Consider the following 480,080-nt stretch of genomic DNA (forward strand, 5'->3'; position numbering starts at 1 on the left):
TTTTGGAGCAATATAAAAATTATAGAATATTCATTTTGTGGTAAAATATTTCAACAAAGTCATATTCTACAATTCCAACTAATACACACTCACGTCTGCTTATTAAGAAACTAGTACATGATATTTAGGCAGACAACATTAAGGGAGCTCGGGGGAGAGTGGCACACAGCTGTCCTGTGCAACCTACCATGTACAGCCCATTTACAATGCTCTACCGAAATGTTTTTCTTTCTGCCTGCTGTCATCCAAATGGGTCAGTACAGCTGGTGCCCACAGTCCCCATGATGGCTTTGAAGGCTCTGTGCACGGCTGAATTCTCACTGGACCAATTACAGAATCTGGTTGGTCATGTCCACGCCTGGAGCCAATGTGCCGCTTGGTGTATTTTGAGTGTAAGCATTATGCAAATTCTCCTGGAAGTTGAACAGCGCTGTGAAGGAAGAGTGTGTCTGGAACACACTGTTTTCTGCCAGTTTTAAAATCAGGCCACAGACAGGCTTTTCCATAGTCTGCTCACAGATTGGCATGAAAGTTTGGATTTGTGAGCAATTTTTGCCAGTCGAATCTGATGGAGCATGAAGATTCAAGAGAAGCACAGTTACTTTGAACACATGGGCTTTCAAATTTGAAGTCACATGCATACATCCTGAGGTGAACAAAGTACACAACTCCATTACTTGGGTGAAAGTACAGATACCGCTGGTCAAATATTACTCCATTACAAGTAAAAGTACGGTACTTGCTTTTAAAAGTACTTAAGTACCAAAAGTAAATTTCCTTTTTTATGTCAATGCATAATTATTATTGTTGTACATTCAGTAATATTTGCAATACCTCTGAAGCAACTTACAATACATTACACCTACTGAATTGTGTAAAAAACAAAAACTGACTAGCTTGTAGTATCTTTGGAATCAAGAACTTTTAGAATGTAAAAAACCTATGGGGAATATATACAGGTCCTTCTAAAAAAATTAGCATATTGTGAAAAAGTTCATTCTTTTCCATAATGTAATGATAAAAATTAAACTTTCATATATTTTAGATTCATTGCACACCAACTGAAATATTTCAGGTCTTTTATTGTTTTAATACTGATGATTTTGGCATACAGCTCATGAAAACCCAAAATTCCTATCTCAAAAAACTTGCATATCATGAAAAGGTTCTCTAAACGAGCTATTAACCTAATCATCTGAATCAACTAATTAACTCTAAACACCTGCAAAAGATTCCTGAGGCTTTTAAAATCTCCCAGCCTGGTTCATTACTCAAAACCGCAATCATGGGTAAGACTGCCGACCTGACTGCCGTCCAGAAGGCCATCATTGACACCTTCAAGCGAGAGGGTAAGACACAGAAAGAAATTTCTGAACGAATAGGCTGTTCCCAGAGTGCTGTATCAAGGCACCTCAGTGGGAAGTCTGTGGGAAGGAAAAAGTGTGGCAAAAAAACGCTGCAACAACGAGAAGAGGTGACCGGACCCTGAGGAAGATTGTGGAGAAGGACCGATTCCAGACCTTGGGGGACCTGCGGAAGCAGTGGACTGAGTCTGGAGTAGAAACATCCAGAGCCACCGTGCACACGCGTGTGCTTTTGAACCAGAAAACAGCGGCAGAAGCGCCTGACCTGGGCTACAGAGAAGCAGCACTGGACTGTTGCTCAGTGGTCCAAAAGTACTTTTTTGTTTTGGATGAAAGCAAATTTTGCATGTCATTCGGAAATCAAGGTGCCAGAGTCTGGAGGAAGACTGGGGAGAAGGAAATGCCAAAATGCCTGAAGTCCCAGTGTCAAGTACCCACAGTCAGTGATGGTCTGGGGTGCCATGTCAGCTGCTGGTGTTGGTCCACTGTGTTTTTATCAAGGGCAGGGTCAATGCAGCTAGCTATCAGGAGATTTTTGGAGCACTTCATGCTTCCATCTGCTGAAAAGCTTTATGGAGATGAAGATTTCGTTTTTCAGCACGACCTGGCACCTGCTCTCAGAGTGCCAAAACCTCTGGTAAATGGTTTACTGACCATGGTATTACTGTGCTCAATTGGCCTGCCAACTCTCCTGACCTGAACCCCATAGAGAATCTGTGGGATCTTGTGAAGAGAAAGTTGAGAGACGCAAGACCCAACACTCTGGATGAGCTTAAGGCCGCTATGAAAGCATCCTGGGCCTCCATAACACCTCAGCAGTGCCACAGGCTGATTGCCTCCATGCCACGCCGCATTGAAGCAGTCATTTCTGCAAAAGGATTCCCGACCAAGTATTGAGTGCATAACTGAACATAATTATTTGAAGGTTGACTTTTTTTTTGTATTAAAAACACTTTTATTTTTATTGGTCGGATGAAATATGCTAATTTTTGAGATAGGAACTTTTGGGTTTTCATGAGCTGTATGCCAAAATCATCAGTATTAAAACAATAAAAGACCTGAAATATTTCAGTTGGTGTGCAATGAATCTAAAATATATGAAAGTTTAATTTTTATCATTACATTATGGAAAATAATGAACTTTTTCACAATATGCTAATTTTTTGAGAAGGACCTGTATATATATACACACACACACACACATATAGTCATCATGTGAACAAGTTAGGACACCCTATTGAATTCCATGTTTTCTGTATCAGGGCATAATAAAAAATGATCTGGTCCTTGGCAGGTCTTAAAATTTGGAAAATAAAACCTTAGATGAACAACATCACATTACATATCACACCGTGTTATTTAATTAACAAAATTAAACCAAAATGGAAAAACCATGTGTGAAAAAGTTAGGACACCCTATGATTCAGTTGTCTTTAGATCCACTTTTAACAGCGATAACTTGAATTAACTATTTTTTGTATGGCTTAATCAGTCTCTCACATCATTCTGGAGGAATTTCGTCACACTCTTCTTTACAACATTGCTCCAATTTATTGAGGTTTGAGGGCATTTATTTATGCACAGCTCTCATTACAGCATTTCAGTCAGGATGAGCTTTGGACTTTGCCTGGACTATTGTAACCCCTTGATTCATTTATTTTCAGCCGTTCTGTTGTAGATTTGCAGGTTTTCTTGGGATCATTGTGCTGTTGCATCACCCAATCTTGGCCAAGCTTTAGCTGTCGAACAGATGTCCTCACATTTGACTCTAGTATACTTTGGGATACAGAGGAGTTCATGGTCGGCTCAATGACTGTGAGGTGCCCCGGTCCTGTGGTTACAAATCAAGCCCAAAATCATCACCCCTCCACCAGCATGTGTATCTTTTGGGATGAGGTGTTTGTGCTGTTGTTCTAGAAGTCTTATGGTTTATTCAGATGCAACTTTGCAGACTTGAACTGTGCTGCCATGCTTTTTAGATAGAAGAGGCTTTTTTTCTGGCGAGCCTTCCAAACATGCCAAACATTGTCCCATATTTTTCTAATTGTACTGTCATGAACTTTACCATTTCACACGTAAGCTGAGGCCCATAGAGTCTGCGGTGTAGTTCTTGGGTTATCTGCCATTTCTCTGAGTGTTACATGGTCTGACAATGGGGTGACTTTGCTGAGACGTCCACTCCTGGGAGGATTGGTTTCTGTTTTGAATGTCTTTCACTTGTGAATAACCCTCCTCACTGTATAATGATAAACTTCAAATTGTTTAAAATGGCCATGTCACTCTTCCCAGATTGATGGCAGCAACAATTGCTTCTTTAAGATTGTTGCTAATGTCTTAACTCCTTGGCAATGTGTTAACACACACCTGAAGGCTCCAGACCAGCAAACTCCCAAGACTTCTGCTTTTATGGAGATGCACACACTTGCTGATGATCAGGTAATCAAAGGCATTTGATTAGCAGTGCCTAAATGCTACTTACCCTTAATCCCTACACTATAAAAAATTATGTTTGCCCTCAGTAAATATGGCCCAATAAAAAAAAAACAGATTTTACTTAAAAAAATTTAGTTTAGCACATTACTAAATAAATTAAAGCTACAACTGTTACATAACATATTGAGGTTATGGTTTACTTTAATTAATAAAAGAACACAACAAGTAATTTTGAGTAAAATGAACAATACTCAAAAATTTAGTCAAATTAACACAATTTTTTAGGACCCAAGCAGATACTAGGTGACGAAATGGATTAACTTTGAAACGGCGCAATTTGTGGTGGCCATTTTAGAAAACCAGATCTCAGAAGAGGACTGCTCATCAGCTGTGAAGGTAAGTGGCTGTTATGTGAAACAAGTAGGGCTTTTCTTTATCAAATATTTTACTAGATATCAAATAAACATTTAAACATGAGCGTGCATGCCGGAGTCACAACTTTTGTGAGACCAAAATACACATTGTACGGTTACTTTTATGAGATTAATTTTAAATAATGGTGGCATTGCGTATTCTGTAAAACTGAGTTACCTCAAGCCACTAAGGAAAATCCTGCTTGACTTGACTTGGACAACTTCTAAACCCTGATTTACACTGCACAAAATAAAAGTAAAAAAATCCTGTCAATTTCAAAATAATCACCTTGTGCAGACTCCCAATCATATTTTCACATCACTATATACTTGTTAAGATGCCAGAAATAGATGATGAAAGAGTTCATCCTCAAAGCTGAAAAACAAACATTGTTATATTATACCACAAATCCTTTTTACAAGGACAAATTCTAAAAGGACAAGGCGTAGAGTTTAAATGCAGGAGTTGTATGAGTGGAATAAACTGAATTAAACTGGACAAAATGTAAACATTTAGCCAACCATGTTAGAATACATAAACACACACACAAAACACTTTTGATTAACCTTTAAGAATAAATGCATGTCTGCAAGGCATCTTGCTCACATGTACTCAATCTTCCTCACTGTAAGTACAAGTGCTTCTTGCCTCCAATATACTGATATGCTTCTGGTGTGAGTTGGCACCATGTGGAGGACAGAACATAACCTAGTCTGAGCCATAACGCACCGCAGACATTTGCAGTGTAAACGGGGTAAATTTGAATAACAAGATGTTATTTTTTTTTATACTTAAGTGACAGTTTTTCTCAGTTGCTAACACACTATAATGGATTAATTTGGCCCAATTTTCCAAACCATTCATACAGTTCTCAAAACAGACACATTTCTCAAAACTTTTAATACATTTCACATGTTTGCGCACACGTTCCAATTTGCTCTACACAAAAATGCCATCTTTTTGCACAGGTTTAACCATGTTCTCGTTCAGAAAACACAAACCCACAATATAATTAACTCAAGCATCAAAAAATTAACTCAAACAGCACACATTTATCCATGTGTGAACATTCAGTAGCACAAATGACACACAGGTTAGAATCTCAGGATGATATAAACAAGAGCACAGCTGAATATGTGTTTTGGAAAATGAATCCTGGTAGTGGGAGACAATGAGGAATTGGAGTGGAAAATAAAAACAAAGGGATGAGGTCAAAGGTAATTTGTTCCTAATGAAATACAAAGCACTATAGTTGACCGTGTTCTTCTGCATGGACTGACCATGAGGGAAGGGGATGGAGTCGCCATTCTCCCGGGAGCATTGCTCAAGACAGATTGTCAGCTGTACGGTTGAGCAGGCCCGGAATGTGATCAGAAGTGACCTCAGAACCTTCCGACTCCAAAGGAGGAGGTGGCGGGGGAGTTGTGACATGCGACGGGAGCGCAGACCACCTTGTCAGTTGATGTACGCAACGGTCGCTGTGTTGTCCATTCAGACCAGCACGTGCTTGCCTCATATGCGACCTTTGAGACGGTTCAAGGCAAGGCGCACTGCTAACAACTCTAGGCAATTGATATGCCACTGCAGCGGCAGGCCCGTCCAAACCCCTGAGACTGCATGCCCATTGTACGTGGCCCCCCAGCCGGTGGTGGAGGTATCCGTGTAAACCACAGCATGCCCGGAGATCTGTTCTATGTTTTGTGATCAAAAATGATCAAAAGGGGGATTGAAAGGCTTTGTGTATCTTTAGTCAGATGCATTTACATTGTGACTGTGCTTCAGATGTAAACAACTGTTTACAAAAGTGTGGCCCAAATGGCCCATGTAATTATCCCGTTAGGTCAGCATTAGGTCAATGCATCATGAGCTCTCTATGAGAGAGGTCCTACAATATCAGGTTATCATGAGGTTACACTACCATTGGCTCTCCATGGGGTGTTATTGTATTGTTTGTAGCACATTTGTTACCAGGTATAAAGGTATGGTCTCACAAACAGTACCTTGGGTTAGATTGTTTAAAGGGAAGATATGCTAAAAACACTGCTGAAGAACTGCTACACTGCTACCTTCAATAAATTCTTCTCCCCACAAGAACTTTGGTCAAGCATACTTATTTTATGTATTAGAGAAATCTAGTACATTGGCTAGATTTCTGATACTATATATATATATATATATATATATATATATATATATATATATATATGAAATGGATTGAAATGATATCAAATGAAAGCTCTTGATGATGTTTATTAATAATTTATTGACTGATTTTTCAACTGAAATCTTCCGAAAACTGGAAAACAACACAGAGTAAAAACTAAACATAAATAAATAAACTTGAGATTTTCATTCCTTGTTAATTTTCTAAGCTTCCTTTTTACTATTCATGATTTATGAATGTGCTATCAGAGTTTTGGTTTACTTTTAAAATGCACAAATTTAATTTTACACTTCCATAGTCTTGTTTATTTAGGAATTTAGCAGAAGAATTAAAAGGTTTTAAAAAGGTGTTTTTTTAACCTTTTATTTGCTTATCATATCAATCTAATATTAATATTATCTTATATTAACATTTAATATTAATACTTACTCCAATACTAATTTTCAAACCCTTACAATAACCATTTTCAACCATGTATGAGCAGAGAAGCTTTGTTCAAATGTAGGTGTGATTCTGTTTCCTCAGTATCAGGATATTTGCTCATATATTCAGGTAGATTATAAACTACTGAGCAGATGAACTGTGAATGTATTACTCTTAACAGGATGCCAAACAGGAAAGTTCCTTGGTATGTGTCAAATGTAAACTAAAAGACATGTTGTGACTTAACTGGACAATCTGGTTTAAGACTAAGTCTGAAAATATGTATTTATCAGAAAATACTATAATTTGTGAAAAGAAATACTGGCATTAACATAAAGAACTTGTGTTGTGTTAAATTCTAGTTTAATCTACGACGTCTGTATCTCTAGCACACAATTAACACAGCCCCAAAGAATGTTTAAAGACAGGTCAATCTAAATATACTTAACTTGCAAACTGCTTGCAAACATGGGAGAGTTCTTAAACATTGAAATACAATTGTTTCAGTAATGCATATGTTGCTTTGACTCGGGCGTGTGTGTGTATTTTCTCTTTCTGACTCATCAGATCTACAGATAGCATGAATGAAGTGCTGCTAGTGCTTACGTCAAATGTAATAATAGAGATGTACAAAGGCCATTTGCTGTTGATTCAAACAAGGCCTCAGTTGAATCGTTGTGACCCTGTTTGTCTTGGGTCATCTGTTGGATTTGCCTACCGGATCTCCCTTAAAGCTAGGGGCGATTCTAGGATTTTCATTTTAGGGGGGGCTCAGCCCCCAATGAGAATATAATAATAAAAAATAATAATAAAATAAAATAAAATAAAATAAAATAAGATTCTAGGATTTTCATTTTAGGGGGGGCTCAGCCCCCAATGAGAATATAATAATAAAAAATAAATTTCACTCTATTTCCTCAGAATTTGAATGTTTTGCTATTGCAGGGGATTTTAATATTCACATAGATAATGCAGAAATCAAAACTTCAAAAGAAATGATAACTATTTTTAACACTTTTGACCTGATTCAGCTTGTGCATTAACCCACACACAAACGTGGACATACTCTAGATTTAATCATCAGTGGGGGTCTAAACATTTCATCCATTGTTATTAAGGACATAGCTCTATCTGATCACTTCTGTTTTCTTTGATATATTGATCTCTGCTACCACTGAATCTAGATCTGTCTCTGTCAGGAAGAGTTGCATTCACGAGAACACTAGTGTGCTATTTATGGAGGCTATATCTTTAACACCATGCATTTTTGCAGACTCTGTTGATCTTCTCCTTGATTCATTTGACTCAAAAGTTAAGAATGTTATTGATGATATTGCTCCTGTGAAAGTCAGCAAGAAGACTGGCAGACAAAAATCAGCTTGGAGAAAATCAACAGCATTACAGAGAATGAAAATACAATGCAGAAAAGCTGAGCGGATGTGGCGGAAAACTAAACTTGAAATTCACTATAGCATCTATAAAGACAGCCTTTATGCTTTTAATGTGAAACTAGCCACAGCTAGACAGACTTTCTTCTCAATCCTTATAAACAGTAACTTAAAGAGCACTCACACTCTTTTTGCTACTGTTGAGAGACTGACAAATTCCCCAAGTCAGATTCCCAGTAAAATGCTCTCTGACAGCAAATACAATGAGTTTGCTTCCTTCTTTTCTGATATCAATAATATCAGTAAGGCGATTAGCGCATCCTCAAGTTATGCAGAGGTCAGACAGATTCGACCGCAATATCAAAAGGAAGATACTATGTCTATTTTTGAAGCAAATGATACCACAATTTTGGAAGAAATAGTGCAGAACCTAAAACTGTCAACCTGCCATCTTGACACACTTCCCACATCTTTTTTCAAAAGGGTGCTTAACTGTTTGGAAGCAGATCTCTTAGAAGTGGTGAACACCTCACTTCTTTCTGAGACTTTCCCAAACTCCCTGAAAACTGCAGTTGTTAAGCCACTTCTGAAAAAAAGCAATCTTGATAACACCATTTTGAGCAATTATAGACGAATATCAAATCTTCCTTTTATAGGCAAGATTATTGAAAAGGTAGTTTTTAATCAGCTGAACAATTACTTAAACTCAAATGGATACCTGGACAATTTTCAATCTGGTTTCCAACCGCATCACAGCACAGAGACAGTGCTCATTAAGATAATAAATGATATTCGCTTACATTCTGATTCTGGCAAAATATCAGAGGTGGTACTACTAGATCTCAGTGCTGCATTTGACACTGTTACTGTCTCTTAACATACTACTAGAGAGACTGGAACATTGGGTCAGGATTTCTGGGATGGTACTCAAATGGTACTAGTTATTCTGCAGTTTTCGACAATTTCCGAGTTCAGTCTGCAGATGTAACCTGTTGATGGGGAAGAGAAAAGACTGAAATCCATTGTTTTTATTTCAAGCACTTGCAATTTACTAATGCTCTCCTGTCCAGCAACCAAAAAGGAAATTTTCCTCCCAAATAGTGGAACGTCTCAGATTCCACAGTCCTCAGTATGGAGAAGGTAAGATGAGGAGATTCTGCTGTGACAGTTACATAAATCTTGTTCTATTATTGTAATTAGACATATTTTGTTAAAAAAAAAAAAAAATTATTTAGAAAGGTACGTTTCCCTTTTCTCTTGTGTGTGATTGCAGGTGTTCCAGAGGATGAGCAAAGACATCCAACGCTTCAACCAAACTGCACTGCCCTCCTAGATGAACATCTACAGAACACAGCAACATTTGCCACTTCCACAAAATCGCAACATTAAAATAAAAAAGGACATTCAAGATAAAGCAAGCCTCATCATGTACTCTTATTCTGTCATCTTAAGTAGTGGAGCCTGTATGCAGCATTCTGTATTTATGATTACTAAAAAGTATGTTTTGTGATGAAAAATGATCAAACGGGGGATTAAAAGGTTATGTGTTTATTTTATTGTATGTGCAGAGATTGTGAATGTGCATATGAATGTTGTGTTTTGAATTTTTGTGTTTGGTTGATTTGTTTTTGGTGTATGTGATGTCATCAGAGATGTGGATGCCAAGTAACTTGAAACTCGACACACGCTCCACTACAGCTCCATTGATGTAGATTGGTGTGTGTGCATGACTCCTAATCCGCCTGAAGTCCACAGTGATCTCCTTAGTCTTCTGTTTGTTTAGTTCCAGATTCTTGGTGGCACACCACACAGCCAGGTGCTGCACCTCATCCCTGTAGGCTGACTCATCATCATCTTTGATCAGACATACCACCGTGGTGTCATCTGCGAATTTGATTATGGTGTTGGAGCCATAAACAGGAATGCAGTCATGGGTGAATAAGGAGTACAGAAGAGGGCTCAGTATGCTCAGACTGTTTTTTAATCTGAAAACTTCTGAAAACCGGATTAACAGCACAAAGTAAAAACTAAAAATAAATAAACAAATAAATTTTAATTATTTGTCAATTTTCTAAGCTTCCTTTTCACTATTCATGATTTATGAATGTTCTATAAGAGTTTTGATTTACTTTTAAAATGCACATTTAATTCCATACTTCCATAGTCTTGTTTATTTGGGAATTTAGCAGCAGGATTAAAAATGTTATTATTATTATTATTTATTTTTTTTTACTTTTTATTTGCTTATCCTATCAATCTAATATTAATATTATCTTATATTAACATTTAATATTAATACTTACTCCAATACTAATTTTCAAACCCTTACAATAACCATTTTCAACAATGTATGAGCAGAGAAGCTTTGTTCAAATGTAGGTGTGATTCTGTTTCCTCAGTATCAGGATATTTGCTCAAACATTCAGATAGATGATTATAAACTACTGAGCAGATGAACTGTGAATGTATTACTCTTAACAGGATGCCAAACAGACAAGTTCTTTGGTATGTGTCAAAGGTAAAAGACATGTTGTGATTTAACAGGACAATCTGGTTTAAGACTAAGTCTGAAAATATGTATTCATGGGAAAATACTATAATTTGTGCAAAGAAAGATAGGCATAAACATAAAGAAGTTGTGTTGTGTTAAAAATGTATTGTTCACTATACAATTATGAGTTCTAGTTAAATCATCTAGTTTAAACATTGAAATACAGTTGTTTCAGTAATGAATATGTTGCTTTCACTGCGTGTGTGCATATTTTCTCTTTCTGACTCATCTGATCTAGTATGAATGAAGTGCTGCTAGTGCTTACGTCAAATGTAATAATAGAGATGTAAAAAAGGCCATTTGCTATTGATTCAAACAAGGCCTCAGTTAAATCGTTGTGACCCTGTTTGTCTTGGGTCATCTGTTGGATTTGCCTACCGGATCTCCCTTCCAACCTACCTCTGGCACTCCAAGCTTGTACACCTGCTTGTTCCCTGAAGACTTCAGCTTGCAACTTCTACCACTTTGAGGTCTTCCTGTGGCCAACTTTCCTCTTTTCCAAGTGGTTTTGACCCCTGCCTATCTTGTCTTTGGCAGCAGCCTGCACCTTTGTGGTTTTGCCTCGCAGATTTCTCCTGCCTATGACTGTTGCTTGGCTAAGGTTTAAATGTTTTGATTATTATTTAATATATATATATATATATATATATTTTTATTTTATTTTTTTTTTTTTTTTTGCTGAGTTAGTTTTTTCTAATGAACCTATACTCTTCACCTGCATTTGGGTTCTCTCTGTTACTGATTGTGACAAAATAACAAGGATATACAGTAAAGTATATCAAAAAAAATATGCAATGAGTAATAATAGCAAAAATAAACAATGCAAAAGTATATGTTGTTTAAGAATAAGAGAACCTGTATGCAATGAAAAAAAATCAGAATCATTCATTGCAGCGGATATATTAGTGTAAAATGAAATTACATGCTTATTCTGACCGGTACTGTGACTTAAAATATATAAAAGAAAAAAGTGATCATGCTAAATTTTTATTATATTTTAAATGATTAGACACTTCTTGCTGACAAATGGGTAAACTTGCATAAACACCGCATCCATAGGCAATATTATCCGTAGGGGCTGCCATTGTTGTTTCACGGGCTATGTGACGTCAGAACTCGGAATTGGGAGTACATATATCTAGTATGAGTTCACGGGTGGGAAGTCACGGGTTTGACAGCCGTTCCAGTGCACTTTCACGGGTAGAAGGTTGGAAAAACACGGGTTACAGGTTGCCTGGAACGCGGCATTAGTCCAAGATTTACTCACCCTCAGGGCATCTTAGGCATGTCTAACATTCCTCTTTCAGACGAACACATTAGGAGTTACATTCAATATTGTCCTGCCTGGTCCAATCTGTATAATTGCAGTGAATGGTGCCCTTGTTTCTGAATCCCAAAAAAAGTATCCATCTATCATAAAACTACTCCACATGGCTCCGGGGTGTTAATAAAGGCCTTCTGAAGTGGAAGATGCGTTAATTTAAGAAAAATATAGATTGTTAAAACTTTATAAACTGTACTGTCCAGCTTCCGTTCATTCAAGCAGGCCCATTCAAAACAACATGGTTGAGCATATGACGTAGGTGTAACAAAAGGCGCAATGTAAGATCCGGCGAGAAGACTGATGTTTTACTCGCGAGAGTAAGCTCCAGGGAGAAGCATGTAATCTCACGAGAACCAAGTTTTGTTTACGGCACAGGAAACCATGTGAACAAGTAAATTGTATCTGTTTTGATTAAAATGGGGGGATCATGTCAATAACTAGGGCTTATATAAGTTTGTGACAAGTGTTTTGTTTTGCTTTCTTCGTCACTCTCTCCCCAGATCTTACGTTGCGCCTTTCATTACACCTACATTATACGCTTGTCTGCCTTGTTTTGAATGTGCCTGCTTGAGCGACCGGAAGCAGGACAGTTTATAAAGTTTTAAGAATCTATATTTTTCTTAAACTAACACTTTGTTTCACTTCAGAAGGCCTTTATTAACATACAAGTAGTTTTATGATGGATGGATACTTTTTTTTTTTTTGGATTCAGAAACAAGGGAACCATTCACTGCAGTTATACAGATTGGAACAGACAGGACAATGGCGAATATAACTCTGAATGTGTTCGTTTAAAAGAGGAACGTCTGACACACCTGGGATGTAAATCTTGGAGTAATTTTTTATTTTTGGGTGAACTATCCCTTTAATCTCTTCTTGTTCTAATAAGATTTTTGGGTATTTGAACTACTGCTACACTGAAGTACTTTTTAGTGGATGTCTTCTGTAAAACATGGTAAAAATGTATGAAAAAAAAAAAGAAACAGGACACATTCTTAAAAAAAAATATTTAAAGCTGTATTAAACTTTTATTGTTTTGAGGCTTGAAAACCCTTTTGTCTTTAGCCCATTGTAGCACAGTTCGTAGTTCGGGAAGAAGGAGGCGGGAACCGGCGAACATTTAAACAAAACTTTAATAATAAAATAAACTAAATTTAAAATAGTGCAACAGCCCCTCACGGCGACTGCTGCGCACATAGAACCAAAACAATATAAAATCCAGGCCTGGTCCTCTCTCGTTTTGCACTGTAGTCACTCCTTATTCTTCCGGAGCGCCTCGGTGGGACTCGACACTGGTGAATGCATTATAACTTACTTCACCGGCCTTGCTCCGTTCCCATGGCATCTCGGCCCCGCCCCACTCGTCACACCCATAAACACTTTATAACATACAAGTATGGTAAATATACTGTAAGTATATGCTTTATGTACAGTACTATTCTGCTAAAAATCGTGTCTTACAGTGTACATTAATATGCCGTATAACTGTAGTAGTTCATCTGGTGTGCGTGTGTAAAACATCATTCTGCATAGTCCTCCTATCATAGTTATCATAGCTGTATGAATGTATCACTCAACATGCAACAGTACTCATCTGACTTGAATTCCTGTCGTATTCAATTGGTGTTTCTATTAATATATTTTCAATGATTTCTTTATTAAAGGACAGGCCTGCTGTGCAATTGTCTGTCAGTTAGAGCTATACTGCATGGCTATATGGAAGAGAAGTAAAATCTCCAGGGGTAAGTGCAGCTGTCTGTGTGTGAGGGCCAGCATATCTAAAAGACTTCCATCCGGGCTTTTTATTTCATTTTTGTACTTCCTTATCGCTCTCTTCCTCTTTTTGTTTTTGCATAGCATCACATGCACAGAATTATTTAGGATAGTTAATACAAATTAATTATTATCTTAGTTTAGGGGAAAATAACACTGAATGTGTATTGGCTATAAAAGAAGAAAAAAAAGATAAATTGTCTAGAGGTTATCAACAATATGGCTTCACAGTTGCATATTACTCTGAGATTTACAGTGCCTTTAACATAGATAATATCATCAGAATGCGGAACTGATTTAGAAGATGAAAATCACTGCTGCCCTCTGCTGTTCAAACTTATGTTATTTAACGTTAAAAGGGAGCATGGTCCATTTTTCAAATCTTTGCTTGCTCTTAATATATTAATAAAACATTTCAATTATGCAATAAAAGAATGAAGCCAGTGTTATTGCATGAATTTATTTCTTGCTATGTCATGTCATACAGAAGAGCTGTAATACAGGTAAACAATGTAATTGGTGTGTCTATGTCTGTTACTTCAAAAGTTCAGCATATCAGTTCTTTAGAGATAGCATATGCATGTTCACTGACTGTGTAAACAAGGTGGCGCATTGTCTCCAATGGTAGCAGAACCCAGGGGAGGGAAACAAGTTCAAATTTACAATCAGCAAAAAAGAGTAACCTTCTTGCCAGAACCGATTACCCAGCAGATACAGCATCAAGACAATCATTATTATAGCTGTTTTCATAATGATGCACATCTGAACATTTATGTGTAAATGCAATGGTCAATTTACACTTAAAAGCATTATTGCAAAACAAATCATTTTTTTCTCCTTCTCTATTAAAAAAAAAAAAAAAGCCATGTTCATTTCTATAAACCCCAAATGCATTGAGATTATTGTTACACTTAAATGGAGTTAAATGGCAGACCATGCTACAACGACCAGCTTTTATAAAAAGAAAGAGCTCCAGTCCCATTTATTGTGTTGACTCAGCATGTTTTCAAAAGCAAGACTCTGATTACAGATTGTATCCTTAAAGGCTGGTGACATCTCAAATGTCAATTTAGCCCTCAGATAATATAGTTGCACCATGAGCTGAGTTTAAACTGGACATAAAACAGTACTGATGATCAGCTGTGCTTACTGTCTAATTCTACTAACCATATTACAATGACCAAGATGTCTGTAGGTTTTTATACATGGAAAATAAGTAGGTGGTCTTAAACCTGCATATTAAACTAAACAAAAGTATTTTCATCATTTGGCCCACTGGATATGTGAGGAAAAAATATTGAGTGCTTTCATAAAGCAACAAAGAAAACCTCTCTAGGTTACCTATGTAACCCTGGTTCCCTTGAGGCAACGAGACGCTTCGTCACGTTGCCAAAGCATTTTGACGCAGCTCGAGTTCCTGAAAGGGAATTAAGTGCAGTGAGCGCTGAGAACATTTGTAACAGGACAATGATTCAAATCCTTCAAAGCCTGGCTTATACCCAAATATAGTCCAAAAAGTTATTATGATTGCTATTTCCTCATTTTTTGTAGTCCTAATCTAGTTCTTCAGGATGTTGACACAACATTAGCATAAAAACAAAAATTACTTACATTATGAAGACCTTATCTAGGTATGGACCAGCGCGCAAATAAACACGCTCACACACACAGATTTGGCGTGGAACAAAATGGACATTATAGCAATAAGTTGATAAGCTGTTGATAGTGTAAACAACACTCCCCATCTGCACAAAAATTGCAAAAAAAAACACACAAATGTCTCTGTATGTGAACATACATTCAGTCATTTAAACTCAAGACTACACAAATTCAATTACCTAATTTTGCAAAGCGGTTCTGTGTACAGATATGTTATTTCTGTGTAACAAAATTTGAATACTGATGCAGGGATAAAGTGCATGATCGGCTTAGATAAGTCAATGTCCCTCACCACCGGTTTACTAAACCAACATGCTACCATAAAAGGAACATGCTGCAATAGCTGTGCTCGGCCTGTGCTGAGTTGGTCTGTTGACACAGAAATCCGTAACCAGTCAAAAACTTTTGGAGAGCTCATTGAGGGCCTGAATTCTGCTAATCCAAACCAAAGGTCACTTTAATGAGCCTCAGTAAGAATTTGTTTTTGATATGTCCTCCGCTTGGAATCCCACTAGCAAACAAATGATGGTTGACGTTCATGCCTGTCAGCCATATTTACTTTTTTAAGTCTAAATTAGCATGATTATGACTGGGCTAATTTGGCATGATTTTGAAAGAAGTTTTAGTGTAATATGGGTGGCAGATCATTGGTGCCAGTGGGTGATGAGTGGGCACAGGTGGGCGTCACTGCTGTGCCAGAAGGGCACTCCGATTGGCCTTCATCTTCTCTAGTCTCTTCGTAAGGTGGCTGTTGCTTGCTTCCAGCTCATCGATACGGTCAAGTGCAGACCTCAGCTAAAGAATAAACACGGCACTTGTTACATCACACTCTAAAAAAACAGTGACTTTGTAAATTTCATAAAAATAATTACACTACTTTCATAAAATCTCTGAATATCACTTGTGTCAGGTACTATTTGAACTGATCTAAGCTGGGCTGCATTTCCCAAAAGCATCGCAAGCCTAAGTTGATAATAGCTCCATTGGTTTCAGTGGGTCTACAATGTACTTAACGGTGTTAATTTTGACAGCAAATTTTGATTTAGTTTTAGTCATAGTCTTTTGACTACAATGCCATTTAGTTTTAGTCATATTTTAGTCATCTGAATTGTTTTTAGTTTTAGTCTAGTTTTATTCAACTAAATATCATAAGATTTTAGTTGACTAAATCTACAGTAAATTTAGTCGGCTAAAACCTAAATGGGTTTAGTTCCAGTGCATTTATTAAGCATTTCTCTAAAATTTCCAAACTCATTATATAGGTTTGATATTAAGGTTTTATCATGATAGACACCAATTTAACTGCAGTGACACACAACATGCCTTTATGTTAAAATGAAATAAAACCACTTCTCATAAAGAACAAGGACATGCTCTTCTTTTTAATGAAATACCAGTGGTTATATAGGCTAATTATGCATTCTTTATAGTAACTTGCTTATCATATTCTTCATTTTTTCAAGCAGACATATTTATTTCTGTAAATAAATTTAGATTAATCTTTGGGGCTACTAAAGTTTTTCAGTCAAGAGCAGTGTGTGATTTTTTTTGTTGCATGATTAACATCAATGACTTGGACAATAGCAACTAAATTAGGCTGCTGTCCCTTTAAAACCGAATGCACAGCTGCAATGGAGGCAATGTACTGATACACGTTCTCCCTACTGTTTACGTTCACTTAAGATGTAATCAACTGTGTTTACTTGAATACTCGTCAAAACAGACAGTTCAACATAATTTTGTGTGTAATTCTCCATACATGCGACACAAAAGAATAGGCTATTCGTAAGACACACTTTCGGTTTGTGTATGCATCAGTGTCTGCGCTCTGAAAACCGGACCGAATTGAGGTCTCTCTTGCATCGTCAAATTTATCTATATGTCTGCTCTTCTCTTACTCCCACATATTGAAATTTTTGAAAGTTTTATGTAACAGAGACATCAGAGCAAGTCGACTGTAACTCGGAGACTTTTCTAACCGGCATGCATCTCACGGTGATCAGTTCTGTGTAGATTTTGCTCACCTCAAACAAGCCTAATCTCTTCCCAAATCATTCCTCCCTAACATTTTCGTCTCGTTGTTATTCGTTGACAAAAATGTCAATAAATTTACGTCATAGTTTTTGTAATTCAAAAAGAGTTTTAGTTTGTTGTCGTCTCGTTGTTGTCAGTGAAAAAATATTGTTGATTACCATTATGACGAAAATTATTCATCAACAAAATTAACACTGTTACTTAAGCTTACGATGCTTTTGGGAAACGCAGCCCTGGAAGATAACATCACTGAATCAATGATTGACTTTGTTTTTTTTTTTTATTTTGATTTTGGGAATGGGTGTTTTGCAAATTTTATTAGTATTCACTTTTATTAGTATTCACTTGCACACTAATGGAGCCTTTGTGATGAATGGGCACAGGTTCACCCCAAAATTTTAATTATCCCCTAATTTACTCACCCTCAAGCCATCCTATGTTTTATATGCATTTCTTCTTTCAAAATAACACAACAGAGTTACATTAAATATTATCCCAGCTTTGTATTTCCCAGCTTCGTAATGGCAGAAAATGGTGCCCAGGTTTTTGAAGCTCCAAAAAGCACATCCATCCATCATAAAAGTAATCCATATGACTCTAGTGTGTTAATGAATGCCTTCTGAAGTAAAACAATGAGTTTTTGTAAGAAAAATATCCATCGACTTGATTGATCAACTGAAGTCCTGTGGATTACTTGTGCATTATTGTGATGTTTTTATCAGATGTTTTAACTCTCATTCTGACGGCACCCATTCACTGAAGAGGATCCATTGGTGAGCAAATGGTACTCAATGCTCAGTTTATCCTAATCTGTTCTGATGAAGAAAGAAACTCATCTATATCTGGCCTGGGTAGGGCTGCACGATTAATCAAATGTGATAGGCATCTTGTCAGTAAAGCCGGTTCTGTGATTAGTAGTAAATCTCCATCACGTGCTTTCAGATGGAGCAGCATTTACTACACAGAGCTGTAGTTCACTGCTTTTTGCTTCGGAGCCGAGTGCTCACATCATTCTGCAGGTGGCTGGTGTAATGAGTGAAGGATTTTGTATAAGTTCAGCGTGCTCTTTGAGAGCTCTTCGTGTTGGCGGTATGGCGCTTCAGCTGTGGTGGTTTCCCGTGTTGAGTGGGTTGCACACATCAGGCTGCACTACCCTCTGTTTGTGTTGCAGGCGGCCAGCTCCTGCCTCAATCTAGTTCTCGTGATGGCGGCAGTCAGTGCAACTTGCCCGCTACCTCCTCCTCTGGAGTCAGAAGCATCTGAGGGATAGCTTTGTGCCATTCACATTCCTGGTCTGCACAACCATGCAGCCGATTAGCTGTCACGAGCTGCGCTCCCAGGAGAATGGAGACTCCAGCTGATTTGGAGACACTGTGCAAGATCAGGGAGGACGAGGAGCAGGTCTTGCTCGTGGCGCCTAACTTGCCCACTCAGACTCAGTCTGATGCTCCCTGTGACAGCCCCTCATTGACAGATTCCTTTAAGGAAGGATCTAATGACTCAGAGACAGAGCAACCTGTGACACCTGCGTCTAGACCTCTGGAAACTTCATGTCTGGTCCATGGACAGAACACGGAGGTTCTAGGTGACCTACCCCAAGAGGTAGTTGATACCATCACTTCGGTGAGAGCACCGTCTACGAGACACGCTTACGCCTTGAAGTGGAACCTGTTCGTCGAATGGTGTTCTTCTCATCGAGAAAACCCCCGGAAATGTCCAATCAGAGTCGTGCTGTCCTTTCTGCAGCAGGGGTTGGAACGAATGCTGTCTCGCTCCACCCTTATAGTCTACGTTGAGGTGATAGCTGCCAACCACGACCCCGTGGAAGGGAAGTTAGTGTGGAAGCATGACCTGTGAGGCTTGTGGCGCCTCACTGGCAGATTCAGATCAATGGCAGTATCTGTGGCCCTTTGGTAGGAATCACAATTCGTCAGTCATCCGACATGACGTCGAGAGTAACTGACTGAAAGGGAACGTCTTGGTTACGTATGTAACCCTCATTCCCTGAAGGAGGGAACCGAGACATCACATCCTGTCACCACAGCATTTGTACCACAGTTGAGCGGCTGGGTCACCGGCTCGTCTCCTCAGCGAAAACATGAATATGGGCTGCACTGGCTGCCTACTTATACTCACGCTGTGATCAGCAGCAGCTGGATGCAATAATCGCTTGACAATGTGCATTGGCTCGTTTAGTTACACTCAAAGTGGATTGGTCTCTCTAAGTGAGATCCCAATTCGTCGGTCATCCAACGTGACGTCTCCGTCTCCGTTCCCTTCTTCAGGGAACGAGGGTTACATACGTAACCAAGACGTTTTTACTCTAAACTCACTTTATAACGTCAGTCAATTGTTTGAAATAAATTCTTCTTTGAGATATGGCTTCTTAAACAGAATGTCAATTAGCAATGCATTATTATATACTTTATTATAATGAAAATTATAATAATAATTATAATAAGAACTCATATATTGTCATAGTCATGTTTATTTGTCACGTTGAATCAATGAAAGCAGTTAAATCTTCTGTTTATTCAGCTCCCGCTATAGGGATTTCCTTTATTTCTTCTGCTGAGTATTTTGGAGAAGTATTTGGAGTTTCCGTGCGAGAGTGCCCTCTGGCCATCGGATTGAGATTTACTACTGATCTCAGAACCGTGCTTCACTGACAAGATGCATGACTATCGCAGCTTATGCCTTATCGTGATTTCGATTTCATTTCGATTTATCATTCGGCCCTACCTGAGGATGTGTAAATTTTCAACAAATTTTAATTTTTGTGTGAACTATACTTTTAACTTGTTGAATCTATTCAGTTTCATTCGTCATGGCACCAAATGTAGTTACTCAGATCAATTTAATTTTTTACTTACATTTATTCAATTCATAAGGTATATTTAATTGATTTAACAGCAATAAAATGTACTCAATATTTTTATGTGTCAGAAAGTTGCAGTTGCTGCTAAATTGTTTGGAATATTAGTGGGTTTATTTTTTGATAATTTAGTGTACCTCTCTCTGCAACTTGCGTTTCTCCACTTTTAGCTCATCTTCCACTTTCTCTGCAGCCTCAGCAGACGTCTTATAGCGGCTCACCTGACCCTCCAGCCGAATGATCTGCCGCATGACAGAGATTACAGATTATGCATGAAATAATGTCAGATAATTTCCTCTGCAACTGTTTGTACCAAAATAGGAACAAAATTAACAGTGCCCAAAGGAGGATTAAACTTAAAAAAAAACATTAACTACTAATGATGAAATTCCATGCAAGAGTACACTTTGTGCCTTTGGATAGAAAGTGTTAATTATATCAGTGACTTACGCTTTGTTCGAGTGCTGTGACTTCTTGCTCAGACTTGACCAGCTTGAATTTCAGGTCACTGATCTGCCTGTTAGCATCTCCTGTAGAAAATAAAAGTTTAAATAGATTTAAGAGTTCACATGAAAACGTTACAAACCAGCCTTAATCAAGACTGATGGTGAATGAAATTTAAAGGCGTATCTTACTCTGCAGATCTAGAATATGAGGGTCCAGACCATTCTTTAGGTCATCTTCATCTGTGCTTCCTGTTTCTTCTGTCCCATTCTTTTGTTTCTGCTCTGCAATGGCTTTATACTTCCGCACCTGCATATTCACACATAGATTAGTCATCCTAACAATCCTTATGACAGGCATTACAGGTATTTCACAAGATGTTCTCCTACAATATTAATCATACGCATAACAATGAATCACTTGAAAAGCATGAAATGATAAAACTCACCTGGTCGAGCAAACTCTCTCTCTCTTCCACCAGCTTCCTCAATCTGATCTCTGAAAGTTGCAAATAACAAAAAAATATACAGCACATGAGCCTCATAAAAAAAAAAAAAATAAATAAAAAAAATCGGCCAATGTAACATACAATGAGGCACTAAAAAACAAACAAACAAACAAAAATACATATATAAATTGGTCAATTAAAATTTTTAATTTATTTCAATGGATTACAAAAAAAGAATGCAGTTAACATGACTATAAATATCTGTCTAATGCATGACTGGATTGCAAAATAGATTGCTGTGGTCATAATGTCTTTTTAAAGCTTTATTATTTAATTAGTATAATGATCAGCATTTCATGTAATCAATTAAAAATGCCTACATATTAATAATATTTTATTTATTATTAATATATCATTGTGTATAAATGGAAAATGTGTATATGGGGCTGTTATTATTATTATTATCATCATCATCATCATTATTATTACATTTGTATGTGTGTTTGAACAAAACATTTTTGGTATTTGCTTTTTATTCGTGGTGTTACAAGTATGATGATAATTACAGCATTGGTAAACATAAAAAAGTACACTTTTCTTCAAAGGCACAATGCATTTAATTGTATATGCATTTTCTGCATATAACACTGTATATATGTCATCCATGAGAATTTCTTCTTTTTAAATCAAGCTTTTTAATTTTAAATATTGAAAGAATTTGAACAGCCTCTGCATGTCTTGATTGGTCTCATTTGCACTGAAGATTTAAAGTACATTTGCAACATTACATCAAAAGATCAAATTACTGAGAAAAAAAAATCAAAACAATATTGTCATAAACATCAGCTAATTAAAATGATTCTGTGAACAATTATGACACAAAGCAGCTAAAGATCCACTTCAACTTAAGCTTGGTCTTGAAGAACTTATGTGTTTAATTTTCTATACTCAGTCCACTCACAGTGACTATTATTTCTTTATTGGTTCACTGATATGCCTATTTACATCGTCCAGCACTAAAAGATCAGCATCCAATGCAACAGCTTCCTCACAACTATCGAGAAAGAACACAGTGCCCTTGTGCTCTACTGGCATGCTATATGTGTCCTCCACAAACTGTAACTCTGGCTCAGCCTCTGTCTCTTGCTGGTTCCTGGATTGTGCATCATTGTCTCCTGTGGTTTTAAAAATATCCACTTCATTAGACTCTGTGGGTTCAAACATAGATCTTTAGAAGTTTAAATGCCAGCATTGATTTCTATGCAGTTATTTTTCTCTGCTTGACCGTTCTGTGGTTCATATACTGTAATTTCAGATATTATCTGATTTTAAGGTTTAAATAATTATAGCGGCACATTAGGTGAAGTTTCTGCACTTCTGACTTGTTTTGTTTTAACAGTAGATCATTTCAGATAGCAAAGAGTCCAGTTTCTAAGCAGTGTTGGGCAAGTTACTCTGAAAATGTAATCAGATTACTGATTACTGATTACTCCTTTTAAAAGTAATCACGTAACTGTTCTGATGACTTCATTTCAAAAGTAATTAGTAATTAGTTACATTACTAGTTACGTTACTTTTTTCTCCATAAAATTTATGAAATCCCAGCATACACGCTCCATACATCTCTAAAATACATCTCTATTCATCGCAATCTCACAAATCTCTGTTATAACACAATAAATATATATTATAACACGAGTCTCGTGGGAGCAGGTCTCAAATCCACTGGCACTTGACTCGACCGTGTATGTGCTACATCCTTTTTACAATCTCTAGATTATAAAACACTGCATACTTTCAGCAATGTAACGTGGCAGTAATGTATATAGACCTTGGTTTGTAACTATTCTATAATTATTATTTTGAAAATTATAACGTGTTTAATTACTCCATTTCTAAAAAAGTAATCAAATTACAGTAACACGTTACTAAGTAATGCGTTACTGCCCAACACTGTTTCTAAGCCTCAGAACTTGTAGTACTCTCTCTTTTAACTTATTTTTGGGGGATGATACAGTTAATATTGCCTCATTTAATAGATTAACAAAGAAAAAACACCAAAAAGATTTCCCTCCATCAACGTTGCAGTCTCAACATAGTTTTGAGTAATCCAGTGGCGGTTCATCAGGGGAGGCACAGCTTCCCCAAAATTTTTAGGGTGAAATTTTTTAAATTATAATAAAATTCACAATTAATTTCAGAATTACATTTTTTCATGTCTCAGAATGTGTATTTTTTGTTTGTAATTTCACAGCTGTAATACCATAACACATTACTGAAGTTGAAAAGTGCCACAATCACGAATGTGCCGAATCTGCTGATGTAATTAAAATCACTAGGTGATAGAGAAAGGGAGGGGGAGGCCGGGGGAGAGCTGAGCTCTGGTGCCTCCATCGGTGAAAAAAAATTAGCCAATCAGCATCGAGTGTTCACTTTCAGCGCTGAGGATTTTTGAGAAAAGAAACCTCGCAAGGGAGGCTAGCCTCCCTTCTGGTATATCAACCAATCATCATAGAGATGTAAATTACGTACTAGTAGTTTGAACATCTCAAGCTGTGCTGATAATGTACCAAGTTCTTATGATGAGTGTCGATATTGAATATTTGATCGCCAACAGATTTACCAAGCTGTCGTTCAAACAGTATATATACAAATTAAAAATAAAGGGAGCTAGAACACGCCTAAGCTGGATAAAGGTTACAGCTGTCGGCTTAATTAAATGGCACTACAGGCAGCTCTCTTTTAAAAAGGGATGGATGTTTGCTTCAAGAGACCAGGTAAGTGAATTTATATTATCTTGCTGTATGTATGTCGTTTTCTTTATGTATTCTGACTAAAAGCAAACAAAAAGCCATTTTAAAGTGGTTAAGCAAATAATTATAATAATAATAACAATAATAATAATTACAATAAGGTTTCAGCACGTGCTCGGACCCTTAATAATCGGCAGGGATCCGCAGACCAGTACAATTAGTGTGCCTCCACTATTTTAAAACCCAGGAGCCGCCACTGGAGTAATCTCTGACTTTGAGATAATGTGCATTTATGAAGCTCTGCCTGCAACATTACTAAGATTTAGATGAAATGCCAGATGGAAAACACCTCTTGATTGGATTCAAAGACACTGAGAATAACTGAATTGATTTTGTTAAGCAAATGGCAGAGTTGATCTTGATTGAATTAAAGGGTGATCAGTGAAGAGAGAATTCCAGCAGAGATACCATACAAATATTATTATTTTTTTTTTTTTATTTATTTAATATTTTTCAGTTAAATGTTAAGTGGTATAATTTAAAGACGTTTAATATCATTAATTGTTTCAGCACAGTCTGTAATTGCTATCTAGTGGCATTTTCATGTTTAATGCAGCTAGAATTATGTTTTATAATATATCGAAAACTGAATTTCATTTTACTTATTTTTTGGAGAAAATGCATTATTATTTAGTTTTATTATTTTCCAGTTATGTTTTTTATTTACCTATTGATCTTTATTTTATTTAACACAAATGTTTTCATTTTTGCTTAGTTTTGTCTCATTTACATTACATTTACAATGTTTCCATTTAGTTTTTGCCTTTCTTGCAGCATATTTGTAATGGTTTCTATAATTAAATAAAACATTGCAAATGTGCAGCAACAAAATACCATAAAAGCATAATTGTAAAAAATGCATATCATTTGAATACAGTTAAGTTGGATACTGTATATTATTATATATTATATATTACTGTTTAAGATGCTTAATTATGTGTTCAAAAAAATCTGGTAACCATTTGTCTTACCTAACATGCTGTCTCCACTCATAGTGGGCGTGTGAGAGTCTTGATTCAATCGGGAGGCTGTTTCCGCATCAGCATGCCCATCAATCGCCCCGTCTGCTAACTGCCCATTGGCCGTCACCTCAGATCCCAGCATAATGCCATGTTTCTGCATAAGAATACATTGTGATGTCAATCTCCCATTTATTCCATTACTTTATTATGGTCCTTTAAAGTCAAAATAATAATGCTAATATAATGACTGCTGTTTCTTGGATGTGATTGCCAGTATTCCTTCTATATCTCTACCTTTAGAGCATCCCTAAGCCGGCAAACCTCGTTCCTGAGTGCTTCCCGTTCATCATGGATAATGTCTGAATATTCCTTCTGCCTCTCTAAGGCCTTTATGCAGCCGTCCACAAAAGTGAACAATCAAGGAAAGGAAGAACAGAGGAGTAAAGGAAACATGTAAGGTTTGGAAAGACTATAAGGGTCATGTGACAGTATCAAGCATTAATAGGTTAATAAGTTAATAAGTATTAAGGGGGAATAAAAAGATTATTAAGTGTTAAAATACAATAGAATGTGATATGATTAATGGAAAATGGCCATGGATAATTATTGTACCCCAATCTTTTTATCTTTCCATTCCAATGTTTCTTGCAGGTCAGCAATCTCACTAATGTAGTCCACCTGTTTTCCACGAGACTGTTGGGCTTCCTGAGCCCCGGCCATGAGGGTAAGCAGAGGAAAACAGAGATAGGTCGAAGAATATTAAGAGGAAAATGTGAGAGAAGACAACAGAATAACACAGAATTTATCTATGTCGGGAAGACAAAGAATCAGAAGGTCTTTGAATATTCCATCATTTACTGGTGATGCTCACCATCAACAACTCTTCACTCTGCTTTAGTGTTTCCTTCATCTCCTCAAACTGGAACTTCAAGACATTGTGGGCATGACGCTCTCGCTCAAAGTCCTAACATACATTTAAAAAAAAAAAAACACATTGTTAATTGTGTTAATTGTTAAATTATGAGTAGTCATTATCACACTAATTTGAACAGCAGTCATTCTACGATTTCTCAGAATTAAAGGACCACTGCATACTCTGATTTCACAATGATCATCTTTTGGACTTTGTGCATTTCAGTTTCTTGTATATTAACAATCTACTTATCATTGTCTGATGCTCACATTAATTCTATGTGTATATTGATTGTTGATATCTTTGTGTGCCCTCCTTTGCTAACCAATTTAGTATTGAAACCCCCTAACTGTTTATGAAATACTATATTTCTTCGTAATATAACAAAAAACACTGCCACAGTTTAGTTATGATTAGTCTTAACTAATCATAACTAAAAGGGGGTCACAAAGGGGGTCAAACTGACTCGATAAGAGTGTAAATTTTGGGGGTCTTTTATCTATTTATTATTCTTGTATGTCAAAACTTGTATGTGAGCCTCTGCAGTGTTAATAATAAATTTCCTGGTCATAGGTTCTGAAAATGATAACAACATAATTTCACTATACTAATTCTTTGTGAAAGGTGTTAAAATTATCCCTGTGCACTTCATATGGAATTTTGACTCTCCAATTTTTGTCAAAAGCTTTGATTCACATTTTTAATATTTAATAGTATATATATATATATATATATATATATATATATATATATATATATATATATATATATATATATATATATATATATATATATATATATACTGGGTTATGAATATATCAGCTTCATATTTTGTATTGAACAAAATCAAAACAATTAGTCATTTGTACAAGGGTCAATTATTCTAGAGGATTTAAAAAAAAAAAAATGATTTCACCACTTGACAGCCCTTACTCTGATTTTCTCCTCACACTCTCTGCGTGTCTCACACAGAAATTCCTCCAGCTCCATCAGAGTATCTCTCAGTGTGTCCACCTGATACATCAGGTTTGTCTTCTCATTGTCCAGCTGAGCATTGGATACCATTGCCTTACGGTATTTCTCCTCCACCTCCACCAGGGAGTCCTGAGAGCAGACAAACAAAAATTATGAAATTACATACAGACCATGGTCATTATAACACAGTATTATAAATACACCTTCAATTACCTTCATTTCCCGTATGGAGGCCTCAGTGTCCACTGAAATCGAGGTATCACAGCTTCCTCTTCGTGATAAACCTCCACCAAGGGATGCTAGAGTTGCAGCAGAGAGGGTGGAGGCTGTCCTGGACCCCTGAGGATGTGGTTTAAATATTTACTTGGTCTGGTGGATCACTTTGTTGTTGTATTATCTACCGTGACGTTTGTGAATCTATTCAACAACCTAAAAATTATCCTACTCACTTTTTCCAGGAAATCTGACCTTTCCTCCACCTGCGTGAAAAAAATTAAATGTGTTCAGTAGATGCTACACTGAAAAACCATCCAGATTTCTTATGTCTAAATTAAATGAGAAATGCTCAGGGTCTAAAACAATATTGGGCTATTTAGAGATATCTTCCATGGTTTATCCACTAGAGGGAGCATGGCACAAACCAGATTCATTTTAATTCCACATGATACTGAAGATTTTAGTGAGAGGAACAGGATATGCAGAGAAGCAAGAGAGCAGGTCTGTTTTTGTCATTGATCTCTATGTTACAAAGATACTGCAGAACTAAAGCTTGATTAGTGATAGAAAAGAGAAGCTCACCACAGGACTGGCACGGGCTGAACTCGCCCTAGAAGAGGCCCTGGAGCTGGAGCCCAGAAAACCATTATAGTCTGAAGCCTGACCAGAATGCAGGTATAGAGAAAAATGGGATGAGGAGTAGATGTTAGCAGGAAGAGAGCATAAGGGAAAATATATAGGAACTGACAAGTATAACAAAGTTTCAAAAATTACACAGTCTCATATACACTACCATTCAAAAGCTAGGGGTTGGTGAGATTGTTAATGATTTTGAATAAAGTTTCTTATGCTTACCGAGGCTTGATCAAAAAATACAGTACAAACAGAAATATTGTAAAATTACAATTTAATATACTGTAAAATGTAATTTATTCCTGTGATGGCCCAGTTTCAGCAGCATGATCCTTCAGAAGTTGTTGTAACATGCTGATTTCGTGCACAAGTAACTTCATGATTCATTTTTTTCAGGATTTTGATAATGAACAGAAGGTTGAAAGAAACTTTTTTATTTTTTGGAAACAATAAATGTCTTTACTGTCACTTTTGATCAATTTAATCCATCCTTGCTGAAAACAGCATTAGTTTATTTCCAAATATCTTTTGAACAGTAGTGTAAAACCAAGCCCATTCTGTACAGTAGGTCAAAACACACACTGACATACACACAGCGTTAGCAGGTTTCTGCGTGAAGAAGAGTCAGTTTGTATGACTAGTAAACAACCACACTTTGACCACACAAAAGACAGAAAGAAATTCAATCCAAGATGTTTAACCATGCTTTACATACAGTACAAACACCACCCGTCCCACTCTCATTACTAGGGGGAAAAAAGCTCCAAAACTTTACTCAGAGAAACTTCAAGACATAAACAAAGACACAAACAACACCTAGTCAAAACTGTGGTCTGAAAACAGAACCATGCAAGACGCTCAACAAGCCCACAGTAGCACTGGGTATCAGGTCATGCCACGGTCAAAGAGATCAAGTTCGGGCCTTACGCCTCTAGTGCTGGAGCCACTGAAACGCCTAGTGGCAGAGTATGAACTTTCTTCATGCAGTGACCCCTGCAGACAGAACAGAACACCTCACCATACTACATTCACCTCACACACTTGATATCTCTCAATCAAAACCACAAAAAACACAACAAACACTTTAAAAAGACGATAAAGACCCTTAAATGACCGCTTTATTCATCCAAAACGGCTCACCACTGTGAAATGAGATTTAAAAGGGCTGCTATCAATCAGGGGAGATGTACTTTAAACACATCAAGGATGGGAAATGCTCATTACATACAAAGGAGCGCAAAGAAAGCTTCTTTGCATATTTACAGAATGTTAATACATTAGCCATCAACCTTAATACACTCTGATGTACTTTGAGCACTTATGGAATGACTAAATAAAGAATTGATTGCTGCATTAGATGTTTGAGTAAGAGGCTTTGGAAGCCAGAGACTTGTCAACACGTGTATCCAATGAAGTTCTGTGTATCAGGTTACAAAACTGCATGCAGGTTGCATGAGGGGTTTAACACAGACAACACATGTCCCTAAATAAGAGAGTTTAACCAAAAATGAAAATTCTGTTAGCATTTTGCTAATTGTAATTAATTATAAGTACATTTAAAATATTTTAACTTTAAATGTAACATTGAATATCATACTACAGTTAAAATTATAATCAGGTACTTTACACACCCTTTAATGTGTTAGTAAACACATCAAAATACGAGTATTTTAAAGCATGAAAAAAGATTATTAAAGCATGATGTAAAATTAAGAAAAAAGTTGTAATGTCAATTCTCATGTTACAGAGTGCATCTTTTAAGTGTGAAAGTCATGAAAGTAATCTGTCATTACTTTTTTAATATAGGTTTACTATTAATATTTGAAGTACACATTCAATATAGTAAAGCACACTTACTTTTCAAAAGGGAATGAATGGGGAAAGAGACTGTGCTGTTCATTCACTTTCATTGTATAGAAAAGAAAAGCTCAAACATTCTACTAGATCTCTCCTTTTGTGTCCCACACAAAAAAGCTCATATGGGTTTCAATGACAACAGAATTTCCATTTTTGGATGAACTACATCTTTATGTTCATTCATATATGTGCCATGTATTCACCAAAATAAAACATTTGAGTGACCAAATAATCTGCATGTAAATTTGCATGCAGATGACAACTGGAAACAAACCCTGTGACTTCTTGAACGGGGGGGTTCACTAAAAAGCGCAGAGGGCTAAAAACAAACAGAGAGGAGGAAGAAATATATGCTCATAACATTCATTTCAATAATAAACATTATTCAAGTAAAATAAATAATCTCTCTCCTAAATAAACACCAGATTTTCTTTTACATTACAACATTGAATCCCACCAGATAAAGCACAGCATTTTAAAACAAGTTTGCAGAGACCACAATAATGACAGCTCACTTTTTTTCAGCTGCCTTGGTTATGGAAGCATTTTCTATTCATTCCATTTTCCAATAGTCATTTAAAAAATTACAGAAAAGTAACCCTTAACCAAATAAATCAGCTCCCAGATTAATCACAGCAGTATAATATTTGACTGAAAATGTTCAAACTGTATACTGATCACTCCTCATAACACCCCATAAAACACTGAGAATGTGGTAATCAAATCAGTGTGCATTTTAAAATATTTACTGTAATATTTGCATTTGCATGTAAGTAAGCCTACTGGCATTTAGCTACATTCATTTAAAAAATAAAAAAAATAAAAATAAAAAAATTAGAATATAATTTATATATTTTTTTTTTTAAAATTTTGTGTTTTGTTATTCACTAATTCTAATTGTGAATTCTACTTATTTAAGGCCACATTTACCATTGTTTCATGAATTTTTACAGCTGAAATTTGTCTATGGATATTTGGAACAGGATTTTTACGTCCAGAACCCTAATGTTGTGGTTTACTGACATTTGTTTGAAAATAAACATTCCTGTGAAATGACTGGGGAAGGAGGAGGAGTCAAAAGGAAAAAAGGGTTACAAGATAAAACAATGAAGAAGATAACTAATTCTAAAGAAAGGAATAAAGATGAATTGTTGGGGATTGTGAGAGGGACAGACCCGTCCATTTTGTAGTCTGGCTGAAGGCAGACTGCTGGTGCTGCTGCAGAGATCTGTGTGGTTGCCCTACGGTAAGCAGAGGAGGACAAAAGGACAATGTGAGAATGAGAAATGAAGAAAAAAAAATGAAAGTAGCTGAGGTGACAGGTCGCACAAGTGTAATTCAGCAAGTCTTAATGAATGAAAGAGGAAAGAAGCAGTGACAGTACTCTTTGTGCAAAATGCAGTTGCACAGAATCTTGATTCATTAATCAGTAATTCCATCATCGATACTTATTACATTTTATTACATTTGTTTCAAATAAACAAATTCGAATTTAACCACACTTTGATCACACACTTGACAAGTTACATACGTAAAAATAAATTAGTATTTCTCAATCGATTTGACACTTTTCTCCAATGCAATGTACTTGTTCTCAAAACAATTAGCACAGCCATCCAAGCAATTATCTTAACCAAACAGTTTAACTTTACTGCAAAATAAAGCATTGCTAATTTTTTTCTAGTAATGCATTTACTACAGTTTTTCTTAGTCGCTTTACTGCATTTCTCAAATCATCCTTAATATTTGCAAAAAAGTATGTGCATTTCTCAAAACAATTCATACAAACAGCACCAAACAATGCAAAGCTGCAAAAGCCTGTAACTTACTCAAAATATTTAGTTCATCTCACAAAAGCAGGTATTTATGTCAATGAACATATCAGTGCCATCAGAATGAAAAGTCCTTGTGTCATTGTTCACAAAAAAGATAGTCAAAATGCTTAGTCATGTTGTCAATATAACAGTGCACTCTGTTAGTCTTACCTGATGTAAACTATGGCAACAGTTTGGATGACAGTTACTGTATTGAAATGCAGAAGGAAGACTTCTTATGTATGCCATATATCCATTTCAAAAGTAAAAATTTACACATTACTTTATGTGGGATATTGATTGAAAGAGACTGGATAGGATTCACATTTACACTTTACTAGTGGTCTGACACACACACACACACACACACACATTCACACACACACTAGTGGTCTGACACACACACACACACACACACATAAAATGTAATTTTGATTGTGATTGTGATAGGAAATATGGGCACAAAGGTGAAAATACAAAATTAGAAAGGAAAACACAGGAAACACAAGAACTTTGCTTTTGCATGCAGCACTGTCTGTTTAATTGCAGTGCAGTCTGTCTACACCTCCTGACATGCCAGTTTGTCGGCCCACAGATTCTCATCTACATCACAACGAATATCTTCCCTTGCATTGCAACGTGGAATTGAAATCAAGTAAACCATCTCACAACTTCATATATGTGGATGAGACTGGCTTCAACCTGACCAAAAGCAGAAGGCATGCTTGAAATGTCATCGGCCACAGAGCTACTGTTGATTTGCCAGGCCAATGGGGAGGAAATATCCATAGTCAGAATTTGTAACTCTTGTGTTGTCCTCTGTCTATATAGCCTATGCTTTCCAACTGAAGGTTCATGAGATGCACCTTTGAGCTATTTCAGAGAACTGGTTTATCATTCATGGAATTCATGGAAAATTTACAAAAAATTTACAAAAAGTCTAACAGAAATGTGTAGAAAATATGTTTGACAGTTTATGACAACTAGATCAAAACTTTTGCATTTAGTTACTTATACGATGAACTAATACCTAGATGTTTTGAGGGGTTTAGACTGTTGCACAGAGAACTATATAGTAAATTTTGAGCAACATGACATTAGCAACTGATAATGTAGGAACCCGCAGACAAATGTACATTATCAATTGCATGAATGTACCAAAGCAATAACAACTAGAGCTTAGATCGAGCCCAACAAATCAAGCCCGACCCTACCCGAGCCCGTTGTGTCCGAGCCCGGCCCAGCCCGACATGTTCACTCTAATTATGAGCCCGAGCCCGATATAAACCTGACTGTGACGAGTGGGGCGGGGCCGAGAGCCGTGGGAACGGAGCGAGGCCAGTGGAGTGATTGGGAAATGAGCGACACCTGCTCCACTCACCGGTCTCGAGTCCCACGGAGGAGATCGGGAGGATACAAAAGAGGAGCGACGACAGTGAAGGACGAGAGAGGACCAGGCCTGGGTTTTATTTTGTGTTTGGTTTTTGTTTGTGCCCAGTTGCCCGTGAGGGGCTGTCGCGCTATTTTATGTTTATTTGGTTATTAAAGTTTGAGTTGAATGTTCGCCGGTTCCCGCCTCCTTCTTCCCGTGACTATGGAGTTTTATATTGTTACACTGGTGCCGAAACCCGGGAGGAAGAAGGGACGCGCTGCCGAAGATCCCTTGCCGCTGGGGTGAATCCGCGGTGCCGTCGAGCAGGGCGTAGCAGTCTGGCGCCGTGGACGAAGGGACGCGCTGCCGAAGATCCCTTGCCGCTGGGGTGAATCACTCGCTGCCGGCCGCCCGTGATGTGGAGGGGCGGCTGCCGTCCGTAAGGGAGCAGAGGAGTCGGCGCCGTTCGCCAGGTGGCCGGAGCCTGCTGCCATCCGCCAAGAATGGGGAGGAGCAGGGAACGGGGGACTCCTGCTGGCTGCCCGAAACCGGAGGAGCCGTCGCCGTCCACTGGGCGGCGGAGGAGTGTCGTGCCGTCCACCGAGGGCCGTCCAGTGCCACCGCCAGGCACCACGGAGGACTTCACACAGCCGGTGGAGGGCCGAGCGGCAGCGTGTCTGGGAACCGGAATTTTTTTTTTTTTTTTTCCCTCCTCTCTCCCCTCTCTCGTCTCCCGTCGCTCCTCATCCTTCCATCTCCTTTTCTCTCGCCTCGTCTGTCCTTACCCCCAGGTTCCCGCAGGTCACCGTGAGCGGTCCCCCCCCGGGGGGAGGGGGGGGGGGGGGAGTAGAGCGCAGTCTCGGGAGTATCCCCCGGCCTGCGAGGGGCAATGGGGGTATGTGACGAGTGGGGCGGGGCCAAGAGCCGTGGGAACGGAGTGAGGCCGGTGGAGTGATTGGGAAATGAGCGACACCTGCTCCACTCACCGGTCTCGAGTCCCATGTAGGAGATCGGGAGGATACAAAAGAGGAGTGACGACAGTGAAGGACGAGAGAGGACCAGGCCTGGGTTTTATTTTGTGTTTGGTTTTTGTTTGTGCGCGGCAGTTGCCCGTGAGGGGCTGTCGCGCTATTTTATGTTTATTTGGTTATTAAAGTTTGAGTTGAATGTTCGCCGGTTCCCGCCTCCTTCTTCCCGTGACTATGGAGTTTTATATTGTTACACCGACCATTTTTAATATGTGGGCCGTTATAACCAGGGGCGGCGCCAGATGTTTTATTAACGCAGGTGCTGCTGTGCTAGATCATTAAAGCTACAGGGGGGAGCTGTGCAGTTATATATATATTATATAAATACTATTAATAAACGAGCAAAAATTGGCCACTCAATATTAAATATTCAATTATTTTAATTATCATAATTAAAGTTTTAATTTTATTAAATTGAACAAGCACAACATTCAGCATTCAATCAAATATTCTTAAAGATTAATTATTATTAATAATGTTACTTAAACATATTGTTATTTCAACATAATATGTGTGAGCAACAAGCAAGATGTGCATTTGTAAATTCTGTGATTTTCAAATGGTGTAAGTGTGACCGCGGCGGCGCCTCCATGTCATTATTATATTGTCTGCTATATTGCTTTTTATGTATTAAATCCAGGCAATTGGTTGATGAAAAATGTATTAAAATTAAGATACAATTTATACTAAACAAAATTCACTTTAAAGAAAATCTTTCTTCAAAACAAAACTTAACAAACTTGAAACTAAATGTGCTTATTTAATGGCTAAAACATGCAGGCTACTACAGACTCTCTTTTTGTACAAATTGCAGCACATTCATTTAATTCTGAATTTTGCACATGTAAGTTGAAAGGCATTTGTTTGTGCATAGTAAAACATATCTGTAACATTTATCAAGTTCCTAATTGTGCGTGCATTTATTAATTTTTATCTTAATAAATAATAGGACAAGGAAGAAGTATGTAAACTGCGTTGTTTGTTTATTCAGAAATAGTTGAATGGGTCGTAAATGGATCAGAAATTCCGAATAAAGAAAAAAATAAACCGTGAACAATGATGAACACAGAAAATGATGGCCTAAGACAGTTTTTTTTTTATTTTTTTTTTTGCTGTCATAGGCGAGCAGCGTGCCACATTTAATGCATGAGACAAAGCCAACACATATGTTGTCACTCCCCACGACTAGTTTAAAATGTTTCCATACCTCCGATTTTCCTCCAAACTTGCTCAAAGTTAATTATTCTGTTTTAATTTTTTTCTTTGCTTCTTCAAGCTCCATGTTGCACTTAAGCTACTGAACAGTACAGCACAGCAGGTGTGATGCGTCATGTGTGCTAGACTGCGAGTGCGAGTGGACGAGACGCTGCGCATGACACGTGACGTGCTTTATCAAGGGCAGAGAATCTAAGCTCTAATCACAACTTGTTCAAAAGAATGAGAAGATGATGACTAGATGATGTGGAGGTTGAACAAGTAGTTTTGAGAATTTCATTTCTGATATGAGAAATGCACCAAAGCAACTGAGAAAAACTGTAAAAGTAAATATTAACATAAAATCTATAGGTGTGTTCTCTATTGATTTTAAAACACATTCAGCTGTAGATGCACAAATATTCCAATGAAAATACATGTTTATTGCAATGCTTCAACAGGGAGTTTTGTTTTACATATATTGTGATTATCTAAACTAGGGCTGTCAATCGATTAAAATTTTTAATCTGACTAATCACACCCTTTTTCTGTGATTAATCGCGATTAATCGCACACTTCCTGAAATTAAGCATAGATCATTTATCTTGTTTGAAATGTTTATTTTGTCATCATTTGCTATATCCAGCAAAGTAAACCAAAATATTGAATGGTGATTCTCAAATATCTGTATTTTCTGCAAGCTTTTTTCAAGATAAATTTAGATGTCTTTCCAAAAAAGGACACTTAGAAACTCCAAAAGGACACCAAAGAACCAAATAATATAAGACGCCCATATAAGCACATATGAAAGAAAAAAAAAAGAATTGTATGTGCACAGCGCAACAGCAAAGAGCCTTTTTAGATTTTAGAGAAGTCAAGTTGCTTGCGATACCGAACCAGACCACACGGAGATGCCAAAAAACCCTAAACCAACCGCCTGCTGACTGCAATTCTATAACAGAACACGGATACATTAAGTAAACACAGCAACTTACACATGACAAATCAAAACATTATAGAAAATGTAGTTTGCGTCTCATCTGGCCATACAGTGGTGGGATGTTGACACTCCGTTCAGTCTGCCTACTTCACACAGCGTGACGTGTAAGGGCTCGTGCTCTTCAGAGACAATCACAGAATAAGACAGAGCTTGTGTTTTATAGTGAAAACACTGGAATGAATAATTCACTGAATCTCTGTGCTCTCTGCAATCTCTGATGTAATCAGCCTGGTTTCCTTTATAATAGCATTGTTTTGGACAGATTGTTTGAATGCATTCGCTTTCTGGATCATTGGACTGAAAACTTTCCCGGAGTTTAGTGGCTTAAAATGATCTGATCGCAAGCAGAAAAGCAAAATTGGGTTAGAATAGAAATTGTGCCTCAGTAATTTTGTGTTAAATTATTTTAAAGCGTTAAGGATTGTAAAATTAATCGCATGCGTTAACACACAGCGTTGACAGCACTAATCTAAACAAAATAAAAATTGTTCTAACACCAACCTGCTATCACCCATGAGAAAAAAAAAACTAATTGCCCCTTTAAACTTAAAATCTGTTTTGCTTGACAGCACTAATACACACACACACACACACACACACACACACATATATATATATATATATATATATATATATATATATATACATTTGTGTGTGTTTGCTGTATACATGAATTATCCTGAATTACTGATCTTGCCTTTCATTTACATCTGGAAGAGAATTTCATTGCATTTTATAGACTACATATTTGCTGCGCTTGCATCACAGGAGAAAAAATTGTAAGAAGCTCGAATCCATGTTTGACATCTCCACAGGCCTCTTCCTTGTTCTGGACCACTATGTCAACACTGCTGCTATTCCATTTAAAATAATCTTGATTGTCAACCTGAATGATCTCAAACTTAAATTCTGAAAATTTTTTGGAAATTTGCATTAAGTAATAGAAGTTGTCCCAGGAGGACTAAGAATCTGTACTATCAACAATCACAGTACCCAACCCCCCACCCCCATTTGACATTCATCTTTTACCTCTCCTTCCACCCTGTTGTCTCCTTTCTCTCAGTCTATGTCTTCTTACAGTTTCTGCTCTTGCTCTTTCCACTACACCAATGCCCTCCTCTCTACTAATCTCTTATCCCTTTCCTTCTCCTCTTTTCTCACATCTTCCTCTGTGCTCATCTCTTTCTACCTGTTACACTCTTCATCTTCTCTCTCATTACACCACTTTCTCTACCCACTCCACCACCTATACAGACTTATAGACACCACCCCCCCACCCCCCATTTTTTACCCCCGCCCATTTTGTGTTTAAGTTTTTACTTTTTTTTTGCATATTCGTTCTTGCTCTTTGTATACTTTCCCTTTTATTATTACTCTGATCTTTGTATACTTTCCATTTTATTATTACTCTGAAGCAATTGTGATAAATGTGTAAAAAATTTGGAAAACTGCATATCTTGTGTTGAGTGTAAGATTAACCGAATAGTTGTCAGTTTAGAGCCAATCGAAAATACACCATGTTCATTTGATAGAATGACAAATTACAGAGCTTTGTTTGTTGCGTGTGGACAAATGGTACATAAAAGTTTGTGATTTGTGTAAAACCTTTTTTCAACTATTTTAAAGTATTGGTTGGTTGTATGAACTATGGTGAAAACATTTCAGAGTTATGTGCACAGTGTTTTGAGAAAATTATCTGCATGATTTGTAATTTGTATGAAATGAATGAAAACATTCAGTCTGTTTAGGAAAATTACAAAGTATTCAGATCACTGTGTTAACTGTTTTGAGAACAGTGACCTGAGTTTGGAGAAATTTGGCAAATCAATTGAAAAATTGTAATGAAAAATTCAAGAAAAAAAGCAAGCCCGCACAAGCTCTTTTACTACATAACCACCATAATTTTCTGTGAATGGTTGATGCCAGAAATGTTAGTCATTTAAGTATTTTTATTTAATTGTTAGAAGATTAAAACAAAGTGAAAACCGCTCTTATACTGAGACTTATTATGTTTATTAAATTACAGAAAATTACAACAAACGCAGGAATTTTCCTTTCCATTATTTAAACCTGGAACCTTCAAGTTAATAACCATTTAACTACCACCCTTTATTTTGAGTGGTAAGCGATAGAAACTGGCATAAATTATTTGTATATATATATATATACTGTATTTTTTATTTTTTTTTTTTTTTTTTACTTTATCATCCAAATGACATCAGAAGTATACTAACCCTCAAACTGCCTCGACTGCCAACAGACATCCGCTCCTCATCATCTGATATCTGAGACAGGAAGACAAAGAAAACAGGGAGTTGAGTTTGTGCTTTGAGTAAAATATAAAAGCTTATGTCTAAGCTTACTGCTATAGCAAATATGTAACTTGTACCCCCTAGAAATATGATATAGTTAGATGAATACAACAATGCTTGTTTTATCAGTTAAAAAAAAGAAAAGAACTGCAAGTACTGTATATTTTACATTTTGTGTGTGTGTGTGTGTGTGTGTGTGTGTGTGTGTGTGTGTGTGTGTGTGTGCTCGCATGTGTGTGTTTGCACTTACCGTCTTGGTTACATATGGTAACCCTCGTTCCCTGAAGTAGGGATCGGAGACGTCACGTTGGTGACCGACGAATTGGGATCTCGCTTTGAGAGACCAATCTACTTCGAGTGTAAACTAAACAAGCCAATGCACATTGGCATGCAATTATTGCATCCAACCGCAGCTGATTACAGCGTGAGCATAAAGAGGCAGCAGGTGCAATGCATACCAGGTTTTTGCTGAGTGCTGTCTGTTCGACCGAATCAAACTCCATACCGAGAAAAGAGATCCTCTGTGTTGTGGAGAGTTTGCTCTTTTGCAGTTTGCAAACAACCTGCTTTCTGAGGGGAACAAGAGCCGCCTCTGCGGCTTTCCTGAAGACACAAGGAGACAGGGACAGCACAAAGGGCAGAACCTTGAACTGCGGGCTTTTTGGCTTTACTGAAGACACAAGGAGACAGGGACAGCACAAAGGGCAGAACCTTGAACTGTTATGGCACCACTTACTGGAGGCTGCTGTGGATGCGGTGCGGTATCAGGGGTGGATGCAGGGGACCGCTGCTTCTGTGCAGCTGAGAGCTCCTGGGCCAGGCTCTCGACCGCATCGTCAGACACAGGGCCATTAAAGAACCAAATTTGTCCGCGTCCCTCATATTGACCTGACATAGCCAGGGATGGCCCTCCTGGACCACAAGTGTGGACATTGCACAACCCAGAGAACTCACGGTGACCTTCATCCATGGAGAGCGAGGTCAGTAGTGGGTTTGGAGCTCTTTCAGAATTTCCGGATTGTGACCACCCTCCTGCAATTCCTTCGGTGCCTTGGTCTGATGAACCTGCAGTAACACCATAGCGTGTAAGGTGGAGGCAGCTTCTCCACAGGCCGTATAAGCATCGCTGGCCAGAAAAGTACCTACAGACCCGGGAGAGGAGATATGGTTCGCCCTGCCATGTGGAGGCGGTATTAGGACACAACTGCATCGCAACTGACCACTCCACTGGGGGACCCCCGTATACCCTCTAGCTGCACCACCGTCGTAGCTGCACCACCGCATAGCCGACATCTCTGGATCCGATTCAGGCCTTGGCACCGCCCCGGAGGGCGGCAATGCAGCCGAATCTTACTCTCCAGAGAGCTCTCCCTCCGATGCAGTGATCAACATTGTCGTCGGGAGGAGCCCCAAAGGATACCACTGGTATGCTCTTTGAAATTCCTTTGGCGGCTCAACTGGTTGTGAAGAGCTAGAGGAGTGATGGTCCTCCGAGGGCTGGTTCCCTGAGGGGTTTGCCACCAGTGTAATCCTTAAACCACCAATGCTACTGCTGGAAATAGTCCTCGCCTGGCAGCCACCAGGACGGGCACTAGATCGCGGCAGAGGCAACGGAGCTCCGCGCCCCTTTTTTTGAGGAAACGGAGCCTGGATCGCATCCAGAAATGCATGGGTGAAACGGCATCTTTAAAAAGATGATGCGTCGTATTTACAAACACGCACCCGTCCAAGCTCTTTTAGTTCTTTCAGGGAAATGCTCTATTAGTGCTGAGGCGCACAGGGGTATGGTCGCTTGCAGCACAACAGGGGGTAGTGCAGCCTGAAGTGTGCAACCCACTTGACACAGGAACGACCACCGATGAAGCGCAGTACCACCAACACCAGAAGCTTCCTAGAGTGCGTTGAACTCGAAGCTCACTGAAGTGACTTGGATGGAGCAGAACGATGTTGTCGCATGGCTCTGAAGCGTAAAGCTGCTATGCACTGCACCTGCTGCCTCTTTATGCTCATGCTGTAATCAGCTGCAGCTGGATGCAATAATTGCATGCCAATGTGCATTGGCTCGTTTAGTTTACACTCTAAATAGATTGGTCTCTCGAAGTGAGATCCCAATTCGTCAGTAACCGACATGACGTCAAGAGTGACCGACTGAAAGGGAACATATTTTATGGACAAATCTGTGAATAAATTTAGTGACATAAATCTGGAAAAATCTCATTTTAGTGATGTTCTCATTTGTTTAAAATAATAATAAGAATAATAATATTAGTTTAGCTTAAGCTTATTCTGTTGTAAACAATGGAAAGTTTTGAGCACTGCTCCAGACTACATGAAGAGATGTTGATAATCAAAGGGATGTTTGTAAAGGAGGTAAGCCTTTGTATCATCTAGTTACAACAAGATTAACAGAACATGTTCCTCTAATAATTCAAAATGTAAAAAATTCAGAATCAAACAGCCCTGATTCATTGTAACCATATGGAAATTAGATCGCAATTTAGTTTTCAAATTTTCTCCTTCTTTTTCAGCCTGATCTCATGAAGAAAACGTACCTGTTGGAACTTTTTTGCAACACAAAATACATACCGCCATATGTTTCGAGACATATTCGATGTGAAATGTCTCCTGAGTGGCACTCGAAGTGTATTATTTTTTTTGTGATGGGTTAGATGAACGTACATATGGTACATTTTATGTGACGTTGGTTTTGTAAGTGTCACTGCAGTTCTAACTTGAAATGTCTTTTAAGTGGCACTAAAACTGTTATGCTCCATGATGTTTTAAAATAACATACCAACTGCACTACACCTAAACCTACCTGATTAGGAACAAAAGCAAATGTGACTTAAACTTATTGCAAGCATGCCGTTTTAGCTTGTTTCTCGATCTCTCATCTTTCAGCTCTTTCAGTCATGTTTTTCTCAGGATTCGTACCCAAGGATTCCACATCCTAAGTCCAATTCCATGCCAGCTGAGCCATGGAGCAAGCTTGTTACATCCAGAAAGTGAAACATATGGAGCTGTAATCATAACATTGTTATTGAAAATGCTAAAAAAAAAAAAAAATGCTCACTGTTTTACCACCTTTAATGTTTCTGTTGGAAACTGCAGTGATATGTAATTATTGGTATGTGTTTGAAATGGCGGCACGTATTTCACGTATTTAAGTTTTGTTCATGGGGGTATTTTTTAGTTTTTTTTTTTTTTTGACATAATTAAGATGAGTAAGGTGATTTTCACTTTCGGGTGATGGATATCTGAGGTATAAACAGCACACTACAAAACTGAACAAATTTCTAGGAAAATAGGGAAAAAAAGAAGAGGAAAAAATGGAAAGGAAAGGTACTGAAGAAATTAAATGACTGGGGGTAAATTAAATTTTAGAGTAGAAAGTAAGAGCGTAGTATTAAATAAAAGTGAATAAAATAGAAGGATGAAGAGCAGAGGGAGAGATACAGACCGAGGTATGTCTCCGAGAGTGGCGGGAATACCGCTCACTGTCCTCCTGAAAAGCAGAGCAGGAAAAGGGGACAGAAAGCAGGAAGTTTTAGGTCAAAGGTCACATGATTATCAAACACTGCAAAACTGAACAAAGCATGCACTGAGAGATTACGTTGTCTGTCATATCACGGTTTATTACAGGGCTCAGACAGGGTGTCTGGAGGGGTGGGAGGAGAGGGTTGAGTACTTTAAGATGTGGGTCACGCGACCGCCCTATAATCCTGCTCTATGTTATGACCACCTCTGCTAAGCCCTAACATGTCAGATGGGCCTCCTGCCCCCCACTGCTCCAGTAAAGCCTGTGAAATGAGGATCAGACACAGACTGCCTAAGAGACATGCAACATCAACCAATCACATTTCATTCTCTGAACGACATTACGATAGTTAACTGCATTCGGGACCTGTGCTGTGTGAATTTTCTAATGCGAATTCTATCTTTGGTGGTCTACTGCATGCGGCAGTGTGGTATAATGACAGGTCATACCATCCACTGTTCAATATGGCCCCATTTGCTGTCCAGCCCATAGTATTTCTGGTGCAGAGAGGAGAGCAAGAGCAAGACGATCAAATGAGGAAGGGTTATGAAAGTATAAGGAAGGAATATGAGGATATTAAAGACAGATGTGGAAGAAAACATGGTTTGAATGTGGGACTGGTACTGTTTTTTGTTCTTTAAGCTTTGGTTATGTTTTTGTTAACTGATGTTCATAAAATTTGAGTTGCATAGATGTAAAATAATGCAAAATACTACAACTTATACTTCTAATGAGCAAATTTGAGTAATGTTAGAAAGAAATGAAGAGTATGGAGGGACAGATCTTACCTTTTGCACTTGATATATCTAAATAAACAGCGGGAAGACCAGGATAAAGAGAAAGAAAGGAAGACAGGAAGAGAAAGACATAAAGAGCTTGAAGAAGAGTACAAAGTTAATTTGTAAATAAATCAGAATAGGTATAAAGAATATAAATCTAACAGACAAAAAGATTTTTATAATCCGTACAGAACCAAAAACATTCTCAAAAGCCATTTAGAACATGACGCTGATATAAAATGACAACAAATTAACCCTTAATGGTCTCAGTATATGGGGGACTGTATTTTACATGCTATTTTCATAGAAGATATACATTTGAAAATAAGAGCAATATTTTGAAGAAAGAGGTGAAACGTCTCGGTTACATATGGTAACCCTCGTTCCCTGAAGGAGGGAATGGAGACGTCACATCGGATGACCATCGAATTAGGATATTGCTTCGAGTGTAAACTAAACTAGCCAATGCACATTGGCATGCAATTATTGCATCTGCTGCAGCTGATCACAGCATGAGCATAAAAAGGCAGCAGAAGCAATGCATACTACTTTTTCGCTGAGGAGCCAAGCTGGTGACCCAGCCGCTCAGCGGTGGTACAGCACCCGTGGCAACGGAACGTGACATCTCCGTACCCTCCTTTCCATACTTAACCGAGACATTCACTTTCAGTCAGTCACTCTTGACGTCACGCCGGATGAACGACGAATTGGGATTCCTACCAAAGCGCAATGGATGCTGCCCCTTGAAGTCTCCAGAGGTCTGACGCAGGGCAGGGTGCCCCGTCTCTGAGTCAGCAGATCCTTCCGCCAGGAATCCGCCAGGGAGAGCTGTCATGAGGAGCACTAGTTCGGGGAACCAGGTCCAAGTGGGCCATTATGACGCCACAAGCAAGACCTGCTCCTCGTTCTCCCTGTCCTTGCACAGCGTAGAACAACTGGCAGTGAGAGATCTCCCAGGAGCGTAGCTCAAGACAGCTCATCGGCTGTATGGTTGAGCAGGCCCGGAATGTGAATGGCATGAAGTGACCTCAGAACCTTCCGACTACAAAGGAGGAGGATGCGGGCGAGTTGTGACATGCGACAGGAGCGAAGACCACCTTGTCGGTTGGTGTATGCAACAGTCACTGTGTTGACCATTCGGTCCAGCACGTTATGGCCTCATAAGCGCCCTTTGAGATGGTTCAAGGCAAGGCCCACTGCTAACAACTCAAGGCAATTAATATGCCAGTGCAGATGGGGGCCCGTCCATACCCCGGACACTGCGTGACCATTGTACTTGCCCCCCCACAGCATGCCTGGAGACCTGTTCCAGGGGCACTCATGCCTGGAGAAACATAAGATCTGACCATGGAGTGAAGGTTTGGTGACAGGCTGGTGTAATTTTGACCTGGTGAGTGCCACGCTTCCATGCCCACCTCGGGACTTGGCTATGAAGCCAGTGCTGAAGCGGTCTCATATGCAATAGCTCTAGCGGTATAAGTGCTGCTGCAGCTGCCATATGCCCCAGGAGCCTCTGAAATAGTTTCAGTGGGACCGCCGTCCTGCACTTGAATGAATTCAAGCAGGTCAGCACCGACCACGCACGTTCCTCTGTGAGGCGTGCTGTCTGTTCAACCGAATCCAACTCCATACTGAGAAAAGAGATCCTCTCATCGGGTAGAGTTTGCTCTTTTACCAGTTGACCTGAAGACCCAACAGGCTGAGGTGTCGGAGGACCAGGTCCCTGTGCTTGTACAACTGATTCTGAGGCTGTGCTAGTATAAACCAATTATTGAGGAAGTGAACAACCTGCTCTCTGAGGGAAACAAGAGCGGCCTCCGCGACTTTCATAAAGACACGGACAGCCCGAAGGGCAGGATCTTGTACTGATATGCCCGTCCTTCGAACGCAAACCACAGAAAAGGTCTGTGGCATGGAAGGATAGACACATGAAAGTACGCATCCTTCAGGTCAATCCCTGCAAACCAATCTCAGGGATGGACGCACCCGAAGATGTGTTTCTTCGTCAACATCTTTAATGGTAACCAATGAAGGGCCCGGTTCAAGACTTGCAGGTCCAAGATTGCCCGTAACCCACCGCCTTTCTTGGGTACAATGAAGTAAGGGCTGTAAAACCCCTTCCTCATAACGGCTGGAGGGACCGGCTCGATCACATCCTTCGCCAGAACTTCCAGATCGTGACCACCCTCGTGCAGGTCCTTCAGTGCCTTGGCCTGGTGCACCTACAGTAATGCAGTAGCGTGTAAGGCAGAGGCAGATTCTCCACAGCCCATATAAGCACCCTCGCGGCAACAGAGCTCTGCCCCCCGGAGGAAACGGAGCCTGGCCCATAGCTCCAAGACGGTTATCTTCCTGCAATGGGAACATGAGTCATCCGCAAACACCGCCTCAGCATGTTTGCCCAGATACGTGAGGCAGCGATCGTGACCATCACCCTGTGCCAGGTCTTTACAGAGATGTGCCCGTTTATTGCTCTTTCAGAGAAATTGCTCTTTTAGGAAAATGCTCTTTGAAATGCCCTCTGCTGAGGCACACAGGGGAATGGCTGCTTGCATCATGACAGGAAGTAGTAGAACCTGAAATGCGCAACCCACTCGACACAGGAACGACCACCGCTGAAGCGCCATACCGCCAACACCAAAAGCTTCCAAGAGCGTGTTGAACTCGTAGCTCACTGAAGACACTTGGATGGAGCAGAGCTCACTCGTCTCTGAAGCGAAAAGCTGGTATGCATTGCACCTGGTGACTTTTATTGCTCACACTGTGATCAGCTGCAGCTGGATGCAATAATTGCATGCCAATGTGCATTGGCTTGTTTAGTTTACCATCAAAGTAAATTGGTCTATCGAAGCGATATCCCAATTCGTCGGTCATCCAACATGATGTCGAGAGTGACTTACTGAAAGGGAACTGTATTATTGCAATCAGAGTGCCTAAATGTAACAGCATATAATTAATTTTCTTTTTTTATATTTTTATGTTAAAATTAGGTTAAAATAATTAAAAGTGTTTTCTTTGACTGTGCTTTTATTAGGCACATATACTACCACTGAAATTTGGTAGTCAGTAAGATTCTTCTTGTCCTTTTATTATTATTTAATTACAAAAATTTTGAAAAAAAAATGTATTCAGCAAGCATGTGTCACACTAAACTGCCAGAAGAAACACGGAGCCGAGGATTGTCGGAAAAGTCTTTATTAATCCAACACAGGGTAAACCCAAAATGGAAAACAGGAGGAATACACACGTACGTTACTGGTAGACCTGACAAAACTGAACAGAAAGGACTAGGGTTTTTAAAGGCAGTATAATTGGGGAAGAACGAGACACACCTGGGTTTAAAATTAATACAATCAGCTGGAAGACAAAACTGGGTCACAGAAGCAAAAACACACACAGACCAGTCCATAATCCTGACATAACGCCCCCTCCCGAAAGGTGCGTCCTCGCACCATAGTAACAACAGAGGGAGGCGTGGGTGGGAACTTGGGAGGAGGTTCCGGTGGAGGACGGACCCCCGGGATGGGGCCGGCAGACAGAGACCATGGAGGGAGGACCCAGGCAGAAGCCATAACAGCGGCCCAAGTTGGAGCCGACGGTGGGAGGAGCCATGGAGGGGAGATGGAGAGCCAACGAGCCAGGGGGATGGGGGACCAGGGTGGAGCCGAGGGCTCTAGCGACCGAGGCGGAGATCCAGAGATCCGCAGCGGAGCCAGAGCGACTGCGGACCAAGGTGGAGCTGGCAGGAGGAAGGAGCCCAACGTTGCTGGTGGGACGGAGCGACTAGGCGCAGCCAGTGGAGATGAGTCCAGAGACGATGGTGGGTCAACGCCAGACCAAGGCGGAGCCGGAGGGACAAGGGAGCAGGTGGGGCTAATGGATCGATGGTTGGTGGTGGAGGTGAGGGATCTAGGAGCCGAGGTGGAGCTGCTGGGACTACAGGCGGAGGTGGAGTCCGGGCCTCGGAGGCTGGAGGCAGAGGTGAGGGAGACTCCGACCACGGCTAAGCTGGAGAATAGCAGTCCCGCGGGGCTCGCACCGCATAGATGGTGGGCTGAGGGCTAGCAGAGGGGCTTCCAGATGACAGCGGTGGAGAAGGCAGGAGCGGGTAGGAGGGCGGGCACTGGAGGACACTTTCTAGGAGCAGGCACTGGAGGATCGGAAGCCCCCTCAGGGCTGGACGAGGAAACCAAGGATGAAGGAGGGCTGGACGGGACCATCGGAGACAACGGAGAGTGGAGAGGGGGCTGTTCAACCTACAGTTCAGATTCCCAGTCTATAAGAACCTCCTCCTCATTTTGGCCCTTTTGGCGCTCCATACTCGGCTCACCCTCAGCCACGATGCAGGGGGCAAAGCTCCACTCCGTGCTCATACCATCTGCGGCTCTCTCCCTTGCGGTGAGCACTGTAGCCGGCTCTCGCACCTGGTCTGACGGGTTGGGCTCCATATCCGGGGCGATCCTAGCGCTGGGTCATTGATCACGGCAGTAATGGGCTCTCTATCATCGGTGGGCTCCGGCTGATGCTCCGCACCGTGGGGAGATGGTGGGCTGGACACTGGGGCTGGAGTGGATTCAGCGAGATCCTCCTCGGGGCCGTTGGTGAATTGCGATCTGTTTCTTGCCCGAATCCACTCCACGAAGGTGGTGAAATCCATTCGAGGGCCATATTCGGACGACAGCACTCTGCACGTGGGGGGTGAGGCTGGTGTCATTGATCGAGTAGAGCATGTCGTCCTGGAATGGGCTATGGCCAGAAACAGTCTGGTATGACCCTCGAGCGAAGGAGGAATTCCGGCCGGGTATAGGGATCCATACATAACAGAAAGAAAAAACTGAGGAAAAAACGGAAAACAAACAGAGGGGAGACACACAATAAACTGTATAGGTTGGGTCTTCTACGTTGCCGGAAGGAAGACGGAAGTCTTTATTAATCCAACACAGGGGTAAATACAACATGGAAAACAGGAGGAAGACACACGTACTTTACTGGTAGACCCAACAAAACTGAACAGAAAGGACTAGGGTTTTTAAAGGCAGGATAATTGGGGAAGAACAAGACACACCTGGGATCAAATTAACACAATCAAATGGAAGACAAAACTGGATCAAAGGGGCAAAAACACACAGACCAGTCCATAATCCTGACAGAATGCATTAATCTGATAAAAAGTGACAGTAAAGCTTTTTTCAATTAAAGACTTCTTTCAATTAAAAATAAAAAATAAAAATCTCACTGACTCCAAATCTTTGAATGGGATTCAATAAACACAATAAACATTAACATGTCATAAACATAAACCGATACATACATGTATGATACATTCATATCATATTTTCAGTTTACTATTACAGAGTAGCAATTTTCTAAGGTAAACACCAGCACAGACACAGACATACACACACACTCACACAACCACAAACATACACACACAATGCTCCATTATCACGTGCACCCCCCTTTTTTTCCACATGCTAAGCAAAACCTTTTTATGAAACACAAGAACATTTATACACTCTTTTCTCTGGATCACAGCTCATGCACTTTAAGACTGGTTTAGAAGGTTTAAAGGTTTAAATCATGAATAGCTGTGTTTCTGCTCCAGTTCAATTGTGAGAGTGGTACTGTACTTTAATCCTGAAGTGATTTACGAGAAATAAAGAGAATTCACATCTTTCGAGGTCAAAGGTTCTCATTACTGGTCAACCTGCTCTTTTTTTCATGTCACTTTTTGTGTATTATGAGTGAGTGATTGAATCCTTCAGTAAGCTGACTTGTTCAAAAACACTTATTCATTCAGGAAAGAAACATCTATTTGTTGCAACTATGTGCTGAATGAGACATGCAATGCTTGATTCTCTTTGGCTTCATTTGAGTGTTTTTTTTTCAATGACAGCAAAAAGAGACAAAACTGGCAATACTGTTTTTGAAATACAAGTTCTTGGTATAACTCTTGCATGTGATTGAACTACATCTTGTGCCAGTGTGAAATAGTTATCATCTTATGTAGAACCTTACAGGCCATTTTCTATATCCTAAGAATAAACAGTAGAACTGTAACAGTTAACAAACAGATTATCTCCTGACCTCTTTTTGTTGCCTCTCCAATTCTTTCATACGAATTTCTCGAGCTTCTGCCCGGGCTGCCCGTTTAGCTGCCAGTCTTGCCTCTGCCTGGTAGAAAGATACAGCGAAAGAGAGGGATTGAGAGTCAGAACCGACAAATAGAGTAAAAATGCACATAAACATGTAAAAGAAAAATAAATAAATCACATAAAATGTATTGCATCTACATTTTTCTATTCAATATGAAATTCAGGACTATTTATTTTACCGGTGTGAGAGAGAAAGGCTACAGAGTATGACCTCTTCTCCTTGAGCTCTATGCACAGCAAAAGCTAAAATTGAAGTTGAGGAGAGTTTTTGGAGTGTAATCAAATTAAGTAAATCACAGGCTTCCATTGATTAATCCATTATACTGTAGTTTTAATCTAATCATTGACTTCAACTGCAGATGAATGCCAGATTTGAGGAGGCAGAAGGGCCATGGAAATGAGCACTGATCAGCAGCAACATAAGAAGATTAAGAACCATTAGATATGATTATTCTACTGGTCAAGAAAATGGTTTAACTATGAAAAAAATATGACGATCCAGAGAAGTATAATAAGTATAATTATATAACCATAATAAGGGTCATTAATAGATTGTAATATCGTAAGTTGTAAACACAAACAAAGATAGTGAATTAAAATCACTAAGAATTAAGCACACACACACACAAGCAGTGCCAGGAAGGAATAGCTCACTCACTGCCTCCAAGCTGCCATTTCCGGTCAACATGTGAAACCCAAAGGATAACAGAAAAAAAGGCTGCTCAGCAACCCAACTGACATAAAGCATTGTAACAGCATACTATCTATCATCATAAAAATGGCATTTTTAAGAGGTCCTTAAACTTACTATGCACTTTCTACAGCTGTGTTTGTGCAGAAACAATAGATGTCCTTAAAAATCAAACATTGCAATTTTTCTAATATTACCATGAAATGTAAACACAACATAGGCTTGTCTTCATAGCTTCTGTAATGTTTGGGTTATAAATGTCTCTTGAATTTCAATGGCAACAAGCTCTTGGCAGCCAATAATTTGCTATAGAAAACACAAACTATATTTATCACTCTTGCAAGCAAACCCATATTTAATGTGTACCTGTATTATATTTTCTTTTAATATTTGTCCCTTTGAACTTTGTCTGAAATTTAAAATAGGTCCTTGTTTAAAACATATTTCATTATTTACTACACAGTTTTATTTTTCCTCCACTGGCATAAAATAAATACCATCTTTATTAAATAATATTTTTATAATAGTGTACAAACCTGTATAAATATTGTTATTATACATATGTCAGTGATGTTCAGTGCCATATTTAAAGGGGTCATATGATGTGACTTAAATTTTTCCTTTCTCTTTGGAGTGTTACAAGCTCTTGGTACATGAAGAAGATCTGTAAAGTTGCAAAAACTAAAATCTCAAATCCAAAGAGATATTATTTTTTAATTTTTATTTTTGTTGTTGCATGCTATTGAATGTCTACGTCACTGTGTGGGAAGATTTGCATAACACCACCCAAATGTTCATGTAAAGAAAGAAGGGGTAACTTTTATTCTCGCTGTTGCAGTTGGCGCCATGTTGTTGAGACACTGTTTCATTGTGAAAGCGAAACTACTTTGTTTGGCCTTCCAAAGAGTATGATATCTGCTTCATCATGCCTAGAGCTGATCCATGCTGGTCGCTGAGGAAATACATCAACTTCGTGCTGTGGATCGACGGATCAGCTTTCACCGTGGAAGAAGTGGAGTCCAGCCCAGGGTCATCACATGTGGTTGACGCAAACCCGCCATGCCACGCTATTCTCAGGTCTGCCGGCGATTCCTCACTAAAGCGGTCGGCCGTTCCTCACTGACGCTGTGTGGCGCATTTTATGGAGGACTGTTTCCTAATGCTGCAGACTAGCCTAAAATGGGTCTGTGTACAAGGCTGTTCTATAAAGTGGGGCAGTTCCAAGTTTGCTGGACAGTCTGGCGCTTCTGACTCACAGCCTGTAAGTACATTTTTTATATTTAAAGAATTTCCCACTGATGATTATAACACAGGTTTTAAGCAGTGTAGAGTAGTGCTTGTTGTTTGTCATTTCTCCAATCACAAATGCAGACATGGTTTTATGTTAACACGGCACGATACACAACGCCACGCGTAAAAAGACAGTATAAGTCATTATAATCAGTAATTATGTCCCCACTGGATGCAACAAATGCCTCGTTTGTAATGGGTTTTATTGGTTTTGTCTCATCGTGCCATGAGATGGCACCACAGTATGTTAAGGGGCGTAACATTTCCGTCACACGCTTGAGGTATTCAGCCAATCACAATGCACTGGATAGCTGGCCAATCAGCATATACCTAACTTTTCAAAACGATGAGAAAGGCGGTGCATGGAGGAGAAACAATTATGTACATTATGTGGAAAATAATGTGGTTTTTTAACCTTAAACCGCATAAACACATTGCATTACACCAAATACACAACATAATGTTCTTTTTAGCAACGTCACAAGAACCCTTTAAAACTCCCATACAAACAGAGTTAATGTTGTTGTTGTTTTTTCATAACAATGATCAGAAAACAGAATACTAACACAAATCTCTAACTAATATTTGACTGCACTACAAGTGTGCACTAGAATTACATAGGTTTACACAGTTAAAAGTCATATTTTCCATTTCTAAAGTAAAGCAACATAACAGACATTGCAGTGTTCATTTGCACACACACAAAAAAAAATCTTAACAGTATAAAATTATTTGTAATTCCAATTTTGAGCACAGTAAAGTAGTTTTGTGGTGTAAAGTATTTCTCTGCAAGTCACTCAAACAGAGGTTGGTAACTTTGTTTTAGCTATGGAAACAATGTGATAATTTATGACTCACTGGGGGGCAGTGTTTTTAATTTTTGCTCATTACAAAATAGTGAACAAATTACCCAAGCATTTCCTTGGGTGAGAGAGAGGGTGAGAGGGAGAGAGAGAGAGAGAGAGAGAGAGAGAGAGAGCATTTTATAAAGTAGTACACTATATGGTTGTTGTCATTACTTACATTTTATAAAGTAGTACACTATATGGTTGTTGTCATTGCTATTGGTCTAGAACAGGGTGTTTAAGATAAGGCCAGTATGATTATTTGAGGGGAAGAATGTCCATTTATTATGTTGCATTTGTAATAATAAAAAAGAAAACATGTTTTGTAATACCGAAAATGAGTTTAACCTTTGTTGTCTGCAGTTTCTCTGTACATCCATATAGACACTCACAGCGTGTATAATGCACTGTATGAAAACTGGCTAAATCTCTGACACATTGGTCAAAATAACAAGCTTGCCAAGCAACACAAACAGACTGTTAGAAAGCTGCTCTGGTTCTTTTGTCTGAACAAGTCACAACTCATTGAATAAGGGGCTTCAGACAAGCCTCTGCCCTAGATCCTGCCAACCACGTCCACTGGCCTGTCAACAGCATGCAGAGAACTGGAGAGTTCACACTGCTCAGCAGAGCAACTCCCACAAGCTACTGACTATAACAGACTATCTGGACAAAGGAAAATGGAAATGACAGAAAAACATACTTAAAAAATAAATTGGATAATTTTGCGTTTAAATGATTTTTTTCTGAGAACAGTTCATCATGATGTACAAAATTGTCTGCCTAGCAACAAGACAAACACTGCAACAATATTACAGAAATATTAATTCTGAAGTCCTCTGAGGTAGCGTTGTTTTCAATTAAGGTCTGTTCAATCCAACAAGTATGTGCAATAAACATTTAAATTTGAAATGTATATTTGTGTGTGTGTGTGTGTGTGTGTGTGTGTGTGTGTGTGTGTGTGTGTGTGTGTGTGTGTGTGTGTGTGTGTGTGTGTGTGTGTGTGGCTAAATACATACACACCCTGCAATTGTGCTTTTAGAACACTAAAATGGTATACTTAAAATCTGCTAAATTGAAACTAATTTTGTACTTAATGCACTTAATGAAGTCGTGCTTAAGTCCAACTAAAGATATACTGAAGTATATTTGATTGTGCTATTATTACCATTACCATTTACATGTTTAACAGTTCTATCGCTCTCTGAAACAGAGACTGTAAACTAATGAAAATGAAGAATGGGAGCTAAAACATTCAGGTGCTAAGGTTCTCTGCACTACCAAAATAAAAGTCCTGCTTTCGATACACTGGCCAATAAGAAAAGCATATCGGCTGATGCCGATAATTAAAAAAATGTCTAATAGTGGATTATATATTTAAGCCACATTTTTATATTGGTTTTAATGTGGTATAATCATGTTAATAATCTATGTGGATTATGGTCATCATCAGTATAAACAGAATTAACAGAAAATGAATAACCCAGCTATTGCATAGGTGTGTGTTAAAGAACAGTTTTAGGCTTAAGAAGCAAATAGCCGATATTAAAAAAGAAACAAGAAATCCCAACCATAGCCTGAGCAATGTAATTCCAAAAGTTTCCATTCCAGAATGTCTGCTGAAATAACGCACCAATAAAGAAAAGTTACAGTCTAAATGCATCCACATGCCAGTGGACTCCACAGGTCAAAACCCTTTGATCAGTGACTCAGCATGAGACACACGTGTATGTGATAAACTGGTGCCTTATCAGTCATCCTAGACTTGTGTACATTCTCCACTTCAGACCAGAGCTTTTTGTTGGTTTTATTTAGTGCAGGGCTAAACTGTGTAGAGAAATAGCATTATTACTGCTAATGCAATATTTAGCTTCTTTAATTATGAAAGGCTCCAGCTTCACTGACTGTCGTAGCTGTCATACATGAATGATTTCTAATGCACTAAATCTTCTCTCAGATATACTCACCTAAAAAAAAAAATGAAAGCAGTCAGTGCAATCTGTGTTTTCTTCACTGGCCGGATTCCCTCACTGGGGAAGCTATATTTTGAGCTTTAATGTTTAGTTTCTGGTTTCGTTAAATACCGCTCTGTAAAAACAGGTTACAAGTCACTGCTATTAGAGGGATTTGAGGTTCTGTGAGGAGAAGACAGAGTGCCTGTCCTAGATCAAGCAAGAGCGTGGCAGAATCTGACAGATGTTCCTTTCCTCCTCAGCTGTCAGGACCCCACAGGCCTCCCTATGGAGCCATAAGGAACTAGATTCTTTCTGCGCCAGGAAAGAGATCAACTCTGCGAACTCACATAAGAGCAAAGGGACAATTCAGTGCTACAGTACCATTCAGTAGCTTGGGTTGTCGAAGAAATATAAAGCAATTTTAAAGAAATCAATATTTTTATTTAGGAGGCATGATTCACATTAATCAAAAGTGGCAGTAAAGACACTGATACAAAAAATCTATTTCAAATAAATGCTGCTCTTCTGAACCTTCCATTCTTTAAAGCACTGGTTCTCAACCGGTGGGGCGCGCCGGGTGGGCGCGAGTAGGCTACAGGATGGGAGAAAAAAAAACTGAAAAAAAAAAAATCTTTTTTTTTTTTTTTTTCACTAAACTACTGTCATAAAAATTTATAGTTTTGTATATACATAACTCCTGAATAAAAATTAAAATGTGTTTGGACTGATTTTTTAAAAAAAAGTTTTGAACAAATTTGATTGGTTTGTTGATAGTGAGCGCAAATGCAGGTGATAAGCGGTTTTATTAAGCGAGTCATTGAGTCGTTCATTTTAAACGATTCATTCAAACGGCCGATTCATCAAGAATGAGACAGATGTTTGTGAATGGGTCATTGAATCTTTGACTCAAACGATTTGTTCAAAACACTGAATCATTCAAAACACGATTGAGTGTTTCTGTGAGATGCGCTATGTTGTGATCTTTGTTTGGATTCATCGGATCTATTTTCGCTGCTAAAATAGACCAAAACAGTCTATTTCGTCTAAAATGTAAGTGACTTAATATTATTAGTTTGTTTGTTGAACTGTCATATCAGTGTCACATTTTCAATCGCGAGGTGATGGTAAATTAAGTGATGGTCAATTGTCAGCTCTCTTGGTCATCAGGTCGTGTGATGTATGTTGCTGAACTGTATTCAAATGTTATAAATATAAAAACACCACATTTTGAAATTTAATTGCAGTATGTCAGTTTAGTTTTATTTGTGTGTGCTGCGCTCATAGACTTTAGAAAACGGCGCTCATTTGTTTGATTCCTCCTCGAGAAGCTGCGCAAGCCTCGAAAGTTTAAGGTCCTTGCACCCTGACTAAGGTCCGAAACTGTCGTATTCGTTTTTCCATATTCGTCACTTGGTGGCTCTCAATTGTCAAAAACACCCCTCAAAATATTTGCTACGGATGCGAAAAATGCAGAAAATCGAACCATCCGAATATATGTTTATGACGGACGGAAGTTTTAGAGGCTGCAAACGTATAAAACGTGAGGTCGTATTTAGTTATATATATATATATATATATATATATATATATATATATATATATATATATATATATGTGTGTGTATATATATATATATATATGTATATATATATATATGTATATTTGAACGAATAAACTAGTCAGAATATAGGCTACAGTTAAAGCTTTCCTTTAGTTTTTGTGAAATGCTCACACACAAACATGTTTAAATACATTTATGTTGTTAATAAATAAATAACAATAAATTGTTGTAACAGCAATATCTCCAAGTTTTGTTTTTCACTGTAAAAATGTCATGATTTTACCAATGCAAAGAGAGTACCACCACTTTTTTCCCCCACTTCAAGCACTGATTATAACACAAACGAATCATCTTCGAGATCCGTTTGTGTGCACAGCAAACGAGCTATCAATTGATATGCAGGAACAGCTTATTGAGCTGAAGAGTGACAGTAGACTGAAATAACTCTTTAGCTCCTGCCCTCTTTCGTCATTCTGGGCAGCATTGATGCAGGAATACCCTCAACTCTGTGACGTTGCCTTGAAGATTCTCCTTCCTTTTGCGTCGATATATTTGTGTGAGGCAGGATTCTCAAAAATGACTGCACTCAAAACGAAATACCGCAATCGTGCACAAATCGAGAATGATTTGAGGCTATGTTTATCAAACATTAAGCCAAGAATTGAGGATCTTTGCAAGGCAAAGCAGGCTCAGGTCTCACATTAACATCCCCTACCTGCAAGCTTCTGTAAAAAGTTGCAGATGATGCCTACTATTAGGCCTAGTAATAATAATAATAAAGGTCTGGTGCCAATTCCCAATTATAGCAATAGCCTAGTAATGATAATAGGCCTACTGATGATGATGATGATAATAATAATAATAATAACAACAACAATAAAGCATGTAACCTCGTATAATTATATAGCAATAGCCTAGTAATGATGATAGGCCTACTACTACTCATAATAATAATAATAATAATAATGCCTGCATTCTCACATTAGAAGTCTGGTGTTTGTGAAAGTTATTAATATAGAATATTTTTTTTGTTAGGTTTTTATTATTGAACAATAATAATAATAATAATAATAATAATGTGGGCCTAAAAATAATAGCTTAGGGCTATCTATCTATCTATCTATCTATCTATCTATCTATCTATCTATCTATCTCGGGTATGGCGGTGGGGTGTGTGTGTGTGTGGGGGGTGGGCCTAAAGGGTTTGGGGGGTGATGGGGGGGCGCTGGGGCCCCAACTGCAATGAACCAGATTTGGGGGGGCCCAGCTTGCAAAAGGTTGAGAACCCCTGCTTTAAAGTTTCCTGAAAAAAATCAGTTGTTATACTGGTAATTTACAAAATATCTCTTTATGTATTTTTCATCAAATAAATTCGGCCTTGGTAAGCATAAATTACTCTCTTAAAAATATCAATAAATAACAATTGACAAAAACCCTGAAAAAGATCAAAATTATGTTGTATTTCTTTCCAGGATATCGTGTTTTTTTGATATGTGATATGTGACAAAAAAAAAAATCCTACATGTACAGTTTCGCTTAGGAAAATGTGTGTATCCACATGTGGTTTCAGTAAATAAAAGTTCATTTATTTATATATTAGTTTAATACAATGTTTAAAGTGAGCAAAAGGTGCTGTGATCTTTGATTCAAGGTCAAGTAGTTAAGAACCAATTCTTTTCTAACTTTCATTATGAATGGTTTGATTTAAACACATTACAACTGACTCCCTCGCTGAATCATAAATCATTTTGCAGTTATGTCCGATTCAAAATTAAGATTGTAAACGGCAATATTTATATGGCACAAAAATAATCAAGATAATCAAATATATCAAACAATTAACTAAAATTTGTTTTACTTTTTAAATTATTTGTGCAGTCTGGAGCCCTGATTCTATCACTGACATGCTGCTGCTTATCATATGTTGCTGTGTGAAGCAAGATATCTGGCATAATCCAACATACCACATAAGTAGTATTAGGAAGAGTCTAATCTTCATAGATTAAGGAGTAATCATTGAACTACTTGCACTCACAAGACGAGCCTGTACTTGGCTAAACTGTAAAATGTGCTTTAGGGACTGTTGGAGTGTATATTTGCATGTGCAAATCTCTTCCAGTCATTCACAGAGCTCCAAGAAGGGAGAGAGGTATAATTGATTCAAATTGCCACAGTGGAACTCATGAATATCTGAGATCAAACTCATGCTTTGGCAACCCCATGTGAATTAACTTTATCTCACAATCCGCTCCCAGGCAGACCAGCTCAAAATAGACTCTCTTCCAATTAGACAATCCAATAACAAAATCGCATAGCCTTGATACAGTCTTGATCTATTTCTAGAGAACTCCTAGCATGGCAACATTGAGTCAGTTTGATATCCAGTCCACATGGCAGAAATGAAGTAGGCAGTTGTGGTTCAGGCCCAGCACATTTAGACTTATACTCTGGGTGTCTTTGGAGACCATGAGCACACATAGGATTAGGCTCCAAAGCAAACAAGCCTGCACCTCACAGCCATTTTTAACATGTGGCTCGGAGCAAGACTGCAAAATGAACTTTGTATAGGGACTGATGGAACAAACAACAAGAGCTGTCCTCCTCCTCCTCCAGTCTTGCGTAGGGGTTAATTTGAATATCAAGTATGCTGAGTCACACTTCAACAAGATCACAAATGTGTGTGTGTGTGTGTGTGTGTGTGGACTGGAAATGGAGAGAGTCAGCAATACAGATTGTAATACTGCATTTTGTTAGGAAAATGCATACAGATAAAAAAAAACACTGGGGCAATTAATAAATAGTTTTATGTGTGGTATTTCAGGAAAAACAAACAATCTTTATTTAATTAATGATTCTAAAATTGTCACGTTGTCTAACTTCCGAGTTGACAAGTCGTAATTACGACGTCAGCTATTTGGTCGGAACAAGATGGCATTTTTTACTTTTCTACATAAAATTCAACTATTTTTTTTTAACTCTACATCTACAAAATGATGTATAAAGAATGTGCATCATAGTGTTTTGCTTTGTTTCTGTTTTTATTCAATTTATGAAGGTGATTTAAACTGAATCATTATATTCTATAGTAATTACACACTAATATAATATTTTTTATATGTAACTTATATAGTTTTATTTTACATCACAAAAAGTAATAATTTTATTCATTTCAACACATTTACCGTCAATACAGACGCTGCATACAATCTTTGCCTGCATCCATTGCATCCAACACATTTTCTCACTGACACGCCACCAAATAGGAAACTCAGGTTTAAAGAAAAAAAATAATGACTTTGTGGTGGCATTCATGTGTATTTAACTTGTTAATACGTTCTATCCGACATGACTTGAACGCAACATAAAATATCAACTACTACTCTCTATGGCATAATTCACCGTTTTACATGTCGATTAACTTTTTTTTTTTTTTTTTTTTTTTAAGACAAAACTAGTCTTAAGTAGCTTGGGTATATTTTTAGCAATAGCCAAAAAACAAACAAACAAACAAACAAACAAACAAAAAAAACTTGTATGGGCCACAATTAGCGATTTTTCCTTTATGCCAAAAATTATTAGGATATTAAGTAAAGATCATGTTCCATGAAGATATTTTGTAAATTTCCTACCGTACATATATCAAAACCTAATTTTTGATTAGTAATATGCATTGCTAAGGACTTCATTTGGACAACTTTAAAGGTGATTTTCTCAGTATTTAGATTTTTTTGCACCCACAGATTCCAGATCTTCAAACAGTTGTATCTTGGCCAAATATTGTCCTATCCTAACAAACAATGGAAAGTTTATTTATTCAGCTTTCAGATGATGTATAAATCTCAATTGTAAAAAAACTGACCTTTATGACAGTTTTTTTTTTGGTTTTGTGGTCTATGGTCACATATATACTTCTGCATTGTGTTTGTGTCACATTACACCACATGACTTTGATTAAGCTAAATTAGTAGACAATATATATATATATATCTTCAGTGCAAAGGAGATTTTTTTTTTTAATTAAAGACATGCTCATCATAGAAGAACTGAATTCAAGTCACTGTTTGAATTAACTGTATTTTTAAAATATTTTTGAATAAATAAACAGCAAAAACATGTCATGTCATTAACCCTATTATTGCTTCTGGATTGCTTGTGCTTTGCAATTAGCATTCAGCTCTGAAGATGTCATCTTATTTGTGGCATTATCTGATTTGCATAATTCTGTTGGTAAATGAGGTACTAAAACAACCCTGTTAGTAAATAAACAGTCCTTAAACAATGGTCACATAAAATGGTTTGACAGTGATTCTGAGTAAATATGATACACAGCCATAGGGAATGAGTTGTTTTTGTTTTCCAGGTGACTGTGCAGGAGATTAGACGGTCATGGAGAGTAGCTCCAGACTAATCTGCTCTTAGAGCACAATGCAGGCCCATAACGCATCACTTCCTGTCTGCGCCTCACCTCAGTCTACCCAGCAACTTAATCGCAGGCTTACTGCAACAACCCCCCACCCCACACACACACACACACACACGCGCTCGCAATGGCCTACAACATCAGCTGCACTGCACCACAGAGAGCAGAATAGGCTGATATATGACCCTGCATGACTAACAGAAAAACTGCCTCTACATTCCTGGCACTTCACACTGGAGGTCTTTCTCTGTTAAACTGTCATCAGTAGCCCTGAAAGGGAATACATTTCAGATGACTGTGGAGTTTCAGTGAAAGCAGCCAACATAGTGAGGCTCCTAGAGGGGCGATTAACACAGGATGTTGTGGAGAGGCTTAAAGGATGCAGGTCAGTGGGTGGTGGCTGGTCAATCTGTTGCTACAGTGGGGCAGGGGCTAAATACTCTTCACTTACTAGGTCAGCTAAACTCACCTGAAGAGCCAAAAACTGAACCTTTTCCTCCACAAACCCAACCCTTCTGCAATAATAACTGTCAAAACCTTCACAAAGTTCTAAATGCCATCCTAAACCTTTATGGTCTACCTCCAAATCCACACTTTGCTGACGTAATGCCACATTAACTGTCCGGTAAAGGTTCGTGGAGCCAGCATCAGTGCTTCTGCAAAGTGGGCGGTCGTGAGATCCCTTAAATATCCAATTGGACATTCCACGGTCTCACAGGCACACGAGCCACGGCAGGTCTGCAAGACCATAAGTACATATCATGAGTGCCATTTGGAACAAGACGAACAGCCTTAAAGGCTTTTTGCTTCCTGTCTCAGGAGTCAGAAAATACAAGGGCAGTAAGTGGAAAAAGAGACGAATGTGAATGGAGTCCAAAGTTCCAATGGACTCCACATGTTTTGACTGAGGTAGATGTTAAATTTGGATCATGAGATGTGATTTCTGCTTCTGTGAAACTAAGACATGGTAAAGACATTCCACTTGGAAAGAGGTCAGTCATTGAGTTCGAAATAACATCCACTTGATTATCAGCAATCAGCATGCATTTCGCTCCATTTTTCTGGAACTATAAGATGAGTAGGGTAGGACACTGTATGTAGCAACCTTGGGCAAAATTAGACCTTTGGTGTAAGATGGGCCCCTCAAAATTGATAATAAGGCCCCAAGTGGCATGTGTTACTAGTGTTATTATTTTTAATGTAATACTTATTGTAATTTATGAGGTTATTATTTAATAATTCCATTAATTAGTTCTCTTAACCTTTCATTAAAAGTTAAGGTTACTTGAGTGAAATCATTCATGTTACAATTTAAAAGTGCATTCACATTGTTTTTAAAGGGATAGTTCACCCAAAAATTTAAATTTCCCCATGATTTACTCACTCTCAAATCGGTGTAAATAACTTTCTTCTTTTAGACGAATACAATCTGAGTTATATTGAATAGTGGTTAATAAAGGGGGGTTAATAAAGGCCTTCTGAAGTGAACCAATTGGTTTGTGTAAGAATAAAATCCATATTTAAAACTTCATAAACCGTAATCTCTAACTTCTGTTAACTGTTGTACGCATGTTTATGAGAAAGTGGCATTCCAGCAGATGATGTAGGATGTAGGCTTTGACATTTGTTTCTGGATATCAAGTCACAGAGGACAATTTTTTTTTTTTTTTTTTTTTTTTTTTGGTGGACCCCTCTCCCCAGGGCCAATAAAGGACCTTTGAGCCAAACATCCTCCCCATTCTAATTCGTACAATTTTACAGACTGTATTTTAATGAACAGACCAAAGCATCACTGTATATTAAAAAAGAGAGTGAGCACCTGAGACATATGCTGCAAAGAAGCCAAGAAGTCTATTAACACATAACATTGTTAAGCTAAATAAAAACATTGAATTAACTATAAAATGCGTGGGAAAGACTATGGAAACCCTTTCACGTGATTGCCATGGCAAAAACTAATGCACAATTCTGATCACATTGAAAAAAAAAGTCTACACCCCAACCCCGCTGCTGCTGAAAACAAACAGAGGAAAGAAAGGTGGTCAAGTTTCTACAGAGATTGGCTATTCTGCATTTTCTTAGCATGGCTGTTCCCAAATGTGTGGTGTATTAAAACAGCTCAGCTGGCAGAGATGTTGATTATACTCATTACAGATGAAACTTGTAAGTGCTACATAACTGTCTGACTAGCCCAGCATCTTAAAGACACCACATCACATTGCACACCTACTTCATGCCTTAACAGAGCAGTCTAATAAGCTGCTATGTGACTGTGGCTCTCCTGTAAAATACGAAGTTTAGGTATATGTTTAAAAGATTAGTTCACCCAAACATTATTTCTAAACCTGTAGAATTTTATTTTCTACACTTTTTTCATCAATTACGTATAATGACTGTGGAGAGGTAGCTTCAAATGCAAATCACTGATCTGATCACTGGTCTCGTGTGCTGTTGCAATTGGATCATTAAGTCTGCATGTTCCAAAATCATTGTAAGCCTAAGCAGATCATAGAAACCACTGGCACCAGTGGTTTCTATGATCTACTTAGGCTTACAATTTTGGGGGGAAATGGAGCACAGATCAGTCTAGTGAACAAATTGTTCAGGTTTTGTGAATTGGATCAAGTGAATCACTGAAAAGATCAGACTTGACTGCATTCTTAAATCATTTTAGAGCCAGAAAGCAGCTTGAACCTAAGTGCATAATCAATTCAGTCATTCATGAATTGGACAAGCAGGGTAGATGTGATGGTTTTCAGCAAATGAAAACTTACATTTCTGTCTGTAATTGGAAAATAGTGCACAAATCAACATGGACCACATTACTTTTATGGTAATTATGTTGAGTCTGTGGAGCTTTCATGATATTGAAAATAGTGCCCAGTATGTATCTCAATAACTCACCTTTGGTGTTAAACATAAGAATAAAAGTTGTATGAATTTGGAATGGCACAATGTAAAATAATAAAATAAAGGAAAACATTTTAATTTTAGATTGAACTGTTCCTTTAACTTTGACTCATTTCTCCCTTTGGCATTATGGCTGATTGTGCAGTTTCCGTGAGAAAGCAGAACAAAATGAAAGGAAAACATTTGAGGATGTAGAGTTTATTCTACTCTTTAGGGACTGATTCATCCTGTAAGAGGGGTGGTGCGATTAATAGTGGGTGGGTACAGAGTTTTACAAGAACACAAGGACCATAGGGCAAATGATGCAAATCATCATTACTCTTTCCATCCCTTTGCTGGAGCCGGAGACTAAATGTCCATGATGCATTTCCATACCACACCCAGAGAGTTTGCCTATTAAGGGCACCAGCTAAGCATCAAGATAATGTCAAGGTCAAATAAAAGAAAAAAGCATGTTAGTAAAAATTATGGATTCTTCAGTGACGAAATGCTTTCCAGATGTGGTCAGTTGATCCAAAAGGTCACAGAGGTATTTAAGTGAACCAGAGAACCTGAATATTGTTGTAAAGACTAGTGGCACTAAACACAAACCGTTTGAAACATAAAGAATAAGATTACTTTAATTAACAATAAAATATCAATCAACTGTTTAATAATAATAGATGTGTACAAATAAACCCCTGCACCGTTTATTTTCGGCATTTATGCCACAGACTCTCCAAGCCGTCTGAATCTGTTTTTCATTAACTGAAAACCGACCGATTCCAGGACGATGCTGGACGCATATGGCAGAGTACTTAAGTGATCAGCACAATTTGAGCTCTGTGTGTTTTAAAATACATCCTTGGGGCTATACGGGCCATTTACTGGGTGTGATGTGCTGCATCAGAGCAGCTTCTGACGTCAGCAGTCTGGGACCTTCTCTCAGCTTTTTCGTTTGATCTTCGCTTCGTGACGTCACGCCGCTGTGCAGGTATCCAAACATGAAGATGCTGTTGCGCATCTGCACTAACGCTATTTGCAAAGGGACAAATGCTCGACTCGATTGTTTACCACTATAATTAACCTATAACTGAAGTCTTTCAATCATGTAGGTCAAGCAACAAAGCCCTGATTCAGACTGCGAAGAATAATGTGTTTTTGTCATTCACAAGCGCTTTACAACTAGGAGGGGAAGGGGCACAATGTTTTCCATTCACATTATTAAAGGACACGAGCGTCATCATATCCGTGTTCATTTTTCTGCATGTGGGAAACGGGAGGACAGCACAACCGACAAAACCCCTTTCATTATTCAGCAAGATCATTGGGGATTCCCATTAAGACTTACATTTTAGGAACTCCAGTAGTAGGAAAAAAAAACATTTTGCGCAGCATGATAGAGCTACGTCTATGGGAGCACGTGAAATCTTACCTCGCGAGCTATTTGACTGAGAGCATCATCCTCCGCCGATAGTTTCTCCCGGTTGGGAATTCTTTTCCTTCCCGTTACTTGCGTTGCCATTTTATATTCCCTTAAAAAAAATGACCTTGCCAAACCGAAGTGCTGTCCAGTTGTGTATATGTCAAAAAGCACCATCCAAAGTGAACAACATTAAGAAATGGTTATATTGTAACCACAAGCAAAAATATGTAGAGCACTAGGACACATCCTCCTTTTGATCCCCCATCGTCTCCATAAACCGCATGAATATATGGCGGGAGCCTGTTGCACAATCAAACGACACATCGATACGTCAAAACATCACAGATAGGATGGAAGTTGACAGTTTGCTGATTCGCCATGAGCACGATAGACCGTAGGCACTCCTGAGAATATAACAGGTCTTCCCTTATTATTCCTTCCGATGTAAGTTCGGTACATCAAACCAAACGAATGAAGAAGTCATCGGTCCAGAGCTGCATTTGTTTCTAGGGCAAATCGAACCCGGATGATGAGCGGCCCTAGGATGAGAATACACAGCAGCCCAATGCCACACGGTCTGATTTCAGTCTGTGCTGGACGCTGCGCGAAAAGTGGGCGGGGTATGTGGGCGGGATCTGACCTTTGCATTTTAATCATTTCCGTCTTTTTTCCTTTTTAGGGCAAGTTCGCAAAACCTTTTTTTTTTTCCTTTTTTTTCTCTTAGAATATTACTGTGAATAGGATTCATCTCATTTCTCATTTCATCTATCTATCTATCTATCTTTCTATCTATCTATCTATCTATCTATCTATCTATCTATCTATCTATCTATCTATCTATCTATATACTGCACATTATTCCTATTTGATAAGATGGTACGTCGTACCACACTGTTGTCTGGGCTGGTGCATTAGCTCCATCAAGAGGCTTTATTAGACAACTACAATTTATGTTGCTACTGGTGCATCGTTTCATGCAATAATTTTCATGGTCTTGTATACACCGTTTATATATCTGTGTGTGTTATATTTTTGAACCTCAAAAAAATATCAGTTTTATTGTTTAATTTGCTGTGTTAAAACTTAATTCAGTCTAATAATGTAATCTCATAATTCTGACTATAATGTAATAATTTTGAGTTTGGTCAATTTAATTAAGCTATAGGAAGAATAAAATATTCCCAACTACAAGGTTCATGTTGTACAGTACTGTATATACTGTACTATATACGATTAAACGTGTTAGCCTTATGTATCCTCTAGAATGCAGCACAGTCTTCAGCAATCGACCCCAAGGGGAAAGTAAATGCAGCAAGAGGGGATAAGCTTTGGCTCCTTAGAATCCAACAATTATCCCCTTCTTGTAATGGTGTCTGAAATGAACTTTTCCTTGTCTGCCTCCATTTCACTGCATCACTTCACCGCTTTGAATGAGAGATTCTATGAGAATGCTAATGGATCACTTTCTTCATGCATAATAGATGTCATTGGGTTGCATTATCTATAATAATGCATCTGCTAATGTTCACTAGAAGACTAAAACCCTGCTGAAAAAAAGATTTCCCAGCCTCACCAAGCTGTTGTTTAAAACTAGCCAACAGACTGGGTGACCAGCTAAAACGAGCAAACCAGTTTGGAGTAGTTTAATATCTGCTTTCCTTTTTTCTTCCTTCAAGCAGGAAATGCATCACAAACAAGTTGTTTTATGCATTTTCTAAGGGTACAATTGGGTGTTAGTTGTTTAATAATTTAACATTTATAGCTTGATAAATTTACGTCTTTAGTGTTCCTCCAAAAAGACTATCAATGGACTAAAGAAAAAAATATTTGACATCCCAAATTAATTATTAAAATCTTTGGAAAAGCAATTTGAAGAACAAAACAGGCAAGGAAAAGTAAGACATTAACAGAAATTAATCCTATTTTTCTTAGCATGAATTCTTGTTAGACACCGATTTTTTGTAAACTATTTCATTATTTTGACTAATATTGATTTTAGCTAGATTGGGATTTGATCAAGTCAAGATCATTGTCAAATATCTTGAACATATGATGAAGAAATATAGTAAATATAGACACAGATATCAAGTGTCAAGCACAGATATCATGCCATAGGGAATATGTAAAATGTTAAAGAAGTTAGAATGATGTCCTTTACACTTAAAAGTGTACTCCATCTTGAGAAAACTTCCTTTTTTGATGTATACTCAGTGCCTGAAAGAAAATATTAACAAAAACATACAATTAGTTCAAATCTGCAAGAAAACGGGGAAATAAATTTAATTTTTCTAAGATTATATTCACTTCCAGTCACCTTTTTCTTGGCTTTATCAAATGATAATCCTTTAGCACTTAGAACAGCCATCTTGCTCTCAATGTCTGAGACCTGATAAAATAAATAAATGAATACAGATAGATAGATAGATAGATAGATAGATAGATAGATAGATAGATAGATAGATAGATAGATAGATAGATAGATAGATAGATAGATAGATAGATAGATAGTAGCTCACCTCACTTTCTGTGCTCTGAACTTTGGCAGCTGCCAAAGTAACCTGGTCCTCCAGGTCAGAGAGCTCTGAATCAGTAAATGGGCCTCCGTAGTGATTCTTGGTATTCTGCTCAATCATTTGCAACTTTTTCGCCATACTGAAGGACTTCCCTGCAGTCATGTATACCTGCAGTTAAAAAAAAAAGAAAGAAAATAGAGTTCTGAACAAATATCTTATACACTTCAGTGATATAAAATCACTTGTTTCTGCCATTGATATTCCGAGTGTCTAATCTCTCTCCTCCACACAAACATAACAATATCTATCATAGGGACAGGCTTACATTTTCCTCAAGTTCCCTGTATGCATCATCAGCCTGCATAAGATCTGTGCCTACTAACTGAAGTCTGAAATTAGGATTTGAGGGGGCCAACTCGTTCATAGCGCTTTCTGTGGCATTAATTGTTCTTAGAATCTCAGTTGTGATATCGCATAGGGCTGTCGCAGTGGATCTCTGAAAGCAATTATCCGAGAGAAGCCTAATCAGCATTAAAGCCCTAAAGAAATTACAGTAGTCAGTTTTTAACATGGCTAAGGTTATAGCTAAATGAGGGGTAAGTGTTGCTAATGCTTCATGGTCTTATAAGACAATAAGATAAGGTAGATGATAGATAAGACAATGATTAATTACGAAAATAACCAAGGGGAACTACTTCTTTCAGCTGTTTCTTTGGCTATGCACATAAATATGCTATTGATAAAACTCAGTTTTTTAAGATTATTATTAAAGTAATTGTGCTCTGGCATTCTATAAAATATTTGAAGGATAATATGGGAAGCTTGTGGCAAGTTGCGTGACTTTTAAAACCCACTTGTATTCCACTTGTACTCTGATAATGAGATACCTCAATCTGCATTAATTGTTCTACAGAAAAACATTAAAATACAGTATATTTTATCAGGAAAACCTTAACTTGGATAAAGACAGCATTTTTTGGCCTCTGTGGATGTGCGTGTTGTCTGACTCCTCACCTTATGTGCTTCAGTGGGCATCTCATCACTGGACGAGCTCAGGGGCTCTTGGGCCACTGGTGCCTGGTCCCCCCTCACAGCGGATCCTTTAGACTGAGGAGGCCTCTTCGGCTCATCTTCATCAGAGGAAAGTGCCTTGTCACTCATCAGCTCATCTAGTTTCCTCCTCAGCTTCTCCTCCTCCATCTGCCCTGCTGTGGGCTGGACAGGCTACAGACATACAAAATACATACTTAATATTAAATCACGAGAATGACCTACATGACACCTTTAGCCCAAACTTTTAAATACAAAGGGCAGCTCTGCTATAGCATAACAAGATGTTCTGGAATAAATAAAAGTGTTTCTGTTTTGAGACTTTAATCATACCTGATCAGGAGGCAAAGTCATTTTCTCCTCCAGTCGATTTAAGAGACTCTCAATGGCAGACATTCTCTTGTTCAGTTCATTGATCTAATTTACAGCAACAGGTAAAAGAAAAAGGAAAGGAAAACAACAAAGTTGTAGATTGATGAAATGATGAAATGAAAACAAGGCAGTCAGACTTTTTTCTAAGTCAACTTAGAAAGAAGCCATCTGAATGTCAATAATTCTTCATAATCATACTACAATAACTTAACGTGACTCAAACTTGTCTAACCTATAATCATTTATTAAAAGGTGCAATAAATCTCTCTCTCTTTCTCTCTGTCTCTTAATATTTTATAAAAAGACATTTGTGTTGGCAAAGCAGTCTTCAGTGTGACATGATCCTCAAGAAATCATTGCACTGTGCTGATGTAGTGCTCAAGTAACATTTCTTATTATTATCTCATCAGGTTAAAAACAGTTGCACTGCTTATTATTTGGTAAAATCTGTGATGCATTTTTATTTCAGGATTCTTCAGTGAATTAAAAGTTCAAACAAAACAGAATTTATTTGAAATAGAAAGACTTGTAACAGTCTTTACTTTTCCTTTTGATCAATTAATGTGTCCTTACTCCTTACTGAATAAAAATAAAAATCCTACCAGCCCCAAACTTTTCATCAACAGTGTTTAAATGTTTAAAATCATGTACACCCACATGAGGTGAAGAACCAAGTCATATCAGTATTTGTCAAGGGGTTTTGTTGTTGAAATCACATGCTGAAAACTGTAAAGAAAGTCCCTTAGTCTCTGATCATACCGGTGGGGCACTCTGATGAACGTTTTCCTGAGATGATGCTCGACTGCGGCGGCGTGGGGGCAGCTGATAGACGGGGTAACGGAACGTATCCTCCTCCTCTGAAGTATCCAGGTAGATCTGGCGTGGAGCCACAGAGGAGTTGATTTTAGAGAGAGAGCGGGCACGTACCATTCTGTGTTCAGAGTATGTGCCATCATCTAAAACAAAAATAAAGGAGACAAATTGGTTAATCTGTTTATTGCTGTTTAAAACTGAAAATCAATTAGAGGTCCCCAGCTGACTGTCCAGAATTGTGCATCTATATACTATACAACTAACATACTAATACAAGCTTTGAAATACAATATTTTAAGACTATAAGGTTTGTAGTAGTTAACATCTTAACCTTTTAATCAATCACCCTTGACTCCAATCACCCGCATTATAACCCTACATTATGATTTTTTTGCAAGTTATTTTCAAAATGTTGTCATCACAAATCGATTTCTCATTTAGTATGTTTTACTAATATATTAATATAAACACAAATTATAGTTTATGTTTATATTAAAATAATTAAAAATATTGTTGGAGTGAGAATAATATTATTCTTTTTAAAATACATGAATATATTTAAATACATTTTAAAATGTAATGTTTAAGTAAAATACATACAAAACTAAAATATAATGTTTAAGTAAAATAAGTAGGAAGATAAAATATTTTAAAGTAATTTATATGAATAGAATGTGTTTGCTTCACCTGGGCGCGAGAACCTGTCAAGACTTTTCCTGCGGTTCATGCGATGATGATGGTGATGGTACATGTCAGAGTTGTATTCCACATCATTCCGCTGACCTCTTTCTTCATGGATGTACTGGAGAAGAGAGAAAAGTGTCTATAATGCCTGGGTGCCCATTTAAAGAGTGGTTGTTTATAACAATACCAGTCCTCTCAATACCTGGAAAGACTGTCTGCGAGAGTGAGTGCTATAGTCATCCATGTCAAGATCCATGGGGTGGACAGAGAGAAGACGCTTGGTCTTTCGCATCTGAGAAGAAGTCAGGATGATTTTAGCTCATATGACATACGACAAAGACTTTCAAAGTACTGGTTTAAGAGAGCTTTGATATCATAATTGCACACTTTAAAATATTCCCACTCTGGTTCTAGACAATGATTTAAAAATATTCACAGAGGTTTATGATATAATGTATAGCATTCAACAGCTATACTGTACATTTAACTGCTTTAAACTACAATTTTTTGGAGGAGAATTAAACTATATGTTAAGTCAATATACAGTAGTATGGAAGCCCATTTCTGCCACATAAGAAAAAAAATCATGCTTTGATAAATTGTAATTTCGTAATTGAAGTCATAATTATGGCTTCATCTCATAATTTAAACTTTTGGTCATAGTTATCTCATAATTAGATTTTTTTTATACCATATATATAAATATATATATATATATATATATATATATATATATATATATATATATATATATATATATATATACATACATACATACAGTATATATTTATATGAATTATATTTATAATAAATATATTTCATAATTAATACTTTTGTCATAATTTTTGAATTTTTATTTTATAATTATTACTTAATGTCTCATAATTTTGATGTTTTACCTCATAATTATGATTTACCAATTATACCCCCCACCACCACCACCACCGGCTTTCATAGGGTACTGGTCCCCTTTCACACTACACAAAAAGTGTACCACTATTACACTCTGCTCTAAAATAATGAGCCACTAAGGTAATTCGCAAAAGGCAAAGCCTTAAACAAAGCCCCTGAAATGCATATTGAAACAAATTCAAATGCATGACAAAATTGAGACTACCTGCTTATAACGTTGAGCTTCAGATGCATCCAAATGTTCATCTTCATGACCATTATATACATCTAAGAATAAAACATATTACATATTACAGTGGTAGACTATGAAAAGAGATAGCTTCAGTACTGATAAATGTTAACAAAGTTTGGCCAAGTCCCAATTGCTTAGTTTGCTCTGTGAAAGCATAAGCTGGTTTCCTGTAGTATTCTTTGCAACACAATGACTGTATTTGTGTACTCACTACGCACATCAGGCATGCTCTGTGTGTCATCATCACGGTGCCCTAAAGAAACAAAGGACAATAACGAGTGCTGGTCTTGCGCAAATGGGAATAAAAGGGGGGAAATAGACATTCCTGAGTATTTAACTGATTTATCAGGCATTTTTAACAAAATAAATATTTGAGTAATTACTTCTGATAGAAGTTGTTGTACATAATACCACAATCAAATATACTGAACCTTAACAGTTATACAACTGTAAACCACATACAGTTGTCGCTTCAGTCAGCATTAACCTTGGGCTAAATGATCTACACCTCCATTTGTGCAGTTAGCCAAGGTTTCTCATTTTTCTGTTTAACATGTCCTGTCGTGCAAGTCCATAAACAACATCAGCAAGTTCTGCAGTGCCCAGACACAGCACGTGACCCAGTTATGGCCTCAACACAGCCTCTAGACAGAGTTCTTTGAATTCATCTGACTGATAAACAAATGCTTTTGGTAACTAAATACACACAGACATCTAATGATAACACATGGGTCTAGCCAATGCTGTATCTTGCTGTTCTTGATCTGAAAGGCAATATAAACAGGCTTTACTATGTTGAACTGATCATTGATGATCATTCTTGTTGAGAGCAATGTTTTTAGAAATGTGTTTATTATGTTGTTAGTGAAATCGTGCTCAAATTAAAATATGTATTATTTTATTCATTATGCTGAAATTACTGCCTTAGTTTTTTAATACTAGCAGATAATAAATATTAGCATTCAATAATTAGTAGTCGCTTGTCCAAAGCGACTATACAGGTGAAATAATAAAATAAGTTCAGTTAAAATTAATATTTTATGGTGAGTATCTATCTAATAAATGGGATAATGTACAGTTCGCCAGTTATTATCACAAAATAAACTCTTTCAGGGTGATATAAGACCCCTCTATTCCAAGGCCTAATCATCATACCAAGGTTTATTTTACGTTAATGACCAGCTGACTGTACATTAGCTCTTCTTAACACTCACTTGCTTGCATAAGCACTTAAAATGACTGGTGATACTGAAACGGGATGATGATGTGACAGCTTATATGTACACAATAAATGTTATCAGGAGGCTTTTAATAGCACTCACCCTCTTCGTTTAATCTCTTGTACAGTGACCTCATCACTTTTGCGCTGCCAAAACGCTTGAAGCGAGAGCGTACATTGTCATGGTACCACCCCAAGGTTCCAATTTTCAGGACTCTGCAAAAACAAACAGGTGTTATGTAAAGATTTAATATTAGTGATTCATTATACACCTAACTTTATAGTTTATTTAAGTGTATAAGCTGTAAATTTTTTTCCAAATGTTATCATCAGATGTTGGAACTTTTTCTAACCTGGACATACGGCAGGGGTCGCATACCCAGCCACGCTCCTTTTTGTTGTAGCGGCTGCAGGTCTTGCAGGTGTAGAGTTTACAGTCCAGACACTGCCGTTTGCTATTCACCAGGAACTTAAAGGGCTGCAGGCAGCGGATACAGTGAGAGTCAGTCAGGTTTGACTGAGACCCCAGGAGTTCCCTCTTTGTTTCCTCCTTGTCAATTTTGGATTTAAGCTCCCTGTGGTGTAATACAAACAAACAGACAAACAAATTACATACATGATTGTCACTAAAATATAGCCTTTGTGGTTTTAATTGTAGATAATTAGGTTGCTTTCTGAAGGCAGGATTGTCTTAAACTAAAACCAATTGATAATATAACTGAATATTAATTATTAGCTTTAATAAAGCCACATAGCTGCTGATCCTATTCCCTGTCATGGATGCACAATATATCTGTATCACATTTTGTAAGCCAAAATATTATAGATTTTTTACAGTGGACATTGCTTCTGTTTCAACTAGGGATGCAACGATACCATTTTTTCGGAACCGATCTGATCCGATACCAAAAATTCTGAGTATCTGCAGATACCGATCCAATCCGATGCCAATGTAGTATAGAAATTCTATATTGATTTAAAAAAAAAACTGCAGTAATTTCTATACTTCTCTGTGTTTGTCCTGATTGTCACTCTTTTGTGTGTTAAACACAATCTACTACACATAGACAACTTCATTTGAATGAAAAATAACAAATGAAAAAATATATAATCATAATCTGACAAAAATACTATAATAAACTAGGTTAGTGGATAATTCAGCAACAAAAGATACTCTAGAGAAATCACGGGTGCACAATAATTTTTATAAAATCTAGTGAAATATTTTATTTACAAATAAAAGTGAATAAGTATAAAATATGGTAAAATGTTACACATTGCTCTCGATGTTGTAAATTACATTCATGAAAAACAAATATATACATTTATATAGAAATCTAAAAGACGTTTTTTTTAAATTTATTTAGAAGTTATTTTGGCAGCAACATATGATAGATAGGACAGAACTAGAAAAACTATTAATAATCTTTGATTGCGCAAAAAAGTATTGTAATACTAAAGGCGCCAACAGCGGCACAGAGCGCTTATGTGCATCCCGTGCGCAGAATGATGAGCTTGAAACAACACGGAGTCACAGTGCACAGGCTGCGCAGCCCTCCGAGTCCGCATTGAAAAGTTAGTACAACACACATGCTGCTCTACTCGTGTTCATCTTCAGTTCTCTCTTCACATCAGTTCAGTCAGTGTACTGTTTGAGTAAATTAATTACTCCGGGATACTGGTTTATTTCGACTCAGAGGGAGTGTCAGTCACGTTAAAAAAGTGAATAAATTAAGTAATTTGTGGATTAATGCTTACTGGAGACACGAACCGTTTCAAACGATTCAGTCCGATTTGGTGAACTGGTTCAACCGGTTCACTAAGAACAACCGGTTAAATCGAACCGGACACCACTAGTACAAAGGGAAGAGATATTGTTACGTAGTGTATTAACTCTATGCGGTAGTTTATTAAGCCTTTTCTTTTAACAGTTTTAAACCTCAGTTACCGTGCGCTCTTGAAGAGAGTTTCATCGTTTTGTGTTGTAGTTACCGAACGTGACACGCAGTTTAATTGCTGAATGGAGGATGACAGACAGCCGCAGCGGAAAGAATAGTTTATGTGAACTTGAATTTAAAGACTTCAATATTAATCTGTACCTCACACTGAACTATGTATTAGATTGGTATTACTTCAAATTTATTGGAATAAAGTGCATTAGATTTTTAATATAGTACACTGAAATATTACTGTGCTTTATAATGTTTTTGTGCCTTTAACGCACAATATCGGATTTGGATCGGTCTCGTCCAACCGATAACGTTACCTAATCAGCAGAAAATGCCAGTATCGGAGCCGATAACGATACTGAGTATCGGATCGATGCATCCCTAATTTTAACATTTAAATTAGATGGTATTGATAGTTCTTTCCCTTTTATTATTAGTAATGTTATTTTTACTTTTATTGTTAGCATTGTTATTATTATTATTTTGTGTAATTTTTTTTTTTTTTAAAGCCTCCCGTGGACAGGTGTTAAAAATTGGCATGTGTGCTAAAACACTTGCAGATGCACATGGTTCATCCAGTGTAATTGTGATGTCCATGTTAAATAAAATGTAATAATTATAATGACCTTATTATTAGGGCCCGAGCCAATGGGCGCAGGGCCCTATTGTTTTTCTAAGGATTATTCTTATTATTATTTTTTTTATTTTTTATAAACCTTCCGGGGGTTTTTCGGGGCCTTAACATACTCAAAAACTCTTGAAAATTGGCACACACATTGGAACCTGCGGCCATCAGGACGCCGCAGAGGCTGGGACCCGGGTGTGGCACAGGGGCTCTACGGCGCCCCCTGGAACACAGTCAGAAATATTGAACCATAGCGCACACATACTTGCATGTATTTATATGAAACTCTGTACACTTATAGATCTCATTGAGCCGAACAACTTTCGCGCTCTATGTCATAGGCTCCGCCCAACAGGAAGTCAGCTATTCAGGGCTGTTTAAAAAAAGCATGCTCTGGAATTTGAAATACTCCTCTGAGGACTTTCAACCGTTTGCCTCGAAACTCGGTGAACATGATCTCAAGACACTGGTGATGAAAAATTGCCAGGGGATTTTTGATATCTCGAACGGTTTGCCCGTGGCGAGGCGTTGAAATTAGGGCAAAAAAATGACAAGCAGGAAATGTCTAATAACATCCACATACATTCCTTGATTTTGATCAAACTTCATTGGTTTGTTCCTTGTATGATGCCGATCTCATAGATGTGACTATTAGGAGTCAAAGTTACAGCGCCACCAACTGGCAGCAGAAAGTGTGTCATTTTCAAAATGCTTTGAATTCAGCATCTTATTTTTACTCAATTTGCTTCAAACTGCATCAGAATAATGACAAAACACGGCCGATGTAAATCTGTTGTGGGGATATTGATATCTAATATAGTGTTGCCATGGCAACGTGTCAAACTTGAATATTCTGTTCTGGTGATTTTGAGGCAGATAAAATGCTCAGAATTACATGAAACTCAAAACACATATCAGTATTAATTATAGCTAGAAAATGGCAAAAGGTCATAAATGGGCGTGGAGGAGGCACTCTATAGCGCCACCTTTTGTCAAAAGTGGGGGGGTAAGTTTTAGCTACAGACACCAGACTCAGTACATACAAATTGTTCTTATCAAGACGGAAAACTTTCTAATTTACAGTCATTAGCTACGACCAACAGGAAGTCTGCTATTTTGGTTTAAATGTGGATTTTTGGGAAAAATATGGCTGTGAATTAATGCATACTGCTCAGAGGAGAAGTACACTATACCACACCAAACTTTTTCTACATGATGCCAAAACATTGAGGAACTTAAATTGTGAATGGATTTTGGATAGCTTGAACGGTTTTGCCGTGGTGATTTTTTGAAAATAACAGTAAAAAGGGAAACATTAATTGTCTTGTATTTTTAAATTGCAGCTTGCAAACACTTCAAAACCATTTTTCCTACATAGAAACAAGTTATTCTGAGGAAATATGCATAGTTTCACGATTTTACAACACTGTATGGATAACAGAAAATTAAAAAACTGTCAGACATCTGATCTAACTCTTGAGGCCACTCTCTCTGTGTGAGGGAAGGGAGGGGGAGAGGGTGGTTGAGGGCCTCTGTCAGTTTTAGGGACATAAAAAAACAATTTTACCATTTTACCAATTGCAAATCACATCAGTCTTAATAAATACTATACATTTGGTATTTAATCATTTATGAGTGATATATAATTGTCTTTGAAAACTGGAAGTGAAAAAATCCTTATATTCAGGAGTGCTGAATTATTAGGCATGTTTTCTTGCTATGCTTTGGCCATAGAGCTCATTGTTAGCGGTGCCTCAGGTGTTGAAATAGATTTTTTATACATTATACAGGTTCACACGTCCTCCGTCTGCAGTGCGTATACAGTATGTGTATGCAGTTCAGAAGCAGCAGCGAGAGCGCGTTACTGTAACGCGAAAGAACATTAAAATAATGAGAGAATGCGCGCACTTAAAACGTGTTTCCTCTGCTCAAACTGTGTCCTGTGCACTCACAACTCTCTCTATGCTTATGCGCTAGATATTAATTCTGTTCGCACCTTTTTATTTCTAACCTATTCTGTTCACATCTTTTGCCATGTGCAGTTTGATCGCTCTGATCCATTAACATGGGCTCGGAAAAAATACGGATTACAGATAGAGCTCGTGAACCAGGCATTACGTAGGCATATGCCCAGTCTGTTCTAACGCTCCATTTAGGCGCGCTTCATTCTGAGCAGTTCAGATAGCAACACCAGACGTGCAGTGTGTAATACCAATCATGGCCACCACCAGATGGAGCTATAGGATTACTTTTAAATAATTGTTGCAGAAACGTGTATAGAGCATTTAAATCATTTATAAAAATCTTTCAAAGAAAACATAATATGCATTTTAAAAAGCTAATGAATTTTACTGATAATATAGTTTTTATATAATAATTTCACAAATGTTTATAGATCATTAAAAGGATTAGGGTAAAAATGGTTATAGATCATGAAAAGTTTTGGCAACAATTTACGATAAGCTCTCTTTTGGTTTACATTATTTAATGCATTAACTAACATGAACTAACAATGAACAATCTATTTTTTCAGATCACTTATTAATCTTTTTCTATGTTAGTTAATCCTATCATTTAAAATATTAATGTTCAGGTTATTTTCACAGTACATAAACAATCTTAAAATAAAAGTGAAAATAAAAAATGTATTAGTAAATAATGTATTAAAATATTTTTTAACTAAGCTTTAATTAACAGTTATTTATTTATATATATATATATATATATATATATATATATATATATATAATTTTATGTTAAATAATATAGTTAAATAATGTAATATTTAACATTAGTACAAGCTAAGTATGAACAACATATTTTTACTGCATTTGTGTTAGTAAAAAAATGTATATGTTAATTCATGGTACAGTAACTGATGTACATTAACTATACAATTTTAATTAATAATGTAGTAATCCATTTTGAACATAATATTAACTAAGATTCATAAATGCTATATAAATGATGTACATGTTAACTTATATAATGTTAAAAACTAAATCCTTATTAATATATATGTTTTAGAATTATATATATATATATATAGTTCTTTGTGTCTGTGTGTGTGTGTGTGTGTGAGTGTGTGAGAAAGACAGAGAGAAAGAGACTCACATTGATAAATGTCATACAGTTGTTGTTAATGTAATTTAATATAATTAATGTTAATAACTGAAACCTTATTAGAAGTGTTACTCAAGTTTTATATATTATGTTGTGTGTGTGTGTATTTTGATGGTTTGGATCAACCCTTTCATTGCTGTATCCCCTTAATTCCAAACTGCTAAATCAGGTGTGCCCAATCCTGTTCCTGGCGATCGACTGTCGTTGCAAAGTTCAGCTCTAACTCTAATCAGTTACACCTACCTTTAATTTTCAAGCAATCCTGAAGACATTAATTAGTTGCTTCAGGTGTGTTTGATTAGGGTTGGAGCTAAACTTTGCAGGACAGTAGATTGCCATTAACAGGGTTGGACACCCCTGTGCTAGAGGGTTATTGTGTATGTGCCGCTGGGCACAGTTTTCCTGATGCCACCGGGGTGGCGTTTGCGCTGACGGCTCGGGCCCGCCATCGCTGCTTGCAGCTATATTTTTATTTGGTTTTAGTTGATTTAATCTTTATTTTTATTTGTATTTTTATTTTTTTGTTAAATAAAATTTTTTGTGTTTAAATTTATGTTGATCTTTAATAATATTAATATTTGCTCATTCTTAAACTTTATTAAACACGTTTCGGTCCACTGACCTTCATCAGGCAAATATGCATAGAATTCTATACGATTGCCTGATGTAGGTCAGTAGACCGAAACGTTGCATTTAATAAAGTTTGAGAATTAGCAAGTATTGATAGTGTGTGGGTTTGTTACTTATTTTTGATTCAACTGTTTGTCTGATTTTGTTCCCATGTACCTATCATCATTTCAGGTGTGCTGAGCTTACATTGATTAAATAAAATCTTTGGAAAATCACAAGGTGGTTAGGAATTTTCCATACTGTACATTATAATGTTATTATACCTAAATTCACTTGTAATCTTTAAAATTTTAATTTTTAGATTTCCATGTTTGATTTATTTAAACAAAATATTAAAGAATTATTTAGTATTATGCATAACATTAAATAAAATAATTATAGAAAATAATTATAGTATTATAATTATATAATTTATCAACTCTGCCAGAATTTTAATACAAGTTCATCTCTAATTGCTATATAAAGACTCATAGGGTCCTTTAATGTCAGTGAACATTGTGAATGCAATGCTTTCAAACCCTAAGTAAGTCACACAAGTTCCACTGAATTTTCCAGTATATTCACTTTAATGCATAAAATCAGCATTGTAACATAATGGGCGTTGTAAGACAGTCTGATCAAGAATTAACTTGAATATAAGCCATATAATGTATAACTGTCCTTGTCAACAAATAGACAAGAGCCTCATCTTCCAAATAACAATTCAATAGCCACACAGAGACCTCCTTGTACAAAAAGAATAGAGCTCTGGGGCATCATGTTTTCCCAGCCTGTGGAATGGTGTGATCAGCCCTTGTGACTGTACCATGATCATCATGATGTCTTTACAACAGCAGCCTTTCACACTTTGTGGCCTTTCTCATAACCTTGTTCCATTAGCGTTGACTATAAATAGGGTATGATATATAGACAAATATCAAAGAAATTATGCAATTGTGAATTCTAGACCTCACAGTACACTAAACCTCCTATGTCTTTTGGAGTAATTGCTGACTGGCTCCACTGACAGATTACTAACATTAACCATTAACCAATGTTAAATCATGTCAGATTTGTCTCTATGATAATATAAAGTTTAATCATGTAAATTAAATTCCTTACCCAAGCCTCTCCTCTTCCTTTTTCCTGAGGACAAAGTCTCTCTGAATGACTTCCCACACATGTTTGGCCTCCTCTTCTGTTAGTCTGGACAGGTCCAACTTCTTGTCCATGTTCGGAGCTTAGTTTATCTTTTTTTTTTTTTAACAAAATTAACAGTAAACATGACATATATAAGAAATCTAAGGATAATGTGACTCTTATAATTCCACCTCTCTACCTTAGAGATAACAGGTTTCCAATATGAGCTAACAGAACATGCAATATGATCATATGAAGCACTGCAGTCATACTCATAATAAAAAGTCCATTCATTGGGTGTGACTGTTTTCATAACCACAGCACATCTACAAAACAAATAATCAAATAAATTATTGAGTAAACACCTCTTTTTGAATTCCATTCTAAAAGAAGCATTAGTTACTGATTGTGAAAATTAGTGCTAACACAACTGCAATATCATAAACAAACAAACAAATATTCTGAAGACTTTTCTTTAAATATCAGTGATGGCACAACACACCTTCTGTGTAAATGTGGTAGTAGTGTCATTCTAATTCATAGTGCATTGATCGTCGTGGCTTCTCATAAATAAAGCATTAATGATGTGATCATGTAATAATTTCAGCCATGGTGCTGTGAGTAACTGAACCTAGGAAATGAATCAAGTCTGACAGATACCTACTGCGGTCCTTAGAAAGTAATGCAAAATCACAGTATGACAACATACATGCACTCTTCACATTCATAACTTTAATGGCAGCAAGAACAATTGATTTAATACCATTAAAATTCTTTACCTATTAAAACATTAAGAAGTAGACTTTACGCTATCAAAAATAGTTTCATAAGTGATAATGAAGATTTGTTTACCTTGCTTGTAGACAAGTAGCTGCTCTTGCCAAGTCTCTTGGGATGAGGCAGATAATGTGAGGATAGTCAGAGGTATGGCAATCGTAATCACATGTCTAGTTTTTCAAATGAAATGTGGTGAAAGAGAAGCTCCACCCTTTCCATGCTTGAAATAAACAGAATAACGAATGCTTTAAAATATGTAATATCTGTTATTTGATGAGATATTAGTTTTTGCTTTTTTCATATTGATTCTTTACTTTTTCTTATTGATTAATTGTATTCTAAAATAAACTGCTGGTTGAATGCTGAATGTGAATTTCATGTTACTTTAGTTTTGTTACCTTATTTATTGATATAATTTAGTTTGTCTGTCTGTATTTCATTTCTTATCTAAATTTCCTTTAAAAAAAAACAGTTTAAAGTGTTTTTTGCTATTTCTGTCTGAAGTGTTGTATTTTAATTTTAATATAAATTTTAATTGATTTAATTTTTTTTATTTTATTGTATTTAAAAGTTTTAAGGTTTAATAAAATATTATCTTCATTTGTGTATCAAAGATAAACTAAGTGGTTTCGGAATAACATGAGGTTGAGTAAATGATATTAATTAAATAATAATTAATTAATAATTCAAAATTGTGGTTAAACTGTTTTTCTTATTTGTACAACAATTAGTTTCAGGAACCAAATTTGATAGGCCAATTGTCTTTCTGTCAGGATTGTCTTGTTCAGGGCCGGCCCAGGATCTGTTGGTGCCCTAGGCGAGATTTTTTAGATTTCCGAAAAATTAACATAACATAAATACTGATAAGTATTAAGAAAATTAGCAGTTAATAAATTGTGATAATAAATAAATGGAGTTGTTGAAGCACCTTGTAGGTATTTTATGAATGAATCTGTTAAAATGGCCTTTTGAAGAGACCAGACATGAGCTACTCCCACAACTATGCCTACAGTGAAAAGTACATATTACAACAAAGAGAAATATGAGCAATATGAAATTTTAAAGAAAATAAAGTAAAATTAAATAAGCTGTTAACTCAAGCAAAAATGTTCCACATTGTTAGTGTTGCCAGTTAAGATGTTCTGAAAATGCTATATCAAAATACTGTACAAACATCACGGCTTATTCACAGTCGTTAACTTGTGATTTTTACCTCTACACTGAATTTTTTTCTACCTCTCTTCTTTGCATCGCTTCCTGCCTTGTGCCCATAATAATTTTCTGTTTTCACTCATCTTTTAGAAATGATACTTTAAGAGCTCATAAATGGCAAAACTATTTTAACTTGGTGCACCATGCATAATTAATACGTTATGATGATGTATTATAATTATGTCATGATGCAGAAAGTGTTTAAATTAGTCCAACATGACATGTTGTCAAATCTTATGATTTTTCGTGGATGTCAATTTTATTTTAATCTAACATTTTTTTAATCTGTTCGATGATCGATCAGTACTAAAATTATGTTAATGTCAGAAATTATTTTGCTTAATATATGGGTGTAGGAGCGCATGATGGTCATAAGAGGAAGCACTTTAGACCAAAAAAAAAACTTTCCTGCGGCTCCCCCCCAGCCTTTTTGCACCCTAGGCAACTGTCTATGTCGCTTATGCCACAGGCCGGCCCTGGTCTTGTTTTATTGTTTTTGTTCATGTTTCTTGGTTTTAAGTTTTACCCTTTCAGCTTAGTGCATAGTGGGCCTTTTTCATTTTGTAAGTTACTGATTTATGCTACGTCCCCACAAAGCCAGAGCTTTCCCTATCTGATCTTTTTTTTCCTTGTCTCAAGAAATATCTGCGTCCACACGAAACCACAAAACCGACAAAACGATGTAGTATACATGCCAGACCAGCAAGTAGCACTGTAATTCTGCCACAGAAATACACTAAAAACAGAGAAGAACACTTGGACTATGCGCATAAACCTTGCACGCGGAATACAAACAAACATGAAATTTTTTTATTAATCTGTATTAATGTTAGTTAATAAAAAGACAATCGTTCAGTGTTTGTTCATGTTTTTGTTGCTGTAACATGACGTAGCAGTGTCTGACTAGGGGCCAGACATGGACTGATGACATCATCGTTTCCAAAAATATCGGTTTCAATCGGTTGCCTATATGATACAAAATTTATGCGTATATAGCGAAATGTGTCTCCATGTGGATGGGGCCTTAGTTCAAATCATCTCATTAAGTTCTCTTGTTAACCCTGTGTAATTATACTCCCTTTTCTGTTCAGTTAGCTGTCTATGTTCATCACGTTTGAGTGTTGTGATGGTGTATATTCTCCCAGTGTATCTTCTATTTGTAGATTAAAAGTCTCTCCAGTTCTATAAAAGCTGAATGGCAGATGTGCTGATATTTAGTATGACACTCTTTCTTAAAAAATAAATAAAAATGACAGAGCATTTGAAACCACCATGTTCAACATTTTGAAATCCAAGATAAAAATCAAGAGTACCTTTTATCCCTATTGTAATATTCCTGGAACTTTTGTGTTTTATAATAACTTTTACATTTATGTGACTTTAGTATGTAATGGTGCACACTACAGTAGTGCCTCTGACAAGATGACTGAGTGAATGTTTCTATTTACTGTACGCCCATCTACAGGCAATGTCTGTGGTGGCTAAAAATGAATGTGGGATAGTTTTACACACCATAGCACAGTCTTAAATGTGCACTCTGCAACACCTCAGTAAGGTTTTATATTCACTGTGTGCAAAATGACACAGCAGTTTCTATCCTTGAGTTTAGTAGATAAACAAAACTTTTTGCATATCCTGCAGCAATGTCTCTGTCTTAGCGGTTATCAGAAAAAGCCCATATCCTGAGCAGTGGTTCAGGCAAAAAATACAAAATAAAACATAATTCTTCCCGCTGTAGGTTAGGAGGTTGATTTAGAGGGTGCCCTTTAGTGCATTGGGGCTAGACTATAAGCAGGCTGAATCATGACTCTAAAATTAGCCCCCATGTACTGCCCTGGCCTTGGGTGCTGGCTAGGGGAAGTACTGCTCTTATTTAGGGAAACATTGCTGTGCTTTCTGTGATTTTTCTGATGTACCAAATGGATCTTTGCACACACTGGTTGAGTGTTTCACTTTTAAGCTGTAAAATGAGAGTTTATTAAGAGTAAATACGGTTAAATAGAGAAGAATGATACCAACAAACAATGTTATTTTAAATCTGAAGATCACTGGAAAATAAGATTTCTATTAGGAGTGTAAAAATATACAGTATCATATCACAATATATTGATAGTGACAATTTGTATCAGGTATAGTTCACCCAAAATGAATACTTAAAATATAAATTTAGCATCAAATATAGTAATGGCGCATCAAATATGGTAAATCCAAAAGGTCACACATTTGAGCTTCTGTATTAATCACTATAAATAAATTAAAAATAAAATGCATTATTTAATAAAATACAATAATTAAAACTTATGTAGTCGGGGACAGAGTGCAAGCATTTGTGTCTAACATAATTCTGTATTCTTTAGCTAAGAGAATTATGAATATTTCTATTCTGGTGACATCATACATGACCAAGAAGGACAAAATCCATTCATGTCCACCCCAATACCAAATTTAGAAATTTAATAAACAGTACTTTTTGTTGACTGATTACCATATGTCTTAGAAGTTTTTGTTTTTACAGTCTTACAGTAGCTCTATTTTGGCTTTGTTTAAATTATTGTGAGGGTATTGTATCACCAGATCATTATCTATAGTACTAAATAATGATATGAGTGTGTTGTTACACTACTAATATCTGTATTATGTTGATGTACCTACTTAAAATGATGATTAGTAATGTACAAGTTGTACTTTATATACAAATCATTGCAAGTTGTATGGCAGATCTTGTAAGAACATCTTTAAAATAATTTGTTTCTGAGCTGAGAAGAAGGTCTTGACACACACATGCACACACTTCATCTCGTGCCAGTGTGGCCTCCAGTATGTTAGAAACATGAAAGCTGAGCCTCAAGCTAAACAGATAAATATACATGACAGACATGCACAATATTCACGGCAGCTCAGGCCAACATACTTGGAAAGTTTTAAATCAAGAGGTCAACCCTACAAACAGCTGTTATATTCTTTTGTTTAAAACCATATTTTTTCTCCTAAAAGACAGATAATTTTTATATTCATTTAAGTTTGTTTTTAAACATCTCTACAAAAAAGTACACTGCAATAGTTTAATGTAAAGATTTGTGTCTAAATCAGAGGTGTAAAATAATTGTATTAATTTAAATTAAGTAATTTTAATTAATTTAGTAATTAATTTTACTTAATTACTGCACTTAAGTATTATTTTGGGGTATTTATTTGTAAAAAATATTTCTGTAGTTTACTCATTACTCTGTAAATTTTATTCCAACTTGAAAAGTACTTGTTACATTTTTACATTTTTATATTGTCTTATAAAATGGTTAGTTCCATTTCTCGATTCTGATTGGTCAGCAGCTGTTTATTCACGATACAGCACGGACCCTTCACCCAACGGGGAACACCCTTAGCAACGTGAGCAATCAATAATATAGCATCAGAATGGTTTCATTTTTTTTTTATTTAGTATGAGTGACCCCTGCTGGCGTTATTGCATCTTTCATTTTTAATTTCGAGACCCCGCCCTTCCCCCGTCTAATAAACGCTTCTCATGCGGAGATATGTGTGCGCGTCTGTGTGGAAGCCTAGAGTTTCCGAAGTGAGGAGGGAATATTACTGAATTTATTAGTTTTCTGTTTCAAGTATGATTCTGTATGTCTATCAGTTTACAATGTAATGACGCTTGCAAACTGTTTTAAAACTAAAAGATGTTTACTCTTGCTGAGAGAAGCAGGTAGGCTACATGTGTGTGGGAAAATATCATATATGGTGTTCAGGGCCATAGCTGGGGTTTGCGGGGCCCCGGTGCAGGTTGTAGCTTCCCGTGGACCCTGTTTGAAATTAGTGTAAATAGCACAGATAAACAAATAGAACAAATATATAAATTAAACAATGTTTAAGTATTTTTTTTTTCTTTTCAAGTTTGTAGGTTGCCAACCATTCAGTATAATAAGGAATCGTCCCGTATAAGGCATCAAAGACGCGTTCCATATCAAAGCTATATTTAAGGCATATGCCGTATGACCACCTAGACCATACGAATAACACAGTCTAAATCGAGAATTAATAATTCTTTTTTGACAAGTGTTTGATTTGTGAACATAGCCTTTCGACGGAGGCTTTAAGACCAAGCGGAATCCTCTGCCGGCTGGTTGCTCACGCTTCACAGCGAGCGGGACTCTTGCTATGGTAGGGCTTCACGGAGGTTGGTTGTTTAGAGTTCGGGTTTTGACTTTTGAGAGTATTCAATTTGAGTGATTGCAAAATGCTGATTAGAAAGTCCAAAACATGTATTTTACTTGAGGGAAGACGTGATCAATAAAACAGTTTACATTTACGTAACTTCCAGCGTATTCTTAACCTTGAATATCATTCTTAAAATACAAAATGACAAATGAAGTGTCAAGAACTAAAAGGAGTTCATATTTATTCTATAAGGTTTCTTTAATTGAAAAATATATATAATATAAAATATATATTATAAATATACATAAATATATAAAATATACATATATACCCTGTATATTAAACGCGCCCATATCAGAAGTCAGAAAGAGCTTTATTGCCAAGTATGTTTGCACATACAAGGCATTTGTTTTAGTGTCACAAGCTTCCAGTACACAGAGACAACAACAACACACATCATAAACAAAAGATGTGAATAAAATACACATGTCTAAATATAAATAAAGCACACACACACAAAAGATAAATATGTACAGGTGCTATAGATAGATAAAATACTGTAGAATATTAATAGAACAAAAAAATAAAGTTGTAGGGATGTACTAGGATGTAAAGTGATAAATAGTATAAGGTTATTGCACATATTTGTATAAAAGAAGTTTCTTATGCTCATCAAGCCTGCATTTATTTGATCAAACATACAGAAAAAAAAAGAAGAAAAAAAATTAATTTTGTGAAAAAATAAAATTAAAGTATCCAATACTAGAAATTTCAATAATGTTTCACAGTATTTTTGATCAAATAAATACAACATTGATGAGCATAAGAGACTCCATTAAAAAAAATTACAAATCTAAAAGATATATACCTGTGTGTGTGTGTGTGTGTGTGTGTGTGTGTGTGTGTGTGTGTGTGTATACTGTATGTATATGTATGATGTCAGTATCTGAAATCATTGTCCTTTTTGGGCCCTATGAGAATTTTTTTTTTTTTTTTTTTTCATAAGGGTAGGTTTTGGAGTAGGGTTAGTGTAGGGGGATATATGGAACGCCACCATGATGATAAGAAAACCTTTGTGTGTGTGCCTACTTACTGTAACCATATTTTAAGGATAAATTGGTACCCAGAAGTAAGCAAAACTTGACAAAATCACCTAAAACCTTCCTTTGAGGATATCATCATTTGTAAAACCGTGTGTTTTGCTATTTGTGAACATACAGCAGGACACAAGGGAGAGGAACTGAACAGAGATTGATCAGAGCTCAAGAAGGGAGACAGATGACATCAAATACAGCATTTTACATTACATTATGCCATGTGATACTGTATATAAAAGTATTACCATGGTAAAGACTGCACATTACTATTACTCCCTTCATCTGAAAAATTCAGCTAGAATATAGATTCAGTCATATGGCACAGTGAAGACATATACTGCATTAACATTAAACTCTGTTCTAGCACAAAACCTTATGGCCATGTCATACCTTCATAACACCTTTTGATAACACACTGGAAAATACTTTTATTATGGATTTTATGTGAAATATGCAAGTTAGGCAATGAGTGTATTTTCTAACATGACAGTTATTGCCTGTATTACTGTAATTATTTCAGCAACAAAGGTGATTTGAAACATGAATCTTGCATTGTTTGCTCCTGAATGAAATGATTGTTAAAAGTACTTACTTGAAAAAAGATCTTACTGTTGTGTTCTGAAACAATGATTATGTGGAATGAAAATATGTGCAACTACAAGGAAATCATGAGATCAGGTTTTGAAAGAGTGACTAGTGGTGTTACAAGTGTGATCAGTTTAAAGTTTTCAACTAAGAGTTTTGAAAATGTACACCTTATTTACGAAAATAGTACCAAACCAATTAATAATAATAATTAAAAAAAAACTGTAATGGATGTAGGCCCTATTATAGTCCATGCTGAGTAAGTCAATGGGGATGCCGAGTCTTTATATTGTATTGCATGTTGGACCTTGCCCACAGGGCACTGGGTTTATAGGGAGGTACGGGTAGAAAACTGACAAGTCAGCCTTCACTAAAAGCCAAAAAGTGTGTGTGTGTGTGTGTGTGTGTGTGTGTGTGTGTGTGTGTGTGTGTGTGTGTGTGTGTGTGTGTGTGTGTGTGTGTGTGTGTGAAAAGTGAAACTGATCTACATACATCAGTTTCACTGGTTATACAAAACATTTATTTAAAACATTAGTTTGACTGGTTATACAAAATATTTATTAAAAATGAATATTTTAATAAGTATTTTAAATTAAATGTAGAATGTAACAGCATTTTAACATATGAATAAATTAAAGAATATGAAAACAAGTTATTATGTGGAAAGGTTAGCAGAGAAAACACACAGCAGTCTGTTGTCTTTGATTTGTAGTCCATTAAAAGTTTAACATCAAATGCCTGGTAGATGTGCTGACAGGGTTTGCCATGGCTAGAGGTGCCATTAAAGTAAAGGTTAACATAAGCCTTTTATCTCTCCGGCCTTTCTCTCAGCATCAGTGATCAGTGAAATAAATATATACAATATATATATATATATATATATATATATATATATATAATATATATATATATATATATATATATATATATATATATATATATAGTTTTTAAAAGTAAGAAATTATTGATTAAAATAAGAAAATATTGTTCTGTCTCTGCTCAAACTTCTTTTTTATCTATAGACATATAATGGCATTACTTGGTTACTTGACACGTACAGAACTGTTATTTAAATCCAGTGTTAGGGTTTGTTTTAGGGCCATAGCAACTGTGTCTGTATCTGACAGTAGAGTCAGTGTTAACCTCTGTCCCAAAACTTCGTCAAACATGCCTGTAAGCAGCTGTGATTGTCAGGGTTGGAAACATGAGGCCTGTAGCTCACTGTGAGTCTATTCCTGGAGTTCTGTGGCTTCTCTCATTCTCACCATGCTTAAATAGCCACCCACTTTAACTGTGTAGAGCAATGCCTCACAATAATAGGTTGGAGAGAATGCAGATATAGCAACCCAGTTGAAAGATGTAAATTGGCAAGAATTTTAAGGTCATCTGAAGGTGTGTGCATCTCAACAAATGAATGGAGTATTTTAAATAAATGTCTTTTTGTAAGTCCTTTATTTTCACTGAATTAAACAATGAAAATTAACATTACATTACAGTTCATTAGTCAAGTGCACTATTTAACATTTCAAGTATTCAAACATGACCCACTAAAATTATCAGAGCTGTATTCTACAGCATATTAATCTAGCTTTAATTTAGCAAACAAAACATAAACTTCTATTTTCTACTAAAATATAAAAAAACATAATTCAATATGAACATCCATATTAATAAAAAAGTACAAAAGTCAAGTGGAAAAGACATTACAAATGGTGCAATTTGTACAATTTGTACTAAAACTGCTGTAAGATTGCACTTCCCTTGTCTCACAGTTAGCAAAAGCAGCTAGATTATTGTCCTTATCATGAACCATGAAGGTTTTGTATCTTTTGTCATCTCTTTTTCCCCACTAAGTCATTTTTCTAGAGTCTATCATTGTTTATTCTTCCTCTTCTTCTTCCTCCTCCTCCTCCTCTTCTTCATCCTCATCTCCACCGACTCCAAAGTCCATTTTTGAAAGCATGGCCTCTATGTCTTCCGTGAAGAGTGTGAAGTGGTCCATACTCTCAAAGCCGGGCTCTGGCCTCTGTAGATGGGAGTTCTTGGATGCATCTTTGGCTTCTGTGAGCAGCTGCTTGGCATCAATGAGGAACTCGACCGTATTGCTGTTGTCCAAGGTCTGGGAGGCTTTGTCCATCAGCTTGATGCTGGCCTGCAGCTGTTCATTATACTGCTGGATTAGTGATCGCACCAGAGCCACCTTCTCATCCTGTTCTTGAGTGATCTGCTCCAGGAGATGGGTCTTGCGGTCTTCTAGGATGGCATAGAGTAGGTCAAAATTCTCCCCCAACTTCTGCTTCTGCGTTTGGCTGTTTTCTTCCACCCTTTTGCAGGTTTCCTCAGTCTGCGTCAACATCGCCTGCAAGCAGCTGTTGCTGGCTCCTAGCAGGTCGATTGAATTTTTAAGTTCAGACTTCTGGGCCTCATAAACACCTTTTAGAGTGGAAACTTCACAGTCCTTGTGCTGACCGAATACTTTGCACATGGAGCAAGTAGGTGTCTGGCAGGTTACACAGTAGATGTTGATTTTTTCATCTTCATGTACCTCGCACATAGGCTCTTTTGTTTCTTTGGATTTCAAAGGGGGTTCAAGGGCATTACCTCCTTTCTCCAACTGCTGCTTATAGATGTCGATGATGTTCTCCACCAGAAGGTTTCTCTGCAGACCGTAGACACCATGGCGGTCGAGCACCACCTCAAATCGGCAGGTAGGGCATCGGAAAATGCCTCCAGAGTAATGGTATGGGTTTTTGGAGTCGTAGAGGTCACTGGCGCAGCTGCGGCATAGATTGTGCTGGCATGGTAGAATGACAACTGGTTTTGTGAACATGTCCAAGCAGATGGGACAGCTCAGCTGCTTCTCCAAGCTCTCCATGGGACTCGGAGCCCGGACTATTTGACCCGTTTGGATGTCCATTGCTGTCGTTTGAGGTAGAGTCTTGGTAACCTTCACTGCTTTGCCTTTCAGTTGAGCTTGAGCTTTTCTGGTTGCTTCTGCCTTTACTGAGGTTAATTTGATCTGTCGGGGCAGGACACACTCAGGGTTTATATACCGGCCGGCTGCCTGTGACACTTGATCTGTGAGGCGACTGGGACAAGATTGCTCCCACCACTTGTTTGTGCGGCTTGATTCGGAGAAACATGCTGCCCTCCAACACAACCCACTAAAGAACAAGTCACATGCCAAACTTAGCAACACTGACCCCCTCCCTTTCCAAGCTCTCCATCTGTGGGAGAAATGTGTAGGCGAATCACATAGTCAGGCCAAACAACACCCATGTGATAGCTATTGGCATGTAGACATTCAGACATCCAGAACTTCCCAGACTGCACAACAACATGGCAGGTCAATTGCCATAATATGACATTTTGATAGCTACACTTCGATTGTGTCCTAAGAGCATTTGAATCAGCTGTTGTACGCTATGTGAGAAATACAGAAGGATTTTTAGGACAATTGAGCAAGGGGTGAGTTGTGTAACACATAGTCTGTTTTAGCTTCCAGTGTCCCTCACCTGTTTGTAATGATGGATGCTTGCCATTAATATCCGTCTGTATGGTTCTGGAAGAGAGATCAGACGGTTGGGCGGTAAAAGACAGACATCAGACTTTCCACCTCATGGAAGCCCCTCATTCCCCCATGACTGGGTGTTTCACAATTTTAGCACAGTGGATTTGTAAACAAACTGTCATATGGTTGACAGCCATGCCACCCCTCAACAGCGAATTCACGCAATATCACGATGAAAGTGTCAATATCCTTCTTGAGATAGCACATGGTCACTGAATATATTAGAACATATTTATGTCAGTCATGTCTGTTGCATCATCATTTCACTCCCATGAGTTCTAAAACAACATGTTGAGACCAGTATGTGCCCATCGAAGGTAGGAGCAAAATTTATCATCAAAGAAAAATACCTGAGAGATGTTTTCAAGCAGCTGTAGTGTATTTATTTCTTTTAGCTATTTTTGACAATGCATTTGATAAAAAGTGGCAAAAAATATGTACTGTAAATTTTAAATGGTCAACGTATATTTTCAGCTGTATTGTCATGTATATTATATGCTGCTTCACTGCTTGTTATTATCACTGAAAAAACTTTGTCCACCAAATAATTGTATTACATTTACTAAAACTAAACCTGAAAAAAAAATCTAAATAGAAATGTAAAATAAAATTTATAATTTATGGAAAAACTAAAAATATAAAATAAAAGCTAATTCTAAATAATAATAAATACTATAATAGTATAAGAAAGAAAGAAAGAAAGAAAGAAAGAAAGAAAGAAAGAAAGAAAGACCTGGAACTAACATTTGACACCCCTGATCTAGAGCTTCATGTAACCTTTATGAAAAGTCACCGAGGACAGTTTGTTGTCCCTGCCCATGTACATCATCCATGTAAATATAAACAAGTGTGTGAGCCAGCTGCAAACTGAAACCTGCAGGGATGCTTATGCAACTCATAGACACAACTCATAAAACTGTGTTTTGCAAGATGTACTTGTACCTCTAGTGTTCATGTGGCTTACTGGATGTAACTGTGGGTTGTTTTTGATATGCATGTTTTGGCAGTGGCTCATGTTCCTGGAATGTGAGATTTAAATTTCCGACTAGATCAAATCACCATTCATTTTCTTGCCACGGGTATTTCTAAGAAATCTTCAAAGTGACATCTGTGTTAATCCAATTCAGTTAGCACAGTGTGATAACTGTGATAAGATATCCAGAAGATTTTCCTTTCTAATTATACAAAAGTTATAACTTTACTTCAACTATACTTCAAGCACTTTTATGTCCCAGGTGTTTCTTTTTTTAAATATTTTTTTTTAATTAAAACTAACAAATTTTATCTCTTCTTTTGGTTATATGATTACCACATTAAAACAATTGTTTATTTTTGCAATTTTGTAAATCTCTTTTCCCTTGTCACTGACCCATTTCAGTCTTAAAATTTGGCAACCCATTATAAAAATCTTAATTAATACTTTCAAAAAAATATGATGATATAAATTAAGAAATAATCATAAACCATTTTCATGATTATTGTGTGAAAATGATTTAAATCTATAATTAAAAATGTCCCACTGTCGAATCAAGTTGTTATTGACAAATTCTTCAAAATTATTCTGATATTTAATAATTGTATATAATATTGTAAAATGAAATTATGCATTAATTTAATCACAAATTCAGATGTAGTGAGCAGCAGTGGAGTGGAAATGTTCATGAATTTCAGAAGAAAAAAAAATATTGTTTTGAATTATATTTTAATTTTATTTAAATTAATATGTAATTTAAACACTGTGTTTAAAAAGGTGAAAATGTAATTAAAGTGTTTAGGTCCACATAAGTACGCTGTATAACTGAAAAGTGTCCACTAGGTGCCACAATAGACCAATTTTTTCAACACATCACAAACTGTCTCAAGCGCCCTCTTTAGTTTAGCTGTAGTTAATAGTTTTTTTAGTTTTTGGTTAATTCCACAGCTATGCTATAGACTGAATGGGTTTAGGATGTCAGAGATTGCAAAAATAAATGTCAATCTGTGAATTTTGTATTATCCTCCTCTGTTCTGTGTATTTTAATAGGGCAGGCTAAAAGTTGGTACCATCATTTATACAAAACAGTTCTTAAATCTATGAAAATGTGTTGTCTCTCCAACAAATGTGTTTCCTACAGTGTATGTGATCACTGGAGACCCATTATTTGTTTTGGGGCAGCAATCAAAGATAACTGATGAATGCACATTTCCTGAATGGAGCCAGCTTGGCCCCTATCAACAGAACCATCTTTGGTCATTGTGGGTGTGTGTACAAGAGACACAATGATTTGAATGACTTATAGCAAACCAATGCTGATGTGAATTCCGCGCCTTGTCAAAGGTGCCAGCTACGACATGGCGTGCAGACCAGATTCCTGTTCTTGACAGTGTGTTTAGCTTCCGCCACTCAGAGGATGCAAATGGCCATAAATACAGCAGTGTGTTTGGTACAATGGCACGGTCAACAACAACGTTGGTAGCGATTATAGTGATATCTTTTCCCACGCTTCAAAAAATTGAAATATCCAGTGCACTTATAAAATATAATGTGTAATGATACTTCTAATAACTGGCAAGACATGAAAGATTACAAAACAACAACCTATTCAATTACCTATTTAGGTAATTTAAATATACAAAACATGCACTTTTTATAGCATTAAAGGGTTTTTTATAGCATTAATGGGTTTTTTGTCATTAATATAATGATTTTGGATGAAAGAAGGTCCTGCGGGTTTGGAATGACATGAGGGTGAGTAATTAATGACAGAATTTTATTTTTTGGGTGAACTATACCTTTAAGGAAATTGAAAATTTGGTAGGTTTTTTTTTTTTTTTTTTTATGATTGTGTTATTCAAAGATTGTGTTATTCCTGCAGGTTCTTAAAACTGCTGATCTACTCTTTTTGGCAAGGCAAGGGTTAAGTGTTATCTTACTAAGTTCAGAGCAGGTCAGCAAAGGTCAGCTTCCTATTGCTGCTAAGTTTTTCTGTCACCTCCTGACAGCTGTTGATCAGTGAACATTTAGCCAAAATGTCAGTTACAATTTAATCTTATAAACCTAAAAATAAATAAATAAATAAATAAATAATTAAAAGTCTGGCGCATTTTACTATTTTATATTAAATTCTACATCAAAGTCCTTATAATTGTTCTGAGAAAGTATTGCACATGCTTTAAATCACACTATTGTGGGGCCATGAAAGCGACTATGTCACTGTCTACATCCAATTTGAAAGACCACAAGTTTTTTAGCGGTAAAAATAATTAAAGCAGAACTTTTTTGTGCTTCTGAGAAAAGACACATGTGTCAGGAGTCACAGAATGGAGGAATGTGTGAGGGAAGATGTCCAGACGAGGACCGTGGTTTTACCCTCTATAAATCTCTGTCTGGATTAATCATTGTTCTTGTGGTTTCCACAACCAGACGGAACCCATACAAGCTTCTCTCAACACCTACAGTATATACTTAAATCATCCCACTGGAATATAGACTAATGGGAAACTTCTGGGACTATAATAACTGTTAGGTTTCATCCAGATAAAGTTAAAAGCAAAAGACCCCATGTGGGCCGCATAAAAATCTACAGGTGTATGGGTCTCTACTTGTCTTTCAGTGACAAACTGGGTTTGAAAGAAATCTAGTACATTTGCAGTTACATTCAGTGAAAGCATCAATAAAAAAGTGACTTTTTTATTTATTTATATAAACTCATTGGAAATCATGAGATAAATCACTGTTTTTCTATTTACAGCCATAGTTTTTTTTACCAATAAAAATAAAAACAAATCTGCATATAGATTTTGGGGGGAAATATAAATATATCTTATTCCTTCCTTGCAGTGTACATACTGTCAAGAATATTTGTACTTGTGTTATATCTTTCTAGGGAAGTGGTATATGGGATTGATACTGGAGAGCTACTTTTATATAGTTTTCAGCTTAGACTAGATTCAAACACACCTGAAGCAGCTAATCAAGGTGTTCAGGGCTACTTGATAATTACAGACAGGTGTGTAGGAGCACGGTTGGAACTGAAGTCTGCAGGACGGTAGCTCTCCAGGAGCAGGGTTGGAGATCCCTGTTCTAGGGTTTCTAGAAGGTTTCACCTTGCCACTGTTACTTTCACAATCATAGATGCCCGATCGCGGTTGTGCTCTCCTTTCTGCAAGATGGGCTGGAGCGAAGGCTGTCTCCCTCTACTCTCAAAGTGTATGTTGCCGCTATTATCACACATCACGATGCAGTAGTCGGCAAGTCCGTTGGGAAGCACGACCTGGTCATCAGGTTCCTTAGTGGGGCAAGGAGGCTGAACCCTCCACGCCCTCACCTGGTACCCTCTTGGGATCTCCCCTTGGTCATGACGGCCTTGAATTTCAAAAGCTGGACCCGGACCCATGTAGATCCGAGAAATGCCTACTCGGACCCGACCCAGACCCGTCTACTATTTGAAACCTGGACCCAAACCAGGTAGACACAGACCCAACTGGACCCGATTGTCACATATTCCACCTTAAATTGCTATTACAAGTCAATAAACTTGTTGCGAAAAATACAACTTTTTGTCTCACCTAATTTAAGGAGCCGTAGTCTCTCTTCCTTGTACCTGACTGCCTGTGATGCATTACAATCCTCCGACAAGAAAGTTATCCATGTTATTCCTCTCGTTATTCCAAGTCCAAGCTTAATCCACTCATTTCAGCTTCAAAAGTCCACTTGATGTCACGGTGACGGATGACAAATGAAACTGTGCACATGTAATGTTACGTTCTGACTCGAGTTAACGCAAAATAATTTCGACCGTTGGCCCTTTTGAACTATAATAACGACTGCTCGTTCAGTGCCATGGCCGCTGACATTATTTATTTGCTATCATCTCTGTGCTCTGCTCTGCATCGAGTCTGAATCTGACCACTAAAACTTTAAGATTAAACGGTTAATTTATATTATTATAAAAATGGGATAAAATGTAAAGCGCAGTTTGGCGGTCAAAGTCATTGTGTCCCTCACTGGTTGCCATAGAAACAATACACGCGCTTGAGACTGCACATGCGTGCTAGCTGGATCAACCAAATATGCTTTTTAATGCAATTTGAGCATCATAGAAAACATTCATGTGACTCTTCACCTCAGATTTTGTTGCTGATTTGAAATATATTAAATATGAGTGTTTCAAGTCTGCAAGCATTATTACTGTGCGTGCACTTGCATTAACTCTGAGTTTGCGCGCTCTGTTTCTAACGGCAGAGAGAGAGAGAGAGAGAGAGAGAGATCGCTTTTTTTCTCACACTTTTATTTTCCTAATTTTACAAGTTGCAAGTTACAAAAAACACAAGCAGTGTCTGATCATGGCCGGGTGTTCTTCGAGTCAGATGACTCCGATCGCACGGGTATTACACACAATGTTAAACAGACCTGGGACCCGAAGTAATAGATTCGGACCCGACCCGGACCCGGCTGATCATTTAAAATATAGACCCGAACCCGTACGGGTCCCGGGTCAGGTCCCGGGTCATCGGGTCTCGGGTGCACTGTGAAGACCTCTACTCTGCAGTCAGTAGAGCTTAAGTTCCTGTCGCTAAAGACAGTGCCTCACCGAATTGGCTTCATTAATGAGGGTAGGGGTCCTGAATGCATTTTCTTTGGACAATACGTGCCTTGAATTCGGGCCGGCCAACTCTCATGCTGTCCTGAGACCCCGGCCTGGATATGTGCCCAAAGTTCCCACCACGCATTTCAGGGATCAGGTGGTGAACTTGCAATCGCTGCACCGGGAGGAGGCAGACCCAGCCGTTGCTCTGCTATGTCCCGTGGAGCGCACGCAGAACTTTAGGACTTCAGACCAGCTAATGTCTGCTTTGGAGGACAGCAGAAGGGAAAGGCTGTCTCCAAACAAAGACTTGCCCACTGAATAGTGGAGGCTATAGTCTTAGCATATCAGCCCCATCGCTTACCGTGCCCCCTTGAAGTGAGAGCACACTCTACAAGAGGTGTGGCTTCCTCCTGGGCATTGGCAAGGGGCACCTCAATAGCAGACATCGGTAGAGCTGCCGGCTGGGCGACACCTAACACGTTTGCAAGATTCTATAATCTCCGTGTAGGGCCTGTGTCCTCTCGTGTACATGCCTCAGATGGCCGGTAATGCTGGACCCGCTCAGTGTCAATCACGCTTGCTGCACCATTCCCCTCTACGGACTGGATATTTGCACTTAAGTGCTTCTCAGTTCAATTTCCCTCTTGGTGAACCCTGTTGAAGTTTCTCCTGCACCCTTGGCAGTCAGGCTTGGCGGAGCACCAGACGCCAGGTCCAGCACTCGTGTGTATGCCCATGGTCAGCCCTTGTGCTGGGCTAGGTGCCTGTGTGTAGTAATTCCCCCTTCGGGTGATCCCACATGTGTATTCTTCCACGGTACGGCTTCCCACATGGTAAGCCCGTGTCTTTCCCTGGCAGAGATTTCTCTGCTGTCTCTGCTATGTAGTGATCTCACCCCAGCGGGCTGAGTCTACCACAGGGACTTCCATATGTAGCACTTCCCTATGGCCAGCCCATATGTGTAATTTCCACATGTTACCTCCTATGTGCAGGATGTGGTTCCGTAGAGTTCCCCTACTTGGGTACGCTTTCCCAGTGTTATCCAATTCCCACTGTACGGAACAGCAGTGGCAGGTTCCTCTGCCTAAGCCCTGTCCTATCTTCCTCCCCAACTGGTGTGGGGGGACTTGCCGGGTTTCGCAGGACACTGGAGGGGGTCAGCAATAGTGGCGCTTTCCATACGGATCCCAATTCGTCAGTCACTGATGTAACGTCATACGTGACTGACTGAAAGCAAACATCCCGGTTACGTATGTAACCCTCGTTCCCTGAAGGAGGAAACGGAGACGTTATGTTCCGTCGCCACAGTTGCTGTACCACCGCTGTACGGCTGAGGCACATCGTCTCGGCTCCTCAGAGAAAAACTGAATGTGCGACTGCACGCGCTCTCCTTATATACCCGCGCTGTGGGGCGGGGTGCGCAATGCAAATCTTGCACGCCAACATTCATTGGCTTGTTTTGTTAACACTCAAAGGCGATTCGTCTCTCTAGCGAGATCCCAATTCGTCAGTCACTGACATAACGTCTCCGTTCCCTCCTTCAGGGAACGAGGGTTACATACGTAACCGAGATGTTTTCATACATGGAAACCTATAGCAAATTTTATATCTTAAGAAAGAGGTTCCTTGCAAGGGCATCTTCATATTTGGGGGTCCAGGGAATCAAAATTCTTTAAAACCATCAAATTACACGGTACCTAATTGTCAAGTCATCATATCAGGAACTTTGATCTCTGAGACTTTTTCCATGTTTATTTGTTCAACTGAAGGGTTTCTGAACTGAAAAGATTGCCAAGGACAATGAGGCAGGAATTCCCAGTTGAGCCGTGTCTCTGTTTTGCTGCATTGCACCCAGTGGGAGTGCGTGAGAAAATGAAGGAGCTGGGTGGTATTGTTCGTTGGCATAATTTCCCTATGTTTGATCACTCACCTCTATTTTAGAAGCCCTCTGGCCATTCTATCACCAGCATTAGGAGTGACCATGTGCTTTGTCTAGATGCTGGCGTCCATACAGATGTGGCCGGTTTCCACATATTCGCCCAACATGCACCTAAAATAGAGACTTTTTTGAGGTCAAGGGTGGAGTGTATAGTGGTTTCAATGAAGTGCCAGTCATTTCTTCAGTCATGACTTTTAAATTCCAAAATAGTCTCCAAAAGGTTTACATTTGTAATAAAAACACAAGCACACAATGAGTATAAATTTGGTTGTATTACTTCATTCAGATTGTTCTTAATACATATACAGGCTGCTGTATTTTAGTCTGGCACCAGTAAAGGAGCACTGCCACCATAACAGGCCAGGTTGTGATATTTTAGTCTGAGAATGTTCTCACAGACCAGGACTGATGATTGACTTTTTAATATGATTATAAGATAACAACAGAAAATTGGCCAATAGAATTAAAGGAATTTGTACATGTGGAAAAGGAAATGGGTCAAAAGATGAGGATAGTAAGGGAGGGTAAAAAAGAGAAAGAGATCATATACATCAACATCATTCACCACAGAGTGGAAGAGCGAAACACTGTCACTCTAAACAGGAAAAGGTGGTCAGATTAAATGGAGATTACTGAAGTCTCTGCACCCCTTCAGCAAAAGAGAGAAAGACACACCAGTGTAAACAAAAGATTAGCCTAGCATGCAGTATCTTGGGTTAAAGGCATTATTCACTGAACACCATTACATTTTAAATAAAAGTGCTGTTTACATATCTGTCTGGCCTAGTTCAAATTCTCAGAGTATCTTACCATATTTATGGTCCAGGATGGAGGTATACATTGATGTAATAGTGTACACAATGTTGTGACGGTACACTCTAACAGTATCTGCTTGACTATGGGCTTTGCTATTGTTCGTAGAAGTATTAGCTAGATAGATTAAGGGGTCCTGGTGGGCTTCTTTTCTTTTTCTCAGTTTCATTTGCAGCCTTAATAAGTTCTTTTTGACATTTATTGTGGTGGTGAGACTTTACTTTTAACAGGTTTTAGGCTTAAACTGATACAGAGAATGGTTGTGGTGTAACAACCATTATTGGTTTATGATGTCACTGCAAACCAGAGTTAGATGTGTCACACAGTCTTGTGAAATCTGTAGCCTTCATCATTACAAGAACATTGTGGAGCTCAGCCATGTCTTCCACACCCTTCCAGACACATTAAAACTCAATTCATTTACAAGATTCATTGGTCTGATTTGATCTCTTTTCAAATTAAAAGAAAGCATAACATTTACAACTCGATTTAAATTATATTTAAGCAATATTACATGAGCACAAGAGCTGCCAGCACAAGCTGTGATTGCAGTTGCCTTGTACCACAGGTAATTACAAACATGGTGACATTAAGACCATTAAGGCTATTGCGAGTGAAATATTTCTTTTATACAGCATTTCAAGACAAAAAAAAACAACAAAAAAACAAGAACTTAATAATTAGAACATTTTAATTTGGATACAGTATTGCCAGTTATGGTGTCTATTTTTGCTCCAGCGATACAAATTGTTCAAATAAATATGATTATTGTAATTCAAGAAAAAGTAAAAAGTGTCCAGTTGTAACTACAATGTGTAAACTCTAACATCTCGTAATTACAAAAACGCTTGAGTAAATTTATTTTATGACTCACACATACTTGTATCATTCTTGAATGTGTTTCTGAATGAAATGGTTGTGTGAATTATTCATTGAGTCAATCATAAAAACAGTAACTTGTTGACACACATGGTCTAGAACTGACAAAGACAAATGGAGAGACACAAACAGTGAATTCCCAGTGCCGCTGGATTGTATATATCATCGTTCTTGGAACACCAGATTCAACTTCTACAGTATAATGCTTTAGATGATAAGTGTCTGTTTTGATTTTGATACTGCTTGAAATTTAACTCAGGGAACTCTCACAACTGGAATTAAGAAATGTTTTTTATCTATCAAAGATCTCATGATTTGTCAAAGCGTGGTTCAGATTATCCACCAGTCTGCTTTTCCCATGGCTGGTCAAAAGAACATAAGCTCTGCTCTGAGGGACATCTGTAGAGTTTAATTTTCCCCAAATAGCCATAAAATTAACCAGAGTGAAGCTTGACCTCTATGTTGCTTTACCCTGGTCTGCTCCCTTAGATGGATTCAGGGACCCCAGGCAGAAGCTTTGGGACACAGCTAGTCTCTAATTGAATCTTGAGCAGCTCACAATACAGGTTAATACAGGTATGGGATATCTATGCTTTACATTTATTTGCTTTTCTTTTGTCTTAAAGCTGCTTCTTATCCAAGTGCTGCCATCTCAGATGGAGTGTCATTGAGATGTTGTTTTTAGAACAGTCCATACCAAAGATAACCTCTTTCAGGTGGTAAAATTTACTCTCTGTTTACCAAGTCCCTATCACAAATCCCTTTCATTTGTTAAGTCACAAGATCAAAATGAGGGCATTGGACTGTATTTCCCTTTCCCAGTACACTGAAAAACTAAATATAAGTTTAGCATTTCCTCAACTTGACTCCTTGTATTTATTAATGGTGTCTCGTAAGTGAACTGGAAAAGTGACTTATGGGTTAATAATGGGTTTTAAAACAGCACAGCATAACTCTAAATTATTCTTACACTACTTCATTACTATGTTGGTAACTCTTTGGGGATATTCATGACATAAATGAATCAAGCTTTCAACTAAAATATAATTAATGGTGTCTTATTCATCTTTTCATCAAAAACATCTTAAGCACTCTGCAGTGCATGAGGTGTAATTATTCACCAAAAGCCTCCCCAGATAGTTCCAAGGTTGTAGCTCTTCTAATTGGGATGTTTTGTATCTGAGAAGGAAGTGGGTCAGTGCAGGGTCAACAGTGCTGCAATTAAACCATTTTCTGTAGGTCAGCACATAGACGGTGGACTAAAGCCATAGTTCAAGGGTGTATTGCTGGTATGCACCACAAGCAAACGCTCCTCAAGGCGTGCTTATTTGTGAAGTGTCTTTTCTCCATCCAAGCATCTTTGAACTATGTCGGGGGAGGATGCAGCCAGACTCTAGATATAATAGTGAGGAAGTGCTTTATGATCTCGCTGATTGAGTCTGAGCCCATATGTTTGCTGATTCTTATCTGCTCAAATATGTAGCAATGGTCGTCTGGTCAGTGGGGGAGAAGGACAGGAGAGTATTTATGCCTCCACGTTCCTTTCTTAAGTTTGAGACACACTGCTCTTTCCCAAACATGGCGCCACAGAGTGAAGCACGCAGTTTTCACCTTGTTTATCTCCCTCCCATTAGTCTAAAAGGCAGGAGGTTTGAACCTTCATTATGACCATGTTTTATAGAGAGGCCTGGACTTGTTTGCTATTATCTGTCTGTGGTATTCTAAACAGAGGGGAATCAAGGCCATCTGCACTACGGCACTGGCTTTATTCCACAGAAGATGCTCTAATTATCCCTGGTTGTAATCATGATTTATCCCAAACACAAAAGCTGAATATTTGTTTCTTTTTGATTACACAAGTTCATACGATATTAGGATTAAGAATATTTTCAGAAGGCTGTCAACCACAAACGGGGCCAGACATAGAGTGGAACAAATCTTCCTTTGACTTTATTTATTTGTTTACGCTTAAACCAAATTGTTTTCTAGCCAAAGCCCTGAAAGAAAAGATTCATGCAAGTTTCACAAAGAAACCTTTGGCACTATCACTCAGATTTTGAAACAGTGACCTACATAGACTCATTTCTTTAATTTAAATGGTTAGTCCATGCAAAACTGTCAATTCTGTCATCATTTATTCACCCTTGTGTTGTTTTAAAACCGTACGTCTTTCTACTAAAGATATTCTGAAAAATGTCTGTTTTATTGTTCTCACAAGACAATGAGTCCTATGTTACAGCAAAAAAAAAAAAAAAAAAAAAAAACCCCTTTGTTACAGCTCTCTTGTAAATAATCATACTTACAAATGTGTACAGTACTTAATGATGTTCAGGCAATCATTAGACAGGAATCTCTTTATGGCTCTTTGAAACAAAGTCAATTAATGTAAATGCATGCACATACATTTAAGCATCCACCTTAGCACATAATCAAAATATTAATGAATGGAGGGAAATGAGACCTTTGACCCCTAATGTGGCCTCTAACAGAATGTAGCTATTTGGCAGAAAACATTAAAAGGGATTTGGACTCTCTTGTGATACTACTGATCGAGAGGGTAGCAGAAGTAGTGATCCACAAATGTTCTGAAACCAACATTCCATCTTAAATCCACAGGAGATTTAATGCTTAGAAACAGGTGTACATATCAACATATCTTCTATATGGATTTCTGTGCTATTTTGTTCCATGTACCGTAAAATTCTTCCTTGACCTCAAATGAATAATGCACACCAGAGGAAAGCATAAAGGCAGAGTAACATCTTCCAAACTGTATACACTTGGCTGATGTTTCAATAGCATCACATTTCATTAGAATATCAACCTTCCCTCGCTTTACAGATGAATCAGCTGTCAGGTAAAACCCAGCTTGGACGAACTGATTAGCCAACAGTATGAAGTAAGATTCTTAAAACTCTTGTGTATTCTTAGTGATTTACAATCCTGTAAATTCTATCATGGTTGATAACACATTTGACAAATTAATTGTATGGACTCTCTAACAGGCCATATGTATTGGAACTACTCAAATTACATAAGCAAAACAAAGTCTCAGGTTTTAATGTCACCTTGGGTCTATCTCTTTTTATTTCTCTATTTATTTATTTGGTTGTTTGTTTAATGAAATAATATCCCTATATATCCTAAAGCCTTTGCTTTACCATGGTGATTTTTGTATGATTTGTATACAATTATAGTTTTTGTTCATGTTTTTTATTTAATTTTGTATTTTCTGTTTTTATTTTGTTTTCTCATTCATTCATTCATTCATTCATTCATTCATTCATTCATTGGTTTTAGTTTGCCTTGAATCAACCAAATCAGATGTGAATCAGGTGTGAATTGAGTCTCAGAGCACTTTAGGCCCAAACCTCTAAGTATTGAGACACATTTATTGTGCTTTCGTGTAATGGAAATGGTCATGGTGAGATCAAGTGTGCATGACTAAATGCAATTCATTTTAGACTAAAATTATAATAACTGTTATAATTAATTTTATGCCAATTTCTAAAAAATGAATACTGTGATCCACACTATTCACAAAAAGAGACAAAAGGAAAATGACTTGCCTTCTTAAATTTTGTTGTTGTCGTCCATTTGTTTCGAGAAGTAGATAAAGCATCCATGATTGACAGTTTTCCATGTCTCTGTCTGTCAAAAGTAATAAAGCACCCACAAGATTTATCTGAAATGGACTCCGCCAGATCCTTGGTGCCTGAAGTCTATATAGTAGATGTCAGTGGAGAGAATGGAGGTCAGGATTAAATACAGTAGACTGACAGCTAATCTGCCTTTATCCCAGTGTCCGGCTTCTTTTTGTGTGTTCCCAGTGGCCTCGGGTCTTTTTCATTCCTTGACCTAATATTTACCCAATTTTGGAACTTCACCAGAGGAAGGAACGCCAAGGAAGGAACCTTGAGTAAAACTTCAAACATTGTAACTGTTGAGAGACATCCGCAGGCTGTAAACCCATATTATACCTGACACAAATACACACATAGAACCAGATGTGTTTGGTTGAAACTGACAGGTCAGTGTGACTGAAATCAACACAGAGTGGGTTTGTTCTGCAGCACTATTAGGAAAAGTGTTTTTGGTTACATGAATGGCAGTGTGGTCCAGCATCAGCTTTGGCAAATGCAATTGGAACCAGAGTAGCTGGGAGGGATGTTGTTTCAGTAAATACTATGCTTTATCAGGTTCCTTTCTGATGAGGGATGGACAGGTTATGCCATAGAATACGTAAGCCTGTGTGGGTTTGAAGATGAATGGGGTTTGCATGGCCTGGAGTCAAGGGCTTTTTATAGATGTATAGCGCTGCAAGGGCTGGTGGGTAAAGCAGACAGTTATGAATGGGTCTGACTAAGACCCCATTAGCAAAGAGTTATTAATTACAGCCCATGATAACAGATGAATGAGGGAAACTTATTGAATATTGCGCTGGGAAAAATAACCTCATTTAATCTTCATCATTTGTACAATCTGGTTTCTTTGATTTACAGGTTCTGAAATCAGAAAGGGAAAAATCCGAAAAATAGGATCAATGTCTTGAAATATCCCATATGGTAAGTACAGAAGCATAAAGTTTAAAGACATATAACAGAAATATATATAGAGAGAGATGATGAAGTACAGAAAAATTACTTTAATTGAAACACAAGATATTCTAAATTTCTTTCTCTCTCAAATTCAGAGCTGCTGGGACCACTTTCCCAGTCAATTTGAACTTTGGACCAAACTAATGAACATGAGAGATAAATTCATTGAATCTGTCATTGAGGAATGCAGTTATTAAGGTTGCATCAATCTCTGCTACAGCTGTAATTTGATCCACCATCTTTTTGTTACCAGACCAGGACACAAAACATTTCTTTGCAGGTTTGAAAGATATGAGAATGGAAAAACACAGATTGTATCAACAATATTTTTCCCCACAGAAGTTATAATGTATAACGCATATCAGGTATCATACAGTATACCGGCATTATACAAAACAGACATATGGATATATGACATTAAAAAGTTCAGGAAGTGATGCTGTATGCATTTGGGTTGATATCTTAACTGGTCTGGAATATGCTAAATTATTGCTAAATTAAGTGGCTATTGTTTATGTGCATATCAGTTTCAGAACATCATGAGGTTTTACAGTCGTGGCCAAAAATACTGGCCCCCTTGGTAAATATGATCAAAAAAGGCTGTGAAAATTCATTTGCATTGTTAATCCGTTTGGTCTTTTATTTAAAAAAAATCACAAAAATGTATCCTTTCATTGGATAATAAGAATTTAAAATGGAGGGGAAATATTATGAAATGAATGTTTTTCTCAAATACTCGTTGGTCACAATTATTGGCCCCCCTAGAAATTCTTATGAGTAAAATATCTCTGAAGTATATTCCCATTCATATTCACAATTATGAGCACTCCAGCATGATTATAAACATGAAATCATCCAGCTCTGGCTTCCTGTTTCACAGAAATATAAAGAGGAGGGAAAACAAAGCCCAAATTCCCTTCATCATCCACCACAATGAGAAAAACCAAAGAATATATTTCTGATGTTCAGCAAAAGATAACTGAGCTTCACAAATTGGTGAAGTGGCTTTAAGAAAAGAGCTAGAGCAGTGAAAATTCCCATTTCCACCATCAGGGCAATAATTAAGAATTTCCAACCAACAGAAAATGTTACAAAACTGCCTGGAAGAGAACGTGTGTCTATATCGTCCTAATGTGCGGTGAGAAGGAGTGTTTGAGTAGCTAAAGACTCTCCAAGGGTCACAGCTGGAGAATTGCAGAAAATAGTTGAGTCTCTGGTTCAGAAAACCTTTAAAAAATTGTCAAACAGAATCTACATCAGCACATGTTGTTTGGGAGGGTTACAAGAAAAATTATCCTAGCTCATTCAAAAACAAACTAAAGCATATTCAGTTATCAGCCATGAACTTTAAATGGGAATGGCTTCTATGATCAGATGAAACTAAAAAATGAGCTTTTTAGCAGCAAACACTCAAGATGGGTTTGGTGAACACAGAGAAAAAAAGTACCCCATGTGTACAATGAAATATACTGCTGTATTTTTGATGTTGTGGGCCTATATTTCTGCTGGAGGTCCTGGACATCTTGTTTAGATACATGGCATCATGGATTCTATCAAATGCCAACAGATAAAAAATCTGTAAGTGTCTGACTCTGTTAGAAATCTTATAATGGGCCATGTTTGAATCTTTCAACCCTACAATAACCCAAACACAAACCTCAAAAACAACACAGAAATGGTTCACTGAGCTCAAAACCAAGCTTTTTTTTTTTAACCTGTTTTATTGTTTCCTGAATCCTACGGAAAATGAGAGGAGTGAACTGAAGAGGAGAAGCACCAACATGGAGCTGGGAATCTGAAGGGTCTGGAGTGATTCTGGATGAAGGAATGGTCTCTGATCTCTTGTCAGGTTTTCTTTAACCTCATCAGACATTATAGGAGAAAATTTAGACCTGTTAAACTGGCAAATGGAGGTTTCAAAAAGTATTGAATAAAAGGGGGCCAGTAATTGTGGCCAATGTGTATTTGAGAAAAACATTCATTTCATAATGATATTTCCCCTCCATTTTAAATTCTTATTATCCAATGAAAGTATACATTTTTTGTAATTTTTTTTTTTTTTAATAAAAGACCAAAAGGATTAACAATGCAGATGAATTTTCACAGCCTTTTTTGATCATATTTACCAAGGGGGCCAATATTTTTGGCCACAACTGTATATAATAAATGTATATAGTTTTATGCAAATTATAAACAACAGATTAGCTGTATAAACATGAGAGTTTCTTAAATAGAGTTCAGGATAAAATCACAGAGTGTGTTATTTAAGAAGTGATCATCATCTATTTTATAAGCTTGACTTATAAAATACAGATAAAAACACATAGAATGGTAAATGATCACCTCCTTAAGAGGGCAGCTTGTGGTTCTGATTTTGTGAGTTTTGTTGATTTGCTATTACTAAACTATGTAAATTAATTATGACACCAATAATAAAGTGCAGAATAACTTATGCAGAATGAAAGTTGTTGTTGATTATGTGGTATAATGCATTCAAATATCTAAAGGGATATATATTTTACCCAAAAATAAAAAAAAAAAAATCACACAGAAACGCAGATAAAACAGGACGTCGGTAAAACAGTACATGTGACATCAGTGGTTCGACCGTAAACTAAGCTACGAGAATACTAATAAATTTCTGTACCTTGACAGTGGTAGTACCCTTGTTGTCTGTGCAGGGTCAGAGAGCTCTCGGATTTCATCAAAAATATCTTAATTTGTGTTCTGAAGATGAACGAGGGTCTTACGGGTTTGGAACGACATGAGGGTGAGTAATTAATGACAGAATTAAAAACCATTTTTGGGTGAACTATCCCTTTAAAGGTATGACTGTGGCTGGTTATGCATATTTATGAAAACATACAACATATTATAAGACATTTAAGGGATTATGGTTTCTGGTTTCTAATCTTTTGGGAAATTGGCAAAGTAAATGAGTCAGAATTAAGGATTTTGTAATATGCATAAATTGGTTGTAATGGTTTTTATCTAAACTGAATGAATGTAAATAAAACTGAATGAATGTACTGTATGCTTTCACTGTGAAAGTCCATAATAAATTGTCTCGATTATGTTTGGTGCTTGCCTGACCTCCTATCAAACTATTTCATTTTTACTTTGCATTTACATGCATCTTAACTGTAGGTTTTACACCCATGTCAGAACCTATTGTCCACACAATTATTTCCTTCCTAGAAAGAAACGATAATTATATCCATGCCTGTAGTCTGCTGTGCAACAGATACTGTGGGATTTTTTAAATGAAATCATTTAGACCAATAAACTGTCTGTGCATTTTAATTCTAAAGAGCAATTTGCTCTGTAAAACTCCAGAGAGCTTGCCAAGGTCAATATATGTTGTGGTGTGTGCAGTTCCACGGCAATCAAAACACAGTCTTAAATTTCTTTAAATGTTTTATACGTCCCTGTTCGCCTAACGCACGTGCCTTTTGGCCGATTGCATGTTACATTGCTTTAGGTTGGCCTGGGTCAGGATCCTGCAGAGAGTTGCGTGTTTCACTTAATTGTATATAACTGTAACACAATGCAAGGAAGTTGTTCCTGCGGCGGAAAATATTTCATTCACGTCAACACGTCAAGCATCAGAATCACAGCCATTTGATCCAGAAGCTTTTACCCTTTAATGATTTTCCCTTATGTTAACATGTCATGTCTCAGTTCATCACATTTGAGCCTGTTCCAATGAGTCAAGGCGTTTCCATGGTTTAAGTCATACGTCATGAAACAACCACTTCGCCCACATGTTTGAGAGCCTCTTGAGAGTGTCTGTCCTTCAAAGGACTGTGTGGTAAAGAGACAGCTGTAAATTCATTGTGGTTACAGCAGTGGGAATGAGCGGGAATCAGACATTTGATCTTGTTCGTGTCTCTCTTACAGCATTCGAGTGGAAGCGGAGGCCGGGTGCCATGCAGTTTATTTTCCAGCATTGAGAGAAAGTCAAAGTGGATTGCGATGACTTGCAGCAGAGTGGTGAAGGAGCCCTCTGTTTCTCAACAGTCAGACCACAAAGCCCAGCAATATCCCTGTGGCAAGTCACAAGGGAACATGTATGGAAGGTTCAGAGGAAAACTGAATACAGGTCACTTTCCCTCAGTGTATGAGATTAAGCGTGGGGCCTCCCTCTCCTCTCTATCTGGCACTTTTTTGGCTCTAGCTACCATGCACCTTTGATCTCCCTCTCAATGGACTGCAGACTGCTGCCAACAGAGGGGCATGGTAGGCTATTATAATCAAATCTAATCTATCCCCGTCTAACAGCAGAGATGGAGTGATATATTTAGACTGTGAACATAAGTAGTGAATTTGTACTGTGGGGTATGAGGAAGAACTAAGGAGCTAATCAAGCGTTAGATGTTTTGGCAGAGCTTCACCAGTGAGAAGATTCAGTGAAATATTGCTCACTCATTTGAAAATGATTAAGTGGATTCTTATGGTTGGTGTGGAGATGGAAAAAGAAGGGGAAAATCCTGCTTCCGTTCCGTCCAAAAAAATAAAAATACAATTAAAAAATATTTTGTGGTCAGTTTGAGGTCAGTACCTTGTTTTTTTTTTTTGAAAGAAATGAATACTTTTCTTCAACACACATGTATTAAATAGATCAAAATAATACAATGCTTGTACATTGTTTTAAACAAATCTATTTCAAATAAATGCTATTCTTTGACATTTTCTATTGATCTGAAAGATCTGAAAAGCACATCTGAATTGTTACATTTTACATTACATTTTCTACCAAAAATATTAAGCAGCACAACCATTTTCAATTTTGATAATAATAAGAAATGTCACTTAAGCACCAAATCAGCATAACAGAATGATTTCTCATTTCTCAAGGTTCAATTCAACATCACAGGAATAAAACAGACCCGGAAGAGAAGACGATGCTGAATAAAGTCGTAATTTTTTATACTTTTGGACTAAAATGTATTTTCGATGCTTCAACAAATTCTAACTGACCCTCTGATGTCACATGGACTACTTTGATGATGTTTTTATTACCTTTCTGGACATGGACAGTATACCGTACAAACATTTTCAATGGAGGGACAGAACGCTCTCGTAGTAAATCTAAAATATCTTAAACTGTGTTCCGAAGATGAACGGAGGTCTTACGGGTTTAGAATGACATGAGGGTGAGTCATTAATGACATAATTTAAATTTTTCGGTGAACTAACCCTTTAATTGCTGCTGATATGAACGGCTCGTTCCTCTCACGCATGCGCAGAACGCACGTGTTAGTTTGCCATCTGCTGTAGTCTGTGCGGTGTGTTCCAGTGCAGCTTTTTGGTCCGACGCGAGGCGACAACACCGTCGGCTTTTGTCGCCACTAGTTCTTTGAAGTCGGCTTGGTGTGTCCCGGCCTTCCAATACTTCAAAATCCAATACACTGCTAAATAAAGGGGGAAAATATCCAATAAATAAATATTCACTGCAATGTCTTTATTATGTATGTTTGGCACTGCAGAGACGACACAGAGCAGACTTAATTTGGCATAGTAAAGAAGACTTTTGAGACATGAAAGAATTTGTCGTATCCCCAGACCCCTGTATCGTTCTGCAGGAAATGTGAACATCTCAAAGGTGCTCTGTCAACATGCAGCTGGGTTGGTGAAAGACTTATTTGTTAGGCGGTGACAGTATCAGTGGGCTCATATCATGTTTGCATATTTGTCTCTGTTTGACAGCAGCCCACAAAAGGGGGAGGCCTGGGGTTAAATCCTGACGTATTGAGCTTCCCCGAACAAGAGGAGCGTGGAGTGACATGTTTCAGACCCCCATTCATCACTCTCTTTCTGTCACACATTTTGTTGTACCCTACACTCTCTTTTTCTCTAGCTTTCTTTATCTCAATGTTTCTGTCTCTCTGCCTCTCCCTTTTTCTCAGTTCACAAGTTTTGATCAACACATTTCTTTTGTCTTAAATTCAGTTCTCCTTTGCTCCCTTTTTTTTCTAGTTTTCTGTATCCTGCACAGATCCTTCATTGATTTTCTCTTATTATTCTCAGTTTGTCCAACAGCTGGTGTCATGCTTTGTCCATAACTGTATATGTCCAGGGGACAACCGTTCTCATCTATCTTTTTTAACGCTCCTTATGTTCACACACAAAATAACACTGCAGCAGGTGATGAGAGCTCATCTCTTTCTCATCCTCCGGCTTTACGGCCATATGTGGCCTCCTGAAAAGACTCCACTGAATAAACAAGTCTCATTGCCTTCTCCTCAAAGGCTCCATTTGCTCTTATATTACAGGCCACCTATAAAATGCCCTGTAGGGTGTAGGAGGTTCTGTCTATTTAACCAGTTTCCCTTAGTAACAGTGTCAAGCATTCCATACATCTGACTGCAGGGTGAAATATGATAATTGTATAGAGAAGTAGCTATATAAAGAAGGATTTTCAGATAATAGCATTTGTGGAGTGTCTGGGCCTCGATTCAGACCTTTTCAATGCAGCTTTATTCTAGGATTGCATATGTTGACATTCTTACTGATACATTCTTATCTACAGACACTCTTCAAATTTGTTACGTTCTGACAAATCCAACAAAAGATTCTTTATTTACACTTAAAAGGGTTAGCGTTAGGGCTACCACTCAAATGTTTGGAATCATGAAGATTTTCTTCTTCTTAAAATAAGTATTTTATACTTAGAAAGGCTGCATTTATTTAATCAAAAATAGTAATATTGTTAAATAGTATGACAAATAAAATATGAACTGTTTTATATTTGAATATATTATAAAATCTGGCATTAAAGTTTCTATTCATCAAATTCTGAAAATCCCTGTTTCACAGTTTCCACAAAAATATTAAGCAGCAAAAACTTGTTTTCAGCACTTATAATAATAAGAACCATTATTAATAATTGAACACCAATAATTATTTCTAATAACTGAGCACCAAATCAGCATATTAGAATGGTTTCTGTAGGATCATGTGACATATATACAATTGTAATATTACTGTTACAGTTTACAATATTACTGTTTTTACTGTATTTTTGATCAAGTACATGCAGCCTTGATGTGCATAAGAGACTTCTTTCATTTGAACTCAGACTGAACTTTGCAACTATTAAAAATTAGGGATGCACGATATTATCGGACCAATATCGGAATCAGCCGATAATGGCTTTAGATGTAATATCGGCATCGGTCGATAGGAACAATCATGCCGATATGTCTTGCCGATAAGAAGAATACATTAAGTCACGTATGCTCAGTGTGTGCTAGCGATTAGATCATGTCAACAGTGCCATTAGATCACGTCAGCATTGTGTGGCTCATTCTTGAAACAAAGTTTTGCCTGAATGGTGACGTGCAGTGGCAGCCTCCGCTGGGTCCTAATACACTCTCTCTAAGGAGTTTTATTTCCGTATGGGGCGCTGTTGGCCTACTTCTAACAAAATGAAAGCAAAATAATATTTAGACTGTGTATTTCATAAAATCATGAGTATGTTTTGATTTAAAGGTCAGAAGCTTACTTGAACAAAGAAAAAAAATCAACATAACACTTAAATTAAATAATTTTATACATACTGATTATATTATATTTTTAAACAAATTATGAACTCAAATTATGAAAGATGTTCAGAATTTTTAAACCTCTTTTGCTTTAGACCATTTACACATGTTAAATCATAAAATAAAATGTTAAGGTTACCACTGCATCTTTCTGGGAGGGGGGAAATGCAGTGATTAATATATAGTTTATTAGTTATTTTCAAAATAACTTTATTGTTGCTTATTTACTTCTATCAAATTCTTGTTAAAAACTAACCAAAATTAAAAATAATTATATATCAGCATTGGCATCAGCTATTGGCCAAAATGACTTGAAAATGCTGGGTGCATGGTGATGCTGTCAGCCAACTCCTTACTCCATATGCAACCATTTATAACACTAATAGTGCACCACAAATTAAACTGGAAGAATCTTAATGCTTCTGCAGTGGGAGGAGATGAATTAAGTCGAGTCTCATGATCAAGACTCTACTTTACATACAGCAGGCTAAGTCTGTTGAACATTATCATTCTTAAGGATAAGATGGACAAGTTGAACCAGGGTTATTAAAGTTTTAAATAAGGATTTGTTTTTCAGTCTGTTCTTTTAGTTTAGTTTAATGTTTGTTACTTTTCACTCTGACTGTTTTAAAGATTTTAATGTATTTAGTTGTAGTATTTTTGTGCTTACAAAGTTAATGGGATAAATTATAAATACCAGCATTACATTTCTTAGTCTAGAGTTATCTAATGACTCTGTCATGTTTAATGAGGTGGATTATAAAATTTGAAACACTTTTGCAATGTATTTTGTATCAAAAAACTATAACCAAAAACAAGTATAAACATTCTATATTATTTTTACTATTATATAAGTTTATTTAGTTTCATGAAAATGTTTTCACTCTTTTTTTCTTTTTTTCACCATTATATTAGTATATTATTTTATTTTAGTTAACAAAAATTTTTTCATTTAGTTTTAATTGTAGATTTCATTTTAGTTTGTGTTAACAAAAACACTGGTGTGAACTCATGAAAGACAGTGCTGTTGTTATTGTTAACTAACTAAAATGAGTAAACCTCTTCTTCGATAATTGAAATTGAAATCTAACAAATAAAATATAAATATTAGATAAAAATTTAAAATAATTCAGGTGCAATACAATTAATGTTGGAAGCAAGCAACAGGAACGCAAAACAAAAAAAAAATGTATTTAGATGATGATTCAACAAACGGCATTGATCATATCAACTGGTTATTTGCCGCCTTTTTATTGTGAGACTGGGAAAACAAAGTGGCTTACAAATGAAAACTCATGGAATATGCTTTGACATATTTATTTGCACTTCTCTGAGCAAATGAAACTTATCTTAGAAAATGAAAAGCAAAAATAAATATTGTGTCTGCTCCCTTTCTGCGAACAGAAATGCTGTTTCTTTTTCTGCCCTGCAATGTCTCTCCAAGTGTGTGTGTTTGTGTGTGTGTGTGTGTGTGTGTGTGTGTGTGCATGAGTGCCCATGTATGTGCTCTCTCCCCACCATCTCGGAGTCGTTTAGTCTGGGTCTTACTGTGTAGAATGGAGGATGGGCCAGTTTGTGTGCCATGGAGCATGTCTTAAAGCTGACCCTCAGCGTCTCTCATGAAGGAATGTGTGGGCTCCCTGCTCCACTAATCCAACACCTGCCTTTAGTAAACCCACCCTGGGCTTGACCACAGACCTCCCAGGTTAGTCAACCCCTCACTCAACACTCAGGTGAGGTCTGTACAGCCGCTGAAGGTCTTGCATTCATTCGTCTTTTGAAAGAAACCTTGCATATGAGCTCAGAGATTTTTCTAGTGGAAAGTGAGGGATATGTTTTCATGATAGGGTTTTAAGGAACACACCAATCATGTGTAATGTCATTCTGAATGTGTCAGGCAATACTGTAAAAACAACTGTAAAGCAAAACATTCGCTCTGGCTTTTAGTTATTTAAAAAAAAAATAGTTCTACCTCTGGTTCTTTTTCATTTGCTTTGAATGAGCTTAGCTGACTTGCATATATTCAAGCACTATTAGCCTTTAAAGATCGTGCCAACCGGCAAGAGCTGTTTGAATTACCCCAGAATGCAGTTTAACCAAATGTTATTCAAACAAATTCTTGTGGGAATGCATTTTATGCAAGCACACTTTTCACTTACCTTTTGCCATATCATACCTAGTAGAGCACATTTAAGGCCTGCAAGTTTTAATGTTTATCACAAGAAATCTTGATAAATCTTGATCTTCAAAATGTCTAATTTGTGTTCCACAGAAGAAAGAAAGCCATACAGGTTTGGAATGATATGACTGGGAGTAAATTCTGACATATTTTTTTTTTTTAAACTAGAAACTTTTTGTCACATAGTGGGATCTCAAAGGTCAGTGATTGCCTATAAAGAGGGCTTCAGGATGTCATGGATGGGATAATGTGGCTTTTCATAGCTGTAGGCTAATCCTAAATATAAAAAGAACAGGAAGAAAATGGGAAACCAAGATCGAGAGTGGAGGAAAGAGAAAGAATAAGGTGTCCAGGTGCTGGGATTTGGTGTTGAATGTCCACAGAGTGCTTGGGGCAACAGATTTCTCACACCTGATCTGAGGTGTAGTTTCCTCAGAGTATCAGTCTGCAAGTTCTGTCTCTAGTACAAGGTCATTCATTCATTTACCAGGTTCAGCAGTAGCTGTGTCACATTTATTGGCTGCATGTCTCAAGTCATAAAAGTAACCATTTTTTTTAAAAAAAGGATTCTTATTCCTTGTGCAGCATACCTGTAAATTACTATAATTTCTTTCTTACTGTAGAATGTAAAGGTTACTTAAAAAAAATGAGGCAGCATCGTCACAGTTGACCAGAGTACATGTTTTTGTTAGCATAGATAGAGTGTTGTGGAAAGCTAACAAGTTAAAGTTTTCATCCTGTTTGCTACAGTATAAGCTGTGGAAATGGAATGGAATGTTAATTTTATTGTCTTGTAAATATTTCACATAAATAAAAAATGTATTTTAATCTTTTAGAACTGTTTAAATTCTATTTTGTTGTAAAGGCTTACTAATTAGCATTAGCAATTCGAATCTGTGGCACTGTGGCATTTTGTCAAGTTTTGCTAAGCAGTCACAGCATCAGCACAGGTCAAGGTCATAAACCCTGTTCTTCGATCACATCCCACGCTGTTTTGAATTGAATGTGCCCACACTTTTCTCACTGTTTCTCTCTTTTCTCCTTATCACGCTGCCTCTCACTGTGCCAGTGAGTTAGCGAAGCATTAAAGAGTAGTTCTTAATGGCTTTGCATACAGTCCTGCACACTTGGCATAAGCTGGACAGCTACAATGGTCTCACAATTGTCCACTGCTTTAAACATCTCTCACCATATCTAAATGCTGATAAGCCAGCATGAGCTGCAGCTAGACCTGATGGGAGACAAATAGTCCCTGATAACGAAGTGAAATCCAGACAAAAGCCACCATCCCCCCTCTTAATGAGGGCCAGAAAAGTAAAAGAAGATTTTAAGAAAAGCGAGATGCCAGTGAGGAACCGTTGAACCTGTATAAGCCAGTTTAACTGGCCTTATAGGAGATTTGGTGGTGTAATGTTTCCTTAATGCTGTGTGACAGTGAACAAGAGAGAGCGTTGTAATGAGATATGTAAGAAACTAAATGTGTTACATGCGTCATTAAGTATGAAACTTTCACCTCTATCTCTTTTTGTCTTGAAACAGTTTGTCCTTTAGGAAACCAGGAAGGGCACAATAGTATAAGTAGTATCATATGAACTTTAAACCTGTCTCTTTAAATTACTGTAATGCTTGTGAAAGCAGAAGTCTGAGGGTTTGACAGTTGGCCAGAGTGTTATTTATGAACAAGGATGTGTGTAAAATTTAGGCAGTGGGTCATTCCAAGTTAATACGTGAGCTTTTCAGCATTTACCACTCAGTCCTCTGTAATATATGATTGTTTTAAGAAGAATGCAAAAAGAAAGGAAAAACGTGTGGGGTACTTGAGAAGGCCAAATATAATATTCATCAGAAAAATGACATCCTCAAAAAAGAAAGAAAAAGGTAGCACATTACAATAATGTTAAAGTATATTTACATTAAGTATGAATTACAAGAAAAGTATGAAACTATGAACAACAAAAAGTTATTGTTAAATTATCAAGATACTATTGCTTATTAATGTTCATTGATAATACATTAACTCATGATCATTTATAATACTTAAGTATTAGTATATGTAGATAACATTGCACAAAATATAAATGCTGTATTGTATGCCCTCAATGGACATTTTTGGTCATTTAAGTCTGAACTTCATTAACGTACAAAATATCAAACCAAGTGGCATCTGCAAACAAGAGACCTTTTTGCTGAACTAACTTTTCTGATCCACTTTTTTAAAATTGCTTTTAACCAGCTGATCTCAAGGTCATTTTTCATGAAAGAATAAAGTCGGTCCCTTTAAAGTTCACACAGATGTCCAAGCTAAATAACCACACGTGTAGTTCATCACATTAACAAATGAACATGTTCCACATTTACCAATGGGAAAGTCCAAGAATTTTTGTCTTCACTTTTTCATATTTTGAAACCCCTCACTTCCCTCCACAAAAAAATACAAATAAATAATAATAATAATTTTGTGAATGGTTTTGTGTGCTTGTTCTTTCTTTTAATATGACAATGTTATGCAAGACATGAATACATATATGAAATATTAATGAAATGTTTTTAAATACTACTATGAAAAATCTATTTGAATATAATTTAATATGCACTGTAGTTGCCAGTCTTCAGTGTCACATGATCCTTCAGAAGTCATAATATGCTGAGATGGTGCTCATGAAACCTTTCTTATTATCATTGTTGAATGCTGCTCAATATTTTTGTGAAAACCAGTCAAACTGAACAAAAGAAATAAATACTTTTTTTAAATACTGCAAGAACAACACTCTTAAAAATAAAGGCGCTTCAAAAGGTTCTTCACAACGATGCCATAGAAAAAACATTTTTGGTTCCACAAATACCATTCAGTCAAAGGTTCTTTCAAGAACCATCTCCATACCTTTTAATAATCTGAAGAGCCTTCTTATGCCACAAAGAAGCTTTTGTGAAACAGAAAGGTTATTCAGATGTTAAAGGCTCTTTATGGAACCATTTAGACAAAAAAACGTTCTTCTATGGCACCATGAAGGCACCTTTATAATGTTACAAATGATCTCTGTTCCAAATAAATGCTGAACTTTCTATTAATCAAGAATCCTGAAAAAAATCAAAAATAAATTAAGCATCGAAAACTGTTGTCAACATTGATAATAATAGGAAGCATTAATAATAATTTAGCACCAATGATAGATGATAATAACTGAGCACTGAATTAGCAGATTTCAAACACACACACAAACATACAGTATGTATATATAGATGTCCATATATTCAATCCTGGCTGTCTATGTGTGTGACGGTGGGTTTACTGTCCATTGTACCACATGTTATAACATCATTTCAATATGAATGAAATCTGTGGCTGAATTTAAACCATGCAGGGAGACTGAAAAAACTCTCACTATGTCTTGAGCTTTCAGAACACAAATGCACCGTGTCTTGGAGGCCAGCGCAAGGCCTTTCCCTCATGCTAAAATTCAGCCATGTTTTTTTCTCTGCCAAAGGCCCAAGCTCCAAGCTATGGGTCTCCTGTGAACTCTTTTTCTCCACAAAACAACAGCAGTGCCCCAGCCCTTCACTCAAACTCAGACTCCGCCCACACGTCTGTCACCAACATGAGCAGCCCCCGCTCTCCCTTAATACATCTAGGCACATACTCAGAAGAACAGTTCCAGAGCTCAAAGCCTGCCACTTATACTCACTGGCATTATGAATGCTGAGTAATTCACAGTAAATGGTTATGTGCAGAACTGCTCCATAAATTAATGTCTTAGCATGTTTTATGCTGCTGTTCAGCTGCTTGGTCCAATTTTTATTCTGTTTTCAAAAATGCGATCATCCAAGCACATCAGACAGTATGTCAGAATCATAGCCAAGCGTGTTGGTGCACATAATCACTCTAAGTGTGAAGGAATTCTAATGTCAACATCCAGAAGTCAGGAGTTTTCTACATTTCTTGCCGTAATTTTCATTTTCAAGACGTCAACATTTTTCTGCTGGTGAAATCCATCAGTGTAACAGAGGGTTATTATTGTATCAAAGGTTAAAACTGTTGGAGAAGAGAAATGACTCTCATTTGTTTCCACATCCACTGCCTAAAAACCCTAGGGGGAATAGTGTCTCGCTCTTTTTTTCTGTCTGTCTCTTATTCCATTTCTCTTTATTCTATTTCTTTGTTTGCCAAAGTTCACTCTTCCTTGTTTCTCATTTAATACATCTAAACACATTGAAACTTCACTGATACTGTGGTTACATGCAAAATTTGTACAAATAACCAAGGAAAGGAAATTGTCATCTCCTTTTTTGTGGGTTGATGTAAGTGTATCTGATGCCCAGAGAAAAATAATCTTCCCATCATTGTTCGTCTGCCAAAACAACCCTTCTCTGTTCAGCAAGGACTGCCGTAAGAAAATAATCATGTGGATCGCCTCTTCCGCTTTTGCCTGCATCCTTCCAGACTCAGCTGTCCTCTTCATCTCCCAACTGTGACTGGTTCAGAATCTCGGCCCAATCAGACAGATCTTGACCCGCACACAAACCATGTGAAATTGAACTTGTGGTCTCATTACCAAACAATGGAATTGAAGGGCGAGTTAGTGCAGTGTTACAGGCTAAACACAGTGAGATGGTTGATGGCCCATTAGTTTCTCTCACAGGGTGGTTCCCAGCAGGGTTTATTAATGACCTTAGAGTGCTAATGACCTTTCAGTCTTCACTTTCTCTTTACCTGTAAACTGATCCACCGAAAGTGACTCTATTGTCTGATTCTCAGGGCTCTCTGTATCACTCTCTCTGTTTCACTTGTGCCATTCTCTTTGGCACAGTGTTACTGTTGCCACCTTTCCCCAATTAAGAGGGGCCAAGGGAATATCCCAGATGATGAATCACAATACTGACACAAAAACATTATGAATCAGTCTGACTTTTGGAGAGGTGTTCTCCTGAATCACTCTGCGGAAGCTGAACTCTGTAGACAGTGCAGCTGAATCTGACTGTAAAAGTCTTAGTGGAAAGAACAAAATCTGGATTTTTATCCTGGAACAAGATTCTTGTCTAACTTTAAAACAAGTAACAAAATGATTTCAAGAATAAAGTTGTATTAAGAATGAAGTCAAAGCATTATTAGAGTAAAGTCTCATTTATTCTGTTTCTCTATAATGGATAATTGTACCAAAAGCAATGTTAAAGGCTCCTAATGAAACTAGAGCTTTGACAAAAAAAAAATAAATAAATAAATAAATTTCTTTTTCAGTGTAGAATTGCCACCCACAAAAGCAGATAAACTGCTTTTACTCATAGCAAATATCCAGTCCATATGAAGATGCTATGAAAGGTTTATTGTAGAGTCTCGCACATTAGCACTTTCTGTCAAACTGCCATATTCACGCTCATTATGCATCTTTACAGATTGAAATCTCAGTTTGGACTAAACAGCTGTCTTTCAAGAGGATGTGAATGAAAGTTCTCTGGGATTCTATTTAGAACAAATTTTTGTGCTGACAGTTTATGAAATCATCCAAATGAGGTATGCGGTACAGTGGGGTCTGAAAGATGTGTCGTGATCAGAAAAATATGTTTAGCAACAAGAACCTTCTGTCTTTTAATTAAATGCAGTAAGTAATACTTCTTAAATAACAGGTTACAACGCACATAGTAAACAGTTCAGGTTATGTTTCTATATTACTTTTGATTCAGGGGATTCCCAAGTCATATACTCTCCTTCCAAAACATTAGTGTTTGTGAAAATCATAAATCGGTGCTTCATATCTTTTTTTTTTTTTTTTTTTTACGGGAGAGAATAATCCTTTTTAGTTTCTGCGGACTTTCCAAGAGAACGGTAATAATGCCTTCTCTAATTTGCACTGTCTAGAAACCCAGTCACGGGGAACAACAGCAGGGTATATTTGTAGCAAACACCTGGAACTTCTTCAGATCTACAAAGGAGAAGCACAGAAAACGAGACTCCTGGAACAGTTGGTATGGATTAAACAAACTTCCCTTCTCACTGAAGATATAGAATGAGTCTGACCTCCCTGAAGATTTAAGCACACACAAGCACATACACAGCCATTCCCATATGAACAATCCCCACAGGCTCAGTAAGTAATGTATGTTAATCATGGCAATATAAGCCACATGGGCAGTTTTCCACTAAAAATGAGTTGTAAATTTATTTTACTTTGATCAAATGTAAGTCTGAATGTAGGCTTAAGCTAAACATATAATGAAAAATGCATAGGGGTTATTTTAGAAATGAATGCAAATTCACAAAATATAATGATTTGATAAGACTTTCAAGTAAGGTAATACTAATATGTAATACTTCATGATAATAATCTTGCTTAATGCTAATTTTCAATGTTTACTAATAGATTTTTAACATTTAAATTTATTATAAACAATTATAAACAAACATCAAGTTATCATTAACCTAAGGGGGTGTTTACATTAGACTGTTTTCAACTAAAAAGCTGAAAACATTTTATGTATTGCCAATTGATTTACATGAAAACTGTGTTTTGAGGGTCTAAAAATGAAAACTTGTTTCAAAGAGCAAGTTTTTGACTCGTTATCTTCTACTACAAAAATGCAAATTTGTGTAAATTTCTGAGAATTTGTGCGCTTTTCTGACATTATGCACATGCGTATTATGTGTTTGCAAAGTGTTTCTTTACAAAGTGACATCGGCAATTACTGGCCTCACCATAACCCAGAAAAAAAAAAAGCAAAATTGTTGTGTAAACATACGCCTAATTAACAAATACTTTAGTGTATTTAGTAATGTAAACAAATTCAACCCTATTGTAACTTATTAATGATCTTGGATATCAGAAGTAGTGTATGTTTTCTAAATGTATTGTAAAAGATACAGACAAAAGATAAAAGCATAACATAGGCATGTAATAATTAAATAAAATGCTTAAAAAGTGTGTTTATGAGTTAATATGTAATACACACACACACACACACACACACACAAATCCTTCAGACAATTCTGAGAAGACTGATACATCTTTTAATGGCACATTTTTTATATGTCAGACAGTACTTCAAAACACTGATCACATTCACAGAGTATATAAATATAATTTTATTTACAAAACATTTACAAATGCTGCTATCATTGTTCTTGAAATGTACAACTTATCAAAAAAGTGTATCATTTTCCCCACGCATAGCATACAGCATGACATCAATTTACAATAGCTTTATCTAATCTTGATTTGGACTCGTTTCTCTCCACTCGGTTGTTTGGGTTTTCAATATTCCATTCCGTTTGACCAGACATAACATAACTGTACATTAATGTGTATGAAAACATGACCTATAGTTTAAGCATGCTGGAGTCTTTTGAGCAGATGTAAGAAAGCCACAGATAAGTGGAAAAAGGGTTACATTATATGAGTCTCTCTGTGGCTCCAGGACCAGAACGGGGCCTTTTCCACCAATTTCACAGACACAAAAGCCTAGCTAGAGGTACTACGCTTACATGTGCTTACAAATCAAATCAATACAAGTGCTTTCTCAATACATCTATAATTGTCATACTGAATTGAACAAAAAGAATAAACATTCATCTGTTTATAAAGGTAAGCAAACTCTATGAATATAAAGTTGTTTCACTATTTTACAAACATCTAATTTGGCAATGCATCAAGAGCAAGACGTCCACAGAGATTTACAAGACTGTTCCCTGTTTGTCTCTGAGATTACAAGTTTGGTGTTGATCAATACCATCATAGAATGTTCATAATGGTCCCTGGTTCTCCACAGCAGAGTATTCTGCCTCAGACACACGTGAGGCATCGATAAGCCTAGCGAGGCCAGTTTTGGTAGAGTACTTGAAGATGAAGGCTTTCATCAGGTCGTAACGGTAGTTCTTGTTGATGAAAGTGAAAGTGAAAGTGATGTGACATACAGCCAAGTATGGTGACCCATACTCGGAATTCGTGCTCTGCTTTTTAACCCATCCAAAGTGCACACACACAGCAGTGACCATCCAAAGTGGTGAACACACACCCGGAGCAGTGGGCAGCCATTTATGCTGCGGCGCCCGGGGAGCAGTTGGGGGTTCGGTGCCTTGCTCAAGGGCACCTCAGTCGTGGTATTGAGGGTGGAGAGAGTGCTGTATATTCACTCCCCCCACCTACAATTCCTGCCGGCCCCCGAGACTCGAACTTACAACCCTTGGATTGCAAGTCCGACTCTCTAACCATTAGGCCACGACTTCCCCTTGTTGTAGATGATGGGGTTCACACAGCAGTGAAGGAGAGAGAACCACTGGGTGAGATTCAGTGCTGCATAGAGAGCGTTCTCCAGTGTGCAGTTGAAGGGAAGCACGTTGAGAAAGATTAGAGTGTCAAGCAGGAGAGCTCCATGGTAGGGAAGCCAACACACTAGGAAGACAACAATGTAGGTGAAGATGAGGCGGCGACTGATACGACGTTCCTGGTCAGCTGAGGGTTGGATGGTACCGGCCAGGAGGACGTAGAACACAGCAATGATAGGGAAGGGGATGGCAAAGCCGAGGACAAAGAAGCTCATTTGGATTCCAACTATCCACTCCTTAGTACTGTCCACCGGGTACACTGGTTTACATATGATGATGTCTGAATGGCTGTATTTCTCCGCCTGGAGGAAGTATGTTTCAGGGAGGGCGGCAAAGAATGCCAGCAGCCAAACGCCAACACAAATTAGCTGCCTGGTCCTTCTCTTCCTCTGACTGGGACTATCTCCAAAAAGTTTCACGGACAGGTAGCGGTCCACACTCATACATGTAAGGAAAAAGATACTGCTGAAGAGGTTGACACTGAAGACCAGGTGTGTAATTTTGCACATGGCATCACCAAACGGCCAGTGGCCGAGTTGAAGCAGAGAACTAATGGAGACCGGAAGAGTGGCCACTACACAGAGGTCAGCGATGGCAAGGTTGAGGATATACAGGTGAGTTTCATAACGTTTCCTTTCAGATCGCACATTCACCCACACCACCAGAGCATTGGCAGCCAGGCCGATGATGAAGAGGAAGATGTAGAGAATAGAGAGGGCATAGAGCAAAGCCCTCTGGCTGAAGGTGCTGTGACACACTTCCACATGGGAGATATTATCATCAAGGGCTGAGAAGTTCAGATCACCCAGTGCGGCCAAAATGTCATTGAAGTCATTCACGTTCACACTCATCTTGGCACGTCTTTGTTATTGCCACTTTTGAGACACAACAGCAGTGACCTGAAACAAAAAAAACAGGGACTGTTATGACACATAGGCAGACAAAACATAGCAAGAATAGGGTCTAATTAAACTCAGAGGGACAGAAAAATGTATAACAAAGAAAGTTTATTTATAAAACACACATAATCTGAAACATCTCGAACACACCAGGGTCCCTAGTCAGAGGGCAGGACCTTGTACTGCATAAGAGGATGTTTTCTTGAAGAGTTCATTGCATGGGTTTATTTCCCAGGGTTACTGGATTGCACTAAATATATGAATAAATTCAGGCTATCAGTGTCACAGAATCAAAGAGGGAAGAGTTAATAACAAAAAAAGTGTGTCCAGAATAAACATGGAAAAATCTTAGTTTTCACATTCATTGTATTCATACTTTTTGTATTCATGAAGACCTTCAATTTAATCAGTGTCATGTGGTGTAACCATCAAGTAAAAAGTGATAGCATATTTTTTCTCTGCTTGAATACTCATGATTGTATACATCCTAATTATTATTTTTTTAAAAAGGTTTTTAAAAAGTTTTGTTCACAAATATGAACTTTTTATTAAGAAATATTATGTTTTTGAAGAGTTGCACCATATGACATTTCACAATATGAACCACCCTTGCCTTGTCTTAAAAAGGTCACATTTTCTGATATTTAGGAGGTTTATTGACTTTAAAACACAGTCATGAACGACTGCATGTGTGTTGCACCGCATGACTGATTTTGCAGACAACGTTTTTACAAATTGTTCAAAATTTGTTTTAGTGTTACTTTATTGTGTGTGATATTATCCAACTAAATTAATAAAAAAGCAATAGTGCTTCATTGCTTAAAGGCTGTGCTGTACTACTCTGCTTAACATAAGGACTAGATGCCCAGAAGCAAAACTCAGATGGCTGAGCAAATACTTGTTGGCAGACCTCTGCTGCCATGCAGTGACCCGGTGAAAAACTAAGTAGATATCCATGGCAAATGGGATTTTCCCTATACAAAAAGTTCAACACAACCAATGGGCCATGCGATAGAGTACAATGATAGGGAACAGAGTGTGACACCTCTGGAAGGCATTAGAGAGACAGATCCCCGTTAGAAATGAGACAAGTCATAGATAGAAGGGAGGAGGATGGGCGAGGACTGCTCCCTCTGCGACACAGAGGGGTGAAAGGTTCTTTTCTCAATATGATATGCTCAGCTTTAGGACTGGATGCCAAGCTTTGAACTGGCAAAAGCTAAAGAGAACAGAGAACAGCCACACACTGGCGTTATGTCAAAGTTTTTCATTTGCACATTCCCAAAAACACATGTACACACGTCTCTAATCACACATTTGGATCTTCAACCCTCAGGGCTTTCATAATAATAAAAAAATTGCAACATATAAGTATGCTTTTAAACATTTGTGCAGTGAAGCAGAAATGATAAACACACTTAAGCTCTTTCTTAATCTGTCATTTTTAAAGTAAACATAAAGAAATAAGTTTAATATAAACAAAATATCATTTTCCAATTGGCCTGATGTTAAAAAAAAATACAACTGCAAACGTGTGTTTTGCTAAAGAACCATCAAGTGATAGAATTTGTTTAGGCTTGTTTATTTTCATTCCAAATCTACCCGCTGTTTTGACCCTGGAACACAGTTAACGCCTGACCTTAATATCATTAAAGGAAATATGAGAAGTGACACAGCTGCTCTTAATGCATCCTGTGATCCTTACATACAGCAAGGTCTTCCAAAACAATGACAGAGCTGGAATTATTTTACAGCTTTCCACTCTGACATCATTAGGTTATGGAGACAGAGAGGGCAGCGTAAACCTCTGACCTGACTTACCAGGTGCAATTAAAAAAATCAGGTGTCATAAAATGGCATTACATACGGCCCCAAGCACCACCATCACGTCCCCCAGCCTTGTTGTAAAACTGTTGCATTTACACTGCTCAAACACAACGGCCCCCTCACCTGATCTCAAAGCCCAAGGCAACAAGCACACTTGCCCACACAAAGAGTTAGCTGTGTGGACACAGCGACTCTCCGTCCAGTCCTCTCCTTCCCCCTCTCTCCCTGTCTCTCTCACTTGAAGTCTCTAAGTTCCCTTGAAACTCAGTATTGTTTCACTCCAAGTATTTTGCAATCATGAGGGGTATCATCAGTCATGGTTAAAGCATGAAATTTTCACTGTAAGTGTGATTGTGAGGAAAATAATGTAACAACAATACAATGGGCAAAACAAATCCCATTAAAGTAAACTAAAAAGTGGGTTAATATACCAAGGAAATTTAAATTAATTAATCCCACAGAACGTTAATTTAATACTATAAGCTCCTATATTTACTATAATGTAATTAATAAAAAAAAATCAGAAATACATATTTTTATATAAATATATTTTTGTTTATAAATAGAAACTACTGCAAATACAAATAGCTCATAATAATAGCTAGTTGCCTGAGTCAACACTTGAGAAGAGTTTCAATTACAGAAGTGAATATATATCACTGAAACCACCTTTGGTCCTAAATTCCCGATAAATTCACATGCAATTTTAAAAATTTACAAAACCGCGGCTTCTCTATACCTCAACCAACAAGCAACCTCACTTTTAACATGAATGGATTCACAGGAACCGAGAAAACAGACCAAAAGAGTCTCGAAAGAAAGTTCCTCTACCTGGCCCCTTTATACCTACTCTTAAAATATGGATTTAAAATTATGTAACCTATTATCTAATGTGCAACAGCATTCATTTTATGTTAAATGAAATACAAGTGGACATTGGTATTAAAGGGACAAATCCGCGGGATGCGACACTGCTAATCCACACCTCCAACAGAGAGTTTCGGGCTAGCTTTTTAAGTGCTTTTTAAGTAGGCTACCTTAACTTTCCGAGTGTAAAATTAAAGCAGGTTACGTTAGTCTTTAAAGGCAATATTAACACTGATAACTTATAGGGCCTAACACCTTATATCACCAGTTTTAAGTGTTTGGATATCAGTATGGTCCGATACGCGTATGAAAAGGCTGCACTAAAACCAAAATATATCACGCACAAACACGTGCACACACAAACAAGACGTAAAAATAAACTTACAATCCTTGCGGTACGTTTTGGTGCTCCTGGACTTTTAAATGCAGCCTTTGGTAACGAGATTCCGAAACCTGGAGAAAATGTCAAAGTCTTGTGGTTATCCGCACGAGAGGATGGCGTGATTGTCCCTCTGCTCTCTGACTGCACTTGCTGATATAGTGCTGCGAGTAACGCCTCCCGAGGCCGATCGGAAAAGTGAATCACTCAAGTTTCTGTCCAACAACAATGTGAGTGCGGACGTGCGACACATCGGATTTCCACTCCCTGTTTAAATAGCGATATAAACAAAAAGATTGTTCGAATTTCAGAATAAGCTTTTGTGTTTTTGTTTTCGCACGAGAGTTGTTTAGAAAAAAAGAAAAAAATCAAAGAAGCATATGCATGCGAAAGTTTCACTGAGGACTTCTAAGTTTCTCCAGTTTCACAGGCTGAAATATGCTTTATGTACAAATATTCTCAAGATTTTTATAAGCTATCAGTAAAGCATTTTAGATAGCCTAGTCTTTGCACTTTTCATTCATGAATAGGCTACTGTAACAATAAATATTTTATATTGCTAACATGCCATTCAAATAGTTATGTCATATATAAATTAATACAGCTATTCATATTTAAATGTACCAACTGATCTGTTAAGTACTCTGGTTTGATAATTACTAATAATAAATAAATATGCAAGTATTATAGGGCCTAATATCATATTAATATGACTTTATTATTATAATATCATATTACCGGTAATATGACTTAATACTTCATGTTAAGGTCTCACTTAAAATGCAACTCGCAACATGCTGTTGTTAGTAGCAGGTGAATTTGGTTTTGTTATTTTCCTGTCCCACGACTGTTTTATTCTTTTTGCATCCTCTTGGCAATCCCTCAAAGACTTCCAGGCAGTCGGCTAAATTTAACCACAAGGAAGCTCACCTGTTCTGAATCTTCAGCTGGCCTCTGTTTAGCTTTATATTTTCTGGATAATGGCCATTGACTATTGTGTGTGATATGGAAAAGTGGAAACTGAAATGAAACATTCTCAACAAATATCAATGGAATAATGGGATAAATTGTTCAGTAGTATGGATTGAAATAATGCATTTGACTGTAGAAGCATTAGTGCATTGATTTCAACTCCAAAACATAATTTGGCTTCCTCTAGAAATGTGAGGGTACTGATGGAAAGAGATAAGCCAGATGAATGCAACTGTAACCACAACATTACATGGAAAGCATTAAGTCTTGCCAGCATTATTTTTTGATTGTGTGAATAATTTGAATCAATGTGCTTCTCCATGTTAAACATATCAAAGGAGATGGAACACCTGCCAAAACAATGCACATAAATTGTGGAGCTGTCCCTGAAATAGGAAAATATGCATTAAATGTACATACACATGCAAGGACTTTCCAGCATAACAGTTCTCTAAATGCAACTTCACACCAGATTCACCAACATTTGATTGTTCAATGGTCTCTTTTTTGAAGACCATACAGGGTGGAAACCAACAGGATTTTTTTTTTTTTTTGTGCAAAGTATGCATAGAAATCCAGCAGTTGAAAAACATTTGGTTTTAGTTAAGGGCGTAGTCTGGTAAACCGAGACATGTTCCAAATTAAAGATTGTTAAAATGGTCTTTCCATCTTAGCTATTAAGTTTTCACTGGAGTCCATTCTTTGTGTCTGCAGTAAAGGAAAGAAAAAGGTTTTCACAAAAAAAAAACCCCACTGGTTTCGGATTAAATACTTGCGGGGGTTTAACACAGCCTGTCTATAAAACAAAAATATCACAATTTTTTTGAAAACCTCATTGTTGACAGTTTTATTAACAAATTGCTGTCAGGAGCCTGTAGCTGTTCACATCCTATCATAGAGGGAAGCCTGTAAGAGAACACAGAGCCCTTTTAGAAACTTTTATCCATGGTTGGACCACCAGGAAAGTATGAGACAAGGACAAATGATGCATCCATTGATAAATAAATTTCACATTGCACTTCCACAGTCTGCGTTTACATACCTACCTGCCCACATGGTCTTTTGGCTATAGAATTCAAACAATATGTGGCAGATCACACAAGCAAAGGAATAGCTCACTTCCAACGTGACATCAATTATTTCAAAACATGCTGCGTCAGAAGACTCTTCCAAATTGCTTTGTTAACAAACGGCCGAACTGCATTCATAAATTGAATGAGCTGAGCGACGCAAGCGTGGCGTCGTGTTGTGTTGTGTTGCACAGCGGGATGCCAAACAAGAGCTTGTTAGTAACAGAGGCTTATGCTCGCGGCTTTTCGGATAAGATAAGAAAACGATAAAAAATGACCGGCCAGAGTTATCATTATGTGTTAGAATCGCATTATGTGTTATAGTTGATAGAGTATTGTATTCCGTTTTTAACTAGTTGCCTCGATCCCCCCTCTCTCAGAAGCAGTGAAGAGGCTTTGATCTCGTTGCCATGGTAGCTGTCAGAAGCGCAGCGCAAACCACAGTCTGCCTGGCGCGAGACTTGTCCAACTCTACTTAGAAATGTTTAGCTTAACTAATGAATTCTAATCAAGACTTACTGCTTGGATGCCTTACTTCGCTTCGTTTAACCATTTCAGTTTCGAAAGCGGCGGCTTGCAATTATGCTTTCCCTCTGATATTCAAATACAGCACTTTCTAAACTAGCGCGTGGAATCACTAAGGATGTCGCAGAGGTGAGTAATAACTGCCCTTTTACTTTGTGCACCTCACTGTAAAACGGGAATGTTAATGTGATGCCAAGAACCACCATAGTGTTTATAATTAACGAAAAGTGTGTAATGTCTGTGTGGAAAAAGTGAATATTTGTTATAGCTATTAACTCTGTAACGTTCAGAATTGTCTGTATAACTTGATATCAAGGGAATATGCGAACAATTCTATGTGCAAAAAAGGAAGTTGCAAAAAAAGAAAAGAGTTCTAGTAAGAACGCCTACTAGGAGAAAGTCTACATTGAATTGCAGTTCCTATGACAACACAGAGCCAAACTACTGAGAACCAGCAGTAGTTTTGTCCTCCAACAGGAGCGATTTAAATCAGCTTTGGTGTAGGTTGAGGTACTGTATGCTATTTTCAGTCATCCTACAGCATTAGTTTTCTAAAGAAGAGCATTACATTTAGTAGTACTGCATGTATTAATAACATTTTTTTAATTCCCCAAGCAAGGGGATTTTTCCTCATCATTCACTATTTTCTGTGGACATCCGTTAGTTACTGCTGATTTGTAGTGAACTGTAGTATTTCTGCCTTTGTTGTCTGCCATATTTTAGATATCTTTAATAGGGCGCCTCTCTATTTTATTGCAAATGTTGTTTTACAACCACCCTTCTAACCTCCTCCCACAGCTCCTCCCCAGTCCCCCCTCCCGCTCTAACTATCCCGTCCCTCTCCTTTGATTTTGCCATCCCTTCAATTTGAGTAGCTCTTGGCAGTGCTAATGCCCAGAGGGGAACAATACTGTATGGGCCCATCAGAATAAGAAAAGAAGGTGGTTTCACCCTCGCCATGAACTCTTTCAACAATCACAAAAGGAGCACCCACACGCAAGGGAGTCAAAGAGGTCAGAGGACATCTGTGGAATTCATGTGTATTCAACTTTAGAAAACGAGGAATGGAGAAATAATGTTTGTCAGGGGATTTCTTCCATTATGGGGCTTAATATGCTGACTTACGGTGAATTCAGTGTGCGTTCTGTGGTTTCCCACATTTAGGTTACACAGTCAGACACAGGCGGTGCTAATTTTGGCCTGAGGGTCTAAAAACAGAGGGCCGGGAAAACTTTCCCAGAGGGCAGGTGCTTTCAGCAGGTGTAATTAGGCCTGTTAACAAGTACTACTGCGGATTTACATGTCTCTGCCGATTGCATTTCAAAGACAGATTGTTGTGGAAGGTCATGGAATTTTTAAATCCTAAAAAAATCCTATATAAATTGCCATTCATAATAAATACAATAAACCATTTTTTTATGTGAAAATGTAATCATTGTTTTATCCACATTATCCATACACTTCTAAATAAAGTGACAGTAGAAGTAAAATATCAAATTTATAGGACTGCTATCTCATAAATGTCCGTTTCCTCTATCCAGTTCATATGGGCAAATGTGGGATGCTGCTCAGGGAGCTTTGGAGGACCTTTTGGAGGATGAATATCCCACAATGCAGCTCCGTCCTCAAAAGGACCGTCTTCAGGTCTTTCAGACACTGGCAACTTTCTACCTGCGCTACCTGAAGATATTCCGTGCCCTGGAAGAGGTTTATGATCAGATTGTTCACCCCCAAAAGAGGCGTGTTGTGCACCAGGTTCTTGAGGGGGTGATGGGACGTCTTGTAGAGCTGAAGAATGAGATGGTGGAGCTGGAGTACTCAGAGTTTCACTACTTTGATGACATATTGCAGGATTTCAAAATGACCCCTGTGAGTGAGATAACATACTGTTACTGTTGCATGTACAGAATGCTGGGAATGTTTTGGTCTCTTGTGGTTGTAGATTCAGAGCAGAGGGCCTGGAAGGAATTTAGGAGATTTGGGTTTGGGGAAGATTTAGCTGCTCAATGTCAAAGTGGATTTTAGTGAGCTAAGCCTCTTGTTTTTCTCTGAATTTAGTGGATGCTAATTGGGGTCACTAGTGCACAGATTTTAAATATGACCTTCTCCATTCAGGGCTGCAATAGCTGAAAATAATTTGAATCTTTTTTTTTAGGAGGATCTTGAGGTGCCTATTCCACGCTATTTTGTGAGGGAGAAGATGAGAGCACTAAAAGAGAGAGAAAAGATGTTGGCCCATATTTTGGCTAAAGGAGGATGTCAGGAACATAAAACTGTGAGTGTGTCACAGTCAATGAAATATAAAAACTCTCAATACAAATACAAGTAATGCAAGTCAAATAATAATAGCTGTGCCAAATACTGGAGGTGTGTGGTTCTGGTTTCTGGTTAAGCAGGTGCCAGTTCAGTTCATGTCTTTGGAGCGGGCTGTGTGGCTGCTGCAGGTCAGTGAGCGAGCTCGGCAGGGAAGACTGAGAGCTCACTTCATGAAGACAATTCGGCAGGAGGAACAAAGAAGACTTCAGGGTAACTCTAGCATGCAGGACCCTAACCAGGCAGCCACCTGCATTCAGAAGGTATCAGGCATCACTTGCTTTTCAACAAAAACTTTCTAGTCCAGCTAAATTACTAATGCATTGCATAGATGTGTTTGAAATTGGCAAAATAATGATAAATGATCAAGAAAACTTTTATGCAGTGAATTTAAATATTACTATATAAAGGAATAGTTCACCTAAAAATGTTTTGTCTTTTATTATTTACTCACCCTCATGTCATTCCAAAAATTGTATGGTTTTCAAGAACTTTGAAGCTCTTAATATGCAATTAATCTATATCTTCACTAATATATTCCAAGAATTTTTAAGCAAAACAGTTAGTTTGTATGATGAACAGGTTAAATTTAAGTCTTTATTCACTCTCAAATCAAGTTAATTTCATTGAACAGTTGCAGGCATACACTAAATCAAATATAGTGATACAAACTAGAAGACATTGAGTATACCAGTCAAGTTGTATGGATTAATTTTATGCTTCATGTACATTTTGTTGAAGCATTCTTCAAAATATCTTTTGTGTTGCTGACTTTAACTTTCTCTTTTTTTTCTTTTGTTGTTTTGTCATTACTGTTAGTTAGTCATTTTGTTGTGAGCTTAAAGGTTCATATTTTTACATTTGTCACCATTCTTGAGATTTTGTGTATGAAGTATTGTGGTCTATTTACAGTAATTTACAGTAATTACAGTAATTCTATTCCCAATATCTTTGCTCTGCATTGTGATTGCTCTTTCAGAAACAAAGATAGCATAGTTCACTTTACATGTGAAATGTTCTATAAAACTCTATATTTGGTTCTCTATTTTTGGTTATTGTGTTACTAACTGGAAGTTTGCTGAACAAGATTGTAGTTATTTTCACATTTTCACATTGACTAAACAAAGTAGCATTACTCAGGGCAATTAAGACAATCATTAGGAGAACTAAAAAAATATGAGTGCATCATGTTGCCCTGAATTTTTAACCTTATTTATTTATTTATTTGTTGGTTGGTAAACATTTCTCACATGTATTAATGAATGAATGTTATGAGTACACATTAAGTGTCATCAAAGTATATGCCAATTGGCTATTTAGGAAGTAAAAAAAAAAACTGCCCTAAAGAGGATAAACACATCATAACATTATAAGATTGCATCAATAAATATATCATTATTTAAACTGAAGTTGATGATCTAGCATCATACACAAGCGAGGTAATGCCTACTGCCCTACCTGTGCATGAACTCAAATGCTGTAGAGGTCAGGCCATCGCCGATCACAGTCATCAGTTGTCACATTTGACATGAAGTCTGCTCAACAAAGGACTGTGAATGACATGCGATCCCATCCAAGCATAAAAGATATATGTCCAAGTCATCTGTAGGAATAATGTGCTTGTAGGCCCTTTGGCAGCAGGAGGGATATTAGCATTGTAGTGCTGAGAGATGGGGAAAGGAAAGCATTCCTGGATTTTAGGTGTTGTTTTTCAGTGCCATCCTAATCATGAAATCTGAGCTCATGTATCCTGACGTCTTTTTGAGTGAGTGTTCGCTACGATTGTTGAACCCAGACATAGATGAAGCCTGAAAGAGATAGCAGATATGATTTTGGAGCTCTGAAGTTTTTTGCAGTGCAGGTGTGAAACTGACATTGCTGAGTGAAAACGTACAGAAAAGCATCGACGAAGGGCCTCATGGTTAGCTCATGGGTAATTCACTTTCAAATAGCTCATACAACAAGCATTTGTGCCATGTAGTGAATGCGATTACAGGAGGTGATAAACAGAGATTTTGGGCTTTCACACTGCAAGGCTGCTTTCACAAGGTCTAATCCTCCCTTCGCTCTCATTCTGTAGCTCACAGCAAAGCAGATTTCTGTGCTGTGAAACCCTGGAAACATAATCCTCTCTCTTCAGTTGGCTATTGCTGTTTAAGCATTATTGTCGTTCAAACTAAAAAGGGGGATTTATTAAAAAAATACAAGAATAATCCTTGCCTGCGTTATGAAATGTAAACTGAGTCTTGAGACTGATTTGCCTTAGTTGTTGAGGTTATCGAAATATGAACCACGCCACATCCTCAATGACAACCTGAATGATAAAAATCAGTTTGTCAGATCAGAATTTCGGTTGCTGTTAGTACAGTACATTCCTGTCATCCAAAAATCCACAGTAAATGCAAGAGGACGATAGATTGTTTTCACCAGATAACATGAGCCAAAGGATGTACTTGATGTCAAAGTGACTATGATAGTATCATTTCTGGTATGTGTCCTCAGGCTCAGTTTTCTGTCTTTCCTGCTATTATGAAGTTAGTTTTTTGTCTTCTAGGTTTGGCGGGGGTATCGGGACAGGAGGAGGGTCAACAAGGAGTGTCTAGAGGAGATGATATTTTTGGGAATGGTAAACACCAGGATGCTCTGCCAGTTTACTGTTTGTGAAAAGTGAATTTGTTGTTTTGTACATATCTTCTGCTATTTTTGATCAAACCACATTCTGAACTTTTTGTACCCTTTGTTGTCAGTTGTCAGTTCCATCTCTTGTCTCCTGGTTCCCTGTTTCCAGATACCAGCCCAGCAAATGACACCCAGCCCTGCCCAACTGCATGCCCAGCAGGTGGAAAGCAGGAGGCATTGTGTGCAGGAGGAGCATGAGGCTGAGTACCAGAAGGCACTGGTCAACATCAAAGAGTCGGTGCGGTCTGTCGATGGGCCAGATATTAAAGAGAGCCTGCAAGAACAAATACGCCAGTGGTTTCTTGAGTGTCGGTAAGTCATACACGAAAATACAGATACACAGTTTTAAGCAGGGTTACAGTTTAATAAAAAAATCATAGGTGGGTCAAAGATGGATAGTTTGTTTCCTATCTGTTAATTTATTGAGGAAAAATGCAATTCATACATACAATGGCTTGAATACATTTCTTGAAGATAATTTATTTAAATTATTTTGTTAAATATATAAGTCAATAAAATATTAAGTCAATGAAAAGTCAGGATGATAAAACTGATAAATCCTAAGGAAGAAAAAATAATGACATTTTTGAAAAATAAGTTATAATTAATTTTTAATTTATATATATATATATATATATATATATATATACACACACACACAGTATGTATATGTGTGCGTGTGTGTGTGCGTGTGTGTGTGTGTGTGTGTGTGTGTGTGTGTGTGTGTGTGTGTGGTTTAAAAAACTTAATAGCTGTGCAGCCCCTACTGACTATATGTCAAGGTTAAATTTAAAAAAATCAGATGACCTTAAAAAAAAGTAATGACATGTATATATTAATAATTAAAAATACTTTTTGTCTTGAAAAATATATATTTAAAAAAAATTTAAATAATGATTAGAATATGGTATAAGTAATTGCAGCAAATTGTGGCAAAATTTCAATAATAATCCACTTATGAAAAAAGGGCTTTTTGTTCCTAGGCATTCCCTCAATTACTTTCTCAGAATCTCTGGAACTAATCACCTCTATGCAATCTTCTACCTGTCTCCTTTTGCTAATCTGCTAACTTGCTTCCACACTCTCAAGAGCTTTTCCTTGCATCTCCGTTCACACAATCCCTTATTTCACACTAATTGTAAAGTACATTCCTGGTCTTTCGTCTCTTCCTTTTGTGCAGAGGCTGGAATGTAAGCAGTCAAAGCGATGGTCACTTTTACCCAGAGCTGTTTATGCTTAGCTAATGCATGTGCTATTTTCAAGTGTGTAGAGTGAGACTGGGCTGATTAGTGCATTCCAGCCTGATTTACGGCCTGCCACTGCATGCTGCTGCCCATTAATGCAGAGACAACTCATAAGTCATCTCAGTTAGACAACACAGTGTTGTGGGGGGAGTTCAGTAGCTTTGTCTCCGGTTAGTTGCCCCTTTCTCTGGCCCCTTCCAATGACCTTGCTGGGCCCCTTCTGGTTGTATAAGGGATGTATGGGATACCAGGTCAAGACCTGCAAGGTGAAAGTATTTTGGCATGGTTTCCATGTGCTGATGAAGTGGAAGAGCGAAAGGTGGAGTATTTAAACAGTTATTCTGTATTATGCTGTAAAACATATAAACGCTTTACCATTATTACAATTTTCATCATGCTAACATACAGTAGGGTTCCCGGAAGTGAAACTCAATTCATTTTCTCCATAGGGAAAATAGGTTTTAATGCTAACTTATAAAACTTTAAAGAGGTTTCAATGTTTTTTGGAATCAGTATGATTTTGTTAAAGCCATCTATTCACATTATTATTTATTTTTATTATTATTTATAAAATAATCATGTTTAACAGCTGAATTTGTAGTGAAAAAATATTCCAAGATTATCCATGATGTTGTACAAAATTCCACCAGAGATTCATAGCATGCAAATCATGGCAAAAGAGCTTGCAGGGAATGTCCATTTCTAATCCAACTTTAACTGAATAGATGTACATTTCTTCATTGTTTTAATTTGATTATGTTATTCTTCATAGGATTGTAGTTCCTTCCCTTCCTAAAGCTGATTAGTACACAGTCTTGTGTCTGTGTTTTTGTCCAATTTTCAAATACTCTACCGACCTCAGTGTGTATCAGTCTCTCCTCTCCTCCTTCTCTGCAAACGTCTTCACTGCTAAAACATCATATTACCACGACAAGATTAACAACTGTTGTGACGCTCGGACACTCTTCAAAACCTTCTCTTCTCTTCTTAATCCGCCTCCACCTCCTCCTCAATCGACTCTTACAGCTGATGACTTTGCAGTTTTCTTCACAAATAAGACAAGAACCATCAGTGACCAATTCTCCACGCCGCAGACTGAGGATAACTTCACAACGACTAATGCTCACTCGTTCTCCTCCTTCTCTCCACTCTCAGAGACGGACGTTTCCAAACTTATCCTGTCCAGTCATCCTACTACTTGCCCTCTGGATCCGATCCCCACTCACCTCCTTCAAGCGATTTCTTCTTCAGTCATACCTTCACTTACTCACATTATCAACTCCTCTCTTCACTCTGGAACATTTCCCTCAGCATTTAAGCAGGCTCGGGTAAGCCCACTGCTGAAGAAACCATCTCTAAATCCAGCACTTCTAGAAAACTATATTCTTGTATCCCTTCTTCCATTCATTGCAAAGACACTCGAACGAGCTGTGTTCAACCAGCTCTCTATGTTTCTTGTACAGAACAACCTCTTGGACAGCAATCAATCTGGCTTCAAAAGTGGCCACTCAACTGAGACTGCCCTGCTCTCGGTTACTGAAGCCCTGCGACTGGCAAGAGCAGCTTCAAAATCCTCAGTACTCATTTTGCTGGACCTGTCTGCTGCTTTTGACACTGTTAATCACCAGATTCTCCTGTCCACCCTCAGAAAGATGGGCATCTCTGGAACCGCACTCCAGTGGCTTAACTCCTACCTGTCTGATAGATCCTTCATGGTGTCTTGGAGGGGTGAAGTTTCTAAGTCACAACAACTTGCTACTGGGGTTCCTCAAGGCTCAGTACTTGGACCGCTTCTCTTCTCCATCTACATGACGTCATTAGTATCTGTCATTCAGAAGCATGGCTTTTCCTATCACTGCTACGCTGATGACACTCAACTCTACTTCTCATTCCAACCAGATGACCCGACGGTAGTTGCTCGCATTTCAGCCTGTCTGAGTGACATTTCTAGCTGGATGAATGACCATCACCTTCAGCTCAACCTTACTAAGACTGAACTGCTGGTGGTTCCAGCTAACCCATCGTTTCATCACAACTTCTCTATACAGCTGGGTTCGTCAACCATAACTCCTTCCAGGACAGCCAGAAACCTAGGAGTTGTGATGGATCATCAGTTAAGCTTCACAGACCATATTGCTACAACGACCCGCTCCTGTAGATTTGCCTTATTCAACATTAGGAAGATTAGACCCTTCCTGTCAGAGCAATCCACCCAACTTCTTGTCCAAGCTCTTGTTCTCTCCAGACTGGACTATTGCAATGCTCTCCTGGCGGGCCTTCCTGCATGTACTATCAAGCCTCTACAACTGATCCAGAATGCAGCAGCGAGGGTTGTCTTCAATGAGCCAAAAACAGCCCATGTTACTCCTCTCCTCATCAGGTTACACTGGCTACCAGTAGCCGCTCGCATCAAATTCAAGGTACTGATGCTTGCCTACAAAACGACCACTGGCTCGGCGCCAACTTACCTAAACTCACTAGTTCAATCTTATGCACCCTCCAGAAGTTTGCGCTCTGCAAGTGAACGACGCCTTGTGTTGCCATCCCAAAGAGGTTCAAAATCACTCTCACGGACTTTTTCCTGGACTGCTCCCAGCTGGTGGAATGACCTCCCGATCTCAATTCGAATAGCTGAGTCTTTACTCATTTTCAAAAAACATCTAAAGACTCATCTTTTTCGCCTGCACTTAACCAACTAATACTAGTACTTACCTTTTTTCTTTTCTATCATATTCCCAAAAAAAAAAAAAAAAAAAAAAATTAAAAAAACCCCTGGCTACGTGTTCTGTACTACACTAACTGAGACTTGTCATAGCACTTGTATACCGTTGTTGTTCTCGTTGATCTGATTGTTTCTACTGTTCTCATTTGTAAGTCGCTTTGGATAAAAGCGTCTGCTAAATGATTAAATGTAATGTAAATGTAAAATGTACTTTTTTTCTGCAATGTTCTGTTTCACCTTGTAGGTGGTTGGCTTGGTTCATGACATAATACTACAACAAATACATTTTTAAAACTGTATGGGAAAAATGAAAAAAATTCCAACATTACTGAAAAATTGTGTGGCCACTAATGCACTCTACACTGAGGTAGCTGGCAGAGAAATCAGCAGTTTTGTTGTACAATCCCTTTACAATCCAAAAGTATACTTGGTTTATTCGAAATGAAGTGAATCTTTTTTATTTTATTTTTCTTCCAGTGAGCAGATTAAGTTGAAATTCAATCCCCTGCATTACAGTAGAACAGCTTTCAGCATGAGCTACCATATTGGAAGTGAGTTTTAGCAGTGTGCTACTGATTAAGTTAGCTAGAGCAGAGAGCTCAGGCTGGGCTCTGACTGACACATTTACCCTGTTATTCTAAACCTGCCCCAGCTCCCCTGAGAGTCAGCGCTGGACCTGGCTAATGTATCCTTCCCATGTGTGAAGTTCACAGTTCAAATATGATTGATTTGCCTTTGTTCACGCGATCTGCTTTGTTTATCTATATGTTCACACAGACATGAAGTCTGTGTTACCTCATCTCTAAAAAATCTTTAAGGAAAAGTGTGTTTTTCACATAGAGTTCTTCCTATATATTTTCCGTTTGGGAAGAGAAATCTTTGGGAGGGAAATTTAAACCAAAAAAGTTTATGAGTGTTTCTGTTTGAGAGATCTTAGTCTCTCAGTAGAAATTTTATATTTGTCCTCTTTAATCTGGACTACAGCACTGAACATTTCAGCTGTTTAAAGACATTCTAGAAAGTCACTTTAAGTTCAAAATGTAATTAAAAATATGAATATAATACATGTAATATAATACAAATTTTAATTAAATAATAAATTACATTATTGCTGTTTTGTGTTTCAGAGATGCCACAGGGAAATTCCCTGACTTCCCAAGTCCTGAGGATGGAGGATCTGCATCTATATTTGCTCAGAAGACACCAGAACAGGTTATTAATCCTATCAGTCTGCTACATCCATCCAGAGACTATCCATCATACTTTTACTATTAAATATTATTTCATTTCAAAAGAATATTGCATGATACTCTTCTTTTTGAGACACAGAATAACTTTTTTTCATTAATGCTTGTTTAAGAGTGCTTACATGTAGTGTTTTGAGTTGCTGCTGAATTTGCTGCTAAAGAAGAAGAGAGGGAGAAGAAGAAAAAATCGAAGGGAGAGAAAGACAAAAAAGGGAATGACCGCAAAGAGAAGAAGAAAGAGAAGAAAGGGAAGATGAAAGGAAAAAAGGGAAAAGGAGATACAGAGGTGGGGCCATGCCTTGATAAAAACGTATCACTGTTGCATAGAAATCAATAAAGTCTTTTTAAAGTATCTAGATCTGCAGAATTAAATCAGCTGATGTGGCACAAATTTGAGTGTCCAGTGACTCAGATGACCTTTGTGGTCATTGCCCACACACAATGAACCAGACTTGGTTGAATTGCATAGTGCTGACTTTAGGTGGGGATTTGATTACAGATTGAGTATTGAAAGAAAATCTCTTTGTTTTCCACTGTACATTCTCGTTTAGTGTTTCCTTGTCCTTGTCAATTATTGAATCCTAGTTACATCTCCATTCCAGACAAGTTCCCCTTAACCTTTAGGCTTATTTGCATTACAGTTAGATGAAAGCAGTTTTCTAGGCGTTCCTTTCAACATCTGTGCTAGACAGTTTCATTTCACAGATAAGAAGGCCTGAAGTTTCCAGCTATTAAGTTAAAAGAGTCATAGATGAGAGAATTATGACATATCACAGCAGCACTTGCATCATTCAATCTTAGAAAAAGTCATTTAATATACACATTACGCACATATTCTCACGCATAATTGCGCATCGTAAATGTCTAGAGAACTGTAATATCCTGTGTTCTGTTCAGGGTAGATTAAGATTAGGAATGTTGAGGATATTAGTTTGTTAAACTCATTGACTTTCTCCGAAAATATCTGTGATTTCAGCAAGGCGTTCCTGCGTTGTTCCACCCAGATTTAACTGTATCCTTGATAACCTCTTGCTCTCCCTATTCAGAATTCTTCCTCTTATTAAATATAGATATAGCTTCTGTTTTCTCTACTACGACATCCAGATTTCCTGTGTTCCAATATTTTATTTTAACAAAGAGTTAAGATAAACTAGACAAATGATGTTTTAAAGCTTAGGTGTGGCAGACAGCAGTCTTTCGTGTTTAAGTCCAAAGTGATTTAGGTTCATGTGAGGTTTAATGTTCTCTGAGCTGACCTCTGAACGTTATATGCTGGCCAGTGGCTACTGTGAAGCAGTCAAGCGATGAAAATGCCTGCTCATGCTGATTGGCTGCGTTCCGGAGTTATAGAATGAAGTCTTTGTTCATGCTTCCCTTCATAAGAGCACCTGTAATCCTCATTGGAGAACCGAACCACTGATATCTACTCACAATGAACCCGAAAGACCAATCTGACCTTTTTCAAAGGCTCACATCCTGTTTGAAAGCTGAGCCTTTCAATAGTTAATTAAGGAATTTTTGTCAGAGCTCTTATGTTGGCCTAGTTTAGGCCTAGTTTAAATTTTCAAGTGCCACTCAAAGGCTCCTTGTTAAAGAAAAAAGAAGGCAGTAGCAAATACATAGTTATACAAAGAATGTTTTTAAGTCTGTGATTAGTAAATATTTACCGTATTTCCTCCAATCCTTACCAATGACTAAAATATGTTTTTAATTCATAGATGTAAACAGCATGGCAAAAGGGGATATAAAAATTTACTTTTTGTATATTTTGAATAATATAAAAACATGCAGATTGAAAATATATAAAAATGGCCAAAAATATATAAGAAAATAAAAGTAACTAATTTTTTTTTTTTTTTAATCTAAAAACTATACATATGTTTTTGTTCCCTATATTTGACAAATTCAATTAGACCTGGCACATAAATTAATTTTGCTCCTGACCTGGCCACAGGTTTCTTTGATATAATCTGTTAGATCCATTTGGAAGTTCTGTCTAATGCCACATGAATAATCATAAATCACTGCTCTGAAGGCACTTAAGTGCCTTTCATATTTTCAGATGGATTTGTGTCTCTTTTGGGGGTCATTAGCTGCTAATGGAGAAATGTGTTTAAAGAAAGACAGCCCATAAAATATACAGCCTCCATTTGGCTTATTCCTTCTGAAAATGCTCTACTCCCAAGCAGACACACTCTGCGGTTATGAGTATGTGCTTGTGACACGCAAGCCAGACATTCACATGAGTATGTGAGGACGTTGATTTACTTTTAATGTGCGACCCCTAGTTGAGAGAAAGGAAAACAGGAGGCACCGTAAATCATGCTCACAGCATCGCGTTCAGCCCCCGCTGTGTATTCACATCATTAAAATGCCAGTGCTGAGGGTGACCCTGCACCAGAGCAGCGTGCAAGAACATCGCCCTGGGAAGAGCTTTGATCACTCATGTGGAATCTCAGTCTCTCTGATTTATCCATAACTTGACTTCAATTATTTCAGAGAACTGTCCTTGTCTACCATGGAAAGTTCGTATACAGGAAAACAGTGATGATGTGCTTGTGAAGGACCCACCTTAATACAAACTGTCTGTTTTGCAGGAAGAAGAGAAGGGATGGAAGATGACTCCCAGTAACTTCCTTCCTACAGTAGTCGAGGGAGCCAAATTGTACAAAGGTAAGCGGGAGATGACGGCAAAAGGGTGCAGTCTCCGTGTCTGTCATCGAAAATGAATGCCGTTTTTCCCTGACCAAATGACTGATTCTCAACAATGTCAACAGTGTTTGTGTGAGGTCAATGAGCGAGTGAGCTTTCATCACAGTTGTGACATGGGATGTGTCTGGAATACGTCTAAGTAACCAATAATGATAGGGCCATGTCAGATTCTCAGGTCAAGACCAGTCCAGATGGTTCCCTACCACCACATGGAACTTTTTTCCTCTTCTTTCTCTGCGTCTTTCTCCACATCTTTCTCCTTCCCCCTTCTTTTGTGACTACAGATACGTTTTCTTGCCCTCTCATTAAAGCCGAGTCTCTTGACGCCACATTGAAGTCCAGCACCTCCTCTTTCTATAATCAACAGCAGTCGTCTGTCACTCCCCCATTGCCTCGGTTTCATGGCAAGAACAGTTTTCACAGGCCATATAACTAAGTACAATTGTTTGTGAAGTGATAGATGTTCATCCAGTTCTCTCCAAACAATTGACACTGTAAAACAGTACTGATAAATTTACTGTAAAGAACTGGCAGTTGTGGTTACCAGACATTCACTGTAAAAAATATGGTATTAAAATATGTATATTTTACAGTTCATGATGATTTAGATCATCAACTGACATAGTGTTAACTTAGCCCTGAGAAGGAGTAAACTAATATACTTGAAGTTCGAAAATCTGCTGTATTATAACACAGATGTTAAAAAACAGCACATGAGGAGTCAAATAACTTACCTTTTCATAAACTCAACACTCAAAACACTCAAACTGTATGTCACACACCCAAAGACAAAATACTGTAATACACTATATAAACACTGCTATAAACATTGACATGAAATATAAAAAATGTAGCCAACACACTCTGATAACAACAATTATATTAAATGGCAAAATCATATGATATAGTACGTCTTGGATCTTGGATTATATGAGAACATATCACTTTTCTAGATTTTTTTCCCGTCACAATCATGGTTAGGTTTGGGTAAGGGCTTAGGCTTTATGTTTTGATTTGAATTAATACTGTCAATTAAAAAAAAAAAAAAAAAGATTTGCAAGCAAATCATAGCAAATCAAATTATAATTTATTGTGAACAACAATAAAAGGATGTTCTTGACATCTAGAAAAATTATATGAAGTTTACATGTATAAAAAAAAAAAATTTAAAAATATGTTGTTTATAAAAAATTTTTTTGTGTATTTATGTGATGCATATTGTTTTTCACTATAAACTACACTACTGTTATGTGTGTGTGTGTGTGTGTGTGTGTGTGTGTGTGTGTGTGTGTGTGTGTGTGTGTGTGTGTGCACGTACTGTATGTGTGCATGTACAGATGCCTTTTTGACCGGAAAACTTTTCAGAATGATTAAAAGTAGTATCGTACTACGTAATAAGTATCTTTTTTTTTTTTTTTTTTTTATTGTGAACCGTTTTTGCTGTATAATGTTTTTCATGGATGACCTAAATTATTATGGTTGTAAATCATTTGTTCAGCTCAGACTTAAAGAATAATGTAAAATATTGCCATTTATTTCAACAGTAAATGAAATGTAATTCTTCCCATCCACACAAATGGCTTTGCCACATTCTATGTCCTATCCGACCTGATGCTTCACTTGGGTCTTATTCTGCATTGTGTGAAGAGAGTGTGTGTTTAGGAGCTATACTTCAACCTCAGCATGGCCTGCAGAACAGCAAATCAATCAAGTCACCCCTGAAACCTTGTGACAAGACAAGCATGTTAATGACTGAGACACTACTTCCTGTTAGTCTAGATGTTTAAGGTCTCTCAACAGGAAATGAGAAGACTGGACTGCACTTTTGTGTTTAAATGATCCATGAAGACAGGGTAGAGAGCTAGATCTCAGATCTTCTGAAACCATTGAACGTTTCTGTGCATGTCTGTGAATGTTTGTGTCAGTAGGGAGCAGGTGAACCAGAGGTCTGCAAAAACACATTCTAAACATGTCATTCTAGTATTTCCAGGATGGATTGCTATGACAACATCCTGTTCTGTTGCCTGTGTTCAGTGATTAGAGAACTTCTATCAACAAACTGCATTGTACATCACACCGGTTCCATTTTAGCTGTGGTCCGGTCCATTACCAACCATCTCTAGGGTCAGCTACAGATTTCTCTTCTACACCTGCTACAACTGACTCATTTACGTTTTGTTACCTGAGAGAGGTGTGAGGTATTTTTTTAAAGTCAACATCTGATAAGGAAAACGTCTGTCTTTTTAAAATCACTGAATCTTACATTTATCTCACAGCTGTGCATTTGCCTTGTAACTCTGAATGAGTCTATCATTCTTCAAAGAACATAGAGGTTCACTAAAGCGGATCATCCACTTCACATCTGCTGAAGTTCTCTGTGTTCAAAGCCCCTCCACATGTATTTATCACAAGACATGTGTTGACATCAAGTCACGTCAGTTGCTTCTATCGTCTACAGGTCTTTGATTCTTAATCTTTCCCTTCAAACCATCAAACTGCAGTGTGATTGTAACATTACTACAATCTATGCAATTTTGTAGCATAAAATTACACTGTATTGTGTGATGAACAACTCTCAAGTACAACTACATTTACATTAAGCATACTTGTTGTCGATGTAGTGCAATACAAGTAAAGCTCAATAGTACATCAGATCAGCACAACAACAGGTCTGACGAACAGCTGCACTGCTGCAGTTTCTGTGTAACAGCTGCAGTGCATTGGCATGGATACAGTTGCAGTTTTCATATTTCACTATATAGGCCTACAGTTGAAAACCTTTTCATAGTAGTGACCTACCATATACTGTGGCTTTGTTGATACAGTCATTGCTGCTATTGTAGCCAAACAGTTATATTTTGCTATTTTATTATGTACACTTTTTTCTTTACAATGAACAGATAAAACCCTCTGTGCATAAAACATTTCAAATATACTACTATTATACTACACATAGAGAGTATAGTAACTAAACTAAAACCACAGCCATAATTATACAGTGCAAGCATGTAAATTGGATGCTATACTGCAGTTTTGCAGCACACGTGTGGTGATTTGGATTTAGTGAAAGTTAATTTTTCAGTACTGCTGTTGTACTTTTGTACACATATATGTGCATGTACAGATGCCTTTTTGACTGGAAAAAAAATTCATCCAGCAAGCAGCTGTAACCTTGCAGGAAGCAATTATATGCCCAGTCAAAGCTGCTTAATTCTTTTCATTAGGATTTTCCTCTAAACGTCACCTTGATCAGTCTGTGGAGCAAAGGGTTACATTCCAGAAGAATGAAGCTTAAAGGTGTAATGAAAAGCAGAGATCAGAGCTTACCTCCCAAAAATTTGACATGGTCGAGTGGATAACGATGTCCTTCTCACAGCGTGTTGCTTATATCTGCAATAATCATCAACTAAACTGCTGTCATCAGCATTGTCCATAGAATACTATTATATGATATTGTCAAATGTAAGTGAAACGTTGCTGGTTTTTATTATTGTAAAAATAAGTGCTCATAAATGTGCACTTGTTGTGTACTATAAATCTTTAAAGTATTTAAAAGTAAAAAAAAAAAAGGCCATTTAAGTGTTCAAAAAATTGTAATAATATTGCACTTTTTAATGATATTAATAAGTTTACTTTAAAGAAAATTGTAAATAATTGTTTTAATCTTTTGTTTTTTTTATTCTGTGTTGACTAACAAGTAATTGATTATAATTTTAACTGTAGTGTATTATTGTATAAATTTTAAATATAAAAATATATTTTAAACAAGTTCAATAGAAATTATAAGGAATAAGGTATATTTTGGTTCACCCTAAATGTTTGTCATGCATTTTAAGCATACTTAAAAGACAAAAGAATAGGTGATAATAAACTGTAAAAGTGTAAAAATTTATAACTCCTACCTAAGTGGGTAAAAAACACTCTAAAGTTCAGCTAATTGCATTTAATATAAATTTTAATTATTAACCAGTTTCATTTAAGTGTCTGAAAACATTTCATTCCATTTGCACTTAAGTATATTATTTCTGTATAGTAAGTACGCGCACAGCTTGTACAGTAAATAATGTGAGCAGCCATTCTGACCTCCTAAAAGATTTGTATGATATGTTCAGCAGACAAACATGTTTAAGTCCATGTCCTACATCCTGCCTGTCAGACAGCTAATTAGAGCCAAGGGTCTTTGCTGTGTGAGTTAATCGGCAGCACACTGTTTTATCAGCTGTCTGTAATTGGGATATGATCATGTGGTGGGTTTATTTAGTTGTAATGAGGCGGAAAGGTGAACACCATATTTACTCAGAATCAGACAATAACCAGCATGATCTCTAGAGGGACAAGCTCTGTTGAGAAAGTCACCCGCATTGCAGTTGAGAATGGCTTATAGCGAGGCCAAGGAAGTCATTTGTAGTACTCAGGGTAAGATTGAAATTGCCTGTTTGGGCTTGTCTGGCGCTTGCTTCCCTCTTGCTCCCTTTTTCCCCCTTTCCCTTCCTGCATCCCAATGCCATGGTGCACTTGCTGGATGTGACCCATGCATTGCATTTTAGTCTCTTGGCAGAGAGAGCCATTTTAAGGAAGTGTCTGTTTCTTGCTGTTAGTTAAATGACCAAGACAAACAGGCAAAACACGTTTGCAAAAGGAAAGCAACACCGTCTCCGCAGACTGACCAGCATAAAAATCTTTACAAATGGTACAAAAGACCATACCTTGAAGGTAAGTGGTCGCTATGGAGTCTAGCGGGAGTAGATACAGCTGACCACCCTCCAGCCCTGAAGTGTTTTTACACTCAGTCTCCATATGGTGGGGTGGCAAATGTGTTGTATATACACCAGAGCAGATGTGTGTGGCCACCCCCTCCCACAAAACTGGCCGCCATGGCACAAGCTTTTCTGTTCATCCACAGTAGTGTCTGTTCTTCTTGCACCATGTGGGGTTGAAGCATTCTCAGAGGGCTTCAGTGCCAATAAAGAAGGTTTAAAAAGCTGACCCCTAACAGTCGTGTGTTTTTAGGGGAGTTAGGTGGATGTTGTCTTTAAACAAACAGGCCAGGCTGTGTGAATGCATCCCTCTGAAGGATCGAGGCAATTATGTGGATCAGATTGCCCCGGGATGTTTTGAAAATGTGACTTTGAAAAGGAGGCTTTGTGGATGACAGTTTGACCTCTGACCTTAGCAACAGATCTCATTTCAAAGTTCGATGCTTATTTTTAGGTTCCACCAGAGTGAACTTTAACATCAGTGGCCTTTGACCCCTGTATGAACTTGACAGCACTGATTATTAGAGTTGTAGGGAAAATTTAGAATTTAAAAATTGGCTGTCTTTCATTTTATGAGTCAGTATTTGAATTGAACTGGCAGCAGGATGTTGAACTGTAATTGAAATTACAGACAACTGGAATTTCCAGAACTGCAATTTAAAGATATTTTAACAAGTGTTCTTCCACCCTTGTGTATAAATCTGTCTGCAAAGCGCGTGACACACCAAACCAACATCAAAGAATGAGCAGCGATGAAAGCTGACTGTGTTGTTGCCTCATGTAACCTGTGTCTAAGCCAAAAAAGTTGCACTTGAACACACAGCAAAGACTACAGCCAACAGCCAACTCAGTAGGAGGCAGTAGTCAACATTTGTTATTCAAAAAGGGAAACCAAATCTAGGACTCCAGATATACAAACCGTAAACAAAGCAGTGCTTACCATTTTGAATATCAGCCCACCAATGGTCAAAAATCCACCAACATGGTCCAACTAGTATGGTTGCTGCAGAATAACATGCCTCAAAAACTGAGCTGACAGGTTCTCAATGTTCCGACAATGTCACTTCGTTGAGGCCTATACAACCTTAAATCGTTCTAAGAACTTTCTACAAAGTGTATATCAGAAAAAAAACATTTTGCTGTAGTTTCATGTAGTTTGAAACATGTTTAGGCATGGGCTCTATCAAACTTTCTTTGTTTTGACAATGGGTGCTCCCCAGAGGTCAATGAGTATTGGCGTTTAGAACTGTCCATATAAAACGTGTGCTAGCTGACTACTTCAAAATTCTTTGTAACACTATTTATTTTCACAAAAAAACTACAAACACTCCTCATCACCCTGTAATATAGTAGTCAAACCTTCTTGACTGTGTTCATGGATTTTGTGAATTGTAATTTCCCTGCAAATCTGACCTGACAGTTCAAAGTCTATCTATACAGATATGTATAGATTGTTTAATGTACTTGCTCAATAATGACATTTTGTTCATTTTTGAACACTTTCAGGTGGGGTTCTCTATTGTAGCTTTAAATTCAAATGTGAATTCCAGTACTAGTTCTGTTTCAATTTGTGAAGGCACACAACCTTACTGTTTATGAGACTTATGTAGTTACATAAGTGTCCGTGTAGCTCAAACAGTAGGGCATTTTTATCATAACTGATAACAATGTTGCTTTGGTTACAAGCATCTGCCAAATATAAAAATATTTTTTAGCACTTTCACAAATGTTTGTCCTGGCAAGTTTAGATTAATTTTACTGTTTATTTCTGTGGATCTGTATGATATGCAAATGGACAAAACAGGGAAAACAACTTCAGACTCATTGTGAGGTCAGAACCTGCCATTCCGCCCAGTTCCAGTTTCCAAATCAACCTGGCATACTGCCTTTAGCCGGGACAGGAAGAGGGTGGAAATGGACTTCCTGTCAGGATGTGGCTCGTGAGAGCGCAGCACAGAGTACAATCGTATGCTACTTTCTCACCCAGACTACAGCACCTGTGCTTCCTCTACGCAGGACACATGAAGGAGCTCCGACTGAGGCCCATCAGACCTCTCTCAGAATTGTTTCCTCCTTTACACACAGTGCTGACTGATGTTCTGCTGGCTTTACTTTGATGCTTTGTGTCCAACTCGAATTTGTTTTCACATGTATATGATTTGTGTATATGTTGTGTTTTTTTTAGGATTTTAGAGTGTGTTTTCTTTATGGTGTTTTAATGTTTTTACTGCTGTTGCCATGTGTTTTATTTAAATCTATACTTACCCTGTGTATTTATTGTGCGTTGCAGAGGTTTGGCATAACCGAGATGAAAAACAGAACTTCCTACAGCATTTTGATGCACAATTGGTGCGTGAGGAGAAGAGATTGGAAGTTGAAGAGGAGCTCAGAGTACAGGTGGGAGCAGAGCTGTCATCAGGGGGGAACCAGGGTGATGTGTTGTGGGGGGGTCAGTGTAAACACATCTTTAACCTTTCAGTAATATGAGGAGTGGGGCCCTCAGCTTCATAATTTTGCCTTGTACCCTTGTGAATTCAAGCCCTGGTTGGGAGTAAATAAATCAACACTCTCTCTGCACTACATTTTATAAAAGTCATAACACCCTATGAACACAAAACACCTCAGCTCCTTCACTTCCCTTGTGGCCTAATTCATTCCATTTTTTTACTCTTTCTCCATCTCTTTGCCTCAGGTGGATGAACTGATGAGACAGGAACTGAAGAACCTTAAACTGGTGGTGGACAGAGACAAGGGAAAGAAAAAGAAAAAAGTCAAGAAAAGTAGTAAAAAGGTGAATGGCATGCATACTTCCTAGCAGATAAGACCTTAAGCACATTTCTAAATGCCCTGCATGAGTGACAGTGTACAGATGCTCAGTGCTCCCTGCTCAGATTCTAGATGGTGACTGGTCTGTAAACGCCTGTAACGTGTCGTTTAGTCTGGATGGATCCAGATCTTGAGATGTACTCTCAGCCTTCTGTTTATGCACCTTGTGTGAGGGGCCCTGGGGTCATACAGTGATCTGCCCTTATGACCAGGAATGTGGGCTGGACAGAGAATTAGTAAAGGTGTCTTGCCCTCGTCGGCTTGTGTTTTGATAGGGCCCCTTTTTCCCACCTTCTCTACCACACACATACACATAAGCAATATATGTCTAGTGGAACAAAGACATATATGCCTGGGTAAAGTACGTTCATATACACAAGAATGTTAAATGTAGCTTATTGACACTGGCATTTGAATATGCTTCCATAAATTCCTGAACCCAGAAACACTGTTATCAGAATGTTGATACTTTACGACTTAATACATCACAACGGTCAATACTAGACATTCATATGTGCAAAGTGCACACAATAAACACAAATTATTATGCTAGCAATATCTAGACAGAATAATAAATATAGACAGAGATAAATGTGAATATGTGTGTGGCTGTTTAACTGTGACCTGTAAATATATGTGAATATATAGGTGATCAATCTATCTCTGTATTTCCTGCAATCAGTCAGTATTGTGTCTTTTCCAAAACAAGACTCAGAGGAAAAAGGCCTCATCGCATGCCTGCACAAGAGCTAAAATTCCTCAGCAACATATTTGGCGCTCTGCTTGAGTTGTTTTACGCTGAGAGGTTTTGACAGCTAAATCGGTCACAGACGCTGTCTGTCTGACACGTGTAATTTATACACAAAGATGTTTTATCATTCATCATCCTGCAAATGCATGCACACGCAAATCACATTCAGCTCTGCTGGCATAAGACTAAATTCCATTTTCTCACAAGGTTGGTACTTTACTGTGATTTTGGAAAATATTCAGTGAATTTTGGAAGCCATGCAATTTGGGTACAGCAAATTAAACATTATGCAACATGGAGGGTTTGTTTGTTAAGTGATCATGCGACGCCGATCTTGAGTTAATGCTAGCAGGAGTTCACTCTGTCTGTTATATAATTGCATGGCATCAGTGGTTTAGGAGAAAGCTTCTGACTTCTCCATTCGTAGGGTGTTTTCGATCTTAATAACTTTGACTCACATACTCAGACCTGCCAGGAAATTATCTCAAATTCTCCATAAAAATATTTTGGGGAATCAACAGTACACTCAGTCCAGTGGTTTCTGAGAAAAAGCAGTGGATATGTTCTATTCCTCATCCAATAAATATTTAGAACGTCTGGTAACGTATAATCTGAGAAAATACCTGGCTGCTAGTCCTGCTATTCTGGTTCATTTGTGGTTTGGAAAAGCTCTGAATTACAGCAGGTTCCAGGGTGTCTCCGGCAAGCTGCATAAAAACGTCTGTATTAAGAGGTCTTTAAGGATAATCAAGATAACACACATGTGTAGTGACACACAGTGTAATCGATTTGTTTGTTAAGTCAAGTCACCAGATGTTGTTCAGTATTTCTTCATTTTGTGTGCAAGCACATATGCCACACATCTGTTATTAAGATTTTTCATTGTACATTCAGAAGATTTAATATTGAAATAGACATGTACATATTCCTTGCTGTTAAAAGAAAAATAAACTTCCTTTACAGTCTGACACTAATCTAGGCACACTTTGATTCACATTATGGCTTATTCCAATCTATTTTAATACAAACCAGAAAAATTAATACTGGTACTGTCATATTATAAGATTTTTTTTTATCATTATTGATTGATAATTATTTTGATTTCTTACAAAATATTTTACTAAAACACATTTTCTTTGCTTTCAGAAAAAAAAGAAGGGGCGGAAGACTGGAAAGAAGAAGAAGAAGAAAGAGAAGGATCTCACAGCTGACAGGTTTGAATAACCAAACTGGTTTAAAATGCAAAGTCTGTTTCACAAGAATATTGTAATGTAGTTTAATCATTGCTAAAAGAGCACATTTGACCCCTGCCACTGTTTGCACTGGGAGATGTAGATCAAATGTTAGACACCAGTGCACTGAGAGAGTTCTGCAATAGAGGGATTGTGTCTTTGGAAAGTGTTGTGAGTGTCAGGGTTAGGAGCTCAGGGGGTGACTGGCGGACATCCATATGGAGCAGAAGAATTCATAGTTGGCTTTGAACGCTGTGATGTAATAGAAGGTTGCGTCAGATACACAGCATGACTGATCAGTTTGCTCTCTTGTTTGCAATGCTCTTTCTCTTGTTCTTTCTCCTAAACTTTTTGTTTTCCATCTAGGACCATAGAATCTCTGTATGAGGAGCTTGTAATGGAAGGCTTCATAATCAGGCCAAAGAACATCAAGCTGACAGATTACATTGGTAAAAACCAATCCACACAGAGATCACCACAGAGATAACAGTCACTTATTTTAAGTCTAGGACATTCTGTAATTACTTGACCCAAAACTGGTTTCATTTGGTCAATTCTGCATTAAATTGAATGAAAATTCTGAAATTACCCTTATCCTGTTGTTCCAAACCTGTAGGAGTTTCTTTATTTTGCATTTACATTACATGGTTCAAGTATCCCAGTTCAAATTTTTTGTGCCCATGTGCCACAGATCGGATATGACCCACGAACACATAAGCAGGAAAAAACACATGGATCCCAGCATTCTCAGATCAGTTTCAGGCCTCATTCAAATGTGGAAATGTGAACTCTGTTATGAATTAGACGCGTGCATTTGCATCTGTCATGTAAACTGGTCATCAAAAGAATCTGATATAGTCAACAAATTGGAATTGTGCATCAAGACCTGCAGTGTAAATGTGGCCAAAATGTCTTCTTTTATGTTCCACAAACGAAAGAAAGTCATACAGGTTTGGAAAGACATAAGAGTGAGTGAATGATGACTGAATGTTTATTTATGTATGAACTATCCCTTCTTAAACTAAACATTACAATCAAAAATATTTCATTCTGTTTTGAAGATGTAAACATTTCAGTTGTATGACAGTTTTCTTTTTAATTGAATAGTCTATAAATGGTGTACATATTTCTGAATTAATGTTAAGTATTTAACTAAAATTAATGAAATATAGAGAATGAAATGAAATATAACAGCATATCAACTATAACCAATTTTAGAGCTATCAAACTATGACAAACTATAATTATACTTAGCAAAGTTAACCATATTTAAATAAATGGATGATTTATTTAATCGTTTTTTCTTGGATAATTTATTGTAAAAAAAAAAAAAAAAACCTGTCACTTTTGTAACATTCATTGATTTATTGGTTGTTGTTGTTATTATTATTATTATTATTATTATTATTATTATTATTATTGTTATTATTGGAAAATCAGATCTTATAGTCCACTCTGTCAACTGTCAAGACTTGATATTCATTTGGCACAATACGTTGAAGGCCCCTTAAGAATCATTCCCTCCCCTCTGTTTCCTGGCACAGTGTAATGCCACATGAAAAGAGAGACTCTTGTCCCAGTTCAATGGCTGTGGTCACACTTATGGACTCCAAACTGCCTCTGAAGTCATTTGTTTACTAAACATTTCAGTATTCCTGCTGATAATTCTTGGAAATAATTAGTATAGCTAAATCACATAAAGTACATAAAGTCCAATCTCAGAACTGTAGCTTTGAAGTGAAAATTTATTGTACATTGAGGGGTGTTTTCTAGAACAACTTACAAACACTCCTTTCAGTGGTTTTCATGTGTTACTATTTCTCACAAGCACATTGAAATCAGAGTTAACTCAGTCGTATAGCACTGTAAATGATGTTTTATGATGCAATAGATTGGCCAGGGGTTCAATCTGGGTTTTACTGCTAAAGAGACTTGATCACAGACACGTGGCAAGTGCTGAATCACATCCCTGTGAACGTGTGTGTATCACAATGGATTTTATGACTCATCAATGGTTCAGCTGCACAACGTAGCAACCTACTGTTGCTCTAAAATGGCACAAAATATTAAGCCTTAAAATTTAGTTTCTGTTTAGTGTCTTCTTACTGGAACAGGGTGTGGCGTTTCAATAATAGAAACCACATCGACTGCTATGTGATGGAACAACTGACATTGTTTTTTTTTACATTCCATGGAAACCAGGGTTGTAACAGTGATGTGATGCAATGCTGGCAAGAAGCCATTGATGTCTGATGTTTGATAACATATATAAAGCAGTCTGGCATACAGTATGCTTTTCCTTGTCTCTCTAGGCGAATACAGTTACCTGGGCACAACATTGCGGCAAGCAGATATTGAGCCCATGCCATCTCTCTCTGATGTCAGACAGCTCATCGCACTGTATGGCGTCCTGCCTCTGGGTGAGTGTAACCAGCTCTGACTAGTCAGGCCTAGTCAACACTGCTTCCCTTCATTTTAGTCATTATAAAAATGTGCAAAAACACCTGGTGTCTGGTACTAATCCGGTGATGTCACTATAATGACGTATGTTTTGCTGGTCTGCCAAATGAGAGATAAATATATTTAAATAAATATTTATATAAACATTTATACCCAAAACACAATCTAACTATTTTTTTTTATTTTAGCCTTGTAAAACAGTCATAAAATAAAAACAAAATCCATATTGTATTTGATCAATAACTTTTCATTAATAAGTGAGTGCAAAGTATTAGTTTGATTGTTACCATGTATTACCATGTTATTACTACAGTTACCCTTTTTTATTTATTTAAAAAATTGAGACATAATTTGTAACTTTAAAATTTAAATGTGAACACTGATGCAAAAAAAAATATTATAATCATGAGACATTTTATTTGAATATATCTTCTTTTAAGAATGTACAGTCTAAGAATAACCAGTATGCATATTCATGTTTATCAACAAAATTCAGTCTATGATGGTGTGTGTAGATATAAAAATCCAGTCCATGATGGTGTGTAGATATAGATAGGCTAAAAATATTTTATTTTCACAGTATTTTTGAAACTGTTCTATTCTAATTCACTGGTGTCTGCATAATGTATAACCCCCACAAAAAAAAAAAGTTTTGTTCCTGTATTAATACCTATGCATTTAAAAAACAAAAAAAATCATGTATCTCTTCCAAAAATTAACAAAGCTAACCTAAATGCATTATGAAGCACCAAGGACCTCGAGGGAACTTTATAGTGGCTCACATCAATTTTTCAGGAGCAGTACTATCAGATCCATCCACACGTTTGTGTGTGTGTGTGTGTGTGTGTGTGTGTGTGTGTGTGTGTGTGTGTGTGTTAGAGTAGGTAACAGAACGCACTCTATCTGCCCTTCTGAACTGTACTTGACCCTTAGCAGCTCATGGTCTTTTGTAACTTTCTCTGGAGCGAATGCTTCATTGCCATAGCAATGCCTGGTGTCCCGTATCACAGAATTAACACCAACATTCATGCTATACCACTCACTTCTCATTTAATAACCCAGCATGGGCTCAATGGGATCAGCACAGGGATCAGGCAGATCATACACACGCTGTCCTGGTGGGCTGTAACCTTAACAACACTTTGCAGGGAGAGTTAGACTCTCCCTCAGTGATTCGTGGCCCTAGGCAGAAAAGGGTTACCACATAAACAGAGTTCAGTGCTAAAACAAAGACACCTCAGTCAGCAGAAGCAAAACAATCACACACAGGAGTCAGGAAACCTATATCCCTAAAGATCTCTGTGGTATAAGAGAGTGCGATATCTCTCCAGAGGTCCCTCATTGCGGCATTCCCAGAGGAGAGTAACAGATCGTCTACACTGCAAGTTTAAACCTGGATTGCTCCCAGTACAGCAAAAGCAGAGCAAACTAAATCAACTTTGTTTGCATGAAATTAAAATTCACCCTGTCTGTTTTCTAAGTGCAATATTACCTTATTGTGAATAATTCATTTTTTATAACTGATTATTCAAATGTTTTTTACCTCACCTCTACAAGCTCACTTTCATCTTCATCTACTTTTGAGAGCAATGGCCAAAATCTCAAAATCGAATCATCAATCCATGCATAGAACCAAGTTCCCAAATTTTTTTCTTTTTTTTTTTTCCTGATAATTATTATGTGTATGATGTTATTCAATTTTTTTGTTTTTTTTGTGAGTTTGAGAAAAATCTTCCATATATTTTGTCATTGATGTCAAAGACTGTGGCTCATCAAACTTAAAGCATTATTTTGGCACAAGTTACTTTGTAATTTGACTACTGCAAAAACAACATCTGGCCAAGTGTTAGACTGTTAAATGTTGTTTATGCATTTACAAATTTGGCATATGGAGTTAATAGTTTGAAACTATTTTAAGGGGTGCATTTTCATTGTTTATTTTAAGGAAAATTTTGTTTGATTCTAAAGACATTTAATTATCCTAGAAGCAAAACTGATAAAGTACAGCACCAAATAAATATAAACCAACATAAGCCAACAGAGAAAATCATTCTGGTCTAAGCTTGCTAAAAAGAGGAACAAAGAAAGAGAGAGCAAAGATTAATCATTAGATTCATTGTCCACTTTCTCAGTTGCTACTCAGTGTGTGCTTTCTAATAAGAAATAAATCCTAGATTTATGTATTTTTGATAATTGTCCTGCCTTGGCCTGAGGTATGTGTCTCTCTAAAGAGATTAAGTCTTGTTAGATCTACCCACTGATTTTATTTTCTTCCATTATTTTCTTTTCTTTCCTGTGTTATTACCTACCCATCCCTAGAAATATAATAACTCAAACCATTTTACTGGACGGACTCAAGTAAATCTGATTTGAGCATATTAAAGCTGGCGGTTGTTAATTGAGACAGTGTGAAACACATGAACTTTGTTGTTTAGAACAACCGTTTTGTAGGTGGTTGTAGAAAAACACAGGTTTCTCACAGTATCCCTCATTGTGCTTGTCTGTAAACCATTTTATACTTGATAAACTTTGCAGGTATTCTGAGGTCAAATGGACTTCCTCCATAACACAATGGCCCTTTTAATAGAGCTGTCGGGGGAGATTAGGAAGTGTAATTCAGTTTTGAATAATCATGTTTAAAACGTGATGTATGGAAAGTGTACACGCAGATACACATTCATTCATGCATAAACATACACATATGCTCCATTCTGCACATTTACAATGTGTAGTAAAAGTAGGCACTTCGCTGGTGATGGTGAAGTCCATACTTTTGAATGTGCAGTAATGGGTGGCTAATAAAAATGTCCTATGGGAGACAAATGAGCTTCCTCAAGGGGGCGCTTACCGGCCTGGAAAATTGAACTCTCCACTGAACCACATGCAAAACTCGGGATGTTTATTTTACTGGAACCATTTGTTCAGTAGAAAGTTATTTTGTTCAAATGATTAATTAAGGATTCATACCTGAGACACAGCTGGAACTCCTACAGTCTTTATAAATATTGTCTTTAAATCTTATTCAGTTTACAAAAACAACTGTGATCCAACCTATACATCCAGTTGAGACAATTGAGCTTTATGCCAGTCTGGTGAAACAGTATTCAGGTACTGTATCTTGATAGCTAAGCTAAATTCATTACCTTATAAGTAATAGTATTTCTTAACTTTTAGCTTTATATAACAGAAAAACTGCAGCAGCAGCTTTGGCTTTGCATTCCTTGACACATTTTAACTACAAAAAAATGTCAAAAGTGAAGCTTTACAAACTCATCCTTTCTTCATGTGGACAATACCCCAAAAATCATGCACATAAGCACACATTAAGTATTATACCACTTGATTATGATTTTAGATGTTAAGTCTAATATTAAATAAAAATTTAATATTATTAAGGATTTGCATTAGGATGTAATCTATGCCTTACTCGTGTAACACACAACTGGCACACTGTGGTGATTTTTCTGTTTGTATCGCCCCCTGCTGCTTACAGATTTTAAATGGGTCTTATGACGTTGTTAAAAAAAAACATTATGTTGTGTATTTGGTGTAATGCAATGTGTTTATGCAGTTTAAGGTTAAAAAAGGCACTTTTCCACATAATTTACATTATTGTTGCTCCTCTATGCCCCGCCTTTCTGAAATGCGTCGATTTTTACAAAGCTCATCGTTCTGAAAAGCAAGGTGTGCTCTGATTGGCCAGCTATTCAGTGCGTTGTGATTGGCTGAATATCTCAAGTGTGTGACACCCCTTAACATACTGTGATGCCATCTCCCAGCACGACAAGATAAAACCAATAAAACCCATTACAAACGAGGCATTTGTTGCATCCAGTGAGGACATAGTTACTTATTATAATGACTTATACTGTCTTTTTACGCATCGCGTTACAAACACACAGCTTTTCAAATCACAAGACATTAATTGATGGACTGGAGCCATGTTGATTACTTGTGGATTATTGTGATGTTTTTATCAGCTGTCATTCTGACTGTACACATTTACTACATAGAATCCATTGGTGAGCAAGTGATGTAATTCTAAAATTCTCCAAATCAGTTCTGATGAAGAAACAAATTCATCTACAATATTGTGGATTGCGTGAGGGTGAAAATTTCAGCAATGTTTTTTTTTTTTTTTCTGTGTGAACTATTCCTTTAAAGGGCAATGAATTCTGGTGAGGAGGAGAATGAATTCTGGTTAAGATGGGTGTGTATGTGTGCAGTTCTTTCTATGCTCTCAGTGCCTGCCTCTTATCTCAGGGAAGGTTACACATGCTTCTTTTCACTTCATAGGAGTAGTCCACCCAAATATGAGAATTCTGACATAATTTTCTAACCTTATTATCACTCCAAACTCGTATTCTTTCGTTGAACACAAATTAATAATTCTGAAGAATGATAATGCTCTTTCTATTCACTTACAATGAATATGAAGTTATGAACTGAGACATTGAAGCTTCAAAAAGAATACTTAGACACCATGAAAGTATGTTAAGAATAGGCCATACAAAGTAAAAGCATTCTAATATCTACTATAATATTTGCTAAAAAATTTTGTTAAAGATGTTATTAATTACCCTTCCAGTGAGCATTTAACATTTCTGATCATTCCAATTTGTTAACTAATCTTTCAGATCAGTTTTGTGAACTGAATTAACTTATTCATTAAAAAGATCTAACTCAAAACAATGCAACAGACATTGTTAATTCTATATTGAACACAGCAAGAACAGATGGGTGCATGCCAAGATTTTCAGTGAATAATGACTTACTTAATATAATGTTATCAAATATGGACCACCGGTATACATTACAGTGCTTTTGGGACTCATTGAGAACAGACACGGGATATTGCACAGCACCTGTTATGTGTTACGTCTGTGCGGACGTGTTTGTTTTGTGTGAATGTGTGTGCATGTGGCCGGATGTTTGTGTGGGCACTGGTAGGCATATGTTTGTGTTTGCTTCTGTTTGTGTGTCTCACATTCATGCCCGCTCACTGCATCCTGAGCTCTGTCCAGTTGGAGCCCTTTTACCACGGCATCCATCAGAAGGATCTCACACCACCTGTGTCTTAGCCTTAGAGAGCCATTAAACTATTGTTCTTCAATTACTGAGCACCGGCAGCCAGAGCAATCAACCTTTACTGACATCTGACTTCCTAATCAAATGAGTATAGAGTTCACAGTATAGTTCCTCCCTGTCTTTAGATATAAATGATTGATTGGGTGAGGTGTATTAGAGTTTAAACAGCTGGAGTCAAAGGGGATTTTCCTTCTTTGTTACAACAATATTATGTCGCAAATTATCTCGCAATCCTCCTGAGATGACTTTTAAACAATTACACTTATTAAACTGGTGTATACAGATGGTTATCTGATACACAGTATTTGTGCAGAATAATGTCAGTAAAATTAATGATGATAAAAGTGCAAGAGGTTAAGATTGATGATGGGAACATAGAAAAAGGATAGAACACTTACTGCTCACTCTTCTGGTCTCCATAGGCTCTCAATGCGTCCATGAAAGAGGGCCCCTGATCCGGGCTCTGCTACTTACGGGGCCGGCAGGTGTTGGGAAGAAGATGTTGGTCCATGCCCTGTGCACTGAGACTGGGGCAAACCTATTTGACCTTTCCCCTGCAACACTAGCTGGCAAATATCCAGGCAAAAGCGGACTGCAATACCTCCTTCACATGGTATTCAAGGTGAGGTGAAATCATCTGAGGCCTCTCTCAAAATACCTCCTGGGAATATAGAAAGCCAAGATTCCAATGTTAAAATCCCATAAGCTTCTTTTAGCTCGATGTGTCATAAAAACTGATAGAATCAACATATGTGATTGATTGCTGTGCATGTACTATAGCTTTGCATTAGGATTTATACATCTTCTAAAATGGAGTGGAACTTCAGCCTTTGCGTGATGTTTTTCTGTTTATGAGAAATATTCTGACATGACTTCCAAACGTAAACACTAATGCAAATGGAAAAACGTTCCTCTCTGTGTCATCATGGTAACAAAATACTTTTAAAAAGACATTGTTTACTTGATGCTTAACATTTCAAGAAGTGTTTAGTACTTACTGTACATAAATAAACTTGCATGTTTAACCTAGAAGGCCAAAACTTTATCCCCACATTACCTTTTCCCTATAGTAATAAAGTTTAGTAATAAAGTTAGGATAGTTTATTGTGCCCATATTTGTGTCCTTAAGAGAGGCAAATACCAGGCTTGGAAGTTCTACTTGAAGAACTGTGCCTGAGAGCATCTGGCACAGCAGATAAACAAGGAAGGATGAGGCGGGGCTATGGTGATCTTTCAGCACCTCTCCTAATGCATGCTGGGAATAAAACCCAGGTGCCAACATAACTTCCTGCTCATTTAGCCCCTTTTTTTTTAGATGAATCACTTCTCCAAATTCTTGCCTAATGCAAAGCTCTCTTGTTACAAATAGTAGATGAAGGTTTCATTTAGGGAAGTTTGTTTGTAGGTACTGTTCCTTCTAATCTGTTTGTGACCGCATACGCTTCTTATGTTGCTGCTGTGGAGGCCAAAATAAATCCGACTAAAACAAATCTGCAAATCCAGAAGGCTAACTCAAATATGTGTGGGAAAAAGAGCTAGTGTTTTCTTGAATTACAGCTAAATAAATGAGCAGCGTTTTAACTGGAGTCAATCCCTATATCCATTGATTTTCATTATGGAACTGAATCTGTGAAATCATGTGTGAAAATATGCAGTGCTGATTAATGCACTATGGACTGCATCATAAAACAGAAGCCTACAGAGATTTCAAGTTCATAGCAGCACTAAAGAGAGTTACATTGACAGTTTCCAAATATACAGAAACCCACAGAGGCCATATTTGACTTCTGACAGGAAATCAAGACAGAAGGCAGAAACATACTACTATAGGATATTAACACTTACTACAGAATATACTATGTATACTAGAGTATGAAGATTTTATGCATGCAGAACGTCTAGGTTACGTATGTAACCCTTGTTCCCTGAAGGAGGGAATGGAGACGTTACGTCAGAAAGAGACTGACGAATGGGGTCTCGCCCGGGAGCCCAATCACCTTCGAGTGGTAACAAAACGAGCCAATGGTACACAATGTACCTTGGTCTGCGGGATTTGCATCGCGAACTCCGCCCCGCTGTGTGAGTATATAAGGAGCAATGCGAGCAACTCGGATTCAAGTCTTCGCTGAGGAGCCGAACCATGTGGCCCGGCCGTTCAGCGGAACAGCGATGTGGCAAGGGGATGTAACGTCTACTTTGCCTCCTTCATGGAACGAGGGTTACATACGTAACCTAGACATTCCCTTTCAGTTGGTCATGTTCTACGTTACATCAGAAAGAGACTGACAAATGGGGTCCCTTACAAAACGCCACATGGCTGTCTTCCAGTGACCCGTGTAAGTGATAGCACCCTATCGTGAGGCCAGCACTAGTGAGGGCCTATACCTGACACAGAATGCACTGGGTAGCATATTCCAGCTGGACGTATGCTCACAGGCTGCCTGCTCGTAGGGGGACTTATAAGGCGGGTACCAACCGTGTGGCGGTGATACACATGAATCTCTGAGGTACCCAGCCTGCAGGGTGGAAGTTTCAACGACAGAGATGGCAAGGTGGCTTGCCAAGGTAAAGACACACGCTACTAAGAGACTTACTGTGGAAATACACACGTGGGATTGCCCCCAAGGGGAATCACAACACATGGAGGCACCTAGTCAAACACAGGGGCTGACCTAAGGACATGCATGCAAGTGCTGGACATCAAACAGTGCTGGACGTAACCAGGGTTCTGAACTGAGGAACTCAACTGAGGGGAATAGCGCACGCATCCAGTCTGTGGAGTGCAATGGCGCAGCAAGCGGATTGACAATGAGCGGGTCCTTACTGGCCCAAAGGGGCGAGTACCTGGGAGGACACGGGCTCTGCACAGAGATTATAAAATCTCACAAATGTGTTAGGTGTTGCCCAGTCCGCAGCTCTACAGATGTCTGTTAGTGAGGCGCCAATGCGCCAGCGCCCAGGAGGAGGTTACACTCCTAGTTGAGTGAGCCCTCACCCCTAGGGGGCATGGCAGGTCTTGAGCCTGATAAGCCAGGACAATAGCATCCACTATCCAGTGGAATAACCTCTGCTTGGAGACAGCCTTTCCCTTCTGCTGGCCTCCGTAACAAACAAAGAGCTGGTAAGGCACTGAGTTCTGTCTACGTAAGTGCGGAGCGCACGTACTAGACAGAGCAGCGCCAGGGCTGGGTCTGCCTCCTCCAGGGGTAGCACTTGAAAGTTCACCACCTGATTTCTAAAGGGAGTGGTGGGAACTTTGGGCACGTATCCAGGCCGGGGTCTCAAGATCATGTGAGAGTTGGCCGGACCGAGTTCCAGGCGTGCTTCGTCGACTGAAAATGGCTGCAGGTCCCCGACCCTCTTAACCGAAGCCAAAGCCGTCAGGAGCGCAGTCTTCAATGATAAAAACTTTAGCTCTACTGAGAGCAAGGGTTCGAAGGGAGCCCTCTGCAGTGCTGATAGAACAACTGTGAGGTCCCAAGAGGGAACTTGATGAGGGCGAGGTGGATTGAGCCTCCTGGCCCCTCTCAGGAACCTGATGACCAGATCATGCTTCCCAAGAGACTTACCGTCAACAGGGTCATGGTGGGCCGCAATGGCGGCTACATGGACCTTCAGGGTGGAAGGAAACAGCCTTCGTTCCAACCCTTCCTGAAGAAAGGAAAGCACTGACCCAATCGGGCATCTCCAGGGGTCTTCACGATGTGAAGAACACCAAGCAACGAAGAGGTTCCACTTCAGGGCATAGGCGTGTCTGGTAGACAAGGCCCAAGCTGAAGTGATGGTAGCTACCACCTGAGGCGGCAAGGTAACTAAACCTTCCGTGACCCATCCAGAACCCACACATGTAGGTTCCAAAGATCGGGACGCGGGTGCCATAGGGTACCCCGTCTCTGAGAAAGAAGGTCCTTCCTCAGAGGAATTGGCCAGGGAGTGGCTGTCGCGAGGAGTACGAGTTCGGGGAACCAGGTCCGGCCGGGCCAATAAGGTGCAACCACGAGGACCTGCTCCTTATCCTCCCTGATCTTGCACAGGATCTGTGCAAGGAGGCTCACTGGGGGAAATGCATACTTGCGCAGGCCCAGTGGCCAGCTGTACGCCAGATCGTCCGTGCCAAGGGTGCCCTCGGTCAGGGAGTAAAACAACTGGCAGTGCTGAAGCGGTCTCATATGAAGCAACCCAAGCGGTATGACTGCCGCTGAAGATGTCATATGCCCCAGGAGCCTCTGAAATAGTTTCTTGCCTTCGAATTGACTCAGGCAATTCAGCATTGACTGCGCGCGCTCGCTCGTAAGCTGCGCGAACATGGCGACCGAGTCTATCTCCATACCGAGAAAAGAGATCCTCTGCACAGGGGAGAGTTTGCTCTTTTCCCAGTTGACCCGAAGACCCAGACGGGCGAGGTGTCTGAGCACCAGATCCCTGTGCTCGCACAACTGTGCTGGAGAGTGAGCTAGAATCAGCCAGAGTGAGCTAGAAGAGCTCGGTTCAAGGCACGCAAGTCCAGGATTGGCCGCAACCCACCTGTTTTCTTGGGTACTATGAAGTAGGGGCTGTAGAAGCCGGACTTCATGTTGGCTGGAGGGACCGGCTTTATCGCGCCCTTTGCCAGCAGGGTCGCGACCTCCCTGTGCATAACAGGGGCATCTTTGCCAACCATTGTTGCACGCACCCCCCGAAACCTGGGGGGACGCCAGGCGAACTGAATCACGTAGCCGAGCCTGATCATTCGGATGAGCCAGTGGGACGGGCTGAGGAGCTCTAGCCAGGCTCCCAGAAACCGATCCAGCGGGGTCAAAGGAACCACAGGCATACCCACAGTGGGGCAGCGAGGTGGAACAGACGGCCCAGGCATGGGAGGCATAGCATCCCTTAGCGGGGGTGGAGTGCGAGTACTCGTCTGATTCCAGGATATGGCAAAGCGGGCGTGAGAAGGCAGCACGTTCTCGAGCCGGCTCTGTGTGGAGACTGGCAAGGAAAGAGGGGGACGAGAGCGGCGAGGAAGCCCGTCGCCTACTGTCGTCCGCAGCCTCTTGGGACCCGGAGGTAGAGGAAACAACTCTTTTAATGAAGGTTTGGGGCCAGTGGCGGAACAGAAAGAAAACGAGAACAAAGGATTCTCCCCGGCCCTCCTCTGGGGGAAGGAGTGGTCCTGCTACCATCTCCTGAAGAGCTGACTTCTCCAAGTTTGGGTTGCCTGTCTCAGGAACGCCGCTGGGCCTGACGCTTGGCAGGTTTGGGGGCAGAGACAGGTTGTGCCGCCCTTCTGCGGCCATCTCCTCGCTGCGGCCGAGGTGGAGGCTGCTGCTGTGGCCGAGCAGGAGTTATGGAGACCACAGGGGGGTGCCCTCGGTGACAAGCAGGCTGAGGCGGCCGAGTCGGCGGCAGTGTGGAAGCAGCAGCGGGCCGCCGGGGAAGAATGTGCTTAATGGCCTCAGACTGCTTCTGGGCAAAAGTGGACATCACCTGGGAGAGTTCGGTGGCATTGGGTGGCTGTTGAAGAATCCTTGGGTACGCATGGGTCTGGTGTGGCTTCTTGAGGATCTTTGAGCACCTTGGCTGAAGGGTGGCCATGGTGTGCAAAGCAGAAGCAGCCTGACCCGCAGCTCTGTAAGCCTTGGCCACAACCGTGGATGAGAACTTACAGGCCTTGGACGGGAGCTTGGGACCACCACGCCAGGCGGAGGCACTCTGAGGACACAGTTGCATCGCAACAGAGCGCTCCACTGGGGGTATCCCCGCATATCCTTTGGCTGCCCCGCCATCGAGGGCAGTGAAGGCGGAGGTAGCACAAGAACAGTTCGGGCAGTTAAAGGTGCCTTCCATGAACTGGTAACTTCCTGATGCACTTCCAGGAAGAAAGGAACCGGAGGGGGGCACTGGGGATCAACGCGTGCAGCCCCCAGGAACCAATCATCCAGCCTTGAGTGTTTGGGACTGGGTGGAGCACTCCACTCAAGCCCGATGCTCTCGGCTGCCCGGGAAAGCATGGCCGTCAACTCGGGATCAGACTCAGGCAACGCTGGCGCCCCAGAGGGGGGCAACGCAGCCGAATCCTCCTCTCCCAATGACTCAAGCCCGCCTTGTGATGCGGCGATCGAAATCTGGTCCTCGTCCTGAGCCCCGAATGAGATGCTGAGATCCTGCTAAGAGGGTCCAGCAAACTCATCCGGAAACTCAACCGGCTGCAGCGTTTGTGAGGGGGGTGTGGCCCGAGGAGGCTGGCTCGTCGGGGAACCCCACACAGTAACCCTCAGATCACCCTGGCCACCAGCCAAAGTAACCCTCTTACGAGAAGAGGAGCTAGATCGGGGTGTGGCAGAGGGGACTCTATACCTTTTAAGGTAATCGAGTCTTGATCTTAACGCCAAGATGGTCATGTCCCCCCAATGAGAACATGAGTCATCCACGAACGCAGTCTCAGCGTGCTGAAAGCCCAGACACGTGACACAGCGATCGTGGCCGTCACGAGGAGCCATATATCGACCACACCCAGAAACACACGGGCGGAATGACATCTTTAAAAAGACGCAAACTCAACCCGTTTACTCTTTTAGAAATAGGAAATAGCTCTTTCAGTGGTGCTGAAGCGCTCAGGGGAACGCGGGAGCTGAATCCAGGAAGCTCAGACGAACAGCTGACTCGCTTGTAAACACTCCGGTGAAAGCAGCAAGCGATGTGCTCGGCTCCGAAGCGAAAGCTTGAATACAAGTTGCTCGTGTTGCTCCTTATATACCCACACAGCGGGGCGGAGTTCGCGATGCAAATCCCGCAGACCAAGGTACATTGTGTACCACTGGCTCGTTTTCGTTTTGTTACCACTCGAAGGTAATTGGGCTCTCGGGCGAGACCCCATTCGTCAGTCTCTTTCTGACATAACGTAGAACGTGACCGACTGAAAGGGAACACCAGAATGACCTTCCATTTTTAGCTGTTTGATGCCAAGGATGTATGATGGCAAATATGATGATGCCCACCCTTCCTCTAAAATACGAAAGGAGTTAGATATTTTTATGCATAAAAACCTATACATACAAACCTGTGTATATAACATTAATATAAAACATAAAATTACTAATTAGCTAATATTTACTGATATATGATATCTGATTACAAATATAATAAATAATCAGTAGTGAACAGGACACATTGTTTTCAGTCAAATGATATTAAAGCATGCACTGACTTCACTAATGTGGTATCATGTGTTTAGGGGCAGTGTTGATTACAGTCAGTGTTGTTTCTTTTTCTCTGGCCGATAAGTGATTGTTTGTGAGTGAGAGAGCTGATGATTGTTTGTGTTGTTGTACCGTTTGGCCTACGTTGGAGGAACATTGTCGTGTTTTGGCAGGTGGCTCGGCAGCTGCAGCCCTCAGTCATTTGGATTGGTGATGCTGAGAAAACATTCTACAAGAAAGTTCCAAAGCTGGAGAAAGAGGTTTGTCTACCAGCAGGAAGAGAATAAGTCAGCTTCTGTTCACAGTCAGTAGAACACTTACTAAATAAGCTCATAACTTTCAGTCCATGGCGGCATACAACTTCAATACCAGACCATCAGCTGTGAAATTCTTCTGCATTTGTTTAGTCCTTCATTCACAGTCATTCAATGAATGCCAACTCATTTTTAAAGACGTTGTCAATGTGAGGAGTTGGCCTCTGCCGACCTCTTGTGGATAAAGACGAAGATACACTGTGGTAATATTAATAGAGTAGTGCAGCAATGACATATTTTTGTAAGCCAACCTGGAAAATAGCATCACCTTGATTCAATCAACAAAAACCAACAGGATTTTTCCAGTGGTTTTTGGATTATTAAATAAAATAAGCTCTGTCACCATCAAACCTTTATGATTCTTACATGTTTTTTTCATGATCACAAATGAACACAACAAAATGAATTTTGAAGCCTAAATACAATCAGCATATATAAAAGCTAAATGGCAGCTATTAATGAACTACACATCCCCAGAAACTCCTGTAGTCATATTTAGCCACTTTTAGTAGCCACTTTTTTAGTTATCACAGAGGGGTACTGATGTTTATGTTGTTGAATAAAACATGAAAGTGTGTTAGGCTTGTGTTGACCACAGACCTTATTTCAGGCATTTAACCAAAATAACCCATTCAAAAAAAAAAAAAAAAAAACTCGACTTTCCGACAATGGAACTAGAAGTGCCATGATGCTAACTCATTTCAAGGTTTTGGCCTAAAAAAAACATCTCTCCATAACTCTATAGTATTCCTCAGTTCAGCTTTTTCTTCATTCTGTTAATTTCTAGATGGAACCTAAAAGACTAAAGAAAAGCCTGCCGAAGGTCCTGAAATCTATTAAACCAGAGGACCGTGTATTAGTGGTGGGGACGACTCGTAGACCTTTTGATGCTGACATAAAACCTTTCTGTAAAGTTTACAAGAAGATCATTTTGATCCCTAGACCAGATTATGCTTCAAGATTTAGTAAGTAAACATCTGTGTCTTTCACATAAGTTACTGATTTCTTTTTATATTTTTATATTTCATGTTGCATATGTTCTTTCACCTCCTCCTATATATATGACACATTTTGGTTTTAGCTTTTAGAACAACTTTGATGAAAGATTTTGATCCACTTCAAATGTTGACTACTGTATAGTTCAGTTTGTATTTCTATACTAAAATCTGATTTATTATATGTACATTATATGAATTTAAGAGGTGACAAACATATGTATCTTTAATGTTTAGCTCTGTGGAAGGAGCTGCTCCAAGCAGGTGGTGCTCAGCTGGGCCCTAAGCTGGATCTGAGCTCTCTAGCTAAAGTAACAGATGGTTACACTCAGGGTCACATCCTTCAGGCGATCCAAACTGTCCTGAACTCTCACCGCCTCAACCAGCAGACCAAGAGACCCCTCACTGCGGTGGAGTTCATCCCCCCTCTTGCGAGACAAGATCCTGTCTACAAAGAAGAGGAGGAAGCCTTCAAGGTCAGTTTTTTTTTGTGTGTGAATTTTTTTCTGGAGGGGTGCATGTGTTGAACCCAGCTATATATAATGAGTGTACATTATGTTTGTATTTTTTTTATTGACAGGCATGGTACAGCCGGACACCTCTGGGCAAAAAACGGGCACGAGCGGCCAAGGCCAGTGAGGAGGAGGAGGATCACAAGAAAGGGAAAACTAAAGGAGGAAAATCACAAAAGAAAGAAAAGAAGGGAAAGACTAAAAAGAGAAAGAAAAAGAAGTGAAAATGGACATTCTTTTAAACTAACAAAACAGGCAACACAGTTTGTGGTCATCCTTTTAGAGCCTTAATTCAAATACAGCCACAGTTTCTCTTCTGGCCAGCAGAGGGCATGAGCACATCTTCCAAAGAAGCATCTACTTACTGTGTCTACCAGTACTGTATGTTTAATCCTTTCCTTTTTTGCTCAACAGATACTTTTTGTGGGGTGTTTTTTGTTTGTTTTGTCTGACTTTGGTTCTCATCTTTGTGTTTTGTTAGCATCATGTGTCTTCTCTTCAGTTGTATTGTTGGCTAATTATGATATTTCATTCTTGAATTAAGGACTTTGCAGTAGTACTGCTGTACTACTGTAGTTTTCTGCTGCAAATTTGGCATTGTTTTTTAAATTAAATTGTTTTTTAGGGAAAAAAAATGTTTGGTTATATAGTTTTGCGCTAAACATTATCATGATATCAAGTACAAAGCTGAGTGTATTGCTTAATATTTATTTTGTGGTACTTTTTTTTTATAATGTGATTTATTAAAACCTGACCTGAAGCCAGAGAGCCATTAAAGGACAACCTCTTACCTGAAATCTTCTCGCTTAATTTCCTGAAATGATTGGCAAAAACATTGAAATCTGAATGTCACACTTAAAAAAAAATTGAAAAATAGAAAATATAAAAAGTATAAATGTCATTGTGTTGGATAACAAAATATGAAATCAAAGGCAAATTATTTTAGAGAAAAACAGCATAACTTTCATGCAAATACATTTTTTAGACAAAGAATTTAATTAAAATATAATTTATAAAATATTTTAGAATTTTATACATTTTAATTGGTAAAATAATAGATAATGGCCTGGTTTCACAGACAGGGCTTAGACTAAACCAGGATTAGGCTGTAGTTCAATTAGGACATTTAAGTCATTTTTATAAACGTGCCTTAGAAAAAAAAACATTACTGGTGTGCATTGGTGTGCACATGAGACAAAATAAAGGCACTGATATATTTTAAGATGAGTCAGAGCAAGTTTCTTTCAGTTGAAACAGCTCAGACTTAGATTTTAGTCTTAGTTAAGGCTTAAGCCTTGTCTGTGAAACCGGGGATAATGTTTATACTGTAAAATTAAGGCAAAAATGCATTTGGACACTTTGTGGTCATCAATCTACTATTGTGAAATGGTTAAAGGGAAAGGGAAACCTCATTTACTCACCCTCGTGCCATTCCAAACTTATGAGCATTTCTTATATTTTGAAGAATGCAAAATGTAAATCATCATTTACTCAACATCATATTCTAAACCTATATGACTGACTTTCTTCTGCTGTGTTAGGTGAAAAAGAGAAAAGTCATACAAGTTTGGAATGACATGTGGGTGAGTAAATGATGACAGATGAACTATGCCTTCATTAGTTAAACAGGGCCACTTTTTGCTCATTTGTAAAAACACAGAGAGCAAAACACAAGCTATATAATACCATAGGATCATATGGAAACTCAGTATCACAGAGCCTACTGGCCCATGTAATCTTCAGCCATATTGTGTCTGCCTGAAGGGCTGCAGTGCGACATCTCTGCCCAGGTCTCAGAGTATTTAGTGTTCAACGCTTACAAGACAGCCTGCTCTGCCAAGCAGCTGACCCACTTCCCTTCCTTCTTTAGACTCCTCTTCCCATGGGAGCAAATGCCTGTTTTCAATTCTTTCATTCTCAGCGATCTGTGTGCTACCCCTTGTTTGCAACATAATCAACTCCCACACTACTTATTCCAGGTCATTCTTGGTATATTCTTCTCTCCTCTGTGTGTTTTTTTTTTTTTTGGCTTGCCTTGTTCTATCTTTATCCCACTCTCCGACTCTGATCCTATGGATCCCCTCCTCCTTCTCACCAGTGACAAACATAGTCACCTCAATGTGTTCTTTGTAGCTTCAGCTCACATCCAATTGAATTAATCAGGAATACGTGTGTGTGTGTGTGTGTGTGTGTGTGTGTGTGTGTGTGTGTGTGTGTGTGTGTGTGTGTGTGTGTGTGTGTGTGTGTGTGTGTGTGTGTGTGTGTGTCTTCTAACCCAAAGAACAAAAAAAGAGCCCTGAAGCTGAGTGACATGTTAAGAGGAGTATTTTTTTGACTCACTAATTTAAATGCGAGATGTTATGCACATGCCCATGTGCACTGGCTTATATTTGCACACCTAATTACTGAAAATAAAAAGATGATTTGAAGTCATCTTTTCCTGCAACGCTCTTCATACTGTTTTTAATTAAATGCCTCGTTTGACTGTGCATTATTCTCATAGGTCATTTCCCCTACACATTTCTCCCCTTCAGGAGCGCTAATAATTAAACATTATTCAGATTGGATTAGTCAGATGCATCTTTTTGTCTCACTGAGACCTGAGTGCAGACCTTTCTCGCCCTGTGGCCGTTGCTGTAAAATAAAGTACAGCAACTCCCTCATTTCAAAGGGCCTTTTAACCATTGTTTTGCAATTACTATTTACTTCCCTGTCCTGTGGCTCCAGGGTCCTAGGCATTCTTATGCAGGGCTGCCTTTCCTGCAGCAAGCGGTGACCTCTGATGTACTGTTAATAGTGATGCAGCCTGCCTGGGCCTTTACAACTTTAGCAACCCTAGGTTTGGCCTGGGGGCTAAAGGGTGAGACAGAGCCATTAAGAAGTTGTCCCTGATTTAATGGAGATTGCTAAATTGAGCCTTCAAAAAGGCCAGATGACAGGAGATAACTGGAAAACTGACCCACAGGATAGCCTCTCTTATGCTGTCACATTTGACTATATCCCTGTGAGCAGAGTGCACAGTTTGCTCCTTGGGAATACACATGCATTGCATATGAGCTGTTTTGAAATGGCTTTTTTTTAATATAAAATAACAAAGAGTTGGTGGCTTACGGTGTTACTCTGAAGAAGACAAAGCAGGAGATCATCTGAGAAGACTCAAAAGCTTTCTAAATTATATAGATGGATAGACTTATAATAAAATTCCTGCTGAAATTTTTGTTTTGTTATCACAGAAATAAATTACATAAAAAAAAAAAACTTCCTATATGAACTGCAATTATTTAAGGTGAACTATGGAAGATTTTGGGGATATATATATATATATATATATATATATATATATATATATATATATATATATATATATATATATATATATATATATATATATATTATATATATTTATATATATATATATATATATATATATATATATATATATATATATATATATATACTGTATCATTTAGCCTTTTAGCCTTACCCTGGAGTTGGTTCACCCTCCACCTATGAGTGGTAGTATTTCACTATTTTCGATACAAGAGGTTTGGGCTCTAAACCTGCTGCTTTGTGTATGTGGTTGCCTTAAAGTTGGTGATGGACAGTGACATTGTGGCAGTACCAGCCTCATATGATTACTTCATTAATAAAAGCAGCTAACCGTGGGCTTCAGGACCCCTCAATGGGGAGGAGAGAAACCACAGTCACCTCCTTTCTGGAATAATTATGGAGAAGAGAGAGAAAGAACAATTAGCCAGCTGGGTATTATAAAACAAAGCAATTAATGTTATGCTAATTAGCCCAACATCATGTAATTCTTTATCATTTGCTAATCATTTGTTAATTAGTCTGACGTTTTAATGCAGCAAATCAAGAGTGATTACTTTGAACAAATTCTAGTATTTAAAAAAAACTCCATTGCAGAGCTGCACAGCATGAGTTTAATTCAACTTCAACCAGTTTTACATACTATTTACATAATGCAGTTATCAACAAATGCAATACGAGTCCACTGAACATTTAAAATTGTTTGGCTTTTCCATGTTTGAAGATTCCATGTTTGGGATTAGGGAGAAATTTACATGCTTTTTACCAGCCGTTTGTCAAACTGTGGAAAATGGACTCACTGAACCTGTCTAGGATTAAGGCCAGTTGTGTGGATGAGAGAGGCCTGGCTACTCAGGCACTTCAGATAATCATTACTCAAACAAGGACTTACCTGGGGAGGAGAGCAGACTGGTTACGCCTTTATAAATACTTTAAAAGGTCAGCTAACGTCTGTATGACAGTGGTGTTTATGCTGCTAGCGGCTCAGTCCCACAGTGAGAGTGACAGGGTAGGCAGTGCTACTTACACAGAGGGGCTGTTGAACCAGGTGAGTGAACAGTTAAAGTCCAGGTGTGCTTCATCTCAATTACAACACTGTCTTGCCACTTAATGACCAACCAGCCTGGCCCAGTCTAAAGCTCCAGCAGGGGAACCTGGGAAATCACAGGCCTCTGCTGCCGCCTTTTTGGACAGGGGTGGAGAAGCCCTAACATGACTGTTTTACATCCTTGAGAAACAGAAGTGCAAGTGATTATCCGCATAACTCTTTATTCAAGTATAAGTTTTCTTCTTTGCCAGGTCAAAGTCTGAACGTCTAAGGGTGCATTCACATAACAACTATGTACTAAAAAACATTTTACTTTGTGTTTTTGAAAAGTTTCATATACAGACCACAGTCTATGAACAATCCCTGTTCACATGGATCCATGAAAACAACAACAAAAACTGTATTATGCATGCGCGGCCAGTAGTTGGCGATGCCACTAAAGAAACACACATTGCTGTAGAGACTGAACATGTAATAGGCATGTGCATGATGTCACCCCTTTAAAAAAATTGTTTTTGTAGTTTACTCTGGTAATTGTAATGTTAAGGCTTTCAAAAACCTGCACTGTTTTCAAATGTTTGCATTTTCAGGCCCAAGGCCAAAATACACAAAAAGTTTTCCTTTTTTAGTTGAGAATGGTATTGTGTAAACACCCCCTAAAAACCCTGACATGAGTGGCACATTAATATAGTTGAGCTAAGATGAGTGGGGTAAGTGGAATTTAGCACGATCTATGTATATTAAGGTCCAAAGGTTTGGAGACAGTATGATTTTATTTATCTTTTTTTTAAATAATCAGCAAGAATGCATTAAGTTACATACAAGTGACAGTAAATATTCTACATTATTACAAAAAAATGTTATTCAAATAAATACAAAGTTCTGTCATAAAACTCTAGATGGCACTGGTCGATAGGTTCTAACTCAACTGATACAGTATAATCACATCAGCAGCTAATGAGCTTGCTGCTCAGCATTCAAATACTTGGCTTCTAGTGCTACAAAAAAACCTCCACCTTCCCTAGCTCCACCTGTATAAATCTGCTATGGGGGGATTTCATGTATATTATATATGGGGGTTATTTCATCTATGTTATATGTGCAGCAGCATGTCTGTGGGTGTATTGTAGTCTCAGTACTTGCTCTGCCGTAGCAGCAGCAGCAGTTTACACATTAACATTACTATGTATATTACCTCACTAAACTTTCTGAGGGTTGTGATGACAGAAATTATGTTCTTTAAACATTCTATTTACTGTATAAAAAAAATCTGAAAAAGTGTATCACAGGTTCCATAAAAATATTAAGCAGCACAAGTGCTTTCAACTGTGATAATAATAATAATAAATGTTATCTGAGAACCATATGAGAATATTACAATGATTTCTGAAAAATCATGCGACACTGAAAACTGGAGTAATGGCTGCTGAAAATTCAGCTATGCCATCAGAGGAATAAAAAACATTTAAAATAATGAAATAAAATAAAATTTTAAATTGTAATAATAATTCACAATATTACTGTTTTTTTCTGTATCTTGATTCAATAAATCCAGTCTTCAAAAATCTTACATTAAGAACTCTTACTGACCATTTCAGGGAATTATTAATTTCATTTTTATTACCCTATTTTACCTAATAACTAGCAAAATTGCCCTATAGTTTCGTTACATCTGTTTTTTTGTTTTTTTGTTGTTGTTTGCTTGTTTGTTTTTCTGTTTTTGTTTTTTTAAATAGCCCCATGCAATCTCACAACAAGATTCCTGTATATAAACCATTTGAGGTTTACTGTAAAACAGTTTTTCCACATCATCATCTCTATCCTGAGGGTGCAGAAGGTTCTGCATGTGAAGGTCCTGCCATTCAGGAACATTTTTTTGGGGGGGGGGGGGGGGGGGGGGGGGGGGGGTTTGAATCCTCAAGGACATCAGTTAACATAGGGAATGTAGATGGTTGCATAATTCTGATCTGAGTGGCATATTGGTACTCTGAATGTATTCCACCCCTGCGCTCCCTTGTGATCGAGATCACCGTACTGTAACCTTGAGGATTTGTTATTATGATCATGGAAACATTATAGAGCCCAATCTGACACAGTGACCTTGCCAACCACAGCCATTCAGAATCCACACCCCCTTGTCATCAGAGCTACATTAAAAAAAACCATAACACTCAAACACCAGCACTTACACACATGGTTACACACATATTCTCATATGTTTCCAACCAAATGTTCATACAAAAAAAAAGAAAAGAAATATGCACACATAACTCACCATACTAAGAAAGAGGTGATAAAAGGATGATACATGTCCCCAGAAAGCAGATATAGCATTAAGATGGTCTTTCGGATGAAATCATTATTATAGAAGAATATGAGGGCAAGAGGGAAAAAGATCCGTCCATTATGTTGCAAGTGCAGACATGCTGAAGAAGCTAATATGTCATTATGACCAGATCCAGACTGAATCTGTGGCCATAGAAAGCTCTGCAGATTTCCACAGGAGAGTGCAGATGACATACAAGTGTCCAAGACAAATAAAAAGAAATCTTTTAAACATTTAGTATTAAATATATGTGCTAAGTTTTACTGTAACTTTCATATTGCTTATTATTACAGTTCTTTATGACTTTTCTTCTGTGAAACACAAATTATATTATTACAAATTATATTTTTGAGGAACACTGATAACAAAACAGTTTTGGTTACCATTGCATTCCATTGTATGGACAAAAAGCACTGAGACATATCTCAAAATATGTTCTTTTTTATTTAATTTTATTGGGTGAATTATTCTTTTATCATATCAAAAAAAAAGTTATTAAAATATGTAAACTATTTTTTTTTATTAAAAAAACAAGTTGCCTTATCATGAAAAGGTCAAATTATCTGATATTTTAAAAGACTTTATGATTTAGACATGAGAATCTGCAGAGGTTCTCTCTGTTCCTGTTTCATGTTTTTTTCTACATCTTTCTGTATGTTGCTGACTTTGACTTGACAGACAAAGGATTATCAAATATTAATGAGAAGTGAAGCACTGTTTTTATTTTTTATATATAATAATTAAAAGATTAAGCCAAACCAGTTCATAACCAGTTTATCTTTTTCAGAATTCCATTTCTTTATTAAGGCTTTTTCTTTATTGTGATGTTAGGATAGTTCTATCACTCTGACATTTTTGATTTTATGAAAAGAAAAAATCAAAATGAATTTAAAAACATGATCGTCATGTGTGAATTGAATTTTGAGTGTATTTTTGACTAAATTAAAAGATCTGGGGAGGAAAAAAAGAGTGCCATTTCACTAATCCTTGTAAACCTACAAGAAACAAATTTCTTTGTGTCTGTGACAGTCTCTGTGTGTTGTGTGGGATTGTGTTTTACTAGCAAGAGGCTTGGGTGCTATAGTAAAAGTCATACAGAATTAATTAGCAAAGAAAGACTCATTAAAGCTCTGAAGGTCTGAGCAAACCGTGGCCCTCTCCTCATAATGATGTCAGATCCACAAGCATTGAAGGCACTTTACACTATATCAAAGAGAGAAATCTGTACAGGGTTAACTCAACAGTTTACATTATATCTCTCTCTCTCTGTCACAGTCTGAATCTTGTTGTCTATTTAATTTGGGAGAAAAAAATACCTATCTATTTTCTCTGATGAATAAAGGTGGATTCGTAGGTCGCCTGGAGTTTTTCATTCTTCCTACCACCACTGATGAGGCTGAACTAAATGGTGGCAGTAAGGTTGCTCTTAAATCCATCAAAGCTCTTTCTCAGAGTTGTCAAAAACAGCACCATGAAGCAACCATATTTTAAATAATGTAACCAGACAAGAAATCAAATTTAACCATATTTTTAAAGATTGCATTTATTTTCACTTTAACATCTGAGGTTTTTAAAGTTTATATTTCACACAGAAGTGGAAGATCATTGTACAGGTGAGTGTTGCAATTTAGTTTTCACGTGTCAAAGAGCGCATGAACACTTCATGTCTTTTCCAGACAAGCAATAACAAGACAAACTCGGTCTAAGGTACTTATGTTAATCAAACTGACTGCTCTTTACTCTAATTGGGTCTGTTTTAAACTAATTGTTGTATCACAAAGCGGCTTTAATTAGTTATTTACTTATTTATTTGAGCTATTATTTATGGGTGTTATTATGCTATCATAATAAATGTGTTTTGGGAAGCGTCGGAGAGCCGTTTGAGGCTGAACTCTCAGGAAACCTAATTTTGAAACGTTCATAGGAGCATTGAATGTTGACCGTCTGGACAGCTGATCCCGTGGATGTCTTTAGCCAGAATGGCTTCAATTCAGCTTGTTAAAGCGAGAATTTGATGTCTAGTCATGGAGCATGGTGTCTGGTCCTGAAAGGTCTGTGGAGAGTGTAGGCTGCTGATGCTTTTGAAATGACTATAATTAAGGCACATCTGGATTTCCCTTTCATGGGCGTTTAAAAGTTGCTTGTGACTGACATGTCTGGTAGTTTTGCGTGGAGTTGATGGTAGGGGCAAGACAATTGAGGATATTTAATTTTATGTTTCAGAGTTCTCGTTTCTATTCTTAATCTAATTCTTCACAGTTCTTTAAAATGTAGATATTGTGTTTATGTGACAGTTTATATTGTACATTTGTAGGCTATATAAGTCTTTACAATGTGGCTCTATAATCTATCTGAACGCTACTGACCGTGACTCCGAGGTGACTCTCAGAGATCGATACACTTCGACACGTTCAACGTTAAAGTGTGGTTTTATGTTAAACTGTGAGTTTTTTTTTTTATATTGTATTTTTTTTTTATCTTTGGATTAATGTGGCTGTTTGGATTAGTATGTTTGATTTGTTTTGTGGTTTAAGTTTTTTTTGTGGAAGAGCAGGGTTGATAACGCATTGTTATTCAGTAATCCGTAGTAACTCAAAGAAGTAAGAATTTGAAATAATATTCTTATACATATCTGGTAAAAAAAAAAAAATAAAATAAAAAAAATTGTTTATTCATTCACAAAGTGGAGGTGAAAATTCGTGTACAATGTCCAAAGAGTGGTTGTTACTTAATTTACTAAGACCAGTTGAAAGAATTGTCATTTTTTGCATGAATTTATTGTGGACACATTTACTTTGTAATATGTAGTTTTCTATCACTATCCCCTTCTTTCTTTTAATTTTAAGCTTTTTAATAAAATAATAATAAAATAAAAGACAAATAGCAAATAAAATGGGACAATAATATAAAAGAAATACATAAAACATTATCTAGTGACTTAAAATATAAAAATGTTTAAATAGCCACTGTAGCAAATGCACTTTTCATGTGCATCAAGTACACTGAAAAGTGTTACAACCCTCGCCTTCTGGTCAGCCATTATATTTTCTTTCTTTCTTTCCTTCTTTCTTTCTTTCCTTAAAATTAAGTTAAATAAGAAAGCCTGCTGAAATGCTATAAATTCTGTCAATTACCATTGATTAACATGAACACATAACTTATAAGTAGATGGGAAGTTTTACAACTTTCTTTACACACAAAGCCTGCTAAATAAATAATAATATATTTATATATATATATATATATATATATATATATATATATATATATATATATATATATATATATATATATATATACAATTATAATATACATACAAATAATTTAAAAAAATAAGGCAGTGTTGTTTTATTTATTAGTGTTGGTTTGTTGAGTGAGCTGGCATACAATGTTTATGGCTGTCTTTTATGGACGCACTTAGTTGCAGTATTGATTTCCTTGAACAGTACGAGACTGCTTGTGTGAGGTGCTTCTGGCAGACTGATGGGGACAGTATCAGAATGTTGCTTTTGAGGATTTGTAAAGCCATTCTCTGCTGCTTTGTGTGTTTGATCAGAGCTCCAGTGTGTGTGGGGTGCTAATCCTGCGCTATCATTGTGCTTGCCCCTGTTGTTCATCTGTCTTGAACGTGCCCTGGGGGTGCAAAGCACTGATGCCTCACCTCATTTCCTCGTTTTAATAAAGCAAGATGAATTGGACCATAGTACACACTTGTGTCGTGGAGTGATCCCTTTAATGTGAGGCATATTAAAATTGGAATGATGTTTGAATTGCACTTTATAGTAGGGATACTGTGTTGAGGTTTGTGTCTTTTTACCAAGTATAACTGGCAATGAAAATGTGTCTTTAGATATAAATATATGTCTCACAAAACCAAATGACATAATCAAGTGGGAGTCTGAACCTATGTAAAGCATGCCTAGTGTAGCTGTGACACTGATCTGCCTTTTATACTCCATTCAGCCTGCACTTGTTTGGATTATTGCTTCTGTCTGCAAAGATTCTTGTCAACCATTTTTTGATTGATGTAAAACTATATAGTAGTAAACAATATTAAGATGGGGCAAGTATGATACGATGGGGCTAAAATCCTTTTTTTGGGGGGGTGTTTTTCTCCCAAAACACTGAATTGCAACATAAAATTATGACACTTTCTGATCCTTATAAAAAAGTGTGCGTATTTGCAGATAATATTGATGAAATAAAGGACTACTTAAGTTTACTTAAAGAAGGTACCCTTTGTGACTGTTTCTTAACACACTTAAATACACCTATTTTCAATAGAAAGGACATTAAGGTATATTTTATTTTACCATAAATGCTCATCTGTACATTCAACAGTACACTTTAATCATATTTCAATAAGGTAAAGATGTACTTTTTGGACCATGTAAGTAAGACTAAAGCACAACTAAATTTTTAACTAAAATACATTTTGATTAAATATTTCAGGTAATACGCAGTTAAGTGTCTGAAATCATTAACTTTATTTTGCGCTTACACATATTATTTTAAAGTATATAATTTCTGTAATAAGTACTTCTTTCAAACGTAAATGACGAGAGCATTTTCTGATCCATAATGTCATGATTATCTTCATTTTTCAGTTTTAGTGAAATCAGTAGTTTTTTAATAACTTTTAAAAGTTGGAAAGAGAAACTTTTGGGTAAAAATACTTACTGTGGCCAAAAAATGTCACCAAAAATGCTGTTAGGCTCATTGAAGAGGCAGATGCAAAATACCTGTAGTGTAATTAATTGTTTCTGTAAATGGGAAGGAATAGATTTGTTGTGAATGATGTAGAGAGTGTGCTCACATTGCTACAACAACAATGGAGAGTCATTAGGGAAATAATAACAATGCAGCTCTGTTGCACTGTAATTTGCTGAAAGCAAAATTTATAGTTCTTATGAGATGCCAAAAGTGTTTAAATGAACACAGAATTAAGCACATAATATATTAAGTTAATGTATTTTATGTTCTCTTTTGCCATTTTTTCCTGTTTCTCCATCAGTATTCCACAAATACATTTTTCATTCATCTACTTTCTTAAGTTCCTTAAGGGGGCTTTTAGCCTTGTAACCTACTTATCAGTGAGTAGCACAACTTTTGCTGTGAGTGTATGGATTTAGACCAGCCCTTAACTCAGTGGTTATTGACCGGCAATAGTGTGGAGCCCTGAGGACCGGTTGACTGCGATAGATCAATCTTTGTGCTTAGCCCTGAGCCTCAGGGAGAACCAGAGCTCCCTACCAGTCACGCATGGGTCTGCTCTCCTATCACCGGAGGATCATTTAAAGGTTAATCAATTGATTTCAAACAGATCTCATAATTTGAAATCGAAGGTCAGGCTTTTAATAGCCGTTTGTCTATGACCAAAATAATTTGAGAGCAAATTAAACATATATATGAAAGTGTTGGAGCCTATGCCCTTTCCTAATACGACCGGATCAGAGAGAGGGAAACAGCGACTCATGTTTTCATTGGGAGAGGCGAACTGTGCCGAATAAATTATAGCTGACATTTGGATCTTGATGAAAAGGTTGAGCCTGAGACACAGTAACTAAATAATGTTGAATGGTCAAATGCTGCAGGCAACATTTCAAAATCCATTTCCCCTGCAAAACTGCATCGAGTAGCAATAAGAGGTCTTTAATTGGTTTACCCACTGAGTAAACCTTTCTTAGATGTGGGGCATTTTCTCCAGTCCTCCATCTTTATGCTACACAATTAAAAGCATGTTTTGGGCTTTAAAGCGCAGAACTTCTCCCCATCTTATCACTACACAGTTGCAGTTATTGTCCCGTTCAGAAGATCTTCAGGGGCTGTCAGTGTTTCTGGGCCTTTCTTAATTTAGCCCACGGTAACGCTCCCTCTTGCTTCTACATAATGGATGATTCTGCACTCCACCATGCAGGAAAGGTTTAATTAAATCATATTCCAATCATAATCCATGTTGTTAATTAAACTGGATAATTTATAAGTACAAAAGAGGGTATTTATTAGCTGCTCTGCGGTGCTGGTTCAATCGCAGCGTATCAGAAAGCACCCCCCATCCCCCATCCTCTCCCTGTACTATTGATGCCTTCACATGATTGATAATGGAACGGTGACTGCTGTACTATTTGTCTAATGGTGGTGCAATTAAATCCCCTTGTAAATGACCCATGCCTCATTTCATCCTAATCTATGGAATTTTGATTGAATTTGTCAGCGTTAATTGAAAAATACTGCTATTTAATGTCTGCATTGCAGTTGCGTATCAGCCTGTCTTTAATGAGACTGTGTCCTTGTGACCCTGGGGAGGGGGTGAGGGGATCACCCTTGATTTGGTGTGGAGGCAGGGGTGGGGGTTTGGGGTCAAGGTTTTTAGGGAGCACGAAGGAAAGGAAGGTCCCCAAAGATTAGGACTAATCACCACCGTGAACACAGAGAACGGACGCATTCCTTTTAATTATGTGGGCCAAATGATGCACACATGACCAAAGACTTTACAAACATGGAGACACATTTATTGATCAGCAATCCCCCTGAATAATTCATGATTTAATCCCCCTCATAACAAAACATTGACAATTTCATTATGATGTTTTTTTTTCCCTGTTTTTTCATGGTTTTAGAAGTCAAATTTAGCCTGAATACTGATGCATTTTTTTTTTTTTTTTTTTTTACATTGTACTGTAACATCAGAGAATTATACTGAATGTTTTCAGTTTCATGCATGTCTTCATGCGGAGCAGATTGAATCTGTTTGAAATATGTTTAATATTAACATAATAGCTTTGAGAAGGTTTAATGGGGGTTTTGATAGTTGTCTGCATTGGTTTATTACAAATTTGAAATATGTAAAAAATTCTAATGTTTTAAAGATGCATTGCTTTATTAATACTCTTTGAAGCTGACATTTATTTATTTTTTTATTTTTTTTATTTTTTTCATTTACAAATTTACATTTCAGAACTGTGGCCAAAGGGTGGTTTGCATTAAGTGGAATCAAGAAAAGGATTAGCACAACTATTAGATGCAATTGCAGTGCCAAAATACACATCAGATCACATCTCACATGATTCTTGTTTTGACTGTTTTGGAATGTGAGACTGTGTTAGTGACGTTCTAATTTAAGAGACAGCAGCCAGCGCAAAGCTCGCGGCTCTAGAGCGTCAGGACAGTTCCACATAAACGGATGAAACCGGACCAATAGCAAGCGCGGAGGTCGCGGTGGGCGTGGTCAGAGCGCGTGGTGGAGACGCTTAAACCGAAGGAGCGTAATTCAAACTCACACTTCAGTAGATGATCACAGCTGATGTTGCGAGCGAGGAGCAATTTATTGTGACTTCCATCAGGTCGAAATGAAACGCGGCCAAGCAGAAGCGACAAGGACGCTGAAATAACTCAAAGGAGGACGATAAAGCTCATCTGAGATGCTCGACCAGATATTTCTCAGCAAGGGATCTGCGTTTCATTGCACTTGTCTCGCTCTATTCTAGCAACGAAAAAAGAAGTTTGGCACTGAACCAAGTCGAAACAGATGCAACGGTTTTATGAATTGCGCATACAGAGAGTCGTCCACAGGATTACCAGTGTCAGTGTATGACACTGTGCAGCAGTGACATCCTCATCTGAGAAGCACGGGGGAGACAGCTGCTCCCACTGACTTCAGGACTTCATAAACTGTCTATATAAGATCATATGAGTGCAGCTTTCAGTACACCGTTCATGATGATGCAGCGTCCGGTGGGAAGCACCACTGCGTTCAGCATTGACTCGCTCATCGGAGGTCCACCGCAGCCCAGTCCGGGACATTTCGTGTACACGGGCTATCCCATGTTTATGCCCTATCGGTCAGTGGTGCTACCTCCGCCTCCTCCACCACCTCCTCCAACTCTTCCTCAGAGCGGTCTCCCCGCGACCCATCCGCACCACCCGATCCCGGGCTTACCCAGCGGCTTCTGCTCCAGCCTGGCGCAGGGCATGGCGCTCACATCAACGCTAATGGCCACGTTACCCGGCGGCTTCTCCACCTCGCCATCCCAGCAGCACCAGGACGTGGCGAGGAAGCTCGGCTCTCAGTCTATTCACGCCATGTTCGATAAATCTCAGGATATTCGTTTGGATGGAGAGGATGGGAAAACGTTTTCAACGAAAGATTCAGCGACCCTTCCGTCATTTCACGACTCGCAGTCCGTGCACACCTCTACAGGTGAGAACAAAACAGCCTGCAGAACTCTTCACGCATTTGTTTTCAGTGCGAATTCTGAATAGATTTACGTTATTTGTCCAATTTGGCTTTGAATTATCTTTAAACTAAAATAAAAATAAAACTTATCTTATTATTTTTCTATTCTTAAATTTTCAAACACTTCTCAAAATGTTAAATATATATATAATCTAGAAATGGTTGGAATTATTTATTATTCTACGTCCTAACATGTCATATGTTTTATTCTGCATTCTAGAAACACATTGTGCAGGCTTCTCTTGGTATGATTAAGCAGTGTGCTTTACGCTGAAATGAATTTTGTCACTTAAATTCAATTTACCCAGTCGCCCCGATGAGGGACAGGAATGTGGGACAGAAATAATAATATAAAATCTTCCGGAAATAAAATGTCAAGATTGTGGCTTAAATAATTTCAGTGTAACACACGTGAATTATCAAGTTTTCAGTGAATAGCGCCTGAGGCCGAGCTGCCATCAATGACTAAATTAGCTCGTTTTAATTGAGGGATCGGAGGGCCAGCGGCGTTTAAATGTCCATAAAACTAAGCAAAATTCACTGTCACCTGGTTCATTTATATGTATGCAGAGTAAAATAAATGTAGTCCAACGTTTAGTAGCCTATGACTGCAACGTAAAGAAAATGGACATTAGCTAAAGGTATGATCTGATACTGAAGAAAAAAAAAACATTTTTATAAAAAAAAACGGTAGGCCTATGTACATGACATTTTCAAAAAAAAAAAAAATAGAAATGAGATGAAAAGACAAATAATCGAAAGAGATGTGGAAGGGGGAAAAAGCTTTAAGCCGGATTCAGAAGTTTGTTTTGAGGTGTACAAACAGCCTTCCTAAGGGATCCATCACCGTGCGTAATTGCGCGTAAAAGTGGCTGCAATAAACAGGAAGAACGTGTTGCAAGACAAGACCAGATATGATTCTCATGAAAACACAACTAGTTTTCCAGCCACACTTTTTCAAAAATAATAAACACACCTTTCCCCACAGCGAATTATTGTTTAGATGTTTTACTCTCATAGCCTCAGGCAAATTAAATCTGCTTTTTATTTCATTCCCATAGTGCGAGGTCACAACAAAGACGACACGAAGGAGGATGAGTGTCACAGGAAAGACGAAAGCTTCTCCATGGACAGTGATTTAGATTACAGCTCCGATGATAACGGGCCCGGTAACGCCATGTGTCAGAAGGAAGATGGAGACGCCAACGGTGGACTGGACGATGGCGTCCACGGCGGGAATGGGGTCGGGAACACCACGTCCACCGGCAAAAATCGGAGAAGGAGGACCGCTTTTACGAGCGAGCAGCTCTTAGAACTGGAGAAGGAGTTTCACTGTAAGAAATATCTATCCCTCACAGAACGCTCACAGATCGCCCATGCCTTAAAGCTCAGCGAGGTGCAGGTCAAGATCTGGTTTCAGAACCGGAGAGCCAAGTGGAAACGGGTCAAAGCGGGCAATGTGAACTCCAAAACCGGAGAGCCCTCCAGAAACCCCAAAATTGTGGTGCCCATTCCGGTGCATGTTAGTCGGTTTGCAATACGCAGCCAACACCAACAGTTAGAACAGGCCAGACCATGATACGCTGGGTTTAGACAGGCTACTAGAGGACTAAGAGACACATCAGCGAATACTAAATATGACCAAACTGTTCTTGAGGCTGATGTTTCTGAGGAACCCAGGACACGCAAGCTATCCAGCTGATAGTTTGTGCTATATATCTAGTTTTCCGTTTAAACGACAGCGTTGTTCAAACGAGGAAAATGAAGCGACACACTCAACTCGAACGAAAGGTTCGAACTAAGACCTCATACTGGAAGAAACTGCAGTTTTATTTACAACTTTGGACCAAATCACGAACAACTTTTAGTTCAGGAAATTCCACTATGTATTTATGTTTAGTTTTGTGTGACTGTCTAGTTCTTGTGTTTTGGCAGAGATTAATATTATCCTAAAAGGAGCACTTCTGGTCTCTGCTGAAGAACACAATATAATTCAATTAATAGTAAAATTAACACCATTCCCTCGAATTTATTAAACAACCTGTTAAATGTGTGCTCTTTTATTTTGTATGGTAAATAGCCTTTATTTTATTTTATTTTATTTTATTTTTCAGTTTGTTTTCTTGCATTCATTTTCCTTTTTCTGTAACCTTTTCAGACGTCACGGGCACGATGCTAATTTATTTAATATTGTGAGGAAAAAAAAAAACTTGCTAACGTTTCATGAGTTTACTGACTTCAGAATATTGTGTGGATTAAAGCTGGACCATAAACAATTGTAAAGAAATTTGTCGTCTTCTTTTTTTAAACGCAACACGTTAAGTGCGCGTGTGGAGGGAAATAACAAACTTGAATGTGTTTTTTTTTTATATATATACATTATTTGTGCAGCTTTTGTCTATTTTTTCTATATCATTTGAAACAGCATTTAATAATAACAACAACAATAATAAAAATTATTATTATAATTTCTAATAATATTACTGCACTAGCAGAAGGGATTTGTGCTCGCGCTGTTTCTGCCCTGTAGGTAGAGATGATGTGAAATGATTTGAATGCGGTGCTGTGACAGGATGAATAGATTTCAGGGTCAGGCTGAGAGACCCTGAGTACGGTGTGTGAACACAGCCGCGTGTCATCCTTGATCTCCGGACCTGCCTCATGTTAGGAAGAATGTAACGAGCTTATTCGGCCCACGCGGGACTTGTCGGGAAACCTTGAGACGCAAATGTAAATCAAATATCATTTCGCATAAACAGCCTCTGCGGTATACGCAACTGATTACAATACAATAATCTCATTTACACATAGGAGCTCTTGACATTTCTATAGCCTATTTATGTTCATATTTTTTAATCTCATTTCGACAAAGTGTATCAATAAAATAAAATAATGACTTTAAAAAATAAAGATAATTGTAGTACTTTAATTACTTAATGTTTTATTTATTCATTCTTAATGCTGTATTTATCTATATATAATATTAACTTTGCATTTGCGTCTGGATGAAAGCTTCACGAAATATTATATTATTCTGCCAGATTTAACAGTTTATACACACTCGTTCAAATTCGCATTTGACAGATTATAAACGAGTTTAGAATTTTTGTTAATGAAAACAATAACCCACTAATGTCAACTAAGGTCCAAACTTTACAGATTCATAACAACCATATAAGTATATCATTTATTGAAATATAATGAATATAAGTAACATTTGTAACATATTTACCCTATTATTAATATGATTTTTAAAAATTATGATTTTTAAGCAAGTAGAAATTGATAAGTACTTAGTAAATGAGAAAAAAAGATATTCTTACAGTGCGTGCATGTTATAAACATTATGTAATTAGTTTATAATAATTACAAAGTATACACTAATAATAACTGTGTAATACAAACAATGTGTAATAACAATCTGCTTTGCAAAATCATTACATATTAAGTACATGGTTTTTTTGTAGTCGTGTACCTTTGAAATGGAGAGTCAACTGTAATATGTGTAAAAAGTTATTAATACCACATTGGTATACAGGCTGAAGTTTCATTATTGAACTGGAATACAAATTTTTCTTAACAGAGGAATTGAATTATTGTTAGTAGATTTATAGTTGTATAATGAAATAGATCAGATATAATCAGTGCCTCATCATCACTGACACACACACACACACACACACACACACACACACACACACACACACACACACACACACACACACACACACACACACACACAAACACAACCAGCAGTTAGACAATTGAAATGTGCTGGTCTGGTTGATGTTGGAAAGAGTGAGTTAGTGTGAGTTATGAGAAGAGAGAAAGATGGGCAGAAAGACATTTCAGTGGGTTAGTGTGGTTTGTGAGAGAGAGAGAGAGAGAGAGAGAGAGAGAGATCTGACAATTGCCTTAACTCTAATGAATTTTTTGCAAATTGTAATCAAGGCTGGCTGTGGTGGCTGACAGATAAATGGTCCCGGGGGGGACTGGCTCGGGCCTCAGCTTTTCACTCCTTCATGTCCCTCCTGCACTAAATTAACAGCGTCAAATTAACCTCCAATGATTAATCCTGACGGAGAGCACCGGCTGCACTGAAACACACATATGCTGAGAAGTTTCACTCAGATTTATATTAAACAACAAAGTAATAAGACGAAGACAAGGATACATCTGACCTTTTTTTTTTTTTAATTTAAAACAATTTTCAAAGTAATTTTTACAGGAGGGTTTTTATTAAATTACAACATTTTTAATTATGGCATATGTATTATCATCATAAAGATGATTTATGATTTTTTTTCATTTATAGATCTGTATATTGACAGAAAACCTAAATATAAAACATCAAGAACCTAATTCAATTGATTGAATTTTATTGAATCCTTTACCAGCAATAAACAAACTGTCTGTGATTAATGTGAGAACTAGAACATTTATCACAATAAAGCAGTAGTTTATAGCTGATGATTTATTTTTCATAAATATAATTAGGCTAATACGGGAAATTCCCAATATTATTATTTTACAGTAACATGCACAACTGCTATTAATAATTAAATATGGTTTTTCAATGAACGTTAAGCAGTCAGTTTGTGTATACAGGGGAGAGTGGTGTGAGATGTAACACCAAACAACAATTATAAATAAGCTACGAATATGAAAACACTGTCATACAGTACATGCATATATACCATATTTATAGATTCTCTGTAAAATATAAAGGATTTATTGGACAAAAAAAAAAAAAAAAAAAAAGTTTAAGGTATATAAGTAATTATTATTTCATGTCTGGAATATAGTAATTCCTGATCATGTCAATGGATGTTAAATGACAGAACAGGCATCTTCCAAAGATTTTTGTTTTATTAGATGTATAACAAATACATTTATATATTAAATAAATGTGCAATATATTCAATTAACTATTTTTTGAACACAGTTTTCTATTTTGGACTGAATTTCCTATATTATGGCCATTTTGAATACATTTGTTTACAGTAAAATGAAGATGGGCACAACCATTTTGAACGCAATTTAATGCACTTTGAATGCAATTAAAATTATTATTATTATTATTTTTTTTTAAGTGTCATTTTTGGAAGCCGGTGACAAGTACAGCACTCTTTGCACGTCACATTAAATAAACCAATTTAGAAATAGATTTATTAACTACTTCAATTTGTAACAGAGAAATATGGGATCCTCTCAAAGTTTAAGACAAAGATTTAACAGATGTTAACCAAATTTAAGATTGAAACAAAATGTGACAACGCTCCCATCTATGTGCACCAGGATTAGAGGATGTGATTTTCCAGCTCTTTCTCTCTGAACATTTGGATTATCATCACAACATGATGGTGCAGCTCACGCCTCATTTCAGGGCTTCTCTAGCATTTCTAATGCCATTATTGTGTGTTTGAGAGGGACACACACACACATCATGATAGATGAACAGCTCTGTTAATGCACTGAACCAGTGCTTTGCCTCATTGGATTTCTAAGTGGAACTGATTTATGATGAGAGATGATCAGAGTAGATCTGGACAAGATGCTTCAGGGTTTCGTGGTTCTGGAGCACCACTGACATTTTAAGGATTCATTTCCCATGGCTCCTTTAGCCTGTCAACCTTCAACAGCTTACAAGCTGCAAATGTTTGTGAAAGGAATTATAAGAAAACAAACACTTCCTGTCACTAACTTATAATCACGCTCCCACTTCCCCTCTCAACCCCAAAACATTTCCTCTTTCTATAGATTGCTCTTTTTTTCTCCCTCTGCCTTTCTGCCTTGTCTAATCTCTTTAATTACATCTGTTTTCCTGGGCCGCCGAGGCCTCTTTTGTCCTCCCGGTCAGGGGGCTTTTGTGGGGGCAGAATCAAGCCCTGCATCCCCTCTTTGGATGCTTTGTGGAGCTGTGCCTCTCTTCCTGAGAGGGAGAGGATGAGAAGGGGATTAGAGGATCTTTATCTCATTAGAGACACAGTGAGCCGGCAGGGTCCGGCTTTAACGCCTTCATCTGCACCGCGGAGGCCAGAGAGCGGACCGCACCCGCTGACAAACCCAAACCAGGCGTACGGGAAGCACAGAACATACATGGATGTGAAACAATACAATACAATACAAAGATACAATGAAATAGAAATAATACAAAGTTAATTTGTATTTGAGATCTCTAAAGTAAAAACCTACTGAGATACTTTGAAGCAAAAACCAAAGCATATGTAAAAAAATAAATATTATGATTAAATTATTATATATTTCAATAAAGTTATTATTGTATATATATATTCAAATAAAAATACACATTTATATGAATGCTTATATACAAATATCTATCTATCTATCTATCTATCTATCTATCTATCTACTCATCAATGCTTAATATTAAATATTATATGAAGTACTTGTCAAAAGTTTGGAAACACTTATTTTAAAATGTTTTTAATTAAGTCTCTTATGCATTTATTTGATCAAAAATACAGTAAAATATTAAAATGATAAAATATCATTACAATATGAAAATACTATTTTCTATTTGACTATTCTAAAATGGAATTTATTTGTGTGATACAAAGCTGAATTTTCAGCATCATTACTCCAGTCTTCAGTGAAATCATTCTAATATGCTGAATATGAATATATTTTACTGTATATAGCCAACTGATACTGTGTAATACAAAATATATAATACAAATGTAACATTTTATTTTAAGGCATCCTTGTTACATGTACTTATTATAGTATTAGCACAAAAATATGCATAATTACATGCAATAATCCTAAACCTAACCCTATGTAAGTACATGTTTTTAATTAATATTATTCAGTACTTAAATGTATAATTACACTATAACAAGGACACCTTAAAATAAAGTGTACCCAATATAAATCCTATAAGATTACAAAGTTACATACTGTGGCTGTATTTTCTTTCTCCTTGAACCCATGTAATTTGGTACATCTCACAATAAATATAACTCACAATATCTCACAATAGGTAGAAATCAAAAAGAGAACGTTATATTAAGAAGCTTTTTATTGAAAAGAGACACATACAGTATAAGACTCTGCATCAGGTATAATTTTTCAACACAGTACTGTACAGCTGACACAAACTCAATATAATAACAATAATAATTAGAAATACAACACCAATTATTCGAATCAGAATGATAGTTGTGATGCCAATGGACTGAATAAAGGAACAAATGCAAAACCCAAGTAGTGTGCGAGAGCTCCTCCCCTTTCAGATTAGCATATTCATAAATAATTAAACGGGTCTCTTGGGTTTGAACGTAACATGGAGACTATCATTGAAATGAGGTAACAAACAAACAAAAACAAGGTAAAAACACTTCGTTTTTTTCAATTTGTACATCTATTTACACAAAGCGACGACTGGCGAATGGAAACGCAAATAAAACTGAGGATATTTTCAAGCATTTTGGAACGTACTGATAAAGCCCCCTTTAAGTCTGCATTATTTGCTTGCAAGGGGTAACGTGATGCTTTGGTTGTTGTTACGGTATTGGTTGGATTTTTGTTTATTTTGCTCATTCATGCTTTCTTTATTCAGTTACAGATGAACAGATGATCCAAAAAGAAGTTTTACCCAAGGAGAAGAATTACAAAAGAAGCAGATGGGAGGACAGACAAAAAAAGAAATGTTCACAAGTTGATAAAAAGTATTTTTTCATATTAAAATGGCAGACTCTTTAGCGTCACCTGTCAGGGTACAGTCATTTTTATGAAGACGAAGACATTTACACAAGGAAGAGAACATTTACATCCATTCATGCAAAAAGATCAAAAACAACTGCTTTTCCACAGAAAGGATTCAGAGTGGATTATATTATGGGTTCTTCACAACAAGTGATCTGTGTTCTGTAGTGCATTTAGTCATAAATAATGGTTATTGTGGTAAAGCCTCTAAAGGCCTGCTACGTTATATATACACACAAGGCGAAAACTGCACCCTTACGAGCTGAAAATCAACATACCTCTCTCTTAGTTTCTATTCTCACGTCCTTCACTAAAGCTTTTCGACTCTCACCGCTCTCGCCCTTTGAAAGCTCAGAAAAACTAGTTAAGATTCTCTACACAGTCCCAAATGTCTATCAACTAGCTTAACGACTTTCCAGATCGTTTTTATTGCGGAATATACATTTGACAACACAGATCTTCTCCCATCTTCAACCCTAAGACAAGTACCTTCACATTTTTACTACCTAGTGAAGATTAAAATCAATGGGAGCTGAGATTAAATGATCAAAGCCCATCAAATCGTATTATGGAATAAGTCGATATCAAAGCCTTCATGGGATCTCCTGTAATGATAAATACGCCCTGAGACAGAGTCTTACATTGGCTTTACATCTCTCAATAACAACGACAGCTCCAAATGCTGTGGTGACGCGGTGAAAACTACTCATGTGCCAACCTGGCTGAATTTTGACTTCGTATTGCTTTAATACTCCTTGACACATGATAAAGGAAGAAGACAAAGGCATGGAGGAAAACTAAGCTATGAAGAACGATTCAGAGAAAGGGAGCAGAAAGAGTGAAGTCGACTCAAACAGGCACACTTGCAACTTCAGACTGCACTGAAACAAGAAGGGGTGAGGTAAAAATATATAATAACGCCTTTTGTCAGGGGGAGAGTTTTCTTAATTTTGCTTTTATATATAGTACACTACTTGGAAAAAAAACAGAATGAGAGCGAGAGAAGGAAGAAGAGTATGTACAGATCAGGACTGAGAGCCCTTCTCTTCTTTGAGATACATGAGGTTCAGTCCTGTGTTTTCCTGATATTCTGTGGAGATTTGAATGATGAACACGAGGTCAGACTGAGCTTCAGCCCTGCACTTCTAAATTCTGGATTCTGGGTTATTTCACTTCTGAAATGTCTGCTTACTTCACTGTGAGCTCAAGTAAAGAGTGAGTTGATGGATGGGCGACATACAAGGCTAGATTAATTTATTTAAAGATAGAAAATCTGCTGAATAAAAGCTGGTGAAAATAAAAACGCAATTCCCTTTTACTTCTGAGAAACGTGAATCTTAAAATACTTGTTTTTAAGAATCTTCCATTGGTCCAGTAATGAGCACTTAGACAAACGCTACTCAACAATATTAAAACAAAAACAGTTTAAAAAACCATGTCAGATTCAAACTTAGGGCTCAATATTTGGGTGTTTTCCAAAAATTGTCATTACATCCTTTCACATTCCTTTAAAAAAAGACATAATGGGCATAGAACAGATGCAAAAAAAAAAAAAAAAGTCTGAGAGAATGAGATCAGACTGAAAAATCAGTGTCAAAGTGGTGAGATGGAAGTCCAGAAACACATGGTGACCAAGTGAAGTTCTCTGGTTCTCTTCTCATTTTGAAGATCCAGCGTAAAAGTATCCCATGCTGCCCCATCATTTCCTGTCTTGCTTTGTCATTTATTAGAGACATGGAACACTGATGTAACACCTGCTCATCAGTTACCAAACCCACACTCTATTCTCCCATCATGCACCTGGCACAGTCAGAAAACCAAAGTCCTGGATTGTTTTATTTTTTGTTCCACAATACAGCAAGACATTGGATGTGGGACACTCTCCCAAAAACAAAAAAAGTTGGATGACACATGATTGGCCAAGCCCTTGCCCATGACAACTTTTTCAACCAGTGGGATTGTAAAGTCAGGCAAACACAGTAGCTCTGCTCATGCTTCTTCATCAGTGTCAGGGTCTTTCCCTTGAGTCTAGTATAGTCTCATGATTCTGATGTAGTGGTGCAGCTGTACATATGAAGGTGTGTGTAGGGAGGGAGGAGTGCTGACCAGAATACATGTTTATGTGTATGTGAGTGTTCTTCTCATATAACTGCACTGTTCATGCTGCTGCAGCTGTTATTGCGGTTATTGTTCCTGCGTGACAGGTTTGGGGTGGCCATGAGTGGGTAACGCTCGTCTGGACAGCCGTACTGTAGGAGGACGTCCATACACTCCTGACTGTTAGCCTGCCGTGCGTATGCCAGTGCTGTATTGCCGTGAGCATCCCGTGCCATTATGTCAACGCCGTACTACAGAAAGAGGGAGAAAAAATTTTAGCAAGTGAACATACTATTATTATGATCCTAAGAACAGAAAATGACAATTAAATAATGAAAATGAGAGTGAAAGTCTGACAAGCCATGAGATGTCAACTGCCATATGCCTCTGCATATGCGTCATTAAAATTTTTATTGTTTATTAACATTTTAATAAGGTCCCCTATCTTAACACTTTGAGCAAAGAGTTATTAAACAATGGGGTAGCTAAAAACTAGATTTGAACAAACCGAACAGAGAGAAAGGCTTAACAGTAAAAAACAGGATCTATAGATTGGGTGTTGGGGAAAGTTACTTTTAAAAGGAATGTGTTACAATAATGAGTTAATCCCTAATAAAGTAACTAATTGCATTACTTAGTTACTTTTGATGGAAAGTAATGCATTACGTTACTTTTTCTCATTTTTGTTTTGTGTGCTTGTATTTCTTGTATGTTTTGAATGTTATAATTTTTTTGGTATGTGTAAGCGCTTTTTCACACCAAAAGCCTCAGGCTGAAAGAAATGTAAATTCAATTATTAATGTATTTAATTATTGCAGGTTTGCGTAGTATTCTGTGTTTGAATTTGAAGTTTTTATTGATTTTCAGGAATACTAAATCTGTTTTTGTGCAAGTGAGGTAAGTAAATGCATCTTCATATTTAGTCTAGAACTATAGTAACTATTGTATTTACACATTTCACACAACGCCTCTGCACTTACTGCAGATTTTTCTCAATGTAGGAACAGGAGAGCTGTTACTCAATACATTATTGTAATGCGTTACCCCCAACGCTGAATAGATATAGAAAGTGAAAGTGACATACAGCCAAGTACGGTGATCCATACTCAGAATTCATGCTCTGCATTTAACCCATCCAATGTGCACACACAGTAGTGAACACACACACCGTGAACACACACCCGGAGCAGTGGGCAGCCATTTATACTGCAGCGCCTGGGGAACAGTTGGGAGTTTGGTGCCTTGCTCAAGAGCACCTCAGTCGTGGTACTGCCGGCATATATATATATATATATATATATATATATATATATATATACTTTTTTTTTATATATATATATAAAAAATCAATCTACATCAATCTGATACAATATCAGAAAATGATTATTTCTGCCCTTTCAAAAACCCTTATAAGGTATTTATCATTCCATATTTACATTAATGTAATGAAATTTGTAAAATACTTGATTAGAATCATACAGCACAATTATTTGGAATTGTAGTAAATGTACAAAACAAAACACTTCATGAACTTTGCACAAATGTTTTCGCTGATGACCTTTGTTGACCTTAATGCCATCAGAAATGTTAATGTAGCTAACAGTCGTGTCTGTTCCATTTTTTATTATTGCTGAAATAAGAGAGCTGAACTTGCTTGCTAGTCTGCCGACAGACCAGATGAAATGTGTTCAGCATACTGAATTGACAGATAATCAAACTTACCATTCAACTGAGCCCCTTTGAGCTTTTTTAGGTTGCACTTTTGTGGTGAAAAGGTCTTTACTCAAAACCCACACCCTGGCCATTATTTGTTGTGTGTTAAAAAAAAAGGAAAAAGTGTAGCACTTACCCATATGAGCAGTTGCATGATCACAACATTCCCTTTGCGGCAGGCCAGGTGTAGGGCTGTCCGGCCATCACCTTCCCCACAGGTTTCATTGACCTCATCTCTGGAGCCATGGGCCAGCAGTATGACCACGAAGCGCAAGTCTTCCTCCACCGTGGCCCGCAGTAACTGCTGTCCCAAAGTCAGCTCTGTGCACATCAGCGATGCCAAAAACAACTTCTGCTCATATTTGGCTCTGATCCAGCGCTCACGTTCCTCTCTGAAAGCACACACACACAGGAACCAGATTTAGGCTCAGGATTGAATTAATGCTGGGCTGTCAACACATGGTTCACACCGGTGGCATGTTTTGATCTCGCTCTCATTCCAACTGACATTTAAAATTTGATGGGATTCTTGTACAGCTTTTAGATTTTGTTCCCAGTCCTGTGCCAAACATCTCTATTACACACAGCAGCATCTAGACATTAATACACTACAAAAAAATATTATACTGAGCAGAACAGAAACAATATAACCACAGGAGAAATTCTGAATGGTTGCTGTCTGTGTGTGTAAATTTATGTCTCACTTCATGGACTTTACAATACACTCACATCAAAGATCTTTTTGTTCCTCGCTTGCTTAAGGGTAGGGTTGAGCAATATGGTAAAAAATGATCATGACAAAATTTTTCATATCAGTCGATATCAATAATTATTATGATAAGTCTTTGATAAGTCATGATATCTCTTTCAAATGTAATTTACTCTTTATGGTCAGAATAGGACAAACACGTCACGTTCTTGAATTCTTTACATTTTTGCTGTCATTTTTCCTTAACAAAACAAATATCTTAATAGAAAAAGGTATTTCTTATTTTTCTGCATTTTCTAATGAGTGAAAAATAATGAAACAGGTTTATGTTGCCTGACTTTGATGACGCCTATGTTTAGCACAGTTTGCAGTACAGGCTGCAATAATAATATATATATATATATTTTTGGACAATTGACAGTAACTTGAATTGACAATAGTAGTAGCTTGAATTAGGATGCGGATGTAAATTTAATACAATGGCAATTTGTATATTGAAAAGCCTTCTGACTGCATCGTTGCACACAGCACTGTTTCATCTGGCTTTAAACTAGTTTAAATCACAGAGTCATTTGGAATAGAAACGGTCCAGTTTTGGCGTGATAGTTTTGTTCCACTTTTGTCACATCAACATTTATCAAATTTTTGTTATAAGTTTATCATGAAAAATTATATTGTAATAATTAGCATTATCATTTTAACGCTCAGACCTACTTAAGGGTAAAAGAAAAATGAAATCCCTGAGAAGCGTAATATTTTTAGTAAACATCCTGATGCCACCCATTCTACTCAGGGTGGTGATTAGATGAATATGTAAATAAGCAATTTGTGCTTTTGGCTCAATAACAAAACATATGTATAAGTAAATATATACAAAAATGTCAGCAGTGAGAAAACAGCAGTTAAGAAAGCATCTGATCATTGCGAAGTGGATATGTTGAACCAGCTCTGCAATTCAAGACTTCAGTTTAGTCACATTATGTTTATTTACATAGCACTTATTATAAAAGAATGCTTTTAATGCAATTTACAGTATTAAACATGAAGAAACAGTGTTAGTGTGGCTTTCAATTAAAACTACAACTTAAGTTTTCACTATAAAACAGCTCTCTAGTGTGTTCATATTTTTACTTGCGTGTGTTTTGCATATTATCACCAAATTTGTAGACAGAACTTGTCGAGAGTTTCTCTTTTAAATTCCCAAAATGAACTCCAAACTAATAATTTGGCCTGATTTTGTTTGCGATGTCACACCAGTTTGATTCTGCTTGTAAATCCGGGCCTTAAGAATGAACAGATTCAGCAAAAAACACACAGAGGAAGCAAGCAACACACTGAAGTGGCTGAATGAAGTAGCATAAAAGTGTAAGAACGCAAGTGTGTGTTTGATAGGGTAACCGCAATCATTTACAGCATCCCCTCCTCAAACTGTGCTATGATAGCACTTAATCTCTGTTAATCCCCGCAGAGTAAACAGCCTTTCTCAGACAACTCAGGATTAGTTCAGCTTCAGCTCCTATCTGAGGGGCAGAGGGAGTTCTGATACCCCCAAGGAGGGGAAGGGAGTTGGGCAGAGGATATTGAGCTGTTCCCTAAAACACAGCTACCCCTCAGGGAGAGACATCCTACTGTCACACTTTCTCCTCAAAAGAAGCATCTGGACAGGAAAAAAGATAGACAAAAATATTTAACTTAAACACCAATGAAATCGATTCCATTTTCAGATTTTGATGAACAGACCTTGCATTAGACATTTAATTTGATATAAATTAAAACTAGCTGTGATTGAGAAGTATAGTCTAGGACTTGGATGTTTGCTTGTGGATGTTTCATCATCTGAATGATCAACACAATTGTAGGAAAAGATGCACAAATGTACGATGAACTGTACTTCTATACCTCACAACAGTTTTACATTTCTCTCAAATATAATGAACAGTAGACATGGAGACTGGTTGCACAAATTTGTTAAAAAAAAATTGTGTGCTAGTGATAGACCATTTGTTTAAACTGTCCAATATTTAATATTTTACAATAATAAATATTGTGTAAATAAAGCATAGGGGTTAAAAGTTTTCATGTAAATTCAGTGTAAATTTTGTAAGTTTTAGTTTTTAGTAGTTTTTAGTATTTTTTAGTTTTTAGTATTTTTTGTATATATATATTTTTTCTTTTTCATGAGCATTATATTGTCCAATGGCCTTTAAAAAAAAATAGAGGGCAACTACTAGGGCAGTGGTTGTCAACCAGGGGGTCTGAAATCTTTCAGGGAGGCCCCAAAATGTCTTACAATTATTTCAAATTATCAAAATGATTTCAATATAGTTATATTAACAATCTTATTTAAAATGCCAAAAAAGAGACAAACTACAAATGATGTACAACATAACTGACATTATTATTATTATCAATATAGAAAGCATTAAAATTATTAACAGAAGTACCAGAGATGTATATCAGCTCTCAAATATAGTCTTGGGCACAGACGATCTTGGAATCAAGAAGGTTGAAAAACATTTCAATAGTGTGTAAATCTGATCTATTATTGTAAATGCATTAAAAACTACTTTAAATAAACAAAAAATGTAATAATAAAAAAGATTGCAAATATCATGCTTAAAGTGATAATAAATTCCCCAATTTATTTAATTCCAAGTTGATATTGTCTATCCACTGCTCAATGCCACAGCCATGATGGGCTTTGAAAGATGAACTCCACTGTGTCTCAAAGGGTTAAACTGACACCCTGATTACAAACTAGCCATGTATGGATGTCAGGGGCCAGAGTGCAGAGGAGATAACATTTTATCAGAGAGGCAAATGGATAAAAATAGGTAATCAATAGCCCAGGGGATCGATGGTTTAGTGACATCCTTCTTAATCAAAGCAGCAAAACCATGCTGACGGACCTGAACCCCCCACAGCACACTCAAAGATTTTCTGTCTAAGGTCACAGCTAGCCTCACACCTCACAGTCACAAGTGCGCACACACACACACAAACATGGCACACATGGGAAAGAGGCAAGTAGCAATCACCTGTTGATGTTAAACTAAAGTCAGGCATTTGACTATAAGCATAATGTCTTGTTCACTTAGCTTTACTTTGACACTGAAGACGACAGGAAGGGGAGGTCCAAGCGATTAGTAAATCGACCAATAACAGTTCACTTTCTTATGAGACTAGTCCTGCTATTTTTTCAGCACACGGTGTCACAAGATCTTTCAGAAATCAAATATGCTGGATTGGTGCTCAATTATTAATTAATAATAATAATTATTAATTGTTTTTCTTCTTATTAACGTTGAAAACCGTTTTTGCAGAATTTTTTTATTTTTTTTTTGTGAAAAATGTAATACATTTTTTTCAGGTTTCTTTGATTAAAAAAAAAAAAGATCAAAAGAAAAGGATTTATTTGAAACGCAAATCTTAACATAAATGTCTGTATTGTCACTTTTAATCAATTTAATGCATCCTTGCTAAATAAAGTTCTTTTTTTTCCCTTTATTTTTCCTTTTCTTACCCCAAACCTTTGAATGGTATTTTGTCATGGTTTCCACAAAAATAATAAAATATTTTACTGTACATTAATGGAATGATTGTCATTTAAAAAAAAAAAAATTCTGTACACGGTTTTAAACTGTAATAACATTATACACTATTACTGTTCCTTCTGTATTTCTAAACAACTAAATGCAGCCTTGGTAAGCATGAGAAAACTCTAAGAAAAAAATAATTATCCCAAACTTTGGACCTGTAGTGTATATCAAAGTTGAGAATGATGTCAAACATGGGAAATGCAATGAAATGCAATTCATCCAGACCAATTATATAGCACTAAAAAAAAAAACAGACAATATCAAGAAACTTAAACAGAACTTGCAGGATTGATCATTTGATTCACAGTAGGACCAGTAGAAAAAACGCAGGAGGGAAGAAAGAGCAGGAAGGAGAGACGGTGAAGAGATGAGTCCGGAGGAGGAGAGAAAAGCCACAGCTTCTGTGGGAAAGTTGAAGAATTTTATTAACTGTGTGTGTTTTGAGAGGGGGGTCTAGCAGCACGGAATGTTCCGGGTGCTACTGGTCAGCCCAGGGTGAGTGAGAGGGCTGGCACGAGGGCCACGGACCACAGCCCCCACACAAAGCATCCTGGGAGCCATGGAGGAGGGAAGGGAAAACAGAGAGGAAGAGGCTCGGCAGGGTCTCCCCACTGCCCCTCTGCCTCTCTGTGTCTAGAGGAAATGTGGAGCACTTCACTGCCCTCTGAAACGCATGCCTTCCCCATTTAGCAGCGTTGCTAAGGGCCAAGCCCGGCTGGCTAATGGAAAAAACAAAACAAATTTTTTTTTGCAGATAACCTCTTGAAATGTCAGTTAACTACATAAACAGTGCTAAAAAAATGTTATATATAAAAAGAAATGAGGGGTTGTTTTGGGTTAGATTTTAATTACTGTTCAATCTACAAACCTTGAGGAAGACAACAGCAGTTACTGTTTGATTGTCTCTCTAAATGTGCACGAACACACTTGTACACACACATAAATGGAGTGTAAATGGACAACAAAAGGCAACAAAAATGGTTCAGAAGTCATGGTGACAAGTGTAAAGGGAGAGGATGGGCGGCGCAATTGAACCTCTCAGAAAAGACACACACACACACACACACACACACACACACACACACACACACACACACCACACACACACACACACACACACACACACACACACACACACACACAGTGAAAATAGGTCACCTGCTGCCTCCTATTCTTGTCTTAAAGCCCACCCTAAAAACTTTAATTCACACACATAAAAAACCTGTACAAAAATAACTACCTTGTCTTTGTATGTCAAATTCACAAATAAAGTCAGACAACAGTACTGTATGATGACAAGATAATCACATACAAATGTGAAAAAAAGAGCAAATGATACCCAGGGGTCAGATCGGGAGCTGCTTACCACCTGGTGTCAGTAGGAAAGGGTAATCAGGGCATGGACACACACACACACACACACACAAAATCATTATTACCTCATCTGAAACTTGGGGAACTTGTCCTTATATAGGATGGCTAATTGAATTAATTAGCAACTCTGTTCCATGACCGTGTATCACTGTGTGTGTGTGCGTAGGCATACTGGGGAGAAAATGCTGCTAGCAGACTGCAGGTTTCAGCAGGAGTTTAATTAAAAATTAATGGCCATGCACATTAGATCCAAAATGGTTACCTGCAATAAGATAACAAGTCTGAATCTAATGTAAAGTTCTGTGTGCAGAAAAATGACTGACAACTACAGTTTCTTAGTCAACAATAAATAAGTCTATGATAAAAAAACTCTAAAATTAGTTTAAAATACATGTGCAAAATACTCTTTGTATTCATACCATATGGCTTAAAAAAAAAAAAAAACTACATTTAAACAATTTCATCTTAATTACTCAAAAAAAATATAATGCAGTGGGATCATTAAACCAAAAGCAATAACATATTTTCTTTCCACCTTCAATACGTGCAGGTGTAAGTGTGTGTATATATATATATATATATATATATATCATGAATTATTTATTTATGGTGGTAGTACCATATCCCATTTTACCAAAAACGAAGAAACTTCAAAAAAGGTCAAATTATCTGATATTTAAAAATACTACAAACTACTCAAGAATACCTTCCTTTTAATAGCTTTCATCCTTTTTCTTTATTATGATATTTGGACAGCAAGTCCTTCATTCAAATTTTGACACTATGACCACCTGAGGGGAAGGCGGGGGATGAGACAGTAGCTTCATCGCTGCTGGAATGCAACAGGCCGGGTCACAGGGGAATTATCGGGAGTCTACATCAATCCCTTGTCAGGATGGTTTCCTGTTTGTGAGTGTGTATGCACTTTGTGTTCTCCCTGGACGATCACTTTGTGGGCTTGTGTTTACCCACTTGCCAGAGCTTCCTGTCCAGCTCAAAGCCAGCGGCTGTTTACCCAACACTGACAGGCACCGCTAATGCAGCCGCCCGTGACAGGACAGCCCTCCAGCTGCCACTGGTCCCAGAGGTCCCCCACCCCAAACACACACACACCTCTGAACTTCTGTGAGAGTTCAGAGAGACCACATATCGGATGCTAACTACCTTGTGTGAGTGAGATCACCAAATTCAGGTTGTACTGAGTCAAACAAAAGAAAGAGAAATTCATAGAGAGGAGATCGACGCTGATGCTCTTTTCTTTCAGGCTAATTATACCACTAATTCAGCTCATTAGTGCCCTACTGACTCACAGGTAATGAACTCTGACAGGCTAAATCTGTCAAACAGACAGCGGTGCACATTTACCTGCGCATGCGCAGACGCAGACATGCATGCTCACTCATCGCAGTGTGTTAACCCTTACTTAAAGACACATGCCTACCTTAAATCTTTATTTATTATGTCTCAAATACATCTCCTGTGACCAATCAGTGATCAGATTTTGTTCCATTACTATCACATGGCATTGTGTCACTGCATGTTGAAGTCTGCCATGATAAAATATGTTCTAAAATGAGTGTATAAAGGTTGTTCTGAAGTTTTCAATATGTCGGTTGTTCTGATAGTTTCTTAACATAGATGGCAAAGTTTAAACACTTGTTTTGGTGCCTAAATATGTAATGCACTTGCTGCTTCTCTGATTTTTCTTTTATTGCACTCTTGAAGGTGAAACACACAACAGAACAACAACTCTCCTGTGAATTCCTCACCTTTTTTATATTATTAAAAGATGTCCAAGGCGCATTTTTTTATGTTTAGCTTTTGAGACTGCAGTGTGTTGAGGCATTGGTTTCCGCTTGTATAGTCTTTGATGTTTTATCTAGTGTTTTGATACTGCTGTTTTCCATTTGTGGAATAATTTTTATTATTGTACAGCACTTTGGTCAATTCTCTGTTGTTTTAAGAGTGCTTTATAAATGAATAAACTGAAATTGAACTGGAACCTGTTTTAATCAACAAAATATGATTATCAAATTCAGTTTCTTGTATCACTTTCCTCAAATAAAATGCTGCAAAACTTCCACAATTTTCTCGATTAAGTATAGGACAAAAATATGGCGTTCTGTATTTTGCACAGCTATGCGTGAATAGATCTTTAGTTAATCTACAGTGGAGTGAAGGTGTAAGTGCAACTGGACTAAATATACCCAGATACGAAACATGTTCATACACTAAACAAAAATTTGGTACATGATTTAGATTAAAACAAATTTCATTTAGAAGTTGCTATCATATTTTGCAATTAAACTGATTTGATATAAACATTTTGAACACAGTTTTGAAGCAGAAAGACTGAAGTGGAATAATTATAATAGACATTAGTTATTATAACAATATTTTTTGTTTTTTGTATAAAATAATTTTTACAGTGTATGACAGGTGTACAGGAGGCAAAAAAGTGAATGGACCACCAACTAAAAAAACCGTCTGCCAGTGATTCTCAAACTCACTATTTTCTGCAAAACATACAAAACTTTGCAAAAACTAAACATCACTGACAGACAGCATTCATGGGGTGAATAAGGCCACAAAGGGACAATTTTTCTCCAAGAGCTGCTCTGTTCCAGCCCCCCCCACCCCCTTTTTTAACAAGGAAAAAACAAGGGCCTGAAATCAATTATCCTCTCCAGCCTAGTCGTTAGCTGCCCTTGGATAGACACAGATAATTAAGCTCATCGCTTCTTTTAATATTACGGCCACTTAGCGATTCTGATTCTGACTGAGCTCTAGCCTGCGCTACACTCAAATCAGTCCCACTGGAGGCAATGGGCCACACTCATATGAGGTTCCATTAACTGGATCAGAACGCTTCAGTGGCAGCATGCAAATCGGGGCCAAAGGGCAAAGAGAAATGAAAAAAAGCATGTGTGAGATAGAAAGAGACAAAAAAGAAACGTGCTAAGCATCAGTAAAACAGCACAGGGTTTTATCTTTGAGTATCTGTACTCGATACGCTCCCACCAGCTTCATGTATGACGGAAAGAAAGCACGGGAACTAGTTGTGACGCAGGATGGATTCAAAGCCAAATTTCCTGCACAAGAACCAAGTCTTCGACTAACTGATATACTTGTCAATCTTTCATATTAACAGGTATTTAAACAAAAAATAATAAAACATGACATTTATTCATAGCTTTTACTGTCCTAAATAAAATATACCCATGAAAACGCCACACTGACAGAGCAAGGGAGAGAAAAAGCCACGCAAATATATGCACATTATTTATTCTGTATTAAATTGGACAAAAAGGTAGACAATGTGATGATTCAGGCATTAAATGCCCTCTTGCTTCATATTATTAGTCCTCCTCATAATATGCTGTGCTCTGATTGGCTCTTGTCAGCCAGTTTAATGTCAATAGTAAATTGGAAGGCTTGTTAACCTAGTTGGGACATGATTACGGGCAATGGTAGGCAGTCATGTAAAAAATAATGTCTATTAGCCTAATCTAATCAAGAAGTCCTTTTACAGATGAATTAGAACGGGGCAGCCAATTATTTGAAACATTTGCGCAGTGCTTTCTGTCAGTGAGACAGCGACACTGAGAGCTGTTTAACATGCAGGCCATGAGTTGGCTCATATCACCGGTCTTCTCGGAGGGAAGAGGTCAGAGGCTGACCATCACAGGATCAGCTAGATAATGCTGAAGAAATGGACCCTTGTGCATGCCTGACGGCACTGACAGGATAACGCTAGTGAAAGGAAGAAAAATAAATGACAGAAACCAGGTGTATGGTACATATTCATATCTGAAATGTGATTTTTCTCCATTCCTTCCCCACAAAGAGAAAGTTCAGCGAGTAAGCGGCTCATGGGACATTAATAGCACATCGCTCTCCGTCTACGTCTGGATTTGAGGAAGAATGAAACCCAGCAGGTCTCCCCAACTCACCCCCCTCATCCTAGTCCCCAGGGCCCAATCTGAGCTCAGCTTTGGGGACGCACACCTGCACCCCGGCCCAGATTAAGAGCCGGGTCTAATTTGAAATCTGTTAGCTCTGCCCTTTCAGAGACCGATATCTGGCCATAAAGAGGATCTTTTTTAGCCACTTACTGCTGAATTATTATAGGCCAGGCATTGCTCATGATGACACATGTGGCTACGGGAGCCAGGCGGTGTGTGGAGCTCAATATCTCAGCTGTCTGATGGAGGAAAGACCCCTCTAGAACAGACTACCCTCATGTAGAACACAAAGTCTTCACTCAAAGACCTTTTTATAATGATATTTATTGTGTATAGAGGTGTCGCAATATACAGTTACTGATGATAACCATGATATTTAAAATGAAATAATGATATCATGTTAACACTACACATACAATAATACCATAAAAAGTCCCACATAGCAGGTGACAATACTGCATCTGAATGATAGCTGACACCACTCATAAAATAGATGACAACACATCGTGTAGCTACTACTGCTGTACAATAACATGTCAGAGGAAGTGACAGACAAAAGCAAGAAACTCGACGCACACCCGGAAAAAGGTAGCTAGCGATTCTTGGAGTTTTTGGTTTCTGTAAAAAATAAAAAATAAAAAAAAAAACCATGGTTGAGAAAGTAAGTTTGTTGGCAAGTTGGTTAGTTTGCTATCTCTGAAACAGGAAATGTTACTTTAGTTCTTATTTGTATGGTTACTGCTTAGTTATCACAGAATTGGACTTACAGTATTTATCATTGGATTTTTTTCCTTTTCAAAATTTCTATATATATATCACAATAATATACATCACTGCAGTAAAATCATTTTTGTAAGCAAACCTAGAAGTTACCATCACACTGGTTCCCTCGACAAAAGGAAAATGTTTTTTCATTGGCTTTTTGGATTATTGCAGAAAATAAGCTGTGTGACCAACAAAGGTTTACAAATCTTAAACATTTGGTTCATTATGATGCTGCTAAAAAGGACATTACTTCTGTATTTGGTGTAATGCAAAGTGTTTATGCAGTTTAAGGTTCAAAAACCACATTGTTTTCCATATTATGTACATTATTGTTTCTCCTCTGTGCCCCGTCTTTCTGAAACTTGTCGATTTTTAGAAAAGCTCATCATTCTGAAAAAGCAAGGTGTGCTCTGATTGGCCAGCTATCCTGTGCGTTGTGATTGGCCATATGCCTCAAGCGTGTGACAGAAATTTTACGCCCCTTAACATACTATGCCGTCTCCCAGGCCAGCAGCACGAGACACAGTCCAGCTACTCTGCTCGTGCACATCCCATCATCGGTAGAAGTTCAGTCAATGTACTGTTAGGTGTAACTGAATAACTCGGGACATTAGTTTATTTCGCATCAGAGGGAGTGTAAGGCACTTACACTAAGAAGATCCGGTTAAATAGAAAGATTCATTTGCGATCCGGACATCACTAGACGAGATAAAACCAATAAAACCCATTACAAACGAGGCATTTGTTGCATCCAGTGGGGACATAATTACTGATTATAATGACTCATACTGTCTTTTAACGCATTGTGTATTGCGCTGCGTAAACATAAAACCATGTCTGCATTTGTGATCTGAGAAACAACAAACAACAAGCCTACTCTACTGCTCAAAACTCACGTTTGAATCATTATTGGCAAATTATTTAAATATAAAAAACGTACTTACAGGCTGTGAGTCAGAAGCGCCAGACTGTCCTTGCAAGGTTTGAACTGCCCAACTTTACAAAAACAGCCGTTGTGCCACAGATGCATTGCAGGCTATTGGTTCAGGAAACAGTCCTCATCCTCCATAAAATGAGCTACACACATCTGAATATTTGGGTTGGACTTTTCTGGAACAGTGTTGAAATACATTTTTTACATATGTGATACTCTCCAAAATGGCGTTATAGGGTGACGTGGAATTCAAATGGTTGAATTGTTGAATTAAGTCGTTATTTTTGTTTTCTTTGCACACAAAAATTATTCTTGTAGCTTCGTAAAGTTACGGATGAACCACTGATGTCACATGGATCTCCTTGTTACGTTTCTGAGCTTTGATTATGTAAAATCCTTGCTGTCAGAGAGCTCTCAGAATGCATCAAAACTATCTTTTTTTTAAATTTGTGTTCCAAAGATGAATGAAGGTCTTACGGGTTTGGAACAACATGAGGGTGAGTAATTAATGACAGAATTGTTTTCTATTTAGGGTGAACTATCCCTTTAAATGCAGTACGCTTGCCAAAATTGAAAAGTTAAACACAGGCTATACACAAACTTCACCATTGTCGCATGAGTTTAATGTCACCACCATTAAGATTTTGACAACTCTTTCAATGTTTATCTTAAAAAAAAATCTTTCATCAAATTCTGAGTTAGAATAGTTTGCAAGAGTGGGATTATAAACACAATAGAGATATAAATATGGACTAGTGAGTAGTTGAGTTCACTGTACCTCTTTAGTGTAGTGGCATTTAATGTCCCTGACAAAACTAGTCCCATTTATCCACTTGTTAGCAACTGCCTTTTTCCAAGACTGATGTATAATATGTTGTAGAATAAAATGTAAAAATATCCTGAGCTTGCATTAACCACATACCTTATTTAATCCACTGAACCAAAAAGCCATTCAAAACACCCGACTGACTTCAGAAAAATGAAACCGGATGTGCTAAAATTCTAACTGGTTTGCAGGTTTTGGCATGCAAAAATACATCATCCCTGAAGCATATCATAATTTCTTTGGACTCAATAATCATGCAGTGAAATATAGTGATGTCGCAAAAGCCCTACTGTGTAAAAAAAATTTTTTGCGCCATTACACTCAGATAACATGGGAAAACAAGTATATCACTAATATTCACTTGGAACAAAGGGGTCTGTGAAACACGTACACAATGCATGTATTTCACACTTTAAGATATTCACGCTTGGTGACAGGCTGTGAAACGTCAGAGTGTTGCTGAGGGTTGGCAGTGTGAGATGCCAGCGAGCGCCACCCTCCCAATAAGTCACCACGAGGCGCAATTAGCAGAGCTGTCACTCCTACCCTGCCTGGGCCGCTAATACAGACCGGCATCGAGTGTGTGAGGCAAGGGAGTGGGGGCTCTGGTGTCCATGGCAGCACCACACTAATTAAAAAAATGAGACTGCAACATGGCCTAGCTGCCACCAAAGAGCACTCATGCCAAAACCTATCGCCTACAAGAGAGTGTGCGTCAATGTGTGTGTGGTCAAACAGTCCCCAAAATAAGCCCATAGCTGTGTCTTTGAGTGACCTCATAGACTTTTAAAGGCAGTGGAGGTGTGAATTTATCACAGGCAGTAAAAGGTTAATGGGTATGTTTAGAGATTCTCTCAGGCTCTATCATACCTAACGGCCAAGCAGCCCATGAGGCAACAGGAAGAAACTTTCCCTTTGCTTCGACGTAAACGGTTAAATACAGAAAACAAGTTTTTATGGCTAAATAATCATTTTTTATTTTTATTTTTACCGATTTATCTAGTTCTAGTTCTTAAAAGCTATTTTTTTAACAGATTAGCAGAAACGAGCCCTATTAAGAAAAAAGAACAAAAAAGAAAAATAATTTTTTTAGTCATTTAGTATTAACATTTTAGATAAAAATGATTTGGCAACAACTGTTATGCTAAATCAAACAAAAGATAAATAGCCAACTTTAAAATTTTAAATAAATTTAAAATAAAACACTAAAAATTTAAATCAATTGTTGTAAATGCTAAAATCGGCTTTAGGCATCAGGGTCAATCCATTTCAAGTGGTCCAATGGAGCCTGCTTTAACATTTTAAATTTTCCTCATTTGGTTTTGCAATATATAGAGGTAATTATTATATATATATATATAAATATATATATATATATATATATATATATATATATATATATATATATATATATATATATATATATATATATATTATATATATATATATAAAAATTTGAACTTTAGAATTATTTTTTTATTTAATAAACATTAAGTGCGTGTTAATTGAGGGACATTAGATAATAATAGGGGAAATTAGCATACACAAGAAAAAAAAAACAGACAGATATGATCTGTCAATATGGAATCAGTATATTTTGCAAAGTCAGATTCTTTGTTTAGCCAAACTAAAGATTTTCAGCTACTTTCTTCCTCTCAGCCATGTAACGCTTTTAACCTCTCACCTTGCTTTTTTTCCCTGTGTGAATGGCCTCTAAGAATGGCATTTTTCTACCGTTATTTTTGACAACACTGAGATAACATGCTAGTGTTCTGTTTTCAACCTTGCGACTATATCCTTGTAGGGCAGGGTTTTGAAAATAGGGGTATGTCCAAATCAGTAAATGATTAAGAACGGCTAACATACAGCACCTTTAATTGAGCTCTAGACATTCTCTCAAAAGACAATTAACAGAGAGTGCTGGAAGAAGAAGCAGACGTTGTCAAGGCTAAATGCTAAACAAAACCGTATAGACACAACTTGGTTAAAAAGAAAAAGGGGAAAAGTTTCTCTTGTCGGATTCAGGTGGGCTGTCTGAGTGTGATCAGTCCCAAACATAATTCCAGCCTGCGGAACGAGGGATGATACATGCGGAGACAGAGGTGTGGAAGACAGCGTCTCTCTTCCTCCTTACCTCCAGCTCACACCCCCCAAACAGACCCCTAATTGAAAGACGAGAGTAGCCCAGACCTTGACAGGCGGGAGGTCAGTCTAATTGCTGCTGGCCATATTTAACATTAAGATAATCAGCCCATTAATTACCCTTTGGATCATTAAATCAGTCGCTTGCAAAATGAAATTTCGAGCTCTATTACTCACTTGAGAGACCACGAGGGAGGGTTTTCATTTATCAGCCACCAATCCTGGATGCAGTGCGCACACACCAATGCCTGAGCTGTTCACCAGGACACAAGCTCTCTGAATATCAGCATTTAGCGACAAGACAACACTTCAGAGTCTCAGTGCTGAGACCTGCTAATCGAGAAAAACATGAATTTCATATGCATCGGAAACAAATCACGTTGAAAACTCAATATTCTCAGAGATGTAAAGAGAATATGCATTAGATTATATTCTTATTTCACATTTCACACATTTATTATGGTAAAATGTGTTCTTTGCAAATCAGATTGATGTAAGTTGGACGGTTACAAGCTAAATCAATTCAACTGCCCAGTTAAAGATGGGAAGACAGAAAATTACACGCAACAGAGCACTGACAAAATCACATGTGTGCACGATCACAATGTGTAGAACGTATTCTTTAAAATGCAAGTCTAATTCTACATGATTCTCAGTGATTTCAATATCACTGATTTTTTTGGGTTTCTCAATCGGATGTCTTGAACCCCTAGAGTTTCATGAGGGAACTGCAAGGGGTTAATAAAGGCCCCAATATACTTCAAACGAAATTGAAGAACCAACTGATATGACGTCAATTCGAACAAAATCAGGCTGAAAGAAGTTCGTTTTGAGATCGTTTCGGCAGTTCGAAACAGCTCACCAAAGCAAATTTTCTTGGGGAGTTAATTTTGGCTTCTAAATACCTTTGAGCTTCCATTGGTCTGTTGTGGTTACGCAATCGGTGGGTGTGTTCTGAAACTCCACCTTCTTTGACGTGCAATTTTTTTTACCCGGTTCGATTCTCGTTCTACAGAGGTCCGACCGTAGAACTGAATATCCTGAATACACTGGAGTGTCGAATAGCTGAGCTGGCACAGATATATCCGCACCTATACAATCGCTCGTGGAGAGATTCAGAGAAAGCATTTAATTCCTAGAAAGAAATTGCAACGAAGCTTGGTGTCGACGACTCGGAGATACGCAAAAAGTGAGGTAGAGAAACATCCGAGACAAGTTTTCCAAAGCCATGAAAAGAATGAAAGAAAAGAGTGAAGATATAAGATAGCAAGTACCAAATACATGTGTTTCAAATAAACGTTCCACCAAACTGCTGCTGTTGTTCTTTCAATAAGCGAATTTAAAGGGTATGCAATAAATGAAATCCAAAACGAATATACAATAATAAACCTTTGTTTTTATCAAAAGTAAATTATGACACCACATAAAATATAAAAAGGTGTAATAATTTATCCAGTTTAATAAAATAAATGAACACTTATCAAGTAACAAACTGACTTTCTATTTATTTCGTCATGCTAAAGTTTTCAGACTACGAGACATTCACACTTCCCATAAAGGACTGATTATGGAAATGGAATGGTTCTTTTGTATTGCAAACATGATACTTGACTCTGAACTGCTGCTAATCATTATTCTTTTCTCTATAATATTCTGACCACTGGGGCCCGTCTCACACCTAGATTGCCTACACTTCATTTCATTGTTGTTTTGTTTAGGGCAGGGGTTCTCAAACCTCTCCTTGAAGTACCCCAGCACTGCACGTTTCGTATGTCTTCCTATATCTGACACACCCACTTCGGGTCTTGCAGTCTCCACTAATGAGCTGATGAGTTGAATCAGGTGTGATAGATGAGGGAGACATACAAAATGTGCAGAGCTGGGGGTACTCCAGGACAGGTTTGAGAACCACTGGTTTAGGGGATACACGCGAGTGTCGCAACACGTTTACATTAATCTACTCCAGCAGTGCGGGGTTGTTGGAAAACACCAGAAACAGTATACCAGCGCTCAGCCTTTTCGAACTTCTTTTTGCCCCCAAACGAAGAACGAACTTAGTTTGAAGTTTGTCGGGGCCTTAAAGGGTTAGTTCACCCAAAAATAAAAATTCTGTCATTTTTGCTGCGTCACGTGCAGCTGACACAGAACAGCGTATGTCCAGTGATTATTCTCCAAAATGGCATGGGTGATGCAGAGGATACAAATTCTTGAATACATTTTTTTTTTCTTTTGTGCACAAAAAGTATTCTCGTAGCTTTGTATAATTGCGGATGAACCACTGATGTCACATGGATTATCTTACAGATCTCCTTGCTACGTTTCTGGACTTGGGAACATTTTAGTTGCATTGCTGTCTATGCAGGGTCAGACAGCTCTCATCTTCCATCAAAAGTGTCTTAATTTGTGTTTCGAAGATGAACGAAGGTCTTACGGGAAACGACATGAGGGTAAGTAATACTTTTTATAATAATAATAATTTTTAGACAGCATTGATCAAAAATGTAAAATAACATCTTAATTTTCAGCAAACAATAGTACTGGTCACATGCTCGTTCAGAAATCATTCTAATAGGTTCATTTAGTGCTGAAAAAAACATTTCTTATCAACAGCTCGAAGTTTGTATCTAGATTTTGTGCTGTTTTGTTATCGACAAAGAGAATATTCATAAAAAAACATTGAGAAATTTGCTGTTTCCAGCCTGATTCCATCCAATTTTTTTTTATCATACATAATTTCATGTACTGCGTGTACATCATGTTCCTCATCTCTTGCAAACAAAACAAACCCCATTCCTCAGAAAAAGTATTTCCAACCAAATGTTTGAGACATTTGAAGTAACAATATAAAATTTATGCACTAAAGTTAAATGGAAGAAGATTGTGCTGACACTCTTTTTTTTTAAACCTTGTATCGTCACTGCTTAGCCTATAAATGTATTACACAACAACTATTAATGTCAATAAGTAAAAGCCAGCAGTCAAAAACATGAAGGAATCAAACTGAATTACACTTCGTCTATTTCAGCAGGAGTATTGAGGATGAGTAGAGAGACGACTGCAGGACTGTGTCCAGTGACTGAGGTTAATTGAGATAATATTGACCCTCTCTGTAATCTCCTCTTCCCACTCAGGGGGCCACATGGCTTCACATACATAAATAAACAGCTACATGAGGAACTATAATCGCATTAGCACATCGACAACGGGCGGCAGAAAATGGCGGATCCATATCGAAAGATTTTCGGAGAGGAGGGGAGTAATTAAAAGGTGCTTCAGGTGACTAATGAGGCTGGCGTGGAATGGGAAGTCGATATTTTGGCGGCCAGCAGTCAGCACTAATTTGTTATGATGGCTGGTGGGACTAAAGCCTATCTGCCGATAATTACGCTGCTAAAGATGGAGGAGCAAGGAAAAGGAAAAATCTGATTTTAGGTTTTTCCACAGAACTCCCACAAATATGCCATAAGGAGGATTGAAAAAGATGACAAATATCAACTGCTGGACTGCAAAGAGAATATGTTTATGTCATGGAAAAGAATGCATTTTCAGGGTTCCTACACATTTTCCATGTTATAATTCCATATTTTTCCAGACTTTTCTGTAGATTTTTATCTGTCATCACCTGTCATCTGTATATTACATTTCTCTGGTGCAGTGCAAACCCACTGTCACATGTTCATGTTCAAAAATCATGGTGGTATTCCCTCCTCTACGCTAATGTTTTTTTAAAAATAAAAATCAGCACCTTGTTTACATGAAGTGCAAATAATGACAGAAATGATAGAATGCATTGATTTTGAGAAAAACTTAAACATACTCGTTTAAAATGAAGAAATTAAGTAAATGCATACCTGGTGGCATCAGGGGCAGGCTTTAGGCGTCCTTGAGCATTGGCTTCCCACACACTATTAGCCAACTCATTGCCGATGGCCGACATGACCTTGATGAGCTCTAGAGGCCATTCGTCCAGGTCCAAAGAGCGGACACGAGACAGGTGAGTACCCAGGTTGCGATGAATGCCTGAACATTCTATACAGATCAAAGCCCCCAGGTTCAGACTGGCCCAATCAGGGTCTAAAAAGCCAGATAAACAGAGACAGAAACAAAGAGTTTTTATACAGCATAACCACATACATATGGCATATATAACCCTATTTTTTCCATATGGAATGATAGAGATGGTCATTCTGGGTGTTCCAATATACAGTATATAGATTAGTACATAATTCAATCATAAATCTACATAACAAAAGGTACACGCAGATCTCAGTTTATAACAAAACTCACTCTGGGCTTCACAGTCCACACAGCGCATGTTTCCTCTCATGTTCCTGACTGACTGCAAAGCGATGGCTTCTGATTGGCTGCTCAGACGAGACTGTGGGCACATTCACGCAAGTTAAAGTTTATTTAAATGGCAATGACTTATAAAGCATATTATGAAGCATCATTAGACAATTCTGGCTACACAGCAACATGTCACCCTGCATTTTATAATGAAATGAGATTCAAAAGCATGGAAAGAAGGGGAACTAAATGAAAAGAATAGAGGTACTCAGTAGAAGGTCCAGGGAAATGCAATTTGCCCTGGCCTGAGGCATAAACACACAGTGGGTTGAGAGTTAAGACTGTAGCTGTGAAGCAGGAATGTAATACTGCAAAAGGGTAATATCAGAACGAAAGTAATTACAATTTCTAAATGTGTGCATTAATGCATGTATGATATACATACTGTTTAGTCATATGTACATATATTCAGTCATTCAATAAGGTGGTGTATAATTTTAATTATCTTTTTGGCATGATACAACATCAGCACTTTGATAAAAAAGGATGTCAGCAAATAAGTAGATCCATGTAAAATTTTAGAGAGGGGAAAAACTATACATTATTAATATCATCATTATAATTATTTTTACTTAAAAGTTATTTTTTTTCAAGACTGCTTTGGAATATTCTTTTTAAAAAGTGTTATGAAAATAATTTTTGTCTTTAATACTGTGTTGGATCACATTACTTTGGAAAACAAATGTTTTTCTTTTATCAACAAGAAATGCAGCAGTTTTTTAAAAAATAATAATAATAAAAACGAAAGATTAATTTTTTAGCATTTTTATTCCCTGATGACATTTTTTACTTTATACCCCCCATCCCCGCTTAGAAGAGTTGTATTCAGATTACTGTATGTATGAATTGAATTTTTTTGTGCATTTTTGCATAAATTAATGGATAAGCATCAAGTAACTGATCCATTTACTATATGTAAATGTTCTACCTTCTGTTTGCTGCTTTCACAGGACTGTAGACTCGCCAGAATCTGGCTCTCAATAGCCTGAACCCATGCATCCCGCTCCTCATAGGACGTTGCCTCAAAATTCCAGGTCTGTCCCGTCAGAGAAACGATGATGAACTCAAAGTTGTCCTCTTGTTCTAGATCAGATAGGAGAAAAGAGTCAAGATGATTACTAATCAACAGCTACAACAACAAAGAAACCGTATTTTCCCATTAAGTAATGCATGCTATCTTTGACTATTCCTGTGGTTTTTTTATTTTATTTTGAATTTACAATTTTCTCAGTGCATCTTAATACAAGTATATGAATAAATAACTCAAACACTTTAGTTGTACTGTTCTAGAATAAAATTCACAAGGAAGGATTCTCGTCCCTGTAGAGCACCTGTTAGCTGTGGGACACACTCCGCAACCCCTGACCTGGGGGGGGCTTGCCCAGTGACCCTTGTCAGGATATGCCACTAATTACAAACCAGACCAGACCAGAGTCCCGATCTTTCCAACCGTGTGGCTGGTCCCATCCATAATGCTCCCTAGGCAAACTGACATATGGATCTGCTATCCAGGGCCCTGGCTAGGTTAATGGGCCAATCACGAGACAATTAGGAAAATGTGTGTGTGATTGAGTGAGAGAGTGAGAGCGAGCGTCCTACTTTCAAGACTTTATCTCTGGAGTTTAAGTATGGAGACATGGAAGGAGGTTATTTAACGGCACTGAGGGTCAACATTTGGAAAGTGTTAGGAACAAAAGGCCATTGACTGGGTGATCAGAGGGGACAGCAATGGAAGGGGCATGCAGATGGCTCGAACAGAGAACCTGCATTGATGACATGTGGTGGTGTGTCACAATCAAAGGAATCCCACCCGAAACACGATCTGAGGCAGAAAGAGATCACACACTTTACACATTCTGTTTATAATTTACTCTGGAGGGGCAATTACATAATGAAGAAGTAATCAGGGAAGTAATACCCCTCCACACACACACACACAAGAGGCATCCCTAAGGCCAAAATGCCACACGAAGTTGAGCACCCCACTCTCCCAATGGCATCTGCAAGGCCAATAAGAAACAGGAACAGGAAACAACCTGGAAACTCTGCCATTCTGGAAGATAAACCTACACTACCAGTCAAACGTATGGAATAATTAAGATTTCCTGATGCTTTGGAAAGGGTGATCAAAAATACAGTAAAATTGTGAAATATTACTAATTTTACTAATTTAAAATAACTGTTTTCTATTTGAATATATCTTAAAATGTAATTTCATTTATTTATTTATTGAATTTTCAGCAGCCATTACTCCAGTTCAGTGTCACATGATCCTTCTAAAATCACTCTAATATGCTGATTTGATGCTCAAGTAGCATTTCTTATTATTATCAATGATATGATGACAACAGAAGTGATGGAAGCAAGCAAATACGGGAGCCAAGAGGGCTCACAAAGACGATTTTGCTCACATTTTGTATATCCACAGTCTGAGCTTTTTCTCACACAGACACAGAACATAAATGTTCTACACACCCATACCAGAAGGTTGTTGGCTGTAGTCTTTGCAGTGTGTTCAAAAGAAACTTTTCAACCCAGACACAGGCAATATGATGCAACACACCAGTCAGCTTTTGTCGATACTAGTTCTTTGATGTCAGTTTGGTGTGTCTGGGCCTCAAGTGGGAAGTTCTTGCTAGAATAAGCAGTAATGTGGACCAGATTTTATGCTGATAGTCTGGCTCTGTGAATCAATCACTCATCTAAAAAGCAAGTTAAAAACAAATATATCAATCGTATTCATGGCTTATTTGTTCTTCTTCACATTAGCAACTCTTTAACCCCCATTTGTCCATGAGAGTTCTCTTCCAGCTATACAATGTTCTGAGACAGCTCTTCGAATCTTCTCCCTGTGAGGCCATTTCACAAGTTTAATCAGCGGGAAATCTGTGCAGCCACACCATTTCCTCTCCTTCAGTCAATCACAGGACTAATTGGACTCCTATCATACAAGTCATATTAAAGGTCCCGCAGGGCCATGGGCCGCCCTCACTGCTGTAAAAGAACCTTGTGTTCAAATCCCCAAATTCCTCCCTTTACGGAAAGACATGCTTGGCAGCCGGAGTGCTTAAACCTTTCTGGCCTCAGTTAGAAAGAGATCTTTCCTGTTCTGGTTCAAAGGAACAAGCAAACATTAGAAAATGTGCTCATTTACAGCAAAAGTCAACTCAAAACATCAACAAAAAGTGGCTGGGGAGTCTGGGCCTATTATTTATTCATTTAAAGGTTTTTTTTATTAACATTTGCAAGGTTTGGGGGCTGGTGGGATCACTGGAGCATCCCAGCCTAGATTGGACCCACCCTTCAAAGGCACCGGGCCCTCTGGGGTCAGCAGCAATGTTCTCACCCTAATTAAATCGCAGTGCTGTTGGGGAGAGGGCGGTATTTGACAATTATGAAAAGCAACAATGCAGAAAGACGATTTTTGGAGGCAAATATGAAGATTGGCTCCGCCTCCTCCCCTTAGCACACAATTAATAAGAAAACAATTGTGTAATACAAAAACTGCGATGACAGGGCATCAGGCTGCCACCCCTCCCCTCTATTTCGCCCTTAAACTTTAAAATGGGGCAGCTATCATTCATCGGGTGCCTGGTACGGCTCTCAATATTCCACAAGCCACTAATAGGGCAATCATTATGTTTCGCACAATTTAGACTGAAAGTATCCAATCACTTTCATGCTTTTCTATTTTCTTGCGCTGTAATATTGCAGCGGCAAGGAAAATTGTGAACTCTGACACAGGCAACCTTTACCGACAAACGGCACACAATCAACTCGGAAAGCAAGAATGCAGCATGAACAGAAATGAGGCAGGGGGTGTTACCTCCACACGGCCCAGACGGCAGTGCTCGGGGGTACAGTGGAAGAGTTGAATGGTTGGAAACACAAATTAACCGAGCGAAATGTCAAAGCACACAGTATTGCTTTGTGACACAGGTCATTAATTCCCATATTATCCCCTCCCCTTTCAAGCATCCAGCATTAATAACCTGGCAAATATTACAGGAGTTATTCACATCCAGGGAAAACTGTGAACAAATAAATAAAGCAGAGGAGGGGTGGAGTCACGGGAAAGGGGGTGTAGGAAGGGGAGTGGCCAAAGCGCACGTTACCTCCCACAATGAGTCCAATATCACCAAATGACACCATCCAATTTACCATCACTGCACTAAATCATCGAAACTCAAACACGACACTTTCACACGTACAAACACAATTACGGAAGCAAAGCATCATTTTAACATCATTACATGCTTTAAAAACGTAAGTGCCGTGCAGGGAGTGTTGCGGGGGTGAACAGTCAGGGAGGACAGAAGGATAAAGCATAATCATAGGGTCTAAGCACATGTGTGAGGGGCTTGCCTGAAAATAAAAGAGGGGTACCCTGACTTCCCCCTCTGTCTGTTTTCTGGAGCTAGTTACCTTCTGCGTTGGAGGCACTGCTGTAAATGTTGCGCAGACTACCGACGCGATTTAGTTTCCATGCCCTACGTTTGACTGCATCCGATGACAGGCAGAGGAATAGGTGGAGAGAAAGGAAAAAACAAAAACAAAACAAATGACAGGAGTGGAGAAAGTAGAAGAACCACAAAGATAAATATTTGGGAAATGAACAGGAAGTATCACAGAAGTGAAATATAAATGACTGAGAAAGGCAGGGCGAAAAAGGATGAACTGCAGTCAGCAGTTAAAAATATGAATGTTGAAACAAATGAGAATTATACAGAAATGTTTAATTGGCTAATGAAGTCATTGGGGTTGAAGCAGGGGTTGAAAACACATTGCATTAGTTTAAAAAGGCATAATAATGCACCGTTTGAGTGGAAAACTGCAAGACAAAACAGGTTATTGTCCATGTTATCAAGCATAGTGTCTAAATGAAAAATAAAGATAAGAATTAATAAATGTGTGCATTTCATAAAAGATAAAAAAAAGAGAGCACTTTTGGCCCTGTAGACACTATAATTTCTCCACTAACAATGTCTAATAGTAAACATAAATGCATCACAAGATTCTAATTTTATCTTAATGTAAAATTCCCACCACCATCCAATTCTAACACACCAAATCATGTACTGTCTTTAACAGCATTCTGTGATGGAAATGACAATGGTGCAATTGACTTGAAATGTTTCACAAAAATACTGGTTACATAATACTTTGTTTCTTTTTTTTTGCATATTTGTTAATTTTTGTGTTTTTTTCACATTTTATATTTTTTTTTTTTATTTTTGAATGTAATATTTGTAATACATTTTTATATTGTAAGAACTGGGACATGGGTGAAACAAACAAACAAAAAACTATTAAAAGTACTTAAGAAGGCGTGGTGAAAATTCCCAAGGAGGTTTAATTTGACCAACATATAACTGAATGAATATACTAACAGAAAGATGCCCCATTTAATAATAATAATAATAATAATAATAATAATAATAATAATAATAATAATAAAAACTGAAATATCTTTCCTAAAACAAATTATTCTAAAATTACTGTGATATGCAGAATCCAGTTTTCTCAGTTCACTGTGTTCATAGGTATAGTCTCATCTCTTTAAATAAATGCTAATTTCCCAGCTGTGCTGACAACTGACCTGAAGTCACTTCGGCTCAATGCAGTCTCACTCTTTTCCCCCTTAGGCCAAAGGGGACATTTCTTACACAACAGTAATCATGTAAGAACAATCCCATCCAGTCCTTTCAATGTGCACAGCATCAGAGAGGAGAAAAAAAAAGAAGAAAAAAAAAACTACAATAACGTGGCCCAGAATCAAGCTATTTTCCACACAATAGACTCTGTCTTATTGTCTGCGTGCCACGCTTGATCCCCCACACAAACCATTCCTCGCCTTCTAATAACATCAGTTCCATGAATGTTGGATCTTAATATCTCTCACTCTCATTTGTAGGTCATAAAAGTCATTTCAAAATGGCTTTTGTTGATCACAGAGAGAAACTTTTAGTTTAAGATATAAATGGTCCTTTTTCCATAACATTAGGAAGCCATAAGACCATCTTCACTTTGTTCCTGTCAGTAACAGCACAGAACTGTTCACCTGCAGAATGCTTTAATTAACGTTGCAGCCACGTGCCAGACCGATTCCAGCTGAGGACACCTGTGAGGCCCCGCCATCTTCTGGAATATCTTTCTCTTTCTGGCTGCTGCTTAAAACATATCGCCTTCCTGAGGTATCTTTGTGCGATCATCAAGGCATTCACGAGCCTCCCGCTGTCCCTGTGCAGTACAGAGCCCACCGCGTCCGCCTGATCCGGTTTCAAAAGGCTCTCACATTCTCCTGCTCTCATCAAACGTTGTAATTACTTAACAAGGGCCACTTAGGGCCCTACAGCTCAGCGGTAATTGATAAACTGTGATCGTCCGTGCAGTAAGTTTGCCATTTGAGTGGTGGGCTTTCAGCAGCCCTCTGTGGGGGGGTTTGTGAGGAGTGTAAAAATGCATGGCATGCTGGGATCCATTGATCTTCAGAAGAAAGTGTGTGAGAAGACTTTGTCTCGGTGAAAGGAGAAGAGCAGGTGAGCTGGAATTAGAGAAAGACCCCTGAACTGCCATAATGTTAGCTGAGAATCATCAGCATGTTGAGACTCTGTGCATTCAGGGACACATTTCTAAAATGATTCTCCTAAAACAGTAACAACCAGCATTTAAGATGTACAACTGCATCAACTGTACAATGTCTTTATGACAGCCAAATGAAAGTAACATTATTGCAGTGTTATATAAAGAGGGTCTTACAAATGGAGTGTGTCATTTTTACTTATGCATAATATTTTGATGTGGCTGATTTGAGATCTAAACTGGTAACTCAAAGGTTGAAGGATCAAAATATCAGTGTGTCTATGGGTGTATTTTAAGCATACTTTGGATAGATGTCAGGATTTTTAATTAGTTACTTAAATTTCAGTTTGCTCCACAAACTAAGTTATCCCATGACTTCATAAGAGTTGAAATATAGCTCTTGCATCAAATGGACAGTTTTTATTGCTATTTTTGCATTTTTGAACTCCAAGTCTCAGAACATTTTTAGAAACATCTTCCTTTGTGATTCGTGTTCATTTAATCATGTAATGTTGTTCCACAGCATTATGTATTAAGCTGTATTAAATGTATTTAAATATGAATAAAAAATTTGAACAACCAATATTACCATGATGCATGAAGAATTGATTCATTTTTTGTAGTACAGCAAAACATTATTTTTTTTTATTACAGTAATGTTAATTCAATTTTTTTTTGTATTACAGTAATGAGAATGCAGAGGGAAATTGTGCATAACTCCAATGAAAATAATAATGTCCCAAGTGCAAACAATCTTAATGGTCCTAAAATAAGTTTCATTGTCTTTCAGCAAAATATCATTTATTTCTTTTAAATTTGGAATGAAATATGACATGTATGAGAGAACATGTACGTGTGTGTTCATACGTTCTATAAAACACTACGAGCGTATTACCTGATCGTGACAGTATGTGTGTGTTATTTAAAACACTATGAGCGCGGTACCTGGCTGGTGGAGCTCATGAATAACAGAGAGGCTGACAGCCTTATCCTTCAGCAGGCCCCCGGCGTGACAGCACTCCCCGGCCCCACGCACAAGTGCTTAATGGCTAAATTGGGAGACTGTTACTAATCGCTTATTGAATAATGAAAGTGACACAGCTGATAAAAGATTTCAATACTGTAGATTATTTATAATATTTCACTTAAGTGCCTGCCTGACGAATGGGGGCTGGGGAAGAGGCCCGGGCAGCGTCTGACAACGTTCAACCTTTTCAAAAAACGTGAATCAGGGCAAGACAAAGTGGCTCTCCAGGGTAAGGAAAAAGGAAAGGGAGGAGGGAGGATAGGGAAAGAGTAAAAGAAAGATAGTGATGGCGAGAAAAAAAGAGGGGGTGAGTGAGGTACATTAACGTAACCCCATTTCTCAGAAAAATTACCGACCCCTACAGGTCAGAAATGACAAGAAAAATCTCTGTTTCAATACAAAAAAATATGAATCCTTCTTCTTCTTTACATTTGCTGCATTTGTTTTAAACAGGTCTCCCACAGTAAAGGTAGAAATAGGATCAATTTTCATTTAAACCCCAGAATATCAATCATAATAATCACAGCTTCATCAATAGATTATGTGTGCGTGTTTTCCAGATTAGACTGGAAAATAAAATGATAGGTTTAGAGATTTACCATCCAAGACTAAATAACATCTTTGTACAATGTTCATGTACCTGCCTTCTACAACCTAAGGACTATCAGGGTTCTAATTTCCCATGATTCCACTCTTCCATGACCACATGGTGGCACCATAGAGAGAATTAAGTGGAACAGATGGTCTCTCAAAACTCTCAAATGCTAACGTCATGATAAAGATGGTGCATCAGATCAGTGGTTCTCAATTGGTTTTGCTACAATTCCCAGATTTTAAACTGAACATCAAATGGCAATCCAACACAGTAAGAAAGTAAAAAAAAAAGTCTATAAAATCAAACATTGCGTTACTATGAAAATTAACTAGCAAAATTATTGTGCATTTTAACACACACTACCATTCAAAAGTTTGGGGTTGGTACATTTTTTTTCAATGGAAGTCTCTTATGCTCACCTAGGCTACACTACACTAGTAAAAACAGTTATGAAATATTATTATAATTTAAAATAGCTGTTTTCTGCGTCAATATATTTTGAAATGTAATTTATCCCCGTTATGGTAAAGCTGAATTTTTCAGCAGCCATTCCTCCAGTCTCAAGTGTCACAAGATCCTGTTGCTTAATGTTTTTGTGGAAACAGGGATACACATTTTTTTTAGGATTCATTGGTGAATGGAATGCTTTTTTTTTTTTTTTAATAGAAATCTTTAGTAACATTATAAATGTCTTTACTGTCACTTTTGATGAATTTCATGCATTCTATCTGAATAAAAGTATTAATTTTTTGAAAAAAAAAAATTAAAATAATTCTGATCCCAAAACCAAAGGTAGTATAAGCTATATAATAATTTGTTTAATGCTAAAATATAATTTATATTATAAAATTCAGTACACAAAACATTGTAGTGTGGTTACAGTGCAAGTTACCCCCGTGTTTCATTTAGCCTTGGCTTTGCTTTATATTATTTTGCATAGTTAGAAACTGTCATGGAACCTGTCTGTTTGTTTTTGCCTTATTTGACTTGCTTCTACCAAGTGACACGCACATAATTTACTATCTTATCTATGCATTGTAAGAGAAAACATTTTCCTTTGTGTATACAATCAAAGCCACTGCTTATACATGATTCATTTTGTCAATCTTACATGAGTTACAGAGATTTCCTTGGCATTGTTTTTCTGTTCTGTCCGATAACAGATCTGTGACCCATTTTTTGGGTCACAACCTCCTAGTTGAGAACCACTGAATGCATAAATGTATGGCATTTAATACTGCTTGAAATATGCTGATTAAATTTCATTCAGATACACACTGCATGTAACACACTGATGTGTATATATACATGCATCCATACTCTTCCCTCACTGACGATATTTTGGCCCACTTTGGGAGAGGATCAATAAGGGTGATTGGGAAGATTTTAAACATGCACTGATCCTCGGCTCTCAAGAGGCCGTGGCCACCCACACAAGCGCAGTCTAATTAATCACACACTCTCTGAGCTGACACACACTCATCCATCATTCCTACATCATTCCTCTCTTACACACACATACACAGACGACCTTACAACACTTTAGAACTGTATTCTCACCCTGTCAAGAGGTTATGAACTACTTACTGTAAACTGAAAACCCATTTACACCGGGTGCTACTATTTGGTATAAATGCATAAACGAAATTATAAAAATGTAGCAAGGCATATCCATGAAATCCTAAATATTACTTAATCCTTATTCAACATTTTTTTTTAAAAAGTTGCTAAATAAATAAATAAATAAATAAATAAATGTTTAGGTCCATTTATTTATCCACATTTTTCAAAGAATAATACAAGTTTGTTTATTTAGAAATCATCCTAATATGCAGATTTAACTTTTAATTCATTTATTAATTAAATGCATCCTTGCTGTATAAAAGATAATAATAATAAAAAAAACTTACTATAACTTACTTAAATAAAAAAAATACAAATATCTATCCATTGTGTCAGAATGGTGGCTGCAGTGATGAGTGGAATCTGTGCGTGTGTTAGTGACAAACGGCGTTTAACTGGCTTGTCTGTATGAGTGTGTAATAATCACTCAGCATATTTCTCTTGCTCCACGCAGGCCTGTCAGCTGCCTGATCCATACTGACTGCAGGAAACATATTACACATCTGTTGCTCAGAAACATCTGTTCCACTCCACCGTCACAGCAGACACAACTTCACTGCATGACGGTGTGTGCTTGCTTGCTTTTATGTGTGTGTGACAGCAGCAGTGTATGCAGCTTACAGTGCTTGTATACATGCTGGTATATGGGAAGGCTTGTTTGATTATAACCAAATGTGCAGATGAATGTATATGGGCCATTCTACGGAATTGGTCCAAAGTCAGAGTTGGAAACGTTTTTTTTTTTTTTTTTAATTTTTATGTAAGCAAATTATCATAATATCCAAGTCACATATTACCTTGTAATTGTGCAGTTAATTCTCATATTGTATTTTCAGAAAGTTTTCCCCAAATTTGTCACTACCGAAACCCAGTTATAATAATTTAATTATAAGGGTTATATTGACCTATTAAGATTTGGCTTACATCTAGATTATAAATATATATAGTATAGTGTAATAGTATATATAGTGTAATTTATGAGATTTGTTGTATTTTGATTTTAGTTTTTGTTTGTAAATGTATATATATTTTATATTTTTTATTTGTAAGTTGAATATTGTTTATTATGATTATTTATTGGTTATGTATTTATTATAACATCTTAGCTGATAATTCAGTATACTTTTATTTTTGACAAAACATCCCATGTTTCAGTAGAATTTTAACTTGCATACTAAAACACTACTAAAACATACTAAAATACAAAAAAAAAAAAAAAAAAAAAAAATTGCAAAACTGTACTGTAAAATGTTGTTTACTTCCTCCAAATATGAGGATTATATGTTCCCTTTTGTCACTGCCGAAACAGTGAAGACATGTTTTGGTAGTGACATTTCTATGGGATAACACCCCCCCCCCCCCCCCAAAAAAAAACAAAGATGTTACTACACAAACTCCACCAAATGTATCGGTAGTGACAATTTTAGATATCTGAGGTAGTGACAATTATATATATCAAAGATGCTAATCAGCACATGGTTAGCTAGCACATTCTGAACAGTGGTATACATATAAAAACTAAATGTTATGGAATAACTCCCAAAAAAGTGTGTTTAATTAAAAAAAAGTGTTCGGTAGTGATGTTCCTTAACTTTGACTTTTGAACACATTTACCTCAAAATGATGAGACCTATCTACTCACACCTTGTAGCTATGAGAGAGAGGGACACTGGAATATTTGCGCATCATAAATTTATGGTTGTGGTTAAAATCAGTCTCAGCCAATGGACTAAAACATACACTGTTTTGGGAAGTGACAAAAAATGCGGGACATTTTTTTTACATGAAGTTTCATAATTTACAAAGAAAATATAAAATAAATATTTTTTTGAACTTCATTTTACAAAAGAATCAAAAGATACTTTTAAAAACAACAATGGAAAAAATATATATATTTCATCATTTTCATACAGTAGAAATTTAGGGTTTAAGGTTTGAGACAGTCACCGCCCAACTGAAAGTACCCAATAAATCATGATTTTATATATGTGATGCGATCTGGGAAAACCCGTCAGATGTCGCGCTGGGACGTTTTCAGGAAATTCGAAAAATAGGTTGAATGTCAATTTTTTATCAAAATTAGGGTTTCGTTCAATTATTATTCTATTACATCTTGTCTATCAACTCTGAAAATATCTTGGAAAAATTCACCTGTTTAGTGCAGAAAAATAGTGATTTATTGCAGCAAGCCGAAAAGACTTTCTTTCTCTAATGTTAATAACACGCTGCGGAGGTTCTGCGCTCGCTTTTCTAAATGTAAACTACAAGGAACACTATTCGTGATATCTAAACATACAAGGGGTGATCAAAAGTTCAGAGACTATGCCCATCATGATAAACAATGGAAAACCTCTTCAGGGTAACGTAAGTCTGTTTGTGTAATGATGCAGTAGCCTATAGCGCTCCTGACAGACAGCGATCGTTAAGTAGAAGTGAAATTTCTCAAAATTCCATTCCGGAAAATCATAGCTATCAGGCAAGTTCAGATAGCCATAACTTTTGTTACGTTCAAGCTATGTACAAAATAAAAACAGTTTTGGAAAGGGCTTGAACCCATGGCCAATTCTGTAGAATGGCCCATATATACTGTAACACTATTCAAAAGATCTGCTGTTCTCCACTTTTCTAATTTAATAATTTGTTCATAAATTACATAAAATAAATTCTGTAGTATAAATAAAGTGTAGTAAACAGCAATTTTGACAAGATAAAAACAGTCACTTTTCTTGTCTAAAGAACTTTAGGAGCTTTAATTATACCTCTACTGAAAAATGCCAAAAAACGCTGTTCAATTGCATTTTTTTTAATCACTGACATTTTGTCTTTTTAAAGTAAATATATTTGAATTTAAGGTATTATTTATTTTAATTATATTTTTATGATTAACTTTCAAATACCTAAATAAGTTAAATAGTCAAATGGAGTGTGTAATAGAGTGGGGGAACTATGATGTCAGAACCCGGAAGAGTAATTCGCTGCAGGTTCCTTAGAGATTTTTGTATGTTTTCCTATGGGGTTTTTGGGTTTATTAGTGAATTTGGTAATTTTGTATTTGTGATTTTTTTATATTTTTTTATTTTGTTTTAATTTGTAAATTCCATACCCAAAACAAAAATTTTGAAGCAGTTATGTTCATTTTTGAAAACGTATGTACGTACAATTAGGCTGTTTGGGCTGTGAGTGTGTGCAGTTTACAATATAGAACAAAACAGAAAAAAAACAAAACAAAACATAGAAGTGTCTTTATTTTATTTTTAAAATTTGATTTATTTGTTATAAAACCTATTAGGAAAATCTTGAAGGAACCCGCAGCGAATTACTCTTCCAGGTTCTGACATCATAGTTCCCCCTCTCTATAGCAAATTACATTCATTTTTGCTCATTAAAGTTTTCAGGTATTAGTACTGATTATTGAAATGTTGGCATCTTATGAATACTAATTTGATTAGTGACCTAGAAATGCAACATCATAGAATTTTCCATTTGTTTCCAGGTTTAAACAGGTTTTTAATGTAGAGTTTTTCTGAGTGAACTTTTCTGCAATAGTTTTTCACACTCACCCACATAATACTCACCCTGTGAAACATCGTATAACATTTGCAGTTAGAATGTTAAAGATTGTTTAAGAATCAATGCATTACAGTGGTTCTTAGGAACATGGCTGAATTTATAGACCAAGGGACGATCAGCAGAGGTCTGAGCAGATCTGAGAGGAAGAGAAGACTACAGATTGAGTGGGACAGAGACAAGAAGTACCTTCTGCATTTCCAGAGAAGCCGTCCACCTTGAAGTTGCTGGTGCTCTTCTTCCTCCTGTGTTTTTTGCGGTTGGCGTGAGGTGATGGAGGCGGGTCTATCTTAGGACTGGTGGTACTGGATATGCTTGGACTGGAGCACACAGAATCTCCCAGACCGGTATCTGGACACAATGAGAGAGACTGATGTAAACATTCAGCTCTATTTTACCGAATGCATATAGAATATTCTGTGCTATCTGCTCTGGTTTAAATGATTGAGCGCTCGCGTTCGTGTGAGGCCAGTTCTGACTGGCGTTTGGCTGGATTCTCTGGCTCAGGCTATCAGAAGGCTGCCTCACTTTTCATAAGCGGCACTGACAGCTGTGACTAGCGGCAGAATAAAATAACATTCAGTTCACATCAATATCAGGCGGAGTGAAAGCGCTGATGTGGGGAGGGGGTGGGGGGATGTTCAGGCTGGCACTGAGCATGCTCCCAGCGCCGTGCATCAGTAGACAGCCCCAAGGACGGCCGTAACTTATTTTACAATCGTTTAGTCTCAGCTCAAGTGGAAAACGTGACAACTTATCTCTGCTGACAAGATGCCATCCCAAAGTGAACAATTAACCACCTCGTTCTAACAACCCCTTTGTCCGAGCTCTCCCTCTAACACACACCTCAACATCAAATACATCTTTCCCTCTCCCTCATATCCTCCATCCTTGTCTTCTGAAGCTCAATGCTTTCTCAAAAAGTCATTAATTCGTCTGCTATAATTCTGGCAGACATTCAGTCACAGCCAGTTTGCTTTTAGGTTTTGTTTTAAAGAATATCCAGCTACTTCAGAGGAGAGAAGGGGCAACACACCACATACATCATCATTGAATAATCCACTTCAAGGCAAAGGCTAAATGTCTGTCATCTTTTATGGAGAACAATACAAACTAAAACATCTAGCGAGTGATTCTTGTGGGTGGTTGCCAGGTCATTGTAAAAAAAACAGTGATTTTAGGATCAATGACATGAAAATTTTTTATTTTTTTTGGTCCAGACCTATTATTTATGTAAAGATGCATAAAAAAATGCAATTAATACAAACAATGACTTGAATAGACCTGATCTCTGATAAGTGTGTTTTAAATTTAAAAATTAAAAATTCACTTTAACATTTTTTTTCAGGGGAAAAAAATGTCAGGGTGATACAACCTCCCTGATACGATAATTATTTTGCACCTTAAATATATAGAAAACTTTTTTTTTTTTTTAAATAATGATTAAATTGCATACACTCACATGTATTCATAAATTAAATGAAAAGATAGATATATATAACATGTTAATTGGTTACACTACATGAAATTTTTCATTTAATGTACACTACAGTTCAAACTTTTGTATTCAGAAATATTTTAATTAATTAATACTTTTATTCAGCATGGATGTATTAAATATATCTAAAGTGACAGTAAAGATGTTTATAATGTTAGAAAACACATTTTTATTTCAAATAAAGGCTGTTCTTTTAAACATTCTATTAATTAAAAAAATCTTTGAGCACCAAATAGGCATATTAGTATGATTTCTGAAAAATCATGTGACACTGAAGACTGGAGACCGGCTGCTGAAAATCATTACATTTTAAATTTTCTTGGTGTGTATAGGAGGCATCTTTTAAAAACATTCACAAAAAGAAAAAAAGAAAAAACAAAAACTCCATTACCAACCCCTTTTGAACATCAGTGTAAACCCGCTGAAAATAATATGCAAGTTTTTCAAAACTATGAATGCAACATGAATACAAAGAGTACATATCTAGCTATGTGCATTTTTCTAGGTTGTTGCTAGGCCATTACTAGCTTGGAAACAACAAAAGGACAAAGGGACATCCCTATGTAAAACAAAACAATTAAAAAACAAGAGCATTAATCAACAAGTAGGGTGACATGACATCAGCGCAGCCAGGAACTTATCTTAAGGCGGGTCGAACCAAAAGCATGTACCCCAGAGCACCTAAACACAGCAGTGGTAATCAAAGAGACACTCATTACTTCTGCTGCTGTTTGTCTCTCATTATTAAGCGAAAGAGAGGGAGGATCAAGAATAGCCACATAGGGAGGGACAGAGGGGATATTTTTATGTGCAACTGTCTGCTTGGAGCTAAGGATGCTCCAGGTAAAGAGACAGGGATGTCACGGCCTTCCCCATGCCCTCAAGACAACACAGAGTGAGACAAAAAGACACAGAGAGCCCGACCACTGGAGGGGATCTTTTCTCCTTTAAATGGACTTGGCTTTGTTTCCTCTGGAATAAAAGAGCTCATTACTGAGGCTGTGTTTCTCAAATGACAGCCATGTCCAGTCAGGACGAGTCTGCTCTGATGTGATCCAACTCATTCAGAAAGCACACAGCCAAGTGTCAACCACTGTAGCTCTTTTCAACTTTGACTCTCTTACAATTACACTTTAAAGGCATCTGTAGTTTTAAATGATCTCAGTTCAAACCGGCTCAGTTTATTTTGTATAAAAAGCACAAGGTTGTCAGTATGTGTTTAGTCACAAGAATTGCATTGTGTAAAAGGAATTAGCAAGCTTAGTTTTAGACCACAAAATATTTTTTTTACAAACATCAAAACATTTTGGATTGTAAGTTTAACAAAATTAATAAAAACATTCAATCGTGTACGATTTTTTTTTTAGATATAACTTATAAATATATAATATATAATTTAATATCAAACAACTTTCCATTAACATATTTTGTCAAAAAATCTGTAATTTTCTGTCACCCTTTGGATGAAAAGCAGTGAAACACCAGAATGTAGCAGAAAACATCTGGGTCATGTTTGCATTTTCTTCTGTCACTGTTCATAATTCATTATTTTATGCATAATTAGGCATAAAATAATTTCATTAGAAATAATTCATACATGGGAAAACCAGCTGAGAATTTAACAAATAGTGGTAACTGGCTCATAGGAAGACAGGAATCATGTCTTTGTGGCAGTTTCTGGTGATTAAAAGGCAACACAAGACTTCTTCAACTGCAAAATGCACATATTTGTGCGATTCTATTAATTTTTCAATACAGAATCCCAAAATTAGTAAGAAAAAAGTATTGTATTTCATTCAGCTAATATGAAAAAAATAATGTAACTTCCTGGCTAGAGACTAAACAAAGCGTTAGAGGTTAGTCAACAGTCTCTCTCTCATAGCGCAAAGCGAGGAACGTCAGTTAATTACTTTGCTACCACTTATCTCTCTTCACTTCTCTCAAAAAAAAGACAGGATCTCATTCCTGTCAGCTCCTGGGGGCAAGAGGTGACAAGCAATCAGCGTCCGGCACTACAGTCATCAGATCTGATCCAGTCAAGCCGTGGACAGACACATCATTAGGGCAGCAGAAATGTTATTTTTACGAGATTCCTGGGGGGGGTGCATACAAGCACTCACACAGCCTCATAACACAGCCCTCCGGAGCGCCGCAGTGTCCGAACAACCACACTGAATATCACTGAAGCAGAGCCACTGATGGAGTCTCCCACCAACTCCACTGCTGTTTTAATGCTGATACACACAGTGATACAGAAAATTCTTCATATGCGTACTGTTTATATACTGTTATATATATCAAATGTTATATATAACAGTATATAAACCCCCCCACCCCTTTCCAGTTTTCACAATTTTGTCTCTTGGTGTGTAACACCTACTGCTCTGCATACTGCTCTGCAACAGTTTTGCATACTGTTCACAAATATAATGTCATTCAATCATTATGTGTAAACCTATTTTTTCTGCATATTAGAAGGGTTTTTTTGTTGTTGTTGTTGCTGCAAGCAGTATGCTGAGCTCTGAAAATGTTGACAAGGCACTATAAAGCAATGCATCAACTTTTTTTTTTTTTTTTTAATCATTCCACACAAAGTAACAGCTATATTCCATGTGGATTTGGAATTAAATGTGCTCTGTCTGATCTTGTAAATTACATGTAGATTATCAACTTTGTAACAGATCTCAGTGTCTCACTTTAAAAATGAATTCCATCATTAATGGACATTATTAAAGGAAATGCTTAATACAGTAGGCCAGAAATTAAAGTCACATTTTGGTTACACAGAAAAAAAAAAACTCTCCTGTTGAAGTAATGTTGGTGTGATTTTTTCTTCCTCTACCAGTGCTTAACTAAGGGTTAGTGGTTAGTATATGTTTTAGCACTGTGTAGGCAATCAGCACTGTGATTAAAATAACTAATGAAATCTTTAGAATCAGTTTTGAGGTGGGGTTTGTGCTTAAATGGCACTTTTCTTGGAGGAGAAAACATAAGTGCTGCAGCTTTGTTTATGTGTGCTGTGTGAACCAGGTTTAAAGGTGACAGAAAATATTTAAAACCAAAACATGACTGTTTTGTGGAAAAGAATTAGAATAAAAAAACTAACATTTTAAAAGATGTACTGTTGAAGTCATGTGGGGTCTGTGGCTCAGCTGTGTGTGAGTATTGCCCCGCTGGGAACACGGCCAGGAGCCCATTTAAGTGTTTCACAGCTTTAATTGTTATCAGGGGTAAACGCAGAGTCAACTACAGGCAGGGGTCAAAGGACAGGCCTAAAACTAGTCACACCATGTCACTGCAGTTCATCAGCACACATAAAACATTGTGCCTGACAGCTGTCAGTCTAATAGTGACCTCTGTGTGCATGCCCATTTCCCCTCGTGGCTGTTTAGACATGAAAGATTTAATAAAAATAGCCAAGTATGAAATTCTCTGACAACAGAAAGGTGACAGACTGATAAACATCATGCTCCAAACATTTCTCTTCTGCTAGCCGTCGACAGATGAGCCTTTGGTAATGTGGTTCTCCTGAGTGGCCATTACTTTGATGAACAGTTAAAGCAGCATTAGAGCTTGACACAAGGATCAATGAAAGGTGGAGTGGGTGTATGTGTGTGTTTACAACTATAGGATAACGAATCACTGTTTAAAGATCTGTTCTCAGTTCTGAAGAAAAACCTTCAAGATGACGAACTGCATACAAGCAAACCCCCGCAGCAGTTTGAGGGGCTACACATGTGTCCTAACACTTACCCGTGCTGATTCCTGAGTTGGCGATGACTGTGGCATCACTCCATTGGTCAGCGCTGGACACAGAATACGAGCGCTGATGCATCCCATCCGGCCGACTGTTAAACGACACCAGACTGATGCCACTCGCCATCTGAGACGCAGAAGAACTACTCGTCACAGAGCCTGCAAGAGAGACGCATGAAAATTAATACACCATTAATATAATATATCCAATGCACCAAATTTCCTTATTTGTTCTTGTCATCTATAATGCCATATAGTTTTTTGATGGTGTTCTAGTGTACATTTAGAGTGTTTTATATTTATTTTTTTGCAAACTGTAGTTTTCATAATGGTTTATAAAAATATTTTTACAATAAGTAAAATATATTGGCACTATATTGGTTATCAGCCAATATTAGAATTTGTTTTTAGCAGTATTGGTCAGTTATTTAATATTGTATGGTCATTTCCAGATATAGATTATCTTTGTAATCATAATTAAAGTTTATATTTAAAAATTATGAATAATTCAGTAAGGGGTTATTTGTCATGTTTATTTTGTGTCAGTAAAATCCTAAATTAAATGCGCAAACATATGAAGTGATTGTGTCTCGTCAGAATACTTTTATAAAGGCTTTATGAACTTTCTGAAGCTTAAAATTTTGGTTACCTTGACTTTCAATGAATGGATGAGAGAACATAACAAAATGCATTTGTATTCCAAAAATGGATGAAAACCTTATGGATTTGAAATGGCATGAAGCTAAGTAAATGATGATATTTTTTTTGCATTTTATGGTAAACTAACCCATTAAATTTAAAATGTAGCAAACTATGTAGCAACAAACAGACTATTTTTATACTGTATTTTGTTGTGATGCATTAATCATTTGTAGCATTTCAAATAATTTAGTTTTTTAGTGCTTTCATTTATATATATTTTATGGTTATGATTATCAGCTAACTGATATTGACCAAAATTTTAATATCAATGCATCCCTATTTTTTTTTTACTTCTAGGTGCCGTCTTTGTAATAATTGTAATGCTTGTTAATTATAATAATAATTAGTGTAACTAGCACTCATGCACAAAACGTCTTGATTTGTTGTCGTCAAAGTGCATAAATAGTGACATCAGATTACTTGAAGGTTAATTATTATCACCACCGTGAGTCATCATTAAACTGCGGGAGAGGTTCATCTGACGTGGAAATTAAAGTGGACATCATAGGAAGCCGCATCTAATCGCACTAATAAGATTTCACCACAACTGCTCACAAAAAAACGCGGGAGGGATATGATATGACGCACACATACAGACTCAAACACAATCAACCATAAGGCTTCTGGGCTTACAAACAGAGCAAATCTAACAGTTTGTCCAATAGCGGTGAACAAAATGTAAATAACGCTGATTTGATGATACTGTTTGCTCTAGCTACAGTCACACACAAAATACTCAATGTAGTTTAAATACACAAAAAAAAGAGGGTTCAGTAAATACTTAATTTTCTGGCTTTTAATATGTTGTTGTTGCAAAAAGGTGTACCCACGGGCCTCCACTGGCCCGTTGCAAACTCGACTGAATGAAATGTCACGACTCAATTTAATCTCCATTGTAGCGAATAAATCAGACGGCAGCACCTTTGGGTAAATGGCAAAAGCTGATAATACTTCAGGAGAGCCCTGATAAACTACATTTTTACATCAGTGGTCGTCTGGAGGAAAATAAACACTATGTACTGTATGTATGAGGGCAGAAAAGGGTCTACACTCACACAGTGCAAGAACAGCACTGTGTGAAGATATGCTATAATGGATTTGGTGCATAATTGGAGCTCTCGCAAAAATGAGATGTTAAAACCAAAGGAATAAAAGGTGCATGTGATCACGCCACTGACCAAGCCCTACAGTCAAATACTTACAAAAGCTTGACTGCTGTACCACTGTGAATTATCTCTCTTTTCTCCTCTACCGCTCCCTCCCTCCTTCCCTCATTCTCATTCTCTCTCTCCCTCTCATTAGTGCTTATTTCGGACTTGCCTGACTGGAGAACGAGCGCTGATTGCATTAATATTCATGACAATAATTAGTACATGTATTATGGGTCACTGAATATTCATGCTATTAGTTTGGTCCTCCTGGTGCTTTGTGTGTGTGTATGTGCCTGAGAAGGGTCTTTAACACTCCTTGGGGGGCTTAAGGATTGTTGATCCAATGAGTGTTACTCGGATAACGAAACAATAACTTAATTGTTTAATTCTCTACTAATGAAGACCGCTTCCTAGGCCTATTACATTGACATTAAGACACTTTTTGAATACATTTGTTTTCTTGGAAAGCACTTGATAAAACAATGTAAGGAAATGTTTTGTATTATTTTTAATATGTATTAACTATTATAATTAATTATTTTAATTTATACTGAATTAAATATATTTTATTATCCATTCATTTTACAAACTACATGTCTAATATATGGTCAAAGACATGTTGGAGGCTATTTTCTTAAGCCATAGGCAGGGTAACACCCTGGATGGATGGACAGTATAAAAATACTAAATACATTTTATAATTTATATTACTATCTAATTTTGTAACATTATTATATTAAATAATTGTAAAAATCATAAAACAAAAAGCAAAGCAAAAGAAAAAGCATGATTAAAATGTTTCAGTGGTAGATGGTCAGTATATATTTTATTATTTTAAATAAATTAAAAAATATATTACTTAATTCATATAATTATCTAATTTTTGTAATATTATCCAATTTTATTTATTAATACAAAACGAAGTACAACAAAACAAAACGAAGTACAACAAAACAAAACAAAAAACAGAAAACAAAACAAAACAAAAAATAAAACAAAACAAACCAAAACAAAACAAAACAAAACAAAACAAAACAGAACAGAACAGAACAGAACAGAACAGAACAGAACAGAACAGAACAGAACAGAACAAAACAAAACAGAACAAAAAACAAAACACGAACCAAAAGCATGATCACGTTACCTGGTGTCTGTCCAAGCTGCAGGTTGCTCATGTCCTTGGTCAGCCCATTGGTTTTGGGACTGGGGGCTGCACATGTGGAGATGGCCCTGGGGGGCCTCTTCCCTGGAACCTTCACCGTAGTCCGAAGCAGGTCGATCTCCTTCCCATGAACATTCTGCATATAATCCTGTAGTAAAAATGACAAAAGGATTACAACAACAGCAGTGGACACTTTGGATGAAAAGTGTCTACTAAATTTATTTTGTCAGCACACAGTTAATTCTGCCCACCCTCTGGAGGTGAAGAAATCAATATTAATGTATTTGATATTCATTGTGAAGTACACTTTGTATGCAGAAAATCAGCCTGTTAGAACATGTAAAATCTTCCCCCGAGCTTCTTTTCCTTTTCTGCGGATCACAGCATGTGTTTGGATTCTGACTGCGTTGTCTGGATTTGCGAGTGGCTTTGCTTGCGTTGATGATGAAAGTTACTCAATGCTAATAGGGATGCAATTACCAGCCGCAAGCTGTTGGCCCGCCACTCCTGAAGGGCTCTCCTGTGGCTTGTTAAACCGTGTTGAGAGCTCTTGGCTTTGAATTGCCCTTTTGTTGGCCTCTAGTGAGGGATGGACACGTTATGCTCTTGCTGTAAATTGCTCGGTGCAGCACACATACACAGAGATTCTCAGGTCTTTGTGTTATTTGATTGGTACTCAGCTGATGTATGGCAGTTCTGGGTGGAACACTCTCGCTCTTAAAGCCTTGCCCCTGCTCATTAAGGCAAAAGACTCCACAAAGCTGCTCTATTGAAGAACATATGTTATTGCGTTTCATGTAGGACATACACTCCAGGGACTGGTCCATATGTAACTCTTGATTTAAAATAAAGGACAAGCAAGCCACTTGAGGGATTTAGTTAAGGGAGTTGAGTGCTCAAATGAGAACAGTTGATGAAAAGATCATCATCTGGCCACTTCAGGGGCAGATGTGCATTTAAAATTGATGCTCCACATCAATGAATCTATCAAATCGCACCACGCTAAAATCATAATCACGTAATGTTTATTGAAATTGAATTGAATTGAATGCCTTTATTGTCATTGTATTTTTCTGCAAATTAGGAGCACTGCTCCCGACTGGTGTTAGAAAAACAAACATATAACCACAGACAATAAATTAGACTATAAGACTGTACAGTACAATTTTACAAATAAATACAACAAGTGACTGAGTCGTGATATTCACATTGAGCAATTTGAGTAAAGTAACCATTTATAGTATTGCACGTTGGCCTTCACATTGATATGCACAGTATGTTTATACAAAGGTACAATTTAAATGGAGTACCTGCAGAGATTTAGTGACTAGATAAAGTATTGCGCAATTGACATATAGTGTATATTACTGCACATGTATTATTGCACCTTACTGCAGATATAGTTTTTCACATTTAGTAACCTGTTTAGTAACCACATTTAGTAAACTGTTTAACAAAACAGTGCAAGTTTAATCAACACACAATAGTTATGTGCCTCAAAAAAAGATTACATAAAGTTGCGGTGTGGTTGTAATGGATGTGTACATGGATGAGTTATTTGAGTTTTTTCCTCACTAATTAGGTTGCATCTATTGCCATCCTCTTAATCAGCTGCATTAATGTGATTTCTTTTTCACATAGTTGAGCAATTAAGAGCCCTGATTGAGTTTCATCCTATTAGCCTCCGCAAACACTCTAATTGATGCCTGTGTAGCAGACACCTGCTGATGAGAGGAACCTGGTCACAGCCAAAGGGAGGAGGGGACCGTATATGATGACGCACACTTCCTCTAATTCACCCAGATGAGCTGGCTGGACTACAATTTGTCAATGTGTCAGGAAGGCATCTAACCGAGTGATGGGTTAAGAAAAAAAATATTTAAATTCTTTGGAAAGTATATTTAAACAGCATTTTCAAGCAACATCAAGAACAAATAAAAATCAATTTTTGGGTGGACAAAAAACAGTGGTAAGACAAGAATGATGAGAGATTATTGAAAATATTTTTGTGTTCCAAAGATGAATGAAAGTCAGGTTTAAAACAACATTAAGGAGAGTAAATGTCAAAAATGAGGTTTTTAAAATTTTTGGGTGAAGTATCCCTTTAAAAAGTAACTCAGCTATAATATATACTGTAGGACAGCAGCAGCAACAACAATCAAGGACATTTGGAATTATTATAGACCTCATGTATTATTTTATGTTTTTGTTCATATACATTTTTTTAAATGCTAGAGCTCATCTTACACGTCATTATTGCACCAATGTGTGTAACAGAAGCTACATAGTTCACGTCTATTGCAATTAAATACATAACTATGTTTGAAAAAAAAAAACGAAAAACATCTACATTTAAACTGAGGAATGACGTAAACTTGGTCAGTTTTAGTAAAGAACAGTCCCACAGTCTGTTCAGCAGTCTTCCAGACAGTACTTTATGAGATGGGTGATGTTGCTTTTCAGCTGTTAAAGATTTGATGTCTGGCTGAATCAACATCAGTTTAAGACGTTAATCAGATTCCACACTCAACGCATTCCTGTACTCTGTCTTTAAGGGCACAAGCACCGAAAATCCCACTTCACACATATACGTTGTGGCAAACGGCATCAAAATCATTATTGCCCTGTTGGAGAGTTCAGGGTTTTCTAAGGGACTTTTCCCGCTAAATTAAGATCTCGTTTCCAGGATCTCACATTTCAATTTCTGCTACTGAAAGAGAGAGATAGGCTTACAAATAAGGCTACGTTTACACGACAACGATGTAGTCAAAAATTTTTTTTTTACATATACATGACAACGTTTTCAAAATGATTCGCATTTACACATATCCGCAAAAAATGACAAAAACGCTGTATTACGCATGCTAGGCCAGTAGTTGGTGCTGACGATTATATGTTTATATGATTATATGTATATGATGCGTCTCCACTGTTGGTTGTAATATTGGTGAAGTAAATCCATACTTTGCTGAAGAAGCGTTAGCAAACTCTTGAGCAGCAACAGCAGTACCATGTACTCCGCCATTGTTGTGTATGTTTGTTCGCACTTGCCTTCAAAATCGACACATACTGCGCATGTCTACATACCTAACACGTACTGCGCATGACGTCACTGTTTTCAAAGGTTCCCGTTTTGGGTGTTTACACAGAAACGATAACTGTGGCGTTTTCAAAAACTTGCACATTGAAACCAGTTTTTTTTTTTTATATGCGTTTTCAGTCACCAAAATGCTGTTGTCGTGTAAACAAACAGTCAAAACGCATAAAAAGTTTCCCGTTTTTGGCTGAAAACATTGTCATGTAAACGGCCCCTAAAAGTGTAGTCTGCACAAAATTGTATTTGTAATTTTTTTTGTCTTGTCAAGACACAAAATTTGTTTAATATTTTGCTGTCAACACAGTAGGAAATAAAAGTGTCACAGAGAAAATAAATAATAATGTAGGTTGTACAAAAACTGTATTTCTTATTTTTATTTGTTTTTTCAAGATGATGATGTCAACACAATAGGAAAAAGTGTCGCAGAAAAAAAAATAAATGTAAGTTGTACAAAAAATGTAGCCTATTTGTTATTTTTGTCATATTTGTTATTAAAATATAAACAAAACCGAGTTGAAGGTCCTTCAAGGACAGCACATCCACTTTGCTCTGCATCCTGCTCTGTCACTCATAGACAACCTGCCAGTTCTGTCTGAAAGCAGTAGGCTATATTTACCACCAGCACAGCCTGCTCTGAGGACCTTTACGCACATGCTGCATGTACAGACCCCGCGAATAAAATGCTAGATGCTCTGAGTGCAGGCTGTACCGGTGGTCGATAAGAATGAGTAGGCCAAAGCGCAGAATCTATGCTGTTCAGAAAGGAAGTCGGGAACGGGATATTGTTAGACGCTGTTCTGAAATTAAGTGGGGGTTGGGGTATTGTTAGGCAATTTTATTCAAAAATGTAATTCCGCGTTGCAAAAAATCTGGTCGGGCAGCCGCGGGAATGTAGACCTCTATCTAACCTCCCTATAATGGAAAAAAAAAAAAAAATTATATGTTTTTTATTTGTGTAATAAGGAGGGGGGGAAAAAATCACATTTTAGAACAATTCGAATATTTTAATTATTTTATTATTTTGATTTAACCTCGGCACGGCCCTGCTGCAATACTGCTATGGCCCACCGGGGGCCCGCAGCCCACAGTTTGGGAAGCACTGCTACAAAGTATCTTTCATCTGCATTCGTGATCTCCTATGTGGTGTTTGCCAAATCACTTCAGGATTGGTTAGTGTTAACAATACGGTCTGATTATCACTCCAAAAAAAATCCAGAGAGGAGGAAAAAAACAATAAAAGACGGCCATTTCCATTGGTGTGTGCGCAAACAGGTTGTCTGAGTTGGTGATTATAACAAGCCATTACAGCGTTATATTACACATCAACAGCGTCAGCCGCGTGCTAACAGATGAGTTGGTAATTAAGGACAAGATCGTGTCATCAGACACCATGCTTACTGAGGCGGACACAATAATCCGTTAAACGTCAGTGAAAAGGGCATTAAAAAATCTGGATGTTACAGTGATGGGTGAACTGAGAATAATAACAACATTAACAGGGCAGCACCAATAAGGTGAAGAGAAAGGCAAATACAATATACATGTACTGGCGGTGTGTGTGTGTGTGTGTGTGTGTGTGTGTGTGTGTGTGTGTGTGTGTGTTGGTACTCACATGCAGACTAGGATGATACGTGAGGAGTCCGTTGTCACAAAGCGTGACGTATTTCTTCTTCCACTCTTTGTTCAGTGACTTGCCGCTTCTTTTCAGCAACATGCCCTGATACACAAAAACAGAAATACAAACTTAAATTCTCATTACTGAATATTAACAGTATTCATTTCTCTCATAAAATAATTATTGTGAACAACATAGCATCCTGGTCTGAAGAATACATATAAATTGATTTATAATGCGAAAGAGGGCTAAAACTGTCCATGGTTCATAAAGTATCTCCCAATTTTCACACTTACAAACAAAACACTCAATTATTTTGTACTCAAGTGGACTGACAGTTTATTTGCACACTTTGAGGAGAGTGAGAGAAAAAAAAAAACGCAGTGAGATACACATGCAAATTCTCCTTGGAGTGTTAGCGGGCACATTAGCACTATGACACGAGCACTAACCTTCCTCTCCTACGCACATCAGTGGCGGCTGACTGCCCGTTTAAGGGTCTGGCCGCCCACACCTCATTTCAGCCAAATTCATTAGGCAAGAAGGGAATAAAACTGTCCGCTGATTAGCAATTATGCTGCTGCGGCGGCGTGTCACTTCGCTGGACTTGTTAAACATTAACGCGCAGACAGGACGGATAATAATAGATTTCTTGCTCTGGCTGCCACGGAGCGTGCAACAGCAGAGCCGACAAGTTCCTGTCACTCACTGCCTATTTCTCTTCTTGTTTTTCTTTCAGTCACTCCACAGCCTGAATTTTCATAAAAAATGCCATGATCCCTAACTGTCACACACCGTTAAACTGGCCTAATTATGTGGTAATTGGTATCTAAACACAGACTGAAGGAAAAAAAACAGGCTGAAATGATGTACCGAAAGGAGTGACAGTGAAGTACATTTGAAAATTTAGTTTGCTGAGGCTAAAAACGTAAATTAAAAAAAGTCTTAAATTTTTTTTTCCACAGCATATCAGAAATTGATATTTTTTGGATGTATTACACATCCCTAAACATTTCATAATAAATATATTTTTAAACACACACACACATACAAGTCAATGCCAGACTTTTTTCTCCTGATGCATGTAAAATAGAAGAAAAAAGAAAAAGGAAGAAAAGCATTGGATTTGGTTGGATGTAATGAGATTTGGAATAAAATAAAATAATAAAATAATGTTTGTAAGCCTAAGAATACTAAATACTATCAATAGAAGACAAAAAAAAAAAAAACTCTGGAAAGGTTGGAACAGAATCTGATTTTTTTTTTTTTTTTTTTGTAGTGTAGTGTATTGGATGCTTGAAAGTTATGCTTGATTTTTGTGGAAAGCCACTATATATATATGAACTGTTCTGAGATCAGCCTGGCCTCGGGTGACACATACTGTATATGTTTATTCTAAGATCAGCTGGGTTGTAGGTAATGAGGCCTGTAACTGTTCTGAGATCAGTCTGGCCCTGGGTGATGGAGATATTCGTGTGGGAGGATGTTCCCTTAGGCCAGTCTGCACGTCTGTACACCCTAGACCCAGTGTTCAAGACAAGAGAAGAGAGCTTCCTGGGTGAAATAACAACGGCCTCTCCTGCTGAGTGGTAAACACAAGTTGACGAGCTTTTTAATTTCCTAACAAGGGTGCTGCTGCTTGCGGCCCATCTGTCACATAGACTGAATATCCATTACTTCATTAACTAAGACTGAGATAAGTGTGTGTGTGTGTGTGTGTGTGTGTGTGTGTGTGTGTGTGTGTGTGTGTGTGTGTGTGTGTGCGTGTGTGTGTGTGAGAGAGTGTCTGTGCGTGTGTGTGCGTGTGAGAGAGAGAGAGGCTTGGGGAAAAAAAGAGCAAAATGAAAGAGGGGGAAAGAAAGGGATGGACAGATTGAGAGAGAAAAAAGAAGATGATCTTTTAATGACGGTGTAAGTGTGGGGTCTCTCCAGGCATGTTGTGTTGGGCAGGTAGCTGCCTCGCTTGCTTTGGATCTAGGCATATTCATTTTGCACATCCATCGGGAAGATGACAAGCGATCATTCAGCAGGAGAGGCTAATTGAACACCACATCACTTCTCTGATGGGAGTAATCGCTCATTATTTAAGGCCCAGGCCGGTGATACCCTGCTTGCCTCTATTTTACCCTCCCCTGGTTGTCAACCTGAAGGTCTTGTAATGTTGCACACAGGGTCAAAAAAAATAAATCTCACACAGACATAACTACAGCACCTGTGGACTTTAGTGGAACATCAATAATATAGTGGTTAAATCATCCAATAAAGCTCAACACTAAAGAGCACAAACAAATAACTAGATAAGAAAAGCTTGACAAAGCCTTGTCTGAAAGTTTAAAATAACAAACCTTCGAAGTTTGAAGGTTTAAAAAAAAAAAAAAAAACTACTGCTAAAAAACGACATTAAAACTATTAGACCTTTAAAATACTAGCAGGCATCCACCATGTTTTAGCATGTCGCTACATGTTAACCTGTTCTATCTCATTGTTATTATGTTTTAACACACTGCTGGCATGTGTGTTGGTAGCATGTTTAACACATTTCTCGCACGTTTAACATTTTGCTAGCATTTTTTAACATTTCACTAGCATGATTAAACAGACTGCTAAAAAACAGCTTGTTTTGTTATGTTGCAACACATTGTTAACATGTTTCTAGCATGTTTTAGCATGTTGCTAACATGTTTTTCAAATTACTAGCATGGTTTAACTTTAGTACATTGCTAGCAGGTTTTAACATGTTGCTAGCATGCTTCCAATTTGTTTTACTAGTATGGTATTATGTTTTCACATGTTTGCTGGCATGACTTCATGTTTACGGCCCTTACAAAAATTAACCATGGGTTTACAACAAAGGAAACCAAAAAATCAAAATTGCTACACTTACCATAGTTTAACCATGATATTTGTAGTAAAACTGTATTTATACAAATGGTAATCAATATACCAAAAAACATGGTTACTACACATTTACTATAATAAAACCATGGTTAATTTTTATAAGCCTAGCACGTCCTATGCTAGTCGCTAAATTTTGCTAGACTGATTTGTTTTTGTTTTTTTCATCAGATTTGTGAAAATCGTAATTCCGATCAGTCCAAGTTGGGCGGTCATAGCTTGAACACTTTAGGCCACATTAATATAAAAAATTTTAGAGGCAACATTAGAGAAAATAGTAGATCAGTATTTGTTGGCTTTGTCAAGTCAACATAAGACAGACAAAGCAAAGGCAGGAAAGAGCCGGAACAGGGTAAGCGTCAATTACAAATAAACTTCACGAACAAACAAAAGCCTCTAATCTGTGCACTCTTCCATTAAAAGATGTGCCGATGTGCTCTTATCAGTGCGTTATCCTCTTCTTTCAGCTCTTCTCATTTCTTCTATTCTTCTACAACAAAAGGAGAGGTTAACCAGGAGATGAATGCGGACTGTGGCATGGGTGTGGACAGAGTCAGTATGGTGGACAGGATCCGTCTCCTATGAGCCTGCACCGGACAGCCGCTTAACAAAAGGTTGGGTGTTTGCCCACGCTGGCCTTATTGTTCTTGGGCACTCCAGAGAGAAGGGTGCTAAATTAAGTGTGTCATCCCAACACTGGCTCGCCTCCGGCCCTGTCACTGTGAGTGACTGTGTACGTGTGTGTGTACGAGGGAAGTGGGCTCATGTGAGTGACATGGCATGAAAGCTGGAGGTCTTATATCGCTACGGCCATCTGATCTGGCCGGTGCAGGCAGTGAGAGGACACACCTCCCCAAAAGACATTTATCATTTAACGACAGGCAGCTCTAGCACACATTCTCTCACGCTGACAAACACACCAGAATTAGGCCAGAAATGAGAATCCATCAATAGATAAACATTAGTGTAGAATTGTTTTCTAGCACAGTGGTAGTTAAATGGGTTACAGAGGTAAGATTTTGCTTTGTTAAAGCTATATAACAGATTACAACCTAAAATTACAATAAATTATTAACATTTGAAAAATCATGTTGTGCAACCAAAATATATAGAGTGATATATATATATATATTTATATTTGATTACAACCTAAAATTACAATAAATTATTAACACACACACACAAAATAATGTTGTTTAGACTGTAAAAACTCTTGAAATGTAATGATATTTAAGAGGGGGGGGGAGCACTTTCAATCTTGAAAAATATATCTAAAACTTTTACGTTCTCACATGTATTCAAAGTGTACAGAAATATATTATTACTTTTTACTTGATGGCTACAGGGAGAGTATAAAAGTTTTTTCAAATCATATGAAACCAACATGATCTCAAAGATTACATTTCTAAGAACCTGGCACATGCATTTCCAAACTGATTTTTAAAAGATTTTTTCTCATTTGGTGTTAAAGCAGGTTACTTTAGAAATATAAAAAAGACGAAACAGGATGGAAATTATTCAGCTAGCTAATATAAATTATATTTTTAAAAGAAATATAGTATATCTATACTGTATAGAAAATATATTGAGTGCAAGAAGGATTGTGAATGTGAGGGACACATTATATCATGCAGATGATAATCTCTAGTTTCGATTGGGTTTTTGTCTGACAATGAAAGTTGAAAAGAGTTATTTTCTCAAATCTATGTCTTTGTAACTACACACCTGGCCATGTTAAATAATGCTCAGGAGTCCAAGTTTGATGAACAGACAGTAAAGACGGTAATGTGAGGTTCATCGTGGCTCTCAGTTTTAAACAATAACACGTCAAGGTCATCATGAAGCTTAATGAGTGGTTTCAACACTCCCCTGAAAGCTTAAACCAATTGAATCCAATGGATACTGGCAACAAGAGATTAGCCAAATCTAAACAGAGAGCCCTGATTGATGTTTGTGTATTTGGTTAAATTATTTTCAAGCTAAAATTATACAGGGAAAGAAAAAAAAAATCTAATTTGCGGGAGGTTAGTGTGCATGACAAAAATGCCATCTTGGCCAAAATGGCTCGGAGCAGCGACAACCTTTCCCTGGGAAATGATATTTTTCCAATCCCACAGAAGGCGGATCATGTCACACTCGTTAAAGGCTTGATAGCAGGTCTTTAATATTCACCGTCTTAATTAGGGCTGCAGTTAATTTCATTAAATTCTTTCGGTGCTAAATGAAGCAGATTATGAGACATCTTTTATTGCGAAGCGTGAAATTACAGCCTGCCCGCTGCCAATGGCAGGGCCAAGCTAATGAATTACAGGGTAAATAACACCCGAATTAACCATCCAATTTAACTCCTTACAAAGCACCCCTGCTCTGAGGGGGGCAGAACTTCGTCAAACGTGCACAGCTCAGTGCTCATCTACGCACCAGAACATGCAATTACAACCATGATACTAATTTCCCTTTATGATGAGGAGAGAAGTTTCAGTGCCATTGTATTTCTTAAACGGAAATTTTAAGAGAGCAATTCACAGTAAAACGTAATGTGTGAAGAGTTTCACTCTGCACCAACAAACATGGAAAAAGGTCAAAATATTTAATTTTGAGCTTTGAGAACATATCGGCTAGGAGGACAAGTGAATAGTCAAAAAATCAGGCACTGGCGGAAAACAACTTTGATGAAAATCAAAGACACTATAAAACACTAAAAACTATAGTTGTTATTTCTATACAGGTTCTTTGTCTTTTTTAAATATTTGAACCATATTATTTTCAACATGAAACCGCAATCCTGAACAAATGACCATTATGTTCTTTTTAGAGAATCAAAAACATACAGCATAACCAGTGTAGTCTGCTTCCCAAATGAAATAACCAATTCCTGACGATCTTTTAAATTAATCAAAATTTCTGAACTTCCACTATTGTCTGATTCCTGAACAAATTACTTCTATGATCCAGTTTTTTCCAGTGAATCAAACAAGACACTGACTGGTGTACAGTACAAAAATATACATATTATGGTCAGTAGTATTTTACACAAATAGTAAACAAATAAATTGTGTTACCATTTTTGTTTGTTTAGTAAGATTTATTATTAAGAGCCAATTATTTGACTGATTATCAACTCTCTTTTTTCTGCGAGAATCATTATTCAGAACTGAAATTGGTATAAAAAAACAAAACAAGAATAAGAACAGATTTTTTTTTTTTTTTTGCACTAAAATGTAATACCATAAACCACTAAAAAACAACACTGACATGAAGATGGCTCTTCTGCAGACAATAGTCTTACTGCATCCATCTAGAGCCCCACTTCTGAAAATTAATTTGTATTAAAGCTTGTGTCAAAATGCCTTTGCATACAGTTAACAAAGATGTGTGCGTGCACGGTAATCGGCTAATTAAGAACGTGGAACAGATGTCGGCAGACTCCGGGCTGCACAGGGTCAGTAAACAAAGCTGGCGATCATTAGAGTAACATTAGTTTTTGAACAAAGCTATAAACAACTCTATCAAACTAAACTATTTTTACAGACAATCCAATGAGCTCGCCAAGTTTTGACTGAGTTTCAGCATAATAATCACTGTTCAGCATGACCTCTGACAAATTTAAATGAGCCATTTAAAAAACTAAAAAATAAATAACACTAACAGCCATTAAAATGACCACCAGTCAAAACAAACAACATAATATAGTCATAATATACCATAGATGTCAAAACAGACGGTGTCTCTGCGGTGATTGGACAGACAGTCATATTAAGAACAAGGCAAAGGGTCAAAGGAGGCTGTGATTGGCAGAGGCAAGAGTTGTCATGGCAAATTCAGGTGACATATCTCACCTTCCTACACCCACTCTGAGAGCTCAGAGAGGCCGGTTTGAAGCCCTCCACAGGGAGACGGCGGTGAAAACGCTCCTCTTTAGCCATCTAATTGCTGGAGAGTGCAAGCCCACCCCAGCCTCATTACTGTCCACCGAGCCGTCTGCGTGTTTTAATGAGGAGCATGTTCTAATGAAGGCGTTTTTACAAAGGTTTTATTGTAGCTGAGAGCCATGTTGAGAGCGTAACCTTCAGCTCAGGAGTCAGGACAATAACCTTCGTAATGAGATCACAGCGAATGGCAAATAAACTGCGACAAGGTCTAAAAAAGAATAAAACTAGCATGCGCACATACACAGTAAAAAAACAACTGAATTAGTTCACGCCTGTTTTATTTCTTTGTTTTTGTGAATTTCTGGGATTAAGAGGAAGAATTAGGTTCTGAAGTAACACCCACAGAAATCGACCAAGCCTTTTCGTTGTTCTTCACTCTTAAAAAAAAAAAAAGTTTGTTATTGACATCTATGGTTCTATGAAGAACCTTTAAAGGGGTCATATGATGCGATTTCAAGTTTTCCTTTCTCTTTGGAGTGTTACAAGCTGTTCGTTCATAGATAAGATCCCTAAAGTTGCAACGACTAAAGTCTCAAACCCAAAGAGATATTCTTTATAAAAGTTAAGACTTGTCCACGCCCTCCTAAAATGCCTCGTTTACGCAAAGAAAGAAGGAGTAACTTTGATTCTCTCTGTAGTATTGTTGCTGTATTGTTGCTGCCACCACCATGTCATGGAGACGCTGTGTGTTTCATTGTGAAACTACTTTGTTTGGCCTTCCAAAAGAGGGCACAACTAGAAATCAGTGGTTAAGTTGTATTTACAACACTGTTCCAGAACAGTTCAAACCAAATATTCGTGTGTGTGCAACGCATTTAATGGAACACTGTTTTCTGAACCTACAATGCCGGCTGTTCTGACTCACAGCCTGTAAGTACGTTTTCATATTTAAAGAATTTGCCACTGATGATTCAAATGCGAGTTTTAAGCAGTGTAGAGTAGCGCTTGTTGTTTGTCCATCACAGTATGGTAAGGGGCGTAACATTTCCGTCAAACGCTTGAGGTATTCGGCCAATCACAACGCACTGGATAGCTGGCCAATAAGTGTACACCTCGCTTTTCAGAACGATAAGATTTGTAAAAATCGTCGTGTTTTATATGGTTAGGGAATATGGGATGGTTTTTGTTTTGTGTGTGGAAAAAAACCTTTTTTAACCTTTAACCACATAAACACATTTAAACAAATTGCAGATAATTATGTTTTATAATGTTATTTTTAGCAACGTCATATGACCCGTTTAACATACATGGAATTTTTCTAATGCACAAAAGGTTCTCTAGTTTAAAAAAAAAGTTCTTCCTATTATTCAAATGTTCTTTACACTTCTTTTATAGTCACACCACAGTTCTTTTTTGTTGTTCACTTAGGGGTAAGTTTAAAATACCTGAGCAGGTATTCTGTTAGCGAACATCCCGACACCACCAACACTGCTGGTGATTCATTTAGATGAATAAGTGAATATGTGCTTTATGAAAACGTACAAAATCATACTATTTTTAGAAAAAAGCAAGAAGGTCCACCCTGAAAACATAACTGCCCCTCGGGCAAAAGCAGATTGTATGAATATGTATGAATGATACTGTAGCTAATTAACCATCAAAACATAAAATCGTTACATAGAACTGATACAAGATTGTGTTTTTTTTTTCTTGTGTTACAGACTAAATGGAAAGAAATAAACCAGAGAAGATTTCCAGGCCAAACTATTTTTCTCCTCCTCGTCCCACATGCTGTGGCTTGCCGCCACTATAGAGAAGGTATTACGATGTATGCATTTGCTTCCGCTTCATGTAAAAGACGCATACGTGTGCTGATGCGTGTTCACCGTTAGCAGTGGCACCATGTGCATGAATTGTTTACATGAAGCCGAAGCAAGCGCGTACATTGTGATACCTTCTCTATAATGGTGGCATGCCACAGTATTTCTGTTTTCTTTGTGCACAAAAAGTATTCTCATAGCTACATACAATTATGGTTGAACCCTTGATGTCACATGGACTATTTTACTGATGTCCTTGCTATGTTTCTGGACCTTGATCGTGGTAGTACCCTTGCTGTCTATGCAGGGTCAGCGAGCTCTCGGATTTAATCAAAAATATCTCAATTTGTGTTCCAAAGAAGAACGAAGATATTACGGGTTGGGATTGAGTAATTAATGACAGAATTTTCATTTTTCGGTGAACTATCCCTTTAAAACAAAAATGGTTCTTTTAAAAAATGTTCACTGAAAGGTTCTTTGGTGAACCCAAAATGGTTCTTCTATGCATCATTGTGAAAACCCCCTTTTGTAAACTTTATTTGTTAAGAGTGTTAAGTGGAACAGAAAATCCAAAGCATCTAGAGCAATTGATTTTTTTTCAGAACTCATCCTTGTGTGAGTAACTCACTAACAATTATGGCCATACCTTCAAGGAACAGCTGAGCGATAAATCTAATGCACTCAGACATCTGCCAAAGAGATTACAAGTTAACGTTCTTCATCAACAGCGGAGCCGGCGATGATGTGCAGCTGAGAGCCAGTGCATAAGAGTTCAGGCCAATTCATTGATGCTGTGCCATGAGTGAGGGATTTCCAGCAAAATCTGTAAAATCCACTTTCCTGGACCAAAAGAGGCCAGTGAAGAGGTGTTAATGTGAGGCAGGTAGACTCGGAAGTGAACATGCCCACACACGCTAATTGGAGAGCAGGTCTAACGCCCAGCAGCCTGATGTGGCCAGTAAGAGGCGAGGAGGCAGATTGAGAGAGACGCGAGCACGTAAGAGGAAAGACCACAGGGAATTATCAAATCAATTAACATCCAATTCCTGAACGAAGATGTGCCCTGTGCCTCTGAGCGCAAACTGCTCGGCTGCGTTATCGTCTGCGATGGGATCCGCCCGTGCCGCTTTTATACTTTTGGTGAAACACTCATCGCCTGAACGTATCGCCCAATTAGATGGGAAATGCCACTGCAGCAGACGCAGTCACTGATCTGATGGAGGGATTCTGGTCGGCGGCTCCACTGCTGCTTGTCTCTCCATACATCCTTTTCTGATGAGGCTGGGGAGTTTCTGAGATGTCATGGATCAAACTGATATTATAAAGTAAACTAAGTTTGATTAAAGGACAAATGGGCAGGCCCACAAAGAATGGGCAACCAGAGAAGTCTGCAGAATTCAGAAAACAAGAAGGAATGCACAACTAATGAAAGTAAAATCAAAATTGGGATATGGCTTGATATAATTATTGAAACTTAAAGGTCTTGCTTCAATTCTACACCAAAATAAATTTCATTGTAACAGTATAATTTTATTGTCGAAAATAAGAAAATTTATTTTTTATTGAATTATTTTTATTTTATAATAATAATTTAAAATATAATAATAATAGCTGTATTTCACAATATGTATATTATGTCTATTATATTAAAAAAAGTATATTATTATCGTATTTTTTCAATATTCTTTTTTTTTATTTTTATTATGTATTTTATTTTAATTAAAGTATTTTAAGTTTGTATCAGTGGAATATAATTTGTTCATATTTAAGTTCAAGTACAATTTGAATTATTTAATTTTTTTAACACTTCATTCTTGCCATTAACAAACCATTAACTACAAATTTTGCCTCAATAAACTCCTAATTTGCTGCTTATTAATAGTTAGTAAGGTAGTTATTAAGTTTAGGTATGGTTTAGGATTAGGGATATAGAATATGGTCATGAAGAATATGTGCTTTATAAGAACTAATAAACAGCTAATATGTTAATAATAGGCATGCTAATAAGAAACTAGTTATTAGTGAGAATTGGTCCCTATACTAATGTTACTAGTATAGTGTTACCCCCCCTCCCCCCCTTCCCACATCTTACTTAAATCTGTTACTTCACAACATTTCCAAAAAGTCAGCAAAGAAAATGCAAAAAAGTCTGCACCACCATGAATCTAAAGCACTAGCGAGTGAGCGACAGGACAGCAGGGAGAACTGAAAAACTGTGGACTGCATAGACTGGTGAGCTCTGATTGCGCTGGCTGATTGATCTCCTCATGAGATGAGGGACACAGGCACCGATGAGGCTTCTGATCAGCACAAGAGTGTGTGCGTAAGTGTGTGCGTGCACCAGTAAGTGTGGGGCAGGCTCTGTCTGACACCAGGGAAATTAATCCCTCATTTATGTACCTGCAGTGTCAAGAGGCTGAGAGATGCTTCAGAGATATGGCTCTGCGCCAGGCCCCCCGTGCGACACACTCTCCATCCGGTAATGTTTCACTAAACTGAAGGCTCTCTAATATACTTGACATTAAAAATAAAACTTTTCTTTCCATACCTATATACAACTAGTACACACAATGAGAAGGCATTACTGTAATCAAGTACATATTATAAATGCACTATGTAATCTATGTAAATGACGTGCACTAAAGTAGTAGAACACGGTTGTTCTCTCTTGAGACCACACGTTATCATCTTGATCGCTCTTGGCATTGCACATACAAATTAGTCGCAGCACAAGCCCAGTCGGAAGAGAGTCAGATCATAGTTAACACTGCATGCTGCTCTCTCCTCCGCACAGCTGCCTGCTACGGCTCAGCCTTCCCATCTGCCACTAGTGTGGCGCCCTGCTCTCAGCACCGCTGTAGCCGGGCCAGCCTCATTTCTTCTTCATTAACCGCCACTGACTTTAACAGGATTTATGCAAATAGAGCCGCAGGAGGTGAGAGATCACTGCTGGCAGCATTAGCACTCGCTTGTGTGCCTCGAAAAAGAAGTACCTCCAAAGTCCCTTTCAGGCAATTCGCTCAGCGGCCATCTTGGTAATGCTCCTAGGCAGCTATTTTCCATGTAGGTAACAATAGCCATACATCTGCTTGAAAAGGCCAAAATCTCCAAAAGTATTTTCAAGATCATGTTTCTACCTTACAAATCAGCAATAAATCTGCGAATAAATTTAGTGTCTTATTTCTCAAATGTTTTCTCTAAGAAATAATAAAATATTATGCCAAGGTACTTATTTATTTTCAAAAACTGCTATACTATTTATTTTTTCGTCAATATAATATCAGGAAAGTTATATAATACTAACATTTTTGACTCCACAAATATTTAAAATTAATTTTAATACAAAAAAAAAGATTCATAGAAGAGGTATGTTCTCTAAGTGACTACACGTATGAGCTGCATTTTAATATATTTTTTAAATTGAATTAATAGATAGGACAAAAAAAAAGGAATGTCATTTAATTGATCCATAGCTCATATTTTGACATCTTTTAAAATTATGATGCCACATATACAATGCCAGCTGAAGATGCAATGTATTCTCCAACGTTTAATCTGCAGAAAAGAGGGCCGATTATTGCCTGGGTGTCTTGTATAAATGTCCTTGCCTGCTATGGAGCCTCTCAATGCGAACCTAGCGGGTTTCGAATGCATCCCACACATCCTAAGGTCTGCAGCTACACTCTTGAACGCCAGCTGCGCTGCACGGTGGACAACGGAAGCGCTGCTCCACTGTGGCACGCTAATAAACACAGATCTCACTTAAAGGCAGCTTTAATCAGAGATGCAATTTGTTCATTAGAAAATTACAAACAAGGCCACGGCGCTGACATGAGAGGGCACGATTAGTGCCGCTAATTACCTGATTTTTTCACTCCAGCTGAGATGCGCCGAGAATGATCTCGCCCCCCAACTCGCACGCTAGCTAGCGCTCTCCTTTACTCTCTCGCTACGCACTCTTGTTTGTGACAAATTAAGGCCAAGTCAAACAATCTCTCCCACAGTGCAATGGAGGGGGTCTTCTTCACATCACATTCGGCTTCTCATTCCCCCCTCCCCACACACACCGCTTCTTCATGACCCAGGCTGATGGGAAATACGGGCCCGTATGCAGATTGGTAGACTGCACTTCATTAGGGCCGTCTTAGCTTTTTTCTATCCCCTCTTTTGTCAGGGAAAAAGAAGGTGGGAGAGTGAGATGGGGTAGGGGTTTTGGCTGGGGGGGTGCGTTGAGGAGAGAAAAATCCCTTCCCACTTCTTATCCTAATGATCTCATTTCAGCACACGGGAGAGCCTGGCTCTAATTGATTTCAAGTGCGTGCTTTCACTGTTAATCAAGGAGATGGCATCAAACGGGCTTTGCGCGGGTCTGAGTACTGATCTGAGGCCCCTTCGTCCACAATACGCCGCTGTTGGACTCCAATTATATCAGTCCAGACGGCCGGCCAGACCCTACCTGTTTAATTGGGATAGCGCGGCCACTTCCAATGCTGTCTGCACGGCCATCCATCCCTTTCTTCTCCCTGTCTGGTTCGCTTCCCTTCCGAGACTGTGGGGGAGAAGACATCATTTTAGTCAAAGGCGAGCTAGCTGCTAATTGAGCCTGACTTCAGACTAGATCCAGTTTGGAGTGCAGGGCACACACATGACTTCAAAAGTCAAGGGGGTGTGGGAGGGGTCATCTTGACCTTGTCGTGACCCCACCCCCACAACTTCTTGAAAGCCAGACATGTGGTACATGTGCAGGATGTGCACTACTAAGGAGAATACAAGAATACAAGACACTTGAAAACTGGAAATTAATAGAATTAAATAATATATAAGCGATGTTAACTGGTGAATAACCATAACTATATATACTCATGCTATCATTCAAAATGTTAAGGTCAGTAAGACTTATTTCATTTTTATATTCTTAAAAGAAGTCTTATCAGAAGATGTTCAACAATGCTGCATTGATTTGATAATACAAAAAATTTATACCGAGAAACATTATTACAATTTAGAGAACCATTCTTTAAAATGAAATTTTACCATTACTCCTGTTTTCAGTTTTATGTGATTCTTGACAAATCATTCTAATATTTGATTTGGTCCTCAAGAAATATTTCTTCTTATTATGATGTTGACAACAGTTGTTTTTATGGAAAAGTGATAAAGTTCAAAAGAACAATATTTTTCAATATTCTAAACTGTCATATTTTAAATCAATTTAATGCATCCTAGCAAAATAAAAGAATCCATTTAAATATTAACTTAAAACAAAAAAATATTGTCCCCAAACTTATGAATGGAAGTGTACATTAAAATTAACAAATTAACATTTATTTATATATTGATTCATTTAATGTATTGTATTCATTTGGTATGATAAGTAACAAACTTCTTTAAACTGACTGCTTTAATTATAACATTAATGCACTAATTAACAATTACAATCATGTCTAATAGGAGAACAGACTGACCGTAAAGAGGTTGGAGCGCCGTTTGGACTGTTTGCGGACGGGCGTAGGGGTGTTGGCGGTTTGGGGTACATCGATACGTAGTTCCTTCTGACTGGTACTGGGAGTGGATGGCACGGAAGAAGAGTAATCGCTCAAACTGCCTCCACCATTACTGGTCTGCAACACACACATACAAAAGCAAGAAAATAATCTCACGTTACAAAGAAACGCCACAAGCCTCCTGTTTTTCTGAGCTTCTCTAAGCCTCTCTAAGCTTGGCTGCACAAACACAGGCTCACTTGTACACTGCTAATGAGAAACCAATGAGGATTGAGCCATGTGGAAGAGGATTACTGTCTGCGGGGGGAAAAACTGTTTAGGGAGAGATAAAGAGGTGCTTTTGGGGAACAAACAAAAATGAGCTCTACATAACAAGCTAAAAGATTTTTCAATGTGTTGTAAGTGTGTGAGACTCACCTGGCTGATATGCACTGCGGACACAGGCGCTGCACAGACGGAGGAGTGGCTTGGAGAATTGGGCAGAGACTTACAGGGTCCGATTGACAGTTGCTGCTTCTTCCGGGTCGCAACTATTTTCTGAGCCACTGAAATTACAAAGAAGTGGAAAAGGTTAGGGGGAATTAATGTATTATTGAGAAAGGCCTACAGCAAAAAGCGCCAGTTCAGTCCATAGTCAGATGGGTAAAGTGGTCCACTTCATTACCCCTCATGAGAGTGTGTATGGAATCGCTAACCCAAGCCGCCCCTAATTCGCCCATCGCTGTCCTCCACAGGCCGGCACTCGCCCCGCTCTCAAAGCCTCCTAAGGCCCATTATTTCAACATTTTCAACTCCCTCGTCCATTTCTCTTTTCCCTGGAAAAGGGCGGCGTCAGTCAATCGCTCGCCTCTGTCGCTATTGATCGGTTGACGGCCCCTGTGGCAATCTGCGCCCGGCCCGCGGAGAGATGTTCTACCGCTTCGTCATCTCGCGGCTAACGACATTGATCCCATCATGTGGAGAGAAGCTTACGGAGAAGAGCTCATTCTTTAACCCATAAATCCCTTAAAACAGACACGTGCCGGGGAAAGAAGAGTAGAGAGCTGCTTTTTATTCCCTCTCAGAACTTAACAGTAACTCTTAAGTTAGGAACTGTCAACTCAAAATTCTCTGATTAAACGCTCATAATAGTGTTTAGATTCGTTTTCCTGTGAGCCTCAAACATTCGCCCTCTAGTGTTCAGAAACTTCCTCAATCCTTTAAACTGAAGTACCTCTCAGGAGTCAGGAGGGAGTTAACGGTCCAAGTGCCCAGAACTCAATTACTCCAGCTCCCAATAAATAGGGCCGGCTCTCATCCCGCTGTAAATGAAGTCATTGTTTTAATTGGACCTATTAAACGTCTGAGTTTTAATGATGATTCCGTCATAAACATTTACCTTCAGGTGAGAGAGCACTGTCCAAGGGCAAACGCCACGCTACTCTGCTAAAAAATTCTCTCAACGCAGTACTCGCATTCTTTTCCTGTCTCATCTACCGCTCCAACAGGAACGTTGTGCAGCTGTGTTTATTTAGACTTGTCGTGACACACTACCACACTAATCTGCTAATTATAATCATAAACGAGCATCTCCACTCATTTGAAAGAAAAGAGAGTAAAGAGAAGCAGCAACAGCGCTGACGAAAACGGTTAAGGGGTGATGACAAATATGAGTGTCCACAATAGAGAAAAGGAAACGTGTTTTAAAAATCGAGGTCAAAATAAGTTTTTAGAAATGCAATCTTTGATTTGAAATGGTTTTGAAAAACCTTTATAATAATATTTAATTATTAAAGAATACTGTACTTTTCTATACCATTCTAAGAATGATTTTAAGATAAAAGCTTTTCTTTTACAAATATAATGAATTCTAAATTATTAGTTACTAGTATAATTTTGGGGAGTCGTATCAACTACAACCTAAACTAAAAAACTTTAACACATTTGTGAGGGTTTGCAGGTATTCTCTCATTACATAATTTACTCTTTTGTTTTTTGTTTTTTTTATTTTTCTGCATGTTGGTTGCACCAGACTTTAGGTTACACTGCATGACTTTGAATTTTTTGGACGGAAGTTTTTTTATGTTTATTTTTTAATGAGGCTTTTTTTCTTCATTATGATATCAAGGCAGACATTTTTAATTTATGTTCCTCAAAAAAATATAAAAAATAAGTTTAATTCAGAAATAAAAAATATGCTTAACATGGCAAAACTGCATTCAAGTCATTGTGTGCATGTTATATTTATAGACAGATAGGAATTTACATTAATAGATTCGTAAAAAAAAAAGTCACTATGTCACTGATCCTTATGTTAATAGCAATGCAGCTCACAAACCACGGTGGCCTTCATGAAAACACTTATCAGTGACTCTGTTATTACCCAGAATCTATTAGAGAGCTTTATAATGACCATTCGTAATAAGTCAAGCCATTTAAGTATTATTGGACAATAGCACTGCAGGAGCATGGAGGTGGTGAGAGATATATGTCCACAGATCCCTCTCCAGACACCCCTGCTGTATTTTACTTTAAGTGTTAAGAGCAGTTATGATAAGACTGGGTTAAATATTTAAACTGCACAGCTAATACAATTTAACTTTGACTATCAATCTTGGCTCCCCTGTGAGAGGCAGCCATTTATCCTGCCGGAAACATTTCCCGTTTGATCAGATTTATGGCAGGTGGCCTGAGCACCGCAGACAGGAGAAACAGAAGTGTAGCCATCACAGAGCAGGACCATTCACCCCACTGGAGCTACTGTTTAATAGACAGATTTAGAGAACTGTGGCTAGTATTAAAGCAAGTAAGAATACTTCCAGCTGTATAATACATTGGGGAAATTTTGCTACATTATAATACATTCTGCTGCAATTGGGACAAAGTGGATATCAACAGCCAGGTTTCAGTCCATGTATACAAACTGGAGATATCAGATTATTTTTGGATATCGAACTAGAAATGCTGGATAGAAACAATAAAAATTAATGAATTTAAAATTTTACATAAAATTGTTACAATTGAAATAAAATTTCCATAATGTGTATAAACAACTTTTTATTTGGTAAGCAGAAATTTGAATAAACTACGAATGAAACATATTTACCAAAAAAAATTTTAGAAGCAAATTTTAAAAAAGCCCCAAGAATTAATAATTTTATAAAATGAAAATATCATCTGACCTACAGTATTTTTTGTCAGTGTGGAACATGAGGGTGAATTTTGTGAAATAAATTTTTGAGCATTAATTTTTATATAAATTCAATTTTATTTTGCCTGAAGTGAAAATTGTGTTCTCTTGAACACAAGATACTGCTTTATTCATAATCTTTTTTTTTTCTTTTTTTTGCAGAAATTATATTTAGAACTTGTATGGAAATATGATACTGTGTTGAAAAATATCTCTATCTCTATCTCTATCTCTATATCTATCTATTTGTCTATCTATATGTGTGTGTGTGTGTGTGTGTGTGTGTGTGTGTGTATCAGTATTAATCCCATCATGATTTCTGCACATCTGTTGATTTGCATCAGATAATCATCAATTTGAACTAATAATCGACAGTCATTACCTTGTTCTAATTAACTGGCCATGTTGCTATTTATTTATTCACTCAATATTACATTGTCAAGGTCAACAGATCACAGAACCTTGCTGAACAAAGACCTGGACCCCCGCATCACCAACACAGGTTGTGACCTCTCTTCTAAACGCTGAGCTGATTCAACAGACTGACCTTTATTCTCAACCCCCAGAGAGAAATAAGAGGAAAAAAGACTACATTGTGCACACGAAGGATGGACAGAACAGGTAAGTCGGACTAAATAAAGACACAGGTACATTTATTAGACTGCTGTCAGACCAGTTAGAAGCAGTGTGCTATAAATATTAGCTAATGAGTCGGTGGAGAGCAGGGCAGATGAGCAGCCCGCCAGGAATCTTGTATAAAGGTCAAAGAGCTCCTGCACTTACTGTTCGGTAATTAGACCTGCTATACAAGACACAAAATACACACTTGTGTAAACACAGACTCGTATCAAAACACAAGCCTTTACATCCTGCATGCAGGGAGTTAAAGCCACAGGTGTAACAGTGAGAGTTATGACATGCTGACAGCTTATTCACTCACAATCCATCACATATGTACACACACACACAAGCACTGATCTGATTGGACAGCCTTGACTCCTGACTGGGTCCTCAGGCAGATGCAAGTGAACTGTAGTGTGTCTTCTCTGTTATAGGATCAGCCCAAATAAAGACTGTTCTGAGGACTTTGATAAAAACTTCTAAATATGACAGAAATAAACTGACAGTTCCATCAAGATCCCAACCTTTAAAAACGTATATCTTTTATTTTCTTTGAGGAATAACAACGCAAATGTCCTACTGGGCCATCAGGATGCCATTAACAAAAAGTTAGGTTTTTTTATTTATTTTTTTATTTTTTTGTCAAATACAACATTACTACAATAAGACTTGGATCTCAGTGTAGTAAATTTACACATTATTTTTGAGGGGTTTCTGAGATGGTATGGATATTACACGTACATACGATAAGGTGAGGGAATTAATGTAATGATCTGAGAATTAACTGTTGAAAACAGACTCCACAACTTACATGTTTACCAGTGTTTTCAGCTCATCAGCGCTTTTTCCCCTCATGTAGACAGACTACACGCACATGGTTGCCAGGTTAGAAAGATTAAATAAACCACTGGGCAAAAAATGTATGGATTAACAAGAAAATTTTTATTATTTATTATTTTTTTTTAACTCTTGACATCTGGCAACCACAACCATTAAAGAATTTGGAGGCTTATTACCAATGCTAAACACAAATCCAACTTAAAATCAAATGTTTTCAGGATACATAACAAGTGGACAAATATCACAGATGTTTCTGCTTAATAATAAATCGAGAAAAGCAGAAATTGTGATAATGATTAAAATCTGATTTATCATGCAGCCCTAGTATGAACTAACAATGTGCAACATTTTTGCAGGATTTATTAATCTAAACAAATGAATACACGAAAAAATAAAAAGAAAAACACAAAATCAAATAATTTAGGGAAAAAATAAAAAAAATAATGTACCACAGTTTCCATAGAACATTAATTAGAATTGCTTTTAACATAGATAACAATAAGAAATGTTACTTTGTGCACCAAATCAGCATATCAGAATTATTTCTGAAGGATCATGTGACACTAAAGACTGGAGTAATGGCTGGAGTAAAATTCAGCTTTGCCATGACAGGAAGAAATTACATTTCAAAAATAATTAAAATGAAAAACAGGCATTTTAAATTGTAATATTTCACAATATTACTATTTTTTTCTGTACATTTGATCAAATAAATGCAGCCTTAGAGAGCAACAATTAAAAAAAAAAAAAACTTAGTGACCCCAAGCTTTTGAAAGGCATTGTTTGTTAATACATTATAGTTCATTGTTACTTCTTGTTCATTCATAAGAGTTATACAACTCTATTCAAAGTTAAATGTATTAGTATATGAAGAAATTAACATTCCCTAAGAAGAAAAAATTCTAGTTTGTGATACCTAGCTAATGTAAAAAATTATTTACTCAAAAAATGATTGTATATTTTAGTTATAACTTGCAAATACTCTAATAAAATACTGATATAGTGTTATCAAATATTCTACTGTTAACAGCAATAATTATAAAGTAGCTACAACAACTTAATTATTAAACTTCAATACAAACTACATAACATTTGCAATTAAAGTAATGGTCAAACCATAGAAAGATACAGATATAAATAAAGAGATTATAAGAGAGAGAGAGAGGAAGTGCACAGCAGACCTCGTTAGATGTTAGCGTACGCTAACAAAGCTCTACATCCTCACTCTGACATTGTGACAAGCCAGGGAGGGGGGTAATTAGGATAATTAAATTAGCACGCTGATGGACGCAGGCTGGGGAGCTGTCAGGACCCCTCACCTCTACCGAAGAACCACTGACACACATACACACACTCTGCAGGCGTAGAAATACACACATAGCTACATCCACAAGCACTCTCAGAGCTGCAGACTCTATTTAAACAAGTAGGCACATATAGGAAAGCACAAAACACACGGAAATACAGACATAGACACGTGGCCTACTGGAGTAAACCCTCAGCTGACCCGGACCAAATAAATTGCCTCACTTTATTTCTCCACTGGCCATCTCGTAAACACTTTGTTACATAAATCTAATGCAGATAACTACTGCACCAATTATTTTTAATGGTTAATGTTTTTGTTTTTTGGCGTGTTGGCATCTCTATGATTCTGGGAAAGCAATGGAACTCGCTCGTCTGCATTATCTGATTTATGGCAATTCAGGTCATTATATTACTGAATGCTCAACCAAAGACAATTATCATTTATTAGAGGCAAAAGGCCATGAGGAGCCAGAGCCCTGTTCTTAAACATGAGCAAACTTGTATATATAGACTTTTGTCCCATTAGGAATTATGAATTTGAGAGAGTAATAATTGATTGTGACAGAAAGTAACCCAGGGTGATCAAACATGCATAAAACTGCATTGCAAATCAATGGGAATCATGCTTTAAAAAAAAAAATCTATTTTCCTGATAAACTGCACTTTCATTAATACCCCACTGAATCTCTCAAATCAATTGAGAAAACTAACAAAGCAGAACTGCTTCAAGAGAAACGATCCTGGTACTAACACATATCACACATACTATCACATATTTTACTGCATATTGTAAAATGTGGCAAGAAAAAAAAAATTGAGGGGGGGGTAATGAAAAGAACAACAAATATATATATATAAGACGTGCAGGTATTTCGTGGGCACTTCTAAATACCGTGAATAATTATATATTACAAATTATTCAGAATTTGTAATGCATTTCAAGAATACTATTCCCATCAACTGGTCAAAATGCACAACACCTCTGTATGCTGCTTGAAAGATGCGATGTAAACAGGCACGCATGAGAAGCACATGGGGGAACATGTGAGGCTGAATGAAAGCACATTCACTCTCTGACAGCAGACGGCGCTAAACTGCAGAAAATTCAGCGCTTACCCTGGAAACCCCATAAATAAAGCAGCTGCACTACTTTAAACATATTTAAATAATTTTAAATAGCCATTCAGATTTGTATAATCGCTATGGTGTTCATCACAGCGCCAAATACTTAAATATTTAGAGGTAATTGGCTATTTATTTTCAAACTTTTTTTTTATTCATTTTAATCTCAACTAAAACATGCCCTAGATATTGTTTGAAAGTGTTTTAGTTCTTTATTGTTCATTCACACTTTACATTAGGTCTTCATTAGTTAACATTAGTTAATTCATTAGTTAACATAAACTGCCAATGGAAAATTCTTCTGAACATTCATTCATCTTAGGTATTCCAATATTTAATAACACGTTGTTAAAATCGAAAGTTGCAACTGTGTTATTTAATGAGCTAACATGAACTAAGACTTGTATTTTTTGAACAAAGATTAATAAATTCTGTAGCAAATGTAGCTATTGCTCATTGTGAATGTTAATGCATTAACTAAGGTTAACTAATGAGGTCTTGTAAAGTGATACTTATGGGTCTTTATAGTTCTTTTGCACTTTGATCTGTGTAAAACTTTTACATTTAAATGTTTTTCTGTTTTGATTAATTGTATTTAAATGTTATTTTTGTTAGAAGAAAAAAGTTATTTAACCTGTTATACTGTGCTATGACAACTTTTTAAAACTAAATTTCAATAAAAATTTGATACCGGCATAAATAGGCTATATATATATATATATATATATATTAATAATAATAAATAATAATATTTATATATATATACATATACACACACACACATAAGAAAAAGAAGTTGAATTATTAAAAATGTAATTATTAATACAATTAGTTAAATGCTTTAAAAAGTAATTTAATTGTTTTATTTTGTTTGTTTGTTTGTTTTTTTCCAGTAATTGATATTAACTTAATATTTTAAAACATTTTCTGCATGGTTAAATATGCTACGTGTATAAAATAAAATAGCATTTTTGAGAGGAAAAAAACAAGTCGCGTATAAGTCACATTTTTTTTTATTACATTCAGAAATAGGCCTAATGCTGACACAAAATGTTTACAAACATTATAAACACTATAAACATAGCTTAGCTAGGCTATATCACTTCGCAACAAATCCTTTAAATTTAACAGTATTCAAAAAAGAACAAGAATGAAAAATATAAGAAGCTAGAATCACTTGATTTTTTTCCTTCTAACAGTGGAAACAACTACTCCTTTTAGTCATACAGATAATTGAAACTAAAATGTTTTGCTTTTATTTGTGTACATTCACAATAAAAGCAAATCTTTGTGCTTTTGTAAAATAAATATAAATAGGATTTCGCTTTTTGCCGTCTTGGCTTCCTTTCGCGCAGCACAAAAGTGTTTCGATTTTTTGCGTATTGGTTTTTTTTGGTTTTTTTCTTTCATTTTGTTAATTTATTAAGTACAAATATATTTCTCAAATAGGCCTATAGCCTAGCTTTATTATGTTTTTCTCCACTCACAGAAGCGCTGCAGGTGCGTGATGTGACCATGTGAATCCTCATGTTTTGTTGTTTGCTGCTTTTTGCGCATGTAAAATGAATCCCTGGAAAACTAATTTTGGTATTTTTAACGGGTCACAGCACTTATCCTTTCCAATTTAATTCAATTCTAATTCAAAAATAATCTTGTCAGTTAATGGTTCATAATTGGTTAATGAGTGTCGGTTGTCGGTTAGGAGAAATAACCAAAATTAACATCCATAGATATTATAATTATTAATATTTTTCCAACGTCGCTCTTTTGCAAAAATGCACACTTTTTAGTAAAACAGCTATACTATATTTTTATATTTTACGTCATGATGTAGTATTTATTATATATTTTAACAAAGCCAGATAAGATTTTTTTTTCTCTTATTTAAATACTAAAATGGAACTGTTAATGTGTGATATGATTATGGAGCCAAACAGACTTCAAATCAGTCCATACTGTTTCTACTTTGAGATGATCAACTTAAATATCAACTGCTATTGTCCAGTTCTCTCACAAAATCATTCAGAGCCTGTAAATCTGCAGTGAGCCAATGATTAAAATGCTTTAATTATGGTCACATGTGTAATAATCACAGCTCATGCATTGCTCTGATGCAAAAATAAGCCCAAATCAGGCAAACAAAATGACATGAATCCGCACACACACACACACACACACACACGCACGCGCGCAAAACACACCTCTGGGCAGTTGCTATGCTAGCAATGCAACACAAAACATTAAAATAATAATTTTGCTACTCACCAATAAATTCCACTACAGTGGATAATTAGAATGCATGATTAATTGAGGATAATGAAATGAGAGATGCGAGGAGACAGCGTCAGTAATGATCAGGAATTTAGCCTTTTTTTGCTCTCATTTAGTGCTACTGATGAGCTTGGCCATCATACAGACATGCACACACACACACACACACACACAGTTAAATTACAGCGGTCTTGGCTGCAGCCAACAGTGTAATAATTAAGAAGATAATAGCTGAGCGTTTAGAGTGTAAATCTCCCTCCTGGATGAAGCTCTGAACACTTCAGCCTGCCCAACCCCTCCGAAGAGCTGCGTACATCTGCCACACACAGACACACGTGTGTGCAAATACACCAAACACACGTAATACCACATGCAAACTACACCAATGTGTCCAGATAGATATATATATATATGTATATATATATATTTATACACACATACATACACAAAACACACAAACATCGCAACTACAAATGTTCACTAAATATCAATATGAAAAATCATCTGGGCCCAGGGAAAGGTTAGAAAAGTGTCAGTTTGAATTAAATGGTTGTACTGGATTTCCATTTCTTTTCACAATGTTCTCTCATGTTTCTTCATGTCTATATAATGGATGCTAGTTGCTGTCAAAATCAAATGTGTTAGCATTGTCTCCAGGGGCCCTAACCATCTCCAACCCATCATCAAGCTCAGACCAAGACTCGCTATCAGCTCTCCCAGCTCTCTACATGATAGATCATACCTGCACAGGCTCGGGTATTATTTTCTTTGTTCCTCAGTGGGGATAGAAGAAGCAGTTACATTCCAACAGATCTTTAAGAAATAACCTAAAGGTTCATTTATGAGGGCTGACACTCACAATGGAGTGTTCATAAATGCATGTCTGCTGCTTGTATTTACTGTACCTTTAAAGCATTTGTATTTACTACTGCTGTGTGTAGTTGACAGTGTTCATCAAAGTATTATTACATTCTGTACCATATATACTTCATCTGTTATTAGAGATATGCTTGTTTAGTGTGTTTGCAAGTGTCTTGTGTTCATCAAGGTGGCATTAATTCGATCAAAAAGTAAAAACAGTAAAATAAAATTGTGAAATATTTACAATTGAAAATAACTGGTTTATATATTAATACATTTTTAAATGTTATTTGTCCATGTGATGAAAAGCTGAATTTTCAGCAGCCATTACTCCAGACTTCAGTGTCACATGATCATTCAGAAATCATTATAATATGTTAATTTGGTGTTCAAGAAACTTTTTACCTATTTTATCTATTATCAATGTTGAAAGCTTCATATTTTTGTGAAAATGATCATTTTTTTTTCAGAATTATTTGATGGGGAACAGTGACTTTTCTTGGAGTTTACTGTTTAATGTTGTGAATTACTTCTAAAACTAACACTTTGCTGGCTGTAGTGATGGTACTTCAAACAGGAATTCATTTTTGGGGATTTCTTGGAGTTTTAGTGGTATTCCAACATACTTTACCTTTTTCCTTTTTCCTAGCACATGTGTGTTATAATTTTGTGGTACTAGCAGTTTACACAATATGCACTCGAAAACACTTAATATAAATGTGAACATAAATATAAATGTGTTGTTAAGCCTCCCAGTATGATAATAAACAGCTCAAATGGTACATGAAGTCTGTCAAAACGTACTATAAACACATTTCCAATTTTCCAACAAGAAAAAAAATGTTCATAAGACCTCTGATGCTTTTTCAGATAATAGCCTACATTCTTGTGAAACAAGCCCCATTTCTTACTGTCTTGTGCCCCCTAGTGGAGTGCAGGCCTCAAAGGCTGCTTACAACTTCATCCTCACTTTATCTTTCCAAGATTATGGTGTTTTTAACTGCAAGTTACCCTGCAACGGTTAATGAAGCTCTGAAATCTTACTTCTCAGAGTGTCTTAGCAAAATCCAGCACACAGAACAACACGGCTATCTTTATACCACACAGAGCAATGCAAGGCGAGATGGGCCATTTAGCCTGTAATTAAGAACTGATTAAGCCAGATTGGGCCGGCTATTCAACAGCAAAGTCACCTTGCACTCTCTGCCTCCTGTTCTTTATGCTGTAACCTACATAATGTGAAAGTAACGGTTACCCAAGCATGAACTGTTATGACCTGTGCTGCGATACATCTCATCTAACAGAGGTGACTTACAATTAACACATCCGGGCAGAATGTTGGATTTAAACCACCACTGATGACCTTGTGTTTGTTTAACACAGATTTGCCTGTAAATTCAAACTCTTTTGCACAGCACAAATATAAAGCTTACACTTTACACTATTTAGGACAGTATGAAGAGACTCACCGTCCTGGAAGACGCGCTCCACGTTGAGGCCGTAGGTAGCACAGGTCTCATAATATGTGCACCTCTTCAGGTCGTTGGACAGTTTGCGAGCGCGGGTGTCATCGATGACACGAGGGTTAGCTGCACTGATAGCATCTGTGAATGGTCAAGACGAGACAAAGAAATTTTAAAACTAAAACTGGACGGAATAATAACTGTAATAATTAGTGTTTTAAGAAAATAATTTAATCAAATATGACAGAATTCAACTTCATCAAAATCTTGTGGACATATTTAAGAACAAGAGAACAAGCAGATGAGCTATAGTTCTAATCTTCCATTTATTAGAGTGTGGCACCCCCTAGTGTTCATATACTGAAAACACAAGTAGTATGAAGGTTTTTTCTTGCATTACTTAATATTTTAAAAGCATATCTGCGTTTAAGAGTTTGGGTTCAGTAAGATTTCTTTTTTTCTTTTTTTTTTTTTTTAAAGAAATGAATATTTGCATAAAAAAGTAACAGTAAAGGCATTTATAATGATACAAATGCTGTTGATTAGAACTTTCTATTTAACATTTAACAAGAATCCTATAAAATGTATCAAGGTTTTCACAAAACCATTAAGCAGCTCTAAAATAATGTTCTTGAACACCAAATTAGCATATTATAATGATTTCTTAAGGATCATGTGACACTGAAAGTAATGTTTACTGAAAATTCAGCTGTGCATGACAGGAATAAATTATCTTTTAAAATATATTAAAATAGAAAACAGTTCAAATTGCAATAATATTTTAGAATATTATTGTTATGATTGTATCATTTAGGTATTTATTTACTTATTTTAATTTGGTAATTGAGAGTTTTTGAGAGTTCTGAGGGGGGGGGACTGATATGTTCAGTTTACATCTCACAATTCTTACTTAATAACTTGCAGTTGTGTGTTATAAAGTCACAATTGCAAGATATAATCTGGTGATTCTGAAAAAAGTCAGAATTGTGTGTTTATGTCTTGCAATCCTGACTTTATTTCTCAGAACAGAACTCGCAATTCTAAGGTTTTTTTTTTTCTTGCAATAGCGAGTTTATATCACGCAATTCCGAGGGGAAAAAAAATCTGAATTGCGAGACAAAAAGTCCCAGTTACCTTTTTTATGTTTTATTCAGTAGTGGCTTCCATAATTCAGAGACTTAAAACATAAAAAATATATAAATAAATCTTACCAACTCCAATGTTTTGAAAAGTAGTGTACATATAAAATATCTATAAATAATACTTGGCCTCACAGTCATACCTTAATGTGTAAACATAACTGGTCAACAATTAATGTGTAAAAATAACTGATAACAATAATCCCTAAAATATGTACAAAATTTGTGCCTAGTCATCAAACTGTATTCTATTCAAATTGTTGCCAAGCCACTGGAGAATATGGCCTTGAATTGAGTGCAAGTTGCTGTCATATGATATATCACATAGATTTTTTTCTCTCCAAGACTCACCCTGAGTTCCCACAAGCACCAGGGGCACCTCTGCTGTGTTGCGGTAGTTGGCCATGCGACTATAGTAGTGGTAGACCGTCTGAAAGCTGATCTCATCTTCCAGACTGAACACAAAAATCACTGCATCTACCCACAACGCAAACTGAGAGAGAATGATTGAGAGAGTGGGAAGAATTTAGAAAGTGAGAAACACACACACAAAAAACCACAATACTTCTTTGTTTAAAATAGGCTAAACATATTTCATAAATCCACCCCCTTATATTTCATCATTTTCTGCCCCCTATTCCCTATGATGTGATTATTGTGAATGTGAACTTGTGCAAGGGCTTTGAACCTCTACATATTGGGACACTGGTGGGACTTAGTTGCAGCTGTCCTAAAAAGTAGACTTAAGAAGCCATGACAACATTTTGGGTAAGTGAATATATGGAACAAACAATGCTCACAGGACTTATGGTTAATTCTGGGAATATCCATAAGAAATGCACTGAAACAACTCTGTCAGCTCGAAATGATTGACTCTCTGCTCGATGCGACTCACCATAAAATTCATATTTCACAGACCATGAGAAAGAGGCCACATGAGACTTCCTGTTTGCATCTTATGACTAACATAGAATCAGTTTGTCTAAATAAATGTTATCAGCCTCATGTAAACCTTATTACATCATGGTTTCCACTCAGCCGCTTTGTAAAACAAAACTAATATATTGTTATAGCTACGTCATCCAGAGTTGAGACTAAAGCTCAGCATTGTGAATCAGAACATGTGTTTGTGGCTGCACTACCTACCTGAGCCTCCGGAGGTCCCCCTTCATCCCTGATTAGGAGGAGGTAACTTTGTCCATCCACTACAATCTCCTTTTTAAAACGTCCTCCTGTCCAACAAAAGAAGCCAATCAATTTAAAGAGTCTGATGATTGTAATACATTCACTACTTATAAATGAGATGATTGGTGGACTGTTGATTGAAATGGAAACAAAAAAGGATGTGTATCATTTTTTTATTTTTGAATTATTTTAGGGGGGAAATAATTTGTTCTATAAATCAGTTTAAAACGAGTAAATAAAGTAAGGGGAGTACTATAGAAATGTATTAAATATATGATGTGCATAATTTTATTCAGTGTAAGATTCACAGCAGGGTTCAGTCCTCTGTCACAGACAGCTGTAGCATGGCAACTGTTTTTTTTTTTGCATCTTTTATTCTTTCTGTGAAAACACTGTTAACAGCAAAGGATTTCAGTTTTGGTGCTCCTGTAAAAGATCTACTGCTGCTGCGACATTGTGGAATGTCCTTTTTTATTCTCAAAGGACTGACTGTTAATGTATGAATAATAATCACACAACATAGAACTTCTATTATAGTATATAAGATTTGCTCACACTCAGTGTACATACTGACTGGCTGTTCATAGTTACAAACACATGAATCTTGACAGTAGGATTTCATGGAAATAAATAAATAATTTAAATATATTACCACTTTTCTGTTTGTTTAGTACTGATATTTAATATATAGTTAAAGCATATTACTGGATTGAATTTATGCTGTCTCTGAAAAGTTTGTTTAAAAACACCTTTTGTAAGAACTGTTTAAATAGTATTTAGAAATTTCACAATGAAACTGATTTTTTTTTTCTCATGTAAGAATTGTTTAAGATATATTTGTAAATTTCACAATAGAACTGAATTTCTTTTAATCAATAATTGAACTGGAATTGTTCATTCTTTTAAATTCCATCCCTATTACTTAACTTACTAAAATCATTAAATAATAATAATAATAATAATAATAATAATAATAATAAATACATATAAATATATATTTTTCAATTTTCCCCTCAACAACTATAATCATAGTTAATCTTCACTTCAGAAGAATAATTGTGGTTAATTCAATTTTATATATATATATATATATACACATATATATTACATACATACCGGAGGAAATATCAAACTATATTCTAAATGAGGGGCCCTGTGAATAATATTGTGTTGGACAATGAAGGGACCAAGTCACAAAAGGTTGAGAACCTTTGGTCTAAACCTTATTAACGTGAGTATTTGACACAATATAAAATGCAGACTGAACAAAGATGCTTGAAATGAAATGATTCATTTATTTATTGCACTTGTAACTCCCTTTTTTATAATACATTTATCTATGCATTAAAGTGTCTTTTATCTACTCTGAGTGCTTTCTTCCTGACCTTCTTTGTTTTTCAGAAAGACAAATAATACCTCAGAAAATTATTTGAATCCAAAGACAAATTAATTATTGCTGCTGCAATTAGTTTTCCAAACGTCCAGTGTAACGATGGCTGGAGTGGTAAAGGTCACCACTCCATCTGTGCCCCATCTGAGATGAGAGAGCGGTGGTCAGAAATCAGAGAACACCGAGACCTCTCTCTATCTTTCTCTCGGCAAAAGAGAGGAGGGAGACTGTTGGTTGGTTTGCAGAAGCGTAAGAGGATCAGAGGGGATTCCTGGAGATTTTAGAGGGTCTTAAACTTATCACAGCTCTAAACTGCTAATCAGCTTGTGCACCGAAGACCTTTCATAGCCTGAAAGGACATGCCATGGTCATCTGGGGACATCACCACTCGAAAATTTTTAAGTATTACCCTTCACCCCTGACCTCCAACAGTGTATCCCCAATTCCCCATGATAACAAACCAAGACCATAAATCATACAGAGAGAGATTTGGGAAGGACTGATAACTGGTTTGATCGCTATTTACAGTATTGTACTTGATAATATTTTTGGATTTATCAGATCTAGCCAGGAACAGTGGTGCAACTAGAGGTAAGCAACTAAGAAATAACAAACTAAGTAATAACTAAAGCAACAAAGTAAATAACTTTAAAGCATATTTTCATATTTTTAATTTTGTAAGCCAATTGTTTTTCTCACAATAATCACAATACTTATTGTAAAAAGCCCTCCACAAATATATTCTAATAATTATTTACTAACATTTTTTAATAATTATTTAATAATTTTATATATGAATTAAAACTTATTTCTATGTAACATTTACATTTATAAATTCCATTTTTCATTTTCATTTTTTTAAACAATATTTTCTTCATAATAGCCCACTATTTTTCTCATATATTGCTACTTTGTTTTAATGGAAAATGTCATATTGGGGGGTCCTTCACAACAAAAAGTTTGAAAACCCATTAATTAGTTATAACTTTGCCAGAACATGTATTATATATTAGTTCTGCAGACCTTCCTAATTAGACACAGCTGTAAAAATCATTAAATCACCAAATCAGAAAATAAAACAGTGCTTACACTAGAGAGCAGACATTCAAATCTTAATTTTAATACAGCATCAGTGCCATTATCACAGCATGAGCAGCACTGCAATAGTTTTTTACTTGAAAGTTTCTTACATAATGGTTCTAAAGCACAGCCACTGTAACTCAATTGAGATGACGAAATGATAAACACAATGTTTCTCGCCTGCCTGATTTCGAACAGCTTTATCTGTTACAGCCTCCATTCCAATTTTCCCTCTGTCTGGATGACTCGAGTTTTTAAACTCTGCTCCTCCACTGAACCAAACATGGGGGCAATAATGTGAATACCAAAGTTCATGTGCTTTACAAAATTCACCAGGTTTAGTTGAAATCGAAGAGTGGGCGAGCTGTTCGGGAACGGCGGTTAGGCTGGAGGGGATGGCAAGCTTTTCCATAATGACGTGGTTTGTCTGTTTGCATTATGAAGGATGAGGAAGTGGAGGAGCATCAGGACAGCTAATACTCAGCATATAGTCTGGACGCAGATATTTATATATTTGTTGAAAATAGAGAGCGAGAGAGAGAAGTGCACAGTGAGTGAAAGATACACACCCATCGGTTAATTACACTCTGGGTTCTTTCTCCATGGAGTTAACCTCAGCTGAGTAAAAACACACTTGAGTTTACAGTCTCTGGATGCACTGAAGCTTAGTTCATCATGAGAGACACTCAGAAACAGTTTTTGGTAAAACGTCTTGATGGACAGTGACCTGTAATGCTCAGTGCATTGGTGTTACTGAGGAAATGAATGAAATGGAAAGATGGCAAAACTACAGTGGCATCAAGAGAGGAGTAGAGTGGAACCTCATGTTCTATGGCTTGATTTGCTTAAAGCTTTGTGATGAGTAAAGAGAAGCCATGTGGAGTGGAATCTACTCTATAATTGAAGATATTAACTATGACACACATTGTTTGTGAGAATCTAAACAGAAACATGATGAAGAATATGCTGTTTAACAAGCCACAGAGGGGAGAGTCCACCTCCTCGACTCTCTTGTACTACGACAGACCTTCCCCAAGAAGAACATGACGGTGACATTATGAAAAAGAGAGCAAATAGTTACCTGCATCCACGTCAGCTAGTTAAAGAAGCAGCCAAGGAAAGAGAGAATAAACAAAACTCGAATCAAAAAGCAGCCAAGCTAAACATGCACAGTCAGTTGAGAAATTAAACACAGCAGGACAAAGAGAAAGAAGCATCACTTTCATTCCTTCACCGCAAGCTTATCTATTGTCATGGGGCTTCTGTGTCTGTGGGTCACGAGCTTGTTGTATCTGAACATACAGATCTAACACGTCTGCCCTGAGGACATGGTCAGGTCAATATAGCTGATTTACAGTAGGGTGATGAAAAGGCCACATACTATCACACATGCTCATAGCACTGAGGTCAGTAACGTAACACTCCTAAATCTATTAATTAATAAAATAAAAATAAAAAACATTACCATTTAAACACACAATGACTTAAATACATCTCTTCTATGATGAGCATGTTTTTTTTTAATTATAATTCATTTTTATATTTGTTTTAGGACATAAATCCAAATACATTTTAGAATAATACACCATAATTAAGAAATAAATAATAATGAATATTAATAAATCTTGAATAAAAACATTAGTAGCTTTTACTGTTTATTTTTTTTATTTTATTTTTTTTTAATTGAAAGTTTTTTTGTTTATTTATTTTTTGATTAATAATTAAAAATACTTTTGTGCACCAATTTAAAGTCATGTGGTGTGTGGTGACACAACAGCTAATTAAATTAAAAAAAAAAAAATTTTAAACCAACATGAATACAAAGAACTTGTCAGATGTTTTAAACTAGATTTTAAAATATTCTTATTTGCCACTGACCTGTTAAACAAAAAGATAGGAAATATGAAGTGGAAATGGGTCACGATGGTCAACCAGTTTATCTAGATTTCACGGTTTGCAACTAGTTTATCTAGATTTTACTTGGAAAAGATTCAAAGGCTAAATTTGATATTTCACATTGATAAAAGTGTTATTTTTCACACCAGAGGGGCTGGTCTGCACAATTGCACCAAACTGCTGATCCCAGCAGAGCCGCAATTCTAAATCAAACATGATTGTGGCGGCATAAGCAAAAAACTGAGTTAGTTACCCATATGGGGTGCTGGGTTTTGAAATGGTAAAGGCTGGGTCTGTATTGAGACCAAAAGGCCTGTAGGGATTTTTCTTTCTTCTTGGGTAAACATACACACGCAGTCACAGAGTTGGCCTTGTGATAATATCTCTTAATGAGCTCTGAGAATGTGTCTATTCATGTAGTATGTGTGATAGAAGTGGGGGGGGGGGACCCATGCGGCCGACTGCTTTCATTGTAGAGTGCGCTGTAAAAATCCGCTCCAGCCCTACTTAGTGGTTTTGAGGTTGGGGTTACTCTACCAAAGCTAGAAAAAACTATTTTTAAACCCAGAATAGTGAAACTTCAAAAACGCAAAATAGGAAAACATTTCATGTGGTAGTTTTACAGGAATGTAAATTTGGAAATTCAAATCACAGCTTCCTGTTGCTGAAATGTGATGTAACACCACTGCGAATCTGAGTTTTGCGGCACTTCTAACATCAAATGACGTGCTGGCCTCAAATGTGAAAGATTTAACCGTGTCGCTTGAGCTTAGCAAGGCACACACTTCAACGGTCTCTGATGTCGCGCTAAGTTTCCTTTGGCACTCTGTGCTATAATCCACTGCGGCAAACAGGCAATTGACATTTCTGGGGGATTTTTTTTTCTTGCAGGCGATTTCCTGGTTGACCGCTGGTATGCAGTGGCTTGAGTTTTATACGGTAAAGTGCAAAGGAGAGGACGAGACATAATCAGTGCCCGTCGGCCCTCATGCTTTCTGCGGGACCCCCAGGCACTCAGATTACTGCAGTTAAGCACACTTGTACTAAATGTTGCTTTAACTAATTACGATCTTTAAAGAAAAGTCCTAAAATTTACAAACGCTGCTCCGTGAGGAGCCATCTGAAAGGCCAGTTTAACATGACTACATAATAACAGTTATAAAGGACATGAAATATTGACACGGGGAGCTTTTGAAAGCAGATCTGTGCTTGTGGAAGAGAGCATATTGTGGTGGTCTGGCGGTGTGCCCTGAATGTTCTCAATTATACATGGGGAGTGTAGCAGAGTCCTCTGGCACAAATGTACTGTACTAACATACGAACAGCAGGTGTGCGGAGAGAGAGAAAGAATAAGAGAAGGAGAGAAAAATAAGAAGAGTATCTAGGCTATGCCTCAGCAGTACTGAAAAGAGAGGAATATTAATTGTATTTACACAACTTTAAGATTTAAACGGGATCTAAGAACAGAAGGACACACATACGCCATTGTTGTAAAGCCTTTCAAAAGCATTAACGTGAGTAATATAAACTGTTAAAGATAAAGACAGTGAGAGATATAAAAGTACAAAGGCTTTTAATGATTTTTCATATATCACCTGCCCATTTGATAGCAAAACACCTACCTTCAGGGCTCTCTTCTTGCACGTAGGTTCCTGTCAGGTACCTGTGCACCAGGGCAGACTTACCACTGGCCAAGTTACCCACAATGCCCTGCACACACAAATACACACACAGAATTAATAGGGGTCCCTTACATGATATTTTGACATGTAAATGAACAGTGTCTCAGCTTAGACCTGAAGCAAAGATCAATTAAAACGAACATCCTTTGTTATCATCTCTTGTTAATCATTTTATTGATTTTTACCCAGACTTTGGTTTGAAACTTTTAAAGTTAATTCGATATCATTAAAGCACTATGAAATTAAATTAAAATGATAATATTCATTATTACTAATAATAACTTTTAAAGAATTCTAAAGAAAGAGTTCTGTACTTTTGTTAAACAAACTGTAATTGGGTTCAATTATGCTAAATATATTAAAATATTGTTTAATTTTCTTTATTTTGGATTAAACCAATTCTATCCATGCATTAATATACGTTAGGAAGACAAGTCAATCATTTAATGTTAAAACTGTTCAATGTCATTTTCACATGCAATCATTTCATCACAGAATGCTATCAAGCAAGAAATAATTTGAGATGGAGGAAATGATGCTGTCAAATGACACAAATGTCATTATGGATATTATTAGGGGACCAACAAATAAAGTAGTGAGAGTGTAAAAAGTGAGTTTATTTTAATTTCAAATGAACTTTCCACAGGACAAGAAACAGAGAATTCAGCATATTAAGGCCAATTTAGAGAGGACACAGCCTGTTCAAAGCTGTTTTGTTGTGAGGTCACTAGCATGCAACACTAATTTAAGTAATTAAATGATGCGATTTAAATCTTGTATAAGTTATGAAATTTTAAGCATCAGTGACAGGACTCACCACTTTGAGCTCTGGTACAGAGCGACTGAGTGTCCACTCCTGACTGTTGACAAAGGCATCTGTAACAGAGAAAGAGAGAGATCATTATAAATGTGCTCATGCCCTTCAGTTCAGTCTTATTTACAGAACAGTTCAAGATGAGCAGTTCACTGATCAGTACACACAGCAGAGGAAAAGACACAGTCAAACAGACCAAAACGGAACAAAGATCCATTTCCATGTTAAAATACAACTCTGAACTACACTACAGAACAAAACACATTTGTGTTCATTTTAGGCCTTTTCAGCAATGATCAAATATGTGTTAATTAGAGCCCACATCGCCTACACGGCCCCCATGCTCAGCTGCACAACTCGTTTCACATTACAATAGAACAATAGCGGCTGCAGGTGTGCACTGTGGGCTCAAACGCTCAGAGGACATCTAGGAGAGCAGCAAATAAGCCTGCAAATCCATGACTCCAGAAGATCTGTCAAGTTTATATATGGTGAGAGTCGGATCATGCTCTAATATCAAAGAAAATGCCCATGACGATCAATGTTAGATACATTGTTAGACAACGCAGAGCATGGCGTTAGCAACGCCAAAGTCACAAGTTCAATTCTCAGGGAATGGATGAACAAATAAAATGTTTAGATTGAATGCAATGTAAGTCAATTTGAATAAGAGCACCTACCAAATGAGCAAATGTAGACAGCTGTCTTGTGTCTTCTAAAGACTGGAATACACTAGATTACTTCTAAGATCTGAACCAAGTATAAAACACTAGGCATTATGCACTTGCAGACATCATATATGGTTACAGAGAAAAAAAACAGTAACAGATATTTGAGTCACTCCAAACATAAACTTTTGCAATAACGTGCAACACTGCTTAGAGATGCATGACAAACAAAAATGTGTAATATTGACTAAAAGAACTTATGAATGGAGGATTTTCTGTATTAAATTTTGCCTTTCAGCAACAACAATCGATGACACCTCCAGCCTACATGCTGGGGCAAAAACATAGACAAACTCATGTAATGTGTACCATCCTTAATACAGCACCTTCAATGAAATGGAACCTCATTTGTAACTAATTTGGACAATCTTAATCGGCTGCAACTTTGAGCACCAGACAAATGGCCCTCCAGAAAACTGTATTTATGAGGAAGCTTACTTTTGAGTGAAATTTCCAGACCTGAGAAAGTAAAGTAAATTAAAATAATCTTAAATATTAGCTCTAAAGTATCTTATTGGGTAAGAATTATAAAAACATACATTCTCATCCTTAATCCTTAACCAGAAAAAACAACAATTGGTAAAGTAAATTTAGAGTCAGAAAGGTTGACCCAAGTAGAGTGTGATGTTACATATTGCTACGCTATCAATGTTATTAATTAGTAGGGTTGCAAAGGGGAAACTTTCCAAAAATCCCTGGAATATTCCCAAAAATCCACTGGTTTCCAAAATTTCTGGAATATTTCTGAAATTTACTGGAAATCTTCCACCTTTTTGCAACCCTTTTAATTAGCATACAGATTCATATCACAATAAGCATAAAGCATCTCATCAGCGTAAAACAGACTATATACACAAATATTGTGTAAAATATTATAAAATAGGCTGCATTATATCAAAACTTTTAGGTATTTGATGAAACAAGCATATTTACAATATATTTGTCTAAACTCATCCACCATATTGTCTGATTTGCCTTATCCACAACTTGGCCCAAACAAAGCAGCTTATATTTAGAAACAGTTTTTACATTGAGAGTGTGCATATGGTGTCTTAAATGTTATTTAGGTAGGAAACTTATTAGATTTTGGGACCCTGCTTTATTCTTTATTGTGTCCATCTCCATGCACAAAGCAATGCATGCTTTGCTTCCATCTTCTACTCACTGATGTCAGAGAACAACAGTCTATAATTTCTCAAGAGACCCATACTAAACACACGCTAATGCTAACATATATGCATAACCCTTGGGGATTGCCTCCACTGCCACCTTTTGAAAGGCTAGCAGATGAAGAATAGTGAGGAAACAAGAGCCTCTGGGGGTTGCTTCATATATTCCATGGGGTGACCCTGAAAAGACCACAGTGTCTGAGATCTGAGGAAGGTTAACACAATCTGCTACCCACATAGGAAGCATATATGAAAGCCGACTGGGTAGTAAAGAAAAAAATAAGGATTGACTGAACAACTGATGCTGTAATCACATATAAATCATATTGTTTGGAGAAACCTGACTTATTTGAGATTAGGCGTTCCATGCGCAGATGGAACCAATCAACACAGCACTATGACAGCTGTCTGTGATACTGCGACTCATTCAAAATGACAATCTGTAACATCACAGGAGACATGATGGGAGTGACAGGTCGGTAATGAACCATTACAGCCAAAGCCCTTGTCAATCTTGCTTCACCTCTTCAATTGAAATAGACTTGCTGGATTATTTTTCATTATGGAAGTTGATAGCATGCTTGACTATAAAACTGTAACCTCAATAAAAACTATGATGAAAGACATTGCAAGAGCTTCAGTCTGAAGCTACTATTATACTTAAGTACAATTCTATAAAAGAAATCTCATAAGTTGGCAGTATAAACAAGGTATCCTTGCAGAAAATCGTTACAAATAATAAAAGTTTCTTGATATTTGTGTTTGTAGAGAGCTCAATAACCATGAATACTGTGTGACAGCAGCCTTTATTTTATCTATAAAAAAATGAAGGCAGTAAAGACAAAACTAAAACACCCAGTCATTATCCATGCTCTTCATCCGCAACTCTGAGGAGAGACAATGCAGAGCCTGCTTCTCATGAGAATGCATGCATGTCTGGAGTTCGATGTCTGTATGATTGTCTCCAAACAACTGAAAAATTTTGCTTTGATGAGCACCCAGTTGATTTCAACTCGCAAAGTTGAATTTTTGCAGTTAAAAAATAAATAAATAAATAAATCATGGCTCAGCTACAGGGAGTGATAGACCTAGCATTAGGCCGAGGCAATTCTGTCAATATTTAGTCATTTTTACATTACATGGTTCAAGTGTCCCATTTATGATTTTTTCCTCCCATGTGACAGATTGGATATGACCCACAATGTGTAAGCAGGGAAAAAAAAAAACCCTGGATGCTGATATTATCAGATCAGTTTCAGGCATTATGTATATGTGGAAATAAATCTAATATGAATCACGATATATGCATTGGCATCTGCCATGTAATCAAGACAGATCATATATATTTCCCTGTCAATGAGAGTCGTACATCATTAAAAAAGCAAGGGTGGCAAATGATGTCACCTCATATGGATGCTTTTCCAGGTCAGTACGTCTACCTTGGATTGTTTTACCAAGTGTATAGTGGTGTTAATGCCATGTCTGCTTAACATGTCCAATTAACAGAAGTATTTATCTTTTTTTAATCTATTTTCAGTTGCAAATTTTACTGCCAGCTTTAAACTGACTTAAGGCCCGTTCACACCAAGAACGATAACTATAAAGATAACTATAAAGATAATGATATTAGCATCCACACCAACGAACGATATAGTCTGTTTATTCTAAGCACACACTCGTCTGCCGCTTTAAATTCTCGAGCTCGAAACAGCAGGATGGATTCTGATTGGCTGTCAATTTTTTATCGTTCATCAGCTGGAAAAAAAATCGTTTTGAAAGTGATTCCAACAATATCGTTTTTGTTTGTCTTTATCGTTATAGTTGTGGTGTGGACTCTGCTGTTCTTTAATACTGAAAACGATTTTTAGAACTATATCTTTATCGTTATCTTTATAGTTATCATCCTTGGTGTGAACGGGCCTTTAAGCTGATTACGAACAGAAAATTTAACTACTGCCTTCTAAAGAGCTGCTCATAAAGTAGATGAATTGAACATATTTCTGATCACATTTGCACAGTTGTCACTTCTGAATTGTCAACAATATTTAACTGAATTGAGCTGAATAACAACAACTGTCTTCTGTATAGCTGAAACTATTTTTTTTTTCATAATTAATGAATAGTTGAAATTTGAGTATGTGTTTTAGGTAAACAAGATTTATTTTCATGTCAGCATTTTCATGTTGTAGACATCTCATGTACTAACACTGAATTGTATTAAGCATGATAGAATTAGCCTATATCATCATCAGGCAATGAAAAACTCATATTTCAACCACTATTATTGCATTATCTTGAATAAAACCTAAAAAAAAAACTGAAAATGCAAAACATAACTGGAAAAAACAATCCATACAACAATGAAATATATACTATAGCCTAAAAATAAAATAAATAGTCTATATTTTTTGATACATTGTATATTTTACATTAACATTAAAATGTCATTTAATTTTAAATTACACAGTTAACTAACTTTTTATTGTTCTAAAATGCTAAAACTAAACTAAAACTAAAATAAAAACTAGAAAACCTGGTCATGTGAACATATTTTTGTTGCATATTTTGAATTTCATTGTCAATCTGGGATACCTCTAGGTGAAATAATTCTGGCAAGTGCATCTGAATGTGTAGTAAACAAACACACAGTTACTTCACAAATACGACAATCATGTGGTCACTTTAAAGTCACTGAAAATCTAGGAGGACACACAAATCAACTTTAGAACAGAGAACAGCCAACATATTCCAGCAGGTGGGCTAATGAGGGGTGTCTGTGTGCCCCGTGGGAAGCTCATGTGTCTTATTTAAATGCTCTTATGTATTTGTTTATATGTGCATGTAGAGTAAGAGACTCATTTCAGCGTTGATTCTTTGCAGCCAGTTTCCCATGACCTGTCTGGACCCTCCACCCCCTTGCTGTGAGCTGACCGATTTCAGAAGCGCACTTCCACCACCCACTCTGTGTCGGGCAGAAAATGATGACATGATGGAAAAAACAGAATAGTGAAATTAGAAGGACATTTACAGGAAGTCCCTCAATTTACAATAATTCTGCATAATGTTACCAGGGTCAGTGTCCTGGTGTCTGTGATGGCCTGTCCCAGATCAGGTCCTTTTATTCTGCTCAGCTTTTGTCCTTAGGATTCACCCTCATTTTAAGAACTTGCAGATTTTAGAGATCTCCTGAATCATTAAAATCCCACACACCCAATGTAAGCATCCTGAGGGGACTTGGAGAACTAGGCCAACCCCAGTCCAAAATCGACACCATGAGGCTCCATCAAAGATTCAATTAGGATTTACGAATGCGGAACTAACACACAAAGCGCAGTAATGAATGTGTCGGGTAGCTTGCAACAATCAACCATTACACAGCGCTCAAAGGCACACTTGGCGCAAGTCACAACTCCCAAGGACATCCATCATCATTCGGTCAGGATGTAAATGAAGCGGCTTTTCCTCTCCTGCAGAACAGTGAGAGTGTGTAATTCCTCTGAATGAGACTTCAGTTATGAGATCCGAGTTGCTTGATTATATCTGGTCTCATCTATATTCATCTAGAGCCAAAATCTTGACAGTCATCAAAGTCTGATGCATTTTGCAGCTTATTCTGTATAAGAATTGGCCTAATTAAGAACAGGAAGAGGTCGTCAGATTGGAGCTTGGCAAAAGCACTTGCCATTTAGATGTGCAATATCCATTAGGGTGCTTTCCAGCATGAATTTAAGTTTGCAGTTTGTGTACAGCAAAATATTGACAAGAAAATATCTTACTGTTGAGTTGTTCTTTTGAGCTGCACAAAAAAAAAAAGAAAGAAAGAAACTATGGTGTGACCAGTGTAGCCTATTTATTGAGTAAATGAGTCTTTTAATGAATTTTTCAAAAGATTTACCAGTTTAAATCAGTCTGATGTTTTGTTTTTTTTTTTGAAGGGTTTACCAGTTTAAATCAGTCTGATGAATCTGGCCCCACCATTTACCAAGTCACTTCCAAAAAAGCAGCAGTCTGTTGATCAGCGAAGCAAATTCACGGAGCGTATTTAATATAGTGTTGAATATGTATGTTTTATTTTTTTTTTTATTTTTCAGTTTTCATTATTATTTATTTAGTTTTAATGGTTACAATAAATTTTAGTAATCAAAAAGCATTTATAATTAATTGAAATAAAATGTATACAATTTAGCAACAATATATTAAAAGTTTAATTAAAAAATTATCAAATTTAAGGGCCCTAGGAAATGATTTTTTCCCAAATTACATTTGACTCTACATCTAATTATATTTAAATTTTTCTGGATTCCATTTTAATGGTTTAATTAAAATGTAATAATCAATAACATCTAATAATGTCTGATTTCATTCATAAAACTAAACTTAAATAGGAGTCTTCTTGAGCTTTAATATTTAATATATGCCATTTTGCATTATACTGTAAATTCCATTTTTATAGCTGGTGATAATTCTGTGAATCCGTCTGCATGGAAATCATAGGATCATAAAAAATCTGTTTGTGGAAATCCCTCGGCATCATGCGAAATTGCCACTTGTTAGGACTCCTATTAAAATGATAAGATTTCACCCAAGGAAATGAGCTGAATAGCGGTAAATGTGATCACACCTTTAAAAGTCAAATCTCACGGTATGGACAAAAACTGTGATATTTAAAAAAATATCTTCTTAGATGTTCCACAGAAGAAAGTTTTGGAAGGACATGAATAAATGACAGAATTGTCAGTTTTGGGCAAACTAGACAGTCTCACAGTTGAGGGTGTGCTTTTTGAGCTTAACACTCATATGCATCTGTCTGATTCAAAATGAAACCCCAAAGTAAAATGCTAACACAAGTTCAGGTCAAGACGGGCCATATTAGAATTGAAAATGAGGAACTGCCTCAGACAAAAAAAGCACACATAAGGCTTATCCGGCTGGTTGGAGACTGTTATAAAGAACACAGTGAGAGGCAGCTACAGTAAGTGCATGTGGAGTCTGCATGTGGCTCTGAATGCTGCCAGAAACATGACTTACTGCCGTACACTCTGATCATTGATGGAGGTTATTGGAGAACCACCCTCCTCCCTCCGTTTCACTGTCACTTTACACTCCTCATCTCAAGCTCTCTCATCTCATTCCCCCCTCACCCCAGCGTTCCCTCCAGACACTGAGAACAGCATGTTTCATCTCCTTATTCACTGCAGCTCCCAAAATAGCATAGTGAACACAAAGCCGCATTTCCCAGCAGTTTTTGTGAAAACACATACACTAAGAGACACACGCCACACTAGCTCAAATTACTAAGATTCTCTTTCTCTCCAATTTCCACTATCAACTATCATCTTTAATAGGGTTGTGTATCGTTTGAATTTTATCAATTCCGATTCCGATTCTTATCAATTCCCAGTTTCGATTCCAATGTCAAACATTTAGATGTCAAATATATTTACTTTGTGTGTCTTTTTGCAAAACATTAAATTGCTGCTGAATACCATGAATAAAAATCAGCTGGCTACATAAAAACTTGACTCGATTAAGAGCTGTTTGTGTGCAAAATAGTGCTGCAAGATTCAGGATCAATTGAGACTTTTTTTAATGGAGGGTGAGGTTCTCTTACAATTCTGAAGAAAAAATGTTAGACAACTAAACAAAATCTCATGGAATTTATGAATGGAATGATTAAATGACTCACTCGAGATTTACTTGTCTCATTACTGGTAGAATCAGTGTTTTTGAATGAATCTCTTGAATGAATGATTCAAAAACAAGTACATTTTGAATAGCCCCTTTCTACTACCTAAAAACAAAGGATGTGCACACAGGAATTGGAATTGGTTTTCGATTCCCAACCCTAATTTTTAACAAAGAAACCAGCAAATAATTGTATTCCTGCATCATGCGTCTATGTTCAACTGACTGCTGGTCATTGACCCCAACAGTGCAAATGGAAAAAATCCAGTCCGTCAGCCCCCCGCTGCTCCTCTGACACACTGGGCTGCATTGTTGCCCCTCTGTTGGGCTGCACTGGGGCTACTGATGGCTCACCCATGCGCCACTGCTCCCTGGACATCACTCTGAAACAGGATGTTGTTACAGCTGCTTCCTGTTTTCCTAGAAGGGGTCTCAAGTTTCCATTTTCCCCAGTGTTCCCAGTGCAGCAGGGTCGCTGTGGTACCAGTTCATTGACCTGCATGCTGAATTCACTGCTTTGGCTGAATCAATATGCTGCCAAACACGAATCGAACCAGTTCTCATTGACACACTAGGACCCTTCGGCAGTATGATCATGATCGTGACGTCTAAAGCCGTTCAAATGCTGATTCTTGGCAGAAAACAGATCAATCGACAGTACTTAATGCATACTGTTGATTCAAAAAAATAAAAAAATAAAAAAATGGAAGTAAATGGGCCCAACCTGACAAAGTAAAACAGACCAGTTAATACCGAAGCTTCATATCACTCTATTTAAATCGTGTGAATAACAGCCTAAATTAAACCTGTTCATCATACAAATCCATTGTGTTTTTTCAGAAAACAATTAAGGGAGAGTATTAAATACATCTTCATTTATTTTCCAAAGATGAGTGTAAGTCTTATGGATTTGGAACGACATGTGGGTGAGTAAATGATAACAGAACTTTCATTTTTGAACGAAAAAACATTTTAAATTGTATTAAACCCAGAATATTAATTTTATCTGATGTTTCTGCCATTATTTATAAACTACAAAAGGACCATCACTTTTAAATTGATTGTCTAAAATGATCTATATTCAGCTTCCTCAGTACCAACCATATGGTCTCCTGCATTGCACCAGGCTTCGTAAGTGTCCTGACTCAGTAAGACACTCTTAATGAACATAAACCTCCTACACACATGCACATCACATGCTGAGACAGCAGAAGAAAAGCTGAGTCTGTGTCCTAGATTTTACAAGCTGCATAAGGTGAACATACAAGCTCCATACTTTAAATGTATCCACACATACTGTGACAATGGAAAGTCTATTACCCTCACACTGTTTCTGGGTGCCACCTCCGCAAAGACAGCAGGAGATTAGAGTGTTTAGCAGAATGTGTCTGCTCTTCATCAAAATGACACCGAGTAAGAGAGAGAGGAAGAGGGTTGGAAAAGAAAAGGCACAGCAAGTTAGTGATGGAATAAGCAGGGGTGATATTTCCACATTGTGGTAGATAGATTATCCAGCGTAGCACAGTTAAACATGTGTTTTGTGTCCTGGCTGCCTATGTCTGTACAAAGCATGGCCTGTTCTCTCCCAGGTTTTAGTGCATACATATCAACACAGTATTCCAAAAACAGCCGAACAAGGTGTGTTCGTACCTGTGCCAAACATATAGGGTGGGACTGAGAGGGACATAAGCACACTGCCTTCTCACACAATTATTTTCAAATCTATTAGTTATAATTCTCTTAACTGAAAAAAAAGAACAAAAAAAATAATAAAAACTCAAAGGTAAGTGGCATGCATTGTTGTGCATTACCAAAATGTCCTGGAAGTAAATTTATTGTGTATGCAATATTTGGTAATCTGACTTGCAGTGTTAATTTTTTGACACATTTCCCTTTAAATAACGAAAATATCCTTTAGTTTTAGTTTTTTGTTTAGTTAAGTCAAGTTCATTTAATTTCAATGGAATAGTCAATGAAAAATAACACTAGTTGCCAATAATATGCAAAATAACAAAAATGTGTTCAGCGATAACATTAAATTTTTCAACATTACTTAAAAATTGTGTACACATTCATTCATTTTAATGCATTTAACATTATATTATACATTCAAACTGTTCGTATGAAAACATCCTGAAATACTAGCATGATAACGATTTAAAATAGTGTTTTAAAATTTATTTAATTATCATCAGTGTGCATTTTTTCATCTTTGGCAAACGCAAAAAGCGTGAAAATGAGTCAGTAATTTTGTTGATGAGCTTAACACTGGTTTTATTTACTTTAGGCTGGTTCTGTGCATGTATTTTACCTTGCATGATATGAATAAATTACTGTGCGTAATTAGCATCTTTATTTTTTTAAAAAGGGTGCTGAAACCAACAAGGATCTGATGTGGTTACACAGAATGAAAGCCACAGAATTACCTCTACTTATTCTATTTCTATTGGTGGGTCAAAGCATACATACAGCTGTGCACCTATAGACAATCTCCTTTTGAAGGTATGTAGCTGAGACGGGTCGCTGGTGTTACAATGTATGGGAGAAATTAAATTAGAATGCTCTAGTTTACAATATCTTTCAATACTCCGACCTTCCAATTAAAAGAACCAATTGCCAATAATAAAAGAACCAGACAATTTTCATATCATCCTATCGTCAGACTGTGAGAATGCCGATACACAATATTATCGTGCTAATTTATTTAATTATTTAATTAATAGTTTTATTGCCGGAAAGTGAACCAACTCCAACATAAGGCTAAAAGCAGCCTAAAGTTTTTTATATGACTATTATTATTTAATATGAATATTACCTTTTCCAACTTCAAATTATGTCCCCAAATGAAAACTTTGAAAAAACATCTATCGTCGATACTATCGTTAATACTCGATACAATCACCTATTGACACAACCCTAAAAAGAACCAATAATGGCTCATTTAATTCAATCTGAACTGTACTTGCATGACTGGAAAAAGCTTACTGAATACGTTCCCAAGATGGCCGCTGAGTGAACTGACTTGCCTTGAAAGGGACTTTGATCAGTTTATAGACACTGAATTACGAACAAAGATTCTGGCAAACTTTAGTCCCTGTTAAGCGTGCGCTTTACAGAATTTTGCAATCGACATCGGGTTACACAAAGGGATGCATCCGAGGAACGACGTAAATATAATGCATTTCCCACCTCCTGTGCAGTGTTTACATTCTCTATATAGACTTCCCTCCCTTTGGGTCTGTGATGTGGTCCGCTGAAAACATGGCAGCACTACTATAAGGAAAAAAGAGAAGTAAAAACAGCCATATTGCCATAATTCTGTCTCCGCCAGCCCGCGCCGCTGGCACAGTTTCTGCAACTCTCCTTCCGCTTTTCTCTTTCCCTTGCTGCTGCTATTATTATACTGTGGCCACCTTTGAGTCAGCGCTGTCTAGGAGAACAGACTTCACAGAAGACAGAACACTAGAAGAAACATACACACACTAACAAAGCACCTGACTCAGGACCAAAGCAGCTAAGAACAAACATGCCAAACTACACAAGGAAATCATTTTAAGCTTATCTGAATTCCAAATGCTAAATGCAAATATTAACTGGCTCCACTTCTGCACGAGTTGTGTTGACAGTGATCTCTAGTGTGCCGTTGCGTGTTAATGACCTCGTACTCTTGATGTTTTTTATTCTAAGGATGTTTTCTTATTAAAGTGGCATAGAAATGTTACCAGCAGCAGCTGAGAATTAATTCTTGCTGAATTCTCTATACAAAAGAAACTCAGGACCCAGATTTTAACAACAACAACTATCAGTAGACTGGGGAAAAGTTGGTTGTGCAGCCTAAAAAGAGGATGTTAGCAGAATTTGGGAACTATCCAAGCTTACCTGTCAAGATGGAGCTCAGCATCTGTACAGTATCCCAAGAGTTTTCTTGCAATCCTCCTTGTGGTTATTCCCTTTACTATGTTATCTGAAAAAGCTAGTCAATTCCCTGCTAAGCAGTTTATTACAGGTAATCCCACCCCAAAATTCACGTCATTTGTTGAGTCAGAACATGTCTACTTTAAAACGGGTCGAGTGTTTACACTCTTTGTGTAAACCTAAAAAGTGACCTAAAGGGTTTTCCCAGAAGTGGAAACTCTGTCCTCAATTAATCTCATGTTACTTCAAAAACATAAGACATTTGTTCATCTTCAAAACACAAATGAAGATATTTTTAAATGAAAGCTAATATATTTTAGCCCCTCCACGGAAAGTCTATTCCTTAAAAAAAAAATGTTCAAACTTCAAAAAGTTTGTAAAGTCAATGTAAAAGTAATTCATATTGAGCTGTTTATTGTAAGTCCTTCTAAAACACAAGTGCTTTGTATGATAAACAAAAATATTGACTAATGCACATCTAATATGATAAACGGACTTGCTTGACACGTCAGAACAAACCTCACTAGTTCCTGCGGAAGCTCAAACATGTTTGCGTGACACATGAACAAATCTCATTGGTTTTCACACATCAATCCTGCAATTTTGAGCTTCGATTTCACTTTATAGCCTATTTATTTTCAAATATTAAAATATTTAATGTTTCATTTTTTATTTATTTCTCTTATTTCAATTTTCATTTAGTTTCTTAAATGCACTCTTAAAAATAAAGGTGCTTCACGATGCCATAGACAAACCTTTTTTGTCTAAATGGTTCCATGAACCTTTAACATCTGAAGAATCTTTCTGTTTCACAAAAGGTTCTTTGTGGTGAAAGAAGGTTCTTCAGATTATAAAAAGGTAGGAAAGAAATGGTTCTTTAAAGAACCTTTGATTTAATGGTTCTTTGTGGAACCAAAAATGGTTCTTCTATGGCATCGCTGTGAAGAACCTTTTAAAGCACCTTTATTTTTAAGAGTGCAGTTCAGTGTTCTTTTTGAAATTTTGGAACTCTTTTCATAATCTTTTCATTTAAAAGAAAATATATTATGTGCAAAAAAATTTTGTATTTAAACCTGTTTTGTAAAGTAATACATTATCACAATAACACTGCATACCATGATAACAACTTCAGCAATTATCAGATATTAAAAAAATCTTCATGCATCTGGGTGATCATATCAGTTTACTACACTGAGATCACATATTCATTCAATTTGTTTTCTGTTTACAAATTTAAGGGAACGACTGGAGCCAGACATGGAAATTTACTCTAAAATTGTTTCATGTTATTGCACACAAACCACACAGATCTCAGTCTCACAAAATTCAGAGACTGCCAAAATAAAACCCACATATGCGTCTGTCAAAAGATGACCAAAACTCAACACACACAAGTCATACTTAAGAGTAACTTGTGAAGTAGAGGTCAGAGATCTCTTAATACATTCAGACATTTTCATGAAGCTTCAACAGAGTTATGTACAATAAAATTACAGTCCTAATTAGGCCCTTCAGCACAAGAATGCTGCATCTCTCTCCAAACCTTAAGGGGAAAAGAAGCCACCCACGTTTAACACACCAGTACTTGCAGGAAAGACTATTATCATAGTTACAGTCAAGATATCATTACAGCTGACACAGTCAGTGTGCCATTATTGCAGAAGATCTGATGAGCGCTTGATAAACGAGGCAGCCATAGAATGCTTCTCCACCCCTCATTGTTTTGACTGAAAGCAAGACAATGGATAAAAACAAGAAGCAGTGACAGAATGACAATGCGAGAGTGCGCAAGCAAGATGCACAAGACAAAATAAACCAGTCAGCCCTGTAAACGTAGTTGAAATGTCCTCGTATCTAGAACGATCTAGAAATAACATTCCTTACAGCGGGATCAAACCATACACTGCATGCTGCAATTCACACTGCAATTAAGCTGTCAAGTGGAGTGCTATTTAACACAACAAGATCAAAAGGGTTTCCTGGACAAAACAAAGAAAATGTGAAACGTAATGAGACACAGCAGTGTTATGGAAGGTTTAGCAGCTGTAAATGTCCATAATCAAACCCAACACTTGTGGAGCTCACAACAATGCACACCACATACACGGACAAATGAGTACATAGGCTCCACCGCAATGTCAGGAAGTAAACACAAGGGGGTGAAGAAAAGACAGCAAGGACACTTGGCAGCCTCCAAAGAACCCATTGCGGTGTTGCAGCTCAAAAGCAAGACCACCGCAGGTCTGATACACCACTGGGGTTCACACAATAGCGGTCCAACTCTTTCCACAGAGGTGTTGTTGTTTTGCAGCCTTTGGATCCGTCCACACACATGAGCTTCCACCTCTGTGTAATTTAAACTGCCAGAAGCGTCGCCATGAGGTTTTGGTCCCTTGTCGGGCAGCACCATTAATTGAAAAAATAATCAAGATTGCAATTACAATTTTAATCATGAAAAGAGTGGAACACAGTGCTCCATTAATGTCTACATTAGCTGCTTCATTGTTTTCTATTTACATTTATTCTTTTAACAAGACACATTCGTCCAATGTAAAGTTTGGGGTCAGTAAGATTAAAATAAATTCAATACTTTTAATATAAGTTCAATTTACTTTTTATGTATGTGTTTTGCAGCAGTTGAGGATTGAAATATGTCTGTTGCACGTGAATGCGATGGCAAATCAGAATTGAATCAGAAATCATCCATAATGACAACCAGTCCAAAATGTGAAATTGTATTTTTACAATGAATCTTTTAATATCTGTGCCTTTTTCGCGAGATGAGAACATGTCTTATGTAAACCAGAAACGCAACTGGTTAGCGTCAGGTAAACCTGAACCAAGCAAATTTCAGAGGAATTTCTTAAGACAACTTGTCACTAAAAACATTTGCTCTAAGGAAGCATCTGACAGAGATAAATCTGAACATTACTTTTTTAAGACGAAAAAAAAGAAAGAGACAACCAATTTAAACAAAGCAGGAAATCATTGAACTGGATTTCCAAAAGCACAGGCATTCCACCTCTGTGAGATTTTCATCACTGCAAACGTTCTCCTTTCTCTGCAAGAAAACTTTGGTGATATTTTATAAATGTTGTTAAAAAAGTATTGCGAAATGACAGCGTTTCCAGTAACCAATGTTATGCGACTAAAACTTAACCTTTTAAAACCTCTCGCGATAAGTCATGGCAAAGGATTTTGGTGGGATTTTGACGGATTTATTCAAAGGAGGTGTATGTGTGTATCTTTACAGAAGCAGCATAGAGAGCCACTTCAGAAACGTGTGTGGCGCGGCTGGAATAAACACGAGCATTGACTAGAGTGGCCGCAATCAGCTTCAGTGGCCGTATCAGAGCCACACTGCACCACAGAGGCGTGCAGTGTAAATTGTCTAAGCATTAATGGTAGGAAAAGCCCCTTATACTGGAGAGTATTTCTTGGAGCTTATAGTACATTGAAGAATGATCATATGAATTTTTACATACACCATGTTACGTGTGGTTGTGTGTAAATGTGAATGTTTTTTTTGTTGTTTTTTTGAGTTTTATTTTTTTTTTTTGATTGGAAAACCACCTCATATGAGCGTAAAAACTTTTGTGATATATGGGAGTTTTTGAAAAATTGATGCATTTTCATTAGGCATATTTTCAATTCGCAATTTTAATTTGCGCAGTTTGAAGGGTAATGGAAATGCAGCTACTTGACTTTACCATATCAAGGACCATAACTGACAGCTTCAGTTTGTCCAAATTGTGCAAAAAGATTACAAAAGTCCATAAGCACCTGTCCCGACAATATATAAACCTCACAATAAACTGCTTACATGCACTACTATGGGTTCCTGTGTGTCATCACTCGATGAGAGCATTAATACAAACCACATTCATGGCAGGAATCTGAGAGGCTTGTGGGAAGGTCTGTGAGCAGGGCCAAGATGCCAGGCGCCATTTCCGCGCCACTGCTCTGTGCCAGCCTGCGGTGTCTAATGGCAAGATGAAAGCTATATGAGCAGGAGAGGACACTAATGAAAGAGATGAAAATTAAAAAAACATGAAGCTGTGTAATATGTAACGACACCAATATGTGGCGATAGAAAATGTAGTGTCCTTTTCTTCATTTTAGACAGAGAAGGAATTAATGCCCAGAAAACAACAATGCCTACAGGCTCTAGAACAAATCAGTGCAGCCATGGCATTAATCATCAAGAACAGACATACTGCTGTCAAGAACAATCAGACTCCCAGGGACTGAAGGAACAGATTGTTTGTAAGAGTGCCATTATCCATGCCTGTTTATTTTTTTCATTTCCTTGAGTGAGGTGAAGAAGTGAGGGGTGGGGGTACAAGACGGGGTTTTCCAAGAAAAGCAACAATGGCAATCCGACACATCCTCCTCAGACGGCACACTTTAAACACAGAGCGCCTCTCGTCCTTGTCTCAGAGATGGCTTCACCTTCCACCAGACAGGACAAAACAGGTGAAGGAGTGAGAAGGCTATGGTCCACCTCAGCAGATGTAGTTGGTCATCCAGATATTGTTCACCTAAAGTACATATTTACATTTACATTTACATTTAGTCATTTAGCAGACGCTTTTATCCAAAGCGACTTACAAATGAGGACAATGGAAGCAATCAAAAACAACAAAAGAGCAATGATATATAAGTGCTATAACAAGTGTCAGTTAGCTTAAACGCAGTACACGTAGCAAGGGCTTTTAAATAATATAATAAAAAGAAAACAGATAGAATAGAAAAAGATTAGAGCAAGCTAGTGTTAGAGGTCTTTTTTTATTATTGTATAATAAGTGAAAAGAAAATAGATAGAATACAAAAAGATTAGAAAGGTAGTTAGATTTTTTTTTTTTTTAAATATAATTAGAATAGTGAGTGCAAAAGTTAGAGGGTCAAATAAAGATGGAAGAGATGTGTTTTAAGCCGATTCTTGAAGATGGCTAAGGACTCAGCTGCTCGGATTGAGTTGGGCAGGTCATTCGACCAGGAGGGAACATTTAATTTAAAAGTCCGTAAAAGTGACTTTGTGCTTCTTTGGGATGGCACAATCAAGCGAATATACTGCATATTCAGACATGGATCAATGTTAAATAAGAATGATGAATACTATTATATATAAAAGGAAAATTCTTCCAAAAAATCTAGATTAAAACACGTTTGCTAAGTTTTTTGAAATGTACGCTTTTTACTATCCATTTCTGAAAAACAAGAAAAGCTCCAATTAAATGACAATAAAAATCAAGTGCTGTAACCAAGTAAAATGTAATGCATTTTTCTTATTCCTTGAATACATGCAAGTACACTTTCAAAAGTGTTCAAACATATTTTTCAATGTTTTGTATGACATATATAATGAATTAGCTAATAACCTTGTTATAAAAAGTCACATTTTATTAATATTTTATATTAATATCCAAATTTACTAGGATATTTTAAAACACTTACTGACTTTGACACAGTCATGAGTGCCTGCAGGTTTTTCATGTTGGTTGCAACACATTATTTTGTTAGGCAGACAACATGATTTTGGTTTGTCAGACAAAATGATTTGCGAATATTAATAAGAATGCCTGTTAAAATATGCATTATATATTTACATTATTTACATATCATACATTATATATATATAAAATTATAATAAAAAAAATTGTGCCAAAACAAATTGGGTTTTTGTTTTCTGCATTATGATATCAGGCCAGTATCACACTGATATGTGCTTTAAGCACTCAAAAAAAATCTCAAAATGGATTTTAATTACAAAAAGACAAGACGTACTCACTGTATGCATTGTCTGCATTTTTATGCATTTTTTTTTTTGAACATGCGTCACATACTATTTGCTTGACAAAATGCTTTTTACATACCATACATTAAGTACACATGGTGATATGTGTACTCATAGATACTGTACATATTTAGATGCAGGGATAAAGAAACAAGTTCTAACAATAACACAATAAAGAAACAGAAAACTGGATTAAAAAAAAGTATGAAAGTAAAGTGAGCCAAATTAGAAAGTATCAGTAACAGCAGGTTGGGCGATGACAGACCCCTGCTGGGGTATCAGGCCAAACCTTGACTTTAAAATTAATGAAATAATTATACAAACTTTAATTGCTCTGTATGCCGAGAAACATTATCAATTTTACTACACGCTGCACACATAATGAGATGCGTACACACACACGCTTGCATTGTGTGGGTGAGGGTCGGGCCCCATATCCTGAGGGCAGCTCGTGCTTCAGAAGGCAGTGGGGGGAGGTGTGTGAGTCTGACGGTGGGTTAACGAGAGACTGACGATGACAAATAATCACTGGCTTCTCATAAATGGCATCAAACCCATAACCACTCATTCATTCATCCCCCTCTCCCTGTCAAACCCTGCAGGCTGCTATTCATTTCTCATTGTGCTCTAAGCACAGGGGTTACAAGAGATCACTGCTGTTTGTATATAAACGAAAATATAATTTCACTCGAATACCCAAATAATAAAGATTCTCCACCATATGCAAATAAGCAACTCCCTTCTTCACGCATTCGCAATTAAGCATCCCCCATATCAAACGGTGCTGCCAATGAGGCTCTTCGAACCAAGAGCCCACTGATTAGTTCCAATCAATGCAATTAAGGCCAACTTCATCCTCTCAATGAGATGTTAGCAGTGTTCACAGTCAAGACTCATAATCCTGTTCACAGGGAGGATGTTTTCTCTTCTGTGTTTACGTGCTGCCTGAGTAACTCGCCTGACAGGTTATTTTACATACAGACTCCAAGATAAACATCAGAACATTTGGGAAAGCCCTTAGTAACTCGCAATGCCTTGTAAACAGGTAATTTGTTCTTTTTATGGTCCGTAAAATTAAACTAAGTAAATATAAAAAAAATTGACATTTCTGTTTAAGATGTGTTGATAAATAACAAAACTTGAATGTACAACATCAAACGGTGGATAAAGCCACTATGAATATTCATGTTTGCTTAATAAGCCCTGCCCCACACACATGCGCCACACGCCACAGTTCCGGCTGACTTCTTGTTTCACAGCTTCTGCCGAAAGCGAGACTTTCATCAGTTAGTTGCCTGCTGCTGTTGATCTGGCCTATTGTCAGCTAGACAATAGCCAGACAAACAGTGGATAACACCAGCCTCAAGAGTCAATCTGCAGCACCCGGAGAAGAGAAGGGAGGCAGGGCTATCCTTCAGTTAATTGTAAGAGCCCCAACCAGAGAGGAAATGGTCATGGGTCATTGAAACTGCACTGGAACACCCTCCACAATAACCCCATCCCCCAAAATTCTGTTATCTGTTATTTTTTCTGTCTGAGTGTGGGACGTCTTATTCTTTGGATGTTCGTCAAAATCCAGGCAGTGGATTTGTAAATGTTTATGAATTCATTCTCATCAATCAGTCACACTGAGTGTTTGCGTTCACCAGCTGTTTGCTATCAATTGTGGTGTGTGGTTTTGCGCACACTGTTGATTGACAGCTCATGGAGGGCAACCAGGGTAGGAAGCCAGCTGTATCTAAAATCACTGCAACACATTAGAACCCTTTCATTGGTTGCCCTTGCAAGCCTTGTTGACCACAAAGATCATAATTTAACCAGGGTTTGAGGCAAAAAGTGCAACGAAAGTGAATAAAAATATTAGTGTTAGGTCTTCAACACATCTGTTGTTCATTTTTATTGTTTAAATCTGTTAAATCCTTTCTAGGCCAATCTAGTTATTCTTTGGTATGGGTATAGTACGTCTGCGGAGACTATAGAGACCTAAAGTAGGTGTCAGATATCTATATTTGCTCTCTCAGAGGCAAGTATTGTGGGTGTACAATGTGTGAGTTGCTTGCACACAGTAGTGATTATCCTGATTATCACAGAAAAGTAGCAATACACAGCATGACTGTATGACCTGGTGAATTCCATTGGAAATCATGTTAACCATTGAGCTATTATTGGCAATAGAAAAACATGGGAGTCTGTAAACACTGCATGAATTCATGGACCAATGGCACTTTGAAAGTGTGGTGCTGAACTGTCTCAAACCAAAGAAACCTTTGTTTCAGCAAGATTTTGTTCAAAGTTACCTCATACACAATCATCTTTAAGTATATCAGGGAATTAAGACTAGAAGGGTCAATGAGGATTTGTTCTGTATTTGTACAATACAGAAAAGTCTTCATGCAGACCATGTCCTCCTGGCAAAAGGCACGGACTAAAAAGATGCTTCTGAAAAAGCAAGTGAATCATTCATGAGAGTCATAAAAGCACTTTAAAAGTCGTCCACTGGAAATGCTTCTTGTACAGAAGGGGCCATTGTGAGCACTGATTGTGAGCAGGCAGATATCAAGACATCTGCTAGTGACCAATCAAGGTCACTGTGACCATAATCTAACAGGCACAGATCCAGAACTGAGCATGGGAAGCTTGCAGATAGAGACACCAGCCAAGGATGGGAGGAAAGGGACCAGGAGAATGAGAAAAAAAAAAGAGCTACAGGATGGAATGTGGTAGAAATGCTTGGCTCAGTGGAAAGCCAGTGCTGCTTTGGGAAGTAATGCGCAGAAAATGAGCTCACTGGCAGGATTTAAAGAGGCATGATGACAGAGAAGGGAATTTACACACATAACACTCACCTGTACAAGCAGGAATAACCTGACTGTAGCTTCAAAGAGGATGTGACCTCTTCAGAAGGTGAACAAAAACACATGAAGTGAGCAATATCTGCCTAGACACTTAAACAAAATGGCAGAAGTGTTTCCCTGCTACATCCTGAGTAATTGGCCAGGGTAAGCCCATGGCCTTTGCTTACACTTACAGGCCAAAGGCCATTTACTCCCCATGCTCAAACCTGGGGACTGCTTCGTTTTTTCACTTCCCATTAAATCTTGTACAAAGTTGAAAAAAAAGTTCTAGCCTCTTAAACTAAAATCCATCGACCAGTACTGCTCCTCCATTGCTGAATCTTCAGCAGCACAACACCAATACAAATATTGAACCTGATATTTAACATGTGTGGTGAATGTGAGTTTGCAGTCTGTATTGAATCTGATGCAATGAAAACAAAATTACAGCAAGAAACGTCCTTGCTCTGCTAAGTTGTCCTCAAAGGCTGCATGCAAAAACCTTCCAATGCGACCAGTGTAGTTTGACTGTTATGGGCTGGTTCTTTTTAGCAAATCCAAAAACATACTGCATGACCGTAAAACATGTTCTTTTAATAAATAGTTCAAAATATGAGTAATTTACTCCATTATCAGAGCTTTTTTTTTTACAGGAAAGCTAAATGGATGTTATAATTCAAAACCTAAATTAATTTGAATCAAATAAAATCGAACCGAGAGCTTGTGATTCGAATTAGAAAATCTGTATCAATACCCAGTCCTACTACACACACACACACCCTTCATAATTGTTGTCCACCTTCATCTTATGTCACTTTTATTGGAACATGCATACATGGGTGCACGGTTACAAAAACTAGGCTGCATGTGCACAGTCCGCAGACACAAAATTATCGACAAACTTAAAACTAAAGAAAATTTTGATTTCAGCTTTTAGCCACAACAAACGGTTTGAGTTCTGATTATAAACTTTCTTTACAGGGCCTTGCTTTGGAACACCCTTTGATTGCAGGATTTTAGGGTTCAAGTCTGATTGTCCTTATCACACTTTCTAGGAATATTTCAGTCCTTATAAAGCCACTGTTTCTCACAAGAGCCGACAGGACGGACATTTTCAAGCTAATTGTCTCTTGTCCTTTCCTATGATTATCATGCTCATGCTCATCGGCTGCCTGAACAGGTGACACCTGCAGAAAATAACAAAGATACGGCAACTGCTCTCCCACACACAGAGCTGTGAATTCCTAACACCACACAAGATGTTCTTCCTTCTGATCCCACTTCTGGATGTAAGCCACAGAAATGCTTGGGTGCTGCTATCAGTTCTATGCAGCTGCAACTAACACTCTGGGAAAACATGCAGATGTGGCTTAATTCCTTGGCACAGGTGCCCTGGCAGGCAGTTATACGGATGCAGAACATGAGCATGAGAGGTGGCAGACCACAGCTGTCCTTCACTGTAGAGGTGACAGACATAATGCTGGGTATTGGGTAACTGTGGCACCATGGTGGTGCAATCAGAAAAGAGACAGAGCTTAAATCTTATAATGCTTGTGCATAATTATCCAGCAAAATAAAAGTGATGATACAACATCTACTTTGCTATATAATGAAAACGGCAAAAAACAAACTTACAAACATTTGGTCACAGAAGTAAGAATACTTGTTTATAATTAAAACGGCAAAAAACAAACTTACAAACATTTGGTCATGGATGGAAGGTTAACAAAATAATATTAAATTATTTGTATTTGTAGGTTATATTTAAAGTTATATATATAAAAAGATAATAATAATAAAAAATACTGTTTTATTTTAGGTCATTACTAATATAATTTATATTAATATTTAATTTATTATTTTTGCATTATATTGCAATATATACTGAACGATATGTTACTTTATTTAACAGCATCGACCGATAGAAGTTTGCTATATCTAAATTAAGTTTAGCTATATTCCAGTTTTGTTTGTTTGTTTTTTGCATGGATTAATTTTTATTTCTAGTTTAAATGTAATGTAAAATAAATATACATTTCACTGCAGCTTATGTTTTGAGATTAGATTGTGTGCTGTCATACCATGCAGCTTTCTATCGGTCATCGGCCACCCTGCTCTCCAGAATGTATACATATGGCACACAATCAAGAAAAATTACTTACAGAGCATTAGGTATATAATTAAGTACACAAGATTTTTTTTTTTTTCTGGAGATTTAAACCCATCATCATCAGCTCAGAAAAATACTCAATGATTAGTTAAGCTGCTGGAACGCTACAACACACGTACATTTTTCTTCTAGGACAAAGATGTGAACAGCTGTCTTGCTCTCTTCACCTCTACATCTATTTTCCAAACTTTTGGGCAGCCAAATCTCAGCTGGCACACCCAGGCGGGCTTCCCCCACCTCCAGTTTCACATTCCCAGGCCAAATCTCACCGCTCTGTCCCTCTGTTCCTTTATTTTCCATTTCATGCACAGATAACAGAACAGAGAATAAGCAAACACCCATGGAAAAGACATAACAAAAAAAATTAAATAAATAAAACTAAAGAGTTTTCCACTATGACCCCTAACACCACCCACACACACAGACACACAGATGGGCAAAAACTCATTCAAATCCCAGAGCCGAGTAAAGCAGTGGGCAGAACAGCAGTTCCTATGCAAAACAGCAACTGAAAAACGCTCCATCTGTGAGGGACATTTTCTTACTACAGGTCAAGTCTTGCCATTCAACACGGTTTAAATGGACCATATCCTACTATAGCAGTTAATGTTAATGTACATCTATTTTCTTTTCTTACATCAAAAAGTCATAAATAAGTTTTGCATGATATTGCATTATGACCAATAGTTCAGATTATTATTTTGTTTAAATGTCCAAAAACCAATTAGTTTAATTTCTAATAATAATAATAATAATAACAATACAGACAAATAGCCTATATAATATTTAATAATGCAGGCTAAAATAACATTACCATACAATAAAAGCACAATAATCATGTTATTGTGCTTTTTACAAATGTATCTTTTTTGGGTAATGTCTAATTGTCAAGCTACACATTTCTCATTTAAAAGGAATGGTAATAATAAAAATAAAAAACTGAGTAATTAAACAGTACGTAAAATAAGTATCTCTATCTGTGAATATCGATATTGGGTGCTTTTCTTTATAGACACATTAAATTATGTCATTTATCACTAGAACTGATATTAAAGAACCAATAACTACTAATACCTAAAGAAAACTGTTATTATCAATCTCATTCTTTCAACTTAACAAATCTTATTTTAAAAAATCAATTAAAACATGCTATGCATTAATGCAAAATGATGCTGATACAAATGAAATTCCTACAACTGAAATAAAATACATAAAAAATGAACAAAGATTTTTAAAAATTTAAAATTAAATTGAAAATTCTAAAAATAAAAGATCATTCAAAATCTTAAATGCTAGAATACTATACAAACAGTACTAAAATAAAAGCATGCAATTCATCAGTATTCACATGTAGAATACCTTTAAATTATCATGCGTTCAAGTTCTTGCTACTTAACTTGTGTCAATTGTGTGTCTGAATGTCCTGTGTTCATTGGTAAGCTCATTTACTGGCATAACTCACACTGTCATTTATTATTGTGGGACATGTTGTTGAATAATGAATACAAGTTTAACGTGGGTGGTCATTTGTTATTGTGAACATGGTTTGTGATGTAAATACAATTACAATATCTGATTGTTTTGCAGCACACTTTTTATAGCACTATAGACTAAAAAGTGGAAAATCTCGTTTTACATGAGACATTCCATTTGTCTTCCCCTCATTCTGCTATGAGACACCATCTGGACCTCTGACTGTCTTCATGATCTTAAGAAGAGGTGTCTAAGTGCTGACTGAAAACAAAAGTGTCGTGAGGTCAGGTGGGGGACAAGGAACTGAGTCTGCCTGATTCAACTCTGTGATCAACAAGATCACGTTCACCTGTACTCACGCAGCTGTCTAACCCACATCTAATCACAGCTACTGAAGCTCTCACACATGCACAACATGACACAATGTAAAATTCTAGCTAATGATCACGACAATGGTTCACTAAGAATGCTGCAAAACTCCCTCCCACTGTTTAGCATCTGGTTTCCTCCGAGCATGTGGCACAGCTCTAATTTATCCTCTCTCAGACACAAACAAACACACACACTGACCTTAATCCCAACTTGGATCACATCAGAGTCTATGTGAGTATAAACACTGAGACAGTAGAATGTAATCTGCTTCCAAACACTCAGTAGTTGTCATAAAGCTGCCGGGTTGCCTGCTCTATCTTCAGTATCTCTCACACACTAGCAGGTGTGCATTCAGACACAGCATGTGTTTAATGGGATCGTTCTGTGGTGTCTGGGGGTAATGAACCAAAGAATGGGATGCATTTGTGATCCATGAAGAACCTGCTGATCCATCTACTAGACACTTAATTAACCTAAATGACACAAAACCTAAATGAAACACTGCTATATATACTGCTGCATGCAAAACCACAAAGCACAACCAGTGTAGTCTGATTCACTGATTCACTGAGGGTGGACTCAATCTAGCAAATACTTCACAAATAAGTCCAAAAACAGACATCCTGATCATTACTTTCTGGTCACTTCGTGGATTTTCTCTGATTGGATAGCTATTAAATCGTGAAAAGACCAAAGTGCACATGCCCTCCGATATGCTTTTTGAGACTGATTTAAATCCGATCACTCAAACCACTTCAGGGGGTGGTCTGAGATGCAAGTGTAAATGCATCTGAGAGTATGTTATAGGCTATATGACACATTATAGCAAGATATGACAGCACTAATGCAACGTGGATCTCCACGGATGAGTAACTGATTATCTCTTCAGCAAGTCGATGCACAAACTGCCGCGAATGAAACATAGTCGCAGATGCTCATCACATATTCATCTTCATTAAAAGTAGTGAGACTATTATCTTAGCAGTGCTGATGCCGCTCTCTCTGACGTTTCGGTCTTTGATCTTGAAATTAGCTGATGATGAATAAAATGCAGAGCATATCTGTTGCTTTCACTGACGTGAACTCTGTTAAATTTGCATATAGCGTGTTATAGTACTTTTAAATTTTCCATTAAAATGGGTATAAAATGATGGATATTTTTAGACAAAAATGAACATTGGTATCATTGGTAGCTTATATTGTCCACCCTAATATTAACAATAAAAATTTGGTGAATGCTCAACGGCTTTTCTTTTATTAATTCTGATCAATGATATTTGACCTTTTTTAATTATTGTATTATATTGCATTACCAATAAGTTGCTCTGTTTGGCTGATAAGTGTCAGAAACAGGAAATTTATTTTGAGAGTGCCAAAAGAGGAGCTCCCATTCTAAGTCTTTAGTTTGGTGTCTTTGTTTAACAGTTCAGTTTACTATAATTGAAAGGTAAATGCTACTAAAAGCGTTTTTCCATGCTAATAAACATTTAATGCTGTGAACTTGACAGTTACAGTGTTTACTTCTTTATTTGTGTTTTTAGCAGCTTCTTTACTTGTGAAAAATAATATAATAGATTTGTATAATTTTACAGATTTATCACATTCAAATTATTTTCAACTTGATTCATTTGAAATATATGTCTAATTATAGTTAGCAAATATTATGTAAAACAAATAAATTGCATGCAGCCAAACTGCAAATCTTTGGCAATATAAAATGTACAGTAGTCCATGAGAATATTCTGTGTGAGAATAGGTTTCTATTTTTGTGTTCTCTGCATCCCTCATCAGAGAAAATACCATATAGTTAGTGAAGGCTTGTAAGCACATGTGCGTGTGTGTGTGTTTGTGTAGTGCCCATGCTCCACTGGTCAGGTCAGTATTATCGCCTAAAGCTATAACAGTCTTTCTCCCTCTGTCACAAACACAATACACACACTAAAGAACTGACACACTCATTCTGTAAACCTTGCTCCATGAACCACTTTCCGTGACCACCATCAAATCTGGAGAAGTCAGACTGCAAAGGTAAGACACATTAAACTACTTCATTAAACTTTAAAATAGAAGGTTTCAAAGGATTCAGCGGCTGTTTAAACTACCACATGGTGCATACAGGCAGAGACTGACCTACAAAACACAGACTGCAGGATGAGTGCATCCGAGTTTCAGACGCGGTCCACTCCACCCCCCATCCCTGTTCACTCGGTTAGGGCTCGTTATTTTTACACAGCACTGCTTCCGCAGTGGTACGAAGCCAGGAGTAGCCACAAAGGACTACTGCAAGGATGCACACACACACACACACACACAAACACACACACACACACTTAGTCTACAATCACAACTACTAGCAGTGAACCCAGGAAGACACTCTTCTCATTAAAAACACTCATTATGTGGCATTTAGGTGTTGCACAAGCAGGTGATGTCTGGCCAGTGAGATTTTCTTTTTACTACTCCCAGTTGTTCTCCGCTTTCTCTATCCAATAAACCAGCATGTGTCAACATCCAACTTCTAAGAACATTGACCCTCACACATAAAATAATTCTTTCCTTTAGCTCAATCCTTCTCCTTTACTTCCTCCTCTCGAGCCACATAGGAAACAAAAGTCACATTTAGTTTGTCCCTGCTGTCTTTGTTCTGGAGCACACTGTAGTGATGACAGCTGCATGGATACAGTACAACTCAACAATCCATCTCTGGCTGCAATCCACAGTGAGATATCTTTCACATTATGTCTCTTTTCTTCAGAACATAAAAAAATAAGAACCTGAACCAAATGATTATCACGACTTTCGTTTCTGTTAACATTTCCTAGTTGTGCATTCTTCCACTGATGTGGACAGAAGAACACCGTACTGAAATATTTAAACAGTGTTTCCTGCCCTACTATTCAGCAGCACCATAAAACATACAGTGCAACCAGTGTAGGCCAATTCTCAAATGAATGACTCTTAAGGCCCATTCAAACCAAAACTAATGTTCAGTAAGATCAACATGTAAGTCTGCTCAGACCAATACAAACATAACATGCAATCAATGCAACATTTATTTATTTTTTTTTACAGAGAGGTTTTCTAATCTCTTTTCCAATGGACTTGAAAAAAAAGATAGGGCAACCAAAAATGATTCACATTTTGTTACATGCCCAAACAAAAATCAGTTTGAAAACATGTAGGCCTAAATACTGTTTGACTTTCTTTCCTCTGCCAAGCGGGTGTCAGAAACGAGGAGTTACCCTTGTGTACCACTATATCTCAGCTTCTCCATATGCATTACCTACCATCAGAAAGTAAATTTTGCATTTTCATTCATCTTGTCTGCAGTCTTGATTTTTTTTGCTTTGATTCAAACAGACAATTTGCATGCAAAAATTGGACCACATTTTCATGCCAAACATTTGTGTTGGTGTAAACAGGAAACAAAAGCATACAGCACAACCAGTGCAGTCTGATTCCTGAATGAATTCCTCAAGAGCCAAATTTATATAAAATTTCTGATTTGTTATATCTGTTCTGTTGAAATCTGGAATAACCGCTAAAGGCATTAAATGCAAATGCATTTCTTTTTGAAGATTTCTCCCTCTGAAAGAATCAATAATGGAATTGTTAAGGAATCAAAATTGTTAATTTTTCATTGTGTGTCGGTGTGCATTAGAGATTGAATGAAGTAGAAAAAGGGTGGCATTAAGATATCAGCAGAGTAAGGAAATGTTCATACACAACATGCTTTTCCATTATTTTTTTATGTAAACATGCACTAGATGATGCCTTTGACTGCTGAGGTCATCTCACAAGAACACTGTGATTTTATAATGCACTATCAAGTTCTAAAAAGTACAACTTTGAAAAAAAAAAGAACTCTTTCTGTGTACATGGCCCCTGAGATCTTAAAAGTGTTAAAAATACAATATTTAAACACTTCTTAAAGCAAAAAAAATATATATAGAGCAGTGTCTGACTCAGTGTCACTGACAATGACTGTCTGCAAAAAGACTATCCGACTTCTATGTGTGAGTGCATGTGACAGTCTGCTTCCCTTCCACTCTCAGACACTCGTCCCGTGAGAAGCTCCAGCCATGCTCTTATCACATCCAGCATGTCACAGATCCACATGCAACCAGCATTACTTCTGCATGGTTGTAGATGTAGGTCACACACACACACGCAACCCCACCCACCCACTTATACCTGACACTAATAGATGGCTTGTGTTGAGGGTGGGGCAGATAGTCACAGTTCAGACCCTCCAGCCATTCCATAATATACTAAATTTATCCTACCAACAACAAACACCTGAGCAGAACAATGAAATGGACAAAATGGCAAAATCTAGTCATTCCAATAGAAATCTATGCAATTGGGAGTTTTAAAATGAAAGTGACCAACTTTCCCCACACAGATTATCATGTTGCGCTAACCAACAGGAAGCTGCTTTGTTTGAAATTGACTACTGTGTTCATAAATCTCTACACTTCTTAAAATGGACCTTATTTTGCACAATCATGTGACCTACACCTTTAACATGTTATAGGATTTGGGGGTTCAAAAACTTGATCTGTCAACCACAAGGCATGTGAAATGGAATCCAGCCTGGGACGATTTTGCACGCACTGTTTCCCAGTACCATTTAAAGAGTTGCATTCGCACCAACAGTACTAGGACATGTTGAAGCCGGTCGACAGCGATGATCGGAGATCGGAGTGATCGGAGATGTGTTTTGTTGTGTCTCGCGGGTTTCACAATAATGGAAATGGAATGTCGACGTATATGTAAAGCAACAACTGGCAGTGCTACATTTGCTACAAGTGCCTGCACTTCAGCATCCGTATTTATCGCTGTTCGTCATACTTGCGAAATAAGTTGACACAGTGTTTACAGTATGTTACACTGCGTTTTAAATCATGGGCATTTTCGAACACGTCTGGCCAATCAATGTCTACTTACGTCACGGGTAGTACCAGTTGTGCGGTTAGACCCCGCTCCAGAGTAGGAGCTAATTTGGTTCTCAAAAAAGGCAGTCCGGTACTAAAATCGCACCCTGTTCCTGCGGTGCGAAAACGCCCAAAAGTGGGTAGTTCCACAATTAGTTCTGGTACTATGAAAAGGTTCCTTCAGTGCGAAAGGCCCTATAGTAATACCCAGTTCACAAGCTGGAACCATCCAATTCTCGAGTTCAACTCACTGACTCAAATGATTCACTAAGCGTGAATAAGCCAACACTAGAGGGGAAGACATGAATAATCAATTAAATATTGGTTTGTTAATGACACAAAGCTACTGTACGATTTCAGAACACTTGGAATATAGAGCGAAAAGTCATACAGACTACTTTTATGATGTGTTTATGTTGCTTGTGCATCCTACTTGTAGCTTAAAAGCTTCAATCCACAATTACGATATTTGCATGGAAAAGAACTAATTATACATGTTGGGGTCAGCCAATGAAATTTTTGTTGAATTTCGCTTTATAGCCACATTGACATTCTTTAATTTACCTACACCAACAAAAGCAATGTTAATCTAAACGGTGTTTCTACAACGAATACTGAAATTGAAAGCAAAAATTATGAATACAGACCTGAAAACCAGAAACTTAAAAAAATAAAAAAAAATGAGTGATGATACTTGTTCTTCTTTTAAGTGGCATTATAAAAACAATATCTACAACTCTTAATATATTAGGTGGTACATATTATTTTAATATTAAATATTTAATTAGGGAGCTGCAGGGCACCGTTCCTGGAACACTATAAAGAGACAAATTGGTTACAGTGCACATAATCATTATTTCAGGTTTTATCTTCATATAAAGCCTGGGATGTGCATTACAGATCAAACTTCCCAAACAAATGAACACAGTTGTGTGTTATTTATTTTCTGTCTCTGAACTACAGCCAAAAAACTGCAACACTGACTATAACATCCTGCCCTCCCAGTCGCAGGCATCCTTTGCTGAATAACTGCCCAAATTAAAAACTAGAGTTCTGTACACAGATGTCTGAAAGTTGCAATAAAAATCAAAACTGCCCTAATACTTCATTAATAAATGTTTCCACTCTTATTACGAATGATTCCTTGCTACACATTCAAGCTATAGGACAACAAGCGCCCCCTCTGAGGACATCAGCCCATATGGGAATATACCCTGCAGGACTATATAACACTGACTTTGCAGTGCCTTCTCACAAATGAATGAAAGTCATACCCCATCCAGTTGCTGGCAAAAATCCCTAAAAATCAGGCATTTTACTGAATAAAATGTTTTTGAAATGAACACGTCACTGGTAAGCTGAACAAAAAAAGTGAATAGGTCTTGGTGCATCATGTGCAGAGCAATGAGAAAGTACTGTGTTATTCAGAATCCTTGCCTTCATATGTTTATATTTTGTATAACGCTATTTAAAATATCAGCCCTGAATAACCCGTTTAAGATGAATTTCAGCCAGCAAAAATAGATTGGATAGAATGGAGCATCACTAATCAGTTCCAGGTAAAGCCGCTCATTTAGAAGGAAACATGACACTGCTCTAATGTAAGATCGTTATCTAATTGCAAGAATGTATTTCTTCAGAAGAGTCAGGAATGCCTCCGGAATCTGAGGAATGTGGAAACGGCTAATCAGCTAAGGTGCTGTCTCACCCCACAGACACTAAAGGTTTTACTACAAGCCACACCACGGGCATTAGCACTGACCTGATCATTAACACTGTCCTGAAAAAATCCCTCTGCTGAGCTACGTCACTCACACAAACTTGAAAAAATACTTCCAACTGAATCAAGACTGCATCACCATGGTATTGCAAAATTCTGAATTTAACACTTTACAAAGAGAACGGTGTTGTTAATATCCCGTGTAAGATTTTTTATTCACTAAGCAGGAACAGAGAGTTTGACCCACAGCTGGGGTTTTCAAACTGGGAGTTAGTATTTTGGGGGTTGTCAAATTAAATATTAAGATTTTATTATTTTACTTCTATTTCCTGACAAATGTACCAAAATGTGATATTACAGTTTCATTATGCTGTCTTATAAATCATGAGCATCACAATATGTTTATTTTGACTGAATTATTTGAACTTTAATTTTTAACAATGAGAAGGAAAAAAGTCTGTTATTTTAAAGGTTTATACACCTAACATTACTCTAATCAGTCAACTTGGTACCAAGTAAATGTTCTACAGATAATATAATGTGCAGTAGTGTGAGTACAGTGACAATATAAAATCCAATTATTTCATTTTGAAAAAAAAATATATTGTCTCTGTAATATGACTTAATTACGGAGTAAATGTGTCTTTCAAGATTAAATTGCATTGATTATAATTCAGTGAGGAGGATCCTGTCATGCTAAGAGAACAAAAATACAAAAAACCTGGTCCAAAAGGCATGTTTCACAGAGAGAGGCAATCTGTCTTTCTTGAGGGTCTGCTGACCTCACAGTCAGTAGATAGTGTGTGGTAATTCATTCAAATCTCTATGAAACTCGTATCTACAACAGCTCTACATTACCATATCAGTGACATGAGAGGGTGGTGGCCTTAACAGATGACCTGCTGTCATCAGTAACACTGACAGTGAGATACAGTAATGGATCCGAAATGAGGAAAAAAGGTGTATGTGTAAATAGTGCAATCCACTTATTTACTTGTATTATATCCACTCTAAAATTCCAAAAGAAAACACGAGTGGAAGAAACTGTCACTCTGACATTGTGCATTACCAGCAAAATACATAAAGCAGGCTAACAGAACGGATACAGCACTTGATGAGGGATTTTACATTTGTGGTTCAAGAATGTAAACACTCACCCTTACAAACAAGGCTGCCAGCTCTCAGAGTAAGCTGCAGGCACACAGCATAATGAAACACAAACACAGGCAGACTGCAAAGTGGGAACTAAACATCACCTTCCTGTCCAAAACAAACATGCATCCTTTAACCCCCACAATAGCAAACAGAGCATCCTCCTGCCTTATAACGTATCTACATGAAGCCAAAAAATAGAGCAGAGATAACAGCTATTACCGTCCGGTTGGAATCCGTTAACACTTTCGGTGCTGGACTGCGAGTAGCTAATTTCTGATCTCCGCTGACTTCCCAGTAGGCCGTTCTTCCGGAGAGCCTGGTTGCTGGGACTGCTAAGTGGCGTGGACGTCCCATCTCGCTTTGAGAAGATACCGCTGAAGAATCGAATGAGTTTACGTTCCTGCCCACTGGAACGGGAGCCTGTCCCTCTAATGAAACCCTCCTTGTCCATCAAAGATTTATCCGAAAGCTTGAGCAGGTCACTGTTGTCCAGTGTTCGATTCTTGCCCTTCATCCTCTCCCTGCGGCCCAGTTCAGTCACAGAGTCTGTTTTGCTTAGGACCTCACCCACATCCAAGGTGTTTCGCTTCTCAGTGGACTCAGACTCGGCAAAAGCCATGTTTTGCAGAACCACGCCAGCTTGGGCTTGACTGTTCTCTCCATCCCGGCCAATGCAGCCCGAGCTGCTGTGGTGCTTCTCCTTGGAAAGCGCCCGTATGCGGATCAACTCTCCACCCGTCCAGTGACGGAAGCTGAAACTTCGCCGCAGTAGGCTTGGGTGCCTCTTCGCCGGAGGGGTTTCAGGTGCTGGTTTGGGTGATTTCCCATTCCCTTTCGCTAGCAAAGAAGAGATTTTGGTCGACCTGCCACCCTTGGGTTCCTCAGAGGTCTCATCTGACCATGTACTGACCGGTTCCTCTGTGCTTCGAGAAGTCTTAAGGATTTTCTTTCGAATGCCTGTGTTTTCTCCATTAGCAGCAGCTGTGCTGCAGATTTTTCCATGCTCAGCATCACTTTTCAATCTGTCACTTTCAGCTACATCTTCAACCTTTTTGTGCACTAGTGCCCCATTTTCAATGACCTTGCTCTGTCCATTCTCTGGCAGGATGCATGTTTCATTTAATTCCTTGTCTCTGTGTAATTGTTGCGCCCGCCTTGAGATTTTCAACCTGCCCAACTCTAGATGTCCAGTACTGAATGTCCTGAAGTTCCTCATGTATGAGTGTGCAGAAAATTCGTCCGTCTCGTCCTCCACTTCTTTCAGTTCTTCCAGCGGAGAACTGCGCTGAGCGTCAGCGGCTCCCTCCCGCCGGTACGCGCTCACTTTAGGGTTCTCCAGCCGCCGGTGCGCTGAGCCTCCTCCATCCTGCAGAGTTTCTTTTTTCACTAGTGTCAAAGATATCCTGTATACGGTTTTTCTTTGTGGCGTACCCCGCTCCATCCTTTCCGGGTAATTACCATCAAGTACGTACATTCTTCAGAAACCAAATCCAAGAAAATGAATTCAAGTCAGATATGTTCCTAGCGTGATTTCACCCACAGCTGGTGATTTCCAGAGCACATAATAATATTATTAATGACTTTAATAATAATTATAATAATAAACAATCTCAGTTCAAAATCGCTCTGGTGCACAAAATCCAAGCTGATTTTCCTTTGCTGTGCCGGTGCGTTTTTTAAGACTGTCATTTGACTATTTGCGCTTTCTAAAAATCCATAAAGAGCCCCATCAAGTCGCCTAGACGTCCAGTGCAAAGCCCGTCCTCATATTTGTCTGAAAAGTAAAGTCCGGCTTCAAATTCCTGTTTCCCGCAGCGAGGCTTGTCTGTCTGGGGGGAAATGTTATTGCAACACTGTCCTCCTAAAGCAGAAGAGTGTGGTCTTCCCTATTGTGCCCTGCATCCCCCGCCGCGCAGCCAGCTTGCTCCTTTGCGCCTTTGTTTCCCGCCGCTGTGCGCTCCTGCTCTCATTCAAATGTACCATGCAAGACCCCAAGCCTCGCTGTATTCAAAACGAGGGTCCCGGGAAACGAGACGGACAGCCGCAAGAGCTACGGATCCATACCCTTCTCTCTCCTCTATCTGCCCCGTGTGCTCCGTATACACACAAATCATCCAGTCAGAGCCGAAGAAAAACCCGGAACGGATTCTCCAAGACGCGTTTTAAACCAGTGCTGTTACATGCGACTTGCATCATTTATTCAGATTCTCATACGGGAAATATGCAATAAATCAATGCACGCATTAATCAAGAACTCATCTAACGCCATTATTTGGTATAAATATTTACTATCAGTGCCTGATAGAAATATCAAACGCAGGTTGTACATGTGAAAATAAACTCCTGTATGCATAAATAGGTTATTAAGCAATAAACCTACGCTGTGGCACAAAAGTTGTGCGTTACATAAATGTAACTGCAATGCAAGCGTGTGTATTTGCTTAAGTGTGTCAAGATAAACACTGAGTATAAGTTTGAAGTGAATCTATTCCGCTGGATAATCCACTCCGGGATTTCGCATTATCCAGCGGACGCGCGGGGGTGGGCTTTCCACGTCTCTGTCCATCAAAACCTTTAAACCCACCCGGGCTCACAGACAGGAGAGAGAAGAAACACGCTACAATCCACTAAGTACTTTGTTTGCGCATATGTAATTGTTTAAACTGTGTATATTCACGAATACCGTGAGCTAATGGTTTGTCCCATTGATGCTTTGGCACTTAATTAAGAAAAAACCATCACTGTGTGTGAAAAGGTCAGGTCAAGATTAATGTGTGTGATTTGGATTTGTTTTATTTTTTTTACTAATAGCTATTGTTAATATTGAGATTATTATTAAAATAGTTCACTGTACTTTTGTATGCTAAAAAAAATCTACCTTGCCATATTATGTGAATGTATTTTATAGTAGTGTGTGGAATTATTTTAATAGGCAGTTATGGAATAATTTGGTGTGGAGTAAGGAAATTTTTTGTGTCGATTATATCTGTTTGGTGGGAGGTGTGGGTGTTGAAGATTAACCCTCTTATCTTGCCGCTCAAATCCCTGTGTCTTCCTTTCGCCTTCAACTACAGCCTGACATTTGTGGGATTGTTACAAAGATTTAGGCGGATTAGAAAAGGCTCATTAGGATCCATTCTGTACAGCTTTTCTCAGCATCACCTCTCCCCTGCCCTCCCCCTAACTCACCAGAGGAGCCCCACCTGCCCCTGTGAAGCTCTCCAATCCAAAGCCCTCAGCTCGCTTACCTCAATAATTCAAGATACAGATACATGCTGGGAAACCTGTTTTGTGAAACCATAAAATTATGCCCATGATTAGAATCGTTTCGATTTCAATTTCAAAATTAATTGGCATGATTATTTATCATACAATATTCCCAAAGAATCAAAACAAATCACAAAATGTACTTGTGGCTTTGTGGATTTCTTGCACACATAGCATTTTTGAGTTTTAAAAAATGTGCCAAGTTCTTAGAAAGTTGAAACTTCTTTGTATTAATTGTTGGTTTTAAATAGTTTTTAAAAACGTTCATAACATTTTTAACAAAAGTTTCAATTTAATGACTCAAAAAAAAAAAATGCACTGAGGTGCATCTATAAAGCAAAAAGTAATAACATTTATTAAATAATAATAATTATTATTATTATTTGGTCCTTTCTATGAAAATAATTTTGTTCCTCTGCTTTTTTTTTTTTTTCCCCATGCATGTTTTTTTTTTTTGTTCCTCTGCTTTTTTTCCCCCATGCATGTTTGTTTTCCCACTTTACCCATATGATTTTAAATTTGGTGGACAAAAGTTTTCAAATATTAAGTAGTGACACCTGAAAATATATTAATATTTAAGGTGCTGTTAAAAATCTAAAAAAAAAAAAAGAAAAAAAAAAGGGGGGCTGCCAGAAATATGCCAAAATACTTTTAAATTTTTTTTCTTTATTAAGATATCACGGTTGAATCAAGCTGGTATATTTTTTTACTTCACGACCCCTCAAAAATAACAAAAACAGAAATGAAAACTAGATTATAATAGAAGATATGTATGTAAATCATTCTATGAATGCATTCCACAGGACTAAAAATAAATAAATAATTGATTTACGTCATAGATTCAAATACCAAATGTGTTCCAGTTTCTTCAATTACGCTCTGATTGTAGAGCTTCAAACCTCTGCACCAGCGACACTAGAGAAAATCAGTTTAGGCTAATTATACACCTCTGTACACGACGTTGTCCGACTTCAAACGTGCCTCGTCCTTTCATCACAGCCACAAGTCTGTCATAAACAGACGCAAGCTTAGAAGCCTAGGTATGCACTACACACTCTTGATGCACCACATCGCCCTTCACATGTTCTATCATCAATGTGACTGCATGACTTCATATCTCCTGAATACTTTAACACAAAGAATGGAATATAAAGCAGGCACACCCCATGTTACATATGAAATATAAAACAGAGAGCCTACACAGAGGTAATGGCGAGAGCATCAAGCATGTTTCCATATCACATTCATCTTTCTGCATATTTTTGCATGCAGCTGAATAAAAATGACGTTGGAGTACAGTTATTTTGAGCGGCATGTGGCACCGCTGGGTGACCCGGGAGCCAGAGTGATTGCAGAAAAATCCTCCAGTGTAAGATTTCCCACTGCACGCCATGAAATGAAAGCAGAGCTGCTTGCACTAGTTACAAACACTGAGATTTTGCCTAATGTGTCTTCAAAACATTCAAAAGCTCTCTTAAACTTCTGGAGAAAAGCCTCACACCGTGCATAATTCAACTGCAACAGTAATAATAAATTAAAGACATTTTATACAAATTAAAAGATGTGGAAATCTGTTTCTTATCTGAATTCACAAACTGCACTACTCAAAAAATATCACACTTGGAACTCGTGCTCACAAATTTAGAGTACTAGAAAAAAGAGCTGTATATCTATTTCAAAGTGAATATTGTCTAGAGTATTCAGGACATGTCTTTGCATCGTCCTTTTTAATTCATGGCCAAAAAAGTCACAGGAATCTGATAATTGCAGGCCAGACCGTGAAAGCTGCTTTAATGAAATGATGTTTCAAGAGCCCTGGTCTGAAGAGAATGTACCGTGTGAGAAACCACCTGTCTTCTCAGCAGGCCAGAAGAGCCCATGCGGATTTAGTGTGCTTTGTAAGTGCCTACTATACTACATTTACCATGAACCAAACCAGAATTATTTGCATTGCAAAAACCATGAAGAGACTTAAATATGTGAGATTTCAATTTAGGATGCAGGTTTAAACCAATACAATAAGCCAATAATTATTATCATGTTCTGGTCAATTACCAATACATGGTCAACATTACAAACCTACACTATTTTAATAAATAAAATAATATTAAAAACACCAAATTTAGCCATCACGACATTACAATAAAAGATGCATGAAAAATTAAAATGTATTATGAATATTTGCTAAAGAATACAAACGTTATATTAAATGAGTGTTGTTTTTTGATTACCGTAGTAAACATTAGATGATGGCAAAGATATTTCCATTCAAATGTTTGGGGTCGATTTTATCCAGTAAAATCAGTAATATTGTGAAATTTTACTACAATATTATTAAAATAACTGCTTTCTATTTTAATATATTTTAAAATGCTATTTATTTCTGTGATGACAAAGCTGAATATTCAGCATCCATTACTCCAGTCATCAGTGTCACATGATCATATAGAAATCATTCTATAGTGATTTGATGCACAAGAATTTCTAATTTCTAATAGCACTGCTTAATATTAAATATGTTGAAATATGTGAAACTTTTTTTTTTTTTTTTACAGGATTTGATGCAAATAAATTCAAAACTTATTCTGACTGCAAACTATTGAACAGTATAATCTAAATATAAAATAGGTGACATTAATACATATTTAAACATACAATATCAGCCTATATAAGTTAAAATAAAATTGTAAAAATTCTAAAACCTGCTGATAACCCTAAAAACACCCCTAATTTAAACTAATCATTAAGAAGGCAAATAGTTTTGAACATTTTTGTGTATTTTGACACTGCAGAATCAGTTTAACAAGAAGCCCATAAAACAAAGTACAATCAATAAAACACCACAGCAGAACTGAAAATAATCCACTGTTATGACACTTCAGGAATACAGTATGACAGACACCCAGTGCCAACTTAACCTGCTTAAGGAAGGCTCAGGTCTGAGAGAAGAGAGGATCTCTCAGCAAGGTGGGTGGACAGACAGAGAGAGAGAGAAAATAAAGAGAAATAGAGAGAAGGAGCAGTGAGGGATGTACAGTAGAAACATGCTGACTTTAGCAGGTGTTCTCTGGCCCATTTGCTGCACTTGGAAGGGTCGGCAAGACTCACAGGGAGAGACTTTCATCTGAGATAAAAGGCTCAGGGAAAAAAAACCCCTGTTTATTGCTGTGGTCCAGTGGCAGGCTGTCGACAGGCCTCGTGATTGGCTGGATTCATCACTCCTGCACCATGTAAGATCCCTGATATGGACCACAGAGCTTCACAGGTGCAGCCTGCACAGAATCTCTGATCCGCGTTATTAGCTAAAGCTTAGAAGGAAAAAACACCACAGCTCTCAATGGGAATGAGTGAAAGAACAAGGATCTGGTCCATGTCTTCATCACAGTTTCACCTGATATCAAGAATCCAGTCAGCAGGTTGAAAGAAAGACAGTGAGATATCACTCATTACTGTTCTCATACAATCCACTAACACAAAGCTCTTCTATTGTTATATCATATACAAGTGAATTAAGAACAAAACCCGAGTGACAGATTTACCTTTGGAACAGAGGAAGGCCTGCTATTTTAGAAACTCTAAAAAGTAGTAATGATCAGGCATTTTTCCCTGTTCAACACCGGTTTGATAGCTCTCATTTATACTGTAATGTTGAATGGTTATAATCAATGGTTAAATATTAGGGGGGAAAATCTGTTTCATAGAGACATCAGTATCAGTGATACTCGCCTTCAGTCATAAAAAAGATGTCACTAAAAAAAATTGTGTTTTCTTGTTGTTTATACATTAATTTGAAGATTGCATGTGAAATTATTGCAATATAAAAGTATATTTAAAAACTTTAATGGCAGGTGAGATTAATCGTGGTTATTTTCAGAAAAAAAAGTGTGATTAACTTCAACTGACAGCACTTAATTATACATAATATGAATAGTATTAAATAATGTAAAGGTAAATAAAATAGTTATTTTTACGTAAATAAGTATTAATGTTTTTGCATAAGTAGGGTATAAAAATATATTAAATACAAATAAATAAAGTCCAAATAGGAACATATGTTTTATAAATAATACTACATAAATTAAATTAATCAAATAAAATATTATACAATAAAATTTAAAATAAATGTATAAAAAGTTAATTACATTAACAAATTACCTGGTTGCAGAATCGAAATTCTGTAATTCTACAGAATCCAAAAACAAAACAAAAAAATCAATACTAATATTTTCTTTTTTTAGGTAAGTCAACTGTCAACTGAAATCCTTGTAGGTTTACACCACCTGCTGGCACAGTGAGGAAGCCTCGGACAAAACTCTGCATGTAATATGTGTCCTGACCTGATTACACAAGTATTTTTATTCTTTAAAGAGCAGAAAGAAAGTACTCAGCGTTCACTGGCTGTGGCTTAGAAAGAATGTGTATTTGCTATGGAAAACCAATCAAAATTTGTCAGTGTAACTGTATATTTTTGCAGAAAGAGCTAATAAAGAGGTAATTACATACAAAAAAGACCTCCACTGCCCCACTTTGAGAGTTTTGATTTCAGAAGACCACAAGTCTTATAGATTCTGAACTTTAAGGTAACCGAATCCACATCCGTGGAAAATCTTTGCGTGTGAAAGCGACACATCAAGCAGCATGTCTGTCATATGACGGTCACATAGGCCACTTTTCCTGAGGGCAGATTTTACTTCCAGACCTTTCATCAACCTTGACACTACAGCTCAGAAACTTAAACAAAATGGCGCGGAGAGATTCTATGTAAGCGCTTTTGCAGGTCAATGTTAAAATGGAGATCAAGCCAAAAGGGAATTGACACTGCAGTGGAATTTAAAAGACACTCTCATGCTCTTTCTACGTTCAAAAACGCACCCTCGGTTGCAGCTTCCCTCCCACGCACCAACACACACTCTCACACACTCTCCGCATTGCATTAAATATGAATCGTAGCCCTGCAACGCAGGAGAAATGCTTGGCTTTTCTGTGTCAGCTTGTGTAAAAGCGTTCAAAAACTTTAAATGGTGCTTGTTTAGACATTAAAAGGCAGTTATGAAGGCACCAACAGAGCTGCGATGGAGCTGATGTGGGGATGCTGGGATAGACGGGTTTGAACACTGAATAAGGTGCATTTGAGCAGCTCTCCCTCTCTCTTTGATGAGAAGAGAGATTGAAAGAGCGAAGCTACATGCTGCCTTTCATCCCCCCCGTGAGGCGGTGGAAAATGGGTCAGTTAGCAGAGAGTACAGATCCCTGCTGGAACACACACACACACACACACACACACACACACACACACACAGGCATATGGGCACAAACGTAGATACATACACAAAAGCACAAAAGAACAAACTTAAAAATATATATAAAGGGAATAAGATTCATCATGCAAAGCCTAAGCTATAAATAGTCAAAGAACAGATGAGGAAAAGCAGATAATACTATATGCTGTGGAAGTATTGGATAATGCGAAACATGACAGATAATATTAAAACAGGGAAATCAGATAACACTGGGCAAAGGAAAAGCAGGTGGTAACATACATAAAGAAACAGCATAACGCTAAACATAGGAACATATGAACATCAGATAATATCATAAGAAAAGCAGATACAACTAACATTTCAACAATGTTGATTAAAAAGATGGACATAGGGAGATATGACATAGATTCATTAGATAAAATCCTCAAGGAAATAACATCTAATGACATATTTTAGCATTTTAGTCTAACATTGTGGCATTATGTTCATTACACAACAAAATTTCATCAATAATAAATTTGTCTGTCCACACTGAACATGCTGTGTAGATCAATCATAAATCACAACCAATAAGAAAACTCAGTGTGCACAAGTTCTTTCAGTGTTATTTTAGTATTTTATTTTTTATTATTCACATTATTATAAATTTGAACTTTTGTCATCATTTTATTTCTGCTCTCAATTAATGACAAAATTTGTAATAATTTAAAAAAGCAGTGCTCTGTTAGCACATTCTCTAACAAATTCATATTTCTGTAATACTTCATCTGACAGCAATTTTTGTTAACGTACATAAACTTACACAATCTCTGCAGAGATTGAAATCTAAAAGAACAAAATGAAGGGTTGTTTATTACGTTTGATTACAAAAACTCTGAATAACATGGCAGAGATAGTGTTTATAGTTGCTTATGAATACATATTGACTTCATTTTTCATCTTGATTTTTATTTACAGAGCACTTTATATAATAGAGAGTGTTTTAAAGCAGCTTCACCGTATTAAACAGGGAAGTAACATTTCTAGTATTTTAATTTAGAATAATTTAAAATATAATATTAATTATAAAAATATAAATATATTACTTATAATTTATTTATTAATTATTCTTCAAAAAATACTTTAAAAATGATAATTATAATTTATTAAATTATATTTTTTAAATACTCTTAAGTCACCCTGTGGACCCCTGGAAAACTGCTAAGGCTCTCTAGACTGCTTTACTTGATTTAAAAAACAAACAAACAAATAAATTATTTATTTCTTTTTTGGATTTGAGGATGGAAATAAGTGTGTCATAATGGGGAATGAAAGAGATGTTTATTAGTAACAGTCTGTGATTTCTATAATACATTATACTGTGAACAAAACATTTACAAAGCAACATTTAAGACACCACTTTCTTGCTAGGCAAGTTTAAAGGTCAAACTATGGCTTAATATAGTGATCAAATGTGTTTGGCCCTGTTTATAGCAGCTTTAAGGTCATCTCAAGGGCTTCAGACTAGTATTTGAGTCATGTTGTTACATATGAGCATTAATTATTCATGAGCCATTTAGCGCACACATTACATATTCATGAGCAGGTGGAGCGAGGGCTAGAGTTCAGAGGCCAAGTTTAAAAATCTGCACGCTCGCACACTTCTGCCTGAGAGCAAGAGTGCATATAACAGCACATGATTTGATCCTGCTCTGCTTATCCAGCAAGTAGAATCAGTGTAAATGTACTGTATGGCACATTCCAAATGCGTCTGTAATCTTATCAGAACTGCACAGCCGCAATGCCAACCAAAGTGGGGCAGGAACAGTACATCAGACTGGCAGTACAAGCAGCAGCTGAGCCAAGACCCCCTGGGCATCCCTGCAGTGCTCCTGCCTTCATCCAGCTTTAATCACCCTTCACAGATCACACCATATGCTCATTCTCTCTCTCAAGCTGCCTTCAAAAAACAACCTGCCTATAAAAAAACATCCTGAACTCACTCACGGTTCGCATTCAACCTCAGCTGTACACTGCCAAAGTATTGACTCAGCTCTCAGGGTGTAATAATACAATTTTGTGCAAGTTTACATATATAAAGAAGATATGGTGTAAGGAAGGCAATCGGCTTAATAACTAAAGGGCTGCACAATTCATTAAAATAAAATGGAAACTGCAATATGACTTTGTGCAATTATTAAGGGCTGTTTACACAAAACAAATCTATGTAATAAACATTTTAATTAAAAAAAGGCCCGTTCACACCAAGAACGATCACTATAAAGTAGAGGTCGACTGATGTATCGGTTTTGCCGATTAATCGGCACCCATAGTTGATTGCTGGAACAATCGTTTATGGGCAAAAATCCATGGCGATAGTTTGGTGCAAGGGTCTGTTTTCATTATACAGTGCGAGAGCGGCCTCTAGTGGTTGAAATCACTGACAGCATATGCTATTTGTTTAGACACGTGATGCTGCATGCTGAACAGAGCGAGAAACTTCAGACCTGGATTTAAATGCATCTGACAGAAAATCCTGCCACGCCACAGAGCGCCATTCACATAGTTTTCCATTAAATTACATTATATTCGCCCCGAATCGTTGTTAATGTACATAATGAATTGTATATTGAGTCTTTCTGTTGCTCTAATAAAGTCTGTATGCTTCATTTATAGAGCTATAATATAGATTGCTCTTTCCGTTTGCTCTGTTTTTTAAACACTGAACTTCAAACTTATCTATAGTGGTGCACGATTAATATCGGCCGATAATTAATAAGCATCTCGTCAGTAAAGCCGGTTCTCTAATCAGCGGTAAATTACATCAGGTGCGTGATTTCCCATAGAGCAGTTCTTACTACGCAGAGCCGTTGTTAACTGACAAGCTGCGCAAATCCATGTTCATTATCAGCGTTGATTTGCGCAGCTTGTCAGCTAACAACGGCTCTGTGTAGTAACAGCTGCTCTATGGGAAATCACGCACCTGATGGAATTTACCACTAATTAGAGAACTGGATTTATTGATGAGATGCGCATTAATTATCGGCCAATATTTATCATGCACCCCTACTTATCTATGCATCATTGTTCATTCTTGAAGTAAACTTCTGTCCGTTTGGTGATTAAATAAACTGTTTTAGAGCGCTGCTCGAGTTGAACGAGATGCATCCGGAGTGTGTGTGATACCAGTGAGTTCTCCTAGACTCAGCGCTGCTCTTTTATTTTGATTAGATAATCATTAAGTGCTCAAGAATAGAAGCAGTTAAAGTGTGAGAGTATACATTGTGCTGGTATAATTGTAATGCTATGGCCTTTGTGTATATATTTAAAGATGTGCATCTTTAAGCATGACTGTTGAAATGAAATGGTAACACTTTAAAATAAGAGTCCATTTGTAACATTAAGCAGTGAAATGAAAGTTGTGTAAGTATTGTTCCTTGTTAAGAGTGTGGTAATTTCAACATTTACTATTACTATTATTATCATTACTACTATTACTAGTATGGTTCAGTATTGTTTTTTTGTTTTTTTTTTTTTTTTAAATAAAGCACTATTTTAGTTTTTGTTCAGTATTCATTTTAAAAACTATCGGTTAATTAATCGGTATCGGCCAACCTAGCTATTGGTATCGACAAAATCCACTATTGGTCAATCTCTACTATAAAGATGTCACGAAACGCACACAGACAGGTAGATCCAAATGCAGTGTTTATTAAAGGGTAATCCAAAATCATAAACAGTCCAGGCAGGGGTCAAAACCAAACATAAACAGTCCAAACCACGAAACACGAACATCCACTAGGGAACCAGGAAAACGCAGGGTGACATTCAACAAGGACTCCGTCACAATGACAGAAACAACCAGGGTATTTATAGACAGGTGCAAACAAGGTAAGTGGTGACAGCTGAACACAATGAACAGTGATGAACAGAAAAGGCTAGTGGGAAATGTAGTTCAGAAGGGGGTGACAATCAGGGGAAGTGAGACCTCTAGTGGCCACCCAGGGAGACACAGAACAGACACTGTGACATTAGCCCCCCCTCTAAGGAGCAGCTTCCAGATGCTCCCCAGATAAAAAAAAAAAAACAAAACAAAAAGACCAGGAGGGAGGTGGACTGGTGGAGGTAGAACGGGGGAGGGATGGAGGGCCAGGCCCGTGTAGGAGAACAGGGACCGGCCGTAATGGCTCCACCGGCAGCCAAGGTGGATCAGACAGTTCAGGGGGCCAGGGTTGACCCAAAAGTTCAGGGGACCACGAGGGACCAGACAGTTCAGGTGGCCAGGGTGGACCCGAAAGTTCAGGGGACCACGAGGGACCAGGCAGTTCAGGTGGCCAGGGTGGACCCGAAAGTTCAGGGGACCACGAGGGACCCGGCAGTTCAGGTGGCCACGGAGGATCAGTCCATCTTAGTTGTGCAGACGGCCAGGGAGGAACTCGCCATTTGAGCGACCAGAGCGGAACCTGCCCTTCCGGTGTCCCAGTGGAGACGTGAAGGTGCTCTGGACGGCCTGTGGAGACGTGAAGGTGCTCTGGATGGCCTGTGGAGACGTGAAGGTGCTCTGGACGGCCTGTGGAGACGTGAAGTACCTCGACCTCGGGAACCATCTCGGGCACCGCATTGGACAGCGCCTCGGGCACCGCATCGGGAATGGCCTCGGACCCTGCCTCGGGCACCGCATCGGGAACGGCCTCCGCATCGGGCACCGCCTCGGCCATTGCATCAGCCACCGCCTCGACCTCGGGCACCGCCTCAGTCTCGGGCATTACATCGGGAACCACCTCGGCCACCGCATCAGGCACCGCCTCGGCATCGGGCACTGTCTCGGCATCGGGCACCGTCTTGGCATCGGGCACCGCCTCGGCCTCGGGCATTGCATCGGGAACTGCCTCGACCACCGCCTCGGGCACCGCCTCGGTCATTGCATCGGGGGACCGCCTCGGCATCGGGCACCGCCTCGGCATCGGGCACCGCCTCGGCATCGGGCACCGCCTCGGCATCGGGCACCGCCTCGGGCACCGCCTCGGCATCGGGGCACCGCCTCGGGCACCGCCTCGGCATCGGACATTGCATCGGGAACCGCCTCGGCCACCGCCTCGGGCACCGCCTCGGGCACCGCCTCGGGCACCGCCTCGGCATCGGGCACCGCCTCGGCATCGGACATTGCATCGGGAACCGCCTCGGCCACCGCATCGGGCACCGCCTCTGCATCGGGCACCGCCTCGGCATCGGGGACCGCCTCGGGCACCACCCTGGCATCGGGCACCGCCTCGGCATCGGGCACCACCTCGGCATCGGGCACCGCCTCGGGCACCGCCTCGGCCTCGTGCATTGCATCGGGAACCGCCTCTGACACCGCCTCGGCCTCCGGAACCATCTCGGACACCGCCTCGGCCTCCGGAACCATCTCGGGCACCGCCTCGGCCACTCTCGGCATCGCGGCCACCGCCTCAGCCTCCGGAACCATCTCGGGCACCGCCTCGGTCTCCGGAACCATCTCGGGCACCGCCTCGGGCACCGCCTCGGCCTCCGGAACCATCTCGGGCACCGCCTCGACCTCCGGAACAACATCGGGCACCGCCTCGGCCTCCGGAACAACATCGGGCACCGCTTCGGCATCAGGCACCGCCTCGGGAACCTTGGACACGTCCACCTGGACGAAAGCGGCCTGCTCGGGAACGTCCTCCTGGACGGCAGCGGCCTGCTCGGGAACGTCCTCCTGGACGGCAGCGGCCTGCTCGGGAACGTCCTCCTGGACGGCAGCGGCCTGCTCGGGAACGTCCTCCGGGCTTTGAGGAACGGCTGAAGCCTGTCTCCTCCTCCTGCGGCCTCTATCTATGGCGTGCCGGTGGCTCCTTGACGGAAGACTCAGGCGTTGAGTCAACCATCTTGTTTGCCAACACAGGTGTAGATTCGACCATCTTGTGCAGTGGTGCTGGGCTGGCGGTGATCTCGTGCTGTGGCGCTGGGCTGGCGGCCATCTTGTGCTGTGGCGCTGGACTGGCGGCCATCTTGTGCTGTGGTGCTGAACTGGTGGCCATCTTGGGCATTGGCGCTGGCTCAGCGGCCGTGATGTGAACACTCCTGGGAAACTCTGGGATCTGGCACATCCTGGAAAAGTAACTTAATACTGTCTCCGTGGCCATCTTGGGCTGTGGCGCTGGGCTGGCGGCCATCTTGTGCTGTGGCGCTGGGCTGGCGGCCATCTTGTGCTGTGGCGCTGGGCTGGCGGCCATCTTGTGCTGTGGCGCTGGGTTGGCTACCATCCTGGACTGTGGTGCTGGTTCAGCAGCCGTGACATGAACACTGTTGGGAATCTCTAGGATCTTGGACAGCACAGAAAAATAGTCCAAGAATGTTTCCGCGGCCGTCTTGTCCGACGACACAGGCTCAGCAGACGTAACGTGAACGGTCTCAGGAACGACAGACGTGTGCTTCCTCCCCCTTCTCTGTCCGTGATGGAGAGACGGCAGTTCCGATCCGTCCCTCACGAGCCCAGGGTCGAAGGGGGGCCCTGGTGGAGAGCGATGCCGGACCTCCTCTCGACCACTCACTCCTCTGCGACCTCCCCGGGTCCCGACGAAAAACGACCAGGCGGGTTCCCTCGAACCCACTCCTTCTCTCCCGCTCGATGGCAGGGGGGAGAAACCTCAAAAAACATACTGCTGGATCTAGGTTGGACGGAGTCCTTCTGTCACGAAACGCACACAGACAGGTAGATCCAAATGCAGTGTTTATTAAAGGGTAATCCAAAATCATAAACAGTCCAGGCAGGGGTCAAAACCAAACATAAACAGTCCAAACCACGAAACACGAACATCCACTAGGGAACCAGGAAAAACGCAGGGTGACATTCAACAAGGACTCCGTCACAATGACAGAAACAACCAGGGTATTTATAGACAGGTGCAAACAAGGTAAGTGGTGACAGCTGAACACAATGAACAGTGATGAACAGATAAGGCTAGTGGGAAATGTAGTTCAGAAGGGGGTGACAATCAGGGGAAGTGAGACCTCTAGTGGCCACCCAGGGAGACACAGAACAGACACTGTGACAAAAGATAACGATATTAGCGGACAATATTGTCTGTTTATTCTAAGCGCATGCTCATCTCGCCGCTTTAAATTCTCGAGCTCGTTATAGCAGGATGGATTCTGATTGGGTGTCAATGTTTGTATCGTATGAGAAATAATTATATATTTTAGTATCTTAGTTTTAGGCGTATTATTCAATATAAGATTTAAACTGTTTATTATTATATTGCAGTTCAAATGCATAATAATTTATACACAGTTTTGCTTGAAAAATGTAAAAAAAAATAAAAAAAATAATAAAATAAAAATAAAAATGATTAAAAAAATAAATAAATAAATAAATAAACATTTTAAATCAGTGGGTAAAGTGCTACGAAGGCCATCCTGGCCTAGCAATGCAGAGGAAGTGGGGCTGATGAGGTGATGTAGGAAGCAGGATTAAGTTTCTTGATGTGACCGCAATTTAAAGGGGATTTGGCCAGCTGTACAACGAGCGTAACATTTACACCAGATAACCTGAGCTACAGCCCAAAACCCTGCCAAGAAACCATAATGAGGATCTGATGTTGAAGGACCTCTTTCTAGGAATGGATTTAATATGTAATACTAAATTGAAATTAGGGATGCATCGATCTGATTCTCAGGATCGGTATCAGATCCGATACTGGCATTTTCTGCGGATCGGGTATCGGTCGGACGAGACCCATCCAAATTCGATATTGAGCGTATACTATTCTATGTTATTGTTGATCCCCACGAAAGGCACAAAAACATTATAAAGCATCAAAACATTTTCGTGCACTATATTTAAAGTGTTCTGAAGCTGTTCCATAGTTCAATGTGAGGTACAGACTAATATTGAAAACATTAAATTCAAGTTCACATAAACTATTCTTTCTGCTGCGGCTGTCTGTCATCCTCCATTCAGCAATCAAACTGCGTGTCACGTTCGGTTACTACAACACAAAACGATGAAACTTTCTTCAAGAGCGCACAGTAACTGAGGTTTAAAACTGTTCAAAGAAAAGGCTTAATAAACTAACGCACAGATTTAATGAACTATGTTATCAATATCTCTTCCCTTTGTACTAGTGATTAGAGGTCGACCGATTCATCGGATTAGCCAATTAATCAGCACCGATAGTTGATTGGCAGAACAATCGGTTATTGGCAAAAATCCATGCCAATAGTTTTCCGGGTTGTAGCCATTGCTGGAGTGGCTGAGAAGGGTCCGCTGTCATTATACAGTACGAGAGCGGCCTCTAGAGGCGGAAATCACTAACAGCACATGTTGTTTGTTTTGACACGACACTGCGCTGCACAGAGAAGGAAACTGCATTTAAATACAGCCGACAGAAAATCCTGCCGCGGAACAGAGCGCCATTCACATAGTTTTCCATTAAATTACAATATATTTGTCCCAAATCATTGTTAATGTACATAATGACTTCACCCTAGGCTATAAATTATGTATTGTGCTCTTTCTGTGGCTCTAATACAGTCTGTATGCTTCATATAGAGAGATGTAATACAGATCGCACTTTCTCTTTCCCTTTGCTCTGTTTTTCTAAACACCAAACTTCAAACTAATTTATGCCACATTGTTCATTCTTGAAGCAAACTCCGTTTGGTGATTAAATAAACAGTTTTAGACCACTGCTTGAATTGAACTTGACACATCTGATGTGTCACTTCTCTAGACGCAGCACTGCACTTTGGTCCAGTGTGTGACTTACATTTTTATTATTATTATTATTTTGATTAGATGATCATGCAGTGTTCTAAAATAGAATCAAATAAAGTGTGAGAGTACACATACAATATCAATAATCTATTACACTGCATTGATATTGTATGTGTACTCTCACACTTTATTTGATTCTATTTTAGAACACTGCATTATCATCTAATCAAAATAATAATAATAATAAAAATGTAAATCACACACTGGACCAAAGTGCAGCGCTGCGTCTAGAGAAGGGGGAAGTTTTGGTTTTGTTGTTGTATGTTGGGAGTTGTTATCCAAGGGTTGTGAGTTCGATTCTCGGGCCGGCAGGAATTGTAGGTGGGGGGAGTGAATACCACGACTGAGGTGCCCTTGAGCAAGGCACCGAACCCCCAACTGCTACCCGGGCGCCGCAGCATAAATGGCTGCCCACTGCTCCGGGTGTGTGTTCACAGTGTGTGTGTGTTCACTGCTGTGTGTGTGCACTTTGGATGGGGTTAAAAGCAGAGCACGAATTCCGAGTATGGGTTACCATACTTGGCTGTATGTCACGTCACTATGTATGTAATTTTAATGCTATGGCCTTGTGTACTGTAGATATTTAAAGATGGCCATCTTTAAGCATGATTGTTGAAATTAAATGGTAATACTTAACAGAAAGAGTATATTTTTAATATGAATGAAAGCTGTAGAAGTATTGTTCCTAGTGTGTTCATTTCAACATTTACTAATACTAATAGGCTACATTTTTAAATTTTAAAGTTTATTTTTTTTACATTTAGTAAACTATGAAAAAACTTTAATGATCAATATAATAATTAATATTCACGTTTATTCATTTACAAAATATGGGTCAGTACTGCTACTGCTTTTTTAAAAATAGTAAAGTACTGTTTTAATTTTCATTTAATATCCATTTTAAAAACTATCGGTTGATTAATCGGTATCGGCCAGTGTGGTCCAACCTAGCTATCGGTATCGGTAAAATCCACTATCGGTCGACCTCTACTAGTGATGTCCGGTTCGTGAACAAATTGTTCGATTTAACTGGTTCTTCTTAGTGAACCAGTTGTACCAGTTCACCAAGTTATTCGCTTTTTTAACATGGCTGACACTCCCTCTGAATCGAAATAAACCAATATCCCAGAGTAATTTATTTACTCAAACAGTACGCTGACTGAACTGCTGTGAAGAGAGAACTGAAGATTGAACACGAGCAGAGCAGCATGTGTGTTGTACTAATTTTTCTATGCGGACTCGGAGGACTGCGCAGCCTTTGCACTGTGACTCCGATCATCAAGCTCATCATTCTGCGCACGGGATGTGCACAAGCGCTCTGTGCCGCTATATATTGGCTACTTTGGAGTTTTTGTACTTTTACTCCGTGTTATTATTAATAGCCTTTCTTATTCTGTCCTATCTATCATATGTTGCTGCCTTTATTACTTTGTTATACATTTAAAAGATTCTATATTTCTATATAAATGTATATACTTGTTTTTTTACAGAATTTATTTAACAACAATACAAAGAGCAATGTGTAACATTTTACCAGATTTTAGACTTATTCACTTTTATTTGTAAATAAAATATTTCACTAGATATATTTATAAAATTATTGTGCATCCGTGATTTTTCTAGAGTATCTTTTGCTTCTGAATTATCCACTAACCTAGTTTATAATAGTAGTTTTGTCATAGATTATGATTAGATATTTTTTCATTTGTTATTTTTCATTAAAATGAAGTTGTTTATATGTAGTAGATTGTGTTTAACACACAAAAGAGTGATGATCAGGTCAACACAGAGAAGTATAGAAATTCTACATTGATTAAAAAAAAAAAAACTGCTGGTATCAGATTGGATTGGTATCGGCAGATACTCAGAATTTTCGGTATCGGATCAGATCGGTTCTGAAAAAATGGTATTGTTGCATCCCTAATTGAAATCACTTAAATTACACTGAACAATCAATTTACATTACAACAAAGTATTAACACTATCTGTAAGTATTATTTGCCTTAGAACACTGACGACAGTAATGGCAGGCTGAACCGGTGTGGACAAAAGCTCCTCAGTCCAGCCTGCTGCAGGTCACTCAATATGCTGATGCCATCTAGCTGTCGCTACGCAACACAGCTCAGAGTCACAGATGTTAGGAACAAAAGCCAAGTGTCAATTCATCTCCGTTAAGTCCGTCTGGACACCAGTTACCCAACTTCCTTCTGTCAACAGATAGATGGCAAGCATTACCAATCTAGCAATAATGTTTCAAATTCAGGCTTGCGTATAAATATGGAAAAATGTCTGTTTGAGTGAGGGAGCCTATAATTAAGCTGCGTCCTGCAGCATTGGTGCTTATTCCATCTGAAAACGTTAACGTTACTGAGAAAACAACTTTTTGCAGAGAAAACAGAGACGGCAAAACAACAGTTTTAACTAAACCTCTTGGGTTTTGGTACTAACTCAGACTAACTTTACAGAACACTGCATACCAATGAGGCGAAAATTTCTGTGAATAGTGTAATTTTCAGTAAACTGTGCTTATAAAGCGGTAAAATGAATGGGATATTATTCTCTTTTTTTGGACTAGAATAAAGTGACAAATGGGAAATCGAAAGGGATTAAACTGTAAATAATATTAACAAATTGTCCTTGAATGCAAATACACTTTAATCATCATTTTCATTTTAAATATAATTTTCAAGTTAAAAAAAAGTGTTTTTTTTTTAATAAATATCATTCATAAATATAACATTTTGGGGGAGGTTGTATATTTTACTAACAGAACTAACCTTGTCATGTCTGATATATGAAGGAAAAGGAGCATCACATCATTAATACACTATTGATAACTACATAATGATTTTAATTAATACAAAAATTTTTGCATTGGTTTACCTTGTTGTAAATGTAGCTGTTTTTACCAACACTTTTTTTATTATTATTTTAGCGTTTTAATTTTCAATAGTTCAATCTGCAATATTTATTTAAAGATTTTGGGGAAAAACCTAACATACTCTTTATATATTATTACTTTGTGTATCCTTCTGTTGTCACTCAGTAGTATAAAAGCCCACTCATTATCATTTTACCGTATTTTTTAATATTTTACAAAAAAAAAATGTATAAAAAAATGTACAGTTCCTGACTTGACGTACATTAGAAAAGAATGTCTGTGAAAAACAGGGGGAATCTGAAGGCAGGATTGGATAACAATGTCTTAAAGGCTGGGTTAGTGAAGGGTCAGTAGGCTGATGATTTGAATCAGGTGTGTATATTACAAAAACATCTCAAATTTGGTCATTCTTTTTATACAAAAGTCAACAGTGTTGGCTATGAAACTGCAGTTGAACTACACATGTTCAAGATAAGAGAGAGCGCAAACACAAAAAACATGGAGGAGAGGCAGCGAGAGGAAGTGCTTGGTGTTCAGAAAAACAGGACATTAAGTTGGCTGACATCCATCAGATTCCTTTTAGAACACAGGAAACCTTTCAAGATGTCAGCAATGCTAGCTGGCAGCAGAGTTTTCCTCAAAATATAGCTATAAATCACATTAAATTAAACATTATAGAACAAAAACTATATTTAAATGTTAATTTTCATAGTTTGCTGTATTCATTTGTCTCTTATGCTCACCTAGGTTCATTTATTTGATCAAAAATACAGAAATACTGTAAGATATTAATGCAATTTAAAATAACTGTTTCTATTTAAATATATTTTAAAATGTAATTTATTTCTAGGATGAAAAAGCTGAATTTTCAACAGCTATTTTTCCAGTCTTCAGTGTCACATGATCCTTCGGAAATCATTTTGTAAGCTGATTTGGTGTCAAGAAACATTTCTTATAATCAATGTTAAAAAAAAAACAGTCATGTTATATAATATTTTTGTGGAAAGTTAAAAAAAAAAAGTATTTATTTGAAATGTACTTTTTTGTACATCTTACTCTCACATTTGATGTATTTCATGCATCTTTGCTGAACAAAAGTATACATTTCTTTTTTTTAAAAAGTCTTACTGATCCCAAACAGCAGTGTATTTATTATTTTTTTTAGATATAGTTCCTTACATATTTAATTATACTAATTTTTCTTCATGATTATTTATGTACGATATGAACTAAATTGAATAAACATTTGTAGGCTTCTTATTAGATCAATAAATGGTGTAACTACACACCACTTATGGAGAGTTTAAAACCTACTGGCTAAATTCTTCCTTAAGAACCATGGTACAACCAAATTAAGAACAGAGTTACAAACTAGTAGTCACTAGTTACTAGTGTCAACTTAATGTCCCAATTTGAGAAAGACCTTACAAATGGCTGGTGCAGCCCTTCCCTGGTGTCCATGTGTGCTCCATTATATAAATACAGAAAGAGGAAGTCACGGTAACAGTAATTTAGGTTATAAAGACTTTAAAAGGAAATGTCTTGGACATGTCGCAAAGAAATTCTTATCTCAAAAAGTCCTTTTCACATTCTTTTAGGGAAAAAAACAGCAAAAATACAATGACATCCACTGTGTTAAGACCCCTCCACAACAGCAGTCACGGAAGCCCAACACCCACAGAGCATAAATGCTTTATTGAAGTGACTTCCATTCTCATTAAGTAGCTGTCAGTCTCCCATGAAACGCAGTCTCAGAATTCCACCAGTCTACTACATAAACACACCCAACAAATGCACAACGGGACAACGGGAATACATGACACATGCAGTGGTGTGTTTGCTAAATAAGACAGCTGCAGAAAGAACAAGGGATGGTAAGAGGAAGAATGATAGGAGAGACTTAGAGGGCAAGGAAAGGTAAAAGTGCCAGATATTCTATTTGTCAGAGAAAGAGAAAGAATGTAATAAAGCAGAGGAGCTGTCAGTGAGAGGAAGAACAGCATCCTACGTAAACACACACACACACACACACACACACACATACTCCTGCCCTGGAGACATCATTAGAGGCCTAGGAGAGACAATATTATCATTCACCGTGTGAGTGCGCGACTTCAAGAATTGAACTGAATTGGTCTCCGTTAGAACTATATTAAGAACAGACTGCAGCCAAAACAACAGTTCTAAATAAAACTTTGTATTATGTGTGTGTGTGTGTGTGTACTTGTTTATTCTATATCATGGGGACCAATTGTCCCCACAAGCATAGTAAAATCTGAAATTTTTGACATTGTGGGGACAGGCCTGTGGTACCCACGAGGGGGAAAAAATTTTTGAGGTATTGTATGTTGTTTTTATGTGAGTGTGTAAATGTGAACAGGTTTTCTGTAAAGAGTAGATTTAGGGTTAGGGTTGGGTTAGGGTAGCGGTTCTCAATTCCAGTCCTCGCACCCCCCTGCTCTGCACATTTTGTATGTCTCTCTTATCGCTTCAGACGTTTGTTCTATTCGAACGTAAGTGCCCTGCGAAGTGGACATCACAGGATATTCCGCCATGATTCCAGTTCGAAGTGAACGTATATGTTCCATTCAAAGTGCATTGAAGTCTGCGAGACGTGATTTTAAATTCTATTTATTTTCCAAGGTATATGATGTGAAGACGTTGTGCGGCGCAAATCCGTGAATGAATGTTCCGAGGTGAAATAAACTTCAACAGATTTCCCCTGCTCAGGGAGTAAGGAGCAATGAACACTGTGTCAATGGGAACACAGTTCATGCATGAAGCTCACTTTTAACAAGCTGATTATCTGAATTAGGTCTGTTAACAAAGAGAGACATGCAAAATATGCAGAGCTGGGGGGCGAGAGGAATGAAATTGAGAACCGCTGGGTTAGGGAATAAAAAATATTGTTTGGTCAGTATAAAATAATAGAAGTCTATGGAAAGTCCCTACAATGCACAGAAACGCGTTTGTGTGTGTGTGTAAAAAAAATGCTCCACTGATCTATAATAGAGAACATCATATAGAGATCAGTGCTTAAATCTCATTTTGTAAAACAAAAAAAAAAACAAAAAAAAAAAAACCATGGGTGTATATACAGTAGGGATGTAACGATTCACTCAACTCACGATGCAATGCACGATACTGATTTCACGATACAATTTTCTCACGGTTTTATGTTATTTTTTATTTGTATTTTTATTTAGTATATTTATATATATATTATATATATATATATATATATATATATATATATATATATTAGAAAATAAAAAAATGTTAACAGGCTTGAATGTTTGAAATTATGTTACTTACAAAAACACACAAGCTTTGTGTTAATGCTTTGTTGCATTTGTTGTGATGAAGAAAAAGTGTTTTGGTAATTAAAATCAGATCTATCATGTTCTAATCAGAAAAACTTGCTTTTTTTAATTACAGTGGACTGAAACATATACTTTCTGTTGTATGTTTTTAGCATTTTAATTGAGATAGATTGTTATTAATTAAAATATATATATTATTAATATGTTAATTTAAAATCATCCTGCAGCCCCCTTGGAAATTGGCTGAGAGCTTTTATTGGGAAATTAGCTACTTTATTTTAACCTTTTATTTAAACCTGGCTACTTTTCATGCTATGTTAATTGTATGTTACACAATTGTTTATCCAATAGATCTCACACCAAAGGCGTGGTCTCTAATACTGTAAAAACCCAAATCATTTATGCATTAAAGAGATCTCAAAAATCTCATATCAAAATAATCCTTTTTCACAGGATTATTTATAAGAAAGCCAAGTGTTTCATAAACAATTTACACTGTCATTAAACATTAAAGCTACAACATTTGGGACTGAAAAACCTACCAGATACACGCACACACTGATATTTGCAGTGCACCAACAAATTTAGGCTAATTACTGCAAATTGGCTGTTTAGGCGCTGTTGGCCAGGGCCCCTCACTCCACAGTAGGACCCCTGAAGCAGCGGTGTATCAACAAGAGAGATGTGGCGCCGTCTTTGGGCAAGCACAAATAACGCGAGACGGGACTCTGACCTAGAACTGCAGCCAAACTGAGACCCACAGATTGACTCATGTAAACACGCTAAAGAAGCCTGCATCACATACAAAGGAATCAGGTTCCACTTCAAAACAACCACATGCACTTTGTGTTTTCAAAAGCAGTAGTGTGTACACAACAAGCCTACCAGTATGCAAACATGCAAACTTAAAAGATAAAGAGCATTGAGTGTTGATCAGATGGCGAGAGAAACAAACTGTGGAAAAAAAATACAATCTCTGTACATGAAAAACAAATATCCTTCTTATTTCTGGACACATGTATAGATTTTCATATTTGTTTATGAACCTATTCTGCTGAGTGCAATCAAAGCTCACTGCTGCCACACAGTGGTGTGAATGTGCTACTACGCGTAAGAACAGAGGCTGCTTTTGTGCTGCATATTTTGAAGGCCACATATCTCATTTGTATTCATACTAACAGAGTGTCCTTACAAGTCTATAAATAAACCCATGAAGACACACACAGGAATAAGAGGGTGTTGATTTCATATTATGAGACATTTTGGAGTGAAAATGCAAAGCCGCTGTGATAAAGACTTATTATTATCACCGTAATAAAGGATCTTTTATTACCTAAACTGTACCTAACATACACTGTGAAACTGATTATTGTGAAACTCATGAAATATTACAATTTAAAACTTTTCTATTTTAATATATTTTTATTTAATTGTTTATTTTTAATGTAATTTATTCATGTGACTGCAAAGCTGAATTTTCAGCAGAGATTACTCCAGTCTAAAGTTTCAAATGATTCTTCAGAAATCAATCTAATATGCTGATTTGGGTTCTCAAGTAACATTTATCACAGTTAGAAACTATTGTTTTACTTAATATATTTTTGTTGAAATACATTTTTCACAAATTTTAGGGCTCTTTGAATAGAAAGTTTATTTTAAATAGAAATCTATAAATATATATATATATATATATATATATATATATATATATATATATATATTTTAAAAAAAAAAATATATATATATATATGCCTTTACTGTCACTTTTGATCAACATAATATGCAAGCTTGCTTCCACCACTAAATAAAATACTTGTGACTTTCATCTCACAATTCTAACTTTTTTCATAGAATTGTGTGGCATATGTTGTGTGCAAACTATGTGCAATTGTGTGTTATATAGAGCGAATTCCAAACGGAAGTGAGCATCCTTATGCCCTACTCCCTCCGAAGGGGCAGAGCCCTTGAAGTGTGTTCTTTGAAGGTTGTAGGGCATTACAGTCTTGTATAAGCGTTTGGAACTCCCTTGTCAAAGGGAATGACTGACCAGATGTTACCCTGACAACGCTGCACATGTGCGCAGCATTCGGCACTCCATCAGTTGTTGCAAATAAATATCTCTTCTTCATATTATTATTTTATTCAAATGTTGTCTAATTGAGTCTTATTTACTATTAAACTTTTTCAAACTAATCTTAAAATATATTTCTATCACTGACAAATTTTTTTGTAGTGTGTCAGTAGGAAATATCAGTTTACATTTCCAAACATTCATTTTGCCATTAATTGTAATAATCCAGTGAGATTTTTGTTTGCACAAGAAGTCTGACAGTAGCCAGTGCTCCACACAGAGGTCTAATCTCATCATCATCCAGTCTGTCTGGAATAACATGAAGAAACAGAACAAACTGAGACAGACTAAATCCAGAAGAACTGTGGCAACATCTCCAAGATTCTTCAAGAAACCTACCTGAACAGCTACAGTACTGTTAAAAGTTTTAGGCCTTGACTTGTGTAATAATAATGCTGAAAAATGAGGATGCTGTCAAAAATAATGTCATAAATAGATTTCCTTTAGCAATTAACTTCTATTAACTAAATTAAATCAACATGTGGTGTGACCATTCTTTGCGTTTAAAGCAGCTTTGGCCTAGGGTGCTCTTGCGCAGCTTTTCAGCTAGCTTTGCAGGTAGGTTTCTTGAAGCATCTTGGAGACTTTGTCACAGTTCTTTTGGATTTAGTCCATCTCAGCTCGTTCTTTCTTCATGCAATCTCACTGGATTATTACAATTAATAGCAAAATGAATGTAAACTAAATTTTCCTAATGACACACTACAGCAAAAGATAGAAATAACTGACTTAAAACCATTTTTAGATGGTGAAAATACTAGTGTTCTAATAATTTTGGCCACCACTGTAAACTCACAGAATTGTGAGATATAAATTGAAAATATCAGAATTGTGAGCTGATTTTTTCCCCCTCAGAATTTAATTATTAGATACAATGCACACCCAAAATGGTGATGCCGTTACACCTTGGGTGTGCATTATTTTCGAATAATTCAATGCGGAGTCAATTATTCCGCTTATACTACACTTACCACACCTCAAGATATTGTTCAGATGTCGTATTTCAAGACATTCGTCAAGTTTTAGCCCTTAAAATGTGTAGGATTAATTTTTTATGCATCTCATCCAACGCCTCTGTTGCTAATTCCAAAACGTCATTTTAGACCTAGTAACACAGAGGCTTGAGCCACTGAAAGCAGACAAATTCAGTTAATAATCAAGTTATTACAGAGAGAGATTAAGAATGTATGAATTGCCTGAGTCTGTGCATATCTCAACAGTGTTCAGCAGTAGCATCTCTACTAATAGCGAAACTGTAACTGCCGTATTTCCATATTACTAGTGAGAAATGTTCTGTAGCTATATGAAGTTGCTAAACTATTTTACCAGAGTAGCACTGACAAGTGTGTGTCTGTACTGTATGTGTGTGCATTTTTATGGGATAAGAGTGCAGGAGAAAGCGAGTATGTGCCTTATAAAATGTAATTTTGTGGCAAAAACATGGAAATAATTTGGCAAAAAAACTAGGGATTTTAGTTTTTTTTGCTGTTGTAAGCAGTAAGAAAATAACTGAAATCTAGGGATGCACAATAAATATCGGCCGATAATTAATGCGCATCTTGTCAGTAAAGCCGGTTCACTAATCAGCTGTAAATTCAATCAGGTGCGTGATTTCACATAGAGCAGCTGTTAATACACGGAGCCGTTGTTAACTGACAAGCTGCGCAAATCCACGTTCATTATCAGCACCCCTACTGAAATCATTTGGCAAAGTGATATGGACATTTTATTTGAATTATGCATTATTTTCTAATAATTCAGTGGCCAATTGTCAATTATTTCTTATGTAATGTAATGTAATAGCAGAATTTAATTTTTTGGGGTAATTACATTTTTAAGCATATACAAGAAAATAATAAAACTACAGTTTATATACACAAACAAAGCCATCACGATGACAGAAACAGCTTCAAAGAGCACAAATAGCGTGAGGTTACAAAAGGCTGTTTTTGTTCTTGTTTCTATTCTAAGTGACGGACGGAGTGATGGACAGACACAGGCATGCATGTAAACAAGCACACAGGCTAGAAAAAATCTAAATGACACAGGCCAGGCAGTCAAAGAGTCGGGTGGATAGCTCCAGGCTGTCTGAAGGTGATAGACACTGACATAAATGCTTCACACAGCCGGCAGACACACTAGAAAGGAAGGCTTATGCCTCTGAGGCCCAGTCAGTGAGTATGAATGAGCATAAAGTTAGTTCTGACCACTGCGCCCCAGGTTGCTAAGGAAGAACTGTTCCTGTCACTTTACGTTCTGACGTTATGTGAATGCAACAGAAACTACTTGTACTCTTTCCATTTCTAAATTAAATCATCTGTTAGTTTAATAAAAACGAATGCAAATTAAACTTTCACTAGTCCTGGATTCAAAGGAGCTGTGAATGTAAATTAATTACATGAAAACAGCAGCATAGCTATTTTCATCCGGCTTTAACTAACCTGGTTGCATACACCATGGCTTGAATTCTTGTTATGTGTAAGAGGAAGAATGTCAGAGAGGTCACATTGTGTTCAACACTCCTGAATGTTTCTAAAGCATTTGAGCCAACAGGGAATGGAGTTCACTGCCATTTTTCAAGTATTAAGATATTAACTTATCAAAAAAATTAATCTTTTATGAATTTTAAACCATTTCAGAAAAAGAAAATTAAAAGAAAAATATACATGAAAATAATCTTCAAAAGTCTGAAAACTGAGAAATCACTGCTGGCAATAAAACCCATTGGGCTTCAGCATGAAACCAGCATTTATTACACACTCAGAAAAAAAAGGTACAAAAGCTGTCACTGGGGCGGTACCTTTTCAAAAAGTATACTTTTGTACCTTTAGGTACTAATATGTACACTTTAGGTACTAATATGTACCTTTAAGTTACCAATATGGTCTCTTTAGGTACAAAGGTGTGCCTTTTGAAAAGGTACCGCCCCAGTGACAACTTTTGTACCTTTTTTTTCTGAGAGTGTATTTACATTTTTTAATGTGCAATGCATGTTTCTCTATGTAACCTTTCTAAAAATGTATTAACTTCTGACAAATATGAAAATGACTTTACTTTGTCTCACAAACATCTACCCTCCAATCACCTCTATTCTGGTGTGTTACGCCTACTATTTACAAACCAATCAATTTCCAATGACTAAACTCAAGCACTGCCATGACATATGCTACAACATTGAAGTAAAATGGTTTGTGAACAAAAAGGTTCATTTTTGGCTGACCCTGTTGACCCTCTAGCAAATGTCACAATTACATCTTCCTCCATTTGGTTATTCAAAATCAACCATGTATTTCTGAAGTATTTATTAAGCAACACATATACTGCTAATATCAATAGTATAGATGTGTTTCCAGTGTTGTTTCTTTTTAAGGGCTCTTACAGAGTGAAGCTGGCTTTGATATCACAGTTCAGGACAATCACTACTGAAAGGCTTGAGACTGTGAGTTCCTGTGATGTGATGAGTGAGTCAGCACTGTCAGAACATCATTTCCCTGCAGCTCCATAACGATTAGTCATATGGTGATTGGCTTAAAAACTTCCGATAAGCAAAGAAGACAGATTTCAAAACCACTCTTAAGCAGGCAGTATAGATTTACTTTGCTGTTAACAGCATTTCTTATTGATTTTAAAATTCATGTCTGAACTTTATATTTATGCTAATCAATGTGCTATGAACCACTTTATGTGTTTATGCAAACTGTACATTTATTTCTAATTGTAATATGCTTTTAAACCATTGACATAACAGTTGGAAATTCTATATAGAACATTACAATGTGTGTATTTGCAATATAGCGATATTACAGATAAATAGCAAGTAAAATATTCAATCAACATTTGATATGTGGACCAAAATTAAATTTAAGGGCCATGTCAGTGTGGTACATCCTGAAGACCTTTCAACTGAAGCACATCTGCCCTGGACAAACAAAACCTAATTAATATTAATGAGCGAAGACAGGTCCATTACATCACAACCACCCAGTCAGTGGGATTGCCACTTCAAACCTGGATGTGTGGTGATAAATAAAGATTCTAAAAAGAAAGCAAGGCAAGCAAGGAGACAGTGGTTCTTAACCAGGGGCCGGGAGCAACTACGGAGCCTCAGAAAACTTCCAACTTACAAATACAAAATACAAATGCAAATTTTGTATATATAGATACTCCCAGTTTCCATAAAGAAAAAAAATTCTAAAGCAAACAACTTTGTCACAATTACAGCAAAAATACTGAAAATATCTTACTTGAGGGGGCTTAGTATAATGTGTTGGCCAACATCGGGTCCTCAATAAAAAAAGAAAAAAAAAAGAAAAGCCAAGCAGTGACCTAAAGCCTACAGTGAAAGATGTTCAATCATTAGAAACATGTTTTTGGGAAAGAAGAGAGGGTCTCATTTAGTGCAGAGAAACAGCACAGGGTTCTGTGAGCCCAAAAGGAGAATAATCACGGGTCTGTGCATGCAGCTAACCTAGGTCTCTTGGGAGGAAGAACAGCCAGATGCGATTTGCAGCATAATTCAATTGCATACTGTATTTTAGGTCACAAAGGGCGACTAAACTCATTCCTCCACATGGATCTCCAAAGCACTCAAGGCGGCCCTCTAATGTCTCGCCCCTCCTGTGCACGTCCTTCTCGATTTCTCTCAACAGCTTTGGCTCTATTCCTTTCCAAAGTGAAACCATGATTTGTATCTAGCAAACAATGTGCTATTTCACCATTTTCCACAGACAGAGAAGAGTAGGAGAGATGAGGGGGTAAAGAAAATGAAGTGTGTCACAGCACCAAACCACAACGTCTGAACATTGCCACCTGTCTATTCAGTTTCCTAACAAAGATCAGTGGAATAAATAAGGCTCTACGAAAACCAGGATAAAATCATTTCCTCGTCTTCTGCGTCCAGACAAGAATGATGTGAGAAGAATTTTGTTATTCAGGGGTCAAACAGAAATGCTGAGCTGGTCAGCATATCGAGTTAAGGAACATGATGAATGTGACGGAGCTTTAATGCGTCTGTGAGAAAGGCAGGGAATTGGACTGAGATTTTCTTTGGAGTAGGAGGAGATGTCAACCTCCACGTCTGTATAGCTTAAAAAAAATAACAGTCAACAGGGCTCAAATTGGATCAAATCATACAATGAACTTTTTCAATTTACTGATCCAATTACAATAACCACATTTTTTTTGATCAGTTTAGAATACCTATACTCCTATATTAAACACACTAACTACACACTACTTTATTAAAAATGAAGACATGCAAAACAATATAAACAAATAATGTTAATATACCAAATTACTAAAATCCACTGTAAATCTACTTCTATACTATGCTAGCAACCATCTTGGGTTGTAAAATAACAGCCACATGATGGATCAAAGTTCAACACAAGTAGTTTTTCAACAAAGTGAGTTAAATACTTAAATATAGAAGGCACACAGTTTCATAAACACAAACACTATCATTGTAACACATGACACTTAAAAATGCAATGAAGATTAACATTACATTATATGAAAAATAAAACACTATAATACACAAAGCTGATAAGAAAAAATAAGAATCAGCATTTCAGTGAAAAATTACCAAATGTGAGCTCTTCACTACAGTACAGTACAGTTTTCACTAGCTATGTTTCCATCCAAAGATTTGAATGAGCAAAACTGGAATATCACATAAAACATCTGCGAATAAAGCACAGTTTCCATCCAACAAGTCAAAGAGAACAAAATCGACACTTCCTGGTAAGCATTTTACCAATAAATTTTCATTTTTTTTTTAAGTATGCAAGGTACCAGTACAGACTAGACAGAGAAGCCATTTTAAAAGCATTAAAAATTCTTTGGACAAAAATATAATAATACAATAAATAAGATAATTATCACAAAAAAAAAAGAATGTTGCAGCTACTAGCACAGACGTGCTGTGCTTCAGTCTACAAACCTTTTCAGATCAGATCCTTTTCCTATTTAGCGCCAAAACTCTGGAATAACCTACCTAACATTGTTCAGGAGGCAGACACACTCTGCCAGTTTAAATCTAGATTAAAGACCCATCTCTTTAACCTGGTTTACAGATAACACAGTAACACATTTCTAATACAAATCCATTAAAGTATTTTTAGGCTGCATTATTTAGGACAACCGGAACTGGGAACACTTCCAATAACACATGATATACTTGCTACATCGTTAGAAGAATGGCATCTACGCTAATATTAGTCTACGCTAATATCTGTATCCAGATCAGATGTTCACTCCAGTCACCCGGATCCAGTATGTATCCAGCCCAGATGGTGGATCAGCACCTAGAGATGACCTCGACAGCCCTGAATGTCAGCGGAGACCAGAACAACTAGATGAGCCCACGAGACAGATCCCCAGTGAAGACCTTGTCTCCTAGACGGCCACCGGGACAAGACCACAGGAACCAGTCGAGTCCTCTGCACAATGTGACTTTGCTGCAGCCTGGAATTGAACTGCTGGTTTTAGACTGGCTAGAGGAGAACTGGCCCCCCGACTGAGCCTGGTTTCTCCAAAGGTTTTTTCTCTATTCTGTCACCGATGGAGTTTTGGTTACTTGCCGTGTGCCTCTGACTTGCTAAGTTGTGGACACTTAATATCCAGAAATATCGTCGACTTGATTGCACAGATACTATTTAAACTGAACTGAGCTGGATGATGTCATCACTGAATTCAATGATGAACCGCCTTTAACTGAAAATTGAGTCTTTACTATTGTCATTTTGCATTATAGACACACTATTTTCCTATTTAATACTGTAAAGTGCTTTGACAATCTGTATTGTTAAAAGCTCTATATAAATACAGGTGACTTGACTACGATCCATTGCCTAAGATTTTAAGGAGTGAATACCTTGTGACAGGCATCAGTGCCAAAGTGATGGCTGCCTCTGCGCGTGTATAATTTATAGTCACAGTTTGTCCCCCTTGATCACAATTCCTGTCTCTGAGTCAAGCGCAGTGCTGCAGTGTGACAGACAGATGGCGGACAGAGAGACTAACAGGCGAGTGGGAGACGCTGTCAACGTACAGACAATCACATCACAGATGAAACTGCAGCGAGCAAGAGATGTAACCTCAGCACAGAACGATGACACAGACGCGCTTGCTCTCAAACACACGCACCTCGAGAGAAGAGATGACATCATCCTGCATCACCAGACACAGCTCGCACGCCCCTCCCTTAAAAGTGAGTCATTGTTGTTCCTGAGAAAACTCTCGCACAGTCAGCAAAGCGATAGCAGCCAGAAAAGTAGAGGGGAGAGGAGAGAAAGGGAGATTTGCACCTCCATATTGCAGAGTGCAGGGAATTTTACAGAACCGGTTTTGGCTGTCAGAACAAGAGAATAGGGCCTGAAACCCTGAAATGCAGTTCTGAAAGTAGGGGGCCGATCTCACCCTCAAATGCCACATATGGGGTGGTATCATCCTTTAAAGGCCCTGTTTACACCTGCTGTTTTATTAAGTCTCTTTTGTCCTCTTTCTGTTATAATCAGCTGTTATGATTTTTTTTTCACGTCCAGTAATGTAGAAGAATTAGGTCAGTAGGCAAAAATAAGTGGGCTTTTGCAACTGTTCGAACACATTTGATCACATGAGCGTCTACACTGGCAAAGCAATCCGGTCTAATGCATTTTACAACAACCTTTGGAAGTGGTCAAAATGGACAAACTCAAAACACTTCAGACCCTGTTTACACCTGTATGTAGCCTTGTCCATTTATAATGGGATTGACAAAAACACATCTTAATACTGGGTGTAAACAGGACTAGGTTTGAAAAGTTATGTCAGAGAATGTAAGGCAAATTAATTTATTTGGAACTGTGACTAGATGGAGAGTATGGATCTACATCTTCAGTTTTAGCCTGTAAATATTTTTAGTAAATAACAGAAGGTCTGATTATGAATGCAATGACAGGATGGGTTTTTCTAACAAACAGAAGACAAAAATTCAAAGAAGAAAAGATAGAAAAGTAACCATTCCCCTATTCAACCTGCCAAGTGTGTTAAATTGATATATTTCATTTGCTGAGACTGAAGCACTCATAAATTTGAGGCAGATATTACAAATTATGTTTTTAATGTTTTGATCTCCTTATTTGTCACACAGACCAATGACTGTGGAAAGTTAAAATGTTGATTTCATGACATAAGAATGGTCTGTTAATAGCTACTTGATTTGTTCATTATAGTTCTTAAGTTTTTCTGGTTGTTGTCTCCCCTTTTCCCACACTCTACATCCCTACTTTTCTACAACTTTATAAACCCATATCTTGAGTCTTTTCTTCAAATACGAGGTGTGAACAACCAGATTCATTAATGACATTTTAAATTCCACATTTGGGAGCAGGGGGACTAAAATCTCCTAATTAACCTAAATGATTGTGTAGCCTGAGTGACACAGACCTGCTTTATTCAGTTCTTCCCTGTAATTTTACTCAAATGAAAAATCAACATTGCTTAAAATATCTTCTTGAGTTTCTCCATACTTTTGTAAAGTATGTATCTTGCTTAAAGATGAAACAAGGCTGTTTTGGCCCTCTTATTAGGAAATGACAGCATTAGTCACAGCCTTTTTAGCTGCTGTCTTTGTCAAAAGTGCTGCAATTACCAGGGGAAAAGGGCATACGTGCGATAAAACATGAAGTACAAAGAAAAATGGGGGATAAATATTTCCCACGAATCTATTGAAAGCTAAGCTGAAATGCATCAATGAAAACATTTTTATTAAGGTCGGCTTGGGAATGTCGAAAGTAAAGGTATTTTTCAAATATAATAATTAAAACATTAAAAGAAACAGCACTTGGTACAAAATATTCCAATGACAAAAACCACTGACAATACAATACAAGGCATTTATGAATATGATTATAACCAGTACCACTTTTTTTTTTTCACATGATATTCTTTGAACCATGCTGAAGTAATGTAAATATCATGATACATGAATTTGAATCATGATACATAAACTTTTGTAAACTTTTGTGCATATTCTGTGTTCATCTTATTACAGCTTAATTACAGCCTTCCTTTTTCCTTGTCTTGTTATGTAACACTAGGCACATCACTTCCACAGTGTGATTTTATGACCATCAGGTTGTTGCTCTGCTCAAAAAATAATTTTAAATATTCCTTCTCCTGGAGGGCCTACGAAAATACACATTTTGGATGTCCCCCTGATTTTACTCATTTTAGACAATTCCTGACATATGTCAGTATGGTGTAATGAACAGTTCTGCATCAGAATTTGAGCCCGACCGATATACTGTTAAGCCGATATATCGGCCGATATGAGCCGGTGTCAGCATAGTTTGTCAGTACAGTCAGTAACGCAGTAGATTAAAAAGTTCTTGTGATCTTTCTGCAGTCCAGCAGATGGCAGTGCAGTGGTGGCTTGAGTCTGTTGAATGGTGATTTAACGCTACGTTGTCACCTAGTTGGAGAGACTCAATGCTAAGTAAATAAACAACAATGTCCCCGTCTTTTACTCTCACAATGAGCTTATCATATTCATTTGCTACATTAGTAGGGCCCTATGATGCGTTGCAGAAAGAATGGACGAAATCGAGGGATCCAGTCATATAAGATTAATTTGTTCTTGTGATCTTTCTGCAGTCCAATTTGTCTTATTTTTGATGAATAAATAAAAAAACAGGTCAGTATATCTATATATATATATATATATATATATGTATAAAAAAAATATACCCGTTTCTAATATATATATATATATATATATATATATATTAATATATATATATATATATATATATATATTCCTTTCTCAAGTTCATTTTGAAAACTTCTTCACTGCTTACATGCATGTTAAAGCAGTCAAAAATGGTTTTGCCAGGCTGTCAAGTAAAGCTAACGGCCATTCAAAAAGGGAAAAAAAAATTGATATGTCCAGCCCCAGCTGTTCCATTTGGAAATACATCACTACAGGAAGAACAAACTGCAATCAATCTAGTGAACAAAAAATATAATCTTCTGAAGAAAGAAAAATAGACTGATATATTTAATCTGATAAATAACTAGTAAACGTATCATGGCATTTTATTATAATACATATAAAGCTCTTGTCCTTTTTTTCTTTTATATTCTCTTTATCTCTACCTTTGCCTAGTTCATTCATCTCCACAACAACAAAGTCCGTTCTTTGTGTTTCTGGAAATTACTACAGCCAAAATAATGGTATTAACAAACTAATCAACGTTGAGATCTTGCTTTTGGAATCAACACACAATCTCAAAATATTTATAAAACTGATTTTGGATAATATCAGCACATCTTGAGACCATGGTTAGTTTCTCATTAACATGTATGTAATCTGAACGTCAAGAACTGAAACCACTATTTGTCAGTATCAAAGAAGTGTATTGATGAAAATGTAAATGTAAACATGCGGTACAATACTTTTTAATATAGTATTTGAATTACGTCACACAGTGTACATGCATATATATATATATATTTATACATTTTAGTTGTGGTACTCCTAAATTTTTGCTGGTGCTCCTAACTTTTTGAAGTTGGGAGCACGAGTGCTACCATGTAAAAAAGTTAATTTCGAGCCCTGTATATATATATATATATATATAGAGAGAGAGAGAGAGAGAGAGAGAGAGAGTATATATATATATATATATAGAGAGAGAGAGAGAGAGAGAGAGAGAGAGAGAGAGAGAGAGAGAGAGAGAGAAAGAAAGATAGAGACTGTGTCTGTGAATATTAAACTCCAAAAATATGATTTAAATACGAATGTTCTGCATATTCATTGGATTACCAGAAAATACACAACACAGAGTGTGTGAAAAAAAATTATTATTAATTATTATTATTTATTCATTTTAGAGGTTTACATTTGGAAAAGCTGTGCTTCCTGCATAAACCTGCCCCTGTTGGTTTGGCAGTAGCTTGGTTCCCCTACACAGTTACCTTGTTTAATTTTTTTAATTCAAGTTATATATATTTTGTTCTATTTGTGTTAAGTTATTTATAATAAGTGAAGTGAAGTTTACTGTTAAGTGATATGATTTCAGATTTTTTTTGAATAATAAAGTTTTTTGTTAAATTGTTAAATACCCTGCCTCCACTACATAGGCCTATGCTTGTCACATCATTATAAGTGTTTGATCACCACATTAGAGTTGTCATTGGAAAAAATGTTTATGTATATATATTCTGTTTATGTAGGCTATATACTATATTCCAGGGATCTCCAACCCTACTCCTGCAGAGCTACCGTCCTGCAGACTTCAGTTGCAACCCTGCTCCAACACACTTGTCTGTAATTATCAAGTAGCCCTGAACACCTTTATTAGCTGGTTTAGGTGTGTTTGATTGGGATTGGAGCTGAAATCTGTAGGACAGTAGCTTTCCAGGAGCAGGGTTGGAGACCACTGCTATATTCTATATACAGTACCAGTTAAAATACTGGACACACCAATGGGAAGTGTGTCCAAACTTTTGACTATACTGTTCTATGATATAACCTACACATAAAGAATATTTTGGCCGATCTGTCTTTTTTTACTCCCTAATATCGGTATCGGCCCCCAAAAAACCCATATCGGTCGGGCTCTAATCAAAATGTTGTTGAAATACTACCAATCATTGCTCAAAACTAATTTCTGAACCCTCGATTCAATTTTACTTAAATTAAATGATCAAATACCATGAGTACACTGCAAGTAAGCAGTGTGATGCAATACAACATAACTAGATTGTTCAGATGGAGCATATACTGTGTGTAGAGTAGACAGCTTTGTAATAAGAGAGTGGCCTAGTTTTGCCATACCTCGCTTGTTGCTTTGTGTCAGACACACCATCTGCATGTCTAATTAATATTTCCATCTCATTCCATTATTTGTTACATGTAGACTAACAATAATTTTGCAAACTGAGCAGCTTATTATTGATTACTGAACATATCAATATACTCATGGCAAAGGCACCTCATTTGCTATGGGAATAATAGTGGAATGAAACAGGATACTGCACATTCACACTGAACACATCAAGCATCCAATGAGCTGTTGAAGTGCAGATACCCACAATCCTGTGCAAAAATGCAGAGCCTGGAGGGAGAGGCTCTACTCCCTAAGCACCACTTTTGAACATTAACGCCAATACCACTGAGAGCTTTCAAAATAGCTACTACTCACAATGAGATTTTACTGATAACAGGCAGTGCTAATGTCTTCCTGAGAAACTCTACAAGCACAGAGGGGGACAGTTGTTTCAGCAAGCTTCACTCAAAATCACAATGTAAAGTTAAAGGGAATTAACCTCATTAAAACATGGAGGGTTAAAACCGGGAAACTTTTAGTTTGGTAGCCTTTAAACACTAGTCTCCACCACCAACAAATGTAAAACAATACTATCAAGTAATGAATACATATGACTATAAATAATATCACAGCATAAGTTTGGTACTTTTTAAACAAAAGTTTTAATCCATGTCTGTTAATGTAGACCTACAAGCTGACTAAATTAACTTAACATAAATTAGCATTTATGCAAATATAACATTTACATTTTGTTTCTATTTTGACCTAATCATCCTTTCTAGAAAGAGAAAGTCCTTTCTCAAGTTCATTTTGAAAACTTCTTCACTGCTTACATGCAGGTTAAAGCAGTCAAGGATGGTTTTGCCAGGCTGTCAAGTAAAGCTAACGTTCATTCAAAAAGGGGGGGAAAAATTGATATGTCCAGCCCCAGCTGTTCTAATTGGAAATAAATCACTACAGGAAGAACAAACTGCAATCAATGTAGTGAACAAAAAATATAATCTTCTGAAGAAAGAAAAAAAGAACTGATATATTTAATCTGATAAATAACTAGTAAAAGTATCATGGCATTTTATTATAATACATATAAAGCTCTTGTCCTTTTTTTCTTTTATATTCTCTTTATCTCTACCTTTGCCTAGTTCATTCATCTCCACAACAACAAAGTCACAAAGTTCTTTGTGTTTTTGGGAATTACTACAGCCAAAATAATGGTATTAACAAACTAATCAAAGTTGAGTTCTTGCTTTTGGAAACAACACACAATCTCAAAATATCTATAAAACTGATTTTGGATAATATCAGCACATCTTGAGACCATGGTTAGTTTCTCATTAACATGTATGTAATCTGAACGTCAAGAACTGAAACCACTTTTTGTCAGTATCAAAGAAGTGTATTGATGAAAATGTAAATGTAAACATGTGGTACAACACTTTTTCATTTATAGTATTTGAATTACGTCACACAGTGTACATGCAAAATTAGACAAAGCATTATAAAATGAATTTGCAAGTGCATTTGAAATTTGACCGCAATGTTCTTCCCATTGACTTCAGTGAGACTGACGTACATTCACACTCATTGCATGTATCATGCACAGTGGGCACATGAGTCTCAAACTTAACCACAAGCTCTTTCTGGCAATATACCACCATAATTTGTTGTTTACATGAAATATAAATAAACCTGGATCATTTCACTTGCAAACTGGTTTTCTCCACATCAAAGTTTTGGGCTATCTGATATGATTTCGGCTCAAATTGTCTGCTAAGATTTTTAAGAAATGTATACTGTATACACAAGCTACATTGCACACCTTCAACCAAAGGCCTTTCTTATCATAATTATGTGCTGTCACAGTGTCTTTAGATGAGAAGATGGCTATCATTACATGGCACGTATTCGCTTCATTAATACACATTAAACAGCCTCAACAAAAACCGAGATATGCAACTGAAATATCCAGCTTCCCCCTCAGGCCTCCCATGCATAAGAAACAATTGCAGCAGATTTTTGGCACGCAAGTTACGCATTGTTAAAATGCCTGCGGGAAGTTGTGATACTGTGATAACAATGTCACACCGCTGGATCTCTTTTCAATACAAGTCCGTCGTTGCTGCACCAAATCACAATGTGACTCTTTTATATGGAAACTCCTCAAGCACACTTGACTGTCTATAGCTGGAACAAGTGAAGTAAAAGAGAGGTTGGAGTATTTGGTGCAATTCCCAGTCAGCAGGGATGACCCAGAACCACGGCCACCCGCAGGCAGTTACATCCACAGGGGTTAATTAGCCCAGCTCACAGTCGACCTAACCAGCGGTAGCACCATGGCAACGCCAGCACACCTGAGCACTGTGTGTGTGTTTTGCACACTCATCCCTCTCAGTGCCAGCTTGTCCGCACTAAACGGCTTAAATTGAAATTTTATATTCCGATGCCAGGGGAGCAAGTCTACAGCTGACAAAACATCAGTGGTGAATTTCCAGAAACGGCCTACATCTCTAACCACAGATGAGATGGATTAGTGCAGGCTTTGCCTCACATTACATTATTTACATTTCTTTTTACCTGAGCGGCTTCAATTACTGAACCCAACAACTTATCGCAATGATGGAAAATGCAAGCCTCTGCCAGCGGTTCCCTCACCTTTGTAATTCAGATGCCAGCAACATGCTGAGACAAGAGCATGACCTCTGTAGGTCACTAGTATTTTTGGATAGACCTCTACCACTGAAACAGCACTAAAAATATTCTTTGAAAAAGCCAAAAGTTGTCTGTAAAGGGAAAGATTAGGTGTAGCACTGTAGTGAAGCTTAATTTTTATTGTGTAAATCTTAATTAAACAATAGGAGTCTGGGAGGACCGGGGCAGGTGTGCAAAAACATATAGAATACTACATAAATATTATATCATTTTATATTGTATCATTAAAAAAAAATAATAAACCAGTGTGTCAGCCCAGATAACCTCATGGTTAGTGCACCGACATTTATATTTTTACGGTAGAAAATTTACAAAATATCTTCATGGAACGTGATGTTTACATAATATCCTAATGATTTTTGGCATAATAGAAAAATCTATCATTTTGACCCATACAATGTATTGTTGGCTACTGCTACAAATATACCCGTGCTACTTATGACTATGTTTTTTCAAGATTCAAGATTTCTATTCATCACATACACGATTATATAGAGAATATATAACCAGCAGTGAAATGTGAGTCAGGTCCGCTCCATGGACAGCGCAATTATTAAAGAATACAACACAGAGAACAATATACATAAATATACTGTAGGTATGAAAAAAGTTAACAATAAAAATAAGAATAAAATATAATGAAAAAAGTATACTGTAGAATTAAATATAGAATAGAAAATAAAATGTGCATGAAAGTATACAGTAGTCTTAAATATTAAGATACACAAGAATGTACAAGAGGCACATGTGCATATGTGCATTCAACATTGTTGGGTAAGTTACTTTCAAAAAGTAATTAATTACTATTACATCATCAATATTGTATTTAAATTACTTTACTAATTACTCTGTCTAAAAAGTAACTTAGTTACTCAATAAGTAACTTAATTATTCAAATCACTAATTAGGCTTCATCTTGAAATTCCTACAAACCTCAACAGAAATTAAACTCTTTATTCTTTCAATATGAGTCGAACATAGAATAGTTTAGCCTTTTAGCTTTAAAACAACTGTAATACTTAAACATTTTTATATAAAAAAAAAATGTAACTTTCTTTGGTTAACAAATAGAAATATTCTGAATAATAACATATCTGAATAACAAAAAAGCTTAAGAAAAGTTAAACAATACATTTCAGTTTGGCAAGATGTTCAGGAAAAGCCCAACTAGTAAAATAATGTAATTAATGTAGGTAAGTATAAATTACATAAATTATCTTCTCTGCTGAATAAAGCCGTGTCAGATCGCGCTGTTCTTCTGAAGTAAATTCCTCATAGGAGGACTTCTTTCAAAAACGATGATAATTAGACGAATCTTGATTTTTGTTTTATCTATTTTTTGTATCTAGATGAGGGTGTTTGCACGCAGGTGACTGCATATAATGAGCTCAGATACGGGAAAGACTGTACAGTCTAGTTAGTTTCATACGGATTACATAATCAGATAATATTTGTTTTCGTTTTGAATTCGTTTAAAAGTAGACACAAGATTTCTATAGACATATTTCTCATGTCTCTGTGCCAAATTTTGTGATGTGTAGAAAGTTGCTCACGGAGACATAGACGGCAGAAATTGCACCCTGTTTGTTTTGTTTATTTTGCAAAAGCACAATTTTTTTGTTATTGTCAGTGTACACAAATTAAACTAGGCCCTTTTTAGATTCGATTGATTTTAATCTTATCTGTATCTGATTATTTAAGGTTTCTCTGTGAATCAGGAAAAACTGAAAGTGAATGCGCTGGTATGCAGAGGGTTAAAGACGCGGCATTCAATTTTATCTTTAGATGGTAAATTTAGATTTCAAATTCAATATTGATTTTAGAGCTGTTGAAATGATTTACTGTATGTAACGCAAATACTTTATAAGTAACTGTAATTAAATTACCTAAAAATGAGCAGTATGCCTTACTTTACTTTTTTAGTGGATAACTAATTTAATTACAGTAACACATTACTTAGTAATCCGTTACACCCAACACTGGCATTATACTGTAGTCTTAAATATTAAGATACACAGAAATGTGCAAGAGGCGAATGTGCAAACAGGTTGCGACACTGTGAATATGTCAGTATGAGGTAGAGAATGATGAATATCTTACTGATTAAGTGATTATTGAGTGGAGACATGTAGATGTTAAGAGGCTGGTTTTGAGTTTAGGAGCCTGATGGTCTGGGGGAAGAAACTCCTCCTAAGTCTCTCAGTTTTTGCCGTCAGGCCATCAGGCTACGGAAGCGGTTTTGTGCTCCAGAGGGTCACAAATAAATAATGCTTGTTGGTTACAGATGACAACCAATATGAATAAACTGCCTGTATGAGGCAGCTGAAAAAAAATAAATTGAATGAATCACTTTTAAACTCTCAAGAACAATTGTGTCACTCTATTACTGCAAGTTATTACTCATTCATGACCTTGCTGCAGGGTTTACAGTTTATAAAATCTCAAAGAATATCTGTCATCCCACCCTCATGCTCCGCAAAACTATTCTTTTGAATACAAAAAATAATAATAATATTTGAAGAATGTTTGTGCTCTTTTGTTCCTACAATAAAGAACAAAAATGAGGTCCATAATTTTCAAGCCCCATAGAGGTTAAAATTTAGCTTAAAATTAACCATACAAGTTATTCTGTTTTCCGCACAACAATGAAAAGTGAAAACTGAATTTGAGGAATGTGAGGTGAACTACTCGTTTGAATCATTTTGAGTCATTTTTACCTTACAAAAAGAGTATTGTTTTGTGCTGATGCCAGAATGATAAAGAGATTCCTGTTGGAAACACTTTTGAAACTTTAAGGAAAAAAACAGTTCCTTGAAAGACAATCTGAATGTTCCGGCAATACAGGTTGTGGGAAGGTTATAATAAAGTCAGACATATTCATCTACACAAACCGCGCACAGATTTGGGTCATCGCTCGCAGGCTGTGTTTGCACACATTCTCGAGGCGTAGCAGAAGACATTAATTACTCCACTCACACTGAAAGCGGGGTCTAGAACTGGCAGATGGTGACCTAATACAAGAGGACAGTCCTGAAGGAAAGTGCCATTGATTTTCTTCTTCCTTTCTAAACAGGGGCCAGATGGGAACAGTGCCTCTTATTGACGCAACACTTCCACTTTCAATGCCAATTCAGCCAGTGAGCTTCACCCATTGTAACGAGGCAACCCCAAGATGTAAGGACAGAGGCTCAGCTAATCCGTTTCTGTTTTCCTTACCACGGTGGGGGCTGGGCGGTACAGATGGCCTGATTGCAGACACAAACGTTTAAATCAAAAGAACAGGTAACGTTGTGCTTTGACCGTTCTGCTGAAATTAGAGCCGACATTGTAAGTGAGCAACTAGTATTCCCTACTCTGACTGAGCGAGGCTTCCCCACAAACCACTGCTGCACCAACAAATGATGTTCAACAACACCAATAGTCAGATAAATCTTATGCACGCCAGGCCGTTATGAGGAATGAATGAAAAAACTATTTTGTTTTAATATTGCATCAGTGAATGTGGGACACAACATCAGCTATCCCCATTATGGAAATTCCTACAGAAGAAACAATACATCCTTTTTCTACAATGTCTTTAAGCCAGAATGTTATTTTTAAATGTACAACAGATGCAGAAGCATAATTATTTTAAGGCCAAGTGACGTTTATAAGAACAAGGGGGAATTCCAGTGAAAATTCAACAAACTGAAAAAAAGACAGACTCAAACAAATGTAATTTCCCAGTTCACCTCAAAGGTGGGGTTTATGCGTTTATAACACTACAGGCTGTGGAAAATCACAACTGTATTTAAAAACATTAAAAAATGAAGAGCTACAAGTGCAGTGCTAACGTTTTTAAAAGTCAAACAAGTAAAGTTTTACATCATTTTAAGATAAATGACATGACACTTATTCATTTATTAAAAACAAAAACAAAAAAAAACAGTAAAACTCAATTTAAGCATACCATGACGCATGAGAACGTTTTCAATTTCAGAATTAAAATTTATTTATATGTTTTTTTTTTTTTTGGGGGGGGGGGGTGCATAAATTTCAGGGTGTACTAATGTCATAATGAGGAAAAAAGTCATGTGGTAAACTTCTTAGACATTTTTATTACAAGGCATTGTTAGGTTAGGTGGTATATTGTCTTGTGGTGCGACTCCCAAAAGAATATATTATATTTTTGGAATTTTATATAAAAAAAGTAAAAAAAAAAAATAATAATAATAATAATAATAATAATAATAATAATAAAAATAATAATAATAATAATAATAATAATAATAAAAGAACGGTTATTTTTTGCTTCATGGTTACACCACATGACATTTTTACTGTCAATGAATTTGTAACTCTTCTTGAACATGATATAAAAGTTAGGAAAAAGAAAGGCACTAATTTAAATACTTCTGAAAAACGATGTTTTATTGTACATTGTATGTGACTAAGTGACTGACAGCAAAGCTACCGACCATTACAGGTTGCAGCTGGAGGACATCCACTCGACCCACAACAGAGCGATCAATGCTGGGGAAGTGACATCACACCCCTAGAGACATTAATAAATGGGGGAAGCAGCACACTGAACAGCAGGAAGTCCACGGCTCAGGAGCCTATTTTTGCCTCCCTGAGATCTGAATCAGAGCACCACTATTGTTTTGGTTGGTGTCTGTACCCTAACCAGTAAGATGAGCAATATCAAGAGAATGAGAGCCAGAAGGTGCTGTTACTTCTGCTGTTCTCAAGCTCTGACTGTTTTTAAATACAGAAACACAGCGTCCTGTCTCCAGTCATGCAAACAAGCCTTTTCAACCTTTGTGCTGCTTTATATGCAGGGCAGAGAACCTATTATACTCAGCCAAATCCAAATTTCATGCCTTCTTCCAGATATGTGAACAGCTTCCCAATAAAGCTGATAAAATGTTTTTGCTTACTCAAAACTTAATCGGAAATCTCAAATACTATATGTATACAAATATGTTTCATTATAAAATTAAATGAGTGGTCTACTTGCGTACCATAAACCCACGTGTTCCAAATTTTGTTTTATCATAAATAGTTCGCATCTGATTAAATAAACACATCAATTTTGATTAATATTTGATTAATCATTCTAAATAATTAAAGAACTGCTGACCAGGCTGGACAAATATGGATAACAGTTTTTAGTACTTTACTTTTAATCTGAATGTTTCTATAACCTTTTCTATGTTTAACCTAGGAAAGTGTGTTACTTTCTTTTCCCTGGCTGGGTAGAGTTCATGAATTAAAAGGATCAGTTCCAAGCACAGAACATTCAGTTAATGCTTTTTATATGAGGTTCAATGTGTTTTTAGCTTAGTGGGTTTATTAGAAACAATAGGAATGAATATAACTTATCTTAACAAGCCCACTTGGCCAAAAGTTATATTTATGGATTATAAGTACAGATAGAAAATTAAATCACCTTTTGTCTGAAGAAGTTTCCAATATTTAACATAGTTCTACACAATTCCAAATCCAAAATTTGAAATACAAAACATACTACAAAAATATATGAGGTTGCATTTAATTTAATAATTTATTAATTTAAAAATTCTTATCAATATTCATAAGTTTCATCACCAGTGTCTATGAAGGGCTTCTCAAAAGTCATTTTGCATCAGACTGCCAGGCAGAAGCAACAAATCTTTTTTTTATTTTAATGTTCAAAAGCATTGAATGAAAATTCACCTGAAGAACATTTTAATTAACTGACAGGGTCTAAAAAGCTTTCAGTGCTGCAAGTGAAGAATTCTTTGATGAGGGTTTGAAGAATACAGCATTTATTGAAAACAAACAGAACAGTGGTTTGTAAAATTATTTTTTAAACTCTACTTTCTGATAAATATAATGCACCCTTTATTAACTAAAACAAATCAGCTATTTAAAAACATAAGTTCTATAATGATTTCAAATGGTAGTATATAATGTAGATGGCCTTATTAGGGTCACTTCTCCCTACAGTCCCAGGGGATCCTGACTGCAGTGGTGTCTGTTTGCAGCTGTCCCAACATCTCTGATCACAAAACACTGCACCACATCAACACCGCAAGATCTAAATCACTGACTTTCCAGTGAGGTCAACATGTGACTGACATCTGGGAAAGAAACACACATTTACAATCATTCAAGTCCAATAAAAAAGGAAGAGGACAAGGGGACTAAGCAATCGTATCAGCATATGAGGTCATCAAACAGGTAGATCACATGTTGTGGTATTACAAAGAGAACACAGCTTTAGCTGTCTGTGTGAGCTGCTCTTCTGACAAGAGACACAAACCCAACCCATCAGTGGAGTATGTAATCATGCAAAGGGCAAAATGAAAACAAAGCCCTGTCTCTAGAGGCATTACATCACCGGCATCTCCATATTAGATTCATTGCGACAGTCTGGTATTTCATCTATGATGATCTTCAGAGACAGTAGTGACACAAGTTTTAACAGAGCCTCCACTTCTCTAACCAATATCAAAGGCAAATCTCAAACATCAGTGCAATTCAGCAAACATTCATTGCATTTCTGATCCACAGGACCAAATCAGTAAAAAAAATCTTATGAGATGTATCTAAGAAATGTGTGGATATGAATGAACCTGCTAAGAAACCTTCCTTAAATTACCAGGTTTAATCTTAATGACAAAACAACAAATGTTATTTTTTATACTACTAAACATTGTTTGTAATTGCTAGTAAAAAACAGTTTTGGTTTATTAAAAAAAAAAAAAAAATTACATTCAGTAAAAAAAGGGTTTTTTTTTAATTGTCATCAATTAATAATTCACAAATATGACGAGTTGCACCACATGACATTTTAACCATTCATGTCATAAAAAAAGTCAAATTATCTGATATTTTAAAAGATTTACACACAGTCATAAGGGGCTGCAGGGGTCATAAATCTATTACATCACTTCCTGTTTTATATCTTTTCTGAATGTTCGTTGCACCACATTATTTTGCTATGGCAGACACAATTTCTTCAAATATTATATAGTGATGTAGTTTTGTGGTTTTGTAAGATATAACAATTAAAGATCACAACTACTATTTTCATTCTAAGTATTTTAATTGCATTTTTATGCATTTCTGGCCAAATTAATACAGCCAAAAACACACACACACACACACACACACACACACACACACAAACACACACACACACACACACAAAGAGTGTCATGTCACTGGCACAATTATGATTATGAGGTGCATAGAGTAGTTTAATCCATAACAAACACACAATTAACATACTTTTTCTTTTGTATGCAGCAAGGTGGAACTAAAATTTGGTGATTGGCATAACCACATCATACGTTAAAAACAAGAGGAACCAAGTGACTTCCATCTAGATGGCCTGCTGAATGATTTCCCCACCAAACTGGATAAACAGGTGGATCCTTCCCCATCTCATAAGAATACATCAATTTTAAACAATCCAACACAAGTGACTCTTTCAGTGTCAAATGTCCTCTGAGAACTAGGTTGGTCTATATGAGGAGGATGGGCTAGAGTTTCCCCATTACTGCTCAGACTGCCACAGAGTGAGAGGGGAATATTTTTCACTTCCAGTTTCACAAGGATATAGACAGACCAACTTGAGTGTTGCCTTAATGTCACTGGAGAAAAGATTGTTGCCCATTTTTGAGTAATGCATTTCTGGATAATGCAGCAAATAAAAGTGGAATTACTCATTACATGTAACAACACTTGAAGATCTTGTCATTTAACCTGTCTTTTAAGTTCCCACATCTTGATCTTTCTGATTATCTGGCATCTGGTCTATTATCTGAGAAGAATGCAGTAACAAATGCAAGGCTCAAACAGGAATGAGACAACAATTCTGAATCACCCAGCACATTTTTCAGAGGCCACGGGTGCACAGGTCTGCTGAAAGGATGACAATGTTGAGAGATAAAAGCAGTTAGAGAGGGATCATGAGGGTGTTGTTTTCGCTTTAGACTGGAAAGAACAAATCGCTATTCAGCTGAGAACTTTTGCTCGCTCACCACCCACACTGAGAAAGAGAATGATAAACTGAGGGAGTGAGAGTGAAAGGGATGGAGAGAGAGCCGATCTCGACTGAAGACTCTTAACAGCTTTGCCTGTGGCAGTGTTTCATCTTTTTCCTTTGAAAGTGACTTAGAAGAGCTCAACTTCCTCTATAGCCTTCTACCACTGCCAAAAAAAAAATGCCCTTGGGAATGACCCATCATGCTACTGATGTTTTGTCCCACTCACTGTTAGAGAATCAAAACCCCAAAAGATGTACCATCTCAGTTCTGAAAGCAAATAAACATCTCCTCGACATCTCCATTTGGTGTTCTCCAAAGTGCTCTGTGGCTCCACCCTTTTTGACATGGTAATCTTTTTCGATTCATTTCTTCTGTACAGTCTGTGGAGGTTAGACGCAAGTAAAAACATGAACACACTGGAAAACCAATTTATAGCAGAAACTCTAATGGAAAGCGACAGTGGCACCCTTTTTTTTTCATGTTTAATACTGTAAAACTGGATGTTCAGGATGTTCGCAAACACCCTGCGAGTAAATCTTCATTCTGGGTGACTAAATGATGTCTAATATTACCCAATGGATAATAAATTCTTAGATTTTACTCACCAATGTGTGAGTTGGAAGGCAGCTCAGATATATTTTCACTCGCCGAACACACTGACTGAGCGCTTCAGAGTTTCACTCTCCATAAAGCGATCGGTGCTATTTTTCAGTACATCTGAATGAATGTGCAGCCCACCTGTGTTTGTGTATTTGGCGTATCGTAAACTCTAGAGTGAAGGCACACAACTCGCCGTCACTTTCTCTCACTCGCACAAAGTAAGAGTTCGAACAGTTCGAACGAACACAACCTAATTAATATTCATGAATCCAGCAGCTTGTTAATCCTTGGTGTGTTTTATGTTGTTCTTATTAGTAGAATTTGTATAATAATAATAATAAATATATAATAATTATTATCGTTTAATAAAAATAAATTTTAAGTTTAATTATAAAGCCACATGTCCACGATTAAATTACTCAAACAACGAACAAATTATACAGCAAGCAAAGAACATTTACATTATCAAAGAATATCACTGAATTCAGTCTAGCGTGATTGTAAGCACTCTAAAAAAGCTATAAGCTATAATCAGTGATGTTGTCTGCAGTGTATGATGAATTAATCTCTTACATCACAGGTACATCTGCACTTTGTCGATTCTGATGAGAGATCTCGCCAAAGTACACTGACCAAAACTTTTGCGTATCAGCGATGTTAATATTTAGTAAAACCCTCTTAAATAATATAAATAATAAAGAAAGAATTTGTGAACTAAAATCACAAAAGCACAAATATATATTGATTCGCATATACATCTTCATTTCTATGTTAATCTATAAGGGTTTGGGCTGTTTAATATTAGGATTTTGTCAAAAATCCCACACCATGGCCCCTACCTGCAACATCAAGCCCCACCCCCAGCACCCCCCAAATAAAATATGTTCCCTCAGCTTTGCCACATCCAGTTCTACGTTCAGTTAAAATGACTAATTTGCATTTACACATGGTTACCAAGTTTTAATACTAATTACTAAACTTCTATTATTAAATAATACTTAATTATCATATTATAATGCTTGACTGACTGATGTTAACACCGTGTCTACACCGGATGCAACAAAGCGACCGTTGAAAATCATTTGAAATTTATGTCAATACATCATAAACAGAACACAGCAGCAGTTTTCTGTTGGGGATTTCACAGGCTCACCAAAATTGGACAATAAAAGATTGGAAATACGTTGCATGGCCTGATGAGTCTCGATTTCTGCTGCGACATTCAGATGGTAGGGTCAAAATTTGGCGTAAAGATCATGAAAGCATGGATCCATCCTGCCTTGTCTCAATGGTTCAGGCTGCTGGTGGTTTAATGGTGTGGGGGATATTTTCTTGGCACACTTTGGACCCCTTAGTACCAACTGGGCATTGTTTAAACGCCACAGCCTACCTGAGTATTGTTGCTGACCACGTCCATCCCTTTATGACTACAGTGTACCCATCTTCTGATGGCTACTTGCAGCAGGATAATGCACCATGTCACAAAGCTCAAATCATCTCAGACTGGTTTCTTGAACATGACGATGAGTTCACTTTACTCAAATGGCCTCCACAGTCACCAGATCTCAATCCAATAGAGTAGCTTTGGAATGTGGTGGAACGGGAGATTTGCATCATGGATCTGCAGCCGACAAATCTGCAGCAACTGTGTGATGCTATCATGTCAATATGGACCAAAATCTCTGAGGAATGTTTCCAACACCTTGTTGAATCTATGCCATGAAGAATTAAGGCAGTTCTGAAGGCAAAAGGGGGTCCATCCCGGTACTAGCAAGGTGTACCTAATAAAATGTACACTTTAACAAGTAATCTGAACGGCCTATATATGTACAAGATTTTAAACGAGCCCTCACTAACTGAGTTTAATGCCACATTTATGTTAGAATGCATCTCATTCGTTTCTGTTGGGGTTGCTTCGGGCTCGTCATGGGGTGCACGGTCCGGAGCGCTGTATGACTGATGCATCCGTTCAATTTAAATTTACTCCAAATATACGAACTTACCTGTTTTAAATAATTTATATTTAAAGTGTTCGTTTATGTCCAATATTTAGTGTTAAACTGTTGGTCTTTAAATGAAATATATTATTGATTTTCACCATTGACTGATTTTGCAGAACATTTAGACTGATAACTTCTGTGTGCAAATGTGACAAATTGGTCACAGGACGCGCGGTATGACAGTTGTGTCCGACTATATATGAACTAGCTGTTTTAAATATAGTATTTTTATATTTAATGCTAGTTTATCAGTATGTTTGAAAGTATATATTTTTTTATTATTGGTGATTCCATAGGCTCACTCTCGCACACCTGCGTGGTTTAAAACACCAAATAGTTATGCTATGACAAGAACAAAGAGTTTCTTGCTCTACCCATGCACGATAATATCGTGTATGGTCAATCTCATGGGCTGACGAAATGACAATATGGAAAATGACCAAATCGCCCAACACTAGTTGTGATGCCTCAAGCGTGTGACGGAAATGTTATACCTTTTAACATACTGTGATGCCTTATGTCGGCGGCGGCGGCAACAACAATACTACAACGAGAATAAAAGGTACGCCTCCTTTCTTTGTGTGAACATTTGGGCGGCATTATGCAAATCTGTCCACATAGTGACGTAGAGATGTGGGGGCGTGTTAGAACAAGCCGTTTCAGGGGGGCGTGGATGAGTCTCAACTTTTATAAAGAATATCTCTTTGGATTTGAGACTTTAGTCTTTGCAACTTTACAGATCTTGTTTATTCACTAAGAGCTTGTAACACTCAAAAGATAAAGGAAAAATTTAAATTGCATCATATGACCCCTTTAACATTTTAAGGAGATCTTTTGGTACGAAATACTACTTTTGCAATAATTATGATTTATTAATGACTTTAAAAAAAATCCAATATTTTTATTATTTATATTACATACAATTAGTGTAGTATTTAAGGTTAAAATATAGGTTTTAAATTCCAACGCAAAGAGGGAAATTAGAGTCCTTTTGTGGTCAGAAAAAAAAAAAAATCCTTTTCATTTGTAATGCCATGGCTTACCCACTATAGGTACCTGTATGGCTCTTTACTAAACTGTATCTAGAATATTGCAGGTCATACCTGCATACTTATTTTTAAGTTTTTCATTTGAAGAAATATTTAGACATGATTAAACAGTAGATTTTTAAAAGTGAAATTTCAAATGTTAATACTTGCATCCTTTTTTTAATGATACATAAAGAAGTATACATAATGAATGTAAGCAAATACTGAATTTAACCCTAAGTTTAAAATGGTGCTAAAAAAGGCATTCAACTGCATTCAACAAAAGATTTTTATCAGTTTTTATGTAAATACACAGTATATATATATATCAGTATATTTATGATATATATATATATATATATAGTATTTCAGTTTGGCGAGTAAACAGTAAACTGAAACAGTAAATAAAGAGTAAAAAGTTAAATTGCCAAGGTGTCCTTAGAGGGTTGAACCGCTTTTTGGCGGGAACTAGGGAGGTATTTAGTTCTAGGAACTCCATTTGGGGCAACTAATTTAGCTCCTTATTCAGAGTAGAATCTAAAACAGTTCTATAAAAACTACCAGTGATGTAAGTGTACGCTGATTGGCCAAATGCATACAGGCTACCTGGCATGTTTAAAAAGCCATGTAAAATTATTTACTGCATGAACATGGAAAACAGCAATAACAACATTTAGCTACCTGCTGTCTGCAGCGCTGTGTTCTTTTCTCAGCCTCAATGATATGTAACACTGCAAGTTGTCATAGGACATTTAGTCAGGGTTTCATGCTCTTTTAAAATCGCATAAATTGTGTGTTTACATTCCATCTCTGTTATCACAAAACCCACGACACACAACAAAAACAGCTCCGATCATGGCATCCTCCTTTCTCCTATTGTTGACGTTTGTAAATGCCGCAAATAAAGACGATGCTGTCTGCCACTTCAGATTTCCTGCTACCGGTGCGAATGCAACCAGAGAAACGACCCGAGTGGGAAATTACTGCTCTAGGAACCATCATGCTGGCTAGTTCCTAGAACTATGCGTTGTGGAAGCCCCTTATCAGGGCCTTTAAGAGCTACTACGGCCTTCATCCACCACCAAAGAAAAAAAGACCCTTGGGACAGACCCATCATGCTATTAGCAAGTCACTGTTAGAGAATCAGAACCCCAAAAGATGTACCATCTTGGTTTTGGGAACAGCAAATAAACACCTCGAAAAACTGCTAGATAAAAACTGTGTGGGAACCAATGAAGATCAAGCAATCTGCAATCTACATACTCTCATAACTAGAAGAGACAGTTACTGCCCCTAATCTGCCACTTTATTGTTTGTGTTCAGAACCCCACTGAGCCATTTAATACAACTGTACTGGCAGCTTGTTAATCCCTGAACCCAGTCTAGACTTAGCAGGCTCTTCAGCATATGGCCCCTGCATATGTTGCCCCGTTCCTCTCTCCTGGCCTCAGTCTCTATGGCCATGCTTCAGGGCCTTCTAATTAAATATAAACAGATATATGGTCTCCTTGCAGCCATTTCTCCGGTTAGCATTCTACTGGACCAAATGCTCAGTGCAATTTAAGCAGAATGCTGACCACAAAGGCTAACAGCTTTTAAGAGATGGCCAAAATCTTTAATGCATCAGACAGACTGGATATAAAAGCTGAGTATGTCGCAGCAGTAGGATGTGAGATGGAATATTAAAGACGGATGCTTCTGACATCCGATGCAGCTCAACTGCTGTCATAGTTATACTGCGGGGTGACGCATGCTCCTCCATGTTCATTTAACAAACTAGGGCTACATCTCCCTAATGGTGCCCTCCAGACAGATTTGATGGGAGGGGCTGTGGTCCAGACATCTGCATGATGCTGTGACCTCTCTTTTGGAGGAAGTGTGTTGCATAGCACTGTTAACTGTCTAACGGCCATTAGAGCTGCCAGACATTTCATAGCTAACAATCCCAAGAAGGAACCTGCCTTGCAAAAATGGACATTATTAGTTGGATGCTTTTGACAGAATTTTACCAGACAAACAATGAGCTCAAAATCCATTTTTATTATGCTATATTTGGGCTCTTCAGCTACTTTTATTGACAAATTAGGTGAACAGCAATTACAGGGCCAAGCGCACCAGTGGCAAAAAAAGTATATATTTCATCTGGACGTAGAATTTTAGCATTTGACCAAAGAGGTGCAGAGACACAGTCTTGCCATCAAATTTATCAATTTGTTATAATAAATAATTCGTATAACAACTGAAGTGAAATGGCTTGACGCAATAGATACAGCATTTTATGGCAAAATTCAATATGACTGACTGAGCATTATTGGTTTAACAACCCAAGAAATATGAATTTAGGTCAAAATTTTCAAAAGACAAGACACTAACAGCATTCATACTCAAATGAATCAGACAGAAAAAATAATTTGTAATCAGTGTACCAGATTTCACAACATTCCCCAAAATGGTAATAAGCCATTTTTTATCATTTTATGCACATTTTGGGATATCATTAAAAATACTGGATAGAATCACTGAAATGCAATTAAAAAAAAAAAAAAAAATCTCTGCACTATATGCACCTACATGATGTCCAGAGCATTGTGCTACCATTGCTCTGACAACTAAAATCAATGCTGAAATCCAATTTGAAATCAAACCAACCCTCATTTATTTTAATACATATTCTTGTAAATGATTGTGCATAAGTTTTCTTAATTTTAGATTCTCAGAAGGTCTGTTTTATCCAGCAGACATATACAAAAATCTTATTTTCCATGCACAAGCCACACTATTCATTCTTATAAATGTCATGCCCTTTATGCAAGAAACGGAGGCTAAAGTGTCGCCCAGATGCGTGTCTCTGAGATCACAAACATGCTCTGCGTAGAGAAGGATCTGCTTAGACTCAAACCAACCCGCCCCTTATGTGTCAGCAGGCGTCTTGTGTAAAATTAAGCAAAATGACTACTGTGCACACCACTGTAAATGCTACACCAGTCTAATATCTGAAGACAGACTCGCTTCTGATCACAGGGTGTGTTAAGTATCGGTTTTCAGATCAGATTTGCCATCTGTTAAACTGGGAGGTCTCCGAGAAATGAATGAAAGTGGCATTAAAAAGTCAACATTTAATCCACAACAAAATACTTTCACATACTAAACGCTGATTTAACTGCAAACTGTTTTAGGGATATTGTGAACTTAAATTCATTGCTAGATAACATGAATACTAAAACACTGTTGTGCAGAAGTCAATCGTTTTGTTTTGGCAACAACAAAAAAAATAACTACTAACAAGTTCTGCTTTTAGAATGCCAACACTGACTCATGACCACAAACTGCAACATAATGTATTGATGACTTTAAATGATTTTAAGTACCTACACAAAGGATTTTAAAAGATTCACCATAAACTGCTTCCACTAAGCAAGTAGGGAGTCTGTCTTGGTTTTCAGGAATTAGACAGGCTGGGGTCTGTAAAGGGGGTGTGTTGGTGTTAGTGACAGGTTTGTCTCTGTCATGTGCATGTCTCAGCAAGTCAAGAACCATTTTAAACGCAGCCTACATTTTACTTTCTTTGAAAAGGGGTCAAAGATTCATACATCCACTCATCTCTGACAGAGACATGTCACTGACCACACACAGAGCCGAGCACCCACTCATTCACTGCAATCTAGTGGAACACTGAGTTTCATCTCAAGCACACAATGCAGCTTCTCATTTTGCTTTTATGTAACCTGCTGGTAAAACTGCTGACATATATTCTAAATAGCACTTGTGTGTGAAACTCATGTTGATTATCTCTTAATAACAGTATTATATTAAAACAAAGAGACTAAGCTATTAAAACCTAACAGACTATGACAGCGACGCTCCCAACACCCTGCCAAAAGCTTCATGCAAACCATATATAAAAACTTCACCTCTAAATGATTGAATGAAAGCTGTACATGACACAAACAAAACCATCAATAATTTCACATTACAGTATAAACCTTATTTAGAGTAGAGGACATTTAAATTACATGAATGACAACGAGGCTGTGATCAGCACAGGCCGATCAAAGCATTGTACTGCTTTGTACTTGTGTGTCAATCAAAAACAATGCAATTATTGAACAGACTGTACATCTATACCTAACAGTTTCATATGGTGAAAAATCTAATATGGCATCTACATGACAAAAATATGGCTCAGTAAAATCAGATGAGCTTTTTAAAAAGTTTGACTCAAGCCTCTCACAGCACTATGACTAAATCTGAAACCTCGAAAGTCTCAAGGACAAGGAAATAGTTTAAAGAACACATATATATAACCAGAATTTAACTCTAACAACCAATAAAACAATTGGAAAAAAGATTTACTACCTTTTATTTTTAGAAGCCAAAGGTCCAAACTCTTTCTGAGATTCATAAGAGGCATAGTCGTGTGAAGAGAAACAACTAATAATCATCTTTTGGAGTGGCTTGATTTGTAATGCCATTACTCATTATGTAATATAATCCTAATTATGTATTTGTGTAAAATGACATTGGGAGTGGACACACATTTCAAGTGCAGGTTTGTCGTCCCATCCCATATTCACCATAGCAACCAGAGCTTCCGCCAAACTTGGCATTACTCACTGACATACAAACTAAACTGAACTAAAAGCTAAATAAATAAATGACAATAACATAAAACGGCTCTGAAAGCTCTCTGAAGGATTTCTGCAGGGTTCAAACGCCCCTGATGCCCTTACCTTCGATGGCAATGACGTGCTCTCGGATCTGATTCTGCAGCAGCGGATCCTCCACGCGCTCCAGCAGCTCGTAGATCGAGTAGATGTTCGGATGGACGGACTCGAACCTCTGAATCTCAGCTCTGATCGCGGCTGAGTTCGCCAGGTGTTGCTGGTAATTCATGTTTGCAATATGATCTCTTCCAATGGAACCCGACAGGCAATTATCTAAAGAGTGTTTGCAGATGATTTAGGGATACTGATATGCTGCACACACGTAAACACAGGAGGGAGTTCAGATGTCCACATGAGGTCTGTGGTCAGCTCCAACGATTTTGTTCAAAACAAAAACCTACAAATGTTCCCAAATGTACACTGGGTATATATGCAATAACAGATGACTGAAAAACTTGTTAAAACATTAAAGATTAAGTATGAAATCACTTACTGCGAGACTATAATCTAACGCTTTGATGTCAGTGCATGTGATATTTGAGTAACGTAAGTTATATGTGTATTACAAAAGAAGTCCAGACGCTGAAGGGAGATCTGCAGCTGTCCGGATCTGAAATCCCGGGACACAGTCATATGCCCCATATCCTCATAACTACAGCATAAAAACACAGAAGCCCATGCATCGTCATTACGGACTATAACAGGCAAGAGAAGGCCATGTCAGGTCTACAGTCCGAGGCGAGAAGAGTCCACATGGTTCATACACATTGCCCAGTTTCAGTGACAAAAAGGGGCGAGACGAAGAGGAGTCATTCAAATTCAAACTCGGTGAGAAACTAGTTCGCACAAACGAGCTGGACACGGTATGTCTGCTGTGTTCCAAGCACAGTCAACTCGCTCTCTGCTGTTGTTCACTTCGGCTCATGCTGACATTACAGCCGCTGAGCTACTTTCTGCGGGCTCGATGCGAAACCACAAAACCATTGATGTACGTCAACCTCAACGAGATACCATCGCCGGGGAGCTGTTCGGGTATCAGTCTTGTTTTATCCGCAAAGATGTGTGTATTCCCTTTCCTCCCGCACTGAGGTCCGTCCCGTCTGTATCCTCTCAAACATCATTGCGCCTGCTCCTTCCTTTGGACGTTTCCTACTGGAAAAACGTCGGAGCTTAGGAGCCGTCGTCCAGGTCGTAGCTGCGCTAGTACTGCGCAGTCTGTTGTTATCAAAACGCATACAGGTCGCCACATACTGGATGGGGGCGCTGTAGGGCGTACTTATCTTACTTTAAACACATGGTGTCCGATTAGTGGGCCCTGTGTAAACCAATGGAATGAATTGCTGGTCTCAGGTCTGTGACACACTCACATTTGGGTTTAGGACTGGTTGTAGGGCCAGTACTGATTACCAGGGCCCCAAAGGAAGAGAGGGCCCTTGAAAAGTCTGGAATATATTTTATTTTACCTGGATATTTTCAAAGGGGGGGTCGGGGGGGGGTCGGGTTGGGGGTTGGCATGCTGGCCCATCAGGACTGCCTATGCATAGGGCCCGGGATCTTGTGCAACGCCCCTGCACTCACAGATATGACCTCAGAGTCTTACGATAACGTGGGCGTGAGCTAACCCATGTACCCAATAAATGTTAAACATGTGCAGGTTTTACTGGTGAACTGACAGTCAGACTAGGAGCAGAAAAAGATCTGTGCATTGTGCATTTCATTTTCTTGTAACACATTTAGCATATGCATATGTACATATTCAAGTGTGTGTGTATGTGTGTGTGTTCACTTATGCAAAACACAATTTTACATGCAACGGTTGATTTTGTATAAATATTATTTACATTTCATATATATGCGACCCTGGACCACAAAACCAGTCATAAGTTTCAATTTTCTGAATAAATAAGCTTTCCACTGATGTATGGTTTGTTAGGATAGGACAATATTTGCCTGAGATACAACAACTTGAAAATCTGGAATCTCAGGGAGCAAAAAAAAATCAATATACTGCAAAAATCACCTTTAAAGTTATCTAAATGAGATTCTTAGCAGTGCATATTACTAATCAAATATTAAGTTTTGACATATTTACGGTAGGGAATTTACAAAATATCTTCATGGAACATGATCTTAACTTAATATCCTAATGATTTTTGGCATTAAAAGAATTTTGACCAATATAATGTATTGTTGGTTATTGCACCAAATATTCCCCTGCTACTTATGACTGGTTTTGTGGTCCAGGGTCACATATGTGTACTAAATCAACTATTCTATTTAAAATTGTGTTTTGAAAATTTTATTTAATAATTTAATATCCAATGACAGGCAAAGCAGAGTCCCATTAAAAGAGATTCATATAAAGGTAAAATTATTCTATGAATTATATACAGGCATATGAATACATCTTTAACTGGCCATATTATAATATATAACATAATAGCAACACTATGAATTCTAACTGAAATTATTTAACTCAATTTCTAGTATAGGTTTTAATGATTAGTGAAGATGTCTAAAGTGTACATCTAACTCGTGGATTTACTGAATATTAATCCCATTAAATATAGCAATTATTAAATCGAAAATAATAACTGTAAGTAATAACATGCCACTAAGTGCCTTTTGTCTGGGCATCTTACCACAATGCTCTGATTTTACCCTTTCAAAATAAAAACTATATTTTTTAATCCACACATCTGAAACATTTATGTGTCCACAAATCTCTTATTAACAGATAGACACAAAAACCTTTGATATTCAGCATAATACAGTATCATAGATACTGATAGCCAAGCCATTCATTAAATATGTTGGTGGGGTACTTTACTTTAAAACCTTTAACATCTTTGTAACAAATAAATGAACAAATACCATCATAGTGGCTCCCCTGAAGAAAAATAAACATGTTCGATGCCATCTGTATCTAATTCTGATAAAGTACACTGTTGCAAAATGTCTTGCACAGCTGAAATCCATTAGCCTCCATTTTACTCAATGGCCTCTTCTATCCTAAGTCCATCCACCAGCAGGGAATGAACTATTCCGTTTCGCTTCCTTCCACTACTTGATGCTTTAATGCAGCATTCATGGTTCTCCACTGCAAAGTGTGTCTCGCTTCCATTTTCTGTAAACTCCCCCTGCACAAAGGAAATCAATATAAACACAGGCCTATAACTAAACAAGCACAAGTCTTGGGAAAGATGTGATATGAAAAAGATGGTGTTAAGTTTTTCCACAGTGGCCACACAATTACACCATTAGCCGACTTGACTCAGACTTAAATAAACAATGGACCAAAGTGGGATCTTTCATACACTCAAAGGCATGTGTTAGACTGAAATGCAGTATTAAAGGGATACTCCACCCCAAAATGAAAATTTTGTCATTAATCACTTACCCCCATGTCGTTCCAAACCCGTAAAAGCTCTGTTCATCTTTGGAACACAATTTAAGATATTTTTGATGAAAACCTGGAGGCTTGAGACTGTCCCATAGACTGCCGAATAAATAACAATGTCAAGGTCCAGAAATGGTATGAATGTTGTTGTCAGAATACTCCATCTGCCATCAGACATGCAATCTGGGTTATATGAAGCGACGGGAACACTTTTTGTAAGGGAAGAAAACAAAAATAACAACTTTATTCAATAATTTCTTTGTCAACGGTCTCCTCTGTGTCTGTCCATATCACACTATGCTGTCTAGCCTTGTGGATGCCACAGAAGAGCATACACAGCATAGGGTGATATGGAGAGACACAGAGGAGACCGTTGACAAAGGAATTATTGAATAAAGTTGTTATTTTTCTTCGCTTACAAAAAGTGTTTCCGTCGTTTCATATAACCCAGATTGCACGTCTGATGACGTCCAGGTTTTCATCCAAAATATCTTAAATTGTGTTCTGAAGATGAACGGAGCTTTTACGGGTTTGGAACGACATGGGGGTTAGAAATTAATGACAAAATTTTTATTTTGGGGTGGAGTATCCCTTTAAAGTTACTTACCATAGTCTCCATTTTCTGTCCATTGCACCATACATCCATAGTGTCTTTCTCTAGTGAAACAGGAAAAAGTATATAGTTTGCTAATAGTTTAACTGTCTAATGTCTGCATGAGAACAGGCCAAATCAAACAAGCAAAATTTTCTGTTCTTTTAGTTAAGCAACACGCACTAATTTAGTCCAGATGTTTTCACACTTTTTGATGCCCCGGACCCCCACATGATGATCCATCCCCTTGAGAGGACATCCCTTCCTAAAATATAATGGCAGATGCATTTTCATAAAAAAGTAAACCGTTGAATAAGTTTACTTTTACAAATTTTTCTGCTGACCCCGGACGTTAATTGGAAGTCATTTTCATCTTACAGTGTGGTTGGACAATATAATATACAAAGCATATTCTTTTTACATCATAAATCAAGGGGTATGTTTTCATAGTGTCTCTTACCTAGAACTATCCTGTAATCAGCACCACCCAGTTTCAGCACCCATGTTTTGGACATTTTTGTTCGGTTGTCCAAAAAAGTTTGGAGGCTTTTTCCGTTGATTTCCAGTGTGTACTCATAGGAAAACCCAGTGATCGCCTCAATAGATATGGTTGCTTTTGTATCTGTACTCCCAACAGGGAATGTTTCTTTGCCCACCAGTTTGAACATCCAATCCCTCCTCAACACCTCTTAAAAAGTGGATAGGACTTAATATAATTATTTTATATGATCTTATTCATATAATATCTGGCCTCTACATAGTATCAGATATTATCTTATTTTATTATCTTAATTATAATAACATAAGATACATATTTCACCTTATCTTAATATCATTACCTTATCTTATTATTGTCTTAATATCAAATTCATGGTAAAATAAAAAGATTACACAAATACATTAATATTAATAGAAACTTGAAATATAAAACTTTGTATATGAAGTAGGCCACAGCCTATGATTTAATGATTACATATGCCTACATATGTAAAAAATATAAGACAACTGAACTATATAATCTAATCTAACATAATGACAAATAAAATAAATACATTCTAATCGGGAAAATACTGACTACTTCTCACCTTCCCATTAATGTAAATGACCCGTTTCCCTGTTGTTGTTCCATGTTCAAACTCAATTCGGTAAATGCCATCACTTAGCGACACGTCCCACGCTCCCACAATGTCTCCGGACATGGTGCGTTAAGATCCACACTGTCCAACCGATCTATACTATTTTTAATTGTCTGTAATGTTTTAGCTTCCGCTTGATCATAGTAGTAGTCCTCATTTATGCGCAACTGCTGATTAAATCTCTGTATATTAGTAAGGCTGCCATCCTATGCTCGCTCAGCAACGAGTGCATTAGTGTAAGAGGCTTAACTTATCAAGGCAGTTGAGTGTTTGAGGAGAGTTATTTTCACTGCAGTTAAATTTAAACTGACATAGGGTTTAGGAGGAAAAATCATAAAAACATTTTCAGTTGTTAAAAAGCTTGGATGTTTTTGATGCTCTCGGGTCACTACCAATAGATGGCAGTCCTCGCTCTCTCTCGCTCCCTTATTATTAATTAAATAAATAAATAGTTTTATTATAACCTGAAGCAGAAGATTGAACGGCAAAAATGCATATTTATGTAGGCTTTGTGATCAATAAACTTTGTTTTTTAATATTAAAAAAATACATAAAATACTTTACAACCCTATTTAATGCAATGTTATGGAATATGAAGTTGTGCAAAGTTAATGTAGCATATGTATGTAACATATTAGCAAGTCACGCTATTATCATATCAAAAGAAAGTGGGCGTGGCAAATCTGGCTGTGAGCCCCGCTTGTTCAGAACTTTCTTCCAGATTTCAGTGCGTGGAGCTCAGAGAACATTGAGTAGCATTGGGGACGATGATCGTGAGCTGAGTGTCTTTACACACCGTTGCTTAAAGGATACAAACTGAAAAAAAGTGTTGTGGAGTTTTGCCTGTCTTTCCTGGAAAGTACTGGACGTAACTGAATATTATAATGAGGGAATTTATACGGAATAATGCATTTCCCTCAATCATTTGACAAACTCATTCGCTTTGGATTATGACATTATATACTTTTTCCACGAAGACGAGTTGGAATTACTGTTAGTGGTTTCTTTACATCCGTTTTAAATAGTTTTATTAAGTATTGTTCTGTCTTTGTTAACTATTAGTAATATAACACGTTTTAACCGTTTGTTTGTCACTGTTGATAGTTTGTGACTCGCTGCTGTTGGATCAAATTACGCTAAAACCATTTCCATACCTACTCGCCTATATCCCATGTCATAATTCTGGAGTGATTTGTATCTATGTACAGTAGCAGAATAATTGCAATGAAAAATCTTCAGGTACATGTCATTTTGTTGACTCTGACGTGGATTCATGCATCTGACTTAAAGTCTTCCATGGTCCTTAATTACACAGGAGCAGAAGAAGGAAATGCACAATTACAACCAAACACATTTGTCAAAAAGTACACAAATTATATACAATCATATAGAAGATCTGCAAGGTTATCCACTTCCAGAAACACAGATATACTCAGGAATCCTCAGAATGATCAGAACGTGGAGTCCTCACGACCCCCAGCCAGGAGGCTCGTGAAAGGGCAAAGACCAGCTCCACACAGGAAACCCAGTGTAACTGACAGAAGTCCTGCTCAAGAACCTAATTTTCAATCTACTCCACTGGGCTCCTCTAGCGCCATTAACATCCTGGCTGGCTTTGCAGGTAAAAACCGTGTGCTGGTCATTTCGGCTCCCGACGACTCTGATGGCTATTACAGATTAATGATGAACTTGCTCAAGCCTGATGTGTACTGCGAGATGGCGGACAGACACATGCAGCAGATCATAATGTTTCATGAAAAGGGGAAGATGGGAGGCAAGGTGAGACGAGTTAGCAATCAGGGATCTCTGGTGGAGGAGCTGCTGGATCCAGCCCAAGTGCCAAGACTGATGGACTTCCTGAAGTTGGAGGATGGTAAGTTTGGAATGGTGCTTCTAAGAAAAACCCTTCAGGTAGAGGAAAGATACCCATACCCTGTTCAGCTGGAGGCAATTTATGAAGCTGTAGACCAGGCACCTATGCGTAGACTGGAGAAGGCCAGGCAAAAGGGCTTTGTGCAAAAGTGCAAGACTGCTGGAGTTGAGGGCCAGGTGGTGCAGTCTGTTGGCTCAAATGCAGTTGGTTTGAAACCACAGGTGAACATGACAGAAAAAACAAGGCGACACAAGGTAAAACCGGTCCCTCAGCCCACCCGGATAACTCAGGCATCAACTACCATCAGCACAACTACAATGACTACAACCAGAAAACATACTACGACTACCTTGAAAACTACAACCTCAAAACCTCCCACTACAACTACTGTAACAACCACTGCACCCTCTACCACCATTTTCCCCTCAACAACAACTTCTATTACTACAAATATACCCACCACAGTGGAGCAAACACATCCACACACAACGGTACTCTGGCACACACCTGTTCCCAATACCTCTGAACGTGTCTACCGGTCCTCACCAAGGGACACAACTACTCATCTCTCTGTTACCTCAAACTTCTACAAACAACATAAAGAAAAATACCTTGACCACACGCAAAAGATTTCAACTGCAATCTCACCAACACAAGCATCCATACAGAAGCCCAAGGACAAACTGCCTGTGGTGAAACATGGATGGAGTAAAAAGCTTGGTCAGCACAGCAGAGAACGGGACACACAGAGGCCCATTGCTAATAAACCAGAGACGAAACTTATGACCACCCAAAAGGGGAAAACTAAACCTGACAGTGCCGACAGGAGGAAGAAGATGGATAGACCTGAAAAGCCTTTAAAGAAGATACCTGCAGGGAAAAAAGACTCAAAAGTGACTAAGGAGACAAATGTCAGTGTTCAAAATAAAAAAGCACAAAAGCCAGATGTCTTTGAAGAAAGGGCTGTTGTGGATCAGGCAGCAAATCCCAAGAAATCGTTAGACACTTTTTTGAGTTATTTTCAGAGAAGACGACGACTCATGGTACGTATTGCGTAAGTGAGACACATGAAAAAAGTAATGTAGAGATATAGCTCAGGGCTCAACAATAAGGATTTTACAGTGCACAATGGATAAGTGCTATAGCTTACAATTTTTAATTTTTTATCATTACACATTACATGTCACAAAATGTTTTCTAAGACAGTTGGTGACATGGAATTCCGTTCATCAAATTATTAAATGTGTTATCTATATATAAAATATTTAGAATTTATAGCTATTACTGCAATATTTCTTTAGAAAAACTTGAGAAAACAAATTATGTTAAGGGAACAAATTATGTGTAAAACTCTAAAAGTATTTTTTTTAAATATATTTTAAAACAAATATTAAATAATACATGTAAAAAAAAAACATTACATGGCAAATTTTTTCATTTTAAATAACAAATGTAAAAATAAATGTAAACATTTAAATTCATAATTTCACTTATCCAATCCTTACTATTGAGCTCTGTAAATATTCTGCATTTAGGATTCTATGAAAAACATTCAACATCTAAAGCGTAAAAAATTTTTTTTGAATTATTAAAATGTTCTTCACACTACGAGAATAGTTCTTTTAAGATCCTTTCACTGAAAGGGAAACCCAAAATATCAAACCCCCCTTTTGGAACCTTTATTTTCAGAAGTGATTATATGCAAGTTAGGTTTAAAGTTGCGTTATTTGCTCATTAAAAAAAATTCTTCTATAGTTCTAAAAAATTAAGAATTATTTTGGTTCATAAAAGCACTTTAACAATGACTTAAAACTGTTTAGTGTATTATTAATCTTTTCATTTTCACCGGCTGCAGATAATTACTGCTCCAGATGAGCAGAATCATATGTACAGTGAACAGAGGGATGAGTACCTGGAGCAAGTGTGTGATATGGCACTACGTAAAATTTCCATCATCAGCATCTTTGGGCCCCTCACAAACAGTACCATGAAGATTGAACACTACCAGACAGGTCAGTGCCGCTTTGTAACATGTCCTATCAAAATGTCTTCATTCAGAATCTATTGGTATTATTACTATTATTATTATTATTATTTAACAGAACAGGATAAGCCCTTGCGGGGCCTGACGGACAGTGACCTCATCAACCAGGACCTCATCACAGCATTTCGGAAGCATTTTGGGATGATTTATAATGATTTCAGCATGGTGTTTACTGACTTTGACATGAAAGTCAAGGTGTGTAGTAAAAAAAAAACCTAGATCATTTTATCAGTGTACATGAGATGTAGATGTAATCATTTCTGATCTAATTTTATAACACAAAATGATGCATTCCTTGTTTCCACAGCAACGATATGAAGTGCCGATTGTCATGAAAGCAGTGTTTGACTACATTGACACATTGTCAACCCGCATTAAAGAAATAGAACAGCAGAGGAAACTTGCAGTTATGTGCAAGAAAGAAGATAAATCAAGATCTCTCGAGGACTTCCTATCTAGGTTTGAATTTTTTGTGAAAATATATAATGATGCATTAACATAAAGAATAGGCACATCTCAGTGCTTTTTTTATTAAAATGTCTCTTAATTCCGCTGGAGGCGGAGACTGTTTGTAATATCCACCCCTACTGATGAAGAATGGGCCTATCAGCAACAGCTCTACACCATTAATAGCCAAGCCTGCAATCTGGGTGAGATCATCTTCCATACTTTAATAAACATGCACTTTTAAATGTAAACATATTACTAGTGCTATAGACAAATCCAAAAGAATGAGACAAAGAGAAATGTTTCATTTCACATTCAGTGGTGTAGGCTATATACTGTTACATTATCACCAAAGCCCATAGACTTGAAATATTTACTTGAAGCACAACATACAATATGTAGGATTTCTATCAGGCATTAAACAGAATATCCATTAAAAGTTATTTCAGCCAGTGGAATCACATTGGGGTCCTAGATGGACTAAATTGTTCATGACATCAGTAGTTGCATAAAACTAGCCCATCTGAAAATGTACTATACTGAGATATTGCAGGAAAGTTGAGACTATATACCACCGCATTCAAATTATCAATATGAGGACCAAGTTATGAAATACAGAATGCTCTAAGAGCTCTGCTGTATCAACACCACTTCCAAATGTTTATGTAACTTGGGAAAATAGACACTTTTTCTTGTTCTCTGAAATTCCATGTTAAGCATTTATAAACAAATCTGGGGTCTATTCCAGTGAGCACCCTATGCAATCATGTCAACAGCTGTCATTTTTATGGACATTCTAATCAAAACTGTATGATTTAACACAACTACTCATAAGTGCATTGTACACTATCTGGATGTCTGACCTTCAAAAAAACCAACAGCTGACAACTAACGGTAAAAAACTATTTACAGAACATATTGGGAATTGGTCAAAGTCAGATTCTACAAAGATCTTCCTGCTTGTAGAAATGCACATATGTTATTGGTACTTTTCTTTTAACTGGAACCAGCTCTCATCTTCACAAGAGCCCTCAGTCACAAATGCCTCTGAGGAATGGCACCAATAAAAATAGTATGACACAGCCCTTTTACAGCTCTTTTGTTAGCTATTTTGAAGGTAGGAACATTGTTAAGAATCTTTCTCTGCATTCTTTACAATCCAGGAGGACCTGTGGATGTTTAGGTCCTGCATAGCGATCCAACAGAGACCACTTCCTTTCTGGGGCATGACAGCTTGATTGATGCCCTCTTAAAAGAAGGCCTGTTCTAGAACAAAAAACAACAACGGACATCTTTAATGCAGATCACATGCATGTTTCAGAGAACATCTCTATAAAAAAAAAACTCACACTCCCATCTCATGTATATAGAACGAGTCAGAGTTGGAAACGGCTGAGTCATCTTTTGTTGTTTATCTGTTTAGTCTTTCCGGGCATCTATGAATTAACCAGCATTTTTTATGAATCGTTATAAATTCACAGGCCTGCGTCATATATCTCTATTGAAACTTGTTGGAAAAACCCTGGATGACATGAGTGGAGTCCTAGAGCTTTATCCCATAAATGGTGAGATTGTTTTCAATTGAACAGATCTCTTTTATGGTCCCTGCATTTCCTTTATTGCTGAAAATATGATGTAGAGCTATTTTATTATGGAAAAAACTGAGAAAACTCTGGTTTGCATTGCAGGAAGTGCATCAGTGGACCGTGAGGACCTGTCTGCATCGCTGGTGCAGGACATTAGGAGCTACTTCCAGATCAGCCAAGAGTATTTCTCCATGCTGCTTGTCGGGAAAGATGGCAATGTGAAATCCTGGTATCCCTCGCCTATGTGGTCCATGTCAATTATTTATGAGCTGGTCGACTCCATGCAGCTTCGCAGGCAGGAGATGGCCATCCAGCAGTCTCTCGGCATGCGCTGCCCTGACGATGACTATAGTCATCATGATGGTTACCATGAGGGCTATCATCGTGGTTACGGATATTAAGAACAGAGGGGAATGTCTTAGAGCCTGTGCACTCTCTACTAGGAAAAGTGTGAATAGTTTCAAATGTCAGAACACCTTGCCTTTGTGTTTTTCTTACTAACTACGACTACGGACAACTCTCCCTTTACATTTTGTGGTAGCTGGTATTAAGAGTTGCTCTTGACATGAAGTAGATGATTTCAAATTGCTGTTGATTATTTTTTTGTGTGTTTTTGGTTTTGACTTTTCATAGCATGAATGTATTTGCATGTGGGTTTAAGTTTTTTTTTTTAAACTGTACGTTTATGAATTAACAATAATAAACTTTAAATTCCAATAAAGAAAAAAAAAAAACAAGTGGTTTGTAAATGTTTGTGTTTGTATTTTGTTCATAAATTAATCGGAGAGAAACAAAAAAAATGTTTGTACATATTTTGTAGACTGTAAAGTTCTAAGAAAGCTTTTGGGAAATTTTTTTGTATGGGCTGTTTTAGCTGATTATTCTTCCATCTGGAATTTCTCTACTGTCCTCTACTGGGCATTTTGGGATAGTGTAAAAATATGTCTTGCAGAGTACATATCGTGTACATAGTGTGTAGATTTGTAAGAGGACTACAGATCGTTTTGTAAGTGGATTTTTCATACATCTAATGATCTGGAAGATTTAAAATAAGTATTTTTAAAAAAAAAAAGCCAATTCTTAAACGAGGTTATTAGCATATGTTTCTGCAGCTGAGCACTTTTCATTTTAATTAGTGCAGATTAGTTCAAATTTTATACCAAAAGAAATGCACAGAGCCACATTTTCAGTGATCAGGTCTTTTATTTTACTGCTGCAGAAAACATCTACAGAATCATATTTGTAAAAAAAATAATAATAATAATAAAACAAAAGATTAGCAGTACGGAAAACCATTCTCAATATGTTCTGCTTTTGTCCAGCATCATAAAGCACACAACACCTAAAAACACAAACACCTTAAAAAATAAATACTAATGTTGTTCCTGCCCATAAAATACTCATTCAACCCCATTTTGGTTCCACAATTCTTTCCAACATGACTGAAATATCGCTAGAGATTAAAAATGACATTAAGATTATGATGTTGGCACAATCATTATACAGTGAACAGGACAATCATATGTTATTGCTGTAAAAATACACATTTCAAAATGTATTTTAATGAAGGTTGAATATTTAAGAAAATATATCTAAACAGTATTATTGCAAGTAAATTAAGCACTGCATATTTCTAAAAAAGCTTTCTACTGTAACATTTTTATTTAAAGTTAGACCATAAAGTTTTAAAGATACCTGCCAGGCTGAATAAACAAATATGCTGCAATAGATGGTGCAATGCACTAACTATACCAAGCAATATTACCATGTAATTATAGACAAATCTAAACAATTAACTCAATTCTGTTGTGCGTAATCTGATATATCCAGGACTATAAGAGCAGCGTTCAATAAACACACAAATGTCTTCCTCTTTATCTGTAAATTTAGTGCTTTTTAAAGAATAATTTATTAAATAAAATGGTAACACTTTATTTTAAGGACCAATTCTCACTATTAACTAGCATGCATATTACTAATATATTGGCGGGTTATTAGTACTTACAAAGCACATATTGGATTAGATCCCTTAACCCTACACCAAAGGCCTACCTAAACTTAAAAACTACCTTACTTACTTTTAATAAGCAGGAAATTAGAAGTTTATTGGCGCAAAAGTCATTAGAATAGTTAGAATTGGACCTTAAAATAAAGTGTGACCAACAAAACATAGATGGAATGTCAAACAAAACTAAAGTCACATAGTTTAAAGGAGAAACTGTATAATTTAAGTCCAGCAGCACAGCATGATAAACTGCATTATACAACAGTTTGTACTGTTCCTCAGATTTGATTGATCACATGATTGTCTGTTTGATTTAGTCACCGATTTAGTCAAAAACAAATTCCTACAACTTTGTGTTGCACAACAGGTACAACAGTTGAATGTTTTGTTACTTCATTTGGAACTATTTTCCTTGGCAGACCACAAACAGACACAAATTACCGACACGGTTGTGTCTAACAGGTTACATATCATCATCTCTCTCTTTTTTATAAATAAACTGTTGTACAAAAGCAATATCACAATCATAATTGTGCTGCTATTCAAAATCAGCTCATGTGCTGACAAAGAAAAATATTTTTGATAGTGAAGAAACTGGAACAAGTGTTGTTTTTCTTCATCTTCATATGAATATTTCTATTCAAAATCAAAATGTGTGTAAATAAGGTAAATTGCAGTGAAAGTACCATAATTCTGCAAATGTGTCAGAGAAAAACAGAAAAGATGGCAGATTCAAACAAGCGCTTACATTCAAAATGTGATAGTATCGGCTAAAAGTCAGACTACTTGTTTTGACCGAGTTGCTTACATTCAAGTAAAGTAAAGGCCCGTTCACACCAAGAACGATAACTATAAAGATAACGATATTATCGTCCACACCAGCGAACAATATCTTCTGTTTATTCTAAGCGCACGCTCGTCTGCCGCTTGAAATTCTCGAGCTCGTTACAACAGGATGGATTCTGATTGGCTGTCAGTTTTTTATCGTTCATCAGCTGGAAAAAAAAAATCATTTTGAAAGTGATTCCAACGATATTGTTTTTCTTTGTCTTTATGATTATAGTTGTGGTGTGGACTCTGCTGTTCTTTAATACTGAAAACGATTTTTAGAACTATATCTTTATCGTTATCATTATAGTTATTGTCCTTGGTGTGAACAGGCCTTAAGGCATCATAATGGTGTGAATAAAATATTAAATAAGTGCATTTTGTTCCTCACACTCTGACACCCAACGGCCACTTACAGTGTATAATCATGAACTCAGTTATCAAAATCACCATTTTGCACAATTTTGTAACCTTTAAAGCTGGATCTGTGACTGATTTGGAAATGCTGCATTTTCTTAATATACAGTTATTATTTTGACCTATGCATTCAGTTGAATGAAAGACTACTGTGCTTGTGCTTAACGGATGCTGATACGAGGCGTTTCAAGCCTCTGGAACGGTTTCTGTTGAGGGTATTTCATTCTGTCCTTCAGGTCTCCTTCTTTTGAACAGTTTATACAGCCAAGCAATCAAGAATATCACAGCTATTACAGCAAAGTAAATTGCATAGATCAGAAACTGTGGAAAGGAGCAGACAAAATTGCAAACTTTATTAGCAGCTTTCATTAGTGATCTACATTCATGATGACACACTGAGCTAGGTATATGTTGTACTTTACCTGTAGAAAAATGTCCAGACCTAGACCGGCAGAATCTACTACAATTACAGTAAGAAGCGTCTGCAGTAGAAGTGCGATGAAAGTGTTTACTCCAAAAACCAAAGCATATCTTCTCATACTTAGGTTAACAGCTATCTGATACCTGCAATATAAAAGGCGGCAATTTTTTGGAAGAAATATGAGTGGCAATTGTCAAATACACATGGAGAACTTGACTGAAAGAGCCAATAGAGTTTCAGATAAAAGAGCAGTCATATTTAGAAGGGAGTCTTGCAGCAATAAGATTTTTTTTCTTAGACTTGTGGTCTTGGAAAACCTGGATACATTAGGGAATTTCTAGACCTGGTAAAGACAGACAGATAGAAATTGCTATTTATTAGTGTTACGTCCACAGACGTATATTTTTGTAATGGCTTCATGGTACTGTGTGTTTTCTATGGAGCCCCGCACATGACATGCAAGAAAAATAAATTGTGCACACGATTTACTAATTTGTTCCCTCAATGTACTAAAATGTGCACATGATTACTATTTTGTTTCCTCGATTTGCTAAATCGTGCACGCAAATTACTAATTTGTTCTCTCAATTTATAAATCGTGTGTACAATTTATAAATCGAGCGAACGATTTAGCCTACTATTTTTTTCCTGCATGCCATATACAGGGCTCCGTATTTTTATTCTGTTGTTGTTTTTGTCTCCTGCTCTCCTCTGGCTCCTCCCACATAGATCCCCCAGCTGCACCTGCTTACCAACCAGGAGGCAAGCAGCATAAAAGCAGAGCACAACTTAGTGATGGGAGAAACAAAGCTTTTCGAAGCATTGAATCAATTGCTTCGAAAAATGATTCGATGTTTCAAAACACTTTATACAGCACGTGCTGGCGACACCTGCTGGTGAAAACGTTGTAAAAGCATCAAGAACTCTGACCAAACTTACAAAACAAATGAAAATGTTTTTTTTTTAGAAATACCTTTTTTATACTATTAAATATTAGCGCTTGTGTTATGTGTTTTATTTATGTATAATCAATCCCTTAACACACAATGAACTAAATTATGTAATTATTTACTTAATTGTTTTCATTAGAGCTAACTATAAAAAACAGCAGGCAAGAGTAGTGTTTTCAGTCAGAAGAAGGAGGTGGATTTAATTCTATCCTCAGCTCATTTTGTTATTTTTAAGGTATGATGTGATTTATAGGTGGAAAGTACTGAATGTTTTTACACATTTTTTAAACTATATGGCCATCTGTGTTAAAAGGAAGTTATCTTTTGTTTAACTCACAACATCTGGACTTGAATTCTTTATTTTTTTATAGTAAAATTTCATTTTACTATAATGTCAATGATTTCATGTCAAACGTTTAACTGGGGAACCAGAAGTGGTTCATGGTTTCACTTTTAGATCAACACCCCCTAGTGGTGAACCATCAGAGTTTCGAAATGTTTTGAAAAAGTGTGATATAATGAAGCTTCATTGCTTAAATCACGTGACCTGGCCCGTTTGATACGTGCTTCAACACACAGATTCGAAACAAAGGATTCGCAAATGTTTCGAAGCTTTGTGAAGCAGTTTCGAACTCGCCCATCACTAGCACAACTTTCATCCAATGAGAACCCTTCTCCAGAGCATGATCTGTGTCCTGCCCAGCCCTATTGTTGAAGCTGTGGTGCATCCTTTGGGGATCTGTATGGATGTTAACATTTTTACGTGCTAAACACGTAAGCCAAGAGTTCTGTTGTTTTGCTGTGACAAGGTACCTTATTTCTTTGTTTTACCTTTTTAGGCTGTTATTTATCTGATTGTTTCAATTATTGTTTGGGAAATGTAGGGAGGTGGGCGCCATTTTATTTAATCCCCTGTTTTCTCCTGTAGACAGGGAGTAAGTGTACATCCTGTTGTTGATTTTCTTTTCTTTGAAAGATTTAGTAAGAATTTAACTTCCAAGTTAGACAGAACTTTTGTTTGTTATTTTTGCATTGCCCCCTTCTGAAGCCTTTGTTTCCCTCCTAAGTTGTACTTTTTGTTCTAAAGAAACCTGGCTATGCTTTACTAGGCTTTAATAAATCTATTAAAAAGAGATCTTGATGTTGTGGTGCTGTGGCAGGGCCCAGACAAATGCTTTTCAAATGCTTAATTTTGTTTAGTTCTCGTAAAACAACCCCTAGACACTCGCAGGACGTAACATATTTTGGGGGCTCGTCCTTTGTTTGTATGTAGAGTTAACAATTTGTCCTCTACAAATTTATTTGTTTTTGAACTAGCCTATTACGGCATTTTAAATTAATTAGTTCTTGTAAAATGCCCAATTGTAAAAAAGAAAAAGCTCATTGTAGCACAATATTAGTATGTCATGAATGCTTTGGTAGTATAGGTATTAAGTTTTGGTGGCTTTCATTTTTTTTTGGGGGGGGGCAGGGCAGAGTGCATGCAGCAAAATGAAATTTGATCTATTGGCCTTTACATTTCCACCAACTACCGTTTTTAATCAGTGCAGGAAAAAAGATTTGTTAATTGCTGACCTCTATCATGTTACTGTGTCTAGAAATGCTACCAAGCAATTGATTAAAGAGGAGCTGTACAACGAGTTAGTGAGTACAGGTATTCTACCTGCTGAGTCACCGCTGGAGGTGTCAGAGGGGAATTTAGTGGTAGGAGAAGCTTCTGCTTTCCCCCTTCCTACTGAGTCTCGACTAGATCTGGTGACAGCAATCAAGTTAAGATGGATTGGATTGGTGTTGTACATATCTCCCTATTGTATTAAAGTTGTATAAATTGGTTGAGTTGAGGTCGAGGTGCATCGGGATATTACCGCTTGAATTAGAAGCTGAGGCTTTGCGCAGGAAGCCTTCTGTTCTACTCCCACGCTTGACAGCACAGTTAACTATGACCCGGTAAGCAATACCCAGCCAAACTTTGATGTTGTGAAGTACATAAAATTAGTACCGCCTTTTAGAGAAGCTGAGGTAGATTGTTACTTCACTGCTTTTGAGCATATTGCTGCTAAATTTGGTTGGCCGAAGGATATGTGGGGGCTCCTCTTACAGTGTAATTTTGTAGGTAAGGCACAAGAGGTCCGTTCTTCACTTCTGATTGAGCATCTCTTGATTATGAGGTTGTCAAAGCGGCAGTATTGAGAGCGTATGAATTGGTTCCTGAGCCTACCATCAGTGCTTTTGAAACTTAATGAAAACATCCAAACAAACATATGAATCACTCTTTGAGAAGTGGTGCCTCTCAAACAAGGTCACCAGTTTAGAGCAGTTGCAGGAGCTAATCTTATTGAAAGAGTTTAAAAATTCTGCTTCTGAACCTGTAGTTGTTCATTTGAATGAACAAAAAGTAAACACACTCTCTGAAGCTGCAGTGATAGCAGACGAGTATGTGCTCACCCATAAGACAGTATTCCCGTCTTCACGTCAGTCCAAACGTAAATTTTTCAATACTGAGCAAGCAGAGAAGAAAACTTACAGTGTTCCAAGGGAAATAGTAGATAAGGGTCATAAGGTTGATTCAAAACACGCCAGTAACAAACGTGTTTGTTTCTACTGTTTGGATCCAGGCCACATCATTTCTGATTGTAAGGCGTGGAAACAGAAAAATACTGCTGGGAAATCTAAGAGTGTAGCTTTTGCTCAGGCTGTCTCAACCCCTAAAACTGTTTTGTGCCAGCTAAGAGTACTGGGTATGAACCCTTTCTCTTTACTGGTTCGGTTTACATTTGTGCCAACTTTCTGAGTAAGTCTATCTCAATTCTGAGGGACACGGGAGCAATACAGCCATTTATTTTAACAGATGCCTTGCCATTCTCAGCCGAAACATACTCTGGTACTGATGTTTTGGTCCGTGGAATTGAGTTAGGATGTGTGAGGGTGCCAGTGCATGTGATTCATCTTAGTCATTAATCTTAGTATGTTCCTTATTATTTTGTGAATTCAGAAATAAATTCAGCAGCTCTGAAATTTGACAGAGAACACTTAATTGCTGCGCAAAGATCTGACCAATCTCTAGCACCATGTTGAAGCTGTTGTTCAGTTAGGTAATTTGATCAGTGCTAAAATAGCTTTTATTTGGGAAGATGATGTCCTAATGCATCGTTGGAAGCCACATTATGTTGATGATTCTTTAGCTGTCTATCAAAATGTTTTGCCCTCTGATTATCTTTCTCGGTATTGCAGTTTGCCCATGAGCAACCTCTCTACGGCCATCTTGGGGTTAACAAAAATTACAAGCACATTTCCTGATACTTATTTTGGCCCGGGTTGAAGTCTATTGTTTCCAAATTCTGCAAGAGTTGCCATGTTTGCCAACTCGTGGGTAAGCTGAATCAGACCATACCTTCTGCTCCGCTCCATCCAATTCCAGTGGTGGGAGAGCCATTTGAACATTTGATTTTGGATTGTGTTGTGCCGCTACAAAAATCAAAATCGGGACACCAATATGTTTTGTCCTGACGTGTGCTGCAACTCGGTTCTCAGAAGCTTTTCCACTCCGTACTCTTAAAGCCCAGGTGGTAGAAGGAGATAGTTAAGTTCTGCTCAATGTTTGGGTTACCCAAAGTTCCAAACCGATCGAGGTACTAACTTCACTTCCAAAGTGTTCGCTAAAGTGTTAAAAGAGTTCAGGAATCATTGGGTTTCAGCCATGCTGAACTTGTTTTCGGGCACATTCCGTGGGCCCTTGAAACTGCTAAGTGAGCAGTTATTGTCAAAAGGTCCGGTGTCTAGTAACGTCTTTGACTTTGTATGTGCTTTCCGTGAACGTCTCCATAAGGCTTGTGATGTAGCAAAATCTCATCTGGTAACTGCGCAATCCAAGATGAAATTCCAGCTTCCAACCTGGCGATTTGGTTTTGGTCTTGCTTCCTGTTCCAGAGTCAGCACTGCAGGCTAAATTCACTGCTCCTTATGCTGTTGAGAAAAGGCTTACTGACTTTGATTATGTAATCTCAACTACGGACTGTAGGAGAAAAAGTCAAGTGTGTCATGTGATGTTGAAGGCTTATGTCACGAACAAAGCTGCAAAAGAAATCCCTCTCTTATGTTGTGTCTGCAGTTACTGTGTCAATCCGCATAAACGAGAAGTAACGAAGTCAGATGTTGAATATTTGTCACAACATGGTTTTGCTACACGCAGCCAGAGCCCCTGGAGTTCGCCATGCTTGCTTGTTCCTAAATCTGACTCGTCATATCGTTTTTGCACAGACTACTGTAAAGTTAATAACATAACCAAGCCTGACTCTTTTCCTCTTCCTCAAATATTCCTTGAGGGATTGTGTTGACTGAGATGGTTCCACCCGTAATGTCACCAAATTGGATCTTCTAAAAGGATACTGCCAGGTGCCCCTCACACCTCGAGCCTCGTTACCCCTGACAACTTCTTACAATATTCCGTTATGGCTTTCGGGATGCGAAATGTACCTCTGACCTTCTGATATCTAATGCAGCAACTATTGTCAGGGGTGACTAACTGTGAGGCTTACTTGGATGATGTGGTGATCTATTCAGCTAATTGTTAACACCATCCGAATAGTCTTAACCAAGTTTTTAGTAGATTATCTGAGGCATCATTGACGTTAAACTTGGTGAAGTGTGAGTTTGCAAAGGCTGCAGTTACCTATCTTGGTAAGAAATTAGGCCAGGGGCCAGTGAGGCCTGTTGAAGAAAAAAAAAAGTTGCTGCCATACTGAATTTTCCCCATCCTACTAATAAAAAAAAGAACTGAGGAGATTTCTGGGTATGGCTGGATACTACAGAAGTTTCAATAAAATGTTTGCTTCCGTGATTACCTCCTCCGCACCTGTTTTGCTGTAACAAGGTACCTTATTTCTTTGTTTCAACTTTTTAAACTGTTATTCATCTGATTGTTTGTTTTGTTTCAATTATTGTTTGGGAACTGTAGGGAGGTGGATTTTGTAATCCCCTGTCTTCTCCTGTTTTGTGGCTAGACAGGGAGTGAGCGTACGTCCTGTTGTTGATATTCTTTTCTTTGAGAGATTTTGAAAGAATTTAACTCCCAAGTTAGACTGAACTTTTGTTTGTTATTTTGGCATTGCCCCCTTTTGAAGCCTTTGTTTCCCTCCTAAGTTGTACTTTTTTTCCCCCAAAGAAACCCGGCTGTGCTTTGCTAGCCTTTAATAAATCTCTTAAAAAGAGACCTTGTTGTTGTGGTGCTGTGGCAGGGCCCAGACAAATGCTCTTCAAACGCTTAATTTTGTTACATTCTGGTAAAACGACCCATAGACACTCGTAGAACATAACAATTAGTCAAATATAACTTTAAAAACACTGTAAATCACAAGTGACTACAAAAGTCATGTCAATTAATAGGAAATAAAAACATTCAGTACTGATTTCTGGAACTATGAAATTCAACTATTTAACTATGAATTTTACTATTTTTATTTAACTTTAAGTTTTAATATATTGCCACTCCTATGTTCTGAAATTAAAAATAAAGATTGAAAGAAGCAGCTGCCAATACAGTACCAGAAATATCTTGGGGTGAGCTTTCAGATATTGGCTTTGACAAATGTTGAGAACCACTGTCTTGAATATCAACAGTAATAAATCAGAAGCAGTAGGAGTTACATTTTTCATAGGGCCACATTCTTTTTTGGGGCCACATCATGCAGTAGCATCAGAAAATAAAACTAGGTATGTGCCCTATTAATTATTTCAAAAATCTATTACCTGTTAAACAATTAAATGAATCAAAATCCTTTGGAACAATCCATAAAACAGTGGTTCCCAACCATGGTCCTATAGTACCTACCAAAAACTGCACATTTTAGATGCCTCTAATGAAACACAACGGATTTAACTATTTAGCTTATTAGAAGAAACTCCAAGACCTGAAATAGTTGTGGTAAATAAGGGAGACATCCATGTGCAGTGTAATAATTTAAATTGACCTTACAACAGGTCCACGTCAGCTTCCATGATTTGATTTCAGAAATCATGTTACACATTTTTTGTTTGTTATAGTCAGTTATAGTTTTATAGTTATATTTGGTGGAGAAAAATAAGCTGATACACAAGCATGTGCCTTTTTTGCAAGATTATAAAGTGCATTTTAAGTGATCGATTTCTAAAATCATTAGGTTCATCACCGAATCGAGCCAAATTGTGATGTCTTTTCGATAGATGGACACAGATTACCCACCCCTGAGAGTGGTAAAGCAGTCGCTGTTGTAAGGTCAAAGACACATGGTTCCTAGCACTTTGTATACAGAACAAAGTCGAAAGATACCCAGCTTACAATGGATTTCTAAAGAAAATGGATACAGATTGACAGCATTACTTACGTTGCTATGGTGATAAGCAGCATGTAGGTAGCTCTAAAGAGCATGTAGGAAGTGTAGCAAACCCAGATATTTCTGATTGTGTCCATGAGGTACACACACACTGCAATTACCACAGAGAAAATGCAGAGAGCAAGCTCTCCCCACACTGCCCAGGACACTTTCACAAAGCCTACAACAAATGCTGCAAGAGCGCCTGGTGGGGGAAAAAACAAACAGATAAATTAATTAATTTGGGAAAAATTTGTCAAACTGTTTTATTGTAAATCACATAACACAGCTGTGTGTCTGCTGTTATATATGACTGTTGAATTTGTTAATGATAATGATGAAAATGCTGGTAACTATGAAGGCTTGATTTCACCTTGGGATAAAACGATAAAAAAAAGGCAACTGCAACTTTTTCTCTGACAGTATTTTTTTTTTTACTTTTTCAATTACAATAAGTTACCATCTCCCAATACTAATGTTTTACACAAGAATTACAACTTTATATCTCGCAACTGAATTTACATTTTTAAATTCTGAGGGGGGAAAAAGGTGAGAAACAAAGTCTGAATTGTGACATATAAATTGTGAGAAAAATGTTTGAATAATTTTAATAACGAGATAAAGCCACAATTAATGTTTTTTTTTTTTTTTTTTTTTTTTTATCCTGTGGTGGAAACAGTCTCCGATAGGTATCATGTATTCTCTGTTACCTATGCTTTTAAGAATGGGAATATAATAAAATGAATTGAATAAACATAACCAGATGGCCATACCAAGCAAGGTAGATATTGTCTCCACGTATCCATTGTAGATCTCAAAATCATTGGAAGGCAAGATTTTCTCCCAAAGTGCTTGAGCATAATTAATCACCTGGAGGTAACCACATGTGGATAAAGCCCACCACACTGACCAGGCCAGTAGGGTAGAGCAGGAGTAACACTCAAGGAAGTCTGACCAGAGCATTTTTAACACTTCCAGTAATCCACTACTGCTAGTATTGTCCTTGAGAGTCTGAAAGTCAAACAAAAATGAGTCAAACCAAGTCATAGAGACACATGCATATGTCTGTGAACATATTAGTAAGTGCCAATTTAAGTATTCTTTTAAGGCCAGTATTTAAGGGGTAGTTCACCTAAAAATGAAAATTGTCATAATTTCCGCTCCCCCGATGTTGTTCCAAACACATAAGACTTTAAAACATAAATTAAGATCATTTCAATAAAACCTGGGATGTTTCTTTCCTTCCACTGAAAATCCAAGTTACTAAAACTGAGGGTGTATTCACACCAGGAAAGTCCGCTAGTTCACTTGCTTTGGTCCGGCATTTTTCATAGTGTAATTTTTTATTATTTTACTGATTTTCTGTTTTCAGCTACAGACCCAATATGAAGACACTTATGAACATCAAATGAGAATGTCATCTATACGATGTTGTAACAAGGAGTTTGCGAAGAAGTGCTGCAAGATGGTTCCGGCGGAGAGAGCATGCTCTTATGTGCGCCTACCATGACATCATGACAGCGGCACTGCGCAGAAGACAGATTAGGTATAAAGAAAGCAAAAAGTGAATCTTAAAAAAACAGCATGCATAGGAAAGCGATTGCAGACTTTCTTAAGTGTCATCTAACTACGCGATCGTCCCTAAACACCCAAGGGTTCCCAAACTTTTGAAGGAGGTTATTTCAATAATTTCAGATATTTTTTGTCTTGTGGACTGTATGTAAATAGTATCTTACACGGGAGAGTCAGGACAGTACTAAATAAAAAAATAATATGCACATACAAAAAAAACAGTTTGTATGATCTATCTTATTTTGTTAAAATTATTGACATTTTCACAGATTCAGCAAGGGGTTCCCAACCATTCGCATGACACTGTCTGTGTGTGTGTGTGTGTGTGTGTGTGTGTGTGTGTATATATATATATATATATGTATATATATATATATATATACTGCTCAGTTAAAAACAAACAAACAAAAAACTACCCACCGTTCTTTTATCTGCACTAAGCTGTATTTTGGACTCTGGATCCTCTGGCTTCTCGATCAGCTGACTGCTGTTAATGGGTTCCAGAGCTCCTTCATCCTGAGAGCTGCTCTCTCTGTGGTGAAAGAACAGGCTCTTACTGGGCATGGGTAGGAACCAAGGGGCAACAAAGGCTATGCAGGAGGACACCAGTGTGATGACACTCAAATAAAACAGAGACACCTGGCCTACAGACACCAGAATCTGTCCGATGAGTGAGCCAATGGCTGAGCCCAACAGTGTGACACTGCGGCAAAAACCAGTCACCCTCTGATAATGAGATGGCTCCACGACACTGTAGATGTAGGAGTAGTAGGCAACTTCAGTGGCAGTCGCCAGACCAAAAAAGAACTCCAATAACTGCATGGCCCTCACACCCTGGGCTTTCACGAGCAAAGCATATGTCACTATGAAGCTGGCCGCCTGGACAATGAGCACAGGTTTGTAGCGAAGGTAATCTGTGGCCAGGAAAACAGGGAAAAGCAGCACGAGGTAGGAGTATGTCCAGAATGGATAGATCTCACTCACAACCTGTGATAAAAGTTGAAGTAGTTAGTCAACAATAAATAATAGAGCTTCTGATAAAAATATATAAATAAAACAAATTAACTCCAAAAAAAAGTCATGTTATGTATTTTACTTAGAGCTTCAATACACATTAAATTAATCAAAATACAATTAAATAAAACATAAAAGTAAATTATTTATCAAAATATCATTAGATTAATTAATTCATATTTTGGGGGACATCTTATGACCTGAATTACCCTTAGACACTCACTGACCTTGAGTCAGGAGGGTCTGCAATTTTATATATAAAAGTTTTTTTTTTTTTTTTTTTTTTTTTAAATAAATCATATTGGTTGCACCCACAACATAGATGACACATTCTGAGAAACTACTCAGGGAGGTTCTTACCAAGAATTGCATTTTTTTATTATTTTTTCTTCATTATGATATACCAGAACAGTTGTGCTAGATTTGAAACGAGTAAGTAACAGAAAATATAGGCTATGTAGCAAAAAAAGGTTACAAATCCGTGATTACATTTATTTTTATTTTATCTTATTAATCTATTTTATTTTATTCAGAACCGAAATTCCGCTTTCTGTTAAAGTCCTTCAGTTATCGAAGTTACTTTTCAAAGAGGTCTGACATAACCTCATCGCATGCTTACATCACCATTCAAGCACATTTACCTCTGTCTCCGTCAGGTTTTTATCATGTCCCATCAAAAACGGCGTTATAAAAGGTTCCAGTGGTCTGTGGCTGCTGAAAAATCCATAAATACATAGTAAAATGGTAGGGTAAAGCCATGGTTCAGACATACTCGCATGCGGCGATTGACCTTCTTGCTACGAAGACTGCAGGAACATTTGAAACAAGGGTCTCGCTCATCTGTTAAAACGCGAGTCAAAGGGACAAGCGGCGCGGGAGAGTGACGTCAGGTAACACGCCCCCCTCAGACAAAGAGCGAATTCCAAACGGTTTTTTTTTTTTTTGAAGGGCACTTCGGAAACAGTGTTGCCAAGTCTGCTGTTTTCATGCAGTATTGTGTTACTTTAACACTGTTGTCGCGGGTTGTTTTTCATGTCAGCTGGATGAAGCGACTCCAATAACATGATATATATCCACTGAATGAATTTTAGCAGAGGAACCTTGCCAAAAATTTTACGTTTGGCTAGTTTTGGGCTAGTTTTGAGTAGCGTTTGAGAGAGTTTTCTTGTGAAAACCTGGAAACCCTGTTCGCCATTTGTAGGGACGTTCCAAACGAAGGTGAACAAATCCCTTCACGAAGGGCCCTTCTAGAAGTCCGTTAGCGAAGGGAACTGGAAATCATTGTTTCCCGATGATAGGGCTAGGCAAGAACATTTAACAAGTTACAAAAAAATATCAACAGAATTAAAAGAGTGTGAGAAAAAGACAAATGATTATTATGAGGCTGAGAGAGTGTGTTAAACCTTGGTTAATTCTCAGTAAGAATGTTGAGTTGGAGTTGTGGTTTTGGAGTTGTGTAATCATCCTCCTACATTTTCTTATTACTGTATGTTGAATACTGTTTATGCAGAATTCACTTACAGTGTGTCATAGATATTAAATCACTGACTCACCAAAGTTTTAATCGTCCAGCACACACACACACAAGCAGACGCAGTACACATGCATACCTGACTTGGTTTAAGGCTATATACTTTCTAATATTATATATAGATCTGGCCCAAAACAGTTATGGTTTATTTGCGTCAGTCTTGGCTGTACAATGACCTGCTTGAGGACCAGATCTGGCAAAAAGGAGTGCATTGCCAAAATGCTACCATTCCATGCAGCATGTGGGCCATATGAACAGGAGAAAAGTAGGAAAGTCATGGGCTAGAGTACAAATAATCTGTGATGCACAATAAGGCCAGGTTTGGTTTATTTGGCCTGTTCCTGGCTGCATAGGCACTGATTTATGTTTTTGCTAGTGGTTGACCACCCTCAATAAACATTACCTCCGTTACATGAAGTATAGATGTTGATTCAAGCTTTACAGGAATTATTTTCTCCTATCTGCCAAAAGATATAATCAGTATCAAATAATGGTTGGATATTTGCTTTGTGAGTGTTGTGGAGTCAATGGATCAGTGGAACATTCTGAAATTTCCACTCTATTACAGGAAGTATATAGTAAAAGACAAAACTTATTAGAGGAGTTGAGCAATAGTACCACAATCTATTGCCAAAGATCCTGGAATGAACATTGTTAACTGTGTGTGTGTGTGTGTGTGTGTTGACATTACTGGTGGGCAAATTTAACTATATTTTTTTCTGAAAATATTTTCTTAAAACCAACAAGGCCAAAACTGCCTGTTGAAAGAAACACATTTAAATTTAGCACATTAAAGCATTATATTATAGTTTGCTGTTACTGTCTTTAATGGGTGTGCCCTCCGAGGGTCACATTTGTTGGATGCATGTATCTTTAAAGGGATAGTTCACCCAAAAATTAAAATTCTGTCAGCATTTACTCGCCGCCAGGTTGTTTTTATTCCTTTTTTCTTCTGACTTCCATTGTTTGTTTGCTTGTTTTTGTTTAATATATATATATATCCGTGTACATGGAGAAGGAGGTGAACACACGAGTCTGAGAAAGTATAGTGTCTTTGCTCCATGCTAGCAGAAGGTGGCAGTAATGAGCTATTTTACTTTGCCCCACGCCGGAAACAGCAAAAATTGTTCCAAAGGAAATGCGCCTCTGTTGTTCGATAGTAACGGATACGCTATTTGGATTACGTAATTAGATTACAAAAATAAAGAGTCTGCAAATAGAATATGGTACGTTTTATTTTTTTATTACACGATTGCACATGAATGAGCAAGTGTAATTTACTGTTTTTATTCGACCGTTTTATAAGAGCTGTCCGCGCCGGAGCCTCGTGTGAAGATGGAGCGGTCTCGCACAGCCTTTGACCACTGGATGCACAAACATCACTTCACATTCAGGGACACAAGAGGGAGAAACATTAATGTTCAGTGCAACCTCTGCCTCCCAAAGATCAACATCTTATCCACTGCAAGGGACTCGACGTCTAATCTAAAGAAGCATTTGGAGGTAAGTTACATTTGCTCGTTCCCACAATTTAACACCCATCGATTTGCTTTTTTATTGTGTATTTCAGTTTGTGGGGCAACTATGCAAAATTAAACTATTTTTTTGGTAGATTCCCGATGGGGTAACGTTACAGATAAAAGCTTTTGTCACACTCCTAAATGTGAATCCAAGAAAATAATATATGATCACATCTAGTGGCTCATAAACACATGTAGGCACTTATTTAACTTTTATCTGTTTGTCAGGCGAAGTTTTAAGCGAAACGTGGGACGGACGAGCTACAAAGTGGGAGTGGTTTTGAGTTTATAGTAACGTTAAACATTTTTTATGAACAATAATAAGTTAGACGTTAGAGTGTTAAATTGGGTCTAGGATTAATGTTCAATATAATATCCAATCATAGAACGAAAAAGCTTCATCTGTAATCGATTGGTGTAGGTGAGCAGGACTGTTCCTATTGTTTTTATATCTCTCGTTCCGCAAACTGTTTAATTAAACTGTCGACATACTGATGCAAATAAAACACGTTAGTAACATTAATTTGTTAGGGAAAATGTTGTTATTAATGTAATACGTGGTCACTTGGGAATGATTGGTAATACCGCGTGCACGTCTCATGGTTTGTTTATTGTGCTTTGCAGAAGGAAACAAATGGCGGTTATGTCACTATTATACGTGATTCGGCAACGACATCTTACTGTATGTTTGTAAAATAAAGTCTAAAACTATCGAAACATGCGTATCCTCGGTAGATTTACATTAAAAAAGAAACAAATGCTCGCCTGAGAAAATGGCGGACGGCGGCAGTTGTCATGGTGGATTGGTTCATTAGTCTACGTTAAGGCGGGCTTAGCGAAGTGTTTAACTTTGTTAAATGTAAAATGTTGTCTTCGAAATCACCCCTATTCCCTATATAGTGAATATCATATAGTCTACTATACGAGAAAGGAGTGTATGGAAATTGCATTGCGAATTCAGACAATGATACGCTGGAGAGCACTCGAACATACTTAAGAGAAAGTATGGATACTAAGTGAAAATTTGCCTCAAAACATGCTTTAGTGAAAGTAAAAAAAAAAAACAAGTACAACTTTAAATTGTTATTAAATATTTAAAAAAGAAGCAAGCAAGCATGAAACTGAGAGAGGAGTTTTTTTTTAAGCAATTTGAATTATTTTCTTAATGCAAAGTGAATTAATTTCATAAAATGTTCTGTCAGACAGACATAGAAAGGTTTGGTTTTATTCACAGAAAAAAGAAGTACAGTGGGACACGAACACATTCTAAAACAGCAAGATGTGATGAGGCCCAGACAAACTAAATTGCTCAAAAATAATTGCTATGAACTGTATGCTTATTATAATGCAAAAAAAAAAAACAATATTGACTTTTAAAGCCACTTTTTGTGATGCCAGTTCAGTGCTTATGTCAGCAACAATTGTTATTTGGGGTACGTTTTTTTTGTTTGTTTGTTAGTTTCTGAGAATACTGATATGTAATTAGCAATATTAGTCAACATAAAATGTTTTATTAATAGCTTGAAAGCCATAATTGGGTAAAAAAATAATAATCTTGTGACTGTGCAGTTATACTCCACTTAACAGTCTTTTTGCACGTCTACAAGGAGTGCATTTGCTTTTATGCTCAAACAGAAATTCCATAATCATGCATAATGGGTAATCTATATTGTTTGAGGATGGTAGGATATAGTGGTGGGTGGTTTGACCAAAAATCTGTACCACACTTTTACATTTTTTATTTTTTTTTAAGGATTCTGTACGTTTCACGGTTTATCACATGTATTCCCTGATTTGGCCTTTATATGAATCTGAATGACAATTGTTACAAATTATTCCAGTTTCATAAATTGTGTGCTGGGTTATTTGCTTGGTTTATTAGAATTAGTTGTGTGTAATTAATAGTTCTAACAGCTCTCTAATCGTTAGTAAGCTCACAAGTATTTGCAGTTAACAGGGATCCCCTCTCAATTCATGATGCAGTCTACGTTGCTTAGCATCTTGTACTGGTATGCCGGTTTTTAAAAAATTCATACCATGTGGGTATTTCAGACCAGTTTACCGTTTGAATGGGAATATCGCCCAGCACTAGAAGGACTGAATGAGTGTGCTGAATAATCTACACTATGGGTTTATGTACATTAGGTTACGTAATGCACTATATAAGGGAATGGGACAATTACAGAGACAGCTGAACTTCTATATGACTTGGTTTAGGACACGTTTGGTCATAATAGTATGACGAATAATTATAATTCATCAAAGCACTTTATCTGTTCCAACTAGTAATGTAATGGTATGATGATTTTACGGTACACGGCTTTAAATGAAAGTATAAGTTAGGATTTGTATTTTTAATAAAACAAAAGTAAAGAAATAATTTTTCAATTTAATCTACGTTTAATTAAAAGATAGTCATAAAAAATGTCTAAATTTCGCCTTTCTCCTCTTTCATTTAAGAGTCACTCACCTTCCCAGATGCGCAAACGCCAGAACACCGAAATGTCGGAGCCCGAGCCTCTTTTTCTCCCACCAAAGCGGCTGAAATCCGCTGTATGGGAGTATTTTGGGTATTTAAAAGACCCAGGAGGCACCATCAATGCTGATGGTTATCCAGTTTGTAGAATGTGTCGGAAAAAAGTGTCGGCTCGGACAGGCAACACTTCAAACATGGCGCACCATCTCCGTGACCACCACCCCAAGGAATTTGCAAAGATGAATGTAAGTGAAAATACTGTCAATTGCTAATAAATAAAAGGTAATAAACTATGGATTTTTTTGTGCTTTTTGAAGTTGACATATGCAGGCCGAATGTTTAATGTGGAAAAAACAACCCAAAAAATTACTGTGAGGGAAAAAACAGCAATAAATAAGCACCATATGTAATAAATGATTATACCGTTTTCATTGTACCGTGATGATTTCATACCGTTACACTCCTAGTTCAATTTGCCTCAAAGCCACTGTCCCACTGTATCTAACACGTTAAAGGGATAGTTCACACAAAAATAAAAATTATCAGTTACTGATCGTCAGGTTGTTCAGAACCTGTAAGTTGTTGTCTTTTGTGAAACACAAAAAAATTTTTGGACCATGCAGTGAATGTCAGTGGGGTCCAGAACAACAGTGGACCCCATTGACTTTCATTGTTTTTACAAAAGCAGTTTCAAGAGTTGACTCATATCCTTTATAAGTCATTCATTCATTACTGATTTCAAACCTGGAAAATGTTCTGTAATAAATATCACATTTTTTAGGACAACACATACTTATTATTTAACATCTTAAAGTGTTTTAGTGTTTAATGTGCCTTGGTTTCACCACGTTTAAGCACAGAAAATAAACGTCTTGTTTTGACTCATTTTCTTTGTCTTACAGAGAAAGCATTCTGTGGTGTGTAGGAGAAGAATAAGGGATGAATCAAGCATTGAAGCACCAAGCAGTGATGGACCAAGCAGTGATGGACCAAGCATTCTGGAAAATCAAATGGCAGAATCATCATCTGAAGCGAAAGAACCTAAGATTGATCCCACCACCATTTATCATCAAACATCACAATCAAGGCTAAATAGCCTGGTTTTTAATTTTATTGTGGAGGATGTGCAACCCATTTCAATTCTAGAGCAACCTGGCTTCAGGAAGTTGATTGAAGCTTTAAGCAGGGGTGATAAAGTCATGTGTCGAAATGCTTTTATCACTAGGCTTGAAGTAGCATCCAATAAAATGAAAGGGGAGCTAAAAGCGAAACTTGACAAAGTGCAGACATTGTGTACAACTGCTGATGTATGGTCAGTGCAGGACAGAAGTTATTTTGGAATGACTTGTCACTGGCTTGAGGACAATCTCGAAAGGAAGTCTGCTGCTCTTGCCTGCACGAGAATCCCAATCAGCTATACTTGTGAAACCATCATCGCTAAAATTCAAGAAATTCATTCTTCCTATAACATCGAGAGCAAAGTTCAGGCCACCGTCACTGACAACGGTAACAATTTCGTAAAAGCCTTCAAAGAATTCTGTTCCGAGGATGACCAAGAAGTGGAGCAAAGTCATTTCGAGGATTTGGGGAGTATTCTTTGTGATGGAGATATGGGTGGAGACTTCTTTCTGAGTTACTTCTTACCACCCCACCAACGGTGTGCTTCTCAGACACTGAACTTGATTGCCTCGAAGGATCTAGCGGATGCCGTCTCAAAGGGACAGGCAGGTAAACTGCACAGCAGTGCAACTGAAAAATGTGCAGCAATATGGCACAAGGCCCAATCATCCACTGAAGCTGCTGATGCAATTGAATCTATTGCAAAAATGAATTTCACAGATCCTTGTTGCAATCAGTGGAGCTCCGAATACTACGCCATTAACAAGTTGATGTCACTTACTGATTCACAGCTCAACGAACTGTGCGAAGCCTTGGGTGTTCCACATTTTACCCCTGATGAAACTGCGTATCTCACAGAATATACCGACGTCTTCAAACCAGTGGCTTTTGCGCTTGACCTTCTGCACGGAGAAGAAAAGTGCTTCCTTGGCATTGTGATACCAACCTTGTTGACCCTTAAAAGGAAGCTCGAGGAGAAGGCAGCAAACACCCGCCTTTTCTCCAAGGTCATTGACAGCACAGTCAAGGCAATCGACTCTCGCTTCAAGCAGGTGTTTGAAAGTTCTGATGCCAGATTGGCCACAGCCACCATGCCACAGTTTAGACTCTGGTGGTTACCAGAAGATGAGAGGGAGAGTCTTCGAGCACAGTTGATCACGGAAGTTTTACAGGTTGACCAAGGGACTGAAGAAACCGAGACCAATGGAGGCTCTGTTCATGAGGATGAATTCTTCTCGTATGGACCTGGAAGTTCTGGCAACAAAGGTGGGAAGAGGGAAGCAGCGGAACAGGTGTGGCTGTATCTCCAGGGCACAAACAAAGATCTGAAATGCCTAAATGAATTTCCAGGTGTAAAAAAAGTGTTCATCAAGTTCAATACAACTCTACCCTCAAGTACCCCAGTGCAAGAGCTCTTCAGCAATGGGAGCAATATTGTGACCCCAAAAGGACATCACCTCTCAGATGAACATTTTGAGCGTGTACTCCTTTTACGTTACAACAGCAAAATCACTACTGCTTTGGAATAATACATGGGGTAACACTGCTGGTTTACTGTAAATAGATTCTTTTTTTATTATTATTAGTTAATAGGATGTACTTGTATGTTCTCTCCCTTTAAAAAAAAAAATGTTTTCCCCCCTAAAATATTACAAAGTTATTCCATACAAATGCATGTGCCACCAAAAAGCTTTGGTAAACATTTATTTCTTAGTAAACATGCAAACAAAAAGAAATTTGTTACTTTTTAGACTAGTGTTTCTAGAAATGTTCATATAACATGTTAATCGTGGATACATCTAAATGGATAAAGATTAGTTCTTACTCTAAAATTATGATTTGATGTTAAGAGCTGTTGTTCAGTGCTTAAAATGCATAACTGTAAACGCATGTTAAAGCACCAGGTTGCTTAATTAGCAACCGTAAACAAAATATATCACTTGGTGGAACTATTGTCCATTCTGATTCTTGTTACTAATAAATGTATACTTTGAACATTTGGTTTCTTATTTTATGATTTCTGCAAACTTTTAAAGGGTTACTCCATCCCAAAATGAAAATTTTGTCATTAATCATTACCGCCATGTCGTTCCAAACCCGTAAAAGCTTTGTTCGTCTTCGGGAACACAATTTAAGATATTTTGGATGAAAATCGCCATTTTGGCAATTCTGAGCAGTATGCAGATGGCATGCACTCTTCTGTGTCAGCCGTGCTGCGCTGATGCATTGTTTGCTTTCAAACCAAAGAGTAAATACACGTAAAAATGTATCCTTGTGGCGCGGCTGATACAGAAGAGCGTACGCCATCTGTGTACTGCTCAGAATTGCCAAAATGGAGAGACAAAGGAATTGTTGAATAAAGTCGTTATTTTTGTTTTCTTTGTGTACAAAAAGTATTCTTGTGGCTTCATAATGTTATGGTTGAATCACTGATGGCAGATGGACTATTCTGACGATGTTTTTCATACTTTCCTGGACCTTGACACTGTTATTTATTTGGCAGTCTATGGGACAGTCTCAAGCCTCCCTGTTTTCACCCAAAATATCTTAAATTGTGTTCCGAAGATGAACAAATCTTTTACGGGTTTGGAACGACATTGGGGTAAGTGAATAATGACAAAATTTTCATTTTGGGATAGAGTATCCCTTTAAGACCAACAAGAAACTTAATGCCACACATTGGTAATTTTGCCATAAACACATAATTAAGGCAGCTAACTTGTGTATTTATTTTTAAGTAAAATCCCACTAATGTACAGTCTTGTTTAATGTAGTTAAGTAGTATTCTAGTAGTATGAAGACTACTTTTGAACTTTTAAATTATGGGAGGCACTTCTGCTTTGGGTAAGTTCCACTCAAAAAGACTGCAACAAATCATTACTGTGCATTTCATTTACTCTCCCCATTTAATTTTAATATTAACCATGAATAATTCCCTGGAACTAAACATTCTTTGAAATTATCACAAAAATTCTTAACTGCCATTTTCTTATGTTCTAAGTTAAGCAAAAAGTTAAGAATATTTTGTATTCCCAAAAAGTATTTTAAGAATGTTTTACGTTTTTTTTTTTATGTTTTAAATTTTTTTTTTTAAAGTCTTGAATTTAGTATTGAAAGTGTTTTATATTATATTAATTAAGAATTAGGTATTGTTTAGTTTTTGGTTTTTGCATTTATATAAAACATACCCGGCGCAAATGAATGAAACAGATTGCCTCATCTTGAGACAGGATATTTAAAAGTAGGCTAACTGTTCAAAATGATGTTGTAATTATTGTTATTATGATTAGAGTATTCTAAAAAAAATAAAAAAAAGATCTAAAAAAAACACTATAACTTTTTTCATCACATGCATGTGATGAACACATATCAGAAAGTTATTTTATGTAATTATAAAGTATAATTATAATACATATTTTGAAATAGATTCACAGTTCAACTTTTAGGAATATTGTATTTTACCATAAAACATGCTTCAATGAAATGCACAAGAATCTGATTATAGAGAGATTTTGGCTTAAAATGGCCCGCTGACAAAAGTGCTGTATAAAATGTCTTAGGGCAGGCACAAGAAAAAAAACCCCAATGGCCAGTGAGATGAGGTTGCACAAGGTTATTGTTTAGAACATTTATCTGTCAAAGTTTTTACACAACTTATCCAATGATGTTTGTGATGTAGAGTTTCATGCAAGAAAATGCATACTTAAATATGAAACTATTTAGTCTTCAACCATTAATCGTGAAAATGAGGAGTTATATATAACCCCTGGCAAAAATTATGGAATCACCACACTTAGATGATGCTCACCCAAATATTTTACTTTATAAGAAATAAACAAATCACATATATAACACAAACCAATTTTTGTTTAATAATTCAAAACTCTGGTTATGTGAAACATACTTCAAACAAATTAAATTAAACATTTAATTAATGGAAAAGTATTTTTCATATCAAGTAAAGAAAAAAATTATGGAAACATTCAATGTTGAGAAACAAATTATGGAAATGTCCCAACTCATTAATGATATGGGGTTGCATATCAGGTATAGGAGCAGGGGAAATGGCAATCCATAACTGTCCACACATTAAAATTTTGGACACTTTTCTCATTCCATCAATTAAAAAGAAGTCTGGCGATGATGTCATTTTACAGGATGATAATGCATCTTGCCACAGAACAAAGAGTGTTAGCTTTTCATCAGGAAAGGCATATCAACTCAATAAAATGTCAGCTAACAGTCCAGATCTCAATCAGATTAAAACTATTTATGATGGAAATTGGTCCACGGCAAGGCTTCATCTTGAAAAGCTGATCTGTCAACTGATATTCAAGACCGTTGGAACCAGCTTGATGAAGAATATTGTTTTTCATTAGTGAAGTCCATGCCCTTAACAATTCAGGCTGTCATAAAAGCCAGAGGTGGAGCAAGAAAGTACTAATTGTGTTTTTTGGTTGGTGATTCCATTTTTTTTCTCAACATTGAATGATTCCATATTTTTTTCCCCTACTTGATATGGAAAACAATTTTCCATTAATTGAAGGAGTTTAATCTCATTTGTTTGAGATATGTTTCACAATACCAGAATGTTGAATTATTAAACATAAATTGTTTTGTGACATATCTGTGATCATTTGTTATGACCTAAAAAAATTGTGTGAACATCATCTAAGTGGGGTAATTCCATATTTTTTGCCAGGGGTTGTATGTTCTATACATAAAAATAGGAATGCTATGTTGTTGAATTATATACGAGTCTTGAAAAGAAAGAAAGGTCCTCTCATTTCTCAATGTGTAAATATCTGGTGATCAGGGACTTGAGGACAGTTCCACAGGTGCACTGAACAAGCATGAAAAAAATGTTAAATCAAGTATTAAACAAGTATTAAATCCTTTTCAATAGAGATCTGTAAAGCCTAACGGCTTTGAAATACATTTTCCTGAAAAAGGGACTTTTTTTTTTTATACAGTGTCCTCCATAAGTATTGGAACAGTAAAGACAAAATTGCTTTCTCTGCTGTGGAGTCAAGACATTTGCAAATATGATTAAAAGATGAATATGCATCAAAACTACAGTCAAGTCAAGTCAAGTCATCTTTATTTATATAGCGCTTTAAACAAAAAAGATTGCGTCAAAGCAACTGAACAACATTAATTAGGAAAACAGTGTCAATAATGCAAAATGACAGTTAAAGGCAGTTCATCATTGAATTCAGCAATGTCATCATGCAGCTCAGTTCAGTCAAAACTACAGCAACTATTTAGTGCAGATCCCTTGCATGCAATCAGAGCAGTGAGTCTGCAACCCATTTTCCCAGCCTTTAATGCAGCCAGTTCCAACTGTTGCTTGTTTTGGGGAGTCTGCTCTTCAGCTGGTGAAATTAATTTTCAGTCAGATTTAAATCTGGAGATTGATTTGGGCAATCTAAGACTTGACATTTCTTTGCCCCGATAAAGTCCTTGACTGAACTGGCAGGGTGTTTTGGGTCATTGTCCTGATCCAATATGAAGTGCTTTCTAATGAGTTTGGTGGCTATTTCTTGAATATTGGTAGCCAAGATGATTTTGTACCCTTCCAAATTCATCTTGCTACTACCATTATACATTAAGTCAACATTAAAATTAAGAGATCCTGTTCTAGAGACAGCCATGCATGCCCATGCCATGACACCACCTCCACCATGCTTTACAGATGAGGTTGTATGCTTAGGATCATTTGCAGTTCCCTTTTTTCTCCACACTTTTGCTTTCCAATCACTTATATAAGTGTTAATCTTTGTCTCATCGGTCCATCAACTCAGTTCCAAAACTCTACTGGCTCACCTTTGTGAAGAATCTTGCCTTTCTATTTTTGGTGCTGATCAGAGGTTTGCATCTGTAATTCTGTGTCAAATTCTCCTGCGGACTGTAGCTTGACAGAGCATCACCCCAGCTTTCTGAAGGTTGTTGGTGATTTTACAGACATGTATTTTATGGTTCATTTTCACAGCTTTTATGATTTGTCTGTTAACAACTACTGTTGTTTTTCTCAGTCGATCAGGTTAGTTTCCAAACTCTTGATTTCTCCATGCCCTTTGTTTTTCCTGTAGCTCTAATTGACTTCCTCTTTTCTTTTAGCATCCAAATTGCTTGCTTTTCTTTGACAGTCGGCTTCCTCGTCTTCATTCTGGTTTGTGTGTGTCATCATTGAATGCAAGACTTAGAATGCAGAAGCAATGGAAATAACAGATAAGACACATTCCCTGCTTTTAATATCTGAAGAATTAATGCAACAGGACACATTAATGCAACAGCTGAACACTTAGGCAACTGTTCCAATACTAAGGCTCACATCAGATAGGGAGATGAAACTCTAAAAGTGCTGATCTTCTTAGCTGGTAAAACATCTTTCTGTTGAATCACCCAATGATAAAATGTGACATTCTGTAGTTTTGTCTCATATTCATCTTTTAATCATATTTATAGATTTCTTGACTCCACAGCAAACAGAACAATTTTGTCTTTACTGTTCCAATACTTAAGGAGGGCACTGTATAAGTCTTTATATCTTTTAAAAACTATCCGTTCATGCATCCCCACTCTAGCACAATGGATGCTGGTAGCCATCGACTTCTACAGTATCAGTGGCTATCATCAACTGTTTGGTTACCAGCAAACCGATTAAAATATATTTCAATATTTTTTTTAAATACCTTTTTTGTTCAACAGATGAAGTCCAGTTATTATTATTTTTTAAATTAAACATGCACAAATCAATTGTCCACAGTAATATCTGTAATAAACATTTACAGGTGCATCTAAAAAAAATTGAATATAGTGAAAAAAACTTTTTTCTAACTTATTTCAAAAAGTGAAACTTTCATATATTCTAGATTCATTAAATGTAAAGTAAAACATTTCAAAAGTTTTTTAATTTTGATGATTAGAGCTTATAGCTCATGAAAGTCAAAAATCCAGTATCTCAGAATATTAGAATATTTACATATGAGTTTTATTAAATAACCATCCCTACAGTATAAATTATCTGTATCTCTTGTTCTTTGAAACCACAATATTGGGGAAGACTGCTGACTTGGCAATGGTCCAGAAGACAATCATTGACACCCTCCACAAAGAAAGTAAGTCACAGAAGGTCATTTGTGAAAGGGGTGGCTGTTCACAGAGTGCTGTATCAAAGCATATTAAATGCAAAGTTGACTGGAAGGAAGAAACTGGGTAGGAAAAGGTGCACAAGCAACAGGGATGACTGCAAGCTTGAGAATACGGTCAAGCAAAGCCGATCCAAAAACTTGGGAGAGCTTCACGAGGAGTGAACTGAAGCTGGAGTCAGTACACCAAGAGTCAACACGCTCAGACTTCTTCAAGAAAAGGGCTACCAAGCCACTTCTGAAACAGAAACATCGTCAGAAGCATCTTACCTAGGCTAAGGAGAAAAAGAACTGGATCATTGCTCAGTGGTCCAAAGTCCTCTTTCCAGATGAAAGTCAATTTTGCATTTCATTTGGAAATCAAGGTCTGGAGGAAGACTGGAGAGGCACGGAATCCAAGCTGCTTGAAGTCCAGTGTGATGTTTCCGAAGTCAGTGATGATTTGGGGTGCCGTGACATCTGCTAGTGTTGGTCCATTGTGTTTTATCAAGTCTAAAGCCAATGCAGCTATCTACCAGGAGATTTTGGAGCACTTTATGCTTCCATCTGCTGACAAGCTTTCTGGAAATGCTGATTTTCTTTCCCAGTGGGACTTTAGCACCTTGCCACAATGCCAAAACCTCTTCCAAGTGGTTTGCTGAGCATGATATTACTGTGCTTGATTGGCCAACCAACATGCCTGACCTGAACCCCATACGGAATCTATGGGATATTTTCAAGAGAAAGATGAGAAACAGTCGATCCAACAATACAGATGAGCTGAAGGCTCAATATTGCCTCAGCAGTGCCACAAGCTGATCGCTTTCATGCCACACGTCACTGATGCTGTCATTTGTGCTAAAGGAGCCCCAACCAAGTATCGAGTACATAAAAGAACACACTTTAAAGAACTTGAACTTTTCTGTTTTGCAAATCTTTTTTTTTTCTTTTGATTGATCTTAGGAAATATTCTAATATTTTCAGATACTGGATTTTTGACTTGCATGAGCTGTAAGCTCTAATCACCAAAATAAAAAACAGATAAAAAACTTTTGAAATGTAATGAATCTAGAATATATGAAAGTTTCACTTTTTGAAATAAGTTATATAAAAAATAAAAAATAAACTTTTTCATGATATTTAAATTTTTGGAGATGCACCTGTAGAAAATAGATTTATTTCATGCTGCCTTTAAAATGTCAAGAAATTATATTACAAAAAGTATCTGTTAAAAACATCTCTGACCACATAACTAGCAAATGAGTAAACATTAGAAATGTTTATTGAACAATTCAATTTTGATGATGACAAATGGAACAAGGCAAATTCTATTACAAAAAAATGGGGTTGTAGGAGAGGAAAGAGCAGTAGTATATTTCTCTAGTCCATCCTGGCCTTCAGGGTACGTGTGGTTATCTGATCCTTCTCACTAAAAAAAAAAAAAAGTATATTCTTAATATTCTTTATTTTTATATTCTTAAAGTCTTACTGTTTTGCACAAATCGAAATTAGATAATTAAAAGTTAATGATTGTCATACTATCACTAAGATTTATGACATTTCATGATATACTTACATGACATGAACAACGACTCCCATTCCAGACACTGCATCTCTGTCAACAGCGTTCAGCATGGCCTGTGAGATCGTCTCAAATAAATCCTCTGGTTTCTAGAGAACACAATCAACAGCAAAAGTCCATGAGATTACCAGACCTAGATCATAAATCAGCCTAATACAGTTACATGGTCTTGTTTCCCTCCACCTACCATGTCAGGTTCCCACAGGGACTCGCACATGCCGTACATCTGCTCTGCGCAAGTTCCACTCACAACAAAGTCTTCTGTCACCATTGGGCATCCAATAAGGTCAAGGGAACAGATGAAGGGTTCAAAGGTCTTTGGGTCCAGACCAGCAATCACAGGCTCGATGTAGTATGGCCCAAACCTGAGACAGGGACATGACATATTGCAATTCTATACACAGTGCACATGGGAATATTCTGTTTAGCAATGAACTCTTTGAACTCTGGAATGCAGCAAAATTGCATACACATTGCTTAGTAATTATAACATCCCACTAGCTGATTTTGAATATGTAGGTTTGCAGGACCCTATTAGAAACTGAGTTTAGTAGGCCTAAATACTACAAAATGTGAATTTGGATCAGTTGGGGTTCCTAAAGTAAAAATCCTATTCATTTTCTTGACAGGGGAATTAATTTTGATCTGCTGTGAGCTATGAGGTTGTTATTTGACAATATATACTGTTATTGAAGCCATCAGCCCACATTATTTAAACTCCTTTTTTAGATGGAAAGAACACTTTAGAACCCACCCGCTCCCATGAAGCACTGGGGATGATAGAGTCAATAGTTTTATATTCCTCCATTGTTTTTAATTTGAGTGTGTAGTTTGTGATGCTTCATGGGATTGTAGTTTCTCTTCTTTATTAATGTCATTAAGCACAGTACCTTTGTCTGATTTCCAAATACTCCGTTGCTTCAAAACAAAGTTTGTTGTGATTCACCCTATAGCTGGCTGGTTTGGTTTTAAGGCTTACAACTCTTAAACACTGTATCCGAATATGCCTACTTTCATACTTGTAGCAGGCGAAGCATAGTATATGAAAAATTATGTCAGAGTTCATAGTATTCCAAAAACAGTATGCTAAAAGTACCCCAGGTAAGATGACCTACTACTTCTGTCGACTTCTACTATCCCATCGTAGTGAAGTGACTACTGACACTGGTAGGTTACTTGACAGTAACATCATGCCAGATGTAGTATGTGCAAATTTCATTCATACTATATAGAACAAAATTTTTTAATAAAATTCCTATGGGAAAAATACTTTCAATACAAGTGAGTGGACACTGTAGCACTATTACAGTTAAGAACAACAACAACAAAAAAATATTTACCACTGATTGAATGCATTTGTTGTTCCACTAATTCCCTTCCATTTTCCGCAATTGGTTTTCTCTTTGCCAATTAACAGTAACTAGCAGGTACAGATGTGCATTTTTTACCTCCTCTCATACAGAAGGTTGGACACCATGCTCATGAAGGTCTTCGGCTTGATCTGACGACCTTCCTTCAGCTCATACAAGTTCAAGCGGAACTTCAGCCTTTGAGATCTAGAACGAGAGAGAAAGGTAAAAACCAGAAGGTAGCCTATTTTAAAAAGAAAAATGACAAGTGTTATGTTAAATATCAAATATTCTAATGCATCTGACACCGTATTCTTACACTGTCTGTACATCTGTGGCAAGGCCAGCCAGCCCGATGTAGAGTCTGTCTCCCATAGGGAAGATTTTCTGGAAGTCGGTGGTAACCATCTGTGCCTGGATGCCAAACCTCCGGTCTGATGCTATTGCCACACATTCCTTTCCACGCATCGCCATGACGGCACCTCCATTATATGACATAATAGACTATGGGAAGATGACAATAAGACAACAAAACTTGTATGATTAACAACTGCACTTTTCCATACAGTCTGCATGAAACATATATGATTATTATATAGACTTAAAAAAAAAACACTTATCATTGTATCACATATACATATCACAAAGATCACTTACAAAACAGGATAAGAAACATGCGATAGAGCAAAGCAATAAAATACATTTCCAAACAAGATACAATAAATAGAGATAGTTAAATGAAAATTTATTTTGTATGACTAAGCACTTTGCAAATGTTATCCAACTCCACATCTGAAATGCGTATAAATGCTGACACATTTGATCAAGAAGAGTTCATACTGAATTCCCCTTTTAATACCGATGCAATTATGAAAATCATGATATAAAATACATCTACACATGACTAATCACCATCCAGATTTAGCCCAGGCATCCAAATGCAACACTGTTAGTTTCGTTTTAAATATGATAGATTCAAATAATCCTGCTCAATAGTACACACTCCATATAAATAAAGCTTATTATGCATGTGAAATGCATTTAGTTTATTCATAGTAAAAAGCAAAATAAGATGCAGTTTAGGACAAATAACTTTATAAATACTTTCGCCAGGAAAGATAAGATGGCAAATGAGCTAACGTAACAGTGCTAATATAGACGATTAACTCACATTCAACAAACACACTTAATTCTTCAAACGAGTTCACTTACCATGATGGCAAATGTAAAAAAGCAGGCACCAATATGAGAACTATTTATAAGATTTGATTATGTTATGCTGAAAATAAAGCTGCAGACCGGGTTACACACGGTGACTACACACTTTCTTTCAAGCGCTGATAGTTGTTCCCTGTTCACGTCATTTCCGACAGCCGCGGTCCCTACAGCGCCCCTGCTGGACAAACTCCTCGACTAAATCGTTACACCACCACCTACTGTAAAAATTATAAGCATAAGAATTCAATAATTTTCCAATCCTACCCATTTCAAACACTGCATGGGAGATAATGTGATTCACTTTTAACGGACAAATGTGTTGTATTTTACGTTAGGGGGCGGTAGTGCGCTGTAATTAATTCTCACCCACAAGAGCAAAAGGACAGGAGAAGAAAACGCAATGCTAAACAAAACAAAAATATAAAATGGGCTCGGAGGATGGAGTCTTTAAATGCAAGTAACACGTTTTACAGCAAAATGTATCGGTAACGGCATGCTGAAACAACAATATCGCGAATTTGTCAATGTATGTGATTTATTCCATTTTCAAGCGGTGGTCAGAGGCACATACGTTTACCAGTCGTCTCTGTGCATTTAGGGACTGACGCTAACACGGCAGATCTGATTGCATGGAGAGCCAGTAACAACAGTCTGTTTACAGGGAGGAGAAATGCAGCCATCAAAGCCTTTGAGTGAGTAAATCCATTCCAGTCTTGACTTAACCGAGTGCTGTCATGCCTTGTCGTGTACACGTGTTTATTTGATGCTGTTGATCTTTCAATCTACAGGCTGTATGTGAAGGAGAAACAGCTGGCGGGCAAAGTGACGCCTGCATGGGTTCGAAAGAAGTGGGAAAATCTAAAACAGAAGTATAAGGTGATGTCATGCATTTATTATATTATAAAGAGTACATTTCTAAGAACTTGGTAGACAATTTAAACTGGGTTTTTATTTTATTTTTTAATTCACAACATTGTCATTGACCTATAATAAATTTTTTTTCTTTAATAATTTACTCTAGGACCTCAAAAGCCTCAGTATGGTTGGGGGAAACACATCAGTTGCAACCTGGAAGTGGTATGCAGTCATGGATGGAGCACTGAGTAGCGAGACCTCCCTCAACCATTTCATCACGCCTGTCCAAGTGTCCTCATCTGCTCAGGATGCTCCACCCATCAAGCAGAGAAAGGAAGAGGACTGGTTGACAGCTGTGCGGGAGATGGAAAAGAGACAGGAGGAACGAGAGAGGCTGGCTTCAGAGAGGGAGGACGAGAGAGACAGACGAGCTGCAGCAAGAGAAGAAGAGCGAGACAGACGGGCTGCAGAGAGAGAAGACGTGAGAGAGAGACAGACGTCGGAGAGGGAGGAGAGGAGGGAACGAGAAATGCTTTCGAGACAGGAACGGTGGGAGAAGGACATGCTGGCAAGAGAAGAAAGGCTGGAAAGGGACTACAGAGAAAGAGAGGAGAGGAGAGAAAGAGAAGCTGCTGCTAGAGAAGAAAGGCTTTTTAAGCTCCTCGAGACATTTATGGCCAATAAGTAAAACTGTTACTGATGCATTCCAAGAACTGCTTATTTTCTACAAATAAACTCTTTTGCATTGCCATCATGTGTCTAGTTCTTTTGAATCCTAAAATTAGTAGTTAGTATTAGATTAGTCTTTCACAAATGCAACAAATACAAATAATTAGGTAATTATGCTAATTGTAATAAACCAAAAAGCCCAAAACAACATGACGGGATTAAATAATTTATTATTGAACTAATTCAACAGATAGCAACACATTAGACATAAATCAATATACCCACAAAGCAGCACAGACAGAAACATATAATACCTGCTGAGCTTTTACATTCTGAATACAGTACAAGGGTGTGAGACATTCAAATAATACTCTAGTTACTATTTTAACACGAAATGTTATGTAGAAGAATTCTGAAAAAAAAAAAAAGTTTAAAGTATAGTTGTATTTTAGAGTCAGTTTAAGCATTAGTTGAATTACGCAGAGGTTAACAGAAGAATCAACACCAACATAATCAGGACAACAGCCGGGAAGATACTTAGAATATTTCTATTTAAATACATACATATATATATATATATATATATATATATATATATATATATATATATATAATAAAAGTTTTCAGTTGAAAATTTGGCAGGTGCTTTGAATTTGTCTTTGCAAACAAATATTTGGCAACAATATTATACAAGTGTCTTTATATTTCTGAAAATAAAGCATTTATAATATTTATTCTAAATATCTATTTTTATATAATCCTTTAAATAAATTCTTTAATAGATGACAAATATTTAGAATACATCTATATAATGACAGTTTTTGTAGTTATAATTTTCACAGAATGCTTATTTTATTTTATTTAAAATGATGTCATTTATCTCACTATAGACTGAATGGTACTTTAACGTTAATTAGCTTCATTGGTGTGTAGAATTATGCACAGTGCTTCATAAATAATTGCAAATGATGTCCCATGATAGCTTAAATTAACAAAATAAAGTTACTCAAGAAATCTGATCACAGGATTTCTTTTTCCACTTCCTGTTAAACTAGCACATTATCCTAAAGCTGGACATTCTCACACGTGAGACTCGTCCAGATCCAGGTCAACAGGGGACAGGGGGAGCGGAGAGAGAGCGTGGGGTGTGAGCAGCGAGGTCAGGAGTGGGTTCTCTGTGCCACGGTCCTCTCCTACACTAGGGGAGGTGTCTGTGTTTTGCAGAAGCCCTGTGGTCTCTTCGTCCTCTGGGCTTTCTCTGATCTGGGTTGGGGCCAGTCGGGATGGTGTACTCAGGATGGGGAGGGGAGGAGGAAGAGGGGAGCAGGCTCTAGAAGTGGAGCTTGAGGCAGCAGAGGGGGTTGGAGAAAGACTGCTTCGTACACTCCCCTGATCTTTTCTGTCTTTATTCTCATACTGAGAGGAGTAAATAAAGCAAGTGTCAGATTCAGAGGTATAAATGGCTACATTCAATTTTAAAGACACTCACGCATTGCACCCAAACATACAGGTGCATCTCAATAAATTAGAATGTCGTGGAAAAGTTAATTTATTTCAGTAATTCAACTCAAATTGTGAAACTCGTGTATTCAATAAATTCAATGCACACAGACTGAAATAGTTTAAGTCTTTGGTTCTTTTAATTGTGATGATTTTGGCTCACATTTAACAAAAACCTACCAATTTCAACAAATTAGAATATGGTGACATGCCAATCAGCTAATGTTTCCTGAGTCTTCAAAATGGTCTCTCAGTTTGGTTCACTAGGCTACACAATCATGGGGAAGACTGCTGATCTGACAGTTGTCCAGAAGACAATCATTGACACCCTTCACAAGGAGGGTAAGTCACAAACATTCATTGCCAATAAGCTGGCTGTTCACAGAGTGCTGTGTCTAAGCATGTTAACAGAAAGTTGAGTGGAAAGAAAAAGTGTGGAAGAAAAAGATGCACAACCAAGCAAAATCGATTCAAGAATTTGAGTGAACTTCACAAGGAATGGACTGAGGCTGGCGTCAAGGCATCAAGAGCCACCACACACAGACGTGTCAAGGAATTTGTCTACAGTTGTCGTATTCCTCTTGTTAAGCCACTCCTGAACCGCAGAGAACGTCAGAGGCGTCTTACCTGGGCTAAGGAGAAGAAGAACTGGACTGTTGCCCGGTGGTCCAAAGTCCTCTTTTCAGATGAGAGCAAGTTTTGTATTTAATTTGGAAACCAAGATCCTAGAGTCTGGAGGAAGGGTGGAGAAGCTCATAGCCCAAGTTGCTTGAAGTCCAGTGTTAAGTTTCCACAGTCTGTGATGATTTGGGGTGCAATGTTATCTGCTGGTGTTGGTCTATTGTGTTTTTTGAAAACCAAAGTCACTTCAACCATTTACCAAGAAATTTTGTAGCACTTCATGCTTCCTTCTACTGACCAGCTTTTTGAAGATGCTGATTTCATTTTCCAGCAGGATTTGGAACCTGCCCACACTGACAAAAGCACCAAAAGTTGGTTAAATGACCATGTTGTTGGTGTGCTTGACTGGCCAGCAAACTCACCAGGCCTGAACCCCATAGAGAATCTATGGTGTATTGTAAAGAGGAAAATGAGAAACAAGAGACCAAAAATGTGATGAGCTGAAGGCCACTGTCAAAGAAACCTGGGCTTCCTACAACCTCAGCAGTGCCACAAACTGATCACCTCCATGCCACGCCGAATTGAGGCAGTAATTAAAGCAAAAGGAGCCCCTACCATGTATTGAGTACATGTACAGTAAATGAACATACATTCCAGAAGCCCAACAATTCACTAAAAATTTTTTTTATTGGTCTTATGAAGTATTCTAATTTGTTGAGAGTGAATTGGTGGGTTTTTGTTAAATGTGAGCCAAAATAATCACAATTAAAAAAAACCAAAGACTTAAACTAGTTTAGTCTGTGTGCATTGAATTTATTTAATCCCTGAGTTTTACAATTTGAGTTGAATTACTGAAATAAATGAACTTTTCCACAACATTCTAATTTATTGAGATGCACCTGTACAGTACAGAAATGTTCATATCCAGCTAACAGGGACATTCTCAGAATTTCCATAATATTCTGGTAAAGTTCTCTCAAAGGTATAAAAAAAAAATGTTCTTCCAGTAACTTTAATAGAATATTTGTTAAAAGTTATGTGGTCTTGAACTGTTAGCACAAAAACATTATCTATACATTGTTTATGGAATATTTTTCTGAAACATTTTAGAAGTTTGTCTAACATTTTTTTTTTAAATGTCACCACTTGATTCAGAATGTTTCAAATGTAACATTCCCCTAATGTTTGCAAAATTATAAAATAGAATGTTTCCTTAATAATTACATAAAATATTTCCAAAACATTTAAAAAACTGAACATTAAGAAATAACTTTTCTGTTTAATTACTTAATGGGAATGATATCAAAATGCTCTTACAACATATTTTCATTAGCTGCATATAAACCTAAGCATGTGCTTAAGCAACAACTCTGCAAGCTTTCATTCAAACAATGTGCTCTTATGACTGACAGTGGGTACAATCAGACCTGTGGCCATGCTGGTTTGTGCTGGGCAGTTTTGATGCTAGGTGATGAGGACTCTGATGTGGCGGAAGGAGCATGGCTCAGCTTCCCGACCTCTGTGACCCCTGGTAAGCTGCTGCTGGTGCTGGGAGTGGCAGTGGGAGATCTGCCAGCCAGTTCCTGCTGGGTCTCAGTGAAAGTGACAGACCTCTTTTGGTCACTGTGAGCTGAAGAAAAGATGACAGATTCATTAGACTCTAGAAATTCATTAGTATACACTATTACTTCATGCAGTTTCCTGGGAATCAAATTCATAACATCGTTTTTGCTAGCACTATGCACTACAGTTTGAACTATAAGAAACTTTATCTGGTTCTTACAGTCGCCATCTGAGTGGATGTACTTAACCCTATAAAACCATATCAAATTTGGAACATGGCTTTCTAAGGCCTCCACATTATTCATTTGTTCAATTGCTTTTTAAAAAGGCAAAAAAGGCCTACTCCTGGTGTGAGAAGGACCTTTAATATTATGCTGGGAAGTCTTTGTTGGTTTTGATAAAATAATGCTAAAATACTGATGTCTTAAAATTACTATTCAGTGGATTTAAGCAATGTAAAATTAATATTCCATAGATTGCTTATAGAAAAGCCAAGTTGAAAATGTATTAAAAATTATACATTGTGTATTTTAGGTATGTCTTTGTATTATAAAATAATATAATAATTCAATTAAGTTAATTTTTTTTCTAATTATGTATTTAGAGTGGATACTGATATGTAATTTTTATATATGCAGTCTACTGTATAATTATTAAAATCTCATATTTTTAATATAACAATGGTTTTGCAATCATAAATATTTTTATTAATATTATTATTCATAATAATGTAATTTATTTGTGTATATTACATTAATCTATTTATTATACTTGGCATTAAATCTGCTGACATCCACAAAGAAAAAGGAATTCATAGACTGCAATGAAGGGTTTTTATGTTATGTACAATAACTTACCAATAATGATACACATTTATATTATATTATATTATATTATTTTATATTAAGGTTTGTTGTTTTTATTATATTATATTATATTATATTATATTATATTATATTATATTATATTATATTATATTATATTATCCATGCTATAAACATACACATATACACATAATCACCACTCATATTCATTTTCTTTTTTAAATGTAATTACACAAACAACAATTACTCTTAGGCTGAATGGTCCTGCGGGTTGTTGAGAGTCTGGCTCCCTGACGTCCACGAGACTCGTCCTGCACCCTCTGTATAGACAGCAGGGGTCGCCGAAGCTACAAGACACAGTGCCTCAATTTTATGCCTTGACATAATATACCTAAGGCAAAAAATAAGACTGTGTTTTATGTTTCTGAGCGCTCACCTGCCTAAGTCCTCTCTTACGACCGAGAGGTGGCTGGATTAGCAGATTCTGCTGTCCTGGTTCACTCTGCACGCTGGCAACCCTGCAGAATAAAACCAAAGGACAGACACACAAACAGAGCTGATGAGCTCGAACTGCCCGAAGAGCTAAACACAATCCCTGTTAAATCCTCCCGATTAATTGGAGAGTTAAAAGGAAATGTGTCCCATCCACAAATCCCCATTAGTCCACAGCCCTCCACCAATCAAACACAGGGACAGGGACGAATCAAGAAAGCATGAATCGCAGGACAGAACCTGCAATGTCATCCACAAAAAACAAAGGGGAATAGTGAAGCTGGTATAGCAGTGTGAGCAAGAGGATGTGAACATCCAATATAAACGAAGCCATTTTTGTATAAGAATTTGTCAGATTCATTTGATGTCAGATCTGAAAAAAGACATTTCTTCATGTCTTATTGTCTACTTTACACCTGCTAGACCATACTCCCCAGCCCCACAGATTGGCCCCCCAGAGAGGAACTCCAATTTGAGCAGCAAAAAGCCTGAAACATGAGTGGACACCATGACACCATGAGGCTCACTGGAGATGACATGAGTACCACAAAGTGATAAAACGTAGACGGGCATCATTGTCCCTAGCCAAGAGAGAAAGAAAGACAGAAAGAAATAGTGACTTGGAGTGGATGAGAAGAGAAAGAGAAAGAGAAAGAGAAAGAGAAAGAGAAAGAGAAAGAGAGAGATCCTAGTGAGGAATTAAGTTGGATGTGATGAACAGGGAAGGCAGGCCCAGCCCTGGCACACAGACGGTGAGACACTTCACACACAGGGCCGTGACACTGTACCTAGACAGGTTACCCTCCTCCAGAAGCCCCTGGGATTCATCTAGCACATTGGGTTCACTGTAGAGTTGGGCAGGGAACAAGATTAGGGGAATAATAAGAGAGACATGCAACCCCCCAGCTGTAGATCAGCCCTCTCTTAAAGGGAAAGATATGGTAAGATTGGATAAACAAGGTTATAGACAGTTTTCGGTCTGAATGAGCTTCAGTTGTGAAGAGGGGTGTCTGTTTACCTGTGACTGGGCAGCATGGTGCTCATGCCTGGTTCAGGCTGAGTGGCAGCCGACCCTGTGGCGTGACTGGAGAAACGCCGCTGGGAAATGAGCCTGGGGAGGAAAGCTTCGTGCTCACTTACCACGCTGGGGACGCTGATGGAGTCATCTGAAAGCGACAGAGTAAGCATTAATATGGATCATTCAATAATAACAATAGCAGCTGCATCTATAAAATTCCTGTAATTCCTATTTTATATTAAACTTACCTTGCTGCTTGAAATCATTGTTAAAAATAATAATAATAAAATATTTCAGTCATGAAACTGTAGATAACAGATAGGTCTTTTACATGCACTCTTAGCAATAATATAATTTACTATATGGCACAAGCTAATTCTGCAGCCAATAATTGCATTGTTGCTCAACATTTAAATAGTCTGGTTTAGTATTTGCTATAAGCTGGTCCTGCAGCGTACTCAGTTTCTCTGAAACCCTCCACCTCCCCCAGCTCCACCTGTCTAGATCAAAATGTTATGTATGTCCATTCATATATGTGACCATGGACCACAAAAGCAGTCGCTGGGGTATATTTGTAGCAATAGACAAAAATACATTGTATGGGTCAAAATGATTGATTTTTCTTTTATGCCAAAAACCATTAGGATATCAAGTAAAGATCATGTTCCATGAAAATATTTTATAAATTTCCTACTGTAAATATATTAAAACTAAATTGCTTAGTAAGATGTAATGCTAAGAACTTAATTTGAACAACTTTAAAGGTGATTTTCTCAATTTTAGAAATTTTTTTTTTTGCACCCTCAGATTCCAGATTTTCTAATAGTTGTAACAAATATTGCCCTATCCTAACAAACCATACATCACTGAAAAACTTATTTATTCAGATTATGATGTATAAATCTCAATTTTGACGTTTTGAAATATTGAATTTTGAAATATTGACACTTATAACTGGTTTTATGAAAATGGTTTTGTGGTCCAGTCATATATATGTCACATATATATTCATGAACAGACTGTTCTTTTAAGTCAGATCTTTTAAATGAACAGGTTTATAAAGAAAGTGATGTCATTTGGAACGACATGAGGGTGAATAAATGATGACAGAATTTAAATGTTTTGAGAGGAACCAAAGAGGATGAATCACACACTTTCCTCCTCCTCCTCATCGGTACGACTGAGTGTGTCCTGTGAGGGCTGGCGTGAGGGTTGGCTCTCCTGCTCCCAGACAGTTCCTGTGCCGGTGTTGGAGCGGGACATGGTGGCCAGACTCAACCTGTATGCAGAGGTGGACGTGCCAACAGTACTGATAGAAGTCTTTCCTTGGTACGCTGAAAAACAGGGAGAAATAAAGTCAAAGTCCCTTTCAAGTAAAGTCTGTTCACTCGGTGGCCATATTTCGAACACCTCCCAGCAGCTCATACAAGACCAAGGCCTATTTAAATAAATTGAGGAATCCTGAAATCTTAAAAACTGCTCACTGAACTCACTGCCCCTAAATGTATATAAACTACAATGATACCCAAGAGTCTCCTGGCCTTCGCTTCTGAGTTTTCAACAAAAGGTAGGTTAACTTCTGTTTTCTAGGTAATATACCGATTAAGCCAGTTCTCACCGGAGCCACTATGTACAGCCTCTTTCAGGATCTTGAGCTCGTTGCTGAACTCAGCAAACAGAGAGCTCTTGCAGAGGGACCGTGGGATGAAACGACGCTCTAGTTGCTCTGCAATATGGTGACGGGCCGTGATCTCCTCCTGAGACTCAGCTGGTTGGGTCAACAGCTGAAAGTAGAGACATGAAGACTTTTTCATGAATATCAATCTTGCAGAAGTATACAGAGGTGGCAGAAAAAAAGGACCATAGATAGAAACAAATGAGCAACTGATATATTGCCAAGGCTGATAAATTGGCCGATATTCGGAATTGTGATGACTGATTAATGTTGTGTCATAGTCCATCTGTGCACAGGATACAAACAGTGTGAACTGATAGTGGTTAAAAGACTCACTTGATTGCATTGTTGTTTGATAATTAATAATATACAATATTCCATTGTGACAATTTTCCAATTGTCAGTTTCTATTTCATGGTGACTTTAAATTATAAAATAAGTAGTAATTTTAATGTAGCAGCAGTACATGTGTTATTTACTAACTTAAAGTAAATGTGTGATACCATATACATATACAGGCATTGGCTATTAAAAACCCATATCGGTCAACCACTAATAGAGAGTTCAAAAAGGTAGTACATATCCTCAAAATCCGCCCACCTTGCATTGTATGAAGGGGCGCAATAGAATGAAGATTGGAATTCTTGTGCGCACTATGAAGTCAATAAAATCCCAGAAAGCCAGACCACCAACTTTACGCAGGGCCATTTCCTTGACCTGCAGACTCAGCTTGTACCACTGATTACCCAACTGTCGCTCAAAGCAGACTAAGACCACCTTCAGAGCTAGAAAAACAGATTAAAAGAAAAAAATATATATAAAATGTACAGACATCTTTAAAAAAAAAAAATCTTATATCACACCATCCAACCGTCTCCAGGGCTCTAGTACCAAGATAAGCTGCTTGGCTGGTGGATTCAGCCAGTCCCTCTCTACGCAGGTCTTTCCCAGTGTCCCCTGGGGTGGAGCAGTGGGCAGGAGATGCATCCAGAACAAAGTTCTTACTGCGGGAAGTGCTGATAATGCGTGGAGGTAACAGGATATTAATGACTGTCTGCAAAAGTAGAAAAACCTCTGGCTGCTCCAGATGAGGGCTGTCTATAAAGGAAAAATATAAATAAACATTGTAAATTACATCCAAATGCATTATGACTTTGAGATTCTTTTTGTTCTCTTAGGCTGACCTTTACTCCCTGAGCCCACAGTCAAAACAAATGGAATCAAGAGGTTGAGCAGCATCCCCTCTCGTCTCTCCTGATTGGTGAAGGGGGAGATCACATGACTGAGTGGGAAGTCATCCTTTAAAGCCTAGAATTGGAGGAAGACATTAAACATACGTCCATAAATATATCAGTGAACTGAAATGCATATTAGAAATATTTATAGATAGAAACAGATTATACCTGGATCTGCATGGCAACCAAACGCACAACTGCTGTACTGAAGGGAAGGGGAGGAGACAGGTATGGACTTAGATGCAACAAGGGAAGTCCATCTGCCACACTAGATGGCCCCACAACCCCCATCACCTAAACACATACATTTTTATGTAAACAAATATACATCACACAAAGGAGCTCATCGGCAACAGCTGTTTGGGACTCACCAGGTTGACACAAACGTTGATTAGAGATCGCAGGTGAGGGAGGAAGGAAATGATTGGTTGCCGATGAAGTGTCAAACAAATCCCTTCAATCAGACTGCTAGCTGCCTCCCACTCCACCTGCCGCCTGAAAAACAACACACAGAGATATTCATCTCACACACTTTTAAAAGCTGGTCATCAACATGGTATCATACAATGTTTTCTGTCACTAGTCACTGAATTACAGAGCACCAAAAGTGGAATTTTCCAGAAAAACAAAAATCTGTTTATGCATTAGAAAGTTAATAGATTACAGGTCAAAAGTTTTAAATAATTCAGACTGATGATTTTGAAAGAAGTCACTTATGCTAATCAAGGCTGGATTTATTTGATAAAAAATACAGTAAAACCAAGTAGTATTACAATTTAAATGAATAATAGTGTATATGCACATGAAACCTTTATACTAAAAACACAAAAACATTTTCCCATGCACACATAAAAGTTTTATTGTGCACATATATGTTTTTCAGAAATATTAGCAATTTTGCATGCACAATAAAATTTTAGTTTTCCACATGCAGAAGAAACTTCACTATATCCACAAAACTACATTTGAAAGTCCATAAAGTTCATTATGTGCACAAAATGTCCCAATCATGCAAATTTGTGCATGTGATTTTTCTTCTCTTTCTGGAAATATCAAATTTTGTAATGAATCCCTTCTGCTGCTGGAAAAAAATCTTTGCACTGCTACTCACATAAATAATGCCTATATGAAATAGTGCTTTAGGCAGAATACTTTACGTTTAAATATATTGCATAAGAGTATTGTAGACAATACTTCACAAACATAAGCAAGCTCATAGTACGTACACAAAAGCAAGATATAATATTCCTAGGCATACTTTTTGCTTTACAACATTTAGTTCACCATTTATTCAACTTTTTTTTGAAATCATAATGAGACAATGGAAAACAAAGCACAACAACAAAGCACAAAAGCGGCAGCTGACCATCACATCTCAAAGATGTGATAGCACTGATAAGGCCAGCAGAGCTCCACCAGTGAATACAGAAACACAGATGGTGGAGGGCTAGAGATCAGCGTGAGGACATACCTGGTGCACAGAGCCTGAGGGTGAACGCACCTGAGTGTGGGCATCTTATGAATCTTGTTAAACATGCGATCCAGCCTCTTCAGAATGAGGATGAGGGCGGGACGAATGGCTTCTGCTGACCAATCGGTGATGGGTAACATTTCTGTGATGTAGCGGCGTAGTCCTCTGCTTTCCATGGTCAGCGTGTCATACGGGGCCAATTTGAGAAGGGAGTGGGCGATTTCTGCCAATCTGTAAAACATGATAGAAATGTATGCTATGACTTAGTTGCTCCATCATGCTACTGGATGTTTAAACTACTGTAAGTAGCTTTTGTTTCACCTCATATGAGACTTGATATCCAGCAGCTCTAGAGCAGTGACTCTGGGTTCTCCTGCCACATTCTGCAGGATTTTGAGGCGTGGACCACAGTGCTTGTAAAACTCTGTGCAGATGTTAAGCAGAGACTCACGGGGGCGACGGAACTCTTCACGGGTGATACGCTCATCCAGTTCCTCCCTCAGTATTCCCTGACCCTCCTCCAGCAGGTGCAGGTTATCCCTGCAGAGAGTCAAACCAGAGCACTTTCAAACAACTACTGCTTGTTTTGTTGTTACTGTACTGTTATTTGCAAATCAGTTCAACATGCAAACCATATGTGTTCAGGCACTGCAAACATTTTCTGTTATACTACTTTGCTATAATAATATACAGTAGGTGTCAGCATAGTGACCTTCTTATATGGCAGCTGGGAGAAGGAGGAAGCTGGGATGAGGAATATGTTGGGTTAAATGGACAATACATAAAATACTCAGTTAAAATGACCCAAATGCATGTATTTGACAAAGGAATTCTTGAAATCAAATTATATGCAGCTGAATGAAAACTGCAAGTGAAAACGTATTTATTTTTGATGGTTTGATGTACTGTATATCCATGGTTCCTGTGATAAAGTGAAAGTGAAGTAATGTGTGTGGCCAAGTATGGTTACCCTACTCGGAATTTGTGCTCTGCATTTTACCCATCAAAGTGCGCACACACTGTAGTGAACACACACATACACCGTGAACACACACCCGGAGCAGTGAGCAGCCATATTGCTGCGGCGCCTGGGGAGTAGCTGGGGGTTCGTTGCCATGCTCAAGGGTCTCACCTCAGTGGTATTGAGGGTGGAAGAGAGTGGCTGATTGGTTATTCACTCCCCCCACCTACAATCCCTGCAGGACCTGAGACTCGAACCCGCAACCTTCTCTATACTCTACTCTATAACCATTAGGCCATGAGTCCCCCCATATAAATAACCATATAAATGCAGAAATGACTAGCCTTGTAAAGATAAAATATCTGGAAAACATAATCTGAACAAGAAAGTACCATATCTGCTGCTATAGTAATTGATTCTTCTTTTATTTTCTCGGAAATTTCCTACTACAAAGAACCAGACAACTCTGAACATAAGTCATATTGTAGGCTTTAAAACCTTTAAAAAGGTGGGCCAGTTGGGAAGGGAAAGGGACAGTTTCTGTATGTCAACTGTATTATTTTGTTATGATGCCCCAATAAAAAAAGAAGAAACTGTAACGAGTCACAAAAATAGAAACTGATTCCATACAGTATTAGCTATTTCAACTGTAAACGGTGTCTTTAACCACTTATCTAGACTGTGAACACTGTACTGTACTCTTTATACAAATATTGTATTGTGTACAATAGGAATGAACACATTATATCTGCCCTGACCTGGTGTTTGGTCCTCCAGACATGGTGTGGTTGGCTGTAGTTGCTCCCTTGTGGCCTTGATCACATCGACTCATCTGGGGTGCAGTCATAGGTCTATGAATGAAAAAAATCAAATGATGACACAATAAAAAATTATACATGACACAGGGAATATCTAGGACTCTAGGACAGTATGTAATTACAGTAAAGGCTGTGTTCTGGGACTGACCGTGTCAAGGCCTCCACACTGTAGAGCAGAGCCTGCAGAGAAGTGGCCAGAGCAGCTATGGCAGCAATCTCATCCCTCGCTGCAGACGCCGACTCCAGAGTCTGTGTGTTACCCTTCATCTTCTGCAGGTAACACGGAACCAAAGCCTCAAGAACCATCAGCATCTGCAAACTGACAAGAGAAACAGATATTTTCTATCTTGCAAACAGAATTTTCTCTTTTCAAAAAGCATATATTCAACAATATATATCCAGTATTAATAGGCATGTGATATCTGCTTATAACTGGTATGGTGCCAATATATATTGTGAATTCCTAAAGAATTTGATTGAAATCTGCAAGATACAAACCTGCGGTAGGACTCTGGAGCATAAGCAACCACTGTGACACAGAGCTTTATGGCTTCACTGATTGAAAACGCCAGGTCCTCATTACCATAGCAAAAATCTGAAAAAGAAACCCAAAACAATAGCATAAGTCTGTTCATGTGACATGGAGCATGAGGGTCAGTCTAAGCTATGTATCCTCCAGGAGCTCTGTGAGCTATTTTACCCAGAGAGCGGAGAGGTTTCTCAGCCTTCACCAGCTCCAGAGCATCCAGCGAATCTGCAGTCTCTCCCTCCAAAGATACCAGCAGATCAAAAAGACACTGTGAAGACACTCCTTTCGATAAACCAGTACTAGTGCGAGTCTATAAGAAAAAAAAAAGTAATGTCATAAATGCAGTGTTTAATAGTGCTGTAATAACACTGTAATAACACGTCTATGAATGAAGAGTTGATCATTAAAGCTCAGTGTTCTTACAGTGAACTCCAGCAGTGGGGCCACACTAGCGAAGAGCTGCAATATGAAAGGTTTGCGGTGGAGAATATAGAACTGCCTGCAGCAGAATTCAATCCCTCGACGCAACAATGGGTTACTCTCATAATCTGCGTATGTCCAGCAAACAACAGCAGCAACACAAAACAGAATTAGCATCATAAAAACAGAAAAAAAAACATTGCTAAGTGATACTTAATAAAAATAACTTGTATGTTTGCGGATAACCTGGAGCATAGTAGGAAGGATCCACTGATAGCCACTGAGGGAGAAGAGGTGGTTGAAGTGTACAGCTGTGTTGATGGCAGTGGCGCTGTACTGCCTGAGGAGGGCGCTGTCCTCGGGATGTAGGAGCAGGGCACCATTAAACACATTCAGAAATAGCATAATCTCATCACCCCAAGGGTATTCACTGGGCATGCCTAGAAACATCTCCTCCAGCAGTTTGATCCATAGGACCTTATGTAAAGTGTCCAAACCAAAGAGCTCTTTGCCTGGGAAGGGGGAAATATATATTGATTTACCAATTTATTATATTATCGATTATATAATATAGGGGGCGAGGGGTCATGTATTTTTGCAACTGGCTATGTAAAATCAAGCTAAAGCAGTTTGTTTGAATGCTAGTTTAAATGTTATGATGCTTCAAAATTATATATAAGTAAATATTCTTCTGTTACTGACTTGAATCAAGCAGAAAAATGTGTAGCAATAAATGAATTCCAAACAAGTAAAAGATTTTGTTTGCTCGCAGTAGTTTATGGCAGTAAGGCAACTGACTACAAACTTGCTGATCTGCCTCCTTTTAATTAGCAAAAACCCTTTTCTATGACCGAATCAATTCTAATCAATTCCTGATTTTTTGTTTTGTTTTTTTTTTGTTAATAAGCTTTTTCAGTTGAATAGAAGAAATGTTAGTCAAGGTTTTCAGTTCATGCTTATTTTATGTTAAGAATAAACTTACGTGATTGTGTGTGATTTGTCTGTGTGCATGAATAATTTTGTCATTCTACAATTCAAATCAGCTATCTGATTATTAGCTTCTAGAGCAGGCCTATTTATATTGTTAGAAATGATTACAATGAGCAAGACTTGAACTGATATCTTCACGTAATATTGTAAGACGGATAAAATCATCCAAACTTGCCATACAGGACTTTTGGTGAACTGACACCAATTATCAAATGGCTAGACAGTTAAATGACCAAAATGTTTTTCTCAGTCACCTAGAGGCTCATTGAAGAGCGTGAACTCAGCATCAATGGCAGAGCGAGGAAATGACGGCAGTCGCAGAAGGTCTTCCTGAAGCATGGAGACGTGGGATTGTTTGTGCATAGCAGGCATACGCTGGGTAAGCGAGATGATGAACAGAACTCGGCCAATCTCTTCCAACTTTCTAGAAAACACCTGCAAAAAAAAGTATGGTTATTTGTGCTATATCTTCTTAACTAAACTAAGAAATTTGCTCTAATGAAAAAGTTACGTACAGTATATGAATTCAACAATGGATCATAATTTCTAAAGCCACCTTCATATTACAAAAAACTCCATTTTGTGAGTTACTCCCTTAATGGTAAAATTCACAAAACTCACCTGTTTCTGAATGAGCTCCTGGCCCTTCTCTGGAAGCATATGAACCAGGTTGAGTTGAGGAGACACTGATCTTCTGAAAGGGTAGATGTCTCGCACATAGGTCTGATGTAGAGAGGCATAGCAATTTTCAGTCAACATACAAACAATCTGGTGTTTACTATCAAGAATATATAGTATCTATCTTTTGAAATGTGTAGATCTGTTCAGAAACAACCAATACCCACCTTGGCATAGTGTATAAGGTTCCAACGCTTATCCATCAAAAAATAGTTAGCAGAGCGAGCCTCTGGAATATTGAAGAATTCTAAACACTCCTGGTGTGAAAACATATAAGTAATAATGAAAAGGATGTTATATTGTTAAAATATAGCTAAATAATGATTTACAGCTCTAACAATGACCTTCAAAAGGGCTTCAAACTGGGTGTCTTCATGCACTGGTAACTGTGTGGGAATGTCACACTCATTCTGTCCATGAACCACCAGGGTTTTGGTTCCTAGGCACACAATTTACAGGCACAGTTATAAACACGAAAAAGACACTAGTTAACTTATTGTCTGTATGGAGTAATGCTGAAATATGCAACCTGGCATGGAGGCAGTAACCAGAAGCTTGACCTCACACTGTTCTTTCTTCATAGTCTGTTTAAGGTCTTTAAAAAACAGTCCCTCCACATAACCCACAATCTCCCACAGAAAGGTCAAAGTGGCTGAAATGGCATCCATGCCCCACTCACAGGGAGTCCTTACAAAGTACATGATCAAGCCCACCTAGGAAAAAATTAGAAAAATAAGAGATTGCACATGTCAAGTTTGATATGTAGATCTGCAGAATCCCTGCATCCTTTACTTTTAAAAGATGTGAACTGAGTGGTTTAATACAAATCTTGTGAAGAGACATGGTCACTTGTTATGATGAACAGATTTATTTAGGCTTTTATTTACACTTAAACAAGGACATACACATTTACAGAGGAAACATCACATATGATGAACCACTCGACTCATTTAGATTAATTTTATGGTGCCTTTATGAGTTTTTGTATCAATTTAATTCAATGGAGGGACTGATACCCCTTGGTTTCATAAAAATATAATTTTGTTTTGAAGACTATTCTAAGTCTGAAGGGTTTGGAATGATATGATAGTGAGTAAAAGACAACACAATTTTCATTCTTTGGAATTTTGGATATTTTAAAACAAAGATTGCCTTGCAAACCTTGCCAAAAAAATAAATAAAATAAAATAAAATAAATAATTGTGCTTTACAAAAAAGCTCTTTATGGCACTAAGAAAAATGTTCCCGGAATCCAAAATATCTGTTCTATGGAATTTCTGAAAAAAACTTTTTGGCCGATTTATTATTTTTAAGAGTGCTCAATAAAAGTGCATTCATCACATTAGTGTTGAAAAATCATGCTAAGGTCTCACCAGATAGTTGAAAAGAATGTGCGAGGTCTGTGCAGGCAAATCCCCAATGTTAAGAAGCAGTTTCCTCAGCATGTACATCAGTTCATCCTGTGAACAATAACCATCACATATATTTCATCATATAACAGCACATGTTCATCTTTTCCTCTCTAAAAAGCATGACTTATTTAGTGACCTTACCTGTCTATTACTGACTGTGAGTTTCTCCAGAAAATGTCTAAGAACCAAGGCTGGATCTTCGATCAGGCAGTTCCACAAAACCTGCTGAGCAACAGCACACACTGTGGGAACACAAAACAAAGAAATAAATTAGTGTGAGGGTCTAAAAGAGCAGTGGGTAAAAAATGTTTTGCCACTCACCTGCAACTCCATCCTCCCGAACTTCTCCATCTTCCATCAGGTGCACAATGGGCAACACAGCAGCACAGATGCATGGTGGGAAAACAGACTGGGGTGGCTGCAGCATGTGATGTGTTGGTGTGAGTTCTGTTGTGTTCTCATCATCTTGTATGGTAAAACAAACAATATTTATAAAACAATTTCAATGACGGTCTATGAATATAAGATTTGATTATTCCTTAACCTGTACCTAAACGTGTTCATGGTGAAAAGAGTGTACAGGTCAGTGAATGCAGCAGCATGTGAATATAGATCATTTTGACTGTTTCTTACCTTCAGCACTGACCACTGACCGCACTGACCACACAGAGCCCCTGCGGAAGGAGTAGTTTCTGTGGGAGTTACTGGAGGCACAAGAGGGGCTGACGGACAGACGACGTGATGTCAAGTTCACCACATCTTCTACTGACAGAGAAGAGGACACCAGATATTATATTTATTCATAAACAGCTCCTCTCTATGAACATGTTCTGAAAACCCATGAGGTGTAAAACTGTTTTCAGGATTGATCATTGGGCTTAAAGTGAAATCCTGACAACCTTCACTTAAAGAGGTCACATCATACTGAAATCCAATATATATGTATATATGTGTATATATATTTATTAATGACCACTTCCCACTTTCTTTCTGACACAAGCCATTTAAGACTTACAGGGAAGTGTCATACACCCAAAAAAAAAAAACTGCCACATATTAATATCCTTGAATCAAGCTAAATACATTCATTTATAAGTCTTTAGATAATAATAGTACTTAATAATGAATGTGAGTGGTTATGTGTATATATATATATATATATATATATATATATATATATATATATATATATATATATGTATAATTGTTCTGAATTTCCTGCCTTTGTAGGTAACAAGATTTTTTGCCAGCTAAGTTACAATCAATGCTCTTTTTGGACCATGTTTTGAGCTATAGGAAATAACTTATGTAACTGTTTTGATAGTAAAATGAATCTGAAAAGATCAAGAAAATGATTATGATATAACCCTAACTGGTACAGCACAGAAATGACACACCTTCCTCTTCTTGCTCAGGTGGTGGACTACATGTGGGCTCATAGCAGGCCTCCTGAGCGATAGGGATGGCTGTGATGATGCTGGCCTCACGACCGAGCCTCCTCTTCTCTTCCTCCTGCTGCATGTTCTTCAGGATGTGTTCTGCCCGTTGGTGAGAGCGAGATACTGCTCGTGCCGAGAATGATTTCTGAAATGTATAGGGAGCAGAGAAGGAAATGAATGGTGGAAAACGGGAAAACATCTTATGTAAAATTTTAATTTGGGCATGACCATATTGCCTTATGGCAGCAAAGTTTTGATGCAGTAGGCCACAAAAACCTACAAACTGATCTTCACTGATTGCATCTGGAACAGTGCCTGCATTAACAGGAACCCATGGAGGGTCAAATATAGGCACACAGGGCATTCCCAGGATAGGAGAGGGCAGTGTGAAGTTAATGCTGGGTGGAGGAATCTATGAAACAACATCAGTATTGATATTCATTTGTTAGAATGATTCAAAACAAAGTAATATCAGAGTATAATATGCATACTGCAGGTAAATTGTAAAAATCAAATGGACCTACCTTAAATATCTGCTGAGCCCCCTCTTCCATCCGAGGCCACACTTGGTACCGGAATCTCCAGACAGTGTAGAATTTCAAAATGGAGTTAATTCTCTGACATGCTTCCTGATGCTGAAACTCAGCCATCATCATTTCGGTCACTCCATCTGGCACCTTCACCGCGCACAGCAGGAACAGGGCAGCTATTTGTTTGCATATAGAGAATCATTTTAAGAAATGGATGGATGAATATAGACTGCACAAGTTTTGCATTGTGTTAAATGTGTAAAAAATCTACATGCTTTAAAATGTAGCACAGTTGACAAAAACGGCATTAACTAGCTAATGACAAGATTCCTGAGCAAGGGAGGAATATATTAGCTAGACAGACCTGCAGCTGCAGCCATATGTTCATCCACACTCAGCAGGAGCTCCCATGCTGCAGGCAAAATGTCTCCATACATGTCGTCAGTCAGGATAGGGGCTGCTTTTATAAGCAAGGACAAAGGGGCTGGAGACAGACTCATTACCTAAAGGAATAGAACATAGTACACCTAGCACAACTAACACGCAGTCTTTATGGATTTGTAACAACAGCAATAGCTTATACACCAGTAATGGACAGTAAGGAGAGACCTGGTTGCGGATGTACTTTAGCATGCCAGTGTCTTTTTTCCCCTCAGCACTGCTGTCAGTGGGGCGTCTCTTCATGGATGGGGTCCGGAGGCAGGATTTGTCTGAACACTGACACACACACAAAAAAAAAATTATATACTGTACCTGGGCAGGCTGAGCTAGGAAGGGCTCATTTAGGTTGCACCTGAGAGCCTTTAGTCAACACATACGGTACAGTGTATTTTTAGGGTGGCTTAAAAGATGCAAGCTTAATGAGTTATAAATAAATTCAATGTATTAAAAGGACTGCTTCATTCAAGAACAAAGCAAGTGAAAGTGTTGCTGAATCATTCGCTCAACTGATTTGTTTAAAACACAGATTCATTTAGCAGCCAAACACCACTGTGTGTTGACTGGAGATGTACAATGGTTTTGTTGAGGCTTTGTGTCTAAAATGTTTGCTAATTGTGCTAATATTCAGGAAAATAGCCCTCCTGCTGGCGTGATATTGCTTAACTATACTGTATGTTATAAATATAAAAATATCAACACATGTGTGGCCATTTTTTACACCAGATATTGAATTTCCTTCAGAAAACAAGCATGTTGGTCCACGCCAATTGCCTTGTGAGCTGCGCACTGACACACAGCACCTTTGTGCTAAAAGTGTCCCGAGTTCGAATCCCAGCTTGAGGACCTTTCCCAGTCCCACCCCACTCTCCCTCTCCTGTCATCTCTAAACTGTCCTATCATAATACAGGCAAAATTGGCAAAAAAAAAATCTTAAAAAAAGAAAACAGCATGTTGCGTATTTGTGCATGTTTAGAATTTTTAGGGGTATTATGTATAAAACTGGGACAAATAACTAACAATGCTGCGTTGTGTCCGCACAATAATAATAATAAAAAAAAAAACTTGTTTTATGTTTCTATTATTCTGTTTTGGGCAAACTGGTTGGGTGAAATGGAAAACTTGTTTTGTGTTTCTTTTTTTGTGTTTTGGCTGATATTGCCGGTAGTGCTGTTCTCTTTCAGACTGTCTACTGTCTCTCCGTATAGAAGTTTGATGGCACGGACGAGCCGAGCACATGAGCGGCTGTGGTGCTGATAGCAGCGAGGGTGGCAGAAATCCACATGAGTGCAGATGAAACTCTGCTGGTTGCACAGCAGAATCATGATCTGGAAATTGAGAAAGCGGATTGTATCAGACAAATATCAGACACATTTATTTCACACAGGGAAAAGACAGGGTGCTGGTACTTACATGTAGCCAGGACATGTTGCGATGGTAGTTGTCCTCCACACCCCCTGTGCTGCCAGGACCCTCAGGTTCAATGCTTGGCTCGCTAGCACTCCAAGGGCTCCCTAAACATATAACACATACACACATTTTAATCACTGAAAACAAGTTCTTATTTATGTTGCCAATTTTTGGTTTACTGCATAACTGTTAGTAATGTGCAGAAAAGCTGTTATCTGTATAAACATATTTGTTTGGCATATCTATTTGTGGCAATGACAAAATGTATGTTTTAGTTTTGGAAGTGGGCAGTTATATGTTTTAGATGTATTGCTTTGACGTTATAGTTTTCATATAGCAAATAAGCCTTGTATAATCCAAAAAAAAAATCATGTAAATCAAGCTAAAAAGTTACATAGAAAAAGTTTCAGCTTGAATCAGAAATATAATTATATATAGAAATGAATCCTTTTTATTTATTTATCTTTTAGACATTTGACATCTCCTTTATCTTATACAATGCATGCAATTTTTTTTCATGTATCTCTCACTCTGAAGATTTAAAGCAGCAGTAAAAACCTTTCAAATAGCTTAATGTTACTCTTTCTTCAGTGTTAAATTTAAATGTTCAATGTTACATTTCTGAGACACATTCAATGAAAGAACTGCAAAATAGCCATCCAGACTGAAGTTAAAAAAACACCTTAATATCTTATGACACTTAGCTTTACAAAGCGACCATTAAGTCATAATATGTACATTTAGATATGTTTAGTAAAAGAATTATATCATCCTTGTGTTATCTGGGTCAGCCTAACAATTTTTTCTTTCTTTCTATAATTCAGCAAGGTTAATTATACATTTGCCATTTTTTCCCGTTATGCATGTCTCCCCAAATAAGGTTTGGAAGCTTTGGCCAGCTCCATAACTATGACACTTACAAATTTAACATTAAAGCCCTCAGATACATGAAGTCTAGCCAAAATAAATTCATATAGGGCTAGAGAAGGGCTGTCTGACCTATATCAGTGACAGTATCTCTACTCTGGGAGAGCAGTCGTTCCGATTCTGCGTCATTCTCAGACTCAGAGTCCTGTCTGGACATCTTAGTGCCTTTCAGACTCCCCGCTCTGCGAATAGAAGATAAAGAGCCTCCTTTCTTTACCCGGAAACTCCTTGCTCCTTTAATTTGTAGTAACCGAGAGCCACCAATACGGATCTTTCTAATTGGAGCTGAAGAAAGACGAGAAAAAAGAAAATGGTAAATCAGACTTTAGCCTTGATCAAACATGTAGACAATTATTCCTTTTTCATTTTACCCAGTGGCTCTTGCGATGATTTCTTTTCCTCACAGCCAGTGTCAGACTTGAGGGTGTGGCTGCTGCTATTCAGAGAATCGTCGTGTCCATCCTCATCATCCAGGATTCCTGCAAAGCTGATCTTCCTCTCATAGCGGTGACGGCCTAGCTCAGGGTCCAGACGCAAACGACAGCTCTCTAAATCCTATTGAAATCAAAAGACAAGCCTGCTATATGTATTCTTTTACTATGCAATTTAAGATCCGCTTACCCTTCAATCATAAGTCAAACAGGCTGAATATGCAGCAAGGCTTCAACAGGGATATTCATTTGCCATTCCTAATTCTATTCAGTAAATTTATTTTTTCAGTTAGTCTAGCACAGTGCACATAGCAAGGTGTTTTTTTTTTTTTTTTAAATAAATTAGACCGAATAGAATAGAATAGAATAGAATAGAATAGAATAGAATAGAATAGAATAGAACAGAACAGAATGGGTACAAATCTTTATTATGCCATATACAGACATAATGAAAGATGAATGGAATATTTTTATGAAGATATGATTTTATCAGATCTCTCTGAATTGTTAATCATAAAGCCACGCAAAACATGTGGAGAAATTTTTTTAAAGTAATTTCAGATTTGTTTTTATTTATTTTCAGTTATTTTACTGCTTTAACTCAAACTTTTTGTTTACGTTAATATGATAATAGTTAAGATAATAATAATAACAATGTAAAAATGAATCAATCTTGTCTGAGGGAGACAATACCAAAACTGACCACAAGGGGCTCTGTTCTGGGTCTGGGAAGACAGGGAAAGGTCTCTCGCAGGAAAGTGGTGATCTCCAGAAGCAGCTGACAAGCAGCCATCTTCAGAGAAAAGGGACATCCACACTTTGTGGGGTTGACTGTGTCTGTTGAAAGAATCATAAAAAAACCATCAGCTAAATGCTCAACTATTATATTGGATCCGAAAAGTCCAACGTCTGTTTGTTTTATCAGCATTCATAATCTCCAATCTTACTGTCATCCAGATAATCTTCTTCCTCATCCTCCTTTTTTGCTCTCCTCTTGCTCTCTTCATCATAGATGAAACCCAAGATGTTGGCTGGACTCTCAGTGTCTGAGTGGCAAATTTCACTCAGCCGAGTGCCTATCGCCTTCAAGGATACAAATATTAGATGCAGACAAATACCACATATGAATTTCTAAAAAAAATTACATAAGAATGTTTTCTGCAGGAAAGACTAAATTTGCATATCTATCAGCATAATGTGACTCACATCTCCCCACTGGTAAAAGTGTTTGGCTGCGTTCCACTGGAGCTTTGTGTTTCTTTTGTTTCCTGCTACAGGCGATCGTCCTCTGGACAGCCCTCTCTTAGTGATGTTCACATGGTGACCTTTCATCCACTCCGGCCAGTTACCACGGTTACAGCGATGCACAAAACGAGCACACTCCAGGAAAAGCGAGGCCCTTGCCACCACAGGTGCTTCCTGGTGAAGACATTTCGCAAAATTAACAAGATAATATTCTTGACCTTGATTTAAAGATGCGGGGTGTAAACTTTTTAAATTGGATGGTCAGGGTAAAATGTACTTAATTTGTCTTCAGGGAACATGTAAGTATTTATGTAGCTTCTGAAGTCCAGTACTAATTGAAAAAATATCATCGTTAAACAAAATAAGAAGATTTTACACATCATCATCCAGTTCAAAAATGTTCATCCCCCGGCTCTTAAAGGGTTACTCCACCCCAAAATGAAAATTTGGCCACAGGATGCACTGTTTCTATGTGTATTTAGCTTTGACTTGTAATAAAACAGCGCATCCTTGTGGCGCGGAGGACACAGAAGAGCATACGCAGCACGGTGATATGGAGTGACACAGAGGAGACCGTCATAAAAAGTGTTCCCGTCGCTTCATATAACCCAGAGTGCACGTCTGATGGCAGATGGAGTATTCTGATGACGACTTTCATACCTTTTATGGACCTTGACACTGTTATTTACTTGGCAGTCTATGGGACAGTCTCAAGCCTCCAGGTTTTCATCCAAAATATCTTAAATTGTGTTCCGAAGACAAACGGAGCTTTTACAGTTTTGGAATGACATGGGGGTAAGTGACTTATGACAAAATTTTCATTTTAGGGTGAAGTATCCCTTTAATGCATTGTGTTACCTTCTTGGGTTTTGGTTATTTTTTGAAAATTTTTTGTTGGTTTTTTATTGGTTTTTATTTTGTAATCAGTGTGAAATGTGAAAATACGGATCTCATAATCAAACAGTCACTTCTGGAAAGGGTTCAAATATGCAGAAGATGCTGGAAAACCAAAGAATGTGCAGTACTTGGGGGATTTTTCTGAAGAACAGCAGGCAGTTGAACTGCTCAGGACCAACAAGGAACTCATGAACAACCATCACAAAATATAAAAACAGTCGTGGATCATCCAGGAAATTACACATAGTATTAAGATTCAAGGGTATGTAAACTTTTGAATGGGGTCATTTTTATAAATTCAGTTATTATTTTGTTTTGTGGAGTATATGTAAACATATGTTATGTGAAATGGCTTATTCCGGACAGTACTATATAAAAAATAACATGCAATTTTCATGATCCCTCTTATTTTGTTTCAAATTATTAACATTTTGCACATTCTGCAAGGGGTATGTAAACTTATGAGCACAACTGTATATCAAAAGGCACTGACAAATTTAGAAAAAAATAAATACATAAACATAATAAATGCACATTTAAGACTGGTATACACTACACAACTTTGAAACTGATTAACAAATTTTAAAACACTACAGGCATCATACACTTGCCACCTTTGTCTAGCATAATATCATCACACATTCTGGGCATCATAGACTAAACAACTGAGGATCACACACACAATTAGACTTTCAAGGCATAATGTGCATCCTTGCTAGGATCTGCGACAAATTAAAACTTGTGTTGTAAAACTGACTAAAAATATCAAATATGTTTGATATCCTCTGACTGGATGGAATCATAGTCTGAAGCTAAATATGTGCTCTAAATACAAAATGTGATTTTCTGTGAAATCCATCAGCTCTGACTGGCTCTGGCTTTCGTCAACTAGCGTCAACTCATTCAGACACAACTTGTGTAGTGTATTCCAGCCTTATCTTGATTAAAGGAATATTTGGTTAAATCTCTCCCTATATATATATAGAGATATTTTCTCTGTATATTTTACAGTCTAGTATATATGTTTCAAAAGTAATGTAACACCATTTTTTATATACATATATAAATATAAATAGAAGAAACAGAACTGACCAGGTCCAGCGCTGCTGCTAAAATCGAAGCATCTGGTATGGTTCCCGGCTCACAGCAGTTCAACAGGAACTGAAATCTCTTCATGCCCTGTCTGATTGCACCTAGATTCACAATGTTCTTATTCTTCATGGCCTCCTGACTGGCGGCCAAGCGCTCCTGGAATCCATGGCAACCTTGTCGTGGTACAGAACGGTGTCAGTGAAAGGACTGTAGAACCTCTACATGAACAGCTGAAAATAGCTTATGAATATGCATCTGGTGATATCGAATGAACATGCAAGTCTGTTTTTTGGCACTAGTCTGAAACAACAAGAATACTCAAGATTTGCAAATCAAACCATGACTTCTGATATCCCCTGAACAAACATCTAATAACTGAGCTGAAGGTTCACGACAACTCTGACAAAGCTGTGACGGGTCATGGTGCCGGGTCATAGGTCAGAGAACCACAGTCCCTCTTCCAGCGGATGGCTCTGACAAAGATGGACAAACACACAGAGAGCTGGTATGGAAGATGGTAGAGGAGTGTACCAGAAGCACAAGACACGTCAAATACGGGCACACAAACAAACAAACAGAGCGAACTGTGGACGGGGGTGGGGGAAGGCACCCCAGGATTCTACCATCTTTCTCTTCTGTGTGGTGAAGCTTGGAAGGGTTCCTCCGACCAGACCGCCATTTACCGAGCCGCTTGAAGAAATTCTCCTCTTCCTCTCGCCCATATTCGATAGCGCTACCCTCCGACAGCTTCACAGCACTGGTGAACTTGACCTGAGATGTACAGAAAAACTCAAATCAAGTCACTGTATTTGTGTATTTGTGTATATGTATATATATATATATATATATATGTATTTGTGTCTAATAGCTCTACAGCAATGATATATATATATATATATATATAAAAACATATATATATAATAAACATATATATAAACATATATATTAACATTTTTGTTATTAGAATTAAAATTAATGTAATAAAATTTACGTTAATTTATATATATATATATATATATATATATATATATATATATATATATATATATATATATAATTTTTATTTCATCTAGTTGCCACGGAAACATTTTGCATTTTAATTTAGTTTAACTTGATGTACTAAAATAAGTGAAATACAAATTATTAATGTAAATTTAATATTTTTTATATTATATATATATATAATATATTAATATAAAATGTATGTAAATAATTTAAATTAATTTACATAAACATATTTGAAAAACAAATAAAACAAAAAACCAAAAGCTACTAAAATGAAAAAAAAAGTACAACAGAAAAAATATATATTAATAGGATAGTAATAGAAGGGATATAAAATATAAAAATAAAAATTGAATTCAAAATATGAATAACAACTATAATAGTCTACATATAATAATGCAATAAAATAATAATCTTTTTTTTTCATGGAGTTCATACATATAATGACTGGAATATACATTTTTGATGAGCATGTTTTTGATTACTTTTTAAGTTTTATTTACATTTTTGAGGGGTATAAAATTAAAATGGTCAAGGCAGTGTTATTTTAGTATTACTGATATACTATAACATTGATATACTATGGTTTTTGTTAACATTTTTAATTAGATTAATTTTCATTTTTGTTTACTTAGAGAGGGAAAATATAACATATTCAAAGAAAGTGTGTAAAGGAAAATATGTTATTAACTGTTTACTTGATGGTAACACCACATGACAATATAGAGTCATTAAACTTGAAAATGGTATGAATCCATATCAAACCAACATGGATAATATTACAGAACTTTGCAGATGAGTTCTAAAATAGATTTTTTTTATTACCATGGACACTCTTATTTGTCATGGACCATCCTTACCAACTATTCTAACCTTAATACTCAGTAAATGCAGAGAATTGCCCTTACCTTGGAGCTCTGTCTGATAAAGGACAGTCTGTCCACAGAGCTGATGTCCAGCAGGTCCTCCACTCCATCAGCCAGACCAGATAGAGAGGAGCGTTTCAGCCAGTTTCCTGTTCCACAAGTTAAATGGTTATATGAAATAAAGTTAGTTTAGCACTCTGGTAACTCTTGAGACCTATTTAGGGTTGCTCTCTGGTACCCTTTAAAGGGAAGTGCAAACAAGCCAAAAGGAATGTAAGAGGGAAGATTTCAAGCAGGTACTCCAGCTCATAGAGCATAAACACAAAAATGGACAAATAACACATACACTCACAGTACAAAAAGTATGATAAATAAATGAACCTTTATATGTGAACCTTTTTTTTCATTTTTTTTCTTACTTAATGTTACTTTATGATGATGTTTGATTAGTATGAATTAATAAAAATAAGTAAAATTGAGTGAGTTGGTGGATGGCGAGCTTTCCTATGGCATGCTGGTGACAAAAAGGAAAGAACAGAGATGTGAATGATTTTTCATAACATTCCCTAACACACCAGTAAACCAATCACAACTGAAGACTCTAGTTAAAATACAGTTTATTGGTTGATTTAAGTCCTAATATAAATTTTACAATCTCTCATTTTACAAGCATTCTTATCATTAAGGTTGTGTAGCAGAAAGAACTTTTATAATCTTACCTATGCGTTGCATGGACATAAACACATTAAAGAGAATGCATATCTTCAATTGTTATGAACAAATTAAAGTGAGTAAATGATTCCTGAAGAATCATCTGTGTATGGAAATTATAGATTTGTAGTTATTAGGTTACAGAGATCAAATTACTATCAATTTTGAACTGTTAAAATAAATTTATTTACTGTACTTTCTATTTTACTTACTGTTTAGCTGCTGTTTAATGAGTAAATGTATTTGATAATATGGAATATTATGAAACCTGAATCCTGCTTATACAGTAATTCTGTAATTAAAGAAATTCAGAGAAAGGGTAGCCAAGGGCATGAAGTCGTGTTGTTAACAGTGAAGAATATAATTATCTGCTTTGTATGGGAAAACAAAGGAAAAGAGACAATTATGGTTATGTTTGTAAAGAATTTCTCTCTCACAGAAACATACCTATGGGCAGTTTGAGTTTCTTGCGTAGTGAAATCCGTCGGGAACGTGATCTTGAACGCCGATCTGTGGTAGTACCAGAGTGGGCAGTGGTGCACTCTGACGTATCCTGCTCTGATTGGCTGCTTGTATCACTGGCGGCACTCTGAGATTTGAACATCTTCCTCCAAAAGTCTTTCCTTCCTAAAAGCGCTCCTGGGATTTGCTCCTCACTGATAGACAGAAACAGATAAACACAAACTCAGCCCATGCATATATTTGATTTATGCATTACAAATATTTGAAACTGTTCAATTTGATTTACAAATAAATGTTTAAGTGTACTAAGCATTGATGTCTTCATACTAATCATGTGAATAAATATGTCATATTTATGAATGTACTTTTTTGCTGAAGATGGCTTGGTCTCCTCCTTTTCGTCTGTTTTTTTAGTGGTATTGAGTTTTTCAGCGCTGTCCAGAAGGGCACTGAGAGCCACACGTCGGAAGACATTTCCATGGGACTCCTTAATAAACTGAACCAGCTGACGTATGTCACAATACAGGCCCTGATTTTTGTGTGTTAAGATGTAAGGAGAGACAGTCATAGTGTGAATGTGTGAAAATAGAGAGAGGGAAAATAGAAAACAGAAATATAGATTTAAATATTTATTCTTTTGTGAACAATGGAGTGCTTTTTCTGCACAGGTAATCATGAGCTATTCATTTTACATAGTCTATACACATAGAAGCACTCAAAGTAAAACTAGTGCTAAAACTGTCCTAACCAGATGCAATGCGTGAAGATCCCAGCCACAAAAAAAAAAAAAAAAAAATTTTTTTAACTAATTTTCAGGGGAAGTTGCACAAAGGAAGGTCGACTTGTTGCTAAAAGTTGCTAAATGACATTGTGATGTCATTGCGCGATGATGTCATCACGTAATCACGATGCAAAATTGTGTCACTGCATCAAATCTCAGCAAAAAAAAATGTTTGTTTGTAAAATAATATAAATGCATAATATAATAATATTAAAATATAAATAAGTGTAATTTTAAATACAACATTGAATTATTAATTTTTTTTAAAGGGATCATATGATGTTGCTAAAAATAACATTTTTTTGTGTATTTGGTGTAATGAAATGTGTTTATTTAAGGTTAAAAAAAAAAAAACATTTTTTTTCCACATACTGTACATTATTGTTTTTCCTCTATGCCTCGCCTTCTGAAACGTGTCGATTTTAAGGCTCATCGCTCTGAAAAGCAAGGTGTGCTGTGATTGGCCAGCTATCCAGCGTGTTGCGGTTGGCCGAATGCCTCAAGCATGAGATGGAAATGTTACGCCTCTTAACATATTGTGATGCCTTGTCAGGCCTAGAGTGAGCCGCGGTCTAGAGTGAGCCGCGGCCGGCTTGAATGAGCAGAGGCGGGCGGCTTGAGAACGGCGCAGCTTCATCTACAGTGAAAGCCGATTTGGCAATCCACAGCGCGAAGTTGATGTATTTCCTCAGCGACCAGCACGGATCAGCTCCAGGCATGACGAAGCGGATATCATCCTCTTTTGGAAAGCCAAACAAAGTAGTTTCACTTTCACAGTGAAACACACTACATCTATACTACATGGCGGTGGCGACGGCAACAACAATACTACAACGAGAATAAAAGGTACGCCTTCTTTCTTTGCATGAACATCTGGGTGGCGTTATGCAAATCTTCCCACATAATGATGTAGATATGTGGGGGCGTGGTAGAATGAGCCGTTTCAGGGGGGTGGACGAGTCTCAACTTTTATAAAGAATATCTCTTTGGATTTGAGACTTTAGTCTTTGCAACATCACAGATCTTCTTTATTCACCAAGCGATTGTAACACTCCAAAGAGAAAGGAAAATTTGAATTTGCATCATATGACCCCTTTAACAATTACAATTAAGATTTTTTTATTAGCTAGTAAACTAGTAAAACAACATATTCTGAACAATTATAGTTTTAAGCAGTGTATTAGTAGAAGGAATTTTTCCGTATTGATTTTTCACAGGTTTTTTAATTGTTTTTTGTGTTTTCAGATTACAGGGTTATAACAGATAATGAATTACTGATAATGTCATGGAAAATTACTAGTACCTTTTCCATTTTTCTAGATATGTTTCTTACATTGTACTAACTGATTAACAATCACAGGTACCAGCTACTAACAAGGTGTATCACAAAGCGGTTCTTTGACATCATACACCGATCGGTCTGCGCAGCGGCACTTCAAGCCGAACACACCTAATTAGTATTTATGAATTGCAAATGGCAGCTAACTTCATTCATGTGATGTGTTTACTGCTATCTTTGGTTTCCCCTTTTTGTGTAATTTATTGTTTGACTCATTTATTAAAAGTTGCTAAAAGTTGCTGAATAAATTTTAAAAATAGTGAAATTTCTTGCTAGATACTTTTGGAAGAAAAGGTTTCTAGGGTAATCTGAAAAGTTGCTAAATCTAGCAACAAAATTGCTAAATTGGAAACACTGGACTGAATGCGAAAATGAAACATGATGTAATGATATCAATCACAAACCAGAGCCAATCAACAAATCTGTCTCAGTTCCGCCTCACAGTGAAAAACAGTAATGTAACTGCGATCTCACAATAAAAGCTACTTTCTCGCACTTGCAACTTTATTTCTATTAATTTATGGATTTATTTCTCACAACTTGTGACTTTATTCACATAATTTGCAACCTCGTTTCTCAATTTGTGACCTTATTCTTGCAACTTTACTTGCGACTTAAAGTCGCGATTTAACAGAAATAGTGACATTTTTTCTTCTGTTCTGTATTGTGACCTACATCTGATTAAAAGTGATTATTGAAAATAATCCAAAAAACAAGTGAAGTAAGTATCGCAAATAACTAAATACAATCTGGATAATTTTAGGTATATAAAAAACTGCTTAACAACTACAGCAGCAAAATTATATGTAAAGTCAATGATTATCCCCCACTTAACAAACTGTATAACAATTTGGTCTCAAGCTAAAGGTAAAACAATGAAGCCTATTTTCTCCTTGTACAAGCAGGCATATATTAAGTGCTGGACAGAAAACCCAATACTTACCACCACTGCAATATTTTGGGCAAATATCATATCCTTAACTGGGAAAATCTAACAAAATACACTGAAGCCTGTCTGATGTTTAAAAACCTAAATGGAAAAACTCCTCCACCACTAAGTAATTTTATTAAGCAGAAAAATTTAAACAACGGATCTACAAGACCCGCTCAGAGAGGGGACTGTAAAATTCCTTTCAGTTCCACACTTCCAATTGAAATAGAAAATTGTACCACTCCTTCAGACAAAGTCTTAAAGCCTGGCTTTTAAAAAATCAGACGTGATAATTTTTAATCTATGTAGTTTATTGCTCATTGTTTTATTACTGTTGTTATTAGAATCTGAATCAGATCAGATCTGAATGTGAACTTCTAGACTATTTTAAGGAAGGGATAGGGTTCACACAGACTGATGGTTGGAGAAGCCTGGTATACGTCACCGGAGATAAGTGTGTTTTAGGATATGGGATCTCATATTTCCATGTTTAAACATGATGCTTACATGATACAATTAACATTGAAATAGCAAAGATATGCCTCTTCACTTGTTGTTTTATTGTATGGTGCCTGGTTACTGTAACTATCACCAAATGTAATTTGTTTAGTTAAATGCTGTAATCTGGTTATGTTATCTGTGATGTTAATGTGTTGTGTGGTGGAGGTATTTTTTTTGGATGATTGAATTTGAAGTGCACCACCACAGTCTCCATGCTGTGGACCAGAGACTTGTCTCCTCCAGTGGTGAAGTTGTTCCCGAAGCCAGCCTTGTCTGCAAACACAAACAAGTCATCACAGAGGAAAAACTGTGACCTTGGTGCCATGTCTGGGCAAAATAAAGTCACTCAGCCATAAGTGCCAAACAATAAAGGGAAGCAGGAAGCATTGATGTTTACAAGATGAAAAGGGGGGAAATCAATAGCACATATGATAGGAAAACCTAAAAAGTGATTTGTGCAGGGTTTTGAAGGTTTGCATACATGCAAGTGACTGTGGCCTGAGAGATAGTAATAGACCTAACAATCAGGTCATGCTCTGATTTCACAGTGATGTTGAGTTTAGTTTAGCTGGGTCTATAAAGCCGGTTTTTAGATTGTTTATTCGGTAAGGCCTAAGCACTGTTTAGCTCTGCTACAGGCGAGAACATCACCCTGGACATTGTGAGGGGTGCAGGAATGGGTGTAGTGCCTAGTTTTGGCAGTAAATTTAGATATTGTGTATCTACCGATGTTTCTTTTATTCGCCCTCCTGGACCTCTCACCTGCACTGCCGTATTCTGCAAGAGAAAAGATGGTGGGCAACATTGGTGTCAGGCCAGCACAGACATGTACTCGTAAGTCAGGAAACACCAACTCATTCCAAAACACACATCCACGCACAGACGCACACCCACAGATGCAAAAAGAAGACGACCCAAAAAAACATAGGGATATCATTTTCATAACACTCACTCATGTTCACTAACTTGCCAGAAATCAATCGAAATTCAGCTTATTTTGCTTTTTTGATTCCATAAAATTTAAAAATACAAACAATAAGAATTGAAACTGTCAATATGATGTTTGGCAAGTCTGCTGAAAGGATGAGTGATGAGGGACTGGGGTACAAACAGTTTGACAAACGGACGGACAGAAAGAAAGAGAGAAAGAAAGATAGATAGAGAAAGAAAGAAAGAAAGAAAGAAAGAAAGAAAGAAAGAAAGAAAGAAAGAAAGAAAGAAAGAAAGAAAGAAAGAAGTACTAATGGCAGACATGAAGGCAGAAGACAGAAGAAGCCAAGGAGCGAGAAATGAATGACATAAAAATATGTAGAGACGATCTGTATTTCCAGCTAATTTTGTAACATTTGCTTCAAGTTTCTCATTTAATACTTTGTAGCACATGGCCTTTTTAATGGATTTTAAGACTTCTTTATTGTGATAGAACTGTAATGTCATAGCTAGGATGTCCATTCTTCAATTAAATATACATTTTTGATGTTGGATAGATATACCAAACCTCCAAACCAAGTGTGTAGCAGCTTATCATATAATCTACTGAAAAGACAGAAATAGAAAAGCCCTGATATGACACTAAATTATTCTGCCTGCTATGTTAAGTGCTATGATCTGTTCTGATTGTTCATAGCTGTTATAAAACAAAATTTATGTTATGAATCTGAGACATGTGGTATGACACAGAAATATCCAGATGTTCTGATAAATGGAAATGTGACAGCCACAGTGTTCAAAGGAGAAGCTATTCACTCCAGTCACATCTACAAGAAATGAGACTTAATTGCACAATGTACAGTTAGCAGGTAATTTTTGGAAAATATTACCCCAGACAGGGGATCAGGTACCACCTGTTTAAATCTGGAGGGGTTTGTTTTCCCATAATGACTGGCTAACTCTACAGTACATTATCCTGCTTATTTACAGTGCCTTGTGAAATTATTCATACCCCTTATTTTATTTAACGTTTTTTTTTTATGTTGCTGCCTTATGTTAACCTGCTTTAAATTACTTTTTTCCCCCATCAATCTACACTCCATACACCATAATCATAAAGCAAAAAACAGGTTTTTAACATCTTTGCAAATTTATAAAAAAAAATAAAATGGTTCCATTGCATAAGTATTCATACCCTTATCTGGGACAGTTAAAATTTAGCTCAGGAGCATTAATATTCCTTGTAGATGTTACTACACTTCAAGTGAAGTAAACCTGTGGCAAATTCAATTGAATGGGTATGATTTGGAAAGTCACACGTCTTAATAAAAGTTCTAACAGCTGATACTGCATATCAGAGCAAAAACAAAAAGCACTGAGGTCAAAAGAACTGCCTGAAGAGCTCAACCGCACATCTGTGGAAGAGTTCAGAAAAAAAAAATTCTGCTTCACTGAAGGGTCACAGAAGCATGTAGTCTCTGTTACCCTTAATGGAAGAAGTTTGAAACAACCAGGACTCTTCCTAGAGCTGGCATCCTGGCCAAACTGAGCAAGTGATGGAGAAGGGCTTTGGTTAGTTTGGTGACCAAGAACCTGATTGTCACTCTAGTTGAGCTCCAAGATCATATGTGGAGATAGAAGAAATCTACAGAAGGACAAACATCACTGCAACACTCCACCAATCTGGGCTTTATGGCGTTGTGCAAGATTCAATCCTCTCTTCAGGTAAGACACATACAAACACTTGGAATTTACAAAAAAGCACCTAAAGGACCCTCAGACTCTGAGAAACAGGATTCTCTGGTCTGATGAACCTCAATTCTAAGAATCATGTTTGAAGGAAACCAGCTCTGCTCATCACCTGCAGAGTACTATCCCATAAGTAAAGTGTGCTGGTAGCAGCCTCATGCTGTGGGGCTGTTTTTAAGTGGCAGGGACTGAGGAACTTGTCAGGGTAGAAGGAACGCTCAGTGCAGCAAAATATAGAGATAGCCTTAATGAAAACCCAGTCCAGAGCATTCAGAAGCTCAGACTGGCCAGAAGGTTCACCTTTCAACAGGAAAATGACCCGATGCACACAGCAACAGTGGCTTATAGGCAACTCTGTGAATGTCCTTGAGTGGCCCAGCCAGAGCCTGAGCTGGAACCCCATCAAATATTTCTGGAGAAACCTGAAAATGTGCATCTGCCCTCATCCAACCTGACAGAGCTTGAGAGTTGAAAAGATGAGGAGAAGGATGGCAGATAATTGCCAAAGACTTGAGGCTGTTAAGGTTCTTCAGCTAAATATTTAGTTAAGGGTATGAATACTTATGTAATGTACTTATTTCACTTTTCTTTTATTTTGAATAAATTTACAAAGTTGTGACAATTCTGTTTTTGCTTTGTCATTATGGTGTATGGAGTGTAGATTGATGTAGAGAAAAAAATAATTATTTAAAGCAGTTTAACATAAGGCAAAATAACAAAATGTGGAAAAAATTAAGGGGTATGAATACTTTCGCAAAGCACTGTACCAAACAAATAAATACATGCATAAGAAATACTGATCTGATTTTATTATCTTACTTATAGATTAACTTAGCTTTTGCTATAAAGAAAACAGCTAATTATTACTTAGAACAGTGAAACAGTACATTAATTTATATTTTCTTATTCATGTTAAATTTAGATTACTTCTTCTGTGGACCAGTTATTTAACATAATAAGCTACAATGTAAAATGTAACTTTATTTATTTTAAGTTTTCTCTCATCCAGCTCTTTATGTCTCTTACCAGTTAGTTGTTCTTCCAAGCAATGGTTTCATTTTCTTGCTTCTAGTCATCTATCAAAGGTTTATCCGCACCATATTATTAAATTTATACTCAAGTCTTCCAGTTCTGAGTCACAAGACGGCACCAATAAGCTATTCTAAGTTGGTATGAAAACAGATGACGGAGTTATACAAGAGACATGAAAATAGCAACGGTATCTTGCCATGGAGAACAGTCAGATATACAGCTTAGCAGTTATTATTGACCAGAATTGAAGTTTAATATTTACTTCAAATTTTACATAACCCTAAAAAATTAGTTTGTGATACACTGTCTGTCCAAAGTTTTGAATAATTACGTTTTTTTTACCAAGGCTACATGTATTTGATCAAAAACACAGTGAAAACAGTAATATTGTGAAACATTACTAAAATTTTAAATAACTGATTTCTGTTTTCAGATGACAAAGCTGAATTTTCAGCAGCCATTTATCCAGTCAACAGTGTAATGTGATCCTTCAGAAATCATTCAAATATGGTGAAATTAAGCTTTAACATCACAGGAATAAATTCTAAATTCAGCTTTGCCATCACAGGAATACATTACATGTTTAAGAAAACAGTTTAAATTGTAATATTTCATAATATTACCATTCTGCTGTATTTTTAATAAAATAAATGCAGTCTTGGTGAGCATTAGCGACTTATTTCAAAAACATTAAAACATTAACATTAGTCCAAACTTTTGACTGGTAATGTTCTATTGCTTTAAATTTCAACTTACAGTATTCTGAGTTTTAAAGGTCAATACACAGCTCAATAATCAAATTGTAAAAAAGATCATGTTTATCTCTCTTTTAGGAAAAGACAAATCCATCTCTATAACTGATGCATGAAAATGGGGCTCATGCTGTATCTTTGGAGATTTCAGAAAAGGGATTAAAAAATATGCCTGGGCATGTTAAAGACATGCACTTAATAAGTGCAGCTCTGCCCTCTTACTGTCAGTGATTGGCTCCATGCAGAAGCCAAGTAGGGCATGCAGGAAATCCACAATGTTGTTGAGCGAATCCTTATTAACGTATTCTTTCATAGTCTGCCGGAACTGTACTTTATCCAGCTTGTACAGAGTAGTCAAACAATTCTGCGCCTAAAAAACAGGAAAGAGCATCCGGTCATTAGCTTTTGTTGGAGACAAACTGCTACATGCAAATGTACTATATTCTACATATTTTATGAAATTCATATCATCTGACCACATGACTAATAGTCTGACAGCAAATCAATCTAATGCTGTCTAACAGAGATCAGTGATTAAACCTCTTAGAGAAAGATTAATCTGTACTGTAAAATGATATTTTAATTGTACACATATATTGACCTGCATCCGAAGGCGGTCTCCAGAAAGCCCACGATGGCCTTCACCACAACCGTACGCACAGCCGAGTGATTTTACAATCTTAATGAGCATGGTGAGAGCCAACCTGTGAGTGCTGAGTGAAGTGTCTCCATCCTGTTGATGATTTTAAAAAAATGCATGAAATCTTGCATGTGATAATTACTCACACATTTACAGCAGATATATTAACTGTCTTACCTGGTTGTCCTTGTTATTCTTTATATCATCTCTGCTTCCTCCACGACTCTCTCCACCCCCTCCTCCTCCATCTCCTCCACCACCTCCATTAGGTGCTGCTCCTGTGCCTCCAGCCGCCTCCCCCTGAGCTCCACCCACACTCTGACTGGCTCCCTCCTTTGGACGCTCCACCTCTTTGTCCTCAGGTTTGGGGGCTTTCTTAATCACACTGGGCACAACCCCCAGCTGCAGGAGGCATTCGATGATGTTGAGCGCCACGTCACAAATCCGAGAACTGATGTCATGGGTGAGTACGGAATACAGGGCCCGCAGAACAGCCTTAAAAAAACAACACAGTGGTAAACAGGAAAGGCAACACTACTCATAATATGAACCATATGGTCAGATCTTTTCAATTATTTTCATGTTAAAATAATTGTAACATTTTGTTCATGGCCAATCTAAACACTACCAGTCAAAAGTTTGAAATACTGTAATTACTTTTTTTATGTTTTAAAGAAGTCTTTTATGCTTACCAAGACTGCATTTATTTGATTAAAAATTAGTGCTGTCAAACGATTAATTGCAATTAATCGCGTATAACATAAAAGTTTTTGTTTGCATTATATGTGTGTGTTCTATGTATATTTATTATGTATATATAAATCGACACACATACAGAATATATTTAGAAAATTTTTACATGTATGTACATGTCTATATTATTTACATTCATATAATTTATATTATGAATAAATATCTTTAATATATAAACATAACATATTTTTCTGAAATATATACATGCATTTGTGTGTATTTATATATACATAAATATACACAGCACAAAACTTTTATTTTGGATGCAATTAATCTTAATTAATCGTTTGACAGCACTATTAAAAATACATTAAAACAGTAAATATTGTGAAATATTATTAAAATAATAGTAACCATTATTACAATACTTGTTTTCTATTATAATTTATATAATTATATATTTATATAAATGAGCTGAATTATCAGCAGCCTTCATTGTCACATATTCCTTCAGAAATCATTCTAATATGCTGATTTGGTGCTCAAGAAACATTTATTATTATTATTAATGTTAAAAGCATATGTTGCTTAATATTTTTTGTATAAACTGTGATACACTACCATTTAAAAGTTTAGGGTATGATTTAAGAAAAATAAAAATAAATCAATACTTTTATTTAGCAATAAAAAATGACTACTTACATTTGTCATCTTAAAAAAAGAATTCTGTTTTAAAAATGGAATTTTCTATTTACTGAGAAGCCTGAAAAAAATATTAAGCAGAAAAAAAAACACTGATAATAATAAGAATCATTGCTGATAACTGTATATCAAATCAAAATATTCATATTAGTATAATAAGAACCTTCATTTAACAATGTAAGAAAATCCTTTTTAACTAAAACTGTATAGCAAATTTGTCTCTCTATGAGACTAAACCCATGCCCCTTTGCTCAAGGCTGAACCCCTTACCATAAGGTCCAGCATGCCATTTTTCAGAATGAAGTTGTTAGTGCCCTCAATAGTGTCTCGGTCCTCTAGCGATGTGTAATTGATGCAGGAGTCTGTCAGACTTCGGGGAAGGTTGGAGCAGGCCAGTGGCTCACATGGCATCTCAGGGATGGGAATGGGGTTACACAGTTTCTTAATGTGCTCTGTGAAGAAATCTGTGTAGCCTACATTAAAGGAAGCCACAGTTGTGTTAAATGTAGCCATGGTGATGGTGGAGATCTGGGAACGAACTGAGAAAGAAGTCTATGAGTCAAAATCACAAATGATTATTAACAATTCAAACACATTTCTATATTTATTTTTTTTCTCTAAAACGTTCAGCGAACCCACTAGCATCTCACAGTTTGAAAACCCCTGTTGTATTGTATTCATCTTTATTAATTTCAATGAAAGATGAACTGCAATAGATTTAGAATTAATACTGTGAAAGTGCTATTTATTTGCTTACCACCCTCTTTGATGGTATTGTCACTGTGACTGTTGGAGTGTTCAGGCAAGTTGTGGTGGGAGTGAAAATGTTTTGCTCCAAGACTGTCCACATCTCCGGCAGTATCTGAGCTTCCACGACGAGTTAACTTCCCTCAACACAACAAAACACAACCACAATATGACAATAATTTGAAGCTAAACTCAAACAAGTGCAAGCAATTTGTATGGGCAGGGCTAATGCACTAAACCATAAAGCACAGAATCCCCAAAAAATTTTAATACAATTTGGGAAAAAATAAAATAGAATTTGGGAAATTGGGAAAGGGCCCAATTGCTTTACAAAAATGTTTAATAAATTATTGCAATTATTAAATTGTTAAAGTTTTATAAAAGATTTTTGATGCACTAAAACGGTCTAGAAAAAACACAGCATGAAGAAATAAAATGGATTTAATAGGGCCCTACATACCCATGATAGTGGAAGGCCAACCCCCACGGTCCAGTGTGCGACGGTCATCTCCCAGTCCAGAGAAGCTTCCGAATGAGAAGGTGCTACGTGTGGGTGAGACATCCAGGTGATCCTCGTGCATCAGGAAAGGTACACCCATTCGACGCTGGCGTTTCTTCCCAGTATGGTGGAATGGGATAGAGCCTTTTCTCTCTCGATCTTCTCTACGGTTCTTAAACTGGAAAAAAAAGACAACAGAATAATAGAATAAAGTGCATAGGGGCATAGTGAAAGTTAAAAGTAACCTTGCATGTGATATCAACATTTTATCAGAGGTTTTGCAATAACTAAAATATATATTGATTGACTGTCTGAAACTATGCATAAAAATAATCTGCATACCTTTTTGAATATGTTCATGCCCATCTCAATTGAGAGGTCAGGGACTGCTGGTCTCCTGAGGTTGGTAACTGACACTTTAGAGAAGGTCTCAGAGCTCAAAGACCTGCTTTCCTCATTACATTTTAGAGTCATATCCTTAGAAAAACGGCAAAGAAAAAAACAGTGTATCAGAGGTATGCATTTTTAAAAAACCTATGACTTATGATGGTTAAAATGTTGAATAATAGTATTTCAGTTTATTACACATCTTTTAAAGTAGCAATCGCGCATCCTGATCGTGTATAATGAACTTTATCTTGTCCAAAATTAACAATTATAAGATTGCTCAGTTATCCTTATTACTTATTACTAGTGGCATCTTTGGATTTTTATTTCTGGAGAGGCAAAATCAGTCAGCTGCCAAGTCTAACATGGGGGCATCTAGTTATTTTATATCAAGCAAAAATGCATTTAAACCATCCACAACAAATGGCCGTATTATCTCACACAACACAATTCATCAACAAAATATTAACTGAATATTATTAGGATCAGGGTTATTTTCCATCTTGATTTACTTTTCACTATGTTCTGTGCCTGTTTGCCTGTGTTCCCCATCCTTTTTAATTTCCCCATAAGTGCGTTTCTCCTACAATTTCCTGAGTGTGATTTGTGGATTTATAAAGGCTGTGTTTGTTACTTATCTCCATCCTTGTGTGCTTTAGTACTCCCACCATAGTGTGACAAGTAGTAATACAGATATGCCACTGCCCATTACCATCTGAAAGTGTTATGTAAAAACACACTCAGTTACTGACATAGGATTGTTACCTGTGTTTTGTGAGTATTAACCAAAGAAGGTGTAGCAGCCACCATGGAACTACTGCGGGGCCGTGGTAAGGGGGGTATCAGGGGCTCAGGGGGGCGTTCAGGCTTCTCCTGCAGTATCTGACGCAGCCGCTGCAGGTAGTATATGAGGGCCCAGTGCACACCCTCTTCTGTCCAGTGAGGCTGCATCAAGCAACGCAGCACGGCAACATCAAAATAGGTAGCATACCTTGCTCGCTGTGATACAGAGATGCCACCAGGGACTGAGAAACTTTCAGTGAAAGAAAGAAAGAGACATATTTGTTACAGAAAATGATGGTCAGAAAGAACGGAAGTTCAGACTGAGCCTGCTCAGGATCGTTGCTTGGCAACAGCAGTGCGAACACATGCATAGACTAACACTGTGACAGATGGGAGTCCGACTGGAACCAGACACTATTTATCTAGCCAACATAGGATGAGTTTCAAGAAAAAATGCTTTAAAATCTTTCTAGTTTTAGAAGATTGTAATAGATATACTTTTTGCCAACACTTTACAATAAGGTTCAATTTGTAAACATAATTTAATATGTTATAATGATGTTTTAATATGGTAAAAATGAAATTTCAGAAGAAATTTTAAGCATTTATCTGAAATAGAAATATTTTGTAACATTATAAATGTCATTAAATAAAAATATACATTTCTATAACCCCCCCAAAAAGGTGTGTATGTATATATATATATATATATATATATATATAATATATATATATATATATATATATATATATATATATATATATATATATATATATATATATATATATATATATAGAATGGTATAGTGTATAATGTTACAAAAATGTTAAGTCAGATAAATGCTGATCTTTGTTTCTATTCATCAAAGAATCCCGAAAAAAATGTACTCAACTGTTTTAAAGTTTTGATGATGATAATAATAATAATAATAATTATAATAAATAATAGATTTCTGAAGGATCATGTGACACTAAACAGCAAACACTAGTAATGATGCTGAAAATGTAGCTTTGATCACAGGAATAAATTACATTTTGAATATTGAAACAGAAAGCAGTTATTTTAAATAGTACAAATATTTCACAATATTACTGCTTTTGCTGTATTTTAGATCAAATAAATGTAGGCTTGGTGAGCAGAAGATAATTCTTTTAAAAAACATTTTTGACTAGTAGTGTAGAAATTATAATAATTATTGTAAAAGTATTTTGTCATTATTATTTCATGATAGCTATTGCATTAACCGATCAATTAATTTATGGAAACTTATAAAAGTATACCATTTTTGTCAGAGTAGAACCACAGTCTTAATATGATTTATTCCCTATATTGACAATGTTCAATGTTTTCCCTCAATTCAAAACAGATTAATAAATAGGATCCTGCTACACGCACCACCTGTAGGTACAAACACTCACTTTTTTGGTTGTGAAAATCCTTTCTCAAAGGCCTGCTGTGAGGACCCTCCCTTCTCCACAGAGTTGCCACGGCGACAGCTCTGTCCCGTCACCGAGGGGGAGGGGGAGTCTGGCTGGTCTGATTCACATACCACCTGAAAGCCGAGATAGAAGAGGAAATCACATGACCCCAGCTGAACAATGATGTTAATGCACTACGAGAGGAAATTAATATACGCCAGGACTAAATGAGCCACAAGGGGCTGTGCAGCTGCAAATCACAGTCTGAATACTCACTGCAGGGCATGGGTTACTGGTATCATGAGGACTACACTGGTTATTCACTGGAGAATTCCTCTTTGCTGTGGAGAATATAACAGAGATAACAGATGTGTGAAACATGAACAATGTACACACAAAGATAGAATTGTATTTTGGGTTTAATGCTGGTAAAACACGGCAAAAATTAAATTGTTATTGAGGACAGAAGCGATAGAAGAACCGTAAAAAAAAAGTGAATTTACAGAAATCTGACCTGTAACAATGTTACGCATGGGTTTGACAAGGGCAGAAAAAGCAGGAACATCGGGTTGACGGTGCTCCCACATTGGCTGCCAAATAACAAGTCCACCAGCCAGTCGAAAGGTGAGGTCAGACTCCTGCCAAATGCAAAATGATCAACATTTTTTAGCAGTTTAAGCTAAATTAATAAACCATTATTTGCAAAAATAAAAAAGTACATTCACAGCCATAAAATTAAGGATTTTGAACTGATAAAGTAGGGCTCAACAATAACATTTTCCTTGCTTTGTCATAAAAAAAATTTAATCTGACCCACCACAAAAAAATTATCAGTTTATATTTTAATATTTGCTAGAAATATTTATTTTTCAGCGAATTTTAGGTATAATTTTTCATCTTTAAAATACTGAAATTATTAAATAATTATAATAAAATAATATAATTATTATATTACACTATAATAATTAGAATATGTTTTATTTTTATGTATATTTAAAAATAAAATGGAAATTGTACAGCTGTAATGAAACTCACTTTCATTATAACACATAACATTATCTAGTGTCAAATCAGAAGAATTTACAGCAACAATGTAGAACAGATCATGGAAAACTAAGGCATTAAAATGAATGCACAAGATCAATGATGTAATATTTTCATTGGCAATGCAGCCACTTCCATGAAATCTTTCACACTGGCCTTGTGCCAGCAGGACATCATTGTTGAGCCCTGCAGAGAAAAAAATAAATTAATAATATCAACACTAAAAGTTCCAACCTTGATCCGGTTAATGAGGGGGGCAAAGAGAAACACAAAGAGCTCCACAGTGGCCATGTTCTTGTGGTAGAGTTTGGCACGGGCATATTCATTCTCTTCAGTTGTGCTGCCATTGTGGTCTGTGAGACCCTGGTTCCCCATGGGCTGAAGGTAGGCACTACTGCTACCACTGCTGCCCCCAGACCAGCCGTGTCCCAGGCCAGGCTCTTGGTGGCACTCCTGGGCCGCCTCCAGAAGCATCCAGTGTAGAGTGTGAAGGAGTTTCGTTTCAGCTACCCCGAGTTTATCCTGGTGTCCTGGTGAAGAGAGATTGCTGACATGCTGGTCAATGAAATTAACCACAGAATGAACTCACCCAAACACACAGTGCACAAAGGACATAGAATTTGTAGTTTAATAAGGGTTCCTACCTAGCTTGTTGCGGTTCGAGAGAAGTATGGCAGTGCAGTGGAGAACATGAGGCAGAGCAGCCTGGACCAGCTCCCAGCGAGAGATGCTCTGGATGGCTTCAGTGAGGGCTGGAGAGAGCCCGTGAAGCTTGTTCTCCACCAGCACCCGCTCAAATGACTATAGGCAGGATAAAAGTGTGAGACATAATCCTCAAGAGCACTTATTAAATGATTGCTTCTTCCTGTTACAGTATTATTTGTACACGAGAAAGAAAACAGGATATAACAGCAAGACTGCCAATCATATGGCATACTAATACTAATCCCAATAATAATAATAATAATAATAATAATTAACAGAACTGTATGCAGATTTGTTTTTATTTCTTACTGGAAAGAAACTCTGCAGCTGTCAGTAGAACAAAATATTCACAGTTAAATTCATGATTTCCAGTCTTGAAGATAGGGTTGCAGAATGCTTAATAATAATTAAAAAATTGCACAGTTCATTTAAAAAATAAAATAAAAATACTTAAGGTATTTATATAAAATACTTAACGTTATATATAACGTTAAATCAGTTAATCAAATATGTATATGAACCTCTGATTTAGGCTTACAGTCTCTGAGAGAGAAGAAAGATTATTCACAGGTGAAGGTGTTCACTTATGATTATTAATACACTCACCACACAGGAGGCTTCATACTGCTTCCCTAACTTCGGCCGCAAAAACGCGCTGTAACAGATATTTTTTTTTTATTATTTAGTTTCATATCATATCATAAAACTGTATAAATTAACAGCCATAATCGAGCCGGCAAGGACACTCTGTGCCACAGCATGATTTTAACTGAAACTGAATTATGGCGAGCTCTGATAAGGCACTGACAGCACGATTGCTCTACGAAGGTGAAATATTCGATAGAATATTCTGCCAATTTTGTTCAGGGTTTCATTCTTTAGACACACAAAGGTGCGGCGGTGTGTGAAAAGATGACGCACGAGACACCAGCGCAACAGAAATCCATTCAGAGACCGGTATGAGAGATGCATACGAATGAGAACCGCTCTGCGGGAGCCATATACGAGGAAATCAGACTAATCACTCGCAGAAAACACCTGTTATGCCACGACTAAATCACTGACCTGGTCTGTCTCCACAGGAAGGTTTGGATCGGAAACGGCACCCCCCGGCAGTTTTCCTGGTCACTGTCATCCAAGCTCTTTCTTTTCACCATTTTTGACCTGCTGGATTCAAGGGTGCAGACGGTCTGCTCAGGGATGGATTTGATTCACGACATCGGAGCGTAAAATGGCTGCAGGTGTAGACTTGTGTCGACACCACCCCGTGGAGCAGCGCTGAAAGACCGAATCCACTTGTCAATTAAGAGCACCGGGTTGAAGATACGGCTTCAAATACGTAATCAATGAGATGGAGCGACGGACACCCTCTGGGTCTTAAAAGCTCGAGATTCGTAAATATTTCAGTGTAACAATTGATACTGTTTTATTAGTAACCAAATCGACAATTCTGCCAAAATATCACAGCACCTACAAGCACTGTTACAGTAATAAAAAAATAAAAATATGACAATATGAGAACCATGTAAGAAGTTTTAATCCCAGTCGTTTTAATCAATCTTTCTTTCTTTCTTAGTGCTGGATAACATCAAATTAACAAAGTTCAGTGTAATAATAACTTTAGCAATTAAAAATTTTAATGTAAACTATAGCTACCATATCATAGCCTATATATGGTATATAACGTTACTTAATTTATGCAAGAACAAATGTGTAACAAAAAAGCACAACTGTATTGTAAGTACATGGCTATTGTAATTACACTGCTATAAATTTAAGGTAAAATGTGGTAACACTTTATTTTAAGGTGTCCTTGTTACACATTACATGTACTTACTATTATAATAGCAATAAATTATGCATAAATACATGCAAGTAACCCTAAGCAAAACCCTAATCCTAACCCTGACCATATAGTAAGTGCATGTCAGTAATTAATATTACTCAGAATTTAAATGTATAATTACACTGTAACAAGGACTCCTTAAAATAAAGTGTTACCTAAAATGTGGTCCTTTCATATAACAAAAAATGGATTTAAACTCTCTTCTGGCACTTATTGCAGCAGTAGATAGCCTATACATGTTCATAAACTGCAGTTCATAAGAGTTAACCGATAACAGCTTAATCCCTCTTTAATAACACATCAGGCAAGAATAAAGTTAGTGTTTTAACAGCATAAACAAATGTGATATATTCAGTTTCATCAATCTGATTAAGAAAAAAATGGGGTAATATTCGGTTTCCCACATACATATCTTGATCAGATAGAATAGTTATGGTCCTATTAATTCTGATTTTCAATTTGAATTTCAGGCCAATTGAGTGGAATAATTTAACCTAAATACATAGTCTATTCCTAACAAAACCAAATAAAACATATTTATTTTTTATAATTACATAGCATAATTAACATGCATCTCTTTTATTGTGATTTTTGTTTTGTCTGCCTGCCCCATTATGCAAAAGTATTGTCACAATGCATACATTTGGACAATATTTGATCTAGCATTTCACATGGACACGTTAAAAAAATTATACGTTTAAAAAAATGATGTCAGATGTGCTTTATGCATCAACATCAGATGCATCAGATGACAGGGGACTAAACAACAAATGTCCAAAACACAATGAAGAATAATTTCCAAAACACTTTATTATCTTTTTTCTCTCTATAACCATACATTTTATCAAATGATGATCAAAATCAAATCAAAATGTTCGAAATGAATGCAGTGGAATGAATATGTACTGAACCCATCAAATGGTAGCAGCAAGTCATTTACCTTTAAGTAACTGAAAAATTTATCTTTGTAAGCTTTTAGTTGTTTTGTGGCATTTAAACAAATAAGGGAAACAAAAATCATAAAAAATTAATTTAGTGGGTCAAATGTTTATTAATCTCTAGATTTTAAAATACTAGGTGTGTCAGTTTGCAAATTACAACTTAATTCTACAAATTCTAGTAAAGTTATAAACTGAACTTATAACTTTTTTTAATGGGAGTGGTTCAATAAAATCTACTCATTCAGGCTACTACTGGAATCATGAAAAATTACTTATTACTCCTTATAATGCTGAAATAAACAAACCAAAAAAAAAAAAAAAAAAAACGCACACTTTTGAAGTCTCTTAAATCAGCCATCCTCCCTGAGCAGTCTCTCACAAACATAAATAAACAATCTCTGCCACATTCACATGCTAAGGACTGTAAAATATAGGGATCTGTGTGACCAGGACACCACAGTAAAGAACCTTAAGTCATCTGAGATTCAGCAAGAATAAATATGTTCAAAAATCTTTGCCGACCCCATGTGAGGTTGTTTTTTGTGATAGTATTTTTTGATGTGCTGTTTGACACTGGACGCTTGTGAGATCTGGCTTGGCCTTCATATTAGGACATACTTAAGTCTCATGTACGTCTCGTCTTTGGCCTTTTTGATTGGCGTTTGGCTTCATCCACAGGGAGTCCATCCCCGCTTGCCTGAGCAAGTCCTCGAACTCCCTGGATCTGGCTGACCAGCTGCAAAAGAAGTGGGATCACCTGGGAACGACACAATATCATCATCTACATAATGTCATAAGAACAGCAGCTACTGTAAATGTCAAGTTTTCTTTTAACGATTGTGAAAGAAAAAGAAACTGGTACCCGCTCATGATTATAGACAGCAAGCAACAACAGTAATGTTAGAGGAAGGGCGATGAAAGATCCCTGGGCAACATCTTGATCTGGTATTTTCCTCTGTGGAAAGCCAAACAAATTCACACAAATTAAATCTAAGAGCTTGGGCTTTAAAAGACAATAAGTAATAATCGGTAATATTTTTTATGTATTCAACTGCACTGACACTACTGACACAAGTTTTGAACTAAATTGGACTGGATAATGATACTGTTGCCTTCTGTAGAGCTGCTTTAGAGCTCAGTTGAACTTGTTTAATAATTGATGAAGCAACACTGAACCGACTTGAGCTGAATAATGACACCATTGTCTCTGGTGTTGTCTGATATGCTTACAGCTGTTAATTGATGAATTCTGCAACATTAACACTGCGCACATGCTGTCACAATCTGTATTGTAGGAAGTGCTATATAAATACATGTGACAACTTGAGAATATCATAACTTCGTCATAACATTTCATAAAAGCTGCACAGCTTTTTGAATGCAGAATTTAGATCCTTTTTACACCAAATGACAAGCTAATCACAGATGAATGATCTATTTATACAAAAATTTGACCATTGGACAAAGAAAAAAAATAATGTTTTGTGTAACAAGGTTTTTACCTTAGGGTTAAAGGTTAGTGTTACATGTTTGTGGTAACCAGAAGATGTGAACGAGACTTGTGGGAGTTTGTAGTCATACTGGGAGCGAGAGAGTGATGTGTCTAGCATCAACACATAGCTCTGCAAGAAGACAATAACATGAAATGAATAAATAAAATGTCTCACCAGCCATTTTTAAGATGTACTTAAAAATAAATCAAAGTACGGGCAGGTTAATAGGAATATTGTAAAACATAATACAAATAGGAGTCGTTTAGAGGAATAGAAGTACCTCTCCATCACGTGGCAGCGGGGCAAAGTGGAAGAACAGGGACTGGCCAAGAGACACACTCTGGAAGGGATTGTCAGGGTTGTCACTCTTATAGAGCTTCACTTAAGAGACGGATGAACAACAATGACTTTAAGATTTGATCAAATAAGAGAAACCATTTCAAAACAATATTTAAATGACTGCATTTACCCAGAGAGTGGGAAGATGTTCCGGGGAAGTGATGACATTGCCACTCAGATCAAACTGATTGATCTGTCTGAAGGCGATTATGTTTATTCCTTCAATATCAGTGCTGCCCACCTAAAACCATCAAAGAATAAACACATGAATAGAAACTTCAAATAAAATAGGCAAAATAAAACTTCAATGCTCACCTCAATGGTTTTGTGTGGCGGTAATGCTCTCTCAATGTGATCATTTCCTTCTCCTCTCAGCTGAATGTTGTAGTTACACCCAGGCTGACATTGACATGAAGGAAAGGCAAGATTTGTTTAGAATCGTAAAATGTACGTTCTTGTGAACTTTTGTCAGTCATACTGTTTGTCTAAACAGTTTTCTCCAATAAAATCTTACCCGCAAGCCTCTGAGTCTAAAGCGGCCCTCTTCGTCAGTAATCGTGTCCTCACTGTACACGCCGCACTCTCGCTGCCCCACTGCCTCCACAGCGACACCCTGCTCCGCATCGCCTCCTATTGACTGCACTGTTCCATAGCAGCTGATACAAATTAAAATGCACAAATATTTAATATTTGCACCACAATTGACAGGGCATATTGTGTAAAATGTTCAATATGTACACAGATTTTTTTTATTTTTTTTATTAAATTCTTAAAAATGACAGTAAAGACATTTATAAATGTTACAAAAATGTATATTTCAATTGAATGTTTTTTTTTTTTAATTGAACTTATTTAAAAAAAAAAAAACAATTTTTTAATCCTGAATTTTTTTTTATCATGTTTTCTATAAAAATACCAAGCAGCACAACTGTTAATAATAATAAGGAGAATAAATGTTACTTGAGGACCAAATTAGCATATTAAAAATGATTCCTGTAGGACTGTGTGACACTGAAGACTACAGTAAATTCAGCTCTGGCGTCATTAATATGTATTAAAAAAAATTGAACTGAAGCAATAAATAAAAAAAATAATGTTTTACTGTATTTTTGATCAGTTAAATTCAGCTTTTGTATACATACTGTATGCATATATTACCTAATATTATTTTTAACTGGCAGTGCATATTCTAACATGCTGTGTGTTGCTGACCTGTAAGCTGTTTTGAAGCCAGTGATGGGAATATGGAGGACCTGCCCTTCTTCTACTGTGATCATTTGTGCTGAGGGCTCAAAGCGGAACTCCTTCATCATGGGCTTGAAATAATACTGGCCAGGACTCTGAGATGGGCGGGGGAGGAGAAATGAAGACAATCTCTATTTTAACAATGCAGTTTATACTCATATGTATGCATTATTTTTATTTATAGGTAAAACATTGAAAAAGATAGTTCAGCCAAAATGCCTTTTTTCTGTTTCTGTTTTTTTGAACATGCAGTCAAACGTCAGTCAGTGTTGTTTTCAACTTCACTGAATTTCATTATATGGTCAAAAAATATTAAACTTCTTTTGTGTCCCACTGAACAAATTCAAACAGATTTGCAACAACATGAGGTAGATTGTAAAACAGATTGAGGTAGATCAATAAAACAAACGTGTTTAACACATAAGAAGATGACCACATTAACTAATGGGCTGAGAAGACAGTACCAGGTTGTTGAAGGTGAGGAGACCAGTGTCCTGAGTGAGCATGTTTGAGCGGAAGTTAGCCCCACTGAGAGACAGCAGAACCCCAGAGAGAGGAACACCATCCTCTGCCTTTATCTGAGGGGCAAGAAAAAATAAAAAATAAACCAAATCAACCATTTGATTCATAGAAATGAAAATACTTAATGAAACGTGATAGCATAACTTGATGATGAGAAGACATTAATGTGACATTGACCTCAAAAGTGACGCCTGCCAGGGCAAACGCCTTGAAGTCTCCTGTGTTTCCCTCCACTGCAGTCAGGACAAAGCCCTCTTTACTGGCACTGATGTCATACAGAGAGTCACTATGTAGGGGTCCAACACTGGTTTTAAAGGGAAAAAAAGGAATATTAATTTTATTTGTTCAGAATGCTAGAGTACATTTAAGATTTCAGCCATAATGACAGCACTTTATTTCTAATAGGCCAACAGTCATTCATGTTGGCATATTTATAAACCATGCTTTTAAGCTAATATGCATTATTAAATACAGTTAAGAGAGGTATTAAATAAATGAACGCAGTATGTTTGTGAATAAGTGAGATACCTGTAGGTTCCGGTTTCATCCGTGAGAACTGTAATGAGAGGGGTGGTAGCTCCTCTCTCCTTAATGGAGATTTCCACACCCTCCAGTGTAGGTGTCACCTGCCCCGTGAGGAACAGTCCTGCCCGGCCTGCAATCTCAACCATCTGACCTGGGCAGTTCTCTGTTAAAACAACTCAATCATTAAAAAAATGTATTAAAACTGAGATCCCATTTTTCTGAGTGATATTAGTGACACATTTCAAGCATCACAATAAGCTGCTTTGTATAGTTAAAAATAACCGGAAGTCTGGCACATTCAAGTTACAAATGGCAGCACCTGCTCTTATAGTAAAAAATAAGGTGGATACTTTGCCTGGGTCTACATCAGGTGTGTCCAGTTCTGTTCTGGAGGGCCACCTACCTACAGAGTTTAGTTCTAAATGTATCCTAAAACAAGTAATTTGAAGGTGTTTGTGGCTTTGCGTTGTTTCACACTCTAAAGAGTTAAATCCATCAAGTATTCATTTGCTTCATATCTCTACAAGAGCTGTTTCTGAGTGTTATTCAGCAAAATGAGCTGAATAATGAGCTAAAAATTAGCAAAAATTTTACATTTAATAAAATAAGACCAAAATGCTATATCACAATACAAGTAATTATATTTCACGGTAAAGATATATAACAACATAGATATTTTTGCTTTAATCAAATGTATAAAACAGCATATTCTCCATTGTGTAAATTAAATATATATTTCTTTTTATTAAAGTTACAAAAGTGATTTAGTCAAGAGCAGTGAGAGATTTTCTCTCTTTTGTTGTTGGATTAATTAACATGAATGGCAGACAGCAGGTATATGAGACTGCTGCCACTCTAAGAGCTGCCCGGATCCAATATACTATTAAATACATTTTATCTTTCTAAGCTGTTTGCTTTCACTTAAGACCTAAATTACTGTGTTTACGAGGATGCTTGCAAAGATGGGCATTTTGAAACATACAATTGTGTGTATTTAACCGTTTAAGGCCTGTAAAGTGGCAAAAATAAAAATGCTCCTGCACTCTGAACAGCTCTCAGAAACAGTTTCTCAGACAGTGCATGCATATAGCAAAAAGAGTTCTCTTTTGCTGCTGATTGCATTTCAACATGTGCAAACAATAATTTTTTTGTGACTACATAGCACATCAATGTCAAGTGAGCATGTGAGACGAGTCCAAAAATTTCTAACGGTTGACAAATTTCTACAGGTATACCACCCCTAGTAATATGTATCCTTAAGGTACTAATATGCACCTTTTAGGGCTAGATAAGTTATTCCTATGAATTTACTTGCCAGTGGCAAGGTGTTGTACCCTTAATGGTTATTTTTTTGTACTTTAAAACTTTAACAATATATATTTTTTTGTATATGATTCAACTGCATGAATTTGGTTGTTGGTCAGTGTCAACTTACAGTACGTTACTGTGGATTTCCTTTTTATGTAGCTTGACAAATATTAATTTCATTCTTTGTGTGAACAGAAGTTGTTTGCAATTTGTTCCATAATTGTTGTGAAAGGTCCTAGACACAACATGCATCCATTAGTATGAAATAAAAAAAAGCTTTAAAAAGATTGCACTCTAACCTCCAGTTATTGTAGCCTCTACTTCAGGAGGGTAAAACAGAAATTCTTTGGATGAAGGTGTGACTGTGATCTTCTCCCCAGCCCTAAAATAGCCAGCAGAGCCATGACACAAAATTAAGACCATGAAATTTGTAACTGGTAGGAGAATACAATGTGATATAGGGCTGCACTATTAATCGTACGTGATTAATTGCGATTGTCATGCGCATTTAGTCAGTAAAGCCGGTTCTGTGATTAGCAGTAAATCTCCATCACCTGCTTTCAGGTGGAGCAGCATTTACTACGCAGAGTCATGTTTCTCTGACAAGCTATTCAAAATCGCGTTCATAATCCCAGACGATATAATTGTAGGATTATGAAATCAACAAAATCGTTCTCGATTATGAGGCTCTGAGTAGTAAATGTTACTCCATCTGAGAGCACGTGAAAATACTGCATTTAATAACATGTTTTAACTCCAAATTCACTTTATAACGTCAGTCAAGTGTTTAAAATAAATCCTTCTGTGAGATGATGTGGCTTCTTAGAATAATTAAGGCACACAATATTTCATTGTATTCCAAGCAGTGATAAAGGCTGTGTAAATTAGCATTTCATTATAAATATTCTTTATTATGATGAAAATTATAATAAGAACTCAAATAAACTGTATATTGCCATAGTCGTGTGTTTATTAGTCACAATGAATCGATGAAAGCAGTTAAATATTCTGTTTATTCAGCTGCAGCGATAGGCATTTTCTGGATTTCTTCTTCGGGGCATATTTGGGTTTTCAGCGCAAGAGTGCCCTCTGGCATTTGGATGGAGATTTACTGCTGATCACAGAACCGTGCTTGACTGAAAGATACGCATGACAATCGCAGCTTCTGCCTAATCGCGATTTATTGCCTTTCTGATTTAATTTCGATTAATTGTGCAGCCCTGATGTGATATGTTTTCTTTGCACATGATTTCACATTATTTTTTCTAACACAGACAGAAGAGGAAAATGCTGGCAAACTTTCTCCAAAATCATACCGTGCCCAGTATGAGAATTCATAGTGGAAAGGCTCATGGAGTTCATCTAGTTTCTCTTCCACAGGGGGGCTGTTCTCGTCTCCTCTTTCTTCCCTCTCCTTCTTACGGGCAGCTATTTGCAGAAGCTGCTGCTCCCATCGCTGCTCCTCATTTGAGCGCAGGGGCCCCAGAACCAAAGCAGGCTCACTCTCAATGGAAGATCTGCCGAAATGAAATAAAAAAAACACCAGGTGTATTGAAAGCAACAGCCAGAACTCAAACAAACAAGACAGACTTTACTCTTTTAGACACACATAATAACAATTCCCTCACTCACTTAATGGTGACAGTGACATCCAGCATCTTATCAGTGGTGATGAGTCCTGTCATGTGGTGTCTCACAGCAGTAAGGGTTAAGATGCTTGGGGCAGACCTGAGGAGCAAGGATGAAAAACAATAACATGGATTAGACTTCATTTAATAATGTTACACAACAAGCATGTACTGCAAAAGCAAAGGATCAAAAGGTGCGGCAGCTACTTTGATTTTAATATAATGCTTCGCACAGGCAGTCACATACGTGTTGTAGGTGTAGTAATCTTGTTCAAACTGGTGACAGGAACGTGGAGTCACTTTATAGACACCTTCGATTAAAAAGAAATTTGTTGAGAACTTTAAGCTTAATGAACGTAATGAACTTACAAAACTGAAGGAAAAGCTGAGCTCACCTGGCTTGGACAGACAGAAGCGATTGACTCCTTTGGATAGATTGTAAATGCCAACATTCTCTGGCGAGCTGCCATCTTGGAAAAATTCCTAAAATTATGGATAAATAATGTATCATCATCAGCATTACCATTTTAGGCTTGTAACAGCTGATTCTGGCAACTATGTGATCACTCATCTTTAAATATTGAATGTTTTCAGTCCTCACCAGGGTAATGGCATGGGACAGTGAACAGCGCAGCAAGTATCCGGTTTGTCTGAACTCCACTCCCTCTACGTATGAGTCAAGTACCTCGATCTCCACTGACTTGTGCTTCCAGCACCATTCTTCTTGGGTGATAGACACTGTGACAACCAGAGGTTGTTAATTTTCTTAAACAATTTTTCCTGAACAATGTCTACACTGCTGAAATCCTGCACAATTTAGCTCAAAAATAATAATACGCTTAGTTTATCATATATAGCAATTCAATAAACTTTCAAAATTATAACAAACAAATCATATTTAATAGGATGAAAACCTATATCATTTATCATTCTGATATTTTTCTAGTTCTAAACAACTAAAACATATGACTGTACCATAAAATTCAAATTAATTAATAATGATGACGATAATAGTAATGATTTATTTTACTCTACAATAGTAATGTATTTGATTCTATGCTTTCTCACTTTTTCTATTTTGATTAATTGCATAATGTCTAGTTGTTTAGTACCTACCTAAAGGTCATCTATCATAATTTACCATAGATTTTTGGGTAATATAAAAAAAGAAAAAAAGAAAAACAAACAACAACAACAAAACCCATAAACAAATGCTAAATATCTTTTACTAACGTTCAAAGGTTTGTGGTTGATAAGGTTTTTAAAATGTTTTTCAGTTTTCAGTGTCACATGATCCTTCAGAAATCATTCTAATTTGCTGATTTGATGCTCAAGGAACATCTCTTATTATTATCACAGTTGAAAACGGATGCGCTGCTTAATATTTTTGTGGAAACCTTGATACTTTGCAGGATTCTTTGGTGAATAGAAAGTAAAAATTAACAGGATTTTATTATTTTTTTTGGTAAACTTTCATTTCGTAAAATGCCGCCAAATTATTTAATGCCACTTTTTTTTTTATTTAATTTAATTTAATTTTTTACTTTAATTTATCCTTGCTGAATAAAAATATACAGTTCTTGAAAAAAATCTTACAGTCCAAAAACTTTTAAATGATAATGTATCTATTTAATACCATAATTATAACCATATCTATTGCTCATTAAAATCAAAACATCAAATCAAAGCAAAAACAGTGCCTACCTTTGTACTTTCCAGGTAACACATTATTGAAAGTGAAGCTAAGAGTTTCACTGCTGCCAGACAACTGGAGGTTTTGCCTCTCTCCTTGTCTGCTCACAGGCTGAAGAGTGACTGTCAGATCTCCACATGCCGCTGATGGGACAATTCAATCATTGAGGCAAAGACAGAAAGCACATTTATCTAATTGAATTTGATAGCGGACAAGAAAAAACAGCTCACCAAGACAGGACACAGAGCCAGAAACAGATGCTATGAACTGAGTGAAGAGAAGGTCGATGATAGGACGATCCATAAGTGAGATATTGAGAGAATATGGCTGAAGAGCAAGTCCAGCCTTCACATCACTTTCAGGGAGGGTCACCTGTACAGAACACAACATATCTAAATTAATATGCTGTGCAATTCACTCCAACTTTAAAGTCAAGTCACAATATATACTCTAATTACCTGTATGCTGTAGTCTCCTGGTTTAACTTGAAAGCAGAACGCTCCATGGCTGTCACTTTCGACAGAGCGGAAAAAGCCCTGATCCTGTCTCGAGAGCGTAACTTTGTAGTGCCCAAGCTGTTTAACAGTCTCAGGAAGACGGATGACTGAGATGTGACCACACACGCTAAACCTGAAAATGACAGTGGAGTAGAGACATTAAATCGAACCCCTAAAGCTAGATGACAGACACTTCAAGTCTATGTTTATCTTCTAAAAAAAACAAAAAAAAAACAACAGCTTTCTGAGGACAACTCTTGCCTGCATACTCACCCTGCAGTGATGATGTCTGGCAGCTGAGGAGTGCTGGGAGCAATCTTCACAGTAACCGGCTCAAAGAACATCAGCTCCTTGTGTGTGTTGATGGTATAAGTGCCTGTAGTCATATTCTCCAATCGGAATGAACCATCTTCTTTAGTTTCCACTGTGGAAGAGATCAAAGAGGAGACAAATATGAATGCAATATGTTAATTTAGCATAAATTTAATAATTAAGCATGACTTGCGCAGTACTTTGGAATGGATATACCCTAATATGCCTAATTATGTTAATTTCCTTTAAGTGTATCATCACGGTTACCTTTAATTTGGTTGTTAAGCGTTACTACGGCATCTGCAACACCCTCTCCATTGGGGCCATTCAGAACTCTGCCCATCACAGAGAATCCCATGACACGGAATATTGGCTGAGAGACAAAACAGGAGAAGCAGGCTAGAAACCAGGTTTGGCTGCTGAGCATTATTTACTTATTTATTTTTCCTAATAATGATCTAATGTCCATTTGAATACTTCATGTAAATTATAATACTGTCCAACCCTAATTGTCAATTTAAGTGTCAAGTCATGTTTCCAAATCTGTGAGAACAAGTCAGAGAATTGAGAAACTCACCTCCAGCGTTAAACTGCTGTGTTCTACTTTGAAATCCATACGAGAAGGAGCAACGTCAAACGTGATTCTCTCTCCTCTGTAATATGGGACCTACAATTCAAGAAGAGGCAAGCTAAAAAGACTGACATCTGTGGTTTATCTTTACATCATAAATAAGGCTGCATGAGATGAATGAAATTATATTCAAATTATTTCAATTGAAAGTAGATCCAGACAGAAATGAAATACTTATCAGAAGTCTCACAGGCATATCAGATTTGTCATTAAATATAATGCATTTATATGTACCACCAAAAATTTGCCATTAATAACAATAATCCAATAGAAATTTGTATGCATGACAGGCCATGTGATCCACACATTTGATTGTATGGATTATAGTGCAGTGGGCATTAGAAAGTCTTAATAATTTGAAACATAGCATAATTTGGAACATATTTTGATAGGCAGTCAAAACCTATGAATGTGCAAAGTCATTTGGTGCTTTAAATATCAGTAAAAGAACTTTAAAAATCAATCCTTAACTGAACAGTGAAACCATGAAAATTATATAAAACTGATATAATGAAATCTCCCTTTCTGGAGATGAAGTATTCTGTAGAATTTTGTATCATCTGAGGTTTATGAATACATATTTTAAACAAGTCAGATTTCAGTAGTCAAGGAGAGAGAAAATAAAAGCATGAACATATCAGTTTCTTTGCATTATTTAGAAAATTAAATATTTCTAAGATGAAAAAAAATGACACTGCTGTCAGAGTCAGCTTGTTATTCTTTTCCTCTCATGATTTGAACCAAAAATAAGAATGTTCTTTCTTCTGACAATAAGAAACCATATTTATTTCTTTGTGAAATTCTATATATAATATAAGCACGCATAATCAAATAATATAAAGGTTGGTGAAAGTAAATTCTTACCACAGTATATTCGCCACTGGGAAGGCAGGGGAATGAGAACGTGCCATCCTCACGAGACTGAGAGCTGCACACATACACAAGGGAGGGGTCGCCGACTAAAGCTCCATCCACAGGAGCCACACTGCAGCCACTGATATCCTGAATAAATATTCATATATTTGATTAAAGTCTACTGTATAACAGATGATGAATCTGTGCTCATTTAAATACATTATCAAATTACACAATTGCATTCATTTAAAGTTATTTTGCGTGGATCATCTTTTTGTGGTTGGGCTATGAATCTAATAAAACCTTTTACCTCCTGTGTTACACTTGCAGAGTAAAGGAGGAAGCTGACTCCTTTCATGGGTTCACTATCACTCTGCACCTCTCCAGAGACATCATAGCCCTTTACCACAAGAGGAGCTGCGGCGGGGGCATTTTCATTTGACACAACCACAGTGCTTGAGCTCTGCGAAGGAACAAAAATAGTGAACCACGTTTTCTTAGAACAAAACTGCATCTACATTTAATTTAGATGCTTTGACGTAAATGTTATATGTGAACTAGCAAAACTGCAGTGGCATGAAAATCTTTCTTCAGGTGTTGACACATTCGTCATTGAGAAATATGTTTTGTCAATAAGACAGTTTGTACTATATACCTGCTCAAGGGTCCATGAGGCATGAGTGGCGGTGATGTCATAACTTCCTGGAAGCACCTTATGGAAAGTATACCTGTGAAAAACAACACAGAAAGGGTAAAAAGTTTTTATGTTTAATTGTTAAACATTTTTTACGGTATTTACGGAGACTGAATATTATTTTGAAGTGATAGTAAAAAGATACCAAATTAGGTTGGATATCGTTGCTGGTGTTCTTATTGTTTAATTGAATAATTATTATAATTTTAGAAATAGTTGGAAATTCTAATACATAATATTATTCAAAAAATGATTTATCATAACCAGTAGACCAGTGGAATAATGCCATTCAATCTGAATTTATAGTTTATAGGCATTATGCTGCAGTCAGTGTCCGAAGAAATTTTGCATGCTCAAATTCTAGTTTGACCACTAGACAATACTCACTGGCCTCCAGCTTGTGTGAGGACACTTTGAAGGACATCTTCTTCTCCTGCTTTTCTCAAACTTACTTCAACCCCTGCAGGCCCCAACAAATGCCCTTTACTCAAGACCTGAATAAGAAGAGAAAATGAGCAGGTTTTTTTACCTTACAAAAAAGCTGTATTACAAAGTAAGATGTTTAAAATTTCAACGTACAGTTCCCAGGACTGAAAACCCGGTAAAAATAAAGTTGATGTCTTGTTCTTTAGTGCAGATGTCTGTAATTCCATCCACATGTAGGTCCACAGTTGTTGGCTCTGCATACAGATAAAGTATAAGGTGAATAGTGAGTCCACTTTAGAGAACCCTGGATAGATCAAGAGCAGATTAGAGTATAAATTGAATTATTCATTATATAACCACCACATGATATGTGAAATCATTCCTTACCAAAGCTCCATCCTGATGGTGGTTCTATCTTTATAACAAAATCACCCTGTAAAAGATTGTAATCCCTATTAACACAAACATACACAAAAACCACCAGACTAAATATTAACAAGGAGCATGACTCGCTGATTACATTACATTAAAATGACTAGAATTTTTTGTGGGTCATATATATCATATATGACATCTGTGACACTCATCTAAGTGACTGAGGCTGGAAACTGCCTCTCTGATGGTGTGAATTAAGGTGAAGCTGCTGGTGCAAGGATGAAATACTGCATTGTAAGAGCCTGATAGGCTGTCCCTCAGCCCACTTAACTCTTGTTCCAGTTAAAAATAGATGGGCATGTCAAAGATGAATTTTGCCCCAATTTACACCACCAGAGAAAGCTTGCAGCAATTTGCAAGTACTATGCCAATATGATTAATTTAAACTCCCCTGGGAAATCTTTAAAATCTTGCAGATTAGAGCTGTACAATATATAAAATGTCATCATATGTCACAAATGATTTTAGGGTTGTGATTTGCATTACAAGTTGCATTTAATACAAGAATCCAGAAAATTGATGTAAATGAAAACAACAAAACAGCTAAAAACATTCATATTTGTTTTTATAGCATTTCATTTGTGCATTGTTTGATAGTTAGGACAAACATGTTTTGTCAATTAAATCATGCCTTTATCTAATTACCTGATTTATCATAGAAATAATCTACAGATTAACTTATAATCAAAATAGTTTTAGTTGCAATCACAGAATCTAGCCTTTGTTCATAAAGACTATGTTTTAAGATTAATTTGAAACAATTATAAATAAGTCATATGGAAAAAAGATAATATGGTAGTGTACAAGTAGAAATGGTATTATACGCTATTAGTAAAAGTGGAAAACCGGTAAAATAGAAAGAAGAATGCAAGCTTCACTCTCCTCATAATTTGCTTATATTGATGGTCTAGATATTTTGCACAAGTACATTGTAAATTAAGCCTGCTCTTCACCATTTGATTCCCATTAAATGTAAGATTATACTTGTTACAGAAGGTCATTTTTACTTCTATACCCAGAAAGAACAGGAAACATTCATGTTGGATGCATTACTATTTTATGGCTTAAAATTGTAAAGGATATAATTTTCCTCTGTAACCTTACCACAAGTAAAGCTACCTTAATGAGTGATGAAAGGTATTCATAGAAAGACACTTCCTTATGATTCAGAACAAATGCAACAGATATTCTAAGATGACCTTGGATGTCTGACAGCCCATTCACTCCTGAGTTACAGTACCTTGTCATAGAGAGGAATCATGAAGTAACCATTGATTGGTGCACAGTCAGTCTGATATTTCAGAGAGCCCTGCTTAGTGTACAGCTTGATCTGCAAAGAACACACACATAGTAAACCTTGGTCACCATAAACCCATTTTAAACTGACTACAAAAAAGACCCAAATGAAACACGTAAAACCAATACGAACTACATCATTGCCTTCATTTAGATAATGTCAGTGATTACTCTGAGTGAGGCAATGCTAATTAACTCAGGCAGATCTGTGATAATAACAATATTAAAGATGCGTTTTGCTGACAATGCCTGACAGTTGGTTAGGTAGCTGTCATGCAACCTGCTACATTCACGACAGACGGATCACCAGATTATGCGATCTACAACCTACATGCATACGTGTTTAGGACAGCAGATGATGTATATATCAGAGCATCAGTTCAGTTCCGGTGTCCGGAACGGCGTGCGCTAGCTAACCAGCTAATCATTTTTAAACCAGATATCTCAAGTCTTCTTACCTCAATGACAGAGTAATTAATTTCCACATCTGACTTCACAAAGCCCCCGCAGCCTACCAAAATCTCGTCAGTACCATTCACAAAAGTCACACACAAGAAAGACAGAATAAGAATCGTTAACTCCTTAATTCCACCCATCGTGCAGCGCTGGTGAAGCGTACTAACGTACGCTGCACATGGTTTAGATGACTTCAGCCAATCATTTTAATGGCAACTCTTTTTTTACCTCATTCCTATTGGTCAGTCACGACGAGTGTCTATATTCATTGTTTTCATTGGCTGCTTGAGGAGACGATCTCGAAAACCTGTGAATGAGGTTAATTGAACATTAGAAAGATTTTTAGAGCTTTGTTTGAAGCATTGGTTTGTTATATTGAATGGAATGGTATTTCTCAGACAAAGGTCCTTTGCAGCTGCAAGAAAGCAGCAGAGTGCCGAGCCAAAATCTCCACGTGCTGCTACAAACATTAACAGTAGGTGGTGCAATTGGGTGTTGCTAAAGACCACCAAAAAACGAGCGAAAAAAGGCATAAGTTAAACACAAATATCATAACGGAAATGAAACAAATCTGTCATGCAAAGACTTTAACAGAAAAAATTTTGATGGGCTGTTTTAAAACAGGTGTTTAATGTCTCGTCACATGACTAATTGACATTTTAACTCTTCTCTAACGTTTGCTCCAAGAAGCCTTTTATAGTCTTCTTTATTGCCTATTGTTTTAAGTTGTACTTTTTCATTTTTGGGATTTTTGCCTTTAAAGGGATTGTTCACTCAAAAATGAAAATTCAGTCATCATTTACTCACCCCCAAGTATAGTTCAAATTAACAAAATTAACTGTTCAATAGAAAAACATTTAAGAACATTTGTTCCAAACAGCCACTGACTTGCCAACCCCCCTCAAATGATTTGTGTGTGTGTGTGTGTGTGTGTGTGTGTGTGTGTGTGTGTGTGTGTGTGTGTGTTCAAAAGAGTGTGGAAATTCGTACAGGTTTGGAACAGTATAAGGATGGATGAGTAAGCAATGACAGTTTTGGGGGGTGAACAATCCCTTCAATCCATTTGCCAGTTATAATTATGTTATAATATGTATTATAAACTGCTTTAAATCTTTTTAATGCCAAAGAAGTTGATAAAAGATGTCAAGTTCTTTAAATAATTTATTCTCTCTATCAGTGGTAGGCAACAAACGGTGGCAGTGTTTAGCACTCACTTCTCTTTGCGCAGCTGTCACAGATGCATGCTCCATTTATCTTCTGAATGCTCTGTGAAATCATACATTAAAATGGAACCAAATGTGCTACCGTTGCTAACCTGACAAACAACTGTTTTCGACAGTTTTCCTTTAAGTTTGATCTAAAAATGAAAAAATGCATCCTTGTCACATACCAGGGGTCTCCAACCTTTTAGTGAGTGAGGGCTCCCTGAAGGAATAAAATAGTTTCAAGGGCTACTTGTTTGAAATACTCCAATATATATATATATATATATATATATATATATATATATATATATATATATATATATATATATATATATATATATATATATATATATATATATATAAAATTAATATTTTTTTTAATATCTTGATATCTTGCCCTTAATAAACATTAATGATTTCTCACAAGCATTTTTTTTTTAATCAATCCAGGAAAATATTCCAGATAAATTTATAAAAATAGGCTATCAAACAATATTGGTATTTATCATGATATTCATTTACCATTAATGGGGAGTTACAATTACAATTAACATGGTTTACTGTACACTACACATTAGGCACTAACATGACTTTAGGTAATCTTGATAATGAGAAATATCTGTATTTCAGAATGGTTTCATGTCTATAGTGAGCCCTCCTGAGGCAGAGTCATTTTATGGTTCTGTAGTGATGCTAAGTGAATAAGCTATTTTAATCTTTTAACCTTGAAGTGATGAAAAACTTCCACTATCAAGGAAAATAAACAGCATCCACGTGAGATCAAAAGACTTTATTGAAAATAAAAATAATATGAATATGAAAATGAAAGCATTCTGTAAGTCAAACCATGAGTCATTCAGCAGCAAACATAGAAACCAAAGTTTCTTTGTGGGAAATACTGTAGTCTGCATGGATTTGTTTTCTTGTTTTATAAAACAAGAAAAAAAAACACTAAATAAAATAAGCATATTAATTTAATTAAAGTACACTGTCACTCATTTTGGTGCTATAACTGGTTACATGAGATGTCATACTGTATAGAACGACTGCCAAGAGTGTTAAGACATTCAAAATTGCAATGCTTGTAAATTCATACCCTGTTATAGGGGTATGAATATACAAAAGTCACTGTGTCACAATTAATGGTCTATTAGCCACTAGAAATTACAGAAACAGATACATATTAACATACATGAACTCACTGGATTCCTATTAAGAACTCTTGAAATGCAGTAAAATGACATTTTATGTCACATAAATCATTACATAAAATCTTAAATATAAGTCAACACCAAAATGCATAAATGAAATAATTATTACATTACATTTTAACTCATCAAAGCCCATTTCTTTGATATAAATAATAAACATTCTGAACAGAGAACTGTTAACACAGAGCATATACAGTAGATATACAACTTGTGAATCCAACTCACAATGTAATCACTAGCTATTGAGACAAGTTTGAAAAGAAAACCTAAAGACCTTGAGCATGTGTTTTATACTGTAGGCTGTTGTTTCATCTATCTGGAACTGGGTGTACATTTGACAAGCTTAACAGCAAATAACCTGTTAAAAAGTCACATCATTACATTCAAATCAATCTATCACTTGCTTCCTTACTGTATAATCACAGCTGCATTGCCAAAAAGTTTCGATTCTTCTGTGGTCCACTGATGAATTAGTTAATCTTACTTTTGTCTAGACTACTTATGTCTGACACTTTCAGTTATTCACATTATTGCAGTGCACAACACAGCATTAAACAAAGATGTAAACAAAGTACATTGCTTCATGAAACTATTACAGTTACTTGAAGCACAGTCAACATTAATAATGTTTAGCCAATTAAAATGACAAAAGTTAAACAATCAGGTCTTTTTTTGAAAGGCTGAAAAATCATTAAATCACACATGACAAGATCACCTGGTTTGTAATTGTACAAATGTTGAACAGACAATTGTATCAGGACCAGAAGAAAAAAAATGGATATCATGCACTGTATGAAATAATTCTTTTGTTACAAATTATGAACCAGCAATAAATCTACAAAGGTGTGACCATAATTTAAATTTACTGGAAATCAGATTAGTCTTTTTCTAAACCACCTGTTTTACCACTTACTGAAGTTAAAAGAAGCATATTTTAATACAATTTATTGCTCACATTACATGTATGATAACTTGAATACATATTTAAAGTACTGTAAAATATTGAGAAAGCATTTAAATAAATAAGAGCAATAACAACTGCTAGACATTCAGCATGCTAAGTTTCTGTGCTAAAACTCAAAACTATATCTAATTAATAAGACAATGCATCATATTCTTGTACACAGACACAATTCCAAAATTGCCTACATACAGGTTGCTTATTAGAATACTTTTTACTGCAGAGACCTTCCATGTAGACAATAAATACAGTTTGCAGAGAGGTCCCTGTTGGGTGAAGCTATGTTTTGTTTTTCTGTTATTCTATGGAATGGATAAATTTAACTAATTACACTTAATGTAGTTCAGCAATCCTGAGACACAAATGTCTGACTATATTAATTCTCAGGTTTTAAGAACACTGATGAGGCCAGAAAACAGTTTAAGACCAGAACGTCTTCGATAAACAGAGCATAATGTGACTTCAGGAGGTTGTCATGGTTGAAGGGTCAGTCCACATGGCTGCCACATCTCTGAACCTGCACAAGTAGCAATATGTAAGCATGTACAACATAAGAGTCAATAGCTGGGTTTCCATCCAAAGTTGCGAATTTAACTTGGAATATCACATAAAACATTTGCGAATATGCACCGTTTCCATCCAACAAGTCAAAGAGAACAAAATGATCACTTCCTGATAAACTGCCACTATCTATCACTAAGAAAGTAAGAAGAAGTCACTGAATATAATAATTTTCAAATACAATAAATTACTTCCGGCTCAGAGCGAGTAGACGAAACACAATAAATGGTCATTGCTTTCGGAGGTGGATGCCTGCTGTTTGGGAATGCAGTCGAGTAAGACAGTTCTGGGAGGCAATTATACAGAAATAGTTTGACGACAGATTTTACTCGGGTATTTCAGAATGACCATAACAACATTTCAGATGGAATGTCAGCTGGTTAGTCAGGTTTTGCTGTCCCATAGCGCAAAGTCTCATGACTTTTTTGATTCGCATGGAGGAATTTATTTGGCAAATGCATTTTAATCTCCCATTATTTGCATTAACCCTTTTTCGCACAAGTAAAAAACCACCTCAAGTGATCGTAAAAACATTTTAGCAAATTAAAGGATTTTTATTTAAAATTTGGCATTTCCATCACTTGTTTCTGATTCACTGCTTCAAAATGCACATAAAAGCAGGGTGATGGAAACATATTGACAAACAGTGTTCACCAATTTAAAAAATAATATTTTACAATATTACTGTAAGTGTTGGGTAAGTTACTCTGAAAATGTAATCAAATTACTGATTACTGATTACTCTTTTTAAAAGTAATCACATTATTGTTCTGATTACTTTATTTCAAAAGTAATTAGTAATTAGTTATATTACTAGTTACGTTACTTTTTTCTCCATGAAATTTATGAAATCCCAGCATACACGCTCCCTATAAAATTTGTTATTAAAGCGTCAACATTCACAGAACACTGTTATTTTTAACTAAAGCAAGCAGCTGCTGCGTGCATGGTTTGTAGCTTGTAACTATACTCTAATTACTTTTTTGAAAATTATAACGCGTTAAATTACTCCGTTACTAAAAAAGTAATAAAATTACAGTAATGCGTTACTGCCCAACACTGATGTGACGAGTGTGGTGGGGCCGAGAGCCGTGGGAACGGAGCGAGGCCGGTGGAGTAATTGAAAATGAGTGACACCTGCACCACTCACCGGACTACAAAGTACTACAATTAAAATTGTTAGTTTAGTATTAAAATACATCTGTTTTTACCAGTTACATGTCATTGTATGCTTTGAATCTCACCTGGCATTTATGAGGTACTGTGCCAGGCTGATGTTGGCAGGTGTTCCTGTAATGGTGATTTGACGGTCTGATGACCCCTCCATGGCATTAGCAATTTTGATCTGAGCACCAGACATTTGACGGATTTCATTAATTTTGGTGCCTTGACGTCCGATTATGCAGCCTATTAGCTGGAAACATACAGACAAATAGACGTCAGAATCAATGACTCTTCTTTAAATTCTTCTTTACAGTTGCCCAATGCATTACTGAAGACAAAAAATTATGCTCACATCATTTGGAATGGTGAGTTCATGAGTACTGGCCTGTGAACTGGCATCCACACCTAGAAACAGAAAGAGAGCCGAAGAACTGAGAAACACAGAGAGCATTTTTTTCACAAAAACTGTAAAAATATAACATTTGTTGTAGTTTTAATGGTAAAGGCTAAAAATGCTATGGTAAAACATGTTAATTAGTTAACAGTAAGTTCCCTTGTACTATGTACAGAGAAAAACTGTAAATAATTTATAGGGACATTTCATGTAACTGTAAAAAGTCTTAATAAGTAAAATACTGTCACTTATACTTATACAGTTTCTTATGCATAACAATTTGTTAAAAAAAGTAAATTGACATTCCCAGAATTCCCTGTGTAATTCTTTATATTTGAGTGTTTTCCGTTGAATTAAAAATTATACTATAGTTTTTTTTTTTTGTTGTTGTTGTTGTTGTTGTTTTTTATCAGTTAGGTATATTTATTTATTTATACTGAAAATTTAAGTTTAAAATGTAAGTTAGGTACATTATTATTATTTTGTAAAACATAAAAATATGTTAATTCTGGCAACCACAGGATTTTTTTTTTTTTTTTTTTTTTAATACATTTCCTATTCATAGTGTAGGACATTTCTTAATATTATGTCTTTACCTGTTCATCTAAGGAATGTTTCTATCCATTTCTCTACACTCTAGAAAAGTTTTCTTTTCAAAAGGTACTAATATGTACCTTTAAGGTACTAAAATGCAACCCATCCAGAGGGAGAAGAGTGAAAGATAAAAGTGAATGAAAGACCTACAGGTATATAGTGAAGGGTGTATAGCGGGAGGGTTGGGTACGTACCAGGGAAAGCGGGGGTGGTCTGTCCGAGGGAGGTAAAGGGGGATTGCTGCATAGCCAGCTGATGGAGCTTTGTCAACTGCTGGGGGAGGGAGGAGGGTCAGTACACCTAAGAAGTTATGATTAAATAAAGGAATCCTGCTTGGACCTTCACAAACTCATCTAGACACTAAAAAGGGGAAGCTGTGAGAAATCTCATACACAACTGTCTTTTATTAAAAACACATACAAATAAACCCATCTTTCAGTTGTATGGATTTTAATAAAGCAGGTCATGAAAAAGAAAAAGCAAAGGTTAACAAGAATGCTACGATATAGAAGGAAAAGAATTAGAAGGCACATTGTACTCACGTCTGGGTGTGGGATGGCGTATTGTCCCTGAATGGTGTAGGCCTAAGATAGAGATGGACAGAATCTTCAATGTACATAATGGTCAATATCAATGTACAAATAGAAGTATGCACATAAACTTTTATTTATTTATTTATTTTATAATTGCTGTAATCCTGTTTAATAATAATCAAATATTTACATGTGGAATTTTTATATTTAGTTGTATTGAATATATATATATATATATATATATATATATATATATATATATATATATATATATATATATATATATATATATATCTATATATACAGGTGCTGGTCATATAATTAGAATATCATCATAACGTTTATTTATTTCACTAATTCCATTCAAAAAGTGAAACTTGTATATTATATTCATTCATTACACACAGACTGATATATTTCAAATGTTTATTTCCTTTAATTTTGATAATTATAACTGACAACTAAGAAAATCTCAAATTCAGTATCTCAAAAAATTTGAATATTGTGAAAAGGTTCAATATCGAAGAAACCTGGTGCCACACTCTAATCAGCTAATTAACTCAAAACATCTGCAAAGGCCTTTAAATTGTCTCTGTAGGCTACACAATCATGGGGAAGACTGCTGACTTGACAGTTGTCCAAAAGACGACCATTGACACCTTGTACAAGGAGGGCAAGACACAAAAGGTCATTGCAAAAGAGGCTGGCTGTTCACAGAGCTCTGTGTCCAAGCACATTAATAGAGAGGCGAAGCAATAGGGATAACCGCACCCTGGAGAGGATTGTGAAACAAAACCCATTCAAAAGAGAAGCGTCTCGCTTTAAAAAGAACTGGACTGCTGCTGAGTGGTCCAAAGTTATGTTCTCTGATGAAAGTAAATTTTGCATTTCCTTTGGAAATCAGGGTCCCAGAGTCTTGAGGAAGAGAGGAAAGGCACACAATCCAAGTTGCTTGAGGTCCGGTGTAAAGTTTCACCAAACCATCAGTGATGGTTTGGTGCCATGTCATCTGCTGGTGTTGGTCCACTGTGTTTTCTGAGGTTCAAGGTCAACGCGGCCGTATACCAGGAAGTTTTAGTGCACTTCATACTTCCTGCTGCTGACCAACTTTATGGAGATGCAGATTTCATTTTCCAACAGGACTTGGCACCTGCACACAGTGCCAAAGCTACCAGAAAATCTATGGGGTATTGTGAAGAGGAAGATGCGATATGCCAGACCCAACAATGCTGAAGAGCTGAAGGCCACTATCAGAGCAACCTGGGCTCTCATAACACCTGAGCAGTGCCACAGACTGATCGACTCCATGCCACGCTGCATTGCTGCAGTAATTCAGGCAAAAGGAGCCCTAAGTATTGAGCGCTGTACATGCTCATACTTTTCATGTTCATACTTTTCAGTTGGCCAAGATTTCTAAAAATCCTTTCTTTGTATTGGTCTTAAGTAATATTCTAATTTTCTGAGATACTGAATTTGGGATTTTCCTTAGTTGTCACTTATAATCATCAAAATTAAAAGAAATAAACATTTGAAATATATCAGTCTGTGTGTAATGAATGAATATAATATACAAATTTCACTTTTTGAATGGAATTAGTTAAATAAATCTACTTTTTGAGGATATTCTAATTATATGACCATCACCTGTATATATATTACCCCGTTTTAACATGGATTTCTAAGGAGACCTTTTTTTTATTTACTCAGGAAAAAGGTGGATATATGATGAAAAACTGTCTGGACATTACATTTTACGGTAGTATACCATTTTCGGAAGTGTAAAAAGAATGTATCATTTACAGTGTATAACCGTAAATTGACATCCCCAGGATTCCCTGCATTGCATTTCAAATTTGATGTTTTTATTTTATTTTTTATTTTTTTTATTGAAATAACAATGTTTCTTCTTAGTTTTTCAGTTTCATGTGTGTTACCATGATGGTGTTTAGTGTTTGTGTGAATTACACTGTGCACCTTCTATATATAATATGTTTGTATTTAAAAGCTGCTTGTGATGGGCTTTGGTTCATCATGAGACTTTCTCATCACCACCTGCTTTTGGTGGTCATCAGTGTATTACAAATGTAAAAACAGATTTCTGTAGGTTGGTAAATTATCATTATATCAGTTAATAATAAAATTATGATATTTAAATGTAAATTTAAATTAAAACCATAAAAACTAAAATGTTGCAACCATATTTTTTATGGTAAAATTTTGGCAACCATAGCTGCAATGTTTTACTGTAAATTTTACAGATTTTTTTTATTCTTTTTTTATTTTTTGCAGTGTACAAATTGCATTAAAATATAACTTTTTATAACTATTTGAATTTCTCAAAATTATTCATTTATCCAAAAAGCCTATAATTACATTTTACATTTATCACCTCAAGAGGAATATGTAGAGTTGTTTACGACTTTTTTTTTTAAAGATTTTTTCTAAGCAAAAAGATAAGAATTTATCTAAGCAAATGGCTCTCGTCCCACTAGTTTATTTTTATAAACTAGTACTACTGTATGTTTGTATGTACTGTACTGTATGCCTGTAGATGTAATAGTGTATTTTGACCATACTTACAGGCAGAGGCTGATGCTGCAGTAACAGACTGAGGTTGGCTGTGGCTGGTGCTGTCAGAGTGTCTGCCCTTACCTGGCCCCCAGAGAAGATGACTGGTGCAGTGGCAGGCTTCGGCCTGTATGGAATTGTGGCACCTTTGGGTGGGGACTGACAAAGGTCAGTGGAGGTCAAATAAAGATAGAAAAGGTGGAAATTAGGAAAAATAAAAGTGAGGGCAAATTATAATAGAACGTAGTAGAAGCAATAGATGCTTATATGGTAACCAAAATGAGATAAAAAGTTAGTGAGGTCTGACATTAATTGATGTTTGAGGTTTATGTTGCAATATTTGATATATACAGCATGTGTATGCATGTGCTGATCAATGTTTGGAATTGATCTGAAAGTGGATAAAGTGTTAGATTTCTATCTGTTAATTACATTAGCTTTTTGCAGCTTGAGAATTTTCCCCAGAAGACAGAAAACCATTCACGTTTGGAACAACATGAGATTGAGAGTTGGGTGAACTACTGTATACCTCAAAACATCTGGCTTTTTTTCTTTTCCTTACCTCCAACATGACCACACAGATCTGCTTCACACACTGGATAATGGCCTCTGGAGCACCTGAGATAGTGACTGCCCGCTCAGTAGAATTGGGCAGCATGTCTCCAGCCACTTGCACTTGAGCCCCTGTAGACTGGAGAACAAGCACAGCACATTCAGCCAGAATAGTAGAAACCCACGGAACAAAGCACTACCATACTTCCTGTTTAATCCAAGTAAAAATGTATAGTTTTGCTGTTGTCTTGGAGTAGCATTGGCATTCAAAGGGTTTCCAGGATAAACCCCCTTGGAAAAAAGCACTACTTCTTGTTTAATCAAAATAAAAATGTATAATTTTGCTGTTGTCTTGAAGTAGCAATGACATTCTGTGCATATACTGTGCATTAAAATAATTGCTGCACTTTATGAAATATGTGGATCATAAAGAAATGATAAGATTGAACATACCTCCCTCATCTCCTTGATCTTGGAGCCTCCTTTCCCAATTAGAGAGCCACATTGACTGGCCGGCACCACCAAACGCAAAGTCACTGGAGGCTTACTAGTAGCCTGGCTATTGCTCATAGAGTTAATGATATCCTATGTAGAATCAAAACATCAGTTACTATTACCGTTACAGTTTTAATTGATTTCTTTTGGGGTTTTTCTAACATTTTTATTAGAAAAAGGTCTCATACTTCCTCAAACTTGTATGCGATCATAGCAAAGGCCTTGAATATGGCATCTGTGGGTCCTGTGATGGTAACTATTCTCTCTGGGCAATTCCCCTCTGAAATATTTATGCGTGCATTACTCTGTAGAAACAGTTTGTGTTGTTTGTTAATAACCATGTTACACTTATCACAGCAACCAACATAGTTTGTAACGTTACTTACATCCTCACGCATCTTCTTCACAGTTTCCCCTTTCTGTATAGAATAATTACATTTTTGATAAAATGCAGATGTTAATGATTGTACAATTTACATTTCTACTAAATAAATGTTATAATTCATACAGTACATTCAGAAAAAAGAGGCTTTTACAAACTCAAGTATTTGTAAGCATTGAATGACTGAATGTTTTTTTTTTTACCTTGCCTATAATGCTGCCAACCTCCTGCAAGATAAAAAAGATAATGTGTTTCTTGTAGTAACAAACTTGCAATCGATTTATTGCGCAATCTAACACATGGGTGCATAACACAAATAAATATGTGAAACCAAGTACCATTAAAACATTTTCTGTGATTGGAAAGATCCTATGAGATTAGGAGAGGCCTTTTTTTTTCCTCTTACGTAATATAGTACTATGTCCACAATCTGTTCTTTATGACTGGTGGAATGATTACCATGGTGCAGTAAATTGTGTATGTGGAAGTTTTAGATTGGAGGCATGTTGTACATTTACCTTGCCATGCATGAGGAGTCTGATAGTCAGAGTGACATTGAGCCCTCCTTCAGACTGAACTTTGTTGGGCTCCATGGTGAGGATTTAGGACTGTTTGAATTGGTTAGGAACTCACAGGAGCAGTTAAGGAATGCAGGGGCCGGTGGTCACCACAGTCACCTACAAATTTGAAAGAAGCAAACAAAACAACCTTACATATTCATATTTTAATTTTGAAACAAAAGCAGATTAAAACCCATCAGGTTAGGATAACTCATTTCATTTTCAAGAAATTGGTTACCTCAATCCATTTAAGGTTTAAAAACCATTAGTAATGTGTACTGTGGACTTATTTCATTTGAGCTCACTGAAAAAGAGGAAAATCATTAAAAATAAAAATATTAAATTAACTAGCAATAGCGCATATTCATGTGATAACATGACTAATCAAGAGACTGCATTATGAGCAAGCATAGTTACTGGTCTTTTAATAATTGAGCATAAATATTAGCTTATTATTCACTGGCCCATTATCAACCTAACAAAAGGCTTTACTCTTTAGCACAATGGTAACCCCCAAAACTCAGACGCAACAGAAACCCATATAAATCCCAAAATAACAGAACATACACAGATATCCCCACTAATATTTAGCAAATACACATAATTTTAACATTTACCATTCTTACTTAGTCTAAAGCAAAGCTGGGAACTAGAAATCTACTGTAACTCATTTGGTTTAAATCCCTCTTGATATAATCAGTTACTGTCTTCACATAACCTTTTCTGTTCAGTGAAGTTTCAGCAATATTTGTGTAAAATGCACTTGTTCCATTTAGTAAATATGACTTTAGATTTTACAGTGTCAAAATCAGAGAAACAAAGGTTGCAAAGGCCAAGATTTGGTTGTTAGCATCAGAGATAACAATACCTTGAAAAATCGAAATAGCTGTTTACTAAATCAGTTGAAATAAATACGATTTACAAAGTAAATGTACTTAATTTGATTATAGATGCTGTGCCAGTAATGTATCTTGCAAGGCTCTTAAAAGCATAAAAATATAGGATATAGTATAGTGGCTAATTAAGGGATCGTGTGTATTACAGTAATGTCAACAGACAGTCAGAGTTTATCAGCATGTCTGGACATAATTATCTTGTGGCTGCATCATTTCACAGCTCAGGTGACTGGCTCAAATAAACAATATGTATATAAAATAAAATGCTGTCTTATTAGAAATAAGAGAACTAAACTTTTAAGAGAGAATAGACTGTTAAAAGTTTTCTGAACTTAATGTACAATAAATTGCATGTCCAAAAATGTTTAGAATGTTTCTCTGCCCATCTCAGACCAGCAGGCAGAGGTAGCAGGGCACAGAGAGCGATGGATGAGATCTACAGCCAGATGTCCTCCAATCTCCCACAGGATGCCAGATTACATAAAGACTTTAATCCAGATTAACAGCATCCAGGGGTTGGTGTCTAGTCTTAACAGCAAAAATAATCTACAGAATTCCATTACGATCAGTGCCAGGCCTAGAAGACCAGAAACTGATGGCAAATAAATAAACCTCTGGGACTATACAAAAGAAGAGGTTGAAAGATATGTCATAGTAG

General features: G+C 37.2%; 15 protein-coding genes across 37 annotated transcripts; 5 read left to right on the forward strand and 10 right to left on the reverse strand.

The window, feature by feature from the left end:
• Positions 1-14,275: 14,275 nt before the first annotated feature.
• LOC109099934 (leucine-rich repeat flightless-interacting protein 2-like) lies at positions 14,276-80,112 on the reverse strand. 8 transcript variants are annotated; one of them, XM_042725640.1, is made up of 22 exons: positions 63,942-66,080; positions 48,788-48,874; positions 42,710-42,727; positions 42,371-42,418; positions 41,844-41,888; positions 38,306-38,356; positions 30,839-30,904; positions 29,938-29,982; positions 28,734-28,799; positions 27,756-27,833; positions 27,407-27,436; positions 27,171-27,296; positions 26,916-27,086; positions 25,941-26,033; positions 25,682-25,774; positions 25,364-25,456; positions 25,079-25,223; positions 21,295-21,344; positions 21,038-21,155; positions 20,853-20,932; positions 20,540-20,644; positions 14,276-16,288 (listed from the first exon to the last, which is right to left on the reverse strand). In XM_042725640.1, exons 1-22 carry the CDS (start codon positions 64,104-64,106, stop codon positions 16,178-16,180), a joined length of 1,884 nt encoding a protein of 627 aa, XP_042581574.1. In that variant the 5' UTR covers positions 64,107-66,080; the 3' UTR covers positions 14,276-16,177. The 8 variants fall into 8 exon arrangements, 7 of the variants coding, with proteins under 7 accessions (XP_042581574.1, XP_042581575.1, XP_042581576.1 ...); XM_042725641.1 differs by lacking the exons at positions 25,364-25,456; positions 25,682-25,774; XM_042725642.1 differs by lacking the exons at positions 27,756-27,833; positions 28,734-28,799; positions 29,938-29,982 and having other exon boundaries at positions 63,942-66,078.
• Positions 80,113-88,435: 8,323 nt separating this feature from the next.
• On the reverse strand, positions 88,436-90,041 carry LOC109074869 (E3 ubiquitin-protein ligase TRIM63-like). Its single transcript, XM_042725647.1, has one exon. The coding sequence runs from the start codon at positions 89,917-89,919 to the stop codon at positions 88,882-88,884; it is 1,038 nt and encodes a 345-aa protein (XP_042581581.1). The 5' UTR covers positions 89,920-90,041; the 3' UTR covers positions 88,436-88,881.
• A 31,031-nt stretch (positions 90,042-121,072) lies between these two features.
• On the reverse strand, positions 121,073-126,543 carry LOC109084855 (atypical chemokine receptor 3). Its single transcript, XM_042725648.1, has 3 exons — positions 126,388-126,543; positions 122,316-123,308; positions 121,073-121,971 (listed from the first exon to the last, which is right to left on the reverse strand). Exons 2-3 carry the CDS (start codon positions 123,258-123,260, stop codon positions 121,828-121,830), a joined length of 1,089 nt encoding a protein of 362 aa, XP_042581582.1. The 5' UTR covers positions 123,261-123,308; positions 126,388-126,543; the 3' UTR covers positions 121,073-121,827.
• Positions 126,544-128,411: 1,868 nt separating this feature from the next.
• Positions 128,412-168,775, forward strand: LOC109084832 (dynein regulatory complex protein 11-like). 3 transcript variants are annotated; one of them, XM_042725649.1, is made up of 19 exons: positions 128,412-129,077; positions 130,490-130,817; positions 131,104-131,223; positions 131,345-131,524; positions 133,816-133,887; positions 134,050-134,252; positions 139,034-139,119; positions 139,291-139,439; positions 141,751-141,826; positions 148,913-149,019; positions 149,315-149,413; positions 151,346-151,413; positions 151,798-151,880; positions 153,744-153,851; positions 159,402-159,601; positions 166,331-166,417; positions 167,259-167,436; positions 167,704-167,942; positions 168,047-168,775. In XM_042725649.1, the coding sequence occupies exons 1-19, from the start codon at positions 129,067-129,069 to the stop codon at positions 168,200-168,202; spliced, it is 2,550 nt and encodes an 849-aa protein (XP_042581583.1). In that variant the 5' UTR covers positions 128,412-129,066; the 3' UTR covers positions 168,203-168,775. The 3 variants fall into 3 exon arrangements, with proteins under 3 accessions (XP_042581583.1, XP_042581585.1, XP_042581584.1); XM_042725650.1 differs by lacking the exon at positions 128,412-129,077 and adding an exon at positions 129,166-129,458; XM_042725651.1 differs by lacking the exon at positions 130,490-130,817.
• Positions 168,776-181,940: 13,165 nt separating this feature from the next.
• On the forward strand, positions 181,941-185,198 carry LOC109104629 (homeobox protein GBX-2-like). The gene is made up of 2 exons (XM_019117904.2): positions 181,941-182,879; positions 183,977-185,198. The coding sequence occupies exons 1-2, from the start codon at positions 182,369-182,371 to the stop codon at positions 184,492-184,494; spliced, it is 1,029 nt and encodes a 342-aa protein (XP_018973449.2). The 5' UTR covers positions 181,941-182,368; the 3' UTR covers positions 184,495-185,198.
• Positions 185,199-189,939: 4,741 nt separating this feature from the next.
• Positions 189,940-364,053, reverse strand: LOC109105236 (arf-GAP with GTPase, ANK repeat and PH domain-containing protein 1-like). Of its 7 annotated transcripts, XM_042725657.1 has the most exons (21): positions 363,323-364,053; positions 362,896-363,102; positions 274,425-274,483; positions 273,548-273,635; positions 271,111-271,125; positions 267,521-267,606; positions 266,726-266,867; positions 265,242-265,376; positions 253,998-254,125; positions 253,542-253,697; positions 252,533-252,625; positions 239,487-239,591; positions 234,760-234,925; positions 231,760-231,921; positions 226,698-226,859; positions 217,540-217,614; positions 214,043-214,197; positions 213,055-213,145; positions 212,619-212,841; positions 194,590-194,845; positions 189,940-192,991 (listed from the first exon to the last, which is right to left on the reverse strand). In XM_042725657.1, exons 2-21 carry the CDS (start codon positions 363,056-363,058, stop codon positions 192,785-192,787), a joined length of 2,667 nt encoding a protein of 888 aa, XP_042581591.1. In that variant the 5' UTR covers positions 363,059-363,102; positions 363,323-364,053; the 3' UTR covers positions 189,940-192,784. The 7 variants fall into 7 exon arrangements, with proteins under 7 accessions (XP_042581591.1, XP_042581590.1, XP_042581586.1 ...); XM_042725656.1 differs by having other exon boundaries at positions 362,896-364,053; XM_042725652.1 differs by lacking the exons at positions 362,896-363,102; positions 363,323-364,053 and adding an exon at positions 306,596-308,555.
• Positions 364,054-365,373: 1,320 nt separating this feature from the next.
• Positions 365,374-368,165, reverse strand: LOC109055196 (fas apoptotic inhibitory molecule 1-like). Its single transcript, XM_042725663.1, has 3 exons — positions 367,282-368,165; positions 366,837-366,886; positions 365,374-365,969 (listed from the first exon to the last, which is right to left on the reverse strand). Exons 1-3 carry the CDS (start codon positions 367,487-367,489, stop codon positions 365,820-365,822), a joined length of 408 nt encoding a protein of 135 aa, XP_042581597.1. The 5' UTR covers positions 367,490-368,165; the 3' UTR covers positions 365,374-365,819.
• A 529-nt stretch (positions 368,166-368,694) lies between these two features.
• ccdc80l1 (coiled-coil domain containing 80 like 1) lies at positions 368,695-374,582 on the forward strand. The gene is made up of 7 exons (XM_042725660.1): positions 368,695-370,873; positions 371,686-371,842; positions 371,933-372,069; positions 372,182-372,333; positions 372,421-372,524; positions 373,803-373,886; positions 374,010-374,582. Exons 1-7 carry the CDS (start codon positions 369,158-369,160, stop codon positions 374,306-374,308), a joined length of 2,649 nt encoding a protein of 882 aa, XP_042581594.1. The 5' UTR covers positions 368,695-369,157; the 3' UTR covers positions 374,309-374,582.
• LOC109055177 (thiamine transporter 1-like) lies at positions 372,533-388,348 on the reverse strand. 2 transcript variants are annotated; one of them, XM_019072415.2, is made up of 6 exons: positions 388,103-388,346; positions 386,868-387,434; positions 385,649-385,886; positions 384,888-385,080; positions 377,580-377,721; positions 376,987-377,478 (listed from the first exon to the last, which is right to left on the reverse strand). In XM_019072415.2, the coding sequence occupies exons 1-6, from the start codon at positions 388,229-388,231 to the stop codon at positions 377,344-377,346; spliced, it is 1,404 nt and encodes a 467-aa protein (XP_018927960.1). In that variant the 5' UTR covers positions 388,232-388,346; the 3' UTR covers positions 376,987-377,343. The 2 variants fall into 2 exon arrangements, with proteins under 2 accessions (XP_042581595.1, XP_018927960.1); XM_042725661.1 differs by lacking the exons at positions 376,987-377,478; positions 377,580-377,721 and adding an exon at positions 372,533-373,587 and having other exon boundaries at positions 388,103-388,348.
• A 1,714-nt stretch (positions 388,349-390,062) lies between these two features.
• Positions 390,063-396,102, forward strand: LOC109055176 (E3 SUMO-protein ligase ZBED1-like). Of its 4 annotated transcripts, XM_019072411.2 has the most exons (4): positions 390,063-390,218; positions 390,299-390,495; positions 392,973-393,233; positions 393,891-396,102. In XM_019072411.2, exons 2-4 carry the CDS (start codon positions 390,328-390,330, stop codon positions 395,634-395,636), a joined length of 2,175 nt encoding a protein of 724 aa, XP_018927956.2. In that variant the 5' UTR covers positions 390,063-390,218; positions 390,299-390,327; the 3' UTR covers positions 395,637-396,102. The 4 variants fall into 4 exon arrangements, with proteins under 4 accessions (XP_018927956.2, XP_018927958.2, XP_018927955.2 ...); XM_019072410.2 differs by having other exon boundaries at positions 390,106-390,495; XM_019072412.2 differs by lacking the exons at positions 390,063-390,218; positions 390,299-390,495 and adding an exon at positions 390,605-390,933.
• Positions 396,103-402,497: 6,395 nt separating this feature from the next.
• On the reverse strand, positions 402,498-405,524 carry LOC109055175 (proteasome subunit beta type-3-like). The gene is made up of 6 exons (XM_019072408.2): positions 405,381-405,524; positions 404,488-404,672; positions 404,268-404,375; positions 403,007-403,184; positions 402,814-402,908; positions 402,498-402,666 (listed from the first exon to the last, which is right to left on the reverse strand). The coding sequence occupies exons 1-6, from the start codon at positions 405,381-405,383 to the stop codon at positions 402,618-402,620; spliced, it is 618 nt and encodes a 205-aa protein (XP_018927953.1). The 5' UTR covers positions 405,384-405,524; the 3' UTR covers positions 402,498-402,617.
• Positions 405,525-405,599: 75 nt separating this feature from the next.
• On the forward strand, positions 405,600-406,992 carry si:ch73-193c12.2 (vicilin-like seed storage protein At2g18540). 3 transcript variants are annotated; one of them, XM_019072407.2, is made up of 4 exons: positions 405,600-405,839; positions 405,985-406,078; positions 406,175-406,262; positions 406,408-406,992. In XM_019072407.2, exons 1-4 carry the CDS (start codon positions 405,812-405,814, stop codon positions 406,927-406,929), a joined length of 732 nt encoding a protein of 243 aa, XP_018927952.1. In that variant the 5' UTR covers positions 405,600-405,811; the 3' UTR covers positions 406,930-406,992. The 3 variants fall into 3 exon arrangements, 2 of the variants coding, with proteins under 2 accessions (XP_018927952.1, XP_018927951.1); XM_019072406.2 differs by having other exon boundaries at positions 405,668-405,871; XR_006154997.1 differs by having other exon boundaries at positions 405,670-405,912.
• Positions 406,993-407,120: 128 nt separating this feature from the next.
• LOC109082946 (protein unc-80 homolog) lies at positions 407,121-451,466 on the reverse strand. The gene is made up of 64 exons (XM_042725666.1): positions 451,270-451,466; positions 450,811-450,859; positions 450,144-450,300; positions 449,734-450,029; positions 448,970-449,093; positions 448,732-448,796; positions 448,456-448,589; positions 447,019-447,286; positions 446,209-446,343; positions 445,828-446,044; positions 445,378-445,509; positions 444,891-445,159; positions 443,403-443,720; positions 443,187-443,318; positions 442,808-442,955; positions 438,849-438,899; positions 438,303-438,395; positions 434,936-435,149; positions 434,556-434,764; positions 433,440-433,546; positions 432,150-432,297; positions 431,527-431,699; positions 429,499-429,711; positions 429,240-429,375; positions 428,996-429,129; positions 428,233-428,416; positions 427,934-428,146; positions 426,938-427,038; positions 426,657-426,852; positions 425,696-425,808; positions 425,451-425,589; positions 425,081-425,262; positions 424,837-424,968; positions 424,515-424,701; positions 423,751-423,882; positions 423,439-423,582; positions 423,259-423,359; positions 423,079-423,165; positions 422,235-422,418; positions 422,050-422,144; positions 421,873-421,962; positions 421,649-421,750; positions 421,282-421,462; positions 420,284-420,549; positions 420,041-420,175; positions 419,789-419,927; positions 419,587-419,683; positions 419,237-419,407; positions 419,029-419,121; positions 417,631-417,849; positions 417,340-417,540; positions 416,210-416,333; positions 416,007-416,132; positions 415,788-415,911; positions 415,495-415,701; positions 415,204-415,388; positions 414,547-414,712; positions 414,083-414,262; positions 412,929-413,076; positions 412,699-412,755; positions 411,855-411,936; positions 411,666-411,765; positions 410,459-410,661; positions 407,121-408,326 (listed from the first exon to the last, which is right to left on the reverse strand). The coding sequence occupies exons 1-64, from the start codon at positions 451,359-451,361 to the stop codon at positions 407,991-407,993; spliced, it is 9,936 nt and encodes a 3,311-aa protein (XP_042581600.1). The 5' UTR covers positions 451,362-451,466; the 3' UTR covers positions 407,121-407,990.
• A 1,376-nt stretch (positions 451,467-452,842) lies between these two features.
• nomo (nodal modulator) lies at positions 452,843-467,534 on the reverse strand. Its single transcript, XM_042725664.1, has 31 exons — positions 467,349-467,534; positions 466,835-466,924; positions 465,547-465,592; positions 465,313-465,413; positions 465,121-465,227; positions 464,695-464,767; positions 464,350-464,502; positions 464,049-464,186; positions 463,131-463,220; positions 462,821-462,926; positions 462,515-462,665; positions 462,203-462,374; positions 461,975-462,116; positions 461,756-461,887; positions 460,653-460,789; positions 460,447-460,534; positions 460,299-460,362; positions 460,056-460,151; positions 459,740-459,940; positions 458,723-458,805; positions 457,119-457,278; positions 456,768-456,894; positions 456,533-456,646; positions 456,036-456,163; positions 455,338-455,479; positions 455,139-455,222; positions 454,954-455,064; positions 454,765-454,866; positions 454,494-454,613; positions 453,854-453,946; positions 452,843-453,748 (listed from the first exon to the last, which is right to left on the reverse strand). The coding sequence occupies exons 1-31, from the start codon at positions 467,484-467,486 to the stop codon at positions 453,617-453,619; spliced, it is 3,621 nt and encodes a 1,206-aa protein (XP_042581598.1). The 5' UTR covers positions 467,487-467,534; the 3' UTR covers positions 452,843-453,616.
• Positions 467,535-469,352: 1,818 nt separating this feature from the next.
• LOC109082953 (poly(rC)-binding protein 3) lies at positions 469,353-478,665 on the reverse strand. 2 transcript variants are annotated; one of them, XM_042725667.1, is made up of 12 exons: positions 478,485-478,665; positions 478,170-478,193; positions 477,971-478,003; positions 477,773-477,889; positions 477,543-477,674; positions 477,100-477,228; positions 476,550-476,696; positions 473,979-474,020; positions 473,631-473,709; positions 472,801-472,853; positions 472,529-472,698; positions 469,353-471,240 (listed from the first exon to the last, which is right to left on the reverse strand). In XM_042725667.1, the coding sequence occupies exons 1-12, from the start codon at positions 478,557-478,559 to the stop codon at positions 471,186-471,188; spliced, it is 1,056 nt and encodes a 351-aa protein (XP_042581601.1). In that variant the 5' UTR covers positions 478,560-478,665; the 3' UTR covers positions 469,353-471,185. The 2 variants fall into 2 exon arrangements, with proteins under 2 accessions (XP_042581601.1, XP_042581602.1); XM_042725668.1 differs by having other exon boundaries at positions 473,631-473,706; positions 478,485-478,664.
• Between the last annotated feature and the right edge of the window lie 1,415 nt (positions 478,666-480,080).

The sequence above is a fragment of the Cyprinus carpio genome, chromosome B6 (genome assembly GCF_018340385.1).
Source record: "Cyprinus carpio isolate SPL01 chromosome B6, ASM1834038v1, whole genome shotgun sequence".
In the NCBI taxonomy this organism is placed as follows: Eukaryota; Metazoa; Chordata; class Actinopteri; order Cypriniformes; family Cyprinidae; genus Cyprinus; species Cyprinus carpio.

Excerpts from the sequence above, each read along its gene's own strand:
- LOC109099934 (XM_042725640.1), bottom strand. The coding sequence starts at position 64,106 with ATGGTGCTTTTTGACATATACACAACTGGACAGCACTTCGGTTTGGCA. Across the intron at positions 38,357-41,843 it reads ACTCTCGGAGACATACCTCG|ATATCAGATGATGAGGAGCG; the intron begins GTCTGTATCTCT and ends TTCCTGTCTCAG. Across the intron at positions 21,156-21,294 it reads GAGAGAGTTTGCTCGACCAG|GTGCGGAAGTATAAAGCCAT; the intron begins GTGAGTTTTATC and ends GTGAATATGCAG.
- LOC109074869 (XM_042725647.1), bottom strand. The coding sequence starts at position 89,919 with ATGGACATCCAAACGGGTCAAATAGTCCGGGCTCCGAGTCCCATGGAG.
- LOC109084855 (XM_042725648.1), bottom strand. The coding sequence starts at position 123,260 with ATGAGTGTGAACGTGAATGACTTCAATGACATTTTGGCCGCACTGGGT. Across the intron at positions 121,972-122,315 it reads TGAACCCCATCATCTACAAC|TTCATCAACAAGAACTACCG; the intron begins AAGGGGAAGTCG and ends TTCACTTTCACT.
- LOC109084832 (XM_042725649.1), top strand. Across the intron at positions 139,120-139,290 it reads TCAGAAGACACCAGAACAGG|TTGCTGCTGAATTTGCTGCT; the intron begins TTATTAATCCTA and ends TAGTGTTTTGAG. Across the intron at positions 149,020-149,314 it reads AAGAGGAGCTCAGAGTACAG|GTGGATGAACTGATGAGACA; the intron begins GTGGGAGCAGAG and ends TCTTTGCCTCAG.
- LOC109104629 (XM_019117904.2), top strand. The coding sequence starts at position 182,369 with ATGAGTGCAGCTTTCAGTACACCGTTCATGATGATGCAGCGTCCGGTG. Across the intron at positions 182,880-183,976 it reads GTCCGTGCACACCTCTACAG|TGCGAGGTCACAACAAAGAC; the intron begins GTGAGAACAAAA and ends TCATTCCCATAG.
- LOC109105236 (XM_042725652.1), bottom strand. The coding sequence starts at position 307,850 with ATGTACGTACTTGATGGTAATTACCCGGAAAGGATGGAGCGGGGTACG. Across the intron at positions 266,868-267,520 it reads GGGGACCTCCGGAGGCTCAG|TTTGCGTTGTGGGTAGATGC; the intron begins GTAGGTAGTGCA and ends ATTCTCTCTCAG. Across the intron at positions 234,926-239,486 it reads CGTATCATCCTAGTCTGCAT|GATTATATGCAGAATGTTCA; the intron begins GTGAGTACCAAC and ends TTTTTACTACAG.
- LOC109055196 (XM_042725663.1), bottom strand. The coding sequence starts at position 367,489 with ATGTTCAAACTGGTGGGCAAAGAAACATTCCCTGTTGGGAGTACAGAT. Across the intron at positions 366,887-367,281 it reads TGATTACAGGATAGTTCTAG|AGAAAGACACTATGGATGTA; the intron begins GTAAGAGACACT and ends CTGTTTCACTAG. Across the intron at positions 365,970-366,836 it reads GACAGAAAATGGAGACTATG|GGGGAGTTTACAGAAAATGG; the intron begins GTAAGTAACTTT and ends TCCTTTGTGCAG.
- ccdc80l1 (XM_042725660.1), top strand. The coding sequence starts at position 369,158 with ATGTACAGTAGCAGAATAATTGCAATGAAAAATCTTCAGGTACATGTC. Across the intron at positions 371,843-371,932 it reads GATTGAACACTACCAGACAG|AACAGGATAAGCCCTTGCGG; the intron begins GTCAGTGCCGCT and ends ATTATTTAACAG. Across the intron at positions 372,334-372,420 it reads CTCGAGGACTTCCTATCTAG|ATTCCGCTGGAGGCGGAGAC; the intron begins GTTTGAATTTTT and ends AAATGTCTCTTA.
- LOC109055177 (XM_019072415.2), bottom strand. The coding sequence starts at position 388,231 with ATGTCTGAACCATGGCTTTACCCTACCATTTTACTATGTATTTATGGA. Across the intron at positions 385,081-385,648 it reads GACAATATCTACCTTGCTTG|GCGCTCTTGCAGCATTTGTT; the intron begins GTATGGCCATCT and ends TTCCCCCACCAG. Across the intron at positions 377,722-384,887 it reads CTGCTTATCACCATAGCAAC|GTATCAGATAGCTGTTAACC; the intron begins GTAAGTAATGCT and ends TTTATATTGCAG.
- LOC109055176 (XM_019072411.2), top strand. The coding sequence starts at position 390,328 with ATGGAGCGGTCTCGCACAGCCTTTGACCACTGGATGCACAAACATCAC. Across the intron at positions 390,496-392,972 it reads ATCTAAAGAAGCATTTGGAG|AGTCACTCACCTTCCCAGAT; the intron begins GTAAGTTACATT and ends CTTTCATTTAAG. Across the intron at positions 393,234-393,890 it reads AGGAATTTGCAAAGATGAAT|AGAAAGCATTCTGTGGTGTG; the intron begins GTAAGTGAAAAT and ends TTTGTCTTACAG.
- LOC109055175 (XM_019072408.2), bottom strand. Across the intron at positions 403,185-404,267 it reads AACCTTCTGTATGAGAGGAG|GTTTGGGCCATACTACATCG; the intron begins GTAAAAAATGCA and ends TCCCTGTCTCAG. Across the intron at positions 402,667-402,813 it reads GGAGTCGTTGTTCATGTCAT|TGAGAAGGATCAGATAACCA; the intron begins GTAAGTATATCA and ends TTTTTTTTTTAG.
- si:ch73-193c12.2 (XM_019072406.2), top strand. The coding sequence starts at position 405,838 with ATGCAAGTAACACGTTTTACAGCAAAATGTATCG. Across the intron at positions 406,079-406,174 it reads GCAGCCATCAAAGCCTTTGA|GCTGTATGTGAAGGAGAAAC; the intron begins GTGAGTAAATCC and ends TTCAATCTACAG. Across the intron at positions 406,263-406,407 it reads ATCTAAAACAGAAGTATAAG|GACCTCAAAAGCCTCAGTAT; the intron begins GTGATGTCATGC and ends AATTTACTCTAG.
- LOC109082946 (XM_042725666.1), bottom strand. The coding sequence starts at position 451,361 with ATGGTGAAAAGAAAGAGCTTGGATGACAGTGACCAGGAAAACTGCCGG. Across the intron at positions 411,766-411,854 it reads GTAAGAGAGGACTTAGGCAG|CTTCGGCGACCCCTGCTGTC; the intron begins GTGAGCGCTCAG and ends TGTGTCTTGTAG. Across the intron at positions 410,662-411,665 it reads CAGGACCATTCAGCCTAAGA|CTCACAGTGACCAAAAGAGG; the intron begins GTAATTGTTGTT and ends TCTTTTCTTCAG.
- nomo (XM_042725664.1), bottom strand. The coding sequence starts at position 467,486 with ATGGGTGGAATTAAGGAGTTAACGATTCTTATTCTGTCTTTCTTGTGT. Across the intron at positions 463,221-464,048 it reads CCAGTGGCGAATATACTGTG|GTCCCATATTACAGAGGAGA; the intron begins GTAAGAATTTAC and ends CTTGAATTGTAG. Across the intron at positions 456,895-457,118 it reads GATGAAACCGGAACCTACAG|TGTTGGACCCCTACATAGTG; the intron begins GTATCTCACTTA and ends CTTTAAAACCAG.
- LOC109082953 (XM_042725667.1), bottom strand. The coding sequence starts at position 478,559 with ATGGAGCCCAACAAAGTTCAGTCTGAAGGAGGGCTCAATGTCACTCTG. Across the intron at positions 472,854-473,630 it reads GACCACCCCCGCTTTCCCTG|GTGTGGATGCCAGTTCACAG; the intron begins GTACGTACCCAA and ends TTCTGTTTCTAG. Across the intron at positions 471,241-472,528 it reads CAGTACCTCATAAATGCCAG|GTTCAGAGATGTGGCAGCCA; the intron begins GTGAGATTCAAA and ends CTACTTGTGCAG.